Source organism: Trachypithecus francoisi, unplaced genomic scaffold (assembly GCF_009764315.1).
Source record: "Trachypithecus francoisi isolate TF-2019V2 unplaced genomic scaffold, Tfra_2.0 Contig01579, whole genome shotgun sequence".
In the NCBI taxonomy this organism is placed as follows: domain Eukaryota; kingdom Metazoa; phylum Chordata; class Mammalia; order Primates; family Cercopithecidae; genus Trachypithecus; species Trachypithecus francoisi.
In genome coordinates, this window is record NW_022681442.1 from 17,429,679 (window position 1) to 18,006,394 (window position 576,716).

General features: G+C 42.4%; 6 protein-coding genes, 5 long non-coding RNA genes and 1 other non-coding gene across 24 annotated transcripts; 5 read left to right on the plus strand and 7 right to left on the minus strand.

Moving 5' to 3' along the window:
* Positions 1–71,253: 71,253 nt before the first annotated feature.
* LOC117066662 lies at positions 71,254–75,853 on the plus strand. The gene is made up of 4 exons (XR_004430437.1): positions 71,254–71,271; positions 71,876–72,065; positions 72,816–72,960; positions 75,047–75,853. It is a non-coding gene; the product is annotated as an uncharacterized LOC117066662 (long non-coding RNA).
* A 15,504-nt stretch (positions 75,854–91,357) lies between these two features.
* LOC117066663 lies at positions 91,358–111,600 on the minus strand. 2 transcript variants are annotated; one of them, XR_004430440.1, is made up of 3 exons: positions 110,231–111,600; positions 106,730–106,896; positions 91,358–93,057 (listed from the first exon to the last, which is right to left on the minus strand). It is a non-coding gene; the product is annotated as an uncharacterized LOC117066663 (long non-coding RNA). The 2 variants fall into 2 exon arrangements; XR_004430438.1 differs by lacking the exon at positions 91,358–93,057 and adding an exon at positions 101,451–103,724.
* Positions 111,601–111,913: 313 nt separating this feature from the next.
* NHLRC2 (NHL repeat containing 2) lies at positions 111,914–179,243 on the minus strand. Of its 4 annotated transcripts, XM_033182183.1 has the most exons (12): positions 178,855–179,243; positions 175,274–175,426; positions 156,924–157,379; positions 154,165–154,286; positions 148,880–149,009; positions 135,498–135,597; positions 131,791–132,022; positions 131,098–131,220; positions 129,965–130,174; positions 128,679–128,898; positions 124,889–125,132; positions 111,914–112,107 (listed from the first exon to the last, which is right to left on the minus strand). In XM_033182183.1, exons 1-12 carry the CDS (start codon positions 179,030–179,032, stop codon positions 112,101–112,103), a joined length of 2,175 nt encoding a protein of 724 aa, XP_033038074.1. In that variant the 5' UTR covers positions 179,033–179,243; the 3' UTR covers positions 111,914–112,100. The 4 variants fall into 4 exon arrangements, with proteins under 4 accessions (XP_033038074.1, XP_033038064.1, XP_033038093.1 ...); XM_033182173.1 differs by lacking the exon at positions 111,914–112,107 and having other exon boundaries at positions 116,258–125,132; XM_033182202.1 differs by lacking the exons at positions 111,914–112,107; positions 156,924–157,379 and having other exon boundaries at positions 116,258–125,132; positions 178,855–179,066.
* LOC117066690 lies at positions 115,459–116,469 on the minus strand. The gene is made up of 2 exons (XR_004430450.1): positions 116,357–116,469; positions 115,459–115,516 (listed from the first exon to the last, which is right to left on the minus strand). It is a non-coding gene; the product is annotated as an uncharacterized LOC117066690 (long non-coding RNA).
* A 176-nt stretch (positions 179,244–179,419) lies between the features above and the next one.
* On the plus strand, positions 179,420–199,074 carry DCLRE1A (DNA cross-link repair 1A). Of its 3 annotated transcripts, none has more exons than XM_033182140.1 (10): positions 179,420–179,549; positions 180,049–181,180; positions 183,270–184,934; positions 186,713–186,846; positions 188,254–188,372; positions 190,146–190,286; positions 191,857–192,002; positions 192,787–192,941; positions 196,589–196,730; positions 198,505–199,074. In XM_033182140.1, the coding sequence occupies exons 2-10, from the start codon at positions 180,721–180,723 to the stop codon at positions 198,663–198,665; spliced, it is 3,123 nt and encodes a 1,040-aa protein (XP_033038031.1). In that variant the 5' UTR covers positions 179,420–179,549; positions 180,049–180,720; the 3' UTR covers positions 198,666–199,074. The 3 variants fall into 3 exon arrangements, with proteins under 3 accessions (XP_033038031.1, XP_033038048.1, XP_033038041.1); XM_033182150.1 differs by lacking the exon at positions 179,420–179,549 and adding an exon at positions 179,683–179,745; XM_033182157.1 differs by lacking the exons at positions 192,787–192,941; positions 196,589–196,730; positions 198,505–199,074 and having other exon boundaries at positions 191,832–191,970.
* Positions 199,075–205,590: 6,516 nt separating this feature from the next.
* On the plus strand, positions 205,591–335,622 carry LOC117066721. The gene is made up of 3 exons (XR_004430468.1): positions 205,591–205,675; positions 334,452–334,654; positions 335,254–335,622. It is a non-coding gene; the product is annotated as an uncharacterized LOC117066721 (long non-coding RNA).
* LOC117069950 lies at positions 215,097–215,219 on the minus strand. Its single transcript, XR_004431731.1, has one exon. It is a non-coding gene; the product is annotated as a small nucleolar RNA SNORA17 (small nucleolar RNA).
* On the minus strand, positions 261,803–292,614 carry PLEKHS1 (pleckstrin homology domain containing S1). 3 transcript variants are annotated; one of them, XM_033182223.1, is made up of 13 exons: positions 292,536–292,614; positions 290,284–290,429; positions 276,172–276,260; positions 275,953–276,059; positions 275,185–275,319; positions 273,776–273,851; positions 272,758–272,874; positions 270,581–270,700; positions 268,243–268,349; positions 267,586–267,753; positions 266,719–266,820; positions 265,309–265,444; positions 261,803–262,281 (listed from the first exon to the last, which is right to left on the minus strand). In XM_033182223.1, exons 5-13 carry the CDS (start codon positions 275,277–275,279, stop codon positions 262,102–262,104), a joined length of 1,101 nt encoding a protein of 366 aa, XP_033038114.1. In that variant the 5' UTR covers positions 275,280–275,319; positions 275,953–276,059; positions 276,172–276,260; positions 290,284–290,429; positions 292,536–292,614; the 3' UTR covers positions 261,803–262,101. The 3 variants fall into 3 exon arrangements, with proteins under 3 accessions (XP_033038114.1, XP_033038132.1, XP_033038123.1); XM_033182241.1 differs by lacking the exons at positions 275,953–276,059; positions 276,172–276,260; positions 290,284–290,429; positions 292,536–292,614 and having other exon boundaries at positions 267,544–267,753; XM_033182232.1 differs by lacking the exons at positions 261,803–262,281; positions 275,953–276,059; positions 276,172–276,260; positions 290,284–290,429; positions 292,536–292,614 and adding an exon at positions 264,934–265,164.
* On the plus strand, positions 271,218–301,308 carry LOC117066725. The gene is made up of 3 exons (XR_004430469.1): positions 271,218–271,666; positions 271,871–271,976; positions 301,183–301,308. It is a non-coding gene; the product is annotated as an uncharacterized LOC117066725 (long non-coding RNA).
* Positions 314,077–367,271, minus strand: CASP7 (caspase 7). 4 transcript variants are annotated; one of them, XM_033182254.1, is made up of 8 exons: positions 366,490–366,647; positions 354,475–354,581; positions 348,932–349,041; positions 325,158–325,294; positions 324,552–324,680; positions 320,144–320,319; positions 319,337–319,466; positions 314,077–315,693 (listed from the first exon to the last, which is right to left on the minus strand). In XM_033182254.1, exons 2-8 carry the CDS (start codon positions 354,571–354,573, stop codon positions 315,464–315,466), a joined length of 1,011 nt encoding a protein of 336 aa, XP_033038145.1. In that variant the 5' UTR covers positions 354,574–354,581; positions 366,490–366,647; the 3' UTR covers positions 314,077–315,463. The 4 variants fall into 4 exon arrangements, with proteins under 4 accessions (XP_033038145.1, XP_033038168.1, XP_033038154.1 ...); XM_033182277.1 differs by lacking the exons at positions 354,475–354,581; positions 366,490–366,647 and adding an exon at positions 367,249–367,271; XM_033182263.1 differs by lacking the exons at positions 354,475–354,581; positions 366,490–366,647 and adding an exon at positions 367,052–367,073.
* A 9,830-nt stretch (positions 367,272–377,101) lies between these two features.
* NRAP (nebulin related anchoring protein) lies at positions 377,102–453,224 on the plus strand. 2 transcript variants are annotated; one of them, XM_033182304.1, is made up of 42 exons: positions 377,102–377,356; positions 377,718–377,812; positions 378,397–378,484; positions 383,588–383,692; positions 387,013–387,117; positions 388,100–388,204; positions 389,229–389,333; positions 390,603–390,710; positions 391,006–391,110; positions 394,635–394,739; positions 395,720–395,836; positions 398,608–398,712; positions 400,177–400,284; positions 401,378–401,482; positions 407,480–407,578; positions 408,502–408,606; positions 409,963–410,070; positions 410,317–410,418; positions 412,068–412,265; positions 412,842–412,946; positions 415,740–415,838; positions 416,959–417,063; positions 418,259–418,366; positions 419,691–420,002; positions 421,162–421,266; positions 424,322–424,420; positions 426,060–426,164; positions 426,933–427,040; positions 427,583–427,696; positions 429,494–429,691; positions 431,363–431,467; positions 433,518–433,616; positions 435,731–435,835; positions 436,144–436,251; positions 437,097–437,408; positions 443,631–443,735; positions 444,559–444,657; positions 446,334–446,438; positions 449,763–449,870; positions 451,172–451,483; positions 452,245–452,376; positions 452,963–453,224. In XM_033182304.1, exons 1-42 carry the CDS (start codon positions 377,285–377,287, stop codon positions 453,068–453,070), a joined length of 5,196 nt encoding a protein of 1,731 aa, XP_033038195.1. In that variant the 5' UTR covers positions 377,102–377,284; the 3' UTR covers positions 453,071–453,224. The 2 variants fall into 2 exon arrangements, with proteins under 2 accessions (XP_033038195.1, XP_033038201.1); XM_033182310.1 differs by lacking the exon at positions 398,608–398,712 and having other exon boundaries at positions 452,963–453,216.
* Positions 453,225–453,453: 229 nt separating this feature from the next.
* Positions 453,454–489,387, minus strand: HABP2 (hyaluronan binding protein 2). The gene is made up of 13 exons (XM_033182320.1): positions 489,176–489,387; positions 474,501–474,537; positions 467,574–467,690; positions 465,998–466,105; positions 464,720–464,836; positions 463,840–463,959; positions 463,180–463,351; positions 461,289–461,386; positions 459,851–460,106; positions 458,603–458,745; positions 457,686–457,820; positions 456,051–456,196; positions 453,454–453,798 (listed from the first exon to the last, which is right to left on the minus strand). Exons 1-13 carry the CDS (start codon positions 489,242–489,244, stop codon positions 453,634–453,636), a joined length of 1,683 nt encoding a protein of 560 aa, XP_033038211.1. The 5' UTR covers positions 489,245–489,387; the 3' UTR covers positions 453,454–453,633.
* Positions 489,388–576,716: the final 87,329 nt, after the last annotated feature.

Genomic DNA, 576,716 nt, shown 5'->3' on the forward strand with positions numbered 1-576,716 from the left:
GCTGCCTCTTTCTGTGCAATCTTGACTCATCTGTATCTCATGCATGCCATGTTTGTTATAAGACTTCCAGCACAGAGAGCAAACAGAAAGACTTCTTGTCTCTCACACTAAAGATGGCTCCCCAAATAAGTGGTATCCAGGCCCTGGGGGAAACAGTCCACTTTGTTACTGGGTTGCAGTCTGTTACAAAGTCATGAATACCTCAAGCTGATTGTTGGCAGATCAAGTTCCCATATGTTCTGGGTAGATTTTAGCAACAAGGAGGGCAGGGGAAGTGTAAGGCAGATTCCTACTAGGTATGTGCTTAAGACGGTGGTGAATGTACTGTTCTGTTAGAGCTTTCATGACAAATCAGGAAACTCAATTGTGTTTTCTTACAGATGGAATAGAAAAATTCAGGTTTGCCTTAATAATTCGGATTTGAAGAGAAAAACAAGCCAATCCAGTTGGTTGAGTGTGTAGACCACTTTGCAGCAGGTTATTTTGATATCGTGTAGTCACACTCAGCATCTATTTCTACAGCTGCAACATGCCTGTTGCTCTGCCCAAGCTGGAATCAGTGTAAAAGACAGCAGATAACTGGGTAGGAGAGATACAACAAACCTTTATAACCACAGAGCAAAGCTGGCCTTTGAGGCAAAATAAAACCAGGTCCTCATATAGAATCCATTGAAAAACAGGATTTTTCTGACCTTGAAGTAGTGATTTTGATTGGAATAGTGCTTCAGATCCTAAAATACTGGCTATCAGAGGTTTGACTAAGAAATAGCTCTGTTCAGAATACTGATTTTGATGGATTATGGAAGGTGAAGGTTGTGGACATCCAAATTGTATACTAAATTGTATACTAATTATACATTTGCATATTGTCCTAATTGTCCTAAATCATATACTGATTATCCTTTATGATACTGATGACAGAGCTAACAATATTTTATGGACATTCGAATTTTATGTGTCCTAAATTGTATACTAATTACTGTTTTTGATACTGAGAGCAGAGCTAATAATATTTTAACTTGTGCATGGACTGTGGACCAAATGCACCTGTTTTGTGCCAGAAAACAAAACCCAAAGATCTTTACCTGTTTAAGGTTCAAGAACTCACACTGATGCCTTATCTTGCCATTTAATATTAATATGGTTCAAGGCTTCCCTGGGTACCTCTGCTGTAGGAGCTGAATTTGGAATCAGAAGTCCAGGCTTAACACATAGGAAAAATCCAAGAATCACTGTAACATACTATGTCATTCTCTGTGATGCCAACACCTCCTTACAGATATATCTGCTATCTTCGTGTTATATAAACAGCATAGATTTAGATGTGCTGTATGTGAATCTCTATTTTAAAAATGCCATATCTAAGTTTTTTTAATGGCTAGGCTAGTTTAGTTGAACAATCTTATGTAAGATGGCACTTAAAAGCTGAAATCTGTGGGTCTGAGTATTATTTAGTCATCTGTTTGTGCAACTATATTTTTAACTTAATGTATGATGAGCAAATAGTTTTTCTGAACTCCCAAGCTGTGTTTCCATACTTCAGTTTGCTTTATTTTCCTCTCAATTTTCTTTAGAATACATTACAGAGAATTTGCTCTGGAAACTTCATAATGATTTGATGAAGGTAGGTAGCATTCACCAGAAAGCAACAAACCAAATGACCAAAATTAAAAACTTGAATGGACTCATAGGACAATATGTGTTCTTTCCAACCCCATTTAATGGAGACATAGATCAAAGTCACATTCTCTTTTACAACCAATGACTGAGCACCAGACCCTGTGCGAAGGGTGTTGTTCACAATATCTCATGTAATTCTTGTAATAGTCTTGTCAGATATTATTTTTACTTTCTAAAGGAGGAAATTGAGGTTTACAGAAGTTGAGCAATTTATCCAATGTGTCACAACCTAGCAAGTGGCAGAGCAGGACTCCCAGCCTAGGTCTGTGTGATTGCAAAGTCAGAGCTTGTCACTGAAAAGAAGTTCTCATTTTATTTTCTCCTTGCTTGAAACAGCTTACTTATTTGAAACTAAGATCCGAATTCAACTGATATTAAAAGTCTTCAGTGAATCCTGTCCCATGACACCACGTGAATTTTTGTCTATGAGTATCTTTTGCAAAAACTTCATTTATAAGGATGTTTTCCGTGAACACTTAAAGGCTGGCTCTTCAAGAATTACCAGATTCTGTTTCTTTGGCATTTCCTCACTTCTACTGTTGCTATATTGAGGAGTCTGCTTCTCACCTTCCTGCAAAATCACCAATTTTGTCCTTTTAGTAACTTCAAGATTTTTTGTTCCAACTTTTTGTGACCAGGAGTTTTTTTTTCTTTTTCTTTTCTTTTTTTTTTTTGAGACTGGGTCTCCCTCTGGAGCTCAGGCTGGAGTGCAGTGGTGTGACCTTGGCTCATTGCAGCCCCAACCACAATTCTCCCATCTTAGCCTCCTGAGTAGCTGGAACTACAGTCACACACCACCATGCCTAACTAATTTTTGTATTATTATTATTATTATTATTATTATTATTTTGTAGAGACAGGGTGTTGCTATGTCACACAGGCTGGTCTCAAACTCCTGGCCTCAAGTGATACTCCAGCCTCAGCCTCCTGAGTTGCTAGGGTTACAGGAGTGATCCACCGTGCCCAGCTCAGAAGATGATCATTCACTGGACGACACACCTCCAGGAACAGCGTAGTTGGGAGCTGTGCTCATCCACCTTGGGTTCTTTCTCACCACTCTGCTGCCCAGAAAGCAAACCCAGCTTCTTGCCTTTACAGTTTTTAAAGCGTGAGTCAGGTACGATACTCTCTGTCCCCTCAACATCATAAAACACAGGCCAGGCTCACTAAAGGTTCTCTTCAAGCCCCCTGCTGGGTTTGGGGGTGGCTGGGAGGAGCCATGGCATCCCTGCAACTCTACTCTGCAAGAACTCCAGGATCAATACCCAAGCCTCTTTTAAGACTCTAAGGATGAGGCTATAGGGTCCTTGAGCAGGATTTGTTTTGTTTTGGTTTTTTTTGGGTCACCCTCTGTTGTGTCTGCTTGGATGGTCTAGCACCTCTCTTTAGAATGTGTGGGCACCTAACGCTGCTTTTTTCAGCTTTGGGGTCTCAGCTCAGACTGAGACGTCAGAAAGTCTTATTTTAACATCCTGTTCCATATAGGTTTGGTAGTTGAGCACACAGTTGTAATTAGAATTGCGGTGGAGGAAGAGGTGGGAGGGGAAGGATGCTGAAGAGTGTGTAGAGAATGACAGTCAAAGACAGGGGACACCAGCCTTAAAAGGTACAAAGGAGAAGAGCAACCAACACGCCCAAAAGAAAAAAAATCCAAAATGTGGAGATGAGATACTGGGAGGTGAGAGAAGACCTAGGAGAGAGCACTCTTATGGAAACAAAGAGAAGAGTTTCAAGAAGCAGATGCCGGGGGACAGAGAACCAACTCCCTGATATTTAAAGTGTTCCTAGAAATCAAGAATAAATAGATGAACAGCTCAACAGAAAATGGGCAAAGTCCATGAACAGATAGTTCACAGCCAAAGAAAGATAAATGGCCCTTCAACATTTGAAAAGATGCTCAGCCTCACTCTCAATAAAGGAACTGCAAGAGAAAACAGCACTGAGATCCATTTCTCACTTTTGAGATTGGCAAGCATTTTGAGGACACTCTGTATTGGCAAGATTGTTGGGAACTGAGCCTGTTCATGCATTGCTGGTCAGAGTGTAAAACGGTCCCCTCCTGTGTAGATGAGCCTGTCTGTATCTACCTGAACTACACAAAATTCACTCTGACACAGATAGTCACTCTACTCTCCTTGAAACTGTTTCTCACTTGAGTTCTGGGGCAGCAGCTTTCCTGGTTTTCCTCCTATTTGATGAGTTGCTTCTTTTGAACCTTCTTTATTGGCTGGCCTCTAAACATTAGAGTGCACAAAACCTCAATCTGGGATCCTTTTCTTCATCCACCTCATCCAATCCCATTGCTTATTTTTTTAATGCAGTAAATTACAAATAACATAAAACTCACCATTTTAAAGTGAATCAGCACATCCATAGAGATGGAAAGTAGATTAGTCATTACAAGGGGCTGGAGGAAGGAATGAGGAATGAATGCTTAATGGGTGTAGGGTTTCCTTTGGGGGTGATGAGAATGTTCTGGAAAGTGGTGATGGTTGCATGACCCTGTGGGTGTCCTAAACACCACTGATTGTATACTTAATGATGGTTCAAATGGTAAATTTGATGTTTTACCAATAGCAAGTCTGTCTCTGTGGATTTTCTTATTCTGGATGTTTCGTATAAATGGAATGATTCGTTTTGCATAATGTTTTCAAGGTTCATCCAGATTGTAGCATGTATCAGTACACCATTCCTTTTCATGGCTGAATAGTAGTGCATCACACACACAGACACACACACACCACATTTTGTGTATCCATTCATCAGTCGATGGACATTTGAGTTGCTTCCACCATTTGACGATTGTGGAAAGGTTCTTTCTTGGTGTGAGGCCTGGGTCTACCCAAGTGACATAGGCCTGGGACTTCATTCTGGAGCCTCCCAGCTAGCACCTAAGCACTCAGGCATAGGCTGGGGCTTCCCCTGCTGAGCAGGCTGGCTTTCACTGGACAGTCCAGAACAGTTGGGATGGGCCAGTGGCATAAACTCTCCATGAAAAGTACGAAAAGAGCTGTTCAAAGCACCTGCAGGGATCCTGACCTGACTCAGGTGCTGTCTTATCAGTGGCAGGCCATGCTGGGTACCCGAAGGCCAAGGAAAGTGCCTTCCAGCGATGATCACCGCTGAACCACCTACTCCACGTGGCTGTCTCTGGGTTGTAAAGTGGTCTTTTATCCACAAAGCAAGTCAGATCCTTTTTCTGGATCTGGATTTTTAAATTCATGACATCAACATTCTATTGCACACTTTCTAAAGGCACACTTTCTGCAGCTATACCATTGCAATCCTCGGTTTGCCCCCCTCAATTCCCACTTTCTTTGAGGGGCATGGGGTTTTGGAGTGCCCACTTCTCTCATCCGCTAGCTGCATGACCTTGGGCAAGTTACTGTACACCTTAAATTCTCCACCTCTGCATCTAAAGGTTGATCAGAACCCTAGCAACCTCACAGGGTTGTTATGAGCATGAAATGAGCCATGCCCAGAACACTTAGCCATCCATGACTCCCCACTGCCCTCCTAATTAGATCTGGCGTTCAGGCCCCCACCTCATGTTTCTCCGTAGCTCCACAGGGTCCTCCACAGGTTCTGCTGCCCCCAGCAGGCCAGGTCCTGCGTTTTTGCTCAACTTTTCCACTGCTTATGGGAAATCTTTTATTCCTCAGGCTTTTCTTTTTTCCTGCATATATTTTTTAAAAACAAGAAACACGTATTAATTTTAAAATCAGGAGGAAATAAAACCTCATCGTTCATGTTGTTTTGAACACCCACCCTCACTTCAAAAGCCGTGTCTCCATCAACTCTTTCTCGGTCACTTTCTCACCTGGAGTTGCTCACACCTTTGAATGATCACTAGATTTTTAAAACTTCTTCCAGAGCTTACAGCATTGGGCTTTCAGGTACTCAAAAGCAAATGTATTTGGAGATTGACTACGAATACACAACCAATTGTTACAGAAATCAGAACTCTAAGCTCTCCAAGCGCAGAGCCTGATTTTTTACTCATTTGAGCATTTCCACTTTGATGTCTGATAACTGTCAGACTAGACTGCCATACCCTTAGTTTAAATAAATATTTGCTTAATGGAATTGTTATCCAGTGCATGTAAGAACAAGCAGGACCTACATGCCTTGTCTCTTATGAATAGAATAAAAATAACCCATGTAATTCATTAGATTAACTGATAAAAGGTTTTGTTCTTTTGCCTAGAGAGAGGGCTATAAAGGGATCATTTAGCAGGTTTTCTTTGCCAAATCCAGAGGTTTAATACTATTTGAGTGGTTGAATAACAGCAGCAGTTCTGACAATGTATCAGTTCATATCTATCTTTTGCCTTTTCACTCATGAAAAATATTTGGAGTGCTTTTACAAGGGGCAGATCCTGCAAGAGGATGTGGTGCCGCCCCGAATTCCCAGCCTGGAAGAACAGTACAGTAATTGTGAAGGAATGTTCATCCCAGCGTGGACTCTTCTCCATGAAGATTACAACCATTCACGCTGCTGTGGGGGATTTCCCTTTACCCGCCTCTTACCTTACTTTATGGGAACAGTCTAATTACAAGGAAATGAACTCCATCTTTCAAATTTTCAGCTCCTCTGTGAGGTTCATACAGGAGAGCAAAGCATTGTTGTTTTACTGTTATTGACAAGAACGGAAGGCCGAATGAGACACAGTACTCACTATTTACTAGATCATATGCTTACATTTTCTGTTTTTCTAGACGTGAGTCAACAATTCTTGTTGCATGTTTACTGATTGTGATCACCATGGAACTGCTTTCTCTGAGCACCTTCCTGTTGTGCTGAAGTCTGCAAATTAGGTTAGTCTCTGTCCAAAAGGAACTTGTAATTTAAAGCAGTATGAGGGCCAGTGTTTCTCTACTGGGGCCATTTTTGTCTCCCTGGCAGACATTTGGCCATGTGTGGGGACATTTTTGCTTGTTGAAACTGGGGAGGGGGCTGCTACTGGCATCTAGTTAGTAGAGGCCGGGGATACTGCCCCACATCCTATCATGCATAGGACGCCCCACAGAGAATTATCTGGCCCCAAATGTCAATAATGCTGAGGTTGAGAAACCCTGATATAGACATATGGACTTAAATACGCATATATTTTTAAAAAATAGTGATGGATTAAGAAATGTTTATGTGAGGCCAGGCGCAGTGGCTCACACCTGTAATACTAACACTTTGGGAGGCGGAGGCAGGTGGATCATGAGATCGGGAATTTGAGACCACCCTGGCCAATGTGGTGAACCCCGTCTGTACTAAAAAAATACAGAAAGAAATTTAGCTGGGTGTGGTGGCGTGTGCCTGTAATCCCAGCTACTCAGGAGGCTGAGGCAGAATTGCTTGAACCTAGGAGGCAGAGGTTGCCGTGAGCTGAAATCACGTCACTGCGCTACAGCCTGGGTGACAGAGCAAGACTCTGTCTTGAAAAAAAAAAAGGAATGTACATGTGCTACACAGAATGTCTTAGTCAAGAAATCGGAGGAACAGAGGACAGTTGGATGGCCCCAGGTGGCAGAGTTAATTATCTTTTTTCCAGCATTTGAGCAGATTTTGTGAGAGGGATAAAGACAGTGAAGGAGATCACTTGGGATCCAGAAGATCCGCAGAGAACCCCTGGTGAATCAACATCATTCTAATTTTTAACATCAAAGTCTACATTGGATAAAAATGCCAATCATTCAGGAAAAGAACACTATGAGCAAGGACTTTAAATTGGAAGACGTGGACTTTATTCTGTGATTACGAAATTGCTCACAAAGGCCAAAAACAACTTAAAGTTCAGAATCATATTAATTGGAAGACCCAAAAAGAGGAAGCATTCAGCCAGCTCAAAGAAATCATTGCATCATTTCCTTGTGTGCGGTTCAGGTTAAAAATAACCTCTAATCCTTGTCAAGAGTAAACTATCTTGTCAAAGAGAATTAGGAAGTTACCTCAGGGTAGGGGTAAGAGGGTGGGGTAGAGAAGGAGCAATTCATCAGGAAGAAATTACTTGCTGCATTTTGAGATGAAAATTTCTGAATGACTGAAGAAAATGTAGGGTTAAGGAAATAGGGACTCTGATGGGAGACAGGAGGAACATGCATGGGGCATGTGTATGTGTTGGGGGAGGTGAAGAGGGAGGCACTGGAGTATCCCTGCCCTGGAGGTGGTTGCCCTGGGTGGCTTAAACTGCTGGGCCATGGGGTGTTCTCTTCTTCATCTTGGGCTGCCTGCCTTGGCCTTGGGTGCTCGCAGAGATAGAGTGTAAACCACAAGCTCTGTGCCTATTGGGCCATGAAGTGAAATTCGATAAAGGCTGACCTTAGGCTGAGCCCCAAAGCCATCTTAACACCTTGACATCACCACAATACCCCGGAGACAAGAACAGACATGTTCTTTAGAGGATCATGGCTGCACTAGCTGTAAAGAAGTGGAGAGGCAGAATACATGCCAAACGAAGGCGACTTCTTGACCTTCAGATTCCTGCTGCCAGCTTCCTATTTGACACTGGGTTGCAAACTCCATAAAGCAAAAACCAAGCACAGGGGCTACATGGGTGCCCTGCATTCTCATTATAGATGCTCCAGTATTGGGAAACATGACCTTCAAGTGCGGTGATGTCCTGTCCCTCCAGCCTTGTGCAGTATTGTTTTGTGGTTTCCTTGTAATTTGGGACAAAGCACGTTGCTCTGGGGGCAATCAATGAGACTCATGCCAGAGTTCGTGTGAATATGCATATTGTGGAAATCGGCACTCAAAGATTAAGGATTTTTTTTTTTTTTTTGAAAAGCTACATTGTACTGAAGTTAAAGAAAAATCTGCACATTTGGCTCTTTCTTACTTTCTTTTCTTTCTTTCTTTCTTTTTCTCTCTCTTTTTTCTTTCTTTTTTTCTCTCTTCTTTCTTTCTTTCTTTTTCTTTCTTTTCCTTCCTTCCTTCCTTCCTTCTTTCCCTCCCTCCCTCCCTCCTTCCTTCCTTCTTTCCCTTCTCTCTCTTTCTTTCATTTTTTCTTTTTTCTTCTTATTTTTTGTGAGATAGAGTCTCACACTGTTACCTAGGCTGCAGTGCAGTGGCATGCCATCTCCGCTCACTGCAAGCTCTGCCTCCTGGGTTCACACCATTCTCCTGCCTCAGCCTCAAGAGTAGCTGGGACTACAGCTACTCTTTTCTTTCTCTCACTCTTTCTCCTTCCTCCCTCCCTCCCTCCCTCCCTCCCTCCATCCTTCCCTTCCTTCCTTCTCTCTCTCTCTTTTTCAAAACCACAAAAGCTCTGAGCATGGCTTTTAGTTCATGAGCAGTACCACAATGTCCTGTGTAATAAGCAAAATAAATAAGTAAGAGAAATGTGTTTTTCTGAGAACAATCTAACCCATGTAGTGGAATAGAAGGAACAGAGGCTGGATCTGGGTATAAGTCCTAACTCGCCTCTTGCTAGTTGTATGTCTTTATCACACTTCATTTTTCTGATATTTGGTTATTTTATCAGCAGAATGGAAAAGACATTTCTTCCTTTCTAGGCCTATAATGTGGAATGAATGAGCCAATGTATATAGGACTCTTGCATGGTGCCTGGCATTTGGTACTTAATAAATAGTATTTATTGTCATAAAAATTTGTGTTGTAAGTGCTGTATCTCTAAGAGACATCTTTCCATCAGTGATTGCATATCACATTATATAATATGCCATACAACCATACAGCCACCAGTAGTCAGTTCGATAAAAGCCAACATTTATCATCCACATTGTCACCAAAAAATTTATGTGAGGCACTCACCATGTAGAATTACAACTTGCTCACTTGTGTGCGAGTTCTGTAAGCAGTGGTAAATTAAAAGTGTGTGTGTGTACGTCAGTGTAAATCTGTTAGGAAAAAGCACCATAAAGAATGACATCATTTGGTTTGAAGGCTAAGAAGATTTGGTCAGCAGACGCATGCAGTAGCTCAAGGGAGATACTGGGACTCTGGCCAATAACTTCTGACCTACAGACAGAGAAGAAACTCTGGGAACTGAAAGGTCTCTTATCACATTTTAATTCAAAAAATAAAATCTTACACTCCATAGCCAGAATCTATAAATGGAATAAGATATCAGGAAGAGTAGTGTTCAGTGACAAATAATGCATTTGGCAAAGAGCATTCCACATGTGGCATCAGAGACCCAAGGAACTCTTTCCCCAGATATTTCTCCAAGCTTACCATCAAAACAGATGGATGGCAGGAACTTAATGCTGTGCATTGATAGGGCAATCTCAATGCCAGGAAACTTTGACATACAGGAGCTTAAAAATGGAGAGACCTATTGACTGATTGGTTCATCCATCCATCTATCCATCCAGCCACCCATCCATTCATTTCTATTCATCCATTCAACCAACATTAATTGAATGCACGCTCTTTGCCAGGCCTTGGCAAAGAGGCCAAAGCTACAAAGAAGAAAAGGTTCAATTCTATTTCTCAAGGATCTTACAAAGAACTGGATAGGCGGACACAGTCAAAAAAAGATATGCTCAAAATTTGGTGAGTTACACTTGGGCTGGGTATACAGCAGACTTTTAATAAATACTGTGTGAAAACAATAATAAAAAAAACATAGATCTGTGGCAAGAGATGCCATTTCCAGATCTCTCATGATGATTTTACTTGAGGGTAAAGGACTTTTAGTAGCTTGGGGGGGAAAAAAGCTGCACCAAGTAGGTGGCTCTTGTCTCTCTTTCCAGGCCACGTTCATCACCTCCGGAGAAAATGACTCCTGTGGCTTGAAGCCTTTAATGGAGCCAGTTCTCCCCCACAGGCTGTGTTCACTTCAAGGGAGGGAGGGTTATTTACTGCATGCTTCATCACTGATGATCTGCATGAAGAGCACACTGGAGTCACATTCACTTTCAGCCGCTGAGTGGCCTGGACAGGAGCCATCTGTGTGCACTCTTCCTTTATCTCGTATGTGTGTCGGGGGTGGCCAGGAGTGCATTTTAAAAAGAAATACTTGGAAAAGTTAACAAAACAGCATAAAATGTGATTCCCAGTTCAATATCAAGTTGCCATTTGTTGTTCATTTTAGTTTGTATTTTGTGCGTTTTGGCAAGGACTCATGTATGCTTTGCTTTTTTTGAATTAGGATTACAGATCACATGGAAACTCTGGTGACAATTTAAAAAAAATTGAACGCAACACCTGTCTGTTTTAAACATTAGCAACGCTGAAGTTGGTTTTCATATAACTGTATATGAAATAACTATAACTTTCACCTACTTGGAATTGGTTTGTAGTTTTGACATGAACTGATGAGAGCTAGAATATTGTTAAGTCTCTGCCCGCCCTCCAGCCCCAGTTTGGATTTGAGGGATTCTGGAGGTTTGCGATTTGAAAGTAATCATTGTAAAACACATCATCATTAATCAAATTACTGAGACCACAGTGTACAGGGTGTTCCATTCCCAGCTTTTGGGAATCATCCCATCAATTCTAATCTGGCTATTGTCACTAGGGTAGACAAAGAATCAATCAAATCAACAAGTATTTATCCAGAGCTTAGTACGCACTTAGCACAGTTCCAGGGTACTATTCGGAAGGGGGGTTGCAGAGGGTAGAAGATGTGTAAGACACATTCCTTCATTATCTGAGCAAGCAAGGAGGAAAATGGTAATTGTTTCTTCAAAATGCTGCCTGCCTTGATCATCAGCTTTGAATAGCCGTATGATTTCAAGTTGCAAGGTTGGAAATGTAACTGCTTTGTACTTTCAAAGTGAAATGAGTTGTTTGGGTAGAAAAAGCCCTCAAATTTATTGTACTGGTCTGGTGTTTCCTTTTGACAATTGCTGCTGATTTTGGCAGCATAGGAAGGACCCTACATCCTGTCTGCTGAGGAGCACAACAGTATAGAAAGGGCTTCAAAGGGATTATTTCCTCCCTGGCATCCCCGTTGCTGAGTGAGTGGGCAAATGACCAGCAAGGCCCTGCTTGCCAGTTGGTATTGTGCCTCCTCATAAGGAAGCTGACCAGCAGGCAGATAGACAGACATTGATGTTCTGCCCGTGTTCCTGGAAAAGGGGGAAGCGACCAGGTTACATAATGGTCTGACTTTTTAGAGCAGTCCAGTTTTCCAAAAAATAAAGCCACAACTGTGAAGTAGAAGAGAAACTTTCTCCTGTACTGCCAGGAGGCATTTCAAAGCATCTGTAATTATTTTTAACAGCTTAATTGAGGTACAAGCTACATAGCAGAAAATTCATGCACTGTAAGTGCAAAGTTCAGTAAGTTTCAGAAAATATGTCCAGTTGTACAACCATCACTACAATTCAGTTTTAGAAAACTTCCAATACCTCAAAACATTCCCTCCTTTGGTGTATTAGTCCGTTCTCATGCTGCTGATAAAGACACACCCGAGACTGGGTAATTTATAAAGAGAAAGAGATTTAATGGACTCACAGTTTCACACGGCTGGGGAGGCCTCACAATCGTGGTGGGAGGCAAAAGGCACGTCTTACATGGCAGCAGGCAAGAAAGAGAATGAGAATCAAACGAAAGGGAAAACCCCTTACAAAACCATTAGATCTCTTGAGACTTATTCACTACCACAAGAATAGTGTGGGGGAAACCGCTCCCATGATTCAACTCTCTCCCACTGGATCCCTCCTACCACACATGTGAATTATGGAAGCTACAATTCAAGATGAGATTTGAGTGGGGACACAGCCAAACCATATCACTTGGCTTGTTTGCAGTCATTCCCCACTCTCACTCACAGGCCCAAGCAGCCATTGATCCGCCTTTTGTTTACAAAACTCATATGAATGGGATCATACAATATGTTGTCTTTTGTGTTTGGCTTCTTTCACTTAAGATAATGTTTTCAAGGTTCATCCATGTTGTTTCATGTATCAATACTTCATTTATTTTTATCACTGAGTAGTTCCATTGTGTGGATGGACCACTTTGTTAATCCATTTCTCAGTGGATGGATGTTTAGCTTTTTTCCTTTTTTTTATTTTTATTTTTTGCCATCACATCCACTGTCACTGATAATTTTAAGTAAGACATGACCCTAGAGTTCAAATGGAAAATTAACTACTTTCAATCTTGTTATGCATGTCACTACACTAGTTCTGAAAGATTGTTATATTAGATTCATGCAATATAAAGTACATTGGAAAATAGGAAATTATCAAGTGGATATTTTGTCCAATCAAAACTTCAGTTATGCAACATGAACAAGACCTTAGAGCCCTGAAATGAGCAAGCTTTCCCCAAAAGTAAAAGAAATTTTTCCAAAGACAATCTTACTTTATTCTACCTTGCCACGTCTGCTTTCTCACTCTTGAAACACTTCCTTACTCTGGCTACCATGCAGTTTATCCATTCATGCATGCATTAATTCATTCATTCCTGTTTATTCCATAAACATTTAGTGGACATTTTCTCTGTGTTAAGGCAGGGTGCTAGGTGCTATAGTACATATAAAAAGAAATCAAACATGATCATAACTGGTTCTGTACAGATACTCAAGTCTGATCATAGCTGGTTCTGTACAGATACCCAAGTCAGTTTTTTAAAGTACTTTTGACTGAGACTCACAGTAAAAAGTACGTATTACCTGTACATACATACATGAGACAAAAGTTTCATAAAATGATACTTCACATTACTGTGTGTGATGCAATGTTATTTTCTATCTTATTTTAAAAAATACTTGATTGCAACCCACTGAACTGATTTTACCACCCACAAATGGGTTGCATCTTGCAATTCCAAAAAGTTTCAATAAGATATTAGTATTTCAGGATAAGGAAGAGAGGACAATGCTTACTACCTAGGAGGAACAGAGAACAAGAGGATTGTATGGGAGTTGATGGCGGGGCATATAAAGGGTTGGGGGAGGGCCTACTTAGTGATATAGGCCACTCAACTGCTCTGAAGCCCTGGTTAGTCTATTTGCATCAGGACTTGGAGCATTATCATCCCAGTGAAAAATTCTGTGTGTTGGCGGGTGCGGTGGCTGGTGCTGCAATCCCCGCACTTTGGGAGGCCTAGGCAGGCAGATGGCTTGAGCCCAGGAATCTGAGACCAGCCTGGGCAACATGGCAAAACGCTTTCTCTACTATATATATATATATATATAATAGCTGGGTGTGGTGGTGTGTGCCTGTGGTCCCAGCTACTCAGGAAGCTGAGATGGGAGGATCACCTGAGCCTAAGAGGCAGAGGCTGCAGTGTGCCGAGATCACACCACTGCATTCCAACCTGGGTGACAGAGTGAGACCCTGTCTCAAAAAAAGAGAAAAATCCTGTGTCTTGAAGAATCTAGGCCTCTGTTGCTCAGCAGAGGTGGGTGGCTGGAGAGGGGGCAGTCACCTAAATGGTTCTTGAGAAGAATTTTCTCTCCTTGTCTCAGCTAACAGAAAAAGCCCAACTTCATAAAGCAAATGTGCACTCATTTATTCTAAGTTTACTGGCCTTGGTTTTGATTACTAGTGTCTTCAAGTAGCTGGAACTCATAAGAACTGAACAGTCTTATGACGCTCCCCAGAAGACAGAAAACTTCGACTGTGCGTCTCTGTCTTTCTGAATTGATCACTATCTTAGTCTTGCTTTTCTTTCCTCCTCGCTAGTCCTTTCAACATTTCTTCTCTCACCTGTTTTCTCTCAGCTGTCTTTCTTTTTGTTTTTTGAGACGGAGTCTCACTCTGTCGCCTAGGCTGGAGTGCAGTGGCCGGATCTCGGCTCACTGCAACCTCCACCTCCCGGGTTCACGCCATTCTCCTGCCTCAGCCTCCTGAGTAGCTGGGACTACAGGCGCCCGCCATCACGTCCGGCTAATTTTTTGTATTTTTAGTAGAGTTGGGGTTTCACCATGTTAGCCAGAAAGGTCTCGATCTCCTGACCTCATGATCTGCCTGCCTCAGCCTCCCAAAATGCTGGGATTACAGGTGTGAGCCACTGTGCCCGGCCCTCTCAGCTGTCTTTCTTATGAAATAACTAAAACTGGGCAGTGTCACAAACAGCTCCTTTCAATAAAGGCCACTGAAATCTTTTAGATGGATTCTCTCCTTCCCTGAGCCTTAAGGAATAAACTCTGTGGCAGGGTCTTAGAACACAGGTAGCTTTTAGATAGGCAGGGGAGGGATTTAAAAAAAACAAATCAAAACAAAACAGAAAACATTTACTGAGAGTTTGTGATTGACTAAGCATTTTACATGTTTTGCCCCATTTATTTCTCAAAATGATTCAATAATGTAGACACCCTTACCCCATTTTCTGACATAGGCCATGGGACTCAGCGAGGCTAGGTAACTTGCCCAAGATCACAACGCTGTTAAGTACTGGAGTTGAGATTCCAGCTTCTATCCTCTGCCTCTGAAGCATGTGAAGTTGGCGCTACTGATTCAGCAAACATTCACTGAGAATCTATGAGATGGAGGAGTTGAAGACACAAAAATGATGGCGACACATCATCCCTGTCCTGAGGGGAGCTCATGGGGTCATGGAGTATGATCTGGAAACAGAGAGGAAGTCCTGGCAGCTGTGGGAAGCTGGTTTGGTTGAGCAGTGAGGGATAAACTGAGGGAGTAGAAGTCTATTCTGTAGGAAGCGGGGAGGCCCTAGGGGTTTATGAGCAGGAGAGTCACTTGTTGGCAGCTCCATGCTACAGCTGGCAGCAGGGGAGAAGTGCGGAGCATCTGGCTCGGGAAGGCAGCGGTGGGAACGGAGAGAGGCATAAGGAGAACGTGAAAGGGAGCAAGACCAGATTTGGTAGCTGAATCTGTCTGGGCTTCAAAGCATCACATTTATTCTTCCAGTCAGCACTTCCACCGGGTGACTCCTCCCAGAGCCATCCAAGATGACCCTTTCTGAAAAGCCCTCAAGCTGTGGTTGCTCCTGAAATCTGCCTTTGGGAGAATCCCTGTTGCTTCTTGCCCGTGGCTGCTGCTGGATTTGGCTGAAGGTCTATTTCCTTGGGTATCCTGAACTCATTAGCGTGTACAACAAGTTGAAGTGCTCTCTACCACAACACATTATTCCACATTTTCCCCAGTTGCATTTGAGCTATTTTGGAGCCTGTGATTTTCCTCGCTTTGGTCCAAGTTACACGGTGCCGGCAGTTGTGCGGTCCAATCTCTGCAATATGTTCAGCCCATCTGCTACTGTTTCCCACAGTGTTTAGCTTTGAAAATCTTGGGTAAAGCCTTCCACGTTGGTGGATTCCCATTTTCAACATTTTCCTCTGGCTTTACATTTTGTTTTCTCCAGATGGAGTCTTGTCTTTCAAAAATGCAGGACTCAGACTAGAACTGCCCATGACTTTGACCTTGGTGGTTTCTGTCTCTCTATGGGTTTGATTGCTCAGCCCTTCCAGCCAAGGTTGTTTAGTGGCCTCTTAGCTTGCAGGAAAGAGGTGCAATGGTTGACACACTCCGGATTAGGAATGGTTAGGATTTTAAAGTTAAAAAAATTAGAAAAGCGCTCCAGAAATCTGGACCAGTTCTGCCTCTGAAAAACGGCATCGTGTGAAGAAACTTCTATTTTCCAGCCATGACAGACATCTGGAAAAGCCTGGGATTGGTGAATCAGAATGGGGTTCACTGACTGTGGAAGCTGGAGAAGCTGATTCAATTGTCTCCAGACCTCAGGTTCCTTGTTTGTAAAACGGGACAAAAATAGCAGCTGCCTTTTAGAAGGGTGCCGTAGTGGAACAAGCTACCATCAGTGTCTGGTGCAGGCTGGGCATGTCCTCGCATTTTTATGCTTTATTTGCATTTGTGTCTTTGGTTTGTTGGTCCCTTCCCTCCTCTGAGGCAGAAGAGCACAGGGAATAAGAATGTGGCCTCTGGGGTCAGACTCTGAAGGGTTTGATTCCTGGCCCTGCTTACTAGCTGTGTGTGACTTAGGGTAAGTTAATCTCAAATGTCCACGCCTCGGTCTGCCCAGAGGTAAAATGGGGTTGTCATGAGCCCTAAGTGGGTTGATCTTTCCAACTCTCTGAATCCCAGGAATCTTAGAAGCCACCAGTTGGTCAAGGAAGCAGGCCTTTGCTTATCATCTGTTGTTTCTCTCAGATGGAACATCGCTCAAAACTTGGAACTCAGTGACAGTGAGGTCTGTGGTCAGTCTTAGATTCTACATGGGACTTCTGAGAAAGCCAGGGCAATAGCCTCTCTCCAGTTTAGCTTCTCTTGCCGGGATGCATTCCCTACCACAGTTAAACTTTCAGGACAGGCTGGTTCTCCTAGAGGAAAAGAAGTTAAGTAACTTCATTTTTTTGTTATGGTAAAATATACACAACATAAAATTTACCACCTTAGGGATATTCAAGTGCCCATTAAGGACATTCATTAAGTATAAAGTGGCATTAAATACATTCACATTGCTGTGCAACAATTGCCAGCACCATATCCAGAATTTTTTCATCTTCCCAAACTGGAACGCTGTGCCCATTAAATACTAACTTCCCATTTCTCCCCCTTTCCAGCCTTTGGTGGTGTAACACCATTCTACCTCCATCTCTATAAATTTGACTACTCTAAATAACTCGTACAAGTGGAATTGTATAGCATTTGTCCTTTCATGACTGACTTATTCCACTTAGCACAGTGTCCTCAAAGTTCATCTATGTTGTAGCATGTGTCAAGAGTTCCTTCCTTTTTAAGGCAGAGTAATATTCCATTGTACGGATATACCACATCTTGTTTATTCATTCATCCCTTGAAGAACATATGGATTGCTTCCACATCTTGGCTATTGTGAAAGTGTGGCTATGAACATCAATGTGCAAATATTTCTTTAAAGGCTCTGCTTTCATTTCTTTTGGATATATACCCAGAAGTGGGACTGCTGGATCGAACAATAGTTCTATTTTTAATTTTTTGAGGAACCTCCATACTGTTTTCCATAGTGGCTGCACCATTTTAGAATCCCACTAACAGTGCACAAGGGTTCCAATCTCTGCATATCCATGTCAACACTTATTTTCTATTTTTCTGATGATAGTCATCCTAATGGGTGTGAGGTAATAACTTGCTGTGATTTTAACTTGCATTTCTCTGATGACTAGTGATGTTGAACATCTTTTCGTATGCTTGTTGGATACTTCTATATCGTCTTTGGAGAAATGTCTGTTCAAGTTATTTGCTCATTTTCAAATTGGGTTATTTGACTTTTTGTTTTTGAGTTATAGGAGTTCTTTACATATTCTGGATATTAAATACGTGTCAGGGATATGATCTGCAAATATTTTCTACCATTCTAAGGGTTGCCTTTTTGTTTCATTGATTGTGTCCTTTGATGCACAAAAATTTTTAAGTTTGTGATAATCCCATGTGTCTATTTTTGCTAGGTAATTTCATTTTAAAACAAAAAGAAGTATGGTTACTTTTTTCGAATGTACATGTTATGCAGGTTTAGTATCTCTTATTTGAAATGCTTGAGATCAGAAGTGTTTTGAGTTTTCAACTTTGGGATATTTTCATTATACTGAAGCATCCCAGATTCCAAAATCTGAAATCTGAAATGCTTCAATGAACATTTCCTTTGCACATCATGTGGGTGCTCAAAAGTTTTGGGTTTTAAAGCATTTCAAATGGGGGATTTTTGGATTTGGGATGCTCAACTTGGTTCTAAATAAACTTTTAGATTTTAAGACCAATGGACCAAATCTACACTAATCACAGTAAGTCCTTATATCTGCATATCTTTTCATTTGGTTCAAGAGGAAAAATAGTCATGATGTTAATTTTAGAATAACCAGAAATTGGAGAGGAGGAGCAGTACAGAGGTTAAGCACAGCCTCTGTAGTCTGTCTGGGTTCTGGTCCCAGGTCCACCTGTTCCTAGCTATGTAACCTGAACAGTTTACCCAACGATGAGAATTAGGTGGGCTAAGTTTTGTACAGTACTTGAGAGAGTACCTGGCACAAAGTAAGGATGTGCTTGGTAAACTGAGTCCATTACTCTTCTAATCCCATCCTGACCAGTGTTCACTGCTGTTCCAGTTTTAATTAAAAACAGCATGGGGGCAAAACTATAGAGACAGCAAGAAAAAAAAAAAGTGTTTGCCACTGGTTGCATCGGGTGGGTGAGTGGGTGGGTGGGGCATGAACAGGTGAAGCACAGGGTATTTTAAGGGCAGTGAAACTCTTCTGCATGATAATGGTGGATACAGGGCATTATGCAATTGCCAAAACCCACAGGATGTGCAACACAAAGAATGAACCCTAAGCTATGGACTTTGGTCCATAATAATGTATTAATATTGGTTCACCAGGTGTAACAAATGTATCTCACTAATGGAGGGTGTTAGTAATAGGGGAAATTGTGTGATAGAAAAGGGATTATATGAGAATTCTCTGTACAACCTGCCTAATTTTTTATAGACCTAAAACTGCTATAAAAACTAAAGCATATTATTCTTTTTAAAAAAAGGTGTGGTAATGAACTAAATACAAAATGCCATCCCACCCACCTCAGTTCCCCCATCCTACAAATTCTCTGAGTGTACCTGCCAGTAGGTGTTGTCTTCAGTTCTTCTCACTATCTGACTGTCTCCCTTTTTGATTTTATCCTTCACAAGATTTTCCTCTTAAGATGACATAGAATGGAAATGGGATTTTGGTCAGCTCTATCACCATAGGACAAAGACAGAAAAGACTGTTCTCTCCTTTGGGAGTGACAAGCAGGCACTTTTCCACCTCTCCTTTCATGGGAACTAACGTGAACAGCATTTAAATAGATGTCCCATCCAGACATAAGGGGCCGGGATGAACAGTGAGAAAATTTCGTGATTTATCCTTTACATTTCAAGAAATGAATTCATTTCTTGAATTCATTTCATTCAAAGAAATGAATTCATCTCTAGTAGCCTCTTGCCCTAAGTATAAGGTGTCGTCACTTATTGTGTTCACTACAGGTCATCAATAACCTGTAAATAATGATGAAAATTCAGTGTTTCACAAGTGTATTTGGGTTTCACATAGGCTGACTCTAGAGGCCGTGGGCTTACATCACCCTGCTGTTTGACTCCCACAGGTTCTGATTGCCCTAAAAGTAAGATGATTGCCTTCTTCCCTTTGAACCAAATGAAAAGATGAGAAGAGACTAGCTTGCATGTAGGACCAAGGAGACCACCTAGCAGTAGGTTCCCGTGTAAGTGCTCTGAATCAAGCAAGTTTGCCTAGCTTAGCTCGGTATCCAGTCTTTGGAATGGACGTGGAAATTGTCCCCGCATTGGGCTGAATCAAGCAAGTTTGCCTAGCTTAACTCAGTATCCGGTCTTTGGAATGGACATGGAAATTGTTCCTGCATTGGGCTGAATCAAGCAAGTTTGCCTAGCTTAGCTCGGTATCCGGTCTTTGGAATGGAAGTGGAAATTGTCCCCGCATTGGGCACACCACTGTCACATCAGCATCCAAAGTGCCCTCTGAGCACGACAGCCATGTCATCCTGAAAGACAATACGTCAAGCCAAGGGCAAATAATATCCAATGTCAAATGATCTCGGGGGGTTGAGACTTGGAAATAATAAGTAATGGGATATTAGACGGTTGAAAAGCTTTACATTTCTCCTCTGTGTGCTAAGCACAGCCATCATTGGCTACCCATGACATACCTTTATTTGAAGTGCTCCCCACCCACAGCCCTTGCTGAAATCAGGACCCAGCTTGGCAGTATTTGCCTTCAGCGACTGGCCCTATGACCATAGCTGATTGGGTCAGGAAAGGTTTCTGACCGCAGAGGACAAATTCCAAATGAAGGGACAGAGAAGCCTGAGTCTACTGGGGGACCCTGGAGTCCTGGGGTCATGTGAGGATGGGTGAGGCCTGGGCTTGTGTCATGGGAAGCCAGCCGCTAAGGGTGGAGAGCAGGGATGAAGCTCTTGCCTGCCATTGGCGGGTGGGTCGGGGGAGCAGACGTGCAGGGAGAGGTGGAGACAGGACCACACAGCCCCAGAGAGAGGGACAGGGACAGGGTAGCGACCTGACGCCTTTCTGGGTCCCTGGAGGCCCACGGAACTTCCCGTTTCAGGATCCCAGGAGGAGCCCCCTTTGCCTCATGATAACTCCCTTCTGAATTGTGCATTTTTGAGGAATCAGTGTTCTTGCCAACAAGTGCTCTGTATGGAAAGCACCCTGTTGCTGGGTGTCTGTATGTCCCAAGCAAAGCAGTTTCCTCAAGCAACCCAATTAAAAAATAATGGACAGTTCTTCAGAAAAGATAGAGAAATAGTCAATAAGCGCATAGAAAGATGTTCAGCCTCATTAGTCATGAGGGAAACACAAATCAAAACCACAATGAGACACCACTTCACACCCATGAGGATGGCTACTATTAAAAAAAAAAAAAAAAAAGGACCGGGCGCAGTGGCTCAAGCCTGTAATCCCAGCACTTTGAGAGGCTGAGGCAGACAGATCACGAGGTCAGGAGATCGAGACCATCCTGGCTACCTGGCTACCACAGTGAAACCCCATCTCTACTAAAAATACAAAAACAAAATCAGCCAGGCATGGTGGCAGGTGCCTCTAGTCCCAGCTATTCGGGAGGCTGAGGCAGGAGAACGGCATAAACCCAGGAGGCGGAGCTTGCAGTGAGCCGAGATCAAGCCACTGTACTCCAGCTTGGGTGACAGAGTGAGGCTCCATCTCAAAAAAAAAAAAAGGAAAATAGGCAAGAGTTGCCAAAGGATATGGACCCCCTCATGCACTGCTGATAGGAAAGGAGAATGATGCAACTACTGTGGAAAATGGCTTGACAGTTCCTCAAAAAATTAAACTTAGAGATATAATATGATCCAGCAATTCCACTCCTAGGAATATATCCCAAAGAATCAAAAGCAGGTACTTGCACATGAATATTCATTGCAGCATTTTTCACAATAGTCCCAAAGTGGAAGCAATCCAAATATCCATCAATAGGTAAATGGATAAACAAAATGTGATATACATGTAAAATGGGATAATATTCAGTCTTAAAAAGAAATGAAATTCTGATCTGTGCTGCAAACAGTCATCCTTGTGAAATAAGTAAAATAAGCCTGATATGAAGGAACAAATATGATATGATTTCACTCATATGAGGTAGCTAGAATAAGACAACTTTTTTTTTTTTTTTGAGATGGCATTTCCCTCTTGTTTCCCAGGCTAGAGTGCAATGGCTTAATCTCGGCTCACTGTGACCTCCACCTCCTGGTTTCAAGTGATTCTTCTGCCTCAGCCTCCTGAGTAGTTGGAATTACAGGCGCCCACCACCATGCCCAGGTAATTTTTGTATTTTTAGTAGAGACGAGGTTTCATCATGTTGACCAGGCTGGTCTTGAACTCCCGACCTCAGGTGATCCTCCCACTTCAGCCTCCCAAAGTGCTGGGATTACAGGTGTGAGCCACTGTGCCCAGCCAAATGTGAAGAGACAGAAAGTAGAATGATGGTTAGCAGGAGCTGGGGAGAGGGGGAAGTGGGGGAATAGTTGTTCAATGGGTACAGAGTTTCTGTTTGGGATGATGAAAAAGTTCTGGAACAGGATAGTGGTGATGGTTGCACAACAATGTGACTGTACCTGATGGCACAGATTGTACACTTAAAAACGGTTAAAATGGTAACTGTCATGTTATGTATGCTTTACCACTAATTAAACACATGAATAAATCAGACTGGAGCCAACAGGCCCCCTTTCCCTTCTTCACCATTTTGCCGCAGTCACTCATCCTGGGCATCTGGCATGCGCTGTTGTGCTTCATCAGGGATGTTTGTGCTACAGCATCTACGTGAGGCTTGGTTACCCCTTAGAGGAAGCAAGTTGTTGACTGGCGTTATTTCAAGACCAGTTGGAATCTAGTCCTAAAATGTTGAGCAAAGGTTGGCTGATTGTGTGCTTATTCAGTGGCCATGCCATCTCCAGATCACCCAGATCTAAATCCTTGGTGGATGAAGTCTTTTGAAACTCCTTCCTAAGTATATGGTGCCATCCTTTTTCTGACCATGTTAGCAATTTTATCCACACTGAACACAATGACTCCTCTGCCCTGGGTTGTTAAAAATAAGTGAGGAAGAATGTTCCTGACAGAACCGTTCATAATGACGAAAAGTCAAAAACAATCTGAAGGCCTAAGGTAGGGATGTAGTTAAGTATGATACATTCATGGAATAGAATATTATGCAGCCATTAAAAATCATGTTTCTGAGGATATTTATGATGTGGAGAAATGCTCACAATATAATATTAAGTGATTTTTCAGTAAGTGAAAAAGCAGGATACAAAACTGGATATTCATCGTGGTTCCAATTGTGTCATAACCATATCTGTATAGAAACTATAAAGACAAATGCTACACTGTTAATGGTAATTATTTCAGAGCAGAAAAAGTATACGGAATTTTGTTTTTTTACCCTTTTCTGTCTTTTTTTTCTACAATGCGTGTTATTCTTATATTCAGAAAAATTCAATGTTATTAATTATTTTAAAAGAAAGTGAGGTGGGTTAGTTTTTGTGCATAGAGGAAATCTAGCATAGCATTCCTGGGACTTTTGTTTAAGGATTTTAGATTTCCAGAGATCCTTGACCTTTGGCCTTTGACCCTGGACTGGGTCTTCAGTTGTCACAGGTGTTAAGAGCATGGCTGAGTGGCACTCTCCAACTCACTGCTCCTCCCAGGGACCCCAGGTAGATGAATCATTTGTTTTGTTTGTCACTAATTCAAGATTGGAAATGCAGCCACCCGCTTCTTTTGCTGGAATATGTGTCTGAAGTTCAATCATTCATTGTCATATTTACATTTTTCTCACTCTGAAGCTTTCCCTGCTTGTCATATGTACCTGCTGCACTTCCAGAGCCCACCCTTGCTCACTGCTGTGTATCCAAAGTTGGGGCACCCATCTTCCAATCCATCACCCACAGCAGCCCCCATTCTCCAGTGCTTTAGAGTTCCTGACAGCTTACTCAAAAACATCAGTGATTCATGCCTTGGAATTCCACCGCTTGTTTATCATCTACACAAAAATTATTTTGGGGAACTTGGAATTCATCATCTTTTGAGTTTTACGGAAAGGAATAAATTACTCTTCCTCCCCAATAAAATAATTGCTATTGTATGGAATACTTAAACTACAAACAAAACAAAAGCTAGTGACACACTTCCTGGTGTTAACAGACCAAAGGAAAGTTATTACTAAAGTTATTACCAAAGGAAAGTTAAGTCAGTCATTCAGTGCAAGTGGTATTTTATACCACTTAAAATGGCCATTTTTTTGGTGAGCACAGCACTGACGATTCTAGGGGAATTGTTACATTTGTGTTTCCTAAATATAAACCCTGTCATTGGCCAATACATCTTGTCTTTTGAAATATTTGGAACATTTCTTATGATTTATGTGTCTTTTTTACTGCATGGATCGATGTGGGATTGTGCAACAATGATTTAGCTCAAGGTTGGTAAAATTTGTAACCATGAAAGATACGCTTGCAGCGACTCTGGGGAATATAATTTTGTTTGTTTGCTTGTTTTAACAATAATGACAATATGTTCTCTGGAATTCTTCCAAAAAGCCACCCTGTGTAAGTAAAAAGCACCATCTTCTTTGGAGAGTTTGGAAACAAGTCACTTTCCTTTACCAAAATGGATGCAACCCAGGCCATTAAAATGATTGTCAACCTTGAATACAGAGCTCAACCAGGTTAAAATGTAAAATACTCCTATAGAAACACTTAGAGGAGTAAAACTTCAAAATACAAATGAATCCAGAACGCTTGCTACAGACAGCAGCCAATGTCATCAAGCCCAGTTTTACCAGCACAATGTACCCTTGAGAGTCTTGTTTGACATTGTTGACTATTAAGACTGTTTGGACACAATTTTGGTTATTGTTGGTCGCAGCTCTGACATGGCATTAAACCAACAACATGCTTGGGCTGTAATTGTCTGAAGGTCAAGTTCAGATCATACCGGAGAGTTTAGTTACAGCTGAGTGGGTGACAGGAAGACATGGTCAAGACCACTCTGCCATGGTGATTGAACACCTCCATTGTAAGAACACAATTTTTAATCAAAGTGACATTTTATTCATACATGAGGAATAAATATAAATATTTTAAAATACAAAAGAAAAGGCTATCCAGTGGAGAGAGACCATGAAATACCTGACAGGTCGAATGCTCTGTCTTCGGGAGGACACGGCCAGGCAAATCCTCAAAGGCGCAGAAAATGCCTAGCTTTTGTTTTAGACTAAACACATCCTCTTCAAATTCCTGTGTTAAAATACGAACCCCCAGAGTGATGATATTAGGAGAAGGGGCCTTTGTGAGGTAATTGGATCATGAGGGTAGAGCCCTCATGAATGGGACTGGTGCCCTCATGAAAGGAATTCCAGAGAACCTTCCTGCCCTCTTTCCTCCATATGAGGATACAATAAGTCAGCAGTGCAACCTAGAAGAGAGTGCTCGCCAGAACTCAACCATGCTGGCACCCTGATCTCAGACTGCCAGCCACCAGAACTATGAGAAATGTCTGTTGTTTATAAGCCACCCAGTCTACAGTACTTTGTTATAGCAGTCCAAACTGACAAAGACAGCCTGAAAATGGCAAACTTCTTGGCTAATGTTAAGAGTCCACCCTAGAGGCAGGTCAAGGAAGGTAATTACAAATGAGCACATGAATAAAAGCCTCAGCAATGTGACCCACCAGTTTATAAACGTCAACTGTTTAATCAACTCTGTTAATTGATTTCATATCACTAAAAAAATCTAGGATGGGCATGGTGGCTCATGTCTGTAATCCCAGCACTTTGGGAGGCTGAGGTAGGAGGATTGCTTGAGGCCAGGAGTTCAAGTCAAGCTTGGGCAACATAGTTAGACTCTATCTCTACAAAGTAATAATAATAATAAACTAAAAATAAATAAATATTTATGATGGCATTTAACAACACAGTCTTGATTAAATTAACATCCTGAATCCTTCTCTAAAAATGGAAAGAAGGCTGGGCGTGGTGGCTCACACCTGTAATGCCAGCACTTTGGGAGGGCAAGGTAGGAGGATCACTTGAGCCCAGGAGCTTGAGGTTGCAGTGAGCTATGATTGTGCCACTGCACTCCAGCCTGGGTGACAGAGCAAGATCCTGCCTCTAAAATAAATAAATAAATAAATAATAATTTAGGGACAGTAGGCTATAATTATTACTTTTAACAACTTTATTGAGATATAATTCACATATAATACAATTTACTCATTTAAAAGGTACAATTCAGTGGCTTTTAGTATATCACAGGGTTGCACAATCATTGCCACAATTATAGAACATTTTCATCATAGCTGCAAGAAAGCCTGTATCCCTTAACCATTACTCCCTAATCCTCCCTGCCCTCCGTCACCTCCAGCCTTAAGGAACCACCAATCTACTTTATCTCTATAGGTTTGCCTATTCCAGAGATGCCATATAATAGAAATAATATAATTGTGGTCCTTTGTCACTGGCTTCTTTCACTTAGTAGACTAAGTGCTTTCAAGGTTCATCCATGTGGCAGCACGTATCAGAACTTCATTTCTTTGCATTGCCGAATAATTCTCCGTTATATAAATGTACCAGATATGCTTCATCCATTCATCAGTTGATAAACATATGGGCTGTCTCGACTTTTTGGCTATTATGAATAATAATGCTGTGGACATTTGCATACAAATCTTTGTGTGGATGTGTGTTTTTAATTCTGGTATATATCTGGGAGTGGAATTACTAAGTCCTGTGATAACCATGTTTAATCTTTTGAGTAAAAGTAGCTTCTAATTACGATATTAAAACTTTCTTAAATATTTGCTGCAACATATATTTACGCACAATTCAAGAAGGCCATCCTTCGAACCCTTGTTATAACTATAGTTCACCCTATTAAGGGAATAAATTCAGACACTCCTAAGACATACAAATCTCTCATTGTTCAGTGTTAGACGTTTTCTATGTTGGTTTGGATTTACGTACGTGACACTTTCTCCAAAATAAGGTGACATCCTGGGAATGATTTTTCTTGTTGTAATAGCAACCCTGAGGGGAGGAGAGACAAAGGTGAGTAGAGACACTGAGATGTTGAGCTGCTTATACAAAGTCCTAGCAAGTGTGTGGTGGCTTTCTTGGCCAGGCGTGGTGGCTCATGCCTGTAATCCCAGCACTTTGGGAGGCCGAGGCCTAGGTGGATCACCTGAGGTTAGGAGTTTGAGACCAGCCTGGCCAACATGGTGAAATCCCATCTCTACTTAAAAAATACAAAAATTAGCTGGGCATGATGGCTGGCACCTGTAATCCCAGCTACTCAGGAGGCTGAAGCAGGAGAATCGCTTGAACCCGGGAAGTGGAGGTTGCAGTGAGCCAAGATTGCACCATTGCACCCCAGCCAGGTGACAAGAGCAAAAACTCTGTCAAAAAAAGAAAAAAAGAAAAGAAAATAAAGGAAAGGAAAAGCTTTCTTTTTGTGGCCATAGGTCCTTCTCATTTTTCCTTCTTAGGAATATTGACAGTGTTTGTGTGTCTGAAGCAAACAGGCATCCACTCTCTCAGGTAGATCAATGTAAACACTGTTTCAAACCAAGATGTTCTGAAATTTTCAGGAATGGGTATGTGTGCTATTCAAGTACCTTTGGGAAAATTTGAAATGAATACTTTTTATTCGTTTTAGGATCACACTTTTATTTTTATATGTATTTTTCCTGTAAAAGCTTTTAATTATTCTCAAATTTTTATCTGAAAACCTTGCATCAAGGTTTGCTTTCCTATAAATCTTGGCACTTTATCCATTCATCCCATTCACTCATTCACTCAAAGTCATTTGTTTATTGAAAGCCAATGGGGGTTGCAAGGTAGTAAGAGAGAGGTTGAAAGAGAAATTTGACGGGGTTGGAAAGGTTGGCAGAAGTGGAACTTGTAGGGCTTTGCAGTTTGGTAGTAAGAGTTTTGGGTTTCATTCTAGACCCACTGGGAAGCCACAGATGGCCTTCAAGGAAGGAAGTGACATGATATGTCTAAAAGATACCTCTGGAGTATTGGGGATGTTGAGTTTATTACACCAGTCCAGAAAAGAGATGATGGTGGCTTGAATTAGGGAGGAAACAGTGCAGGTGGAGAGAAGAAGATGGATTGGGGATATATCTTAGAGGTAACCACAGAAGATGAGAGTGGAAGAGAAAAAGAGAGAATCAAGCCTGACTTCCAGGTTTCTGGTTCAGATATTGGGTGGATGGTGGTGCCTTTTACTAAAATGAGAAATACTAATGAATAACTGGTGTGCAGGAAAAACTCACAAGTTTATTTTTGGATATATGATATCTAAGATGCTTGTAAGACATTCAAATAGAGATCTGTGCAAGCCAGGAAGAGTTCAAAGTTTCGGCTCAGGCAGGAGAAGCAAATTTGGGCATTTATGGCCTATGGCTGATACTTACAGCTGTGGGAATTCTAAGGTCCCCTAGAGAGAGAATAGAGAGACGGGAGGGAGGGCTCAAGGCTAAGCTTTGGTGGACTCCAGCACTTGGAAATTGAATGGAGGAAGAGGGTCTTGCAAAAGAAACTTGGGAGAAGCAGATACAGAGTGCAAGGAAAGCCAAGAATGTGGATGTCAAAGAAGCCAAGAAAGAAGAGTGTCTTGAGAGGAGGCTAAGAAGCTAGAGGTCTTGGCCAGCACAATTTCAGTGGAATGACAAAGTGAGAAGAGTAAGAGCTGGATTATGGTGGGTTAAGGAGTGGAAAGGAGACAGATACAGTAAGCACGGGAACAATTCCTCTGAGAAGTTTGGATGAAAGGACCAGATAAATAAGGACATAGCAGGAAAGGGACACAAAGAGAGGTTTTCTTTAAGATTAGAGGTATGCCAACATGGTGAAACCCTATCTCTACTAAAAATACAAAAAATTAGCCAGGTGTGGTGATGCGCACCTGTAATCCCAGCTACTTGGGAGGCTCAGGCAGGAGAATCACTTGAATCTGGGAGGCAGAGGTCACAGTGAGCTGAGATCAAGCCACTGCACTCCAGCCTGGTGATGGAGTGAGACTCCATCTCAAAAAAAATTACAGGTATGAATATACTTACACACTAATTTGGAAGAAGGAAGGGAGAGAGATGGTCGTAGTAGCAGAGGAAGGGAGAGAGATGGTCGTAGTAGCAAAGCCCTTGAGGAGGCAGGAGGAATGAGTGATCCAGGACACCTGTTGGCTGTTGGTAGTGTTTGGCCGTTGATAGGCAGGTGGACACTTGCTCAGTGGTAAGAGAAGAGAGGAAGGAGAAGGTTCAAATCAATGCAAACAGGCACACAGATTTAAGTCATTTCTGGCTAATTTTTTTTTTTTTTTTTTTAGATGGAGTCTTACTTTCTTGCCTAGGCTGGAGGGCAGTGATGCAATCTCGGCTCACTGCAACCTCCACCTCCCAGGTTCAAGTGATTCTTCTGCTTCAGCCTCCCAAGTAGCCGGGATTACAGGCACGCACCACCATGCCCAGCCAATTTGTTGTATCTTTAGTAGAGATGGGGTTTCACCATGTCCGCCAGGCTCATCTTAAACTCCTGACCTCAGATGATCCACCCGCTTCAAAGTGCTGGGATTACAGGCATGAGTCATCGTGCCTGGCTATGTTTTTATTTTTTAAAATATATGTGAGGCAAGATTAGCAGTTGACAACTGGGGTGTAGAAATATCAGAGAGAAAAAGATTTGGGAATAGTATCTTGTTCAGTGGGAAAATATACTTACTAGAAAGAGAAAGAAACTATCAGGCTATGTTGAGGACCACTGGAGATAATACATTTAAAGTGAAATCAAATTACCCACCGACTGTGAGATGACTTTTGGTGGCACAAAACACAGGGTTAAATAACAGTGCATCTCAGAGTAAGAACACTATTCTTTTCCAATTCTCTTTCAGTTAATAAGGAGAAAGTCTCCATGTGGTATGAGTATGTCGATAGTATCTCTTAACTTCTGCTACTGTCTCTTTTTATTCAAGACAGAACAGGCTTCAGACTTGGAGCCTTCCATCTGAAATTACATCAAGCAGGAATCTAATAATACTTCTTTGCTTTCATGGTACTTAATTTTTTAGGACTGTTACATTTCTGCGAAGTGATACTGGTTTTTCATTTATGTTGATGATATGCAATTTCTTTTAAAAAATAGAACTGAGTTTACAAAGTGAGAAAATATAAAGAGAAATCCGGAGCTGGGCGTGGTGGCATGTGCCTGTAATCCCAGCTACTGGGGAAGTAGAGTGGGGAGGATCTCTTGCGTCTGGGAGTCACAGACCAGCCTGGGCTATAAAGTGAGACCCCATCTGAAAAAAAAAAAAAAAAAATCTTTGGTTAATAATAGAGTAGGGAGCCAAGCATAGTGGCTCACACCTGTAATCCCAGCACTTTGGGAGGCTGAGGTAGGCGGATCACTTGAGGTCAGGAGTTTGAGACCAGCCTGGCCAGCGTGGTGAAACTCCATCTCCACTAAAGATACAAAAATTAGCTGGGCGTGGTGGCACATACCTGTAATCTCAGCTACCGGGAGGCTGAGGCATGAGAATCACCTGAACCCGGAAGGTGGAGGTTGCAGTGAGCTGAGATCGCACTGCTGCACACCAGCCGGGGTAACAGAGTGAAACCCCATCTCAAAAAAAAAAAAAAAAAAAAGCATAGGGAGTACTGGGGCATGACCAAAATGGTGACAGCAGCATAGAGAAGATGAGATGCTGGGACACACAGCAGTGCCTTGTGTGGCCTGTTCTGATTTTCATCAGGGCAAAATACGGTTGGCTTTTTTCTCTCCTGTACGTCACTCGCATAGAGAAGATGGGGTGTTGGGACACACTGCAGAACCTCATGTGGCCTGTTTTGATTTGTATTAGGGCAATACAGTTAGCTTTTTTCTCTCCTGTAAGTTACTCTCAAAAACATGAGAGTCAGAGGCCTCGAGGTGAGATGAACAGCCCTGTGGGGTAGGTACCACACAGATGAGTTAGGGGCCCAATGTTTCAGGAGTCGTCACATGGGCCAATCCAATGACAAGTGTTTGAACTGGGTGACAGGGAGACCCCAGGCGGAAGAGCAGGTGGTTGTACTGCATGCTCGGTGCCTACCCCTCCCCTCCCTGACAGCTGCTGCCCCTGTAACACAGCCCTCCTGGCTGCCATCTGTACCCACCAGCTCTCTGCAGCGCTGCCATCCTGCCCGGAGCCTGTTCTCATAGTATTCAGGGCGACTTGCCTGCTTTGCTGTGCGAGAGGGAAAGCTGGGAACACATCCTCAGCCGTCCAACGTCATTCTCCTTACGCCTTTGTGAGGGCCTGGACACAACCATTGGATGAATCCAACACTCAAATATTCCCAGTCAGTGGTGCCTTAAGGCTTCCTAATTCTCAATTTTACTTCCTAAATTTAGAGTGTGCCTTTCCTGGTAGAAGAAGGAAAAAGGTCTCTCTTCTTCGTTATCTTCTACGTTTCCAACTACATATGTGGACTTGCCTCTAGCAGGGCAGTATCTTGTACTAACTCCCCAGTTGGCCTGGGACTGTCCACCGTTTAAAACAGAAAATCTCACATTCCAGGAACCCCTTCAATCTCGGGCAAACTGAGATGGTTGGTCACCCCAATCTTAGGTGGGGAGACAAGAGTATTGGTGTTTCTCTTGGACACCAAAGAATGTTTGGATGATTGCATCCAGAGAAACTGTGTTTTGACAGAGTCAAAGAGAATTAAATGATGTCCTCATTCAGATTGAGACCAAGGTGAAAATATGAAAGCCGTGCTGTTTTTGTTAATATAAGTTATGTAATGCACTGAGAACAGGGTTTGTTGCATCAGCGGTGACTGTAATTGGGCTGAGCCAGGCAAATCCGCAAAGATCCATTCTTCCAGGCATGTTTATAAAACCTGCTGTGTTCGTAGTGAAACCCAAAACTCCAATCAACTTCCTACAGGTTTGCCTGTCTGCAAAACAGGTTATGCTTACCCAAAATATTTGGAATTTGAATGGTATGCTACCTTAAAATAATGCCAGCTACTGTGATAAACGACTCCAAAGTGTATAATTGCACAATGCAATAGAAGTTAATTTCTTGCTGACATAAAGTCCAAAACAGGTGTTCTTGATTGACTGGCAATTCTACCCCAAGCAAGGCAGGGACCCAGGCTCCTCCCATTTTTTGGTGCCCCAACATATGGCTTCCAAGGTTGTCATAATCATCTGCATCAAACCAATGGAAGGGTAAAGAATATGCACAGTCCCATGCACAGGAGATTTGGAGGAAGGCGAGTTGGATGTGGCCACATTACCTACTCACATTCCACTGGTGACCTCAGTCACAGGCCACAGCCAGTGGCAAGGTGGTCTGAGATATGCTGTCTGCATGCTGCCTAGGAAGAAGAGGAGACAGGTTTGGTGAAAGCTAACAGTCTCTATCACAGATGGGTGTCTTGTGTCTTTCTCACTATAAAGCACAGACAGATTTAATCCTGAAGGCAAGAATCCTGAGACTGCAGACAGAGTGGGATTAGATTCTGGCTGATTCTCTTCTTCTTTCTAAACATAAGTCATCACACTTTCTAATCCTTGGAACATGTGAACACGTTACTTTACATGGCCAAAAAACACTCTGCAGATGAGATCAAGTTAAGGATCTCGAGATGGAGAGATTATCCTTTATTATCCGAGTGGGTCCAGTGTGATCACAAGGGTCTTTCTAAGAGGGAGGGAGGAGAATCGGAGAGAGCTGGAGATGTGCTGGTTCCTGAAGTCTTCTCAGTGCAAATGCCTGGTGCTTGGGCTGGGAACCTCCAACACTGAGAAACCAGAAGAGCTAGTAACCTTAGGGTATAGCCAAACTGCTAACGTGGTGGTTCTGGTCTCCAAAGTGGGGTTGCCAGATAAAATACACCCAATTAAAATCTAAATTTCAGAGAAATGATAGAAAATGTTTCAGTGTAAGTATGACCCATGCAATGTTTGTGATATACTACAAAATTATTTGTTGTTTTTCTAAAATTTAAATTTAAATTTAAATGAATGTCCTGTATTGTTATTTGCTAAACCTTGCAACCCTGTTCCAGAGGTGCATGTCCTGAAAGAGAACCAGGCAGCAGCTCCATTGCCTTTTCTGGTTCAGTATTAGAAGTTGCACAGCATCCTTCTTCTTGCCTAGGTAGAGGAGGGTCAATATCACATTGTAGGAGAAGCCTATGGGATGAAACACACACATATATATTTATTCATGTGGCCACCTTTGGAAAATACAGTCTTTAGAGTAGTTAGTTCCCTTTTGTAAATTTGAGAAAACTTAGGTACAAATGACTTGGTGAGGTGATATTGCCAATAAATATGGAGTCAGGATTCAAATCTATGGCTACTTGGACCCAAAATCAGTTTCTGAGTTCATGATAACTGAGAACGGGGAAAGTTTTATAGTTAAACATGCATTCTAGACTTAGAGAAGCAGATTTCCCAAAGATCAGAGGAGAGATAGGCCAGATGTTACATTCAGGGACCTTCAGGCAAATGATGTCTCAAGAGAGTTGGGAAGCTTTCTGAAATGTCACTCTAAATCTGCCACTGCAAGTGATTCTGCTGTGGAAGAAAAGGGGAAGGGAGCTAATAAAACCAGGGACTGCATAGGAAATTCTCTGATGCTCTCAGATTTTAAAAGGGCAGGGACAAAAATGGGAAGGAAGAGCACTTAACCAAGGACAAATAGAAATTAGAGGCTGAGAATTGTAGGAATAGTAGCAGGAAATGTTTACGCCCCAGAAGATCTGTGCGTGAATGTCCAGGAAACCAAGCAAGGGTTCAACTTACTGCTTGGGGTCAATGGTGCAACATTTATGGGCCTGAAAAGCAAGGAGCTCTTCCAAGGAAGGGACCCTTGAAACTAAACCAGCTTCTGCAATGCAGGAAAGAATCAATTCATATTGGTTGAATGCATGAATGAACAAACAAATATGTCTAGGAGGGAACTGAAGAGGGAGGCCACAGTAAGAAAACACTGAGTTCTCCCAGTGCAGGTCTATAGTGGAGTGAGATGCTCCGAGCACAGACTCTAAAGGAAAGAAGAGCAAAGTGGCCAAACATCAGCCTAATGTACAGAAGGAATGATTGATGACAATTGAAATGGGTTACTGGGCAAAAATCACCCCCATTCTATTGCAGAATTAGCAAAAGAAGTTTTGACTTGGAAGCTTCTTTGCTTTGAAATCGTTAAAATGTTAAACAGAGACATGTGTTTTAAAGGACTGTTTTGCTTTAGTGTGACTTAAACAATCCTCTAATCCTGTATCTTTAAAATATGTATTTATTTATTATGTGAGACAGGGTCCCACTGTGTCACCCAGAGTGGCTCCCTGGCTCAAGACATCTTCCCACCGCAGCCTCCTGAGTAGCTGAGACTGTGGGTATGCACCACCATGCCTAGTTAACTTCTTATTTTTTGTAGAGATGGAGTCTTCCTATGTTGCCCAGGCTGGTCTCAAACTCCCAGGCTAAAGTGATTCTCCCACTTTGGCCTCTGAAAGTGTTGGGATTCCAGATGTGGGCCACTATGTCTGGCCCTGTATTTTCTTGTTGGAAAAAACTTCAGTTCAATTTCCTGCTAGCCAGGTAATATCGAACATTAGCTTTTACTCAGATGTTTCTGGAGTTGAGTGTAATTTACTAACAGAAGCGATATCTTGTGACTATTTCAGTACTTATTACTAGGAAAAACAGGAAACTTTTTGTATGCAAAATGAACAGTATGATACAATAAAAGGTTTGCTTTTGGTTTGGTTGTGCTTTTAAAATTTGTCAATTGATAAAAAGTAACTTTGACTAGTGTAATCCATAAAAATGGTTTGATTTCCATTTACGGATTTTATGAATAAAATGCTAGAGATTTCCATTATGCTCTTGTGAGATTTGCATTCAAAATGTCTGCAATGGAAACCATTTTAGTTTCTTTAGGTATTCAGAAACCTGTTGACAGCCACCCAAATAAAAGACTTTTTTTTGAGACAAAGTCTTGCTCTGTTGCCCATGCTGGGGTGCAATGGCGTGATCTCGGCTCACTGTAACCTCCACCTCCTGGGTTCAAGTGATTCTCCTGCCTCAGTCTTCTCAGTAGCTGGGATTACAGGCATGTGCCACCACACCCGGCTAAGTTTTGCATTTTTAGTAGAGATGGGGTTTCACCACGTTGGCCAGGCTGATCTCGAACTCCTGACCTCGTGGTCTGCCCACCTCGGCCTCCCAAAGTGCTAGGATTAGAGGCGTGAGCCACCGCACCTGGCCAAAAAAAGACATTGAACACATTTATTTGATCATTATTTTTCGAATTCCTACCATGTGCAGGCTGTGTTCTAAGCACTGGAGAGACAGCAATGAATACGATGGGGCCAATTAAACAAGTAATCAAATACACTAAAAGAAAATATATATCTCATGGGTAATGCTTGCCATAAAGAAAATAAAACAGGTAAGAAGGCATGGGGTGGTTGCAGAGGCTTTTATTTTAGATACTGAGATAAGATTTTTATAAGGGATGACATATGACCATAGATTAAATGATAAGAAGCCATCCATTCTGTATATAGTGAGTATAATAAAACAAATATTATCCCTGTATCAAATCACTATGAAAGTCCATTTATGTAGTGAGTGAATGAGTGAGTTAGTTCACAGGTTAGCCAGATGGTGAGCTGTGGGAGCTGATCAGCTAGTCCATGTGAGGCTGTTGTTTCTGCCTCTGAAGTCAGCAGGGCAGGCACATGGGGAGAGAAGTGAGGGAAGTGAGGACAGGGATGAGCTCCAACCTCACTGATCCCTCAATGCCTTCAAGCCTCCACCCTCGTTGCACTTGGTCTAGGGGCTGAGCGTGCACCTGGCCAGGAGCCACAGGAGCTGAAGGAAGTGATCCTGTGGGAACCAGAGGAGCCGTGGCCCAGCTGCTGACCAACAGCACAAGCCAGTGAGGGAGTCTCAGCGTGCGTGAGCTGCAACAGCACCTGGAGCCCTGCAACGACCTTCCTCACAAAAAGAAGAAGGTTGCTGCTGCGTTTTTGTCTTCTAAATCTTGGGCACAATATCCTTGTGGGCCACGCCAACCTGGAACTGTGCAGGGAGGGGAATAGAAATGGAGCTCCAGCTTCGCTGAGCTTGTTCTAGGAACAGCAAGATGCCCCAGGTGGCCCAGCACCCTCGTCTTTGCTCATGTCTTGTGTCCTTGGTGCTGATCTATTTAATTCGATAGCCTACCCTCCCATAGCCCCAACTCAATGCTTGCAGTCCCTATTAATTTTACTTTATTTTCCACAGCACTCATCACCTTCTTACATGCTATATAATTAATATCATGTCTATTGCTTGTTATTTATTTCTCACCAGTAGAATGGAAGCTCCACAAGGGTATAAACATGTTCCTGTTTTGTTCCATGATATATCCCAAACACCTAGAACAGCCCTGCCACATTGTGGGCCTTGAATACACACTGTGGAGTGAAAGAACCAATGTGGCAAAAGCAAAGAAAATAGAGAAAGTGTCAGGGTGTCAGGGATGAGCCTGGAGAAGTCAGCGGCTGCCGAGTCAGGTAGCATAGACTATACTAAGTGTGTTGAGAAGCCTTTGGGAGGTTTTCAGCAGAGGAGTCAAGTGTTGTGTTTGATATTTTTAAAAGATAACTCTGGTAATGTGTGGGGGGTATATAGGAGACAGGTGAGCCTGGAAGCAGGAAATCCAGGTAGGAAGTGGTTGCAATTGTCCACCTGGGATGAGGGTGGCTTGGTCTATGGTGATTGCAGAGAAGGGGAGGCAGGTAGTGAGATCTAGCATTTACTCTGATGGCCGAGCTATCAGCACTGCCAACGTGTTAGATGTAGAGGATGACGATAGCTCAGGGTTTTTATCCTGAGCTCCTGTGTGAAACGGTGCATCCATTAGCAGAGATGAAGACTGGAAGAGAAGTAGGCTTAAGCACAGAAACTGAGATTTTCATTCACTAATTCAATGCGTATTTACTGAGCTCCTCTTCTGTGCTGGGAACTGTGCTTGGTCTTGCGGATACACAGGTTAACAAGCTGGACTAAAATTCTTGCCCTCAGGAGATTACATTGCAGGGCAGGAGAGAATGACAAATAGGAGCATCAGTAGGAGACAAGAGGAGCAGACAAGGAAAGGGAAGAGGGCGAAGGAGGTTGTAATTTTAAGTTCAGTGGGCAAGGAAGGCCCCTTTAACCTTGGAGGAGGTGAGGGAGGACACTTGGTGAGAGAATTTCCCAGGGAGGTGGCATGCCACGTTTGTCTATGGCAGAGCCTGTCCCTGGTAGACAGCAAGGAGACCAGCCTCAAGGGGAAGGGCCATAGGAGAGGAGGCTTGAGGAGTGACAGGGTAGGGGTGGGTGTAGACGAGACCATCTCATGGATCTGTATTTGGGGTGAGATGGGAAGCCACTGGAGGCAGAGGAGTGACATGAGCTGATGTAATGTTTCTGACACGCCCACTGAACATCCCAGTGAAGACATCAAGGAAGAAGTTGGATGAGTCTGAAGTCCAGGGAAGAAATCATAGCTGCATTTTGGCACCATCAGTGTATCATGAAATTTAATGCCAAGGAACTAGATAAGGTCAACCAGAGAAACACTGTAGATAGATAGCAAATAAAGGCAGCAAAAATCCAAGAAGTGTCAAGCAAATACCCCAGACATCTATCAGATTCTTGGTTCTGCTTCTTTCCCATCAGGGAGCCACTATTGGGAACAATGGTTGATCTAATTCATAGGCAATGCTCTGAGGGTTCATAGTGAAAGAGAGTTACAAATTCAAGTTGCATATTACATACACATGCATGTTGTAGCTCTGTATAAGAAAAGCTGTGACTGTAAGTGGTGTCTGTGGGCAGATTAGCTGAGGAGAGCAAGAAGTGATCTAAGATTCTCAGCACACTTAGCTCCAGGTAAAGTTCAGCTTTTGCTCCTGGAACCATAGGCAGTTGTTGGCAGAGTCGGTTGCTTTGTGTAATAAGGCCATTTAAGGTCACAGTCAGCTGGAAGGTTTTGGTCAAAAAGTTACCCTTCCCTGAGCACAGATGGTTGGATGCTAGCAGTGTTCTGGTAAACCAGCTCTGTGGGTGGGGTGAGGTTGGGGAGGAGCTCTGATTTATAGTCATAGCTGATTTCCATGGTGTAAATACTTCATCGACAGCCAATTTCAAGTTAAGTCAATTTCAATGGTTTGACAACCGGCTCTCAAAATTTTAGCAATTTTCTTGGGCATTTAACAGCTGGCTCCAGCACACCAGCCTATTTCCATAACCCATGGCAAGTCTACACTTTTAAAACTTTGATTACTGTGGCTTCTCAGATTTTCTCCACTCCCTGCGTCCATGACGATAGCTCACCTTGACAATGGCCAAATGCCCAGCACAGTGATATTTGTCTTTGGAATTGGGAGCTCCTCTCTGTTACAGTCTCTTTTAGCTGTGACCCCAAGAAGACATCAGCAATGTTTGCTGAATTGAACTACTGTTCTTGTCATTTCCTACTGCAGGATACTTATCCTCACTCGGGGTGAGCCATATATCTGCTTATACATGAGACTCCACATCATTAAATTATTTTGAAACCTTCTGTAGGGAGGGCCCTGAACTTGATGCCGGGGATACAAAGGGCACAGATTTCTCTTTCAGGGACTTATAAAAGAGTTGAAAAATAGAAAGAACACCTAGAAAGGTTGGTATTATTATTTTTAAGAGTCATCAAATGTTCCATGTGGGTGCAAAATGAGGCACCCAGACGGTGAATGCTACAGGGGTTCATAGTAGGTAGAGTTAGGCAGGTTGGCACGGGGGATGTGAGGCTGGCATCTGTGCTAATGCATAAACACTGTTTGAAGCTTGGGGCTGGGATTCCATTGACGTTTCTCATGGACTTTGGAGAATGGTGCATCTAAGAAAGCACCATTGGGACGAAGACAGACCATATATGTGGTATTTATTGATTTAAATCCATTCATTATTCTCCCAACCCCCAACCCAAATTCTACCCTATTTCTAAAAGTCATATATGGAAAACTCACCATCCTTGGGGACTCATTTCTACGAAGTGGTGGGAAAGAGACTGTTGACTAAGCTGAGTCACTGCTTTCAGAGCCCAGTGGCCTTTCTCCCACATGTATGTTGTGTTTGGAGAAATGGGTCAAGCATAATCAGGCAGTGGGTTTTCTACCAGTCCCTGCAGCCTCTTTCTAGATGTTCATCAGCACAGCTGGTGTGAAGCATCTCGGGTGGGTCATGTGGCTGGGGAAAAAAGTGACACATAGCTGTACCAAAGCGTGGCCACCTCCAGGTCTCTGGGACAGGAGGCACTTTGTGGTCAGTGGAAGACACGAATGTCAGCCACCGGCCTTTCTGTATATGTGATGGTGACTTGGAGAAAATTGCAGAAAATATCCAGACAGGAAGGCAGTTCTCAGTGACATTTGTGCCGCATTCTTCCTTGCCCCTGGTGAGCCTTGCAACATGGAGACTGGTGACTCTGGGAGCCAAGTAGCTGATTGGGAGCCCCAGGAGGCAGCAAATACTAACTAATCTTTAGGCCCACCAGTTTCCCTGAAACACACCACTTGCTAAACTGTGACTTTCAAGCCAAGAGAAGCAATTTTCCATAGCTCAAGTCTGGATTTTACCTCCTGGAAAAGGATATGAAACCACATGGGTCAGAAACCAATGGTGTGGGTTTTTTTGCTCTTTTTCATGGAGATCCAGAGGGACAACTCCAAGATTCCAGATGTACGGCAGCTGGATAAAATGTGTGCACAAATCTGCACAGCAGCTTCAGAAAGGGAACTGCTAGAGGCTTCTAAAAACAGATCATTGACTTCCTTCTCTTTTCTTTCTTTTTCTTTTTTTTTAAGGCTTATCAGAACCTCTGGAAATAGTTTTTTTGGAAAGAAATAAGAGAGAAAAAAAACAAGCCTTGTTGGCACTGGTCGTTTTGTTTTTTCAATTTTCTTGTCAACTGACTCATGCTAAAAAAAAAAAAAAAAAAAAGTCGATTTCAATCAATTTCAATCCCACAGACCAGAAAAATAGAGAATTTATAGGCAACTATTAGAAACAAAGGAACTATCTGGTTTTTTAAGTATAATTTTTCTCTAAAATAGTTTTCTCCAAGTAATAACATTGTTTATTTTTTCCTCACTACATCACTGTGACTATTCCTTTTTTTTTTTTTTCTTCTCCATAGAGCCTCAGAGGTCAACTTAGGTGGGTTTCTTAGGAAAGGGCCCTTCCCCAGAGTGAGTGGGCTTTCACATCAGAAGGCCTAGGGGGTGATCGGCACCTCTGTCCCTTTAAGTAGGGAGGGCTTTGCTGTCACGGGAAGCAGCCCAGGCCACTGGTGGAGGTCATCCAACCCTGGTTATTCCGGTTCATTTGTCATTGAATAGTGACAATTCTCACTTTCGTCCAGGAATCTCCAGAGAGGTTTTACAACATTGTGACTAAGATTCAGTCATGTGCTGGCGGCTTCCACAGGCTAAAGACTGACTCCCCGCAGAGCCAGAGGTGGCTCTGTAAATTGGGCAGAGCCTTATGTAACCCATGTAACAGCAACCAGGTGTCTCGAAATCTTCCAGCCTTCAGGCTCCCTCCTTCCCATCAGTGCGACGCTCACTGGCTCCCAGCCCCATCCCACATCCAGGAGCCAGCTTGCATCCACTCCCAGATTTCTGCAGATTCCTGCTGGAGCCTTGCGTTCTGCTCCCAGTCCCTGCCTCAGCAACTTCCCTGATTCGGTTTCCTCACTTGACAGCTTGCCTTCCTGGACCGTGCTTTCTGCCTGTCTCTCTCTCTCTCACCCACCCAAATGTCGAACGCAGCTTGCTTTCCACAAGACACCCCGCTACGAGACTGTGGCACTTGACGGACTTGACTGGTGGCTTGGGGGCGATGGGGCAGAGTTGCAACAGAACATGACGCTGCGGTGACCTCTGGGTGCTTTTCCTTCCCAGTCCCTTGGTCTCCTGAAGTGGTACTAGTCCCCTTTTGTTCCTGGAAACTGGTCTTCCTGTTTCCAGGTTTTCTCCCATTTTCTCTAGCCTCCCTGGCTATCCCATTCCTTTCTGCTAGACTGCCCCGAAATCTTCACATTCCTCACACTTTATTTTACTTCCAAGCTTTTTTCTTTCTTAAATTTTTTTTTATTTTTTGAGACAGGGTCTCGCTCTATCGCCTAAGCTGGAGTGCAGTAGTGTACTCCATAGCTCACTACGACTAATCTCAAACTCCTGGGCTCAATCCCTTCTCCAGCCTTGGCCTCCCAAAGTGTTGGGATTACAGGCATGAGCCACCACACGAAGCCTGCTTCCAAGCTTTCTGATCTCACCCTTCCCCAGGCAGACTATGCTCACAGGCCTCTCCTCCCTCCTCCACCTGGCTCACAAAACCAATGAGGATACTTTTATCCTCAAGAAGGAAAGAAAGAAGCAACCATCTGCAGCAGAGAGGAATTATGCCATTCTTATAGAAGGCAGCAGGGGCCCCCATCAATAGATTAGCTTTATTTCTCACTAAGCCATATCACACTCTTTTGGTCTAAGATCATGCAGATTCTTTGTTGCATTGTGATTTAGGTTCAGGTACATAGTAAGTGTCTCTTATACGCCAGACATTCTAGTGGGTACTACAGATACAAGAGTGGACAGGACTGACACGTTCCCTGAACTCATACAGCTGAGGCAGACAGCCACATGCAGACTGTGGAAAGCCTCAGAAAGTGCCTAGGCCCCCGCTCCAACAACATCCTATTTTACCTCTCTGGAAATTCAAGGTGCATGGACAGTAGCCATAAAGTCTCGGAGTCATCATCCAGCGTCTACTCTGGCTCTGCCTGTGCCCCTGGCCAGGGACTGGTGGCCAGTGCTGGGGACACACATTCACCATCCAGGTGGTAGCTGGAGAAGAGGCAAGAGACAACCTGGGGCCCAGGGGGATCAAGGCTGGGACCGCAAAACACCCACAGAAGCCGCAGCATTGCATGCCAATTTCTGTTTTGTGACCACATCTATGGACTCAGAACGAGGCATGGGGGCGCCACAGGAGTCATGCATGCCACAATTATGGTTTTCAGCGGTTGTGCTCTCATCGTTGTGATCAAGCAGAGAGGCTGAGAACATGTACAGAAGAGAATGATCCTGAGCCTGCCAAGTACTAAACTGCAAGGAAGCAGTTTAAAGCAGCCTCAGGGAGAAGAACCAGACCCTTCCCTGGCTCCCATGAAACTGGCTGAGACAGAAACCACTGGACTTTATTCTGTGTTTTAAAATTCTATATGCTTTACTTTCATTTCTTCTAGAACTTTCTGCCGTGCTTTCACTGCTCTTTTCCAAAGGCATGAAAATAAAATCACTGGTTGACAACAAAGAAGTCACCTAAAACTTTGGTTCTGACCAACATGTGGTCTAGATAAGAGCTTCTCAAGCTCAGAGGCATGTGAATCCCCTGGGGATCTGGTTCAACTGCAGATTTTAATCCAGTAGCTCCAGGGTGGGACCTGAGATTCTCCATTTCTGACAGGCTCCTGGGTGGTGCGATGCTGCTGGACTGTGGGCCACTTGGGTCTACGAACACCATGTCTATGGTTTGGAGTCATGATGGGACAAGGACAACAGAACACCCAAGACAGAACAAGAGGCATTTGTCAGTGGCCAAGAGAGAAACAGCCTTTCTTTTCCCTCTGCTCTTCCCAAGGTTGCAGTTTGTGCTCCTGTAACTGAGTCTGTTCTGCTGATGTTCCTTGTTCATTCTCCCCCTTGGCAGACACCCTGGTCCACTAGAATATTCCCGTCCTTCAAGGAGGGAGCCATGTTTCCAACACCCTTTCCCTTTATAAGAAAAGCAGCTCTGAGTTCCAATATAGAATGTGAATTTTTTTTTGAACTAAAGTTGTATGGCCTTGGCCTGGGAAGGAATTACTCTCCTCACGTTGCAGAAGAGGAGATATGATTTATAACAGGCCTGTTTCCTTGTTTATTCTTCACAACAAATCTGCAAGGAGTTCTTTCTATCTCCATATATAGATGGGGATACTGAGGCTCCAAAAGCAATCAGGTGACATGTCCAAGGTCATGCAGCTGATCATTTGCAGAGCTGACTCAACAGACTGGGTTCCTTCTACCACATCTCACTGCCTTTTACTTACGCAGTTATTTGAAAAGCTTGGGGCTTGTCTGGATTTCAGACACTCTGAAATCCATTATTTCTGATCCTGCTACCAAACACAGTGACCCTAAATTGCTAAAGAAAAGAGATGAGGCATTAAGTACCAGGCAAGATTTATTAAATAGATCAGTGGATTTACCCTAATGAACTTCTTGAATTTTGAGGGTAAAGAAAAAAAAAGTATTGTAAGCATCCAGGAAAATTATTACAAATGAATAAATACCAGTGTGAATTTAGAATTCTCCTCCATTACATGAAACAAAAGAAGCAACTGAACAACATCTACATAATTTGGGAGAAAATGCTTATGAACTACTAATTCTACATTCAGGCAAGTGATGTTCACACACACACAGATATTCCAGACCTCAGAAAGTCAACCACTTACATGCCCTGCTGAAAAAAGTTACCCAAAGGACCAGAATCAGTCAAATGACAGATGAAGTAAAACAAATAACTTAAGAATGGGAAGGACACACAGAATAAGTGTATAGGTCTTAAACTAGGAAACCAGTTAAATATAAGTAAATCCAAATAATTATTGCTAATATGGTTATAAAAATTAAGTAAATATTAAAATAATTATTGAAAGAGAACATACATCTTATTAGTAACAGTAATTTAATCCAAAAATTCCACATTGATCAAACCAGAGCTGAGAATGGTTGGAAGAAGAAAGTAAGTAATATACTAAATATAATATTTTACATAAGAGAAAGGCCATAGGTATTATTTCATTCTTGTCATTAATAATTAGTGAAGAATGAATTTAAATGAATCTTAACCTGTAACATAGTTAGAGAGGATACATTGCACTTTTTCAAAATGTTAGAAGAAAAAAAAATAAAACATATCAGAAAGAAAAATATATCTCAATATGTCCAGTTGGTGCTCCTAAATAATGGCATGAAGTGTGATTTTATTTTTTTATTTTTTGTATTTTCCAAATTTTATACAATAGACATGCATTATTTTGTAATGTAAAAATAAAACTACAAAACTATTATAAGAAAAATGTGCTCCTTTAAAAATACTACATATACATCTAATAAAGCAGCTGTACACAGCTCATCACACTGAATAGCTGTGCTAACTAGATTTTTTTCCTTTTTAGTCATCTGTAGTCCCAGCATGAAATTTATCTGTTTCAAAGTCTCAGACATGGGAATGAATAATTGATATATCTGGAATCTTCTATGAAAATATCAGATGACCTTTGCTTTTGCAAATAGCATCAGATAGAGGGAAAACTTAATTACCTTACACTGAGAGCTGGGATCACTCAACCACCCAGACAGAACCTTCTCCTTTAAGCACTTCATTTTTAGTTCTTTGAAAGTCATAATTACCATCATCACTACCATCATCATCATCATCGTCATCAACACCATCATCATCATCATCACGTATTTTTGCTGAGCAACTATCCTGTGCCAGGCTAGGTACCTAATATCTTTCATACACGATCTCCTGTTAATTCTCACTACAACTCTATGAGGTGAGAATGCTTGTCCTCTTCTTAGAACTGAGGAGACAGACTCAGAGAAGTTTAAGCTGCCTCCCTGATGATTGATGATTGATGACTGATGATGACTTACAGTGATTTTTTAAAATTATAAACATTTTATTTCAGTAATACAGCAGACACTACTCACTTTTGGAGATTACAGGAAAGAAAGAAAATGTCCAATTCCACTGCCCTCACATAGCTGTACAACACAGCATTTAATTAAATTACTGTGGTTCATTCATGCATTCACTAGAATGTTCAACAAATACATGGTACCCCATTCTGGGGAGGCATAACCCTAGGAACCCTGAGGTCTGCACAGACCAAAAGGGTGAGTTTTCTAGACAAATTTAGGAGAGGATAAGACAAAGATAACTATCGTGCAAGTCAAGAAAATGGCAAATGTGCTAAAAACAAATGCAAAATGCTATGAGGGCTCAAAGAAGCAACTACCCCTTGGGGACGACCCTGGTTGAGGGACAGCTTCACAGAAGATGCTGTGCTATTCCCTGAACTGAGCAGTGACTCAGTATACTCCAGGTGCAGGAAACAAGACAGGTTACAAGACTCACAGAGGCAACTGCAAAAACTCCAATCTTGCTGGAGGCAGGTGCAGCCATGGGCAAAGAGGGAAGGGCGATTGTGCAAGGGGGCCCTAAATGACACATCAGAGGCTTTAAACCTTATACACAAGGTGCTGGGGATAAGTTGTGAAAAAGTAGGCTATGACCACTGCTGTGTTTTAGAGAGAGTAACTTACCAGTGTTAGCGGGGGTGGGGAGATTGGATAAAATGAAGAGTAGGATATGGGATCAAGGGAGGTCGAGTGTCAGCTCTGCAGACTGAATGAATGGAAAAGCACAGGCGAGACCAGCCCTGCATTCTACGCCTGGATAACCAAAACCCTCACAATGGCCTAGATGGCCTGCCACTCTAGAGTCCTGTATTAGTCTGTTCTCATGCTGCCTATAAAGACATTCCTGAGGTTAGGTAATCTATAAAGAAAAAGAGGTTTCATGGACTCAGTTCCACGTGGCTGAGGAGGTCTCATGATCATGGTGGAAGGTGAAAGTCACACCTTACATGGAGGCAGGCAAGGATAGAATGAGAACCAAGTGAAAGGGGTTTCCCCTTATAAAACCATCAGCTCCCATGCAACTTATTCACTACCACGAGAACAGTATGGGAGAAGCCACCCCCATGATTCAATTATCTCCCACAGGTCTCTCCTACAACATGTGGGAATTATGGGAGCCACAATTCAAGATGAGATTGGGGTGGGGACACAGCCAAACCGTATCGGGTCCTCACTACCCTCAGATCTCCTTTCCTTCTTTCCTCCCCTTGGTCCCTTGACTCTAGTAGCATGGTTTCTTCCAACTCCAAACACTGGACATCCCCAGCCATGAGGTCTCTTGTCTTACAAGCCCTTCCCAACGTATTTGCATGGTTTGAGCTCTTGCCCCTTTCAAATTTTTGCTCTAGTGTCCCTTTCTTGCTGAGGTCACCTAACTGCCCCTCCCATCCACCCCTCATTCTCCTTATCTGGCTACATTTTCCCCCATCTCAGACATTAGTTTCTAACACACTATGTATTTGACTTCCTTCCACGTTAGAATGTTAGCTCCCTGGAGACAGGTTTTGTCTGGTTTGTCCACTTCAGCATCTCATGACTGGCACAGGGTAAGTGCTCATTGAATATTTGTTCAGCAGTGATGGTGACATGGATGAAACCTGGGGCATCAAGGAAGAGAGCTGGGTAGTGGGAGAAATGAGGGTTTTTGTCCAGAGCATTTGTTCTTAGGTGTTGGCGGGAGGCAGGCAACTGGGAGTGAGGAGCCAGGTCCCGCCCTGGATGCCTGGGATTGGGAGCTGTTCACACGGAGACAGACATAGAGAGAACTTGTGTCTGGAGAGCAATGAGAAAGCGCTGTGAGTACAACTCCAGAGGGACAGGATAGGAACCAGGAATGTCGGGTTTTGTAAATCAGGAAGAGAACATTTCAAGGCATAGATAATCAAATGTGACTCACATTGCAGAGCCATTAAAGAGAATGCCAAGGAGGCTTGGGAGTAAGAAGAGGTCATTTGGAGGTCACTCGTGTCCTTTCAATCAGGTGGCATAGGCAGAGACCAGGCCACGTTAGAATGTCAGCTCCGTGAAGATGGGTTTTGTCTGGTTTGTCCACTGCAGTATCCCACGGCTGGCACAGGGATGTGAGTATTGAGATGTGGCCTGAGGTGGGATGTGCTCCAAGTGCAGAAAACACATGGGACTGTGAAGACTTAGAAAAATTAGGAAAAGAGAATGCAATATATTTTATTAATATTTTTTCTATGGAGTGCATGTGGAAATGATCATTTCATTTCAAACATTAGTGGTTACATTAATTATCAAATAATTATTAAAAGCTACATTAGGATATATTAGGTTAAGTGAAATATGTTATTAAACATAGTTTTACTTTCTTTTGTTTTTTAATTTTTTAAATGTGATTACTAGAAACTTTACAATTACACCCATATCTCCCATCATATTTCTATTGGACAGAGCTGGCCTTATCTTCCAGGGATTAATAGTTACCAGCATATATTCATGTATACTGCCTCTTCCTTCCTCCCTCTTTTCCTTCCTTCCTTCCTTCCTTCCTTCCTTCCTTCCTTCCTTCCTTCCTTCCTTCCTTCCTTCCTTCCTTCCTTCCTTCCTTCCTCCTTCCTTCCTTCCTTCCTTCCTTCCTTCCTTCCTTCCTTCCTTCCTTCCTTCCTTTCCTTCCTTTCCTTCCTTCCCTTCTTTCCCTTCCTTCCCTTCCTCTCTCTCTGTCTCCCTCTCCTGCCTGTCTCTTTGTTTCTAGAAACAAATGTCTTTGGCCAGATACATTGTTTTCTTTATAGACACCTGAGTAGTTAATCTTCCATTCTCAGTGAAAATAGATGCTTTTCATATCAAATCATCAAGTTGCTTTAGCATTAAGTTGCCTGGAACTATATTAAAGTCAGTGATAAGCAGTCCATTAGCTGTACCAAGTTCTTAGGCTCCCTGGGAGAAAAAGAAACTGCATAAATGAAGTTTCTTCTACACTAAGCAGCGAATAAATGAAGGCCTTGGAAGAAATCACCTACACAAAGTCCTGGAATTGTAATTACCCAACCTTCCAATTTGGCAAACAGAGGTTTTCTTACAATATAACCATCTCCCAAATAATGGGCCCTCCCAGTAGGAGGCAGCGAGATTGTGGGTTGCATGGGGCCAAGACAAAGACATTTACTGCTTTGGACACTTGAACCGCTGCTTAAGAAGGAAATTCCCAATGTTCATCTTGGCTGGGGTCAGGAATCGTTCTTGAGCACTGCAAGGTCAGGCTTTAGCCTTTGTGTGTCTGCTAGTGGTGCAATGAACTTGCTTACTTTTCAGAAAAAGAAAAGGACACTTAATAAGTTTCTTCTACTCCCTTCTGATTTCTACAAAACAAAAAAAATTCAGTATTAAAATACAAAGACCAGAATGACCTTTTCTTCAAGCTAATGAAAGGAAAGAGATTCCTTATTCAAATATTTATGAAGAAATTTGGGGTTACCTCTGATAACTAGTTAACATTTTCTAATCAAGGATCAGTGAAAATAAAAACAAGATTAATTGATGCTATCTTAGGTTTGCAAGGCTCCAATCTTGGCTGAAGTCCAAAGAAAGAATTATAGAAGATTCCCAAGGAATGGTCTCTTTTCTAAAAAGAAGGAACCTATGTCACATCCCGAATCTTAGCTGGGAAGTAAGACTCACTTCAATACTACTGACAATGTCATGTTCAAAGTGAGGCAGAGTAGAGGTCAGAGTTTTCGCTGGCTGAAAACTGTGAGCATTTTCATGCCAAGCCACTGAATGATTCTGGCCATTTCAATATGGCTGGGTTCTTCAGAGAAGACCCTGAGAGGAGGATTCCTGTGCCAGTGATTCAGAAAATCCTCCAGGAACTTGGGGAGCAGGAAAAGGAAGGGGAAGAAGCTAAGGGCAGGTTCAATCTCCAGCCAAGTCCCAACCTTGGCCCAACCCCACAGGGGAGCTCTGGAATGTAAATTAAAACTTAGAGTCAGTTCATATTTGAGGCAGGGGAGCTGGCCTTTCAGCCCCAGGCTGTGGTCAGTCATTGGTCAAGGGTCAACCTGGGCAAGGTGAGCTTCCAGGCGCCCACCCCACCAGCTGTCTGTGAGTATGAGCAAAGTGACTGAGGTTACCCAGGAGAGTTTTCCTCAAGGAACCAGGTGGTGGGCACACGAAGGGGATTGGGGGTATCTGGGTGTGGTACTGTCAATGTCTGCTGCATCTTAAGTTTGGCCTGGGCCAAATCTTGATGTCTGCTGCTATTCCATTTATCTGCCTTCTAGGGCTCCCCACCCTGAAATCTGTGTTGGGATAGGTAGTGGGCATTTCCTGATTTTAGTTGCCCAATTTCAAGTCTCCATTTTAATCACTGTAATTTAATTATTAAAGCAATTTAGCAATATTAAAGTAATAGTAATTTCAGGAAACTCTTCTTCTCTTTCTTAGTCTGTGTCTGTTGGCAGAGGTGATCAACACAGACCCCAGAGATGGGTGTACGTGTCCAAATTCTAGGCAATCAGCACATTCCTCTCTCTCTGGCCCAGTGACTGGTTCAGGGATGGTGCCTTGGCCAGCAGTCAGATACAGGGAATTACTCTGGCAGTTTTTAATCAGAAAGGTGTTCAGTGCAAAGCAACAGGTGCTTATGAAATCATTGGAAGGACTGAAGGAGTAGGCTCTGGCTGGGTTTCTAGAAAGATGCCCATTGCCCACCAGTGAGCAAACAAGAAGGCAGAGAGTGAGGAGGCCCCCACTGGAACCCCTGCATTCAACAGCATATCCAGTTGCTATAGTTCAGGGTTCTGAAGCTTTTCAACATCTGAGAAGCTAGAGACTGGGCACCGGAACAACTGTCCTGGGCCAGGAGCCAGAGCAAGAAAAGAATACCTCTCTCAAAGCTGTCTTTCAAATCTCACCCTAGCGCATCCTGTGGCTCGGACCTAATGTGCTTGCAGAACCCCAGCTTAGAGGGAGGCTGTGGATGTATATTTCAGCTTTCCAGCCTTTGCAGTATATCGAAGCCCCAGAAGGAGGTCAGAGTGGGCCCTGTGGGCCACTTCACCATGTCCCCCACCCTAGATGGGCACATAGCCCAACTCAAGCTACAAGGGTCAGGGCAGGACTTTGGTCTGGCTAATGAGCGGAAGAGAAGCCCTCTTTGTTTCCTGCTGTATGTGAACATGGGAGGAAGTAGTTTTGGAGCTGCTGGAAGCCATCTTGACATCATCTAAGGTCTAAGAATGAGACTAGTACATAGCGGAGAACAGAACCAGTTTGAGAGACCTACAGAGGCAAAGAGAGGGGAGGTGACTTATTTCAGGTCACCTAACGGTGTGGGCGGAGGTGGATCTAGAACACCAATTGCATGACTCTCAGGCTATGACTTTCCCCATCATGTAGCCCCTGCCTCTGCTTAGAACCTGTGATCACTTTGCTCTGGCCAGCAGCATTCCTAGCAGCCATGGAAGGTTTCAAAATCCCTGTTTATTAAATGAAGTAGCTGACTGATCTGACCGCCCCCCCAGCAAGTGGAGCTGCCTGTAGTTGGGGCCTTAGCAGAAAAGCACTCAGAACACATTTTTCAGCAGACCCGGTGGAGCTGGGGTGTGTATGAACAACTCATAGCTGGAGCCTGCCGCGAAGAGCTCAGCTCTAGCTTTGAAAACACCCTAGGGGTTCTCTCCGAGTGGCACAGTGAAATGTGGCCACACCGGTTCAGGCTATTTTAAGCTTCAGAAACCAAGAGAGATGAGGGGAGGGTGAACCAGTGGGCTCTGAGGGCAGATGAGTTCCAGACCAGTTTTCTCTGTGCCTCCAAGGTCATCTTGGGCCCTTCCCCTGTCACTGGGACCTTGCCTTCCTCTTCTCTCCTCCTTCTGAAAGGATGGGAAGGAAGTGCCCTTCTGACTTCAGGGGACTGAGCCAAGAAGGAGCCAGAGTGGGAGGGGCCAGAGCACCTGGTCATGTGGACTCAGTTCAGGCAGTGAAAGGGCAAAAGCATTGCCAGCCAGATCCTAAGCAATATCTTTACCTTTATTTATTACATTTATTTTATTGAATCCCCTTAATAACTCTTTGAGGTAGGTAAAACCATTCTCTCCATCTGTCACAGAAAAAAATAGAGGTGCAGAGAGAGTAAGTAGCCTGCCCAAGGTCACACAGCACAGCTGGGGTTTCAAACCAGGTGGATCCGCGTTCCTAACTACTATGCTGTGTGGCCTCAAAACCCAACAATAATCAGAGCTAACTTCACTACATATACGCTACTTTCTATTCCTCCCAACTGCTCTAGAAGTTCCGTGGCATAAGCCTCATTCTTCAGATGAGGAAACTGAAGCTCAAATAGCTTAGAAAGTCTGCCCAAGGACATACGAATGAAACACAGCAGTTCCACGACTTGAACCCACTTCTCTCACCATGGCCTGGGTTCTTACCGTTGTATTGTGCACAGATTTTTCGTGTTCTGGAACAATTTCACATCTTTTCATAGGACACGGACTTCAATCCCCTCCTCATTTTACACTGCAGGAACTAAGGTTCTAAAAGGTTAGATGGCTTGTCTGAGGCCACACAACTAATGGCTACATGGGCTAGAACCCAGACCCTGGACTTTTCAGTGGTGCGTTAGCAAACTTTTCTTTCCTGTGGATTTACATTAGAATTTCAGGGATGTTTTATCTTCTTTTCTAGCTAATCTTCATTTCACAGTGGCTTCCGCCACTTTGGTTTTGGGTTTCTCTGTATGTTTGCCTTATCCTCTGTCAAATAGTTAATGATCTGTAACGCACAAAGAGGAGATTGAGGTAGGGTGCCTGTAATTACCGTGGATATTTCTATTAGGAATATCCTCCTTTTCAAAACATAGACCTTTCTGTAACACACAGTGTTGACACCATAATCTTTTGCCATTGAACCACACTGGAATACATAGGCCCCACCATTGTGTCACCCATAATCTTTTGCCACTGAACTACACTGTAATATTATATAGGCCACACCATTGTGTTATCCACAATCCTTTGCCACTGAACTACATTGTAATACACTGGCCCCACCATTATGCCACTCATAATCCTTGTCACTGAACCACACTGTAATATGTAGGCCCCACCATTATGTCACCCATAATCCTTTGCCAGTGAAGTCCTGAGCACAGCTACACTAAGACACAACAAATTCTGGTAGGTACCACTTTATACTTTCCTTATAGACACTTGTTTGGGGCTTGGAAAGGGTAAAGCAGTGAGAGACATAAAAAGCCAAAAGGGGGAACCAATAGACACTTGGTGTGACTTGCTTTTTCTTGAGTACTTTAGATGATACCGTTTTAAATATGGTCACAAGGATGGCTGGAAGTCACATTTTCATTCCTTGATTGACCCTCATCCTTTCAGTAAATCAACAAATATTCATTAAAGTTTCTCCTCTGTGCCAGGCACTATCAAAACCAGGCAATAAGGGTACAGCAATGACCAAATTGGGTCCCTGTCCTCTTGGAGTGCACAGTCTACTGAGAGAGACAAAAGTATGGATGCCCAGCTCCACAGCTGTGTGCTATCACAAGCACAGGGTCAGTGCAGAACAAAGTATGTAGCCATTGGCTCCCGCTTGGGTGGGAAGTGTGGGATGCTTGAACTTGATGGAGGCCCAGGAGTTGGCACAGCGGCTCCTCAATGGTGGGTGGGCGGTGGTGGGTGCAGGGGTGTTTCAGGCAAAGGGAATGGTACATGAAGGCCTGTGGCTGGAATAAGCTATGAGGGTGGAGGATGGGTAGGTGGGTGAGGGGACTGCAGGAGGCTGAGTATTTCTGGAGAGAAGGGATCTGGAGGGAAAGTGGGGACAGTGGTTGCAGAGGGAAGGATGGGGTTGAAGAACCTGGCAGGTCGGGGTTTGGAGAGTCCTGGGTATGGAAAGGAATTGATACTATCTTTTGGAGGCAGTGATGAGCACTGAAGAGGGTAAACAGGAATGTGGCGCTACCAGCTTTGTATTTTGAAAAGCTCCCTCTGGCTGCTGGTGGAGGATGGGCAGAACAACGAGTGAGACCAGCAACTGGGAAGCCATTTGGGGAGGATGTCAGTGACCAGAAAGAGGAGTGAAATGGCACCAAGTGCCTCCACTAGAACAGAGGGGTGGAGACAGGGACAATGTGCGGTTTGAATTGAGATATTTAAGGGGAAACCAAGAAAGGCATTCAAAAAAAGTGCCAAACTTTTGAACGAGGTATTTGGGTGGCATGCATGCTAAAAAAGGGAGAGAAGCTTTTTGAAAATACTAAAAAAAATACATTATAAATGATTATACTATACAGGAAGTTAGGAAAATAGAGAAAAAAGTACCCAGCACCAACCCTATCACCACAGGATAACCAGTATGCCTGTTTTGATTTAATTCCTACCAATAGTTCTCCCTAGTTTGTAACCCAAAATTAATTTCTTAGGTGGCTCTTTTTCTTCAATATTGGGTGGTTAATGGGAAACATTGTCTGCTCCTTGAAGCCCAGGAAAGACTCACTTTTTGACTTATTGGTGGAGGCTCCATTCTCATTTGTTATTCTGAGAAAGGCCAGATTTCTTGCCTGTCTAAGAGCCAGTCACTTTGACCCAGGACTTGATGGCAAAGATTTTACAGTTTCTTTTGTTCTATAGCTTGGTGCATCCAATTATTTGTTCCCTTCTACCTCCCGATGGGCCATAAAAATGATCAAGTAGACAGAATACCTTATACCTTTGTGTCCTGGAAAATTCAGCATGGGGTGTCAAGAAATGACAGTATTCAAATCAATCCTTGCAGTGGCCTGTGAGGCCCACTTGCAGAAGTTGGAAAATCGGTTTTTCATTTAGTACTCTGGCACTTTCACTGCCAGGATCATCTCTGAGCACAGTTCAGCTTCCTGCCTTCCTCCGCAAGGAGTGTCCAGCCTGGAAAATAAATGGTAATTGATGAGAGGCCTACAGAAAAAGTTGTCCTGACTCTGGCTGGCTCTAGTGGGTCACAATAATTCGCTATTGGCAAGCTCTGAGCTTTTCATAGGCATGGAGAAAAAGCTGAAGCCTTCTTTGGGGGAGGTATTATGCAGAATGTCAGCAGCCTTGGCTTTTAATAAAAGACCTCAAGGGACACCAGACGGTGCCCTAATTCTGGGTTATCAGGCCTGAAGGGTGATCTTAGGCAAGGTAGACATTTGATGGAGGGAAGCAAGTCGGGAAGAAGAGCCAAAAATCAGTTTGCTAAATGGGAGTGCAGTTTCAATGGGGCTTTAGCAAATATGAGGCCAGTGGATTCATTCCTTGGGTTCTCCCCGTCCTCTGCGGCTACCAGGAGACTTCCTCTCCTGGATCTCATCTGCTGAGAAGCAAAGTGGTGATCAATGGATTCAGGGCAGTAGAGAGATGAAAGTAACAGATGGACAGTGAGGAATTGGGAAAATGCTGATGACCAAAAGCAGGCACTGGAACAGTCTTTATCTCTCACATGCCCTTGTTCAGGACGAGCCGGATGGCGTCCAATGCTATGTTCTCTGGGGTTTTGCCCAGGCTAGTTTTACATGACAATGGCTGCTCTATGCTCTTTCATGGAGCATTGGAATGGCTTTGCATGTCCCATGTGGCCTGGAGGCCAGAGCTGGAAAAGGCTCCCTCTTGGGCTTCCGGCTCAGTCCAGCAACCCGGCGAGGGACACAGACTGAGTTACCTAGGAGGCCAGATGAGCATTTCCCCTGGCCGTCCCCACTGCTCTTACAGCAGGGAGCTTTCACCAGTCACAGGCAGGGCTGTCCAGAGCACAGTGGGTCACTGTCCCTGACCACTGGGCGTTTTCATGCTGGATAGAATGAAGTTGGACTTTTCACTCCACATAGGTCACGAGAGATTTTGCAAGACAGTGTGTCACAGGGTTTGCGTGGCTTCCCATGGGCCTCGCTCTTCACATTTTGTCCACGTGAAGATGCCTGGTGCAGCCCGAGAAAGAAAGTCGCCTGAAAGCCCCTGCCAGGTGGGGCCCAAATAGCAAGGGTAGAAACTTACTGGTCAGCAAAGTTGCAAACTGGGTTTGAAATTTGCTGATCTCTTTAAAGCTGTATCAAGAAAATCAAAAGGCTTTTTTTAAAAAAAAATAATAAAATTGAAAGGAAACCACTGATAAAGGAATTGAGACAAACAAAGAAAAATGTAAGCACTCTGTTCTTTTGAGAGCATTAAAGGCAGCGAACAGGGAAATGCCACAAGCTATGACCCATGGTGAGCACACTTCTCAGGTGTCTCATTTCCATGTGCACACAAAGGGGAGATTCTTGTTTTCAAGTGGCCTTCATAAAAAGATATAACTTAGTGAGGGAAATGAGTTACAATTATCATCATTATTATTTGGTTTGTTCTTTCAATCAAAGTAGCTCTTAAATAGAGTAGTCTAGTGCAACTTAATCTCTTAGGTCAATATGCGGCCAAGATGGCCTGCACAGCCCCACATTCACACCTAGGGTATGAGTCTGGGCTGGACACTCCCCATAAGGAAGTCAATCTCTCATTAACCCCATCAGGACGCTGCACTTACAAGGCTCGTAGGCTTCCCTTGTTTAAGTGTGTGGTTCCTGATATCAGACACAGAACGGGTGGAACCTTCCTAATTCTTTGGGAAGCAAGTGATAGAAGCCAAATTTAAACTACCCCTATAAGCCCAGAGAAAGGATGGGAAAGGGGCTTGAAATTGATTAGGTCATGTAGCTGTGAAGAGGGAACCCCCAAAGGGAAAAAATATTCCCAGAAGAATGGGAAAGAGGAGTGAGATGGGCAGATACAACATGTGTCCCCCTGAACCTCTGCTGTGGCACCCAGAAGTGACAGTAGCATTGGCTTCCTTCTCCTCCTTCACCCTCACAGATGCCTACTGCTTTTTTCTTGTCGCTGGGTCATCTCCCATCAGGGAACTCCTCCTTCATCTCAACCCATCTTTTCCCACTCTGAGCACGTGGCACATATCCTAGGGAAAGTCCTATTTGCATATTTTAGGCAAATCCAGGATCAGAAAATAGCTTTGGACTTGTACTGACCCAAGAGTGCTGAACTGAAAGGATTCTGCAGTGTTAAAACCTTGCATCAAGGTTGAAGTTGGTGTAGCAAGGAGACGTGAAAGTTCTTCTTCTATCTCAGTAAATTGCCTATTGACAAGATTCCAAGGAGTGGGCTTTTGACTATATTCAATTTGCACTGCTTTGAATCATCCAAGAGCCAATATTGATGGCTCATTGTGCTGACTAAGGTAAAGGATAGAAGAGGAGACTAAGTGTTTCGGTTTGTCTCTTGATTGCATTGGAAAAGGGATCTACTTGAGTGATCTCAGTTAATGATTCTTATGCTACAGCTTCACGGAGATTCAGCAATAGGGCTGCATGGGCACTGGGCATCGGGAAGAATGCAGATGGGAAATGGTTATTGATTTATTCTGGGCATGTCAATAGTATGTTTCTTTCTCTTCATACCACTGACTAAAAATGTTTGTGTTTGCAGATTTATTCATTTTGCTCTACATTCTTGTTAGGCTACAAGGAAAGTGTATACCTTGTTCACAGCTGTGTTCCCAGCACCCAGCACAAATGAGGTACTCTTCATATTTTTGTTCACTGAGTTCACGGATCGTTGCCTTATTCTCTGTCATGTAAATGGCCAGGTAACTGTGTGTCTATCAGGTCTACTCTCACTTGGTTTCTCTGATTCCTCTGCTTACCCAGTATTTTTCTACCATTACTCTGGATGGTACCTGACCATCATGGTCTTTTTGACGTCCTACACATCATGAGATTTTTGGTTTAGATTCCACCACTAGCTGACCAATTCTATTGGTTCAAATTTTTTAGTTTCTTTAGAGGGAGTGAGTGAGAGGACAGAGAGAGAGAGAGAGAGAGAGAGAGAAGAGGTGGGGGAGAGAAGAGGGAGAGGAGAGAGAGAAAGAGAAAGAGAGAGAGAATTAGCCAGGCCAGCTATTTGCATCAGGTCATAGGTCATGAGCCAACCAGAAAAGTGACCATCCTCAGGTGTTATGCCCACTTTAGTCATCAGCTGAGGTAGAGAACAGAGGTCAGTATCAACTGGTTCAAAACATAGGTTCCTAGGCAGAGTAGCCTGGGGGCAATTTCTGAAAGAATGAAGTATGTGTGTGGCAGGCAGTGCTTGACCTCTCTTGTGAAATAAGCCATACTCTTTAAAGAGCATACTACAGTTAGGGAGATAAGACCTAAAGGCAGATCAATATGAATCAGTATGGAATTAGGTGACGCATTGAATATATTCTTGTTGCCTATCTAGCAACCCTTCCTCCCATCTTTCCTGGCCACAGTGGAGTATATATGTGACCCAGCCTGGGCTAATCAGTGGATGTCAACTCCCTAGCCATGGTTATTAGGTCAAGGGCGATCATGTGACAAAACCAAGGCAGTAAGACTGAGATTTGTAACAGTAGCTCTGGAAGATAGTGATCCTTTTCTTCTGCCTGATCACAGAACTGCTGTGCTACCAGCAGCCATGTCTTCCATCAGGTAGCAGAAAGAATAAAACATCAATCCATCAGAAGTGGGGATGAGAGGCTGAGAGAAAGCTGACAGCTTTCATTCCCAACAGGTTTAAGGTCAATTCTACCCTCGTTTTTGTTCTTCCCATTATGTGGTTCAGGGGTCTAATAAACAGACACACACACACACGCACGCACACACACACGCACACATACACACACTCTCTCTCTTTCTTACTCTTTCCTCCCTTCCCCCTTCCCCCACTTCCTCTCTACCTAAACTAGTTAAAGTGGACTTTCTATTTCAACCAAGGGAGTTATGAATTAAAACAAATGCAAATTTGGTCATTTTAATTAAATAAAAATTTGTTGGCTGGGCATGGTGGCTCACGCCTGTAATCCTAACACTTTGGGAGGCAAAGGCGAGTGAATCACTTGAGGTCAGGAGTTTGAGACCAGCCTGGCCAACAATGTGAAACCCCATCTTTATTAAAAATACAAAAATTAGCTGGATGTGGTGGTGCATGCCTGCAATCCCAATTGCTCAAGAGGCTGAGGCACAAGAATCACTTGAACCCGGGAGGCAGAGGTGGCAGTGAGCCAAGATGGTGCCACTGCACTCCAGCCTGGGCAACAGAGCGAGACTCTGTCTCAAAAAAGAGAAATTTTTGTTAAGTGAACAATTTATGAACTTTCTCCAAAAGCCTAGAAGTTCTAAGGAGAAAGAGAACAAGAGAGAAAAAGGGGAAGCGAGAGAAAGGAGAACTGGCTTAAGAATACAGGAAAGAAGCCGGGCGCGGTGGCTCAAGCCTGTAATCCCAGCACTTTGGGAGGCCGAGACGGGCGGATCACGAGGTCAGGAGATCGAGACCATCCTGGCTAACATGGTGAAACCCCGTCTCTACTAAAAAATACAAAAAACTAGCTGAGCGAGGTGGCGGGTGTCTGTAGTCCCAGCTACCTGGAAGGCTGAGGCAGGAGAATGGCGTAAACCCGGGAGGTGGAGCTTGCAGTGAGCTGAGATCCAGCCACTGCACTCCAGCCTGGGCGACAGAGCCAGACTCCGTCTCAAAAAAAAAAAAAAAAAAAAGAATACAGGAAAGACATTGTGATGATCAAGCTTAAGCTTGACTTTGAAGAGGGATGGAGTATAAAATGACAAAGAGCAGGGCTGGGGGAGAGCCTTCCACATGAAATAAATAGCATGAAGGGAGTAATGAAGGAGGAAATGAACATGACATAAAAGTTGGGAACACTATTATTTTCACATTGTTTTCTTAAAGTTGACTTCATCTATTGATTTTCAAATAGAAATTCATTCAGTGTGGGCTTTTGCATCTCTCCCATAACCAAATGATCATGATAAGAGTAGTCAGCTGGGCACGGTGGCTCACACCTGTAATCCCAGGACTTTGGGAGGCCGAGGTGGGCGGATCATGAGGTCAGGAGATCGAGACCATCCTGGCTAAGACGGTCAAACCCCGTCCATACTAAAAATACAAAAAATTAGCCAGGCTTGGTGGTGGGCACCTGTAGTCCCAGCTACTCAGGAGACTGAGGCAGGAGAATGGCATGAACCCAGGAGGCGGAGCTTGCAGTGAGCCAAGATCATGCCACTGCACTCCAGCCTGGGCGACAGAGCGATACTCCGTCTCCAAAAAAAAAAAAAAGGTAGTCATAATTTTGATTTTTATAACATCTTATATTCTATGATTTGAAAGCCTTTTTTATAATGCAATAGCCCAACAATTTTTAATAGCTTCCCAAATTACTTTCGCTTGGTGCACGGTAGGTCTGGAGAAGTTATACAACTCTTTTGGCTTACGTACTGTTTTAAAAATCTGATGAAATCTAAGAATTCTCTTTCAAGACAAATAGGCATATTCACATATAAAAGTTTTTTCACAAGATTCCAGGGGATTTTCACCTTCACCTAAGATCCCTAGGGAGCCAGTGACGCCTGGCTAAAAACTCCAGATGTTAGGGGGCATATTTTGGCCTTAGTATTTTAGTTACATTGTAACACCCTTATCCTTAGAATTGTTCACAGGGATCTCTTTCTGCTGGTGTTTACTCATAATGCCTTGTTTTCTTGTGTTCTTCGTTATTTTTTTTATCATGATCTGCTCATTTCCTTGGGAAATTATTTGTAGGACTTTTTTTTAGGTCTAAGGTGGAGATACATTTTTTTCAAAGAGGATTTGTGTTGGCTTCTGCCAAGTACTTAGAGACTCTATTAGTCCAGAATCACTTTGAATTAAATTAATGGCTTAAGATTATTTTGACCATCCAGGTGTTATGAATTTGGGCTTTTTGTGGTGGCCTAAATGGTAGTTCCACCAAAAGATATGTCTACTTCCTAATTTCTGGAACCTATGGATGTTACCTTATTTTGGAAAAAGGGATTTTGCTAGTGTAAATAAAAGAAAGGATCTTGAGATGAGATTATCCTGGCTAACCTAGGCAGATCCTACATCCAATGACAGGCACCCTTATAAGGGACATACAGAGGAAAGATACATGAAGAAGAAGAAACAGAGATTACAGTGATGCTGCCATGAGCCGAGAAATGCTAACAGCCACCAGAACAGAACAAAACCTCTCCCAGAGCTTTTGGAGGGAGCACGTCCTGTTACTACTTGTATTTTAGACCTTCAGCCTCCAGAACTGTCAGGGAATAAATTTCTGTTGTTTTGAGCCACCCAGTTTGTGGTCATTTGTTGTAGCAGCTACAGGAAACAAATATGGGCTCTAAATCCACCACACTAGCTGGCCTGTCATTACAGCTTCTCTGGGAATTCCCCCCCCCGCCCCCCATTTCCCGTCCTGCTCAGCACCAGAACATCATTCCTTCCTGTAATCCGGAAAATGAATGTCAAAAACTATGAAGGGCATTTTACCTACAAGTTTGCCGCAGTTTCGTGGATGCTGGCAGAAGACATGAGACTTCTGGGTCAGAGACAAAGGATGGTTTATTACTCACAGTAATAGCAGTAGCCAGAGTATCAGAATTTATGTTAGCTCTCAAACCCCAATTCCCATACAGTGACATGAGAACAAAATAATATCTGCACAAGCAGTGGGTTTCATTACAGGAAAGAAACCTTGGGTTTAGTGAACTGGATCTTTTATATTGGTCAAAAAACATGCCTGCCTTTTGTACCAAAAAGAGGCATTATCTTTCCTATACTAGATAGTAAGGTTGCATGGCCTTTGCTGTGGAGAAAGACACCATCTCTATCTTCTAATGCCATTTATTATACAAACATCCTTGGGAAGATAATCTGGAATGAAGGTAATCAGTGCTTCTATTCACAAGATGTACAGAAATGTCAGAGATTCATGGAGAGTTGTTTTCCAACTGAGAGGTGGGAAGGAGAGGGTTGGGTTTACTTTAAATGCACCTTGCTCTGAAGGTGTATTACTTACCGATTGCTGCAGAACCCAATCTTCCCTATTACCAGAAATAGACTAGGACAGCTCATGTATACCTGCCTGGTGGCAGCATAAACTAACATAAGTATTAGATGGTTCTTCACATGAAACAGCAACAAGAGAAATGTGCTGGCTTCAAAGTGGGTGATAATCTGTGTTTCACAAGCTACTCAGAGGTTTAGTACAACTTATTGCAGCCAATCGTTCTTCAAGGCTCTTTGAGCAGCCTTTCAAGGGGGTTCCAAAAGAGGAATTCTCAAACTATTTTAACCAGCCATAGTATTGTTTAAAAAAAAAAAACCCAAATATCATAAAACACAACTTCCCAGGGTGATTACTTTGAAGAAAGTCTTACTTATTTGGCTCTAGGGTTCAGTGTGACTGTTAAGCAGCAAGTCCTCCAGATTAGAATTCTTTCTTTTATTTACTGAAAGTCCACTAGCTCTAAATTATGAGGGAGGATTCAGCCAGAAACTCAGACAAGGGATAAAATAAGAGAATGAAAGCTACAACTGAGACATTTCTCCACCCTATGGCACCTTCCCTCCTAAAGGGTCTCCTTTGTCAATGCTTAACTCAAGGCTTATGTGGAAGCAGAAGGCGGTAGAATTTGGGAAAAGCCTACCCCAGCCCATCTTTTTTTTTTCTTTCTTTTTTTTAGACAAGGTCTCACTCTGTCACCCAACCTGGAGTGCAGTGGTGTGAACGCAGCTCACCTGGGCTCAAGGGATCCTCCCACATCAATCACCCAAGTAGCTGGGACTACAGGTATGTGCCACCACACCGGGCTAATTTTTTAAAATATTTTTTCCTTATTTTTTGTAGAGATGGGGTCTCGCCATTTTGCCCAGGATGGTCTCGAGCTCTTGGGCTCAAGAGATCCTCCTGCCTTAGCCTCCCAAATTGCTGGGATTACAGACATGAGCTGCCACGCCCAGTTCCTTCATCTGTGTTTATGTGTTGCTTTCATATTTGAGGTGTTCTCTGGGCTAGGCAGCTTTTCCACTCCTGTTTCTGTTGAGTATTTCACCACCTGCCAACCTAACTTGATAGCCCATTTGGGACTTGAAAGGTTGAAGCCAACTGGGCTGAATTGAGTTAAACCCCAGTTCAACAAAAATGCTCACTTTCTATCCATTACATTAATTCCATTGGTATGAGACCAAACTCAAGAGAGGCAGAAGCAAATAAACTGCAGGTGTAATCAACTGATAGAGCGGGGAGGGGAGTAAGAGAGAAAAAATAGAGACAGGGAAAGAGAGAGAGAAAGAGAGAGAGACAGACAGACAAACATACTGCAATGTCAAGAAAATCCAAATTGCCTTTATTAAGTGAGGTAAAACATTTCTGAATTCAGTACCTAACTCAGAACAAACCCAACCACTGAGATGTGAACCTTCCTTTTCTTCTTTTTTTTCTCCTTTTTATTTTTGAGAGGAAAGCACATGTTTACCCTGCGTCAGCAAGCAGGACAAATGTGAGTTTAAGGCAACCAGAGGACATGAACTTGAACTGAAGTTTGAAAATATAGACTGTCCTAGATAGAATCTCAAGATTAGGAGACATTTTGATGTAGAGCTGAACGTAAGTCTTTTCTCCTCCAAAGAACCAGTTACCCTTTGTTCTGGAAGCAGAAAGGAATAGTCTACATTTCCCAGAAAAAAAAAAAAAAATTAAGTCTCCCATTGAGCAAAAATCGCAGTTTTCCCAAGACTTATTTTGGTTCTTTAACATGGGTCAGGAAGGAGATCAGATCTTGAGTTGGAAGGCACTTTTGTAAAGATGAAGGTGCCTCCAAGGATGGAACTTGTAGCTTTAATAGAGTTTTCTAGAAATGCACAATTACCTTTGGTGCCTATGGGTTAACCTGTGGTCCAGGGCACTGTGAGTGGTCACATGTGAAAGAGTGAAGGAAACAATATAGAAAGAGCCAGGCTATTGCCTCTGCACAGATCTTATAATAAGACAAAAAGCCTTCAGCATTTACTCTGCTGCAGATCAGGGTCTGGAATCTTCCAAATGAGGCATCATAGAGTCTGATAGCCCAGACAGCAGGGCCTAGACCCAACTCAAAAGTCCGTCTGGGCCAGTTTCTATCTCAGCTAACCTAGGAGCAGAATGGAACTTCAGAGGATGTCTGAGTCACCTTTCTTATTTTATACTGGGGAAAGTGAGGCCTGGTGAAGGGAGGTGTTTTCCCCAAGGCTTTGTGATTGTTGTGTTGGTCCGGTCCTCCAACAAACACTCCGAGGTAGGAGTCAATTGACACAAATTTTGTTAGAAAAAAACACCTTGAGTGTGGGAAAATGAGGAGGTAACAGGAGAAGAGCACAATATTATCTTGTCCCTTCAAGCTTAGGAGGAGAGGAGCAAAGGCTCTCAAAGTTATTAGCCTAGGGTGCTTGACTATCCTTTGACAATTTCTCTCAAACCTGACCATACCTTTGCAATAGTTTCTCAATTAAACTTTCTTCCATGACCTCATTTGAGCTTGACGTTTGTTTTTTGCCAGGACTTTGACAAATACAAATACTTTGATCATCAGTCAATACTAGAGGGTTTATTAATTAGCACAGGGAGTTTTAGAAATGCTTTTTATTTATATTGGTGAAATAAGTGGTATTTAAGATATTAGAATTAGTTGGCTAGAAATAGTGTACAGGCGCCTCCGCCCTTGCATAAATGTAAGAACGTAGGAAGTTCGACAGCTTATTCCTTCCGGGTTACCATTTGGGCCTAATATCCACTTAATTGTTTAGCCTAGGAATCTTGATTGTATCTAGACGGTTGAAACTTGCCAGTAGAATATTCTTGCCTTTGCCTCAAGAGAATTTTTTATGCCAGGTACTCATGAAGCTCAAAGGCAGATTGCTGGGACTTTGTCAAGTTTCTAGATAGGATGGTGACTGTTTTATTTCTTTGTTATATTTTGGACCTGCTGGCTTATAAAAGTTAGTCTGTGTGTCAGAATTTGGCTGGGACTTTTGGATTCTGGGGTGAGAGAACTTTAGCGCTCCCCTACCTCAAACTATTTGAAGCTACCAGTACCCAAAAAACCAACTTAAAGATTGTGAACATTTAAGCTGGCTTAGATCAGACCACAACATAGAGAAGCACTCTCTCCTCTCTATCAGGCCTTTCCACTTCCTGCACATCCCCGAAGACTGACATGGAAGAAGGAAGAAAGAGCTTTGCCATGTCTTATTAAACGCTGGAGTGGGCGCCTGGCCTGGTGTCTGATGGCTCTTCTCATAGCAACTCTGTTTTCAGCAACAGGCTCTTATTAACTGTTGGGGCCACAAGTAGTGTCATGCCTTGTTATCTATATTTATAAATGCAAATCCCATTGCGAGAAATCTCCAGAGACAGATCAGATAGCTAATATCCTCCAATCGCAAGAGAGGAAAAAGGCCCAGGGAGGCTGAGCCACTTGTCCAAGGCCACTCCATATTTGGCGGATAGAGGCGTAACTGGAGCCCGAGTTACCCACCATGGCTGGTGTGCTGTGTGCAGCTGAGCTGGCTTCTCAGAGAAGCCTTGTATGGTAAGTGTAAGGGCAGGTCCTTGTGTAGGCACATTCATCAGTTACCGTGCATTCACCACAGAGCTACCATGCACCCAGGATGGGGCTGCGTGGGACAGGTGAAGAAGAGAAAACGGTCCCTTTCCTGGAGAGTATACTATCAGCTCGGGGAGCTACAGCTGACACAACACAGTTAACAGCAACATCCTAGCTCACTGGAGTGGGAGTAGCTCTAAGAACACAGGAACACCAAGGAGGGTAATTCAGATGGTGGTTAAAAGGTCTGCTCAAGGCCGGGCGCAGTGGCTCATGCCTGTAATCCCAGCATTTAGGGAGGCCAAGGCAGGCGGATTACCCTGAGGTCAGAAGCTTGAGACCAGCCTGGCTAACATAGTGAAACCCCATCTCTACTAAAAAATACAAAAATTAGCCAGGTGTGGTGGCACATGTCTGTAATCCCAGCTACTCAGGAGGCTGAGGCAGGAGAATCACTTGAACACAGGAGGCAGGGGTTGCAGTGAACTGAAATCATGCCATTGCACTCCAGCCTGGGATACAAAGCAAAATTCTGTCTCAAAAAAAAAAAAAAAAAATGTTCTGTTCAGACTCAGACTCAGATAGGCCTGGCTCAGATCCTAGCTTTAATGCGGCAACCCACTTAACCTTCTTAAACCTCACTTTGACCATCTCTGAAATGGGAATAACAACAGTACCTCTGTCATAGGATAGTGAGAATGAAGTAAGATCTTGCCTGCCAAAATGCTTAGCAGAGAGCTGGCCAACATGGTAAGTGCCCTGTTATCTAAATTAACATCAATTATTTAATTTGTTTACTAATCAAAGCAGAGAGGAGTGCCATATGCATACACCTCGCTTCTCACTGAATATCACCGTGCATATGGTATTCCAAAGGGGTCCATGCGGGGGTGGAATAACCATGAAGAATGCTAATTAGATGACTGGCATGATCTGCCAAGTAAATATGATCTAGAAATGGGATTAGCCAAGGGTCAACCAATTATGGTGGGATTAATTGGCTACTGATTTGTCAGGGGTGACCGGGCGCATCACACGGTATTTGGGGAGCAGTAATCACTTGCTTTCCCACACACTTGCTCAGCTTCAGCCTTTCAATCCGCCCCCAAATGCAAGCACAGCACTGAAAGTGACTAGGAAATCTGTTTGGAGAATTGTCTTTGCAGAGCAACTACCATGCTGCTATGCAGAAAGGGATTAATTGTTCTTAACATTTCTGTTTGCTAATCTCTTCACTAGCTTCACAAACCCCAAGGTCACGTTTAGTACTAGATCCATCTACAATAATACCTCAGGGCAGAGTGTACTCCTGTCCCTGGGTTCTTCATGATATAATTAAAAAGGTGATCTCCAGGCTCCTGCACAGAAATGGAAACAAAAAGAGAATGTCTTTCTGTCAAGCAGAAGGACAAACATTTCCATCTAAGGAAAACTGAGTCAAAGTTCCAGAAGCCTGAAGAGGTAACTTTGTCTCAAAAGCCAATATGCCTTTCATCTGAAAGATGTTTTCAACTAGAGAACAAAACCTTAATCTGGCATAGACACTGCAAGGTGCCCAGTGGCTTAGAATCAATGAGAAATTCAACATATTAAACATGGTTCTTAATCTGACCATTAACACATAGAATTACAGTTGTCTTAGCACCTGCAATGTTGTCTAACCTGTGGCTTTTTAAACCAACCTATGAAGTGACACCGATTTAACCAAGGAAATAAGAATGAAATTTACCATGAAAAGAAATTCTGTCATCCCTGATTTGCCCTGAAAGCTCCGTGACAGATCATCCACTTCTAAGGACAGTGTAGCCTAATTTAGTCATCAGCATTGCAGTTTCTCCTGGGAACCCTATTTGCTCAGTTACCTAGAAGAAGATTCACACGAACTTTTAAAAAATCGATGTAATAATCACTTCGCACTCACTAGAATGGCAACTATTTAAAAAAAAAACTGAAAAAAACAAGCATTTATAAGAATGTGGAAAAATTGGAATCTTTGTGCACTGTTGATGGGATTATAAAATGAAAAACAGTATGAACATTCCTCAAGAACTAAAAATTAGAACTGCTATATGATCCAGCGATCCCGCTTTCGAGTATATATTCAAAAGAATTGAAAACAGCATCTCAAAGAAGTATTTCGACACCCGTGTTTACCGCAGCATGAGTCACAAGAGCCAAGATATGGAAGCAACTCAAGTGTCTACTGACAGATGAATAAAGAAAATCTGGTATCAGCAGATAATGGACTATTTTTCAGACTTAAAAAAAGGAAAGACATAGCCGGGCGAGATGGCGGGCGCCTGTAGTCCCAGCTACTTGGGAGGCTGAGGCCGGATAATGGCGTAAAGGAGGCGGAGCTTGCAGTGAGCGGAGATCGCGCCACTGCACTCCAGCCTGGGCGACAAAGCGAGACTCCGTCTCAAAAAAAAAAAGGAAAGACATCCTCTCATTTGAGACAACATGGATAGACCTCGAGGATATTATGCTACGTGATATAAACCAGTCATAAAAAGACAAATACTGTATGATTCCACTTACGTGAGGTATCTAAAGTAGTCAAATTGATAGAAACAGCAAGTTGAATGGTGGTTAGCAGGGGCTGTGTGGGGAGGGGAAGGAAAAAAGGAACTTGCTTAATGGATGTAGAGTTTTAGATTTGCAAGAAGAAAAAGTTCTGGTGATCTCTTTCACAACAATGTGAATATATTTAACACTATTGAGCTGTCCATTTGAAAATTGCTAAGATGGTACATTTTATGCTATGTGTTTTTTCAAAAAGCTAAGATAAATTCGCAGATGGAGGAAGAGACAGACGGTCAGATAGGTAATGAAGCACGCATAATGAAATATTAGTGATAGAATCTAGGCAGTAGGTATAGGGGTGTTTATTGAAAAATCCTTTCAACTTCTTTTGTGTTTGAATATTTTCACAATAAAATATTGGCAAAGAATAAAAACTCAATGTAGTAATTAATACTTATACACGTGCACCCCACATATGATAGCTACACTATATATGTAGCTAATATTTGTAATTATAACTCATTTTTATTAAAAAAAGAATTAAACCTCTCTGAAAGAGTAAAATATTGTAAAAATAAAAGGACTCTTCTTGTTCAACATTTTTTCATCAGCTAGCACATATACATTGGCTTTTAGAAAATCATTTGGGTTAATAGGGCTCTTCAGTGAATAGCAACTAACCTCTGCTCAGCCCTCTTCGACCCCAGTTCTGCTCCCTGAGCTAACTGCATTTCATCACTTCTGTTTATTTGTTTCTGGAGGTTATTTCTCTATCTTTCCCCAACATGCTTATACCACTGCTTCTTATTTCACCAACTTTAGGTATTGTCTTTGACTTCCTGTCCTGAGAGATGCGACTTTGGCCCCGAGACACCATCCCCCACCTCCCCACAGCTCATCAGCCACTTCACCCTCCTGCCCATTGCCTTCTCTCCTCTCCTTTCTCCCTGCTAAATGCACTACCCTGAGTTCCTCTGCCAGTTATCTCTGCAACTTCAAATGCATACCCAGACCCCTGTGTTTTGTGCCATCAATTATCCATATCAACTCTTGATTCTCTGTTTGTAAGGTAGGAATTTTGATTTTCCATCCTCCTCCATACTTCCTCTCCCACTTGCCTTCCCCCGACAGACTATTCACTATGCCTTTACTTTTATATTCTTTTATATTGTTACATCCATTTGAATATGCCAAAGCAAAACACCAAAAACCCCACAACTCCATGTGGAAAAATCTTGTTCCAACATGATGAACAAGCACACTGCTAAGAATATAGTAAGCCTCTCATGAACACCTGGACAGTTGGGTATTAGCCACATTTGCCAACACTAAGCTCAAAAAACAGGTGCCTCACTACTTTTATCCTGGGGAGGCAGATAGCCAGGCCATCCGGATCCCTAGTAGGAAAAAAGACAGGAGGCATTTCACAAACTTCTATGTTATTAAAAAAAGAAAAGAAAAAAAAAGGTACCATATCTGCTCTGAATGCTTTTAGGGTCTGAAAGGCCTATGCAATTGCATTAGGGTTTTAAAAATGAGGTTAAAGGAATTAATGTAAGATAGAACCATAATGGATTATTAGAGGGAAGGCAGGCACATTTAGGGGATGTTCTTGGCCTTTCCATTTGGCTGACCTATCCCAAAACTGTTCCTTTGGGTCTCTATCAGAGACAAAGCAGTAACCTGGATGGATCATAGGCATGAGTCCTGTAGCCTATTCCTCCTCAGGCTGTAGCCTTTTTCATCCTGCCGTGTATCTGAGTTATGCACGTGCTTGATGCCTTCACTAAATCATATGTAACTAGAATCCGGGGACACAAGGGTTTCAACCATCTTTGTTTTCTCCTCCCTTACTGTCACTGTGCTAGAGCCCAAGTCTCCTGAAATGCACCCTGGAGACTTGCTCAAAGATGTCAAACCCAACGTACTGATCAGGTAGCTATTTTCTCTGAAGCTGGTAGTTCATGACATGTTCTGACAAGTGCCGAGCTCTCTCAGTGCCCTGCTTCCCTCAGGACATTGCAAATGGCTTTCTCCTAGGACTGTGTGTCATGCTTTTGGAGTGTGACAGCCTCAGATTGCTCTCTGACATAGTTAATGAAATAGAGAACACCTCCTATTTTCTTTTCTTTTTTTGTTTGTTTGCTTGTTTGTTTTGACCAAGGGAGAAAGTACAAATTCAGAGCAATTCCATGCCTTACTCTAGTTGTGTGATAGTTTGCTGCCATTTCTTACTTGAGCTTGCATTGACTTCTGATAATTCCAAGTCTGGAATCCTGTCCTCTACTTGACTATGATCGGCAGAATAATGGCACTGGAATGAGCCCACCTCCTAATGTCTGGAACCCGTGAATATGTTACCTCACATGGCAAAAGGGAATTTGCAAATATGATTAATTTTAAGGACTGTGAGATGGGGAGATTATCCTTGATTATTCAGTGGGCCCAATCTAATCCTATGAATCCTTCAAAAGAGATGAACTTTCCCAGCTGTGGAGAGAGGAAGACATGACTGTGGGTCAGATGGATGCAACATGAGAAGGACTTTACCTGCCACTGATGGCTTTGAAGATGGAGGAAGGGGCCACGAACCAAGGAATGTGAGGGGCTTCCAGAAGCTGAAAAAGACAAGGAAACAATTTCCAATTTCTTCCCTAGAAACTCCATAGGGAAACACAATCCTGCCAACACCTTGATTTTAGCCCAATGGGACCTATTTTAGTCTTCTGATCTATAGAACTGTAAGATAATAAATATATGTTGTTTTAAACCACTAAGCTTGTTGTAATTTGTTACAGAAGCAAGAGACAACTAATGTCCTGCCATAGTATCAACTGGTGTGTCTTCAAAGATATAAAAGCAACCAATTCCCCACAGCTACTAGGCACTTGAGAATTGCTTATGAATTGCATATGGGGAAATCCCTGCTACTTGGAACTCTTGCAAAATATGTCATGGTGATATATGAGTTTTTCCACAGAGATGAGGGCTTGCCTGTTTAGGACCCAAACATTTTTTTATTTTAAACATTTTGTAAGATAAATATATGTATTTGAGACTCAGTCTCACTTTGTCATCCAGGCTGGAGTACAGTGGTGTGATGTAGCTCACTGCAGCCTCAAACTCCTGGGCTCAAGCGGTCCTCTTGCCTCAGTCTTACAGGTGTGTGCCATCTCTCTCAGCTAATTTTTTATTTTTGTGTAGAGATGGAGATCTTGCTATGTTGCCCAGGCTGGTCTAGAACCCTTGGCTTCAAGTGATCTTCCTGCCTCAGCCTCCCAAAGCACTGGGATTACAGGTGTGAACCATCACACCTGGCCAGATGAACATTTTTAACCCATAGGAAGATTAAATTCTGTCTAAATCATATATATGTATTATAACTCCATATATCTCTCTATATTTCTCTCCATATATATTTCTTCATATATACACAGAGAGATTATGTTCTTATTATTCCTTTCTGCTTAAACAGAATACATTAAACTTTAGGATTTTTGCGATTTGTGGGAGAACTTATTCTGGGCACTGATTATTATCCAATACTACATCATTGCCCTTGGCGATGACTGAATATCAAAAAACTACCACATACTGCAGACTCTCTGGAAAGGTCCCAATTTTAGATATTCTGTCCTACTTTCCTTATTCTTATCAGACTACTTTTCCTGATAAAGGGCTCAGGTGCCATGGTCACTTTAGTTGAAAGTCTACTTGTCTTCACAGTAAGTGTCTTCAAACTACCATCTGACAGGGAATCCTAAACCATTATGTTTGCCTCAAATACATTAAAAAGAAATAAGAAGCCGGGCGCGGTGGCTCAAGCCTGTAATCCCAGCACTTTGGGAGGCCGAGACGGGCGGATCACGAGGTCAGGAGATCGAGACCATCCTGGCTAACCCGGTGAAACCCCATCTCTACTAAAAAAAAAAAAAAAATACAAAAAACTAGCCGGGCGAGGTGGCGGGGGCCTGTAGTCCCAGCTACTCGGGAGGCTGAATGGCATAAACCCAGGAGGCAGAGCTTGCAGTAAGCTGAGATCCAGCCACTGCACTCCAGCCTGGGCGACAGAGCAAGACTCAAAAAAAAAAAAAAAAAAGAATAGTTTGTAACTTCCTGTTTGTTACTTTTCAACCCTAATCAATAATTTTCTGCACAAAATTTTTAGTTAGGCAATGACATTATTAGGATACTGACATGGCAAGATTAGGTCATTTGAGGCCTTGAGAAGTCAGTTGACCTTTGTGTCAAGCAGCTGATTTGTAGTAGCAGGGCCACGATGAAAAGTCAGAATCCCTTAGTTTCTGTTCTTTGACCTGGTAGACCTACCAGCCTGCTTTCAACTTAAGTAGCAAACCCTGCATCTCTCCTAAGGAACCCTTTAAGCCAGACTGCAGACATCAATCAAAAAAGCCAATGTGATTACAATCTCCCTTCTCAAAATAATGCTTGCTTTCTAAACCCAGTCTCAGAAGATCAAAACCAAAGTAGGCCTCCAAACTCTAACCACAACCGTCTTCAAAAGTTATGGGGAGTCCCATCTCTTAGCAGTCTAGCTGCAGCTGCTGAAGTCGCCACCTTCTCAAATGACTGAGACAGAAGCCACCTTTCCGGGGGGTGCCATGGCTGGAACCAGTTTTATACAAGAGGACTCCTAGCTTATTGGCCCCCAGCTTCAGGCTTATTTAATTAACTGAGACACTCCTGTGTTGCTAATCACTCTTAGTACAAAGAGGCGTCAACAAGCCTGTGGGTTAAAAGCAGGTCTCTTCTGAGTTTACTTAGCTTGGTCTAGAGAGAGGTGAGTGTGTGTATGTGTGTGTGTGTGTGTGTGTGAGAGAGACTGTGTGAGCATAAGCTGTATGAGATTGTCTATGCGGGACTGTACGTGATTATGGATGATCGTGTGTGTTCACACATGCACTGTGTGTGCATGTGGGCATGCATGTGCGCATGCTTCTGCATGTGGTTGTGTGTAGTTCTCTGAGTGTGAACTTGTGTGGGATTGTGTATGCATGTGCATACCTGCATTGTATGTGCTTGTGTGCAAGTAAGTGTGTTCCTGCACACAGCTAAAGGAGAGACAGAAAGAAGGGCAGGATAGAAGGACAGAAGGAAAAGACAGCCAACAAGAAAAGGCAGAGAATAGACATGTGGAGGCCAGATACAGAGAGGAGTGGGTGCAAGGAGCAGGGAGCGGGGAAACAAATGACAGGGCAAAGGTGGAGAGCAGAGGGCGGGGAAGCGAACGGAAGGCACAGGATGTAAGAAGGGAAGGACTCAGCGGGGTGGGGCCTTAGCCATTTCGGGCCTTAACAAATGCCTCGTTAGGGAAGCAGGTGGACGCCGAAGCTTCCAGGAGAGTGACGTAATCCCCTTGTCATTTTTCTGCATCATCATCGCAGAGTCTGCTGTCTTTGTGTCCCGGTGATTCTCATCACCTAGCCTGGGCCCTGGCCTCAACCCCCATGGCCCTGGGAGATGGTGCCATCCAGTCATATCTGAAACCTCTTTTTCGGGCCTGTGGTTTTATTTTTTCTAATAACGTAGCAACATCAAACAAAGGAAGTCATCCTTATCCTTTGCCTCAACAAGGTAAATAGTCGCTGCCCCAGCCCAGGTGCCTCCGTTGTAGAACACACACAGGTGGGAAAAGGGGCTTGCAGGGGCCTCGGGTTTACGGGGATGAAGAGGCAGGGCCTGAGTCTGAGAACAATAAAAATCAGGCCTGGCACTTGGTGCAGAGCAGTGACCAGGGAGAGTACTTGACCTGGGGAAGGAACAGGGCTCCAATAGGTGCCTTCTGAAGCCTGCAGGCCAGGAGGCCAACTGCATAGGGTGGCGAGAAGGACCCAGGACCCACCCTCCGTGGCTTTCCCTTTTAGGTCTGAGTCTCTCAGTGTGCAGAAGGAGGGTTGCATTGGCTCAGGGCTTTCCAAAGTGCTCAGGGATTCCTGGGCCACCCATGGAGGTCCCCCAGGGCTTGCGGACGGGGGTGGGCGAGTGAGCAGGAGTCAGGTCTCCCCTCTGCACTGACCTGAGCTGCCTCATCTTTACATTTTACTTTTATTTAAAGACTGTAAGCCAAAGCCAGTGTGAAGCCTCCTGAACTAGCTGATCTCCACATCCATGCCAGCACCTTATGACCCACCGTTCTACACTGGTGGAGGGGGAGCTGGTGTTAGCGCTGTTGGGGCCCTGGGACAGAGTTGACAGTGAACTTTGGCAGAGGAGGAGGCACCTTTTTCGTGTGATTAGGGAATCTGGGTTCTTTCGCTGGCCCCAGCACTGGATGTGTACCCCAAAGAGGCTAACTCCTTGGGACTGAAGCCCATGTGCCCACAGGATGCAGGAGTTTGAAGGGGGCACCTCACCCTAACGGGCACAGTCTCATCACCCTGAATTTCTGGATCGGGCAAACCGCTAGGTGACCCAGTATTCAGCCATAAAGAAACACAGAAGCTACTTCCTTGAAATCAGTGCTACTTTGGTGAGTATAAATCTTGCAAGAAACCAAGGAGAAACCCATATGAGATAGCTTGTTGGGTAGAAGGTCAGGTTCAAGTTTCACATAACGACAGTGGCTGTGCTGTGACCCAGCAGGCTCTGTTTTATGTGCCAAAGCCTCCCAGCTGGCCTGGGCCAGTTCTGTCCTTCCACGCCTCACTGGGAGCCACCCACTTTGTCAATAAGCAGCTGGTATCCCTCTGCTTCTTAGTCATATGTCATTTATAGACTCTTGATCTGCCCCCAGTGTCACAGCCGACTGGCCGTTGTGGGTTCTGGAAGGATCAGAAAGGAGGTAACTGACAGAAAAACCATCCACCCTTGGTTGAGTTCTCTTTGAGTTTTTCTCTTGGATTTGGGAGCTGGGGGCGGAGGGTGCCTGCCTGTGTGCTGGGGGTTTGGGGAAAGGCATTCAGCACCAGCCTGTAAAATGACCAACTGCTCAAAAGCCGGTGGAGAAATCTGCCAATTCAGTGAAATCGCATCCTGTTCCATTCGGAGGGGACAGCAAACACAGATGCACACAGCGGAGTAGTAATTACATCTCAGAAGATGCTAAATATTTCAATGCCTGTCTGGTGCCGATTCTTATTGGAGGGAATTTTATGGTGTTGGGTTTTACAGGCAGTAAACTTGTGTACTGAGTTATTTTTCTCTGCCTCTCAAAAAGCGCTGGGTCCATATTTCACCATGTATCAGGTAATATAGAAGTTGGCTTTATGTAAATCATTAGTTACCTTAAACCACAACCTCGGTTCTCACACTGGAAAGCTCTTCCCAGTTGTCTCTTTGCTGGGGAAAACTCTTCATCACTGGACGGTCGTTTATTTCTGTTTCTAGGAGCAACCACTTCAGATTCCTAGCGTGTGGGTGGTTTGCACGTATGAGTCATGCAGATGTTACGTTCCCCTGAAAGAACCAGCCAGATCCTTTTACCAGGCAGGGACTTTGTCCCAAGCTGCTGTGACCTGGGAGGTTAGTCCTGCTACTGCAGCCAGAGGCTGACTGACGAGGAGGCACAAAGGCCAGCCCCCTTCTCTGAAGGACAGTGTGACTGCCCTATGGAAATGCTCCAGTGGCCCTTGGGCCTCAGGTCACAGCTCGGCTTTACCCAAGACCCATCCTTTCTTGGCTCATCCTTCCCTAATGCTCGTGGAGGTTTTTCCTGAAGGGCACTCCCTGGAGAAATCACATGCCCTGGAATCCCTGTCTTAGGTTCTGCTTCTAGAACCTGAACTAAGACAGGAAGTAGGCCCCTACAGCCGTGGCCCTGAAGAGGCTGGCATTCTAAGGTCTTTTACCTGGTGTCATAAATGGTTCCCCCAAGTCAGTCCAGTTTCTCTAGTTTCCCTCAGAACTTTACCTGTGGCAGAGGCAGTTCACAGGGGCTCCACTCCAGCACAGAGCAGGGAGACAGCAGGTCCACACCACGGCCAGCTGAGTGCTCTGCCAGTTGATGGCAACTTCAGTGGGATGAATTCTTCCTAAGATGTACCTATAAGGCAAAGTGTTTTATCCTGAGGGCCACAGGCTTACAGTGACGGGCAGAGAGAAACGCAGTCGCTTTGTGCAGACACCTAAAGGACCGCTGTGAACGCGCTCTCCCTTACCAGGCTACTGCGGTCATCTGAAGTTCCAGTTTTAGAGATTTAGTTCTTGTCGGCACACAGCTATAGATACTCGAGAGACTGAGGCAGGAGGATCCCTTGAGCCCAGGAGTTTGAGACCAGCCTGGGCAACATAGTGAGACCCCCTTCTCTATATTTTTGTTAAAAAGATATTTCGTTCTTTACGTTGAAACACAATCTGACTTATTACTCTGTCAGCCGTTGACAGTTTCTTGTGAATTAATTTGTCCCAAAGTCCGGTGTGACAGCTGGTCCAGGCAGCATTGGATGGGGGCGGGGAGGAAAGTTAGGGCCAGAATAGAAGTTTGGGTGAGGCATTTATGCCAGGGACTGGGGCAATGTGAGAGGCCATAGCCAGGGTCTGCCTTTTGCCCAGCTTTGCTGATGACAGTGGCAGTGAAAAAAAGATCCATTTTTAAAGATCCTCCTTTTCTATTTCAGAATCACACACAGTGATGGACACATGGCAGGACTTTAAAATGCTTGCTCTGCAACACAAAGACAATGACTGAATGATCCCAGTTCCATGAGGTATCTAGAGTAACCAAACTCATAGAAACAGAAGGTAGAAGGGCGGTTGCCAGGGTCCAGGGGAAGGAAAATGGAGAACTGTTGTTTAATGGGAATGGAAATGTTTTGGAGATTGGTTGTATAACAGTGTGAATATACTTAACTGAACTGTACACTTAAAGGTGGTTGATGGCAGCCCTGAAACTGTGTATATCTATTATGCATCATCTAAAATATTGTTTAAAAAATAGTCGATGGCAAATTTTATGTCACGTATGTTTTACCACAATTAAACATTTTTAAACAATGCATGCTGTTCAAAGACAATTTGGGCTTTTCATAGAGCAGATCCTCAGGAACTATTTGTTGACTTACTTGCAGAGCACATTCCTTTGGCAAACTCCCAAACCTAAGAGAAAAGCTCAAAAAGAAATAAGCAAAAAAAGCATAAAGGGCCTGAAGCCCTTCAGAAACCTGTTTCCAAATTCTTCCAGATTCCAACTTCTCCCCTACTGAGGCTGTTCCCAAACCTGTCTCCACACGCCTCCCACTCCAAACCCAACCCTGCCCCGGCCCTGCCACATTTCCAGACTCTCTGTTGCTTCCCTCCTTTCAGATTCTACTTTTATCTTCTCAGATGTTAACTCTTTCCCCATCCAATGCATAAAAAATTAGCCAGGCATGGTGACATGTGCTTGTAGTCCCTGCTACCTGGGAGGCTGAGGTGGGAGGATTGCTTGACCCCGGGAGGTTGAGGCTGCAGTGAGCCGTGATTGTGATCATGTGACTGCACTCTAGCCTGGGTAACAGAGTGAGACACTGGCTCAAAAAAAAAAAAAAAAAGAGAGAGATCAACTTGTCGTTATCAGTCCGTTTTCATGCTGCTGAAAAAGACATACCAAACTCTGGGTAATTTATAAAGAAAAACAGGTTTAATGGATTCACAGTTACAAGTGCCTGGGGTGGCCTCACAATCACGGTAGAAGGCAAAAGGCACATCTTAAAGGGTGGCAGGGAAGAGAGAATGAGAACCAAGCAAAAGGGGCTTCCCCTGATAAAACCATCAGACCTCGTGAGACTTTTTCTCTACTGGGAGAACAGTATGGGAGAAACCTTCCCATGAGTCAGTTGTCTCCCACCGGGTCCCTCCCACAACACATGGGAATTATGGGAGCCACAATTCAAGATGAGATTTGAGTGGGGACACAGCCAGACCATATCACTTGTAGAAACAATAATGCTTCAAAGCCTTCAACATGGAATTGATAAATACATTAACGAACAAAGGAATACAACCAGCTATTAGACAAATGAAAGAGATCTCTGTGGCAGCAGGGAAAGATGCTAAGGAAGACAAGGCAGGACACAGAACAGTGATCCTCCCGCTTTGACTTCTCAAAGTGCTGGGATTGCAGGTGTGAACCAGCATGCCTGGCCCTGTGGCAGACATCGAAAGGACTACTGTGAAGGAACTTTCCCTTACCAGACAACAGCTGTTATTTGAAATCCTACTTTTAGAGACAGTTCTTGATAGCACACACCTGTAGTCCCATCTACGCAGGAGGCTGAGGCAGAGGATGGCTTGAACCCAGGAGTTTGAGACTGCAGTGAGCTGAGATCGTGCAACACGGGGCTGTGCTGCGAGTCCCACCGACTCCTTCCCAGAGTGTAGACCAGGAAGATTTCCAGAGGAGCCTTGAGAGCTTTGACAATATGTTAATGCCATTGGGAGCCCCTGAGGGCTGGCCTCTGTCTCCATGGACTGGGGTTTAAGTGCTGTGAAAAAAATCTGAAGGCCAGAGGTGACTAAGTGTTTTGGAGGTGCTAGGGAGCTGCTGGACTGGGGGCTCCCTGCTCCCCACATCTGCGGGAGCAGGAAGGCAGCTGTGCGGCTACTATGGTTTGAATATTTGTATACCTCCAAATTCATGTTGAAACTTCATCCCCAAAGCAACAGTATTGAGAGAGGTGATGCCTTTAGGAGGCGATTAGGCCATGAGGCTCCACCCCTCCAGGATGTGATTAGTGCTTAGAAAAGCACTGGAGGGAACTAGTGAGGCCCTCCTTTTTGCCCTTCAGCCCTTCTGCCAAGGGCCACAGCATTCGTCCCGCCAAAGGACGCAGAGACAAGGTGCCATTTTGGAAGCAGAGGACAGCCCCCACCATAAACCCACTAGGGCCTTGATCTTGGGCTTCCCATCCTTTAAAATGGTAGGATATGAATTATCATTGCTGATCAATTATCCACTCTGTGGTATTGTGTTAACAGCAGGAATGGACTAAGACAGAGACTGTGATGTGTCTGGTCCAGGAGGCCCCAGCTGTGGGACACTGGAGGGGTAACCTGGAGGTGTCTCAGGTTGACGAAGGGGTTATGGGGGATGGAGATGTATTTGCCCCATCAAAGGAACTCCCCTCACAGGGGAGAGGGGCCAGCAGGGGATTTCTGAAAGGGCCCTGCAAGAGCATCGGCCTTAACAGTCTGCCAGGCACGGGAGCAGGGCCCAACTTGGGATGTCCCATTGCAATAGGAACCGTCTTCTGCCTCCGCTTCTCTTTCTCTGATGCCCTTTGACCCTCCACCTGGCAAGCAGTCAGGAAGAGAGTAAAAACCCATCAGGCTTCCCACCCAAAAATAATTCCACCCTGGGGAGGGAGGGAAGACATTCCTTTTACTGAATGGAGACTATGTTTGGGCCTTCAAGAGACTGCAGGAAGGCCTGAGTGATGCAGGTGCCAGCAAAGATGACCCTTACTAGATAAAACTTGAAGACAACAAGAGAGGAAAAGTCAAATTGTGTTTTGATCACAATCCAAATGTCAAGCAAGTTTATGTGGGTTTTCATATGGATTAATTTCAGAATAATTATCCTAACTCTGCTCCACTGTGCTCTGTGTAAATTGCTTCAGGGAAACATGATCAGCTTGCTTAGTAGGCAGCAAATATCTTGGCAGTGACACAGGTTTTAGAATCAACCCCATCTCCCCAATTCAGGCAATTAAGTCTTATTGGTCTCCATTTAGATGAACAGGACAAGCTTCTGTAATTAAGATATTGTTGTCAACTTGGAATGTCTGCCCAGCTAAAAAACGCAATGTGTAATTTATTGTGACTGCTTTTCATTGAATGAGCTAGAAGAAAAGTAAATTAGCCATAAATTTAGAGAGATGGCACATAGTGATATTTTATGGAAACTGTCACATTAGCAGTAAGAGAAAAGGCCAGCTCCCAAGAGAATGCACAAGAGAAAAATTTTACTCTGTGAAGCTCCACCAAATGCTATGAGTGTAAGAAACTCTGGGGTGAGCATCAGAGACATAAAGACTGGTGTTTCCAGTTCTCATAAGGGAGAAAGAAATTGCTAAGCCAAGGCTCTGGAATCCTCAAGGCTGGCCAAGGCTACACCAGTTCAGGCACTCAGCAGAGAACTGATAGAAATGCATTAGTGCTGTTGTGGCCCACGCACATGACTTGCCAGGTGGCTCAGAGGGAAAACTCCCTGGAGGTTTGCTGCTTTACCTTCAAGTCTGGGCTGATGCAATCCCTGGAGGTCTGAAGCCAGCTCGGGCTGCTATAACAAAATACCATAGACTGTCTAGCTTAAATAACAGTTATTTATTTCTTACAGTTCTGGAGGCTGGGAAGTCCAAAATCAAGGTATGGGCAGATTGTGTTTCTGGTGAGGGCTCTCTTCCTGGCCAGCAGACAGCCTCCTTCTCAACATATCCTCACATGGCAGAAAGAGGAAGCTCTGGTTTATCTTCCTCTTCTTATAAGGGCACTAATCCCTTGGGGCCTTGGGGCTTGCTTTCATGACCTCATCTAAACCTAATTGCCTAATACCACACTGGGGCTTAGGGTTTCCGCATATGAATTCTGGGGGACACAAACACATAGTAAATATCCAGGGTGCAAATAATAGGCCCTCTGTTGGATGCTTTCTGAACTTTACCTTCACCAGCACCCACTTATGAATATAGATGATTAAGACTGGGCTGTTTCCTTTCCCACACTCCAGCCTTTCAGGAGACAAAATGGGGAAAAGAAGAAAAGCCTTAGTGGCGCCATCAACAAGGCCCCTCAAATATTATTTGTTGGGGTACGTGAGTCTTTATTTGTGTCTTGTTCCGAAAAGGAATAAAGGTGGCTTGCAAAGATGAAAACACTAGTCTGGAAGACAGACGAGGTAACAGGACAGCAAGGGTAGGGACAGACGATGGGGCCAAGTCTTAAAATAGAAGGCAAATTAAATCTATTTTGCTTAAGTAGGGAACAGTGCCACTTTTTCTGGGAAGCCAATGGCATTCTGTTACATCTCTCTTTTAAATTAAAAGTTAAGTAGTGTTGGTCTCAATTTAGGGGCCTGCATCTCGATGAGTTTGTTTTGTTTTGGTTTTTTGTTTGGATCCCTGACCTAAAATCTCTATTTCAATAGGAAAAGCAGGCTCCATCACAGCCCGTTGACAGTTTTCTTGTCACTACCTTCCTCTCGGGATCTTTGGTGGGGAACTTGGCAACTCTTAAGGGTAGCAGAGGAAGTCAAAGGTTAGGAAAGAATTGGACAGTCTGTACAATACGAGAACTCCATATTTTAAAGAAGAAAATTCTAGAATGTTCATTTTACCTCTAGCATTTAGATGGCTCAGGATTTAATTATTTTCTGGAAGAGAGTAAGACTAGGTAGGCATCCTCCAGTAAAGCCAGAATCTCCATAAATAAAACAGAATTATGTGGATAACGGACTTGACTTTTTGCTTTGGCTGTGTGAGTACAGTGAAGCAGAGCAGTGTTTGTGTCAATTTTGTGATATTTTTATTTGGCAGAACAAAGGCTATCTTTTATTTCAACCCCAAGACTTGTTTGCCAAGATTATCTTTATTTAAGTGCTCTGTGTTCATAAGCAACACTTCTATAGTCTCATATAGAACGGTCACTTTTAGTCCCTGGGGTTAAAAACAAAACAAAGCAAAACAAAAATCAGGGAAGTTGAGAGGGAAGTTATGCAAGTATTATATAAATAGTGTCTAATGATTCCCCACTATCTATAGAGTCAAGTCTAATTTCTTAGCCAAGGAGGAAAGAATTTCTTGCATTCTGACTCTTCTAACTTGGTATTTCACTCTTCCTCCAAAAACGTCCCTACAGGGACCTTTGGGCTCCAGGTAAAAATCTTTGTGTGCTGTTTCAGCAGGCGTTGCCCATACTTACCTCCTCAGGCATGATGTCTGTGGCCTTTGGCTGGAAATGCCAGGGAATTAATGCCTCTCCTCCTCGGTTCCACGAGCATCTCTCCACCAACACTTGCTGGCAGTTGATGGATAATTGTCTGCCCAGTTTCCCTGCCGCTCAGCCTCTCAGGGGGAATCACTTGGGATGGGTGGTGTTAAGGGCTAAATTGTGTCCCATCAAGTTCACATATTGAAGCCTTAATGCCCAGTACCTCAGAATGTGACTGCATTTGGAGATAGGACCCGTAAGGGGGTGCTAAGTTAAAACGCAGTTGTTAGGGTGGGCTCTAATCCAATCTGACTGGTGTCTTTATAAAAAGAGGAAATTTAGACTCACAGAGAGACACCAGTGACACAGTTGCACAGACCAGGAAAGTCAAGTGAAGAATTTGATTTCAGGAGAAATCAAAGGTACACCTTGAACATGGACTTCCAGCCTCAAGAACTGTGAGAAAATAAATTTCTGTTGCTGAAGTTACCCCGTCTGTGGTATTTTGTTATGGCAGCCTCCGCAGATGAATACAGGTGTCCCCCATAAAGACTTCCGTTTCCACCAGGCTCCTGTGATCACTCTTCCCTCTCCATTCATCACAATTATTTTCTGTAGTGTTCAGGCCAGGCGTGGTAGCTCACGCCTGTAATCTCAGCACTTCAGGAGGCCAAGGCAGGCGGATCACGAGCTCAGGAGTTCAAGACCAGCCTGGCCAAGGTGGTGAAAATCCATCTCTACTAAAAATACAAAAATTAGTCGGGCATGGTGGCATGCACCTGTAGTTTCAGTTACTTGGGAGGCTGAGGCAGGAGAATCGCTTGAACCCAGGAGGCGGAGGTTGCAGTGAGCTGAGATTGCATCATTGTACTTCAGCCTGGACAACAGAATAAGACTCTGTCTTAAAAAAAAAAAATTATTCAGCATTCACTTGAAAATAAAAATTATTTTACTTGACTCTTCATACTTTATTCTTTTCTCTCCAAGTCTTCATTTGATCATGAACCAAAGCTTTATTGAATACCACAATGCACTGGGTCCTGTTTGAAAGCAAGTGGGTTGCTAGATTCTCCACTTCAGCTATGAATCCACTAAAGAACCAAACAAAGCCTTCAATACCACAGGGCTTAGAAAAGCACGATGAGTTTTCTCTCTTTTTTTTTTTTTTAAGACGGAGTCTCGCTCTATCGCCCAGGCTGGAGTGCAGTGGTGCGATCTCGGCTCACTGCAAGCTCCACCTCCCAGGTTCACGCCATTCTCCTGCCTCAGTCTCCCGAGACAGGTGCCCACTGTTAGGCCCACCTAATTTTTTTGTATTTTCAGTAGAGATGGGATTTCACTGTGTTAGCCAGGATGGTCTCAACCTCCTGACCTCGTGATCTGCCCGCCCTGGCCTCCCAAAGTGCTGAGATTACAAGCGTCAGCCACCGCTATTGGCTGATGAGTTTTCTTTTTAAAAGTCACTGTTTTGGCCGGGTGGAGTGGCTCACAGCTGTAATACCAACACTTCGGGAGGCCAAGGAGAGTGGATCTCTCGAGGTCAGGAGTTCGAGACCAGCCTGGCCAACATGATGAAACCCCTTTTCCACCAAAAATATAAAAAATTAGGCTGGGCCCGGTGGCTCATGCCTATAATCCCAGCACTTTGGGAGGCTGAGGCGGGCGGATCACCAGAGGTCAGGAGTTCGAGACCAGCCAGACCAACATGGAGAAACCCTGTCTCTACTAAAAATACAAAAAAATTAGCCGGACGTGGTGGCACAACCCAGCTACTCCGAAGGCTGAGGCATGAGAATCGCTTGAACCCAGGAGGTGGAGGTTGTGGTGAGCCGAGATGGAGCCATTGTACTCCAGCTTGGGCAACAAGAGCGAAACTCTGTCTTGAAAAAAAAAAAAATTACCTTGGTGTGGTGGCACGCACCTTTGATCCCAGCTACTTGGGAGGCTGAGGCAGGAGAATCACTTGAACCCGGGAGGCAGAGCTTGCAGTGAGCCAAGATCGTGCTGCTGCACTCCAGCCTGGGCAAGAGAGAGAGAGACTCCATCTCAAAAAAAAAAAAAAAAGTCACTGTTTTTTGGATTGTTAAAGTAATTGGAATTATTAAAGAATTTGGAAAATATATAGAAAAGCATAAGTATGAAAATAAAAATTACCCATAAAGGCCCCTGCCTAGGGAGAGTTGCTGTTAAGATTTTGAAGAATTGTTTTCCAATCTGATTTTGAAAATATATGTCAGGAGCATTTCCCCTGTTGTAAAGCGGCTTTTAAAAATCATTGGTAATATTGTGATAACATTCTATTGTATGGATTTACTTTATCTGTCCATCTATCTATCTACCTGTTTATCTATCATCTGTCTATCTATGTATCCATTATCTATCTTTCTTTCTATCTAGTCTACCAGTCTCTCTCTATCTATCTATCTGTCATCTATCATTTGTCTACCTGTCTATCCATCTATCATCTGTCTACTTGTCTATCATCTATCTACCTATCTACCTATCATGTCTATCTATCTATCATGTTTACCTGTCTATCATCTGTCTACCTGTCTATCTATTATCTATCTATCTATCTATCTACCTATCATCTATCATCTCTCTATCATCATCTACCTGTCTATCTATCTACCTATCATCTGTCTATCATCTATCTATCTATCTATCTATCTATCGTCTACCTATCATCTGTCTATCATCTGTCTACCTACCTATTATCTACCTGTCTGTCTATCTATCTATCTATCATCACTCTATCTACCTATCACCTGTCTACCTGTCTATCTATCATCTGTCTACCTATCTATCTATGTATTTATCATCTATCATCTACCTATCATCTATCTATCTACCTATCATCTGTCTATCTATCTATCTATCATCTCTCTATCTACCTATCTACTTGTCTATCATCTATGTATCTATGTATCTATCTATCTATAATCTGTCTACCTATCATCTATCTACCTATCATCTATCTTCTATCTATCATCTGTCTACATGTCTGTCTGTCTACCTGTCTATCTATGTATCATCTGTCTACCCATCTATTATCTATTATCTATCTATCTATCTATCTAATCTATCATCTACCTGTCTATCATCTGTCTATCATCTATCGTGTCTACCTATCTATCTACCTATTATCTGTTTATCTATCTATCATCTGTCTACCAGTCTATCTATCTATCTATCATCTGCCTATCTAGCTGTTCACCTGTTACTCGACATCTGTGTTTATTACTATTATTAATAATTTTATTAATAATAACTATTATTAGTAATAAACAATTGTGTTTATTATTATTATTATTATTATTTTGCTTTGTTAAGTAGCCTGGCTCATTAACTCTCTGTATAAAGCTTTGTTCACATTTCTGATAATTTCCTTACGATAGTTTCCAAGAAGGAGACTATAGGATCATGAGAGATGACCTTTGCAGTTTTTGAAAGACATTACTAAATTGCTACCCTGGGGTGATTACACAAACCAGATGTGATTTTTACTATAAGATAATGAGGATATACTAAGGGTTCTTCTGCTGCTTAGATTCGATAACCCCAAACTTAAAAGAAGAAAAATGTTGTAAGATAGTCTGAAAACTTCTGAATAATATTGGAAAGTTGACTACAAAAAGTTCAACTTTTTGTTACTGCATCTTAATTATGATAGAAATTGTTAAGCTTGTCCCAGTCAAGATGCAATATAAAAAACTGAGGTTTTTTTAAGTCTAGAATTTTAAATCTAACATAAAATGTAGAAGAACTCTTAGAAAGCACCTGCCAATTTTATAGATGATGAACGTGCAGCCAAGGGAAGTGAATTTCTCAAGATCACGCAGCTGCTAGTCAAAGAGCTGGTATAGGTATTCCTAACTCCCAAGTACTGGTTATAGTAATTTCTTTTAGGAGATTCAAGTCAGGGCAGCACCTAGCAATAATGATATGACTTATGCCTAAACATTTCCAGCCAGGGATATCCTTGAGTTGGCTGTTCATAAATGGTTTTCCAAACACATTTTATTAATTGGTTAGTTAGAAGAACAGTGAATTACAAAGACGATACTGAAATAATGAGCATGTCTAAATAAGAGGTACTGTTGGAAACAAGGGTCGCCTGCTGCAGGAACTACCATGGCTTTGCCTTTGGAGAAAAATGAGAATTTAATTCCTTTTGGAGCTTTTGAGTGACTGAGGAAAGTCCTATGCTTACCTCCTTTCTCAGGCTTTTGGAATGAATAATGAACGAGAAGTAAAGCTTTGCTCTGCTTATCTTGAAGCCTGGGAAAAATGGGTTGACTGTGCAAGGAAGGCTGGCATGGCAAATGCATTGTCTTCCTTGTTTGAATGTAGAGACTTAAAATCCTAAGAAAACTGAGTTCTATACCAGCACTGTCCAATAGAAGATAATGTGAACCATGTATACAATTTTAAATTTCCTTTTTTGAGACAAAGTCTCTCTCTCTCTGTTGCCCACGCTGGAGTGCAGTGGCATGATCTTGGCTCACTACAACCTCTGCCTCCCAGGTTCAAGCAATTCTCATACCTCAGCCTCCCGAGTAGCTGGGACTACGGGCACGTGCCACCACACCTGGCTAATTTATATATATATAAATATGTATAATTTATATATATTTTATATATATAATTTTTATATATTTACATATTATATATAGGAATATATATAAGAATATATATAGAAATTAGGAAAACTAATTTTAGTAATATATTCTGTTTACTGCAATATGTCCCAAATATTGTCATTCAACATGTAATCAATATAAACATTGTTATTGAGCTATTGTTTTTTGTCATATTAAATCTTTGAAATCCAGTGCCTATTTTTCCTTACAGCCCATCTCAGTTTGGACTGGCCACATTCCGAATGCTCAATAGTCACGTGTGGTAAATGGCCTCTGGGTGGGACAGCACAGATCCACACAGCAGAATTCAATGTCAGGTGAACCCATGCCTAAGGGTTTTGTTACCATAGTGGAAGAAAAAAAATGATGATATGGTCATTTTAATCTCTTTTAAGTGTCTACCAGGCATTGTGTCTTAAGTCATAATTAAGAAGGGAGAGAGAGAGAAAGAGACAGAGAGAATTAAATTAGACTCAGCTGGGTAATTTTGCACACTTGGCTGACAGCTTGAGTTCATGTCCCTGAGCACCAACAGTTCATCTACTGCTGACCTTGTGGCAACCACCTGAAGGCCATTCAGTGTCCCCACTGCCATCAGTCACACCCAGAGAGGCCTTGCCAGGGAGAGGAGTTGCAGGCTTGGTTCTAGAACAGGATGCCACAAATGGCAGAGATTTTTCTTATCAGGGACTCACAGTCATAGAAAGAAAGTCTCCTTGTTCAGGGAGGGTTGCTTTTGTTTGCTTTTTCTTTTCTCTTCTAGCTGAAGGGAGTTCCTGGGAAAGATGAATGCCATTGGAAGCGGAAATTCTTGCCAGTGAGAAAAAAACCTGCCCCATCCACATGCTTGCCCCACCCAAGCAGCTATTCCAGCTTCAAAGGACTAAGCAACTGGCCCAGCCCCTCCTGCTCCAAGCTGCCCCAGGGCCAGTCCAGGGAACGCTGGGCCAGGCCTTGCCGAGAGGCCTGTTCCCTTCATTTCCTCTCCCGCGAGCAGGGGCTGCATTTACAGCAGCTGTGCCCAGAGCTGCCCTTGCTGATTTAGATCAGGGATGACAAGGCAGGCCAGGAAAACCTTGATACTCAGATTCTTCAAGTAGGGAGGCCTTGCAGCAGGAGGGACTGAAGAAGCTGGGGGAGGCCTGGCAACCACCATGCCGGAGAGGGGGGTCGGCAGAAACAGAGGGTCTGGCACAGGTCCTGCAGCTTGATAAAGGGCAGAGCTCGGAACTGAATGCATCTCTGACTGGCAGCAATATCTCAGTCTGCACTGGCCACATGCTGAATGCGGAATAGTCAGATGTGGCACATGGCCTCTAGACTGGACAGCACACATCTATACGGTAGGGTTCAGTCTCAGGTGGACCCACGCCTGAGGGCTTTGTTACCAAAGTGGAAGAATAAAAATGATGAGATAGCCATCCTCGTGTGGCCTGTCTTCCTTCTCATTCATGCAGCGCCTCCGTGTAGAAGTTGAGCCTTTTCTGTGACTTACTGCTGAACTATTATCGTGTCTTTGTGGGTGTTGAGAGTAGGGACTAAGAGGGAAGACTGTGTATGGGAAGCTACAGCCAAGGCCATCACCCAAGCCAGTGTGTGGTGGTGCTCACAGCTGCCAGAACATCACTGAATCCTAGATTTGCTGCTTCATCATTCCATGAATATTTCCTGTGTCCCTACTGTGTGCCAGATACTGTTCCAGCCCTTGGGGGATCCAGCAGTGAACACAATAGGCAGAAACCCCTGCTGTTGACTTCCCCTATAGTGGGGGAAACAGATAATAAAATAAGTAAATGACATAGCAGGTTAGAAGGTGACAAGCAGGAGAGGGGGATGAAACGTATGGGAAAGGGGATGGCTGCTATTTAAAATACGATGCCCAGGGAAGGTCTCATTGAGAAGGTGATATTTGAGCATAATCTTCCTAGATATAAAATGTTGAGGCAAATTCCTTAACCCTCTGACTTCTGTAAAATAACAATAGCATTACTACTACTAATAGGTAGGTCTATTTTTTATTTTTTATATTTTATTTTTTTTGAGATGGAGTTTCACTCTTGTTGCCTAGGCTGGAATGCAATGGCACAATCTTGGTTCACTGCAACCTCTGCCTCCTGGGTTCAAGCGATTCTTCTCTTTCAGCCTCCCAAGTAGCTGGGATTACAGGCATGCACCACCACACCTGGCTAATTTTTTTGGATTTAGTAGAGACGGGGTTTCACCATGTTGGTCAGGCTGGTCACGAACTCCTGTCCTCAGGTAATCCACCCGCCTCGGCCTCCCAAAGTGCTGGAATTACAGGTGTGAGCCACCACACCTGGCCAGTAGATCTATTTAGAGTGCTTACTCTGTACCCTTCTATGTTCATTAATGCATTAACTCATTTAATCCCCTTATCCCATGAGACGGGTGCTTTTTATATTATTAACCCCATTTTACAGACTAGAAAATGGAGGCAGAGAAAAGTGAAGTCGGTTTGTCTGACACCACACAGTTAACCACCCAGGCAGGCAGGTTGACTCCAGAGCCCGCCCCTTTCCCTGGTACCCCTTAGAGAGGCAGTCCTGAACAGAAGGTCTTCTAGATCCCACCCAGTTTCAAAGAGGAAACATGTATCAGAGCATATAGAGGACACATTTCCAAGCTGAGCTGAGCTCGTGACTTGAGGTTGATCTTGGTGCTGCCACGTTTCTCCTGCGTTGAGTGGCTAAATGCTATCCAAACATCCACTGTTTACAAGCATCACACTAGACACTGAAGAAGATACAGAGAATGTGGCTGAGGGTGTCCTAAGAAATGGATCTTTGCTTTGGAGAGAAACCCATTAAAAAGGGAGACAGAATGAAACACTAGCAAGAGGCTGCACAGCCGATTTCCAAGGTCAGAGGGGAGCAGGCCCTGGGTAGTGGGTGTCTTGACAAAACATGCTCAAAGGCTTAAGTGGGGATCTTGCCTGCTGGTAGGATATGACTTCGAAGGGAGTCGAGGAGAGGGCATTGCCAGGTAGGACAGGGATGGCACAGGTACAGGGATGGCACAGGTACAGGGATGGCACAGGTACAGGGATGGTACAGGTACAGGGATGGCACAGGTACAGGGATGGCACAGGTACAGGGATGGTACAGGTACAGGGATGGCACAGGTACAGGGATGGTACAGGTACAGGGATGGCACAGGTACAGGGATGGCACAGGTACAGGGATGGCACTGGTACAGGGGTGGAGTGAGTGGGGACAATGTAAGCCACATTAAAATGGTGAGCTTGTTCATCAAAACCTATTCTGCAGTCTGTTTCTCAGAGGTGTTGAGATTAATAAGTAAGAAGCTGCTACTAGATCCTGATAACCTGTTCTGATAGGGGTAATAGCTGAGTATAATAAAAACCAGCAGCAAATCTGAAAGGAATTTCCAGTTGGCTTTGGAATGCAGCTGAATTGACTTCCTGATTACATTCCTTCCCTGGGCGCGTGTCACCTTGGGCAGGGTGGATAACCACAGTGGACGGTAAGAAAAGTCCATTTACTTGGTTGTGAAGGAACAGCCTGGAAGACTGAGGCGCAGAGAGGGTTCTGAGTGTACGGCCTTGAGCATAGTGGCTCTTTATCTCAGTTTCCCCATTCTGTAAATGGAGGATATACGCCTGTTCCCTGGTGGTTTTTTGGATCAGGTGCGCTAGCTCTGGCAAGCCTCCTAGGAGAGTCTTACTGCGTCTGCGTGTCTGTCTCCCAGGTTCTGAGGGCTTGCTGTCCAAAGGCTCCCACCTGAGACCTTCTCTGGAGGCTGGCCTTTGGGCTACTGGAGCTTATTCTCCCACAAGCAAAGATCCGGAACGTTCTGGGAATTCATGAGCCCATCTTGGCCCCAGTGGCCTGTAGCTAATGACAGTTCCCTTCCCCACCAGGTGATAAACTGTAAGCTGTAATTTATACTCCTGAGTCCCCTTTAGGGTCTGCTGAGGCTGGGATTGCACCTGAACTCATACCTGTGCTGGGCCTCTTCCCACTTCCTCGTCCTGTTTCCCGCATTCCCTTGCTGGTTTCTCATGGGAGTACTTCCATTGTAAGTCACTTGCTCATGAATCTTCTTCCTAGGCTGTTTCTGGGAACCCAACCTAAAAGTGTAGGAAAGCATTTTGAAAACTTGCAAGTAAAACATACACTTCTAAGGAACTACCACATGGAGCAACTGCAGGACTGACTGTACAAATATCACATCTTTGAATTACTAGGTTCAGGATGGAACAAGAGGTCAAAAGGTGCTCCAAAGCCAGTTGTTCCATGACATCCTCTGTGCACTCAGCCTCTGTGACCACCACACCCCAACTTTGTGCGTGCCGCCTGTCCCCACGTCAACTGGGAGCTGTGATTAATCTTCCAGGGCCTCTGGGGCCTCCACGGAGCTCCATCTGTTCAGCCTGCACTGCTTTCCACCCAAGGGTCGCCAGCTTATTCCCATTGCGCTCCCCATGTGACCTTTCTCAGGGCTCTAGGAGACAGGGAGAACCCCGAGTACAGGACACCGGCCCAAGCTGGATTCATCCGAGGGCTGTGTGAGGAAGGCACATGCTTTTGGAAATTGTCAAGGGGACAAATCATGAACCCAGATTTTTGATCAATAAAATTTAAATAGAAACAAAAACTCTTCATTATACCACCAGATTTAGGATTTTTAACAAGAAATACACACCTGCTTCAGCAACAGGCCCTCAAAATTCAGTCTTGTTTTGGTCTCCACTGTGGCTGATGAGTTTCCATATTTCTGTGACACCCATGTGAGCCTGGGGACAGGATGAATCCACCAGCATGTTCAAATTTTCAGAGTGTTCATCTTCCTCATTTAGGGGGTACCTTTCAACTCTTTCAAAACTAGGTCATTTTAAAGACATTATCTTTAAAGATAATCAAACTTACAACATGAAACCCAGCAGCCTTGCTTTTCTTTTCTTTCTTTCTTTCTTTCTTTGTTTTTTTTTTTTTTTTTGAGACTGAGTTTTGCTCTTGTTGCCCAGGCTGGAGTGCAGTGGGGCATGATCTTGGCTCACTGCAACCTCTGTCTCCTCAGTTCAAGTGATTCTCCTACCTCAGCCTCCCAAGTAGCTGGGATTACAGCTACCCGCCACCATGCCCGGCTAATTTTTGCATTTTTAGTAGAGACGGGATTTTGCCATGTTGGCCAGGCAGGCTGGTCTTGAACTCCTGATCTCAACTGATCCACCCGCCTCAGCCTCCCAAAGTGCTGGGATTACAGGTGTGAGCCACCACGTCTGGCCCAGCCTTGTTTTTCTAATGGCCGAATTCTCACATCCTGTTCCATTGATTCTCATGCCTATGTTTGCATGTGTGTGTGTATGCACAGTACTCCTGTGAATCATGTGTGCCCAGCCTGGCCCCTTGATTTCAGTAAGACAGGGTAGCCTTACTCTGAAACTGGGCCCACCCAAGGGCTGTGGGGTGATGGGAGGTGGGGAAGAGGGTTGGTGGGTATGATAGTTAATACCGAGTGTCACCATGATTGGATTGAAAGATACAAAGTATTGATCCTGGGAATTCATGAGGGTATTGCCAAAGGAGATTAACATTTGAGTCAGTGGGCTGGGAAAGGCAGACCCACCTTTAATCTGGGTGGGCTCAAGCTAATCGCCTGCCAGCGCAGCTAGAATATAAGCAGGCAGAAAAATATGAAAAGAGAGACTGGCCTGGCCTCCCAGCCTACATCTTTCTCCCATGCTGGATGCTTCCTGTCCTCGAACATTGGACTCCAAGTTCTTCAGTTTTGGAACTCAGGTTGGCTCTCCATGCTCCTCAGCCTGCAGGCAGCCTATTGTGGGACCTTGTGATCAGGTGAGTTAATACTTAATAAACTCCCCTATATATATTATATATATATACACAGTGGGAGTGGGAGGTAGGAGGCAGACCTATCTGAGACTAGGAGGGAAGCCAGAGAGAGGTTTAATTTGGGGAATCGAATGTACACAGACATGTAGAATCAGAACCACCAGGCACTTCATCCCACCCAAGGCCAGGTGAGCTTTCAGCACTGGAGGGGTGTATTAGTCTGTTCTCATGCTGCTAATAAAGACATACCTGAGACTGGGTAATTTCTGAAGGAAAGAGGTTTGATGGACTCACAGCTCCACATGGCTGGGGAGGCCTCACAATCATGGCTGAAGGCAAAGGAGAAGCAAAGGCATGTCTTACATGGTGGCAGGCAAGATAGAGTGTGCAGGGGAACTCCCCTTTATAAAACCATCAGATCTCATGAGACTTATTCACTACCACCAGAACAGTATGGGGGAAACCACCCCCCATGATTCAATTATCTCCACTTGGCCCTGCCTTTGACATGTGGGGATTATTACAATTCAAGCTGAGATTTGGGTGGGGATACAGCCAAACCATATCAAGGGTCTAGCCCAGCATGGTCATATGTCCCAAGAGGTGGGCAGGGGAGTGACAGAGAGTCCAGGACCAAGCACTGGGGAAGTCCATCATAGAAAGGGTTATGGGGGAGAAAGTGAGTGAATAAGTTTGCAGCGAAAAACAAAACCCAGAACCCGTTGATGATGATGCCATGGCAGGTCACCCCTTAGGTGCAGAATAGAGTGCAGACACCAACCTGGGAAATGAGAGGCCAGTTGGACTTGAAGCTCAGAGCCTAGGACTGAAGCCCCTTAAACCCATGGCTTCTGCAGGCCAGGCCAGGTGTGAGCCTTTCCAAAGAAACCAGGCAGGGATTGCGCAGGTGGGTGCTCAAAGCCAGGTCCCCTGACTTTTGGTTCAACGGCCCCGTCAAGTGAAGCCCCCAGGACCTAACACCAGAAAATCCTTGTCCTAATACTGCTACCCCTGGTCAATCTGCCTCAAGGGACCAAAAAGTTTTTGTCATGTGGATTCTTTCCAGGGGCGAAGAAGCAGGAGAAACGGGCTGGATGTTTATGGAACATTTATGGAGTGTGAATTTGGTAAGGGAGTACAAAACACTCACTGTGGGTGACCTAAATCAACAGGTAGCCTTGTCACATAGAGAAAAGTCAAAAATTGTCTTTTTCCAGTTGAACACATCAAGTCACATGAGTGCAGATTTCAAAATCTCTAGGTTCTGCTGGAATTTTGTTGTAGCAAATATTGACTGAAGTTGGTGGGCCATCGGCAGGGTCTTGTCAATGTTTTGGTTTTCTGGAAAGTCGGACGGGCTGTAGTGGAAAGAATTATGTTCACAGGGAGCTAGGAGACCTGGTTGGGTTCTGGCCCTGTCTCTGTTACCAACAAGCAGCATGTCCTTTGATGACCCTCTTCAACTTGCTGCTTGCTCTCCCCACCTTTCCTCATTTGTAGGATGAAGAGATTGGACTCAAAGATCTCCAAGATCCTTTCCAGCTTGGAAAACGTGATTTTATAACATAAATGGGGATCCCTTGGCTAGTCATCTGATGTTAATTTGAACTTCAAATCATTCTGATAAACATTTTCAGGCTCCGGAGGTGGACTGAGGTGCATTTGTGAGATCTAAAGTGGCCTCTTCCAAACCCCAAGTCTACACAATGTTCGTGGCCTTGGGGAGCTATTTGGAGTCTCCAGTCAGGGCGATGATCTGGATTTTGGTGCCACTTTCAATGAAAGTAGGCTCATATCTGGCTGGATCCTGCAGTAAAGAGCACATGGAGTATTTTCTTTCCCTTTTTAGCTGGACAGAGTTCAGTTCAAACAGAGAGCTGGAAACTCCAAATGAGGACATGGTGATTTTACTGATGATCTGTCAGGAACATTAAAACTTTTTCAAGGGATGCTCCGGACCTTAAACTGCACCAGCATAGGCCTGAGTCCAAGTCGTCAGAACGGACTCTCAGACCCTGATTTGGAGACGTTGAGATTTGAAGTAGGACAACTCCTACGTGGGACCCTCTTGTAGGAAAGCTGGTCTCCAGCAGCCTCTGACCCCATCGCCAACATCTGCTGCTGTTGTTTAAAGAAAACGTCGGGGAGTGGCGGATAAAGTGAGAAAGTCTTTCTTGTAGGAGAATATCGTCAAAGCAGCCATGACAATGGATACCCTTCCTTCTCATGACTGTAGAGGGAATTCTGCTTTAAGAAAACAGTGTTCACAAAGATTTCAATTCACAAAAGAAAGGGTGAGGGGGAAAGGGGATTCTTCACTCCCCGAAAGGATTTACTGTTCAGTTCATTTAAGTAGGGTGGGGCACCCTAACTGGCTGCTCACAGGCCGAAAGGAAGTCCATTTGTCTGGGTGCCGCAATGGGCAGCTGTCTGGATTCTTAATTAATTAAATTTGTTTATTTATGTTAGAAACAGGTTCTCGTTCTGTTGCCCAGGCTGTAGTGCAGTGTTGCTATGATAGCTCACTGCAGTCTCGAACTCCTAGGCTCAAGTGATCCTCCCACCTCAGCCTCCCAAGTAGCTGGAACTACTATTCTGCCCAGTATATCCAATTATTTTTTAAAGGGAGGGGAACAGACTAGTCTTTTCATTCTAAAAATGTGTGAGTCTGTAATGGAACTCTAAGAACAATATAAGGGAATAATATAAGTGCCTGACACAAATTATTTTTGACTCTTTGTGGTTTTGAGATATCAAGGTTACTCACTCTTCATGATCATCATCATGGATGAGAAAGAAGGTGCATTTAATGAGGTGTCTGAGTGTTTCATGAGCCCGTTTTTAGCCTTGGGACCTTCAGTACACTGTATACACCGTTTTTACTGCTGAGAAAAAAAAGTCTTCCCCTTGTCATGAATGTATGTGCACACGGTAGACACAGCAAAGGGGCAGCCGCACATCGGAAGTGTTGGAGAAAGCAGTTTTATCAGGTGAAGGTTGCAGGGTTTTTACTGCACTGAACATAGTCTATGAGCAAAGTGCTGCAGAAATACAAGATACCAAAGGAAGGTGGGGGAGCTAGAATGGTCCCTGCCTTTGTTACCTGAAGTCTCATTTTGGAGAGAGAAAATGTTCCCACCCAGAAATTTCTAGTAACAGGAGGCAGGAAGTGGCCTATGGGGATAAGGACTGCTTCAAGGAAGAAAAAATCCCTATCAGTTGATGCTTGGGAGAGACAATGAATAGCGAGTCTTGGCTGGGTGTGGTGGCTCACATCTGTAATTCCCCCACTTTAGGAGGCCAAGGCAGGAGGATTGCTGGAGGCCAGGAGTTCCAAACAAGCCTGGGCAACATAGAGAGACCCTGTCTCCACTAAAAATAAAATACCTAGCCACATTTGGTGGTACACGCCTACAGTCCTAGCTACTTAGGAGGACGAGGAGGGAGAATCATTTGAGCTCCTTGGCAGACTGAGGAGGGAGGATTGCTTGCTGGGCAACAGAGCAAGACCCTGTCTCTGAAAAAAAAAAAAATAGTGAGTCTGTAAAAGTTCTCAAAGAGATGTGATTTCAGGGTTTGTGAGCTCAGGGATAGAGGTTCTGAAGGTGAGAGGTCTGGAGAGGATGCGAGGATGATGGTTTTCAAAGCCAATCTCAGAATAGCTGGGGATTCCGGGAGGTCACCTGCTAGGGCTTCCTGACTTCAGGAAGATGCTGGGAGTGCAGGGCCAGGTTACCCAGGATGGGATGCATGTCAGTCTCAGTCCATCCAAAGGCACGTTCAGAAGCATAGTGAGAAGGGGGAAATGCCTCTGGGTTGTTCTGATAGATGTTCTGATAGATGCCTATGAAATTGATCTGGAGTATGTTTTTATAAAAAAAAATGTGCAAATGTTCTCAAAACGTCTATAATTCCTTGCCTTACTAAACTCTTTTATTTATCAAAACACCTTAATAAAGTCATCTTTTTTAAAAAAAAAAGTGCAAAGATGGGGTCTTAGGAAATATTGAAAACAAATCTTTTGTCATTATTGAGTGAGACAGATTGTAAATTTTCTCTTGGTGAGTAAGGAAACGAGCTTGGGGACCCTCAAACGTAGAGAGAAGGGTCCTGGTGGAGAGGGCCCCATGGAGAGAAAAAGGCAGGGAGAGATCCCAGGAATGGGAACGGATGCGTCAAGGAAGTGATGCCTGATGCTGCATTATTACCGATTCCTCTGTTGTACTCCAGCCCATTACCAAACGCTCAGTGAAATTACATTGCTGTGTCCATGGTGCTATGAGGGACAGGAGAGGAGGGACTGATGTGGGGCAGACACAGAGAGCAGCAACAGGAGCAGGTCAGCAGCCAGAAGGGGAGTAGGGGAGATGGTGAGTGGGCAAGCCCTTTGGAAGTGCCAGGAAGTTTGAGGATGGTGCTGGGCTTCACGCTGGGAAATGGATACATTTTGTTCAGTCATTTAAGGAAAGGGCATCCAGAAGGTTAAAGGAGACACAGTCCCTGCCTCTAAAGCTGGCGATAACCCAGTTAAGGGGAGGAGGCATGCGTGTGCATAGAAGCACACACGAAATGTACCTGGTAACTCAGGCAGCAAATGTGACATGCCCATTCACTGAGCAGAAAAGATAGGAAGGCTATGAAAGTTTAGATTACTTTGGCTGGGGCCAGTGGCGGTGCTGGTAAATGTTTAACAACTGCCTGGAAAGAAAATAAAAACTCTAATTTGTAGCATTTGCCAATTTTCACAGTGTAAATACCATACTTCCACCATGGTCAGTTTCAAGTTGCCAAATTCACTCATTAAACATGGAGTTGGGGAGAGACACAAGGGTGCCTCATCACAGAGTAGTTCCACTTTAAAAGTGCAATAGATGTAAATGAACTTGAGCATAGATTATAGTAAAATGTATTATAATTCAGAGCTGATGAGTTCTGGACATTTCCTACCTTAGTTTTTAATACAATTCATTTACTTGTGAGTTTATATAACTTAATTTTTAACAATGCCTGTGTTCCATAACCAGCTCACGAAATTCATGAAATATTAACAAATGGTTCTTGTGAGCTGGTGTGAGCCATCTCTAGTACATTGTTGGCTAAAATGTCAGGGCAAGCTTTCTGGAGAAGATGGACTTAAAATTGGGCTTTGAAGGATGAGGAGGAGTTTGATAGGCTTGACAGAAGGCACTCTAAGCAAAATAAACATGTGGCAAATGAGTGGCCAGAAAAGCAGAAGGCATGAATAACAATGATGAAGTTTCCTCCTATTTCTGTAATATTTTAAGGTTAATAAAGTCCTTTTTAAACGAACAAAAAAGCGATGGAGAGACGAAGTATGCATTAAATACAGTTGTTAGGCATTTAAAATACATAAACAAAGTATCAAATATTCATGATATACTAAATATACTAAATATATGAGGCACTCACTATTCATGAGGTGTAAAAATGGTCGGTTTGCTCACACCTCAACTCTAGTCCTCAGAATCCCTGCCATCAGTGGGGAAGGCTGGTGAGGCAGGGAGAGAAACTGGATAGATATACGAATATTGCAAAATCCAGGGCTCAGCTCATGTTGTCCTTCACTCTGCTTACATCTGAACCCATCTCTTTCCCCTTGTTTCTTGCTTTTTAAGCTGATTTAATAAGCTGTATTAGTTATCTATGGCTGTGTAACAATTATCCCCAAACTTAGTGGCTTAAAATAGCAAACATTTATTATGTCAAAATTCCTGACTGTGTCCAGATTCCTGACCCCCAGAAATTATGACAAAATGATACCAGGTCTCTCCTAAGGCTCTAATCAAGGTCTTGGCCAGGGCTGCAGTGATCTCAGGGCTAACTGGGAGTGATCCACTTCTAAGCTCACTTAAGTGGTTACTGACAGGATCCACCAATTTCTCATGTGGTTTGGCCAGGGGCCTCCCTCCTCCATTCCTTGCTATGTGGCCTCTCCATAGAGCAGCTCACAACATGGCAGCTGCTTCCCTCCCACTGAGAGAGAGATCCAGTAGCAGAGGGTGAGCAAGACTGAAGCCAGAGTCTCTGTAGAACCTCATCTCAGAAGTGACACTCTATCACTTTTGCCAGATTCATTAGAAGTAAATTATTAGGCCAGGCACGGTGGCTCACGCCTACAAACCCAACCCTTTGGGAGGCTGTGGCGAGCAGATCACTTGAGGTCAGGAGTTTGAGACCTGGCCAGCATGACAAAGCCCAGTTTCTACTAAAAAAAAACATGGTGGTACATGCCTGTTGTCCCAGCTACTCGGGAGGCTGAGGCAGGAGAATCGCTTGAACTGGGGATATGGGGCTGCAGTGAGCCGAGATCACACTACTGCACTCCAGCCTGGGTGACAGAGCAGTGAGACTCTGTCTCAGAAAGAAAAAAGAAAAAAAAAAAAAAGAAATAATTAGGTCCAGGCAATACTCAAGGGGAGGGGATTACACAGGGTGTGAATACCAAGAGGTGACCGCTGGGAGCTGCCCTAGAAGCTTCCTACCACACAATGCTCTGTGACCTTTGATTGAGCCCGCTCAGTAGTGAACTTGAAAGTGGTCATTGAATCCAGATAATTCCCATACCATAGTCTTTCTCACTCTAAGTCTCACAACAAGCTTGAGATGTAGGTATCATCATTATCATCATTTCCATTTTTTAGCACAAGATACTGAAGCATTGAGAGTTAAAGTGATTTCCCCAACCTAGTAAGTCAAAGACCCAAACCTTGAACCCAGATCTCCTCAATTCCAGGCTGTGGCCTTTGCCTTTTGCCATATTGTCCTGGGCTGAACAGTGTCCTCTCTCCAAATTCATGTGTCCCCGGAACCTCAGATTATGACCTTATTTGGAGCTAGGGTCTTTGCAGATCCAATTAGTTAAATAAAGACAATGTCCTACTGGATTAGGGGTGGGCCCTAAATCCAATGACTGTGTCCTTGTAAGAAGGCTGGTCAGACACTGGCTCACACCTGTAATTCCAACATTTGGGGAGGCTGGGGTGGGCAGATCTCTGAGGTCAGGAGCTTGAGACTAGCCTGCCCAATATGGTGAAAGCCTGTCTCTACTAAAAATACAAAAATTAGCCAGCTATGGTGGTGCACGCTTGTAATCCCAGCTACTCTGGAGGCTGAGGCAGAAGAATCACTTGAACCTGGGAGGCAGAGGCTGCAGTGAGCCAAGATCGCACCACTGCACTCCAGCCTGGGTGACAGAACAAGACTCCATCTCAAAAAAAAAAAACAAAAAAGAAGGCTGTGTGAACATACAGAGACACATTCGCTGGGAGAGCACCATGTGAAGTGGGAAATAGAAACTGGAGGGATGCCACAGCAAGCTGAGGAATGCCATGGTTGGCCTACAACCACTAGGAGACAGAAAGAGTCATGGAAGTATTCTTTCTTAGAGCCTTCCGAGGGGGTGTGGCCCTGCCAATACCTTGATTTCAGACTTCTAGCCTCCAGAACATGAGAGAATAAATCCGTGTTGTTTTAAGTCATCTAATTTGTACTAATTTATCATCCCATCCCTGGCAAATCCATACATGTATTATCTCTAAAAAGAGATTCCAGCTACAGACTGCCCCAATATCTCCAGTGTTGAGGGAGGACACCGTACACCTCAGGACAATATGGCAGAAGGCAAAGGCCAAGCCTAGAGGTTGCGGGCCATCCATGGCAATCCTTGCTTTCGGTGGCATCACTGTAGTTTCTGTTTCCCTTTTCACATGGCGCTCTCCCTGGTACATGTCTCCTTGTGTTCACATGACCTTCTTATAAGGACACAGTCATTGGATTTAGGACCCACCCCTAATCCAGTAGAACTTCTTCTTTACTTAACTACATCTGCAAAGACATAAAAAATTAAGACATAATTTCTAGTGGGTCAAAATGCACAGATAAACCCAGGTTAGGCCCCATCTTCTAGCCCCTGAGGCTCCATCTAGGACTCGGTCTTCTCTTTCCTCTCCCGGTAGCACATATCCTGTCTTCTCTAATTCCAAGCCAGCATCCCCGACCCAGGGCTGGGGGAGGAAACGGGACACAGGGAGGAGATTCATTGCCTGTGATCTCAGACGATAAACATTATAGGACCCAGCATGAGGACGTGATATTTTCTTTCTCCCATGTGACAGGCCAAAGATTAAAATCTCTCTCCCCTTCTCCCACTCATGCTCTTGAACTTAAATGCACTTGAACAGTTTGTTCACAGCAGCTCCATGTCTGTGTGTGAGTGCGAGAGCACGTGTGTGTAGAGTCTTTGGTAGTCTCTGCTGCTCGTAATTATGTTGGCTTATAACAAGAAGCAAAGGTCAGGGTTCTGCTGGAAAAGGAGTGGGTGTGGTGGGACTGCTGTGGGACACGTCCTTCTGTCCATCCAAGTTGGTAGGCTCACACAGAGGAATCAGCAACATTCTACAAAAGACAAGGGAAGCCGGGTGCGGTGGCTCACGCCTATAATCCCAGAACTTTGGGAGGCCGAGGCGGGTGCATCACTTGAGGCCAGGAATTCGAGACCGGCGTGGCCAACATAGTGAAACCCCATCTCTACTAAAAATACAAAAATTAGCAGGGCTTAGTGGAGCATGCCTGTCATCCCAACTACTTGGGATGCTGAAGCAGGCGAATCACTTGAATCCGGGAGGTGGAGGTTGCAGTGAGCTGAGATCACACTATTGCGTTCCAGGCTGGGTGACAGAAAGAGACTCTATTTCAAAACAAAACCAAAAAAGAAAAGAAAGGAAAAAAGAAGAGGGAGGCAGAAAGGATGCTCTTCAGATTCAATGCCATGGCAAGGGTTTGTGCTCAAATTGCAGTTTTTGAAATGCAAGAATTTCCTCTTGTGGGAGCTCAAATAGCTCATCATGTGAAATTATGATTAAGGCTTAAGGATTTTTCTTAAAATGGGACTCAGAAATGCCTACCACTGTTTGGCTGATCTGGTGAAAGAAGCTGTACCACTTAACTTTCACCAGGGCCCAGCGACTAGTAATTCACAATTTGTGGTTCAGTGGGCTTTCAAGCTGGAAGGGATTTAGAGATGATCCAAACCCACTCCCTTGGCAAACAGAGAAGCAAAGGCACAGGGATCCTCTTCAGTCCCTTCTCTGTCCTCTCCCTGTCCCAACTAAGTGGACAAAGAACTCTGCTCTCATTTCTCTCCCTATTTGCTTCTCTGCTATCTTCTCCATAAATCCACTTTTCTACCCGCACAGCTTCTGACCCTTAGGGTCAGAAAGCTTTAGGGTTCTGAAACTTAAAGTTTAAGTTGTGCGCTCCAGTGGGGTGTAACCATCCATCCATTTATCCATCCATCCATCCATCCATCCATCCATCCATCCATCCATCCTTCCATCCAGTCTCCTGTTACAATGTATCTAGGTTTGGAAGAGTGACACCCTAAACCATGTGTTACCTACTTCTTCATCAATTACTTGAAGCCCTGCTTTGGACCAGATCCTACACAGGTGACACAAAGCTGCATAAAGGTGTCAAGGAGTGCTGGGCTGTTGAACTGAACAGGAGGTGGAATAGGATGAATATCACGAAATAGGCACCAACAAAATGCTCAGGGGGTATTCTCGGGGGAATTCGGAGCAAGCTTTGGGGAGGAGTGGGAAGAAGCTTGGAGAGGATCCTGAGGGGCTGGGAGAGAGGATAAGAGACTCTTTTATTTTTGAGACAGAGTTTCAGTCTGTCTCCCAGGCTGGAGTACAGTGGCACAATCTCGACTCACTGAAACCTCCGCCTCCCCAGTTCAAGCGATCCTCGTGCCTCAGCCTCCTGAGTATTATAGATGGGACTACAGGCATGTGCTACTATGCCCAGCTAATTTTTGCATTTTTAGTAGAGATGGGGTTTCACCTTGTTGGCCAGGCTGGTTTCAAACTGCTGACCTCAAGCGATCCACCCGCCTCATTCGGCCTCTCAAAGTGCTGGGATTACAAGTGAGCCACTGTGCCCGGTCCAGAGACTCTTTCTTACCCAGTGTGAGCTCTGCTAGACTGGAACTCAATGGCTGGGGACCTGAGACTCAAACCATTATAGGCAGAAAGAGTCTTTAAAGTCTTTGCATTTTAGCTTTATAGGTAAAGGCACCCTTACCCTCTCTTTCCCCAACAGCTTAAAGAAAAAATAAGTCAACGTTTCTCTTTGGATTCATACAAATCCTTTCTCTCTCTATATGGAACCAAATGGCTCCCTGAGAGGCAAATACCCACTTCATCATGGACAAATTTAACCTGAAATTAAGAAGCATGTCAGGGAATGGCCTAAAGATATCCAGGGCTTCACTTAGCCTTGTAACCCTGACCCATGTCCCTATGTTATCACAGATGTCTTTATTTCCTCAAAGACTTTGCCTTACTGATATCTCAATTCAGATTGTCAAGGTAATTTAAAATATGTTATATAATATACACACTTGAAGTGCATATACAAGTTTAAAATAGTTTTGTTACCAACAGACATTTTCTTTCAATAAAAGTTATTTTGCTCATCCAAACACACTTTGAGCACCAACTTATACCAAACATTAATAGGGCACAAATGCCAAGAGTCACTGGAATGAAGCATGGTGTACCAGTTTTCTGGAAATCAAGTAGACACTGTGCCTCCTCCCTACTGGAGGTGTTTCCTTTTTAGAAACAAGTCTTTGAGACTTGAAACCTACTCCATAAATCAAATAATCAATATAAGCTTTATGGCAAACTCCCTTAAATTCCATGACAAGGAACTCTGAGGCATGGTCCCAATGATTTTCTTGATTGATACTGTATGAAATAAGGTTCAGTAAACCTTCGGCCTTGAAAATGTTTTAACCTGAGGCATGTGGCCTATATTTACCTTTCCTCGGGTGCTTCCAGCACTTGGTGGGCTATGTTCTCTCATTCTTCAAGCTTGCCCATGGATTATATAAATGACTTCAGAGCAAGGCCCAGAGAAGTTTGATGACCCTTTCTAAGCCGGGCAGTGAGTTGGGATGCCTGAGCCTGGACTCCAACTTCACAAATTTATCAGGTGGTCATTCATACCATCTTGGGCTGCGATGGACCTAAGATGGCCTATTTTGTGCCAAGGCTCTTGCTTTTCGGATAAGGAAACTAAGTCCCAGAGTGGTTTTTCTTGATCATCCAAAGCTATGGAATCTCAGATTCTTAGAGTTAGAAGGTACATTAAGCCTTTAGTTATCCAGTTTCACCTCATACCCAAAGGAGAAACACTTTCCACACACTCTCTGCCAGGTGATCACTCGGCCTCTCCTTGCACGCTTCTTGCACTGGGGAGTACATAATTTTTTTCTGACTTTTCTGTTTACGGACATGTCTAATTGTTGTCAAGTTCTTCTCTATAATCAGAGGAAACCCACTTCCCTGTTGCGTTCACTGACAGCTGCATTCCAGAGATTCCAGAACAAAACCTGATGTCTTCTGGGTTCCAGAAGTGCTGCTCTCCCCCCAGCATCCCTTAGCCTGACTGAACCATTATGCTTCCTAGAGAGTTAGGGACAGATTGACTTTCGGTAGCATGGCTTAGCTAGCTCTGTTTATTTATTTTGCTTTCATTTATTAATGATAACCATCACCTTCTATAAGTCCCACCCATTTCCCTTCCTTTTCTGATGTGCAGAAAGCTCTTATTAGAACATCAATGAGTTCACTGCACTCTTTAAAATCAAGGTTCAGAAAAAAGCTGGAGTGTGCTTCTCTTGACAAGGCTGCTTGAGTATAATCATAGCTCTGTCAAAAAATATGCAGGCTTATAAGAGGTTGTCAAATTTTTTCCTGAAGTGGGAGATGTTTGGGAAAATTTTTTTTGAAAGTTAACTGAAAAGGAACAAAGAGCAAAAATCAAGGACCAAATGATTTTATGTAAGTTTTGCATAGCTACAATTTGCAAGCTTTGCTTTGATTAATGAGAATGCAGAGGACTCCTGAAAAAGAGAAAAATGAAGTTCTGAGCTGCACACGTAGTTATGAGTCTTGACCTTTCCATTTGATGAGGTTCCTACTCTCTTAACCTAGTGAGGAAACAGGTGATATGAATGAACTGAAAATATTAATTTTCAGCCATCCAGATTCAAACTTCTTGTTCTGAAAGGAAAGACATCCAAGGTGGTCATTTAATAAACAGGCAGGTTTCTTTAAGCAATGTTCTGCTCAAATGATTCCGGTTATTACATTACATTCCACACCATGACTTTGGAGGGCTTCTGGATTCTTAAGCATCAAAGTTTTTTTAAAAAATTATTTTAAAGCTATTTGGATTTGTATCTCAACATAAAGGAGAAAAATTCAGGTTTTTTTTTGAGTTCTGCAGATGGAATCAGTGAAAGGTGTCCTGGTTTTCTTCATTTCTCAGGCAAGCCTCTTGGATTTCCCGTGGACAGTTGCTTGTACCTCCAAATCCTAAATTGATTCCTCTCTGGCCTAATCATCCAGTTGCTTCAAGGGCCCACACAGACACAGCTCCACATCGCACAGCCTTTGGAGGAGCAATTTTAAGGAGGACACGCTCTACGTAAACCTGGCACTGAGTAGGTTTCTCTATGGCTCTCAGACTGTGACAGGGACAGTCCTGGATTCCCTAGGGCATTACTATGTCCCTGGGGCATGAATGCATCACTCCCTTTCTTTTGAAGTGGACTCTCCTATGCACTCCAGTGATTATTAAGCCTTCTGTGGCCACTCAGCATAAGATTTCAGATCTCTTCCTGGCTTAAAATGCACTTTTCGGTTTTTCGCCAGCCCTCTTCTCTCACCCCTCTTTGCCCTGAATTAGAAGCATATCAGCAGACAGGTTCACAGAACCTTAAACTGCCCACATGGCAAATTTCTATCTTCTAGTTCTCCAGTTAACTTCTTCTTCCCCTTTCTTTTTCGTCAAATACCCAGGCTAAGTGAGATCGCTGTCTGGGAAGAGCATGAAAACCAGCTTACCCTTTCCTCCAAATGCGAATGTAATCCCACCCTTTCAATTTCCCAGCGACTGTAATGAGAATTATGAACAAGCACTGCAGACATCAATTTTCAAATGAAATGTAAGAAGAATCCTTTTAAGTTTCTAATCCTAATTGTAGACTAAGGCAGTATTATTGAAGTTGGTTTTAAAAACCAGATTGATGATGCCTCAAAATTAAGTTATATTGTACCTGCACATGCAAAAGAAAGGGACATCAAAGAGGGAGTCAACGTGGATGTCAAACAGAAATAAATGCCGGGCTGAGACATTGAAGACATCTGGCCTTTTTGGAGCCCAATGTTTGTTTCTTAGGTGGGGACAGCTAGTGACTTTCATGAGAGCTGGCTGTGGCTTTGTTATGTCCTCCTCTCACTACTGTGAGTTTATTTCTATGGGCATCTCATTTCCAGGGCTGAAATGATGTATTGCTTGTTTAATTTGTTACTCTCTGTGACTTTTTTTGTATTTTAATAAACAAAAAGTAGTCTTTTAGGGAAGAAGTCAAGGTTGATCTAAATGCATGCAGTCAGAATTAGACTTTTTTTTTTTTCTTTTTTTAATGTAACTCCATGCACTCTTCACTTGGATGAAATCCCTAAAAATAATATTTGGTGAAAATGAAATGGCAGAACAATAAAGTAACATTTTATGGATTAAAAAATATTTACATCAAGAGGATTTCATTATAGCTTAAATTTAATAGAATTTTTAGCAAATTAAGCAGAATTTAGGAAATGTAGTTTCAGCAGTAGTAAGAATCAAATAGCTTTCCTAGATTATAAAAACTTTGACTATAAGTTTTATCCAAAGATTCATGTTTTCAATTTTAAGCAATAAAAGACATATTGGGGCTGGGTGTGGGGACTCACGCCTGTAATCTCAGCACTTTGTGGGGCTGAGGCGGGCAGATCACGAGGTCAGGAGTTCGAGACCAGCCTGGCCAACATGGTGAAACCCTGTCTCAACTAAAGATACAAAAAATTAGCCGGGCGAGGTGGCACGGGCCTGCAATCCCAGCTACTCGGGAGGCTGAGGCAAGAGAACCCAGGAGGCAGAGGTTGCAGTGAGCCAAGACTATGCCATTGCACTCCAGCCTGAGCAACAGGGCGAGACTCCGTCTCAAAAAAAAAAAAAAAAAAAAAAAAAGGAGAGATCTTGGACATTTTAAAAGTCCAGTTTCTTCATCATGTAAAACTAAAGCTATAATTTTACACTTAGACAGTTCTTCATAACAATTGAGCCACAGAATTACACTATTTTAAAGGAAATGCAGTTTCATTACTTTCAACCTCGAGCAACAGAAAATTGCTTAGAAGAGAGTGTTTTTGGGATTTGCTCAAATGGAAATAGGACATTTTGTAGTTAACATGTCATTTGTTTTACAGACTTTGAAGTGTTTTGAATTTATTCTCATATATCATTTTAACACTGCCTCCTGTGATCTTTTTATACTTTATCTCTATCCAAAATATGTCGGATCCTAAATTGATAACACTTGAATTAAAAGGGTTTTGTTGCCCACGATGAAGCAGTGTCAGTGGCTCTAATGTTGGGCAGATCTGGGTTTGAGTCCTGGCTTGGCAGCACTGGCTGGGTGACTTGGATGTGCCATTTACCCTCTCCTGGGTTCCGTTTCCTCAATGGTAAATCGGAGTAATGACAGTCCTCACTTCCTGGTGATGTTGTGAAGATAAAATGACCTAATGCACATTGCCACTTACAACAGGCCCGGGAACGTAATGTAAAGAACAAGAGCTGTTATCATGAGATTTCTGGGAAAATCTGAGAGTCCCTGATTCATCAGGCAAACACCTGAATCTGGAAAGTCTCTACGAGCTGTAGCACCCTTCCTAGGAGGACACCAGAGGGCAAGGGCACCTCCTGCTGTGCCCAGGTTTAAACTCTGGGTAAATAACAGATTTAATCTCATGAGAAGCAAGCTCATTTTGTTACGGGTATGGAAACATTTTATCAATTTTCAGACGAAGAAAACAGTAGATGAAAGGATGTCATTTTTTCTAATTTTTCTGATGTGTAGGATGAGAAAACTGCAGTGTGAGTTTCTGAGCAGTCTTAGAGGCCCCTATGGTGCAATTAGTAAGACTGTGCTGGTGTTCACCACAAAGGAAGAGCCCTGGACTGGGCTTTCTCTACACCTGGGTTCTAAACCCAGTTTTGCTGCTGTCCTAGTCCGTTCAGGCAGCTGTAATGAAATATCTCAGGCTAAGTAATTTATAAACAACAGAAGCTTATTGCTTACAGTTCTGGAGGCGGGGAAGTCACCAGAAGATTTGGTGTTTGGTGAGAACCTGTTCATCATAGATGATGCCTTCTTGGAGGCTCCTCAGACGGCAGAAGGGACTAGGGAGCTCCCTCAAGCCTCTTTTATAAGGGCATTAATTCCATCCGTGAGGGTGGAGCCCTCATGACTTAATCACTTCTTCAAGCCCCACCTCTCAACACTATTGCATTGGGGATTTAGGTTTCAACATATGAAATTTGATGGACACACATATTCAGACCATAACAGCCACCAACAATACGGCTGTGGATAAATACCAAGCTCTATGGGCCTGACTCCCCAGAGAATATGATGGTTCCACTAGCCAGTCCCCATGGTCCCTTGGGCTTCTGAGTCCACAAAACAGCTCTCACAGGTGTAACTTCCGACTCTGGGGATGAATAAAGGCATTAGATGACAACATGGGTCTGTCTAATGAAACCTGCCTTACAAAAAGGTCTAGGGCAAGAGGTAGTTTTCCTCCCAGATATGTAATCCAAGGGAGAGACCCCACCTGGCTGTGCTCTGGGGTGACACAAGGCAGGCCTGCCATCACCTAGTGCTGCTGCCCAATATCAGGCTGTTGGGCACTGTGGTTAAATTGGGGTGGAGGCAGGAGGTCCTCTACTTGGCAAAGAAAAAACGGTGATTATTCAGATGGATAACAAGACTTACCTAATGCTTGATCAGAGTGATGGACGGTCTTCTGGGAACTTTCCATATTTAGTTCCAACAGGACATCCTTGCCTCCACGTTGCAAGCAGCAGTTCTCTCTCAGTGGAAGCACATGCTGTGGTTTCTTCCTCACATGGGTTTATGTGACACTCTCACACTTGCTCCACCTGAAAGCCAAGTCCACTTAAAATCAAACATTGATCTCTGTTGCTTTTAGATGAGGAAGCTGCCTTTTGCAGCTCAAAAAGGAGGCCGAGCTAGGCGGATCGCCTGAGGTCAGGAGCTTGAGACCAGCCTGGCCAACATGGAGAAACCCCGTCTCTACTAAAAGTACAAAAACTAGCTGGGCATGGTGGTGCACACCTGTAATCCCAGCTACATAATCCCAGCTGAGACAGGAGAATTGTGTGAACCTGGGAGATGGAGGTTGCAGTGAGTCGAGATTGTGCCATTGCACTCCAGCCTGGGTGACACAGCAAGCCTCCATCTAAAAAAAGAAAAAAATTATATTCACCAATAACATGATCTTAAATGCAGAAAATCCCAAGGAATCCACTAACAAACCATAAAAGCTAATAAAAGTTCAGCAAGGTTGTGGGATAAAAGATTAATATACAAACATCAATTGTACTTGTGTATAATTGTAATAAACGATCCAAAAAATAAACTTAAAGAATTCCATTCACAATAATTCCAAAAAAACTTAGGAATAAATTTATCAAAAGAAGTACAAAACTTCTCCCCTGAAAATTACAAAACATCACTGAAAGAAATTAAAGAACCTAAATTAAAGGAGAGATATGCCATAGTCATTATTATGATGGTAATATTTCCCAAATTGATCTACAGATTCAATATAATCCCTATCAAAATCCTTATTGACTTTTTAAATTGACCATAAACATGATATTTATTTTTGGACTCTCAATTCTATTTCATCGATTTATATGTCTGGCTTTATATCAGTACCATACTTCCTTGACTACCCTAACAGTAATAAGTTTTAAAATCAGGAAATGTCAGTCTTCCAACTTTGTTCTGTTTTTAGGATTGTTTTGGGCATTCTGAGTCCCCTGAATTTACATATGAATTTTAAGGTCAGTTTGTCGATTTATGCAAAATAGAAGCCCTTATCTTGTTCCTGATCTTGGGGAAAAGTATTCAGTCTTTCACCATTAAGTACAGTGTTAGCTGTGTTCTTTTTCATAGATGCCCTTATTGGGTTAAATTTCTTTCTATTTCTAGTTTATTGAGTGTATGAAAAGGTGTTAGATTTTGTAAAACGATTTTCTGCATCTACTGATACTACCATGTGTTTTTTTTTTTTTTCTTTTTATTCCACTGATATGGTGTATCGCATTAATTTTTGGATGTCAAACCAACCCCGCATTCCTGGAATTAATATCATTTGGTCATTATTCTGATACCAACTTGTGTGCTACAATTCATCTCTGGCACTAACCAGCCAAGCTTGGTTCACATGCCACAAGTTAAAGGGCATGGTCCACAATAAGATTGCCCTCACTTCAGATCAACGGATACAAATCTGAGGACACATGACCCCATCATGTTAATTCACTAGAATGATTCACAGAACTCAGAAAAGCACTACACTTAATACAACCAAATACAGAGTCATGTAGGGTGATGTTTGGGAGGGTCCTGAACACATAACTTCTGTGCCTTCTCCCCGTGGAATCAGGATATGTCACTCTCCTGGCACATTAATGTGTTCACCAACCCAGGAAGCTCCACGGATTGTGTCCAGGGGTTTTACTGAGATTTTGTTACATAGGCTTGCTTTATTAAACATTGAACTTAATCTCGAGCCTCTCCCTAACCCATCCTTGGAGGTTGGGAAGCCAGGCTAAAATCATATGACTCCAAGCTCCAACCTTCTAATTACATGATTGGTCTTTTCAGCTCCCATCCTGAAGCTGTCTCGGGGCACACAGTGAGTCACTTCATTACTACAAATTAAGGTGTGATCTAAGGGGTTCATAAATAAAAAATACAATTTTATCACTCACGGAATTCCAAGGGTTTTATAATCTCCATACCAGGAACCCAGTATTGGGTCTTTGGCAAAGACCAAAATCTTTATTAGACAACAGTCATAATTTTTTTTCAATGGCAGCTGTTCCTCTTCCCCATACATCTCATCCCCCTGCCCTACTTGTCATCTTTTTTTTTTTTTTTTTGAGACCGAGTCTCACTCTGTTGCCCAGACTGGAGTACAGTGACTCCATCTCGGCTCATTGCAACCTCTACCTCCTGGGTTCAAGCAATTCTCCTGCCTCAGCCTTCCAAGTAGCTGGGACTACAGGCACCCACCACCACACCCAGCTAATTTTTGTAGTTTTTTAGTAGAGATGGGGTTTCACCACGTTGGCTAGGCTGGTCTCCAACTCCTGACCAGAAGTGATCCACCCACTTCGGCCTCCTGAAGTGCTGGGATTACAGGTGTGAGCCACTGTGCCCAGCTAACAGTCCTAATTTTAAAAATACAGTTTGCTAGTATTTTTCATTGGGGATTTCTGCATCTATATTTCAAGCAATATTGGTTTGTAGTTTCCTTTCCTTGTGATGTCTTTATCTTGTTTTGGTATCAGGCCCATAGGATGAGTTGGAAAGTGTTCTCTGTTATTTTTTGGAAGAGTTTTGTGGAGAATTGGTATTACTTATTCTTTAAATGTTTAGTAGAATTACCACGGAAGCCATTTGTTCTTTTGTTTGTGGGATGTTTAAAAATTACTAATTCAATCTGTTTATGGGTCTATTCAGTTGTTCTATTTCTTCCTGAGTCATTTGCAGCCTTTTTGTCTTTAGGGAATTTTAAAATTTTTGTCTAAGTTAAATTGTTCATAGTATTCATGGGTAGTCTTGTGAGGTCAGTTGTCATGCTCCCTTTTATTTCCGATTCTCTACGTCACTGTTCTGGAGATGGGAGTGAAGTCAGTGCCCTGCTGTTTTTGGAGTGACACCTGTGCTTTGTGAGCAGGGCACTAGGTGATGGCGGCAGCCTCTGATCTTCTTTGCTTGCCTCTTGGTGTGAAATCTCTGTCCTGCCAGCCAGCTGAGAGATAAGGGTGTCCAAAGCTCCTGTAATCTCAGCTTGTTATGCCTGGGGGAAGAAGCTCCACTTTATGAGTGGGGGCTTAGTGAAGGGAGAGGACCCCTGGACTCAAGGCTGCCCTCACCTGGAGTTTAGCCTTTTCAACACACAGCTTGGAGAGAGGAAGATGCTGGCAGCCTGCCCCTCCTGAGGAACTCCTGTAGCTGTTTACTGGGAACTGGGGAAGGGGGAGTCCCACCTTCCTGGCCACACCACATTGTTCTGGGGTAGGGGGAGGGAAGGAATGGTCATGACTCTGGTACCAGTCACAGACTCTCACAGTTCTTATCGAGGTTTAGATTTTCTTGAATAAACGTTTCATTAACTACATGCCTTTGGGACAATTTCCAGAGACTTTAAATAGCTATTTTAAAAACAATTTTTACCGGTTATGGTTGTTCACTGGAGTTCCTCGTGTGCCATTCAGGAATATACCTTCATCTCCAGCATTGGCTCTCCTGTCCACAGAATGCTTTGTTTAATTCTTGGCTTTATAACTCCAGGTGGCTGTGAACAGTTCAGGGAAGGCTGACAGAAAACAGAAGACTGGGAAAGAAGATCTAGCAGGCATATGTGTGGGGAATTAATACTGAACTGAAGAAATGTTAAAAATATGAAATGATTCACTTTGAAATGAGAAAGTTAAGGTTATAAAGAGCTAGGAAACATGTTCACTGAACAACAAGCAAGTGGAATGCTTACATCACACAGCAGAGTACAGACATTAGACACAAGGAATCATCTCCTGACAAGGCTGTTAAACAAGAATATACTTCCTGTAAAGTTTGCAGAATAGCATTTTAAAATAGGCTAGATCCTTATCTTCACATGGTTAATCTCACAAGTGGTTAAAATGCAGCTTCTCTCTCACCTCACTCATTGTGGTAAGTTTTGACAGAAGGGCTTTATTAACACAAATTATTAAAATGACTTCAGTACTGTACCTTCTGCCTGTAACACTGAACCACAGCAAAAACACCCAAGAGTATCCTACAACTTGTCACAACAAGGTGCAAGGGAACCAAAGAAGGCTCTTGGCCATGCAGATGATTATCTTGTTCTTCCTCCAGAAAGTTACACAAATACAAGCAGGTGTTTTTTTCTACTTGACTTTCTGCAAGGCTGACTTAAGTTTACTGTAATACTGCCCAAAGACGAGGGAACAGGGTAAACAGCCTCATTAGCTCCCATGCAACGCTAGGATTTTTAGGTCATGTTAGCTTCCTAAACATGGATAAGCTATTGTTCTTCCCCTTCCAGGACGGGCAGATAAACTATACTTCAAATATTTATCCTATCCTCCTTATCTTGCCTACTCTAATAAGGGACTTGGTTGTGATGTCATTTCCAATGAAATGCCAAATATAGAACCATGTCCATTTAAAGAGAAGGATACTACTGAATGAGATGACTCCTTTCAAATGAAAACCCTCAACATCTTAGGAGAAATTCATGCTTCTCATGTGTTGGCAGCATTCCAGAACTCAGCCTTTCTTAGGCGCCTCCCACTCTTCAGTGGCAGTTCAGTGACTTCTTCAATAAGCAGAAGTAACAGCAGACACATTATACAGTGATAATCTGTTAGTTTCTCTTAGCAACTGAAATTAAAATATGCTTAACATATGTAATCCCAATTTTCAAAGTTTGATGAAAGTTACTACTTACTAAAATGATACCCTAAGATTGACTAGAATTGTGACTCTGGCATCACAAAGCGGAAACTAGAAACTGTAACTGGTCAAATTCACAAGATATATATGTGTGTATGTGTATATATATGTAGGTACATGTACATACACACATACAAATATACATATACACATACACATATATACATAAAATGTTGGCATACATAATTTAGTATATACAATTTGTGTATTTTGTATCTCACAAGAGAGATACAAGCATAGTTTAAAAGTTGTGGAGATGTTTTTAAACTAAAAAGCTAAATTATCTGAACTAAAAGAAAGTAAACTTAAAGTGATTTGATGAACAGCAAAATGGCACCAAGCAGTTAATGTGAAAACATTTTCTCATTTTAGTTTTATTAAAACTAAAGATTTTCAAACTGACTTGAAGCAATTCCATTGTTTATTTTGAGGCGTTTATCTCCCTCTTGAAAAGTAACTAGCCAGTGCCAACATGCTACTACATGCTGATGAAGGTTGCCTCACATACTAAAAGGCAGATTTCAAAGGGCAGGAGTGTGGAAATACAGTTGTCAGTTCAGTGATCTTCTTTGACAATTTCTGCTTCTTAGCAGCTGGCAAGATAAGAAATGAGCACAAAATATCATAAAGATCTAGATGTATTCCAGATGTCATAAAAAAAACCTCAAAAAACAGTATATTCCTTGGAAAACTGTTCAGAGTGAGGCCACAGATTTGTAAAATAGCTTGATTACTGTATGTTGAATAGCCCATGATTTTAAAAAAAAACTTTTCATTTTAATAGAGTTTTAAAATAGCTTAAGTAAAGTTTTATGTATATAAAGAGTTTTGCAAATATTTCTCATGAACTACTTATACAGAAAAAAGGGAGGGGAGTGAATATCACTTTTTTCCCCCTCAAAATCCTTTTAAGTCTTAAGTTTCTCACCTAGTTAAGAGTTTATAATAAATATATATAATATAAATTGAATCAGCGAGATTAGAGTTATACAAAATTGTATCCACTAATAAAGCTGCATTTGATTAAAAGCATTTTACATAATTTTCTGAGCCCTAATAAAACTCTGTATCTGTAAAATGCACTATTTTTTGAATTGGTTTGTAGTGTATGTCTCATTCCAGAAAGTATTATAAAACCTGAAGGAATAAATAACAAATTATTGTTTTGAAATAAAGCGAAACAGATTTTTCCATAAATATCTCAAATCACGGTCTCTGAGAATGGCTCAGAACTTCAGGTCATATGGTTCCATTTCTCCCGATGTGATAAATACTCCAATCAGCCACCTCCCAGACTCTATTTGAAGACATTCACTGGCAGAAAACTCACTCTTTTCCATGGCATGAATAATGCAATGATTTGAGCATTTAGTAGTTGTTAGTCACTGTGTTAAGTGCTTTTCTAACATTATCATAAAATAATTCTGGGGTATTAATATCCAGATACAAATAGGAAACTGAACGTCGATGGAGATGAAGCAATTCTGTTAAGTGACAGTGTCGGGTCAGCTAGCACAGAGTTGGTATCTTAGACACTGCAGTAAACTGTGGCACACTTACTCTCATTTTATATTTTTCTCCCTATATTCTAAGATAACCATCATAGGGTTTTTCCCCCCAAATATTTATGTATTCAACATTCTTATATTCTCATTACAATTCTGGTTACCTTTTCCAGAATGTACACAAAGCAAGCCTTGTGACTGTGGGAAACGGAAGCAATCTTTTTCCCACTTATTTTTTGTGGAGACAGGGTCTCCTTATGTTGCCCAGGCTGGTCTTGAACTCCTGGCCTCGTGATCCTCCCGCCTCAGCCTCCTAAAGTACTAGGATTATAGGTGTGCACCACCACACTCAGCCCTTCTACTCAACTTTGTTCTAAAAAAGTATTAATCTATGAAAATTCAAACAATACAAAAATAGTGTAAGATCAATAAATACTAGTTCCTCCCTGGCCCCCTTCCCTAAATTCACCTCTATATTGTTAATTAGGAATTTGCTGTCTCCTACTATATTTTTTTCTATTCCTTTATATATTTCCACAGATATGTGTGTAGATGCACATATATACATATGCATATATATATATATATGTATGTATATATGCAGGCAGTCTTTGAACAATTCTGACAGGCACAATTTCAGTTACATGGCTTAAATAACAGCAGTCCCCAAACAACACAGTTCAAATTTCATTTCCATGGCATATTAGCTGTAATTACTAAGTACAAACTTCACTGTTAGCTCTTCAACCCACAACTCACTAATAACAGGTGTGTCCCATGATCAGTAACCCATAATGTCACTTATCTCAAAATCCGTCGGTGACTGGTCACCGTGCATCTGTTATGCACAGACAGCAACATGTGTAGTTGTGTTGCCTTTTTGTGTCCTGGTGATAGAGGCACGTGACATTTTACAAAACCGGAGAGTTAAAATAGGGAACTGGCCAAAAAAGACAAAGAATACAGCAAAGAAATGAAAAGCAGTAACACTGGAAATAAAATTTGGGCTGACTGTGGGAATGCTGATACTGCGCTCTTTGATAGAGACTCTAGGTAAGAAGCCAGAGACACTCAGTGAAAGTGAACTTAGTATTTATCAACATAAGTGAAGAAATGGGTTGTAATGAAAAGATGATGTCCCAAAGGAAGTGATGCTGGCATAAATAGACCAAAGAACTCTCAGAGATATTTTACAACTGAAAGGAGTGTAACAATTTGCCAAGGCATAGAAAAGGTACTTGCCCTATATTGCAAATTACGAGATGCAAGCAAGCAAGCACTGTTCAAATGCTCTTGGTAAGTTTGACAAAAACTTGAATTCTCAATATTTGCAATGTTTTAAATTATGGTATACTAAATAAATACTAGCTTTACTATGTTTTTCATTTCCCCATTCATTTATAATTGAAAGAGAGCTTTTAATATTTTCGCGGATGTTTTTAAAGGTCATGGAACAATCATCTTTCCCTTCATTGATTGTTAAGATTGCTTTGCAGAGCCTCAGCTTGCAAGGTCGTTTTTATGGTCATGCATTACTGTGCAAAGCAAGGATGGTTTATAGATGTACATATGTGTATGTGTATAGAGCTTTTAAAAATAAGATTTACATTTATTCAGAAACTTGTTTTTCACATAACATGTGAGTACAAATAGATGTCTGATTATTACTTATTATTATTATTTTGAGATGGAGTTTTGCTCTGTTGCCCAGGCTGGAGTGCAGTGGCACGATCTTGGCTCACTGCAAGCTCCGCCTCCCGGGTTCACGCCATTCTCCTGCCTCAGCCTCCCAAGTAGCTGGGACTACAGGCACCCGCCACCACGCCCAGCTAATTTTTTTTACTTTTAGTAGAGACGGGGTTTCACAGTGTTAGCCAGGATGGTCTCAATCTCCTGACCTCGTGATCTGCCCACCTCGGCCTCCCAGAAGATGTCTGATTATTTTTAATGGCTGCATTATATTCCATGGTATGGACAGACCACTGTTTACTTAATATGTTCCCATTGAGACATTTAGGTTATTTTCAGTTTTTTACTATTACAATGTTGACACACTTTTGTGCACGTAAGTATTCTACTAAATCAATTTTTACAGGTGCAACTACTGGATCAGTGAGAAAAATGTTCAGCTTCACCGGTGGTCATGGCAATGCAAATCAACACAATGACATATCATCTTATATCTAATGGGCAAAAATTCAAGTCTGACAATATAACGGAGAAAACGTGGATCCACTGGCTGTCATGTACTCGGCCAGTGTGAGTGTAATTGGTGGATTCCCTTTGGAAAACGGATGCCTACGTGGCGTCTGCACTTCCCACAGGTGGGTGTGCATGACTTGGGCTTCTCTCATCATTCAAATTCATTTGTGAGGCCTGGACTCCCCTATTTACCTTGTTATGGCATTTATCCTTTCTGTTTTATTCATTTTCTTATCTCTCCTTCCAACTACAAGTTCTAGAGCAGAGACCTTGTCTAATTTGTTCATCACTGGGCCTAGAATATGGCATAAAACAGGTGCTTAATAGATAGCTGAATGAATGCATTTGCATTTCGTGATTTGTTGAGACTGAACATGTTTCATTATTTTATTTTGTGAACTGCATGCTCATATTGTTTGCCAATTTCCCAGCGGGGACGTCTTCCTCTGATTAGTTTATAAGAGCTCTTCAGATACTACACATAGTAATCCTATATCCATTTTGTGTCTTGAAAATGTTTTCACAGTTTGCATTTCCTTTTTTCATTTCTGTTCTCTTTCGTTATGTAGATGGTTAAAATTTTATGGAGTCACACATGTCAACTTTTCCAGTCATGCTTTTGGGCTTTAGGTCAGTCTCAGGAATGCCATCCTCACCCTCAACACTATAGGTCATCTCCTTTATCTTCTGGCGTTTCTGTAATTTTATTTTTTATGTCATGTCATTCATTCCTTTCAAATTCAGTATGCAGTGCTAGGTACAGATCTAATTTCTGTTATTGTTCTTTTCAAATGTTCCCAGTATCATTTATTGAATAATTACCCTTTCCCAATATACAGATTAAAAATATCTATAGTAATTATGATTGTATGATTTGATCTTGAGGTATCTGCTTGCAGTTAAAAAAATTTTTTTTTAAACTAAGTATTCTGCTTTCCATTTCCCCAAAAGCTCAAGTAAATCATGGCTTACAGGTTTCTAAGTAGTAGAGCTACCTCATGATATACTTAGAAAGCACATTAAAACAGAAACACGATTTTAGAGAGAAAATATTTAATCTAATTCACGAAAAAAATGTACAAAGCTTTAGAAAAGAGGCATTAGGTTTCCATGTACAGTATAAACACATTCTCACCTTCTATGATCACTTGTATTATACTTCTCTTGACTAGTAAAGAAGCCACTGCACTCTCATTCCAATCTTCTGTTAACACATGCACTTGAAAAAGTCACCGAAAAGTAGTCTTGAAATACATGTAGAAATACAATGTTGTACAAAAATATATTAACCTGTCTACATGAAACACTTAAAAATGCACACCAAGTACATTCTTTTAGAACTAGACTACGTCTAGAAATATCAATATATGAACTTGTAAATTGGATTTTCGCTGTATTTTTAATCACCGGAGGAAAAAATATAATCAAGCCTTTGGAATGAGAAACACAAAGTTAGCACAGCAGACCAACTCTAGTCTCAGAAATGAAACCATAAACTATCCATACAAAAGATGGGAAAGAGTCTGATTTTCTAAAATTGACATATTTATGAAATGTTATAATTTGAAACTGCAATCACACAGCAAACTTTCATTTGTTCATAATCCACATGTAAAGAGATGACAATTACAACATTTCTAATTGTTTCTCAATGCAACTTAACAGTGAGAATTTAAACTTAAAAAAATTAGCCTATGTAAAGTATAATTAAGAAGGTATACCTCAAAGTAGAGAAAATTAATTTGAACTCATATGGGGTATTGTTCCCCTCCTTTGAAAACTGAGCTATTATTAAGAAATGCTAGGGAAAAAAATACTACAACAAACTTGTTCTGCCATATCTGTTATTTATATAACCATAATTTCTCACCAAAACTTCAACAGAAACTACTATTGTTTTTAGTAAGAGGGAGGCGTAAGGTGTGGAGAGGAAGCGATAGTTTATTTTTTACAGGTATATTTTGATGATGACTATCACAGGCATGCATGAACAATACATTCCAACTCTATACAAACAAAAACTTGCTAGCATTTTGAAAAGTGTAATAAATACAACAGGGAGCCCATCCTGCACATGCTCAAAGAATGAATATATTTCCAGTGGCACTAAGAACAGTGACTACAAATTCTAAAAACAGAAGACAGTTGTAGGGCAGAGTCCTTCTAAATGTTCAGACAGGAATGTGTCTATTTTTCCCATTAATTAGCATAATTTCTCAACTAAGGTTTTGCCCTATTTACCTCAACATATATTTTTCATGAGCTTAGCACACATTAGATAAATAAGGATAACAGGCCAGGTATGGTGGCTCCTGTTTGTAATCCCAGCACTTTGGGAGGCCGGTGGCTTGAGGCCAGGAGTTTGAGACTAGTCTGGGCAACAAAGCAAGACCCCATCTCTACAAAAAATTTTTAAGAAATTAGCCAGGTGTGGAGGCACACACCTGTGGTCTTAGCTACTCAGGAGGCCAAAGCAGGAGGATCCTGAGCCCAGGAGTTCCAGGCTGCAGTGAGCTATGATCACGTCACTGCTGCACTCTAGCCTGGGCAACAGAGCAAGACCCTGTCTCTTAAAAAAAAAAAAGGAAGGGAAAAAAAACTATTTAAATTGGGCAGATTTAAATCTGAGCACTGATTTTGTCTACTTCTCAGCATCAGTTTGAGGTCTCCTTTCATTTTATTTCAAATGGAAATACATAACCAAGTATATTAAAAGCAAAAGGTAGTAAACTATGTCGATATTACTCACACTTTCAAGTTTTCAACATTAAAAAATAACTGACCATTTGCGTAATTCTATATTACTTAAAGCCAACAAGCCTGTAGTAAGTTGGAAGGGAAGGAATTCATACCATGCCCTGACAGTTACAAGAATGCTTTCTGGTATAAGGCTATTTAGTGTTTGTTCATGCTTGTTTAGTGCTTTTTAGTATATGGCTGCTTGTATAGGTAGAGAAGTATGTTTGCAAATAGTTGCAATACTTTCCTTTTGGTCCTGGGGCTTTCAACAGAACAAAATGTCCTTTGGTACACTTGAAAGCGACATGCCAGTGAAAAAGAGGGACACACCAAAACAACCAGGCAAACACTCCACAGTGAGTGCCTATGGTTTTCACTTTCCAACTCCAACCCTTGAGAAGAATTAAACCAAACCAACACACTCAGAAACAGGTGGGGTGCAATCAGAAAAGCCAAGTGGGGCTGCCTTCTGTTCCACCTTACCCAGGCTCTGTGACTGGGGCAGCCTTCTGCAAGCCAGAGGCAGCCAGGCGAACCTCTAGCACTCATAGGTGAAGGGGCCAGGGTTTGTTAGTCATGGAATACATACAGGTAGATTAGTAAAGCCTCTGACTTTTAATACTATTCCTTATACTATCCTGTTGCAAAGACATGGGAAAAAAGCAAACTCTTAATTATTCAGGACAAAATAGTGACATGATTATTGCTAATACTTCATTTAAATAAACTGTGCCACAGGGGGAAGAGAAGGTAACCTTGGCGATTAACAGTGGATTCTACTTTTAAAATATGACACTATTATCACTTTCTTATTATCACATTTCCTTATGGATTTCAGGAGAGGGAGTTTATAACAAAATTAACAAATTCCTTACTGTATCATACTACTACTTAATCAGCACACTAAGAATGAAAAGATAAGTCTGCATTCTGTGTTTAGGTGATCATGAATCATAATCATTGGTGTGTAGCATTTTCCTTAATTTCTTTTAATAGTACTTAGTGCACTGGGCAAAGTGGCTCATGCCTGTAATCCCAGCACTTTGGGAGGCCAAAGCAGGCAGATCACCTGAGGTCAGGAGTTTGAGACCAGCCTGGCCAGCATGGCAAAACCCCACCTCCACTAAAAATACAAAAAATTAGCTAAGCGTGGTAGCAGGCGCCTGTAATCCCAGCTACTCAGGAGGCTGAGGCAGGAGAATTGCTTGAATACAGGTAGTGGAGGCTGCAGTTAGCTGAGATCGCGCCATGGCACTCCAGCCTGGGCAACAAGAGCAAAACTCCACCTCAAAGAAAACCAAAACCAAACCAAAACAAAAAAACAGCAAGTGATGCTAGGCTGGCTATGGTGGCTCAGGCATGTAATCCCAGCACTTTGGAAGGCCAAGGCAGGCGCATCACATAAGGTCAAGAGTTCCAGACCAGCCTGGCCAACATGGTGAAACCCTGTTTCTACTAAAAATACAAAAATTAGCCAGGCATTGTAGTGGGTACCAGCAGTGGTGAGCGCCAGCTACTTGGGAGGCTGAGGCAGGAGGATCACTTGAACCCAGGAGGTGGAGCTTGCAGTGAGCTGAGATTGCACGACTGCACTCCAGCTTGGGTGACAGAGTAAGAGTCCATCTCAAAAACAAACAAACAACAACAAAAAGTACCTAATGCTGGAACAGGTTGACCATGGTAAAAACTTTACTATAACAGAATTGCATATATTAATATTTGAGTCATGGGGAGGGGTCTACATACCAGTGTTATTTATGAAACAAGAAAGCAGAAGACTGTATTTCTAGAGCTCACTTGGACTAATATTTAATACAACAAAATTTACTTAAATATGAATAACCTTCTTAGGGTTTGAGATAGTCCTGTGCAAAAGGCTCTTTATGATAAGGTCTTAATTACCTTTTGAGGACCAACCGTTAGAACTTTTGAAACAACTTTTGAAACAGCACTGTTAGAACTAACATGGGAAAGCTATTTTTTTAATACATCTATCTGCCAAGAAAAACTCTGGATAGTATCTGAAATTAAGAAAAATTAGTACATAAAATCTTTTGACAAACAACAATTATAGACTGTTCCAAGGCCTGAATGATAGTATATAATGCATAGTTGTTTAATTAAATAGATTTATTTAAATTGCAGAAACAATCATTGCTAGTACTTTTGGGGTTCTTTGGATTAAGTTACTATAAATATATAAAGTTATGAAAGATTTATGTTTTAAGAAAACCTACTTTGAGAGGCAATATAGCAGAGAGTTGAGCAGACTCCCACCAGGCCCTGCCACTCCCTAAATGTGTGATTTTGGTTATGCTGGTGTATTTGATTATGCTTACCCTCTCTGTGTGTGTCTTCACCAATTAAATAAGGAAAAATGGTATTTCTCACATAAGGTCACTCATCACTAATAGATGAGTGCTGGCAAACAGTAAGAACTCAGTAAGTATCTATTATTCTGTTTATTTGAAGGCTTAAGAAAACGTCTGCGGAAGAACTCTTAAATGAGCAGTTTGTTTTCCCTCTGCATCTTAAGAGTTAGGAATGAGGAGACCTGTGTCTAAATAAAGGCTCCACCACTCACTATTTCCCCTTGTTTGACAAAACTGAACATCTGCTGGCACCAGGCACCACTTTAGGCATCGAGCGCTATTCTGGGAGTTTTCTGTTCTTCAGATATGTCACCACTATTGCTAAGCTGTCTCCTCCTCTTTAAACTAACATCTACCTGACCGATTTATAAGGTTATTTGAAGCTCAAATGAGGCAATATATGTGAAAGCACTTTCAAGATTTTGTGAAGCACCACTGGAGTGAAACTTTTTGGTTAAGATATAAGTACTCTGGTGCAAGCTGTTGGGCATATGTTGTAGGAATGTGGTTTAGGATGAGTATGTCTGGACCCTCTCAAAGCAAGTTCATTACCTATAGCTCCAGAAAGTGTTTAAAAAAATTTTAATGACACTATAGGCATGCTTCTTTATAACTACAATGTTGTTTATAAAATAGTTATATGCTTTATTATAAAACATTTCTCTTCTTGAACCCAAGTCTATGAAGAATATTAACATAACCAATAGTTAGTGGGAGATTTTCCTTTATAAATTGCAGTTGCAAAGAAAATGTAGGGTGATATGTGTTTATGGTCCCAAATCATCATTATAGTAACTAAGCCAATAATTACCAGTTTCATTAATTACTAACTGCTTTACACACAATATTTCATTGAATATGAGACAGGTACATTAGCCCCATTTTAAAGGATCAGAATCCAAGTTACTGCAAAATTCAAGCTCTTAACCACTATGCTACGTTACACAATAAAAATACCAGAACAAAAGAAACCATAACCATTGCTATCTTCACAAAATCACATACTTAAGAGAACCGGTAGATCAAAGGACTCCAGACAACGTTCTGAGCTTTGGTAATAAAAAAGACTGTAAAAAAGTTATTATGTAAGTGCTTACGATTCAGTTAACTTTAACTCTTTGAACTTTATGGGTTTCCCTCCACTGTGATTTTAAAAATAACAGATTGCTCACTGAAAAGAAAAAAAAAAATACAAACAGCAAAGTAGAATTAAAATAAAAACATCCATAATTCCATCATTCACAAGAACCACTGACATTTTCCCACTGTATATATTCTTATGTAACTGTCAACTATAGAATTTAAGTAGATTTTGACGACTGTGGTTAAACATGATGCCAAATGTAACTATTGTATTTGTAATTGGTAGACATAAATTATAGTAAACTTTGTGCAGGCAGAAAATTATTACATTATAGAAATATGTATTTTCAATATCTTTAAATTTTCCAATTACAGAAAAACAAGCAAAGAGTAACTTATCTCAGTTGTATAAGCTTATAAGTATATTGGCCATAAAAGAATCACAAATAATTCTTAATCTTTGTGTATGTACACGCACACCTATATAAATATACACATACTAAATTTTTTTTTTCTGGCTGTGTTAGGATTTATAGCTTTCTGAAGGTTTGATAACACTATAACTAAATATTATTAGAACAGTTAAGAAAAAAATTATTTTTCATAGTCATTGAATTTTGCTAAAGTTACACTTATGGGTGATTGAACTACAAAGTTTTCCCTTGTTAAATATTTGCTTAAGACAGAATGTTCAAGATAAGCTAAACTCTTTACAGGAATCATATCAAGAAATTCTATCATTTGTGAAATAATAAAGAGAAGAGGAAAAAAACAGTGACAAACTAGCAGAATAATTTAGGGCAAAGATTCCAGGTATTATATAAAATGTATGTAATGCCACATTACTGGCATTTCAATTGAGGTGATTTACACTAAAATCTTGTTCTTTTTAAACTATCACTGGACATAATAATTTATGCAACAAGAAAAGCAAAAGATAAAAAATATGCAGAAGTCCTTACAGGATATGGATCGAGTCTCAAAAATAAACTTTCTAGTGCTTCCTCTTATGTGAGAGGTTTATCCTCGTCATAAATTCTAGGAACCTATTTATATTGCTTAAGTGTGATTTATTCAAAATCATATTAATCTATATAAATAATACTTTTAATGTCAAAAACAATGCAGACTGGCAGTGGGTAAGAATAACAATGTTCAATAAAACTGTATTTTGAAAGTCAAGAAAAGTATAAGCTAAGGCTAACCTAAAACTGTCTAGGCAAATGAAGGGGAATAGATTCTAAAAAATGCCTTTGCATTTTTACTGTACATGAACATGTACAACAAACATTGTGTTTGTATATTATATTGAAAAATAAATTGTCAGATATTTCTAAATTAGCAAATTAAAATTGTATATACTTCTTGTGTGAAATTGTTTATGTCCTTAAACAGAAGATGATTGGGCCAAAATATTCTCATCCTGTCCATCTAGAAATGAGAAATATAGTAAGTCAAATGAGATTAAAAAATAACTAAGGCCGGCCGGCAGGGCATGGTGACTCACGCCTGTAATCTCAGCACTCTGGAAGATAGAGGTGGGTGGATTACCTGAGGCCAGGAATTTGGGACCAGCCTGACAAACATGGTGAAACCCTGTCTCTACTAAAAATACAAAAAAATTAGCTGGACATGGTGGCGTGTGCCTGTAATCCAAGCTACTCGGGAGGCTGAGGCAGGAGAATCTCTTGAACCCGGGATGTAGAGGTTGCAGTGAGCCAAGATTGCGCCACTGCACTCCCAGCCTGGGCCACAGAGCGAGGCTACGTCTCAAAAATAAAGTAAAATAAAATAAAATAAAATAAAACAACTAAGGACTATTCTCCATAATAGAAAGTATGTTATACACCCTTTTATTACAGAACATTTCATTTTTTTGATTGCTTGTGGAGAGAAAAGGTTTATAAGGTAATTACATATAATTTTAAACAGGATTCCTTTTAATTTTATATCTATATTTCTCTTTAAAAGTAGTTTCAGCAGATGACTGATTAAATCAATGTCATGATTTATACACATCCTTACGTCAGAGATTCAGCTAACCTTTGAATAAAACAAACTAGTACTACATTTCAAAAAAAAATTAAAAATAGACAATGATGCTTAAAAAAGATTACATTTCAAATTTAGCACTGTTTTTACAGGGAAGGGAAGCATATTATGCCACAATGTCTATAAATATTTATTGAATAAACAAACATGGTTTACCTGATGTGTTTAAAATCTTGTAAGCTGATTAAATCACAAACATGTTCAATAGGTCTTAAGAAAAACAAGATGAGACTTTTAAGTAGTTATAAATTATGACAATAAAAAAAACCTTTTCAATATCTTTTTAAGGGTTAAAAAACAACAATTTAAAAATAGTATCATTAAATCACTGTTTCAGCGTTAATATTTTGAAGAGTAATATATTAGGATATACTGTATCTATTAACAGCATTAAAGCACCTCACACTGAAAATTTCACTTTGAAGGCTTAAAAGTGATTTTTAAAAACATCACAATAAATGACCCTAATTTAAATTCTGAATAGGGGAACAAAAAACCTCAAAACCTAAACCCAACAAATCTGCATTTAATGCTTACAAGTGAAATGTACATTTCCAAAACAAGATACATAACCATCAAATTTAGCTGTCAAAATAAATTACTTATCACAGACAGTAAGTGATGTGTCCTGAAGTCCCTTTTTCCTTGAAAGTCATAATACTTCTGGGACTATCTGGTAATACAGTCACTCAAAAACAGCTAAAGGAGTCGGTGCTTAGAGATTCTATGTCCAACTTTATCTGTACAAAGTTTTAAGGCATTCATAATGGTATGTTAAACAACAAATAATTTATAATAAAAATAGATAAAAACTCTCTTTTAAAAATATCTCAACTGAGAAAATCACAGAAGAGAATAAAGATCGTATTTACCACCGATGTACTCCTTAAGCTTCTACAGCAATGAAAAGACTTTTTTTTTGGCTTACAACAGACTTTATGCCTTGAAAACTTGGTGTTCTTATACACATGCGGACTGGAGCTTAAGTTCTGCCTAAAGTGACTGTGAAATTTACACATTCAAGTGTGCTGATTGTTATTAATAAAGGTAGAAAAAGTTAGTTAAAATATCTGGTATTATTATTATCAGTATTCACTGCAAATTATCTTATAGTATTCTCTACTGTAGTGTGAACTTCAGTCTTATGCCAAATGGCAACACAGATTACAGTATCATAGGTCCAATGATGATCAATGACTCAGCTAGTATCAGCCAGAGCAAAGGAGTTTGTTTATAATAAAAAGAGTAAGTAAGAAGCATAGCTTTATTTTAATATCAGTTATTAGAACTGAGCAATAGGCATCTTGTTATCCAGAGGCAGAACTGAAGTTTTCTTTCCTTAAATTATAGTAATAGTCAGGATGGGGGACAGCAGGTGGTGGCAATGGGTTGCTAGCTAGCTGGCTGGCTAAAATACATACCTGAGCTCTACTGGAGCTATGCAGCCTTGCTGTGTATCCGTTATTTGTAAAGGCTGACTGAACAAAATTGCCTTCATCATGCAAGCACTGCTGTCTGCACTACAGTAATAAAGAAACACGCTGACAGATACAATGGCTTCAAGTGATAAGCAAGCATCAGGAATTTGTAGTGAAATTGTTGGTTGACTGGAAATGTTCTCTATATCTCCAGATGGTATCTGTCCTTGAAGCAGCCATTCATTGCCTAAAAATTAAAAAGGAAATTATTAAGAGTGTATAAGACAAGTAGAAAACTGGGAATATCTTATGAAGACTAGATAAACTCAATCAACAAATATTTATTAAAAATCTCTAACTGCCAGGCACTGTGGTCTGTGGGAAGGACATAAATATAAATAATACATACTGACCACTCATTAGAAGTTCCCAGTCTGATGATCATTATATCTAATTATTATAGTTCTTCCTTTGTTTGGATACGATAAATTACATATTTATTCCTGTTAAAATCAAGCTGAATGTAGAAAATATAGCTATAAAGCCTTAATCTCTAAAGTTAAAAACAAATCCTATTAAATTTTAGAAATAAACATACGACACATGATAAAATGGATCATTTTTACCAAATAGATAAAAGTCTTCAGGGATATAAAAACTACAAAATAAAATTTTATCTAGGGAATACAAATGTATGTGCAACTCTATAGTGACTTTCTGCTTAATGATGAATTATCAAATATCTAAAAATAATTTAAAAACACACACACACTTATTTATTTAGAAACAGGTATCACTGCATATCTATTCTCTGTGGGCTTAAGTAATGTGAAAACCAAGGGATTTTGTATTTCTCATTTTAACACGTAAAACTCTTCCTAGAAATAAAGATTATCTGTTTTCACTAACAAATTTTAAGCCCTCAAGAATTAAAGTCATCTTTAAATGTCTTTATTCATCTCGACCTTCTCTTAGAAGGAATACACGTGTCATAGTGGGGAAGCACAGACACATACAGACATTCAGCCTAAGAGGGTGGCAACGTCAAGAGTCAGCATTTGGGAAATATATGAAATGCTTTCCCACCATGTAAATGGAGAACACTGAACATTTTCTAATCACTTATTAATTACTTGGGGCATCTGTACAAAAACTGGACCATCTACTGAGTGTGATGAAATGCTGTCTACTTTTTAGCTTTTCTGTCTCTTTCTTTTGTTCTCAGGATGAGTCAGCCAACTCAGGGTACCTGCCTTTATCAGTCCTCTTGATGTCTCTTTTAATTTATTGCTTTAGTTTACTGAAAAATCAAATTTGAGAAAAATATGTCAAATAAGAGTAAGAAGGTGAAAGATAAGAATCTAGAGAGAAGTACAACACTTCTATGTTGAAGCTTTTAAAGAATGCTTTTTAAATTCTCTTTAAAATTATTTGGTTTTCTTTGCTTATTCCTGGACTGGAGAGTATCTTTTATCTTATGCATGACTTTGCTAGAGAGACCAGTAGATAACTTCTTATATTTTATTTTTGTTTTATTTATTTATTTATTTATTTTGAGACAGAGTCTTGCTCTGTCACCCAGGCTGGAGTGCAGTGGCACGAGCTTGGCTCACTGCAAGCTCCACCTCCCGGGTTCACACCATTCTCCTGCCTTAGCCTCCTGAGTAGCTGGGACTACAGGCACCCACCACCACGCTCGGCTAATTTTTTGTATTTTTAGTAGAGATGGGTTTCACCGTGTTAGCCAAGATGGTCTCGATCTCCAGATCTCATGATCCGCCCGCCTCTGTCTCCCAAAGTGCTGGGAATACAGGCGTGAGCCATTGTGCCCAGCCAACTTCTTATATTTTAAATCAAACAAAGAAAATAATACTGAGCTATTTTAATGTTCAAATCTAGAAATAAAACAGAAAATGTTTCTTTAGATATTTTTCATATATATCACACACACAATTTGTGAAGTTACAATACACGCAGTGCTTTTATACTGCTTTTTTTGGGCTTAAAACTTGCATATGTTCTAACTTCTTTAAGATTATACAGCCGGGCGCGGTGGCTCAAGCCTGTAATCCCAGCACTTTGGGAGGCCAAGACGGGTGGATCACGAAGTCAGGAGATCGAGACCATCCTGGCTAACACGGTGAAACCCCATCTCTACTAAAAAATACAAAAAACTAGCCGAGCGAGGTGGTGGGCGCCTGTAGTCCCAGATACTCGGGAGGCTGAGGCGTAAACCCAGGAGGCGGAGCTTGCAGTGAGCTGAGATCTAGCCACTGCACTCCAGCCTGGGCGACAGAGTGAGACTCCGTCTCAAAAAAAAAAAAAAAGATTATACAGACCAAAATTTGGCTAAAAATAAGTGTTTCTAAAAAACAAGCCAGAAGAGAAAATGTCCTTTATATAAGTGTACAAATGTACTCTATAATATTTGAAAACTTTATTAGGATTATTGCCTGAAAATTATCTGCTCCTATATAACAAAAATGGGGCCAATATCTTAGACAAATAATAAAGTCTCTATAGACTACTTTATTTGAATACTATCTGTATTTTATATCCCAATGACTCAATATTAATTAGTGTGTCTGACAATGCAGACAAATTTTAATTTGTCAATATCCTATTTTAAAAATTAATATACTGCTCCTACAGTAACATCACTTAATACACTGCTCTTACAGTGACTGCTCTTACAGTTATACTGAGAAAAATTAAATTAATGATCTCCAACTGATGTAATACTTCCAGACTTAAATTGGCAGTCTAGGACTTGCTCCGAACCCACAGATGGCTATGGAGTGGCCAGGGTTTGAGTATTCTTCTGTTTACAAAGCAAGCTCCAAAGGTCCTACTACTACATGGTTAGCCTTCTCCCTTGTGGGGAGTGACAAGGGGTGGTTTCCCTACAGACTCAATCACCCTAGAATCAGCCTCCCAAACACTAACCAGCAGTTCCTCCCAGCTAGTCTACCAAGGTATCGTTATCCTCTTGGGTTTAGACACTAAGTTGATACTATAATTGCAGGCCAGTAGCTGCTGCCCTGAGAAAGCTGAAGGTAAGAAGGCATGAATTACCCAGGATTTGGATAATATGCAAAAGTGTGTGAGAGGGTATGAAGGATGAGGAGTTGGGAAGGAAATGGAAAACTGAGTGAGAAAGTGTGAAAGAGCGTGGAAGACCAGGACAGAGGACCATCATTACAGACAAGTTGTAATTTAGAAGTTCTGAACCACTAAAGTTTCACTTTAAAATTTTTGTCCACCAGGTTACAGATGTTGGAAAGCACTACTGCAAGGCAAGCAGTATACTGATTCCTTACCATAGACTAATGAAATAAGGAGTTAGCTCACACTGTGACTCACAAATAGAAGAAAGGGAGGAATGTGTAACAGTGACTGAAAGGAAGAGTTACAGAAAAAGATGTTAAATAAGGAGGCTCCACTTTATTTTTCTATTTTGGACTTTTTAAGATTCTTTTTGGAACAAGAATAGAATGAAGAACAGGCTCAGAATAAGTGATGAGGTATAGGAAAGCCCATATTCCAAGCAATCATGCTAACAGCTGACTTGTAACTTTTGGTGAGTTACACTATTCTTTAATAAAAGGGAGGAAAGACTCTTGAAGACTAAAGCAAATGGCCAATGTGGGGTTGGATCTGGATTCGTTTGTTCACATCATCTCCTTCAAATCTTGCGCATACAGAGTAAAAATATCTCCTAACAAATAAAAAATAACTAGATTAAACATTAAGAATGTATGATGTATTAGTATTTGCAAGCTTATACTCATACCTTCAGCTCTTAGAAACCAGCAACTGGGTACTCCTTCAGTTAGCTTTGATCCTGATGGGAGGTCTAATCTGAGTTTGAACTGAAGAGTCTGGCCAGCACACACAGTCACAGGGGAAAGCCTAATGCTTGGAGCAGATTTAGGTAGTTTGGGTAATGTCTTCTGTTTTTCTACTAGGAATGGGCCATCTACTACAGCATTTTCAGATCTGAAGATGGGGAGCTAGGAAGTAAGAAAATCTGTTATTAAAACATAAGAACTTTATATTAATTATAGAATGAGAAAGCGTTATTTTTAGACTTTAGTAGAATAATGAAGTTCTATGTCAACGAAACTAATTGCTATTCTAGTTTGAATTAGAATGTGTTAGAGGCCCTCAAGATTTTTGTAGACACAGAAGTAGTTTATCTTAGCAACAACAACAAAACCCAACACTTATGAACGAGGCAGAATAAAAGTAACTGTCCATTATATATAGACGGCAGGAAATTAAAGCAAAAGTTTATAAATTTAAACACAGTAGATATACATTTTCTTATAATTTTCATTATCAACTATAAGATGTTATTCATCTTATATCAGAGATCTATGTGAAGAGAAATGACACTTACATTGCAACAGTAATCTTGTTTTTTATTTTAAAAATATACCATGTAAATTACCAGACTTTCAGAAAAAAACTGCTGCATTTTTTTCAGGTACATGTTATACATCAAGAGTTAGTTTATAACAGACATTTCTCCTCGAAAATTCTATAAGAAACCACGTCCATATCTTTAAAAATTGACTATAACTCATTTAAGTTTCTTCCACAATCTTATTTTCAACGTCTTGAGAAATGTGGCTTCTAAAGCTTTTGTTAGATGATGATTTGGTAACGGATTCATCACAGGGAAACAAAGGTTACACGCTGATCTAAAGACCACTGAAAAAAAAAAAGCTAAATAACCCAACCCACAGAGTAGGTGTATGTAGTGTATGTCAGTATGTCTGTACACTTAAAAACAGATCTGAGTCCTCTCCTTTTTTTTTTTCTCGAAGGTTCATTAGATTCTCTCCAATTTCCAGTATTTTTTTCAAACTCTCAGCACAGATGGAACTTTTATTTTAAGAATAGAAGGATATCCTTAAAGCAGTCCTGCTGGTCTCTTTGTCAAATAACACAACAGAAGCATCCACTTACTACTCTCCTGGAGATAGCCTAACAAAAAATGCCTGTCAGTGCTGTTAGGATCTTAGTATCATTCTTAAAACCATATCCTTTAACTTATATTTTAAAGTTACTTACCACAGATACCATTTTTGTTTCTAAATCCATCATTTTAATTTGATGATTATTGGTATCTGCCACATACAATAACTGTCCGTTCTCTCCAATACACAAGCCTCCTGGTTCATTAAAAGTTGACTCAGTAAAACTGGAACTGGTAACATTATTTGTGCCTCCAGTTCCTGCTAATGTTGTACAGTTTTTTGTTTTTGGATCCACAACTTTAATCTAAAAAACAAAGAACAAAAAAGATCAATCTCATTTTTGCAGTATTGAAAAATATAGTATCAAGCAAGCTAATTTCTGATTGCCATTAATATTCTCAATAAATCTCACAAAAGGAATAGTTATTTCCATATTTTCTTGAAAAGCCAAACATTCAAATTACAGTCTAAGGGGAGATATTCTATTCTAAGAACTAAAAACAACGTAAAATCCCTAGCTCCATCTTGTCTTCTGGAAGCAATCTTTGATGAAATCATTTCTGGAATTAAAAAAAATTTTTTTAAATTGAATTGTGTTTCTTCACAATGGGACACACTTTCACAACTGAACTGACGTTGTCTTCCTGAGCACCCAGCATTGCCTGAGGATCTGCTACCTTTGTTAAACTTAATGATTGCCAGTTATGTCTCAATTATATTAAATTTATGGTCTCACATCATGAAGTACTGTATGAATATTTATTATCCAGTGATTTTTGTAAAAAGTAAAAGTGCAATAAAACTTAAAACAATTTAATAGACAAAAATGGAAATGCTGCTGAAAACAAAATTATTTACTAACAGGCATTGTAACTATGCAACAGCTCAAAAACGTTCATTTGTTAGTTGACATATTAATTTCCCTGCTACTTGCCTTCTCTTGATATACTGAATATGTTACTAAGCAGCTTTGATGGGTTACAATTCACAACTATTGGCTATTGCCATTGGAACTGGTTCAGTGCTTTCCCTAGTTCAGAATACCATGATAACCTCTTGGCAAAGAAAGGACCAGGAAAAGAGCAGAACAGGCTGGGTTATAGTTGTCAAATACTGTTACTCCTTTCTATATTTTAGAGTGGCAGTTGTAGGAGGCTCACAGATCTTTCAGCATTTTAAATGCCACATACAAAAAGCAAGATATTATATAATTCTGTCACGACTCACCTTGTGATTGTAGGAGTCTGCCACATAAAGTAAATTCCTTTTTTTGTCCCATGTTACTCCAAGGGGGTGTTGAAGCTTTGCATTGATTCCTACTCCATCAACATCACCAAAAGCAAATAAATTCTTTAATTTTTTTAAAAAGAAAAGAAACAGCAAGTATTATAACTTGTACAGTGTTTTGCTAGGATATGAAGTGAAAATTCAAATAGCTATAAATGGTATTTAAGTTAAAAGGGAAAATGTTGATTTTCATATAAATAGGGTTGGATACTTGATTCAGATTGGAAAAAAAATGACAGTATTTTGAACCTGTATTAATCTGTGGTGCTTAGTAGTTTTACTCACAATACTGCATCTGGTTAGGAATAGGTCAAATCCACTAGTCTGGTGCTCTTTCCACCCCACTGCCCAACATCTAATTTACATTTTTTTTCTTTTCTCCAATAATCAATGCTTCATCCTTTCTTTCTCCCAGAAACCTTAACATTTATACATAATAGAGTCAATTCACTTTTCTTAGATGGAGTGTTCCTCATGTTGCTTTATAGTCACATTTCCTTTGGTTTGACTTTCATTTTGATTCGCAGATAGGCCAAGGATGATCTCTTTTAAATCTTATTAATTTTCTGTAATTCACAAAATTGACAGCTTGCTCAGTGTCTAAGCGCACTGTGCAAGAGTGACTGTCCTTACCATGGGGTCTCTTTCTCCTCCTACGAGGTGCTTCACTGCTCCATCTTTTAGAGAAACGGTTCTCACTGTACTGCTCTCACTATCTGCTACAAACAAGCAGCTCCAGGGATCTTCAGAGGCCAAGGAAAGGCCTGAAGGTTGAGCAAAACCTGCCTTGTGAGGATAGGCGTTGTTTCGATTCTCTTCATTTCCACTTCCAGCAAACCTAAGGCAGGTTCCTTTTGTTAACTCACTGAAAAAGACAAGTTCATAGGTGGAGTTAACACGTGGTATATTGTGTGCAATTTAGTTCTTAAATAAATGAATGTAAATAATCAAATCAATAGTGATAAGCCTCGTAAAAAACAAACTAGTGATCTTGGCCTACTTAAATTGTTCAAGTCAGCTTTCACTATCATTTTTCCAACCATTAACTTATTTACCCACTGTGTAGGGAACTTCTTACTTTACTTTGACATACACAAAACTGAAATCACTTTCAAATGTTAAACGAGTAATCCCTGATAGAGTTAGAATTATAACATAAAAATAATAATCAGATTATTGATGAGATAGGTTGGTTTTACTACCTTAAATTCTTAACTTCTTAATTTCACGCAATATGAGGTTCTTGAAAGGGAACTAAAAAGATTATCTAGCTCTTGATAGTTTAAAGCTTCAATTTTCATTAAAAATGTTTTGTGATCTTGTATATAAACGGAGACTAGCAAAAGGAATTAAAGAATAGTTTTTGAAAGATAGCCAGGTCAGACATTACTATTATATGAAAAATGATATAATTGTACATAATTATCTTACAATTACATGGGATAATTACGTACAATTATATCAATTGTACAAATCAATTTTTTATATACATTAGGGAAATTTCTATTTAAGAACTATTGCAATGATTCCTTTTGTAATGCAGAGAAAGTTTTAGACCTGGTTTTTAAGTTTATGCCAGAGAGACTGTAAGAAGACATGGTAATGTGTTGTGTTGAGGGAAGAGAAGCAGTTGACTCAGGACACAAAATGAGAGTCTGTGTAAATCACTTCTGAATACGCAAAAGTCTGAATTCACCATCACTTACTGGCTGATATGTTCCCATAAGTTAAGTAAGGAGCAGGGGACAGAGGCAAAGGGATTTAGCATGCACAAAATATGGCCACTTATTCAAGAAACGTATGAACATAGCAAATACAATATATGTAATAACTAATATGCTAAACAAATTAATTGAAAGGAGTCTACAAGGAGTCTTAATACTTTAAAAAAGAGTTTTCTTATTAAATAAAGAAAAGAGTAGGGAGAAACAATAACTCTTAAAATGCTAAGGGTCATTACTACCTGAAGATCGGTAGTAAAGATAATACATCCTTAAAACTAAAATACAGGTCAGTGTAGTCCTAGTGCCAATTTCCTATTATGAAGGAGAATGACAACTCTACTTATGAGGAAATTTAGGCAGCTCTGGAGCATCTATCTCTAAAACAGCCATCACCCAGAATAGCATATTCTGGCAACTTCTGTTACTTCTGTTTGCTGTTTACAATTATGCCTCATGTAAAATCTTATTGGTAATCTCACTGTTCAGGCTACTATCCTCTCTTGCCTCAATAACAGAAATAGGCTCCTCAGTGGTATCTCTTATCTCTGCCTCTAGTCTTGTTCCACTCTGAGTGCTGCCAGTGTTTTTTCAAAAACACATACCTAATCATGTCACTTCCTAGCTTAAACCTTTCTAGAAAGGCTTGTAGAATATCCAAATCCCTTAAAAGTACTCACAAGGCATGGTGTGATCTGGCTTCTACTGACATCACCTAGTGCCAATTCTTGCCTGGAAAACTTCCCACTCTCCCTAACTACTACTATTCTATCAGGTATCTATTTAGTTGCCTCTTCCAAGAAACCCTCCTTGACAACTCAAATCTTACTGATGTTGCGTCCTCCTCTTACTTATATACGGAACAATTTCAATTTTTTTTTTTTTTTAAACAGAGTCTCGCTCTGTCGCCCTGGCTGGAGTACAGTGGCACAATCTCCGCTCACTGCAACCTTCCGCCTCCTGGGTTCAAGCAATTCTCCTGCCACAGCCTCCTGAGTAGCTGGGATTACAGGTGCGTACCACCACGCCCAGCTAACTTTTTGTATTTTTAGTAGAGATGGGGTTTCACCATGTTGGTCAATCTGGTCTCGAACTACTGACCTTGTGATCTGTCCACCTCGGCCTCCCAAAGTGCTGGGATTATAGGCGTGACCCACCGCGCCCGTCTGAACAATTTCAATTTGCAGTGATTCCTTTTGCACACACTAATTTTTAATTGTTTACTGATCTGATTCTTCCTCTGTAAGTTCGCTGATGACAGCAACCACATCTTTTCATTTTATCCTTAACACAGTGAGCATATTATTTCATCCCTATTGCCTAACATATAGTATGTTTCATAAATATTTACTAAATGATTAAATGTCATAACACATTATATAAATGTGTCCAAAGCAACACGCACAAACATAACACATTATTTGGAATATCTGCTATTTTGAATGATCTATATAATGATGCTTTCTATTAATAATGGTAACTTGAGATGATCATCTTCCATGGCTATTTGACAGCCTTTCTGGTTAATGGCTTTTACTCATTTATTCTCAAACCCTTACTGAGCTCCTCTTAGGTACCAAATACTGTGCTAGGTACAAGGAACACAAAAATGAACGGGAGAGGATCCTTTCCTTTAAGACACAGTTTAGTAGGAGGAAATGGCTATAAATAAGAACAGTCAAAAGACAGAAGAGAGAGAAAGAGGAAGGTGCAGTGGGTTGGGGCAGGAAAACTTATACTGCAGTGATGTAACTACATACCAGGTACGGTGAGGTCACAGAGAAGAGTATGGCCCGTTCTGCCTTGGGTGTTGGGGGAAGAGGAAAGGCTCTAAGGAAAAAATATGAGAAACTTGGCAGACACGACCCTTTCATCCTTATATCCTTGTGACAGCAAAGCCACCTATGTTTACTGTACATGTTAGGCACCACGCCAAGCTCTCCGCATGTATTATTAATCCTCAAAGCAAGCCTATGAGGTAATATCAAGAAGGAAACTGAAGCTTCAAAAGTTCAAGTGGCTCTCCTAAACTCACACAGATAATAAATGGCAGAGCCAGGATTCAATCTCAGGCCTGACTACAAAAACTGAGTTATTAAGCACTCTGCTATGTGGTATTCAACTGTTTGAATGAATGATTAGAGATAGTTCAACTATGTCTTAAAAGATAAGGGCCCACTGAATATTCTTAGTTCTCTTCCTAGACATTAAGGAGAATGATTCTTTGCAGGTTCCCTGAAGTGAAGCGTGGCCCTAAGACTTATTCTGGCTGATAAAATGTGAGTAGAAGTGATGTGTGTCACTTCTGAGTAGAAATTTTAAGAGTCAGTGAGTGACTTACCACCTCTTTCTCTCTTCCTGTGCCAGGATGACTGGCAAAGCTCCCCACAGCTCCAGGCTGTTTTATCAGCCTGGGCAACAGAGTAGTGCTCCCAGTGAACCCACGCAAGTGAGCAAGAAACAAGCCTTGCTTTAAGCCACTGAGAATCTGCGTTGTGCGCTATGGCAGTATAACCTAGCACATCCTGACTGCTACAGTGAGGATGGTGATTTTGAAAAAAGAAACTCTATGAACACCAAAGTAGTACAGTCTACTCAAAGAGAGAGGCTGTCACTTACTTTTTCTTTGGCAGTTTGCCAGAGTCCAGTAGGAGTGCCCATATCTGATGAGTCCCTGCCATGGCTATCCACAAAATGTCACCTCTTTGGACCTCTGAACCTTTATAAAAATAAATCATTATTATTATATACATATCTGGTTAATACAAACACTCCAATGGTTTTAAAATGTTAAATTTATGGAGGATAACAATATGTTTATGAATCATCTGATAAATAAAAATATTTGCAATGTTTCAAGTTATCTTTGAAAATTTTGTTTTCTTGTGAAAGGTTTACTTTTTTAGACTTGTAATTTTACCCACAACAATTTCACAGGAATCCAAAGTATTCTTACTAGGAACACGTCCTCTGCATCTCTGCATCTGAACTCTGCCTCAGCAGTTTGTTAATTTTACAGTGAGCATTAACAACATTTTTAAACATTTGATTTCTTATTTTACATGACACAAACTATTAGAAGTGTCACTGGCACACAGATATTCTGAGGACTGTCTCTGCTTAATCACCTTAAAACTACATCAAAAGCTTTCCACAATTAATTTTTAGCATACCACAATGTTTCAGTTATTCTAGAGCCACAACCTGGGACTACTAAAATGAACAGGAAACATAAGCTAATAAAATATTCCATTATTTTAGATATACTGACATTCAAATAAAAGGCTCAAAGCATGTGATGCACTCAGAGTAATGCTTGGAGGCAACATCACTCAAATGTTAGCCATGATCATTTTGTGAATCTGGACCTTAATTTTACAGTATTTGTACTAGGAAAATATAAATACTTTTACAAACTGAACAGCCCTTCAATAGACATCATAGAGGGTAAAAAGTATAATATAGCCTCTTCCGCTTAAGAAGTTCGTTAATTTTACAGTATTAACAATGCACATATTACCAACAGATGATATTTGGTATCTAAGAAAGCATTCAGTTTAGAATTGCTTATTTCTGTTAAACCTCCCATAAATCTAAGATAATAAATTTTTTAGTATTAAACAATGAAAATGAATGAGTTTTATGTTCATGCATAGTCACTGGTATTATCAACTATGGAAATGACCAAGCAAAACAAAAACTTTTAGGAGGTAATAGGAATAAAAACATGGGAAGCCCACGAAAATGAACAATCTTACTTATTCTAACTTAATTTGGAATGTTTTCCACTCACAATATTTCAAAGCCTTTACTGGTTCAAACATTGCTTTTTTCTTTTTTTTTGAGACGGACTCTCACTCTGTCGCCCAGGCTGGAGTGCAGTGGCACGATCTCGGCTCACTGCAAGCTCCGCCTCCCGGGTTTACGCCATTTTCCTGCCTCAGGCTCCAGAGTAGCTGGGACTACAGGCGCCCGACACCACGCCCGGCTAATTTTTTGTATTTTTAGTAGAGATGGGGTTTCACCATGTTAGCCAGATGGTCTCAATCTCCTGACCTCGTGATCTGCCCTCCTCGGCCCCACAAAGTGCTGGGATTACAGGCGTGATCCACCGTGCCTGGCTGGTTCAAATATTTTTAAAATGCTACATGAAAAAATGATTATGTTTTCAAGTCCTCTACCCAGTTCTCTCATTTCTCTGAATGAAATGTAATTACTCTTATGGCAATGTGACAGACCCCTAAAAGAAGAGGGCTCCTGAAAGCATTCCTTCACCAATTCCTTAGCTTTGGAACCAGGTGGGTCTGGATTTGAATTGTAGTAGCTACCTCACTTTCTAATGTGTGTGCCTCAATTTCCTCATCTGTAAATTGAGCACACCATCACTCTCTACAAAAGATTCCTGGAAGGAATAAAACAGTGTAAGCAAAGCACCTAACATGATGCCTGACACCATGTTAGGTGCTAAACAATTTGCTGTCTTTCAACTTCTATGCCTAGTATGCTCCCTCTTTCTCATCCTAGAAAGCTTACATCCAGATATGAACATTCAGATCTCTGCTCAAGCTTCTTCCCTACTCCCCCACCACCCTCCACACCCATCATTCTTAGCTCCTTACCTTGCCTATTTTTCCCTGTAGCGTTTATCACTATCTTACATGTTACGTATTTATTAATTACTGCCTTTCTCTTCTACTGAGCATAAGGTCTAAGAGGCTAGCAGCTTTGTTTTATTCACAGTTTTATTAGCAGCCCATAGAATAGTGCCTGGCACATGCCAAATACTCAGTAGGTGTTTATTTGTTGAATGAGTCAACTTTCCCCTAGAAACCACAAAAAAGAAAAAAAGCCTTAAAACTATCCTAATGATGGCTGGTATTTCCTAATAGTACTACTGGTTCATCTCTAATCTCAGAAGTCTGCTACACGTGTAAACCTGTGCTATTACCCTCTCAAACCATGATGCTGAAAGGGAGTGGCAGCCCACCCTAAAAATGCTGTGGATATTTGATGGGTAATATATTATATGATAATATAGTCACGCCAGATCATTTACATAATGACTATACTATTTTATTATAAACTACCCTTATTTCCTCTCTATATTTTATATATATATAAATACATAGCACAGGTGGATTATATTACCTATGAATTTCACTTTAGGTGTGGTAAAGGAGGCTTTTCTTAAAATGTATTATAGGAAGGGGATTTGGGATCTGATAGGGCCGAGAACTCCAAAGCCACCCATAACAATAAAGCCTTTCAATATCTCTAACAAGCTTCCATTCACGATAAAAACTCTTAGCAAACTAGGATCAGAAGGCAATTTATTTAATCTTATAAAGAACATTTTTAAGAGAGTCACAGCAAACATCCTACTTAAGAATAAAATACTACAAACATCCCCCGAGAATAAAAATGAGACAAAGATACCCACTATCAACACTTCTATTTAACACCTTATGGAGGTCCTAGTTTGTGCAATAAAGAAGGAAAAAGAAGCAAAGTACAAAAAGATTAGATATAAAACTGTAGTTATTAGCAGATTACATAATTATGTACACAGAAAATCTTTACAATTTTATAGAGGAATTTAGCAATGTTGTTGGGTATAGGGTCAATAAGCAAGGATAAATTCTTTTATCGGTTTACAGCAGCAAACAAATATAAAAGAAAATTTGTAACGCCATTTAAAAACATCAAACACCTAAGGGTAAACCTAGCAAGATTTATAAGCCTTCTACACTGAGAATCATTATTGAGGGAAATTTAGACAGACATTTTTATACAACTTATCTTGATTGAAAAGTCAGCTCCAGCCAATGTTAGGACCTTTTGGGTAACAAGACTGCAAGCAAGGTTGACCAAGTAGATGAAAATAAAAGCACTCCATCCTTTCAGCTTCTCAGGTCATAAGCTTTGGAGTCACCTTTAATTCCTCCTTTCTCTCGCATGTCATGCATGATCCATCAGCAAATTATGTAGGTTCCTTATTCAAAATATATCCAAAATCTTACTACTTCTTACTACTTCCACCTTGACCTAAGCCACCGTTAGGGATTACTGCAAGAATTCCTTCTGAACTGGTTTGTCATCCTGTTCCCACCTTGAAAACTGCCTCTTTCTTTCTCTTTCACATCAATGTCCCACTCCAAGAAAATCTCAGAAGGGTGAGTTAGGCAAATTTAGCTCTAAGCTTTAGGAACAAAAACATTTGCTTTTCTTAGCTTGCTTTTAGAGCCTCTGTCTTGGCAAAGGAAAGCTATGTTGGTGCACAGCTGAGTGAAAGATCAAATTTAACTTCATTATCTAGTTCTCCAAACAGGTCGGTATAGCTCAGCTGGGGCTTACTATAATAAGGCAAAAGCTTCCCAGTGACAGAGAAAGTATGGGCATTGGTTTAGTTTTGGTCTCTGTGTATTTCCTTCAGATGCCCGAGGAATGAGAAAAAGTAGAGAAGCAGCAGCAGTGTGTCAGGTCAGGGTTCAGGTGTTTAGAATTCTACATACCAACTTATGAGGATAATGACTGTCATCACCCAGGTCACTATCTGTGTTGATGGCACCCAGCTAATCATTTTACATGGATTATTTCCTTCAATTTAACAATCTTAAGAAGTCTTATTATCATCATCTTCATTTTATAAAAAGCCAGCTTCAAAGAGGCTAAATAATTTGCTGAAATTCACCCAGCTAAACTTGGAAAATGAATTCATTAGTGAATCTGACTCTAGATTATGAGTGTTCTGATGAGAAAGAAGGAACTATGGAAGTGAGCTTGTGCTCTTTGGTTCAGTTCTCTGCTTGCTGCCTTTTCACCCTCCCTTCTGCCTCTGACCCATGGACTTAGCTCTGGTAACAAGTACTCAAGTGCATTTCTGTCTGTGTTCAGAAACAGGGATCTGATTAAATGTACCCACAGCCTTCTACTCCGGGATGCATAGTGAGGTTTACCCCTCTGCCTTTCTCTCCCTGTACCCCTGGGAATGGTCTATGGTTGGATAATGTCTTTAAAGTTTATTTTCTAGTCCCTTGCCTTCCCATTTTTGGTTTGGTTCAGACCATCAGCATCTGTTTGTACCACTTTATGACAAAATTCTTATCTTATAGAAAACAGTGACAACAGCAAACACTTATATTATGCTTTCTATGCACCAGATACTGTTCTAAGTGCTTTACACATATTAATTCTCATCCTCATGATAAGCCTTTCAGGTAGGTATTGTTTGTATCCTCAATTTAGATGAGGAAGTTGAGGTATAAAGAGGCTATGAAACTTGTCCAAAGTCATACAATTACTAAGATGTGGACCTGCAAACCCAGCTGGTCTGGCTCGAGTCCCTGCTCACAGCCACCGTGCTAGAAGTTTGTTTTTGTAAACAAAATGAAAGTTAAAAAAAAAAAGTGGGCTGGCATTTATGTCTATCAACAAGAGTCATATTAACAATTTACAACTGTTCATCCTAGAATGTGGACTCCAAAGCACATAGTTCCATCACTGAGTACGAGTATTAGTTTTGTTCCCTCTAACAAGAATGTGGTAATCATGAACATTTCCATTTTAAATTAAGAGTATACTTAGACCTACACAACAAACCTGCACACATACCCCCAAATCTAAAATAGAAGGTAAAATTACAAAAAAGAGTACACTTAATATTACTGACTTTCAACAGTCACAAATTAAGACATTTTTAAAAGGACAATGACAGAGGCTGAAAAGGTTTTGAGAATATTTTTAAAGGCAAAACTCACTCATAATTATCAGTAGAGATCAGAGAAATATTATTAGAAAACAGAAATAAAATCAACAAAAGAAATATGGGCCGGGCGCGGTGGCTCAAGCCTGTAATCCCAGCACTTTGGGAGGCCGAGACGGGCGGATCACGAGGTCAGGAGATTGAGACCATCCTGGCTAACATGGTGAAACCCCGTCTCTACTAAAAAAAATACAAAAAACTAGCTGGGCGAGGTGGCGGGCACCTGTAGTCCCAGCTACTCGGGAGGCTGAGGCGGGAGAATGGCGTAAACCCGGGAGGCGGAGCTTGCAGTGAGCTGAGATCCGGCCACTGCACTCCAGCCTGGGCGACAGAGCGAGACTCCGTCTCAAAAAAAAAAAAAAAAAAAAAAAAAAAAAAGAAATATGAACATGAAATTGCCTGAAATCCAGCTTTTTAAAAATTCTGTCATTTTAAGCACCTATGACTAGAACCCTCCTAACAGCATCTGTGAAATTCTCCATCAGTGCTTCTATACAGATTTGCTTCTACAAAGTCTCTAAACCTCTTACGAATCAAAGTCTTAAGCCACTAGGGAAAGGCAGCAAAGCCGGTCATTTTGCAGAGAGCACAGGAAAACACCATTTACAGCTGTGGTAAAAGGAGATGAAAAAATGCTCTACTGCCACCAAGCAGAGTTCTCATTCTGCTCGGGGAGAAGCAGGAGGCTCCCCACACCAATCACAGACACAAGACAGCGTTTAGCTGCCAGAGAGAGGAACAGCAACAATGAAAAAGCTCCCCGCATCCTTTCCTCAAGGCCTAGGCACTCAGGGCCTTCCCAAGACTGAGGCTGAACAACAGAGAACACCCCCATCCACAACACAAGCCTGGGGCAGAATAACAACCAGTAGCAGTCTATCCTTGGGACGGCTGCAAGAATGGAAAGAGGGAACCACCATGTAGTTTCATTGTACAGGGATGACTGAAAGCTGAGAAATACTGAGAAAACCCTCCATCTAATCTAGGCCCATGTACTGAAGCAAAATCAGAAGGCAACAGCTGCCCAACTAGAGGAATTTTTAAAATATGGTGCACTGACATAGCAATAATAAAACCAAGGCCCAGCTCAGCTCCTGACCAAATTGACTCAATCTTTCATAAGTACTATTTATCTCAGCCTCTACTGTTTTATACAAGATGACTGACATATAATAAATAATGAGAAGACACACATAAAAGCAAAAAAATTACCCACTTCCAAGTAACAAAGGAATGATCAGAAACAGACTTGAGGATAGTCCCCAAATTTGGAACTATCTAATACAGACTTTGAAATAACTATGCATAGTATGTTAAAGAACCTAGAGAAAAAGGTGGCCAACACACCTAAATAGATAAGGAATTTCAGCAGAGATGAATCTGTAAGAAATGCAAATGCTATATCAAAAAGGCATAATATTAGAGATGAAAAATTCCTTCTACAAATGATATGGTTTGGCCATGTCCCCACCCAAATCTCATCTCCAATTGTAATCTGAATTGTAATCCCCACATGTTGAGGGAGCCACCTGGTGGAAACTGATTGGATCATGGGGTTAGTTTCCCTCATGCTGTTCTCATGATAGTGAATGAGTTCTTATGAGATCTGCTTGCTTGGTAAGTGTCTGGCACTTCCCCCTTGGTACTCTCTCTTGGCTGACTGCTAAGTAAGATGTGCCTTATTTCCTCCTCACCTTCTGCCATGATTTTAAGTTTCCTGAGGCCTCCCCAACCATGCGGAACTGTGAGTTAATTAAATCTCCTTTCTTTATAAACTAGCTAGTCTCAGGTAGTATCTCCATAGCAGTATGAGAATGGACTAATACAACAGGCTCATCAGTTGACTAGACACAGCTGAAGAAAGAATTAGTGACTCTGAAGATAAATTGGTAGAAATTACCAGTACAAAAAGAAAAAAAAGAAGAGTGAATAAAAAGAACACAATATGCAAGAGTTATTGAATATAATATTAAGAGGAAATCTAATATATGAGTAACTGAAGTCCCAGAAAGAGAAAGACAGAAAGGGGCAGAAAAAAATATCTGAAGTGAGAATTTCTTGAAAATAATGAACATCAAACCACAGATTCAAGAACTCCAAGCAGGATAATTCTTAGATATATCAAACTGCTGAAAACCAAAGATAAAATCTTAAAAGCAACCAGAGAAAAAAAATACGCTTTACATATAAAGAAGAGATAATATTAAAACAGATGTCTTGTGGAAAACTATGTAAGTCAAAAGACAATGGAGTGATATCTTTAAAATATTAAAAGAAAAAAATGTTAATCTAGATTCACATATGGAGTAAAAATAACTTTCAAAAATGAAAGCTAGATACTTTTTCAGACCAGAATAAAGGTAAGAGAAGTCACTGCCAGCAGACCTATGTCATAAGAAGTTCTTCAGACAGAAGCAATGACTCCCAATAGACATTTGGGACTTTAAGAAAACAGCCACTGTGGAAAACAGTCTGGCAGTTTCTCGTACACATTCACTTACCATATGACCCAGTAAGCTCATTCCTAGGCATTTGCCCAAGAGAAGTGAATGCACATTACCACAAAACAAAAACTGTGCACATATGTTTATGGAGATTTTTTATAGCCACTGAAAACTAGAAATACCTTCAAATGTCTATCAACTGGTGAATGAATAAACAAACTGTGGTAGAGCCACACAACGAACTACTACTCAGTGAAAAAAGAGAACAAATTACTGATACATGGAACCACAGGGATGAATCTCAAAAGCATTATTCTAAATGGAAGAAGCCAGACATGAAAGATGACAGAGAACAGGAAAGAGATCACTGCTGCCAGTTGTTGGGGTCAGTGTGGTGATGGTGGGGGGAGACTCAACAACAGGCTATTAAATAACTTTCTGGGATGAAAATATTCTGTATCTTGACTGTGGCAAAAGTTACAAGACCACATATTTGTCAAATTTCACAGAATTATATCCCTAATAAGGGTAAATTTTACTTTATATAAATTATACCTAATTAACCTAAAAAATCTTACTACCAAGTCAATGTGATAAGGCAGTAAAAGAATCTTCTCTCAAATTTTAGACATAAAGATATAACTTCTTATTTTAACAAAACAAAAATGTATTAGTCATACTGCATCAAATTTATTCCTTCAAAACTTCCTGTGTCACCTGATTTTTTTAAAGCAAAAATATTTTTTTCTTGGTATTTTATATCATATTAATAATGGGAGTCAGAGAAGCATGTTATTGAAGCACATAAATACCAACACTGTAGATTATCAGACTAGCATACTAAATAGTTGGATTTCAACCATTAAAGGTTGTAGAAGAATGGCTAAATTTCTATCTAGGGAAATTGTTGATTAAAGGGCCAAGAAAGGTTAATGGGATTCTGGCACATTATCCTTTCTATAAATGACTCAAAATCAGGTAAAGTCTTAAGGTACTTAGATACTGATAGGGGTTTTGGCTGGGCACAGTGGCTCACACCTGTAATCCCAGCACTTTGGGAGGCCAAGGTGGGCGGATCACTCGAGGTCAGGAGTTAGAGACCAGCCTGGCCAACATGGTGAAACCCCATCTCTACTAAAAAGACAAACATTAGCCAGGCATGGTGGTGCACACCTGTAATCTCAGCTACTCGGGAGGCTGAGGCAGGAGCATCGCTTGAACCCGGGAGCGAGAGGTTGCAGTGAGCTGAGATCACGCCACTGTACTCTAGCCTAGGTGATAGGGTGAGACTCAGTCTCAAAAAAAAAAAAAAAAAAAAAAAGAGAGATGCTGATAGAGGTTTCAACCTTAGTGTCTTTCAGGTTGTTGTCTGGTATGAATGGAGTCAACAGAGACCTGATACACATTTTAGAAACATTACAATGTACCTGCTGAAAAAATGAACTTACTGTAGTAATTATTTTTGGTGCATGATGTTCTGACCATATTAAGAATGACAATTAAAAAATGAACACAGATAAAACGTAATTTTGTAAAAGTCACTTTATACTAATTATTTTATGACTGTACAGTATATAGTTAGGTTAAATATTCAGATACTATTTAAAATACATAAACATATGCATTTACATATTACATGTAGATTTAAAATAATGAGATATTTCTAGTCTCTTTCCTACATCTCTTTTTTCAAATTTTTAATTGACCAATAATAATTGTGTACATTCGTGGGGTACGTCATGTTTTGATCTATGTGTACATTGTAGAAAGATTCACTCAAGCTAAATAACATATCTATGACCTTACCAACATTTTTTTCTGTGGTGCAAATGTTAAATATTCTTTTAGTAGCTGTGAAATAATAACTATAGGTCAGTCACCATGCAGTGCACAATTATCTCTAAAACTTATTCCTCCAACTGAAACTTTGTACCCTTTGATCAACCTCTTCTCTTTCCCCATACCTTCCCTTATTCCTAGCCTCTAGCAACCAGTTTTCTACGTTCCTTTCCTGAGATTTTCTTATAATATTTTTTTAATTTATTTTTTATTTTAAAATTTCTTTTGTAGAAATAGTGTCTTGCTATGTTGACCAAACTGATCTCAAACTCCTGGCCTTAAGAATTCCTCTCACCTTAGCTTCCCAAAGTGCTAGGATTACAGGCATGAGTCATCATGCCCAGCCTAAGACTGATGTTTTTAGATTCCACAAGTAAGATCATACAGTATCTGTCTGTGTTTGGCTTATTTCACTTAGCATAATGTCCTCTGCTTCCATCCATGTTGCCATGAATGACAGTATTTAAAGCTGTATAGTACTCCAGTGTGTAGATACACATTTTCTTTTTGTTTTTTTAGACACGGAGTCTTGCTCTGTTGTCCCGGCTGGAGTGCAGTGGCATGATCTCGGCTCACTGCAACCTCCGCCTCCCGGGTTCAACTGATTCTCCCACCTCAACCTCCCAAGTAGCTAGGATTACAGGCACCTACTATCATGCCTGGCTAATTTTTGTATTCTTGTAGAGACGGGGCTTCACCATGTTGGCCAGGCTGGTCTTGAACTCCTGACCTCAGGTGATCTGCCCACCTCAGCCTCCCAAAGTGCTGAAATTACAGGCATGAGCCACCAGGCCCAACCTTAGATATACATTTTCTTTATCCATCCATCCACTGATGAACACTTGGGTTGCCTCCATATCTTAGCAATTGTGAATAATGCTGAAATAAATATAGGAGTGCAAATATCTCTATGACATAGCAATTTTAAGGCCTTTGTTAAGTTGGACTGCTGGATCACATAAATATTCTATTTTTAGTTTTTTGAGGCACCTCTATACTATTTTCCAAAATGTTTGTATTAATTTACAATCCCAACTTTGTAAAAAGGTTCTTTTTTTTTCCACATCCTTATCAACATTTATCATTTGTCTTTTTGATAAAGTCATTCTAACAGGTGTGAGGTAATATCACATATTGCTTTCACTCTCATTTCCTTGATGATTACAGATGATGAATATTTTCTCATATATCTGCTTGCCATTCATATATCTTTTGAGAAATGTTTGTTGATACCCTTTCCCTATATTTTAGTCAGGTTTTTTCTTGATATTGAGTTGTTTGAGTTCCTTACATATTTTGGATATTAGCCCCTTATCGGTTACATGGTTTGCAGATATTTTCTCCCAACTCATAGGTTGTCTCTTCATTAATTGTTTTCTTTGCTGTACAGAGCTTTTTAGTTTGATGCAATCCCATTGGTCTATTTTTGCTTTTGTTGCCTGTGTTTTTGGACTCCTATCCAAGAAATCATTCATTGCCCAGATCAATGTTGTAGAGCTTTTCCTGTTTTCTTCTTGTAACCTTACCGTTTCAGGACTTGTAAGTCCTTAATCTATTTTGAGTTGGTTTTTGTATATGATAGGGTCCAATTTCATTCTTCTGCATGTGGATATCCAATTTTCCCAGCACCATTTGTAGGAGGAATTGTCCTTTCCACATTGTGTGTTCTTGGCACTTCTGTTGAAAATCATTTGACTGTAAATACTTGGGTTTATTTCTGGGTTTTCTATCCTGTTATATTGGTTGATATGTGTGTTTTTTAAAACAGTACCATGCTATTTTGATTACAACAGCTTCATAGTTTGAAATCAGGAAGTGTGATGCCTCCAGCTTTTGTTCTTTCTGCTCAATACTGCTTTGGCTATTCAGGATCTCTTCTAGTTCCATACACATTTTAAGATAGTTTTTTTCTATTTCTAAGAAAAACGACAACACAGTTTTGATAGAAATTACACTGAATCTGTAGAATGCTTTGGGGAGTATGAACATTTTAACAATATTAATTCTTCTAATCCATGAACATGGGATATCTCTCCATTTATTTGTCTTCTTCAAATTATTTCATCAATGTTTTATAGTTTTCTGTGTACAGATCTTTCCACCTCCTTGGTTAAATTTACTCTTAACTATTTTACTTTTTTAAATGCTACTGTCAATGAAATTGTTTTCATAATTTCCTTTTTGGATAGTTCACTGTTAATATATAGAAACACTATTCATTTTTGTATGTTGATTTAATTATCTTTAACTTCACAAAATTTATCAGCTCTAATAGTCTTTTGGTGTAGTCATAAGGATTTTCTACATATAAGATCATGTCCATCAGCAAACAGAGACAATTTCACTTTTCTTTTCCCATATGGATGCCTTTTATTTCTTTTTCTTACCTAATTGCTCCTCCTCCCATAAGGAACCACTAGTATAAAAATGTACATTTATCATTTTATCAATAATAATGTACATTATTCTTCTTACTTTTTAACTTTATTATGTCTGAATGGATCTCCCAATGCTTGTATTAAATGCTATTGTACTTGCTATAAAAGAAATCACATTGTAGATTTCTACAAAGAAATTATATTGTACATATTCTGTAACTTTCTTTTATCACTCAAAATATCCCTTATTATATTTGTCCATGCTGCTAAACGTAGCTGTAGTTTGTTTACTTGCACTATAGAACAGCTCATGTAATAAGTAACATCATACTAAAATACAATTTAGTAAAAATAATCATAAGTAGAGCAAATAAGGCAGGGAGGTAAACGTGAATAGTACTGGTGAAGATTTAGCCCTGGAATTATTTAGAATTGCTAGTGCATGGTAATAAAATGGAGACTGAGTTTTAGTTCACTGTATTAATATTTCAAAATTCTCTACATATGAAGTATCCCTTTAGCTGGATGCACTGCTCCTACTATACCATCCCCCTTGGTGAGCTACAAAACAAATTATAAATGTTTACAACACACAATTCCACAAATAGAATTCTCAAAAATAATCTATACAAAATACTTAAGTGTTAAATGCAGGTAGTACTAGAAGTTCACTCATTTATTTTATGAATTATTAAGTGCTTTATAAAAGTTAATAACAAAAAAAGTAGGGTCTTTGAATCGTAATTAAATTGGCATCATAAAAGAAAATTACCTCAAATGTAAAGCCTTTCAACTAAGCAGGTACTTATATACTCTTCAAATATATGAAGACAACACCAACCATTTAGTCCAAAATTCCATTTTCGATGTATTCTAACTTTGTTTACTCATCAATCCAATTTTAGACTGTAAATGACCATCTCAGTATCACTGATAGCCAATAAAAAATAAGAATACTAATAAGAGTACTCCTGGATTTCTTTTAGTCAATTAATATAGATAATAAAGGTAACATTACGTTTCATTCATTATCAATGTCTACACAATTCAGTAGGGTAAAAGTTTAATTGTTCAAAAGAAGCTATCATACTTTAATATAAATTTTTAAAATCTAAAGCAAAAGCAGCTGCCTCTTTTTCTTTTTCAAACTAGAGTATATAACGACACTGTAAGTTCCTTATTTATGAATAATAAATAAATTTATTTTTATTATTGATTACTGTTCATGAATAATCTTTTGAAGTTCTGAAACTATAATCCTTTCAATATAAGAAATTTAGAACTACATTAATTGGAGGGTGCATCTAATATATAATTCTTTAGAGTAACACATAGTCTATCTTACAGATAAAATAAAATAGGTAATATTATATATATACATACTCTAGTATATATAATATATATCTATATTACTGCTAGCTTTGTTTTTACACAATTAACAACTCTGAGGCATAGGTATAAAAGTATAAAATAAAGTAATTAGCAATATAATTAATCCAAATGACCATCTCAAGAATATTTTTAAAACTTATATGAAGCAAAATTTACTTTTACATTTAATATTGAAAGTTCGCATACCTGATGTTCCAAAAACTACATCCCAAGGGGAACTAATAGGTTGTTGTTCTCCTTTTGCTCCACCTTCTTTATCTGTACCTTGAATTCCAATGCCAGCTACAGTGCTCACCTTCTCAGCCTCTAGGTCAATCTATAGAAATTGAAAGGATGGTTTTATGCAAGGAAAGTTACTTTTGCTTTTGTCTTTTGCTGTGTAAAGATTTTCAATAGAACATTTAGAGTGTATGTGCAATATAAAGTTTTATTTTAAAAAAGGCCAATCAATTACAGCATGAACTTCTTATTCAAAAGCACATAATCAGTCCCTTTCATTTCCCCACCTGTCCATTCTTCCACTTTTCCCCTCTTATCCCCGTCTCCCATCATGCCTCCAGATCTGGCATTGACCTCATCTTAACTAAACAAAAATTTTTAAATGAAATTTTAAAACACAATGTAGCAAAATACATGTTTCTAAAAATTAAATGCACATATTTCAATTGTGCTCAGTTAGTGATTGACACATATTAAAGCTTGTATGTGCCAAGCACTGATCCAACAGTGAGGAAGCCAACCAGCCATCCAGCCATGCTCATAACTATATGACGATTTTAATATCTTAGAGAAAACTAAAACACAGATCGTTAAGTAACTTTTTCAACATCCCACAGTTGGTAAGTCAAGAATCTGGGACCTGAACCCAGGTAGTTCCATGACACTATATCAACTTTACTTCATAAACTGAAAAACTAATGTATTCTACTGGGAAAATATGTTCTGCTTTCATCTCCTGAGACCCTCTCCCCAACACTGTATTGGGAAAATTTTCAAACACACAGGAAAGTTAAAAGATTTTTGTAACAAACATGCATATACCTACCACTTAGATTCTATTCAATATTTCACTTAATTGCTTTATTATATATTGTATCCAGCTATCAACAGAAAGAAATTTTCCTTACTTCACAGATATCTTATTCCTCAAAGCTACACCAAATATTACACTTTTAGGTAAAATTTACATGTATTCCCTTGAAGATTATGAACATCACAAGATACCCACCATCAATGCTAATGCTTAAAAGCAAGAGAGGTACTGGTCAGCAATATAATAAAAGGAAACAGAAGTTTAAAATCAGAAGGGAATTTGTTTTTGCAGACAATTTGTTTACATAAGAAACAAAAGATTTTGGCAGAAATGGATAAGCTGGTCTTAAAATTCTTATCAAATTGTAAGGGACCTAGGATAGCCAAAACAATCTTGAAAAAGAAGAAAGTGGGAGGACTTACACTTCCCAATTTCAAATCTTATTAAAAGCTATAGCAGTCAAAACAGTAAGGTACTGGCATAAAGACAGAGAGATCAATGGAATAGACCTGTCCATACATCTATGATCAACTAATTTTTAACAAGACTGCTACGGCTATTCAATGGAGAAAGAATAGTCTCTTGGATAAATCTTTCTGGGATAACTGTATATCTGCATGTAAAAGAATGAAGTTGAACCCCTACTTCACACCACATACAAAAATCAACTCAAAGTGGATCAAAGACCTAATTATAAGAGCCATAACTAAAAGACTTTTAGAATAAAACACAGCGGTAAATAATTGTGACCTTGGATTTAGCAATGGATTCTTACAACAACAAAAACATAAGCAACAAAAGGAAAAAATGGACAAATTAGTCATCATCAAAATTTAAAACTTCTATGCATCAAAGAACATGATTAACTAAGTATAAATGCAAGCAGAAAAATGTGAAAAATCATTTGCAAATAATATATCTGATAAAGAACTTGTACCTAGAATATATAAAGGATTCTTACAGAAAAGACAACCCAATTAAAAATTTGGCTAAGAATCTTAACAGACACTTCTCAAAGATATAGAAATGGCCCATAAGCACAGGAAAAGGTGCTTGACATCATTAGTCATGAGGGAAATGCATATCAAAACCACAATGAGATACCACTTCATATCCCGTAGGATGGCTAAAATTTTTTAAAACTGAAAAATAACAAGTGACAGTGAACACGTAGAAAATTGGAACCCACGTATATTTCGAGTGGGAAGGTAAGATGGTGCAATTGCTATGGAAAATAATTCAGCAGCTCTCAAAAAATTAAATACAAAACATGTAACTCCTCAATACCAGTACTAAGTATCTACCCATGACAAATGAAAATGTATGTCCATGTAAAAGTTATATATCAATGCTCACAGCAAGATTATTCATAACAGCCCAAAATAACAAAATATACAAAATAGCCAAAAAACAATCTAAATATCAATGGTGAATTGGTAGACAAAATGTCATATTCACACAACAGAATATTATCCAGCAATACAAAGGAATGAACTACTGACATGCCACTTCACACATGAACTTTTCATTATGTGAAATGAAAGAAGCCAAATACAAGAAAACATATATAATTCTATTTAAATAAAATGTTTGGAAAAGGCAAATTTACAGAGACAGAAAGTAAATTAACGGTTGCCTAGGGATGGGAGGGATAAGGACTATCTGTAAGTGGACATGTGGGTTCTTACTTGGGGGATGAAATGTTTTAAAAACAACATATGGTTACAGTTGCAAAACCTGTTAAATTTACTAAAAACTAATGAATTGTAGATTTGAAATGGGTGAACTTTATGATACACAAAATATAGCACAATAAAGTAATTAAAAATATAAACAAAACATTTTGTTTACAAGATCACATACAAATAAAAAGTAAGCATTAAAAATATCACAATGGGTATGTTAATGTAAGGGGAGTGACAGTGGGGGGTATGGGCAAGTAGGAGAATTTATAATTTAAATAAATTATTCTGAGAAGGGTCTGCATGAAACTATGTTTGTGAACCGTGAATGTAGAAGTGTAATCAACTCAATCCTCTGCAAATGAGGTCTTAAACAAAAATAAAACACAACAAATATTCTTGTATTTTTAAAAGGAAAAAATTCTACTTTCCATTTCTGCAGACACCATATTAAGTCACATAATATAGAACAATTTCAGGTAACCTAAATTTGTTGTGATTATGCTACTTAAATGCATAAATATTTGAAATGCAGCACATGGTCAATACTCCAAAACTCATTAAGTTGTAAAGCAAGAGAAATGACATACAATTAGAAAAGAAGGACAAGTACTCCCTGAATGTTGCAGGCTGGCTATTTTACTAATTCAATACACCATTAGAGGTCTAGCCCCTCTGATGAATTATAAAAGCATACAACCCCAAAAAGATAATAATAAATATTAATCATTAAAAATTTAGTAATAGGCCGGGCGCAGTGGCTCAAGCCTGTAATCCCAGCACTTTGGGAGGCCGAGGTGGGCGGATCACAAGGTCAGGAGATCGAGACCATCCTGACTAACACGGTGAAACCCCGTCTCTACTAAAAAGTACAAAAAACTAGCCGGGCGAGGTGGCGGGCGCCTGTAGTCCCAGCTACTCGGGAGGCTGAGGCAGGAGAATGGCGTGAACCCGGGAGGCGGAGCTTGCAGTGAGCTGAGATCCGGCCACTGCACTCCAGCTTGGGCGACAGAGCGAGACTCCGTCTCAAAAAAAAAAAATTAGTAATAAAAAAACCCACTTTTCCATAAAATATACACAATGAAAACATTAGTCCTATGAACAGCTCTGCCTATAAAGGGATCTCTGGTCAAATAAGTTTAGAAATGCTCAGGCCGGGCGCGGTGGCTCAAGCCTGTAATCCCAGCACTTTGGGAGGCCGAGACGGGCGGATCACGAGGTCAGAGATCGAGACCACCCTGGCTAATACGGTGAAACCCCGTCTCTACTAAAGAATACAAAAAACTAGCCGGGCGACAAGGCGGGCGCCTGTGGTCCCAGGTACTTGGGAGGCGGAGGCAGGAGAATGGCGTAAACCCGGGAGGCAGAGCTTGCAGTGAGCTGAGATCTGGCCACTGCACTCCAGCCTGGGCGACAGAGCCAGACTTCGTCTCAAAAAAAAAAAAAAAAATAGAAATGCTGCACAAATATCCCCCTATTAACGCACTCAACAACACATTAGCATATTTAAGTCTGGAAGAAAGTCTCCAAGACTTTAAAAAACACTCTGCTTTAATGTATTAACCCACAAAATCTGTTTTTCATGTAGCACTTTTATATTAAGAGGAATACACACTTTCGAAAGTGCTTCATGAAACAGTATTATTTGCTCATAAAATCATCCAACAAATATCTGTTGAATACCTACCATAGGCCAGGTCTTTTCTAGATACCAGTATTTAGTAGTAGAGAAAACATATTTCTAGCCCTCAGGGGGACTTACAGTACAGTCGCTATTATTATATATTATATGTATTTTTTTCTACTATGTGTATATAGGTGATAATATTGTCAAATAAATGAGGATAAATGTCAATACTGAAAGAAACAGTGAGAAAAACAAGGAAGTATCTGAAACAATGTATTTAGACAGGATGAGTATGAGGAACTTGGTTACTTATTTTCCAAACACATAGCAACTTAAAGAGCAATGGTTTAGCTAAAACAGCCATAGGTAGGAAATGTTTGAAATAACTGAGTACATCTACAATGAAATGTGATATAGTCATATCATTCCGGTGACTAATATGCAAAAAAATAGTTAGAAAAACCTACAAAACATTATGTATGCATAGTATCATTACCTTTGTTTTAAAAAATTCTCTACAAATAGGCTTTTTAATATCAATTTATTTTTATAAGAGTAGAAAATTTCCAAAAAGACACACACTTTTAACAGTGGATGGTTACCTCTGGGAAACTGGAATTGATAGTCAGGGGACTTTTTTTTTAGCTTTATGTATTAGCTGACTTTTTAGAAATAAGAACACATATTACTTTTATAACAAGATAAAACAAGTTTTAAGACGAATTGGCTAATCAGTATTTCCAGCCAAAGCATAAGAGTTGAAGAGAAGCAGGGATGATAGGATTTTTTTTTCTAGTTTGAGAAAATGTAACTGAAAAAGGACAAAGGATCATTGTAAACTAGTGGTTAGGAAAATACTTCAAAATGAGGAGCTTTTGAGTGATTAGGGACACAGCTTTGAAACAAAGGGTTAAAAAAAGAATTCAGTGGGGTTTTCTTTTGTGGTAACTACATACTGACACAAATAGCAACGGATACTTGAGAATAAAACTAAAGTAAGTACCTCAAAAAAAGCAGAACAAGGACATTGGCATACATAAGCATCACCCTTTAACTTCAAATATTTAATGCAAATACAATTCACTTTTTCTGATTATAAGTATTAAAACAAATTTAAAATGAAAATTACCTTTCTTATAAGGTGGTTTTCAGTGTCTGCCACATATATGATATTATTCATTATGGCTACACCCTGTGGAGAATTGAAAGTTGATTCTGAAAATATTCCATCTTTTCTTCCAGGGTTGGGTCCTAAAATGAGATAAAATTTCCCACTTAAGAAGTGATCTCAAGGTAAAACAAAACAAAACAAACTTGTATTTAATGCTGGGATTTTAATATTTAATATAAAAACATGGTATGTCCACATAAAAACTAAAATGTTCCTCAAGGAACATTTTTCTTAAGAGTGAGTTTTGCTAATGACAGGGCTCATAGTGTAATTACTAGTGCACTTAAGCATAGTAGCATGTAGCGAAGAAAATAATTTTAAAAGCATTCTAATTATCCATTATCTAGACTACAAAGATTTTAAAATAACTCCAATTATTCAACAGATGAACAATTTTTAACATTTTTGAAAGATATGCTCCTTGGATAATACAAGCCCTTTCCCTAGAAAAATACACATGGCTAAATTGTTGCAAACAATCCTAGATCCTGAGGACCACTGAAGCCTTTCCTTTAGGAGTCCAAGGACCCCAGATGAAGAATCCTTCTTATCTACTATTTCACTTTGTTACAAAGTCCTACGATATATCGATATATCGTACACACTGTAAGAGAGAGTGATTCTAGTACACTTCTCAGTTTTAACAATTCATGTAGAGTTTCAAGGGTGGAGAGTATAACACAATAAAATGTAATTGTTATTTCCGTGGCCAGCAAACAAGCCATTCAAGGCCTCTAAATCAGCAGTTCAAACTGCTTTGTGGAACTCCATTGTCCGAGGCAGCCATAAAAAGGTAGTGTAATGGAGTGGCTAGAAAGCAAACTCAAGGCCTTGCACAGTGGCTCACACCTGTAATCTCAGCATTTTGGGAGGCCGAAGCAGGCAGATCACTTGAGGTCAAGAGTTCGAGACCAGCCTAGCTAAAACAATGAAATCCCATCTCTACTAAAAATACAAAAAATTGGCCAGGCGTAGTGGCAGGCACCTGCAATCCCAACTACTTGGAAGGCTGGGGCAGGAGAATTGCTTGAACCTGGGAGGTGGAGGTTGCAGTGAGCCGAGATCATGCCACTCCACTCCAGCTTGGGCAACAGAGTGAGACTCGGTCTCAAAAAGAAAGAAAACGAACTCAAGAGCCCAACAGACCCTGTCTAAATCCCAGGTCTGTCTCTTTCTAGCTGGTGGTTTGGGCAAGTTCTTTGTGTCTCAGTTTTTCTTCTGTAAAATGGAACTAATTACCTAACTCATAGCATTGTGCAGGCAAAAATGAGTTCATACAAGTAAAATGTTTCGAATAACGCCAGACATACAGTGTCTGCTGTAACTACAATTGTTAATAATACTGTTATTGTTGTTTATATTGATAAGAGTTCCCTGAAAAAAAAGGGAGAGTTCTGTGGTTATGAGAGATTGGAAAAGATTGCGTACTATACCCCCTCATGAGGAAAATTAGCAGAGTAAAAAATTTGAGAAATATTATACCATCACCAATAAAAATCTGTTAGATAACATTAGTGTTCCTGAGTGTATCTGACCAAAGAATTCTTTTTTAAAAATTAAAGAATAACTATATCAAAAGGTAACAGTATTTCTAGAAATATGTTTGGGTAGTGTAGCTTGCTTGGTTTCTCTTTTAACAAAGAAATATGTTTGGGCAGTGTAGCTTGGTTTCTCTTTTAACAAAGAATATTCACCTACACTATTTTGAAAATCACAGAATCTATTAAACACTTTAAAACCACTTAAGTTCAAGCTGCTACAAAAGACACTTTTTGAGTAACAATTCAATTCTCATAACTGCCTGTCATAAATCAAAATACCAAGTGGCCAAAACAAAACAAATACCACAAAACACAACACGTAGCTACTGTATCTTGGCACATTAAGAATAACATCAGGGCATAGGACTACAACTAGCTTTTTTATATTACGAACTGAGACATTCCTACTTTATGTACTAATGCTGCATATATTACTAAAACAGGACTGACTGCAAAGAGATGAATTACTTTTGTCTTTGACTAACATGTTGTCAGATGTCAGTTTAGATAAGCAAGATTAATAAGAATGTACTCTGTAGAGTTTATTAATTATGTACATGTAACCAAGAGGTAGTTTTAGATCTAAGACCAGGGAGATATAGAAAATGATCTATGCTTGCATGACACTTACACTCTGCTACACCTATTTCTATTCTGGAAATAGATCCAGACACATGTTCAAGTTCTTATGGAAGGAAGGAGAGAAAAGTAAAACTATGCACAAATTTTAGCTTATTTATTTTATAAACTACTTCTCAAGTTCATGGGGCACTGACATGATCTTTAAAAAGATATGGCTATATTTTGTTGGAAAGTGAAACATAATACTTCTACTTAAAATGCCTGAAATCCAAAATGTATGTTTTCATAAGAAACAGTAAGTACAGCAGTTAAAAAAAAAAAAAAAGATAGAATATACAAATGTATCTAAAAGCTGAACTATTTCCTCTTTTTCACCTGGAGCTTTTTCAGTGTTTTTGTTTGTTTTACGAGGGAGTGAGAAGAGGTTAATTCAGACATCATGCATTAATTAACAAAAAATTTTTGTTAGGAAGTTAAGTCAATGTATATCATTTTTCTATAATTAGTTTTCATTTAGACATTTCAACTTTTATATTTACCTGAGCTATTTTTTTTACTGTAAAACGTATTATATATCATAATCAGAAGCTTTACCTCCAATGCTATACTGAATTTGTCCATTCTTCCGAACGACCAAAATTCTATGATGTCCAGTGTCTGCTATTACCAATCTATTAGTAACTTGGTCTACTGTTACTTTGCCAGGAAACAGCAATGGTGAAGGTGGCAAAGAATCTTTATAGAGTTTTATTCCAATTTTATCATCTCTGATCTGCCCCCTGTCTTTGTAATACTTTAAAGCAATTGAAGTATATAAAAATAATTTATCTTTGTGTCCCTCTCCAATCAAAGAAAACAACATGTTTCCGCGAGGTCCAAGTATGACTAGAGTTGGCCAGCAGGAAACTTCTAGTTCTTGCCAAAGGCTGGCATCTGCATCATTAACCACAGGGTGGGTGATGTTGTATCGAAGAACAGCACTCTTAATGTTATCCAGGACTTTTTCATTTGGAAACTTAGCTGAGTGAACACCAATAATGAGAAGACCATCTGAAAGGAAAACATTATATGTTAAACATTATTAAATATTTAAGTTTGAATATCATCATCCACACATTAGGTTCTGGGTCACTAATAAATATTAGAAGTCCATAGATCAAAAAAAACAAAAAGTAGAACTACGCTGGGATCTTCAACTGCATTTTAACACAAATATAAAAAACTAACAATTTAAATCTCATAACAATCTTGATTATTACATAAAAATACATATGATCAAATTCATATGGTTATTGAAGGATTAAAACTCCTTTTTTCTTTTATTTAGATAACGCTATAAAAATCATCTTTATTTTCTTATTAAATGTTGAAATTTTTTCCACCTATCATAAGCCCCTTTGAAATTCAGTTGCTTATGCCTGCTTTTGGGAGGTCTTTATTGTTATATATCTTTTGATCTAACTTTACATTACATATTAACAGAATAAATATAAGCAAGATGTTTCCATAATATAAGGCTTTTGATTTATTTAAAATTCCTATTGTACGGTTCTTAGAACAAGCCTTTCTGCAGACATAACTGTTGAAAACAACATACTTCTCTTATCTAATCAATACATTATTTCAAGAAGTTAGTGACAAAAACAAACAAACAAACAAAAAACAGTGTTAGGCTGGATTCAGTGAAAAATTTCAATATTTACTACCAAACTAGTAGAGATAATAACAGCTAGTACATTCAAATCTCCCAACACATCCATCAAAAACTACTCAAACCTACAAGATGAACAAATAAAACCACACAAATCAGGAGGTATAATTTCCCGGAAGCTCATGCTTTTATTACAACTATTAATTCCGAATCAAAACACAAACATGCATGCTTGAAGACACACCTTGCTTGAAGACAGAAAAAAGTAAACAAAACCAGGTAGATTGTACAGGAGGGTCAAAACTCAGAAAAGCAAGTGACAGAAGAGTGAACTGCCAATTTTATTTTCTTTTTCCATCCTTTTCCTAGCTTTGCCCTGAGAGTGGGTTCCAGTTTTGGAGCTGTATGGGGAGCCAAAACTCCAACAGAAACCTGGCTGCAACTCTGGCCCAAGAAACCTGGCTGCAACTCTGGACAGTGTGGGAGAAACCCTGAGGGGAAGAGCTGGGGAAAGCAACTCCTTATTTCTGAGTATGAACACTCACAAGTCTTAGTTTAACCTCTAAACTACAGTACATGGAACAGACTCAAAAAAGTGTAGCAAATGCTTGGGGAGCTGAGAACTGAATAACTGGGTTTACAGAAGGAGAGAGAGCTGATGGAAGATGAGACAGAAGTTACAATTTGAATTAAGAGGGTTGAATGCCTACTAAAATAAAGCTACCAATATTCCCTACAGGACTACAACAGAACCCAGAGTTCACATATCATCACATTCCAATGTCCAGGATACAATCCAAAATTACCTGACATTCAAAGAAAAGAACAAGGATATATGGTCAATTATCAAGGGGGAAAAAAATCAAGAGATATCGATGCTAAAATAAAGCAGATGTTCGACTTACCAAAGACTTTCAAGCAACTAGACAACTATGCTCCATGAGGTAAAGAAAAACACATACGAAGTAAGTAAAAAGACGGAAACATAAACAGAGAAATGGAAATTATAAAAAATAACTAAAAATTTTAGAACTGAAAAATACCACAAATTCACTGGATGATCTCATTGGCAAAAAGGACATGACAAAGAAAAGGTTATGAACCTGAAGACAGCTCAACAGAAATTATCCAATCTAAAAAACACAAAGAGAGAAAGAAGATTGAAACAAAAATAAATGGAACCTAGGGGCCTGTGGAACAGTTTCAAAATATCTAAGTAAGTATAACTGGAATCCCAGAAAAAGTGAATAGATTGGGGCAGAAAAAAATAACTGAATAATGACCAAACTTTCAAAATTTGATTAAATATATAAATTTAGAGAATTCAAGCTCAGCATACACAAATTAAAACCATGTCTAGACACATCATAAACAAACTGCTGAAAACCAAAGGCTGAACACACACACACACACACACACACACCTTGAAAGCAGCTGGGGAAAAAAGATGCAGTGAGGAATGGTTGCCTGGGGAATGTGGGTAAAGGTGGTGGGGCAGTGTGGGAAGGACTGCACACCTGTTACCTTGGGCAAGTTACTTAACTGTTCATCTGTTTTCTCATTTGCAAAATGAGGAAAATAACAGTAAATGCCTTGTAAGTCAGGTGGATTAAAAGAGATATCTGTGTAAGGCATTTAGCATAGTCCCTAGTGTAAAGTAAAATTTCAGCAAATTTTGCTATCATTATTTTTTAAAGTTGTAAGTACAAAGATTAATAAAAGATAAATGTAAACATTTATAAATATCAGAAGAGATTAGGAAAATAAAACAGCAAAGGAAGTGCATCATGTTGATAAACACAACAGATATAACCAAATACACATAATATTTGTACATTACCAGTCATACGAATAAATACCAATGGGCTTAACTCATTATTAAAAGAAAAAGATTTGGACAAGTTCTTTATATAAAAGATACATCTAAGAAAATGTGAATCAGAAAGGCTAAAAATAAAGGGGTAAAAAAAAGATATGAGAGGCAAATGAAAGCAGTAATATCAGGGTTGTAGATCTCCTCCTTCCGCATCTCCAATTTCTGAGCCAGATGAGTGTTTTGCTCCACTTCATTATCTAAACTGAAGTTTACATAGGTTTCAGTTTATCCTTGTGAGTTCTAGCTCATGTTTGCACGTTCTTTCTGGTTTGCCCTTGTTCTCTGCTACTTTATATCCATCTTTCCTTCAACCGCCTGACCTGCCATCAGGAGATATAATTGGCCAACAATTACAACTTTAATTCCAAACCAAAGCACAAGAACATATACACACACACTTCTGCTTGAAGACCGTGAAAAGTTAGCAAACTCAGGTAGGTTGCAGGAGCACACAGAAGCAACAGCCTCACATATACTGGTTAGCCATGTAGCTCCAATAACACACGGTCAACTACCTAAAACGAATCCCCTATTAGTTCTCTCATTATTATCCCCAGTTGTTGTGCTTCTCTGATCAAACTATGACTAATATACCAAAACTCTAATCCCTAGTTTTAGTGTTGGCACTACATGTGTAAAATCTCCATCCATCCATTAGCAGTTTCCCTACTTACCTATGATTCCCTTGATCTCCCTATAGTAGATTCACCAGAAAGGGCACATGTGCACAGTATTCTCTGAGTTTTTGGACATTCAAACTGTTTTTCTTTAACCTTGATTGATTCTTAAAGGACAAATGGTTGGATATAATCTTTTTGGTTTATGATTTACACTCATTACGATTTCTGAAATGTCACTGTACTGTTGCCTTGCTTTGTAAGTTATTTGTGAAAAGCATGGTCAGTCTAACTTAAATGTCTTTGTAAATTACCTTTTTTGTTTTTCAATGTTTAAAAGATAATAATTTTACTAGGATACTACTTGGACTGTTCTGGGTCAATTTTCCCTAGTACCTGGTAGGCCCTTTCAATATGTAGATTCAAGGTTTCTTTTCTTTCCAGAAAGTTTTCTTGATTCTAATTTAGATATTTGCTCCAGTCAGCTGTTCTGATTTTCTTGAGGGTCTCCAAGTAGTCTTATGTTGGACCTCCTCTGCCTGTTTTCCAATTCAATCATTTTTTTCTTTAAACCTTTTAACTTTTTTTTTTTAAGCTCATTTTCATTCTCTGGGGTTCTCCCCCCTGCTTTTAATGCCCCTTAATAAATTTTTATACAAATTTATTGTCCCTTGGATAAACTTAGTTTTCATTTGTAATACAATTTTGAATTTGCATTTTCTTTTCTGGATTCAGTTAACACTCCTTTCCTTTTTTCTTTTTTGTCCATTTCTTAGTTTTCCAATTTGTGATTCAAGCTGTTTTTTTCATTACTCCTAAATGCTGACTGAGGATATTTAATCCAATATGAAGGAAGGTGTTACAGTTTTGTCAATTTTGTGATTGTTAGAGAATCTGTATCAACATTTTAACTCTGAATTGCACCTTCAACATTTTTTGCAGTAGTTTTTATATAGGTGTGATCTGCTTTTTTCTATTCCTCTTCATTTTGTGAACAGGGTTCCTAGTTTGAGAGCGCCCTCTTCTGACAGTTCCCTTTTTCTGGGCAGTTTCATTTATGAATAGCATGGGTGGAAGGAGGGGTTGGTATATCTTCTTTCTCTTTTGTTTCCATTAGAACCTTAGCTTTTCCCTTGTATTTCCTTCTTTCCCTTCAGTGGCCTGTCTCCAAGGGAAACCACATCTTTCCGAGATAGCTGATTATCTCCCAGGAGCAATGCTTCTCTGAGGCTTCCCTAGTCCTGCACTCTTTTAAGAGCTGGTGATATGGTCTAGTATATCCAAACCTGTGTTCAGTATTTTATACTTTGTATTGGAGCTTCTCTTTCTGGAGGTAAGGATACTATTCTATTTGTGCTTTGTCTAAGTACTCTGAATCACTCTACTTATTCTCATGGAGTCTTTTAAGTCTCTCCTATACTTGTTCTTGGCATCCATAGACTTACAGCAATAGAACCTTTATGGGAATTTAGTTTATTTCTGAACTTACATGTAATGTGAAGCCATGATATTCTCTGTCTCCTAGTATCGTGAAATGCAGGGCCAAGTGTAGTTTTACTTGCTCTCCCCTTTTTTATTGTTTGGAACAGAGGGGAGGGACAGTGGGGAGATTCAACATCAGGTGGCCACCATCCTCCTCCAAACCCAGAAGTAGCAGAGATAGATTCTTTTTAATAATTAGGTTTATTGACACATAATTATTTACATTAATCTTTCATACTTTAAATTTAATTGAGTATAAAACCAGAAACTGGTATAAAAATAGGAGTATAGTATAAAATAGAAGTATTTCCAATAGTATAAAAACAGAAGTACTTCCAATACGATAAAGAATAAGGAAAAAATGCCTACTATCTCTACTATTGTTTAACAATAAATTGGGGTGGGTTGTGGGGGATTAGCCAACATAATTAGACAAGTGAAATCAATTAGAGGCATAAGACTGAAAAATTTCTATATGGAGATATAACAGTATATCAAGAAAAGTCCAGAGATTCAATTATAAAACTAAGTCAAATAATAAAAGATTCAGGGCTAGGTGCAGTGGCTCATGTCTGTAATCCCAACACTTTGGGAGGCTGAGGCCGGCAGATCACCTGAGGTCGGGAATTCGAGACCAGCCTGACCAACATGGAGAAACTCCGTCTCTACTAAAAATACAAACTTAGCCAACCGCCATGTAATCCCAGCTACTCGGGAGGCTGAGGCAGAAGAATTGCTTGAACTTGGGAGGCGGACGGTGCAGTGAGCCGAGATCGTGCCAGTGCACTCCAGCCTGGGCAATAAGAGCAAAACTCCGTCTCAAAAAAAAAAAAAAAAAGAAGATTCAGGAAGATAGAATACATAATTAACATGGAAATCAATAGCTTTTATATACTCAAACAATAACTAGTTAGGGGATATAATGGCAGACAAAACTCCATGTACAATAAACAGCCATATAAACATAAGATTAACCCAGCTCAAAAATGCATCTTAAAATTATACCAAGATACCATTTCCTATCTATTAGATTGGTAAAAATTAAAAAGTATGTCAAAACATTTTATTGAAGCAGCAACTAAGAAAGAAGTACATTCACACACTGCTAGTAGAAATACAAACTGGTACAACTTTCCTGATGGAGAATTAGGCAATATCTAACGAAACTACATATTTACTTAACTTTGACCCAACAATGCCACATCTAGGAATTTATCCTTAAGCGATTCCACCAGCAAGACAAAAGCATACCCACAAGATTATTTATTGCTTATAATTGCTAAATATGGAATGATCTAAGAGCCAACACACAGGATAGGAGAGTGGCTGAATGAGGTATGGCACACACACAGTGGAGTACTATGCAGCTATTTTTAAAAGTCAAGAAGTTCTCTATGAACTGTTATGAAGTGACTCCCGGGATAAATTTTTACATGAAAAAAGCGAATGTATAAAAATGTCTACAGTATGTCACGTTTTGTTTTCAAAAAGAAAAAAAGGAAATTTTAAAAAATATAGGACAGAAATGGGAAGGCAGGAACAGTCAGAAGGGATGGGTGGATAGAATAAGTATCTGTTTCTTCCTCACTATGAACACCATATTGTCTTACACACTGAAAAACAAAGTCAACAAAGATAGGGAGGGGGACTTAAAATGAAATACAAATAGAAAAAAATAAATCTAACTATACTTCAAATGAATAACATAATCTAATGGGGGAAGCTGAGAAGTGGGCTGGAATAGCCTAAGTAATTTCTGAATTATTTGAGAGACTAGAAGCAAAAACACCATAGTAGCAATGAGCACATCTAGTTCCCAGACCTTGGTTTCTCAACACCATTCCCTACTAAAAGGAATCAAAGCCCCTTAGAGAAATAGCTGACTCCGGGTTGGACTGGAAAAACATAAGATACATCTGGAAATATTTTAGTGTGATTAGTAAGGAAGGGCTCAAAAAATGACAAAGAAATGCCAAAAGAACACAGAACACAGCCTGAAGGGGATCCTATTAGTCAAATCTTGGACAATTTGAACACGAAAATAAATTATCACAGTAATGATTTATAACCCAGTGAATTTTAAATAAGAACCCATGAGTTAAATCCATACACATTTTATGTACGTTTTATATATATGTAATATTTATCATAAAATGTTATCATGTATCACACATATTTTCCTTCTGATGAATATATCCCAACATTTCCTTGAAGAAGTGATGACTGAAGTGAGATGTGAATGATGAGGTGTTAGGTGCAGAGAACACTGAAGGAGATTCCAGGGAAAGACAACAGCACCTACAAAGAGGAAGCATGAAAGATAGAAGAAACTTAAGAAGGTAAGTGACTAGGCACAGAGAACAAGGAAGAACGTGGGACAAAATGAGAATAAACATACAGATGGGATCAGTCTTGTAAGTCATGGTAAAGATTTGTATCTTTATCCTAAGAAAAACAGGATGTCATATGAAGAATGAAGTGCAACTTTCAAAGATATTTCAAACTAAACTCACAACCTTCCCCTCCAAATATGACCTTTTCAGTGTTTCCTGTCACTGAATGGCACCATCATCCATCCAATTATACAAGCAAAAAACCAATATAGGACATCTCTGTAATAACCAATCAGCCCTCTCTCATCATCCATACTTAATCCACAATCAAGTCCTATTGCTCTTATCAGCTATGACTGGTTTCAAGTTGTTATTCGATCTCACAGAGAGCACAACAGCCTTGTCACAGATTTCCCATATACATTCTTGTCCACCATGGAGTTATCCACCCTGAAGTCACTGATCTTTTAAAAACACAAATCTGATCATGTCACCTTGTTGCAGAAAATCCTTCATTGGCTTTCAATTGTTTCTAGTATAACAAATCTCATCTCTCCAGCATCTTCTCCACACCCTTTTCCTCCTGCAGTATATTCTAGGACTTCCTTTGGTTCCTCAATAATATCATTACTCCTTTTGCTTTACAGGGTTGACATATAGTGTTCCCTCTGACTGGAATGTTCTCATCTGCTTTCACCTACTAAAGGCACATTGTCTTTTAGAACTGAAGTTCAATTTTTACTTTCATAAGAAAGATTTCTTCCAGATTAAACTCTATAATGTCATCATAGGAGCCTATAATTTTTTCTATAGATCACTAATCAGAAATTATAAAAATACGTATGTGATTATTTAATTATATGCCTTCTCGTTAGACTATAATGCCTACTAATTACATAGTGCCCATGCATGTTTTATTATTCTCCAGCACAGTGCCTAGTACATAAGCAGAAAACGAATGATTTCACAGGACATAAATACTGAAGGAATTTATAAATCTGTATAATAAACCATATCATATTGTCCAAATAGGAGATCTATATTGATGTACATAGAAATACAATTGCCAAATATCCACTCCCATTTTTTTCTGTAAGAATCTCAATATTCAGATTTTTCTTAAATTATTTTGCTTTTTCTGTTAATCATGAATAGTAAAAAGCGGATGTAAAAGATTCTTCCATTTAGGAATCCTTTGCCAATATAGGGATCAAAATTACTCCATTTAAGAGAAAATACAGAAGAAAGGAAAGAAGAGAGGGAGACAGGAAAGAGGGAGAGAAGAGGGTAAGGAGGAATGGAATGAGGGAAGGAGAAACTGTATCAAAAATTATAACTTCCTTCTTTTCAGTGAAGTAAAACAACAACAACAAAAACCACACATACACGGTGGCTCAGGCTATCTGTAATATCAGCACTTTGGGAGGCTGAGGCAGGCAGATCACTTGAGCCCAGGAGTTCATGGCTGCTGTGAGCTGTGACCGCACCACTGAACTCCAGCCCAGGCAACAGAGTTAGATCTTGTCTCTGACTAACAAACAAAAAACATGATAAATACATAACTGCTTCTAAAATATTAGTAATAAAACCACTTTTTAAAATACATATTTTTAAAGCTTCAAAGGTCTTATTGAGAGATGTGTACTTCTAAGTGCACTCAATTACAATTGTATATACTATAGTAGAACGTGTAGTTTAATCACAGGCAATGTAAAAACCTAGCTAAATGCAAGGATTGAGACTATTTGAGGCATTCTTGAAAGATGTTTAAAAAAAAAAAAAAAACACATACACCTGTAATGGTGACATTCTGAGATCCAGAAGACAACCATGGCTTCACTAGACAAAAAGGATGAGACGATGATTCCAGGCAGAGGGAACAGTGTCAAGGTGTTAAAGCAAGAGGAATGACGATACTTAGGAACTGAAGGAAAGCCAGGGAGGCTAGAACAGCCTTGAGGAAGGATGAGAAGGGTGTGGAAAAGATGCTGGAGAAGCAAAATTTTCGTTTTTATACTAAGAACAATGGAAACATGAAAATGAAAGGATCAAAATCACTGAACACTAAACTGGGAAAGAAATAAGAAGCAAATTTGAAAGCATATCAAACACTGATGTCAGGCTGTTGTCCACACTAAACATCTGCAAATGTGCCATAAATTGGCAATGTTTTCATAGTACTTTATTTAAGAACACAGAACAATACATAGATGAACTACTGAATAAAGAAAATATAAAGTGTGTGCAGAAAGAGTTAACATAGTAACCCTGACTGCTATCCTTTAAAAGGTGTGCAGACAAGATTGGCTCTTGCCTGGCTTCTGGGAGCTTAGATTTCGGGAGGGTTTTCACCATTCCTAGAACTGATAAGAGTGGCTCACTATGCCTAAAATGTTTGTACAAACAACACAGTTTATGCTGAATACCTGCTTTCCTTCTGAGAGTCTGGACTTTTGAAACATGACAGCAGGCAGAAGCTGCCTACATGACCAGCCCCCAATAAAAGCCTTGGTTATTTCTGAGCTTCTCTGGTTGGCAACATCCCGAATGTGCTGTCACAACACATTGCTGAGGAAATTAAGAGCATCTTGGGTTGACTCCACTGAAAGAAGACTCTAGAATCTTGTACCTGGTCTCCCTTCAACTAGCTCCATGCATCTTTTCCCTTTCCTGATTCTGCTTGGTATCTTTTTGCTATAATATAGCCATGAGTGCAACTATATCTTTTGAGTAGTTGATTCAGTACAACTGAATCTTGTGAGTGAGTACTCCTAATGAAAACTATCAAACCTGGTGGAGGAGCTGGTGGGGTGGCGAGGTTTGAGAACCATGACACAAAGTGAAATTACATACAGACTTATTTAAAGGCTTAGTTTTACTCTAAAATTAAAAGTGCATTCTTCTAATTTTAATAAAGTATAAAACAGAAAAAAGCATAGACTACCTGACAATACTAGCATTTACTCAATAGTAATATGAAATTCAGATTTTTAGAAGTCTGATTTAGTTATACATTAACATAACATACACCTAGCAATCACATTAAAATACACAAGGTTTTCCTAATAGATGCTTTCCTATAAAACAAAAGTGCTTTTCCTTAGATAATAGCCATTATGTTCAATTTCAGTACCATATAATAACATACCATTAATGTACACACCATAAATAAAAAACTTAGAAGCTCTCAAGTAGAAAACGGTTGCAGTTTAACATAAATATGGACTAAGTTATTACTAATTAATAACAATCTTAGGGCATAATTACTTCTTTTAAAATGTTTAAACATCAGAACAATTCATTACTATTAAATACGTTTTGCTTTTTGCTTTCACATTTTTTGGCATTTGCAATTTCTCATTCACTACTGTGAAAGTGGCACTGCCCCCTATTACAAACCCGTGTTTAAAAGCTGATTTAGAGGAAGCAAGTTGATTATGAAATTGGACCTCTTTCAAGGTGTTTTGAATTAAGAAACACTTCCTTATTCAGTGGAGCATTTTTGGTTTTATGGAATTTTAAATATGCTGCTAAATGTCACTTCAAGAACATAAATAGCACTGCTGCAGATACATTCAGAAGTACATCAAATAGTAATGGGAGAAGACATTTAACTACAAAAAAAGCAAATTTAGTTTAGGGACTTAGTGACACCTTATTGAGCTGTCATGTGATCATTTCTGGGTATGTCCGCTTTTATGAATATGAACTGAACTTATCTTGCAATCAATATAAAAATCTTTTATTATCAGGATTTTCATATAGCAGCATATTACAAAAGTAATGTTTCTTTGAAATACAATGTTGAGACTACTTACAAAATATTTTTAATGGTTAAAAATTTATTCCACTATGTAACAAACCTGCATGTTCAGCACATGTACCCCAGAACTTAAAGTAAAAAAAAAAAAAAAGGAGGTTCATGTTATATTTAAAAAAAAGAAAGCCTCTATGAACACGCATCACAATAGCATTCTCAACTATTTCTCATGCTTTTCCTTTTTTCCAATATTCTTCACAAACCTGCGGCAAATTAAAGAAAAAGTTCTATGGTAATCTCAAAAAAATATATATTTCACAAACGATATTCTAACAGCAAAATACAGAAAAACACTAGTCAGTATTCTCTACCACACTAACAAGTGAGTTATTGGGCCAGCAAATCATACCCAGTAATATGCTAATAAACCAGCTCTTTCATACGGTGAGAGGAATAGGGGATGAAAAGCGATTTTTAAAACCTCTGATTTGTAGCATTTGTTGATTTCCATGGTCTAAATACTAGCACTACAGCTGATTTCAAGATTACCACTGGCTCATAAAATTTCTTACATATTTAACAAATGGCTCTCACCAGCCTACAGGAGCCAGCTCCAACACACCACTGACTATTCCCTTCCTAGTGGTGCACAATTCTGACCTTGTAAGGTTCATTTTTAAAATAGTTGTTAAAACTTGTTAAATCTTGGCTCACTGCAACCTCTGCCTCCTGAGTTCAAGCAATTCTCCTGCCTCAGCCTCCCTAACAGTTGGGATAACAGGTGCGCACCACCACGCCCAGCTAATTTTTGTATTTTTAGTAGAGACGGGGTTTCACCATGTTGGCCAGGATGGTCTCCATCTCTTGACCTCATGATCCACCTACCTTGGCCTCCCAAAGTCCTGGGATTATAGGTGTGAGCCACCGCGCCCGGCCGATTTTTGTGTTCTTACACTTTCTTCCATAAAATTGATTATTTTAACCATTTGTAAGTGTACAGTTCAGGGTATTTAGTACATTCCTATTGCTGTGCAACCATCGCCATCCTCCATCTCCAGAACTCATTTCATCTTGCAAAACTAAAAATGTACCCACTACACAATAGCTCTGCATTCTCCCCCTCACTAGTCACTAGCAATTACCATTTTACTTTCTGTCTCTATGATTCAGACTACTCTAAGCACCCTGTATAAGTGAAATTATGCAGTATTTGAATTTTTATGTGTGGCAAAAATTGTGAATTTTTTCACCTAGCATAATGTCCTCAGTTCATCCATGTTGTTAGAATTTCCTTCCAAGGCTGAATAATATTCCATTATACGCATATACCACATTTTCCTTACCTATGATCCATCAATGGACACTTAGGCTGTTTCTAAATCTTGGCTATTGAGAATAATGCTACTAGATGTAGGTCTATTCAGGTTTTCTATTTCTTCATAGTTTAGTCTTAGTAGGTGTTGTTTCCAGAAATTTGTCTATTTCATCTAGGTTATCCAATTTGTTGGTGTACAATTGCTCATAGTACTCTTATAATCCTTTTTGCTTCTGTAGAATCAGTAGTAATGTTCCCATTTTCATTCCTGATTTTAAAAATTTGAGTCTTCTTTTTTCTTAGTCTAGCTAGCTAAAGAAATTTTTCTGGTACTTTCAGAGAATCAACTTTTGGTTGGTTGTACCCAAACTGATCTTTTCTATTATCCATTTTGTTTCTCCCTGCTTGAATCTTTATTTTCCTTCCTTCAGTTAGCTTTGGGTTTAGTTTGTTTTTCTTTTTCTAGATACTTAAGGTGTAAATTTTGATTAAGATATTTGTTTTTTAATATAAGCATTTATAACCATAAATTCTTCCCTAGCCCTGTTTTCACCATGTGCCGTAAGTTTTGTCACATTTTGCTTTCATTTTTCTCTAAGTATTTTCTAATAATTACCTATGTGTTTTCTTCTTTGGTCCACTGGTTATTTAAGAGTGTGCTCTTTAGGCCAGGCGCAGTGGCTCAAGCCTGTAATCCCAGCACTTTGGGAGGCCGAGGCGGGCGGATCACGAGGTCAGGAGATCGAGACCATCCTGGCTAACACAGTGAAACCCCGTCTCTACCAAAAATACAAAAAAAAAAATTAGCCGGGCGTGGTGGCGGGCGCCTGTAGTCCCAGCTACTCGGAGGCTGAGGCAGGAGAATGGCATGAACCCGGGAGGCGGAGCTTGCAGTGAGCCGAGATCGCGCCACTGCACTCCAGCCTGGGCGACACAGGGAGACTCCGTCTCAAAAAAAAAAAAAAAAAAAAAAAAGAGTGTGCTCTTTGATTTCCACAAATTTGTGAATTTTCCAGTTTTCCTTTGGTTATTGTTTTCTAACTTCATTTGCGATCAGAAAAGATACTTTATCTTTAAAAAAATCCACTGAAATTAACTTGTGCCATTAACTTATGGTCTATCCTGGAAAATGTCCCATATGCAATCCTGTTGTTGTTGGGTAGTGTTCTCTTGTTGGGGAGAGTGTCCTGTATATATTAGGTACAATTCTCCAACTACTATTGTAGAATTGTCTATTTCTCCCCTCAATTCTGTCAATTTTTGCTTCATATATTTTGTCTGTTATTAAGTGCCTAAGTGTTTATAATCATTGTATCATCTACATATTTTTTTTTTATTTTTTAATAAATGAAGTATTGCTGTGTTACTTAGGCTGGTCTCCTACTCCTGGCCTCAAGTGATCTTCCTGCCTCAGCCTCCTGAGTAGCTGGGATTACAGGTGCAATCCGTGCTCGGCCTGGGCTTTTTATTAGTATATAATGCCCTTCTTTGTCTCTTGTAACCTTTTTAGATTTAAAGTCCATTTTGTCTGATACTAACATAGCCATCCTAGCTCTCTTTTAGTTACTATTTGCATAGAATATCCTTTTCCATCCTTTCTATTTTAACCTGTTTGTATCTTTGGATCTAAAGTGAGTCTCTTGAAGAGAACATATAGTTGGAATATGTTATTTATTCATTCTGCCAATTTCTACCTTTCAATTAGAGGGCGCAATCCATTTACATTTAAAGTAATTATTGGCCAAGAGGGACTTATCTGTCATTTGGCCATTTGTTTTCTACATGCCTTAGAGCTTTTTTGTCCCTCATTTCCTACAGTACTGTCTTTTTTTGTTTGGTTGTCTTTTATTTTGTAGTGAAACATTTAAATTCTTTTATTTCATTTTGTGTATGCTCTTTAGCTTTTTTTTTTTTTTTGTAAGCAGGGGAATTACATTTAACATCTTAAAGTTATTACACTCTAATTTGAATTTATGCCAGCTTCAATAACATACAAAAACTCTGCTCCTTTAATACCTCCATCCCATCCCTTTCAGTTGTTGATAGCCCCAAATTATATCTTTGTACACTGTATCTCCAAATACATAAACTAATAATTACTTTAATGCATTAGTTTCTTAAATTACATAGAAAACAGGCCAGGCGCAGTGGCTCATGCCTTTAATTCCAGCCAGCAGTTTGAGAAGCCAAGGTGGGCGGATCACCTGAGGTCAGGCATTCCAGACCAGCCTGGCCAACATGGCAAACCCTGTCTCTACTAAAAAAAATACAAAAACTAGCTGGGTATGGTGGCAGGCGCCTGTAATCCCAGCTACTTGGGAGGCTGAGGCAGAAGAATTGCTTGAGCCTGGGAGGCAGAGGTTGCAGTGAGCCGAGATTGTGCCACTGCACTCCAGCCTGGGGAATAGAGCGAGACTGTTTCAAAAAAAACAAACAAACAAAAATTACATAGAAAACAAAATGTGATGTTACAATAACATTAGCTTTTAGAATAATTTTAAAAATATAGTAGTCTCTTAAATCATGTAGAAAACAAAAAGTTGAGTTAAACACCATTGTTACAGTAACACTAGTTTTTATACTTGCCCACGTATTTACTTTTACTGAGATCTTTATTTCTTCACAGGCTTCAAATTATTGTCTAGTGTCCTTTCATTTCAACCTGAAGAGCTCCTTTAGCATTTCTTTCAGGGCAGGTCTATTAATGAACTCCCTTAGCTTTTGTTTATCTGGAAATGTCTTACTTTCTCTCTCACTTTTGAAGGACAGTTTGCCAGTCATAGAATTCTTGGTTGACAGTTTTGTTCCTTTACTACTTTGAATATATCGGCCCACTGCCTTCCGGCCTCCAAAATTTCTGATGAGACATCAGCTGATTATTGAAGATTCCTTGTATGTGCTGAGTTGCTTCTCTCTTGCTGCTTTCAAGATTTTCTCTTTGATTTTAGGCAGTTTGATAATAATGTGTCTTGGCGTGGTTCTCTGAGTTCATCCTACTTAGACTTCACTAAACTTCTTAATGTTTGTGTTCATGTTTTTCATCAAATTTGGGATGTTTTCAACCATTATTTCTTCAAATATTCTCTGCCAAAATGCATATGCTGGTCGGATTGATGGCGTTCCAAGGTCCTTTAGGCTCTGTTTTCTCTTCTTCAATCTCTGTTTGTTCCTCAATCATTTCCATTGCCTTATCTTCAAGTTCACTGATTCTTCTTCCTGCCTACTCAAATCTGTCTTTGAATCTCTCCATGGCCCCTGACCTATGAGGGTTTGACTTATGATTTTTCAACTTTATGATGAGTTTATCTGGACATAATCCCACTGTAAGTCAAAGAGCTCCTTATGATTTAGGAAGTTATGATTTCTACTGAGTATCACCTTTCCACCATCAAGTCAAAATATTTTAAGTTGAATCATCGTAAGTCAGAGACCATCTGCTGTGCTGCCAAGCATTAAACATACTTTCTCAACTTAATATTTTCAACTTAACATGGGTTTATCAAGCTTCACTATAAATCAAGGAGCCTCTGTAGTGAGTTTCTCCTCTCCGTTAGTCCCCACTTTTCAATTTCAGAATTTCTTTCTAGCTTCTATTTAGGTTTTCTCGTTATTTCCATTTTCTTCATACATTTTTTTTTAAAACTTTTTCCACATTTTCCTTTATTTATTTGGTATCTTTAAGACAGTGTTTTAAAGTTTTTGTCTCATAGATAGGCTATCAAGTATTTTTCAGAGACAATTTCTATCGGTTTACTTTTTTTCCTTTGAATGGGCCACACTTCCCTGTTCTTTGTGTATGCTTTGTGATTCTTTGTTGAAACTGAGAGTGAATTCTTGCTCCACTTACAAAGTATTTTACTTTTCAGAAGTGTATTTGTATATAAAGATATTTTTAATTTTTTTGTCACAATATGCTATAAAAACAATGTTTCCAGTAAAGTGGTAGGTGATTATAAGCATCCATTCTAGGAAGTCACTGAATCTGCTTAAGGTATGGTGTTAACCATGCGCTCACCAAATAGTCTTTTAGGGGTTATCTTAGGTATGGAACTGGTAAACTTTGAGATTCTTAACTTCATGTGTAATGCCATTCTAAAACACAAAAGTCATCTGTCTACTAAAAAACAAATCAAAAACAAACTTCAATATCTCTGTATCCTCAACAGAAGGAAAAGTCTAAACTATTAAGAACGCTATACAATGCATTTCACAATGTGGTCCTAACCTAACCTACCTTTGTCTCCTTTTACTTTTACCATGAACCCTTACAATCTTGCCACACTAAATTATTTACCTGTTCTTGGAGCAAGAATCCTACTCCTCTGTGCTTCCATGCTTGTTTACCTGACGCTTCCTCAGCCAGGATTGTCCCTTCTGCCCCATTTTCATTTTCAGCTGCACTCCTGCTCATTTTTCAAGTTCTAGCTCAATTGTTTCCTTCTCTGAGAAATCTTTTCCAACGTTTCTAGGCAAAGTGACTTATTCCTTTCCTCAGGTTCCATAATGCTTTTTATTCAATTTTGTTACATATTTCCTCAGCAGTTAGCAGAGTACCCTGCACATAACAACATGTTCAATAAATGTGATGTCTTGAACAAGAAACACTGGGATCCAAAACCTAGGAGATAAGATATCCACATTTCTTAAATCCATACAGATATATTTTTAATAACAGGATTTAGCTAGTAGAAATATTTGAGTTCTTGATAAATCATTTGACTGGTAATTTTAACATACAATCTATTACAATTCAGAAGCATCTGAAGTTTAAGTTGCACTGAAGATTTCTCTATCACTTCCTCTTTAAAGTTTAGTTTCAGAATATCCTTTACTTTTATACATATATCGTCTATTCTCATCTTTACTATCACATGATTGGTGACCCTATCTCTTTTTTTATCCACTCCAAGATTAGTGCTTCAATTCATTTAAACCTAATTAAATGGTACTTTTAATTAATTTCATTTACTCTCATGCTCTTTTTTTAGAAAGTAAACCAAAAAAAAAATTTGATTAATTTTTCAAACTTCTAAAGCCAGTAAGTATAATCTACATCTTTAGAATCTGTAATACCATAAAAATGGATTTCCTAGTGTGCTTTGAAAAACATTAACTGTAATAAACCATTTTTTAATGAAGCAGGGTCAATGAAAGAGTATCTGTTATATTTGGCATTCCACTGCAGTTAATGTCATTCAATATTAATGAAAGCCTAGTCACATTTCCTAATAAGAACTTTAAACCTTTATATCACAGTGAAAAGAGTATAAAATTAAGGTCATATATTTTAGTTTTTTAATTTTTTTTTTTGAGACGGAGTCTCGCTCTGCCACCCAGGCTGGAGTGCAGTGGCCGGATCTCAGCTCACTGCAAGCTCCACCTCCCGGGTTTATGCCATTCTCCTGCCTCAGCCTCCCGAGCAGCTGGGACTACAGGCGCCCGCCTCGTCGCCCGGCTAGTTTTTTGTATTTTTTAGTAGAGACGGGGTTTCACCGTGTTAGCCAGGATGGCCTCGATCTCCTGACCTCGTGATCCGCCCGCCTTGGCCTCCCAAAGTGCTGGGATTACAGGCTTGAGCCACCGCGCCCGGCATTTTAGTTTTTTAATAGAAAAAATTTAAGTAAACTTCAACATACAAAGACCTTTTAAAATATCTGATCATGAAAAAAGCAAATTATGCCCTTAGCCTCAGAGAAAAAAACCATATACTAAATGCTGGTTCTTTAGATAGGCAGACCACTATCACTAAGCTTAACCCTTTATGAAAAGGTACATGTCATAGATTAGAGATTACTTTTAGAATCACTGAAGTCTTGCCAAATGTTCATTCTCCTATGAGCTAATGAGTCAGCCACTCTTCCAGTGACTATGCCAGAACAGTCTGTTAGAAACTAATTAAAGAGCAGATACCTTTATCAGAGTATGTGTGTTCTAATGCATGGAGATCAGGCAATAGGTGAATACAGTTTATGCAGCAGTAGGCGAAGAAATCAAGGATGACTATTTTTCCACATAGATCCTTGTAGACAGAAATAGGCTCTTCTGTGTTCAGCCATTCTAATCCTGAAATTTACATAAAATAAATTACAGTGATTAAAGGGAAAAGGAATTTACCTGAAGCTTTCCATTAAAATGTGATTTTTTTTTTTTTAAGACTAATGTGAATAGTCAAACACTTTAAGAGAAAGTAGCACCATTTAAAGGCTATGGCAGTTGCATGTTATTTACTGTTGTTTACTATGAACCATCATTTTTCTATCAACAAAAGAAATAAAAGACATATCTGTATGACTGTGACTAAACAGATTATTTGTGATTTGGAAGAAAAGACCAAGAAGGCAAATTAATAGAGATTAAAAGCCCAAAAAGGGAAGAAAGAAAAGGAAGGGATGGGGGTACGGGTCAGGGAGCAGGAAGAATAGAGGATGGGAAAGCTGGCTATTATAATGCCGTCTGCAAATAAAGCAAGAAAAAGCTACTAAATTCTTTCAGAAAGAGTGTAATAGTCTGTGAAAAGGAGTAAGGGCAACACACTTAGGCACAAAAAAAAAAAAATAGGAAGAAATATCAAATAGCAAATCAACCTAATTACATAAACAATTAGATACAAATGGGCTACCAAGAATAAAGGTCAAGCTTAAGAATAGCAAGACATAACTAAACATCAAAAAGGAGTGAAATATGTGTAAGGATAAACATACAAAATGCCTAAGCCAGTTTCCTAAAGGAGAAGAAACTGAAATATTCTGGATTTGAACGAGACCATAAATACAAAATAAAATATGTTAAATGTAAAGTTAAGCAAAATACATTTATTGCTGTTACAGATTTCATTGAGGTAACATTAATATTGATGAAAAACATGTTCCCTTTCCTCCAAAAAAAGTAAACTCTGTACTATGAAGAAAGATTTTGTTAACTAATAATAAAGTACAGCATCTCTATTTAACCAATTTAAGAAAACAAAGTTTACTGCTTATAAATAACGCAATGCAGCTATTACAACTATTAATTATACCTTGAAGCAGGTATTTAGAATAGTAGCAACTGAAAGCCAAAGTTGAGAGGAATAAGTAAACAGTAACAACTAATGACTAACAACAATAACTGTAGCTGCTCAATTGTAACAAAATTCTAGAAAAAAAAAATCTGCAGATCAAACTAGTATTTGGGTCAACTAGTCCAAACTAATGAGGTTTCAGTATACAGTGACCTCAGTTATCCATTTTGCTAAAGTATTAATTATATACCAGATCAAGTGATCATGCAAAACTTCACGCTAATTAATGTATATTTCATAACCTACTTGCAAAATATTTATGAATCTGTCTTCTATGACTTTTCTGTAAATAGTCACGAGTGGCTTAGATCTGGAGGTATAGAAAGAATTATTACATCTCAGTTACTGTGCTAGATACTTACCAGGCTTAATAATAATGTATTTTACAATAATAATAATTACAATGAATACAATAAAAAGGTGCTAACATTTAGTAAGCTTTCCTGTGAATTAAGAATTTTACATATATTACTTTCAATACAAATAATAATCCTGAAAGGTAAATAATAGTTCAATTTTGCAAGTGAGAAATATAAGCCTTGGAGGTCAAGTAACTGGCTCAAAATCACACAACAACAAAATGGAAATAACAAGGATCTAATTCCAGGTCTGTGTGAATCTATCCATTACACTGCACTGTCACCCATAAATACGTAAGTCTTCTAAGAAATAAAGCATACAGCTTTTTAGATAAAGTTATGTTTATGACTTCTTGATTATAGTTTACTGCTAAAGAAACCAAGAAAATAGTCATTTCTAGCATTCTGTCCTCAATAATCGGGTCCAGGAGAAAATCATACTATGTTAAACACAAACCCTGAATATTTTATTGTATTTTTTTTACTTATGAGTCACAGAAGTCAAATCTCATGGGAATAAAATACACTCCCTGTAAAAACAAACAAGACTAGAATATAAAAAACATTCCCCAAATCCCAGCTGATGGCCTGCTTGTTTATAACAGTGTACTTACTATATAACTACCTTCTGTACCAACATTTTTAAAAATCATCTATTTGTATAGATGTAAACAATATTTTAAAGTTTATTTGATTTGATAAGCTTTATGTACCCAATTCTTTTGTAAGAATTCCACAATATTTCAAATCCAATATAAGATTAATAATAGGAAAAATAAGCACTTCTCAAGGTGGGTAGTGCAAAAGGCTTGGAAAGACACCAAATACTCTGTTGTCAGAGGCTGGTTCCGGTATACCTCCCATGAGATAACTGAACTCTGCCACATCCAACCAATTAACTATACATGTGGTTTCGGTGTCACGCCAGGACACATGCCAGCCAGCATCACCAGGCAAAGCAATGCTACTCCCATCCAAAGAAGGTAAAATACGTTTTCATTTATCATGGCAAGATGTGCTTCAACAAACACCCCTGCTGGGAATATCTGTTCCTTCATGCTCCGAAAGCTCACATAGCCAGGATTTAAACCCTGGAAATAGGCTATAATTGATTCTAATTTTTAAAAGTATTAGTTTCACGACTTTGAACGGAGAAGCACAGCACAGCTAAGAAACCAGCAAATCTAGGGTCTGTATAATCCAACTGGGGCAGTTATCAGCTGTGAAGCCCTGGGCATGTTATTTAACCGCTCTGTGCTTCCATTTCCTCAACTGTAAAAGAGAAATGATACGAGAACCTCACTGGGCTATAGAGGTGAATGAATAAGGTAATATCCCCTCAAGTGTTTAGGACTGTGTGGCAAGCAGGGCGCAGTGGCTCAAGTCTGTACTCCCAGCACTTTGGGAAGCGGAGACGGGCGGGTCACTTGAGGTCAGGAGGTCGAGACAGGTCGAGACCAGTCTGGCCAACATGGTGGAACGCCGTCTCTACTAAAAATACACACACACACACACACACACACACACAAACTAGCCAGGCGTGGTGGCGCGGACCTGTAGTCCCAGCTACTCAGGAGGCTGAGGCAGAGGTTGCAGTAAGCCAAGATCACGCCACTGTACTCCAGCCTGGGAGACAGACACCGTATCAAAAAAAAAAAAGTGTGTTATACACGAAAAAGTGATCAATAAGTGTCAAGATGATGCCGAAAGATGACGAGACGACACTGGGGAACCACACTGAATGGACACAATGGTGTGGATGTTGCAATCATTGCCACCGGGGACACTTAACATTCACGGAGTGTCTACTTGACTAACATCAGGCGCGGGCGGGACTCAGGATACACAGGGGAGTATGTGGATCCCCATGCCAGGGAAACCCCCAGTCGGTGGCCGCCTGGGGACCCCTGGGAATTGCAGAGTACGCGAGCAGCGGCCCAAGTTAGGCGAACGGCCACTCCCCAGGGCGCCAGCGACACAAACCCGCCTAGCCCCCCGCTTCAGGGGAGGGCGCCGTCCCCAAGGAAGGGGAGGTGCCGGGAGGGGCCCCCACCCCGACGCCAGCCCCTCACCTTCCGGAAACTCGGGTACTAACAAGTCCTGCTCCCAGCCGTCCACCTTCTGCAGATACTGGTAGACCAGGCTGTCCTTCTCCTGCTGGGTAACAGCGTCCAGCAGGGCGTACTCTAGCGAGGTCTGCGCGGGGAGCAGGCCGGAGAGGCTGCGGCCACGGGATCCGGGCGCCGCCATGTTTCCGCCGGGCTCCCGAGGCTGCCGCCGGGCTCGCGGGAGAGTCTCGCTGGGAGAGACGAAACGTTCACTGTCCTGTGGTTTCCAAACGGCGCATTCACTTCACCCTCCACTAGCCCCACTCCACGCCAATGACACTTTTTTCTTTTTAAAGCATAAGTCCAAGTGCCAAAGTCCAAATCGGCGCACTTCCCGGGCACGCAATTAAACTGCCGTCCCGACCCACCCCGCCCCTTCTCGGTCCCCACGCCGCAGCCGAGCCTGGACATTGAGAGCGCCAGATTCAACATGGAATGAGGCCTCAGGAACAGCGTCCCAGGGGCGCAAAGGGAACCATCCCCCACCGTCCACATTGGGAATTAGCAGGCTTTCGAACAAAAATAAAATAGAATAAATCCGCTGGACTTAAAAGGGCAACCTATTTTTTAAAATTATTTTTAAAGTCTCTCTTTGACCAGCATCCGCCGATTCGACACGGCACTGACAGCGGGAAGTTGTTCCCGCCAAGACACTAAAGGTAAAGGGGGTAGGGATAACCTCCAGAGAGAAGGCTTTGTAATCTGGGAGTCACTGGCGCGAGTGACATTCACTTACAAATACAGCGTTTTGTCGTCTGGGAGTGCTGAAAGTGCGGGTGCGAAAAGATTTTTAGGTGGGGGTGCGGTGGGGAGAGGATGCAGCTGGAGCGGCTCCCTTGGGGCGCCGAGTGGCAGGTGGGCGGCGGCGAGGGTCCTTGAGGGCGGACCTCAGAGTCTTCAAAAGGGGAGGACTCTGAGGGCTTTTTTGGAGCTGGCTGTGCTTTCTGGAGAGGGTTAAGGCCCCGCTTCCTGGCCTTGCAGCCTCTAATGCCAAAAGATAAGGGAGAGGCTGGCATGTGACCCCGTTTTGAAGTGGCCAGAGGGCTGGCCACCTTCGGAACCATGGATGCAATACAGAGCCAGACCTCAATACAAGCCCACTCTTTCACATATTTGAACTTTTTTCACATATCTGAACTTTTCTTGTTCACTGTGCAGGGATTGTTCATTGCTGCTGGAGGAAGATCATGGACTGTCCCGGAAAACTGAAGTGGTTGAGTATCCACTAGTCGTGGATAATGGCAGTGATTTCGCAGTTTTTTTGCGAATTACACATCTCTTTGATTATGTTGTGACTAGTTTTGTTGGTAAACTGAGATAGCCATTTAGTGTTTGGGATACCTGTTGATCCACTTGTCCAGGGAGTGTGGTTGGATTTATGAATTATTTGGACGGTTGTCCACTTGAGAGAACGACAGTAGCTTCATAACAATGTTACAAAGCTCGTTCTAAGATTAAGCTGTTGAACCTATATTTCCCATTAGTGCTTAATTTTCGAAGTATTATTATTATTTTTATGAATCAAGTCCTGGAAAAGAACAAGATATTTGAACGAAATAGCACCCATAATGGAGAACTTCACAGTTGCTGCTCCTGTATTAGGTTTATCTTAGTTTTATTGTGGTATGTATGGAACAGCAGGTGTTGTCAGATACAAGGTTTGTAGCTTGCCAATATGTGCATTACCAACACTCCAGATTCCCATTGAGTTGGTGGGGGTTTTGTTACCTTTGTTTTCTCAGCAAAATAATTCTATAACTTTTTGTGACAACAAATGGACTCTCAATTTACTTAAGATTAATACTTCTTGAATGATAAAATCATTTTGCCATGTTAGAAGACATTTCCGAAGAAGACATTTGGGAATACAAATCTAAAAGAAAACCAAAACGAGTTGATCCAGATAATGGCTCTAAAAATATTCTAAAATCTGTTGGAAAAGGAACAGACGGAAAATACCAGTCAAAACGGAATAGAAACAGAAAAACAGCCACAGAAGCTAAAGAGGTGAAGGACCATGAAATGCCCCTTGAAAATGCAGATTGTCAGACTTCTGTAGCTTCTAGTCAGAATTCAAGTTGTGCAGATGGTATTCAGCACACCCAAGACAAGGAGACTACTCCAGGAAAGCTCTGTAGAACTCACAAAAGCCAACACGTGTCCCCAAAGATACGTCCAGTTTATGATGGATACTGTCCAAATTGCCAGATGCCTTTTTCCTCATTGATAGGGCAGACACCTCGATGGCATGTTTTTGAATGTTTGGATTCTCCACCATGCTCTGAAACAGGTAAGACTGCAGAAAAGGTAGCAGTTTCTAAATAATCTAAAAAGTCTTCGTTAAGTCAGACATACCAATTCAGTGAAACAAGGAAGGCAAACAGTAAACTAAAAGAGAGGTGGGACACTGGGAGACACCATACTTGTCAACGGTATAATAGTAAAGAAAATGGCAGACTAGAAAACAGTTTAACTACATTGTGTTATTTCATAAAAGTTCCTAAGTATCTGGATTATTTTCCATAAATGTTAATTGAATCCTTACTATGCTGGGTACTTTCACACTGTTTACTTACCTGACTTTCACAACCACCATATAAGTTAGGTAGTATTGACATTTTATAGATGAAAATTCTTAAAAGTCAAGTAACTTGCCCAGTTGGTTATTTTTATGGAACTCCTTAGAAAACTATAAATAGGCTGGGCACAGTGGCTCATGCCAGTAATCCCAGTACTTTGGGAGGTCGAGGCAGGCAGATCACTTGAACCTAGGAGTTCAAGACCAGCCTGTGCAACATGGTGAAACCCCGTCTTTACCAAAAAAAAAAATACCAGAAATTAGCCAGGTGTGGTGGGCTACTTGGAAGGCTGAGATGGGAGGATCACCTGAGCCCAGGAGGTGGAGGCTATGGGGCGCTGTGATCATGCCACTGCACTCCAGCCTGGCGGGGGCGACAGAGTGAGACCTTGTCTGAAAAAAAAAAAAAAAAAGTATAGATATAGTATGGTTTCTAAATATGGTTATGTTTTAGTCATCATGCTAATGTATACAGGAAGAGGAACTGTGAGGGAGTCTTAGGTGATTAAGATTCTAACAATAAATGTGTCAAATGATAATAAAAGTATGCTATGTTTTTTATCTTTTAAAATATGTAATAAGTATTTAACGTAGAAAATCCTACTTGGAATATATATGGACAACTGGTTGTTGTGATTATTTTTATATTTTAAAATCATTTATATTCCATATATAGATTGTTTCATCTGAAAAAGTTAAATTCAGTAAAATAAAAAAATACTCAATATGGCTTTCATGTTAGCTATGATTCAGAATAAATTTTATTGTTAACCTGTAGTTATTTTAAAGTACTGCATGAAGACACACACAAAAAAAACCTCTTCTTTAAATTTGGCATTAGCCTTTCCCATAAAAGGATAGCAAGTGAAAACCTCATAAATTTGCTAGTAATTTGCTTTCATGTAACTTGAAAATCAAGAATGGGGCCGGGCGCGGTGGCTCAAGCCTGTAATCCCAGCACTTTGGGAGGCCGAGACGGGCGGATCACGAGGTCAGGAGATCGAGACCATCCTGGCTAATACGGTGAAACCCCGTCTCTACTTAAAAATACAAAAAAACTAGCCGGCGACGAGGCGGGCGCCTGTAGTCCCAGCTACTCGGGAGGCTGAGGCAGGAGAATGGCATAAACCCGGGAGGCGGAGCTTGCAGTGAGCTGAGATCCGGCCACTGCACTCCAGCCTGGGTGGCAGAGCAAGACTCCGTCTCAAAAAAAAAAAAAGAAAATCAAGAATGGAAATTGGAGTCCGTGGTTGAAGACCTTAGGGTGAAGTGTCTCACGGATGAAGCCATCTCAAAAAAATTTTCCTTCAGTTTTTCACTAAATTCCTGTGAACAGACTCTGAGATGGCTCTCTTGAAATAAATTCCATTCTATAACAAATGCTTTTAAGAGACATTTTTAAGTTAAGTTGTAAGCCATGATGTTTTCTACTTTAATATAAGAAATATAACATCTTTTTTGAGGGGAGGGAGGTGTCATTTTTTGATAAACCTGGAAATTAACATATACAGGGATATGCCAAGATGGCTTATAGAAAGTTTCTCAATCATGGTCGTATGACAGGGAATAGTTTCCAAATTAGTAAAGCCTTATAATTAACCAATTTCTCAAATTCTGTTCTTAGAATAGAATCTAAAACTTGTTCAGCATATCAACAATTATAACTACTCTTATTAAAATTGTTACTTTTTATTATATACAATGTGAATGTTAAATAATGGAACCCAATTTATACCACTAATGTTGTCAAAGCTTAGTGTATTCTTTGATCCTGTAATTTTTTTCTTTATTAAAATTTCAGAGTGTCCTGATGGTCTTCTGTGTACCTCAACCATTCCTTTTCATTACAAGAGATACACTCACTTCCTGCTAGCTCAAAGCAGGGCTGGTGATCATCCTTTTAGCAGGCCATCACCTGCATCAGGTGGCAGTTTCAGTGAGACCAAGTCAGGTGTTCTTTGTAGCCTTGAGGAAAGATGGTCTTCGTATCAGAGCCAAACCGATAACTCAGTTTCAAGTGATCCCTTACTGATGACACAGTATTTAAAAAAGTCTCCATCTGCAACCAAAGCCAGTGAAAAGATTTCTGCTAATATCCAAACGTCCCAACAAGCTCTACAATTTACAGAATTTGTTGAGAAGGACAAACTGGTAGGAGTTGCTTTGCGTCTTGCAAACAACTCAGAACACATAAATTTGCCATTGCCAGAAAATGACTTTAGCGACTATGGAATCTCCTATTCTCCACTTCAAAGTGATGAAGACACTCATGATACCGATGAAAAACTGGATGATTCACAACAACAACTATTTTTTACCGAAAGCTCTAAAGATGGCAGCCTCGAAGAAGATGATGACAGCTGTGCTTTTTTTCAGAAACGACATGGTCCCTTACTGAAGGACCAGGATGAGAGCTGCCGCGAAGTGAACAGCTTCTTAACTCAGGATAAGTATGATGAAGGACTGTATAGATTCAATAGTCTACATGATTTGTCTCAGCCTATTTCCCAAAATAATGAGAGCACTTTGCCTTATGATCTGGCATGTGCTGGTGGTGATTTTGTGTTGTTTCCACCTGCACTGGCAGGGCAGCTTGCTGCTTCTGTTCATCAGGTAGCTAAAGCAAAACAAGATGAGCCAGCATTTCACTCAGCTCAATCAAATAAACAGAAACAGGTCATTGAAGAATCAGCTGTTTACAATCAGGTTTCTCTTCCGTTAGTTAAGAGTTCAATGTTGAAACCTTTTGAAAGTCAGGGAGAAGGGTATCTTTCTTCCCAACCAACCCAAAGTAAAATTAGAAAATTATCAAGTGAGAACTTGAATGCTAAGAATAATACTAACTCAGCATGTTTCTGCAGAAAGGCATTAGATGGTGTGCCCGTTGGTAAAGCTACAATTTTAAATACAGAAAACTTTTCTAGTACACCGGCTCCTAAGTATTTGAAAATATTGCCTTCTGGTCTTGAGTGTAATGCAAGCCATCCTTCTACCAAGGTAATGAAGCAAATGGATATAGGTGTGTATTTTGGACTACCTCCCAAAAGAAAAGAAGAAAAATTGCTAGGGGAAAGTGCCTTAGAAGGGATAAACTTCAATCCAGTTCCAAGCCCTAATAATAAGAGGTCCTCGCAGTGCAAGAGGAAGGCAGAAAAATCTTTAAGTGATTTAGAATTTGACGCAAGTAATTTAAATGAGAGTCAGCTTTCTGTGGAACTTTCTAGTGCGAGGTCACAGCGTCAAAAAAAGAGACGTAAAAAGTCAAATTCACTGCAGGAAGGAGTGTATCAGAAGAGATCAGATCACCTTATTAATACTGAATCTGAAGCAGTCAATTTAAGTAAAGTCAAAGTGTTCACAAAATCAGCTCATGGTGGGCTGCAAAGGGGGAACAAGAAAATCCCAGAGTCATCTCATGGAGGAGGATCAAGAAAAAAGACATGTCCATTCTATAAGAAAATACCTGGTAAGTTGAAATATCAGTACTCGATCTATCAACAAAGACAACATTTTTTTTTTTTTTTGAGGCGGAGTCTCGCTCTGTCGCCCAGGCTGGAGTGCAGTGGCCGGATCTCAGCTCACTGCAAGCTCCGCCTCCCGGGTTTACGCCATTCTCCTGCCTCAGCCTCCCAACATTTTTGAACTTTGTGTGTATTGCCTGTTGCGTGTGTGTGTGTGTGTGTGTATGAAACAATTTTTCCTATATGTTTCCTTTGCTTTTGTGAAACTTCATGAGCCTCTAACGTAGATTTGGTTTTTGCCTATTTTATTATTTTTGCTCCATTCAGTTCATCAAGTTTCTATGAAACATATCCTCTATGTAAGTGACTATACTAGTTAGGTAGATATTACAGGCTATGGAAAGATGAGTAAGAGAGGAGTAGGGATTCAGCTTAATACAAAAGGAGGAAAGGCATCTCTGTAAATAACTATAATAAAAGGCAGCCTCTAAATGCTTGTGAGAAATACAAAGTGCTAAATAGTTTCAAAGATGGGAAATGTCACAGGTTTTACCTATCATGGTAAATGCCAAAAATTTAAAAACCGTATTAGAACTTAGTTTCTCTGCCCTTTCATATACTTGGTTGCTGCCAGTATATACTTGGTTGCTGAAAGATTTTTAAAGTGCTTTATTGATGTTCTAGATCTATAATTTGTTCAATATAGCATTTATATATAGAATAGCATTTATATACTTCGTAACACAAGTGGTGTTTTTAATAATTATTTTGATTAATTTTCTGTACTTTATTTTATTTATTTATTTAGAGACGGAGTCTCACTCTGTCACCCAGGCTGGAGTGCAGTGGCGTGATCTCAGCTCACTGCAAGCTCCGCCTTCCGAGTTCACGCCATTCTCCTGCCTCAGCAGGTAACTGGGATTACAGGCACCCACCACCATGCCCAGCTAATTTTTTTTTGTATTTTTAGTAGAGACAGGGTTTCACCATGCTAGCCAGGATGGTCTCGATCTCCTGACTTTGTGATCCGCCTGCCTCCGCCTCCCAAAGTGCTGGGATTACAAGCGTGAGCCACCGAGCCCGGCCAATTTTCTATACTTTAAATGATCCTAAAACCATGTGTTGATAAGCCTCAGTAGAATTGAGAAGTTATGCTTATTTATTTGCACATTGCCAGTCAGTACACTTAATTATTTCTTGCATGAGCACATTTTACAATAGTATTTCTCAACCTCTTCTTCATTACTGCTCCTCTAAGGAACCTTTTTAGACATTTTTTTCTTGTTTCCCACCCCTCTTCTCCAGTTTGACTGTGCAGCGAAATTCAAAGATGATAGATACATTGTTTGTGTCATATGTGAGATTATGTTGGCCCTCAAGCATTTTGGCTTCCTTAGAGCAATACTGCCCCCATTGAAAATTCGTGTTTTAAAAGAAAGTTAGCATTCTCCTTTTGCTGTTTTGCAGAAGTCAAATGCTAAGTATTATGAAAGTATTAGTTAAAACAAAGAAGTAATTGGTTTGTAACCTAGAATTTTAAAAAATTCTTTGGTGCAGTTATTCACAAATAAAGGTCTCTATACTGAGATACTTGGTAGAAACTTTTAAGACATTCTCATCTTTAGTGTTACCTTTTGCTAAATTTATGGGGTATAAGTTTTTAAATATAGTTAAATTGGAAATAAGAGGTAAAGAGTATAGAGGGTTCATTCAGTATTTATCATCAAATTGGGTATCTTTGTTAGCTCTTGCTCAGCCTACTGTGTCGGTATTTTTATTGCAGGAACTGGCTTTACAGTTGATGCCTTTCAGTATGGCATGGTTGAAGGTTGCACAGCCTATTTTCTCACACATTTTCATTCTGATCATTATGCTGGATTGTCTAAACACTTCACATTTCCAGTTTATTGTAGTGAGGTAAGTTTTAGTATTCTAACTTTTGGCTTTGTAGAATGCTGTGAATTTCTAAGCAATTTCGTTAAAAAAGAATAGTTAAAACAGTCAGATCTTTCATTCTACTAGAAAAAAATATGAGAAAACATATTCCACATAAAAGTTCTAAACTTAAAACGAGTTAACATCAAGTTTCAGTTTTTAGAAAACATATGTTTTATTACATGGAAACAAAAGATAAACTATTTCACGAAGTACTAAAAACAAGAAGTTGCATTCAGTAAACATTCACTGAAAACCTAAATGGATTCTAGGCAAAATACAGTCAGCCTGCTGTATCTGTGAGTGCCCTATCCATGGATTCAACCAACTGCAACCGAAATGTTTCAAAAATAAAAAATAATACAACAATGAAAAATAATGCAAATTTAAAAATATAGTATAACAACTATTTACATGGAATTCACATTGTATTAGGTGTTATAATTAATCTGAAGATGATTTAAAGAGGGTATGCGTAGGTTATATGCAAATACTGTGCTATTTTGTGTAAGGGACTTGAGCATCCTGAGATTTTGGTGTCCTCAGGGGGTCCTGGAACCAGTCCCCTGCAGATACTGAGGGACATGACTGTATCGAACTTCAAGGAGCTTATAACCTCCAGAGGAAACATTCATAAATAATGCCACATTGGGATTGGTATTATAATAGAAAAATGAATGGAGTACCTAGGAGTAGGGAGAAGAGAGTGCTTTACCCTGTCCTGGGCTAAGGTTAGACACAGTTTTGTGGTAAAAGATACCTTGAACTAATTATTAAGAAGTGAACACTTTAATGCTCATTACTGAAGGCTTGAACTAGAATTTGATTTAATCCTCACAGCATTCTTGAAGCGTGCTTTAAGAATTCTTTTTATTAATGAAACACCTGAGGTTTGGAGAAGTGAAGTGACGTGCCCCAGGTCACAGAGATACTAATGGCAGAATCTGAACTTGTATGCAAATCTGTCTGATTCCAGGACCAGGCAGAGGAAAGAGCATTCTAGGTAGAGACTAAAGTTTATGTAAAGGCACAGGCACCTGAGAAATATGCCCATTCCAGGCACTTCAGATAATTCAAAATGGCTAGAACGCAAGGTAGGGAATAACAGGAGACAAACTCACAGGAATGGGCTGGAACCAGATCACTCAGGCTTTTGTATGTCATAGTGGGGATGGACTCTTCACAGATGAGGTGAAGTCAGTGACGATGTTCAAGCAGAGTAGTGGCACAGCCATTATAGGAAATTCTTCCTGGCGTTGTGGAGTGTTTACTTAAATATGAGCAGGAAAAGGGATGTTAATTAAGATGCTATGGTTCTAAACTAGATACGAAATAAAATACTTATTTAGTGTTTTACTGCATCAGCAATAAGCACGTCCTGTTTTGCAGATAACTGGCAATTTGTTGAAGAACAAGCTTCATGTGCAAGAACAATATATTCATCCATTGCCACTGGACACTGAATGTGTCGTGAATGGTGTCAAAGTTGTTTTGCTTGATGCCAATCAGTAAGTATTAAAGTCATCTTAATAGCACATTTTTTTAAATGTTCAAAAGGACAACACATTGGCATGATTATTTAATAACTTTTTTCATTATAATTAATATGCTTCATATTTCTTAAAACTTGAGTAAGATGTTTCTCCTTTTGAAAAATAATGTGCCCAATTATAGAATCAGAGATTAAAATTAAAGGGATCCTCTAAATGTTATCTAACCCATTTTTTTATCCAGTTTAAATTACTACACTTGGCCGGGCGTGGTGGCTCAAGCCTGTAATCCCAGCACTTTGGGAGGCCGAGATGGGCGGATCACGAGGTCAGATGATCGAGACCATCCTGGCTAACACGGTGAAACCCCGTCTCTACTAAAAAATGCAAAAAAACTAGCCAGGTGAGGTGGCGGGTGCCTGTAGTCCCAGCTACTCGGGAGGCTGAGGCAGGAGAATGGCGTGAACCCAGGAGGCGGAGCTTGCAGTGAGCCGAGATCCGGCCACTGCACTCCAGCCTGGGCAACAGAGCGAGACTCCGTCTCAAAAAAAAAAAAATTACTACACTTGACATCTGAGATGCCATCTTATTTTTTAAAATACCTTAACATATTGTTGCTGCTGTTCTTTGCAAAATAACATTTTGCCATTTTCTTTAGTATCATATATATAAATTAACAGCTTGTACTCCATTCGGATACTAGAGGGTCAGTTTTATCTCCTCCTACCCCTCTTTAAGAAATCATTCAGGCTTCAGATATTAAAGATTTTGAAGATTTTTTTTCTTGGAAATAGCCTCCATTTTACCCTCTTTTTTTCTTTTAATGTAAAGTACTATCAGCATTCATGTTGTCAAAACACATTCATGTTATCAACTCTGCCGCTTTCTACTTTCCATAGAATGTTAGCCCTCTGTACCATAGAGGTCATAGATGAAGAGAAAGAAGACTAAATATAGGTTTCCTAAAATCCAGGCCAAGCTATTACATTAGGTTGCCTTTAAGTTTTTGTCTGCTAATTTTGCTGTTTTTTTTTTTTTAATTGCCAGTTTGAGTTCTGATTTTTTTTTTTTTTTTTTTTTTTTTTTTTTTTTTTTTTGAGACGGAGTTTTGCTCTTTTTGCCCAGTTTGGAGTACAGTGACACAGTCTCAGCTCGCTGCAACCTCTGCCTCCCAGGTTCAAGTGATTCTCCTGCCTCAGCCTCCCAAGTAGCTGGGATTACAGGTGCACACCACCACACCCAGCTAATTTTTGTATTTTTAGTAGAGACGGGGTTTTGCTGTGTTGGCCAGGCTGGTTTCGAATTCCTAACCTCAGGTGATCCGCCCACTTCGGCCTCCCAAAATGCTGGGATTACAGGCATGAGCCACCATGGGCGGGCAAGTTCTGATTTTTAATTTCAACTTTATGGGGTTTTCACCATAGATCACAAAGTTAGCATCAAGCTAATATCACATAGTTTGATGTCTCAGGCATACAAAACAGTCTTACCAGGCATAATATTCCTAGAGTTCAGAGTTCATTTCCCAGGAGCCAGCCAAGGGCCAATCCTAAAGACATGCTGTTCTTGGGAATGTGTGGAGGTTGAGCAACCTGGGTCTGCCTTTCCTGCACACCAGTTCTTTTTATGATGTAAATTTCCTTGAGTTGAAGTGCGCGTTTCCTCTGTAGTGCAATGCTATGTCATTGTGGTCAGCTAATAAAGTGTGCTAACTTGGTGATAATTGAAATAGATACTGTTCCTTTAGGTGCTTGCCTGTGTTAAGAACACTCTTTTGAAATTTGTGTTCAGCTGTCCAGGTGCTGTCATGATCCTCTTTTATCTTCCCAATGGTACTGTCATATTACACACGGGAGACTTCAGGGCAGATCCCAGCATGGAACATTCTCTTCTTGTGGACCAGAAAGTCCATATGCTGTACTTAGATACCACGTAAGAGAGGCTTTTTTTGTGTGCTTCCTTTTCCCACTGACAGCCTTTGCTCTCTGTATTATGGTTATCAAAATGACGGCTTATTGCCAATTATTATTTTAAGGCTCTTTATCAGAGGGATGCTGTTTGAAAAATATATATATACTTGCTTAAGGGCAAATTTGAGATTGCATGTGTTAACTGACTACAGCTCTTTTTTGTGTGTGATTTATTTTTGAAAACATGTTATATGAGAATCCTGTTAAACAAGGAAGAAAAACTTAGGAGCAAACTTTAGGAAGACACCCTTTTAAGAGTAACTGTGTAGCTATTAATTGTGAAGCGAAGACAGAGGCCAAAATGTGATTCTGTTTTTGGGTATCCAAAGTTACTGTTGTTCTTTTCTTAAAAAGATAATTTATAAGTGACAGTTTTGAATTCCTGAGTACTATAAATATAATGGCATAAGCCATTACATTTTAACTGTGTATGTATTTCTCCCTAACTTTATTAAGTAAATAAAAATTGTATATATTTCTGGTATATGATGTGATTTTATATATTAAAATATCTCATCAACTTGTTAGAAATTATCTTAACCATTTCAACCTGTTTCAAGAAGTACATTTGGATGCGATATTTTTGTAAAAGATGGTCTTTCCGCATCCAGTTTTCTCACATTGTAACTGATTTTTCCACTCTTCTAATATGAGTTTTAAGCACTGGATAAATTAAGAAAATAAGTTTTTTTTTAAAAAAAAAAAACCTTTTTTGTTACCTAGTTCTATTCTGATACAATTCTGAATTTCCTCATGGGTTTTTAATGAGAAAGTTTTTCTTCCTCTTCTCTAATGGTTGACTAGCAAAAACAATTCCAAAAACTGGGAAAAATGTTTGTTTTTTGTGGCTTATTACATTTTTAGTGAAAAAGTGCTTACTTTTCATCTCAAATATAGATAGGTAGATAGTAGCTTAGAGTTAATTTTTCGCTGGGTTATACTGTATGGAGATAGACCCAACTGGATCTGTTGTATTTGTGTGTGTGTGTGTGTGTACACGTATACGTATATATACACATAGTATATATATTCTGTGTCTGTAAAGAATGATATTAATATCAACCATGTCAATATTAACTGATTTAAAACTGTTTCACTAAATTCATGTTTAGTTTCATTACTTTAATCATTTTTTATTAAGTCAATCTTTAGTCCAGATATAATCCTTATCAATATGATTTTTTGATAGTGTTTGGAGTTAAATAAAAGATACTGAGTTTTATAATTTATAACTAAAATAGCTGGCTTGCTAGAAATATTCTTGGGGAAAAAAGTCTTCAAAAAGATAATTTTTTGAGAGTGATAAAAGAAATATAATGAAAAAGATATATTGAAAACTTACAATTTGATCATAAGTTAGTAGTAACTGGTAAATAATTCTAACTACAGGCAATGAGATAACTTGTGGTGTTAATATATTATACTGCTGTTGTATGTAAGTTGCTAACGCTTGTTTTCTAAAGTAGCATCCAGCTTAAGGTGATGGCTTTTTTTATTGTTCTTTTAGTAAGTACCATGTTTCCATATTATAGATATTGTAGCCCAGAATACACCTTTCCATCTCAGCAAGAGGTTATCCAGTTTGCCATCAACACTGCCTTTGAGGCTCTAACTCTAAACCCACATGCTCTTGTTGTCTGTGGCACTTACTCTATTGGAAAAGAGAAAGTCTTCCTAGGTGAGTGATAGGTGTATCTAATTTACATTAATATATTATAAAGATCAGATTCTTTTTGCATAAAACCCTTTAAGTTTCTACTCTTGCGTTTGATAATTATTTCCTGTAATGATTCAATATTACCTTTGAAGTTGAAGGAAAATTTGATAGTTTGAAACATTTAATCTTTGAAAGGTTTGACTTTAGGGAAACATTTGATAAGTGTGTTTAATTTAGGCTTTCTAGATATAAGAAATTTATAGAGCAACTGCCCATGCTACATTATTATTTAGTAAACTTTGAAAGATGATTAATGCATAGTTGTATTGCTGCATTCTTTGAGGATAATAATTATGTTAGCAATGAGTTTTAATTTTTGTTCCTAAATGATTTCTGGATGTATAACTTAGTTTGTCCAGGTAGTATTGTACTCATTTGCAAAATACTTTCTATTTCTTCTTAAGTATGGCCACATTATATCAAACATTAAAGATGATAAAGCCGGGGCTTTTAACTTCTTCAAATTTAGTTCCTTCTCTTCCTCTATCCACTTTCTATACACTTTTGCAGTTTTTAAATAGTAAATAGTAAGCCTTTAAAAATAAATTATTTGGTTTTCTCACAATTTGTTCCACACAGTAAACTAACAAAATGATTCTGTCTTTTTGAGATATCATGGTAAAAGTGTGAATGTTTTTAATTTCCTTTTATTTGGTAAATTCTTACCTTAAAATTTGCTTAAGCTGTACCTATTTTTTTCACAAGCTGTACGTTTACTATTTTTGACCTTTTCTTTTGCCCATAGCCATTGCTGATGTTTTAGGTTCAAAAGTGGGCATGACCCAGGAAAAATATAAAACTCTACAGTGCCTCAATATACCAGAAATTAATTCACTCATCACTACTGACATGTGCAGTTCATTGGTTCACCTTCTCCCAATGATGCAAATTAATTTTAAGGTAAGCATTCAAGAGATATGTCTTTTAGGGTGAACTAAAAAAGGTAATCTTATGATTTTAAACTACATTTAACTTAGAGGAATTCAATTGTAATAGAATATTTTCACATTTGTTATTGTGTTTATGAAATAAAAAGAATGAATGAAAGGTGAGGCAATGGAGACAGGAAGACTAGAGCATGGCGTGAAGAGGGGCTGGATACTTTGATGGCCAAAGGGAGGAGGGTTGCTTGTTTGTTGGCCATCAGAGATGAGGATTTTTATGTTGTGAGGGACAGAGAGAATCTAAGATAAGAGAATAATTGATGAGCAAGAAGATTATTCAGAAGAATAATTCTGAGCAAGACCTGAAAAATAGGTAATGAGGTGCATCCACTTTGAACAGAAAGAGGGCCACCTCTTCCTCTCCGACCGTTCTCTCACAGCCTACCACTCCACAGACTGTGCGTTCTGATGCTTATGGCCTTCTTGTAGAGAGCATATATTTACAAATCCCAACTTAAACAAGATTTAGGTTTTCACTACTACTCAAGCGTATTTTTTGTTTTTTTTTTGAGCAGTCTCACCCTATTGCCCAGGCTGGAGTGCAGTAGTGCAACCTTGGCTCACTGCAACCTCTGCCTCCCAAGTTCAAGCGATTGTCATGCCTCAGCCTCCTAAGTGGCTGGAATTACAGGCATGTGCCACTGTGCCCAGTTAATTTTTGTATTTTTAGTAGAGATGGGGTTTCGCCATGTTGGCCAGGCTGATCTCAAACTCTTGAGCTCAAGTGATCCGCCTGCCTCAGCCTGCCAATGTGCTCGTATTACAGGTATGAGCCACCACGTCTGGCGTAAGCATAACTTTTTATTACAGGAATTCAGGTTGGTTTTAATAACTCAGAAATGTTGATTCTGAATGATTTTTTGAGGATAGTGTCCTTGGAGGAGTGATCTGGAGTCATTAAATCTATATTTTTAATAGTCGTCAAGTCTGTATGTTTCCACATTTAGGATTTTATAATAAAACACAAGTTCTTTGTGAAAAGGTCAATCTGTAAGGCTCCTAGCTGCCGATGGTATAATACATGATGAGAGACAGAAAAAGCTGAGAAAGGGCAGGTGGTTTCCATTAGGAGGTGGGGTTTACTGACCTCCTGCCCACTAGGCTGTAAGCTTGCAGAGAGTGAAATCTGTATCCTCTTTTCCTCCACACTGACCCTAGCAACTATGTAATACCGGAATGGATATTTACTGGTATTGCCTTCAGTCGTCCCTCCCCTTGCTCCATTAAAGTGACTGGGTATTGATTTTTTGAAGACTTCTTTTTTCTTTTAATATTTGTTTATTAAACATTCTAGCAATGATAATGGAAATACATATTGAAAATGTTTTTAAATAGGTGATACATTCACAACGGTAAAAACAAAAATATAAAACGGCATATTGTGAAAAGCTTTTTTTCTTCCCCTGTCTCTCATTTGCCTACATATTTTTGGAAGATTTTTTTTTTTTTTTTTTTTTTTTTTTGGAGACAGAGTCTCGCTCTGTCGCCCAGGCTGGAGTGCAGTGGCTTGGTCTCAGCTCACTGCAACCTCCGCCTCCCAGGTTCACGCCATTCTCCTGCCTCAGCCTCCCGAGTAGCTGGGAATACAGGCGTCCACTACCACGCCCGGCTAATTTTTTGTATTTTTAGTAGAGATGGGGTTTCACCGTGGTAGCCAGGATGGTCTCCATCTCCTGACCTTGTGATCCGCCTGCCTCGGCCTTCCAGAGTGCTGGGATTACAGGCGTGAGCCACCGCGCCTGGCCTCGGAAGATTTCTTACCTCCAAAACACACATGGAGCAGAAGCTGATGTTTGTCATTAGAGCCAATTTTTTTTTTTTTACCAGTCAAAAGTTGTATTTCATGAGAGATAATTACTTTTTGTGAAAAGGTAATCCTAACACAATTTTCAAGGTGCCCAGGGTATGCCTGAAAGCCTTTGAAAGGCTATAAATAATACCACTCATGCTATCTAGTTCGACATCCCAAGTTCACGTATGTGCTACATAGGTGACTACCAACTGATTTAAACCTGACTGATTGATTGTGGTAAATTGTTATAACAGTGATGTTATAGATGATTATTTGCATGCTGAAAAAATACTTCTAGTAACATTGCAAAAAGTATTTTTCTCCCAAACTGGTTACAAATAAACCAAATAAATCAGGGACAAGTCATAAATCAGGGATTTCATATTGACTAAACTATTCTTAATAAATTTCCTCATGAGAATAGTTCTCAAATTGTGGTTAATGGGCTACTTGTAGCTGCTGGTAGTCTTTTTTTCTGTAGATTTGGCTAATATGATAATATCCGAAGTTTTTGTTTATAGTACAGGTTAATGATGTTTTTGTGGTAACTCTAATTTGTCCCACAGAAAGCAAATATTAGTTATCATTTAATTCTTCTGGATGGTTTTGCAGAGACAAATAGGAATGGATAGGTTTGATGATGTGTATTGAAAGTTGGACTCAGTTTATATATTAAATGTATAATTACTCTAAACCTCAGTTTCTTATTTTCTTTCTTTGTGAGGACAAGGGTAGAAGGAATAGTGATTAAACAAATAATATTACATTAGCTAGGTCCTAGACTAAGCAAGGCAAAAACTTGCAAATTTGCAGAGCCAAGAATATTGAAATGGAAATGTAGTTACGTATCAATAACTAACTTTTTTGGTGTGCATAGTAATTGGTAAGAAATATGGTTGTCTTATGGTAGGTATTTTTGTATTCACTTCTAATTAATAAAAGGCTCTTATTTGATACAAAAGAGAGATCAAAGAATTGTTACCAGTTCATCAACAAAATGAATTTTATTATTCATTCTAAGTCTTCGAAACTATGGGTTTTAGTCTTCAGACCAAAAGTATTAGATTTTTTTGTATCCCTCGTGCCATTATTATTTATAACTTGATTTCTCTTATCTTTCAAAGACTGAACTTCGGTCATTGATTTTCTAACAGTTTTATCAAATGTCATCATTTATGATTACTTTAGTTTGGGAAAGTTTTATTTTACTCAAGACTTACAAGGGGAGCATATTACTTCCAACAATAGTGGTATGAAAAGTTTTAAAATAAATCTAGTTCATGTTTAAAGGGTAAAAGGCATAAACACCTGAAAAGAATGCTATTAAGCAGCTGTAAAATGTATCTCTGTGTTGAGTATGATGCCATTCACATAAAATTACTTCTGTCCACCTAGCTATCCCCTTTTGGTGTATATGCATGGAGATATGTTTGCATTGGTGTTTACCATTGTTGGTACCATTGTTGATATTATCTCTGTGGAGTAAGATTTGGAGAGTAGTTTTGTTTTTGTTTTTGGTAGCTATCGGAATTGTAATTTGTTTATACCTATTTGCTTGTGTTTAAAGTTGTCTTGTTACACTTTTGTCTTTTTCCAGACTGTACTTGTTTAACTTCAGATAAGAAAAGGAGAAAATATTTTATATATTTTTTCAGTGATTATTTTTTAGAAGCATGGCACTAGGTTGTTGAAGCTAATGCTTAAAAAGTGAAAACTCCCCACGCCTGCACCAGTATAACATCTTTAATCAGTCTGTTTTATTCCACATAACCCGTCTCCATTGACCTCAGTGTGCTATTTTTATTTAATAGGGCTTACAGAATCATTTGAAGAAGTGCGGTGGGAAATACAATCAGATTTTGGCGTTTCGACCTACAGGATGGACACACTCTAACAAGTTCACTAGAATAGCAGATGTTATTCCCCAAACCAAAGGAAACATTTCAATATATGGTATAGTTATTAAATTTTCTAATTTTTAATGTTTATAATTGCTTTACATTTTTTAAAATGTTGTAAAGTTCAAATCCAACAAAAACAGGCACCAAAGAATTTAATAATTCAAGAGTTTTCAAATCTCTCTACAACGCTAATCCTGTGTCTAGTCCATTGTAAACTGATATAAAGGAGCTTGACTAGTAGATAAAATTAACAAATACAGATCATTTCACTTTGTGATCAGTGATATTGAGAGGAAATTGCAGAATTACTTGAAAGGACTACTGCGGTTACATACTGGAAGTATAGATGACAGTGTGAGATTGGGAGCAGGAAGATGATGGGTTAGATGTGGTGACAGCAGGAGATACAGACTTGCCTGTTTTCATTCTTGGAGGAGGTTTACCACTGCCTTCAGAGTTGGCTTATTGCAGTGACAGCTGATGGAAACATGTTTGGTGTGTCACCAGACCAGTGATTTACCCTCAGCCTCTAAAGACCCTAGTATACTGAAAATAGGACCCTTTTCACCTTTCTTTGTGGTACTTGATCTTCAATAAAGAAGATAAAGTGTGTGTGTGTGGTGTTTTTTTCCTATTTTTTTTGTGTGTGCAAAGCTTGGGGACAAATCCACTTACCTGCTCTGGAAGTGAGTCTCCGGCTTGTTTTTCTTCACATTTGACTCATATTTCTTCCATATTTTCCTGAAGCATGTAGCTAAGTGAAGTGTCTAAAGGAAGAATTGTTTAAAAAGAAGAAAATTCCTAATTAAATAGGACTCTCTAGAAATGCATGTTATTAAATATACACACAAAAAAGTAATAGATTTTTGAAGTTCTAAGTTTCATATCTGTATTAGTCCATTCTCACACTGCTTTAAAGAACTATCTGAAACTGGGTAATTTATGAAGAATAGAGGCTTAATTGACTCACAGTTCCACAGGCTTAACAGGAAACATGACTGGGAGGGCTCAGGAAACTTAAAATCATGACAGAAGGCAAAGGGCAAGCAAGCACGTCTTACCTTAGCGGAGCAGAAAAGAGAGAGAGAGAGAGCGCAAACGGGGAAATGCCACACACTTTCAAACCATCCAATCTCCTGAGAACTCACTCACTATCTTCTTCTTCTTCTTCTTCTTATTATTATTATTATTATTATTATTATTTTGAGACAAGAACCTTGCTGTGTCGCCAGGCTGGAGTACAGTGACATGATCTAGGCTCACTGCAACCTCCATCTACCCGGTTCAAGCAATTCTTCTGCCTCAGTCTCTCGAGTAGCTGGGATTACAGGCATGAGCCACCATGCCTGGCTAATTTTTGTATTTTTAGTGGCGATGGGGTGTCACCATGTTAGCCAGGCTGGCCTCGAACTCCTGACCTCGGGTAATCTGCTGGCCTCGGCCTCCCAAAGTGCTGGGATTACAGGCGTGAGCCACCATGCCTGACCAAGAACTCACTCACTATCAGAAGAACAACAGGGGGCAGATCCACCCCCATGATCCAGTCGCCTCCTACCAGGCCCTTTCCGCAGTACATAGGGATTACAGTTTGAGACGAGATTTGGGTGGGGACACAGAGCCAAACCATATCGGCATCATTTTAATGTCTTAATCTTTATTATTCATAAAGGATATCAACAGATTTTCTTATGAAAACTAAAGCACCAAGGAGTTTTTGACAAAAATACTGTGGATTGCTTTTCTCTTTTGTTTTATTCTGTTTTAGGATTGCGAATTTTTAAATTAATTTGATTTTAGTGTACAACTTTGTTTCTTTGGTGTTACAGGAATTCCTTACAGTGAACACAGCAGCTACCTAGAAATGAAGCGCTTTGTCCAGTGGCTGAAGCCCCAGAGAATCATACCTACCGTAAATGTTGGCACCTGGAAATCGAGGAACACAATGGAGAAATATTTTAGAGAGTGGAAATTGGAAGCCGGATATTGATGATACCTCCAAGTATTCAGTAGTAGTTGTAGCTAGGATGTAGCTTGTTAGTAGTTAAATCTATAGAGATATGGACTGCACTTTGTGTGGAAAAACCAGATAGTTTACTTTCTCATTTATGTTTGAACAACATGTTCATGGTACTGAATGCCTCTCAGTGTCATCAAGGATAACTGAAACTGGGTCTCCCTGGGACCCTTAATTTCTTGTCCCCCTGCCCTCCATGGGCAGTTATATTCTGCATAAAGCCTTGGAAGAGGAAGCAGAGGCAGATTCAGAGACCAGGGATTAATGATGATTAATAAACTAGATGGAAGTATTATATATATAAGTAATTATGTATCTTTAAAATTATGAGATGAAACTTTTATATGACATGCATACCTAAATAAAATTAATATAAGATTTGTTCTAGTGTCTTTTGGTTTTTTTGTTTTGTTTTTAGTAGACTTTATTATTTATTTATTTTTGAGATGGAGCCTCGCACTGTCACCCGGGCTATAGTGCAATGACTCACTGCAACCTCCACCTCCCGGGTTCAAATGGGTCTCCTGCCTCTGCCTCCCGAATAGCTGGTATTATAGGTGCCCGCCACCATGCCTGGCTAATTTTTTTTTTTTTTTTGAGACGGAGTGTCTGTCGCCCAGGCTAGAGTGCAGTGGTGCGATCTCGGCTCACTGCAAACTCCACCTCCCAAGTGCACCCCATTCTCCAGCCTCAGCCTCCCGAGTAGCTGGGACTACAGGCGCCTGCCACCACCCCTGGCTTATTTTTTATATTTTTAGTAGAGACAGGGTTTCACCGTGTTAGCCAGGATGGTCTCAATCTCCTGACTTTGTGATCCGCCTGCCTCGGCCTCCCAAAGTGCTGGGATTACAGGCTTGAGCCACTGTGCCCAGCCCAAGACTTTATTTTTTAGAGCAGTTTTAGGTTCACAGCAAAGTTGAGTAGAAGGTACAGAGATTTCCCTTATACTTACTACCACCCCCATGTGCTTAGCTCCCCCATGATCAACATTGCTCACCTGAATGGTACATTTCTCACAATAGATGAGCCTACGTTGACACATCATAGTCACTCAAAGTCCACAATTTACAGTAGGGTCACTCTTGGTGTTGTACATTCCTTGGTTACTATAATGTATAATGACACACATCCCCCATTGTAATATCCTGCAAAATTTTTGCTATCCCAAAAATCCTTGTTCTCTGCTTATTCATACTTCCATCCCCCAAAACCCCTGGCAAGCAGTTATCTTTTTGCGGTCTCCACAGTTTTGCTTTTTCCAAAATGTCATGTAGTTGGAGTCAGACAGTAGGTATCCTTTTCAGATTGTTTTTTCACTTTGTAATACACATTTAAGGATCTTCCACATCTTTTTGTGGCTTGATAACTCATTCCTTTTTAGCGCTGAGTACTATTCCTTTGTATGGATGTATCTCAGTTTGTTTATCCATCACCTACCGAAGGAAATCTTGATTGCTTCCAAGTTTTGGCAATGAGGAATAAAGCTGCTATAACCATACTGATCCAGGTTTTTCTGTGGGCTATTTTCAACACCTAGGGTGAATATCATACTACTCAGCAACCTCAATCCTTGATAAGAGTATGTTTGGTTTTATAAGAAAGCACCAAACTGTCTTCCAAAGTGGCTATACAATTCTGTATTCCCACCCGCAACTAATGAGCGTTCCTGTTGCTCCACATCTTCACTAGCACTTGGTGTCAGTTTCCTGGATTTTGGTCATCCTCTTAGGTGCATAGCGATATCTCCTTTTTGTTTTCATTTGCATTTCCCTAGTGACATATGATATGGAACATCTTTTCATATGCTTATTTGCCATCTATGTATCTTCTCTGTTGTAGTGTCTGTTCAGATCTTTGGCTCATTTTCTAATCGGGTTGTTCATTTTCTTTTCTTTTTTTTTTTTTTTTTTTGAGGCGGAGTCTCGCTCTGTCGCCCGGACTGGAGTGCAGTGGCCGGATCTCAGCTCACTGCAAGCTCCGCCTCCCGGGTTTCCGCCATTCTCCTGCCTCAGCCTCCCGAGTAGCTGGGACTACAGGCGCCCGCCACCTCGCCCGGCTAGTTTTTGTATTTTTAGTAGAGACGGGGTTTCACCGTATTAGCCAGGATGGTCTCGATCTCCTGACCTCGTGATCCGCCCGTCTCGGCCTCCCAAAGTGCTGGGATTACAGGCTTGAGCCACCGCGCCCGGCCTCATTTTCTTATTGTTGAGGGTTTTTTAATTTTATTTTTTCTTATTTTAAAAAAAATTACAGTACTTTGAGTTGCTGTTTTATGTTTTTTTTTTTTTAAGAGATGGGGTCTTACTAGGTTGCCCATGCAGGAGTACAGTGGCTATTCACAGGTGCAATTATAGCACAGTACAGCCTCAAACTCCTAGCCTCAAGCTGTCCTTTTGCCTCAGCCTCTGGAGTAGCTAGGACTCCAGGGGCATGTCACTGTACCTGGTTATTGTTGAGTTTTGAGAGTTATTTGTATATTTTGGATAACAGTCCTTTATCAGATATATCTTTTGCAAACATTTTCTGCCAATTTGTGTCTTGTCTACTCATTCTCTTGGCAGTGTACAATGTCTTTTTTTTTTTTTTTAAGACTGAGTTTCCCTCTTTGACCCAGGCTGGAGTAAAGTGGCATGATCTCAGCTCACTGCAACCTCTGCCTCCCGGGTTCAAATGATTCTTCTGCCTCAGCCTCCCAAGTAGCTGGAATTATAGGCGCCCACCAACACGCCCAGCTAATTTTTGTATTTTTAGTAGAGATGGGTTTTTGCCATGTTGGCCAGGCTGGTCTCGAACTCCTGACCTCAGGCGATCCTCCTGTCTCGGCCTCCCAAAGTGCTAGGGTTACAGGCATGAGCCACCGTGCCTGGCCTACAGTGTACAATGTCTTTTGCAGAGCAGAAGTTTTTAATTTTAATGAAGTCTGTCTTATCGATTTTTCCTTTCATGGATCATGCCTTTGGTGTTGTATTTAAAAATTCATCTCCATACCCAAGGTCATCTAGATTTTCTTTTATAATGTCTCCTGGGAGTTTTATTGTTTTGTGTTGTACACTTAGATCTGTGATCCATTCTGAGTTATAGTGTAAGGTCTGCTTCTAAATTTATTATTTGGCATGTGGATGTCCAGTTGTTCCAACACCATTTGTTGAAAAGACTGTCTTTTCTCCATTGCATTACTTTTGTTCCTTTGACAAAGATCAGCTAACTATATTTATGTGGGTCTATTTCTGGACTCTTTAGTCTGTTCCATTGATTTATTTGTTATTTCACCAATACCACACTCTCTTGATTACTGTAGCTTTATTGTAAGTCTTAAGTCAGGTAGTGTCAGTTCTCTTTTTTCTCCTTCAGTATTATATTCACTTTTCTTGGTCTTTTGCCTCTCCATATAAACTTTAGAATCAGTTTGTCAATATCCTCAAAATAACTTGATGGGAGTTTGATTAAGATTGTACTGAATCTATAGATCAAGTTGGGAAGAACTGACATCTTAACAATATTGAGTCTTCCCACCTATAAACATGGAATGTTTTCATTTATTTAGTTCTTCTTTGATTTATTTCATCAGAGTTTTGTAGTTTTCCTAATACAGATCTTGTGTACATTTTGCTAGATTTATACCTAAGTATTTCATTTCTTTTCTGCTAATGTAAATTGTATCATGTTTTAAATTTCAAATTGCACTTCTTCATTGCTGGTGCGTAGGAAAGCAACTGGCTTCTCTATATTAACTTGTATTCTTCAACCTTTGTATAATCTTGATTTCCTATATAGACAGTTATGTCATTTGTGAACAAAGATGGTTTTATTTCTTCGTTCTCAATCTGTATACCTTTTACTTCCTTTTCTTGACATTGCATTAACTAAGAGTTCCAGTATAATATTGAAAAAGAGGGATGAGAGGGGACATTTTTGCCTTATTCCTAATATTAGTGGGAAAGCTGCTAGTTTCTCACCATGAAATATGATGTTAGCTTTAGGGCTCCTTTTAGATATTCTTTATTAAGTTGAGGAAGTTACCCTCTATTCCTAGTTTACTGAAAGGTTTTATAATGAATGGGTGCTGGATTTTGTAAAATGCTTTTTTTTGCATCTATGATCTTGTGACTTTTCTTCAGTCTTTTGTTGTGATACATTATGTTATTTGATTTCAAACGAGCTTTGCATACCTAGGATAAATCCCACTTGATTATGATTTATAACTCTTTACACACTGTTGGATTTGCTGTAATATTTTGTTAAGGGTTTTTATATCTATGTTCATAAGAGATATTGGTTTATAGTTTTCTTATAATCACTTTGTCCGATTTTGGTAATAGGGTAATGCTGGTCTTTTGCAATGAATTAGGGAGTATTCCTCTGCTTCTGTCTTCTGAAAGAGATTGTGAAGAATTTGTGTAATTTCTTCCTTAAATGTTTAGTAGAACTCACCAGTGAACTGATCTGAGCCTGGGACTTTATGCTTTGGAAGGTTGTTCATTATTAATTGAATTTCTTTAATTGATATGGGCCTATTCAGGTTGTCTATTTCCTCTTGTGTGAGTTTTGACAGGTTGTGTCTTTTAAAGAATTGGCTCATTTCCTTGAGGTTATCGTTTGTTTTATTTTTGGATTTTAGGATTTATAGCTGTGACATTCATGAAATTTTATAGAATCTCAGTGAAAATAATTCAACTTGTGGCTTTGAACAAGACAATTTAAAAAGCTTAGATAATCGCCCAATAGAGGAGGCAGAAAAGTTTGCATGTTTATCTGAACGATTCAACTTGAAACACCAGATAACTAAAAGTTTAAGTTGCAGTGTTTCATATAAAGTGAGATTATGTAATTTATTTATGTATCCTAATCTCTCCAACATAGATGGAAATAGTTGATCCAAAGTGAAAATTTGGGGCCAATGCATATTAAAGATCTTTTTATATGGTCTAAATAAGACAACAGCTAGTAAAATGAATGTATGCATGTGTGTATTTGTGTATTCTTGCATTAGCTCTAGCAACGAAATTAAGGACTTTAATGTTTTCATAGAAATAGTCATGGAAATTTTTCAATAAAAATCAGAAGGATAGTATTCTCCATGAACTTTATTTCATGGGTTTGGATTTTACTTTGTAGAGGTAAGAGTTATGGGGGATCACATTTAGAAGAACAAAAGCCTTTGGGGGGACACAGTGGTAGTGTTTATGTTCTCAGTTAACTTCAATTACAAATTTAAAATATTTTAGCTTGTTTTGAGGCTTTAAACTTTTTGTAAGCTATTAAGAGTTATCGTTAGAAAAACTTTATATTGTCTGTGATTATAGATATTCTTAACATAGGGGAGATAGTGAAGTCGTCTGGGGTTATTTTTATTTATTAATTGAATGATTTTTCCCACTAGAATTGTCATTTTTCATTGGTAAAAAGATTTTTTATGATTTTAAATGTTTTTGAAAATCCAAGCATGTTATTTTAAGAGCAGCCTCAGCCTTTTTATTATTCTGTGCAAAAACATCTTTCTACATGAACTTCATCATTTGTGGCAGTTTGGAATAATGTCCCACTATTGCTAGAAATGTAAAACCTCATTTAAGGGACATACCAAATAGGATTATAAATAAGTCACAACCACAACTAAACTTTTCTAGGTTCTGTTGACAGCATATATTGAATTTCTTAGTTCTGATACAACATTTTGGTAGGTAAAAATTTTCCATTTTTAAGTGAGATGAAAGAAAAAGAAACCTACCACGAACCCAAAATATCTGGCAACTCTTAACATCCTAAAATATGTGAAGAGAAGGGGAAGTAGAATCAAGCCAATGTAGGGGAAATGTTTTGCTTTATATTTACTTGGAACTTTTCAGAAAGTTTTTTTTTTTTTTTTTTTTAGACGGAGTCTCGGTCTGTTGCCCAGGCTGGAGTACAGTGGCTCAATTTCAGCTCACTGCAACCTCTGCCTCCCAGGTTCAAGCAATTCTCCTGCCTCAGCCTCCCAGGTTCAAGCAATTCTCCTGCCTCAGCCTCCCAGGTTCAAGCAATTCTCCTGCCTCAGCCTACCAGGTTCAAGCAATTCTCCTGCCTCAGCCTCCCAAGTAGCTGGGACTACAGGCGCACACTGCCAGGCCCAGATAGTTTTTTGTATTTTAGTAGAGTCGGAGTTTCACCATGTTGTCCAGGCTGGTCGTGAACTCCTGAGCTCAGGCAATTCGCCAGCCTTGGCTTCCCAAAGTGCTGGGATCACAGGCGTGAGCCACTGCGCCTGGCCTTCAGAAAGCTTCTTTACAAGCTTATTTGACATTGAACATTGTATTACCAGGTGTAGTGACACTTGAAAGGCTGATTACAAATTCATTTAACTTTGATCTAATGGGAAAACCTCTCCCACTTAATGTCAATGCCTTTAACATTTAAATTATCACTTATTCTGTATTTACTAATGTACCTAAATATGAAATTTCTCTTTTGGAAACAAATTTAATTTTAACTTTAATTTTAAATTGCACTTAAATTTAAAAATTAAATGAGTTGTATTCCCATGGATCAAGTGCATCCAGAATTTCCTTATTCAGTCTTGAATAACCATCAATAACTGCACTAAGGAATTAAGAAAATACTCTTCAGGTGCTAATCTCTAATCTGTCTTAAAACAGTGTCGATATTAGTTTGTAACTTACTGTTTTTTTTTTATTCATTTAGTTCATTTGGTATTGATCTTAGAAAAATGATACTGTTGGTTGTGTCCCCACCCAAATCTCATCTGGAATTGTAGTTTCCATAATCCCCATGTGTCCTGGGAGGGACCAGGTGGAGATAATTGAATCCTGGGGCTGGTTTCCCCCATCCTGTTCTCATGATAGTGAGTTAGTTCTCACGAGATCTGATGCCTTTATATGGGGCTTCGCCCCTTCACTGGGCACTCATCTTCTTCCCTGCGGCTCTGTAAAGAAGTGCCTTCAGCCACGATTGTAAGTTTCCTGAGGCCTCCCTAGCCATATGGAACCGTGAGTCAATTACACCTCTTTCCTCTATAAATTACCCACTCTCGGGTATTTCTTCATAGCAGCATGAGAATGGATAATTACAGATGCCAATACAAGTTATTTGAAGTTAGCAAAAGCATAAGTTAATGGTTATGAATAGTAGAACAGTTGAGTCATGAGAATTACTTCCAATCTGAACACTTGAAAGCTTTTAACTTGGCAATCATTTTAATGTGCTAATTCTGTTTCATTTATCTTTTTCCCTTAGTATCTACTCCTTCCTCTCAAAAGTAGACATATTCCCTTTGCATCATTATGCATTCCCTCAATAATTTCACAGCTCCATTTTCTATAAATCAGAAATAATTTATAAAGCATTTGTTATGAAGTATACCAAGTATATGCAACCAGGTATAACACAAAATTACAAATTTCTTAAACATTCATAGCTGGGCCAGAGCTAAGGTAAGGCAGGGGAGGCTGCTAGGGTGATGAATTTAAAGAGGTGCTCCTTTTTAAGGCTGACCCTGTACTTACGGGACCCTGAGAGTGAGTGGCCTCATGAAATTTTGCTCTAGAAAACCTCTCTTTACTCACCCTACTCCCAGCCCTGAGTCATAGCATCTAGTTATGTTCTTTTGTTGTTTGCATGAATAAAAATGGCTTTCTAAATAAAATATTATTATACCTTTGTTTTTAGTACACATTGAAACATAAACATTTAAATCTGAATTTAAAAGAATACTTTTTAAAGAACTTCCAAATTCATCAATATCAAGATAATTAGTATCAGTTTTTCTGAAGCATCAAACCTAGATTCCTTTGAGACCCTTCCCCTAGTATACTGTAAACACTTAAGGTCAGAGCCTGTATCTTATTCATGATTCAGTACCTTTTTCAGTGTCTGCCCAGAGACAGTTCACATAAGTGATAAATACTTGAATGAATCTTGAATAAACAGTGACAAAAATCCATGTACATTCTTTTTTATTTTTGAGACGGAGTCTCGCTCTGTCGCCCAGGCTGGAGTGCAGTGGTGTGATCTCGGCTCACTGCAAGCTCCGTCACCCGGGTTCACGCCATTCTCCTGCATCAGCCTCCCGAGTAGCTGGGACTACAGGCACCCACCACCATGCCCGGCTAATTTTTTTGCATTTTTAGTAGAGACGGGGTTTCACCGTGTTAGCCAGGATGGTCTCAATCTTCTGACCTCATGATCTGCCCGCCTCGGCCTCCCAAAAATCCATGTACATTCTAAGAATTGACTTCCAAAATTATTTTACGTGTATTCCTGGGATGAAAATAGTTTTATTCCACAAGGAACACTGGAAATAAAAATATACTGAAGCTAAACACTCAGCTAATTGTTTTCGTACATTAAAGCATCTGTTACTTAAGCCCAATTTGGTGTAGGAACAATTTAGAGAATAAACTTTTTTTGGTGATGATCTATCACTTCACTGTCACTAGAATCAGTCATTGAGCATCTGAATCTTTGTCCCAGGAATGTATATTCTATCAAGTAACATTATTTATTGATTAACTGCTATGTGCCCCACACCATTCTTGGTGTTTTGGGGAATTCAAGATAAGAATAATTCAATCTAGCAAGCATTTATTTTATTTTACTGTTTTAAAATTTTACTTTAAGTTCTGGGATACATGTGCTGATTGTGCAGGTTAGTTACATTGGTATACATGTGCCATGGTGGTTTGCTACACCTATCAACGTGTCATCTCTAGCAAGCATTTATTGAGTGGTTTTTTTGTAAAGGGTGAAGAGGATACAAACACAGTGCTTTGGTAGGGGATTCACACACAAACAGTTGCAAACATCAGAGAATGAATACTAGGAGAGAAGGCCTGTCCTTAGGCACCAAATAAGTCAAGCTGTGATAAGGGGTAGAGTATTAGACAAAGTACTATGAAGGGATTTAAAAAGGAGAAATTCTGAAAACGAAGGATCTATACAGAAGATGGCTCTTGACATGGACTTAAAAGTTTAGTAGATTTTTCATAGACTGGATAGCAATCCAAGGGACAGCAGAGGCCTGGAGGTGCAACAGCAGAGGGGTGGAAGAGGAACTTTATGTAACTGATGTGTTGGCATCTGATGCTCAGGCTAGAAAGGGTAGATGGGGAAGTTGACAAAGAGCTTTGAAATCCATAGGAAGGTGCTTGGGGGTTCTTCTGAAGAAAATTGGGAGTTCTTAAAGATTTGGGGGCAGTCAATATATTATGTGTTGGCAATGAAGTATAAAAGAAAAATAGATGGTAGAGGGATAAAGATATATAGCTATAAAATTGATACACACACATAAATATATACCTTAATAATATATACAGTATAGCATTGTAGCTTGACTGGAGAACTGGCCTACACCTTAGACCTTGAGAGACACGTCTCAATTGTGGGATCTCTGTGAAGTGTTGAAGCTGAAGACAAGGTCCTTGCCTTTAAGGAATTTAGAGTTTAGTTAGCCTGGACAAAACCTAATATATGTAAAATACTTAAGAAATTAATCTGTGGTTTCATATCTTGAGAATTGTGAGATTTAGGGTAGATTGAAATTGTATGCTCTAGCTGATGAAATAGAACACACAGGAAACTAATTTAGAAACACAAAATAAAAGTGTGTAAAGTCATAAGTATGTGTAAAGTCATAAGTGATCAATTGGACTGATCTTTAAACAACTTGATTTAAATCAAACTTGGTTTTGCATAAGTGCTACTTCTGTGTTTTAGACTGAATTTGGGTGGGGGGTGGTTAAATCTTGGTAGAACTACAGTAGATTATGTAGAGATTTAAAAACACCACTTTGTCCCAAATATGATAGGCTTTTTTTTTTCCAAAGAAAAAGGAAGTTTAGCAAAGTCAAGTTACATTATCTGTATAAGCCCTTCTGTTATTTCAATATGGACAGCAAGTGCTTAAGATCATAAAACAGTATCAAAGCAAGGCTTTAATACACCATTAGATAATGTTACTAAACTTTTTAAAATTTGTTTGAAAGGACTATCATAAATTTCCTGCTGACGCCCTGAGCTCTGATTACATAACACATGGGATAAACAGATAAAACTGTAAAATAGGCCGGGCGCGGTGGCTCAAGCCTGTAATCCCAGCACTTTGGGAGGCCGAGACGGGCGGATCACGAGGTCAGGAGATCGAGACCATCCTGGCTAACATGGTGAAACCCCGTCTCTACTAAAAAATACAAAAAACTAGCCGGGCGACATGGCGGGCGCCTGTAGTCCCAGCTGCTTGGGAGGCTGAGGCAGGAGAATGGCGTAAACCCAGGAGGCGGAGCTTGCAGTGAGCTGAGACCCGGCCACTGCACTCCAGCCTGGGCGGCAGAGCGAGACTCCGTCTCAAAAAAAAAAAAAAAAAAAAAAAAACTGTAAAATAAACTAGAAGCAACAGTATCTGCAAGCAGGGAAGAAAGCCCAAATATCCTTGTTTGCTAAGTCAGCCAGGTTTTTTTTTTTTTTATTAGTGTCTTTTATCTATGGAGAGTGCTGAACTCATTTATTTATTTATTTATTTATTTATTTATTCATTTATGAGATGGATTCTTGCTCTGTCTCCCAGGCTGGAGTGCAGTGGTGTGATCTCGGCTCACTGCAACCTCCATCTCCCTGGTTCAAGAGATTCTCGTGCCTCAGCCTCCTGAGTAGCTGGGACTACTGGTGCACGTCACCATGCCTGGCTAACTTTTGTATTTTAGTAGAAATGGGGTTTCACCATGTTGACCAGGCTGGTCTTGAACTCCCAAAGGTGACCTGCTCACCTCAGCCTCTCAAAATGCTGGGATTACAGGCGTGTGCCCAGCCCCCAAACTCTATTTAAAAAATTTGTTTTAAACAGTTTTATTGAGAAATGATTCACATACCATATGATTCACACATTTAAAGTGTACGACTCATTGGTTGTTCTTATATTTACAGAGTTGTGCAACCATCACCATGGTCAGTTTTAGAACACTTTCATCATCCACAAAGAATCCCTAGACTGGGGGTGGTGGCTCACACCTGTAATCCCAGCACTTGGGGAGGCTTAGGCGGGCGGATCACAAGGTCAGGAGATCAAGAGCATCCTGGCCAACATGGTGAAACCCCATCTCTACTAAAAATACAAAAATTAGCTGGGTGTGGTGTCACGCCCCTGTAGTCCCAGCTACTCAGGAGGCTGAGTCAAGAGAATCGCTTGAACCCAGAAGGTAGAGGTTGCAGTGAGCCAAGACTGTGCCATTGCACTCCAGCCTGGGTGACAGAGCAAGACTCCATCTCAAAAAAAAAAAAAAAAAGAATCCCTGGACCCATTAGCAATCATGCCTCAGTGCCCTACTAACTGCCTTGTCTGGTCCTAGGCAACAACTAATTTTCTGTCTGTATAGATTTAACTGTTCCAGACATTTCTTTATAAACAGAATTATATAATACATGGCCTTTTTCACTTGGCATAATTTTCAAGGTTCGTCCATGTTGTGGCATGTATCAGTATTTCGTTCTTTTTCATGGCCAAATAATATTCCATTGCTTAAAAATGCCACATTTTGTTTACCCATTCATCTGTTAGTGGATATGTGGGTTGGTTCCACTTTTTGGCTATTGTGAGTAATGCTGCTATGAACATTGGTGTATAAGGTTTTATGTGGATATATATTTCATTTCTCTTGGATATATACCTAGGAGTAGGATTGCTGGGTCATATGGTCACTGTAAACTTTTTGTGGGACTGCCAGATTGTTTTTCAAAGTGCTGCATCACTTTACATTCCCACCAGCAATGTATGAGAGTTCCATTTTCTCCACATCCTCACCAACACTTGTTATTGTTTTGCTTGTAGCCATCTTGGTGAGTGTGAAGTGGTATCTCATTGTAGTTTTAATTTTAATTTTCCTAATGACTACTGATGTTGAGCATCTCTTCACTAACTGTTTTGAAAGGGAACAATGTACAATTAAATGGGTGTTCTAAAATGTATTATTTAAACCCAAGCAAAATAGTTTTATAGACTTTGGCCTTGAATTGCTAGACGATTATGAAGTTTAATCATAAGATTACAATTTTGGTCCAATGAGAATTATTTGAATTAATTATAGGGTAAAGTTAAAATGCACAGCAGCATTCCAGGTGTCATGAAGTGGTTACATGCAGTGCAGGTAGGACAGTTACTGCTCCAGATTGCAGAATGGAATGAAAATGAATTCATAGTTATAAGTTGCAATGGAAAACTTGAGATAGGAGAGTTTTAAATATTAAGGTAGATAACATCAGCTGACCTCGAATAAGCAATGTCATTTTTAAAAAGTGTTGATGTGAATATATGAAATGTAAATCTTTAGTTTTTAAACTTTAAAATTGCAGCAGGCTCTTATAGATCTTCTCTGAAAGTTGGATAATGAAATTGATAAACTATTTGAGTTACTTTTAGCTCCAGAGTCTATAATTATATAATTCCTGGTTAAGATCAAGTTTTTTAAAACATACATAGTAAAATCATAGAGTTTTAAACAACCCAGCTATTCACATGTCATGAGAATAGACAAGCAGCCAAGAAACTTATCTTTTAGTTTCCAAGGTCTTGACTTTTATTTAAGAACTCGATTCTTATTCCAGGTTGTATCCTAGTACTTTATTCATATTTATTAGAGTTTTTAACAAGTTTTTGACAAAGAACAGGTAAGATAAGTCAGGAGTCATTAGAAGTTCAGCACAAAGTGTTTTTGGTCAGCATTTGAAATCCCTGGATGAGAGGAAACAGATGGGTTTGGTTACATTATCATTGCTGTGCCAAATAAACAGTTGCGGAAAACATTAAATATCTTTTTGCTACATATCTGCTTCCAGGCTAGGAATGGTGTTTGGTGTTAACAGTGGTAGCCTTTTCATCTAATTTAGTGATAGAAGCTTGAAAATGTTTTTAAATATATAACATAAAAAACAAAGTTTATATGAATCCTCATGAGGTGACCTAGTTTATTAATTCAGGAAACATTTGTTGAATGGTAATTATGTGTAAGACACTATGATGGACAGAGGACTGGAACTTAGATTCATTCATCTGGGAAATCTTCAGGGACAAGGTAGCATTTGAGGCACAATTTCATTTTATTTTATTATTTATTTATTTATTTATTTATTTATTTTTGAGATGGAGTCTGACTCTGTGGCCCAGGCGGGAGTGCAGTGGCACCACTTTGGCTCACTGCAACCTCCACCTCCCGGGCAGTTCAAGCAATTCTCCTGCCTCAGCCTCCCGAGTGGCTGGGACTGCAGATGCACCACCGTACCTAGCTAATTTTGTATTTTTAGTAGAGATGGGATTTCACCATGTTGGCCAGGCTGGTCTCAAACTCCTGACCTCAAGTAATCTGCCTGCCTCAGCCTCCCAAAGTGCTGGTATTACAGGCGTGAGCCACAGTGCTCGGCCCTGAGGTGGAATTTTAAACAGGAGCACAATTGGGATACTCATATGTGAGATAAAAGCTAAGAATGGCAATTATATCTTAAAAAAAAAAAATCAAAGATGGTTGTGAGTAAAACCTTCATCTCAGGGAAGAGTTGGACAGAATCCATACATGCAAGAAATATTTAAGTGTTCACTGAAATAGTTCAGGCAATAAAGTGAGCAGTCGAAAAACAACCAAAAAGGCTGAGCGCGGTGGCTCACACCTGTAATCTCAGCACTTTGGGAGGCTGGGCCGGGCGAATCATGAGGTCAGGAGTTCGAGACCAGCCTGGTCAACATGCTGAAACCCTGTCTCTACTAAAAATACAAAAATTAGCCGGGCGCGGTGGTGCATTCCTGTAATCCCAACTACTCGGGAGGCTGAGGTGGGAGAATCACTTGAACCCAGAAGAGGGAGGTTGCAGGGAGCCAAGATTGCACCACTGAACCCCAGCCGGGGCCACAGAGACTCCATCTCAAAAAGAAAACCAAAAAGTCAGAGATGCTGGCTTTTAAAGGGCTAGTGGACTACCCAAAGAAGTGAGCAGATCATAATTCGTTGCTGGGGAAGGAGAATGGTATATGTAGAGGTGAAGTCAAAGCTGGAATTTGAATATTATGGAGAAAGACAGCCCCATTAAAACGAAGCCACATCATTATCTCCTTCTGTCATTCAGTCATATTCAAAGAAACAACCGTTCCACAAAGACATATGGAAAGCCATTTAAATCTTTTCTGTAGCCTCACAAAAATGTCAAAAGGGAGTCTCATAAGGTATGTTACCAGGTCAACAGTCATTGTTAAATGGGAGAATTCTTAAGCTGAAATATTAATATAATTTCAGTTACATTGGTACATAGATAATGCTTATTTTCTTCCTCTTCATGCTAAGATTCATTAACACAGCAGGGAAGATACTAAAAAGGAATATGTTCACAAGGATAAGATGGTAGAGGAGACATCAATCGATGAGAGATTTCAGCTAGATTTCAGAAGACAGGAAAAAACTACAGAATAAGTGATAGGTGGCATAATGGACAGTCTAGAGTGAGTTGAAGCTGATAGGCACACAAATTCAATTCATTACCGATTCCCCACCATATCACCTATCAAGTCACTTATCCTGTAGTTTTGTCTGTGTGTGAGAAACAAAGGATATTATTAACTTGAGGCAAGCTAAGAGTTGTATAGAAAAAGAAATGTAATCTCAGCATACTATATTTTTCCACAATGAATAATATTTATATACTAATGATGAAGTTGTGAAAAGAAAATATCTTGGGCGCCCAAAATCACTAAGCTAAAGGAAAAACTCAGGCTGGAAGCTGCTTAGGGCGCACACCTGCCTCCCATTCTATTCAGTCATCCCTCTGCTCACTGAGGTAGATGCATATCTGATTGCCTCCTTTGGAAAGGCTCATCAGAAACTCAAAAGAATGCAACCATTTGTCTCTCACCTATCTGTGACCTGGAAGCCCATTCCCCGGTTTGAGTCTTTCTGCCTTTGCTTCAAGTGGTCCTACCTTTGCAGACTGAACCAATGTACTTCTTGTGTATATTGATTAGTGTCTCCTGTCTCCCTATGTGTAAAAACAAGCTGTGCCCTGACCACCTTGGGCACACATTGTCAGGACTTCCTGAGGCTGTGTCATGGGCCCGCGTCCTCAATCGTGGCAAAAAAAAAAAAAAACCCTTTCTGCATTAACTGAGACCCGTCTCGGATGTTCTGGATCCACCATGTAAATAGTGATTAATAATTTAGTCAAAATTAAGGCTGTAATGCTATTAAGAAATGGGAAAGAGGTAGATATGAGAGAGAATGGTCCAATCAGTTCCCAGCTGAAAACCGTCCCATGGAAATTCCTTAGCCTTGAAAGAGATCAAATGAAGAGACTAAGAGGCAGAAATAAAGTCCACAGGCAAACAGCCCGGGCGGCGCCCTGAGCCTAGTTAAAGATCGACCCCGGACCTAACCGATTAGGTTATCTATAGACTCCAGACATTGTAAGGACAAACGTTGTGAAAGTCTCTGTCCTGCTCTGTTCTGTTCTAATTACCGGTGTCTGCCACATATCTTAGTCCTGGGCCCAGTACAAACACATCCCTCTATTTTGTCCCGACTTCCTGAACCCAACACAAACACATCCCCTCCCCACACATCTCAGAAACACCACCTAGAGAGCCCCTGATAAGGTCACAACCGTTTGTAGTTTTACTAAATGCGCGGGAACAAATAGAAAACTGTTAATTGTATAACTTAAAATATTAACCAATTACCAGTTGTAATGCTGCAACCAAAAGAATTCCTTTGTACCTCTGTAACCCTACATGTCCTGTCTATATCAGACTATAAAAAGTGGGCACATGCATCATTCGGGGCCCTCTTGTATGTTGTGGAACGGAGGGACCAAGTTCGAACTTGCATTAAAGATCCTTGCCGCTTGGCTTTGACTCTGGACTCTGGTGGTCTTCTTCGGGGAATAAACGGTCTGGGCATAACAGCCTGGTTTTAAAATCTCCACATTGTTCAGTCCTATCTGCTACCTGATCTAAGATTCTCCCACTCTCTGCTTCTTTAACCTCTGTTCAGTGACCTGGCCTTCTCTTTCTCTTTCTCTCTCTCTCTTTTTTTTTTTCCTTAAATAACAAGAATGCTTGGCACAGAATCAAGAACACAATAAAGTGGCTGCCGTTACTGCTATTAACAGAGACACCAGCAAACCCTTCCCCAGTCCTGTCCTTCGTGATCCTGACACAGTGTGCAGCATGGTCCAGCACACACCAGACCTGATCGATCCTCTCACAGTCTCTTAAAACTCACTAATGAAGGCTGCTCCTGATGAAGCCACCCTCTACCTTCCCACTGTCCCTTCAGACCCCTAGTGGCCAGCCCAGCCCAGCGCGAGGGTCAGAAAGCCCACTCACAAGGCCCGCCCTCTCTCCCAGATACCAGTGAAGGAAAACAGATGCCAAGTCCACAAAATAGGAGTGTCAGACTATTAAACATTCAAACATTCACAGGGCAGAACACTGAGCATCGACATAGCTGCTGCCACCTAATGACACAAATGTGACACAGCAGCCACGTCTGCAACGCCTCTAGGGGCAGTTCTTTAACAAGTCAAGTTCTTTCCTTCCTCCGAGCCTTTGCCTTGAATCTTTCCTCTGTATAAAATGTTCTTTTGGCAGAAAATCAGTTGGTTCCCCATCGTGTTCTCCTCTTCTTCCACAGTAACAGAATTTTCGCTTAGCATGTAGCTGCCCAGAATAGAAATTACATTTCAAGTTTCTCTTGTAGCTAGGTGTGCTTATGTGACTAAGGTCTGGCCAAAAAGATGTGAGCAGAAGACATGGGAAATTACTGAGTTGTGTCCTTATAGAGAACTGCCCTTCTCCTTCTTCCTCCATCTTGCTGTTTGGAACATGGAGGTGGTGGAGCCACATGGCACCTTCCAGATGAAGGACTGAAGGAGCCTGGGTCCCTGGATGGCCTATTCTCAGGCTACTCCATGAGATAAATAATAAATGTACTTGCTTATGCCATTGTTAGAGGGTCTCTGTTACATGTGCTGATGCCTGTCATGGCACTTCCCATACAGCTTCACATGGCAGGCCCTGCTTATCATTTAGGGGCTCGGCTCTGACATCACCTTAGAGAAACATTTCTGACCACCCTACTGAAGGTCAGGCAGTTAAATCTCTATCACTCTCTTTTATTTTCTTGATAGCACATAGCAGTATATGGAATTGTTTTATTTCATTATTTGCTTTTTACTTGTCTTTCTCCTGGAATTTAAGTTTCATGAATGCAGTGACGTTGTTGTTTTGCTCATTGCTGGATTCCTAATGCCTGGAACAGTGCCTGGCACAGAGTGGGCGCGCAATATATATTCGCTGCATGATTGACTACATCAAACAGGGAATTCAGTAGATGGGAGGTCAGTAGATAAATAAATCAGTAAAAAGTGACATAGTCATACTGTTCAGGCATACAGAGTTACATTAGAAAAAGCGACAGCTAAAATATCTTTTTTTTTTTTTTTTTTATTATACTTTAAGTTCTAGGGTACATGTGCATGACGTTTATATCATGTATAACTCCCCAATGCAATCCCTCCCTCCTCCCCCCCCCATGATAGGCCCCAGTGTGTGATGTTCCCCTTCCCGAGTCCAAGTGATCTCATTGTTCAGTTCCCACCTATGAGTGAGAACATGCGGTGTTTGGTTTCTCTTCTTGTGATAGTTTGCTAAGAATGATGGTTTCCAGCTGCATCCATGTCCCTACAAAGGATGCAAACTCATCCTTTTTGATGGCTGCATAGTATTCCATGGTGTATATGTGCCACATTTTCTTTATCCAGTCTGTCACAGATGGACATTTGGGTTGATTCCAAGTCTTTGCTATTGTGAATAGTGCCGCAATAAACAAACGTGTGCATGTGTCTTTGTAGTAGAGTAATTTATAATCCTTTGGGTATATACCCAGTAGTGGGATGGCTGGGTCATATGGTACATCTAGTTCTAGATCCTTGAGGAATCGCCATACTGTTTTCCATAATGGTTGAACTAGTTTACAATCCCACCAACAGTGTAAAAGTGTTCCTATTTCTCCACATCCTCTCCAACACCTGTTGTTTCCTGACTTCTTAATGATTGCCATTCTAACTGGTGTGAGATGGTATCTCATTGTGGTTTTGATTTGCATTTCTCTGATGGCCAGTGATGATGAGCATTTTTTCATGTGTCTGTTGGCTGTATGGATGTCTTCTTTTGAGAAATGTCTGTTCATATCCTTTCCCCACTTTTTGATGGGGTTGTTTGCTTTTTTCTTGTATATTTGTTTGAGTTCTTTGTAGATTCTGGATATTAGCCCTTTGTCAGATGAGTAGGTTGCAAAAATTTTTTCCCATTCTGTAGGTTGCCTGTTCACTCTGATGGTAGTTTCTTTGGCTGTGCAAAAGCTCTTTAGTTTAATTAGATCCCATGTGTCAATTTTTGCTTTTGCTGCCGTTGCTTTTGGTGTTTTAGACATGAAGTCCTTGCCCATGCCTATGTCCTGAATGGTACTACCTAGATTTTCTTCTAGGGTTTTTATGGTATTAGGTCTAACATTTAAGTCTCTAATCCATCTTGAATTAATTTTCGTATAAGGGGTAAGGAAAGGATCCAGTTTCAGCTTTCTACTTATGGCTAGCCAATTTTCCAGCACCATTTATTAAATAGGGAATCCTTTCCCCATTTCTTGTTTCTCTCAGGTTTGTCAAAGATCAGATGGCTGTAGATGTGTGGTATTATTTCTGAGGACTCTGTTCTGTTCCATTGGTCTATATCTCTGTTGTGGTACCAGTACCATGCTGTTTTGGTTACTGTAGCCTTGTAGTATAGTTTGAAGTCAGGTAGCGTGACGCCTCCAGCTTTGTCCTTTTGACTTAGGATTGTCTTGGCAATGCGGGCTCTTTTTTGGTTCCATATGAACTTTAAAGCCGTTTTTTCCAATTCTGTGAAGAAAGTCATTGGTAGCTTGATGGGGATGGCATTGAATCTATAAATCACCTTGGGCAGTATGGCCATTTTCACGATATTGATTCTTCCTATCCATGAGCATGGTATGTTCTTCCATTTGTTTGTGTCCTCTTTGATTTCACTGAGCAGTGGTTTGTAGTTCTCCTTGAAGAGGTCCTTTACATCCCTTGTAAGCTGGATTCCTAGGTATTTGATTCTCTTTGAAGCAATTGTGAATGGAAGTTGATTCCTGATTTGGCTCTCTGCTTGTCTGTTACTGGTGTATAAGAATGCTTGTGATTTTTGCACATTAATTTTGTATCCTGAGACTTTGCTGAAGTTGCTTATCAGCTTAAGCAGATTTTGGGCTGAGACAATGGGGTTTTCTAAATATACAATCATGTCATCTGCAAACAGGGACAATTTGACTTCTTCTTTTCCTAACTGGATACCCTTGATTTCTTTCTCTTGCCTGATTGCCCTAGCCAGAACTTCCAACACTATGTTGAATAGGAGTGGTGAGAGAGGGCATCCCTGTCTTGTGCCAGTTTTCAAAGGGAATTTTTCCAGTTTTTGCCCATTCAGTATGATATTAGCTGTGGGTTTGTCATAAATAGCTCTTATTATTTTGAGGTACGTTCCATCAATACTGAATTTATTGAGCGTTTTTAGCATAAAGGGCTGTTGAATTTTGTCAAAAGCCTTTTCTGCATCTATTGAGATAATCATGTGGTTCTTGTCTTTGGTTCTGTTTATATGCTGGATTACGTTTATTGATTTGCGAATGTTGAACCAGCCTTGCATCCCAGGGATGAAGCCCACTTGATCATGGTGGATAAGCTTTTTGATGTGCTGCTGAATCCGGTTTGCCAGTATTTTATTGAGGATTTTTGCATCGATGTTCATCAGGGATATTGGTCTAAAATTCTCTCTTTTTGTTGTGTCTCTGCCAGGCTTTGGTATCAGGATGATGTTGGCCTCATAAAAAGAGTTAGGGAGGATTCCCTCTTTTTCTATTGATTGAAATAGTTTCAGAAGGAATGGTACCAGCTCCACCTTGTACCTCTGGTAGAATTCAGCTGTGAATCCATCTGGTCCTGGACTTTTTTTGGTGGGTAGGCTATTAATTGTTGCCTCAATTTCAGAGCCTGCTATTGGTCTATTCAGGGATTCAACTTCTTCCTGGTTTAGTCTTGGGAGAGTGTAAGTGTCCAGGAAATTATCCATTTCTTCTAGATTTTCTAGTTGATTTGCGTAGAGGTGTTTATAGTATTCTCTGATGGTAGTTTGTATTTCTGTGGGGTCGGTGGTGATATCCCCTTTATCATTTTTTATTGCGTCTATTTGATTCCTCTCTCTTTTCTTCATTAGTCTTGCTAGCGGTCTGTCAATTTTGTTGATCTTTTCAAAAAACCAACTCCTGATTCATTGATTTTTTGGAGGGTTTTTTGTGTCTCTATCTCCTTCAGTTCTGCTCTGATCTTAGTTATTTCTTGCCTTCTGCTAGCTTTTGAATGTGTTTGCTCTTGCCTCTCTAGTTCTTTTAATTGTGATGTTAGAGTGTCAATTTTAGATCTCTCCTGCTTTCTCTTGTGGGCATTTAGTGCTATAAATTTCCCTCTACACACTGCTTTAAATGTGTCCCAGAGATTCTGGTATGTTGTATCTTTGTTCTCATTGGTTTCAAAGAACATCTTTATTTCTGCTTTCATTTCGTTATGTACCCAGTAGTCATTCAGGAGCAGTTGTTCAGTTTCCATGTAGTTGAGCGGTTTGGATTGAGTTTCTTAGTCCTGAGTTCTAGTTTGATTGCACTGTGGTCTGAGAGACAGTTTGTTATAATTTCTGTTCTTGTACATTTGCTGAGGAGTGCTTTACTTCCAATTATGTGGTCAATTTTGGAATAAGTGCGATGTGGTGCTGAGAAGAATGTATATTCTGTTGATTTGGGGTGAGAGTTCTATAGATGTCTATTAGGTCCGCTTGGTGCAGAGATGAGTTCAATTCCTGGATATCCTTGTTAACTTTCTGTCTCGTTGATCTGTCTAATGTTGACAGTGGAGTGTTGAAGTCTCCCATTATTATTGTATGGGAGTCTAAGTCTCTTTGTAGGTCTCTAAGGACTTGCTTTATGAATCTGGGTGCTCCTGTATTGGGTGCATATATATTTAGGAGAGTTAGCTCTTCCTGTTGAATTGATCCCTTTACCATGATGTAATGGCCTTCTTGTCTCTTTTGATCTTTGATGGTTTAAAGTCTGTTTTATCAGAGACTAGGATTGCAACCCCTGCTTTTTTTTGTTCTCCATTTGCTTGGTAGATCTTCCTCCATCCCTTTATTTTGAGCCTATGTATGTCTCTGCATGTGAGATGGGTCTCCTGAATACAGCAGACTGATGGGTCTTGACTCTTGATCCAGTTTGCCAGTCTGTATCTTTTAATTGGAGCATTTAGTCCATTGACATTTAAGGTTAATATTGTTATGTGTGAACTTGATCCTGTCATTATGATATTAACTGGTTATTTTGCTCGTTAGTTGATGCAGTTTCTTCCTAGCCTCGATGGTCTTTACATTTTGGCATGTTTTTGCAATGGCTGGTACCGCTTGTTCCTTTCCATGTTTAGGGCTTCCTTCAGGGTCTCTTGTAAGGCAGGCCTGGTGGTGACAAAATCTCTAAGCATTTGCTTATCTGTAAAGGATTTTATTTCTCCTTCACTGATGAAGCTTAGTTTGGCTGGATATGAAATTCTGGGTTGAAAATTCATTTCTTTAAGAACGTTGAATATTGGCCCCCACTCTCTTCTGGCTTGTAGAGTTTCTGCCGAGAGGTCTGCTGTTATTCTGATGGGCTTCCCTTTGTGGTAACCCGACCTTTCTCTCTGGCTGCCCTTAAGATTTTTTCCTTCATTTCAACTTTGGTGAATCTGGCAATTATGTGTCTTGGAGTTGCTCTTCTGGAGGAGTATCTTTGTGGCGTTCTCTGTATTTCCTGAATTTGAATGTTGGCCTGCCCTACTAGGTTGGGGAAGTTCTCCTGGATGATATCCTGAAGAGTGTTTTCCAACTTGGTTCCATTTTCCCCCTCACTTTCAGGCACCCCAATCAGACGTAGATTTGGTCTTTTTACATAATCCCATACTTCTTGCAGGCTTTGTTCATTTCTTTTTCTTCTTTTTTCTTTTGGTTTCTCTTCTCGCTTCATTTCATTCATTTGATCCTCAATCGCTGATACTCTTTCTTCCAGTTGATTGAGTCGGTTACTGAAGCTTGTGCATTTGTCACGTATTTCTCGTGTCATGGTTTTCATCTCTGTCATTTCATTTATGATCTTCTCTGCATTAATAATCTAGCTGTCAATTCTTCCACTTTTTTTTCAAGATTTTTAGTTTCTTTGCGCTGGGTACGTAATTCCTCCTTTAGCTCTGAGAGGTTTGATGGAGTGAAGCCTTCTTCTCTCATCTCGTCAAAGTCATTCTCTGACCAGCTTTGATCCGTTGCTGGCGATGGGCTGCGCTCCTTTGCAGGGGGAGATGCGCTCTTATTTTTTGAATTTCCAGCTTTTCTGCCCTGCTTCTTCCCCATCTTTGTGGTTTTATCTGTCTCTGGACTTTGATGATGGTGACGTACGGATGGGGTTTTGGTATAGGTGTCCTTCCTGTTTGATAGTTTTCCGTCTGACAGTCAGAAGGACTGTCTGTTGGTCTGTTGGAGATTGCTTGAGGTCCACTCCAGACCCTGTTTGCCTGGGTATCAGCAGCAGAGGTTGCCGAAGATAGAATATTGCTGAACAGCGAGTGTACCTGTCTGATTCTTTCTTTGGAAGTTTCCTCTCAGGGGTGACTCCACCCTGTGAGGTGTGGGGTGTCAGACTGCCCCTAGTGGGGGATGTCTCCCAGCTAGGCTACTCAGGGGTCAGGGACCCACCTGAGCAGGCAGTCTGTCCGTTCTCGGATCTCAACCTCCGCGTTAGGAGATCCACGGCTCTCCCCAAGCTGTCAGACAGAGTCGTTGGCGTCTGCACCGCCCCCGCTCTTTCCCCTAATGGGCTGCAGCTGTGCGCTGTCCGCAGCGGTAGCGTCTACAGAGACAGGCAGGCTTCCTTGAGCTGCTGTGAGCTCCACCCAGTTCGAGCTTCCCAGCGGCTTTGTTTACCTACTTAAGCCTCAGCAATGGCGGGCGCCCCTCCCCCAGCCTCGCTGCTGCCTTGGGGATAGATCGCCGCAGACGGCTGTGTTAGCAGTGAGGGAGGCTCCGTGGGCGTGGGACCCTCCCGGCCAGGTGTGGGATATATTCTCCTGGTGTGCCTGTTTCCTTAAAGCGCAGTATTGGGGTGGGAGTTACCCGATTTTCCAGGTGTTGTGTGTCTCAGTTCCCCTGGCTAGGAAAAAGGGATTCCTTTCCCCCTTGCGCTTCCAGGTGAGGCGATGCCTCGCCCTGCTTCAGCTCACGCTGGTCAGGCTGCAGCAGCTGACCAGCACCGATTGTCCGGCACTCCCTAGCGAGATGACCCCAGTACCTCAGTTGAAAACGCAGAAATCACCGGTCTTCTGTGTCGCTCGCGCTGGGAATTGGAGACTGGAGCTGCTCCTATTCGGCCATCTTGCTCCGCCCCGCCTAAAATATTCTTAAGTGGTTGCTTCCGGGGATCGGGGCTGAAGTGAGAACAGGTGAGACAGTGCTATTTTTAAAAAAATATTTGATACTATTAGATTTTTAAACTTGTGCATATATTTTTTTGGAAAAGACCAAATTTAAGAAATAATTAAGAGGCTGCGCACAGTGGCTTCATGACTGTAATGCCAGCACTTTGGGAGGCCAAGGCAGGCGCATCACTTGAGGTCAGGAGTTCCAGACCAGCCTGGCCAACATGGCAAAACCCCATCTTTACTAAAAATACAAAACTTAGCCAGGCATGGTGGTGTGTACCTTTAATCCCAGCTACTCGGGAGGCTGAGGCAGGAGAATGGCTTGAACCTGGGTAGCGGAGGGGTTGCAGTGAGCCGAGATTGTGCTGCTGCACTCCAGCCTGGGCAACAGAGTGAGACTCCATCTCAAAATAAATAAATAAATAAATACTTTGTAGTCATTAAAATGATGCGGTAGAAGAATGCTTAATGACATGGGATGACATCTGTGACAATATATCATATGTAGAGCAAGACTCCATTTTTATACGTGTATGAAGCACACAACTTTAAAAAGATGCTGTTAGAGTTCATGCAGTCAATTCCTAACTTTAAAGATAAATGGATATACCATTTTTATTAATAGAACCAGTGTTTCCTGGTTAACAATGTTGAATGAATACCCAAATACTTCAGGTTTGAAGGGACAACACAGTGTCTTCCCTCCCAGAGCTCCTATGGGCCTTTGTCCAACCTTCTTTTTAGCCACGTACTCAGTTTTATCCTTATCCTAAGAGCAGTGAGGAGCCAGTGAAGTATGTTTAGCAGCAGTGGTATGATAAGATTGTTTTTAGGCAGATTTGTGGAAATGGCTATAAAAGGCGAGCTTGGAATCAGAAAAATAATTAGGAAGCTATGAAGTCATTCAAGGCAAGAAATGATGAATACTTGAAACAGGAAAGCAGCAGTCAGGTCAGAGAGAAGAGGACTGTCTGAAGAGCAGCGCAGAGGGTTGGCAGTCTTGGCGGGAGTGAAGAAGGCTCCAAGGCTATAAGCTCCATGAGGGCAAGGACTACTTTGACTTTGTTTATTACTCTGTCCTGGGCCTGCCTAGCACAGTGCAGGCACAATATATCTTAGCACGTAATACTGACACTCAGGAAATATTTGTGATCTTAAGAAGAAAAAATGATGAAGGATGTGGCTCAGAAGTCTAGCCAGGTTGCCTGGTGAACCACAGGTTGTTCACTGAACATGACAGGAGGACCAGTGTGGGTAGAAGGAGATACTCTGGACCTGCCTGGTGTTCATTCCAGGGAAGGTAATCCGTGAAGAGTTGGATGTCCAAGTCTAGAAGATCTTGGCAAGGGATAGGCTTAAGTATCCTCAGCATACAGATGGTACCTTTAGGCAGAGAGTGAATAATACTTTATTAGAAGAGTATATAGGCCACTATAGGCCAGGCATGGAGGCTCACACCTGTAATCCTAGCACTTTGAGAGGTTGAGGAGGGTGGATCACTTGAGGCCAGGAGTTGGAGACCAGCTTGGCCAACATGGCAAAACCCTGTCTCTACTGAAAATACAAAAATTAGCCAGGTGTGGTGGTGGGCACCTGTAATCCCATCCACTTGGGAGGCTGAGGCAGGAGAATTGCTTGAGCCTGGGAAGTGGAGGTTGCAAGTGAGCCAAGATTGTGCCACTGCACTCCAGCCTGGGTGACAGAGGGAGACTCTGTCTCAAAACAACAACAACAACAATAACAACAAAAACAAAAATAGTATATAGCATTGAGAGATGAGAGATGATAGGACAGAACCTCTAAGCAACTCCAAAATTAAAGGACAGGAGGCCTATGGCGGAGAAGACAAAGAAGCAGCAGAGAGGCAGGAGAGACTATCTACTGTCACAGAAGAAGGGATGATCAGCAGTAAGAAATGCTGCTGATACAGCGTGAAGGTGGGCTCTAAACATCATCTATTGTATTTAGAACTAATACGTTGTTAGTGATGGTCACTTGAGGTGCTTTGGAATATATATATATATATATATATATATATATAAATTAGAGACTGGGAACCATTTTGTTGTGTTAACAAGGCTGAATAACTAATCTGCCACTTTTTCCTCCTTTTTAACTTTTTTTTCTCCTTGAATTTTAATGAGTCTCTGAACTTGTACCCACCACTAGATTGTCACCTTCTTATCAAAGTTCCAGTGACTAGTTTGGCAGCAGGGAAGTTTTTCCACTGGGTCATATTTTTAATCAGGTCACTATCAGTAAGCTGACAGAGACTTGTTTTGTGCTGTTCAGAACGTGGGCCCCACAAAACCAGGCCTCCAAATACTTGGCTTTCTTTATGATTGCATTTACAGTTCGTGTGTATCTTTTTCATCTTTCCCAGAACAAAGACACACTCACACCCACCCACCCCCCCCCCCCCCACACACACACACTCCAGAAAAGGACTGACATGAAAAATTATGGCATGAAAAATTATGCTGCCATTATATTCTTGATTATTGATTGACATTTGGATTGTGTATTTTTCCAAATTTTCTTGGCCAAGAATATTCTCAGCGCATAGTTATTTCCTGAATACAGCTTTTATTCCCCTCTTTTTTCTTCCTTCGATATATTATTTCTATTTTTATCACCACCCCAGAACAGGACTTCTTCCTTTACAATTAACCAGCTTGTTTCTTGCTTTCACTTGAACAGCATGAATTCTCTCTGTCATCTTTCCCTCTTGTGTTTCATAATTTTTTCTTTGTAAATAACTTTCTTTGGTGGGGATGGGCAGAGTCTCACTCTGTTGCCCAGGCTGGAGTGCAGTGGCGTGATCTCAGCTCACTGCAACCTCTGTCTCCTAAGTTCAAGCCTCAGCCTCTCAAGTAGCTGGGATTACAGGTGTGCACCACCGTGCCCGGCTAATTTTTGCATTTTTAGTATAGATGGGATTTCATCATATTGACCAACTGGTCTCAGACTTCTGGCCTCAAGTGATCTGCCCGCCCTGGCCTCCCAAAATGCTGAGATTACAGGTGTGAGCCACTGCACCTGGCCTCTTTGTAAATAACTCTTGGAAGCAATAAGTTATTTGGCAAATTACATAAGAATATTAAGAGCCTGATTGTTTTGTGGTATATTCAAACAATGTTTTAAATTGTATACTACCTGTTTTGTCATAAATTTATTCAAAAACACTTTATTGACACCACCCGGGTGGTAAGTACCCTGTACATACTGTAGATATCAATAGCAGATACAGGCCCCAGCTCAGTACTTTGCACCTAGTAGCTGTTCAATTAGTCTGTGATAAATGGGAAGCCTCAGGCAGCCATGAATACCATCAGGAGGTTTTCGGGGAAAGGAAGAGATGAGGTTAGACCCCCACCTTTGGAAAGCCCTGGAGATAAAGCCATGACAGCTTTCCTCAAGGACATGGTGGTCTCTGCCAATAGACACTCAGACAGGGGCAGACAAAGTGGTGGATGGCAGGTCCTGGGGACCTTTCAAAGATGTCCATGAGTGGGTAAAGCACTCCCACTGCCCTCCCTGGCACTTTAGATGACTAAACACTTTTGGTTGAAAAGGTCACCAACCAGAAGAGGAGGAACATTTTGCTGGCTCCAATTGAACAAGGTGAAATTAGCCAAATGAGCTGGGGACACATCTTTGTTTGTGCTGCTATAACAAAATACCTGAGACTAGGTACTTTATAAATAATAGAAATTTATAGAAATAATAGACATTTATAAATAATAGAAATTCCAGTTCTGGAGGCTGGAAAGTCCAGGATTGAGGTGCCAGCAGGTTCAGAGTCTGATGAGGTTCCTGTCTTTTTTTCCATGATGACACCTGGAAGGCTGTGTCCTCAAATGGTGGGAGGGATAGAAAGGCAAAAAAAGCCAAATCTGTGAGACGCCCCTTTCCTAGGGCCTTAATCCCATTGACTAGGAAGGAGCTCCCATGACCGAATCACCTCCTAAAGACCCCACCTTTTAACACAATTGCATTGGAGATTACATTTCAACATGAAGTTTTGAGGAGATGCAAAATTCAAATGATAACAGGATGTTAGCACCATTTCATGATGATCAGAGGATTCGGGGTTAGCTCTGCAAAAAGGCCATCAGTATGATTTATTTTCTAGTTATTATTTTTATTTTTTCTTTATTCTAAAAACCAAAACCAAACCCAAACCAAAACAGCCACAACAACAAAAACGGGATACATGTGCAGAACGTGCATGTTTGTTAATTTGTTACATAGGTATACGTGTGCCATGGTGGTTTGCTGCACCTATTGACCTGTCCTCTAAATTCCCTCCCCTCAACCCCCACTCCCCAAACAGGCCCTGCTGTGTGTTGTTCCCCTCTCTGTGTCCATGTGTTCTCAGTGTTCATCTCCCACTTATGAGTGAGAACATGTGGTGTTTGGTTTTCTCTTCCTGTGTTAGTTTGCTGAGGTTGATGGCTTCCAACTTCATACATGTTCCTGCAAAGGACATGATCTCATTCCTTTTTATGGCTGCATAATATTCCATGGTGTATATATATCACTTTTTCTTTATCCATTCTATCATTGGTGGGCCTTTGGGTTGGTTCCATGTCTTTGCTATTGTAAACAGTGGTGCAATAAACATACGTGTGCATGTGTCTTTATAATGGAATGATTTATATTCCTTTGGGTATATACCCCATAATGGGATTGCTGGATCAAATGGTGTTTCTGATTCTAGATCCTTGAGGAATAGTCATACTGTCTTCCACAATGGTTGAACTAATTTACATTCCCATCAACAGTGTAAAAGCGTTCCTATTTCTCCACAGCCTTGCCAGCATCTATTGTTTCCTGACTTTTTAATAATTGCCATTCTGACTGGTGTGAGATGCTATCTCATTGTGGTTTTGATTTGCATTTCTCTGATGATAAGTGATGTTGGGCTTTTTTTCATGTTTGTTAGCCATATAAATATCTTCTTTTGAGAAGTGTCTGTTCAGATGTTTTGTCCACTTTTTGATGGGCTTGTTTTTTTCTTATAAAGTTCCTTGTAAATTCTGGATATTAGACCTTTATCAGATGGGTAGATTGCAAAAATGTTCTCACATTCTGTAGGTTGCCTGTTCACTCTGATGATAGTCTCTTTTACTGTGCAGAAGTTCTTCAGTTTAATTAGATCCCATTTATCAATTCTGGCTTTTGTTGCAATTGCTTTGGCATTTTTGTCATGAAGTCTTTGCCCACGCCTCTGTCCTGAATGGTATTGCCTAGGTTTTCTTCTAGGGGTTTTGTGGTTTTGGGTTTTTACATTTAAGTCTTTAATCCATCTTGAGTTAGTTTTTGTATGAGGTGTAAGGAAGAGATCCAGTTTCAATTTTCTGCATATGGCTAGCTTGTTTTCCCAGCACCATTTACTGAATATAAGATCCTTTTCCCATTGCTTGTTTTTGTCAGGTTTGTTGAAGATCAGATGGTTGTAGATGTGTGGTGTTATTTCTGAGGTCTCTGTTCTGCTCTATTGGTTTATATGTCTATTTTGGTATCAGTACTATGCTGTTTTGGTTACTGTAGTCTTGTAGTATAGTTTGAAGTCAGGTAGCATGATGCCTCCAGCTTTGTTCTTTTTACTTAGGATTGTCTTGGCTATATGAGGTCTTCTTTGATTCCATATGAAATTTAAAGTAGTTTTTACTAATTCTGTGAAGAATGTCAATAGTAGTTTGATGGGAACAGCACTGAATCTATAAATTACTTTTGGGCAGTATGGCCATTTTCACAATATTGATTTTTCCGATCCGTAAGGATGGAATGTTTTTCCATTTGTTTGTGTCCTCTCTTATTTCTTTGAGCAGTGGTTTGTAGTTCTCCTTGAAGAGGTCCTTCACATCCCTGGTTAGCTGTATTCCTAGGTATTTTATTCTCTTTGTAAAGATTGTGAATGGGAGTTGTGTCTATTATTGGTGTATAGGAATGCTTGTGATGTTTGCACATTGATTCTGTATCCTGAGACTTTGCTGAAGTTGCTTATAAGTTCCAAGAAGTTTTGGGGCTGAGATGTTGGAATTTTCTAAATATAAAATCATGTCATCTGCAAACAGAACATGACTTCCTCTCTTCCTATTCAAATACCTTTATTTCTTTCTCTTGCCTGATTGCCTTGGCCAAAACTTCCAATACTATGTTGAATAGGAGTGGTGAGAGAAGGCATCCTTGTCTTGTACCAGTTTTCAAAGGGAATGTTTCCATCTTTTGCCCATTCAATATGATATTGGTTGTGGGTTTGTCACAAATAGCTCTTATGATTTTGAGATATGTTCCATCAATATCTAGTTCATTGGGAGTTTTTAACATGAACGGATGTTGAATTTTTTCAAAGGCCTTTTCTGCATCTATTGAGATAATCATGTAGTTTTTGTCTTTGGTTCTGTTCATGTGATGGATTACATTTATTGATTTGTGTATGTTGAACCAGATTTGTATCCCAGGGTTGAAGCCAACTTGATTGTGGTGGATAAGTTTTTTGATGTGCTGCTGTCAGTTTGCCAGTGTTTTACTGAGGATTTTTGCTTCGATGTTCATCAGGGATATTGACCTGAAGTTTTCTTGCTTTGTTGTGTCTCTTCCCAGTTTTGGTATCAGGATGATGCTGGCTTCATAACATGAGTTAGGGAGGAGGCTCTCCTTTATCATTGTTTGAAATAGTTCCAGAAGGAGTGGTACCAGCTCCTCTTCATATTTCTGGTAGAATTCAGCTGTGAATCTGTCTGGCCCTGGACTTTTTTGATTGGTAGGCTATTAATTACTGCCTCAATTTCAGAGCTTCTTATCGGTCTATACAGATATTTGACTTCTTCCTGGTTTAGTCTTGGTAGGGTGTGTATGTCCAGGAATTTATCAATTTCTTCTAGATTTTCTAGTTTATTTGCATTATAATATTCTCTGGAGGTAGTTGATATTTCCCTGGGGTCAGTGGTAATATCCCCTTTATCATTTTTTATTGCGTCTATCTGATTCTTCTCTCTCTTCTTTATTAGTCTAGCTGGTGGTCTATCTATTTTGTTAATTTTTTCAAAAGACAGCTCCTAGATTCATTGACTTTTTTTTTTTTTTTTTTTTGGAGGGTTTTCCGTGTCTCTATCTCCTTCAGTTATTCTCTGATCTTAGTTATTTCTTGTCTTCTGCTAGCTTTTGGATTAGTTTGCGCTTGCCTCTCTAGCTCTTTTAATTGTGATGTTAGGGTATCTATCTGAGATATTTCTAACTTTCTAATGTGGGCATTTAGTGCTATAAATTTCCCCCTTAACACTGCTTTAACTGTGTCCCAGAGATTCTGGTACATTGTCTCTTTATTCTCATTGATTTCTGCCTTAATTTCATTATTTACCCAGGATTCATTCAGGAGCAGGTTGTTCCATTTCCATGAAATTGTGTGGTTTTGAGTGAGTTTCTTAATCCTGAGTTCTAATTTGATTGCACTATGGTCTGAAAGACTGTTATGATTTCAGTTCTTTTGCATTTGCTGAGGAGTGTTTTACTTCCAATTATGTGGTTGGTTTTAGAATAAGTGCCATATGGCCCTGAGAAGAATGTATATTCTGTTGATTTGGGGTAGAGAGTTCTGTGGATGTCTATTAGGTCCACTTGATCCAGAGCTGAGTTCAAGTCCTGAATATCTGGTGGTGTGGGTTCACAGGTGGGATCTTCTGATCTGTGGGTTGCACAGTTCCGTGAGAAAAGCAGTTTCCCAAGCTGGGTAGCACGCTTGCTTACTACCTTCCTTGGCTGAGGGGAGGGGGTTCCCCTTCCCTGTGTGGCTCTCAGGTGGGCTGCTGCACCATACTGCTCTTCCTTCCCTCTCTGGGTCACGCCAGCTTCTAGTCAATTTTAATGAGAGAACCTGGATACCTTGGTTGTCAGTGAAGGATTCACATGCTTATTATGTTTTTTCCCAATGGGAGCCTGCAAATGCTGCTGCTTCTAGTCGATGATCTTGGCCCTGCCCCCTGGCCATAGATATGATCACACAACTTCTAATTATTTAGGATTCTTTGAAAAGAGATGTTGCTTAATCAGCCAGTATAGTAATGAAAGCTGTTGACTTAGTGTTCAGAGACTATAATTTAGGTAGGCCTGGTTCTGCCACTAACTTTGTGACATTGGGCAACTTAGTTCACTATCCTGCATCTCAATTTCCTCCACTAGAATGAGAAGTAATCGATCTTAGGTCCTGCCTGGAAGATTATATGAGTCTGTTAGCTTCGTTGCTATTTTTTTTTTTCAAAGTATTGCATGGTTTGCCAGGGCTTGGACATGATCATATTTTTCAAGCTAATTATCACAATAGATGTATGCTATAATATTAAGATATGTCAGGTGAGAAAATGTTTTGAGCCAATGTGTTTATTTTACTTATTATTTAATATGTATTTATCTAATGCTTTTTGATATATAAACAGCAGAACTGGCTGGGCGTGGTGGCTATGAGTTCGAGACTAGCCTGACCAACATGGTGAAACCCCGTCTCTACTAAAAATACAAAAATTAGCTGGGCGTGGTGGTGTACACCTGTAGTCCCAGCTACTCAGGAGGCTGAAGCAGGAAGATCACTTGAATCGGGAGGCGGAGGTTGCAGTGAGCCGAGATCATGCCTTTGCTCTCCAGCCTGCGCAACAGAGCAACAATCTGTCTCAAAAATAAAAAGATAAAAAATAAAACAGCAGAACTTCCTCTAGCTTGGGTTTGGGGCCTTGGAGATACAACAGTGGAAGAATCAATCCGTCATGGTGGTGTAAAGTATAAAATGGTTGTATTAACCATAAAATGAGGCAGTGAGCTGACAGCAACAGAACAGTCCAGTAGTAAGTGAGTGAAACAGAGAGAGAGCACAGCACACCAGCTCTTCAGCACTCCCAGGGTGAGCGCGCAGGCGCTGAGCACATCCGTAAATACAGATTATTCATTTTGATGAACAATGTGTTGACGCAAATACTTGGCAAAACCTATATATCTTACATCAGTTGCCGAACAATGGCTTATAGTTCAGAACTGCAGTTTCGAGATTCAATTTCGTGGTGCAATACACGAACAGGCTTTAGCAGCCTGTGGAATGTCTTTGGTGATTCCCATTGGACAATAAACGCCACAGTGTCTGCTGCTCCCCTGCATGTGGAATAAATTGATGGCCTGAGAGACATGAACAGAAAGAATACATTTGAAGCTTTGACGTGGCTTTAGGGAGAATCGGAAGTTGAAACCTATAGAAGCTGAGTGACCCTGAGGAAGAACTGCTGATTTCCTACTCACAGGAGAGCCCCCTTTCATTCCATTCTCTGCCATGTACTCCAGATACCCTCTTTAGTCATAGGAGAGCCAGGTTCCCAGATGGAAAATGGGTTAATTCCCTATCTGGCAAGTCCATCCAGGAGTCTGACTCCTAGTGAGGGCACAGAGGACAGAGCTATTCCATTTTTTGAAAAAAAAGAGTAGTTGTTAAAAGTTCTCTTTTCTCTCCCAGGACAGCACCTCTGACTACAAGGAGGTGAGTAGAGACACTGGCGGGATTCAAACCCCACCATTCATTGTTTACCCATGTTTTGCAACTCCTTTCTTCCCTTTCCAACAGTTAAATGTTCAAAAGACAATGAGCACTCCTTCTTCCCACCCACTCATTTATCCCTCAAGGGGTCCATGGAGATACTTTGTCACCATTTCCTGGTTGGGTGAAAGAGACGTTGCTAACCGTCTGCTCAGATGACAGTGTCAAGACTAACAGGGCAGCAGATTTGCTTCACTGACAAAAGAATGAAGGACTTTGCTTGTAAATAGTTTCGTCTGTGTTCACAATCTCTCTCTCTTTTTTTTTTTTTTTTTTTGAGATGGAGTTTCCCTCTTGTTGCCCAGGCTGGAGTGCAGTGGCACCATCTCGGCTCACTGCAACCTCCACCTCCTGGGTTCAAATGATTCTTCTGCCTCAGCTTCCTGAGGAGCTGGGATTACAGGTGCCCACCACCACTCCCAGAGTTTTTTTAATTTTTAGTAGAGACAGGGTTTCACCATGTTGGCCAGGCTGGTCTCGAACTCCTGACCTCAAGTGATCCGCCCGCCTCGGCCTCCCAAAGTGCTGGGATTATGGGCATGAGCCACCGTGCCCGGCGCACAGTCTCTTAAATTAGTCTTGCTACCCTCCCATTCCACAATGGCTCCTTCAAAAGCACTGCTCCCTTCCTAGGCTATGAGTTACTCTGGTGCTAATCCTGATAATCAGTTCCTGGAGGATATTAGTAGGGCTGCCTGAGAATCTTATGGCAGCCTCTTCCTTAGCTCCTGTGTGTGATGGCTTTGAACTTGTTTGAATTTAGTGGTACTCCACAGACTACCATCTGTTTGCCTGTTCCTGTTATGGTGTAAGGAGTGGAATGGGGAGAAATACTCCTTTGCTAGGATCCAAGCAATGGTGCATTCCTGAATTTCTCCACTATATTACATCATGCCTATTGGATTCATCTTGAAAAATAAGAAAGGTGATTTATTCCCAGCCAGTTCCAGGACTCTGGAGAGAGTGGTCTCTAGCCTTAAGTTTTGAGTCCTGCCTTTAAGTTCTGCTAGCAGTAGAGACGTACCTACTTCATCTTCTTAGAGTTATGTGGCGGACTTCACTTCAGCCTCTGAAAAAGGAGATTGGATAAGGAGAGGAGAAAATAACATTAGCCCAAATGAACCAAAAGAGGAGAAGGAGGAAGAAAGGAAGAAGAAAGGGAAGAAGAGGAAGAAGGGGGGGATAAAGAAGACGAGGAAGAGAAGGCAAAAGAAAAGGAGGAAGAGGAAGGGGACAAGAAGAACAAGAAGGCAGAGTGTGAAATAAAGCTACTTTTTTGAAACAAAACATTTGCCTTCCTCTCTTCCCAAGGCATCTAAAACCACTTGTTGTAGAATATTCAGTTCACTCACAGAAAGACTTGCATGGGTTTCTTTCTGAGTTTAGACTGAAATTACCCTTGATGGCAGTTGGACTATTAGGTGAAAATACCTCAAACCACTTGTCTTCATTCTAGGGTTTCTCAGAGCATGGTCTGTGAGTCTTTCTCAGAATTACCTAGGGCCCTAGCTTTAAAAAAAATAGACAAATTCCTGAACCGAAATCAGCATCTCTAGGAGTGGGGCCTGGGAATTTGTAATCTGCAGGACTTCTTTGCTTTTGTTTGAAAGAGATAAGGCCTCCAGATGGTCCTTGATGCCAACAAAAATTTGAGAATCTGCTTTAATCCATAGGTCCCAGAACTCTGTTTTTCTCCCTGTAAAAGATAAAATTTAGTTCTGCTTAATTCGGCAAGACTTTAAAAAAAAAAAAAAAGAAAAGAAAAAGAAAAAAACACATAAAATTTAGCAGGTTTTTTTAGCACTTGAATCATCAGGCAAGAAATGTGGGTGTTGCTTAGCTCTAAGCCTCCTGAAATATTAAAGAAATATGTATGTGCAAATACCGAAAGAGGAAAAAGTTTCTGCATTGCTACGCCACAGACAGCATAAAAGATACCAGCATAACGGGTCTCTAAAGAATAAGATTTGGAAGTCTCATCTGCTGGGAGCTTAAGAATATAAGCATGTATAAATAGAAAGATTATGTACCTGAAACAAAGTTTTAATAAGGAAATAGCTTTACTAGGAATATCATAGCACATTGTACGGTAGTGAATTTCTAGCACTAACTGCCTTCTCTCCTCACTGGAAGCACTCTTACAGTCTCATAGAGGGCAAGGAGTTCATTTCCCACAGTTTGGATATTGTGGGGCCAGGAAATGCAGCCAACTTTTAATAGTACTATTTATTTATTTATTTATTTATGAGACAGAGTCTCGCCCTGTTGCCAGGCTGGAGTGCAGTGGTGCGATCTTGGCTCACTGCAACCTCTGCCTCCTGGGTTCAAGTGATTCTCCCACCTCAGCCTCCTGAGTAGCTGGGACTACAGGCGCACTCCACCACACCCAGCTAATTTTTGTATTTTTAGTAGAGAGGGGGTTTCACCATGTTGGCCAGGATGGTCTCAATCTCTTGACCTCATGATCCACCCGCCTTGGCCTCCCAAAGTGTTGGGATTATGGGCGTGAGCCACCGCACCTGACCTATTTATTTATTTTTGAGATGAAGTCTCGCTCTGCTACCCAGATCAGAGTGCAGTGGTATGATCTTGGCTTACTGCAACCTTATCCTCCCAGGTCAAGTGATTCTTGTGCCTCAATCTCCTGAGTAGCTGGGACTACAGGCGCCACCATGCCTGGCTAATTTTTGTGTTTTTAGTAGAGATGGGGTTTCACCATGTTGGCCAGGCTGGTCTCGAACTCCTGACTTTAAGTGATCTGCCCGCCTCTGCCTCCCAAAGTGCTGGGATTACAGGCCTGAGCCACTGTGTCCCGCCACAGCCAACTTTTAAGAGTATTAATAGTATTATGAGGTGGAAAAACATTGAGATTTAGTGCCCGGCCAGGTGGCTGGCTTAGCCTCATCATGGAACCCATGCTGCTGAGTTTTCTCTACTGTGGTTTAATGTGCAGGAGCTCCCAGAAGGTGATCATAAATGACCCACCCAGGGGAGGGAAGGGAAGGAAGCATCAGGGGAGAGGACCATCCAGCTAACAATGTGGTGAAAGATAAAATATCACCAAACACACTTGAAAACTTGGCATCTGAGAATAACCCAAGGCAAAAAAGAAACAAACAAAAATATTCCCTTTTTTTTTTTTTTTTTTGGTATGGGTGGGGGATCTTGCCATGTTGCCCGGGCTGAAGTTCAGTGGTGCGATGATGGCTCACTGCAGCCCCCAATTCATGGGCTCAAGCCATCTTCCTGCTTCAGCCTCTTGAGTAGCTGGAACTACAGGCGTGCACCCCCACGCTCAGCTAATTTTTGTATTTTTTGTAGAGATGGGGGTCTTGTGATGTTGCCCAGGCTTGTCTCAAACTTCTGAGTTCAAGTGATCTTTCTGCTTCAGTTTCCCAAAGTGCTGGGATTACAGGCATGAGCTACAGTGCCCAGCCTATTTTACCCTTTTTAATGACCTGTTAGACTTCATTTTTCATGGGTAGGAGTAGAAGACTCCTATTTATTTAAACTTAAACCAAACTACAGTTTATCAACAATAAGCTGTTTTAAGTAAATAATTGAGATGAATGATTAAAAACGTAAAGAAGACAGTTCTCTGCTTTTTATTGATAAAGGTTTATGCTGCTAAACTGTTTTCCATTATTACTCAGTCCTAGTAAGTTTTGGGAAATAGTGCTCACCTCTTGGCTCCATACATGTATTTTGTTTTGCATTTTGGTTTTTCTAAAGAGGCGGTAAACAAGAAAGATCTAGCTGGCAAAGGCAGAGGAAGAAAAAGCTGGAAAGGAAGAGGGAACAGCATGTACAAACAGCTTGCTGTGGGGAAAAAAAGCTTGAAGCATTTGAGGTACAAATGGAAACCAGTATGGGTGGAGTGTGGGAGCTCTGGAGACAGTGACGATGCTGGAAGCAATGTTATTTTACAGGACCTGGCTGACTATAGCAAGGAAGTTGGGTTTTATGCTAAGAGTGATAGAGTGCTAACAGAGCACTCTAGGAGTAACCTGATCCACATATTCAAGATACAAACTTGTTTCTCAAAATTTGCAATAAAGAAAAATAGAATAAGGCCAGGCGCAGTGGCTCACGCCTGTAATCCCAGCAATTTGGGAGGCCGAGATGGGTGCATCACTTGAGCCCAGGAGTTCAAGACCAGCTTGGCCAACATGGTGAAAACCTGTCTCTATAAAAATACAAAAATTAGCTGGGCGTGGTGGCACGTGCCTATAATCCCAGCTACTTGGGAGGCTGAGGCAGGAGAACTGCTTGAACCTAGGAGGCAGAGGTTGCAGTGAGCTTAGGTTGTGCCACCGCACTCCAGCCTGGGTGACAGAGCAAGACCCCATCTCAAAATAAAATTAAAAGAATAAGAGAAAAATGTAATAGTCCCTATTGTGTTGTTGTCTTGATTTTTAGGGTTGGTTGACTCTTTGTTGCTACTAATTACTTGAGTAGACCTTGTATTATTTTGAAAAAAATGAAGTCTTAAAGCAATGACCACACTTTGGGAATAACTGAAAAGGTAGCCAGCAACTAGCCCAGGACCCCAAGTCATAGGAGACACTTGCTGACTGCTTACGGCTAATGCAGATCATACTTCCTTCTGGGAAGGAGACATTCAGATAATAAATGTCAGTCAGCAATGTCTGTAAAATATTATCAAAAGAAATGCATGAAGAGGAAAATATGACTCCAATGAATGGAAACAACGGAAAATGTTGTCATAAAATAGCTACAGAATTTCAGAGCGGGTAACTACATGTTTTTTTTTATACTCTGCCCAAAATTGTTGATGCTCGGGATCCTAAAGAAAGCTAAGTAAAAATTTTCCAACGAGGCTAGCCTCTAAATCCATGCAGTGTAAAAATGACCTTTGATAGTAACACTGAGGGATGGGATTTCAATGTCAACACTATACATTTCCAAAGGATTAGAGATGTCCCTCTGACATTCCCCGTGTCCTCAAATAAGCCATGTGGACATATCATGGACTCAAAAACTTATTTAAAACTTTCTTAAACTCAGCTATGTTTTCAACCAGCAGCTCCCCATGGGATGAGGAATTTATTTTTTTTTTTTTTTTTTAGGCATTCAGAAATTTGTTTATCCTAAATTCGTTTCTTTCAAATTATACTTTCAAAATATCACTACTGCTCTGCTGTGTCTCCACCCAAACTTAGTGGCTCAGTGTCTTCTCTTTCTGGGGAATGTTGCAAGAAGAAGAGAGAGCCACCCCTTTTGTACCTTTTGAAGAGAAGTTGTTGAGAATGGGTGGAGGGGATGCAGGAGGAGGGCAATTACCCAAGCACAAATCAAAAAGGAGCCACTGATTACTAACAGCTGGTTTGGACTCCCTAGAAGAAAGAAAATCAACATTTTATAAAAACCCTAAAGAAAAGCAGTTTAGTGTCATCAGTGACTTGGGACTCAAACAGCCTTGGTTGGAATTCTTGCCCCTTAGTAGAAGGTTATTTAACTTCTCTACACCTTAGTTCCTTCTATAAAATGAACTACTAGTCCTCACTCCATGGAGTTAATTAGTCCTCACTCCAGGGAGTGACTACATTATAAGTGAGAAGATTCATGTATGCTAGGTGTTTAGCACAGAGCAGGTGCAATCAGCACCCTGGAATGTTTGCTCTGACTTTCCCCAGTCATGCTCCCACTTTACAGAATGTCATGTCAAATGCCCCTCCAAGCTTTCATCCTGAGGAATCTTGATATGGCAGCCCTCACTCCCAATCCCTCCAGACCCTTCAGAGGTATTCTGACTCTTCTCCAATGAGTGTTGGAATGTGGCAATTGAAATTGTCTCAGAGATTCTAGGTACACTGCAATTTGCAGAGAGTTTAGCTTGCATATCCCTTTCTGAGGATGCTTTACATTTTGTTGACGTTTGCTTTTAGTTCCAGTACTTTGAGCTCACAGGAAACACCACAAGGAGAACTCACAGGGATTGCTGAATCACATAATTATTTAAGTGTGATTTCCTTGTTCTCTTGCTTACCTTGAAATTTTCTACTTCTATTCTGGCCGCTCTCAGAACTCAGTGAGCTCTTTTGCCATTTATTCTTAGTAGCTTGGCATTCTGCTTCTAGAAAACATATCGTGATGTACAAACTTGGAGATTTCAATTCTGAATTACTTATATAAATTTAAGACTAATTCTAGCACAAATGTCTGGGAGGTCATTAGTATTTGCAGTTTTTCTATTCAAAGAAAAGTCATCCATCTATCCCCAGTCTTTGGCTAAGTTCTCCGTTCTTCAGGCCTGGATTCATTTTGTTTCAGGCACTAAATCCCTGTGACTGAGCTAACCTGTATTTTAACTTTACATGGTCACTCTATCCATATCTGAGATTTGTCTTTTTGCACGATTAGATTTTGGCTCCTGAGCCCCATGACTGGGGATAAGAACAGCTTTCAGTTTAGACCCTCAGGAACACACTCAGCTTAGCTGCTCCTCCAATCATCTTTTTGCCAGGCATTGTGCCAGCACAGCCATGCTAGATCTTGCACTAGGGAGACGTGAATTACAACCCCAATGTTGTTTTCCTGTCTTTACTACCTCAGAGATTTCTTGTCATGAATCAAGCAACAGAGCTGAAATTGATATTTAACTTTGTAAACTTCCCAGTGCCAGAATGCCCCAAATGACTACACTAAACAAGAGCTACTTGCAAAGCTGTTCTTTTGTTTGTATGTTTTGTCAGCCTTTGAAAGATTAGCCATGCGTGGATGTGAATCCAATAAGAGATATGTACTTCCTATGTACCGTGGAATGAGGAAGTAGCAAGGGAACATCACTGATAGCAAGCTGGGTCTTTCTTCTGATGAAAATAACAGTGTAGGCCACACGTGGTGGCTCATGCCTGTAATCCTAACACTTTGGGAGGCCGAGGTGGAAGGATTGCTTGAACCCAGGAGTTTCAGACCAACTGGACAACATAGTAAAATCCCATTTCTAAAAAACAACAACAACAACAAAAAAAAATTAGCTGGATATGATAGCACGTGCCTGAAGTCCCAGCTCCTGGGGAAGCTAAGGCAGGAGGATCTCTTGAGCTGGGAAGATCAAGGCTGCAGTGAGCTGTGATCACACCACTCCATTCCAGCCTGCATGACAGAGTGAGACTGTGAAAGAAAGAGAAAGAAAGAGAGAAAGAGAGAGAGAGAGAAAGAGAGAGAAAGAAAGAGAAAGAAAAAAAGAAAGAAAAAAAGAAAGAAAGAGAAAGAGAGAGAGAAAAAGAAAACTAGCAGTGAAGCCATTCTGCATTTTAAAAGCCAAGATTGATTGAATTCTGTAGCATTCTTGGTAGTGTTTTGTTCTGACTCCAAATTCCAACAGTACAATGAAAGCCAAGCCTTTTTTGGATTAAAATAAATGACGGACATTTAATCTCCCTCTTGCTCATCTACTGCTTTATTATTTACAAAGCCTTGCCCCAGTCATCTCACTTAGCCAAACCCAGACCAACCTGTGCAGCTGTCCTGATAGCCCTTACTCAGAGCTTTGGTAAACCAGCTTGTTCTTTTCTTTCCAGAACCAGGTTTGGACCAGTTAAGAAAGTTCCTAGAAGCAGGCTGGGGTAGAAGAATTCTCCCACTTTCCCCCCATATCCTTCTCTCTTCCAAAATGCTACTACTCTGCTTTTGTTTGTTCTACTCAGACTTGTAGCCTAGTGTCCTTCCATCACAGGGGGTCTGCAGAAAACCAGGAGGGGAAGAAGGACTCCACACCCTTTACTCCTTTTCAACAGCAGCCTTTGAAACCACCAGATCATCTTCAAGCTTCTCAGTGCTCCCTACTGATTCATACAACAGATTTCGAAGTTAGAAGTCCTCAGTTCAAGTTCTCATTTTGCTACTAACTGAGTCAACTTGGGCAAGTCTTTCAACTTCCTGTGGTCCTTAAACCTCATTCTGTAGATGAGAACGTTAGATTGGATGGCCTCCCATACTCTGTCCAATCCCAGTGTGCCATGTATTATAGAGAGGCTTTGAGTGCCTGCTATGAATGAGACAGAGTCATGGTACCTGCTCCTCAGTAACTAGAGCGCAGTTGGGGAGTGAAGGCGCCACATGCAAGAGTCCAGTGTTATCAGTATAAGGCTATGTGTTGTGGAATGCCCAGGCCACTGACTGCTGAGACTCACAATTTTGACTGGAGCACTTGAAAATAATGCTGAATGCAGTTCGTAAACAAGTCTGTGAGCTCTTGGGAGGCCAAATATCATTAAGTCTTTTGCAATTTGTTAACATAGGGCCAGATGTTTGCAAATTGTAGATACTTGCATAGATGAAATACAATACTTTAAGGGGATTTTATTGGAATGAAATGTCCAGTCACCATATTGTAAATTTAATTCCAACCAGAATCGTTATTAAGCCTTTGGGGCAGGCGGACATGGGGATATAAACATTTTAAAACTCGTCTGCTCTCCGGAAGCCAGCACTTAAAGATGCAGCAGTCTTCTTTCCAGTTGCTGAAAAGTTAATATCCTATTTTAGTCACATTTAAGTAACTTTAATTGAACCATTAGCTCCTATTAGTTAGTTCTTGAAACACCAAGAAAAAGTCAAGGCATGCGCAGGTATTTGGAACAATAGCTACGTTTTCAGTGAGTGTTCTTAATCACACTTGATAATGCACCGGGGTTCCCATTAAATGACAGCCCTTAGTTTAGGCCTCTCTACATGGAAGATCCTCAAAAAAATTATCTTTAGGGGATTTCACTTGAAATTCCAGTATACCTGAAAGCCAACTTGAATTAAAGAAAATAGACCAGGCACGGTGGCTCACGCCTGTAATCCCAGCACTTTGAGAGACTGAGGTGGGTGGATCATGAGGTCAAGAGTTCAAGACCAGCCTGGCCAAGAGAGTGAAATGCTGTCTCTACTAAAAATACGAAAATTAGCCAGGCGTGGTGGCAGGTGCCTGTAATCCCAGCTACTTGGGAGGCTGAGGCAGAGAATTGCTCGAACTCAGGAGGCAGAGGTTGCAGTAAGCCAAGATCATGCCACTGCATTCCAGCCTGGGCAACAGAGCGAGACTCCAAAAAAAAAAAAAAAGAAAATAATTAACACTGGTGCACTTGAACATGATAAAAGTCATTTGCATTTCCATTATTTTCTCATCTAAACCCCATTTTACAAAGGAAAAAACTGAGATTTATGGAGATTAGCCTGCTCAAGATCACATTTTCATGGCATCAAGAGTCCTCTACCTTTAACTTCCGTGATTCTTTCTGAAGTGCTGATGATTTCAAACACAGTTAAATGCGGACATAAACATAGATAGAGATGTTGATTAAGGGGTACAAAGCCTCAGTTAGGAGGAATAAGTTCTGGAAATCCATTATAATGCATGGTGACTATAATTCATAATAATATAGCGATAGTATGCTTGGAAACTGCTACGAGAATAGACTTTAAATGTTCCCATCACAAAAATGCTAGGTATGTGAGGTGATGGATACATCAATTAGTTTGATGTAATAATTCTATAATGGATATGTATATCAAAATTACCATATAGATCTACATAAACATCACCATATATAATATCACCATATCTATATTTATCTACATAAATATCTATATCTTATGCATATTATAAGAAGAATAGATAAATAGATAGATGGATGTATTTCTTCTAAAAACTTTGCATTCTTTGGAGGTAAAGAAGTCCTCGAGAGGGCTGGGTGCAGTGGCTCACACCTGTAATCCCAGCACTTTGGGAGACTGAGGTGGGTGGATCACCTGAGGTCAGGAGTTCGAGATCAGCCTGGCCAACATGGTCTCTACTAAAAATACAAAAATTAGCCGTGTGTGGTGGCAGGTGCCTGTAATCCCAGCTGCTTGGGAGGCTGAGACAGGAGAGTCGCTTGAACCCAGGAGGCAGAGGTTACAGTGAGCTGAGATCATGCCACTGCACTCCAGCCTGGGTGACAAGAGCAAAATTCTCTCTCAAAAAAAAAAACAAAAAAACAAAACAAAAAAAACTCCTCGAGAGAGAAGAAATCCTTTATTCAGTGACATTTTTCCTCCCTATACTTTTCCAGGCTTTCACATACCTTGCCTTGGTTGCATGCATTGAACTTCCCAAATATCAGACCCAAGTATGAATTACAGGAAAAGCTAGAAAACGCCACACCTATCCTTGAGAATAATTTTAAGACATTCTTCAATCCTTAAAGATTCCTTTTGGTGTCCGGTGTGCTTCTTAATCAGGGCTGGCGTCTGGCCTGTGTTTTTAATTTCCCTCTACTGCCATCTGCTGGTAGTACATCTGCAATGGCATCTTCTAGAACATAAGCCACAAGATTGTCCGCGATCCTGGGGTCAGACTCTGTATAAGACTTAAGCAATTCTCAATTCCAGCTGCATATTAGAATCATATGGGACATTTTGAAAAGTATTAATGCCCAAGTCCGCCCCTAGAGATTCAATTCATTTAATTTGGAAACGATCACCAATATTTTCTGAAAAGCTCAACAGGGAGTTAATAGGTAGTATGTAGCCAGTGTTGAGACCCACCGGCCTAAACAATCAAATCTAACTAGTACAGATAATGGGAAGGTTAATGTAACCAACGAAAATCTGCATTCAATTTTGTCATATCTAGAGCAGTTCTCCAATTCATTTTATACTGTTAACACAACTCATTTCAACTCTATGTGCTTTTCATGGATTAAAAAATTGAAATCAATTATTTTATCTGCAGTCTTTCAGGATTTTCCTCATGATTAAATAGGAATACAGCCTAAAGTAAATCAGCTTTATTATTTTTTCCATATTTCATATTATAAGCTATGATATAAACAAATACTAAAAATAAAATGAGTTCTGAAAAAGGTATAATTCAGAAAGAAGTAGCCTTGTATTTTTTTTTTTTTTTTTTTTTTTTTGAGACGGAGTCTCGCTCTTTCTCCCAGGCTGGAGTGCCGTGGCGCGATCTTAGCTCGCTGCAAGCTCCGCCTCCCGGGTTTCCGCCATTCTCCTGCCTCAGCCTCCCCAGTAGCTGGGACTACAGGCGCCCGCCACCTCGCCCGGCTAATTTTTTGTATTTTTAGTGGAGACGGGGTTTCACTATGTTAGCCAGGATGGTCTCGAACTCCTGACCTCGTGATCCACCCGCCTCGGCCTCCCAAAGTGCTGGGATTACAGACGTGAGCCACTGCGCCCGGCCAGCCTTGTATTTTATATTAATATTCCTATAAATGTTGCATCCCTTTTCCACAAGAGTTTGATGTTAGACTAAGAAATCAGAAGCTTGATTACTTTGTAAGCAGGTAGATTGAAAAGGCAATTTATTTGAGATTGAATTTCTGTCTAATCATGAGGAAAACTGAAAATTTGCAGAAAATAATGTAAGCTTTATACACACACACAATACATTATGTACAGATCCTATGTATTTTTACATATTTCAAATGAGTGGAAATAAGAGTTTGATTTTCTTGGGAGTGAATTTAACAAATGATCCAAAGAATATCTAATAAAATAAGCAAGCATCAATCCTCTTTTCCCAGGAGATATTCTGTAGGTCTGAGGGTCAGGAAGCATCCCCAGACCCAAGCTAACCCCAATCTCAAGCAGCCCAAATAGAAATGTGGTGTGCTTATTCTAATAGATTCTCATAATTGTTGGAATGCGTTCCATATTGTCAGCAGAGAATGTCAGTTTTTGTTAATCATCGCCTGTACCTCTGACTTGCTGAGCCACCTGGAATTAGGAACACTGAAGCTGTGGCATTTTCTCCTTAACTACGTGAGCTTTCTGGAAAAATAGATCCAAAATCAAAACCGACTAACCAACCAAACAACAACAACAAAAACCCCACTTTGTACTTTTGGCTTTTAGACTTTGAGCTTTAAAACTTTTAGGAACACCACACAAAATTCACCATCTTGTTAAGGAGTGACTTTTCAGTCTGATGAGAGAGACTTGTCATTCTTAGCCCCACTGGCAACTTTTTGGGGAAATAATATAATGGAACATAAGCAATTCTTGAACAAGATGGATCTGAAATTTTCACTGAACTTAAAAGATTTCCAATAAATACTAACCTTACAAAAATTAAGGCAAGGTGAAAGAAAGGCAGAGTAAATTCAGTTGTTTTTAGTCTTATTGCCTGATTTCAATTTGGTTTAAGTTCTAAAAATATTGTATAATTATTTCCATGGCTGAAGAAATGAGTTACAAAACTAGAGAGATGTGATCTTGAAATAATTTGAAAACAACCCACTAGACTTTATTTTATCTAGAAGATTAAATGATTGTCCCAGTGAATTTCTCAATATTAAAACGAGAGATTTAGAACAATGGCTATGTCTTTGGTGAGAATTCTTAGCCATACTTGATTAGATTAAGATTCTTATTCTGATTATTCACAACAGATCTAGGGGACAATGTGATTTTTAAAATTTCTGTTAAAATTATTTTGTACATGGAAGGAAACCATTTCAGCACCCTTTGATACTGAAATGTAAACAGCTAGTTTTAAATTCCTGAGATTAGTGTCGATCTCAACCAAAATGTTATCACTAAAATGAATTGTCATACCTGTTTAAACTATTTAAAACTAAACAGGATTACTCACGGAAATCCAATTTACTGGATTTAAACATCACCAAATTGCTTGGAAGGAAAGTTTCATTATTCGGAGGGCAGACACGTTTAAAATCAAGGTGAGACACAGAGAACTTACAACATATTCAAGGTTGTACAGTGAGTAACTGGGGAGGGCGGGACTAAATTCAGATGTTTTGGTGGTCACCAACATCCCATTGCCTCAGGAACCCCACTGTTGAACTCATGGGTGACAATACTCTCATTTTAGTTCTCTTGATAAATGCAAACCTCTGCAGATTTTAAACCAATTTCTTGACTTTTTCAAACTGTGCACTCTATCATTTGAATGTTAAATTCCAGAGCTCTTTATTCCAAACGATGTCACTAGGAAATGTCTGATCCGTTCCAACTGCCTTGCAGAAATGCAGCAAAATTATGAAGCAAAAAAATATTTGGAGCCTTTACAAGGGTACTCATGTGGGACTGCTATTTCTCAGGACAAAGACAAGTTCTTCAAAAGATTACATTTGTCAGACAAAAAAGGAGAAAGGCAAGATTATGCTGGCAGCAGAAACCCAATCTATCAAGACCCAAGATTTTAGGAATAATAACACATTCACAAAAGGATTTTGATGTTATCAGTATGATAAATCTATTGAAAATTTTTAGATGATTACTTTAAAGTATGTGTATTTAGTCCATAGCATAATTATACCTAATTTTAGCATAAGTACCTTCCTACCTTCCCTTCCTTCCTTCCTTCCTCCCTCCCTCTCTTCCTTTCCTTCCTTTTCTTCTTTTTCTTCCTTTCTTCTTTTTTGAGACAAGGTTTCCCTCCCATTGCTCAGGCTGGAGTGCAATGGCACAATCTTGGCCTATTGCAACCTCCACCTCCCGAGCTCAAGCAAGTCTCCTGCCTCAGCCTCCAGAGTAGCTAGGACTATAGGGGCATACCACTGCTTCTGGTTAATTTTTGTATTTTTTGTAGAGATTATGTTTTGCCATGTTGGTCAGGTTGGTCTTGAATTCCTGAGCTCAAGTGATCCACCTGCCTCGGCCTCCCAAAGTGCTGGGATTATAGGCGTGAGCCACTGCACGCAGCTTCGCTATTAATTTTCAATTCAGATGTCAATCATTAAAAAGGCCCTAAAAATTGGCAGGAAATATATAGCCTCTAACAACTTTGTGTGGAAAACAGATCTATTATTATAATTTTTATTCTGGAATTGATGATTTTACCAAAATGTAAGCTCCATGAGTCCATGAGATCAGCAATTTTTTTACTTCTTTGGTCTGTTTTGTTATTGTTGTTGTTTGTTTGTTTGTTTGTTTTTTAGATGAAGGCTTGCTGTGTCGCCAGGCCGGAGTGCAGTGGCATGACCTCAGCTCACTGCAGCCTCTGCCTCCTGGGTTCAAGCGATTTTCCTGCCTCAGCCTCCTGAGTAGCTGGGACTACAGGCGCCTGCCACCATGCCCTGCTAATTTTTGTATTTTTAGTAGAGATGGGGTATTGGCCAGGATGGTCGCGATCTCTTGCAGTTCTGGTGCCTTGATTCGTATTTGGAATGTAATTGGTCCTACAGATATTTGTTGAGTAAACGACTTTTCTTAAAGAGATACAAATTGGCTAGCAAGTAGACAAAACTAAAAATGTGGACAACTTACAAAAGTAAAGAGCACTTAGTACTTAGAGCTTATTCGTATTTTCAGGTGTCATCAATTTGAGATTAAGGAAGGGAATTTGATTTTGACATTGATTTTGTTTTTGCCAAATCTTCAACCCATGTATTTGCAGCCACGTGCTCACCTTGACAGTTTGCAATGCCAGAGATGGCAATAGAAAGAGGAGTTATATTTAATGTGTCTGTATGTCTTCAGGGTGTCTTGTGCATAGTGGGTATTCACTGCATAGTTATAGAGTTGTGTTGGAATAGGCAACTTAAGTTTTAAGCATAGCTTTCTATTTTTCTTGGCAAATTTTATTCTGGGAAAGGAGCGACATAAGGCCTGAACACATAGACATATTGTTCTTCAGTCCTGCCACAATGATTAAGTTTGGTTTTATTTCCAGACCTGAAATGAAAATCAGTTAACATATGGGAAATACTGCACAATTCCTCTCCACCTGCCTGTCATTTTCTAAGGAAGTGCTAGCTGCATACTTTCCCATGTGGTTTTACGTGGATTTATGTTGTATTAAGATACTGTGGTTACTAAGCATTTCGACATGAGGTCCCTTTGACAGTTAGGTAAGTTGACACTGGCTAAGTTTGCCCTGTGCTGCCCCCACATAAGCAGGGATCATGTGACACAGCTGGGGAGACCTCACGGCTGAATTTTCATAGGATGGCACCAGGGGCCGCTGGGCACTCAAGAAGTGGGTGCGGTGAATGCACTTTCCACCTCCTCGCCACACCTTCCCCTGTCCTATCGGTCCACGTTCTTTAGTCACTGCAGTGTTTTGGAATGCTAACTTTCAATACACTTTGCTTCCGTTCCAAGTGGCAGACTTCATGTCTAGAACGATGGTATCCAGAATTTTCCCATCTGAAAAGGCATCTGTTTTTCCTAAATATTCATTTAGTCTTTAATAATTGGAATCCCAAGAAAATCAACAGAGTGTTTAACACGAGCAGCTTCACCTGATGCCTGAGTCTTTAAGTGATTCTCTCCTACCATGCGCTTGAGACACAAACTCCCACTAACTGCTGGGGACCCTAACTTTGAAGGCACAACATTTATACTGAGAAGCTGGGTGACAAGTAGACTGACTGCCATTATAGATGAACAGAAGCAGACGTGGATGCTTCAAGCCGTGGTGGTGATCAAAAAAGTAGTTCTTTCTCAACCTAAAAGACAATAACCAATGTTGGCTTACTTTGAAGCCAGATCACTTCCAGAACCCTGAAGTCACATAGTCACAGAATTTGATTGCTTTATTTTGTGAAGGACAATGAAGGAAGTGACTTTTTCAGATCATGTCATTTCTATATTAGAGGTCTAGCTTTAAATTCTTGAACTGCTTGGAGCACAAGGACTGACAATATGATAGAACCCAAGTTTCTAGCCTAGACATTCTCTAATACAATATCATGCAGAAAGAGTTGTATTTGTTTAAGGGTTCAAAGAAATGAACAAAGGATTAAAAATCCCTAGAGAAAGACAGAAAGAGACAAATATCAATAGGCACACAAGAGAATGAGTCTAAGATTATAACAATAATCAAATTTGGAACTCTTTTTTAAGCATAATGGGATTAAAAGAAATTTTGACTGTAAAACAAAGACCTCAAAGAACTATCTTCCTCTGAAGAATTTTGGAAATGTGTCTCTGGAAAGTACGTCATGTGGCTGCCATCTGTCAGATGAAATTAAGGAAATTAATCTGCTTATTGGTTGACCAGCCAGCCTGTCATTGTTATTCTCTCAACATGAAATAATAGACAAGTTATTAAGTTAAAAGGTTTTTTGATATTAACTTTAAAAAGGAGAAGAAAGGTAATTTTCAAAAGGGAAGCAAAGTAGTTCCTGGAAACCACCTTGATTTTGTGTTGACATCAAGATACAACAAACAAAACATGACGTCTATTGACATTGGCAAAATTAAAATGCTTCAGTGATGCCCAGAAAAGGTCAAGACAAATGAGTGAGAATTGTTGTTCCATCAGAGGGTTGGACAAGTTTTAGGAATCTGGGTGAGATGTTGCATCAGTTAACATTTTGTGGGGAAAATTAGTTCACATCAATTGATAGTCCCAGTGACTATAGAAACCATCTGGATTTCCATATTCCTCTCCACAACCTCTCTCCAGCATGTACTGTCTTTCCTAGTTAGACAAGAATGTGGAGTTAGATCTTAGTTCTACAACTTAATAACTGTATGATCTCTCTGATCTTTAGTTTCCCCATCAGTAAAATGGGAATAATCCAACACCTAACCTTATAAAAATTACTGGGAGGATGGAGTGAAACAATGCTTACAGAGGGCTTGGCTCACTTCCTGCTGTAATCACTCAACAGATGGTAGTTTTCATTATCGTTATGTACAGTGTCTCTTCACTATTATGTTCCTTTGAAGTCATTTTTTACCCTATGCTCAATCTACTTGTCTTTCCAAATGTCATTCATCCTTTAAGTCCCAATTTAAGCCCCACCTGTTCCAAGGAGCCTTCTCTGAGTACAATAGCTTGTATGCATCTTCTCTTTCTCTGAATTCTTGCATCACTTATGGTTTATATGGTGGGTTCAGGCACTTAAATATATTCTCTCTTGTGTTTCACAATACTTAGTTCATGCTAATTATTCATATTTCCTTGACTGGATTCAGAATGATAGGCCTTAGGGTTTCATGGGTTTCTTAAAAGATTACATTATCATAATTTGTCAAAAAAAACTTCCCATTTTACCAATGCAGTAATTGTGACCCAGAAAGGTGAAGTGAATTTTCCAGGCTAAAGGTCAAACTCAGTGGCACATCAGTAGGACTCTAAAGACTGTGCCTTAGACAGTGGTGCGTGGGTCTTGGAGGGAGGCCAACCTGAGTGAGAATCCATCACCTCAACACAGTTATTTAACCTCTCTGACCTGAAAAATGACGTTGACAGTACTTACCTTGCAGAGTTGTTGAGGAGATTAAATGGAATAATGTCCATAAAGTCCCAGTACGGTACTTCACATTGTTGAGTAGATGTTCAAAAAATCAGATCCCTTTCATTTATTTTGTTTTCAGACAGAGTCTTGCTCTGTCACCCAGGCTGGAGTACAGTGGCATAATCTCGGCTCACTGCAACCTTCAAGTGATCCTCCTGCCTCAGCCTCCTGAGTAGCTGGAACTATAGGCGTGTACCACCAGCCTGGCTAATTTCTGTATTTTTAGTAGAGACAGGGTTTCACCATGTTGGCCAGGTTGGTCTCAAACTCTTGACCTCAAGTGACCCACCCATCCCGAAGTGCTGGGATTACAGATGTGAGCCACCGCGACTGGCCCATTTCTTTCTGCATCTTTAAGAATAAAGAAGATACCTTTTGTAGCATCTATATTCCAAACCTATATTAAGCAGCACTGAATAAATTCTTGGTTTAATGACTCAAGGGCAAAGTGGAGGGCTTTTGCTAGTGATAAATGTTAGAACTCTATTATCCCTAGAGTCTCTGAACTATACAGCTCTAAGAACTCATCTGTGTAACCAAAAGCAACAAGAGACTTGGGGTACCTGTGGGCATTGCAGCTGCACTTTGTGGAAGGCTTTGCATTGTGAGATGGTTATCTCATATTTAACTTCAATTTGATATGCAATTGTTATTATTTCAAGCACTCTTAAAGACTCTTTTGTGGTTTTTAAATTTTTTTATTTTTAGACTCTTAAATATAAACATGACCAAGGTATGGTTTTGTCCTCAAAGAATCCACGGATTTGTGTGGAATAACAGATATATTTATAAATAACCTCAATAGATTTACATGCTGCAGAGGTAATGGATACAAAGTGATGTGGAAATATGGATAGGACAATCAATTAGGCCAAGGAAGGAGAAGCAAAGAGAGCTGTTGAGAAGCATGACATTTGAGCTAGACGCTGTGGGTTGAATGTTTACCAAATAAATACATACTTTTAAAATCGTTCAGGGCACTGCAATATGCTTCAAGCTTCTTTTCTCTTCAATTCCTAGATCACAGAGAGTTAATAAGGTAATCCTGATATTGTTTTAATGATCTGGGTAATCTACACTCTCAAAATCTAGCGAATTGGGAAGGAGGGATAGCAGGGGAAAGGAGGGTTGCAGAGATGAAAATGCTTTGATGATCATGAATAGTGTGCTAATGCCTAACAGCCACCATGAGACTTTGTGAAGGGAAGCATCCTTCCTAAATTGATGGCAACACTAGTATCAAGTCTATTTATATAGCTCAATAAATAAAGACTGCATTAAACATGTTCACAGCACTGCCTAATAAATCCACAAGCCAGCTCAAGTTTGGCTGATGTAAGCTGGGAGGAATCTTGGCAGAGCCCTTTGCAGTTTCACTCACTTCAAAAGTGTGAGATATTAATTAAGGAAAAGGTGGATTACAGCATCTAGGCTGATTTGTGCTGGCAGCATCTTGCTAGCAATCTGTAATCGCTCAACACTAATTTCTTCCTAAACATCCTTCTTCTTGAGTTTAAGCCCACGCCTCCTCCGCTTAGCTCTCAGTTAGAGCTTCTCATCTCCTAGCGAGGCCTTATGATTTGGTCATTATTTAGACTTTTGAAGACCTTTTCTCCTACAGTGTTAAATTTTATGTGATTTTGCCTGGCAAGATAATGGGATTGCAAGACCGCCTATGAGAAATCAGGGTTGGATTAGCGTATAAGGCAAACACACATACACACACACACACACACCAAGAAACCCCAAAACAAAACATTTGATCAAGGGATTACCTTTCTTTGGAGCACAGCAAAGTCCTCCTGCCAGTCCCAAATATGTAAAAATAGCAATTATGTTTTCTTAGCAACTTCCAAAAGAAGGCTTTGGGGAGAAAGTGTAATTTCTAGCTACTTTAGCCACTGTCAATAGCTACTTAGCTATTGATAAGCTGAGAAATATGCCATTTGTCGTGGGCGCTTTATTGGTGTCTTTCCACTTTCCCTGAAGTCTAGCTCTGCACATCCTGCCCTTCTAGGCACTAAGTGCTCTCTTGTCCTTTCTTGCCATCTTTTTGTTCTGTTAAGATGCATATAGTCATTTACACTTTAGTATAAGTGTATCTTCAAGTGGAACCCCTGATTGTTGGGGTAATTTGATTTTAATATTTGATGATTATAGTAATTATTACCTATAAAGGAGTTAAAGACTGTCTTTAAGCAGGTAGTCAATTGTTTCTTCTGCGGGGAAACTCTTAGGAGATTCACATGAAGTAATGTTTTAGAAAAGCCTGCTTAATCAGTCCACGGGAAAGTGACTCCTGCCTTTTTTTTGTATGAACTATAAATGAAGCCCATTTCCAACGCTGAAGGATGCCTTAATATAAAACTTCCCTACCCCGGTTTGGAGTCTAAAAGGCAAATTTTCTTCTGTATTTTTTATATATACCATGTACATTTACATACCATAACATTCACCTTCTTAAAGAGTATAATTCAGTGATTTTTAGTATATTCACATAGTTGTAAAATCAACCTCACTATCCAATTTCAGAATTTTTTTTTTTTTTTTTGTTGAGACGGAGTCTAGCTCTGTCGCCAGGGCTGGAGTGCAGTGGCCGGATCTCAGCTCACTGCAAGCTCCGCCTCCCGGGTTCACGCCATTCTCCTGCCTCAGCCTCCCGAGTAGCTGGGACTACAGGCGCCCGCCACCTCGCCCGGCTAGTTTTTTGTATTTTTTAGTAGAGACGGGGTTTCACCATGTTAGCCAGGATGATCTCGATCTCCTGACCTCGTGATCCGCCCGTCTTGGCCTCCCAAAGTGCTGGGATTACAAGCTTGAGCCACCGTGCCCGGCCTTTTTTTTTTTTTTTTTGAGATAGGGTCTAGCTCTGTAGCCCAGACTGGAGTGTAGTCGTGCAATCTCAGCTCGCTGCAACCTCCGCCTCCCAGGTTCAAGTGATTCTCCTGCCTCAACCTCCCAAGTAGCTGGGATTACAGGTGCCCACCACCGCACCCAGCTAATTTTTGCATTTTTAGTAGAGATGGGGTTTCACTGTGTTGGCCAGGCTGGTCTCAAACTCCTGACCTCATGATCCCCCCCAAAGTTCTGGGATAATAAGCGTGAGCCACCGCACCTGGCCCAATTTCAGAATATTTTAATCACCCCAAAAAGAAACCCATTAACAATCACTTCATTCTCCCTTCCCCTACCCTCTAGCAACCACTAATCTACTTTTTGTCTCTGTGGATTTGTCTATGCTAGACATTATATATAAACAGAATAATGCAATATGTGCCTTTTATGTCTGGCTTCTTTCAGTTAGCATGATGTCTTCAAGATTCATCAATGTCGTAGCATGTATCAGTACTTCATTCTTGGTTTTTTTTGGTTGTTTGGTTTTTTGTTTGTTTGTTTTTGAGACAGTCTCACTCTGTCACCCAGGTTGGAATGCAGTGGCACTATCTCGGCTCACTGTAACTTCCGCCTCCAAGACTCAAGTGATCCTTCCACCTCAGCCTCCTAAGTAGCTGGAACCACAGCTGCATGCCACCATGTCCAGCTAATTTTTTATATTTTTGATAGAGATGGGATTTTGCCATATTACCCAGGTTTTTCTCAAACTCCTGAGATCAGGAGATTCATCTGCCTTGGCCTCCCAAAATGCTGGGATTACAGGCATGAGCCACCATGCCTGGCCTCTTTTTTATGACCAAATAATATTCCATATTATTTATTCCATGAATACATCACATTTTGTTTATTCCTCAATTAATGGACATTTTCACTTTTTGGCTATTATGAATAACAGTACTATGAGCATTCATACACATGTTTATGTGTGGACATATATTTTCATTCTACAAGGGAACTTTTTACCCCTAAACAATTTTCACACCTTTATCCTTAATTAGGCTATCACCTCCCTGAGGGAACATATTTTATTCCTGTTAATATCACCAGTGCCTGACAGTCCCCTGAACCCAGAAGATGCTGGAAAAGTGCTGACAGTGACAGCCGACAGAGATTAAGGAGTTCTACAGGACCCTCAAGAACTTCTGTGGCCCTCCAGTTATATTCTGGTGGCTGTGCACTGGGGATTTGGCCTGTTCTAGAATATTAAGTGAATCCTATTCATTCTTCAAGACCTGAAATCCCTCCCACTACATCTCTCCACCCCAAATAAATCTCTCCCCTGAAGCTTTTTCCAAACCAACTAGATAGGATTAGTCTTTAAGACTTTTGTGTTTGTAACATTGAGTTGTGTCTTTAACAAAGGATTTAGGATACTCATATTTGCCTTGTAGGTATCTATGTATATGTCTTTACTCCACCTCACTTGATGACAAGGTCTACAAAGCCAAAGATTCTTATTACTCACCTCCTGTCCAGAGGACTAGCCTAATGCCTTTGTCACTAGAAGTATGCATTAGTTTCGTATTAACTTGAGTATAATACAGAGCCAGATGGCCAGCTCAAAGGAGGGGTATGAAACACGTTTACTAGTCACAAAAGAAGCTGCTGCAGAATTCCCCTGGCTCCTGGAACCACAAAAGGACCTGGAACCACAAAAGGAACCACTTTTGTGGTTCTTCTGGGCAACAGGCCCGGAAGATGAATGCGTGTTACTGAAATGAGAGCTGTATAAAAACGCTGAGTCATTCTGTGAGTCATTCCAACATGTTCCTTGTTTTTACTTTTGGAAAGTGAGCTCCATGTCTGATCATGTCTGCACCGCCATCCCTTGTTGGATTATTCTCTTCCAGAGCTCAGTTTCAACTCCTCTTTCAGGACGGCTGTGGTCTCCAAAGCCAGTCTTTCTGGTCTGAATTCTGGCTCTGTCTGGTATTAGCCATAGCCTTGAACAAGCGATGTATCTTCTCTGTCCTTTGTCTCCCCATCTGAAACCCAGGGACACTGAGAGTCCTGGTCTTGCAGGGCTGTTTTTTGTTTTATGTTGTTTTTGTTTTTGTTTTTTTCAAGACAGGGTCTCGCTCTGTTGCCCAGGCTAGAGCGTAATGGCGCTATCTAGGCTCACCGCAACCTCTGCCTCCTGAGTTCAAGTTCAAGCAATTCTCCTTCCTCAGCCTCCTGAGCAGCTGGCATTACAGACGCCCACCATGACGCCCAGCTAATTTTTGTGTTTTTGTAGAGACGAGGTTTCTCCATATTGGCCAGGCTGGTCTTGAACTCCTGACCTCAAGTGATCCACCCGCCTTGGCTTCCCATAGTGCTGGGATTACAGGCATGACCCACTGCACCCAGCACACAGGGCTGTTTTAGAGTCAGTAGAGTGTTTGAATATTGCCTGGCAGATAGAAGGCACTCACCGCACGTTAGTCATGGTTGACTTTGTTCCATCACGATCTCCTTCCTTTCCAAACTCTGCTGTCACCATGCAGTTTGATAGTTCATTGTCCTCTGATTTTTCTTGGAGAGTAATTTTACTCTGCCTCTAATTATTTTTCTGGTGGTCTCATCTATCCAGAACATACTTGAGAGCCAAGAGGCAAGCAAATGGCAATACCTCCACCACCACCACCGCCACTAGCACCAAGGCAACTGAGAACTCCAAATCAGTGTCACAGAACCCCTGGATTAAGAACCAACATCTTTACTCATAAACCCTCTTGGACCCATACTCAAAGCCTATCGACTCCTGGTATGTATGGTTAGAACAAGCTGCATTCTCTGCTTTTGCAGCCCACAGCATAAACAAAGCAGTCTAGGATCAATTGGCATAGGGGAAAATAGTCCCCCGCAGCTCAGTACTCCGGAGGAAATATTTAGAGTGTGGTAGATACTTAGAATGCCCATAACCATGTCCCTGAGTGGGAGGAGTTTAAGAATGCAGGAAAGTGTTAAGAAATTTTAGAAAGATTATGATTCATATAAGCTAAAAATTAAACTTACAGAATAGTGCCATCTCAAATGATATCAGGTAAACAAAAGATCATGGTATGCTCAATTTCTCTCTTCCTTACCATTGTAGTAAGCTCTTTTTAAGAGAGTTTTAGATCTTCTATTTCTTTTGTGTCCCCATAACAGCACCAAGCCTATTAACTACTGCATAGGAACCTTAGAAATCTCTTAATTGTTGAAAAAGAGCCTGCATTAAAAAGTCCCGGCGTGGTGGTTCATGCCTGTAATCCCAACACTTTGGGAGGCTGAGGCAGGCGAATCACTTGAGCCCAGGAGGTCGACACCAGCCTGCCATGTAGTGAGACCTCATCTCTACAAAAACACCCACATAAAATTGGCCAGGTGCAGTGGTGTGTGCCTATAGTTCCTGCTACTCAGGAGGTTGAGGTGGGAGGATCGCTCAAGCCTGGGAAGTCAAGGCTGCAGTGAGACAAGATCCTGCCACTGTACTCCAGCCTGGGTGAGAGGAACAAGACGCTGTCTCAAAAAAAAAAAAAAAAAAAAAAAAAGGCCCATAACTTGGTTTTCAATTAATTGCATCTGACCCCAGACCAAAATAAATAAATAAATAAAAATAAAGTTATTAGCCTCACATTGGAAAGACTCTGATAACATTTTTTGTGGGGAGCGGGGGCAGGGAGTGCTGGGGTCAGATGCAGTTAATAAATACCGATTTATGAACAAGGTTTGTGAATTAGTATTTAACACAACATTCCTTCTTTTAACATATACTTATTGAGTACTTGTTATGCACCACGCCCTGTATTTATATGCTAGGAATATGGTGGTGAATAAGAAAGATGTGAATTATTCTCCTCTTGGGGGCTTAATACTCTGGATCAGTGCTGGCCTCTGGAAGTTTCTGTGATGATGAAAATATTTCACATCTGTGCCATCTAACACAGTACCAGATTGCCACATAGGGTTATTGAATGCTTCAAATGTGGTTAGTGCAATTGAGAAACTGAATTTTAAATTTTATGTAATTTGCATTAGTTACAGTTAAATGGCCACATGAAGTTAGTGGCTGTCATATGAGGCAGCACAGCTCCAGAACCCAGTGCTGTGACTGCAAGGGTGCCCCTTAAACCTCCCTTCGTTTTCTAGAACTATCTAACCAGAGTTGATATGGAGAATGGCCCCTAAGTCCTACCAGATTCTTGATCGTTAGACAAAGATTTCATTAACGCAGGCATTTTAAGGAGCTTTTTCTGTAAAACACATATTTTGCATACCCACCAAGTTCAACTTCACTGAAGAACTGAGTTAATCCAGCTGAATCTGAACACCCTCTCCCTTTGGGCCTGTTTATGATACTTTAAATTCCTCTTATCTCAAGGGAAAGTCACTTGGCACAAGCTCTGGAGAGAAATGGGATGGAGGTGGGGGGATCATGGTGCACCATCATCTTAGCATATCAAAGAATTATTGTGATTCTCCACCTGTCCTCTCCACTCCCTGTTGATATATACACACACATACACTTAGGTACATATATTGAATGTACAGTGGCTCATTCTCTAGGTAGAGAAGAATACCTTCCTGGAATCTACACTCACATGTTGACAGCTTCAAGTAAGGATGCATGTATTTGGCCCTGTGCATTCATTCCATATCTTACCAGCAGCTTTTAAGATTTCACTCTGAAGGGTTTGCATCCTCAGCTAAGAGAACAAAGTGGACACATATAGACTCCCTCTGTGGCCGGTTCTGGATGCATAAGGCAACCATTTGGAAGGGAGAGCAGGCCAGAGAGGTGGTACCTCCAGATGCCCTGCTGAGAAGTGTGAGTGCAGGGAAGGTGTTGGCCTGCGAGGTGGAGGCATGGCATGGAGCCAGAGAAGCCCAGGCCAGTATCTCCACACGTCTGGGCTCTGCTTTCTTCTCCAGCAAGACTGAAGGGCTGTACCAGATTTGAGCCGAGTATGTGATGGTCAAGAATTGCTCCAGTCCATTCTCATGACCTCCTTTCCTCCAGAAATCTGCCAGACAAGGCCATCCTGGCAGGAAAGCTGGGCCAATCACTTTGCAGTCCCCGGCCCCACATTCACCCACCTAGAACCAGGTTGCGACAAATATCAAGGGCAGCTCTGGAAGGGGAAAGATCACAGGTGGCAGAAGGTACTGAGGGTGGGTGTGGGCATGGCTGTGGTGGGCAGTGTGTCAGGAGGGTCTATCCCACCCTCCTAGCTCTGGCAGAATTATACACATACAAGGCACAAGTGTTTTTCTAGCCCCGGCCTGGGAACTGTCTGCGTCTCCCAGCAGCCTGTCCTGTACCTTTCTTTTCTTAGCTGTGCAGCAGAAAGGACCCTGAAAGCTGAGGTCTGAGACAATGGCTTGATGACTGGGCTTTGGGGCCAGTTTGGTCATGAGCTTCCCTTGGAGCCACTCCCGTTAACAGGAGAAAGAGCCTCAGTGGACCCCTGGGGAAACGTAGGGCCCAGCCCTGGGAAAGGGGAGGCATAGAGGAGTGAACCCAGGCCCTGAGGAGCGGCAGGCAGAAGTGGCTTTGCTGAAGCCAAAGCTGTAGGCTCCCTTCTCCACCTCAACTGCACAACAGCATGGGGCGGTGCCCAGCTCCTCCAGGCACTGGCTGTACCCTTCCCTAAGTAGCAGATAGCAAGGAGTGAAAGTCAGGCTTCTCCCTTCAGGAATCAAGCCTTTTTGCAGGTGGGGAGAGGGTGACAGTCATTAACCTCTTTCAGAACTATTGGAAACTGTGGGCCTTCTTCCCTCAATAATGTGCATCCTTCACATTCTGCAGCCTCTCGGGAGGACTCACGTGCCTCTCCATGGGACCCCAGGGACAGTGCTCCCCAGTGTATGTTCCCTGTTCCACCTGCAGTGAGATCCCCTTCAGGGAAGGTGGCTGCTAGAATGCAGTTATTAGGGTCCCATACTGGATCTGCGGAATCAGAATCTTTCAGTTGGGGGAACCTTGGAATCTGCCCTGAGATTTTCCTTGAGAATAAACTCCTCATGTGAGAGAAGCCCCCAGAGCAGGATCCTTATAACAAGGACCCTAGCTGGCTCTGATGTCGGAGGAAAGTTTTGGAATTAAGAGAGGGCCAAGGGCAGGCTGGCTGATCTCCCTATCCTGGGCTGGAAGAGCATGGGATTGGGAGCCAGGAGTTCTGTGTTCTGGGCCCAGCACTTCCTTGAGCCATGTCAGTGATTCAACTCCTGAGGCCTCCCGCTATTCTTTGCCTCATTGAGGGGATGGAAAGACTGGTGGGTAAGGTTTGTCCAGTGGCCTCCGTTTCGCATTTATTGGTGTGGTGGTGTGGCTTCAGAGCAGGCCCAGGGAAGGATCTTTGGGCTTCAAAGCAGTGTATCCACTCACACCGTTGGTTGCCAGGTGGTTTTACCTGGAGGTTTTTAAAATTTCTTTCATTGTGGTGGCTCGGCTTCTCATTTCTGAAGGTTTAAAAAATACGTACATGTGGCTAGGCACGGTGGCTCATGCCTGTAATCCCAGTACTTTGGGGGGCTGAGGCGGGTGGATTACCTGAGGTCAGGAGTTCAAGACCAGCCTGGGCAACATGGCAAAACCCCATCTCTACTAAAAGTACAAAAAAAAGTTGTACTTTACTAAAAGTACAAAAAAATTAGCTGAGTGTGGTGGCTGGTGCCTGTAATCCCAGCTACTTAGGAGGCTGAAGCAGGAGAATCGCTTGAACCTGGGAGGCAGAGGTTGCAGTGAGCTGAGATCACGCCACTGCACTCCAACTTGGATGGCAGAGCGAGACTCAGTCTCAAAAAAACAAAGTATATATATATATATATACATATATATATATATTTTCCCACAGTTGTATTTTTGTATTATAAAAGTGACATATGTTCATTGCAAAAAAAGTATTCAAACATTATAGAAATGCCTCTCTTCCCATGGCCAGCCCTGATCATATTTCTCAGAGATAATTCTTACTAAAAATTTGATTCTAAGTTTTAATTAAAAAAGAAAGCATGTAGAGCAACAGTGGCACAAGGAACACCTGTGGAGTGTTTACTCCTGATCAGGCAATGTACTTACAAGGAAACCTCACAATAGCCCTGGGAGGTACGGACCTCTCACTCTAGCGAGGGTTGAAGAAATTTGATATATACATATACATACACACAAACACCAAACATCTATTTGTACAAAAGTGGGATGATGTTATCCTATTATACAACTTGATTCTTTCATTCTTAATACATCAAGAACAATTTTACGGAACTGTGCATGCTGAACATTTTAACATCTCTAGTGTTCAATGATATGAAATCAGAATTAAGCAATACTCAATGATTTTTTTTTTTTTTTTTTTTTTTTTTTTTTTTTTGAGACGGGGTTTTGCTCTTGTTGCCTAGGCTGGAGTGCAATGGCATGATCTCGGCTCACCGCAACCTCCACCTCCCGGTTCAAGTGATTCTCCTGCCTCAGCCTCTCAAGTAGCTGGGATTGCAGACATGCGCCACAATGCCCAGCTAGTTTTGTATTTTTAGTAGAGATGGGATTTCTGCATGTTGGTCAGCTTGTTCTTGAGCTCTCTGCCTCAGGTGATCCACCTGTCCTGGCCTCCTGAAGTGTTGGGATTATAGGTGTGAGCTACTGCGCCCGGCCTGATTTTTATTATTACAAACAATGCTGCAGTAAACTATTTTTTTTTACATGTATCTTTGTGTATATGTGTATTTCTGTAGGATAAATTTATAGAAACAGTAGATCCAAAAGGGCATACATATTAGTTCATTCTCACATTAAATAAAGAAATCCCCAAGACCGAGTAATTTATAAAAAAGAGGTTTAATTGGCCCAGAGTTCTACAGGTTGTACAGGAAACATGGCAGCATCTGCTTCTGGGGAGGCCTCAGGAAGCTTTCACTTGTGGCAGATGGAGCAGGCATCTTACATGGCAGGAGCAGAAGGAAAAGAGTGAGCGGGGAGGTGCTGCACACTTTTAAACAACCAGATCTCATGAGAACTTACTATCATGAGAATAGCACCAAGAGGATGATGCTAAATCATTCATGAGAAATCCACTCCCATGATATCATGATCTAGTTGCCTCCCACCAGCTTCCACCTCCAACACTGGGGAGTACAACTCAACATGGGATTTGTTAGGGACACAGATCCAAACCATATCAGCATGTAAATGAAAAATTTTTAATACTTTCTGAACAATCTGGATAACAGGAAATGAAATGTATTTGGATGTCTCTTCTAAGTGCTGAAGGTATTTTCAAATCCAAGTCCAAATATGAGGCTGGCAATAGGACATTTGTTTCCCAGAGCTGGTTTTAGATTCTTGGTTCTGCAACTGAACGGTTATGAAACTTGGAGAAACAAAGAGGGTATGCCTTTCATCGCTCTGGGCCTTGATTTCTACCATGTGAAACAACAGCATGGTAAAATCCTCTCTCTGAAGCCTGTTTTTGTTCTAACAATCCCCAATTTGATTAGTGCTTTAGCTGTCTGCCTTTGTTTTCCTATTTATAAAAAAGAATTTTATTCCTTTGGCCTTCCAGGATCAATTAGTCAATGGATCCATTAGTGAAGAACTTTCAACCTTGAAGTGCTAAGTAGAGATATTATTGCTTGTAGAGCAAGCTGATCTTAGCTGCATATGACCTAAAACTGCTGCGACTTGTAAAATAGTGGCTGGGTCTTTAAGAGAACAAGATACTTATTGAATCCAAAAGGCCCCTCTGTCTCAGCACTCTGGCCTGTGGGGTTGAGGAGAGGCAGGTGTTTGGGAAGGAGGTGTTTATTTGGGAAGGAGGTGTTTGTTTGGAAAGGAGGCGTTTGCTTGGAAAGGAGGTGTCTGGGAAGGAGGTGTTGGGAAGGAGGTGTTGGGAAGGAGGTGTTTGGGAAGGTGTTGGGAAGGAGGTTTTGGGAAGGAGGTGTCTGGGAAGGAGGTGTTGGGAAGGAGGTGTTTGGGAAGGTGTTTGGGAAGGTGTTGGGAAGGAGGTGTCTGGGAAGGAGCTGTTGGGAAGGACGTGTCTGGGAAGGAGGTGTTTGGGAAGGTGTTGGGAAGGAGGTGTCTGGGAAGGAGGTGTTTGGGAAGGTGTTGGGAAGGAGGTGTCTGGGAAGGAGGTGTTTGGGAAGGGGGTGTTTGGGAAGGTGTTGGGAAGAAGGTGTCTGGGAAGGAGGTGTTGGGAAGGAGATGTCTGGGAAGGAGGTGTTGGGAAGGAGGTGTCTGGGAAGGAGGTTTTGGGAAGGAGGTGTTGGGAAGGAGGTGTTGGGAAGGAGGTGTCTGGGAAGGAGTGTCTGGGAAGGAGTGTTGGGAAGGAGGTGTCTGGGAAGGAGCTGTTGGGAAGGACGTGTCTGGGAAGGAGGTGTTGGGAAGGTGTTGGAAGGAGGTGTTTGGGAAGGAGGTGTTTGGGAAGGTGTTGGGAAGGAGGTGTCTGGGAAGGAGTGTCTGGGAAGGAGGTGTTTGGGAAGGTGTTGGGAAGAAGGTGTCTGGGAAGGAGGTGTTGGGAGGAGGTGTCTGGGAAGGAGGTGTTGGGAAGGAGGTGTCTGGGAAGGAGGTGTGGGAAGGAGGTGTTTGGGAAGATGTTGGGAAGAAGATGTCTGGGAAGGAGGTGTTGGGAAGGAGGTGTCTGGGAAGGAGGTGTCTGGGAAGGAGGTGTCTGGGAAGGAGGTGTCTGGGAAGGAGGTGTCTGGGAAGGAGGTGTCTGAGAAGGAGGTATTGGGAAGGAGGTGTCTGGGAAGGAGGTGTTGGGAAGGAGGTGTTTGGGAAGCCTGATCGGGTATCACATCTCCCTTGGGAATCTTGCCTTCTTGCAGTGAGTATTTGCAACTGTATGTCCTTTAACAAGGAAGGAATTGTGTGGACCACATCCTCACAGAACACAGCATGTATTACGTGAGGGATGGACCCAATCTGTGTCTGTGGTGTTTGGGACAACAGCTGAGATAATAAGGCCTTCCATTTCCCCTAGGTCCTCCAATCATGTCATGTGACCCTCTTAACATCTCTGATGCAATAACCAGAGAGGGAATAGTCATCCCCATTGTTAAGATGCAGATGCAGAAATTCAGAGGGGCGTGCCAACTGTCTCCTATCACATGGCAGCAGCAGGTGGCAGAGCTGGACAGTCCCGGCTCCATCCTGGTTCTGCTGCCATGGGTCTGGGGTGCGTTACTGCCTGGCTCCTTTCTGCTGGCTCTTTTTAATGGCCGGACTCCTCTTGAGAGCCCTGTGCAGTCCAGGCTTACCCAGCTGAGAAGGTATAGCACTTTGGCATTTTGAGGGACACGTACAGCATGCAGCATGGAATGTCTTTGAATTTGGGATCCTGCCGATGGTAAGCTTTAACTTCTGAAACACAAGAAAGAAGAAAGTTAAATGACTGAAGATTATCTTTCAGATTGTCGCTTCCCAATCTGTCCTCATTAATACCCTTGGGAGCTGGTTTTGAAGAAAGTCCTGCAGTGAACTGTAATATCTGGGCCAGAAGAAGACAGGGATGACTTACTTGGCTACTTGGGTGGAAGGTGGATTTTTATTTTCTGGCATCCATGGGCCTGAGCTTTTAAGGAAGGATCCAGGTAGCATTGATAGTGCTCTCAGGGGTCCAATTGCACCAATAATTAAAAGACCTCTTGAAACAAGTGAATCAAAATGAAACCACCAGACAGGACTCATCCAGACAAGATTGGGAGGAAACTGAAACTTGATCAGTTTCTCCTGCAACCTATCATTGTCCTTCCCCTGCACACACCTCCCCTTCCTTTGAAAATCTCAGTTCTCTCCCCTCTCAATCCCTGCCCCATTCCCACCCCAACCTCCAATTCCCTCATCCGTAGAGTAACAGGAAGGAGAGTAAATGGGATTGACTCAAGCACTTTAAAACAGCAAGGGCCAATGGCTGTTCTTCCTTTGCTTTCACATCTCCCTTTTCCAATATTCGTTTTCCTTCCAGGGACCACGTGTTCGAATGTTAAAAGAGCAGTGGATATCCGTCAATACCAAGAAAGAAGTCAGGAATGGTGGCGGTGGGAAAGTAAAGGAATTTTCTGATCTTCCAGATAATCATGAAGATGGATACTGCATATTTCTCAGTAGCATGTAGGAGTTGTTACCGATTAGAAAGGGAAGGCAGAACAAGCACAAGAGAAATGCAGTTGCCCCCTTCCTATGCAATGACTACACAGTCTGGAAAGGCAGTCAGGATAAACTGCAGTCAGGATAAAGTGCAGTCAGCAACACCTAGGTACAGTTCCTGGATCTGCTCACAGGCAAAGACCCTTTTCCTGGCTTCTGAATTAATGCCTGGATCTTTGGGTCAGAGTAGTGTTTGGTAACTTTCAGAAGAGTTCAGAAGCTTATATTGGCCCCAGTGTATGTGGATCCTTTTTTTTCTTTTTTTGAAACAGTCTCGTACTGTCCGGGCTGGAGTGCAATGGTGCAATCTCGGCTCACTGCAACCTCCACCTCCTGGGTTCAAGCGATTCTCCTGCTTCAGCCTCCCAAGTAGCTGGGATAACAGGCACCCACCACCATGCTTGGCTGATTTTTTTGTATTTTTAGTACAGATGGGGGTTTCACTACATTGGCCAGGCTTGTCTTGAATTCCTGACCTCATGATCCGCCCACCTCAGCCTCCCAAAGTGCTGGGGTTACAGGTGTGAGCCACCATGCCCAGCCCAGTGTGGATCTTTGGCAGAGAAAATGTGCTATAGGTACCAGATTGTTGGACTGGGGCCCTGAAATCTACTTCTTTTCTGCCATGCACTCTCCTATCCAGTCTTCAAAACCTAAGCCAAACACCACTTTCTTTGAGACACCATCCTGGCCTCCTTCATATAGATTTACTCCATTCTACCTCTGTGATCCTGTGGCCCTGTGTTCATATCTCAGGGCACACATTGTATTGCAAGTAGCACAAAACATGTCTGCTTCATCCACTGATCTGTGAGCTTCTTAAGCTCAGGCTGAGGCCATTTTTGTAGCCCAGTATCTAGCACCCAGTAGAAGCTCAATAAATAGAAAGTGAATGACTGTGTACTTGCTCTGCCAATAACTAGTTATGTATCTTAGACAACTCACTTATCCTCCTGGGATTACTCATTTAGGGTAATGAGTAATAGGGATAGCACAATTTGTATGACCAACAGGACTATTACGTATTGCAGAAGAGATAAGACATGTTCTTAATATAGATATGCTACACAATCACAAAATTCCCAGAGCTGGAAGAAATTTGGAAATCATCTAATACAATGGTTTTCAGAAATTTGAAGCCAAAGAACTGTTTCTTAAGGAAAGCTAACAGGAAAGTCCAACATTTTGGACTTATCTTTTTTCATAAAAGATAAAAGATAAATGTGAGCTTCTCTGGTTGAAGACTCAGCATACTCTCTCTTTCCTCTCCTTTCCTTTCAGCTCCATCCTAGGGATGTAAGAAGTACAGTCTGAAAACCAACTTCTCACTTTAGTGAGAATAAGCTGAAGTCCAGAGAAGGCAGTGAATTTCCTAAGGTCACAGGGCTAGTTAGAAAGAAAAGTAGACCAGGGAAGGAATTAACACATGAAGACTGCAGTGACATGCAGGACAATAGCTAGTCCAGGAAAAAACGACATACCCATATATTAGGGTTGGTTTGTTGTTGTTTTTCGTTTGAGACAGGGTCTCGCTTTGTCTTTCAGGCTGGAGTGCAGTGGTGCAATCATAGCACACTGTAACCTTGAACTCCTGGGCTCAATTGATCCTCCTGCCTTGGCCTTCCCAAGTGCTGGGATTACAGGTGTGAGCCACCATGCCCAGCACCACATATTACGTTTAATTTTTGCAATACTCTATGAGGAAGTTAGGGCTGTGATGATTTCTGAGATGAGGAAACTGAGGCTTAAAAAATGGGCTTGAGTAGCATTCCATGGTCAATTGTAGTAGAAGTAAAAGTAACTGGTAACTTTACTGATTACCTAATATGTGCCAGTCACCTTTGTAAGCACATTACACATATTACCTCATTTAATTATCCAACAACCAGCACCATCATTAGCCATAATTTTATAGAAAAGAAAACTGAGGCACAAATTGGTTGAAGGAGCTGGTTTGGAATCCCTGCACCAGTCTGATTGCATGTAAGCTCTTTTTGCTACATCACTCCGATCTGAGGTCCTGAACCCAGGTGCTGTGTCTCTTAGCCCAGTGCCTTCTCCAAATGCTACTTGATATGAAAGAATCCTGAAAGAGTCCTGAAAGAACATTCTGTTATTTGCACTTGGTGGTGGAAGAATGAGGAGCCTTATTTATACTCAGGGTACCTCTCAGACTCCATCTAAGACCTTTTTCCTTCTGGTACTGATTTGCCCTGTTCAGGGCTGGTCAGTACAACTCACCTCCTTCTGGATGGACCGGGTGAGAAACAAGGAGACCTCGTCCAGGCTCTGGGGCTTCAGGCCATTCACTGCCAAAAGATGATCTCCATGGCAAAATATGCATCCCAGACGTGGGGGGCCTTCCCACTGAGACACACTGCAGGGGGAATACAACATCCAACACCAGTGTGAGGCTCCGCTGGCCAGGAGGGCAGGGCACGCGTGGAGTCTACAGGGAGTCCTGATTCTAGGTCACGTGGCACCGCCTCTGAAGTAGACTATCTCCATCTGTTTAGAATATTGTTTCCTCTGTCAGTACTACAGGAGCCTAACCCTTCCTCCAAAGCCCAGCTCAAATTATACCACCCTTACAAAGGCCCATAAAATCCTACATCCCATTCCTCTGCTATAATTCATTTCCCCTACCCCTGGACTTGTATTACATTGTGTGAGTACCTGATTTGTTACATTTTTAAATAAAATGCATTTTACATTGACTTGTTTGTGTGGCTGTCTTTTTTTTTTAACCAGGGTACATGACCCCAGAAGTATGATGTCACCTTTTTGTTTGTTTTGTTTTTTAATTTTTAAAACCCCATGGTTCCAAGTAAAGAAAGAGGGCTCAGCGTTTGTTGGAAGTGAGGGTGTAATGATTACACAATGAATATCTAATGAACAAATAAATGAATTAAGGAATGAAGCAGCTCAGTTACAGAGGACTCTACAGTTTCGGTCAAGTGTGTATTGAGCCTTAGATTGTGGACTATTTAAAAAAAATGGAAGGTGTGGTTCCTCCCTTCTTAGAACTTGTAAGACAACTATTGTGTAGTGTTTACATTAAAGAGCTTTCTTCTCTTACGAAGATGTAATCTTCCATCAAAATAAATGACAAAGTCTTTTTAAAAATGCCATATCAAATAGACAGTGATTGCTTTAAGAAAATTCTCTGCCACACAGTCTTTTGTGTCTGTGTCTGTGACTAGCAGTTTTTGTTGTTGTTGTTGTTGTTGTTTTTAACCTTGTGTCTGGAAGTCTTAGAAGCTGATATGCTTTCTTCTTTTAGGCCTCTGATTCCTGTTAACTTCACTAATTTCTCTCATTCATCAAATACTCATTGCACAGTGATTGGAAATGATGTCCTTGGGTCATCTGTATCCCTGCCCATTCTTCCTCCTTCAAGGAGTCAGAAATGGCTGCTTCCTGAACTTTTGGGTCCTATTATTCCCCCCTCTCACCTCCCAGCTGACTTTCCTGCACAACAAGACCCTGATTTCTACCTCAAAGACTTTTGTAACAACAGCAAGACAACAGTCCAAGCTTCCTGACCACCCAACCCTAGTCAGTGTTGCCAAATACACTGTTTCAAGATGTAATTGTTCTCTTCAAAGCTTCCAGCCCCATTTATAATCTACAGTCAAATCTCCAACCTACCATATCCGTCCTGCGGCTTCTGTGAGAGCAAGATAGTTGATGACATCAGGAGGAGAAAGGAAAATGTTCAGTTTCTCCACTTGGCTTTCATCAGGGATATTACTATGAACAAGACATTTGTAAAAGTCACATCAGACAACTGGCCCTGGCTCTCAACTGTACTTTCTGAGTAGACTTTTGGCCTCTATTTCTGAGATGATATTGTACAGGTAAAGGTCCAAAACATTTGGAGAATAATATAAATTGAAGTTACTGAAAAATCCTCTTGGGATGTGGTAGTGGATGGTAGACTATGGGAACGGAGGGAAAATGGACTAAGTTGGTTATATAACTGTCCACATCAGGCCAGTCTGCATATTTCTCTGTTGGAAATGATTCCATAGAAGAAGGTACGGAAAACAGTTAAAATTACGTCAATCGTACCAAATGCTCTTAGTATCACTTAAAGCCGAAATAACCCCCTCCTGGTCTATAACTAAGCCTCATGCAACTTGCATGCCCATAATTACACTCATGGGAAAACTGACTGACATGCTATTCAGATCGGTGTGGATCTGAAGTCTTGGGAGACTAGCGAAGGGGGGATTTTAAAAAATAGCTGGAAATGCCACCCCCAGCCCCAGGGACTGCTTTACTTCAGCTCTATCATCCCCTCTCCTTGGCCACAACATCAATGACGGGAGAAGATGGTCAAGTTTTTGGCTGACTTGGAGATTTTTAGGAATGGCTTTAAAATTTAATTCTAAGTTAAAAAAAAAAAAAAAAAGTGGGAGGGAGCCTGCCTTGCTCTTAGGGCCCATAAAGTTTTAGAAATTAGAACTTTACTTGATTAATATAGACAATTGCACAACAGTTAGTGAGGACGACCCCTTTTGGTCATTTGTGGTCTGTGCTTCCGTATCGGCAGGGGAAAGACACCAATCAATTCCTGAGCCTTGCTCTTGCAGGTGGAGGCCCCCATCCTGGGTCTCTGGAAGGGTCTGGGGTTCCTCTTTGCTGCTATCCACAGACTCGTGGGATGTCTCTTTGAAAAAACTAGAGTATAAGAAGTTAAAACAAGCCCTATTTTAGCACATGTTTTTACAGTGTTCCCCTGTGTGTCAGATTTCAGTAGCTAACAGCCATGTGAAGACTAGCAAGGTCTTGAAGTATGTCCAACTATCAGAATCACAGCCACAGAGAGATTCAAATCCAACAAACTTTCCTTCTAAAAATGGATATGGAATCGAAATTACCCTTTACAGTGTTTGGAGGACAGAAGCGAGAGTGTGAGAGACATAAATGCAAAGTAGAAGATAACTTCCTCGGGAGACAGAAAGGGTCCTGAGGATGTCATCGGTGGTTTTCTGTGGGTAGAGACATGACTCCCTCATTTTTGTGTGTTGAGATGACGGAATAATATGTGGAACCTGGTCTGTGGTAATGTTTGGCATCAGTATATCAACTATTGAAATGAACTGACAGTCATTGTTCCATAACAGCAGATGAGCAAAAATCAAATTTTTAAATGGCACTTTGACTTACTAGGATTCCATTGGCTCATAATGACACTCGATTCTTCCAGAGACCTGGTCTGGACCATCAGTTTCAATGGATTCACCAGAATCACTGGAAGCAATGACATTATCCAACTGTAGATAAAAGGAATAGATGTAAGAATCCCAGTTTACTGATAAGTCAGGTACCTTCTTATTTCTAGTGTTAACAGCTCTGGGCTCTGACATAGAGGTACAGTTTCCAGTGGATGAACGTGGTTCTCATTTGGGAAATATCAACCAACGTTACCTCCGTGAGACTGAACCAGCAAAGCTTCTGGAGGACTCAAAGTCAATTTTCTTCTCCTGGATCCCTCGTGCGGCTGACACAAGTGTTATTTCTATTGAAACTAAATTGCTATTTATCTTTCTGTTTCACCATTAGGCATTTAATGACATGAAAGCATTTCCCCAATCAGTTCTACTATAGAATCATGGCATTTGGCTGGGTCAAAGACTTTGACACAATGTGAAGCTGGTCTCAGGCTACTGTGCTCACAGGCAGCCCAAGTGGCTTCAGGGACGCTACAATGGTCTAGGAAAATACTGCCCTTAGGAAGCTCTCAATAGCCCCCTTAGAACAAGGAGAGTCACTTGTGGCGATGATTGCTCAGAAACCCTAAGGCCTACCTAAGTTCACCGTTAACCCATGATGGAAACCTTCCTTCCAGTCAAGCCAGTCTTCCCATTGGCCCCCTGCAAATGGTGCTCTTCTGTCACCATATTCATGCAGTCTTCTTCACCTAGAGTGCCATCTTTCCTTCCTGCCTACTGAAATCGTGTTCAGGCCTGGCTGAAGTCCCACAGCCCCCTCTGATCACCTCAGTTACTGCAGAGCTCTCCTTTCTCTCAATTTCCATTGCATAGTTTTGTACTTATTTATTTATTTTTTGTTTTTTTAGCTTAGTTTTGTCTGCTTTACTAGACTTTGCCTATCATAAAGTACCTAGCAAAGGCCAGGCCTCTAACTGATGCTCAATACACATCTGATTGGTTGGCTGGACTATCATAAAAGACTGCATCCCAGGAAACAAAAATGTGAAAATCTTTTGGTGAAAGAAGAACTATGTGCTCAAAGGAGCTTGGGAAACACCATGTGTTGTATCTGACTTGACTATTTACAGTGCACCACAGCATACTAAATGCTCTGAGAATTCTGCTAAGAAGTTTGTTTAACTTATTTTAACTGGGTGTTTCCAGAATTTATTTGACCCTAGAATGTTTCTTTTATATAAACATATGTTACCCTCTCATGGAAAACCCTCAGTCTGGGAAATGATGCAGCATTGCCACCCTCCATTCTGTCTTCCTATCTCTCACTTCCATTCTTTTCTCTCTATAGTCCACAGCGGATATAGCTGCTGGGTTAATACTAATGGAGGATAATTCAGGTTTTGATACTTCCCAACTCAGAAGCCATCACTTCCCCTATGCTGTGTACAGAATGAAGTCAACTTGGCATTCAAAACCCTTCATGGGCTGGCTCTTTTCTTCTGTTTATCTCCCACTGTGCCTTTCACACTCTAGGATGCAGCCTCACTGAACTATTCCCCATACATGTATCAAATGGCACTTCATCCTGGAAGCCTTCCTTGACTCTAGTAGAGACAGAAAATCTGTTCTTTTTCTATTGCTTCCGGAGCATACTGACCAGGTCTTTTGTGCAGCATGATCCTGTGGTAACTGACAAGACTATGCACTCTGAAAGCAGGGTGATGTCAGGCTCATTACTTTAGCCACCATGCCCAGTACAGTACAGTGACTACTGCTCAGAAGGCATTCAGTAAGGGCCTCCAACTGATCAGTAGACTGATTGATACACAGCACACAACTGATCACCCAAGCACCTTGGCTCACATTATTCTTTCTGCTAAGAATGCAGAAAGACTCCTCAAGACAATCCCCCACATCCAAATTTTACTCATCATGTATGGTCAAATGTCATCTCATCCCTGAAACCTTCCTGATTTTTTGTTTGAAAGTCATCTCCTCCTGCACTCCAGCCTGGGCGACAGAGCGAGACTCCGTCTCAAAAAAAAAAAAAAAAAAAAAAAAAAAAAAAAAAAAAAAAAAAGAAAGTCATCTCCTCCTCCCATTGCTCATGCACCCCTAGAATTTTATAAGCATCTCTCTTCAGCATAGAACCCTTCTGTCTTGTATTACAGCTGGCTCCTAGTCAAGTGTCAGCGCCATGAGCACGTCATCTGTATTTGATTTACCTCTGTGTTCCCACTGACCCTAGCCTAGTATTGCACGAAAAGTGCATTGCAGGGTTTCAGTAAATATTTGTGAAAGAAACAAATGATGAATGAACAAGAAGGGGTTACCTCTAAAAGAATACTTCGAGGAGTAAGATAATAATTCTCTTCCTTCACATCTTGAGTGGTTTCTGATAAATCTTGTAGATGAGCTTGCCTAAATCCTGGAGAACTTTTTTCCATTAAATGCTGAAGAAAAGAGATAAAAATGCTTTGCTTTTTCTTTGCAAGAGATAGAATTAAATCACATGCATTCTGGAAAACCCATAATAAATTAGTGGGGTTAAAAAAGACCAGAGGGTCTTCCAAGGTTACATCTGGAAGCTCACACAACTTCAACTTGCCTTTTGAGTCTGGGTCACCACTGAGGATGAAAAAATGTAAGCATAGCACTCAGGCTTTTTTTCTCTACCATTTGGAACAGTCACTCAGAACAAGTGGTTTTCTCCTGTGGGTGGTATTCTTTTTTTTTTTTTTTTGAGACAGAGTCTTACTCTGTCACCCAGGCTGGAATGCAGTGGCACAATCTTGGCTCACTGCAACCTCCACCTCCTGGTTCAAGTGATTCTCGTGCCTCAGCCACCTGAGTAGCTGGGAATACAGGCACGCACCACCATGCATTGCTAATTGTTGTGTATTTTTTAGTAGAGATGGGGTTTCACCATATTGGTCAGGCTGGTGTCAAACTCCTGACCTTGTAATACACCTGTCTTGGCCTTCCAAAGTGCTGAGATTACAGGCGTGAGCCACCATGACCGGCCCTGTGGGTGGTATTCTAAGTCACTAAGCTCTGGAGTTGCCACCCTCATCTTTTTCCTATTATCATCCAATACCATCTGAGAATGTAATTAACCCAGAATCAAGGTGCTGCACCTTTCCTGTTCCTGCTCCATATTTTTCTTTTGTGTTCTGTTCACACACTTCTATTGTTTCCATAGCAACAGAATTTGGTTGTGTTGATCATGTGATAGTATGAATTATAGGTTTCCATCTAGATTCAACCACTATTGCCTCCCCTCCCCATAGATACAGAATATTCTACTAAAGTAGCTTCTTTGCATGGCAGAAAAATTACCAAGAACAATGCCTCAGAGCAGGGGGTTTGGAAAAGACCCTGAATGTTCTCTAGGAAAAAAGTCAAGTTTTAAAATATAGGTATGTTTAAGTTCTGTCCATGTTTTAGGCTCCAAGCTCATGGAGCCAGATCACGCTGAGTTGGGGGTAAAGGAAGTCCACTTAATTTAACCAACAATACCACCACCACCCAGCAAGGCAAATAGTACTATTAACTCGAGCTAGTTTAAAAATCACTGGATCTATAGTGTGAAAAGGCAAGATGACAAATAATGTTATCTCTAGGGGAAAGGAGATATCATGAGTGAAAAGCAAGAGGTGCTTACACAAAAGGGTGAAGCTTCCTAACTGCTGCATACCACCGTTTCTACTCACTAAATGAAGAACTGAGGTGAGGTTTTTGGCATGGTGAATTTGATATGCTACAAAAAGCTTTTGAAATAGTTGGAGAGCTACCAACTAGATAAAATAAGGGGCTAGGACTCATTAGATGTACTTGGTATACGTGGACAGGGCAAAGTCAATGGATAAGTCTTTAAGAGACAAAATAGTATCTGTGCCAGAGGACAAAACCACTCAGCATGTTTATGACTAATATCCCAAGTTGGGAACATTGCAAATCCAAGAAAGCTGAAGGTCCAATTACAAGTCACTTTCAAGAGGCAGGTTACATTATATTTTATGTCTTCAAATGGATTTCATTAGAAATGAGGATGAAGTGATAGCTATAGTGAATGAGAAGCAAGATTGATCAAAGTAAAGGGAGGAAATTAACAAGAAACTTGGCCTTTGCCTGAGGAGTACAGACAGAATGGGCAGAAAACAGGTGGTGTCTGGGAAATCTTTTGGCAGAGGGATCTGTGCCCTCTGTGTGAAAGAAAGGAAGAAGTTGCCAGCCAGGTTTTGGTTTAGCAAAGGGTCTTACACTAGAATACCCAAAGCATATCAAGAGCATCCAAAATCAATGAATACGCTGAGACGTATTCAGGGCAAGCCCTGAGTGAGGCTCATCTGTGGTATGGGATAAACATCAGGGCTAAGAATCATTCTTATAGTGCATGGGGCTTTGAGGAAGGTGGGCATGATTAAATTCAATTGCTAATTGGTAAGATTTTTTAAGCATTAGCTGACTCCCAGGTGTGGTGTTCTGAGAAAGAAGTGAGCCCCATTACCATGTCCTGGAGACCATTTCTTGGTGAGCTGGAACCAACAGCCTCCGATGTGCTGGGAGGGCCAAAGAGAGGGCTGGGGTAGAAGAGGGTTCTTTTATTACCCAATGAGAGTTCCTCCTGCTCACAAAATAGGAATCAGTCAGGGCACGGTTTATCTCCATCTGGAATGAAACAGCAGCCTCTCTACAGTGCTCCTTGCCTCCCGTCTTTCCCCACAGTGATCTAATATCCATGCCACTGGCCTGCCAGCATTATCTCACCAAGAAAAGAGCTGAACTTGTCTCTCTCCTGTTTCTAAACCCTTGAGGACATTTAGCCTGACCCTCAGAGATGGCCAGTGTTTCCCTCCACCTGTCTTCTCAATTGTGTCTCTTTCTGACGCCCTCTGCCCCAGTTCCCTTTGCTCTAATCATTTCAGTCTACTTGAAGACATGCCTTGATTTCTCCTTCTCTTTGGCTTTTGCTGTAAGCATGGAACAACCTAGAAAACATGTCAAAAAATATACCTAGGGGCCAAAGTTCCATCTATAAACATCTGCCCTGAGAAAGGACTTGGGAACATTAGCAGAGGCCCTTTTAAAATAAATTTAAAATGTAAAACTACTAAGCACGTACATGAAAGATACGTTATATTAAAAATGCAAGATATATGAAAAACATTTTTATAGAAACTGCCCTAGACTTAATCATTCAAAAGGGAGCTTGTCATGCACCTTGAATAACAACGATGGAAAATACTATGTTCTAGCTACTACTTAAAAATGCCACAGTTAACTTTTCCTCCCTCTATCACAATAATAAAAGTCTGAAGTGTCTGTATTTTAGCTCTCTCACAAAATACAGAAGAATTTTTTTCTATTCTTAATCATAAAAAGTAATAAGGATGTACATTTTCTCACTTATTTATTCCTTGTATTAACGCCAGTTGCTAAGGAGGCAAAGGAAAGCTACCATTGTTTTCTGTTGAAAGAGGGTTGTGTTCAGGTGCCCTGTTATTTTATTAGTGATATGGAGTCACCTCTGTGTTCTGATGTGTTGCTTTTATATCCCGGAGAAATGATGACATGAAGGAGACCCAGTCTTTAATCTTCTCCCTGTTGGTAGGAATAAACTTTCAGCTGGCATGTGGCAACAATAGTGCTTGTACTTCTTTTGAACTAGAGAAGGATTCTTTTATGAAGGTTAGAACGGCGGTGAGAGCAGGTACCAGTGAAATAAGAATTTTTCCTAAGTAGTTTAAATGGCCTCGCCACCTCCACATTTGCACACTAGAATTAACGCTCAGCCACCTCTGCAAAGAAAGCTCAGAGAAAGGGAAGAAAAGTAGAAAATAATAGTAGTAATCACAGGGTTTGGGGCTTTGGGCTTTGACACTGATTTCCTTTATGTTCTCAAGCCAGCCCCCTAACCTGTCAGTGCCATTTTTGTGTAACTATGCAGGTGGGCCTTCCCTTAGGGAGTGCACGTGTTGATGAAGAATGTGCTTGAATGAATTTGTATAATCACATCTTTTCTATGGACTCACAGGACAACTTAGAAGAAAGCTTTAGTCAATCTGAAACAGATCAGGGTTTTTTATATGTTGACTTTGGCACTGTCCACCTCCTCTGCACAGTCTCCCCCACACCAGCTTTGCCTCTCCCTCAGGCAGATAATCATCCATGAAGAGTCCACTAGGCACCTTAGCTAGGAGCAGAAGCCCCTCTTAAAAACTTCAGACTCCTTTGGGGGCAAGCCTAGTTCCTCCCTAATATATGTAGCTTGGTAGATGTTTTTGTATTGGGTTCTTTTACATGGAATGCTTCTGGGGTGATGGTGACTGTTATTGGTTGAAATGCACTCTCCCCACCCAATTTGTGTGTTTCAGTTCCATATCCCAATACCTCAGAATGTGACCTTATTTGGAAAGAGGGTTGTTGCAGATGTAATTGGTCAAGATGAGGTCATACTGGAATAGAGTGGGTTCCTAATCCAATATTACTGATGTTCTTATAAAAAGGGGAAATTTGGACACAGAGCTATGCACACAGGGAGAACACCATGTGAAGACTGGAGTTATGTTGCCACAAGCCAAGGGAACTACCAAGAGTTAGGAGAGGCCCCTGGAATAGATCCTTCCCTGGAGTCTTCAGAGAGAGAGCATGGCTCTACCAATACCTTGATTTCAGACTCCTAGCCCCTGGAACAGTGAGACAATAAATTTCTGTTGTTCAAAGTTACCCAGGATGAGGTACTTTGTTACAGCAGCCCTAGGAAACCAGCTCAGTAACTTTTCAAGATATTTTAACAAATAGCAAAGATTGCCAAGATGGCATCTGATGTTGTAGCATGGGTTCAGAAAATGCTTATTGGTATAAAATATTTTGTTTTTTGGTTTGTTTTTGTTTTGCATGCAGTAGACATTCTGTGTTATCTTACTTCTCTCACCTGTCATGGCCGATGAGGAAGTATTCCCTGTTAGTGGTTCTGATGGACATGACCTCACCAGGGTGGCATTTAAACATCTTCTGCACAGATTGCATCTTTTCCTGGTTACTTATGCCAACTTCTACACTGGAATTTCTGTTAGATATTGACACAAAGTATTAAACCAAGGTAAATACAGAAATAGAAAACTGACTAATATTTTATATTGGGATTCAAATGGAATAAAACTTTAGATGTGCTGGATCCATGTTTTGAAGATTGTCCAATAATTTTAGAAGATAAGTTTGGATTTTTGATCTGGTTAATTAATAATTGAAATTATTTTGTTTAGCCTAAGATTCAAAAATTTCTATTTTAATTGGATTCTTGATTCCACAAATTATCTTTTTCAATTTTTGGGTGCACAATTTATTAAAGAGAAGACCAAAAAAAGCTGATCTAAATATTTTTAAAACTCTATCTTAACTTTATAAAATGAAAATTTCATCCACTCCCTCTCATCCACAAATTACGTGACTCAAACTCCCTAACTGAATGCCTGTTAATTAAAGACTTATCAAGTATGACATACAATATGAAACAAATATTCAACTATCTTTTACTTAAAGTGCTCACTATTTTAGCTCCTATTCAGTCACAAATATTATAATAAGCTTGAAGCCTTTGGTTCCTTTGGTCAATTATGTAAATTTCAATTTGCATGCAACTTGGCACTGTTTGACTTTATAGTATTTGTTGTTATAAAAGTTTTCTTGCTTAGATACACACTGATCAATTTCAATGGAACCTCGGTGATGATGGTCTTTATAATAAGAAAGACTAAAGCTCTTTTTCCCAGTCCTTGACAGGATGAAAAACCGCTTTTTCCAAGAGGTCTGAAAAATAGAAAGATTTTATGTCTTAGTTAAATCTCAGTGGAAAAGAAAGGATTTTTAAAAATGCTCATGAGGCTGGTGAGAGGCTTGTTAAATCATAGCGAATACTTACCACAGAGAAGAACAGCTGAGAAGGTGGTGATTTAATAAAGTAATCTTGTTTGCAGACTTCATTTTCATAAAAAAATGTAAATTGTTTGCCTAATGAAAGTGAACAGAACTCAGTTTGTTCCTCATACATTTCTGAAAAGAACTGCCTTAATTGGAAAACACTATTTATCTCTGGAAAGACCTTCAGATCATTCAGTAGTTATGGAAAAGAACACCTATAATAACCCAAGAAAACAAAGGACCAAATGTGTGATTCTTATTCCTCCACAGCCAAGACCTTCATTCAAACAACATTTGAAAGCATGTTAATTCAGCTCACACTTGTCTGGCTTTCTGTTTATAGAGTACGTCGTTGGCTCTCTACGTGTGAGCAAAGATTTGGCTCTTAGTTCCATTGCAGAAGCATGATAATTTTGCATTGCCCTTTGGCTTACCAAATAAAATCAAAAGCACCTGCTATTAAAAATGATGTGGCAAAAACTATTTGGGGAAGGGGGACAGGTAGAGCTGCTGCAGAAGTTGGGAAAGGAGGGAAGGTAAACACAGCTGCCTCCCCAGAATTACTGGATGCTATCCTCATAGCCCCAGCAGCTGTATTACCAAATCTTGAGTCTGTTTCCACTTAATAAAGAAGCTCTAATTTTTTAGTAAAGACTGCCCTTTCCAAAACTGAGGACAAACTAAACCTATAGCCTGGATGTGAAAGCAAACCCAAGCTAAAACAAAAACAAACCCAAAATGAAAAAAACAAAAATAACAACATCATGTTTAACAACATTAATTGTGTTTTCCTAAATAGTGAATGTAATACATATTTATTGTGGACATTTTAGAAAATATAGAAAATATTAAAACTGCCTATAATTTCATCACTCACAGAGAAGTAGTGAACATTGTAGAAACTTCTTTATTTAATCACTTCTGCCACCCCATTTTCTTTTTTTTTTTTTTTGAGATGGAGTCTCACTCTGTCGCCGGGGCTGGAGTGCAGTGGCCGGATCTCAGCTCACTGCAAGCTCCGCCTCCCGGGTTCACGCCATTCTCCTGCCTCAGCCTCCCGAGTAGCTGGGACTACAGGCGCCCGCCACCTCGCCCGGCTAGTTTTTTGTATTTTTTAGTAGAGACGGGGTTTCACAGTGTTCGCCAGGATGGTCTCGATCTCCTGACCTCGTGATCCGCCCGTCTCGGCCTCCCAAAGTGCTGGGATTACAGGCTTGAGCCACTGCGCCCGGCCCCCATTTTCAATAGTGAGTTGTTTTGCTTTTGTCTGCTAAGCCAAAGGGCAATATATACTGTCTCTCTCAAGTATTCAAGAGTGTTGATTAACACATGTGTGTGCTGAAACTACCTGAGGCCAGAGAAAGAACCGTTAAAAAAATCAGAGGCTCAGAAAAAGTGCCTGTTACCTCCAGCCAGACTGGAAAAACTTATAATTTACTGGGCATTGGATAGAGTACTCAGGAATGTCTTGCCTCAGTGTGAGGAATAATTAGCTGTATACTAATTACTAGCTCTGCACTGAGCACTGCTCCAAACCCACCTAACAAAATCATAAAAGACTTAGAAGAAAGTTGTTTCCAAAAAATTTAACTGCATCCCAGAGCAAAGCTCAAGATTCATAGGAATACAAAGATATTCAGGACCCAACAAGGTAAAATTTGCCATGTTTGGCAGTCCATCAAAGTTTAGCAGGCATACAAAGAGGAAGGAAAACATGATCAATAATGAGGGAAAAGTCAATCAATAAAAACAGGCCTAGAACTGACACAGATGTTAGAATTGGCAGAGAAAGTAATTAAAGCAGTTATTATCAGTGTTTTCAAGAAGTTAGGGAGAGATATAAAAGATATAAAGAAGACCCAAAGTGAACTTTTAAAGAGACGGGCGGATCACGAGGTCAGGAGATAGAGACCATCCTGGCTAACATGGTGAAACCCCGTCTCTACTAAAAAATACAAAAAACTAGCCGGGCGAGGTGGCGGGCGCCTGTAGTCCCAGCTACTCTGGAGGCTGAGGCAGGAGAATGGCATAAACCCGGGAGGCGGAGCTTGCAGTGAGCTGAGATCCAGCCACTGCACTCGAGCCCGGGCGACAGAGCAAGACTCTGTCTCAAAAAAAAAAAAAAAAAAAAAAAGATGAAAGCTACAATGTCTCAAAAAAACAGCAACAACACTGGATGGGAGTAAGAGCAGACTAAATATTGTACAAGAAAAGATTAGTGCACTTAAAGGCATGGCAATTGTAACTAACAACATAAGCAAAGAGTTAGAACATAATGTAAAAACTCGAAAAGAGCACCAGTACACTGCGGACAATTTCAAGTAGCCTAGTATACAAGTAATAGGCGTCCCCGAAGTGACAGAGGAAGAAATAAAAAATCTGAAGCAATAATGCTAACAATTTTATAAACCTAAAACTATAATCCCAGAAATCCAAGCAGTTCAATGAAGCTCAGCACAAGATACACACAAAAAAAGTACATCAAGGCATGTCATAACTGAATTGTTCAAAACCAGCAATAAAGAAAAAAAATCTTAAAAGCAGCCAGAGGAAGAAAAGACCTATTATATACAGAACAAAGACAAGAAATAGAGATACTGATTTCTCATCCGAAAAAAAAAAAATGCAAACAAGAAAAAGTAAAACAATTTACTTAAGGGTTGCGTGTGGTGGCTCACGACTGTAATCCCAGTACGTAGAGAGGCTGAGGCGGTGGATTTCCTGAGATTAGGAGTTTGAGACCAGCTTGGCCAACATGGCAAAACCGTGTCTCTACAAAAATACAAAAATTAGCCGGGCATGGTGGTGCAAGCCTGTAGTCCCAGCTACCTGGGAGGCTGAGGCAGGAGAATGGCTTGAACCTGGCAGGCAGAGGTTGCAGTGAGCCGAGATAGTGCCACTGTGCTCCAGCCTGGGCGATAGAGTGAGACTCCATCTCAAAACAAACAAACTATATTTAAAGTACTGAAAAAATGCTCTTTCAAAATTCTATATTCAGCAAAACTATCTTTTAAAAATGAAGGCAATTTAAAGACTTTTTAGATATATAAAAGCTGAAATAATTCCTCATTAGGAGGCTTGCAATATAAAAATATCAAGGGAAGTCCTTCAGGAAGAAGGGAAATGATAACATAAAAATCTGAATTTAAACAAAGCAATAAAGAGCACTGAAATGGTAACTACTGAGGTAAATGTATGAAATTATTTTCTTATTGAAAACATTGAAACATCAACTGACTGTTTAAACAAAAATAATGACAATGTATTGTGCAGATTATAGCATATGTACAAGTAAAATGCATTTCAACAGTACCATAAAGTCCAATAGGGAAAAATGGAAATACACTTTTGTAAAGTTCTTTTATTATATGTGAATTGATATACTATCACTTGAAGTTAGACTGTGATGTGTATAAACTCGCAAGCAATCAGTAAAATAACAAAATAGAAAGTAATGACTAATAAGCCAACAAAGGAGATAAAATGGATTCATAAAAAATTTGATTATTCCGAAAGAAAGCAGAAAAGGGGAAAGGGAGAATAAATAACCAATAGGACAAATAGAAAATAAATAATAATATGATACACTTACACTAGACTATATCAATAATCATGTTAAATGGTCTAAACACCTCAATTAAAAAACAGAGATGACCAGTTTGGATAAAAAAGCAAGACTCAACTCTATGCTGCCTGTAAGAAACACACTTTAAAGATGAAAATACAAGTAGGTTACAAGGAAATAACTGGAAAAAAAGATATGCTATGCCAATGCTAGTCAAAGAAAGCTGGAGTGCCTGTATTAACATCAACGTAGATTTTAAAGAAAATAATATTACCAAGGACAAAGAATATCATTTCATAATAATAAAGGGATGAATTAATCCTGAGGACATAAAAATTTAAACATATATGCCCCTATAACAGAGCTTTAAAATACCTGAAGCAAAAACTGATAGAACTGCGTGAACAAATGGACACATCCACAATTATAGTCAGAAATTTCAATATCCCTCTCTCAAGAATTGATAGAACAAATAGTTCTAAAATTGATATTTTAAATTTTGGATGCATTTTTAATGTTTTAAATAATAAGTTTACTAAGAGATTTCAATCAAGAAGAGTGATGCTGGCCTCATAGAATGAGTTGAGAAATATTCCCTTCTCTTCTATTTTGTAGAAAATCAGCAACAACACAGTAGGTTTGAACAACACTACCAACCAACATTACCTGATTGATATTTATAGAACACTCCACTCAATGACAACAGATTATACATTCTTCTCAAGGGCACATGCAACATTTATTAATATAAATTATATTCTGGACCATAAAACAAGTCTCAATAAATTAAAAAGCACTCAAATCATATAAATCATGATTTCAGAGCACCAGGAAATCAAATTATAAATCAATAACAGAAAGACCTCTTAAAAGATCCTGAAATAATCTCTAGATTTAAAAAATCCCAAAAATAAATTAGCAAGTTTTTTATACTGGATGAAAATTAAAACAAGATATCAGAATTTGTGGATGCCACTAAAGCAGTACTTAGGGAAAAAAATTTTTAATGCCTATGTTAGAAATGGCCATGTTTGATGGCACAAGTGTACATATGTAACAAACCTGCATGTTATGCACATGTACCCTAGAACTTAAAGTACAATAATAAAAAAAGAAAAAAAATAGAAATGGCCATGTTTGAAAAGAACAAAAGTCTCAAACTAATTACCTCAGCTTCCACCTGAAACTGAACATGAAACTGAAAAAAAAAAAAAGAAACCTGAAGTAAATAGAGGAAGCGAGATAATAAAGATAAAAGTGGAATTCAATGAAAGAGAACATAGAAAAACAACAGAGACAATCAATGAAACCAAAGTTAATCCATTAAAAGGATTAACTTGACAAACCTCTACCTAGGCAGATAGACCAGAAAAACTGGAGAGAAAACACAATTTGCCAATATTAGGAGGAGAGAGGGGACATATCTACAAAGTCTACTGATATTAAAAGGATAATAAAGAAATGTTATGGACAACTTTATTCCAATAAATTGGGCAACTTAGATAAACTGAAAAATTCCTTGAAATACACCAACAAAGGTCACTGAAGAAGAAATAGATGACCTGAATAGCCTCCTATAGCTATTAAAGAAATTGGAATTGTAGTTAAAAATTCTTCACATAAGGAAAACTTTAGGCCCAAGTGGCTGTACTGTTCACTTTGATCAAACATATAAGGAAGAAATAATCAATTCTACACAAAGGCTCCCAAAAAAATTGAAGAGAAGGGAATATTTCTCAACTCATTCTATGAGGCTAGCATGACTCTTCTTGATTGAAAACTCTTAGCAAACTTATTGTTTAAAACATTAAAAAATGCATCCAAAATAAGTAAAAATAAACAAAACATCCAAATGGAAAAGAATGAAGTAACATCATTTCTATTTGCAAGTGACATAATCTCATATGTTAAAAATCCCAAAGAATCCATGAAAACTACTGGAGCTAATAAACAAATTCAGCAGTATTGAAGAACAACAGACAAAAGTTAGCTATATTTCTATAAACCAGCAATAAATAATACAAAAATAAAATTATGAAAACAGTTCCATTTACGATAGCATCCAAAAGAATAAAGTACCTAGGGATAAATTTAGGCAGATAAAAAGACTGGTACACTGCAAACTAGAAAAATTGCTGAAATAAATTAAAGACATAAATTTATGGGTAAACGTTCCATATTTATGAATTGGAAGACTTAATTCTGTTAAGATATAAATACTACTTAAAGCAATCTATAAATTCAATGCAATCTCTATTAAAATCCCAATGGCATTTTTTTTTCTTGTAAAACTGGAAAAGCTAATCCTCAAAATCATCTAAAATACCAAGGGGCCCTGAATATCCAAAATAATCTTGAAAAAGAACAAAGAGTACACACACTTCCCAATTTCAAAACTTACTACAAAGCTACAATAATCAAGAGTGTGGTTTTGGTATAAGGACAGATAAGATACACAGGCCAGTGGAATAGAATTGAGAGTCCAGAAACAAACCTTTACATTAGTGGTCACGGCCATTCAATGGGGAGAGAACAGTCTTTTCAATAAATGGTGCTGGGCCAACTAAGTATTGACATGCAAAAGAATGAAGTTGGACCCCTATGTCATCCCAAATAATAAAGTTAACTCAAAATACATAAATGACCTTCACATGAGAGCTAAAACCATAAAACTTTAGTAGAAAACATAGGTGTAAGTTTTTATGATCTTGGATTTGACAATGTATTCTTAGATATGATACCAAAAGCACAAGCAACAAACAAAAAATAGATAAACTAGACTACATCAAAATTAAAAACTTTTGTGCATCAAAGGATATTATTAAGAAAGTGAAAAGACTACCTACAGAATAAGAGAAAATATTCAAAAGTCATATGTCTGACCAGGGCCTACTATCCAGAATATATACAGAACTCTTACAATGCAATACAAAAGACAAACAACTCAACTAAAAAGTGAACAAAGAACTTGAACAGACATTCTTCTAAAGAAAATAAGCAAATGGCCAATAAGCACAAGGAAAGCTGTGCAACACATTTAGTCATTAAGGAAATGTAGATCAAAATTACAATAAGAAACCACTTCATGCTCACTAGGATGGAAATAACTTTTTTCTTTTCTTTTCTTCTTTTTTTTTTTTTTTGAGATGGAGTCTCACTCTGTGGCCCAGGCTGCAGTGACTCAACCTTGGCTCACTGCAACATCCGCCTCCCAGGTTCAAGCGATTCTCCTGTCTCAGCCTCCCGAGTAGCTGGGATTACAGGTGCCTGCCACCACGCCTGGCTAATTTTTGTATTTTTAGTATAAATGGGGTTTTGTCATATTGGCCAGGCTGGTCTCGGACTTCTGACCTCAGGTGATCCACCACCTCAGCCTCCCAAAGTGCTGAGATTACAGGTGTGAGTCACTGTGCCCAGTCCAATTTTTTTAAAAAGGAAAATAACAAGGAAAATAAAATGGTAAGAATGTGGAAAAACTGGAACCCTCATACACTGGTGGTGGAATGTAAAATGGTTCAGCCACTGCAGAAAACAGTTTGGTGATTTATACAAAAGTTAAACAGGGGCTTACTATATGATCCCTCAGTTCTACTCTTGGGCATATACCCAAAAGAATTGAAACAGGTACTCAAACACGTACGTGTTCACACATGTTCAAGTAGCACTTTTCACAATAGCTAAACATGGAAACAGTGCAAATGTCCATCAATTAATAAATGGATCAACACATTGTGGCATACATGGACAATGGGATGTTTGTCAGCTGTAAAAAGGAATGAAGTAATGATAAATTCTATGATGTGGGTGAACCTCAAAAATGTCATGCTGAGTGCAAGAAGCCAGCCACAAGAGGTCAAATATTGTATGATTTCATTGATGTGAAATATCCAGGATAGATAAATCCCTACAGATGGAATGCTGATTAGCAGTTAACGGGGGCTGGGGGGAAAGGGAGAACAGGGAGAAACTGCTTTATGGGTAAGCCTTTTTTCTGGAGTGGTGGTAATATTTTGAACTGGATAGAAGTGATGGTTGCACAACATTGTGAATGTGCTAAATGCCACCAAACTGTTCACTTTAAAATTGTTATTTTTCTTTAAATTCTTTTAAAAGTTAAAGAACCATTGTACTCTTTTTGTTTGTTTATTTGAGACAGGATCTTGCTCTGTCACCCAGGTGGGATGATCATGGCTCACTGCAGCTTTGACTTCACCGTGTAGCCCAGGTTGGTCCGGAACTCCTGGGCTCAAGCGATACTACTGCCTTGGCCTCCCAAAGTGCTGGGATTATAGGCGTGAGCCATCACACCTGGCCTATTCTACTCTTAAGTAAAGGAATATACAAATACAAAAACTGGTCATGAATGTTGATAGCAGCTTTATTTGTAACAGCCAAAGACTGGAAGCAACCCCGATGTTATCAACAGGTGAAAGGATTAACATATTGTGATACATCTATACAATGGAATACCATATGGGAATAAAAAGGAACAAACTATTGACAGATACAATGACTCAGGAAATTTATTGTACAACATAGTGACCATAGTTAATATATACTTGAAAATTGCTGAGAGAGTAGATTTTAACTTACTCCATAAAAATATGTGGAGTAATGCATATGTTAATTAGCTTGATTTAGTCATTTCACAATGTTTATATACATCAAACCATCATATTGTACACCATAAATAAATTGATTTTTATGTTAAATTAAAAATTAAAAAAGATCAGCCTGAAATAAAATAAAAGTACTCTGACATTCTAAAATTAAAGACTGTTTGTATTTTGAGAGATACAAACCGGCAAACCAAAAATAAAGAAATCCAAATACTAGGAAAACAAGGGAAAATATGCTCAACCTTCCTTAGTTCTGTTTTCCTGCTTTCTTCCCTTCCTTATCCTCTCCCTATCGCCTACCCTTCCTCCTCCTCTCTTTCCTTTCTCCTTCCCTTCTTTCAGTCTTGGAGCTAATACTTAAAAATGCTAACAATTGTTAATACATATTAATAGCAATATGTATCTTGTTCTTGTACTTTATATTTACGTGTTCTTAGAAAGGGAGAAATAAAAAGGAAAATGTTATAAAAAAAAAGACATAGGTAAATCTCAAGAGAATTATGCTGAGTAAAAGAAGTCAGACAGAAAGTGTTCATACTGCATGAGTATATCTATGTAAAGTTCCAGAATACACAAACTAATTTATAGGGTTAGAAAGCAGCTCAAAGGTTGTCTGGGAAAGTGTGACTGCATGGAAGAGTGGGAGGCAGGGGACCAAGAAAGTTCGTGGGGTTGATGAATATGCTCATATCTTGATTTAGGTGATAATTTTATGGGTATGTACATTTGCCAAGACTTACTAAATTGTAGACTTTAAACATGTCAGCCTACCGTGTGTCAATTACACCTCAATAAAGCTTTAAAAAAAAAATCTAACAAATTTGAATGAAAAGTAAGCATACTCCAACCATATGACCCAGCCATTTTGCTTCTAGCTAAAATAAAGAAATATATGATTTTACAAAAATTAATGCACAAAAAAGAATGCACAAATATTCATATTAGCTTTATAATAGGTAAAGACTGGAAGCAACCTGGATATTCAACAGGTGAACGAATCAACAAATTGTAGTACATCCATATAATGGAATACTACTCATCAAAACACATGAACTATTTTTGCACTATTGGTGCACTCGATACCATGGATATATTTTTTAAAAATTATGCTGAGTGAAAAAAGACAAAACGGTGTATGCTATATGATTCCATTTATGTTAAACTCTAATAAATACAAACAAACTTAGAGAGAAAGCAGAACAATGGGGACTGGGATTGGGTGTGCAGAAAAGGATTACAAACAGGCACAAGAAAACATCAAGAGTGATGAGTACGTTTACTATTTATTTATTTATTTATTTATTTTGAGACGGAATCGCCTTCTATTACCCAGACTGGAGTGCAGTGGTACAATCTTGGCTCACTGCAACCTCTGCCTCCCAGTTCAAGTGATTCTCTTGCCTCAGCCTCCGGAGTAGCTGGGATTACAGGTGCCCACCACCACACCTGGCTAATTGTATTTTTAGTAGAGACGAGGTTTCACCATGTTGGCCAGGCTGGTCTCGAACTCCTGACCTCAGGTAATCTGCCCACCTCAGCCTTCCAAAGTGCTGGGATTACAGGTGTGAGCCACCACACCCGGCCACATTTACCATCTTGATGGTTTCCCAGGTGTCACACGTATCAAATACAGGCAGACCTCATTTTGTTGCACTTCACTTTATTGTGCTTTGCATATATTGCATTTTTCTTTGTTTGCAAATTGAAGGTTTGTGGCAACCCTGCACTGAGCAAGTCTGCTGGGACCATTTTTTCAAGAGCATGTGCTCACTTAGTGTCTCTGTGTCACATTTTGGTAATTCTTGCAATATTTCAAACATTTTCATCATTATTGCATCTATTAGGGTGACCAGCAATGAGTGATCTTTGAGTAATTGTTTTGGGACAGTATGAACGGTGCCCATATGAGATGGTGAACTTAAAAAATGTGTGTGTTCTGATTGCTCCACTTACTGGCTATTCTCCCATCTCTCTCCCTCTCCTTGGACCTCCCTATTCAATGAGACTCAATAATATTGAAATTAGGCCAATGAATAACTTTACAATGTCCTCCTAGTGAAGGCCAGTGTCAAGTGAAAGGGGAGTTGCATGTCTCTCACTTTCAATTAAAAGCTAGAAAATCCTAAGGCCCTTAATTATATTAAATCTACTCTACTCATGCTCTATCAATACAACAACAAAGCCTGGGTAACAGCATATCTGTTTACAACATGGTTTAATGAATATTTCTTTTGTTTTTGTTTTTGTTTTTGTTTTGAGGCAGAGTCTTGCTCTGTCGCCCAGGCTGGAGTGCAGTGGCTGGAACTCAGCTCATTGCAAGCTCCGCCTCCCGGGTTTACGCCATTCTCCTGCCTCAGCCTCCCGAGTAGCTGGGACTACAGGTGTCCGCCACCTCGCCCGGCTAGTTTTTTGTATTTTTTAGTAGAGACGGGGTTTCACCGTGTTAGCCAGGATGGTCTCGATCTCCTGACCTCGTGATCCGCACGTCTCGGCCTCCCAAAGTACTGGGATTACAGGCTTGAGCCACCGCGCCCGGCCGGTTTAATGAATATTTCTAAGCCCACTGCAGAGACCTGTTACTTAGAAAAAAAAGAGATTGCTTTCAATATATTAATGCTCATTGACAATGCACCTGGTCACCCAGGAGCTCTGATGGAGATGTACAAGGAGATTAACGCCGTTTACACGCCTGCTAACACAACATCTAGTCTGTAGCCCCTGGATCAAGGACTAATTTCAACTTTTAAGTCTTATTATTTAAGAAATACATTTCATAAGACTATAGCTGTTATAGACAGTGATTCCTCTGATGGATCTTGGCAAAGTTAGTTGAATACCTTCTGGAAAGGATGCACCATTCTAGATGTCATTATAAATATTTGTGATTCCTAGAAGGAGGTCAAAATATCAACATGAACAGGAGTCTGGAAGAAGTGGATTCCAATACTCCCCGATGACTTTGAGGGGTTCAAAACTTCCTTCAGTGGAGGAAGTCACTGCAGATGTGGTGAAAATAACAAGAGAACTAGAATTAGAAGTGAACCCTGAAGATGTGACTGAATAGCTGCAATCTCATGATCAAACTTCAACAGATGAGGAGCTGCTTCTTATGGGATATGAAAAGAGTTTTCTTGAGATGGAATCTACAGCTGGTGAACATGCTGTGTTTATTTTTGAAATCACAATAAAGGATTTAAAATATTACATAAACTTAGTTGATAAATCAGAGTCAGGGTTTGAGAGGATTGATTCCAATTTGGAAAGAAGTTCCACTGTAGGTAAAATGTTATCAAACAGCACCACGTGCTATAGAGAAATTTTTCATGAAAGTACAATCGATCAATGTGGTCAACTTCACCGTTGTCTTATTATAAGAAATTGTCACAGCCACCCCCACCTTCAGCAACAACCTGCCTGATTACTCAGCAGCCATCAACACTGAGGCAAGACCCTCCGCCAGCAAAAATAGTATGAGTCACTGAAGGCTCAGATAATTGTTAGCAAACTTTAGCAATAAAATATCTTTAATTAAGGTATGCAAATTGTTTCCTTAGACATAATGCTATTATACACTCAACTACAGTATAGTGTACACATAACTTTTATGGAATCCAATACCTTCATGTGACTAGCTTTATTGTGATATTTGCTTGGTTGCGGTGGTATGGAAATAAGCTTGAAATATCTTGGCCGGGCGCGGTGGCTCAAGCCTGTAATCCCAGCACTTTGGGAGGCCGAGACGGGCGGATCACGAGGTCAGGAGATCGAGACCATCCTGGCGAACACGGTGAAACCCCGTCTCTACTAAAAAAATACAAAAAACTAGCCGGGCGAGGTGGCGGGCGCCTGTAGTCCCAGCTACTTGGGAGGCTGAGGCAGGAGAATGGCGTAAACCCGGGAGACCGAGCTTGCAGTGAGCTGAGATCCGGCCACTGCACTCCAGCCTGGGCGACAGAGCGAGACTCCGCCTCAAAAAAAAAAAAAAAAAAATCTCTGAGGTATGCCTGTTTATGTTTCATATCAAAACTTGTATCAAATTGTATATTTTAGATATATATATATAGTTTATTGTCTGCCAATTACAATAAACTACAATAAAGCTATTAAAAATATGGCGAATCAGCTGGGTGTGGTGCTCATGCCTATAATCCCAGCATTTTGGGAGGCCAAGGCAAGTGGATCCCGAGGTCAGGCATTCAAGACCAGCCTGGCCAAGATGGTGAAACCCTGCCTCTACTAAAAATACAAAAAAAAAAAAAAAATTAGCCAGGCATGGTGGCGGTCACCTATAATCCCAGCTACTCGGGAGGCTGAGGCAGAGAATTGCTTGAACCCAGGAGGCAGAGGTTGCAGTGAGTTGAGATCGCGCCACTACACTCCAGCCTGGGCGACAGAGTGAGACTCCGTCTCAAAAAAAAAATCTAAAATGCAGATCTGACCATGCCACTTCCATACTTAAAATGCTCAAAATGCTTCAACGTTACCTGTCATATGTGGTCAAGGTCTGGCACAATATGGCAACAACTTTCTGCAGCCTCATCCTCCATTTTCCCTTCTCCTACCTTGTAAGTATATTCAGCTCTGACACATTCTGCTTCTATACCATTTCATTGCTTTGGTCATGCCGTTCCTTCTTCTGGGATGTGCTCCTTTTTCTGATTTCTTTAAAATCCCTACTCCTCCTATAGAGTCTAGCTCAAACGCCTTTCCTATAAAACCTCTCTGGATTCTCATTGCTACTTAAATGCTTTTTCTTCTTCAGCCCCCATTGTATTTGTGCTTATTTCATGATTTCCATCACAGGCTAATCTTAATTTCCCAGCACAGTGATTTGCATGTGTTTAAGTTCCCGACAAGATTTTATTTTATATTTTTGAGAAAGAGTCTTGCTTTATTACCCAGGCTGGAGTGCAATGATGCGATCTTGGTTCTCTGCAACCTCCACCTCCCAGGTTCAAGCGATTCTCCTGCCTCAGCCTCTTCATTAGCTGGGATTACAGGCGCACACCACCACACCCGGCGAATTTTTGTATTTTTAGTAGAGACAAAGTTTCATCATGTTGGCCAAGCTGGTCTCAAACTCCTGATCTTAAGTGATCTACCTGCCTCAGCCTCCCACTAACAACATTTTAAAACTCTGAGGGCAATGACTCCTCTTTATTAATCTGTATATCCCCTGCAACCCAAAGCACAAAGACTTACTAGTAATAGGTGCTTTGTAAATATTTTTGAGTTGAATTGGATAATTTAACTTCTAAGTGACTTCATCCTAAATTTAGCTTTTCTATCCACTCACCTACAAAGAAGTGTATGAATATGAGCAAGGATATTTGAATACCATACATTGAGCTACCCTCATAATAAGCGGTAGTGATAATGCAGGCAGCTTCTCTAAGTGAGAGTTTCATGTAAAATTAAGAAAATATTCTCTAATCTTTGCTGGCCTACAGTTTGCTAAAACATCATCTTTGGGCAATGAATGGAAAATTTGGCTCATAAAAATCAGAAAATGCTAAACTTCTAGACAGGTAAACTCTTACACAATAATGAATTGAATCCAATAGTTCCTGCTACATTCCCCAAACCAAAAACATTGTCATAGAATGCTACCCATTATCCCCACCAAAACTAAGTTCTGGGGCTGGACATGGTGGCTCATGCCTGTAATCTCAGTACTTTGGGAGGCTGAGGTGGGCGGATCACCTTAGGCCAGGAGTTTGAGGCCAGCCTGGCCAACATGGAGAAACCCTACCTCTACTAAAAACATGAAAATTAGGCAGGCATGCTGGCATATGCCTGTAGTGCCAGCTACTCAGGAGGCTGAAGTTAGAGGATCACTTGAGCCCGGGAGGTTGCAGTGAGCTGAGATCGCGTCACTGTACTCCTGCCTAGGCAACAGAGCAAACAAAACAAACAAAACAAAACATACACAAAAACCACCAAGTTCTATATCCGGTTAGCTTGAAGGGAACTGTGGAGCATTTTTAATAAGAATATTTCTGTTTCTGAGATTATACCCCTCGGGTACCTGGACTCTTCTGAGGTTTGGGTTCCATGATGGCTGTGTGTCCTCCCCTGTCAAAAGGAAGGGTTAGTGTTAGTCCCCAAACAACAGCATGTGTGTTTCATTGACCAGCCACCGCTTCAGTGAGTATCGGGATCGTGCTCACGAATGTTGCTGAGATGGGTTATGAGTTTCCCATTCCCATTCTTTCTTTAGTATTTCCCTCCCTGGGCCTGAGGCTGACAGTAGCTGCGGTAACGGGGACGCATCCAAGCAGCTTGTCCTCACTCAGTGGGTGGTTCTGCGGAGGTGTTGTTGAGATGACTGAAGGAGCTGTCTTCCTTGGACTTTCTCTGTTCTTGCTGCATAAGAAGCTTTGATAAGAGAGCTAGGGGATGGCAACACCAAGAAGAGATAAGAACAGGGCAAAGGGCAGGATGCCATGGAGCCAATGCAGTCGAGAAAGCCTCACTGGCTTAGAGGAAGCGCAAGATAAGCCCTTCTCCATGCCAGAGACTCGCTTTCTCCAGGGGAAATTTAAGAATAAGGACTGCCAGGCATGGTGGCTCACACCTGTAATCCCAGCACTTTGGGAGGCTGAGGCAGGCAGATCATGAGGTCAGGAGTTCGAGACCAGCCTGACCAACATGGTGAAACCCCCGTCTCTACTAAAAATACAAAAATTAGCCAGGCGTCGTGGTCTGCACATATAATCCTACCACTTGCCTATAATCCCTCAGGAGGCTGAGACAGGAGAGTCGCTTGAACCCGGGAGGTGGAGGTTGCAGTGACCCTAGATCATGCCACTGTTTTTGAGCTGCTCTTTGTCAAAAAGCCAAAAAAATCATTTTTAAAAATAAAATATTTCTAAAGCCTTTAAAGTTTATGAAATGCATTTGTATACTCTTTTTGCGTGTTTCAGAATGGTCTCATTCTGAGACAGCTCATTTTACAAATGAAAAGCTGCATTTGAGAGAAGACTGGGTGACTTGGACCTAGGTCCCCTGGCAGAACTCCGCAGAGCACCACATTTATACTCATGGACACTCCCAAATAACATTTGCCCACCCTGTACCCTGTGGATGTCAAGTGTGCTTTGGAGGATATCTCTGTCCTTCCAGTGTCTGTGAAGTGCTCCGGAGTCATGTGTTGTGACCATTACTTGTTCATCTCCCCACCCACTGTAAAAATGAGAGGACAGATAAGGCAGTAGGGTATGGTGGTTTAGAGTGCTAGCTCTGGCATCTGGGTTTAAATTTCATCTCCATGAATTATGAGGAATGTGATCTTTGATACTTTATAATACTTTTCTACATCTCCATTTCTAATACTTCTCTACACCTCCATTTGTTCATCTGTAACATGAAGGTTATTACCACCCTCATCAGATTGCTGGGAGCATCACTGGAGACACTCTGTTGATGAGCACTCCTCAGTACATAATAGAAACTCAATAAATGCTAGTTGTTAGGTCCTTTCCAGCTCAGATATTCTATGATTCTATGGTTGTTTAATCATGGGTAGCATTTTTTGAGTACTTAATACATTCCAGACACTTCTAAGCAATATGTATATGAAAGATTTTATGTATATGTATACTTGTAATTTCACATATACATATACAATCTCATCCTATCCTCATAACCATACTCTAAAGCTTGCACTGTTTTTACAATGATACAATGCCCATTTACAGACAAGGAAACGGTTACTGGAGAGATTAAACAACTTGCCTTTGATCATGTAATGAAAAAGAAGCAGAACCAGAATTCTAACTTGAGAGCTGGCCCTAACTACTTTGTTCTTCCTCCTACCTAAGAAAGTAGAATTAAGTCTTGTCGTAGTTCTGCTTGCATTTCTTGTCGTTGCCCCAAACAAAAAAGAAAACCTTTCTGATTCAGCTGTTTGATCTCATTCAGGAGAATCTCCCCACAATCACTGCCTAACCTGTTTATTATAACATTATTTTGGATTTGGTGAATACAACATACCAAGAGGTCCATCCTGTTTCCCTCTGACTATAGTATAACCTAGGAAGCTTATGAAGAAAGAGCCCATGGAAATACTGCATATCTGCAAAATTTTCCATTTCCAAATCTGCAATTGCTCAATGCAAAGAAGCTTCTAGATCATCCCAGCCTTGGGAGTCCAAACCAGATACACCAAGCAGTACTTACTGGAAGCCAAGAGGTCGCTGGTCCAATGCTCAGGAAAGTGCTTGTCCCGAAGATTCCTAAACTCACTCCTGCTGACTCTGAGCCTTGGTGCCTGGGTAAGGATTAAGCACAAGCTGTGCTTGAAATCTGAACCACCAGGAAGTTCCCAAACTACTATTCTTGAACAGATTTTATTCTTGCCCCAAATTGAAATGGAAGCTGTGCCCTCGGGGGAAGTTCTGGGCCTTCATACCTGTGGCTTGCCGCAGAACTGCCTTGGTGTCCCAGCCCTCTAGCACGGGAAAATGATAAGCAAACATTTCATTTCAAAAATGAAAGCAAACAAATTAATAATAAAAAAAAAAATTCCTGCCAGACTTTGGACCATGGTTACAATAACCCTTATTGAGAACAATGCCAATTTACTCTCAACTGTCTACGGCGACTACCCCTGAAAAAAATTCCCTTTGCCTCCTTCAGCCATATTTTAACCAATGTCTTCCTGGGAAGGATAGAAAGGGTTCCTTTGTACCAGATGAGGAAACAAAAACCTGGTTTCTCTAACACACTTGTACATGCCAATGGTTTCCAGGAAGAGTTGCTCATTTAGCCGTAACAGAGTGTTATCATCAACAGGGTGGCACTAGGCATGTTCCCCTGCACAGCCACCAGCAGCAATTGAGTAAACCATCATGCTTAAACCTGCTGAGTAGTATCCAGCCACCAAAGGGTCTTAGGTATATTTTTGTGTATATTACAAATTTCTAGGGGAGAGGAAGAAGTGACCATGAATTTTATCCTGTCCTACTACCTTTAAAAGTAAAAGTACATCATTTTAATCCTCATCCTCATGAGGGTAGCAGGGATGGAATCAGCTCAGCCATGGATCCATTGTGTGGTCTTGGCAAGTTAACTGGAGTTCTCTGAGTCTGTTTCCTCATCTGCAAAATGGGACAGATAATACTGACTTCACAGGTTTTTTTTTTTTTTTTTAAGTTAAGTACAATTTCACATATAAAAAGCATCTAGCACAGTGCTTTATCCACAGTTAGCATTCAACAGAGGTTATTTCTTTGTTTTTCTCTTTTGCATCCTATGGAGGGTAGATGTTATTGGCTCCTTCATTTAGCAAACCTAGCTGGACTTCAGGCATACAGAAATTATTAATATATTATTTGCTTCCTGCACAGGATCAGTTTTGCTTGATTTAGGAAAAACAACTTCTTAAATTTGATATAGTTCGGATGTCCCCTCCAAATCTCATGCTGAGATGTAATCCCCAGTGATGGAGGCGGAGTCTAGCTGGAGGTATTGGGTCCTAGGGATGGATCCCTCATGGCTTGGTTCTGTGTCTGAGACAGTGAGTGAGTTGTAGCAAGGTCTTTGTTTTAAAAGTGTGTAGCATCTCCCGCAACTCTACTGCTCCCACTCTTACCAGGTGACATGCCTACTCCCTCCTCACCTTCTACCATGAGTAAAAGAAAGCGCCTTGAGGCCTTCCCAGAAGCTGAGAGATGCCAGCACTATGCTCCCTGTACAGCTTGCAGAGCCATGGGCCAGTTAAACCTCTTTTCTTTATAAATTACCAAATCTCAGGTATTTCTTTATAACAAGACAGAGAATGACCTAACAGTATTTCCTGGATGCTCTTTTAGGCCAACTTTTGACGATTCTGGAGATAGTATCTTTACATTAGATCTTTAATCAGATACTAGTTGTAGCTCTAAGTAGTTCATAAAAAGCTTGTACTGATTTCCGCTTACTTGAGAACTATAAAGTCCAGACAGACCATTGTTATAATATAGAGACCTAATCAAAAAGGGGAAGAGGGAAAGTTACTGTCAGACTTGTGTTCCTTTGGAAACTATGAGTCAGTTAGATGGGCTTTCCATCAGCAACCTGTTCATCTGTCTGTCCATCCACCTACCCACCCTTCAAACCCACCCTATTCTAGGCTTTTTTGTATTATTTTCCCATAGTATTACAAAACTCTTTGGGGGAAGAAGCCTAATAAAGCTATTTGTACTGTAGATGAACCCATAAAATAAAAACTGAAAAGCAAACAAAAACTGGCACAGACATCAAATACTAAACTTGTGAAACAAACATCCCTATGAAACACAAGCATAGGTTTTTTAAGTTGTCTCCAATGACCTGTAAACAAGGTATGGATTACCTGTCACAATAAGCAATTGCCTGTTCATCTGAAAGATCAGTTGAGTTATTCGACGACTTTGTTAATTGAGCTTCTCTGTCATGAAGATGCTCTTTAGTTCTGCTGCCTCTTAACCAAAACACAACGGAACAGTTTATATAGCATGGCAATACCTACTGCTTATTGGGGATTTTTGTTTTACATAGAATATCTCATTTAATTCTACCTTGTTGCAGGATAAATTTCATTTTTCCTAATTTTAAAGGAGGAAATCTAAATTTAGAGAGATTAAATAACTAGCTAAGGATCATGCAGCTAGTAAGTGACCCACAGAAATCAGACTGGTCTGTCTTGACTCTAAAGCCTGTGTGTGTTCTTTCATACGCTACACTATGTGAGTCCTGGGCTGAGATCAGTTGGCCTTGCTCCCGGCCTACTCTGACTGTGTGACATTGCGTAGGTTGCCAGATATTTGGGCCTTATAATCCCATTACTGTCCTTTCCCAAAGCTCTCTAAGTACCCATTCATCTCTGATTATGATTATGCCTTTGAGTCAAAGTCAAGGGCTTATTAGTGTGCAGGCCTTTTCACTCCATGCCGCATGCTCATTGTCCATGTGGATAGTAAATGTGTCCTTGTCAGTGACACTGGTAAAGGAGTGACATCAGTCACATCACTTCAAAGCATCCTTACTATACCTCTTCTCTGGAACAAGAATTCAAGGAAAGCAAGGAGAAAGCTGTACACAGAACAAAGTAATAACAAGGGTATCTTTTAGATTATGTTAAAAATGGTATCAAGGCCGGGCGCGGTGGCTCAAGCCTGTAATCCCAGCACTTTGGGAGGCCGAGACGGGCGGATCACGAGGTCAGGAGATCGAGACCATCCTGGCTAATACGGTGAAACCCCGTCTCTACTAAAAATACAAAAAAACTAGCCGGGCGAGGTGGCGGGCGCCTGTAGTCCCAGCTACTTGGGAGGCTGAGGCAGGAGAATGGCGGAAACCCAGGAGGCGGAGCTTGCAGTGAGCTGAGATCCGGCCACTGCACTCCAGTCCGGGCGACAGAGCGAGACTCCGCCTCAAAAAAAAAATAAAAATAAAAATGGTATCAAACCAAGACCTATTTTCTATCATCTGTTTGGTTGTGGTCTGAATCATCTGATGTTTGTAAAGAGAAAGGAACTGATGATATAAAGCATTTTGTGTAATTTTATGTGATTCTCTTCCGTGACTGATTTTGGAAATTGCTCTATGGTTAGGACTGTTTTAGCTGTTAAAAAAGAAAAAAAAACCCAACACTCAACAATAGTGGCTTATAATTTATTTATCATACATCATGCAAGATGTCTGGAGTGGAGCATTTCCAGACTTATTTTGATGACTCAGTGATGTCAGAACTAAGGTTATGTCTCTGATTTTCTTGGCCTTTTCCATACGGCCAGAAATTGGCTGTCATAAGTATCATGTTTCCACAACACACCATCTCAAGCAGCAGGGAAGTGTTGGGGGAAAATGAGCATTCTCCTTATGTGCTTTTCACTTCATGGAGAAAAATTTCTCCTACAAGTCCTGGATAAGACTTTCTCTTATATCTGATTGGATTGATCAGCTGTTACCTCAAGAAGACCAGTCACTGGCAAAGAGGAAATGAGATTTCATTGGCTTGCACCAATCGTGATAATTTCCCTTGCTATCTGAACAAAATTGGGGTTCTGCGAGCCAAGAAGATGGAGCATAACTGTTGCAGATATTATCATCCCTCTCTCTCTCCATCATCCCCTGCCTCCCTCTCAAGATCGTTTCCAAGAACTCTTACTCCTGGTCTCTGCACGCTGAGCACCTTGACCTTTGTACGTGCTGCTCCTCTCTCCAGCCCATTCTTCTCCTGTTTCTTCTGCTGGCTAACTACTACACATCCTTCAGTTCTCACTCAGACATCACTTCTCAGTGACTCCTTCTTTCCCCAGACAAGGCCAGATTCTTTATGACACATTATCATGGTGCAGTGTTAACTTCAGTACCCATTTTGCCATTTGTAATTTTAGATGCATTTGTCTGATTATTTGGTTAATGTCTGTCTCTTTCTCCACAAGACTGTATAATCCATTAGCACTGTGTCTGTTTCTTCTGACCAGTGTATCTCCAGTAGCTAGCTTAAATGCCCATCCATTCTTTATTTATTTACAGTGTGCCTACTATGTGCCAGGTGTTATAGATAATAGAGAAATGGAAAGATTAGTGTTTTTTGAGAGCTCATAATTTGGCCAGGGAGATCCAGAGAAAACTAACTTTAATACTCCATTAGTAATCCCTCCTACTTTACTTTTGTACCTCACTCTTATGATTACACTCTGGACCTTGGAACTACCCATTCTTGCATGACCTTTGATAACTTTGACTCTGGTGCTCCACTTTCCAACTGCAATCTCCCTTCCTTCTATGCTTTACATTTCTTAACTTCATCCTTTCCAAGACCTCAAGATTCTAGACCCTTCCTCATTCTTTCAATATGTCTGCTGAGATCAATGTCCATTACCAGCTGAAACTGCCACTCTCTCAATCCCCTGCAAAAGGACATGAAATGGGCTGAACTTTGCACAAGAGTAACCACTGATGGGATCAGGGTGAGCACCTTACCCTATGACTGCTTTTCTATTGGCTGGCTGTTGACCCAGGGAGTGGCCTGACACAAAGAACTTTGTTCAGAAGAGGCAATGGCAATGAGCCAACCCTTGCTGAAATTTTCTCTTCTCTTTGCTTCCAAGTTACTCTCTCACTTGGTTCTCATCTATACTGATCTATTTCTTTGTTTTGTTTGCTGGATTCTTTACCAGCATGCAATCCTTACTTTTTGGGGTCCCCAGAGTTCCTTCCTTATATACTGTGTTTCCTTACTTTGTAAGTATTTCTCAATGCTGCGAATACTGTGGGTCCATTGAGGTTGGTGACCGTAAATTTGGCAAGGTTCCTGATGTGTGATTTTCTCCAGTAGCCTTCAGCTGTTCAGGAGCAGGCATGGGGGAGCCAGGGCCTGGGGTTCATTTCAGCTTAGCATTTTTGCTAGGAAGATGCCACAGAAGGACAAAGGAGCAAGGGAGTTTAGGACACTTGCTAAAGAATGCTTGAAATGTTGACTTATGGAATCAGAGGGTCATAAGGATGAAATAACTAAGGACATAAAAAGGTAAAGGAGATACAAGGAGATTCTTGGGGAGAAGAATCCTGGGTGGCGATTCCTAGTGAGATGTGCCATCGAAGACAGATGGTACAAGCTGACTGAAGGATAGGAAGTAGTGCTTGGAAGGAACATGTTTGATCGATCTCAAAATAGAGAAATTGCAAGGCACAGGTAGCTATGTAGCATAGAAGGTCATTGGTGATGAGGAGGTCAAGGAACTGAGGGGCTAATGTGTTTGGCCATCCACATGGGTGTCCAGTTAATGGAGCAAAGTCCTTTTAAAGCTCTCTAAACATTTTAAAAACATGAGAAACAGAATAAAGGTAATTAACTCTACCTGCTTCCCCCAATACACATACATACCTGTGTCCATTTTTGTATCTGGATTCATCTGTTAGAGCAAAAGCAGATGTAGATGCCAAAAGAGGAGTTGGAGATCCACAGAAGATTGAAGTCAGAATCTTCCTTATTTAAAGAGAACACCTGGGTCCAGTTTCTGGGGATTAGGGAATGTACACAGGTGACAGAGGATGGTCCAAAGATTTCGGACTGGGAGTCAGCCAGTGAGACCACCACTGGGGCAGAGGAAGGGGTGATGAGTTCTCCTTCTTTTTTCTTTCATTTCTTTGCCATTGTGGCCCTGAATCTTAGTAGTTCTAACTTGGTTGGCACTGTGCCAAAAGAGTCAGTGTTGGTAAGGAAGGGGTGGCAGTGCAATTGAAGAAAAAGTGGAGTAGGAAGGAAACCCCAAATTAAGGTCCTGTGCAGTGGCCTCTTTCCCACCAGCCCATCACATCTGTACGGTGTGGTGTAACCTTGGAACCCTGTGATTCCTAGAACTCCTGTTGGTCAGTGGTGGAGCTTCCCTGCTGCTCTGGATCTCAGAGCAGCCCAATTTTTTTTTTTTTCCCCACTTCAACTGCTATCATAACAGGAGCAACCCTATTTCATTTCTGGGACCTGGAGAAGGAAGAGCATATTCCATACGGATTCTGTATGAATCATGAATTTGAGGAATCAGGTAAAGCCCAGGAAATCAGACTACACATCCCACTTAGCATCGTATTTTATTCTTCTAAAGTTTTTTATTCTTCTGAACTCAACTTCTAAATGTTTATTGTTCCAGGAGATGTATATCTTTTTAAAACGTTTTCATTCCTTTCATCTTCTATTTAAGTTGAAGGCAGTTAATAAGAAAGAAAATTTCCTTTCAGCATTTATTGGTACCACTTGCGTAACAGGCACAGTTGGGAATTGTGAAAAAAGAATTAAACATAGACTTTGCTCTTAGGGACCTTATGAACTAATATGGCAGATAAATCTGGACAGAAATAACGTGTTAGGCAGGATCCCAGCAGGAAACAGCATGCTCAAAGGATTTATGGAAGAGAATTATTGCAGGGACTGTCTACAGAGGGGCAGGGTTAAGGGAGCAGCAAGGAATGGTGGTGGGATGGTGGTACAGCAACAGTGGGAAGCTTCACCTCCTCTAGGCTTGCAGGGATGAAAGGAGGGAGAAGTGTTACCCAATTTTGATGAAAGCTGCAGTCATGAGATGAACCTACACTATAGGGGTAGTGGCCGTAGTCAAGGTATATGGTCAGTTGTCCAGCCCATGGCCCAGCATGGAGGGAGCAGGGGGGCTGGGGTAGGGTGGGATAGGGAGAAGCCAGCAAAGGAGATTAACAAGAAGCATTCAGAGGAGCATGCGGAAAACCAGGAGTGTGTGGCGTCTAGCAGTAGAGACAAGGTTTGGGTGGATGGGGGGCAGCCACCTCACATGCTGCCAAGAGGAAGGGTGAGATGGATTTGGTAGGGTAATGGCAATTGTGGCTTTGGCAAGAACCATTTGGTGAGTGGTGTGGAGCCAAAGTCTGATTGGAACAGAACAGGTTAACTAGAGAAACGGCCCATCTGTTGAGGACCCTCAGGGCAATAAAGAGTGGAGGAGAGTGGAGAGGGGCTGTGGAAGGGCAAGTGGAGAAAATCCAGAAGGAGTATAATATGAGGATATTAAGTGGTCAGTGCTGTCAGGGCAAGGCAGAGCAAGAGCATGGGGATTCAGAGAGAGCCACTCTCCCAAAGCGGGAAGAGAAAGAGACAGAGGGAGGTCTCATGGAGAAGACAGTGTCTCGGCTGGGTCCTACAGGCTGGTGTGGCCAACAGTTTCCATTTAATGCCCCCCACCCCTCCATGTCTCAATTGCCCTGGGTATCCATGGAACTTGTGGACAGCAGACACACTCTTGACCCCAGCAATGGCCCAGTCATGGTTCAGAGGCAGAGGGAGCCTCAGAGGGAAACCGGGTCAAAGGATGCATCTCTTCCTCTGGGCAGGGCCCATGGGGATGGGAGACTGTTTTGCTTCCACGAGGGAAGCCAGCCTTGCAATGAAGATGACACAGGATAAGGGCAAAACTGAAAGTCACAGAGATACAGAGCAGCAGTCAGGATGACTTGGCAAACTCTGGACCAAACTGTGCTTGAATTCCATCCTTCCTCTGCACTTTCTCATTATGGGAAACTAAAAACGTCCTAACGGTTTAAGTCAGTTTTCATTAAATTGTTTTGTGAAATGTCAAACATCTTGGATGAGAGCTATTATGATTTGGACATTACCTAATTGGCCCAAGGATGAAGATGAGGGGAGGGAGTTTGGAGGCAGAGAAAATATAAGAAAAAGGAAGGTGACTCAACATAGCATAGTATTTACTAGCATGGAGTCAGACTTCCTGGGTCCATTGCTATGTTCCATAATTTGGAGAAGCTACTCAACCTCTCTATGCCTCAGTTTCCTTGTCTGTAAAACAAGAATGATGATAGTATACTTGATAGAGATGTTATGAGGATTTAATGAACTGATATTTGTAAAGAACTTAGAACAGTGTTTGGCATACAGAAAACACATTATAAGTGCTTGTCCAATAAATGAAGGGCCTCATGTCTACTTTACAACTGAACTTGTACATGAGTCCCACCTGTAAAGAGAGGAGCTGGGCTTCCCTTAGAGTTTGAAGACTCTCCAAGTACTTTATGTAGTGGCAATGTGGGTGTCAGGTAATTCTTTCCATGTTACATATGAGTAAAGAGAGGTTTCAGGAAGGTCAAAATCATTTAAGAGAGAATCTGATAACAAACATCATGATGGAGTTAAAGCCCAGCAGACCAAGAATTAGGACACTGAGTTATATGCTTCTGCTCTGCTTCAACTCACTGAAGACCTCAGGTCTGTCCCCTTTCTTCTTCTTATGGGTATGGGGGTTGACCAGATGATCTTCAGGTACCTAACAGACTTAATAGTTTCATGATAACACCACCATAATTGATTTTCCAGTTTAGCATTTACAAAGCATTTGGACAGCGTCTTCTGCTCATGCAAAAACCTTGTGAGACAGGCATCATGGACATTATTTTCCCTGTTTTACAACCAGGTAGGGAAGCCAGCTGATGAAAGCTTTCATGTCAGGTAAGTTATCCCTGAGGGTAACAGGAGCTGAATCGCACTGGGAAACACTCGGAACGGGTGGAAAACACCTGCCTCAGAGTTATTCCATCCAGTGGGGAGGGAGCTGGGGTATTTATATATCAACCCTGTCAATTGTCAGGGGACATTAATTTATTGGCATTTCTTGCCTGTCATACATGTAGCAAAGTGGGCTCAAGGGACCAGAGGAATCCTTGGGGCAAAAACAAATGGATTCTGGTAGTTGAGAAAAGGCCAGTGCACTGACATGATTAGCATGAGGAGATATGGGCAGCCACCACCAGCATCTACTACAGTCTTCTTGGGAAGGTGCTGTTGTCATCTTTACTTGCAAATAGGCATGTAAAATGTGATTTTAGTTGAGTACATTGCTATTCTGAACTCAGTTGCCTTACATGGGAAAAGGGACTTTGCAAATGTAGTTAAGAATCTGGGGATGGGAAGATGAAACTGATTCAGGTAGAATGGGGATGCCTGTAACCTCAAGGCAGGCCCAGCATAGTCACAAGGGTCCTTACAAGAGGGAGGGGTAAGGCCAGAGCAGGGGAAAAATGCTACTCTGATGGCTCTGAAGGTAGAGGAAGGAGCTAGGAGCCAAGGAATGTGGGCAGGTTCTAGCAACTGGAAAACGAAAGGAAAATGTATTCTTCTCTAGAGCCTACAGAAGGAACCAGCCCTGTGGACATCTTGATTTTTTTTTTTTTTTTTTTGAGACAAGTCTCGCTCTGTCACCCAGGCTGGAGTGCAGTGGTATGATCTCAGCTCACTGCAACCTCTGCCTCCCAGGTTCAAGCAATTCTCATGCCTCAGCCTCCTGAGTAGCTGGGATTACAGGCACCAGCCACCACGCCCAGCTAATTTTTGTACTTTTAGTAGTGACAGGTTTCATCGTGTTGGCCAGGCTGGTCTTGAACTTCTGAGCTCAGGCGATCCACCCACTTTGGCCTCCCAAAGTGCTGGGATTACAGGCATGAGTCACCGTGCCCGGCCGTTTTTTTTTTTTTTTTTTTTTTTTTTTTTTTTTTGAGACGGGGTCTCACTCTATTGCCCAGGCTGGAGTGCTGTGGTATGATCTTGGCTCACTGCAGCCTGAACCTCTGGGGCTCAAGCCATCTTCCCACCTGAGCCTTCTGAGTAACTGGGACTACAGGTTCATGCCACCATGCCTGGCTACTTTTTGTATTTTTTTTTTAGAAATACAAAAGGTTTCACTATGTTGCCCAGGCTGGTCTTGAACTCCTGAGTTCAAGCTATCCTCCTGCTTTGGCTTTCCAAAATACTGGGATTACAGGTGTGAGCCACTGTACCCAGCCATGCTGACATCTTGGTTTTAAACTTCTGACCTCCATAACTCAAAGAGAATCAATTTGTATTGTTTTAAGTCCCTAAATTTGTGATAGTCTGTTACAGTAGCATTTGGAAACTAATACAGAGACAGTGGATGGATATTGGGTGGGTTAATGGAAGAGTCTACCACAGATATCTAGCAGGTATCTTAAACAGCTTGCATAAAACAGAAATTTTGATTTTCATCATCCTTACCTCTTGCATCAAAGTTGTTCCCAATCTCAGGAAACAGCCCCGTGTCATCCACCTGCTTAAGCCAAAAACCTTGAGGTCATCCTGGATTTCCAGCCTGTTTTTGTTTAGTTTTGAGATGGAGTCTCGCTCTGTCACCCAGGCTGGAGTGCAGTGGCGTGATCTTGGCTCACTGCAACCTCCGTCTCCTGGGTTCAAGTGATTCTCATGCCTCAGCCTTCCGAGGAGCTGGGACTACAGGCTTGTGCCACCAGCCCGGCTAATGATTTCTAGCCTTTCCTCACATTCCCACCTCAAATTTATCAGCAAATCCTACTGGCTCTTGCTCAGTAAGTGTATACTTATCCCCAGACTCACTGAGTTATATATATTAAATATGCAACAGCTTTTTGCGTGTCAATCATACCTCAATAAAGTGGTTTTTTTAAAAAAGGCCACACCCAAATCGGACGCCTTCTCATGACCCATTCCACCTGCCATCATTTCCACCTAGGTCATGACAGCAGCAGTCTCCATCTGGCTCCCTGCTCCACTCATTCTCCTGCTAATCCATTCTCCAGAGTGTCTTTCACAATCGTGCATCAGATCCTGTCACTCCCCTGCTCCAATCCCTGCAATGGTTTCCTGTTTCATTAGAAGGAATCTAATGTGCTTGCCACGGCTGAAAGCCTGACTGATCTGGCCCTGCCTGCCTTTTGCCCCTGCTTTCACACCCTGCTCTGCAATACTGGCTTTTTTTTTAAGTTATTATTTTATTTTTCTATAAGTTATTGGGGTACAGGTGGTATTTGGTTACATAAGTTCCTTAGTGGTGATTTGTGAGATCCTTGTGCATCCATCAGCTGAGCGGTGCACACTGCGCCATGTATGTTGCCTTTTAGCCCTCATCCCCCTCCCACTCTTCTTCCCAAGTCCCCAAAGTCCATTGTATCATTCTTATGCCTTTGCGTCCTCATAGCTTAGCTCCCACATATCGGTAAGAACATATGATGTTTGATTTTCCACTCCTGAGTTACTTCACTTAGAATAAGAGTCTCCAATCTCATCCAGGTCACTGCAAATGCTGTTAATTCATTCCTTTTTATGGCTGAGTAGTATTCCATCATATATACATATATATATCTCTCACAGTTTCTTTATCCACTCATTGATTGATGGGGATTTGGGTTGGTTCCCATGATTTTGCAAGTGTGAATTGTGCTGCTATAAATATATGTGTGCAAGTATCTTTTTCGAATAATAACTTCTCTTCCTCTGGGTAGATAACCAGTAGTGGGATTGCTGGATCAAATGATAGTTCTACTTTTAGTTCTTTAAGGAATGTCCACACTGTTTTTGTAGCAGCTGTACGAGTTTACATTCCCACCAGCAAACCCTGGCTTTCTTGATGCTTCTCAAAGAGGCCCAGGTGGTAGCTGCCCCAGGGCCTTTGCATTTGCTGCTTGCTCCACCAAGAACCCTGCTCTTTCACACAGCCATGTGGTCCACTCCCTCACTCCACTCTGGTGTCTGCCCAGCTATATTCTCCTCAAAGAGGCCTTTCCCAGCCACTCTGTCTGACATGGACTCCTCTCTCCCATGTCACTGTTTCTGAGCTCCTTCTCCTACTTCATCTTTCTTTATAACCCTCCTCTCTCTGTCACTCTCTCTAGAACTGTCTGTCTTCCCTACTAAAAGGTAAATCCTATGAGGACTAAGATTGTTTTGTTCAGTGCCAACAACAGTGCTTGGCACACAGTTCAATAAATATTTGTTAGTTGAAACACACACACACACAGGCACACACATATGGTTATTTATATGATGACTTCCTTTTGGATGTCATGGACAGTTAAGGGTAAGTGGTGACTTCCCACGTAGCTGTGGTTTACCTAGAACACGGATTTGTGCATTTTTACAGAGCCACCCACATCTCTCATATCTTTATGCCTGAAAGAGAAATTGGTCTTCAGCTCCCACAAGTCCTGTCAAGCTGGAAGAGAAATTGTGAACCAACTGTGTAATTTCATTGAAAATACAAATCCTGCAACACAGCCCCTTTCAATCACAAAAGGATCTTTTTGTGCTCTCAAATGAGAGGGACCATTGTCCCTGTTGGGTACGTGGGACACTGTTAGGTGCTGGCTGATTATAGCAAACTCTTACCTGGCATTCTTAATCAACTATTTCTAGCACATGCCCAAATTTCCTGTTTTTTAAAGTGATCATGCTCTTTTGCCCTTGGTACTTATTTTAGTGTTTTAAAACATACATTTTTGAATAAGCTGATAGAATATATCTATTTTTTTTTTTTTTCAAATTCTCTCCTGCTTTTTGTTTTGTTTTCTCTTTCCTCTTCCCCCTCTTATAACCAGTCTCATAAAAGGTGTAGCTATCCCTTAGGACTCTCCTTATGCTCTGAAGTTTCTGAACTGTTCAGCTCACCCCTTTGGGACTATTCTACCACTGGTGAGAAGCTTGGCTGCAAATGGGAATCTCCTGGAAAGGTTTAACAACACTGATTGCTGGGTGCCAGCCTGAGAGATCCTGATTTAGTTGGTCTGGGGTGCTACCTGGGCATTGAGATTAGAAACCTCTCCAGGTGACTCTAAGGTGTTGCTGGTGGTGACAGTCATCACATGTAGTCCCTCTCATTAGAGTCTTTAGAACTCCTCTTAAAAATCAACTCCACTTGTTGGGTGTGGTGGCTCATGCCTGTAATCTCAGCACTTTGGGAGGCTGAGGCAGGTGGATCGCCTGTGGTCAGGAGTTCGAGACCAGCCTGGCCAACATGGCAAAATCTTGTCTCTACTAAAACTACAAAAATTAGCTGGGCATGGTGGCCCATGCCTGTAATCCCAGCTACTCAGGAGGCTGAGGCAGGAGAGTCGCTTGAATCCGGGAGGCGGAGGTTGCAGTGAACCGAAATCACTCCATTGCACTCCAGCCTGGGCTACAGAGCGAGATTTTATTAAAAAAAAAAAAAAAATCAACTCCATAGACTCCTTGAAATTTTCCATACTTCTTAAATTCACAAAGACTTGCCTTTTGCTTGATGACTCAGTTTTCATAAGAACACCCACCAAAGGAAATGTCTCCTTACTTGATTTTAGATTTTTTGGGAGTTTGCAAAGCCATTTTTGTGTGTTATTTTCCCGGCTCCTCCCAAAATCACTGTGAGGTGGGCATTCAGGGCTAAGATGAGGCAATGGAGCTACAGCAATGGTCTACAGAGTTAGGCTAGGGCTGCCAAATTTAGGAGAATAAACAAAGAAACACAACAAAAAAGAACCCTAGCCAGGCTTGGTGGTACACGCCTGTGATCTCAGCTACTCGGACAGGCTGAGGCAGGAGAATCGCTTGAACCCAGGAGGTGGAGGTTGCAGTGAGCCAAGATCGTGCCACAGCACTTCAGCCTGGGCAACAGAGCTAGACTTCGTCTCAAAACAAAAAAACAAACAAACAAAAAAACCACACAGGGCACCCATTTAAACTGAAATTTTAGATAACAATTAAGTTTTTAGTATATTTTGTGCAATAGTTGGGATATATATATTAAAAAATGGTTTTTCTAACTGAAATTCCAATTTAACTGGGCATCTTCTGTTTCATATGGCAACTCTACACTCAGAGCTCACTCCTCTTCTAAAGCTCAGGCCAGTATCTTATGCCCTTCTCTTTCCTGCCTATGATCTCCAGCAGCTTGACTACATCGCTTTTGGAAGACATTCTTCCTCTCCACTGCATGGGTAGCCGTTATCCTAAAAAAGAACCTCTTCTGTATGTCAGCATCATTTGCATGTCCTTTTGTTCCCCCCATCCTAATCTCCTTTCTGTAGCCTCAATTATTGATAAGATCAAGCTGGTTTAAAAAACACAACCCAACATTTACTTGCCTTTTGCTTGATGACTCAGTTTTCATAACAACACCCAACAAAGGAAATGTCTCCTTATTTGATTTTAGATTTTTGGGGAGTTTGCAAAGCCATTTCTGTGTGTTATTTCCTTAGCTCTGCCCAACATCCCTGTGAGGTGGGCACAAGATCTGTGGAGACAGGCATTATTTCCTAGGTACTCACATAGGACTAATTCTATTTGAGGATGAAAGAAGAATGGTTTGGAGAGATTAAGAGACTCCTGAGGTCATACAGCTTGGAAGTGCCAAAGTTGGGATTTGAACCCGGGACTGTCTGACACCAGGGCCTTTTTTTTCTTCATTAGCATGACAGGAAAACAAGAAGATGGTACTGAGGGCCTTGTGGCTTAGCTATTCAAGTTTTCCAGACTTGCTCAGTTTGGCTTTCTGCAACTCCTGGGGTGTGGAACAATCATTGGATAAACCTTTTTCCATTCCATGTGGGTGACTTGAGAGATTAAAAGTGTTGACAATATAGCAACCCATAAGATGCATACATATTCTTGGAAACCTTATTTTTAACCCTGAAAAAAAAAAGTTGTCACCACAAGGTTCTGGAAGAAAGATTTCAGCAGTCATTGCCAGCAAAGTCAACACTAAATCAACCCGGGGACATGTTCTTTAAACACATTTGCTGAGGCTAAGGGGCAAATAGTTTATGCTGATTCTGGGTAACTGGCCACAAATATGTGTCAAAGAGGCTTTTTTCCAAGTGTTCGGTATCTTGTTTGGTATAAGCTTCTCCTGTGCTTTAGCCCTCTGTAAATATTTGTGCAATTAATGTATGCTGGCAAATGTCTCAAGAGGAAAGCAGGCTACATTATGCCAAGCAAAATTGTAATTAGCAACACAAAAGAAAAAGAATTTGTCTCTTTCATCTCAGTGCTTAAAAATTGTCAGCACTTAAGGCAGCTGGAAGCTTTAGAAAAGATAATTTGCAAAAGCTGATTTTCCTAAGCGTTTGAGAATGTGTCCTATACCCTAATATATTAAAAACAAAACAAAACAAAAAAAAACACACACATTCACTTGAGAATTCTGTGTTCCCTTCACTACTTAACATTAATCTAGATAATTACAAAAGGTGCTGTAGAGAAAAGTTCCTTTAAAAATGTCAACCTCAAAATGTTGTTAAGGGGAGCATTTTTGCATTGTGGCACCTGTGAGGCACTGGAGGAGAGGGAATACATGAGTGGCCCATCTTGTCTAGAAATGATTGCCTAAGTGATGCAATCGAGAGGAAGAGAAAGGTGCGCCAGCTGACACCAGCTGGAGAAGCCGGTGCACCTGGACCCATGCACTGAAAGCTGTCTGCTGATCCACCCCTCCCTCACACTTCGCAGCCTTCCTCAAACTAGCCTGTCAACATGGGTTTGGTGTTTCTGTGCAGCCTCTGGAAGTTTCTGGACAAGAATGCTCCAGTACTGAACTCATTTATGCCCTGAATCCTTTGCTATTCAATCTGGGGATAGGATGGCTAGCTGGGTCTGTGAACAGCCAATGCACTGCTGGCCTCTGGGTGATCTTTTTCAGCTGTTTAATTTGGGCTTTGCTGCCACTCCTGCGGATCTTTTGGTTTCAGAGTAAAGCCTGTTGTCTGAGGACCACCTGCCTCAGAATATCTAGGAAGGTTGGTTAAACATGCAGATCCCTGGTCTCCACCCCAGACCTGTTGATTTGCAATGAGGATGCAGTGGGGCATAGTGATTTCCTTCCTAAACAGATCTTCCAGGAATTCTCAGGCCGTCTTCTGCCTGCTAACCTTAATTTCCTCTCCACCACCTTCCCTGCAGCCTTTTTGGGAGGCTGGAATGGAAGATGATGAAAATATTTCCTTTGGAACCCGTCTCGGACTCCCCAGGCAGGATGCACCCCCTCTGTATTCCTGGGTAATGTACACATGACTCTGTTACAGCCACTAAGCCCTGGAGGGATTTGTTCACCTCCTTTGATATAAGCATCCTTTCTTGGTCATCTTTTTAGCCTCATCCTAATATAACATCTGACATCTAGTAGAACTCTTTGAATGTTTGCTGAATAAAGCAATCACTGATCTAATCCCTTCACTTCTGGGAGACCTCAGGTTGAAAGCATAGACTGAAGAGCATGACCAAGGAAGAGACCTGGAGGTAGAAAGAGCAAGTGGAGGCATCCAGGAGGGCATCTTCCATTCTTGCCCCTCCATGAGCCTCATGTCATCGTTATCATCATCATTCATCACCATCATCTTTGATATCCACTACTCATCGATTACTTTGTAACTGAGCGGCTTAGCTTCAAATACTGTTTTTTTTTTTTTTTTTTTTTTTTTGAGACGGAGTCTCGCTCTGTCGCCCGGACTGGAGTGCAGTGGCCAGATCTCAGCTCACTGCAAGCTCTGCCTCCTGGGTTTACGCCATTCTCCTGCCTCAGCCTCCCGAGTAGCTGGGACTACAGGCGCCAGCCACCTCGCCCGGCTAGTTTTTGTATTTTTAGTAGAGACGGGGTTTCAGCGTATTAGCCAGGATGGTCTCGGTCTCCTGACCTCGTGATCCGCCCGTCTCGGCCTCCCAAAGTGCTGGGATTACAGGCTTGAGCCACCGCGCCCGGCCCAAATACTGTTTTAAGAACGTTTTTTTTTCTTTCCTTTCCCACCTTATGCTCCCATGCCTATGCACATTTATTTACCTAGATTCTTGTTAAGCTCACACCATGCTCACTTATCTTGTCATGTATTTCCTTAGAAGCTTCAGGGGCCGAATCCTGATATGGATGAGGCATCTCTGGAATTCTCTCCCTAGTAGAAGACAACTTCAAGGATGGAGTTCACTTCCAGCGAGACATTAACTGCACGATTGACTGCAATTAATTTGTAACCTGGTTGGGCCCAAGATGGCACTGGCCCCTTTGCCAATTGGAATAATAATTCAAGATAAGCCACCGGAGTGAAACATGCCACCTGGCACCTCCTAGCCCCTCCTACCTCTCTGTATTCCAAGCCTCTATTCTTAAACCATTGCCCTCTCTCCAGAAATTGAAAAGGTAGCAATTTTCCAAAAGGATTCTGACCTTTTCCCCTTGCTGGCAATGGATAATAAAATTCACGCTCTTTTGATCACACCTCGTTCTTGTTATTTTGGCTTCTTTCTGTAAGTGGTGAGCAGCCAGGCCCTCTTTTGGTTACAACTTTGTGCCAGGCATTACACTAAGCACTTCATATACATTATCTCATTAATCTTCACATTACCATCCTCATATGGAGATGAGGAAACTGAAGGACGGCCTAAGGTTATGTGAGTATTAAATGGTTAAATGACAGAGTTAGGATTAGAACTTGGATCAGACTCAGAGCCTAATTTTTAAACATGAATGGTTAAAAGCACCTCTGCTAAAAAGTTTGATGCTGTACTACTTGAGATCTGCTTTAAATAACTGAAGCTAGAACTAGCAACGGAGACCAAACCTATCTTACCATTTACACTTTCCTCTTTCCCAACTCTTTTCTAAATCTTATACTATTTACTTGGGCCAGACCCTTAAAGCTTGAGAAATGCGCAGCCTCGTTTATTTGCAGCCATAACCCCATGTGCCTTCCAAATTTAAATTCTTTGACATAGTTTGGCTTTAAATGATTACAACAAATTTGTTAGAAAACTGCAGTGCCATAAATATTCATAGTGCCATAAAAACCAAAACTTACACCGAAGCAAACTCATCGTATTTGACTTTTGTGTTTTCTGATGTTTGTTGCGTACTTTTAGAGAGCTGTTCCTGCATGAACCTACAAGCTAACGGAGTTTCCGCGTCCACATCAGTACTGTGGTAGTGGCTGGGCTTTCCACATATGCCCTTGGTGTGTTTGTGTTAATGATGTATGAATCAAAAAGAATTATTTGCCACCTGATCCAAAACAAAGCCCTGAGGTCTATCAAAAAGGTGACCTATGGCCTGAGGGCACACTGGCTCCAGTGTCCACTGGGCTCTAGGGACAGGACGGGTGGAAAAGACAAGCTCTGAAGCCTCAATGCTCAGCAGTCCTGCCGCCACCAAAAACATGCAAGAAATGGCTCCTTTAATTCCATTATGTTTATGAAAACATTTTAAAGGCTGCAATTCACATTCACAGACACTTTGAGATCATATAATCCTTTTATGCAGCAAAGGCTTATTTAACAGGGAGATGGGTAAAGAAAGTAAAAAGTGTACTATATACTTTAAGGGTAACGTGGAGTTTTTTTTGTTTTGTTTTGTTTTTTTTGTTTTTGAGACGGAGTCTCGCTTTGTCGCCCGGGCTGGAGTGCAGTGGCTGGATCTCAGCTCACTGCAAGCTCCGCCTCCTGGGTTCACGCCATTCTCCTGCCTCAGCCTCCCGAGTGGCTGGGACTACAGGCGCCCGCCACCTCGCCCGGCTAGTTTTTTGTATTTTTTAGTAGAGACGGAGTTTCACCGTGTTAGCCAGGATGGTCTCGATCTCCTGACCTCGTGATCCACCCGTCTCGGCCTCCCAAAGTGCTGGGATTACAGGCTTGAGCCACCGCGCCCGGCCAGTGGAGTTTTAAGAGATTATGAGAGCTTGAAAACCTGTCTTCCATGAAAGCTCCAAAATATTGTTTTATTAATTTTTTGTAGGCATGTACTATCACCTCCATGTTCAGTGCAGAGGGGAGACAAAAAAAAAAAATATATATATATATATATATGTATATATATATATACACACACAGGTGGTCCTTGCCCTCAAAATAGAGCTTCCTAAACTGTAATGTACACATGGACCACTTGGGAATCTGGTTAAAACGCAGATTCACGTTGAGTAGGTCTGGGGCGGGGTTGAGAGTCTGCATTTCTGACAAGCTCCCAGGGGATGCTGATGTGGCCAGTCCAGGCACTCACTCAGTGTTGCAAGACACTAAAACATTTACAAGGCAAACAGTGTAAAGTAGCTTTCTGATCTGCATGTCTTTGAAGAACTACCCGGGCTGCTGCTATTCGTCCAGTGGCTAATTAACACAGAAGAATTGTTGCCATAAACTGATGACCAACACAGCCTCTTACCTGACCAGATGTTTTCTGGAAAAGGGCCTGCAAGATGAAAAGCTGGCAAAAATAGCGTGCTTCCAGGAAGTCAAAGGCAATCAATCCTTGGTCACCAGAGTAGCTGGTAATAAAAGATTTCAGGTGACTTCAGATTTGCACGACGGGGCAAAATAAGGGATTTGTCAGCCAGTGTCTAGGGCATTTTGGTGGATGTTGTTTTCTTTCTCACAGAGAGGCCTTGGTTTCCTCGAGGTTTTAAATCATGTAAATTCAGTCACCACAGGACTTTCAGACCAATTTGTAGCAATTCATAAACACATTGGGCTGATGACAGCTTGTGGAAATTTGCTCAGACAAAAAGGCCAGGGCAGAGCCCAAAGCTGTCTGTGAATGTATTAATAGTTAAAACATTTAAAGAATATGTATTTTTTTCCTTTTTTTTTTTGAGATGGAGTCTTGCTCTGTTGCTGGAGTACAGTGACACGATCTCAGCTCACTGCAAACTCCACCTCCCAGGTTCAAGCTATTCTTCTGCCTCAGCCTCTGGAGTAACTGGGACTACAGGTGTCCACCACTGTGCCTGGCTAATTTTTGTATTTTTAGTAGAGATGGGGTTTGACCATGTTGGCCAGGCTGGTCTCAAACTCCTGACCTCAAGTGATCTGCCCGCCTCAGCCTCCCAAAGAGCTAGGATTACAGGCATGAGCCACCGTGCCTGACCCGATAACTAAAAACTTAAATAACCTAATGGCACCTTGATGAAAATGAAAATCCAAACAGAAATCCAGCTTTGAGCTCATAAAGCCAGTGGTAATGCTGTAGTCTGCAATGTCTTCCCACAGGACAAGGGCAGCGCCCTGATACTCCTGCGAGGAGGAACTGGGGTTCTGAACAACGATGAGAATTGGGATTGTATATTCATCAGGACTGAGCTCTCCTTTAGGGTAACTCGTCATCAGAATTTTGGAATATAAAAAGTCTGGAAAGTTTAGAATGAAGGTGGTATAACTGAACACATTTCCAAGTTGAACTCAGATTTCTGATCTCAATAAATAAGTGTCTGCCCATGGAAGTATTCAAGGACTAAGACTTTATTAAAAGTCTAAGGGATGAAAGGTCATATTCATTATCTGTAAGCTATAACTTCCCAGAAAATTCAGGAAAAATTAATCCTGACACTTGGGAGCATTTCTTTCCCTTTAATGAAGGTTACAAGGCAAATAACTAGATTGTATGGTGTTACTTCAAATTGCAATGCGCTTAGGCCCTTTGATTTCTGTGATAGAGATCTTTATTAGATATAGCTTATTTTCCAAAGAACAGCCTGAGAATTCTGGGAATAGCAGTGTGGATGCTTGTTATGATCTCCAATTTTGAACATTTGGAATATTTTAGATGGCAGGAAACCAGGGACAAGTCTAATAAATGCACTCAAAATTAGTTTTCTTATTTGAAAGCAGATACTTTTATTTTATCTGATTTTATTGCCAAAATTAATAAATGGCAGCCCATCACAAACATCTTTCTAAGTTGATTAACCCTTCATGTGAAGAGTCCTGGCTTCCCAAGTAATTACCTACTTATTAGTGTACTAACTTCAAAAAAATTATATATTATGTGTTGAGGTCAAGTCAACAGGGTCAATTCTTCTCCTTCTTTCTTCTTCTTCTTCTTCTCCTTCTCCTCCTCCTCCTCCTCCTTCTTTTTTTCTTTTCTTCTTCTTCTTTCTTCTTTTCTTCCTCCTCCTCCTTCTCCTCCTCCTCCTTCTTCTTCTTCTTTCTTCTTTCTTCTTCTTCTTTTCTCTTTTCTTCCTCCTCCTCCTCCTTCTTTTTCTTCCCCTTCTCCTCTTCTTCTTCCTCCTCCTCCTCCTCCTCCTTCTTCTTCTTCTTCTCCTTCTTCTTCTTTCTTCTTTCTTCTTCTTTTTTTTTTTTTTTGACACAGAGTCTCACTCTGTCGCCTAGGCTGGAGTACAGTGGCTTGACCGTGGCTCACTGCAACCTCCACTTCCTGGGTTCAAGCAATTATCCTGCATCAGCCTCCTGAGTAGCTGGGACTACAGGTGCCCACCACCATACCCGGCTACTTTTTTTGCATTTTTAGTAGAAGTGGGGTTTCATCATGTGGGCCAGGCTGGTCTCGAACTCCTGACCCCAAATGATCCACCTACCTCGGGCTCCTAAAGTGCTGGGATTACAGGCATGAGCCACTGCGCCCAGCCAATAGGGTCAATTCTTATCCTGTTTTCTCATTTCTCCATCGTCATAAATAACTTCAAAAGGAAAGCAAACCGGACAGGTTAGGAATTAAGCAACCACATTTTTAATCAATACATACGAACATTTGTTTGTTAACCAGTTACTATTAGGCAGAAAAAAACAGTCATTTATCAAGAATTCAAAAGGTACCACCACCTTGAAAACAAAGTGCCAAAAATCTTTGCCATAAATTCTTCCTCACTTATAGAACTAAAAGCAACAAATATTTACTCAAAATAAGGCTTGGAATTATCTAAAAAGTTCCAGATATATTTTAAAGCTTAACAGATTTTGCACATGAAGCCAAAACAGATTGTTTTACACATACATAGACTATCTGACAACCCAATGAATAAAATGATTGAATGGATGAATTGTTGAGCATTAGTGATTACTTATGTTTGCATTATGGGCCAGGCTTACATCCATTTCTTGTTATTCTCCTGCCTCACTGTCCCCTGCTCTTCCAAGGCCCTTGGTAAAGTGGCTTCCAGGTAGGCCTGGGCGGTAAGGTGCTGGTGGAAGATGTGAGGGCAGGAGAGGTGAGACCAAGGTATTCTCTGTATCTGACTCAGCTCAATCCATCTCAGGCAGTGGCTTTGTCCTTGTCATGGCTCTACTTTCCACAATCCATTAGTGGTCCTACCTCCCACTAGGCAGCCCCCACCATGGTTCCAGCTCCTCTGGATGATCCGACTACTAGACTCAGTAAACCAAACCTCTTCTCATTATCATCATAGCCCTGGGTGTGTTAATAGCTTCTTGCTGTTTGGCTTCTCTTTTATCATCTATGTAAGTCAATTTCCTGTATTAAATTCCCTCTGTTGAAACACCTAGAATGGTTTCTGTTTTCCAGACTGGATCCTGATGGATACATATCAGAATCATTCAGCTTTTTATCCTCTTATCTGGGAATTTTTGCATGAAAATCTGCCCTAAGCCAGTGAAAAATCATTCAAATCACACTCAATACCCACATTCTGCAATAAAGGTCAGTAAATATCCCCTTGGCTGTGTTTTGTCAAACATTGGGATTCTCTTTGCCAAATGCAAACATGACTGCCTACCACTGTTACCACCAATTACAGTGGACACAGCCACAAGCTTTCTCCAGAGGTCACTTTTGTTGCATGTATTAAGTCTAATAACAAGGTAAAAGACATACAAAGAGAAAATTAATCTTAAGAGAAAGTTACACAGTTACCAAATGAATAACATTATTTAAAAAGTCTCTGAAAATTCAGAGAACAAAAGACAGCACCAGAAAGTTTCTTCTTCCCTGTTGAATCAATACATTTCCCGAAATCAAAATCCTGGAGAATTTCTGAATATTTCAAGAGCATCAAAAAAAAAAAAAAAAAAAAAAAAAACTGATTCATTAACAAGTGATCCATTGCTTCTCAGCTAGAATGCACCCCTGATATGGCTAATGACTGAAGTAGAGTTCCTTGGTGAGCATAGAGACCACACAGGGGATCTGCTTCTTCTCATGGAAGCGTGGGTCATCAGACTGAGACTCAAAGTGCCTGGCGACTCTGTCATTCACCCTGGTGAGGATCTGCATGATCTCCAGGTCTTTCCCGTGCTCCTCCAGGATGGAGCAGAGGGCTTGCACAAACCAGGAGCCTCTTCCTGGGTTCCTCCACGAGTAATAGCCTTCAACAGGAAAGAAAGGAGATAATCAAATCAGCTAATTCTGACAGCTGCTCCACTCACCAATGAGACTGACTATATGGGGCTTTTACACCTGCTTTTCAGAAATGATTTCACTCTACTCTGCACACAAGTCATTAATGAGAATTATGCTGGTGTGCTCAGAGAGCAAACACCTGAGATTTAGAGGGTTGGCATGAAGATGCTAGAAAATGCTTTGGGTATGTCAGTATGGAAATCCTATGACAGACAACATCACTATCACTAAGGGCCAGCCTTGGTGGATGGTGCCAGGGTACTCTCCTGTGTCAGTTCTCATGGAGGTACCCACCTGATAAATATCAGATACGTGGGTGTGAAACAGATCTGCACATGCAGACTTCCAAAGGAAATGCTGGAGTCTATTCCATAACTCTGGAACTCGTCACTACCCTTTGGGGGTCAGTGCTACTTTCTAACCCAAATCTACTAGAGAAGGAATTTGCAGGGAACCCTGAAGAATTCTGAGATGTGTTCCTGCTGCTGGGGTACACGGGAGTAGAGGTGGACCTTGCTGAAGAAATCTAGAGGAACGAGGAAGCTCAATGCCCAACTGTCCGAGGGGCAGGGCCAGGAGAGCCTGATGCCCTGGGAGAGCAAATCTCATCCTATAACTCACTAACCTAAAACAGTTTGCTTGCACCACTTTATCTGGGTAACGTTCAGGCTGCTTGACACAGCACACAGGGCCCACCATGACAGGGCCACTTGCCTACCTGTCTTGGTTTGATCCTGGCCATGCCCTGTCACATCCAATGCTATGGACTGAACTATGTCTTCCCAAAATTCATTTATTGAAGCCGCACACCATAATGTGACTGTGTTTAGAGGCAGGGTCTTTATGGAGGTAATTAAGGTCCAGTGATGTCACTAGGGTAGGGCTCTCATCCAAGGGAACTGGTGTCCTTATAAGAAGAGACACGAGAGACCTCACTCATTCTTGCTCTGAATCTCTGCCATATGAGGCTATAGCAAGAAGGTGACCATGTATGAGCTAGAAAGGGAGCCCTCACCAGAAAGTGACTTAGCCGACACCTTGATCTAGGACTTCCCAGCCTCCCTAACTTAAGAGAAATAAATGTCTGTTGTTTAAGCCACCTTGTCTAAGGTATTTTGCTATAGCAGCCCAGGAAGACTGATACACCCCGCGATCCAGCCCCGAGTTTTACCAAATGCATTGGGCTATCCGGCCCCTCAGTACTCTGTCGACAAGCCCTTCTCTTACCCATGTCGTTTGAAATTTTAGGCTCAGTTATAGCAGCTTCCTTTTTTTTTTTTTTTTTTTTTTGAGACGGAGTCTCGCTCTGTCGCCCAGGCTGGAGTGCAGTGGCGCGATCTCGGCTCACTGCAAGCTCCGCCTCCCGGGTTCACGCCATTCTCCTGCCTCAGCCTCCCGAGTAGCTGGGATTACAGGTGCCTGCCACCATGCCCCACTATTTTTTTTTTTTTTTTGTATTTTTAGTAGAGATGGGGTTTCACCATGTTAGCCAGGATGGTCTCAATCTCCTGACCTTGTGATCCACCCGCCTCGGCCTCCCAAAGTGCTGGGATTACAGGCGTGAGCCACAGTGCCCAGCCCAGCAGCTCATTTTTAACATAGCTTTTCTCATCTGCCTCCTTGCTCAGAGCACCTACAACTCTACCACTGGGTTTGTTTACACAGACATATGCCCCCATTACACCTCCTCCCTCTCAGGAGCAGAAAGACCAAATTATTTTCTATCTTATGCCATCCTTAAAAACTTGTGAAGTTATCACTCTCACAAAATCCCATCTGTAGATTCTGCCAGAGCTGGTTTTCCAAACACATCAACCTATTTACTGTAACCAGTACCCTTGTGCTAAATACTTGACACAACTACTATTACAGCTGGGAAAATTCTAACTTAGTGCTGGTTTGTACCCAAAACAAAGGAAGGACTTTCATTGAACAGACTCAGTCAAATGTGGTACTCAGTAAATAGTGAGGAGGCGTACCCATTGCTGGCATTTTCTGGTACCTGTGTAGAGGCTGCAGTGTAAAGGAACCTTGGCTGGGCCACAGCTCTACTGTGCACTGAAATCTCTACCTGACTTTAGGCGTATCACTTAGGTTCATCCAAACTAAAAATTATTTTATTTTATCTGTAAAATCAGGACAGGAATAACACTTTTCCTAAATACTGACGGTATTATTGTATATGAGAGAAAATACATGCAAGACACTCTATATTGTAAAGTACTATAGAAATGTGTGTCCTTCATGAAAAAATGCTCATCATCACTCGCCATCAGAGAAATGCAAATCAAAACCACAATGAGATACCATCTCACACCAGTTAGAATGGCAATCATTAAGAAGTCAGGAAACAACAGGTTTGGAGAGGATGTGGAGAAATAGGAACACTTTTACACTGTTGGTGGGATTGTAAACTAGTTCAACCATTATGGAAAACAGTATGGCAATTCCTCAAGGATCTAGAACTAGATATACCATATGACCCAGCCATCCCACTACTGGGTATATACCCAAAGGATTATAAATTACTCTACTACAAAGACACATGCACACGTATGTTTATTGCGGCACTATTCACAATAGCAAAGACTTGGAATCAACCCAAATGTCCATATGTGACAGACTGGATTAAGAAAATGTGGCACATATACACCATGGAATACTATGCAGCCATAAAAAGGATGAGTTTGCGTCCTTGTAGGGACATGGATGCAGCTGGAAACCATCATTCTTAGCAAACTATCACAAGAAGAGAAAACCAAACACCGCATGTTCTCACTCATAGGTGGGAACTGAACAATGAGATCACTTGGACTCGGGAAGGGGAACAACACACTGGGGCCTATCATGGGGAGGGGGAAGGAGGGAGGGATTGCATTGGGGAGTTATACATGATATAAACGTTATGCACATGTACCCTAGAACTTAAAGTATAATTAAAAAAAAAAAAAGAAATGTGTGTCCTTATCATTTCCAAAATGCTACTAATAATAAATGAATAAATCATTTATGAATCATTCATTTATTTATTTATAAATAAATAAGTCAGCTTTCCTGGAGAGAAAAGTAAATGCATTTCTGTGGTAGGCAGAATAATGGTGCCCAAAGATGTCCATGCCCTAACCCTGGAACCTATGAACATGAAACCTTATGTGGAAAAAAGGACTTTGCAGATGTGGTTAAGGGTATCAGACTGACATGGGGAGATGAGCCTGGAGTATCCAGGTGGGTCCCATCTAATCACAGGCATCCTTTCTCAGCTGTGGTCAGAAAGAGAGCACTGTAACGACAGAACGGTCAGAGAGATGAAAAGTTGCTGGCTTTGAAGATGAACGAAGGGGCTACAGCCAAGGAATGCAGGCGGTTCTAACACGCCACATAAAGGCTGGGTAATTGATTTTCCCTTGAGCCTCCAGCAGGAATGTAGCCCTGACAACCTGTTTTGGAGTTCTGACCTCCAGAATGGCAAGATAATACATTTGTGTATTTTAAGCCACTGTGTTTGTAGTAATGCATTACTGCAGCAAGAGGAAACCAATACTGCCCCCAAGGCTGTGTTTTGATGACAGAATGGGCTAAAGTATGCTTGGCAGACAATGGACGTGATACCTGGAACCGTGGAATAGGCGAAGAGGAAGTCAGCTTCCACTGGCATCTTATATCGAGGATTAGCATCCGTGTCATTGATGGGCCCCGAGTCAGCCTGGATGCCATCATCGAGCTCTGTCCCTCGGCAAGCCTAAGTATCAAAGTAGACATCATTCCATGCAGTTGGGAGCAGAAATGTATGTCCTGTTCACATTAGGTGTCCCAATACCTAGAACTGTGTCTGACATACTTAGGAGCTCAATGATAATGTGATGAACAGATAAATGAACGAATGTGTGCCAAATTACTAAGCAAATCAAATAAAAGTATTGCAATGTCTTAAAGAAACCTTCATAATTTGTGGCTGGGTATGGAGGCTCACACCTGTAATCCCAGCACTTTGGGAGCCTGAGGTGGGTGGATGACTTGAGGCCAGGAGTTTGAGACCAGCCTGGTCAACATGGAGAAATCTCTTCTGAAAATACAAAAATTAGCCAGGCATGGTGGTGCATGCCTGAAATCTCAGCTACTCAGGAGGCTGAGGCAGGAGAATCGCCTAAACCTGGGAGGTGGAGGTTGCAGTGAGTCGAGATTACGCCACTGCACTGCAGCCTGGGTGACAGAGCGAGATTCCATCTCAAAGAAAAAAAAAGAAACCTTCGTAATTTGTGATTCAGTGGAAACACATATGCTAACCATTCAGAGAGAGAAAAATTAAACCCTAATTTGAATATGGAAACAGCATTTGGATTTGTAAAAATGATGCCACCCCTGTCACTCTATAATCTTTTCCCATTTTCAAGTGTAGTGGCATTGAAAAGAGGTTACCTGAATGAAGAAGAGTTTGGGTTTCTCTAACAGGGTTTTGCATCTATCCCCCCTAAAATGGGCTGTCAAATCCTTTATTGGTGTGACACCATCTTTCCCATAAATAAAATTTTCTTCTCCGTGGCTTAAGAGGATGCAGGCGAAGCAGGCAGCATTTGTATGGTCCTCTTTAGAAGCTGTAAGCAAACAACATGAACATTGAAGAGTTAAGGTGTAATGGGGGGCCTCAGATGCAGCACTTTCAGAGGCAGCCTGGCAGCTGCCTCTGACTATTAGAGGGGTACAAGGGAGGGGAGAGGAGGAGCTGGGGACTGGGCTCCTCTCAGAGGATCAGACTTATCTAAGAAGTTAAGAGAGAGGGATAGGTACAATGTAATGGGGCCTGATGGGTGTGGCCCTGCTGTTGGCTAGTTTTGTGACATCAGGAGTGTTACTGAATCATTTTGTGCCTTGGTTTCCTTATCTGTACATTGAAGATCAATATTAACTCATTAAATGAGTTAATATTTGTAAAACAGGCCACATAATAAGCATCATGCAAGTATTTGTTAAAGAGAATAAAATATTATACTAAGTGCAATAAGCCAGTCACTAAAGGGTAAGCACTGCATAATTCCACTTTCAGGAGGTACCTTGAGTAGTCAAGATCACAGAGAGAATATAGAACGGTGGTTACCAGGGGCTGCAGAAAAGGGGAAATAGCCAGTTACTGTTTAACAGAGATAAAGTTTCAGTTATGGAAGATGAAAGAAAGCCTGGAGATGGATGGTGGTAATGGTGACACAACCATGTGAATGTCGTTTTGATCTATACATTTAAAAGTGGTTACAATGGTAAATTTTATGTTATATTGTGTATTTTACCACAACTAAAGAAAATTAAAGAAAAATAAATGAAAATGCTAGATTGGCTGTCCATTTAGGATACTGAGGAGAGGAATCATAAACCATGTAGCCAGCTGGCCCAGCTAGAACTCACCAAAGGCTCTATGATACTAACTGACCAGCTACAGGGTAACTAACCACTACTTTTAATGCCAAAAACCACAATTACTTTTGCACCAGCCCGTAACTAGCTAATATACATATCCTTTCTTCTTACCTATGATTAATGAGGGGGAGGAATAATATTTAGAATTTCTTGAGCAAATACTACGTGCAGACACTGATCTAGGAACTTTACATGAGTTATTTTGAATTCCTACAAGACTGGAACTAGGCCTCATTTATCTTTATTTCCCAGATTTAAAAAAATGGAATCTCGGAGAGGTTTCCTAACTTTCCCCAAAGGTGGTACAACACGTTGGAGACTTGGGACCGTTTTTCAAGCCCAGGACACTGTAAAATCCAGCTACCTCACCAGTTCCAGGCAGAGCAAGAGTGGCCTCTCCCATTCGAATTACCAAGACACTTTGCATCATCTGCACAGTGATTCTTGTATTAGTTTTGATAGTACAGGTATAAGGCAATGGTGATGAAAGTTGGAGTTCTTAGCTTATTTTAAGATTACACAAATTAGGACAGTTACAAAATGGAAGTTTTGTCTTCACTGGAACTGACTGCATGTAAAGTCAGAAAAAATAAATGCTTTACTAGTTTGATAGGACAACAAACAACAATTCTCTAATTGTGACATGCCCGGGCTTGGGCAGAATGAATCACCTTTCAAAAGAACAGAAATGGCTGGGCGCAGTGGCTCATGCCTGTAATCCCAGCACTTTGGGAGGCCAAGGCAGGCGGATCATGAGGTCAGGAGTTCGAGACCAGCTTGGCCAGCATGGTGAAACCCTGTCTCTACTAAAAAAAAAAAAAAAAAAAAAAAAAAAAAATTAGCCAGGCATGGTGGCATGCACCTGTAATCCCAGCTACTTGGGAGGCTGAGGCTGGAGAACTGCTCGAATCCAGGAGGTAGAGGTTTCAGTGAGCCGAGATTGCACCACTGCACTCCAGCCTGGGCGACAGAGTAAGACTCCGTCTCAAAACAAAACAGAAAACAAACAGAAACTACAACTGGGACAAGTTCATATGCCTATCTGGGCCATTATACTTCTCGAAGCATGCTCACAAAATTCCTCTTGGCTCATAAGCTTCCTCATTCCATCCCCAAGAAACAGCAGGAGTTGGTATCATAATCTGCCTTTTAGGAAGCAAAAAAAAAAAAAAAAATCAGGATGATCTGGTTGCCTTGCCTGGGTTGCCTGTTAGAACTTGGGCCAGACCCAGATCTCAGACTCCTGACTTCTAGTCTGGTCTAAGACATGACCTACTAGGGTACAAAAGGTAAGCTTGTAAGAGCCAAGTTGGAGGAAATTAGGAAAAACGCCTAGTTAAAAAAAAAAAAGATGGTGGGGACTTTTTTTGTTTTAGCTGCGACGTTAACAAAAACAGCAGTGATTTAGATTGTGTTCCTATATACTTCCTGTGGGTCTGTGTCTAACGAATTGATAGGATGTTACTTTCAAACACTTGCCCTAAATGCCAGAATACGCTAGGTGGCATCCATTAGAGAGGGTGGTATAATAGGAAACGCGTTTGTCCTGGAGTCAGAAGACCAGAGCGTGGGTTTCAGTTCTGCTCCTACTAACTGCACCCTTCAGTGTATCTTTCATCCTCTTGAAGCTCCACCCCTTCTTTTAATTTTTTATTTTATTATTATTTTTTGAGACAGAGTCTTGCTCCATCACCCAGGCTGCAGTGCAGTGGTGCCATCTTGGCTCACTGCAACCTCTGCCTCCCGGGTTCCTGGGTTCAAGTGATTCTCATGCCTCAGCCTCCCAAGTAGCTGTGATTACAAGTATATACAATGCCTTCCAAGGCCACACTCGGCTAGTTATTGTATTTTTTTTTTTTTTTTTTTTTTTGAGACGGAGTCTTGCTCTGTCGCCCGGGCTGGAGTGCAGTGGCCAGATCTCAGCTCACTGCAAGCTCCGCCTCCCGGGTTTACGCCATTCTCCTGCCTCAGCCTCCCGAGTAGCTGGGACTACAGGCACCTGCCACCTCGCCCGGCTAGTTTTTGCATTTATAGTAGAGATGGGGTTTCACCGTGGTAGCCAGGATGGTCTCGATCTCCTGACCTCGTGATCCGCCCGTCTCGGCCTCCCAAAGTGCTGGGATTACAGGCTTGAGCCACCGCGCCCGGCCAGTTATTGTATTTTTAAGTAGAGATGGGGTTTCACCATGTTGGCCAGGCTGGTCTCGAACTCCTAACCTCAGGTGATCCACCCATCTCAGTCTCCCAAACTGCTGGGATTACAGGTGAGACACCGCATGTGGCCCGCCCCTACATTTATAAAATGAGCATAATATTCTGTTGCCCAACATTGCAGGGCTTCTGTTAAAGATCTAATGAAATAACTTAGTGAACATGCTATATAAAAAATAACATAGTTCTAAAGTATATGGGAATTATTATTCTCTATCTGCCACAAGGGAAAAGTTTACACTTACACTTCATTCTGGAAAGGATGACATGGATTTGTTACTTCCCAGGAATGAGTCTTTTGAAATTGTGACCATTCTGTAGGCCGGGCGCGGTGGCTCAAGCCTGTAATCCCAGCACTTGGGAGGCCGAGACGGGCGGATCACGAGGTCAGGAGATCGAGACCATCCTGGCTAACACAGTGAAACCCCGTCTCTACAAAAAATTACAAAAAATACCGGGCGAGGTGGTGGGCGCCTGTAGTCCCAGCTCTCTTGAGGCTGAGGCGGAGAATGGCGTAAACCCGGGAGGCGGAGCTTGCAGTGAGCTGAGATCCGGCCACTGCACTCCAGCTGGGCGACAGAGCGAGACTCCGTCTCAAAAAAAAAAAAAAAAAAAAAAAAAAAAAAAGAATTGGACCATTCTGTACATAAAGAATCTATTTCTCTTGCTGGACTTTCAGCTGATTTCATCATTTTACAAAGAGACTGAAGGCTCCTGACAGAAACCTGCCTACCCCAGGACAGGTATGGACTGGTCAAGAGGGAGGGAGGTTTCTCACACTCAAATTCCTCCGCCCTGCACAGGCATCCTCCTGAGATGGGCCTGGCCATGGTGGGAGGATCGCCTCCCTTAGGTGCAGGAAGAAGACAGATGGAGGGGCGGTAAGGGCTCAACTTTTCCTTTCTTGAGACAGGGTCTCACTCTGTCACCTAGGCTGGAGAGCAATGGTGTGATCATGGCTCACTGCACCCTTGACCTCCTAGGCCCAAGCAATCCTTCCATCTCAGCCTCCCAAGTAGCTGGGACTACAGGTGCATGCCATCATGCCTGGCTAATTAAAAAACAAACAAAAAAACCATTTTTGAGTTAGGGTATTGCCATTTTGCCCAGGCTAGTCTTGAACTCCTGGGTTCAAGGGATCCTCCCACCTTGGCTTCCCAAAGTTCTGGGATTGCAGATGTGAGTCACCACTCCTGGCAGCGCTTACCTTTTTTAAGCAGATCTTGCATCTTTGCACAAGAGCAGTCATTATGGACTGTCACGTCAAAACCCAGACTTCGGAAGCACTTGGAGAGTGCCTCGGCATCTTTGTCTGTTCCGTTTCGAATGCCCATACCTGTGGGAATCAAGTAACGAGTCCACAGGTGAGCATCCCCTGGCTGAATACCACACGTGGTACCAGTGGGCCGGGCGCTAAATGTACTGGCGCCAGCTGCAGCAGAAACACTCCAAGTATATACAATGCCTTCTAAGGCCACAATTTAAATGAATTGAAGCAAATTCAATGGGGAGGCTAACAGTGCAGGCTGCCACAACAGGTGAGCCTCCTGGTAACACTCAGCTCCCATCAAAGCCAAGGCTCTCCTGGATTCTCAGCCCTTTGGTCAAAGCCCCGCATCAGCTAATACATGTGGTGGGACCTTAGACTGAACGTTCTCCATTTCCACATAACCCTTTCCCCTGGATACAGCAACCCCGTCTTCAGAGGGGCTGTCTGCCACAGTAGGGGGATGCAGCATTTATCCCATAAATGTCTCATACAAATAGGACATGAAAGGGAACCAGAAAGATTAACCCATGCCCACACACCTACCTGTCACTTTATCAAAGTTCTTGTTGTTTATTATGATGCATTTGCCCATCTTCTCAAAATTCATGTTGTACTGATATGTAGGCACTCGGTCCCGGGTGGTCTTGATGGGTCGCTCTGAGACATTTTTCTTCTTCTTACTGGGGAAATAAAAAGTTCCATAGTCAGGGGCTGTGGAAGTGAGTATAGTAACGCCTCTTCATTTTACTACTAGTGTGAAAGAGGGGATGCCTAAGAAAACTGCAATATCCTTGAAGAAAAGACCTAGCGTGGACAGACTGCTCTGTTTAATTGTCATGTTTAAGTGGAACAGGGTCCCCTGGCAAATTTTATTAGATGCCAGAGAAATGCAAATTAAAATCACAATGTGATACCAGTACAAGCTCACCAGAAAGGCTACAGTGTAAAAGACGCAAAATGTTCAGCCCCCTGGATTAACAAACATCGCTGGTGGGAACCTACTTTGTACACCCATTGTGGAAACCCGGCAGAATTTACTGAAATAGAATGTATACATAATCTATGCCAGAGCAACTCCCCTGGGAAAAGCAAACGCGTTCACCAAGACAGGTCCACACATATCACAGCAATACCATTCAGCGATGGCCTCCCACAGAAAATAATCCGTACATCCATTTTCAGTCAAATGTACACATTGTTGAATGTTCATCTAATGAAATACTACACGAGAAGGAACAAACCACCGCAATGTGAAGCAACGTGAATAAACCTCACAAATATAACAGAGTGAAAGAACTGACATACAAAAGGGTATATACAAAGTTAAAAAGAACAAAACTAACAGCTAGGATCAGAAATCTGGAGACGGTTTTCCCTACGGTGGAGATCAGAGACCAGAGGGACATGGCGTCTTTCTTGAGGGTGACTCATATTTTGTTTCTTGGTATGGGTGCTGGTTACATGTGTGTTTCTGTTGGTGAAAATTTATCAGTATGTGCACGTTCTACGTGGATGTTATGTGTTAATAACATTTACATTAAAAGGGGGAAAAAGGAACAGAAGGATCACAACAAAAAAGTAGGCTCTTTCCAATCTCCAGACAACTGGTGGTCCAGTTTGCCAAAAGTCTAGCAGGTAGGCACTGTGGTGGGGCACGAGGCACCACGGAGCCGGCAGAGGGACACATTTCCAATGAGGGTGGGAAGCCATCTTGCCAGCCCTCCATGCCAATGTGAGCTCCAGGAGGGAGACATTTCTCTGTTCTGAAAATCACTGAATCCCCAGTAGGGAGAACAATGCCCAGCATATAAGTTGCTCAATAAATATTTGTTATATAAATGAATGAATAGAATCATATCCACTTCATTTTACAGATATGGAAACTGAGGTCCACAGGGAGACAGGATTGTCCCAGGTCACCCAGCTAGCGATGGGCGGGTCCAAGTCCGCTACCCTGTCCCCCAGAGTATTTGCTAGAATGATCTGCCTGCCCTTCTCCCATGGAGCCTAGCCAGAGTTAGAAGCAGCAAAATAAAAGTCAAAACCCAGCTTGTTACCTGACAAACATGGGGTCAAGGGTACCGCACTTGAGTTGTCATGGACTTCTATGGTTGGAGTTTCTCAAAATCTCTGAAAGGACACGGCCTTCCCCCTCTCTGCCCCGACTCCTATCTTACTCCAAATTACAGATGAGCTCTGTATGTCTAAGCTGCAGATGCTGTATTGTTGTTTTTCCCCGTGAACATGACTTTATCCTCCACTTTCGGAAAGTCAAATTTCTTCCATGCGGCCATTTTACTTTTAAAAGAGAAATAGTCCTGAATCTGTTTTGCCTTCTCTGGGTTCTTCCGCTGTTTTGTGTTCCATCTGGTTTACAGGGTGATGCTGGGTTTTCTTCACATTTCCTTCCACAAAGAAGCAGCACAAAAGAGCGCTGGACTTGGGGCTAGTCGGAACTCTGCGTCCACCTGCCCGTGTGACCTGATCTAATGAGTTGTTACCCTTTGCAGAGCACCAACTTCCTCTCATGTAACGCAGTCAGTTGCACACAGTAGGTGAAGCATTTTGTGATTGTCAGAAAATTAGATGGGAGGTGCAATGGCAGCAGGTACTTCCTGTGATGTCTCCCCACCTCCTGTCCCTTGGAGATGTATCAGCAAAGGGAGTTTCTGCACTGTTCAACGACACACCATTCAGGCAGCAATAGGATTTCCTTACTGCCACCCTGTTAATGACTGCTATTGACAGCGTCCTCTGTACTTTTTAAAATATGTGTGCACAGCTTTTCAAACACACAAAATCTCTGGTCTTTGATAGGCGCCTCAGAGGTAGGTAGAGGGGGAATAATCATGTCCATTTTACAAGTAACAATAATAATTAACATTTGTCAGTTCTTACTAGGGGCCTGGATATTGTTAAAACTCTCATCTGCATGTCCTCACTGAATTCTGATAGCAACTCAAAGAGGGAGGCAGATATCATCGTAACCCCCTTTAAGGATGAGCTGCGGAGGCTTGGGGTAGGGAAGTAACTAGCTCAGGGTTGTGAGGGGGCACAGCAAGTCCAAATCCAGGCAGTTGGCCATGGATTCAAAGAATTAAAATTGTTATAAAATCTCCATACTGCTTAAAGCAATCTACAGATTCCATGCAATCCCTATCAAAATACCAATGACATTCTTCAACAGAGATAGAAGAAAAAAAATCTAAAATTTATATGAAACCACAAAAGACCTAGAATAGCCAAAGCCATCCTGAGCAAAAGGAACAAAACTGGAGAAATGACATTACCTGACTTCAGATTATACTACAAAGCTATAGTAACCAAAACAGCATGGGACTTGCATAAAAACAGACGCACAGATTAATGGAAAAAAAAAAAAAAAAAGAGAAAATCCAGAAATGAATCTATGCATTTACAGTAAACTCATTTTCAACAAAGGGGCTAAGAACATACATTGGGGTAAGGACAATGTCTTCAATAAATGGTGCTGGGAAAACTAGATAACCATATGCAAAAGAATGGAACTGGACCCCTAACTATTGCCATATACAAAAATTAAATCAAAATGGATGAAAGATTTAAAGCTAAGACCTGAAACTATGAAACTACTAGAAGAAAATGTTGGAGAAACTCTCCAGGACATTGGTCTGGGCCAAGATTTCTTGAGTAAGACCTCAAAAGCAGAGGCAACCAATGCAAAAATAGTACATAAGTCCAAAAGAAGTATATTTACGTAGCTATTTCTTATTAGTATACCTGCCACCTATGGCCCAGGAGCTTTATAAAATCACTGCATGTTCTCACAGCCATGCTGCCTTTGTGTAGATAAGAAAATTCAAGTTCAGAGTTGGTATGTGATTCCTGGTGATCTGACCCCAAAGGGTGTGCTTTCTCTACTAGACTAGTTTTTCTTTGAACAAATACTGTTTTTGATACTAAAATTCAGGACAGGACTTACTCATCTTCCAGGTTACTTTTGTGGAGGGTGGAATATAATCTGTGACCTTTCTGAAATTAGGTCTCCTGGCCCAGTTAACCCCTCTACCAAGGTAGTTTCAGGGTGGGCTTCAACTAGTGCTCTTCACAACCCTTCAGAAAATACCAGAATGGGATAAAAGAAAAGAATACTGAATAGGTAGAGTTTTTATTTATTTATTTATTTTTGAGATGGAGTCTCTCTCTGTCACTCAGGCTGGAGTGCAGTGGCACGATCTCAGCTCACTGCGACCTCCTCCTCCCAGGTTCAAGCAATTCTCATGCTCGGCCTCCTGAGTAGCTGTGATTACAGGCGTGCACTACCACGCCCAGCTAATTTTTGTATTTTTAGTAGACATGGTTTCACCATGTTGCCCAGGCTGGTCTTGAACTCCTGAACTCAGGTGATCCACCCGCCTTGCCCTCCCAAAGTATTGGGATTACAGGTGTGAGCCACCGTGTCTGGCCTAAAGTAGGTTCTTAACATGTCAACTGAATTTCAGAGCAAACTTCCTGGGTTCTGCGGCTAATTTAAGGCTATTCAAAGATCCTAAGAGTAGCATGAAGTCTAGCAGGCTGGAAGTCACAGTTTATGCACTAAAATCCTTTCAGAGATAAAGTCCTACTTCTTTCTTCTGTGGTATGGATCTCAATGATGATATCAAAGTAAAAAACAAGCTGACATTTTTTTAAAGCTGTCATTAGCTCATCCTCAGTGATGAGCAAAACAAAACTAGCAAGCACCCTTTATGAGAAAAACAGAATTAGATATGTTATGTGAAAAATAAAAGGACTCTGATTCTATCAGAATAAAATTTGGAAAATTAACTGGTTACATAAAAAGAACACAACAGAGGAAGAAAGATAAACACTTTACGAAAACACTGTCCATGGTTATGAAAAGTACCTTAAAATTGAATATGAAATATGGTCCTCACTCCTGGTAAATATCTCAAAAGGGTGATACCTAGTCTGCCCCTAAATTGAACTCCTATTTTTCAAAATGAACTTAATATCTGCTTCCTCCTTCTGGATTTGAGTCTGCCAATATTAATTTCTCCTTCTAAGCAAAAGAACTTAGCTAGTCTGCCCCTAAAATGAACTCTTATTTTTCAAAATGAACTTGGTATCTGCTTCCTCCTTCTGGATTTGAGTCAGTCAATATTAATTTTTCCTTCTAACCAAAATAGCTTTTTGTTAAACTCACATCTTCCCAGACCACAGATGTGTGTTTGTGAGTGACTATCAATTCAACCCCATTGAATTCATCTTCCTAAGAAGAGCTGGCTTTGGGAAAACTCCGTCCACAGCTTAACTTTGAAGAAGCAAACCCTGATAATTAGATTAAGCATGTAACTGGAGACAGACAAAGAAAAGGTGCAAATGATTGTCTAGAAGGCATCAGGAGGAAAGCATCAGAAAAAAAGGGGGAGAGGGATGAAAAGTCTACTGCTTATAGATATATTCGGCAAGAATGGGCGTCTAAGAGATTAGGCTTCCACCTAAGAACTGTGTTGTTTTGGGGTACCTTCTTTCCCTCGGGGATTATATCCCTTTCACCCCCATTCTCCCTTTGAGGCTACAATGAGAGCCACCATATTGGTAGAAAGTGATTTGTCATCCGGCCCACTTGACCCTGCAGCCACCACTGATTGGTCCAGGGGGCACCTGATCCCCAGGCTGGGCCAATCAGCCCTGTTCCCTGGGAATTTGAGAACTGAAATTGAGAAAATGGGTCAGTCTCTGTCAAGGTGATTAAAATGAGAGTTGGTGGCTGCCATGTTTTACCATGTGGCCTGAGCAGCCAAGAGGACAGACTGGCAAAGATTGGGCAGAACAAAGCCAATGGATAAGAGAAATGTGGGAATGGAGGAGGAGAGGGGGTAATGTTCACCCAAGATTCCTGTGAGCCTGAGTGTTCCTTTAAAAAGAAATCAAGCTGGGCATGGTGGCTCATGTCTGTATTCCCAGCACTTTGGGAGGCTGAGACGGGCAGATCACCTGAGGTCAGGAGTTCAAGACCAGCCTGGCCAACGTGGTGAAACCCTGTCTCTACAAAATACAAAAATTAGCTGGGCGTGGTGGCGTGTGCCTGTAATCCCAAGCTACTAGGGAGGCTGAGGCAGAAGAATCACTTGAACCCAGGAGGTGGAGGTTGCAGTGAGCTGAGATCATGCCTTTGCACTCCAGCCTGGGTGACAGAGCAAGACTCTGTCTAGAAAAAAAAAAAAAGAAGAAGAAAAAAGAGAAATCAGATCCCACCATCACCACTTAAAGCCCTCCCAGGGCTCCCTGTGAAACTCTGTTCCAGGGTTTCAGAAGCCTTCAGGATGTCCCTGCTGGCCTGTTGGCCACAGTTCCGGTGCAGCTCTCCCCTGCACAGCTCAGATCTGCTTGCAGAGGATCACAGGGCATGGCAGGACCCAGGGCACCCACGATGATTCCTACCCAGTGGAGCTGGCCACTGTCCCTTGGTCTCTTGTTTCTGCACGCAGCAACCCTAGTCCATTGGGCATCATGCTGCTTGCTCCCTCAGGCCAGGACCCTGGAAGGCTCAAGCTACATCATCTTTTGACCTGATGTCCACCATTGCCTCCTAACGGGCTTCTCTCCAAAATGAGCTTTTAAAAACGGTAAGGCCAGGTGTGGTGGCTCATACCTGTAATCCCAGCACTTTCCAAGGCCAGCGTGGGCAGATCACGAGGCCAGAAGTTCGAACAACCTGGGTGACATGGAGAAACTTGGTCTCCACAAAAAATACAAATAAATAAATAAAGCCAGGCATGGTGGTGCACGCCTATAGTCCCAGCTGCTTGGGAGGCTGAGGTGAGAGGATCACTTGAGCCTGGGAGGCAGAGGCTGCAGTGAGCCGAGATCGCACCACTGCATTCCAGCCTCGGCAACAGAGACCCTGTACTTAAAAAAAAAAAAGATAAATCCAGTCAGATTAGTTCCTTGCCCAGAGCCATCCAGTGGTTTTCTCATATGTTGGGAAGGACTCCAGAGTCCTGACCACAGCCCACAGGGCCTACATGAGTTACTACCCTTATTATATCCACTTTTTCCTTCCCACTCTTGCCTCAGCCTCCAGAGTAGCTGGGATTACAGGTGCACACCACCATGCCCGGGTAATTTTTTTTTGTATTTTTAGTAGAGATGGGGTTTCACCATGTTGGGTAGGTTGGTCTCAAACTCCTAACCTCAGGTAATCTGCCCGCCTTGGCCTCCCAGAGTGCTGGGATTACAGGCGTGAACCACCGCACCGGCCCCTGCTTTAACTTTTAAATTCATCACCTGATCTCAAATTAGAGCTATATTGTCTCCTGCTAGAGTATAAACTCTATGAGGGCAGGACCTGGACGACTTCACTGCAGTTCCCCAGCTTCTACAACAGTGCCCGACACATAGCAGGTGCCCAACAGTGTTTTGTGAATGAGTGAAGAGCGTTTCGTGCTGAAGAAATACCACAGTCAGAGGCCCTGGGCCACCTCCAGTTTAGATGGAGATCAGGTAAATGGAGTTGCCATCCTGCCTGGTGACCAGCAGGACATGTCAGGGGCAGGTGAGGGAGGGGCACACTGGTACCTGCACTTCCACTTTACCAGTTCTTGTTGCAAGGCTGCTGCGGAGACACTCATTAGGTACAGTCTCATTAGGCTCAAAGTTCACATATAGGAAGAGAACAGATTTCTGAGAGGGAGTTGATTCAGGGCAGCCCTTCCTGCTGATTCTGCAGGAATGCAGGATAACTCTTTTGCTTCAGTATTTCTTTCAGGTGGGAGACCTAATACTACTTGGAAACATTTTTGGAGTAATAAGTTTTCTTCCCTCATTTCCCCCGATTCTCCCATTCCAATGTTGAATCTTCACAGCACACCTCAATTACAAGAGCTGTCTGGCAGACATAAGCTTATTCAATTAGTCACATGTTCCCACAATAACCAGGTTGGATCATAAAGGAAGGGTTCTTTAATCAAAATCACACAGTACTGTAAACAAGAATGAGGAAGCTCTTTATGTTCTGATGTGGGACAATCTCCAATAACTCGTGTTAAGTGCAGAACAAAACCAAAGTGCAGAACAATGGCAGCAGTGTGCTACCTTTTGAAAAAAACTGAGAAGAAAAGATGTTTAGATTTGCTCATATCTGCATAAAGAGACACTGGACGGATGGTGCAGTAGATAAATCCATGGATTCAGGGGCTGGACTGCGTAGATTTGAATCCCTATTCTACCACATAGCTGTGTGACTGTGGGCAAGTTACTTAACCTCTCTGTGCCTGTGCTTCCTCATTTGTTCAAAGGACAAAATAAGAGCATCTAGCTCAGAGCTTGTAAACAAGTTAATATTCACAAAGCATTTAGAACAGTGTGTGTCCTGTAAATAAACATCATGATTATTACTGTTATTGATACAGGAGATAGAAATTATTTAGGCAGATAGTAAGAGTATAAGAGTCCTCCACAGAATTTCCCTTTTAACAAAAAGCAGCCCCCAAATCATTTCTTTTTATTTTTTTGTAACAAAGAGCAGCCTCAAAAATCGAGCTGCAGACACAGATAAGCTAGAAGCTTGCACAGGTGAACGCCGGCAGCGGTGCCAATAGGAAAAGGCTACTTAAGGGCCAGGTATGTGTAACAGGGAGGCTCCATCTTCCCTTTTCTTTGTCACCATGTGTACAGTAAGGAAACAGGTAACATGGCACTGGCCAGGTGGAGAACCAGCTGCATAATACAAGATGAGGGTGGGGTGGTCAGCTTTTTCATGCCTATGCAAATGGCACACCTGGTCCAACCAATCTTTTGCACCCTATGTAAATCAGCTATCACCTCCTCAAGCTCATCTATGAAACTCCTTGCATTCCACTGGGGGAACCAGCAACCCATTTCTCTTGGACCCCTTTCTCTCTGCAGCAGAGAGAGCTCTTCTCTTTCTTTTGCTTATTAAACTTCCACTCTGAACCTCAGTATTTGTGTGTCTGTGTCCTAGTTTTCCGTGGCCGTGAGACAACGAATCTCGGGTATTTACTCCCGACAATGATGCTGGTTCATTATTATGTCTGTCTTTCTGTGTGGTCATCTGTGTTACAGGGAGCTGGGAGCAGACAGCAAGCAAGAGTGGAAAGAACTCTGTGTAACTTTTTTATTATATACAAATAAGTTATTCAAAACGCTAAACTAATAATTACCATTTAATAGTTAAAAGTCATTTGCTTGCTACAAATGGATTTCAAGATCTGGCTTATTCTGAAGATCACTGGATTCATAATTTTTTGTGCTAATTGAGAGGGCTCCCTAGATGCCCCATTTTTCTATTTTTCACTGTGACTTTATCCCTCTGCCTAGTCTTCTAAACTTCTTACTCCTCTGTGTCAGCAATAACAAGAATAAATACATAATGTCACTTTTTCATCATTTACCACTTTACATATATTATCTCATTTAATCTTCTATGAGGTATTAACTCCATTTCACAGAGAGATGAAATCAGCTTGTCCAAAATTACAAAGCTAGAGAGGAATAGAGCCTAGATTCATTCCGAGGTGTAACACCAAGTCTCCTATTCCAGAGTTTCTCATCTTTGTTAAAATTCGGATTCCTGTGCTTTGCTCTAGACCTACAGAATGAGTCTCAGGTCAGGAGTGGGCGTTTTCCTGGGACAATCTCCAGTAAGTAGCGTTAAGCACAGAACAAAAGCAACGTGCAGAACGACGGCAGCAGCAGAGGGTCTGAGCATCTCGGACCCTCTGAAGCTTGAGGGTCAAGACAAAAGCCTGTCTGTCCACTGCATGGGCCCTCTTGGCTCCGACCTTTCATTGCTGTCTCTGATCTTGTTTCAATTCCCTCGCCTACTTCCAGAGCCCGAGGAAGCGGAGAAGCTGATGGAAGATGTTGGCCCCACATTCCTGCATGGTGCCGATGCGCACTCCTGTGTGGGGCGGAGAACACCAGCTCGCTCCACTGTATCGAACACCTCTCCAGCTGTGCACAGCCTTTTGGCTCCTTGGCTCTTGGACAGAAGACGGAACCTGACACACCTCAGGAAGCACAGCCTCTGGAAGGTGCCCCTCTGCAGCAGTGAGGGTGTATTTAGGGCCACGGGGGCAATTTACAACTCTCCATGAAACCTGCAAGGTCTCCTAGCAGTGACCGCTGAGCAGAACATTAAACTGAAATTCCTTTAATGCCACCACCAAAATCCTTCCAGGAAATGCCCCAGCGGGCAGTGTCATCCTTAGAGTCTCCTTCCTTTGTAACAAACTGTGTAGAGTCCTCGGGGCAGCCTGGGTGTGAGCAGTAATTCACTCTCAGCACAGTCAGAGGAGGCATGCTTTGTAATCCCAGTCCTAGCAGCAAATAGAGTTACTGTCTGTTTGGAAATCAGCTGCTGGAACCGAGCAGATCATCAGATAAACAACTGCTACTGGATAGCAGAAAGGGCCTCAAGGGCTCCCAGGAGACTGTGCTAATTAATTAGCCAATGGCACAAAGAAGACAACAGTCCATAGCTCAGCCCAGCAGGTTCTCCCAGGGGTGAGAGCTGGGGAGGGAATAAGAAAGAAAATAAAATGCTTTCAAAGGTTCAGATTAGAAACTTCTTCAGCTGGCGATCATCCCCAAAGACATGATTTTCTAAAAGTGGCTGTTCTTGTTTCTCCAGGTTCCTAGGACCTCACAGCAGAAGATGTTGAAGCATGTGAGAACAGCTGTACCCTGCCAAAAGGGGAGGCAGGAGGAAAAGGCCGCTGAGATTCTTTCAAGTCCAGATCAACGGGAATAAGTTTTTCTTCGGAAGCTGATGAACAATACAAACGGTGGAGGAACCACTTCAGATATTTTTAAAGTCACCATGAAGAAGTATGAGTATTTTTATAGACTTATGCTTTACAAATTGAATTAACAATCATTATCCCACTGATTCTGCAAAGTGCAGACGAGAGGCAAAGAAAGACAAGGCAAATAAAACTGGCCAGGGTATTTTTTCCTCCAGAGTTTATCACTTCCCATTCTATCCATCCTCCTCTTTTTCCTCTCTTTGCTAACTGCTGATGCAACTACCTTTACTTTGGCCCTTTTTACATTCTAAAGACTTTTACTAAGATACTTTGCGAAGAAACATCTGATTCTTGTTTTAGAATCTGCCATTAAGTGCAAAGTCCAAGATAAACCGGAGCAGTGAATTCAAAGTTCTAAATCCGCTTAAAAGCTTCTGTGTTCCACAATTCCCTGCAGATTTAAAAAAAGAAATCTGGCTACTAAATCACTATGCTTAGGACTAGACAAGCAAGATCACAACACACTACAATATCACGGTAGAATGACTTACTCAGTGTACTTAAGTGTGCACTAAAATGCAAAGGAAAGTTAATGAACAGAGCAGGTTGAATCCAGTGCTTCCTAACCATCCCAACTCTTTCTTCATGTTGAGTTTTCTTGCCAATATGGGCAAGTACCATTATCTTTGTTTCCAGATGTGTTCAGATAAGCATAAATCTCTGCTAGGAACACAAATAGTGCCAGCATCAACTATCAGGAAGGAACCAGACTGTCCTAGCTTCTTAGGTAGACAGCCATTTCTTGCAACTTCTAATTTCACAGTGTGAGCTCAACTCAGTCGTTTTCACTACAACACAGTCAAGAGTCAAAAAATTATAACCAAGCTCTCATGATTATTTAGATAAAAAGGCCTCCTTGAAGAGCCTACAGCAACTTGTATCAGAAAACATTATAGGATAAAAATATTCTGCCTACTTTACAAAGAAGTGAAAAACCTTAGAAAGAGTACAATGGATTTTTACAATCCACTCTGGGTGCAAGTATAATTTTCCCCATCACTGGAGTGGATAAATACAGGTTTTATCCTCTTATGGATCCCCCAGGCTACTCAAAATGTGAATTATGCCTTTCTATATTTGGAAAGGAATATAAGCATGCAAGAAGCCCACTGCGATTAATTTTCTAAAGTATCACCATGAATAGGATTCCCAGTAGCTCTATCTGCTTGCAGACATTCATCAGCATGAAAGTAAACACACCACCAGGCTCACATTTCCCCAGAGCTGTTTCATTCGGAACTAGAGCTCTGGTTTTCGTAGCCACTTTGTCTAAATATTTTTGGGATGATTCATTCATGGTCTCAACATCTCAACAGAGGGCATCCCCATGGTCCTAACATACCAAGGCACAGAGCAAGACAGAGAAGAAAAGAAAGAGTGAAGGTAGTACCTAGTGTCTCCATCCGAAAACAGTTCCCTTTGCATCAGAACTAGGCTGTGCCCTGAGACGACAGGAAGTGAGTTTCCTTCTTCTCTGTAATAATAAAAACTCAACATGCTCGGAGCTCAGCAGGGGATAAGACTGGCACAGGCCGCCTGGCCCTGAAGGCCTGTGACTGAATCAGCAGTGAACTGCACGCTGGAGTTTTCCATAGGACCATTCAAACTCGGGCTGGGAAGGTCACACTGGCCTCTCCCTTCTCTGCTGACCGGCAGAAATGCCCCGGCTCCCCATTGTAGCACCCCCCCAACCCTGGGATGGCTCCCTAGGGAAAAAAGCAACTGTCTGTGAACATGGGGTCCAAAGGAAAAAAACAAACAAATTTCCATAAACATGCAGCCAGGAGCACAATGTTTAAGAGTGAAAAATCAGAAACAACAGGGGAATAGCTGAGCAAGAGACGGAGTATCAACAGAACAAACCATCATAGAGTTAAAGTTGATGAGCGTCACTCACGGTCAACCCACTGAAGTGCCAAATATACGACAGGCTGCAAAACAGCACTCACGTGACGGCAAAACATGTCAAACTATAGGTAAGTTCATCAACAAAAGCCGGAAGTGTGTGGTGAAGTAAAGAGTTCAGGTTCATTAGGTCATGTTTTTCCTTTAAAGGTACTCAAGTGAATAATAAAAATAATAGGAGACCATGGAAGCATACCAAAGCTCTTCATTTTCAAACGAGGCATACAAACATTTTTCAATGATCTTGCATAAAGTAAACGATCCAGGAGTTGCTGTATTTCCCCATCTCAACCCTCCAAACGCAACAAGGAAAATGCGAACACATAAAAACAAAACACTTATAAAGTGAACTGCTCAGCAATGCTTTTCTCAATTTCTTGGTTCAGGACCACAGTCTAGAAAGGGTGTGAAGCTGACAGAATGAGCTTATGACACCTGCTACCCTGCACAAGCCTCTCGATCATCTGCCATCCTCAGGTCTGTGAACAAGAGAGAAAATTCGCTCTATACATTTTTTCTCTGAAATTCAGTTGCAAAAATACAGACATGGGGAAGCAAACTCAGTTTAAAAGAGGCTAAGGAGAAGAATACATCCCCCTCACCAAAACATATTAACCTCCACATATCCCTCTTTCCCCTAAAAAAAAAAAAAAAAAAAAGTAGGGTCCCTGACAATAAAAATTGACACATGACTTTAAAACAAATCATCCAGGGTAGGGGAAGGAATAAAAGGCTAAATTGTCTTAAATAGCCTAATAGACTGAGTGGAAGATACAATGATCTGTATTACAGCTGCAGGGTCCAGTATTAGAAGAGCTAACATACTTCAGTCCTTACTTAATCACTCCACCCATCTTTTCCCCTTAAAACTGACCACTGGCATGCAGGGTGGCTTATGCCTGTAATCCCAGCACTTTGGGAGGCCAAGGCAGGCAGATCACCTGAGGTCAGGAGTTTGAGACAAGCTTGGCCAACATGGTGAAACCCTGTCTCTGCTAAAAACACAAAAAAAATTAGCCAGGAGTGGTGGCATGTGCCTGTAATCCCAGGTACTCGGGAGGCTGAGGCACAAGAATTGCTTGAACCTGGGAGGTGGAGGTTGCAGGGAGGCGAGATCACACCACTGCACTCCAGCCTGGGCAACAGAGTGAGACTCCATCTCAAAACAAAACAAACAAAATTCTCACCATCACAGATCCTTGAGAGAAAGAAAGCCAGCAGCTCAGGGGTTAAACATGCAATGCCATGCTCACATTTCCTATCTGTGATCACATGTTCATGTGAGAAGCAACTGGTTATGTTTTCATAGTACTTTTCTATTACTAGGTTTAATTTTTCTGTGCTAATAGTGTTCTAGGTTTCTATTACTGTGAAAAGCTGATGATTTACCTTACCTTTTCACTTTGAGTTAATTTTTCCCCTCTAGAAGAGCAATAACTGAAAAGAACTGGAGGTATCCCACAGATGCAGAAGCTACAGCTTTGCCGTTCCTAGACCTCCACCTACGTTTTGGTGTCCTGTGCTTGCTGCTCCTGAAATGTGCACTTGGCCCTCTTCACTGGAAAGCCCATTGCTCGCCCTGCTGGGACAGCTATCCCTATGCCATTCCTCTGCCACTGGAAAGCCTATTGCTCGCCCTGCTGGGACAGCTATCCCTATGCCATTCCTCTGCCACTGGAAAGCCCATTGCTTGCCCTGCTGGGACAGCTATCCCTATACCATCCCTCCGCCAAAGTGAAGCAGAGAGGAGGCTGTGTACATGAAGAAAATTTGCTGACCCACTTGGGTGGAAGGAAAAAACCACTCTGTGGGTGGATTAATGTAGATGAACAGCCTGGTGCCACCACAGTCGTGGGTGCTGCCTGATGCTGGGGGGAAGCCCTGGACCACAAGTTAGGCCTGTGTCTTGGCCCTGGTCTTGCTGGGTGGCTACGCTTCACCTCTCTGGTCTTCCTTTCCTTGATCATAATGAAGGGAATTAGGTAAGTTACATTAGGGGTTCTCCCAGTGTTAAAATCATGATTCTATGATTTCTTCCTCAGTAGGCACATTCAGGAAATTCAGGAAGCTGACAGTTACTCTGATTCTTATAACAATCCTGTGGGCAGAAATTAAAATCTCTATTTTGCAGATAAGGAAGCTGAGGCACAGGAAGGTCACGTGACTTGCTACAGTCTCTCAAACAGTAAGTGGGAGGAAGGGCCAGGATCTGAACCCCGGCTGACTCACTCAACTTTGCTACTTTTATTATTTTACATAGTGTCATCACTGCTTCAAATACAGCATTAAATCTTTATCATTCTCTATGTACAAATTTGGGAGACAGGTCTCTAATTTTCTGGCAGCTGAATTTGAATCCTTCCTTTATTGAAAAGTAAATGCCCTGCATAAATTTCAATGTTCATATATTTTTTAGTGGGCCCAGATCTGGCCCCTTTCAATCAATGGGCATCACGGCACAATTTTTGCTTAACTTGAAACATATTCTTTGGAATGAATTAAGGTCTGCCTTCTTTGTTCTTGTCTCTGATTCCAAAGCATTGTGTCTTCTAAAACAGTTTTTTAACCCCTCTCCAGATGAAAAAGCCTGCCACGTGGATCTTCCTTATAATTATACAAATAACATATTTTTTTATAGGGATGTGTTTACATATAACACTCACTGGTGAAGAGAAGCCCAAGATGCCTCCAGGAGAGAGAATTATAAACAAATGGCATTTATTAGCCACCCTCCAGCAGGCAAAGGCTGGAAAACACAGATGACACCAAGGGTAAAACCCATGTGATCCGAGCCAGTGCCTGGAAAATAGGAAGTTTAGCAAATGTTGACAATAGATCTTTTCTTCTGCGCTCTTCCACTGGGAAACCAGAAGGGTAAACAAACTCCTCGGCAGAGACACACGAGACTCCACGGAGGCCCAGGGGAAATCTGAGACTGCGTGAAACCTGTCTTCCCCATTTTTTCCTTTTCTTAAATTCTGACCTTGAGCAGAGTTCAGAAGGGAGCCTCCGATTTCTCAGGTTCCTAGGAGAGAACATCTTCTAGGCTGCTGGCCAGGGCTTGGTCTTGGACCTACAATGGCTCCTTGTGGCCTATGCTATTAAGACCAAACTCACCCTGTCCAGCAGATTCTGCCCACTTTCCTAGGCAGAAGCCATGTCGGTGGCCTTGCCTGAATCATCTCCACCCTGGCCCTGAGGTTCCACCGGTCCCCTGATAACCCCCTGCTTTTCCTGACAACTCAAGTTTCAGCTCCTCCTCCAGTCCTTCCTTATCCTTCCGTCCCCAACCTGCCACAGCTCCAAGGCTATGTCCTACAATTCAGCAATTAGTTATTATTTTCTGTAGCTACACCTAGGCATTTGGTTAAAACTTTGACTTTATATCCAGGGCAAGGACTATAGGGTTATATTTACATCAAGAGAGAACCCTCTTCAAGTGCAAGGAGGACCCTAGACCCTGTTCTATAAACTATGGTTCACAAATGAATATGGACTGGCCCCATAATGATTTCCTCTGAATAACTAAAAACCGGAATGCTTTACTAATTTTAAAATATTTTGAATTTCTTGTGCTTTTCCGTGTTTTCCACATATTCTTCAATAATCAGAAAATTACAAAATCATTAAATTTTTTTTTTAAAGAACAGGCTGGATTTTTAGTGCCTACGGACTGGAGATAAAACAATGCTGTCCTGCCATCTAGTGGCTGCGAGGCAAAAAAAGGCCAAGACAAGTCTAGGGGCTTGAAACTATTAATATTTGAGACCTGTGAGTCCCACCCCCGCTTTTTGGGGAAGGGGATATTTCTTTCTGCAACCCAGGATCCTTCATGTCTCCAGGGGTGGGCGGGTGGGTAATCTGGTCCTTGATTAGAGACAGGTCAGAGATGCTACTGCCTCCTGCACTGCCTAACAGTGATTCTGAGCTCCTTAGAGAAGGGAGCTGGAATGGGGTGGGATGGGATGGAATAGGATGGGATGGGAGGGAAGGTTGTGGGGGTGCGGGGGGCACCATCAGCTGCAAGGAACATCCAGAGGAGCCAGTGGCACTCCCATGCATCGCACCCCACATCTGTCAGTGGGTCACATGGCGCTCCTGAAACTGCAGGGAGGACCAAACTGCAGGGAGGACCTCGGGATACTTACTGTTTATTTTAATGACGTCAATATCAGTCATGCTATGAAAAAGGCAGAGTGGACCATAATGTCGACCCTACAGGCTTATTTATCTTTCCAAAGGACTTAAAGCTGAGGGGTGGGGGGGACATACCACAGACCACATCTATTTTTGCAAAATAAAAGGTCTTTCAGGCAGAAGTCTTCCAGCAAGGTACTCAAAAACTTTCCCAGAGGTGCACAGGCTTGAGGGAAGAATAAATGGTCAGGTCCTCAACTGCCACTTATACTGTTTTTCTAAAACTGGTCTGTCAGAGATACCACCTTTCCCTTGCCCATTCTCCCATCTCCCACCGTGTAAAAGAAGGGCAGACTTTCTCACCCACCCTGAACCTCACGGAGTGATGAAACCTCTGGGTCATCCACAAAGAGACAAATAAGATGTATCTGTGAGTCTCCTTGAATCAGGCACTGTGGTGGGGCTTCATAGTTATACGTGGGTCTGGTAAAGGTGAAGTATGTCATTAGTAACGGTGGTATGTGGGACCACATTGGGCTGTTCCAAATTCAAATATAGGCACAACTCAGATATACTGCCAGCTCAGTTTCAGACCACCACAGGAAAGCAAATATTGCAATACATGGAGTCGCCTGACTTTTTTGGTTTCCCAGGGGGTAGAAAAGTTATGTTCACACTATACACCAGTCTGAGTGTATGCAACAGCATTATGTCAAAAAATACATATCTTAATTAAAACATACTTTATTGCTAAAAAATGCTAACAATCATTTGAGCCTTCGGTGGGTTGTAATCGCTGGGCTGGTGGGGAGGGTCTTGCCTCAGCACTGATGCCTGATGACTTATCTGGTGGTGGTTGCTGAAAATTAGGGTGGCTGTGACAATTTCTTAAAATAAGACAGCGATGAAGTTCACTGCATCAAATGATTCTTCCTTTTATGAACAATTTCTCTGTAGCATGCCATTCTGTTTGATAGCACGTTATTCACAGCACAACTTCATTCAAAATTCAAGTCAACAGAAAGGTGATTGTCCTCTCGCCCATCACGCAATGCACATTTGCGGGGAACCTGGCACTAAACCATTCAAAGATGACCTGCTTCCCGGTTGCGGTTTCGTACGCAGCAGAGCAGCTCCCTTACTGCAATCTGTTGAAAGTCAGCCCTCAACGAAAGTGTTAAAAAGAAATTAAAATAAAACAAAAAGGAGTTTAAAAACACACAAAATTCAAGTCAATCCTCTCAAACTCTGTGGCTGCTTTACCAACTAAGTTTATGTAATATTCTAAGTATACATTTCAAAAATATATCAGCACATTCACCAGCAGTAGATTCCATCTCAAGAAACCACTTACTTTGCTTATTCACAAGAAGAAACTCCTTATCTGTTCAAGTTTTATCATGAGATTGCAGCAATTCAGCCACATCTTCAGGTCTACTTCTAATTCTAGTTCTCTTGCTATTTCCACCACAGCAGGCACATCTGCAGTTACCTCCTCCACTGAAGGAAGTCTTGAACCCATCAAAGTCATCCATGAGGAGTGGAATCAACTTCTTCCAAACTCCTATTAATGTTCTGACATCCTCCCATAAATCACAAATGTTCTTACTGGCATCTAGAATGGTGCATCCTTTCCAGAAGGTTTTCAATTATCCATCAAAGGTAACACTATAACTATAATGTTATTCCCAACATTATTTATGGCAACTATAGCCTTATAAAATGTATTTCTGAAATAATATTTCTCAAATAGTAAGACATTATTTCTTAAGTAATAAGACTTGGAAGTTGAAATTACTCCTTGATCTATGAGTTGCAGAACGGATGTTTTAGCAGGCATAAAAACACTAATCTCCTTCTGCATCTTCACCAGAGCTCTTGGGTGACCAGGTGCAATGTCAATGAAAGGAATCTTATTTTAATTTGAGCAGCAGGTCTCAACAGTGTGCTTAAAATATCCAGTAAACCATGCTATAAACAGGTGTCATCCAGGTTTTGTTCGTCCATTTAGCGGGCACAGAAACAGTAGATTTAGCATAATTCTTAAGGGCTCTAAGATTTCCAGACAGGTCGATGAGCATCGGCTTCAACTTAAAAGTCACCAGTCTGCCTAACAGGAGAGTCAAGCGTCCTTATAAAGCACTGAAGCCAGGCATTGACTTCTCTTCTCTAGCTAGGACAATCTTAGATGGTATCTTCTTCCTATAGAAGGCTGTTTTGTCTACATTGAGAATCTGTTGTTTAGCATAGCCACTCTCACCAATGATCTTAGCTCGATCTTCTGGATAACTTGCTATAGCGTCTACATCAGCACTTGCTGCTTCATGTTGAACTTTTATTTTATGGAGAAGGCTTCTTTCCTTAAACCTCATGGATCAACATTGCTAGCTTTAAACTTTTCTTCTGCAGCCTTCTCACCTCTCTCAGCCTTCAAAGAATTGCAGAGTTAGGGCCTTGTTCTGGCTTGGGCTTTCGTTTAAGAAAAAGTTGGGGCTGGTTTGATCTTCTCTCCAGACCACTCAAACTTTCTCCAAGTCAGCAATAATAAGCATAATGTTATGATCCATGTGTTCACTGCAGCAGCACTTTTAATTTCCTTCAAGAACTTTTCCTTTGCATTCACAATTTGGCTGTTTGGCACAGGAGGCCTAGCTTTCGGCCTGTCTTGGCTTCGACATGCCTTCACTAAGTTGAATCACTTCTAGCTTTTGATTTAAAGTGACAGACATATTGCTCTTCCTTTCACTTGACACTTAGAGGCCATTGTGGGGTTATTAGTTGGCCCAATTTCAATAATGTCTCAGGGAATACGGAAGCCCAAGGAGAAGGAGAGAGACAGGAATGGCCAGTGGGTGGAGCAGTAAGAACACACTTAATATTTATCATTTAAGTCCGCTGTCTTATACAGGTGTGGTTTGTGACACCCCAAAGCAATTACAATAGTAACATCAAAGATCACTGATCACATTTACAGAGATTATCCTGGGTTTGAACAACAACAACAAAAAAGATTACTCATCACAGATCATAGTAACAGATATAACACTAATTAAAAAACTGAAAATGTTGTGAGAATTACCAAAATGTAACACAGAAACACAAAGTGAGCATATGCTGTTGGAAAAATGGAGGCAACAGGTTTGCAGGGTTGCCACAAACCTTCCATTTATTAAAAATGCAATATCTGGGCCAGGTGTGGTGGCTCATGCCTGTAATCTCAGGACTTTGGGAGGCCAAGGGGGGGGTGGATCACTTAAGGTCAGGAGTTCAAGACCAGCCTGGGAAAATGGCAAAATCCTGTCCTTACTAAAATACATATAAAAATTAGCCAGGCGTGGTGGTATACACCTATAGTCTGGCTACTTGGGAGGCTGAGGCAGGACAATCACTTGTACCTGGGAGGCGGAGGCTGCAGTGAGCCAAATCGCACCACTGCACTCCAGCCTGGCCAACAGAGTGAGACTCTGTCTCAAAAAAACAAAAAACAAAAAACAAACAAAAAAAACAGTATCTGCAAAGCACAATAAAACAAAGTATGCTTGTATACACTGAAAAATGTCTTAAAAAATATATAATAGAATGAAATGGAAGTGATGATGGTTCTTGTTTAACGTCTTTGCCTTTTTCATCCCCTTAGTATTTCCAAAGATTTTTTATTGTTGAGCTAGACTCCTGTGTATTAGTCTGTTCTCAAACTGCTATGAAGATACTACCCAAGACTAGGTAACTTATAAAGAAAAGAGGTTTAATTGACTCACAATTCCACATGGCTGGGGAATCATGGTAGAAGGGGAAGCATGCTGGCAGGGGAAGCAGACATGTCTTACATGGCAGCAGGAGAGACAGAGTGTGTGTAGGAGGAACTGTCAAACACTTAAAAACCATCAGATCTCGTGAGAACTCACTATCACCAGAACAGCACGGGGGAAACCACCCCCATAATCCAGTCACCTCCTACCAGGTCTCTCCCTCAACACACAGGGATTACGGTGATTACAATTTGAGATGAGATTTAGGTGGGGACACAGAGCCAAACCATATCAGTCCTGTGACAACAAAACAAACACTGATTCCAGGAGGTCAACACGGGTCTGGGCTTAGTACCTTTTCATTCTTTCTTGCATCCTTCTTCCCTTCCCTCCATCCATCCATTCACCGATCCAAGAATAAGAATTCAGAATTCAGGACCGGGCGCAGTGGCTCATGCCTGTAATCCTAGCACTTTGGGAGGCCGAGGTGGGTGGATCATGAGGTCAGAGAGGGTGAAACCCCGTCTCTACTAAAAATACAAAAAATTAGCCAGGCGTGGTGGCGGGCGCCTGTAGTCCCAGCTACTCGGGAGGCTGAGGCAGGAGAATGGCGTGAACCTGGGAGGCAGAGCTCGCAGTGAGCTGAGATCAGCCACTGCATTCCAGCCTGGGTGACAGAGCAAGACTCCGTCTCAAAAAAAAAAGAATTTATAATTCAGAAACGAGATGACTGTCACAAGGATGCCTACTAACGTATTTATTGAACTGAAAAATGGTTTCAGACATTTACTGACAGCAAACAAGTGTGGTGCGGCTAACTGGTTTGACAGGGACTGGCTTTGTCAACTAGATTATAGAGCAGACAATTTTCATACATGAATGAGCTACATTAGCAGCTCCAACGTCTTGACAAAAATATATTTTAAAAAGCATATGGTTTAAAAGCATTTTATCAAAAAAAGGATACTGACAAATGTTTATTAAGGCTTAATTATCTTTTCTGGAACATTTTGAGTTAAACAGACTGCCTCTAAATAAAAGAGGAGCAAATTTAATTTACAACTGTTTGAAAAGTTTAGGTACAAGTTTTTTGGTGTACTTCCCAGAAACTAAAAAAATTAAATATCTTTAAAGCTGAATAACAATTCCTTTTGTAAGTTAGGTAATTGCCAATTCTTTACTTCCAACATAATTAAGGACAGACCTAATCAAGTTGTCATTTTTTGGTCCAGAACTCAGAAGGAATTCAAAGAATTAAGTGACATGACTATAACAAACCTCCTACCATCTCATGTATTTATTCATGATTTCTCAGTGCTTCTTATCACTAAAAACGAAAAATAGGAAAAAGGTAATATCAAATTCTTTCTTATTCCAGCAATAAGTATTATTTGTCCATTTCTTTAGAAACTAACTTATTAAAAGCCCCTTCATTCCATTATAAGTTGAAACTTCAATGTAATTTCTATTTAATAATTATTTTGATGAATGACAATATATTAATGATATGTTAACATTTATTTTTTAGATCAACTGTGAATTCATTAAAGCTGAAACAGTAAATTAGTCTAGGAGAACTTTCTTTTAATACTCATGATATCTGGAAAACTGTCTTAAAATGTATATGGATATACATATGCATACGTGTATATGTTACATAGGTATATGATGTGCTGTGATCAACAAGACTTTCAAGCAATTAAATCTATTACATCAGAAGAAAATGTGGAGGAAAAGAGAATGAAAAACACAAGTCTGAGGGGAAAAAAGAAATATAAAAGTTCTAGCTGTTACAGGAGAGCTGTTCATGTATTTTTTTAATGGATAAAGGTGGTTATAAAATCACTATGGACGTAGATTCCACTGGATACATTTAAAGAAATGACTTTGAAATGTCAGTATTTACAACGCACCATTTATTTTAATATTTTCTGGGAAGTACATCAAAAGGCTTACTAAGACTTACAAAATGATTATTAAATGATTCCTGTTTCTCTTCCACTTGTAGACAACCTGCTGAAGTCAAATACTCAAAAAGGGTGGGGAAGAGTGAAATATTATTACATCTTTTGCAGCTATCTTGACAAACATGTGTATGTTACCTTAAAATACACAAGGGAACACACAGCTTTCCATTATTTTGAGCACATATAAGCAAAGCCCCATGGCTCTAAGAGGCTTTCCCTGGGGAGTAACTTGGCCTATACCAATTTCTCAAGGTTTTGGAAAGTTCCAGGAGTCAGAACTGTATTTTCTGGTCATTTCATTGGATATTCTTGACTCTAGTTGGCAAACAACAGAATCTGGGTCCACAGTGTTGGGGTTCTCCCACTTTTCCACGTCCTAGGTTGGATGATATGACCCAAGGTCTGCTCTGAGGTGTTGGGAGCCTGGCTGCCTACCCCTCACCAGCTCTTCCCCTCCTGGGCACTGCCTGAGAGCACTCGCTCACCTCGGCCTTTATCCCCCTTGATATCTTTCCCAGTAAGATGTGGCTTAGGGAATCCAAAGAAGTGTGATGCGTCTGACTCATGCTGCCTTCTGTCTCTCAGGAAGATCCACTCACTGTCCATCCATGATCAAGGTTAAGGGAGGGTCTGGGGTTCCTCCATGTCCTTGCAGCCCTACTTTTATTTTTTATTTAAAAAAAAAAACAACTTGTTTTTTGAGACAGAGTCTCACTCTGTTGCCCAGGCTGGAGTACAGTGGTGCAGTCATGGTCCCGAGCAGCCTTGACCTCCTGGGCTCAAGTGATCCTCCTGCCTCAGCTTCCCGAATAGCCAGACTACCAGCATGTGCCACCACACCCAGCTAATTTTCTCATCTCTTTTTGTAGAGACGGGGCTCTCACTATGTTGTCCAGTCTGGTCTCAAACTCCTGGGCTCAAGTGATCCTCTCTCCCTGGCCTTCCAGTGCTGAGAATACAGGTGTAAGCTACTGTGCCAAGCTAGCCCTACTTTTAAAAGGGAAGCACACAGCAGAACCTTTAAGTGAGTGGTGCTGGCATTGTTTAGTTTCTCAGCTTTATCTTTTACTGTTAGCAAAAAGGCAAGCTATTAAACCTCACAGCACCACAGGTTTCCCTACCTGATAAATGGTGATAACAATAAAACTAAATGTGCAATTATGTAGACTAAAAGCAATAATACAAAGCAGGCATACAAGAGTTTAATCAATGAAGCTATTATGTTATTAAACGCAAAATTTAGAATTTTAAAAGTGAACTCAAGAAAGGGGAAGGCGGGAACTAATGAACAGGATGCGATCCCCCTTCCATGAGTGGAATGCAGCAGGAGGCACAGGGTAGGCGTGAGTCACCCTAAAACCTCCTGTCCCTCAGCCCCTGGATTCTGTGTTTTTTGTCAAATTTGGTCCCACTGGCAGCAGCAGCCCAGGCTCTGTTCTGAAGGTGCCTGCAAATCGCCTCTACTGAGAACAGCCCCTGATTCCTGGGAACTGCTACCAGACACTCGGCCGCTGAGCCGGAGACTGCCAGTGCTTGGTTTTGTCCACTCCTGGGCTTGGCCCCCAGACAAGAGGGTGCACATGAGGACCCTAGTGTTGCTGCATACAGCTAGCAAGAACCTGTGCAAACCTCCCATGCTCAGCATGAACCTCCTTCCCTGAGTGTCCCCCTCCCCATAGGTGGGTGGAGATGGCAGAGGCATGGCAGGCTGACGTGGTCCAGGGTCCATGATGAAGCAAACCTACCTCAAGAGGAATGGTACAAATGAGGACCGGTCTGGCTTAGCATCCACTGAATCTTCATTTGCTGAAGTCCCAATTTCCTGCTCTTCAACACAGCCCTGATCGTCTGCCATCTGGAAAGAAAAAAAAAAACAAGCCATGAGGTCAGTGGCATCACTGATACTGTGATATTTTTAAATGACACTCATTAGGTGACATGCTTTTCCATTATGCCTAGGGGTGAGCAGTTTTGCATATTTAAGATTCAGGTTTAGTGCCCCATTAATGCATTCAAATATGTGAGTATGCTTATATCCCAGAGACCACATATGGCAGCAAAGAAAACAAAGTCCTTGCCCTCAGGGAGCTTCTAATCCAGCATCCACAATTTTGTTTTATGTTCACTGCATACAAGAAACAGTGGAAGGTCTGTCAACGTTTACAACAATGACAATTTCCCCCTAAATTCCTAGCAGGTCACGAAGTGCTCATACGCAGTTCAAAAGCAGCGACAACCTGGGGCATTAGGCTCTCTTTCCGTCAGATGCTTTTACATGGTTCTACACAAAATAGATTTCCATCAAATTACATTCCAGCTTGAGAATCTTCAAGAGATCCCCATTAACTACAAGTTCAAATCTAAAGCCATCTCCTCGGATTTTAAGGCCCTTTCTGATCTAGTCTGGGAGTCAGCACACTATGGTCCAACACTTGTTTCAGTAAATAGAGTTGTACTGGAAAACAGCCATGCCCATTCATTTATGTACTGCCGACGGCTGTTTCCTCTCTACAACAGAGCTGAGTGATGGCCACAAAGCCAAAAATATTTACTACCTGGCCCTTTCCCACCCCCACCCTCTGCCTTCATTTACTACATAGCCTTTGTATGTGGCTTGCTTATTCGCACTCTGCTGTTTGGCTCCCATAAGAAGATACAAGTTCATCATGGCAGAGGTGGCTGGAACACAGAAGGTGCTTACTAAAATATTTAACTGAACGGAAGGCTGGATGAAACACACACCCCAAGGGAAAATAATTAGCTAAAAGTGATGTGGCTGGCCCAAGGCAGAGCCAGTATTAGAATCATTTTTTTTTGGTCTTTGAGATGGAGTTTCACTCTTGTTGCCCAGGCTGGAGAGCAATGGCGTGATCTCTGCTCACTACAGCCTCTGCCTCCCCCGTTCAAGTGATTATCCTGCCTCAGCCTCCTGAGTGGCTGGGATTATAGGCGCCCACCATCACGTCTGGCTAATTTTTTTTGTATTTGTAGTAGAGAGAGGGCCAGGCTGTTGGCCAGGCTGGTCTCAAACTCTGGCCTCCCAAAGTGCTGGGATTACAGGTGTGAGCCACCGCGCCTGGCCAGTATTAGAATCATTTCTTCTAAATCAAGTCCCGTTACCTTCCACACGAAGGGATCACAGATCAACTTTCAGCAATAAAGGGAAACTTCTCCAGACTCCAATTTCTACCTGGTCCCAACTGTTACTGGAAAAGGGTCCTGATCCAGACCCCAAGAGAGGGTCTGGACCTCGTGCAAGAAAGAATTAAGGGCAAGTCGATAAAGTGAAAGCAAGCTTATTAATTAATCGAAGTAAAAGAATAAAAGAATGGCTACTCCATACGCAAAGCAGCAGCTTGGGCTGCTGGACTAGGGATACTCATAGTTATTTCTTGATTATATGCCAAACAATGGGTGGACTATTCACAAGTTTTCCGAGGAAGGGGTGCGAAATTCCAGGAACTGAGGAAGTTCCCCTTTTTAGACCATATAGGGTAACTTCCAGATGTTGCTGTGGCATTTGTAAACTGTCATGGTGCTAGGGGGAGTGTCTTTTAGCATGCTAATGCATTATAATTAGTGTATAATGAGCAGTGAGGGTTGACCAGGGGTCACTCTTGTCACCATCTTAGTTTTGCTGGGTTTTGGCTGGCTTCTTTACTGCAAAGTCTATTTTATCAACAAGGTCTTTATGACCTCTATCTTTTGCTATCCTCCTACCTCATCCTGTGACTAAGAATGCCTTAACCTCCTGGGAATGCAGCCCAGTAGATCTCAGTCTTATTTTACCCAGCCCCTATTCAATATGGAGTTGCTCTGGTTCAAATGCCTCTGATACAATCTCTAAGCAACTTCACTGAGCAGGCCACGGTTGTCAGGTGCAGTTCTGTATTCCAGTTAGGGCTCACCGAGGGATGCTATCATTAAGTTGGAAAACAAGAAGGCATCTATTTTACAGAACATTTTGTGCCACTGAGCACAACAAGTAATGACTTTTGGAGGTGGAGAGAAGGAATGCAGTTCAGAAGGAGGTGTCCAAGGAGGCAAAGCAATGACCTAGTGGCCTTGCACTCTGAATGGCATTACGGTTTCACCTTCCAGCTTATCTGAGGGTGAACTGGGAAGAAAGAAGGGAGGGAGCTAAGAAGAAGGGAAAGTCCTACTGCCAGGTCTCGACAATGACCAGGAGAAGTCAGATGGTCACCTTGTTTCTCAACACATCATGAGCCTCCCTTCATCACCACCAATGTGTATCTGGTTGGGAGGCAGATTCTCCAGATTAGAACCCAAAGTTTCTCAAAATGGAGATAACCCACAGAAGAGATAATCGTAAGGCCACACATGCAGAAAACACCTGATAGCTTCTTTTGTCTCCTTTATGTAGACTTACTTTTCAACATAGATTGTTATTAACACAATACATACTCACATATTTTCAAAACTAGTAAGTCAAAGTTTAAAAAAAAAATCCACCAGACAAAGACACTAACTTTGACATGTGGTGTTAACCAAGTTGGCCCTTTTCCAAAAGTTAATCTTAAAGGCTGAGTTTAGGGTATATGATGACAAAACAATATAACCACTATTTTTAAAAGAAAGAAGAAATGTCAGTGTGATAGCAGAATAGGAGGTTCCAGTTTTCATTCTTCTATAGAAATACTGATTTTGGCAACTACACCTATGGACAAGAATACTTTTGTGAGGCCACAGGAGTCCACTGAGAGGTTTCAGCACACTGGTGAAGCAAAAAATCTAAGATTGGATGCATCAAAGAGTACAATAAGAGCAGTTCACTTTACCCACATCACCCCTCACTTAAGGTGGCACAGCTCAGTGCCAAGAGAGGTCCCTCCAGCTCACAATTCTCCCATGGGGGAAGTGAGAGTGAAGTGCGCACCCACCTTTCCCAGCCTAACAGGATGTTGTCTAGGAGACCCACTTCTGTCTCATCCCACCCAGAACACTGAGGGGAATAGCATGGCTGAATCATCTGGGGCAGCTAGGAGTAAGGAGAAGAAGCAGGAGTGCAAAGAGTGTATGGTTATCAACAGTCGGCTGTAGATTCTGCTACCCAGCTCATGGATTCTACCCTAAGACCCTCCCATAAACCCTGCTGGACGACTGAGACCCTCCCATAAACCCTGCTGGACGACTGGCCTATGGAACCCTTCGGCCAGCTGATGTGTATCTCAGTGCACAACAGTCTGTACACAACCACAGATGATGCTTGGATCTCAACAGCAGGTATGGATACTAGCAGCCAACTCAACTTTGATGGATTAAGAGAAGACATGCAACTTTGAACATTTCAGGGTACTACCCTAAGGAATAAACAGGAGGCTTTTAGCATGAGGTCTGGCTTTGCAGGATTGAGAAAATGCATATAATCCCAAAGAGGGATCAAGAGGTGTGGAGCAGGTATATCCACAGAAAAGGTGTGAGAGATCCCCCGAATCTCTAGCTGAGCTCACCAGCAAAGGTCTTTTTCTCCTAAAGTCAGTCGATAAAGATGGGAAGAGGTGACTGCTTCTTCAAGTGTGAACACACAATGCAAGGCTTCAAAGAACACAAATAATCAAGGAAATATGACACCACCAAAGGAACAAAATAAAGCTCCAGTAGCTGACCCCCCAAAAATGAATTACCTGACAAAGAATCCAAAATAATCATCTTAAAAAGCCCAGTGAGGAACAAGAGAGCAGAGAGACAATTAAATGAAATCAGAAAAAAAAAATAGATAAACAAAATGAGAAGTTCAACAAAGAGATAAAAACCATATAGACGAATGAAACAGAAATTATAGAGCTGAAGAATACAATGTCTGAAATAAAAAATTCAATTGAGAGCTTCAACAGCAGACTTGATCAAGCAGAAGACAGAGTCAGGTAAACTTGAAAACAAATCATTTGAAATTAACCAGTCAGAGGAACAAAAAGAAAAGGAATGAAAAAGAGTGAAGAAAGCCTATGGAACTTATGGGACCATCAAATGAACGAATATATGCAGTATGGGTGTCTCAGAAGTGGCAAGGAGAGAAGGGTAGAAAGTTTATTTAAAGAAATTGTGACAAAATCTGGAGAGGCAAATGAACATCTAGATTCATGAAGCCCAAAGAACCCCAAACAGATTGAGCATAAACATGTCTTCACTGAGACACATTACAATCACTAGTAAGAGTCAAAAAAGATAAGGAGAACATTTTCAAAGCAGCAAAAGAAAAGCAACTGATTTTTTTTTCCAAGATGGCAGATTGGAGGCATTTTAGCATGCCTCTCTCACTTGGGAAGACAAAATAGTGTGTAGAGATTCATGCTGTGTACTTTTTTCCAAGAAGCAACACAGGAACTTAATAGGAAAGCTGAAAGAAACCACAGAGCCTTTGAAAGAAGTGGTGGGCTGCAGCCTATACCAGGTAGAAAATTCTAAGTCCCTGGAGTGTGAGGGGGATGAATTGTCTCTGGGACATGGAACACTCCCACTGGAGAACTTGGCAATCCAGGCCACAGGGAAAGGTCTTAACCCTACCCAGCACTGAAGCTGATTTAGTGAGCACTGGGGAATACATGAGAAGGAATAGCAATGGGATGTGCGTTGCGTGTGCTCTCGGTCCCCAGCAGGGATAGAGGGAAGTCATTCCAGGTCCTACCTCACAGGTGACCTTGTGGATGTCTTCCAGCTAACTCAGTAGTCTGTCATAGGTTGAGAGAGGTTCCTAATTGACATTTCTGATATAATCTCATGTGATGATGAACCCCCTTGGCCAGAACCGAGGGGTGAGTGGGCAGTGGGTTATACTCATGAGCACAAGAGAAGACCTTTGCTTCTCAGGCAGACCAGAAGGGGTGTGGCCTGAAAACCATGGTATGTCTCAACTGGGAAGGCTTCTGGCCTGGGGCAGTTTTGAGTTCCAAGAGCGGAATGCCTGGAACCTAGCTAGCTGCTACTAGTGGAACACTACGGGTGTGAGACCTACCTTGCCAAGTGCATGGGAACTGGGCAGGGCTTACTGTCACCTGCTATTCCGCACTCCCTGTGTGGACTTTCTGTGCGGCACAGGCAGCTGCGCTCCTCCCTGGAACATTACCCCTGCAGCAGGAGGACTGCCCTCTTATCCCCACTGGGGCCTCTGCTTGAGCCCCTACGTGGAGAGCCACAGCATGCACTTGCGTGACCCAGCCCCCACCTGGCTTTGCCTCTTTACCCCCTACTCTATAGCTTAACACAAAGAACAGAAACTTTGGGAAGCTCTATGGCCTCGCCCATTTTCTGAGACACCAGAGTACCTCACCTGGGTAACATAAGAAGCACAAATCCCATGGCTACCACCGCAGCTGGTGTTCTTTTCCAAGTGCCACCTCCTGCCTGGAGGCCAACAAACACAGTCCATTATAGCATCTGCTGGCAGAATAGTATAGCACCCAGGAAGGAGAAAACTTGTGCATGACCCCATCTGTCACCACTGCCTGCAATACCCCCAGCTAATCAGGAGGTCCTGAGTCTGTCCATATGATCAGTTCATTCCTACTATAGCTAGTGTTAGAGAAAGCCAACACACTAAGGCTATGTATAAGGAATCTCATATAGTCTACGTCACTCCCCTGCCATCCCCATCAGAACAGGTGCTGGTACCCACTGCTGGAAATCAGAGGGCAGGTCGCATCACTGGACCCCTTGCAGACATTCCCCAGCACTTTCCTGGAGTGTGGCCGCCCCACTGGGTGGCTAGACCCAGAGGAGCAGCAGCATTCACAACAGTCTGGCCCTCAGGGCTCCTACTCCTAGGGGAAGGGGTAGTGTACCAAATCAAGGGAGTAACCCATGGGACGACAGAATCCAGATGGCAAAGCTCGAGTCCCATAGCTTTCTGCTTGTGGGAAGTTTCTTTCAGCAGAGGCACAGGTGCAATGCTGAACTCAGCAGGGAAAGTCTGTGGCTCTACTACAACAGTCAAGCAGCCCTGGTGCTTGTGACAGGTCTTGGAGAAGGAGACTTCTCCTCCTCACCCACCACTGCAGCTACAGCTTGGGCTTCTCCCACAGGAGCGTGGCATGGGTGCATCTGTAGACAGCCTTTATGGAACACTTCAGGGTGACTGCATGCCCATAGGACAAGTGCCCTCAGGGTTCAGGCCTGCATGAGGGGTAGTCATAATCCCTCTCTACATGGAATATCAGCATTTCTGCAGATGGAAAGTGGTGTCTGTCTGGTTTGAACAGATGGAACACTGGGTCAGGAGTGTGAATGGGAAGCAGATTTTTCTCCTGCTGGCCTGGCAGGGGAGCTGAGGTAGCCCCTTCCTTCCCTCTGAAAAGACCTCAGTGCTTTTCACTCCAGCTTCTCCAGCTGCCTATGTCAAGGCTGAGACCTCTCCCCACATTAGGTGTTGTATTTATCTACCTGTTTTAGCTACACCCAGTTTTTACCCATGGACAACTCCCATACTGACCTGAAGTCTGAACTGTTCAACCCAGTAAATAAAATACTGGAGGAATGAATGAATGAATGAATGAATAAATAAGTGTACACCACTGGGGATGAGCTAACCTTCAAGAGACTTTTGCCATTCTAACCCCATGAGAGACAGTAAACCTGCTCACACACCAAGCACATTGCTACTACATCTGAGAAAACCATCACACAAACACTCTCTATAACCAAGGAACTCATACACAGTCTTCACCCCCCAAAAGCATCCAGAGCCAAATTAGGTTACAATAAGCTATAATCATTGAAGTCACATCCATAAGGTGGAAAAAAGGAAATTAAAAAGCAACAGTTGAATCAAAAGTAAATTAAAAAATAATTAGAAGAAATGGTCTACCCAAATAAGAAGGAACCAGAAAAATAATTCCGGCAATATGACAAAAGAGGGTTCTATAACACCCCCGAAAGATCACATTAGCTCTCCAGCAAAGGATCCAAACTAAAATGAAATCTTGGAAATACCAAATAAAGAATACAAATGGTTGATTATTAAGTTACCCAAGGAGATACAAGAAAAAGGTGAAAACCAACATAAAGTTTTTAAAAAATTCGGGATACGAATGAAAATTTTTCTAAAGAGATAGATGCTTTAGAGAAAAAAAAAAAAAAAAAACCAACAAAAAACAATCAGAACTTCTAGAAAGAAAGAAACATTTAGGGACTTACAAAACACAGTGGAAAGTTTTAACAATAGACTAGACCAAGTAGAAGTAAGAATTTTAGAGCTCAGAGACAAGGCTTTTGAATAAACCCAGTCAGGCAAAAATAAAGAAAAAATAACTAAAAGAAATGAACAAAGTCTCTAAGAAATATGAGATTATGTAAAATGGCCAAAGATAATAATCATTGGTGTTCCTGAGGGAGAAGAAAAAGTAAAAATTGTGGAAAATTTATTTGAGGAAATAATTGAGGAAGACTTCCCTGGCCTTGCCAGATATTTAGACATCCAAATATAAGAAGGTCAAAGCCCTTCTGGGAGATTCATGGCAAAATGGACCTCTCCAAGGCATACAGTCATCAGGCTACTACTAAAGTCAACATGAAGGAAAGAATTCTAAGAGCAGTAAGACAAAAGCATCAGATAACCTACAAAGGAAAAGCTATCAGACTAACAGTAGACTTCTCAGCAGAAACCTTATAAGCCAGAAAGGACTGGGGCCCCATTTTTAGCCTCCTTAAACAGAATAACTCTGAGCCAAAAATGTTGCATACAGCAAAACTAAGTTTCATAAATGAAGGAGATATAGTTTTTCTCAGACAATCACATGCTGAAGGAATTCCCCACTACCAGATCAGAAAGAATGCCGACAAGAATACCCGACAAGAAATGCTAAAAGGAATTCTAAACCCTGAAACAAAAGGTCAATATGCAACAGAATAGAACCTTTCAAAAACATAAAACTCACAGGGCTTATAAACCAATAACATAATGAAGAAAACAAAGTATCCAGGCAACAACATGAGGAGTCGGTCACATCTCAATATTACTGTTGACTGTACATGGCCTGATGCTCCACTGAAAAGATAAAGATTGGCAGAATGAATTAAAAAAAAAATCACAAACCAAATGTCTGCCCTCTTCAAGAAGCTGAGCTAATACAAATTATTCTTATAGAATCAAGGTAAAGGGGTGGGAAAAGATACTCCACACAAATGGAAACCGAAGGCAAGCAGAAGTTGCTATTCTTATATCAGATAAAACAAACTTTAAAGCAAAACAGTTAAAAAAAAAAAGACAAAGAAAGTATTATAAAAGGATTGATCCAACAGGAAGATATTACAACCCTAAATATATATGCACATAACTCTGAAGCTCCTAGATTCATAAAACAATTACCACTAGACGTAAGAAAAGAGATAGACAGCAACATAATGATATTGGAGAACTTCAATACTCCACTGACAGCGCTAGACAGATCACTGAGGCAGGAAGTCAACACAGAAACTCTGCATTTAAACTACACTCCAGAACAAATGGACCTAACAGATATTCACAGAACATTCTACCCAAGAACTGCAGAATACACATTCTTCCCATCAGCACATGGAACATTCTCTAAGATAGACCATGTGATAGGCCACAAAATAAGTCTCAATTAATTTTTAAAAAGGAAAATCATATCAAGTATCTTCTCAGACCACACCAGAATCAAACTAGAAATCAACTCCAAAAGAAACCCTTAAAACTATATAAAAACAAGGAAATTAAACAGTCTGCTCCTGAATGATTTTGGGGTTAACAATAAAATCAAGATGGAAATTGGAAAATTCTTCAAAACGAATAATAGTGACACAAGTTATCAAAAACCTTTGTGATACAACAGAAGCAGTGCTAAGAGGAAAGGTTGTGGTGCTAAATATCTACATCAAAAAGTCTGAAAGATCACAAATTCACAACTTAAAGTCACACCTCCTGGAACTCCAGAAGCAAGAACAAACCAAGCGCAAAGCTAGCAGAAGAAAATAACAAAGATCAAGGCAGAATAAATGAAATTGAAACAAAAAAAATACAAAAGATCAATGAAACAAAAAGTTGCTTCTTTGAAAAGATAAACAAACTCAGGGGACCATTAGCTAGATTTACCAATAGAAGAGAGAAGATTCAAATAAGCTAAATCAGAACTGAAGATGTAGGGTCAGGCACAGTGGCTCACACCCATAATCCTAGCACTTTGGGAGGCCAAGGCGGGTGGATCATAGGTCAAGACTGAGACCATCCTGGACAATATGGTGAAACCCCGTCTCTACTAAAAATACAAAAATTAGCTAGGTGTGGTAGCATACGGCTGTAGTCCCAGCTACTCGGGAAGCTGAGGCAGGAGAATTGCTTGAACCCAGGAGGTGGAGGTTGTAGTGAGCTGTGATTGTGCCACTGCACTCCAGCCTGGGTGACAGAGCGAGAGTCTGTCGAAAGAAAGAAGGAAAGGAGGGAAGGAGGGAAGGAGGGAAGGAGGGAAGGAGGGAAGGAAGGAAGGAAGGAAGGAAGGAAGGAAGGTGGAGACATTACAATAATGTCTTTGTAGTAACTTGGATGGAGCTGGAGGCCATTATTCTAAGTGAAGTAAGTCAGGAATGGAAAACCAAATATCTATATTTTCACTTATAAGTGGAAGCTAAGCTGTGAGCATGCAAAGGCATTCGGATTGGTATAATGGATACTGGAGACTCAGAAGAGGGGAGAGTGGGAGGAGGATGTGGGATTTTAAAAAACTACATATTGGGTGCAATGTACACTACTTGGGTTACAGGTCCACTAAAATCTCAGACTTCACCACTAAACAATTAATCCACGTAACCAAAATCTACTTGTACTCCAAAAGCTATTGATATGTACATATATATGTGTATACACACACACGCGCGCGTGCACACACACACACGGAAAAGCAACTCATTACATACAAACAAATGTCCATAAGACCATCTGTGGATTTCTCACCAGAAATCCTGCAGGCCTGGAAAGAGTGGGATAATATAATCAAAGTGCTAAAAGAAAGAAACTGCCAACCACCAATATTATATCCAGCAAAGCTGTCCTTCAGAAGAAAAGATAAATACTTTTCTGAGACACATGAAAATGAGGGTGTTCATCACTACTAGACCTGCCTTACAAGAAATGCTAAAAGGAATACTTCAGGTTGAAATGAAAGGACACTCTTTAAACTCACTGGTAAAGGTAAGTGTATAGTCAAATTCAGAATATGCAAATAATTTACAGGTGGTCTTTGACTTACAATGGTTTTACTTAAGATCTTTTGTCTTTCCAATGCTGCAAAAGCAAACCACATCATGTAGAAACCATACTTCAAGTAACCATACACCCATTCTGTTTCTACTTTTAGTACAGTATTGATAAATTATATGAGATATTCAACACTTTATTATGAAATAAGCTTTGTATTAGATTCTCATGCCGAGCTGTAGGCTAATGTGATACGAGCATGTTTAAGACAGGCTAGGCTAAGCTCTGAAATTCAATAGATGAGTTGCATTAAATGCATTTTTGGCTTATGATATTTTCAACTTACATTGGGTTTATAGGGATGTAAATCCATGATAGGTTGAGTATTAATTGTGCATAAATCACTTTGAACTCTACTAAAGTTAAAAGACTAAAGTATTGAAAACAACTCTAGCTTCAATAACTATAACTATATAGTTGTTAATGGATATACAAGATAAAGAAATGTAAACTGTGACATCAATAACATAAAACGTGGAAGGAGAGAATAAAACTGTAGAGTTTTTTAATGTGCATGAAGTTAAGTTATTGCTATGGTCTGAATGTTTACGTACCCCTCCAAAATTTATGCACTGAAATCTATTCACCAATGTCATAGTATTAGGAGGGGGGCATTTGGGGTATGATTAGGTCAAAAGGGTAAAGCTCCATAAATGGGATTAGTACCTTTGTAAAAAGAGCTGTACCTTGCCCTATCTACCATGTGATAAGATATAATAAATGAACAAGGAAATGAAACTTTGCTATACACGAATGCTGTTAGCACTTTGATCTTGAACATTTCAGTCTCTAGAACTACAAGAAATATATTTCTGTTGTTTATAAGCAACCCAGTTTAGGGTATATTGTAATAGAATCCCAAATGGACTAAGTTGTTATCAACTTAGAATAGACTGTTATAAGATGTTTTGTGTAAGCCTCATGGTAATAACAAAGCAAAAATCTGTAGTAGATATACAAAATATATACAGAAAAGAAACAAAGCATATCACTACAAAAAATGATCAAATCACAAAGGAGGGAAGCAAGAGAGGAAGAGAGAAACAGATAAGCTATAAAACAGTCAGAAAACAATCACAAAATGGCAACAGTGAGTCCTTATCAACACTTTCTTTAAATATAAATGGATTAAATTATCCAATCAAAATACATACAGTGACTAAACAGAGTAAAAAAATAAGATCCAACTACATGGTATTTACAAAAGACTCACTTTAGATTTAAGGACACACATAGGCTAAATGTGAGGGATAGAAAAAGATATTCCATAAGAATGGTAACCAACAGAGCAGGCGAGGCTATACTTACATCAAACAAAATAGACGATAAGTAAAAAACTGTTGAGATAAAGAAGGTCATTATATTATAATTATAGATATCAATTTATCAAAGATATAAAAACTGTAAATATATATGAACCAACATTAGCACACCTAAATATATGAAACAAGTATTAATGGAACTACAGAAAGAAATAACAATAAATAATAGTAAGGGACTTCAAAAGCTCACTTGCAACATCCAGACAGAAAATCAATCAGGAAACAGTGGACCTGAACAACACTACTCCAAACGGTCCTAACAGACATATATACAGCATATCATCCAACAGCAGCAAAATACACATTCTTCTCAAGTGTACACAACATTCTCCAAGATGGATCATACGCTAGGCTACAAAACAAGTCTTAATTATTTTAGGAGGATTAAAGTCATATCATATCTCTTTTCTGACCACAATGGTATGAAAGCAGAAATCAGTAACAGGAGAGAAATTAGAGAATTCACAAATATGTGCAAATTAAGCAACACACGGGTCTCCTTTGAGCCAGAACAACAAAACTAGAAAACACTGATGAAAGAAATTAGACATAAATAAATGGAAAGATATTGCATGTTCATGGATTGGAAGAATTAATACATTAAAATGTCCATGCTGCTCAAATTGATCACTGAACAGATTCAGTGCAATCCCTATCTAAATTCCAATGGCATTTTCACAGACACATAAAAAAATTCTAAATTCATATGTAGCTACAAAAGACCCCAAATAGCCAAAGCAAACCTGAGCAAAAAGAAAGCTAGAGGCATCACATTTCCTCACTTCAAATTACATTACAAAGCTATGGTAATCAAAACTGTATGACACTGGCATAAAGCAGATACATGGACCAATGGAACAGAATAGAGAGTCTGGAAATAAACCCACACATTACAGTCAACTAATTTTTTGACAAGGGTGCCAAAAATATTCAATATGGAAAGGATAGTCTCTTCAATAAATGGTGTTGGGAAAACAGGATATCTGCATGCAAAAGAATAAAACTAGACTCTTATCTTACACTATACAAAAAAATCAACTCAAAATGGATTAAAGACTTAAACATAAGACCTGAGACCTTAAAACTCCTAGAAGAAAACATAGGGAGAAAGCTCTTTGACATTGATCTTGACAATGAGTTTTTGCATATGATGCTAATGCACAGGCAACAAAGGCAAAGATAAACAAGTGGGATTACACCAAACTAAAAAGCTCTGTACAGCAAGGAAATAATAAAAAAAAAAAAAAAAAGAAGAAAAAGCAAACTATGGAATGGGAGAAAATATTTACAAACCATATATCTGAAAAGGGGTTAATATCCAAAATACACAAGGAACTCACATAACACAGTAGTAAAAATAAAAATAAAAAAGACAACAGCCCAATTTAAAAAATGGGCAAAGAACCTGAATAGACATTTCTCTAAAGACATACAAATAGGCAACAGGTATATGAAAAGGTGCTCAGTGTTCCTAATCATCAGGGAAATGCAAAGCAAAACCACAATAAGATATCATCTCACAACTGTTAGGATAGCTGTTTTAAATATGTATATATATATATTTAAATATATATGGTATACACATACACATATGCATATATAATGTGTATGTGTATGTATATATGTATATATGTGTGCATGTATAAAGGTAAGTGTTAGCAAGGATGTGAAAAAAGGGAACTCTTCTATACTGTTGCTGGGAATATAAATTGGTACAGCCATTATGGAAAACAGTCTAGAGATTTCTCAAAAAATTAAAACTAGAAATTGCATATGATCCAGTAATCTCACATCTGGCTATATATCCAGAGAAACTGAAATCAGTATCTCAAAAAGATACCTGCACTCCCACATTCACTGTAGCATTATGGAAACAATCTAAATGTCCATCAATGAATGAACAGATAAAGAATATGTGGTATACACACATAATGGAATATTATTCTGCCACAAAAAGGAAGGAAATCCTCCATCTGTGACAAGATGGATGGACCTGAAGAGCATTATGCTAAGTGAGATAAGCCAGACACAGAAAGACAACTACTGTATGATCTCACATCTATGTGGAATCTAACAGAGTCAAACTCATTCAAATGGAGAACAGAATGGAGGTTGCCAGAAGTCGGGGGTAGGGGCAGCGAGGAGGAAATGGGGAAGTGATAGTTAAAGGGTACAAAGTTTCAGTTGTGCAAGATGAATAAATTCTAGAGATCTACTATACAGCATAGTGCCTATAGCTAACAATACTATATGGTATACTTACAACTTGCTAAAAGGGTAGATCTTATGGTGATTGTTCCTACCACACAAAAAATACTAGTATTGGCCAGGCGCAGTGGCTCACGCCTGTAATCCCAGCACTTTGGGAGGCCAAGGCAGGCGGATCACGAGGTCAAGAGATCGAGACCATCCTTGCCAAGATGGTGAAACCCCGTCTCTATTAAAAATACAAAAATTAGCTGGGCATGGTGGCGCACATCTGTAGTCCCAGCTATTTGGGAGGCTGAGGCAGGGGAATCGCTTGAGCCCAGGAGGCAGAGGTTGCAGTTAGCCAAGATTGCACTACTACACTCCAGCCTGGTGACAGAGCGAGACTCCATCTCGAAAAATAATAATAATAATAATAAAATAATAGTATTAAAGGGTGTGGGAGGAAACTTTAGGAGGTGGTGGCTTTGTTGAGGTGGTGATGATTTCATGGGTGTATCTGTGCTTATCCCCAAATTTGTTATGTATGCATGCATTAAATATGCCTAGCTTTTAATATTTCAACTATACCTTAATAAAGTGGTTTTGAGAAAGGGGAAGGCCCTAAGCAAAATGGCTCCTAAGAAAGCCAAGCCTTTGTATTGATAGCCCTAAGCAACCTATGGAATGGGAGAAAATATTTACAAACCACATATCTGAAAAGGGGTTAATGTCCAATATACACAAGGAACTCACAACAGAACAGCAAAAAAGCAAATAACCCAATTTTAAAAATGGGCAAAGAACCTGAATTTTTGGAGACTTTTGGAGACTCTTCTTCATTCATTCAATGGATATTTACTACAAGTGAGGAATTGGGGACATACTTGTGAGCACATTGAGCTTGTCCTGCCATGTTGATAAACACACATGAAAAAAAGGACGGCGTCTAGGTCGAAAGGCAACTGTGGTGTGTGCCTTGAGGGTGAACAATCTGTAACCGCACCAGGGAAACTCAAGAGCCTCACAGAAATTAGGGAAAGTTCTCAGGGGAGGAAATGTCTGACCTGAGAACTGAAAAGGTTCGGGAAGCAGGGAGGGTAGGTGGGAGTGATGCAGGCAGAGAAAACTGTGCACTCATTAAACATTTGAAATGTTCCATCAAAGGATGGGTATAAACTCCTCATCCTTCTCAGACACTAAGAGAGGGCTTTGGACTTAGCTACTGAGATGTAAAATTCAGGCTGATTTCTGTGGCTCAATGATGGGACACTTTCTAGAACTTTCCCTCCTAACAGTAGGCCATTAGGTCTTCTGTCTGAAACCTACAGCATCCTTCTAGGTTGATGCTGAACACTGTCTACAGTGACAGAAAGGGTCTCTTCTAACGACTCAGGTCAGCAGTGCTGGGACTTGGCTCTTTCAAATCTGTAAAGCTAAACAGTTACTTTCTTATTCCTATGAGACTGGGCTTGATTTTTGGAACCTCCAAAGGGCAATCATAGCCCAGGGTGGTAACCAGGTGGGGGTGCCTGATCTCAGACACGTCATTTCAGTCAAAACCTGGTTTTGACCCCTTATTTCCTCCTTTCATCATCACAGTGCACCACGAAAATCCAGACCTCTCTCAGTTCTGCCAAGCTGCCCGGAGAGGGTACGCCTGGCATGATTTTCTCATATCTGTCCCCTTTTTAGGGTCCAGACTGCAAAGAGCAGCCATTTGAGGGAGATTGCTTATCCCACTGTTAAATATGTCTAATTTCTCCTTAAATGAAATATGTCTAACTTCTCTTTAAATGAATTCATACATAAGACACTCAAAGCACTAACAATGCTAGGCACATAGTAAATCTCGGTTAGTCACTGTAACTCTTATTCTTACTATTCGTCACCAAGATTGTCGCTGTTTGCAGACTAAGACCTCATCTTAATCTTTTTTTTTTTTTTTTTGGATCACAGAAAAGTGTCAGGTACATGACAGGCACCAAATCCATTTTTCTTTATAAACCTAACTTAAATGTATTTTCAAATCCTTCAGCCCCTTGAATAAACTACTGTCCAAACAACAGAACCAAGGAGACCTCCCAAGAGGGTGGTTGAGAACCCTGAGATGTGGGGTTGAATCAGTTCTTCCACATATTAGCCATGGGACCTCAGGAAAAGTGCTCAACCTCTCTAAGTCTCAGTTTCCTCATCTGCAAAATGGGAAAACAATGGTACTTATGTCACAAGTGGTTGGGAGGATGAATGAAACAATGCATGTAAAATGCTGGGCACTGGGTGGCACATTCTAAATAGTCAAGAAATATTCCCATTATCACCACTCTCCACGAGACTAAGACGATTTACAACTGTCGACCTTCGCCTTTATTTCAAAACCACGTCCATATTTTAAAAAGATTTTCTAGAGACTGAAAAAATATTCCTGCAGTGATTATCTCCAAATATGTTGACCAGGGGCCCACGTGTTGGTACACAGCTGGGCAGGAAGTCACTGCCCAGCTATTGTCTGAACTTTTTACTTTCATGAAGGGGGAAATGGACTGCAGCTGCTTCCCCTGAAAAGTGACATCATACAATTTGTGCCTCACTTCCTGCCCAAATAAAAAGAATCTTCCTAAAGGGCACACAGAGAAGACCTGAAAACTTCCCCCTCCCTCTTGCCTCTAGCAGCTGGGAGGGGGACAGGGAGGCTCTACTGGGCACTCAAGCGCTCCGCGGTGTCACCCGAAACTCACGGCACTGCTAGACCAGGGCCTTTACTTTGGTACTGCACAAACTTCAGCTTCTTCAGAGATGTTAAGTAACCTACCCAAAGCCACACAGTTTCCAGGTGGCGGAAGGTGGACTGTGAATCTAGGCAATGGCCGTACCAAGGGTGAAGGTCAGGCTGACGAGACCCAAAAGGAGGAAATAGCCTGTAAATAGAGACAACAGGGAGGGCCACGTCCACTAGCCCAAGAGTCCAGAAGTTCAAGAGTTAAAGATCTGGAAATGATACACCCACAATCACCCACAAGTAATTTTACTGCTCCATAAACCGCAAAGCTGTCTCCTGGAGCCTAACACTCCACACGTCTAAATGTCTCCTGCCTTGTTTCCACCTCCTCAAGGTCCCTCTAAGGGCCCTGCAGCAAGGACGCTCAGCTCCAGCGTACTCAGCCTTGACAGAGCCACTGCCGCGAACCGCGTACCATAACCAACTCTGTCCATCCCCGCAACAGTCAGCGGGAATCACCGCGGTTCCCATTTAACAGAGAGAGGGTTAAGGGGCGGGGACCGGAACCCAGGCAAAGGAGCTCTGGCGGTTAGCCGCTGTGCCAGATCACGAACCCGCCTCTCCTAAATCTCGAGAGGGAAGAGAGGACAGGCTGAACAAGGCAAGCGATGGAGAGGGTAGAAAGGGCTCTCTTTCCAAAGTTTCAGCGCAGGCCGTCGGGGCCACTCGCACTCAACCAGGCTCCCCTAGAACACGCTAGGGGCAGAGCGGGGACAGGAAGGAGGGAGGCAAGACGCCCATGGCCGGCGGGCTGGGAAGGCGCCGGCCGAGGCGGGGGGCTCCAGTTACCGTTCCCACGGCGGTAGGGGGGCTGGGGCTGGCACAGTCTCTCTCTGTCGCTCCGCAGCGAGGGTCTGGGGCCCCATTAGCGAGAGCGAAACTAAAAGCCCGGGCGCGGCGGAGGGAGGGGCCGCCCGGGTAGGGCCGGGCGGGGCTTGCGCCGCCCCTGGCTCGGGACAGAGCGCTCGGCAGGGGTGGAAGAGGCGAAAGCGACAAGCGCCGCCGCACGCATAATCCCTAGAGGGCGCCCTCTGCAAAGCTGGCGCGCGCTCTGCGAAGTTGGCCCCTCGCTCTACAACGTTGAGCCCGCGCACGGGAGAGCGCGCACAGCAAAGTTTGCCGTTTTCCTGAACAGCCCAGCCGCCGCGGGCTGTTCCGGGAAAAAAACAAATCTGCCAAACTGGCCGCGCTCCAAGCGACCCAAAGAGCGCAGACTTCGCGGCGGCGCTCAATGATGGGGCGCTCATGTGGTCACCTCCACTTCCCTGCCCCCAGTGTAGACCTCGACCTGGGCCTTCGCATGAACTCGGAGACCCCTTTCCCATAGCCAGAGGCTCTTCCCTAGCGAAACCTGGATCCCAGCTGGAACTGCTCGCGTCCGTCCCCCCGGGGGACTCCGCGCCTGCTTCTGCATGCGTACTCCCCAAGGCTGATCCGCTTCGGGCTAGCTGTGGCATCCGCTGTGGTCTCCTAGACGTTGCTTTGCGGGGGCGCCCTCCTGGGCGCGTGGGCGTAGGACGCTCTCCCAGCTTTGAAGGAAGTACCCACCTGGCAGCCCAGCTAGCTGGTGGAGATGCTGCTCCCGAATCTTTCGGAAGTGTTTGTTGTGCGCCCCCATGTGTCAGGGACTGGGTATGCGGCCGGGAGTCAGTCAAACACGGGAGAGACCCAGCACTTCCACGGATTCTAGTTCACCACCAGATTCTAGTTCACCTCAACCCCACAGCGCACACACACGCACGGATTCCAGTTCACCCTGACCCCACAAAACACACACACACACACACATACACACACGGATTCCAGTTCACCCTGATCCCACAAAACACATACACACACACATACGCATTCCAGTTCACCCTGACCCCACCACACACACATACACACGCGCACACACACGTCTTCACCCTGGCTCAGGGAAGCAACTAAACTCAATCACACTGAGGTGTAAAATATCTGAGAAGAAATTGTAGTTTTATTCGTATCAGAGACACAGTATTTACTTTTAGGAACCACCAAATCCTTGCATGAATGGAGTACATGCTTAGTGGTCTGAAATCAGGCAAGAACGCCATCTTCTCTTTTTGTTTGTTTGCTTTCCTGTGGGCCTGAGACTTCAGTATTTGTCTCTCAAATCTCTCCAGGTGAGGACGCTTTCTTGGTTTGAAAAAAAAGACTGACCCCTGGCAAGTGTAAGGGAATAATTATAATTGATTAACTTATGGGAAAATCCTGAATCCCTGAATATTTTTAACCAGCAGTGACACAATTTCTAATGTGGCTGCCCTAGTCTTTTTTAAATACCTACGTTCCTGAAATGTTGGAGGTAAACTAAGCCATTCAGACACTAAGATAATTTTGTAAAGAAATTCAAGGCTGGGCACGGTGGCTCACGCGTGTAATCCCAGCACTTTGGGAGACTGAGACGGGTGGATCACGAGGTCAGGAGATTGAGACCATCCTGGCTAACATGGTGAAATCCCATCTCTACTAAAAATACAAAAAATTAGCCAGGCGTGGTGGTGGGCGCCTGTAGTCCCAGCTACTTGGGAGGCTGAGGCAAGAGAATGGTGCGAACCCAGGAGGCGGAGCTTGCAGTGAGCCAAGATTGTGCCACTGCACTCCAGCCTGGGCGACAGAGTGAGACTCCATCTCAAAAAAAAAAAAAAAAAAGAAAGTCAATTGTGAGTCATTCGAGAAACAAAGAATACTATTAGTAAAACAATTAAGTTACTGTTTATTTAATTTGTAAATCTAGGATCTTGCAGGTTATTCCTGAAATATAGTGAATCAGTGTTAGAGCTAAAAGAGGCTTTTACAACTAATATCTGTTCATTTTATAAAGAATTTGAGGCTTAGCAAAGTTGCCCCCATCACAGATTTGCTAGTGGTAGAAGTATAATCAAATTGCCTTTAAAAAATGAATTTTCCATCCACAAGAACACTCTATCAAAAATTATATCACGCAAATGTCACGATGTGTTGGCATGCAAGAATTCACAACTGACTCAAATGGACAGGTGGTTCGAAAGGAAACTTTTTTCAGTTCCTTATTGTTGCAGGAATTCAGGGATCCCGAATGGAGGGACCAGCTGGAGCCACGGCAGAGGAACATAACTTGTGAAGATTTCATGGACATTTATCACTTCCCTAATACTACTTTCATAATTTCTTATGCCTTTTTAAATTTAATCTCTTGCTGAGGATGTAAGTCACTTCAGGACCACTGTGATGATTGTGTTACCTGTACAAATTGATTGTAAAACATGTGTGTTTGAATATGAAATCAGTGCACCTTGAAAATGAACAGAATAACAGCGATTTTAGGGAACAAGGGAGGACAACCATAAGATCTGACTGCCTGCGAGGTCAGACAAAAAGAGCCATATTTTTCTTCTTGCAGAGAGCCTATAAACGGATGTGCAACTAGGAGAGATATTGCTAAATTCTTTTCCTAGCAAGGAATATTAATATTAAGACCCTAGGAAAAGAATTGCATTCCTCAGGGGGAGGTCTATAAATGGCTGCTCTGGGAGTGTCTGTCCTATGTGGTTGAGATAAGGACTGAAATACGCCCTGGTCTCCTGCAGTACCCTCAGGCTTACTAGGATTGGGAAACCCCAGCCGTGGTAAATTTGAGGTCAGACTGGTTTTCTGCTCTTGAACCCTGTTTTCGGTTAAGACGTTTATCAAGACAATACATACACTGCTGAACATAGACACTTACCAGGAGTTCTGATTTTGTCCTTGCCCTGTTTCCCCGGAAGCATGTGATCTTCACTCTGCTTTTAGCCCTTTAAAGCATGTGACCTACTCCCTGTTGGTGCACCCCCTCCCCTTTTGAAATTCTTAATAAAACCTTGCTGGTTTTGCAGCTCAGGTGGGCATCACAGTCCCACCAATACGTGATGTCACCCCCAGCGGCCCAGCTGTAAAATTCCTCTCTTTGTACTATTTCTCTTAATTTCTCAGACTGGCCGACACAGGGAAAATACAAAGAACCTACGATGAAATATTGGGGGTGGGTTCCCCTGATACTTATTGTAGGCTGGCACGAGAAATTCCAAAGTTACTGCTCTAAAGCTGGATTATCACAGTATCAAGAAGAAGGAAATACAGAACGAAGAAACCATTGTGAACTTTTCCCTCTGTAATAACTGTACTGACACTTTGGATCCAAATGATGTTTTCTTCTAAACGTACCTCCTTTGTCTCTCCAGCCTTGGGTCATGCCATTGTTTTATGCTTCCTTTCTATATTCACATGATGGTAGCATGTGCCTTTCCCCTTATTCCAGAAAAGTCCCCCAGCCTCCCCTATTGGGATGGTTTCCAAAGGGGCTCATAGGTGCTCTTGGGCCAGCCCCTCTGAATCTTCCCTCCAGCCCTCCCCTCTGGGTGCTGGTGAATTCCCCATCCATACCCTGCTGGGCAGAGCACCCCTGAGGGGTGCCACCAGTGATTGCTTCTCCAGTTCTCCACTGGACAGGTGAGGCCAGGCTATGACTTTATACAGGACTCCGTGAAGGACATTGCAAGATTAACAGAAATGCCATTCTCACCACCCAAAGCCCAAACCCAAACCCTGGGCCGTGCTGAGGTCCCAGCAGGCTTCTGCCAGGTGGAGAGAGTAGGAAGCTCAGGGCCCAAGAGGAATTCCTTTCTTCCCTGGAAGAAGGAATTCATGTTGCACCTGTTACTGAATGATTGCCTCGCAACTTCAAATTCACCCTTTTGTCTGCTCTGTGAAAACTGAACTGGGCCCTTTCAGTAGTTTTCCCTTGCCTATGACCTCACAGGCAAGGGAAAGCTTGCCTGTGCTGCAGGGTAAATGGTGCTGCAGGTTCATTATAGGATGGAACGAGTTTTATTTCCTGATTCTCATGTGTCTGGTGTGCTCCTTCAGGGGGCATGACTTCTCAGCACCTGGTTCTTGCAGTGTAGCTGGTGGCCAGAACAGCCAGCAGCCATCAGCTTCCCCTGGTACCTGCTTCAGGTGGTTTTGTAGAGAGTGCCTCTGTTACCACTGGAGGGTCTTGACTAGGAGTTGTCCAGGGTCTTGGTGTTTTGAACAAAGAATTGCACAAAATGCATAAACAAAGGAATGAAAGAATGAATCAACGAAAGCACAGATTTATTGAAATGAAAGTATACTCCACAGAGTGGGAACCGGCTGCAGCAAGTGGCTCAAGAGCACTGATTACAAAATCTTCCGGGGTTTCAAGTACCCTCTAGAGGTTTCCCATTGGTTACTCAGGTACATGCTATGCACGTGAAGACTTAGCCCCTGACCAGTCTGACTGGTTGCAGTCAGGACACAGATACAGAGGGAAGACCATGGGAGGATACAGGGAGAAGGTGGCCATCTACAAGCAGAGAGAGGTCTCTGAAGAAATCAACCCTGCTGATACCATGATCTTGGATTTCTAGCCCCTGGAACTGTGAGAAAATAAATTTCTGTTGTTTAAGCCACCAAGCCTGTGGCACTTTGTTATGGCACACATATGTTATTGCAAGGATATCTGCTGTTGCCACAGTTTTCAGAGTTCTTTTTACTTTTTACTAGACAACCTCTTGATATTCCAACTCGCTGTTACAGTTTGTAATTTGTTATACAGTTGATCCTCCATATCCCCAGGTTCTGCATCTGAGCATTCAACCAACGGCAGATCAAATATACTTAAAAAAACAAACAAGCAAAAAATAACAATACAATAATACAAATGATATAAATGAAAAATACAAGGTAACAGCTACTTAACATAGTGTTTACATTGTATTAGGTACTTTAAATAATGTAGAGATGATTTAATGCATATGGGAGATTACATGTAGGTTATATACAAATACTATGCCATTTTATATAAGGAACTTGAGCATGCATGGATTTTGGTATCCTCAGGGGCCCTGAAACCAATACCCCCATGGATACTGAGGGATGCCTGTTTTCATTCAGCTTACTGTGTGGTTTCTCTCTCCTGAGTGGACCCAGATGGACACCAACCAAGCGCTGCCTCATTTCTGATGCTGTGGCCTTCGGCAGTGTGACTGTCCGTGTCTTGATGCAGAGGGGAACTTCCACCCCACCCACAGGGTGTGTCGTTGTTTCCTGGCCCAGGAAAAGGTAACCCCAGCAGTTGAACATTATTATTCACACCTGAATAAGATTCTACTGCAATCAAAGCCCAGGCCATATAGGGCTGAACTGATTCCTAATCCTTTCCTCTGCCTTCCTCTCCGCTCCCTCTCCCCAAGAGGACATCAGACATGGTTGCTCCTGATGTCCTGTGAGCAGCCCCTCAGACCAGGGGTTGCAAACTACCACCTGCAGGCCACCTGTGGTCTGTTTTTGTACAGCACACAAGCTAAGAATGGTGTTTACATTTTTAAAGGGTCGTAAGAAAAGAAAAGAAGAATAAGAAAAAGACGATGCAACAGAGATTGGCTATATATGGCCTGCAAAGCCTAAAATACTTATAGTCTGACTTTTTACAGAAAAAGTTTGTGGGCCCCTATCTTACACCAAATGACACAATCCCCTCTTCAAAGCAAACAATGACTGTGATGGTTAACATTAGGTGTCAACTTGATTGAATTGATGGATGCCTAGATGGCTGATGAAGCATTGTTCCTGGATGTGTCTGTGACAGTGCTGCCAGAGGAGACTCAGAGGAGTCTCAGGGAGAGTGCTGCCAGAGGAGTTGATGGTCTGAGAGAGGAAGGCCCACCCTCAATGTGGGTGGGCACCATCCAGTGGGCTGCCAGCTTGGCTAGAACAAAGCAGGTAGAAGAAAGGGGATAAGCTTGTCTGCTAAGTCTTCTCCCTCTTTCTCTTTTTCCATGCTTTTTAGGACACTAGGCTCCTTCTCCTGCCCTTGGACATCAGAATTCAGGTTCTTCAGCCCTTGGACTCTGGGACTTGCACCAGCAACCTCCCAGGGGCTCAGACTGAGGGCTGCACTATCAGCTTCCCTGGTTTTGGGGCTTTCAAACTTGAAATGACCCAAACTACTGGCTTTTCCCTTTTCCCAGCTTGCAGCCAATCATGGGACTTTGCTTTGTCATCGTATGAACCAATTCTCCCTAATAATCTCATATATATGTATATATACACACAGATGTATATATCCCCTATTGGCTCTGTCCCTCTGAATAACCCTGACTAATATATAACTTTAAACCAAAGAGTGGTTTCAAGCCAGATTTAGGTTTGAGGAGATGTAGAAGTTCTCTAATTTTCCTGGATACAGTATAGTTTCTATAAACCAACAGATCACTTGCTCAACCTCTCAGAGTGAAGTTTGGGCATTAGGTAACCTCACCAATGTTTAGGTTTCCCTAGGGTGGTAAGAGCTCTTTGCCTAATTAAGGTCAACACCATCTAGTGCTCAGGCCTTAATGACTGCACAGAAGAACTTCAGTCTGAGGTCACTGACCCCCCATCAGCCAGGACCCGTGGGACTTTACCCCAGGAGAATACCCCCAATAACTTCTCCCAGGACACTTGGAAGACCCCAAGGATAGGGGTGAGGGTGGTGGGCAAGGGCAGGTCTGACCTGGGAAAGCATGAGAGCTCGAGACAAGGCCCTGCTTTCTGAATTCTCCACCCCAAGTGTGTCGACGCAGCATTGTACAGTGCAGAGGAGTGGACGGATGGAAGAGAGTTGACACCATCAGCCTGAAAGAGCAGGCCAGTAAGAGTTCATGGTGCATCTCATATAAGCACTTTCCCTTACCCTGTCCACTGCCAGTTTCCTTGAGTGACCCACTCTGGGGGTACCTGGTATCACATCCCCTCTGCTCACTGGTGTTATCTCCATGCATGTCACCAGTCCCTCCTTACACCCCCGCAGCAGTGACCCTCCACTTCCCTGCCTCTAGGCTTTCTTCAAGCTGCCTAAGTCCATTAAGCTTGGGCAGAGAGGTCTCCCCTAAAGGTATAGGGGAGTTAATGACCCTGACAGTTGCCCCCAACCAATGGGGGATGAGAGTTGAGTGGATGTGTCCCAGCCCACCATCCTTCAGTGAGATCATTCTGAGGCACATTCTATACAAATCTTCAGAGTGTCCCCAGCAAGACTGTGCTAACAGTGGTATAATATCTAGTTTAGAATATGCTCTTTATTGACTCTTCTCTTTTCCCGGGCTCATTTGCCTTACACCCCCACTCCTGCCTCACGGGACCACCTCCCAAATAACTTCCCTGTACCCAAGTCCTTGCTGAGAGGGGAAACAAAATTAAAACAGGAACAGACCCCCAGCATGGGAGGAACACCTTCTGTCTAATCTGAGCGACAGTGACAGAGTGAAGGGTCAGCAGCTGTCCCTTGATTTCACATCTTTTATCATCTCTCTGTAGTTTCAAAACCAGTTCATATGCACAGCCCTGGAGGGCCCTGGAAATGGTGCAGAGTTAGAAAGGATTACCTCATATCCTGGATGACTCAATCCAAGTCCAAAAAGACCTCAACTGGCTAAAGCAAGGCGACCACCATCAACAGGATGAAATTGAAAAGAGGTAAATAAGGAGGACTACATTTAACTTTCAATAGGAAACCACTTGCCCACATACTGAACATAAAAGTCATTAATGTGAAACAAAAAGCTCCCTATGAGTCAAGACTTAAAAAAAAGGAGAGCAATGTGGGGTGATGTGGGCCAAAGCTCCCAGATCAAGGCTCCACAGGGCTCTGCAAGATCTGGCTCCAACTCACCGGCACCAAGCCCAAGTCCAGGGCTAGGCTGAGAGCATAGTGCATCAGACACCCGGAAGGGCTGCTTTAGATTCACTCAGACTCACCTTCCGAAGGGCCTTTCCCTACTTGAGCCGGCTCAGCGTCGGTAGTGGCCACTATCTCTGTGAGGGCTCTGGCCATCTTCACGTGGGCACAACCAACAGTGTCTTTGGCCTTCTGCCTCCCTTGGTGTTTTCCTGTTGATATTGAGGTGTGAGATTCCATGGGACTCCCTGTGTACATACACAGCATGGATATTAACAGCCAATGGCACAAACCTTTCACCAATGGGAGACAGGGCCCTTCCTTCCTCTGGTAGATGTTCCTGAGAAGTGGTTGTTTATATGGCCCCTTGGAAGATGGTCAAGCCATTCAATGCACTTTATGCCAGCTGGTGGCCCCCTCGAGAACAACCCTGATACTGACTGTTCCCTGCCCTGCATTTCCTGCCTTCTAACTCCTGCTCCCTGGATTATACTTCTGAATAAAGTCCTTGCATATAAGTCTTTGACACAGTTTCTGTTTTCTGAACAACCCAGGCTAACACTGATGTTCTCTGAACCAACTCCTAAGGCCAAAGGAACGTGGTGTGCTCACTGGCTTGGCTTGGATGGCCTGTTGTAATCCCTGAGTCGAGTGGGAGGGGCTTAGGCCAAGGAGTGGGAGGGGCTATACATGAGAAGGGTGGTGTAAGCCGACCAAGGCCCGACTACGCAGTGAAGGCTGTGTTTGACTTGCCCCAGAAACGAGCGTTTACTTCTAGTTCCTTAAACTGTCCCATTTCTAGTTCTATGGGTTTGTTTCTCCTAGCAATTTCTGATGTCTAATAAATCAAGTGATGGTACAAATCCACTTTAACATCTTGCATTTTGTCATTGTTGTGTTCACAAATGCGACCAACCCGTTGTAACGGCTACAGATTGCAATCACAAGGTTAGGCAGAGAAGGAATGTTGCAAGCTTCTTTTTAAAATTAAATCCCCCGATTCTTCAGTCCTCTGGACTGGAGTACAGTTCATTCTCAGTGATTATCGGAGCTTCCACCCGACCCCAGAAGCCTGGTGCAGAGCATAACAACCAGGGAACCCTGCAGGTCTTTGTGCTGTGCCAGTTGCTGTTCTCATTTGCTCAGGCTGGTGGCAGCCCTCCTGCCTGATCACGTTTCAGTGTGGGAGTCTTTGCTGAGCCTGGAGTCCCTGCTTTGAGTCCCCTTCCCATGCTGAGAGAGCCTCTAGCCCCATGTGGGAAAACCTGAGACTCGGCCTTCCCCTTATACTCATGTGGACTTGAACCCTACTCTTCTTCATTGGCTTTAGAGCTTCTTCCTACCCCCTGGCTCTCTCAACACACCCCCAAAATACTACTGATCTCACTCCACCCTACCTGGGGACACCAGCCTAACCTCAGAGCATTTAGGGCCAAGGTCACAAATTGATAACCTGCTGGCCAGATTCTGCCCATGACTCTGTTATATTGTTTTATATACAAAAAGGGAAATTTCATGTGTAAATGCAGACTTCCGATGTGCTCAGAATATTTGGAAAATATTCTGGAAAAATCAGATTATTTGGCAATGTGGGATGTTGATTCTTTCATGATGACAGTTGGCTGGGACTGAGGAACAGTTGCCTGCTTCAGATGGGATGAGTGCTCATCTGTTTGGAAAAGTTCCTACCATTACCTACGACTTCATACCTGGCCTCTATAGGCATTTTGGTGTGAGTATTAAATTTATTTCATTAATCCAATAAATCCTTATGGAGCACCTTTTATTGCCAGGCCTTGTTCTAGGCATAGGGGATATAGAAGTGGCAAAAAGGAGCAAGTTTCCTGTTTAGCTAGAACTCATATTTTGATGGGAGAGACATGATTTTTAAAAATAGAAACATTAACATGTAATATGTCCAGTTGTGATACCGACGTGAAGACCATCAAGCAGGCTAAGAGTAATGGAAGATAATGAGATAGGAGTGGGGACCAGTGAGGTGCCATTTTGTATCAGATATTTCTATAAGGTGATAAGGTGACATTTCAGCAGAGACTGAAGGCAATGAGAGGCTTCCCAAAGCCAGGAAGAGAGAGTCTGTCTTCATGTTACCCCTTTTAAGGCCTGTGAGGCAAGGGAACAAGCACAAAGGCCTTCTTGGAACATTCTAGAATAAAATACAGAGGTCAAAACACCAAGAGCTCTCATTTGTTTTTAGTTTTGAATTCCAGTAGAAGCTAAACACAAATTAATACCTTATTAAGTGTTTAGTTTCACTTGTAAACACTTTGGGTAGGTAAAGTTAAAACTCAAGTATGATACTTATCCATTTAAAGGAGTGAATCAATCCTATTTTATTTTCTATATTTTTGGGAGCTGGCCTTTCCGCTTTAGTCATAGGATGCATAGAGCAAGCTTTTCTAATTTGATTGTTGGATGACGGTGTGGCATCTTCCTTTAGGTTCTTTTCTTGGGTCATGATCACAGCTAGTGCTAAACCACTCCATGCTGCCTGATCATACACCAGGATTTGGTTATCCACATAAACATGATGCTGTTGTGAGTTCATTTTTCTATTTAGAGAAGCATGTCAGCTAGAAATACTTCCACCTTATTTCTCAGACGCATGCGTGCTGAGTGAGTGGCCAAAATAGCCCCTTGAGTAAGTGGCAGCTTTAAAAACCATCCAACTGCTGACTTCAAACTAGAAGGTCAGCAAAGGAAAGTGGAAGTTGGACTCTGAACGATCGAGGCGCCCACAGGAATTTCAGAGACGTCGGATTTTGAAGGCTTGAACTAGACTGGGGATTCTCCTTGCATTTCTTGCCTGTTGCCTATCTTTGTCTTCTCCCTTCTGGCTTCGAGATGAATGTGCAGGCTTGCTCTAGGTGTGGGTATGGGGTTTATCCTGCTGAGAAGATCAGCTGCATAGATCAGGTCAGTAGATGTTTCTTCGCTTTTGTGAATAATAACAAACACAGGAAATTGACTTTCTCACATATGGACATAGGTAAATATGGAAATTTAATTTTCAGTTAAATTTTTCTGAACCACAAGAAAAAGTTGTATTTCCCACCTTTATTTAGTTCTACCCATTTCTATTTCTTCTATGTTGTCTCGAAAAGAAAAAGTTATCCCTTTATTTACCTGTGAGTGTTGTTATAGCTGTGTGTGTGGTTTTTAATTTTTTTAATCACCATTTTATCCTCGAAGTTCATTTTTGTACCCTAAAATATATAAGAACCTTGAGTCTGGAGGAGAAAAGGTAATTGCTAAATCTTCTCTATATGATTTCTAGATATGGCATAAAGCCTGTTTTCACTGTGAAGTTTGCAAGATGATGCTGTCTGTTAATAACTTTGTGAGTCACCAGAAAAAGCCGTACTGTCACGCGTAAGTGTTTGATGCCCCCACCACCACCTCTTGAGTTTTATTTTTCAACAAGGAGCCAACTAAACGTTCAAATCATATACCCCCGGGGTTAAATCCAAGAAATATCTTCCCCAAAGTGTTCACTTGTATCCTGTCATTAAAGAGACTTAAGGTGGGATTTTATGCAATGGACACAAAATTTCAAATTTATTCCAAGTAAAAGATCAAATATATCCACTATAACCTCATGTCAAATGATTAAATATTGCGCAGAAAAATATAATGGCCATAAATATGCATATAGAGCTTTGAAGTGTTTTCTTTTAAATAATTTCAGATTCCTTTTTTACTTTCTTCAGGAAGTTTTCAAGTGATCATTTCCAGTTAAATTTAGGCTTTCAGTTGTATATGTTGATTTTATGTGATTTGCTTTTCATTTTTCTGTAAGATGCATTGCCTGGAAAATCATGAACTTAATTTTTAAGTTTTATATTTATTGATGTTTTAAAAATAACTGTTATTATTTAAAAATAATCTTAAGAATAGTCCCTCAATCATTTGGATAAAGTACATTTCTAATTTTGATGTATACCTATTTGTTGTAGCCATAACCCTAAGAACAACACTTTTACCAGTGTCTACCACACTCCATTAAATCTAAATGTGAGGACATTTCCAGAGGCCAGCAGTGGGGTAAGTTATTGAATTTTCAGTGGGACGGAGGGTATGGAGAATGGTTGGTTACTGGGTAGAAACGTACAATTAGATAGAAGGAATATGTTCTAGCCAGGCACGGTGGCTCACACCTGTAATCCCAAGACTTTGGGAGGCCAAAGCGGGCAGATGGTTTGAGCTTAGGAGTTAGAGATTGGCCTGGGCAACATTAGTGAGACCCTCTCTTTATTTCTTAGAAAATTAAATAAATAAAAGAAAGAATATGTTGTAACGTCCTATAGCAGAGTAAGGTGACCACAATTAACAACAATGTATCATATATTTCAAAATAGCTGGAATAGAAATAATACTTGAGGCGAAACACCCTAAATACCCTGACTTGATCATTACACATTCTAATACATAACGAAATATTACATGTACTCCACAAATATGTGCAAATATTATATATCCATTAACAATGCTTAGGCACATGTAAAGTTTTTAAGTGTCTGTCTGCATGTGAAGCTGCCCATTTCCTCCACATACACATGTAAAGTGCATTTGAGTAACAAATGTGACTGTTTGTTCTCCCACAATATTAGGGGCCAATATACAGGATGATGTAGATAGAATAATTGAGGTCCTTGATGTCAGTATAATCTTTGTGTCTTGACCAGCTCAAGACTGTTTCATAAAATGATGACAGTTTATAGAGTAGGCTCTGCACACACTAAATGCTTACTACATAAAACAATGCTTACATAGTTGGAACATATTATGAGGATCTTGACTTTTCCCTGTAACATTCTGGTACATAAAATCAAAACCTTTAGTTTCACACTCAAGTCTCTGTGAATTCAGTCCTTACTTAGGATTATTGACAGCCTGTTTTCCCCTTGGGGTGCGAATAGGTCAAAGATGTTTTCCTTTGGAAAGGAAGTTTAGTTTAGGAGGTGTGGAGTTGAGATGGGGAGGTAAACATGGAGGCCACATTGCCAAATCCAACCTCTTGAAAATCTAATAGTGGAGTTTTGTCAAATAACCAGCTATCGATGTAACTCTTGCACCTATTAAAATGATGAATCATTGAGCTTCTATAACCCATGCCCACACGAAGTTGCTCTGTGGGATGAAGTTTTAGTGGCTTTCTAAAATTAGAAAATTACCCATGAGGTGAAAGGTTCTCTAGTAATCCCTCTTTACCCAAGATTCCCTTCCTAATGTTGCTCCACCTCATACTGACTCCCTTCCTTGCCCAACTGTCCTCCTCCCAAGAAACTGTATATGAGATAGAGGTAGTGGTCTTGCTGTGTGGCTCTCTATACATGCTGCCAAGAGACCTTATTTTCACTAAATGCTTAGAACTAATTGTGAGTTTATTATTTCTTTTATTTAACAAGCTTATACAGCATTTAGTGTAGAAGCACTTAATTCATTTAACATACATCGCAACCCAATGAAGTTGATACTGCTGTTATCCCATTTTACGATGAGGAAACGGAGGCTCAAATTGTTGTTCACATATCATTGCTTCCTAGGGATTCACAAGTCTTAAGAATTCACAAGCAATCCTAGGTTACTGAGAAGCCTAATTCTTTCAGGACTTTGTTTTCATCTCTTGGTGTCTGAGGGCAGCTACATGAAATTATAGTAAATATTGAATATAGCTCTTACTTAAACAGAGTGCTAAACACTCTGATAAGTTATTTATGTTATCTCATGTGTTCTTGACAAGAGCCTTCTGTAATATTATCATGTTATAGTTGAGGAAACTGAGGCTCAGAGAGGTTAAATAACCTGCCTAGTTTACCCAGCTGGTTGGGCACAAATCCAGATCTGTTTAACTTTAGAATATTTATTAGTGGCTCACTTTCATATATACCCAGAGGGTGGCAAACTCTCCAGAAGACAAAAAGCAGTTGTTCATGTTTTCAAATATCCAGATGTTTCTGCAGTTGTGTAGCGAGGATTTGACAGATAAAATATGAGGAGATGTACTTTACATCAGAATACCGTTTGCATTTATGACACTGTCTACAGAAAGATGCCCACAGTGTCTGTATTTTCCCTCCAACTGAGCCACAACAGGCATGTCTCCACCTTATAATCACACAACAGGTTGCACACTATTTTCCTTTTTTTGAAGTGGGAGTGGACTCACTTTATTTTAACTGTGTATGACAGGCCCAACCTGGAGCAAGGCTAGGATTGTTGCTAGTTCTATTTCCAGCCACAGACAGTGATGTGAGCTTCCCAGGAAGCCTGCGTGTGTGTATTTGTTTGTGTCTATGTGACAGTGTATATGTGTGTGTATATATGTGTGTGTGCATCTGGGGAGTGTGTATATGTGTGTATGTAGGTGTGAATGTGTGTGCACACACACCTATATGTATGTATGTGATGTGTGTGCATGTGTATGTGTGTGCACGTGTTCATGTGTATTGTATGCATGTATTTGGTGTGTATGTATACATGTGTATGTATGTATATGTATATGCATGTGGGATATGTATACGTGTATGTGGTATGTATATATGTGTATATAGTGAGTGTATATATGTGTATGGTGTTTATGTATGTATGTATATATGTGTATATGGTGTGTGTGTGTGTCTGTGTGTGTGTGTGTGTATGTGTGTGTGTTGTCTACTGAGATCACTTTCTCCTTCTTGCCCACCAGGGACAAAGTAAAATGGACAACCATGTCCCTTACAGGGCCCCGCTCTTACAACTGCCCTAGGGTAGTTAAAATATGAGGAGATAAAATATGAATTACCTTTCACCTCCTTGTGATCTCTGAGAGACTTTGACAATTGAATAAAAAATAAATTCATTGTGCACGTGCTAAAATCAAAAAAGGAAAGAGAGTTTTCAGTGATGGTGATGAAGGAGAAAAGCAAAGATTTTAAGTTGGCATTCAAAGCCGATTTGCAGTGTTTTGTTCCTAAATGTCACCCTTTGAAAAATAAATAAATATTTGCAAAGATAGAATTTCCTGTTTGGTAGGTGTGAATGGAATTTTTAGAAAAATAAAACATCTAGGCTTTTTTTCTATTCAGAGAATGAAATTTAGCCCTTCATGCTTCCTTACCCCACTGGTAAGATTTATGGCATTTTTTCCTCTTTCTATTTCCTCAATGTAATCATGAATCTCAAGAAAGGTCCCTGGAGGAGGCAAACCCTCCCCAGTGGTAGATTTGCACTGGGGAAGAAGGACAGCAAATATAACTTTCTAGAAGTGGACAGAATATCTATTTTGGTCATGTGTTTCTGATTACTAAAGTACATTGTTCTCAAGGAGGGCAGTTTTCCCCAACCCCTACCCAGGGGACATTTGTTACTATCTGGGGACACATTGAATGTCGCAACTGCTGTTGGTGGGATATTATTGCATCTGGTGGGTAGAGACCTGGGATGCTGTTAAATATCTTGCCATGCTCGAGGCAGTCCTCCACAACAAATAATTAACTGGCCCAAAATATTGGTAGTGTTATTTGTAGGTAAACAAACAAACAAACAAACAAACAAAGCCTACTTTAAGTTTATGTAACGTTCATTTGTTTCTTAAAAATACAAGGAAAAAGCGTGTAAAGATCTCTTAATGTGTATATTTAAAATATGCACATCAAGTAGCATTAAGCAGTAGGAAACGTGGAGAATCAATGTCAGAAGATGCCCTTGATAGGGAACAAGAATTCTTTGGGTTTAAACTTTTCTCTGAGCTTGTTTTCTCATTATGTTTAAAATTAAGAATTTAAACTTCAGCTTGTAAAAACTGCAGATTTCTTTCTTTCTTTCTCCTTCCTTCCTTCCTTCCTTCTTTCTTTCCTTCTTTCTTTCTTTCTTTCTTTTTTTTTTTTTTCAGGATCTCATTTTTTTGCCCAGACTGGAGTGCAGTGGCATGATGTCAGCTCACTGCAACCTCCGCCTCCCGGCTTCAAGTGATTCTCATATCTCAGCTTCCTGAGTAGTTGGGACTACAGGCGTGCGGCACCATGCTCAGCTAATTTTTTCTATTTTTAGGAGAGATGGGGTTTCACTGTGTTGGCTAAGTGGGTCTCGAACTCCTGGCCTCAAGTGATCTGCCTGCCTCGGCCTCGCAAAGTGCTGGGATTACAGGCGTGAGGTACTGCGCCTGGCCAAATTTGCAGATTTCTGGGCCCCACTTCCTACCTAATAAATTTTGATATCTTAGTTTGGACCTAAGACCTTCTGATTTTTTTTCTTTTATAGTTAGTCCTTTTTACATTTAAGAAATCTTTGTCTATCTCAAGGTTATGAAGATGTTACTGAGAGGTCAGTTTCCCCCAATTAATCTATACATTCAAGGCAGTCCCATTCAAAATCCTGGTGTTTTTCTGTGGAAATGGACAGACTGATTCTGAAACGAATATAAAAACACAAAGCTCCTAAAATAGCCAAGAAACCGAAGAACAAAATTGAAGGACTCACCAGATTTCAAGACTTACTCTATAAAAGCAGACTTACTCTATTAACTCAGCATAGAATTGGCACAAGAAGAGAGAAATAGACCAGTGGACTCCAATACAAGGTCCAGAAATAGGGCTGCATGTATATGGTCACTTGAATTACGAGAAAGGCATCACTGCAATTTACCATAGCAAGAATGATTTTTCAATAAACAGTACTGTAGTAATTGGGTATTTATATAGAAAAAAATGAACCTTGACCCTTATCTATACATAAAAATTAACTCAAGGTTTATTAAAAATCAGGGTGTTAAAGGTAAAATTGTGAGACACAAAATTGGGAAGCCAACATTTTAACAAGCTCTCTGGGTGATGATTACACGACTAAAATTAAGAACCACTACTCTAATGCCCAATGTTTTCTCAGGTTACTCTAATTTGTATTGTGTGGTAGGTTTATAAAGACTTTATCTTGGTCACGTTAATTGCACTGCTCCAAAGAGCTTTGCACACAGCAGGTGCTCTATACGTGCCACCTGGTTGGTGGTGCAGATGAAACCACAGGGAGACTGACAGCGCAGTGTGCCTTGTAGCTCAGTGCTTTGCAGTTGAGACTGAGCAAAATCCCCCAATTTTAGCTAGGAATTGTTTGTCTATTTTTTTTCTCTTTTCTGATGGAAACATCACTGACAACATCTTCCTTGTGCAGATCCTTGAGCAAGAAGATGGTGAACAGTTTAAATCAGTTTTTCATTGGGACATGAAATCCAAGGATAAGGAAGGTGCACCTAACAGGCAGCCACTGGCAAATGAGGTAAGAGAAAAGTGGTAAGTGGGTTTGGAAAAAGAAAGAATGACATACTATGTCAACTGAATGTATTATTATTATTACTTCTAGAGAAAATCAAGTAGGTTTCCTTTCATCCAGTTTGTAATTCCAGCTGTCTATGGAAGACCTCAATCAGCGTGTCCTAACATCACCTGAACTCTATCTGCCCCAGACCAGGTTCACTGTCTTCCCCTTCCAGCCACTATATTTCTATCACCCAGGTTTGAAACGAAGACTACTCTTTCTTTCTCTGACACTTCACTCAGCTCCACCCCTTCCTCTCCACTCTCCCAGTTCTGATCCACATCATTTCCTGCCTGGACCTTTACGAGGTTACCAAGATGGCTCCTTTCCCTCGTCTGGACTGTCCTCTCTCCAGCCTCTCTCCACACTTCCCGGGTATCCCTGACTTATACTCTTCCCACCTCCCCTGTCTGTTGACAGACTCATCATTTCAGAATTCCTTAGCCATTTATTTTATTTACACACATAATATGTGCATAAGAATTTACATTATTCTTACTGTAAAAAAAAAAAAATCCAAACAGTACAAAGGTAACCCTTTATCCCCCACCTCCAATTCCAGTTTTCTCTGTAGAAGTACCCGTTTTCATCAATCTTGTCGGTAGCATCCTTCCAGACTTTTCTCTCTTGATTTGCAAATAAAACTATTTATATCTGTCTTTCTAGAGTTTACATTTGGACATGTTTACTACCATTTATTGAAGGATCTTGAATGAGTTATTTAACCATTCTTTACTTCAACTTTCTCATCTGTAAGGTGAACTTCAAACACTTCCTAACATAATGATATTGTGATGATCAAAAGATCTTAGAGCAGTGGTAGGCACAATAAATATCAGCTAGTATTATTTGTTATTGAAAATTATATATGTATATATGTTATATAAACCAAAAGTATCTGAGACAGGTCTCAATCCATTTAGAAAGTTTATTTTGCCAAGGTTAAGGATATGCCCACGACACAGCCTCAGGAAGTCCTGACAACCTGTGCCAGAGGTGGTCAGAGTACAGCTTGCTTTTATACATTTTAGGGAGACATGAGACATCAATCAGTACATGTGAGGTGTACATTGGTTCCATCTGGAAAGGCAGGACAACTTGAAGTAGGGGCTTTCAGGTTGTAGGTAGATTTGAAGTTTTCTGATTGGCAGTTGGTTGAAAGAGTTATTAACTAAAGACCTGAAATCAATGGAAAGAAATGTCTGGATTACAATAAGGGATTGTGGAGACCAAAGTTTTATCATGCAGATGAAGCCTCCAAGTAGCAGGTTTCAGAGAGAATAGATTGTAAATATTTCTTATCAGACTTAAAGTCTGTGTTGGTGTTAATACTGGTTGGTAGGCTTTTCCTGAATTCCAAAAGGGAGGCGGGTATAATGAGACATGTTCAACCTTCCCCTTCCCATCATGGTCTAAACCAGTTTTGCAGGTTAACTTTGGAATGTCCTTGGCTGAGAGGAGGGGTCTGTTCTGATGGGTAGGGGGCTTAGAATTTTATTTTTCGTTTACAGTATATTAAATGTATACTTTTTTCATGAAACAATATGCATTGTTGTGAAGTAGTTTTCACTCAACAAATATCTTGGAAATATTTCTATATCAGCATCCTTTTAAGCCATCGTGAATGGGTGGATCATAGGTGCACCATTAAAAATGGATGTACAAGGCAGGGTGCCATGGCTCACGCCTGTAATCCCAGTACTTTGGGAGGCCAAAGTGGGTGGATCACCTGAGGTCAGGAGTTCAAGACCAGCCTGGCCAACATGGCAAAACCTCGTCTCTACTAAAAATACAAAAATTAGCCAGACATGGTGGTATGTGCCTGTAATCCCAGCTACTCAGGAGGCTGAGGCAGGAGAATTGCTTGAACCTGGGAGGCAGAGGTTGCAGTAAGCTGAGATAGTGCCACTACACTCCATCCTGGGTGACAGAGCAAGCCTCTGTCTCAACAACAACAAAAAAGAATGGATGTACAATACCGTACTATCCTATTGATAGACAGGATTACAGGATTATTCAAAAAATTTTTTTCTATTGCAAAGTTGCAATGAACACTCTTGTTCAAGACCTCTTTTGTACACAAATGAGTTTTTTTCTAGACTAGCTAATGAAAAAACAAAGTTGCTAGATCAAAGGGTATGTCCCTTTTAAATTTTAATGGAGGCTCAAATTGCATTCTAAAATAGCTGTACATTTTATACTCCCAAAGGCAGTGTGTGAGAATGCTTGTTTCCCTACATTCTAACCAGCACTTGGTATTGTCAGATAAGTGTTTGGACAATCTGCATCTTGTTTCAATTTAGATGTCCCTAATTGCTAGTCAGGTTGAGTGTAATTTCACATATGAATAATCTGTCTTTCCAGATCTCCAAAGGCTGGCTCTACCCAACCTGTCCAACTTGCCCCCCTCCAGCCCACCTGGCTCCCCATCTCTTTCCCTCGGGTCCAGTCAAACCTACCTCCTCATGTTCCTAAGTACTGAGCCCATCACTGCCTTCATGCTTTTATTCATGGCAGCCCACATTCCTGGAATTTATTCAACAAATAATTATTGAGTCTATGAGTTGCTACATACTGTTCCAAGCTTTTGGGATGCATTAGTGAACCAAAAACAAAAATCCCTGCCCTCATGGAACTGACCTTCTAGAGTGGATGCCATTTTTTCTCCCTTGGCCTCTGCTAATTGCCCTCAGCCCTGGAGGTACAGCTCAAATTCTATCTTCCTGCCCCAAATGGGACCCATCTCTTACAGACTGCTTTTTAAAGATTCTTATTGTACTTATCACTCAGACAATACACTTAAACCATAACTGTTTTGTAATTGCTATTTTTTTCATGTTAGTTTTATCTCCCAAGGTGGTAGGTCATGAGTATCTTAAAAGAGAAACTTTGCTTTTCCTTTTTTTTTTCTTTTCTTTCCATTGTCAGTTGTCAAGTAACAGGTAGTAGGTTTTTGACATTTGTCTGAATAATGTTGATTAATCTCAGATTACCTGACCACAGTGATTTTCCCTTCTCCTCACCTAATCCTGATGCAGTGGTGTGCAAGAAAATGCTGTTATATTCCAAATTTTCCTGTGACATAGTGGCTTTCAGAAAGTTCAATTATTTAGAAACTTAGGTCATTTTCTAGCCTGAAATAAATGAACATTTCAGTTAGCTGAGACCCAGGATTTACCAATAGGAGTTTATAATGTTTAAGAATATCTTCTTTTGACAATGTATGTGTTACTGGGAGTCTGGGACATGTGTTTCTATCCCTTCGTGTGCTTCCTTTGTAGAGAGCCTATTGGACTGGATATAGGGAAGGGAATGCTTGGTGCCCAGGAGCTCTGCCGGACCCCGAAATTGTAAGGATGGTTGAGGCTCGAAAGTCTCTTGGTGAGGTAAGCACCCTAGAAATTGCTTTAGGAATTGGTTTAGCAATTACTTAGCAATTAGTTTGACTGTTCTTTGACTTTTACAATTGTGGTAGACAGAATGATGCTATCATCCCCAAAGATACCCATGTCCTAATCCCCAGAACCAGGAGGGTCAGAGTCAGAGGAAAGGTGATGCGGTGACAGAAGCAAAGGCCAAAGCCATGTAGGGCAGGACCTAGAAACGTGGGGGCCTCTAGAAGCTGGAAAAGGCAGAGAAACAGATAATCCTCTAGAACCTCCAGAAGGAACCATCCCTGATGGCCCATTTTAAAGTACTGACCTCCAGAATCGTAAGACACCTTAGCAGCCTTTCACATAGGGAAGACAATTTTAGCCTGAATTGTGGAAATCCTCAACCATTTGCACAGGTTACACTCTAGGTAACTAGGTCCCTCCTGGTTACCTCTAGGTACACTTACCCTTTGAAGAATCTACTTTGGAAAACACTGTTAGTCCTCATGACTTTTCCTTTAGAAAATGGAAAGAAAACGCTGGAAACACAAATGCTAAGGTGATAAGTCTCATTAGGAAAACTAATCATCAGAGATATTCAGAAAGTCAGAAGGAAGGAATAAGAGACATTTTACTTCCAATACTGTAGGACTCTTGCTAGCAGACGAGTTACAGGAAAGTCACCCACGTATTAATTAATGGCTCTGTTACCTACAGGCCCTAGAGTCAAAGGGCAGCCCTTGAGTTGTGCTAGGTCCCCATATTTTGATATGAACATTGAAGAGGAGCCCCTTTGACATGGGAAATATGAGTTCTTCAGTGCTGATGGTTTTATTCAAATTGCCAATTATAAACCATATTTACATTTATTACAGGTGATTGAAATATTTCCGAAGTACTTTATAAATCTAGTTTCATTGGTTTTATTGCAGTTTTCTTAGTTGTCATTCAATATCATCTCAGTTCTCGTGCTGACATTGGTTCTGACCAACAGGAATATACAGAAGACTATGAGCAACCCAGGGGCAAGGGGAGCTTTCCAGCCATGATCACACCTGCTTATCAAAGGGCCAAGAAAGCCAACCAGCTGGCCAGTCAAGTGAGTGTCTGGGTGCTTTTTCACCATAGATTATGCTAATTTTTGTCATTAACGAACCCCCATGATTTAGGGAAAAAACAATAAAAGAGTGCTTTGGGGAGGTAGGTACCACAGGTGTCATATTACAGAGAAAACTGTGTTTTTACCTTTTCCCTGTCAAGTATTCTCTGTGTGGTGATTGGACCATATCTATAAAATACAGAGAAGACTGTGTAGTTCACCCAAAGTCTGGACCACATGATTTCTTGAGTTTGCTTTAGCATTGAAGACATTATTTATTTTCTTTTTTTTATTTTTATTTTTTGTGAGAAGGAGTCTTGCTCTGTCGCCAGCTGGAGTGCAGTGGCGCAATCTCGGCTCACTGCAACCTCCGCCTCCCGGGTTCAAGTGATTCTTCTGCCTCAGCCTCCCGAGTAGCTGGACTACAGGTGCCTGCCACCACACCCAGCTAATTTTTGTATTTTTAGTAGCGATGGGGTTTCACCATTTTGGCCAGGGCAACAATGGTGACCTTGTGATCTACTTGCCTCAGCCTCCCAAAGTGCTGGGATTTCAGATGTGAGCCACTGCGCCCAGCCGAAGACACTAATTTTTAACTGGGTGTCAGGTCCACCGGAAGAGTAGCAAAGTTTATTTGTTAAAAGCTCAGATTTTGGAGCCAGAATGCTGAAATTTGAATCCTATCCCTTAGTGCTAAGTGACCGTAGACAAATTACTTAATTTCTCTCTTCCTTGGCTTCTCATTTGTAAAGTGAGGAAAACATTGGTCATGCCAAATGTGATTGTTATGGAGATTAAGCAAGTCAATATTTGTTGGAGTGTGGCAATCCCTGGCACACTCCTGGACTTAGCACATTGGTATAGATACTTTTTGAGGAGGAGCCCATGAAACAATCCACAGAAGACTTGCCACATGTTTGCGCTGAGTGTAGCCTGATGGTGCAGCTTTAGGAGAGCCACAGGGAGAGGTCATTGCAGAGGCTGTGAGGTGGGTGCACCCTTGACTCTACTGTCTTCTCATCAGGTGGAGTATAAGAGAGGGCATGATGAACGCATCTCCAGGTTCTCCACGGTGGCGGATACTCCTGAGCTGCTACGGAGCAAGGCTGTGGCACAGCTTCAAAGTGATGTAAGAAAGGAGGGAGGCCAGTCCATCACTGATGGGCATTTGGGTTGATTCCTCGTCTTTGCTCTTGTGAATAGTGCTGCAATGAACATACACGTGCATGTATCTTTATAATAGAATGATAAAAAGGAACAAGATCATGTCCTTTGCAGGGACATGGATGGAACTGGAGGCCATGATCCTCAGCAGACCAATACAGTAACAGAAATCCAAACACCCCATGTTCTCACTTGAAAGTGGGAGCTGAGCAATGAGAACACATGGACACAGGGAGGGGAACAACACACACTAGGGCCCAGGGTGGGGAGCTGGCGGGAGGGAGAGCGTCAGGATAAATAGCTAATGCATGCCGGGCTTAATACCTAGGTGATGAGCTGATAGGTACAGCAAACCACCATGGCACACATTTACCTATGTAACAAACCTGCACATCCTGCACATATATTCTGGAACTTAAAATTAAATTAAATTAAAAAAAAAAGAGAGAGAAATGAGGGAGACCAAGATGCAGTGGTTTGCCCTTGAGATTCCTCTTTCTTTCCTTGCTTGGAGGTAGAGGGAGGGAGAATGTAGGAGACATTCTTATCCTGCATGGGTACCAAAAAGAAATTCCTGAGGTCAAGGATGGTTGGGTTTGATAAGTCAGTTAGCAGAGACCTTGCAAAAACACTTCTTTAAAGAGAAAACTTTAGATTGGATTAACACCAAATTGGATGTATCTGAGTAATCTGAGAGAAATCTCTCTTGCCACTACAAATCAGAGAACATAATTTCTAAACAACTTTTAACACTGGCATTTACATAACCCAGATGTTCCATAGCATAATAAAATCAAGAACTTAGTGTTGTTCTGAATGGGACATTAAAGCAGAAATCCAGCTTCTGCTTAATACATGGTTTCCTCTTGCCTTAGCCTCGATCTGGGGTTGAGAAGACTCTTGTGTCTCCCAAACATGGCAGACAACTCCTTGAGGGCTGAAGACTTATTCCTCTGCCCAGGCCCAGTGCCTGGCCTGCACCAGGTGCTTAGCAAGCACGTGCTGAATTCCACATTGGGTGTCTCCATGTGCCAGGCACTGTGCTGGGTACTGGGAATAAGAAGGTGAATAAGATGCACATGGCCCATCAAACAGTAAGCCAGTTATATGCCGTATGAGCTATGACAGGAGATGGGCAGGATGTCATGGAACCCTTAGCAGAGCATCTCACTAAGATCATCTGATAAACAGTAGGATTGGGGCATGTGATTCTCATTTTTTTTTTTCATTTCAGGTGAGATACACAGAGGACTATGAAGAACAAAGAGGGAAAGGCAGTTTCCCGGCGATGATCACACCCGCCTATCAGATAGCCAAAAGAGCCAATGAGCTGGCAAGTGACGTAAGTGTCCTTGACAATGTGGTCATGTTAGGGAGAAAGAGGAATGTGAACCTGGGCCTGGGGAGTCCAACTTCCTGTCGACTTTTGCATTTACCCTGAAGCCAGGGAGTAGTTTTCTTTCACAGTTTTAAGTCAATTTTGTCATGACAATGACCCGGCACTTTTATGTCTGAGACATACCTACTCCCTAGAGCCAAGCAGAAAAAGAATATTCCATTAAGACATTCACTTTTACTCTTTTGGCTCCTGTGTATGGGAGTCTAATTCACCGAGTTTGTCCTTTGCCTTCAAACAGGTGAGGTACCATCAACAATATCAAAAAGAAATGAGGGGAATGGCTGGTCCAGCCATTGGAGCTGAGGGCATGTTGACAAGGGAATGTGCAGACCAGTATGGCCAGGTATGTGATAAAATGATCTCCTGCCCTGCTCTTTTCCATGTTTGGCCCCTTCTAGGCTGTGATACAGCTGTGACCATTTAATCAGGGGTGGGGCTGTCGTTTATCTTTACCTTATTTATGAAAGGTAGATTTTCCAAGATAGAAAGTAGTGGACAAACAATTGCACAGGGCGCAACTTGACCCACTTAGGAAAACAGATTGAGGCACTTTCTTTTTTGAAATAAATAAATGACTTACACCAATATGGTGGCTTGGCCAAGAAGAAAGCATTCTTTTTTTTTTTTTTTTTTTTTTTTTGAGACAGAGTCTTGCTCTGTCGCCCAGGCTGGAGTGCTGTGGCCAGATCTCAGCTCACTGCAAGCTCCGCCTCCCGGGTTCACGCCATTCTCCTGCCTCAGCCTCCCGAGTAGCTGGGACTACAGGCACCCGCCACCTCACCCAGCTAATTTTTTCTATTTTTTAGTAGAGACGGGGTTTCACCGTGTTAGCCAGGATGGTCTCGATCTCCTGACCTCATGATCCGCCCGTCTCGGCCTCCCAAAGTGCTGGGATTATAGGCTTGAGCCACCGCGCCCGGCCAGAAGAAAGCATTCTTATCTGTCCATTGAAGAACAGTCCCAAGGACTAAGATCAGCTAAGCTTAGCTGGGCTCTATCATAAGCAACATAGAGATCAAAATGCATCTTGAAAAATATTGAGCATTTCACTGAGTAGTGGGGCTCATTTTCTTAGAAAGTGAATTTGTTATCTAGGTTAGTAGATAAATCAGTATGCTAGAGAATGCAAACCCGTTTTCCAATTTCACTTCTCAGATGAACTATGTCTTGACAGGGAGTAAAAAAAAAAGATTAAGATGACAATACAGCTAATGATTATTTGCACATCCCTCTGTCTTTTCTGGTACTAGCCAGGTGTTGTAGGGTAGAAAGGAAGCATTATTGTTCACAGTTGCAAGTAAAGAACATTGGAAGAACATGAGTGTGTATTGGAAGAATACATTCTATGGGTTCAAGTGATTTTTTTTCATAATTGAACAGTTGTTTGAATTATTTGGCAGTAAGTACAATCTCTACAACATATATGACTTAGAAAACCACAATGAATTTGTTTCTGTTCTTTAGAAAAACACATTGCCGTAGTTACGCATATGCTCGTATGAGTCTTAGGATGTGTTTGAAGGTCGGCTGGGACTCCTTTGAAAATGTCTGCCAGAGCAGAAATGCTTGGTTTTGAATTTAAAAGGCCATTTAATCAAATTCTCTAAGTTAATTAAGTGGTCTTTTAGTGCTTTAAACCAGTGAAAAATGTTTTTACTTGTTTTGTATTTTAAATATATTGTTTGGAAAGCTCAGGACAACTTTTAAAAATCAGCTTTTAAAAAAAATCTGGCTTCTATATTTGGCAAAAAATATTTTGTCCTGTATTTGGCCAATCCTATCTACCAGTAGTCATAAGACACATGTCATTTCATATGTGTACCTAGACATGACTGTAGGTACAGATGAAATGTAACTTTTTAGTATCATAGCTGGTTCTTGATTAGTAGGATGCTTTGATTGAAGTTTTCAGTCCTGAAAATAACAAATGCAAGAATCAAAATGGGTGTTGTTTGATAGCACTGTCAGCAGCTGTTGAGAGGACTCAGTCTAGTATGGCATTTCACTGTTGTGATTTAGCATGACTCGCCAGGGCATGAGGAAGAGGGAGCAAGAGAGAAGCCAGCAGGCAGATAACTATAAATATCTGTAGTGCCTTAAATGCCAACCAATTCATTCTTCTTTTTAACAAGTAACTAGATTTGTTAAAAGGATTATACCATGTAATCAACAGGATTAGGTGTCTTGAAAAAAGATTAACACTTACAACATACATATATACATACATATATATATACATACATACATATATATATATATACACAGAGAGAGAGAGAGAGAGAGAAACTGGAGTAAAGTTACAAACACAGAACTGTAGAGCAGAATGGGCAAAGCCATAGAGCAGATTACCAAAGAATTTGAGAACCTTTTAAAAAAACGTATTACTTATTATATTTGGCCAGAATATTCTGGCAGCCAGGCAAAAAGGAGAACTCGGGCTAAATGGTTTTCATTGTTGGATAACGGGGAGCCTGGATTTTCTAATCTGACCCAACTATTTTATTTTAGAAAATGTGTGTGCCACAGTCCAAGCCCTGGTGCTGGAGCTGGACAGGCCCCTGGCTTGAAGGAGGCCACAGAGAGATGGAGTCATGAGCCTAAGGGGGGCACCATATGGGCTGTTCCAGATTTGTGCGAAAAGTACAGTGAAAACACAGAGGACTCTGCCTGGGGCAGGTCCAGGGGTGAGGGAGGACTGAAGGACTTCTACGAGGAGAAGGTTGTCTCTAAGCTGGGTCTTAAAGTACATCTGGCTGCCAGGGAGGGGTTATCCGTCATGTGATGACAGCATCATGAAAGAGAAGGTTTTCCTTTCTGGGAGCAGATGGTTGGTGTGGGGAAGAAAAAAAGAAAGGATTAAGACAAAGATTGTAATCCTTAGTCTGAAATATACAGTTAGTCCCATTTCAGATAATCTTATGGTAATTCGAAGTTTTTCCTCCCAAATTACAAAAATTATATAATACTCCTTTTCTGGTTACATGACACATACTACTGGGGAAGGCAGTACCACTGGAGGAGACAGTACCACCAGTGGAGACAGTACCACCGGGGGAGACAGTACCACTGGGGGAGACAGTACTACCGGGGATGAAGTACCACTGGGGGAGACAGCACCACTGGGGGAGACAGTACTACTGGGGAATGAAGTACCACTGGGGGAGACAGCACCACTGGGGGAGACAGTACTACCGGGGAATGAAGTACCACTGGGGGAGACAGTACTACCGGGGAATGCAGTACCACCAGGGGAGACAGGACTACCGGGGGATGCAGTACCACCAGGGGAGACAGTACCACCAGGGGAGACAGTACCACTGGGGGAGACAGTACCACTGGGGGAGATAGTACCACTGGGGGAGACAGTACTACCGGAGGATGAAGTACCACTGGGGGAGACAGTACTACCGGGGGATGCAGTACCACCGGGGGAGACAGTACCACTGGGGGAGACAGTACCACCGGGGGAGGTCCCTACATAGATTTGCCACTGGGCACGAGTAAGGTAGTGTTTGAGACCTGCTGGAAGACAAAGGACTTCCCTGGTTGTCAGTTAAAAAATGAATATTCCATAACACATAGGCCTGGGGGAGTGGTAGAGTGTCTGATTTATCCAGTGGAAATAATGATGATGATCATTATATCAGTTGCCATTATTTAGTGCTGACTGTGTGCTGGGTACAAGTAAGTGGGCCTGACTCCAGGGTCTGCCATCTTAAAAGGAATGTTTAAACCACCACATGGACATCACTGGAACCCAAGGTGGATGAACCTCTGTGATAATAGGCTCTGTGAGTGGCCATTGCTGAACCCCGCACATCTGGGGAGGAAAGCATTACTCACTGAAGTTTTTGACCCACGCAGCAGGGTTACCTGGAGGAGTATGAGGAGCACAGGGGAAAGGGCAGCTTCCCAGCTATGATCACTCCAGCATATCAGAACGCCAAGAAAGCCCACGAACTCGCTAGTGACGTAAGTACCATGTAGGTGTGACGGCAGAGCCACAGAAGCAGAGAAGTGAGACTTTGAAGGCTGTGCTTACTGAAACCTACACACAGATACATTTATTACAGCTGAGCCAAAGTAGAATGTTAGCCCTCAACTCCCATCCAAATTTATGAAGACTGCTTTGGCCCCATTTGTCTGCTTCCAAGGAGATGCACATGGACAACCAGTATAGCTTGCTTGAGACCATTTGAAGCAAGTACAGAGGCTGGCCAGCCAGAGTCGGGTATTAGGAGAGTTTTGCCAAATGGCCCAATTAGAAATTGAGTAATTTAGGGGAAGAACTGATTAAAATAAGTCATATGATTATCAAACTGGGTGTAACCCGGTGATGAAATGATTTTTATTGGCAGAATGTTAGCCTGCTGGCAGTCCTTGAAAGGCAGGCTATAATTAAACTTGGAAAAGTGACATGCTCACTGCAGATCTTAACATGCCAACTGTAACTTGGTCTCATCAGAACCTAGCATTTATTTCACACCCCTTGCCATTTTGTTTCTCTTTCCTTTTCCTTCACTCTCTTTCCTTTCCTTTACCAAAGAACTATTCACCTATTACCCATAACAGCACCCTCTTTCCCTGAGGAAGGAAGTTAAAAGACATTACTCTGCCCCTCATTAGCAGGGAAATGATGTTTAAACCAAGGGCAGAATTGGACTGACAACTTTTCTTATGATTATTTTAAGACTTTTTTTTTTTTCCATGCAGAATTAGAGTATAAAGTGTAAAAAGTGTGAAAAGGGCCAGGAACATTTTAATAACAAAAAAAGGACAAAGTAGTTTATAGATTTCATGAAGAGAAAAGGCCACATGAATATTTTTTTTTTTCCTTCAGAAAACTGTATGAAGTAATTGTTGACATTAAGTCCAGGATAACTTTGGAGTAATTCCTCTCCCGGAGCATGGAAACATCAACTCCAGCCCCGTTTTGTGTGTTTTTATTTCAGATAAAATACAGGCAGGACTTCAATAGGATGAAAGGTGCTGCACATTATCACTCGCTTCCAGCTCAAGACAACTTGGTCCTCAAACGGGCTCAGAGCATAAACAAACTCGTGAGTGAGGTGAGTGTGGGGAAGAGCCACATGCATGAACATCACCTTTTTTATCTCCTCTAGTCAGTGAATGAGGTGACCCTATAATAAAAAGCTCTGGCTAAAAGTGTGACACCGGCCAGGTGTGGTGACTAATGCCTGTAATCCCAGCACTTTGGGAGGCGGAGGCAGGCGGATCACCTGAGGTCGGGAGTTCGAGATCAGCCTGACCAACATGGAGAAACCCCGTCTCTACTAAAAAGACAAAATTAGCTCAAATTAGCTGGGCATGGTGGTGCAGGACTGTAATCCCAGCTACTAAGGAGGCTGAGGCAAGAGAATTGCTTGAACTTGGGAGGCGGAGGTCGCAGTGAGTCGAGATAGTGCCATTACACTCCAGCCTGGGCAACAAAAGTGAAACTCCATTTCAAAAAAAAATGGTGACACCACCTATTCTGCCCATTGGTTACCGGTTTCCAAGAACAGATAAGTGGTAAAATGCAATTTACAAGAGAGCCTAGAATCAAACCAGTTACATCTTTCTCTGATGGTTCAGAAGTTACTGCCTAGATCCTCCCAGGGCTGTCAATACTCAAAAGTGCCAGGCAACGGGCTTCTAGTTGCCAGAAAGAATACTGGAGGATCCATCTTTTAAAACAAATCAAACATCTGAAAGAGTGTTTCAAACGTCAAACCCCTCTCATTCTCTTATTATTGAAGTCTGAGTTCCGAGAAGCTGTGTGTTCCGTGTGAATTTCCCTTTCCTGACATGCTACACTGGCTGCCAGAGGGGTGTGTTTGGTTTGGCTTGCCCACAGTTTAAGACGTTTTTATTGTGAGGACTGTTTGGCAAGGAAATATCCCCTCTAGATCCTCATATCCTTCTCACACCCTAGTGTGTCCTTCATGGCATTTTCCCTCATTTGCATTTCTTATCTGGACTCTTGAAGGCATTTGACTTGGCAGCCTCTGGTGACGGGAACAATTATGGCGATTCAAAGCACTCACGTAACAAGTTATCTGCAACTCACAAACAGATATGCAAATATCCAAAAATATTTTCCATCTCTAACCTCTAAAAGCCGTCCTTTTCCCTAACCTGTTAGCTAACCCGTGGTCCTCTAACTTGGGGCTGCTCTGAGTCACCAGGAGTGATATTTTCCTAAGCCTTATCAGAAGCCTCAGATACTTTGAAGTGATAGACGGTTGCTGAGGCTTTGGAATCTGCATTTTAAACAAATGTTCCAGATGATTCTGGTACTCCAGACCAGAGGTCATCACACTACAGCCTCAGTGACAAATCCAGCCCACAGCCTGCTTTTTAAAATAAAGTTTTATTGGAATACAGTCACATGACATTTGTTTCTGATTATCTGTGACTGCTTTGGAGCTACAAGGACAGAGTTGAGTATAACAATTGACAAAGAATATGTGGCCTGCCAAACCTAAAATATTTACTGTCTGGTCATTTATAGAAAAAGTTTGCTGGCCTTTTGCTGTCACTCACAGAACACTAGATCTAGATAGGACCTCTTCCACCATTAGGCTCTCACTTTGTCATATGCCTGGAAAAGTAAAGTGTCTAGTTCTGGGTGGTAGAGACTTTTAGGGACAGAACTGGATCCATACCACTGGGAGTGCAGTTCTACCACCCAGGAATAACACCGTTAACATTTTGGCCTTTTTTTTTTTGAGGGGGAGTTTCGCTCTTGTTGCCCAGGCTGGAGTGCAATGGCGCGATCTCGGCTCACCGCAACCTCCACCTCCCACGTCAAGTGATTCTTCTTCCTCAGTCTCTAGAGTAGCTGGAATTACAGGTGCCCACCACCACGCCCAGCTAATTTATTGTATTTTTAGTAGAGACGGGGTTTCACCGTGCTGGCCAGGCTGGTCTTGAACTCCCATTTTGGTATTTTTCTATATGAATATACTGTAATTGAACAGATGAATATAAAAATATATTTATAGTATTAGAATTAGACATACCCCACCATATAGTTTTGTAAGATATGATAACAAACTGAAGGGTATTTCCTTTGGTAAAGAAGTTGCAAGGGAATCTTCCATTTCTTTACGTCCTTATGTTTAGTCAGTAAGACAAACCAGCCATCTATTGCAGGTAGTTGGCCTTAACTGCCTCATGCTAATTACCTGAGGTGACTTGGAGTCTATTTTATTAATGTAGCCTCACATCCTATATCCAGGCACCCAGGAGAGCTCAAATAGCCAACTGATTTTAAATTGGAAGACGCTCTGCATCTGAGTGGTCTCATTTATTATACTCCTTGTAAAGTAACTTTCCTGATTGAATTGCACTGAAGTATACCTATAAAGATGTACATACATCATAAATGTATAGTGGGAAAGATTTCCTTAAGTGGGACACATCTGTGTGACTAGCAATCAGATCAAGAAACAGAACATGACCAGACATCCTCCTAAGACATTTCCATTATAGGAAATATAATTTATCCCCCTAATACACTTCCCCTCAAGAGTAACTACCTACCTGCGTTGTAAAAGCAGTTTTGCCATTTTCTGAGTTATGAAATCTTACAGTATTTGTTCTTGAAAGCGACTATATACTTTTAATTTTCTGAATGAAACCAATTATTTACTATTTATTATGATTTGTTTTTATCAAGGAAACTATGTCCTGCTAACTTAGCATATTCTAATGCTTGATATGTTAAAATCTTGGGTTGAAAGTTTTCTAAAAATATCCTAGTCAAGTCCTGGGACATTTTCAAGAGTGACTTTGGATTTGGTTCTATTGTGTGTCTGGTGTTTTGATTTCCAAGGTGGAGTATAAGAAGGATCTGGAAAGTAGTAGAGGTCACAGTATCAACTACTGTGAAACACCTCAATTCAGGAACGTGAGCAAGATCTCAAAATTTACCAGTGATGTGAGTTGTTAACGCTAAGCTTTTGTTTGGGCACTTTTGGTGAGCTTAGTTTTTAGGTCTCCTAAGAGGGACAGTCTATGGGAATGGATCTACGTGTCTTGGAGAAGCATGGCCTTTTAGGCATAAATGCCTGGGTTTTGGTTAAGATTGCCTGCTGGGATTGATCTTCATAGTGTTCAATTCTGTCACATCCCTGATCTTGACCCTGAGTCTTCTGGGCGGGACCTGTCCTCTCTATCTCCTTGCTTCCGTGTGTGCAGCACAGTGCCCGGCTCCTAGTGATGAATGCTGGTGAGGGGGCCTGGCTGAGCATGTGACATCCCCTCTCAGTGTGACTTTGTGCCTCTGAGTTAATATCACCTCATTTCACCCTCAGAGTCACCTGGAGAGCCAGACATTTTTTCCCTGTCTTACAGATGAGCAGATATGTACTAGAGGGGCATTTGCAAATTTGGAGATTCTCAGAGCAGGTCTGAAGATGTATCCTCATGGACATCAAAGACCTATACTAGATAGTATGTTTTACTTTTGCTTAGTTGCACATAATAGTAGAATTTAAAATGGCAAGGGACTGTGTAAGGCGCAGTGAGGAATTTATTTTGCATAAATATAGTGGTTTAAGAGCCAACATACCTGATTTCACAGTTATTAATAGCAAAGTGGCCAATTTTGGGCAGTTGTTTAAGCTCCCTGAGCCACTCTGCCCAACTCTAAAGTGGGGATGATAATAGTTCCTTCCCCCTCATAGAGTACTTGTGAAGATTAACTCAGATAAGTAGAATCGCGTCTGATATATAGTTGTAAGTAGTGTTCTGTTTAAATACTCGCAGTACCTAGAAATGCAATGGCCTCCCAGGTTAGGTGATTTTAATACCCCAAATTCCCTATTTATGACCTCTCGTCATCCTGTTTTGGTCTTCTTTTTATTTGATAAGTGGCATTTGGCACATGGCACATAACATTATTATTTCACATGGTCACACTAGTGACCAATTTTTACATCACAGAATTTGGCAAAGCTCAGGTTTTGTCCTTCATATATTTAGAAATGGAGGTAATGGCATGCAGTGATTTGTACCAGCCTCAGCATGGGGCTTTGCATGTGATGCCCGCATAGTCAGCGCCTGCCACCGTCTCATGGTAAATTTTCACATTGGAAAAATCTGGTAAATGTAAAACTAAAAATGTAAAAATGAACACAGAAAGTCTAGTCTGTTTTGTGCTGTCTATGTTCATCAGATCCCATGTTTCCTTGTCTTCCTGTCTTACTCCAACTTCTTGTGGGTTGAAATTTATGTTATTAAAAAAAAGTTTGCCTTATTTTTTATTCTGTGATACACTGGCTATTTAAATGGCTTATATTTAATCATTTATGCTTTGGATTTAACACATTAAGATGAGTAGTTTATCTTCAACTACTTGCGAAGGGAATGCTTTGGTTGAAAATTTTGTGTTTCTATGTAGAATAAATATAAAGAAAACTACCAGAACCACATGAGAGGCCGCTATGAAGGAGTTGGTATGGATAGACGCACTCTGCATGCTATGAAAGTTGGCAGCCTGGCAAGCAACGTGAGTCCTTTTATGCAAAGGTCTGTAGGGATGGAGTGGGGCGGTACATGAAGAATTCAGCCAATTCTTTTACAATTTCCCTTAAAAAAAATCTGTCTTCTATTTTAAAGACTGTATAAAGACTGACCCAAAACAGTTTCTAAATGTTAGCAGATACAACCAAGGCTAGGTAAAATCCCTGAAGATTTTCAAAGGCTACAAAGTATTTATCTTAGATTTCTCTAATTTGAAGAGTACTTCGGTCTATTATAATGAATCCAATGTGGTTAACACTTTTAATTTCTGAGAGAGAAAGAGAAATGAATAATTATGATTCTTATTCCAAATTCCCCAGGGTTCCAAAGCTTTTGTGATTTATTTGGAGTTGGTTGGTTGGTAAGCTGGTTTGTTCCTTCATTCATTTTTTTGATCATTGTATTCATTGAAAACCTACTGTGGCCTGGCACTGGTCAAGGTAGTGGGATAACAGAGTAGATCAGGTCCTTGTTTTCCCCTGTAGCATATAATCTATTACTCTCTTTGGCTTTGTCAATCCAGTTTATAGGTTTACAAATGCCAGGTTGTAAATCTTGGAGGTAAAGGACACTTAAAGGAAACTGATTTCACTATTGAAACATACAAATGTTGGATTTTCTCTGCTTAAGAATGTCAATTTGATCTTTAGAAAAAAAAAGTTAAATACTCTAAAGACTCTTGACCTTTCCATTTATTTTGTCGGGATTAGCCAAGGAGCTCTTCCATTGTCTATCCATGTGCACATGCCTCTTTTCATATAAGTACCGCACGCTAACCGATTGTACCACTGAAGCACCGCAAATGCTTCTTTTCAACAAAAATGACAAACAGCTTCATAATTAATAAGAAATATAAAATAAATGTACTACAGATGGAAGTTAACTAATTTTGAATTAATTAAGAGGAGTTCAGATTAATTAAAGACAAAAGTATGAACTAACTTAATTTTCCTTGAAGATGATGAAACTGAATTCATTTGTTTCTGGGTATTTAAAAAATATTTCTTATGGCATTCAAACAAAGCCAAAAGAAAGTAGAAGCTGATTTCTACATTCTTGTTCTTTTCTTCGTGTTTTAGGTTGCCTATAAAGCTGATTATAAACATGATCTTGTCGACTACAACTACCCAGCCACTCTCACGCCTTCCTATCAAACAACGATGAAACTGGTGCCCTTGAAAGAGGTAAGTTCTTTTCCAACAGCTCTTTCTGCTTCCTCACTTGTCACTTCCTTCCTGAGGAGTGATTTGTAGGCAGCAAGATGGAAAGAAACATGATACAACAGTTCATAGGAGGGTGGAGGGATTGAAGGAAGGGAAATCCTTTTCCATTTTCCACTAGGAAGTTCATTTATGCATGCTTGCATACTCTTCGATTTTCAGTGTGAACTAGGGACAACTCTAGTTTTGTCTTGAAAATAACCTGAGGTTCAGTTTTTCCTCTTAGAATTCAGTGAGCTTTGTCTGCTGGGCACATTTCAAATGCCTGTTCCTTAGCAAGGATGACTTTTTTCTTTCTCTGAAAAAAGGTTTGACACGTAGTATGTTAAGGACTGAAGGAAGTAAAATAAAATGTATATATACAAGTTGAGAGGAAGTGGTAATGTTGACTCCATTTTTCCTCAGGAGCACATGGGAAAGTATATGTATCCCTTAATTATTACAGCAGTGATTTTATTTATGGTTTGGCTTGTTCCAAGCAAAATGTGTACAATCAATTAAATTTCTTGTTTTCTGATTATAAGAATTTTACTATATGTTTATTATAGAAAATTTAGAAAATACAGAAAAGTACAAAGAAAAAGATAAAAGTCACCTACTAGCTTAAAAAGTACTTCAGGGGGCTTAGAAGTAAGGTTGTATTGTGGTTGCCAGTGAAGGTTATCTCCAATCAATCAATCAGTAATTGAACAAATAATTCAACGTATATTTATGAATGTCAAGTGCTACTTTCCTTTACTTTCCTTTGGGATCAGTACAAGTTTAGAAGTTGATTGAGGTTTTGCTACCGGTAGATAAGTCTTTGAATCTCTCTCTCTCTCTTGCTCAGAGTTGGGGCAGTAGGATTCAGTTGAGTATCTCCAGTGTCCAACCCAGTGCCCAGACATCAAAGGGCAATCATTGGCAAATTATATTTATTGAATGAAGGGGGCTTTTCTAATGTGTAATAAAACAGGAGGTAGGAAGAAGAGGAATTGATCAGGGACCTAAACTTTGCTTCTCTTTTTCTCAGGAAGTTTGGTTGGATTGACTTGACTTACTCATTTTACAAAGTTAAACTTGACCGCTACCAAAGCTGCATTTATTTATCTATTTATTTATTTTTTGGCCGTATACATTACCTGGGAAACTTGCAGATCAAGGGCACCTTATTAAAATTTGAAGATGTGCTTTTGCAGTAGGATTCTAGATACCATGTCTAATAAGTAGCACAAAGAATGCAAGATGTACTCCCATTATGACATGACTTGCTACTACATTTATCTAGATAAGACTCAGAGTCAAACCAGGCACCTGGAAGCCCACCCAGGAAAGTTTGATGCAAACTTAAACCAGACTGAATTAGAAATATTAATTGAGTTTAGAGGTGGGTTCTAAACTGGCAGCCCATAAGCCACATTCATGCTACAGAAGTGCTTTGTTTGGCTACACAGTGGATTTGTTCTTGTTGTTGTTGTTGTTTTAATTGAACCAACATGTGGAATTTCTGAGTTCAGACAAAAACTAACATGCTCACCTTTTCTTGAAAACTCTGAGACATTCTGCCCCAGATCCTGCAAGGCAGCAATTGGCTGGGACTGGGTGGTGGCTGCTCGCTGTTGCTGTACCTCCTTTAGCTTACCTTCCTGGTTCTGATGTGAATTTGAGTTTATCACCCATAATGTAGGGATTTTAGTAATCAGGAAGTTTGGGGAATCCATTTACAAGAACAATTGTGGTCTCTCTGTCTGGTCATCTTAAAGGTGGTGAAATAGCCAGAAAATTAAAAAAATAAGCAAGCATGGGTTCTTAATTTGAGAGCATTCCCTTTAGATAGATTTTATAAACATTGATAGAATTAAAATGAGACTCTATCTTTAGCAAAGGAAAAAGAAACCCTTCAAAATGTAGATTGAAGCAATGACCAAGCATTTGTGATGTTGCAAAGATGTGATTAATCATGGAGACTTTTAATTATGTTCCCACAGAGTAAAGTAATTGTACTCAGTAACATACTTAATGCAGAACTATCAGGAAAGAATATGCCATTTAAAAATATAGTTTTTGTGACATTTTATCATGCATAATTCTGAATTCTAATAGACTATTATGAGATGATAATTTTGCCTTCTGAATTAATGCATTAGGAAGTCACTGTACTCTAATCTAATTAATAGTTGACATTGAAATGACTTTATATTTCCTAATTTTCTCTATACACCCCATGTCCAAAACTCAACATGCAAAAACTTTTCTCCTTGAATCATTAACTAAAAAGCACAAAATTATTATTATCATTATTTTTGAGATGGAGTTTCACTCTTGTTGCCCAAGCTGGAGTGCAATGGTGCGATCTCAGCTCACGACAACCTCTGCCTCCCAGGTTCAAGCAATTCTCCTGCCTCAGCCTCCTGAATAGCTGAAATTATAGGCATGCACCACCACGCTCGGTTAATTTTGTATTTTTAGTAGAGACGGGGTTTCTTCATGTTGGTCAGGCTGGTCTCAAACTCCTGACCTCAGGTGATCTGCCCGCCTTGGCTTCCCAAAGTGCTGGGATTACAGGCGTGAGCCACCGCACCAAGTCTAGTGATGTTTTTTAATCTTCAAATCCAACAAAACTCTCCATGGCCCATTGTCAGGAGCACTTCGTTATTTCTAGGTCCTGTTCTAGAAGTTCACTTGTAAGTCATTTGTCTGTTTCTGGAATGCATTTCCCTGTCTAAACGATGCTAACTCTGGCTAATGGGAACCCCTTGCCCATCTGTAAAATAAAAGTAATAGCTTTAAGCACACTAGCTTTGGCAAACCAGGTTTCTAGCGTATAGGTATAGCGCCACCTTGCGAGGCAGACTCCAGGGATTTGAATCATAGCTCTGATACTTTGCCTGGATGACCTGGAGCAAGCCACTTTCGGTCTCTGTGCCTCAGTTTCCACACTCTAAGGTAGGGATAATAATAATGCCTAACCATAGGTGGTGGGAAGGATTAAATGAGTTAACATGTGTGATGTACTTGGAATGGTGCTGGGTGCATAGTAAGTATCATGTGTTAGTTATAATTATGATGAGCTGGTTGAAATGAGTACAAGACCCAGGGAAGACATGGAATATACAAGTTAGTAGCCAGTGGGCCCAAAGTGGCTATTAGACCTATTTCTCTTGGGTCACTGGAATTTTTTTTTTTTTTTTTGAGATGAAGTCTTGTGCCCAGGCTAGAGTGCAGTGGTGTGATCTCAGCTCATGCGACTTCTGCCTCCCAGGTTCAAGCGATTCTCCTGCCTCAGCCTCCCGAGTAGCTGGGGTTACAGGCACAAGCCACCACGCCCGGCTAATTTTTGTATTTTTAGTAGAGACAGGGTTTCACCATGTTGGTGAGGCTGGTCTTGAACTCCCTATCTCATGATCCTCCCGCCTCGGCCTCCCAAAGTGCTGGGATTATAGGCATGAGCCACTGCCCCTGGCCCGGGTCACTGGACTTAAAAAATATTGAACTATTTGTTAGCTTTCAAAAATTGCAAGATTTTACATCATAATATGGATTTCTGGTTTCTTTGGAATAACTGGAAAATCTAGCTTCTGTATGCCCTGTTGGTTGCATGACAACCATCTCCTAGAGCTGGGCAGCAGCTGCCTCCCTTAGCCATAGTCCTCTCAACTCCTTACTTCCCCAACAGTAAGGCCAAGCATTGGGCTTGTACCCAGCTAGTGGTCTATCTGGCTCCTAGAGACATTTGTGACTTTTGGGCTGCAAAGACTCCCTGAGGTGGGCTGTCATCTCAGGGAAGTGGCCATAGGAAGTAGCAACAGACAGGAGGAAAACAGAAAAGCAAAGACAGAAAAGCAAAGGCCTGTAGTCTAGACAGACAGGAGATGATAGAACAGTACAAGAGTGGCCAAGGTGTGGGCCCCTGGGGAGGGCAGAGCCAGCTGCCAGAGGAGGCTGGCCAAGGCCATAGGTGAGGTACAGGCCGAGATATCAGTAGATAGTGGTGATGCAGAAAAGGGGTGTTGTTCTCAGGCGAAACCCAGGTCTGAAGAATTTGCCACACTGTGTGGGATTCTGGGAGGGGCCTTTGGCCTTGGGCAAGAAAAGATAGACATGAAGGCTGCGAATGAGGTGTTCAATGGTGATCCTGTCACTTTGAGCCAAGCCAGGGGAGCTCAGCTGGCAAGCAGGCCCAATCTGGAGCCCGTGGGCACAGAGATTCAGATGTCCAGAGGCACTGGGTAAGTTTGTGATCCTGGGAGTGAGGACCCATCTGAGATATCTGTGTGGGCAGGGACTGTCTGATTTTGCTCACTCTGCAGAGTAGGAACCCCACAACAGTTTGTTGAAAAAATAAATGGATGGGCAAGTGGATGAATGAAAGGAACCATGTGAGCATAAGGGAAGGAGAGCAGGGTTAGGGATGAGCTTACTTATTCTTTTACCTGGATTTCAGATAACTTTGATTAAATTCTAAAAGAAGGCCAGGTGTGGTGGCTCATGCCTATAATCCCAGCACTTTGGGAGGCTGAGGCGGGAGGATCCCTTGAGGCCAAGAGTTCTAGACCAGCCTGGCCAACATGGGGAAACCCTGTCTCTAATAAAAATACAAAAATTAGCCAGGCATAGTAGCGTACACCTGTAGTCCCAGCTACCAGGGAGGCTGAGGCACGAGAATCTCCTGAACCCAGGAGGAGGAGGTTGCAGTGAGCCGAGATTGTGCCACTGCACTCCCACCTAGGTGACATAGTGAGACTCTGTCTCAAAATAATAAATAAAAAAAAATAAATTGTGAAAGAGGTTATCTGCTACCCACAACCTCTCCCTCTTTTCTGTATCCTAGCTCTACTTCTACCTGCATAGGTTTCTGGGGCTCTCACTCAGCTCACCTTAGCCCCTCACTCCTTATCGCCTACTATCTGGCCTCAAACCTATTCCTTTACTTCCCTACCCAAGTTCCCATTCCCTCTGCAGTGGATCTTGGTCAGGTGTGTTTGGAGAAAAATAAGATGATTGGATACATATATTCTTGTGGGCAAATGGCTAATAATTCTTAATACTTGAAAGGGCAATTTGTATTTTCAAAGGGGAAAATTCACTAGTCCTTGATGTCTTGAGGTGGGAACCAGGCAGTCAATGCATCGAACTGCACTGGGGATTCTGCCTCCTCCTCTTTTGAACCTACATCTTCTTTGAAAGTGCTAAGCTCACGGCAATTTCCTTGGGGACTCTGGCAAGGTGGAGGTGAGGGCCAGGCAGGGGCTGGTGTACAGGGTGGGGACATGTTAGGGCCACTTACAAGGAATCACTGAGACTCCATCGCCTCCCACTTAAAGATGCATGTATAACTTGGTTGGACTTTTTGTTCCTCTTTCATTTTACTTTTTTTTTTTTTTGACACTTCTTTCTTGGTGAAGTATAAGATGTATACAGAAAAGTATACTATGTGTAGATGTTTGGCTTGAATTATTTATAAAATGACTTCAGGCATATATTTTCATTGAGAATGAGCCCTAGGCACAGAATTGTTGGGACATAGGATGTGTGTGTGCCCAAATGCCATACTGTTTTCCAAAGTGGTTGTACCAATCTGCACTTCTGCTAGCACTGTTGTGAGAGTTTTCATAAGTCCTCATCCTTAGCCAGCACTTTGTATTATCAGCAGTTTTAATTTGGCTCTTCAGGTGGTGTGGAGGGGTATCTTGTGGTTTTGGTATGCCTTTCTCTCATTAATAGTGTGGCTGAGCATCTTTCTCTATGTTCACCGGCCACTTAGTTCACCTCTTTTATGAGTTGCCTGTTAGGTGTCTCACTCTCCAAGGTACTGTTTTTCTATCTGTGGGCTTGGAGTGTCTATCAGTATCCAGTTGGAATATCTGACTCTTTTTCTACATAGTCATTTGAGAATTGCACTTTACTGGGCTTGGGAGAGGGAGCTAAACAAATCTTTGAGAAAAGAGCAAATGACATCTTTTTGTGCTGGTTTTTACCTAGGCCAATTATAGGCAGAGCATTGACAAGTTGAAGTACAGCTCAGTGACTGACACTCCACAGATTGTTCAAGCCAAAATCAATGCCCAGCAGCTGAGTCATGTAAGTAACCGTCCCCTGCCCAGCTGGGTGTGGGGGTCTTGGAATTGCTGCTTTGAGGCCTCTGGACATCTGACCTCCAAGGATTTGACTTTCATGCATGGTGGCACATGTCTTATTACAGCCAGAAAATGACCCCCACTTCTTTTAAACTTTTTATTATGGAAAATTTTGAATGCATGCAAAAGTAGAGAGCATAGCATAATGAATCCCCATGTACCTGTCACCCATCTTCAACAGCAGTCAACTCATGGCCATCCTGCTTCATCTATATACCTGTCCAATTCTCCTCTTCCATATTATTTTGAAGCCAATTTCAAGTATTGTATAATGTAATCTGTAAATATTTCAGTATGAATCTCTAAAAGGTAAAAAAGAAAAAACATTTATATAATTTTAACATATCACATCAAAAATCTAACAATAATTCTTAGTATCACCAATCATCTAAAGTTTAAGTTTAATTTCCAGTCAAGACTGCTTCTCGGATGATGCCGTATTCATCCAACAGGAGTCACATGTCTGGTTGGCTCTCTTTTGAGTGTGTGATTTAAGATGGCCTTTTGTCACTGTGGGCAGGCATTTGATAATTACCCGGCATATAACAAGATATTCAGCACTGCAGCAAATGTTTTTTTAAAAAGTTCAATATTCTCAAGTGCGTGTAAGGGGAGTTGGTGAAGCAGTCATAGGGAACTCTTTTGCAAACTCACAACTTCGAGTGCGTCTTTGAGTTTCTTTACTTTTCATTTGACACTTTCAGTTCATTAATTTAAAACATTCACAAAAAGTACAGGCTGCCTGGTAAAATGGCTTTTCTGGAAACTCCTTCTCAGCTATGGGTCTAAGGGGGAAAGAGCTATGGGTCCCTAAAGTTCTCTTTCTGCCCATATAAAAGCCCTACAGATTTATTTTAAATCCAACAGGTGAATTACCGTGCTGACTATGAGAAAAATAAGTTGAATTATACATTGCCCCAGGATGTTCCTCAGCTGGTGAAGGCCAAAACCAATGCCAAACTCTTCAGTGAGGTAAGAGAGCAATGTGGGGAGAAGGTGGAGGGGGTTATGGAGTGATGTGAAAACGAAGATACCGGGATGGTCCAGCAAGTGGGAAGTGTCTATTCCTGAGAAAGGCTCTTCAGAGGTATCCATCAAGTTGTAACTTTGAATTTTGCTATGTCATGGCACATGGTAGTGTACTAGTGATAAATTGGTCATAACCATTTAGTCCCATTATATGAGCATGTGTACAATCTATGTGTGAACACACACACACCCCTACATCCTCATCCTTATCACCCTGGTGAATTGGTGATTTGCTGTGTGGAGGAATTTTAAGGTTTTTTTTGTTTTGTTTTGTTTTGTTTGAGATGGAGTCTCGCTCTGTCGCCCAGGCTGGAGTGCAGTGGCGCGATCTCGGCTCACTGCAAGCTCCGCCTCCCAGGTTCATGCCATTCTCTTGTCTCAGCTTCCCAAGTAGCTAGGACTACAGGCGCCCGCCACCATGCTCGGCTAATTTTTTGTATTTTTAGTAGAGACAGGGTTTCACTGTGTTAGCCAAGATGGAATTTTAAGTTTTAAGAATATCAAGCTGCATCATCAGATTCTCCCTGGAGTCACAAGTAGGCTATGATTTGGCTTCTCATTCTAGATGGAATTTTGGGGGCAGGAGAAGAAAATAAAAGGAACTAACATTGTTTAAATGCTTGTTCTGTCCTGGGGCAGGCACTGTATATGTGGAATTATCGTAAGTCCCAACAGGTATTGTAGGGGCACAGTTAGTGGCATGGGCTTTGGTGTCAGAGAGACCTAGGTTCAGATGTTGGCACTGCCATTTTTTAAATTTATGTAACCATAGGTGAGCTCTTTAATTTCTCTGAGCCTTACAGGCCTAATGTGAAGATTTGTGGTTAATGAGTAGAAATCATTTAGGAAAAGGCCAATAAACAGTAGTTGTTATTGCCAGGGCAGTGTCAACACCCCACATTTATGTTACACTTCACCAGTTTAAGATCTCTTTATGTACACTCTATCCAATTTATTCTCACAGCAATCCTGAGAAAGAGAATGTGATACTCTCTTTGCAAATAGGAGACTGAGGCCCCAAGAGGTCATTGGCCAAGGTCACATGATCAGAACACAACAGAGCAAGGAGCAATACATGGGTCTTTTCTTTGTCCTGTTCCATTACCACTGGCCTGCACAGCTCTACAACGAAGGAATCAATTAACTGTGTTAATAATTACTGTTATCATTTTGATAACAACAGCCAAGACTCTGGTCTGTAAATAGAGGAAAAAACCAACTTTGCTGTAAAATAATATCTTTGACGTTTGGCAGGAATATGGGTAGCAACTCCTATTCACTTGTGGTTTTGTTTGTCAGGTGAAGTATAAAGAAGGCTGGGAGAAGACAAAGGGGAAAGGATTTGAGATGAAGCTGGATGCCATGTCTCTGCTGGCCGCCAAAGCCTCTGGGGAGCTTGCTAGCAATGTAGGTTTCCTCTCATTAACTCAGGAATGCATAAGAAATGGTTCCAATAAAATGTCAGTGGTCCTGCCGAAAAAAATAATGACTCTTAACATTGTAAACATCGCAATACTTTAATCTTTCTCTGGATTTGTGAAAGATTGGGAGGTGTTTTTTCAGAATTGTTCCCCTTGCACTTGTTAAAACCAGAGCCCCCTAGACGGCAAAGTTTCTCTCTCACTCACAGTAGACCTTCTTCTTTCTCTCAAGGTTAAATATAAAGAAGAATATGAAAAGACAAAAGGCAAAGCCACGGGTACAGCCGACTCTAGGCTTCTGCACTCCCTGCAGATTGCTAAGATGAGCAGTGAGGTAAACTCTTTTTCTAACCCCCAACCCCTCACTTACAGTTGTGTTATTTTAAAATTTTTCCTGGGCCTACTTCACCTGGGACTGTTACCTTTTTATTGACTTTTACCTGCAACTCTTTTCTTTCCTGGCTTGCATAAGAAGTTTGTTTGGTTTATTTATTTTGCCAAAGCATACTATTTTCTTTAAATGGTTGAGGAGTGTGGCCCTAAGGGTGACAGCATTTGCTGATCAAGGTACAAAGGTGTTCAGTTGCATGTATTCGTGTCACAAATGTTTGCCAAGTGACTACTATGGGCAAGACACTGGGGCTATAAGAATGAACAGCACATAGTAAGTTTCTCCCTAGTGGAGCAAAGCATCCTGCTTGTTGTGGCACTGTCCTGGTCTTGTGGTTACAACATATATGGTATTCAAATATTTAGCAAGCCAGGGCCTCCCAGGCTGCAGCCAATCAGAATGACGATGCTTGTAAACAACTGTAATGGCTGGAAAGGAACCTTGGTAAATGTCACTTACCAAAAGGCTTTGGGAAAGGAGAATTCTGCTAGAAGAGACAGACCCGGTTTCTAATCAAGTCTTCCCTGCTGATGCTGAATAGGGAAAAAGACACAAAAGATTGCCTGCTCCGAGCTGTGAGGCCAACTTACACTGCTGTGATGGTACAGTTGGATGTCATTATCCAATGAGTCATTAAAGCACCACAGCTTGAATAGAAGAGAGTTGGCATCTGGGTTGCCATTTTGGATGTGTCTACAGAACAAGCCAAATGAAGTGCATAGTCATGAAGCATAAAGAGGCATTGACAATTTGGCTTCAGTTTAGACAGAATACATTGATGTTTCATATGTGCAGTTGGAGAAACTGGGGGTCAAAAAGATTGTGTCTTTCCCAAAGCCATGTGGTAGTCAGCAGTAGTGGTAGAGGGGTAGCGAATTAGACCCTAGAACTCTTATTACCTGGCACCACACTCCTTCTACTATAGCACACTGTCTTTCCCCATCATCACCACCATCATCACTACTATCACTGTCACCTTCACCATCACCATTGTCATCGTCACCATGATCAATCACCATCATTGCTGCTATCATCACCATCATCACTACCATCACCACCACCACTATCACCACCATCATCGTCACCACCAAACCACCATTGTTATTGGCATGCTAACATTATCAAGTGTTTGCTATGTGACAGTCCCTGTACTAAGCATGTTTCAGCTATTATTCCTTTACTTATCACAACAGTCTCCCAGAGGGAAACGAGTTCTTAGAGAGGTGACATAACTTTCCAGAGGTCACCTTCTGTTAGAGAGCAGATCAGGTTGGAACTCAGGCTTGTCTGGCTGTGCAGCCCAAGCTTCTTTATTCTATCTCTTAAAGCATCTATGAGAATTGGGAATAGAGTTTTCTCCTGGAGCAGCCGGGTAAAAAGGTTTAGCATTGGCAAGAGACAGTCCTCCCAAAAACAAAGTAGTGTGAAACCTCAGCTCCCTCATGATGCTGCCTTTCAGAGCCAAGACTTGGGTCACGCCTTTCTGATAGAAGGGTGGCAGTGCTCAGAGTGCCGATTCTCCTGCTCCCAAAAGCCTGGAAATCTTTCCTGCATTTTCACATCGCTCCTGCCCTTGTTTTGGTACATTCAAGGTTGAGTATAAGAAAGGCTTTGAAGAGAGTAAGACCCAGTTTCACCTGCCCATGGATATGGTAAACATCAGACATGCTAAAAAGGCCCAAGCTCTTGCCAGTGACCTGGACTACAGGAAGAAACTGCATGAATACACTGTGCTGCCCGAAGATATGAAGACTCAGTGGGCCAAGAAGGCCTATGGGCTCCAGAGCGAGGTGAGCCTGCACATTGCCAGTTCTCTTCATGCATCTCTTGCAGTTGGACATGCTTTCAGAGTGATTCCAAACCTGTGCATGAGTCTCTTACATAATTTGGGAGACTAGGAAGAACTGCAGGAAATGTACTGGGGCCAGAAAGGACAGATGGGGAAGTAGAGATATTGTTGACACAATGGAGACTGGAGGATGGAGGATCAGGGCTCACAGCTAATGCTTAAGTCAAGATGTATTGGTGATGGGGACGAGTCAAGGAGAAGAAAATGTTGAAAATGATCAATAAATCCTGGAAATTTAGCAGGCTGGCAAAGAAAGGCCCTTGATCAACAAATATGAGAAACACTCTTTTTGCTAAGGTTGCGGTGTCTCAGCACTAAGGTACAGCATGCTACTCTCGTTACAAAGTGGGCCCAGTGGCTGTATCTCCCAAGTGGAGATCTGCCTGATCATAAAGGAGCAGGGAGCAGTTCTTCCAGGAAGGCAACTGCAGGATCAAGATCTTCCTAACTCTCCCATCAACTCTGTCCTGTCTCTATCCATGTGCTCAATGAGAGCTTTGTGGTTTTTCTCTTGTAGCTGCAGTACAAGGCCGACCTGGCATGGATGAAGGGAGTTGGGTGGCTGACAGAGGGGAGTCTCAACTTGGAACAAGCCAAGAAGGCTGGACAGCTGGTCAGCGAGGTAACCTGCACTTGGGCCTCTGGCCTCTAGTAGTCCTCAGCCCCTGACTCACGCAGGGTGATCTTTGCCTCTAATTCCCTTTCTCTACCCCCAGATTTATTTTGGGTGTGATTCAAAGTGGGAGTGCTTCATTTCACATCTGTAGCGCATTCTCAGCTAACTTTCTACAGCCTTAAACTTCCTGAGATGGTGTCATTAAAGAAGCCTACCTATTTACTTTGAGTAAAGTTGCATTCAAAGAATAATTTGGTTTAGAAAGGTGTAATATACAGCACCTGGGAAAACAGCATTTCTTAAGTGAGCAGCGTGTGATTCCTTTTGAATCAGAGAGTCCAGTATTTGGAGGATACCATTCTCATTATGCCTGTGTCTTAAATTCACTGCAGATTTCAGGCAAGTCACTTAACCTTCTTCCTGATCCTCTTTCCCTCATATAAAAATGAAGAGGTTGGCCTGTAATCCCAGCAATGCAGGAGGCCGAGGTGGGCAGATCACGAGGTGAGGAGATGGAGACCATCCTGGCTAACACAGTGAAACCTCGTCTCTACTAAAGACACGAAAAAAAAATCAGCCAGGTGTGGTGGCACGTGCCTGTAATCCCAGTTATTCAGGAGGCTGAGGCAGGAGAATTGCTTGAACCTGGGAGGCAGAGGTTGCAGTGAACCGAGATTGTACCACTGCACTCCAGCCTGGGTGACAGATCGAGACTCCGTCTCAAAAAGTAAAACAAAATAAAATAAAATAAAAATGAAGAGGTTGGATCAGATACTCTCCCAGGTCCCCGCAGCTCTAAGCCCTTGCCTCTCTTTACGCCATAGAAAGCTGGCTCTGGCATCAGGCAGAGGAGGACTTTTGAAGGACATTTCATTTGGAAGTGTCACTATTTCAGGAACTTTGTTTGGAATCTTCAAAGGGGATTCTTGTTTCAGGGCCAAGAAGGCTGAGTCGGCATATCTCTTGCAAATGATAATAATGGTGATAATAATACCTGCCATTTATGGACTGATAATCATTATTGAATCACCACTTTGGGTATATTATATACATACTGTTAATGTATAGGTCACCACAGTCCTATGTGATTAGATGGTATGATTATCCTATTAATATTCCCATTTTACAGATGAAGAAAGCGGAATTGAAGTTACATTTTTAGTAAGCAGAAGAGCTGGGATCTGTACCCAGCGTGTTTGATCTGGTGCCCTGGCTCTTGACCATGAGACAGTATTGCATCTCAAAAGCATATCTTGTAATGTACTCTTATATTCCCACTGTACTCACCCTCCTCTGAGACAGAGACATATTTAGGGTTAGAATGTAGAATGAGGTAGAGAGAAAAGCATAGCCCTTTAGTGCTTTCATTACCTGGCTTGTTGGAGACCAACTAAAGTTCAGGTGGAGCAACCAGAGCCCCATCTATCTTGGACAGGGGTGCAGCAGAGGGGAGAGAATGTAGCCAGTTGGTCCTTGAGATTCAGGAATGTCAGTTTCTATCTCACTTCCTGTATTACCTGCTAATTTTTAAGCTCCTCCAAGGCCAGGAGGATATCATCTCCTTCACCCTTTTCCTGTTCCTCTGTGCTCTGTACGGACTAGATTCTTGGCTGCTCAGCAAGTGCTTGTGATTTGACCGATGCATAGTCTGGGATGACTAGGAATTTCCAACAGTGGCAGGGCAATGTGACTCCCTTCAGTTATGTGGTGAAGGATTTTTCCCATTCAACACAGTGGAACTAGGGAGGAAAATTAGAAGTCTCTTTGGAATGTTTTCTCAAGAACTTTTTTCCCCTAAAGGCAAAAAAGTTGGAGTTCCCAGTGTTCTAGTCACTATGTTTGGTTCCGTTGGTTGCTGTAACCCTTCTGCTGATGGCATGGGGGAATTTTGCCAGAACCAGGCTGTGAGCTCATCTGTGATCTCCCTGCCATGTGAAGCTTTTGCTTCCACACGCTGTCCTCAGCGGGGCCACCTTTCCCAGCAACTTTGGCAGTTTCAATGGAAAAGCCAGAGGAGCTAATCTTCAGGAAAGACAAGAAGTCCCTGACGGGGGACAGAATTAGCACATTAAAAATTTACCAATTAATTTGTGGCTGTGAGATGGGGACACTACGAGGACAAGACCTCAATGATCTGGAAAGTCAGAAACTGTGAAGGCGAATTCCACCTGACTGCAGGCTTCTGTCTGTGGCTCTGTGTCTCCTTCCTTAAAGCTGCTGCTTCCTGGACAATCGTGATAACACCATGGCAATGGCTATGTCCTGACACTGTCCCAGGGACCTGACTCACACATAAAACATGGTGTTGAAGCCTCTGCTCCACACTAGACTGAAGTAGCTTCTACTGTTGTCCCCATTGTACACTCCAAGCAAGGGTGGCTTAGGTTGGATTGAGTGATGTGCCCGAGGTGATGAAGCTGGAAGGATGAACAGGCAAGATTTGAACCTCAGTCTTCATCATTGTAAAGTCCAAGTTTCCTCCACCTCACCCTCCTATGTCAGGTCTATATTTATAAAATGTATACCTCCCCGGAGCACACGGTGAAATGCAGGGTTACTGAAGAGGAAAATTACATTTCCCATTCAGTAATAGCAACTAAAACAAGTTCACTGGATCAGGTGATCTCAGGGCTGTGTGGTTCTGTTCAAGCTGCAGGATCAACTAGAACACTCCTCCCAAGGGAATGCTTGGACCACAGAAAGTGTGTGTGTGTGTGTGTGTGTGTGTGTGTACACATGTGTAGGGCAGTAGGGGCAACCCAATCCTAATGCTGTGGGGTCCCTTTCCTTTGGAAACAGAAAAACTACCGGCAGAGGGTCGATGAGCTGAAGTTCACCAGCGTGACCGACAGCTCCCAGATGGAGCACGCCAAGAAGAGCCAGGAGCTACAGAGCGGGGTGAGTCCTGGGCTGCCCTTTCTCCACCAAGCTGCTGTGTCATGGACCTGGGATCTTCCAGGGACAACAGCAGGTGCTGCCCAGGCATGATCCAGAAACCAAAGAGCCTTCCCTTTAAATAGGCTGGACCTAGCTTTCCCCAGGCTTCCAGGCCGTTTCTGGAACTGGACACCAGGGCCCTTGCTTCATCCACCACCATCTCCCCCAATTTTATTAGGGATAGATGCAGGGCTGACTTTATTCCTTTTCAGCTTCCAGTGTTCTCTAGTTCCCTTTTTCTTCTGTCTCCTATCTCTCATCAAAGACTCTCTAATTCTGGAGCCAGGAGAGAATTATCTTAGAGGAGGACAACATTTGTGTTTGGGGTGTGTGCAGGTCACACCCACGTAAGCTTATTTATGGGGCCAGAACAAAGAAGCACCACACACATTATTTACAGATTAGTTCTCTACACCAAGCAGGACCATAGTTGCCACAGTCTGTCCGGGACCTTCCTAGCTTTCCTTCCTAAAGGTCCAGGTAAGATATACCTGCCAGAAAGGATACTATCAGCATAACTCAGAGTCAGCAGAAAGCCACTGTTTGGAAACTCAAGTTGGGGGTGGAGGGGAAGCAAGGAGAGAAAAAGAAGAGTGATGAGTTTGCCATGGAGGAGATGTCCATGCATGCTTACTTTCCTGGTGTCAGTACCTGTGAATGGATTAAGGTTGATTATGGAGGGGCAGGAGGCAGAGTATGCTGCTTATTTTTCCCATCTGGGGAGTCCGTACTAATCTGAACCCCCTGGTGGGGTATTTTTATGGCCACAGACAGTGTAAATAGCAACGCTTGCGGAGGTTGATTCCATCCCAAAGGAAAGGTGTGAAAAGAGAAACCTTGGAGGGGTTTTCACGTTGGCTCCCTGCCACATTTTTCTCCCAGCTCCTCCCCACTGCTTCTCCTTCTCTCATCACCTCTCCTTGACTGTATTCTGTCACTCAAAGTCTGATCTGGTGGGTTTTGTAATGGACTTTCTATGCAAGTCAGAAAAGTGCCGACCAGACAGAGACACCATGCGGGATGCCACCCTGCCCACCTTGCCCCTGCCACCTGCTCCTGATTCAGTGCTCTCTCTCAACAGGTGGCCTACAAGGCAGGAAATGAGCAGTCTGTCCATCAGTATACCATCAGCAAAGACGAGCCTCTCTTCCTGCGGGCCCGAGCCAATGCTGCAAATCTCAGTGAGGTACAGAGAGAGGGTGTGGGCAGCATGAACTCTGCTCTCCTTTGTGTATAGCCACCTGGTAAACCAAGCCCACCAGTCATGGCATAGTGTCTGCATCAACTGAGGTTACATACATCTGGTTGTTGTAAAAACAGCTCACCCAGCAGATCTGGCTCCTGATCAGTGTTTTAGGGGGAGAGGAGGACAGCTTTCACAGGAATGAGCTAGTGGAGGACTTGAGCCACTGAATGTATCCTGGGGTTGGATGTAGGGGTTATTCTAGGTGCCAGAGTTGAAACAGCATAATCGTGGTAGAGGGGAGTAAGAGCTCAGACATTCGCACCAAATGGTCTGGGTTTGATCCTTGGTTGCCACTTACTAGGTGTGTGACCTTGGGCAAATTCTTTGTTCTCAGGTGTCCCATTGGTAAAATGATGCCAACATTAGTCCCATCGGGTTGTCATGAGGTTTTAGTGAGTCTCTACACATCAAGCACTCAGAGGCAAGTGCACAGTGGTAGCTGTTAGTCATGAAAGCATCCATAGTTCCAACTTCCCTCCTGTCTGTATCTTCTGGGGAAGGTGTTTTCTTTGCTCTCTCTGCTTAGCTCTCAGGTCTTTGGGTTCCTCATCTGAGAAATAGATGGGGAGGAGAATTGGGAGGAGAAGCAGAGGTTAAATTGATTCATATGCAGAAAGGGAAAGGAGCCTTCCAGAAGAAAGATCTTGAAATTTGGAGATAAGAGCAGGAGAGACAACGGGAGGCGCAAGGAAAATACCCAGGTGGACTACAGGCTGGGGGAAGGTGGGAGGAAAGAGAAAGAGGTGCAGCTGGAGCCGCTGCTGGCCGGGTGGGGTGCGTGGATGGAGATGGAGAATAGACTTTTCAGAAACGTCATTGTGTTGTGCTATGCTATCCTACCTTTGGCATGTTTTTGAGACTTCCATGAAAACTCCTAGTATTTGTTAAGGCTTCTGGAGTTTAAATCTGCTTTTTTTTTTTTTTTTTTTTTTATTGAAGCCCTATGTGTTAAGAGGCCTTAAGGCAGGAAGAAGGCCTGGCTGTATTCAGACGACATGATTTCTGTGACTCTCAGAGAAGGATGTAATAATCAATATTGCTTTCCTAGAATAGTCATTAGAGTCTAGAGAAATGCTCTCACATGAGAACCCTTTCATATGAAAACCCCCTCAACTTCTCTCCTAAATCCCCTTAGAAACTGTACAAGAGCAGCTGGGAAAACCAGAAGGCAAAAGGGTTTGAGCTACGTCTTGACTCCTTGACTTTCCTGGCAGCGAAAGCCAAGAGGGACCTGGCTAGTGAGGTGAGTCTGTCCCCAACTTGTAAAAGAGACTGCAGAATCCTGTGTTTTTATACCTGGGAGATTTTCTGAGTGTCTGGGCAGGTTCTTAATCTCTTTGAACCTCAGGATTCTTATCTGTAAAATGGAGATAATAGCCATCACCTTGCAATGAGATAATCACATCCGTGCCTGTCTATTTAATAACTGCTTGCCACACATTGATTTTCAGTAAGTGATGACTTACTATTTGTCGTAGTAGCAAGAGTAAGAATCCAGATTTCTCACTTTACAGATAAATTGATGCCCAGAGACATTCCATGACTTTCTAAAGATGTTGTGGTCTGTTAATGGTTAATACAGGCTCTGGTGTCAGATAGCCCTTGTTAAAATCTCACCTCTGTCATCCGTTAGCATTGTTACTTCAGGAAGGTTGTTTAAGCTTTAAAAATCTCAGTTAACTTGCTGGTAAATTGGTAATTGCAAAATAATGACAAGGAAATGGAATGAACTGATGTACGTGAAGTGTTGTATAGACTAATGCAATCTGTTAGGAGTTGGATGTGAGAAAAAGAGCTTGAGGCAGGATTTAAGTCAAACTCTGCTTCCTTCATCGAGAAAGTCTTGCTTCAAAAAAAGCTCAGCTAAACCAAAAACAACTGGCTTGGTAATGTGGTTGGTTTACATTCTGACATAAGCCCTTTATCTTATTCTTAGTTGGTAACATTTTACAAATCAGCACTGGTCTGTGGATGCACTTCAGTGACACAGGCTTGGCCCGTGCTTGGTTATACCATGGGTTTGATAAGTGGTGGCAGATATTGATACTGTTGTTGTTGCCAGAGCTGAGAGTGGAACATGAATCTACCACTGACCGAAGCAATGATAATGTTGAAAATCATGCCCCACACTGGTGCCTTCTGACAGTTTTCACAAGTTTTTCATATCTATTCTTGCTTTAGGTCCTTGTTACTCTCGACCTAGTGTTATTTTTCAAACAATGTGCTACTTTTTGCCCCTCATACTTCCCCAAATATATATGTACTGCAGTTATCTTTTAATTTGAGTTCCTTTCATAAGTAGCAATTGTAGTTTGGCTATTCTGTATGGTTTTCATTTCATGGCTACTTTTATTTATAACTCTGAGCTTTCTGGCAGCTGAGGTGAAAAGGGAAATAATGGGTAATAATATTTTCTTTCACTGATGAAAGAAAATATATCAGATGTTCAAAAAAGGCAAACTTTCATTTGACTCTAGGTCTAATAGGATTCTGTCCAATGGCTGGAGTCTGAAGCCTAGCAATTCCTTTAGGAGAGTCTAATGTATCCCTGCTCTGTTCCTATTTAGGTGAAGTACAAGGAGGATTATGAGAGATCCAGAGGGAAGCTCATTGGGGCAAAAGGTGTACAGGGAGATTCGCAAATGAGCCACTCACTGCAAATGTCCAAGCTGCAGAGTGAACTGGAGTACAAGAAGGGATTCGAGGACACCAAATCCCAATGCCATGTCTCCCTGGACATGGTCCACCTCGTGCATGCCCGCAAAGCTCAGCATTTAGCCACAGACATAGGCTACAAGACAGCGGCACATCACTTCACAGCTTTGCCTACAGACATGAAGGTGGAATGGGCCAAGAAGGCTTATGGCTTACAGAGTGATGTAAGCTCTGTGTGAGTGTGTGCACGTGTGTGTGTATGTGTGTGTTGTGTGTGTGCTAGTGCAAGTGTTTCCCTAAGCCGTTCAACGCAACAGTTTATGCTATGGGACACCTGTTTCTGGATCCCTAAGTGGCAACACTTTACTTTGTTAGTGGTTTAACTTTTATTCAAACTAGGCTGATTTTAGATTCTGTACTAACAAACAGAAGAAATCATAGAGTTACTTTTTCCTTCTTGGAATTCTGGCCTACATATGTTTTCCAGGTTTCTTTTTATTGCCGGGGGGAAGTATCTTTGTGTCACGCCTAGCGGTGGCCTGCTAGGGGAGAGCGTTGCTGATAACTCACCCCGACTTTGGTAGTTTCCATTTTTGGAATGGATGGGTCGCTAATCTTCAATAACCCTTTCCCCGTCCTCCTGATCCTCGCCTCCCAATTCTGTTTTCTGTCTTCAGGTGACTCTTGCACAAGAATGGGGGTGAACTGAAAAGGCAGGTCAGCTGCAGTCAGACTATTACACAGGAAGTGTGTGTGTATGTGTGTGTGTGTGTGTAGACACGCCCTTCCTGATAGAGCTGTTTCATGATAGAGGATGATATACTAGTTTTAGAGAAGTGTCCATTTAAATGACTTTCTATTAAAACTACTCATTCAATGGAAACTAAAGAAATGAGAAGAAATACGCCCTGCCCCCCCACCGAGGTGGCTAGGAAGGAATTGGCACTGTGGGAAGCCTCCGCTGTCTTGTGAGATTCCCTCAAATAGCGCCCACCTGGGTTCTGTTGTGAATTCTCATTTTCTTGTCCCCCGTGTGTCATTTTAAACAAGAAAACTGGTAATGCAGACAATGAGGACGTGCTTCTTTCCGAGTAGACTTGTCCGTAATGAGGGGCAAGGTTGGTTTGGCCCCTCCTGCGCCACCCCCAGTAATGTTGGGTGGGGCCTAAAGCCACTGTCCCAAGGGATGGCTCCAATTAAAGGGGAAATTAATTGACTTTTGGGAGCCCTACCTGTGACTGTGCAGAAATGCGTAAGACAAAAGTGGCATCTAATTTGACTCAGCTGGCACCAAGGCTGCGTCGGGAGCCGCTAATAGCCCTTTAAATGTCTGTGCACCAACAATGGCCTGCTTTTTTTTTTTTTTTCTTTCTCCTTTGTCAGAACCAATACAGGGCAGATGTGAAGTGGATGAAAGGCACGGGCTGGGTCGCCACCGGGTCATTAAATGTGGAGCAGGCGAAGAAGGCAGGAGAACTCATTAGCGAGGTGAGATTTCCTGACAGCCTGTAACAGGCCTGGCTGCATTAGGCGTCTCTGTATAAAATTAAAATAATTTCCACTCAAAAGGCAAAGAAAAAGGCAAAGCCACATGAAAGACCTCAAAACCCAGACTAGGGCTGGTAATTAGAGGGAAAGCACATACGAGACACACACCAGTAGGGGCCCTGGCAAAAACAAAATGGGTGACAAATGATATTATGAATAATAATGACAATCAAACAGAGCTCAATTGCTACCCACCAACTTACCTTTTTAATGAAGCAACACAGGAGAGATGATGAAAAGATACATTTATTGCACCCAAAAAGCCCTTTGGTGACTTTAGGCACATTTTCTTCCTCTCCCTTTCTGCCACAGAGTCAACAGTTTTTGAATATTCACGTGGTGGTCACCATGTGACATGGTTCTTTTTTGAGGGAGGGTCTCACTTCAGTTTACTTAGTTCTGCCTACTTCTAGCCACCTTGACTGGAACCTACAGCATCACTGCTTGCAAAAAGAGTTGTTTCTTCATATTTCATGATGATGTCATTGAGCAGCTCTTTTTGAGTTTTTCAACCTTGGCGCTATTGACATTTTGATTTTTCTTTGTTGTGGGGTTATCCTGTGCCCTGCAAGATATTTAGCAGGACGTCCTACAAGGATGCCAGTAGTGCCCTCTGTGACAACCAAAAATGGATCAAGATATTGCTGAATGCGCCCCAGGGAGCAGAATTGTCCCTGTTGGAGCGGCACAGAACAAAGCTCCCAGGAGGCTGGACACCATCAGACTATTCACACCCGTGCTGTTTATGTTTGCTTGTGGGGTGACTTGATGAGAAGACAAGTGAGCATTTGCCTAGTTGTCTTCAGAGTAACCTGGTCTTTCTAGACTTTTCTGGGGGGGAAGGGGACCATAATGGCCATAGTCCCACAGGATGTTAGCTTTGGCAATGAGCCTCCTGGAATTTTTTTTTTTTTTGAGGAGAAGGCTTTCTTTCTGAACCTATAGTTAAAATAGAAAGACACTTTGTTGGTTTTTTCAAACACACCTGCCCAGCATTAGTATTTTCCTGTGGAGCATCATTCTCACTACCTGGCACACTATAGAGCTGACTTCAAAAAGTGGCCTTATGCTGATTGGCCTGATTTTTAGGGACCTTGGTCAACACTCAAGGCTCAGAAGACCCTGGGAACTCCATGGGGATAGCACTGCTCTAATTTGTTCATTCTAGTTCAGGAGAGGCCCTCTGGGAGGATGAATGTGAAGAACTTATAGGAATAAACATTTAGGTTTGAAGATTCATGATCCCAAACTCTCGATATTGGGCTCATTCACAAAAGGAAATGAAGACTAAAGACCATATTTGCATAATTTAGACTTCAAGATGATTTCCTTCATGTGTCTAAATCTGGCAGCCAAGGGATCTTCAGGGGACCATGTATCCCACAACTGTTAGTTAGTTGCCTCATTGTACATACTTTCTCAACAAATTTGCTTATCCTCTTTGATGGGCTTGTCGCATACTAGTCCTCAAACTCTAATAAGTAAGGCAAGATATCTTTCAGCAACTTTCCTCCCCCATCTCATGTCAGGCTGTCACATTTACAAGTTAGTGTTGAATTGGGCCACCTTCTTCTTCTTCTTCTTCTTCTTCTTTTTCTTTTTGAGACGAGTCTTGTTCTGTTAACCAAGCTGGAGTGCAGTGGAGCGATCTCAGCTCACTGCAACCTCCGCCTCCCAGGTTCAAGCGATTCTCCTGCCTTAGCCTCTTGAGTAGCTGAGATTACAGGTGCCCACCACCACACCCAGCTAATTCTTATATTTTTAGTAAAGACGGGATTTCACCATGTTGCCCAGGCTGGTCTCGAGCTCCTGATTTCAGGTGATTCACTCTCTTCAGCCTCCCAAAGTGCTGGGATTACAGGCATGAGCCACTGCGTCTGGCCTGGGCCACCTTTTTAACTTCCAGAGAGAATGCCTGGCACTGCTGAAAGAGCCACAAATTCTCACGCACACCTACACGCCAAAGCAGAGGTCAGAAAGCCTTTTCTGTGAAGGACCAGATAGTAAACAGTTTTGGCTTTGTAGGTCATATGGCCTCTGTCACAACTAGCTGGAAAATGGCCATAGGCAACATGTAAGTGAATGAGCGTGGCCATGTTCCAATAAAACTTTATTTACAGAAACAGGTGGTGAGCTTGATTTAGCTGGCTATTGATCTGTGTCGTTTTAAGACAACCCAATATGCAAAAATCCAACCAGATAAAGGAGAGTGTGTTTAAGACAATTATTCTGTTTTGGAAAGCATAAACTCTGTGATCTCATTAAAGTCATAATGGTTTCAGTCTCCTAGAAAGGTACTTTGATTTTTAAAAAAGAAATGAATTTAAACAGACTTTCAGAATACTTCAAAATTGGGTATCTAGGTCTTTGCCGGCATTTTTGTGATTTTTTTTTTTTTTTTGCTTCAGTGTCTTTCAAACTGTGTGACAACTCCTTTCAATAATAGCACCCTTTTTCTTGTTACTGTAATATTTTAAAGAATTATTTCCTATGTTAACTGAACTAGGCTCTAACGTGACTGGACGGCATACACTCGCGGGCTGCTAAATGTGAGGGTTTTGACTGCGATAATGTCTGCCGGTGTTTTTTTGTGGAAGGAAAATAGAAAGCTAAATGGATAAATGTAGCTCTGAATGCTCTTTCTTGCTTAGAAGACCCAAACTAAGATATGTAAACAACTGCGACAAAGTATTTGAAGCCTATAAAAAGATTCCTTTTCTAAGTGTGTATCCTACAGTCTTTTACTAGTATAACCTAATTTGGAGATGTTTTCTTTGCACCAGGTAGAAATACTTTAATGTTAATTGACATGAGGTTATTCTTAAATTGAAACAAATATTAACCTGAAGGCACCTAGGATATAAAGATGGAGGAAGCAGAATAATAATTATGTTCACAAATTCACTCTAATCTCAAGCAACCTATGATTTTCTCTTTCAAATGGCATGAAAGAGCAGCACAAAATTCACAGCTTTGATCTTTTTCTGCTCAACAGAAGAAGTACCGTCAGCATCCAGATGCTTTGAAGTTTACCAGTATTAAAGACACTCCGGAGATGGTCCAGGCCAGAATTAGTTATACCCAAGCAGTGGATGTAAGTGATAATGTATATACATTATGACTCTAAGAGTGGGCTCTTCTTTCAACACTGCGATTGAAGCGGAGGGGTTCTTGGGTTTTCTCCTTCTGTTGTCCTAAGGATGAAGGCGCTCCCTGTCCTTTGCAGAGGCTTCCTTAGCGGGGGTGCTTCCTCATTAGGATGCAAATGGGGGTGTTACTGCACTTAGAATGCCAAGTGGGGCTCCACCACCCCACTGCCCCAAGATGCTCGCCCTCCTTCCCATTTGCATGTCTCACCAATTGATTCGTGGTGAGGCCATTTTCCCTTCTCCTTTGGTCTGAAAGTGTTGTTTTCAGAACTGAGTGAAATTCTTGGTAATTGGAATCCTGACGCTGTGCTTAGAGCTCTTTAGGACCCAAGGCCAGCAATTGTTGCTCTATGAATTTCCCGGAGACTTTGAATACGATTTGGGTCTGATTTATATACATTAGACTAACTTTCAAGCCATTTCCCCATACTCCTTTAGGATGTGAAACCAAGATTTCACCCTTTTCCCTCTGTGGGAAAGGTTGGCTGGGGTGCAGCGTTGCAGGGTCGGCTGGAGACTAACGTGAGCGATGAGGTCCTGAAAAAAATCACTTTATGATGTAGATTAACCCTGTTTGGCTGATTCTACTAAGAGAAACCCATGGATCTTTGTGCAGGGCAAATCTGGCTTTTAAATACCTTTAAACCATTCAACTTTCCATGAGGAAAATTTACAAACCTTGAGGGTATAGGTTTCAAAATTCTCTTCCTTGTTTCCCAATTGAGCAAAAGATTCTGGCTCCGCTTTATTTGACAGGCATTCTGAAACAGCCTGAGTGCCTGTCAGAATCTGGGATGGGATGATTTACAAGCTTATGGATTTAGGAATTTATAACTTCTTCATAATCAGCCCATCAGAATCAAACTGATTTCTGAGAAACACAGATGGTCAAACAAGAACTTCTGTATGAAGAAAAACAATACCTGTTTCTTCCTTACCCTAGCCAACTCTAGGGGGCACTGCTGTGATACGTAGAAACTTGGACACATCTGATAAGATTTGGGATGGAAAAGCCCTGTTTGGAAACTTTCTCTGGTGGCCGATGCCAACTGCATGTGTCATTATTAACTACCAGGATATCCGAAGCTTGGGTCAGAGTTCTGGGAGAAAGGAGTCCCAGACCCCACCCAGGAGTCACGTCTTAGGGGAAGAATATTTGAGATGGAGGAGCGGAGGAGGTTTGAGATAGGGAGGAGAAAACCTCACCTGTACAAGAGCCATCTTCTTTCTCACCTTCTGTATCTTGATGCCCTCTCATAGCTGATAGTTAACCACCAAATTATTACTAGATGTTAAGTAAACCTCGTTTTCTCATCTGACACCCATCTTAGCAGTTTACTATGAGTGGGGCATTCACTGAGGGGAATGCTTCAGCTTGTCATGTTCTGAGCTAGGAAGCAGAGCTTGGAAATGACATGCATGCCACCATGCTAACTGTAAAATCTGGGTGGAGGCAGGGTGCCCGAGATCATGTCTTTATGAGGAGGTGGCAGCTACTGCAGCTTGGTCTCTTGGAGCGTCACCTGGCTTGTGGCTGCGTGGAATGGGCTCTAGGTTTCATGCAAAACCTCCCTCCATCCACAGAGATTATACAGGGAACAAGGAGAAAACATAAAGCATCATTACACGCCAACTGCTGACCTCCCTGAAGTCCTGCTGGCCAAGCTGAATGCCATGAATATCAGTGAGGTGAGTCTGACCCAAGAGGCACGGGTTTTAATGACGGGAGAGCAAGGCTAGTCATGGGCAGGCGCACAATGCCCTGTGCTCAGAAGCCTCCGAGCTAGTTTCATGTTCTGCCATCACCACCTTGAAATATGTGATATTTTTGAACAAGGGACTCCATAGTTTCATCTGCATTGGGCCCTGCACACTACATAGCTGGTCCTGCAGAAGAGTCCTGCTCATTTGAAAGAATGATCTGGGAAAATTCTCTGCCTAGTTCAAAGAGCATTGGTTTGGAGGAGCTGGAAAGTGGGAACATCAGAATATAGCTGAGTATATCCAGTGGCTATACCAAGGGAAGACTTGGGGCTTAACTCCTCCTCTCCAAAATCTGTCAGCTCCCCTGCCCACCATTTCTGTTCTTTGATAGAGACGTCTGACTTTTCTTTATCTGACATAAAGCACTACGCATATGCAATCTCGTGCCTCCTTCTTCCAATCAAATTGCTGCTTAGAAAAATCTGTGTCTGTTTGACTCTAAAGCCTTTTGCTTCCCCTCCCCTCTATGCCTCAACCTGTCCCCCCTCAACCGCATCCCCTGTCCACCTCCAATGGTGGGCATGAGGCAGGATTCAACTCATGTGGGTTTAGCTAAGCCACCATGATCTCTAATTCCAACTGGCCAGGGAGGGAGGGGACCCACCACGAACCAGATTCCCAGTTTGGTAAGCCAGAGTTTAGGAAACCACCAGGTCGCTTAAAGGTCTTTCCTTGTGCACATCTTCCCGACAGACACGTTATAAGGAATCCTGGAGCAAACTTCGAGACGGTGGCTATAAACTGAGGTTGGATGCCCTTCCATTCCAAGCAGCAAAGGCTTCTGGTGAAATCATAAGTGATGTAAGAGCATTCACCCCATTCCTGTGACAATGTTCAACACCAACCGGTTTTCACTCCTTTTGCCCCTAACCCCTGCCTTCTTTTGCCTGTGGATAATTCCCTGTCCTCTCTGAACTGACTGTGTCAGGGCAATCAGGGAATGACCAACGAGAAAGAACATATCTTGCAACAAAAACTTCCCCAGCCTGGGATACAAAGCCAAATGCTGGACTGTAAACATAGACCCTGGGCAGATGAAATGCACCCTTCACCAAGGTGTTCATAAAGAGAGTCCACGTGAAGAGATGGCTAACAATGCACCCACCTTCCTCCAGCGCAGGGCCGCCCACGTGCTAATGCGTCCTGCCATTTCACAGCCGAGCCCTTTAGTCATTGGGAGTCTTGCATATGAAAGAATAGCTCTTTTGACGACTCCCGCGCATTTTCTTTTAACTCACCCAGTTACTGTCAAAAGAACAAAACATTTCACCCAATGCCCACCTCTTCCATTCTGTGTCCCTTATCCCTGAGCTGTTCCTCTCTCCCGCTCTCTTTCCCTTTAGTACAAATACAAAGAGGCATTTGAGAAAATGAAAGGACAGATGCTTGGTTCCCGGAGCTTGGAAGATGATATCAGCCTTGCACATTCAGTGTATGCGACCTCACTGCAGAGTGATGTAAGTGGGGGGAGAGGCATCAGCGGCTGTGGGCCCCCCACCTGACAATGCTCACTGCACAGCAACCTAACCTCGTTTCCCCCACCTGACAATGCTCACTGCACAGCAACCTAACCTCATTTGTCCTTCTGGACGTGGGTATTGGTTCTGTTACTAACTTGCTATGTGACATTGTTAAATCACTTGTCCCTCCAGGCTACAGCTTCCTCCTCTGTAAAAATGAGGTGCCGGACTGGTTGACCCCTTAGTTCCCTTCTGGGCTGGGCATTCTATGATTTTGACTAGTGGTCACTGGCCACTTGTCTGGATTTGACCCTGGGCTGGGTTTGGCCTCCAGGGGTGTTTCGTTTGGTCTGCAGAGTGGATTAATTGCAAATTTTTAAAAATGGAAAATTTTATATAAAAGTGTTAGGCCTCTGGCCAGAAGCTGGACCTGGATTCCTTAAGGCTACAGTTGGTTGAAGTGGCTTCCTGACCAACAGCTCCATTTAGAAGGAATCCGTGCAGTAGGCCAGGCAGCCACCCTCCTCTTCACTTCCTGCTTTACTCCTTTATGCTACCTGCCTGTCCCCTGTAGGTGTCTGAGTTTGCAATGACCCTGTCATTGTTGGTTATGACCCTCTGGAGACTGGCAAATGTGTGGTAGGCGCTGTCTCCTTGCACATATGTGAGCTGGCTAACATTGGTGATGAAATCTGTATCCAGCATGTTACAGAGGGCTAAGTGCTTTTATATCCAGTGTCTCAGTTAACTGTCAGACTGTCTCTAGGAACTCCATCTTGTTATTCTTCCTTATTTTCTCATAGGGAAGTAGAAACTCTGAGTGATTCAGTCTCTTGTCCAAGGTCAGCTAGATAGGGGCAGAGCCAAGCCGTGGAGCCAGCTCTGCCTCTCATGGTCTTTCCGCAACTTCACATGGTCTCTGCCATTTTGTATTCTGCCTCAGTTTCCCCATTCATAACTCTTTTTTTCCTTTCCATCCTGAGTTGCTGACCTAAGAATATGAGGTTGGATATGAATTGTCCTTGGCATTATGCTAGGAGTAAGGACAGAATGAATGGAAGTGGGAGTAGGAGGTCAGGGAGGGGTGGCCAGAGCAATGAAAGACAATGGAAGGACAAAGGAGGATGAGGAAGAGATGGTGATTCTGCATCTGATGATTTCCAGAGTGAGTTTCCCAGACCTTTAAACACAGCTCCTCCAAGGACTATAGTGGAACCTATGGTTTGGAATGGGTCTTCCCCTCCCTCTCCCAGAATGTGTGTTGGGTTTTTGGGAACGCCTATCCCTGAGGACTGACTCTCCAAGCATCTCCCCACTGTTCCTGGCTCCCATGTTGATGAGGAAAATCACTGAATGCTTTGAAGAAGCTCTTCCTTAGCTAGTGTGAGAGGAGAATCCCTCATGTCTGAACTTGAGTGGGTGATGGGAAAAAATATGGGGGGCAGGGAGTGATGCATCTTCTTGCCTCTGAAAAATAGAAAGATCTAAAATTTGAGCAAGGGAATCACTGACATTATTTACTGTTACTTGAACTTTTGTATGTTCCCCAAATGAGGGAATCATGGGCCGTCTTCATCCAGATCAATGACCTCCAGGAGCTGGGGGTAGTAAGTGTCAGGGCCTAGAGACAAGTCCTGCTTATTAGGCCAGTCTCTGCAAGAAAGGAGCATTGCCCCTGCCAAGAACTTCCCCTGGGCTTACCTCTGGACAATTGCATTGCAGTTGCCCTCCCTGATGGTCCCGTTGCAAATAGTGGCTTTGAAATAGCCGCTGTTGCTCTGTCTACCCCTCTAGGTGAATTACAAGAAAGGCTTTGAACACTCAAAGGCGCAGTTCCATCTGCCGTTGGACATGGCTGCCCTGGTGCATGCCAAGAAGGCTCAGACCCTGGCCAGCGACCAGGACTACAAACATCCACTGCCCCAGTACACTTCCTTGGCAGAAGACCTGAGGCTGAGTTGTGCCAAGAAAGCTCACAAATTGCAGAGCGAGGTAAGGAGACCTGGCCTCTTTCTCGGGGGCCCTTCTTCTCTCAGGCCCTCAAGGCAGTGACCTCCAAGCTCCTGTTGGCTCAGTGAAATCTCTAGAAATGAGAAATCCTAAACTCAAGTCTTATTTTGAAACCCAGTCTGAGAGTTCCTGCACAGCCCTTAAGCACAGTTACGCAAATCTAATCATAACCACCATTTATTATTTTTTGCTGCACTCTAAGCATTGTTTTATGGATTATCTCACAGTCAGCCCATACCATTAATTTATCCTTATTTTACAGAGAAATTACAGTGAAATGCAGAGAAGTTAAATATCTTGCCCAAGATCACACAGCTATAGTGAGAAAGGGAGTGCTGGGATTTGAACTTGAGGTTCGAATGACAAAGATGCCCTCAAGGTTCATGGTTGTGCATGTTTAAGATTTGCCAATGATATTGCCTCTGGCCTCAAGTCGCAGGAAGGATTCCTCTTGGTGGTTCATGCATTCCTATGCCACCCGCCTTCTGAGGAGGGCTAAGATCTGTTGGGAGAGGCTGCTCAGAACCTGTCAGGACTGATGCACTTCAGGGAGAGGAGAGGGAAATCAGGGCCCTGGAGACCCTGGCTGGGTTCCTTTGAGGAGTCTTTGTACTCCTCTGATGTGTATTTCTCACTCCTGATGCCCGATTTCTGAAGCAGACAGGCCCAGGAGGGTCAGGAGGCATCGGAGACTTCCTCACTCCCAAGGAGAGGCAGAGTGTTCTTCCCAGCCGGCATCCACATCCTGTTCTCTAGTTACCTTATTTCCCAGTTTGCTAGGTTTCCATGCTATGAAATTTGCAGGTAATGGGCCTGCTTAGGAAAGGAAAACTCCGCACAAAATCTCTTTCCTGGTTTGGCAGTGCCTGCGATCTGAGCGGCACTCAGATCTGGGTGTCTGTCGTCTGTTTGGATTTTACGCCTGTGTACAGCATTTACTGAATGACATAAACTGTCAGGAAACTGAGAGCAGCTGTAGGAACGAGGGAGCTGCCACGCTTATCTCGGGGGCCCGTTTGTCACTTGAGCGGAGCCCTCGCTTGCCCAGCCTCTGGTTGTGATAGCGATTGGAAGGCAGCACGCCCGGGGGACACTTCACTGGCTGAAGGGGAGTGAATTTGGGGACTCTTTAAACTGTCAGCCCAAATCACTCAGGTACACACACTGGCCCCCACCCACAGGAACTCAGGCAGGCCTTTGCCAGATTCTTTTGAATTTATTTATTAGTTCTTTCTTAACCCATAATTAATTAATGCCACCCGCTGCTGCTGGATTTTGTTTTAGAAGACCTGTTAGACCATTTCCACATTTGCCCCAAGACAACTGACTTTCTAACCACAATCCACTTCAGTGTTTATTTTTTGATAGCCCACATTAAAATAAAAATCTGTCTTGCTTCCCTGGAACAGCTACACTGAGACAAGTGACAGCAGAATTATTTTCTTCTGACCTACATTGCTTCCCCCCTAGTGAGCATTTACCAAGAAGCATTTGTGTGTTGGCTGAGTTTAATGTATCCGGAGGGATGGGTTCAACCTTGAGTTCTAATTATGACACTGTCAGATGCTGTGTCCTGAGACCTCTGGTTTTGCTTTGCTTCCTTGTTCTGAGAGCTTGGTTTTTCTGATTCTTTGTATTTATTACTCCTTCTAGAATTTGTACCGGTCGGACCTGAACTTTATGCGAGGCGTTGCCTGTGTCATTCCAGGCACGTTAGAGATTGAAGGGAGGAAGAAAGCATCGGAACTCATCAGTGAGGTAACTGTGAATGCTGGTGTTGAGTGTCCAGGGCATATTTCCACAGCAGAGGACAATCAGTCTTCCTTCCTTCCTTTCTTTCCTTCTTTCCTTCTTTCCTTCTTTCCTTCTTTCCTTCTTTCTTTCTTTCTTTCTTTCTTTCTCTCTTTCTCTCTCTCTCTCTCTTCTCTCTCTCTTTCTTTCTTTCCTTCTCTTTCTTTGAGATGGAGTCTCGCTCTGTCACCCAGGCTGGAGTACAGTGGCATGATCTCAGCTCACTGCAACCTCCGTCTCCTGGGTTCAAGCGATTCTCCTGCCTCAGCCTCCTTGGTAGCTGAGATTACAGGTGAGTGCCACCATGCCTGGCTAATTTTTATATTTTTAGTAGAGACGGGGTTTCACCATGTTAGCCAGGCTGGTCTCGAACTCCAGACCTCAAGTGATCCGCCCAATGTGGCCTCCCAAAGTTTTGGGATTACAGGCGTAAGTCACTGCGCCCAGCCAATCAGTTTGTTTCTTACCACTAAAGCCAGTTGGATGTTAAACTTTTAGTAGCAGTGACTCACTGCCTAACCCCTGGGCTGGCCTTTTTTTTTTTTTTTTTCTTACTGGATTCTCCCTTCAGACTGCATGCCATTTAAGACAGCTTTGAGGATATGGAGTCGGTTCCTCTATTAACATATAAGGATTATTCACTGGCCCACGAGATATTCTTTCCCTGTGTCCCTTTGAAGAGTGGCCCTGTGGTACAGTGCAAACAAAGTAGGCTTTGAAGACCAACAGAGGGAGATTGACATTCCAGGCCAGCACTGATTTGCTGTGTGACCTCAAGCCAGTGACCTACTCCTCTCTGAGCCTCCACTTCTTAATTAGTCTAATGGGTATACTCAGACCCCTCTCTTTTAATTTTTGTGAGGATTAGCACTAATCTAAGCAGTATGCTTTTCTGGCAGCTGTATATGAAATGGCTACTATAAGCTTGAAATGGTGATAATTTCTTGTTAAAAATACAGAAGTCTTAGAATTCTAAGCTTTCTGATTTCCTGGGGAATCTTGCTCACCCCTGGGAGGGTGACGGGACTTTTATTCATGGTAGATGCAGGGACAAGAGGGGATAATGGACGGTACTGGAAGTAAAAGGTGTTTGGCAGTCAGCCTGAGTGCTCAGATAAGCTTATGTTTTGCCTACTAGGGAAGTTTAGATTTAACCTCATGCTTTGCTTTTCCAGTGAAATCTCTAAAGCAAGTGGTCTCTGTACCTCATGGTGCATCAGAACCTTAAAAACCTTAAGAAATGAGGAGACCTGGGCCCCACTGACTAATTTACTGAATCCCAGTCTCTCAGGGTGGGGTGTAGGCTCATCTATTTTTAGATTTTATTTATTTTTATTTATTTTTTAGTTAATTAATTAATTAATTACTTTAAAGACAGTCTCACTCTTATCACCCAGGCTGGAGTACAATGGTGCGATCTCAGCCCACTGAAACCTCCGCCTCCCAGGTTCAAGTAATTCTCATGCCTCAGCCTCCCAAGTAACTGGAATTACAGATGTGCACCACCATGCCCAGCTAACTTTTGTATTTTTTAGTAGAGACAGGGTTTCGCCATGTTGGCCAAGATGGTCTCGAACTCCTGACCTTAGGGGATCCTACCGCCTTGGCCTCCTAAAGTGCTGGGATTATAGGCATGAGCCGCTACACCCGGCATGTCTGTTTTTTTTAAGCTGCAGTTTGTGGTATGCCATCAAGGTGGAGGAGCACTGGGTCTCTGTCCAGCAAAGATCTGGAACAAACCACAAATTTAAATAGTCAGGTTCACATTCATGGCAAAGGACTAAATCTCCCTTTCCCATTTAGAAGGGTCTGATTCAGTCCATCCTGTCCTCCTCTCTGCTTCCTCATCCCAGTGAGTTTTGTGGTCACAAAGGCAGGTGACAACCTGGATTCTGGAGTGATAGACTTGCAACCTTTGCAAAATGAGGCTTTATGGCTAATACTTAAAGAACTGGTTCTGCTTCTGGTTTTTATCCCTTACGGAGTCTTCTTCTTCCCTTCTTGTGTGTGAATTCAGAGTAAATATCGGCAGCATCCCCACTCATTCAAGTACACAGCTGTGACAGACACTCCCAACCTCCTTCATGCGAAGTTCAGCAACCAGATAACGAATGAGGTAAAATCTCCCGATGGCTTTGGAATGGTCTTTTAAAAAACTGCTAGATTGTTAAAAACACATGTGAATGTGTATGGGGTGAGAAAGAGCATGGGTGTTTATGTGGAGGTTTGGAAAGAAAAGAATGTCATGATATGGAGCCTAAACATTTTCCAGAAGAAATGAAAGCCCAGTTGGGAATCTGGGATCGTCTGTAGTCTCGCTTTCCAAGCGCAATCCCAGACCAGCTACATTAGCATTGCCTGGGAGCATATTGGCAAGGCACAACCTCAGATCTACTGACTCCACATGGTCATTTGACAGGATCATAAGATGATTCTTTGGCACATGAAGGTCTGAGAAGTACTGGTCTATAATTCATTTGTTCTGTCTAGGCAAATATTGGTTAACCAATTTTACATTGTCAATCTGATGTGGGAGGATTTGTGGTTATCCAAGGACAGTTATATTGTAAGATTTTTGTCAGGCTTCTCAATTCTCTACCTTCTCCTCTTCTCACTCACCATTTACCCAATTTATACTTTCATGTATCCAGTAGAGGGTAGGTGCAAAGGAAGGAATCTCATTCTGTAAAATTATCATTCCAGCCTCATTGATTCTACTTATTCATAGTGGCTCTCTTACAGCTTCGAAATAGGTGAGCTTGGCAGAGAATTACATTTTGAACCACCTTTAGGTTTTAGGATTCTCCTTCTGACTCTATCTTTAGTTTTTAAGATTCTCCTTCTGACTCTAACTTCTAGAAGTCAGCTGAGATTTGGTTATTTACACTATTAGTTCCTACTTACTCCAGCTGAAAAGTAAGACATGGCAGCTTGGGATAAGGGATGGAATTCATGATCTTTTAGAGTGGTAGTATCACTTTTAAATTCCTATTTAATCTTTTCTGCCTACTTTATGAGCTTTGTGCTGTGGGATAACAATGCCTTCTCTCCTGGCCTCTGGCCTTAGCGAACTCGGCAATCATAGACTGATTTCTTTTTCTCTTTTTTTTTTTTTTTTTTTGAGACGGAGTTTCGCTCTTTCACCCAGGATGGAGTGCAGTGGTGGTATCTCGGCTTGCTGCAACCTCTGCCTTCCAGGTTCAAGCGATTTTCCTGCCTCAGCCTCCTGAGTAGCTGGGATTACAGGCTCCTGCCACCATGCCTGGCTAATTTTTGTTTGTTTGTTTGTTTGAGACAGAGTCTCGCTCTGTCGCCCAGGTTGGAGTGCAGTGGCGCGATCTCGGCTCACTGGAACCTCTGCCTCTTGGGTTCAAGCAATTTTCCTGCCTCAGACTCCCAAGTAGCTGGAATTACAGATGTCTGCCACCACGCCAGGCTAATTTTGTATTTTAGTACAGATGGGGTTTCTCCATCTTGGTCAGGCTGGTCTCAAACTCCCGAACTCAGGTGATCCGTCCACCTCGGTCTCCCAAAGTGCTGGGATTACAGGCATGAGCCACTGCGCCCAGCCGTAAGTTTTGTATTTTTAGTAGAGACAAGGTTTCACCATGTTGGCCAGGCTGGTCTTGAACTCCTGACCTCATGATCCACCGGCCTCAGCCACCCAAAGTACTGAGATTATAGGCATCAGACACCATGCCTGGCTCATAGACCCATTTCTAATCACAAGAATGGATGTTTTTGTACAAGATGAGGCCATCCAGAGCAGCATTGGTGTGATTCACCAGTGGAAAGGATCCTGGGGCTTTAGTAAAGGGTATATGCAAGGGTTTGGAGATGTCCCTTCCACCTCCCTTCTCCTAAATTTCCCAGGTCTTTGTATGACCTTTATGTTATGTCCTCAAGGACAAAGTCTACAATATAAAGAACCTCGGGAGTATTCTTAAATTTATTTTTCTTTCATTGGCCTATTATTCAGCAAAGCACATTGCCATTCCTTACATATTCCTTTTACATCACTCGACTTGACTCATGAAAGATTGTCTTTATTGAAATAAACATCTTCCCCAAGACTGGAGATGTATCCATGACACAATGAATGTTTTTTTGCTATCGTGTTTCCTCAACTGCCATGAAGGATTTCCAGCACTGCAGAAATGCACAGCACTTATCTCTTGCATTATTATTGTTGTTGTTGTTGTTATTATTATTATTATTATTATTGCCCAGCGCCTGTATAAAGCAGCTGGAGAGGATGCAAGACACCAGTATACAATGACCCTGGGTCTGCCCGAGTTCATCCGAGCAAAAACGAATGCAGCCAACCTGAGTGACGTAAGCCGTTTTGTTGCTTAAGTTCAAGCATGCTCCAAAGTCATGTATGTCTACATCTGTAAAGTGACCCAACACTGACCTCTCTGGCCTTCACAGAAGCTTTTTAAAATGTGTAGCTTAGATGCCCATGTTAAATATACCTTCTCACAAATGTGAGTCCGTGAGTGTACCCAGGGTGTGTACTAATGAGATTTGCTGCACAAAACGGAAATAGATTCTGGAACACCGTGCTATAAATGAAAGGGGTGACCTTTGCTCGTTGACTCATGTAATTTTTTTAAAAAGATTTACATGTGTTCCCACTTTAGGCAAAATACAAAGAGTCTTGGCATAACCTTCGTGCTCAAGGCTACAAGCTGACAATAGAGGCGCTCCCCTTCCAGGCTGCCCGGGCCTCTGGAGATATAGCCAGTGATGTGAGTTGAATGATATGACCTTCCATCTTGCCTAATTTCTGTTAACTTCATGTAAAACGATGTCTACGGCTGATTTTCCTGAATTAAAGCAAATCTATAACCATGCGAGACAGGATGTCACCTGCAGAATATATTAGTTATGAATGAGATTCTTTGACTGAGGGGGAAAAGAAAGGCTCTGTTAATCAGAAGCTTAATTCAGGCAAAGGTCTCTAGCAGGAAGGATATGATGATTTATTTCTAATTGCAACGTCTAGGCTATGATCCCCTTGTAATGCACGAACTGCCTATCTTCTAACTCCACCCAGATTTAGAACGAGAACTCTCGATAGAAATTGCAATACAGCCGGAACACATCTCCCTCTTGGCTCTCTGTAGTTTCACGCATTGGTGTTAGGATTTGATGGCTGTGTTTCAGCCACTCTGTTGATAACATCCATAGCTTTGGGACATGAAGGTGACTTTCTCTTTCCCACAAACAAATCATAGAAAAATGTGGACTTCAAATAAATGGATCCTGTCTTTTGGGTTTAATGTTTTGCCAAGTGCAAATGGATAAAGCACAAGTTTCTCTTTCACCCTTTTTGATAAATTCCTTTTGGCCATAGGACATGTAAGGGGAGTGAAGCCCTTCCTTTGGTTCTGAGGATCTGATTTTAATTAGATAGGAAGAATGGAGCGATGTTTTAATTGTCCATCCCCCAGGGAGGAAGGCACGCTCTCAGGCCAACCCCACTGTGGTTTTTCTTATAATCATCACCTCCTAGTGTAAGAACAAGTGATTTTTCTAGAGTCTGCAATGAAAATGCACAGATAGAATTTGACCAGCCGGCCCTTTCTTGCAGTTTCTCTACAGACATGACTTTGTGAAGGAGCGAGGGAAACTCATAGGGCCCCAGAGTGTAAGTGACGACCCCCGAATCCAGCACTGCCGGCGCATGGGCCAGCTGCAGAGCGAGCTTCAGTACAGGAGGGGGGCGACCAGCAGCCAAGCCCAGTTCCATCTGCCCATGGACATGGTGCACCTGGTCCACGCCAGGAAGGCCCAGGCTCTGGCCAGCAACCACGACTACAGGACCCGGTGTCACGAGTTCACAGCACTGCCCGAGGACCTGAAGATGGCCTGGGCCAAGAAAGCCCACGCCCTGCAGAGTGAGGTAGGGGTGGCCTTGTGAAATGCAAACCAGCCCCTGGCCTTTCTCCTTTCACCAAACCTGGGTGTCAATCTCTGCTTCTTCCTTAGTCTTTTGGGTTCTCCTGCCCCTGTCTGCCTTCCCCAAACAATGATTTGCTGGGTCTATGTCATTTAGGTTGGAATCATTTGTTGACTCATTCAACAACTCTTTATTGAGGGCCAGGCACGGTGGCTCATGCCTGTAATCCCAACACTTTGGGAGGCCAAGCCAGGTGGATCATGAGGTCAGGAGTTCGAGACTAGCCTGACCAACATGGTGAAACCCCATCTCTATTAAAAATGCAAAAATTAGCCAGGCGTGGTGGCATGAGCCTGTAGTCCCAGCTACTTGGGAGGCTGAGGCAGGAGAATCACTTGAACCTGGGAGGCGGAGGTTGCTGTGAGCCGAGATCGTGCCACTGCACTCCAGCCTGGGTGACAGAGCAAGAGTTCATCTCAGAAAAAAAAAAATCTTTATTGAGCACATTCTGTATACCAGCCACCATTCTAAGCCCTGAGAGTGCAGCAGTTAGCAAAAGAGTCAAAACATTCCTGTGCTCATGAAACTCCTGTCATGCTAGAGTGAGATAGGCCATGGTAAATGCATGAAATATGTAATATGTCAATGGTTATACATGATATGGAGACATACAGAGCAGGGAAGTGGGGCAGGAGGCGTGTGTGTGTTTGTGTGTGGACACGCGTACGCGTGTGCCATTTAAAATAGGGCATTAGGGTAGCTCTCATTGAAAAGCTGATATTTGAGCAAAAGCCTTAAGGAAAAGATAGAAGGGGATAGGGAACTCCAGGCAAACTGAATAGCAAGTTCAAAGGCCAAGGACTTGAGTAGGAGCAGCCTTGGCCTGTTTGAGGCTGAAGTGAAGGAGCAGCCTTGGCGTGTTTGAAGCCAAGTGAGTGGGGACGGAGTCACAGGGTCTGAGCAGGGCCTGGGCTCTGCGGAGCAAGGATGATATGGTAAGACTGTAACCACTGCCGACTCTCACTGACTACTTGCCTTTGCTTTTAAACTTGCAAGAGCAGTCTGACGTGGGGAGAGCTGTTACTCCTGTTTTAGGGATGAGGTCACGTGGGAAGTGCTGAGGGAGAGTGGGCTCCAGAACCCATTCTTAACCATCGTGCTCTCTTGCGGGGAGTTCAGAGCAGGGAGTCATGCCCTCACAGCACGGGCATAGACCCTGAGGTTACCCCAGGGAGGTCCTTCCCTGAGCAGGGGCACCAGGTAGGCTGGTAGAGAGCACTGGCCCCTCCCACATCATGGTGCAAGATTCTGGAGTCAGACTTCTGAGATTCCAACCATAGCTCCCCCACTACTGGCTGGGTGACCTTGGACAAGTTCATGCCTTCTACAAGCCGCAGACATGGTAATGATGGCATGGGACATGACAATAATGACAATGGGACTCCGTTGCAGTGTGGCAGGCACTGCGCCTCACATCCTCTCTCCAGGCCCACAGCATCCCTAGGAAGAAGGTGCTCTCATTTTAGAACATAACCAGCCATCTGTGTCGGGGTTTCTCAACGTCTGCACCTTTGACATTTTTGCAGGTTAATTGTTTGTTTTAGGGGCCTGTCCTGTGCGTTTCAGGATATTCAGTAACATCTGTGGTCTTTATCCTCTAGGCGCTCATATCACCCTACCCCCCAGTGTGACAACAATTGCCTCTAAATCTTGCCAAACAAATGTCCCCGAGAGAAGAAGTTATCCCCCATTGAGAATCTGGTTCTCAGTGGAGAACTGGTCTATGTGAAACAGTTAGCATGACACCTGATCCATAGAAGCACTAGAATAAGTATTAGCTGTTTGAATACGTTCCTTACGCTAAGCCCATCAATTCTGGTTGCCTTCAGGGCAATGACTACTGCTAGATTAATTGTAGATTGCAATAAGTGGGGTATTCTAAACACATAATCAATTATTATTAATTGCAGTAATGATTTCATGAATTTAATTATCATTGCATTATTAATTACAGTTTGCTGGAACTGAAATATCATGTCATTCACTATCAAGCAGAGTGTAAAGTAGGGTGCATTCATCTGGGTCCCACATGGGGGATTTAGTTACTAAAGTGCCAGCCCAAGTTCCACTTACAAAGTTCTTCCATTTGCTAAGCAATCCTGAGGGCCCCCAAAACAGCTCATAGCATGACTCTGTGGTGCCCAACAAGGGACCCTCTTGTCAATGGCCTATTTCTTGAGAGAACAGAAGCCTTCTGGGACAGAACAGGCCCCCAAGGAAGGTAAGGAGGCCACCTGGGAGAGGTATGAGAGGTGGAGCTGGAAGTCAGAGGATGTGTGTGGGAAGTCCAGCTGTCACTGTGTGTCCATGAGCAGTCACTTCCCTTTCCAGGCCTCCATCTCTCCATCAGAAAAGCAAAGAGGGGCTGGGTGTGGTGGCTCACACTTGTAATTCCAGCACTTTGGGAGGCCAGGGCAAGTGAATTACTTGAGTTCAGAAGTTCGAGACCAGCCTAGGCAACGTGATGAAACCCTGTCTCTACAAAAAATTAGCTGGGTGTGGTGGTGCACACCTGTTGTCCCAGCTACTTGGGAGGTGGAAGTGGGAAGATGGCTTGAGCCCAGGAGGCAGAGATTGCAATGAGCCATGATTGTGCTACTGCACTTCAGCCTGAGTGACAGAAGACCAGAGACCCTGTCTCAAAAAAATAAAAAGAAAGAAAAAAAGAAAGTAAAAAAAAAGCAAAGAGGTTCGATTTGATCCATGATCTTAGACTTTGGGATTCATGGGAAAAATGGCTTTTAAACGGTGGGATCCACATAATGTCAAATTTTATTTTACTAACTGAGGAAGAAGAAAAAAGACAAATGCTACCTTAAGCTACCATTTATTATCACTGTTATTTCTGAAAAGAAAGGACATTTTCACACTAAAAAAAGAAAGCAGAGAGAACATAATCTAAAAAGGAGAATCCCTCCCATGAAATTGTAGTTGGCCATCTTAAATGCTGACATTTTAAAGGCAGGGTATGTATTACATTTTTAAATGCTAAGATGTTACTGCTTACATTTTAAATGACCATATTATGCTGTACGCATTGTTTTTAAGCTGCAAACTGGTTAATGAGGGAGTCTGGGTTCGAAGAAGCTGTGAACAGGAGTCCCGGAAATGTTCAGCTGGTTCTGAGGCTTCAGGTTGATTGCAGCCATTATCAAAACTCCAGTTTCACGTGGTTCTATTACTCAGAAAAGGGAACAAGTGCTAAATAGGTGTTATCTCAAGGGAGCAGCCCCAGCCTTCAACTGCTTCTCCTGACCTTGCCCTCCCCAGGTCAGAAAGAAAGCTTTGGGTAGGGTCAGAGGGGACCCAGAGATGCTGAGCTCCTCATGGCTGTGGTTCATTCCCGTGTCTTGCCCAGTTTGGACCAGCCCGGCCCAGTCTTGCTTGACTCAGAGATTCACCTGAGATGCATGCCTGGTCCAGGCAAGGTGCATCATAGGCAGGTGCTGATTCCATCACCTCTTCCGTGCTTCTCAAGTCTGCTGTTGCCTGCTCCCTTCATGGTCTCAGACCAGGCTGCTGCGAGTCCGGAAAGGCACATGCACGAAATGTCACGGAGACAGTCCCAACCTCTCTGCTTACAGCTGTGTGACCTAAGGTAGACTCCTTAAGCTCTTGGGACTCAGTTTCTCCCTCAGAAATAACAACAACAGCAATAACTAAAATGTATGGAACGCTTACCCTGGGCTAGACATTGGCGTAAGCATTTTGTGTAAACTATCTCATTTAATATCTAGGTGGGTACCAGTATGACTCCTCTTTACAGGATGTGGCAATAAGGCACTAATAATCTAAGTAGCTTACCCAAGGCCACAGCTGGTAGGAAAATGACTTCCTCAAGACTGTACAGCTAGGACAAGGCACAGTGAGGCTTCCAGCTCTTGCCTCTTAACTCCTGGTTCAATCTCTTTGGCTTCCCCAGATGGCTGGATTCTGAACCCAGGTGCTCTGTGTCTGTCCTCTTAACCACTACTGGTGTGGCTTACCCACAGTACAGCAGCTGGTGGCTCTACTGAGCGTCTGAACAACCATTTGACAACCAAAATGTTTCAGTGAATGGGAATAACTGTTCCTTAGGCTGGGCATGGTGGCGCACACCTGTAATCCCACATTTGGGAAGCTGAGACAGGAAGATTGCTTGAGTCCAGGAGTTGTAGAGCAGCTTGGGCAACATAAGGAGACTCCATCTCTAAAAAATAGAAAATAAAAAAAATTAGCCAGGTGTGGTGGTTTACATCATTCCTTCTGCATTAGAACTCGGGGACTAAAAGCTACAGCTTGAGCATTTGCAACACAGTGCTCCAAAATGGGGGTGCTGGGTAACCCCATGTGTGAATCAGAAGAAGGCTTCTAGACCTTAATATGTAAGAGGGGAAAAAAAGTGAGGCTGCCATTTGGGGAAGCCAGATTCAGCTGTGCAGCTTTGAAAGGTCCCTCATTATCTTATAATCCTTCTTCGAAACCATCTTTGGTAGCAGATTCTTCTTGACTCCTCTCCCCTTGCCCCCTCTTTTATCATGAAGTCTGGTGCAGGTGTGTTGTTTTTAGGATCTGCGTGAATAGTCAAAGCTGGGCTGGGAGCTGAGATATCAATAGACAATCCATTTATAAGAGAGTTGGAGGCACAGTCAGATCTTTGGGGAACCTGCATCTTGCTTTCTGACTTACCTGGGATCGTACTGTTCAGCTCAACAAAAGGCAAGTTGAAAGAGCGCTCCCCACTTCATCTCGTTTATGAAAGGAGCAAGGCCCGGCTGTGAAGAGGCCCTGTAGGATTATTCTCTCCAACTTAGAAATTTATCCAATTTTCTCTGTTCTTTATCAGAGTGCAAGGCAAAAGCTTTGCCGGTGTAGACTGAAAGATCGTGGTATAAAAAGCAATCTTACTGACATGGGGTTTCGAAACCTGCTCCTGAGCCTGAGTGATGTCTCCCTTCACCAGTTGGAAGGCACAGTCGAATTTGCACAGGGGCATTAACCAGCAGACAGTAGATCAGAAACGGACCCTCTTTGAGGCCAGCTGTGAGGAACGCTGTGAATCCTGAAATGAAAGAGAACTAAAAAGGCCGAGAGGCTGATTTCTGGAGTGATATTTTGCGTTAGAGCAGAGCTTATGTCTAAATTAGAGAAATGCCATCAACATCGTTTAGATCCAAATTTTAGATTTTCTTAGAGAGGCTTTTTCCACCTTTAAAAAATGCCTAATTTCCATAAAGAGAAGAGAAGAAGAGAAGCATTCAGGCGACTGTCTCATTGTAGGCAATGGTGGGCAGATCAAGGAATAGTAATGAGATTCAACATTTGGGAAGGTTACCAATCAGACCTACTGTCTTAAAGCACCATTTATTATTTCCTCCCAGGACCAATGCCGTAGCCTAACCTTCTGAGCTCTTAAAATGAGGAAAGAAAATAAGGCTTAGCCCATTTTTGGAATGTAAACAAATCATAATGAGTAACAGTAGGAGGAGGTGGTAAACTGAGGCATGAAGAAGTTAAAATGATTTACTCACTATTAGCTGGTGGCATGTAAGATTGTTTCCATTTTTAAAGTCCTGCTATAATTGACTTCTTTCCCCCTCCACTACCATTATCACAAGAACAAAAATCTAACTTAAAGAGTGGCTCTTAGCCCTGAGTACTAGCAGGTGTTTTTATGAGAACAGAGGGGTTGTTATGAACTTTGAGTATCACAGAGAGAAACTGAGTCACATTTTGGTTAAAGTGATTTGCTCCCAGTCATAGGAGGTTGAACCCAGAGTTCAAAGCCTGAACAGTGTGCAGAATGTTTCTATTTAGGCAGGCGGGTAATGGCCTCACTGGCAGAATGAAACAAAATAATCCCAGCTGGTGCTTAGATATGAGCATATATCTCAGCTCTTTCTTTATGCGATCGTCCACATAGGTGGTTACTCTCTGCTTTAAATCCTGCCAGTTCACTGGTGGGACCTTCTTGTATCTCGTATGTGATGCATTCATTAATTCCTGGTAGAATGTACAAATTCAAACAGTTTGACTTGATGACATGCAGAATGTACTCCCAGTGAAGATGTTAAAATGTTGTGATGAAGCATTATTACAAACGCTATTACAAATCAAGGATCTTCTTGAAATGCTGTGGTCATCTTAGGCACTCTCCTGATAAAGCCCACGATTTTCTCCCTGCAGTTGCGCTACAAGTCAGACCTGGTCGGCATGAAGGGCATAGGGTGGCTGGCGCTGAGATCTCCACAGATAGAGAGTGCAAAGAAGGCTGGAGAACTCATCAGCGAGGTACCATCAACCTGTCCGCGCCACAAGCGACAAGGGCAAGCTAGCATTTCCTTTTGAAGAAGGAATCTGTTCATGGAGTGGAGATCCCAAAGGGCCTCATGGTCACTAGACTCCCAGTATTTTTGGAGGGCCAGGTGCAACCAAATCCCAAGACAGAGTGAGATTTCCCTCCAAATGAATTCACTGCTGAGGAACTGAAGGCATGATGTATTAGAAAGTTCTCAATAAATACATTACGTACAATTGTCATCTAAACTGGCCCATTCTTTGTATTGAGAGGAGGAGGAATTTGCCACCCATCTACCGAGTTGACTCTGTTTTCAGAGGTTTTCTGATTTCTGATAGTGTTAAAATTTGCCCAGGAATAGTTACATTAACTGAACTCCTTACCATACTAACAGCCTGGGGATCCCTGCCCTGGAATTCCCTCGAAGGTGACACTGCCTTCTTCATTTTCTTAATAACAGAATGTATTTGGACAGGGTCCAAGCAGGGCCACATTGATGCTGAATACTGCCCTTTACTGAATTCCTTTATTGTAGGGAGCCATAGTATTTTGCTGCCTCTCTCTTCAAGAGAGTAAATACCTAGTATTCAGCTGCCTCTCTCTTCGAGAGAGTAAATACCTGTAAAATGTTCCTTATCACAGAGGCAGCTGAATCTTTTTATACTCTTGATTGTTAGGTACCTACCAAGAAGAGAGGCTTGTTTTCCAACAGTATGATTGGCATGTTAGGTACTGAGAAGGTGGAGTGAAGCTGCATTCTGAAAAATGCATGATGTTTGACTGTGTTTCATGAGAATCTTTGTCTTTCTCTTATAGACCAAGTACCGTAAAAAACCAGACAGTATCAAGTTCACCACAGTAGTTGACTCCCCAGACCTGGTTCATGCCAAGAACAGCTATATACACTGCAATGAGGTAGGTCCTTTCTTGTCATTCATCCTGGGCATGCAGTGTAGCACTGCTGCTCAGTGGTCCGGGTCTAAGAACACAGGCTCTGGACAGATGGCGGTGCAAACTTCCTTTCTACTACCTGGATGATCTGAACAGATGGGCGTGCAAACCTTTCTATTGCCTGGATGTTCTTGGGCCAGTTACTGAATCCCTTCTAACCTTGTTTCCTTTATTTAAAGGAGGTTGGGGTTGCGGGGAGGATAATAATAGCAACCATTTTCTAAGATTAAATGAATTAAATGAGGATTAAATAAAGGCACAGAAAGCTTTTAGCAAGTACATGGAACACACTAAGTTCTCAATAAGTGCTCCTTGTCATGGTTTGATTTGTAATCACAATGATAATAATGCTTGGTATTATTGATGATCCCTTGCCAAACACTCGATCAGATGATACATGTTGCTTGTTGATAGATGGCAGTGGAATTAAAAGATTAATATAACCCAGTTAGGGAAAAAAAAAAAAAAAAAAGAACAGCTGTATTTAAAGCTTCTTTCTGCTTTTACTCTCTGTATAATTTAGCCCTATTTCCTCATTCCTGTCTTTATGTCAAGGAATAGGAGGTTAATGTTTTTCCCCTGAAATTGTTAAGGGATTCAGTTCTACATGCAAAGTGACAGCTGCTCCATTTCACAGATAGCCCGACTGCTGTACTGACCGGTTCATATTTGTAAAGCCTGAGTTAAATTTGGGAATTGATCAGAATATTACAGTTTCACCTTTAAAAATACATAAGACTCAAACACTTCCTGAAATTGTTTGTAATTCTTAAATCACTGCTTTAAAAATAAAAACCAGATAAATCTTGGAGTTTTAAAATTGTGCCTTCCTGTGATCCAGGTGGGCTATGAAAATACTAATTTCTTTAACATATATTAAGATGTTTTATAACAAAGAGAAATTACTGACTATGCATATTATAATTATTACCATTAATGTTAAACAACAAAGGCATTTGAGACTGTACCTTTTTTTTTTTTTTGAGACAGTCTTGCCCTGTCACCCAGGCTGAGGTGCAGTGACACGATCGTGGCTCACTGCAACCTCCACCTCCCGGGTTCAAGCGATTCTTCTGCCTCAGCCTCCCGCATAGCCGGAACCACAGGCACCTGCCACCATGCTCAGCTAATTTTTGTAGTTTTTAGTAGAGACGGGGTTTCACCATGTTGGCCATGCTGATCTTGAACTCCTGACCTCATGATCCACCCGCCTCAGCCTCTCAAAGTGCTGGGATTATAGGCGTGAGCCACAGCGCCTGCCCGAGGCTGTATCTTGTTACTAGTAAAAAGCATGTCCAATGCTCAATTGCAAAGATTCCCTGAAATATCTGCATATCTTCTATTGTGTAAAACACCCAGGTATGGCCAATCGTGGTGTTGGTTTGTGGCCCATTTGGAGCAGATCTTGATGAATATTTTTAACAGTCTATTTAAAACCAGCTGCCCAATCTGACCCTGGCTATAAAGGCATCCTCCATCAAATTGTGGGTTCTGGAGGGACACTGTCCATGGGCAGGACTGGGTTCTGTTCTATGCGGTGGGCACTCAGGTGGAGGGGCAGGAAAGGGAGTCAGTTGCTTTTCCCCTGTGGTTTCAGCCCACACAGTTCTCCATTTACCATGAGCCCATCTTATCCACAGCGCATGTATAGATCCGGAGATGCAGAATCCCTGCACAGATACACCCTGATCCCCGACCACCCCGATTTCACCCGAGCCCGCCTCAATGCGCTGCATCTGAGTGATGTAAGTGAACTGGTGGTTCATGGAGTGTGTGCCTACTTTTGTAAAATTATCTGTACCCAATGTGGATCTTGTTTTGTTTTTGTTTTTTAAAGTTCTAGGAGGGAGGACTTGGAACAGAAAGGACACTGAACTGAGAAACTGTTTGCGTGACTTTCAGTCACTTTCCTCAGTGGTCTTCATTTTTTTTTTTTATCTGCAAAATGGTAATGGGGCTGAGCTAAACTGAGGTTCTTTCCAGCTCTAAAATTCTGACTTGGGCATGGCTCCAAAGACCACGGTGATGTTCTGGGTAACCATGAGGGGAGTGGTCCCCTGGTCCTAGCGGGTGTAGACACCTGCTCTTCCTGTTTCCTGGACCCCTCTCTGTAGCCATTCAGAGTAGTGTCACTGGAGATGGAGTGGCTCTGTCTTACTCCGCAGTTTGGAAAGATGCTGCAATGGTAGCCCATCCCATCCGAATGCAGCTTGGTCCTTTGTGCATGGGACTGTGGCCTCCAACGCTTTCGTTTCCCTTGGACATGTGCCCTTTGCGTGCATAACCAAGCTACTGTTTCCTAAACCCAGGCTTGTTGTTAGCAGGGGTTGGAAGCCCCTGGTTGTAATAGAATAGGCGGCCGCTTGGCCAGCAAAGCTATGATCCTTGGATAACAGGTAGAGAGACGGCGGAATCAAAAGACACTGTCAGATCAGAATAACACAGGCTGAGTGTGTTGGCCTGGGGCAGCGTGGGGCCTCCCAGAGTCCGGCCATTCTTCCCTCCCTGGCCTGGCCATTGTGTCCTGGGGCTCCGTGCAGATCAACAGCTGCTACCGTTCACCCCAGAGGTGGCTGCCTCGCAGGGGTTGGCAAGAGGCGCCTTCTAGTTAGCGTGTGTATTAGTTTGTTGCGTTTGTAAAGCCCTGTGGGATCCCATGCAGTGAATGCGATGGTGCTTTGTAAATATGAGTTATTATGACCATTTGATGCTTTTGAAGGATGTGCAAGGGATAATTTTAGAACAGCAGCTCTGGTGGGCTGACCTCCATCTGGGGAAGCAGGACCTCCCCCTCAGCAGAGCCTGCACAAAACATCCATCTCATTAATGCTTCAAGGATGGGGGAAGGCAAGGCCTCCATTTGAGGAACTATTGGAGACCCATCGCTGTAGAAAGTGGGATAAAGCTGCCAGTGCATTTGGGGCCCGGCTTCAGGAGGAGAGTCACCCCAGGCTGGTGACAGAAGCATCTTCCCTCTCACAAGGGACACCGGTCTGCAGAGTCCTGGAGCTGAAATTAGCCACCAGGGTATGCGGATATGGATAACTCATGAACCTCTTTTGAAAGAGCACTTCTTCGGGGGCGTGTAGAATACGCACAATTGGATCAAGTGCTCTGTAAGGAAGATGTGGAGGGAAAGTGACCTTCCTGGGCAAAGAAAGCCATTGAGATGTGTAAGGCAGCCGAAATAACTAAAAATCAAATGACTCTAATGTGTGAGGATGAGGACAAAACTGTGCCCACTGTGATAAAGAAGAGGAACGCCCAGGGTTCCAAATCAAAGCGCCTACGGAATCTAAAGACTCCCAGTGGCAAGGCAAAAACCTCAACAGAATAAAAAACTCAGGGAGGAAGTGATCACAACCAAGCAAATAGTACACAGGGAGAAGTCACCCAGAGAAAGGGGGCCCACACACTCGGGAGACCCCCGATCTGGGCCATGCTTTCTAGTTGACCCTGAGTTACAGAGACTCAGAAGCTGGGGTGCATTGGACACCAAAGTGGGGTGACATTGGAGTTTGATGTTGCATCAAGTTTGCTATCAATAACCAGCCCAGATCTGGTGTGGGAGTTCTCATTAGGAAGGCATGGTGTGCCCCTTGGAGAGAGTGATCAGAGTTTTGACTCTATTTGCTACTCTAACCTTTGTGGGGCCACCCAAACAGAAAGCAGAATGCTACAGAGGATCATCAGTCTGTCATAATCTGAACATTCCTACATGTCTTTCAGTCCTAACTGCTAAACTCAATGGTGACCCAATAAATCTAATCATTTTGGCTCTGTGATTCATCAGTTAGGTGATTATCCCAGGAATGAATGGTTCTGCATTTCCAGGGCCTAGAACACAGTAGACATTTGGCTCAGAGTTTACGGCATCGAGTGTTGAAGTCAGAGGCGAGGATGGAGGTGAAGGTGGTATGATCTACAGTACAGAGAAATGATGAGATCCGCCATGCTTGGCCCAAGCACTTTGTGGTCCTCTCTAGTTCCAGGCCCAGTTGTGGGATGGGGTGGGCCACTTTGCTTTTCATCTGCCACTCCTCCTTTGCTTAATCCCCCCAATCTCCCGTAGAACAGAGCACCAGCCTTGACCTCCATTTCCAGGAGACAAAAGGACGGTTCTTAAGGGCCCCCTGACCTGCTGTAGCTCGTGGAACGAGTGAGCAACCGACACGGTCTGGGGCTGTCACTTTGTCATCTGTTGGTGATGCGCCTCTCCTGCTGTCTCCCTTCTCTGTGGCTGAATAAAGAACAGCCCTCCACTGGGATCTCCAGATGCCTCCTTTTATAGAGCCATTCCCTTATCTTGAAAAAAAAATATTAGCTACATGAAGGCACAGAAGATTTTGATGCCTCTATCGGTGATGTGGGTCTACCTGAGGACTAAGAGGATATGATTACAGACTCCCAGAGGGCGTGTGAGAACAACTTGAAAAGGGAAAAAAATGAAAGAGGAAGATATGAAACACATGGGTCAGGTGCTCGGTCAGGTTCTTGACAATAAATTTAATTCAGGTGAAGGCTCTTCCCTTCGTGCAGGCACCAGGGGTGTATATGAGATGCAGCATGCCTCATAGTGATGGTGCAGGGCATGGCATCAAAGCCAGGCTGAGGCCCCTCCGGATGTCAGTGGAGCTAACGAACACATGAGTGCCAAGGCCCAAGGAACAGCACTTTCAGCATGTGGGAAGAAACTGGATTCTGGAAGCTTGAATTCAGCTTCCAGAATTCAAGAAGCTGCAAACCTGAAGCACTGAAAGTGAATGCAAAGACCAGAAGGAGTGGGTTGGGGGTTTCTAATACCAAGGGGATGTTGCAAATGAGCCATACTTGAAGATCACAAGCCCCACAAGAGCAGGGCCTAATGGGCGGGTTGGGGGCTTAGAGCTGAAGCCTTTTACGACCAACCTCACCAATCCCAGCGCTAGGGAGTCCCCAAGGTGGACATGGGCCTATAGGCTCTGCCGTCCTGGGAGCCAACAAAGGTTAGGAACCATTCCTGCTGAGTACCAGCAACATGGAAGACAGTGCAGTGCCTGCTTACTCATGCTTTTGTTTTTCCAATCTAGAAAGTCTACAGAAACTCCTGGGAGCAGACCCGGGCTGGCAGTTACGACTTCAGGCTGGATGCCATCCCCTTCCAGACTGCCCGGGCATCCAGGGAGATCGCCAGTGATGTAAGACCCCATGTTCTCTCCCATAGTCACTGATGGGTTTTTCTCTGGTTTTCCCAGTTCTGTTGAAAGGCAAACCACCAGGACCTGTCAAGATTATCTCTCTGCACCAAAACTGAACACGCACTGTATTTTAAATGAAAGAAAAAAAAAGGGCTTTACTTTCTAGCATCTTAGGCAGAAATTGTGGTCAAGGAGGGCTGTATTCCCATTCTCTCTCTTTTTAGAGAGGCACTCTTAAAAGATGATGGATGAGTACCAAGAGGTCCATGAATATGTGCTTGGATTGTTGATTTGCAATAAAAGGACTTCTTTTAGCTGAAGCTCAGTGGCAGAATAGAAAGAGATAGGGCTTTTGCCCTAGATGGACATGTTCAAATCCTGGTTCAGTCACTTAGGAATTGGCTGTTTGTCTTGGGCAAGTTGCTCAAATTCTCTGAACTTAATTTTCTACATCTATGAAATAAGGATCTTATCTCCTGGATTAATGTAGGGATGAAAACAAAATCATATATGGTGTCAGGAACATAGCAGGTATTCTGAAAGAGAGGGCACCATTGACTAGACAAGTGTCCACAGTGCTAGATGGAGGCTCACCTGGGAACAGTTTCCTGCCGATCCACAATTTGATAAGTACAGAAATTAAGAGCATGTGATTTTTGAAATTTTTTTTTTTAGCAATTAGGACATTGTAGCATCCAAGCATGTGATCACTGGACTCATCTCATTGAACAGGGTGAAGGCCAGGTTGATTGTTACCAAATACAAGTGGTATTACTACATACTAGCCGCATGCAATAGGACCATACATGGGTCTTTAATGCATTGGAAATGTAAAAAGCAAATCAAATTGGGACTGAGTCTTCACTGTAGATGGTTTGAGGAGCACTGGACTAGGTCCCTGAAAGCTGGAAAGAATCAAAGGCAGACTGGCCTATGTGAGAATGGGCACATTTCTCTTCCTGTTGAGTATCAATGATAATAGTGACAATACCAGTAGCCACCACTCAGTGGGCCAGAGCTCATGCCAGACATGAAGCTCAGTCCCTGTCTGATTGAATCCTCTCAGCGTCCTATGGGGTGGAGATCATTCTCCAATTTTATCAGATGGGGAAACTGAGGCTCACGGAGAAACTCAGTAACTGGCCCATGGCCACACAGATAGGTCTACCTGGATCCAAAGCCTGTGCCTTTAACCTACTCTTGAGCCGCCTGCTGAGAATGCCCTGGGATGGCCCCATATGTGAGGCTGGCCCTGGGGGAGGTAGGCACCCATGACCTGCCTCTGCTCCTCTGACTTGCAGTTCCGGTACAAAGAGGCTTTCCTGCGGGACCGAGGCCTGCAGATCGGGTACCGCAGCGTCGACGATGACCCAAGGATGAAGCATTTCCTCAATGTTGGCAGGCTCCAGAGTGACAATGAGTACAGGAAGGACTTTGCCAAGAGTCGGTCCCAGTTTCACAGCCGCACAGACCAGCCCGGCCTCCTTCAGGCCAAGAGGAGCCAGCAGCTGGCCAGCGACGTGCACTACAGGCAGCCCCTGCCCCAGCCCACCTGTGACCCGGAGCAGCTGGGCCTCAGGCACGCTCAGAAGGCCCACCAGCTGCAGAGTGATGTGAGCCACCTCCACCCACTCCCCTGAGGCCCTTCCTCTGGTGCCTCTTCCTAAGAGATGGCCATAATGCCACGTTCCATGTTAGCTTCTGGGGGAGCTGGGCTGAGAGAGAATCCAAGACACTTAACGCTTTAGTGCCAGAAAGAATAACAACAGTAACTACCACTTCTTGAGTGTCTTCTGTGGGCCAGGCTCTGTGTCAAATGCTTTCCAAGCCTCGTGCCATTGGCACTCATGCCAACCCCAGGACTGCCTCGTTTTACAGATGAGGAACCTGAGGCTCAGAGAGGTTCAGTGACTTACTCAAGATCCCATAACAAATAAGTGGCAGACCTGGGATATCAACCTCTTTTTGTGTGCTGTGAGGGCCCAAGCTCTTGATGGCTATGCTGAACTGTTTCCAAGGGATCTTAGTAGCTATTAACTCAGCATTTGCACTTTCCCTGGGAAGAAACTGAAGCCCAGAGAAGGGAAGTGGCCTCCCTAAGGCCACAGAGTGTGTGGAGCAGGTGTCACTGCCCCACCCACTCCCAGTTGCAACTTTTGTCACTTGAATGGGAAGATGCAAGAGACAGCAACATGCCGGCTGGACTCACAGCGCATTGGGGCCCCTTATGATAAATTTGTTCCCCTTGTTCTGGCTTTACTGATGACAGACAACATAGTCTCATTGTGGCTGCCTTTTTAATCTTCTTTACTTAGTGGTCAAACCACTCCAAACCCTGCTGACATATTCCTCTTGCTTCCCTCTTACCCTCAAGGTCAAGTATAAATCAGACTTGAACCTGACCAGAGGTGTTGGCTGGACCCCTCCTGGCTCCTACAAAGTGGAAATGGCTCGGCGGGCTGCGGAACTGGCCAACGCAAGGGGCCTGGGTCTCCAGGGAGCTTACGTGAGTAGCAAGCTGCAAAGCCACCCTGGCTTGCAAGGCCATGGGGAAAGACACACTCATTGTTTCTTTTCAAAGTTTATTTTTGGCCAAAGGTCAGCTAGCTCTAAAGAAGTGTGAAATGCAGCTCAAACAAGGCGCCTAATTTCATGGGTCTGAGATGACCAGGCAGATGACACAAAGGTTAAACTTCCTGCAGGGCTTTCTCTGAAGTCACAGCCATTAGTTCTGCAGAGGCAAACCTACCCGGGCTACATCAATCCCGGGCCAGGGCAGCCCAGGCTGTGCTGACTGCTTGCTCGTTACATTCGCAGAAAGGGTCAGGGACTCGCTGGATACGACCGTCTGCAGTTTGAACCCTACTTTGTTCAGAAGAAAGACGCCAGGTCTAAATGAGAGATTGGCTTTGCTTCTTTCTCATTCTTGCCTTGAGGGCCCTTTTTCTCTGGGAGGGTAGAAGAGGGGAAAAGGAAGGGGAGGGTGAGCCTGTGAAATGCTCCCGGGGCTTCTTAGCATGCCCTGTGGGAACCGCGGCCAGGAGTGGGGGTGGGGGAGCTTCAGTTTTAACTTGGGATATGTTTGATTTCAGCATCGGAGGGCAGAAGCAGTGGAGGCTGGAGATCATCAGAGTGGGGAGGTGAACCCAGATGCCACTGAGATTCTGCACGTCAAAAGAAAGAAGGCCCTGCTTTTGTGAGCTGTGTCCACCCCGATTCTTGAGAGGCCAGAGAGGAAGCTTGCTCACCAGAGACATGCTTCAGATGGCTTTGATTTCGGCGAGCTGGAAAAATGGCCCACCAGCCCATCCCAGATCTGCCTTTATTAAAATAATAACTCTGAAAGCGAATGGAGAATGTCGTATTTGTGGTCCTCTCTGATACCTAGACGTGGATGGCTGATTCTGTTGAGTACCTCAAGTGTCTGGGCTGAGGAATAAAGATGTGACGGTGGTTCCGGTTGATGCTGGGCATTCTGGAGACTGCATTTGCAGATGCCTGTGGTAGAGGCAGTCTCTGTGAGCACTGATTTTCTAGAACGTACAGTTGGTTGAGGAAAGCGAACATACTATGTTGTGTTGATTCCATCAGAAGCCTGGTGATATTGTGCAAATGCTGGTCTGGGAAGGCCCAGGCTGGGTGGCAGTTGTCTCTGCTTAGAGTAGGGACAGTCCACTGCGTGGGGGTGTCCAGTGTTGGCCATGAGGCCTGCTGGTGTCAGGGTGCCAAGGAGAGTGGGCTCTGAGGTCCAGAAGACAGTACCTTAGAAGCCACTTTCACTTTTGATGGTGGCTTTGATCCAATTCAGGAATTTGGTAACTTGTGTGTAGACCCCTGGCCTCGTCCCACACTCCAGGCCCCAGCTCACTATCCCATAGACGTAGTAGGTGCCATCCTTCTCACAGGTCAGGGGTCCTCCAGAGTCACCCTAAGGGAAACAGAGGCATAAGCTCATCGTCATGAACCAGAGACATTTGGAGACGCCCCCACCTCTCTCCAGGGGATGTCAGGAAGAGATGGGGTGGAGTCCCTTGCCAGCCTCCGTGGGCTTCTCAGGAAAGCGGTGACAAGGCTCTCGCCACATCTCACATGATACAAGACTCTAAGGGAGAGAAGATAACAGTGTCCTCCATCCCTGAGTCCACGTGGGCTTGACAGAGGAGCTGCAGGGCTGTACTTCCCGACTCTTAGTGATGCAGATGTTATGACTGAGTTCTTGGGGGCCCTCAGCACACACAGGGGAGGAGGATGGGTACTCCAAGGCAGTATGGCCTAGGTGCTCAGCATGGTCTATGGGGTTAGATCTCCTGGGTTTCAAGCCAGGCCCTACCACCTGCCAGGCATGTGACCTTGGGCCTCAGTTTCTCACACTGTAAACCATAGATAGCAATAGATCCCCATCCCCCAGGGTTCTTGTGAAGATTAATTATTTGGAAAGTATATAGAACAGTGCCTGGTTCATATTAAACCCTCATGGAAGGTGGCGAGGATGATGATGGTGAGGAGAAGACATTGAAGATGATAGCTCTTGAAAACTTAATACTGCTTAAGCACTACAACTGACAGGTTTTTTTAAAAAATGAATTCTCTCTTTTAAACTTAGCCATGACCTTGTGATCTTATGGCTAGATTTGCTCCATTTTATAGCTTAGGCATCTGAGATTGAAGAATTGCTTTCATCACTGATAAAAGTCATACAGTAAGAGACAGAAACAGGTTTCAAATCCACAACTATTTGTTTCCAAAGCCTGTAAGTGAAATCCTTCAATTATCTAGGGAATTGAACGAGGGTTTTTTTTTTTGTTTGTTTTTGTTTTTTTGAGACAGGGTCTCATTTTGTCGCCCAGGCTGGAGTGCAGTGGCACCCTCTTGGCTCACTGCAACCTCCGTTTCCTGGGTCCAAGTGATTCTGTCTCAGCCCCAGTAACTGGGACTACAGGCATGTGCCACCACATTCACCTAATTTTTGTATTTTCTTTCAGTAGAGACGGGGTTCACCATGTTGGCTAGGCTGATCTTGAACTCCTGGCCTCAGGTGATCTGCCCGCCTCAGCCTCCCAAAGTGCTGGGATTACAGGCTTGAGCCACCACGCCCAGCCTAAGTGAGCTCTTTTCTTAACTATCTTCTGGGAAGGAGTTTAGGGCAAATTGCACCCATCTGCCCCTCTCTGAGTATGTGAACATCCTTGGCTCATTGGGAAGAGACAGACAGTCACAGGAGAGCCACAAACTCTGGAGAGAGGAACCTAGATGTCCCATCCCAAAGTGAGTTCAAGGCCAGCAAATCATTGTGGGTTCCTTTGTACAGGGAGGCTCCCTCAAGGAGTTGGGATTTGAATGTTGGCATGCTGTTTTTCAGGACACTTAGAAGGCTTATGGGGACAACAGTCAGAAAATTCTAAATGGAGCTGTTCCTGGGATTCTAGAAAGGACCCTGTGTGATGTGATCCCTACAGAGAAAGGGACTATGGGGAGTGGGCTTTGACTTGGGGCAGGGCCCGAAGTCACTTTAGCACTGGTTGATGGAGCCAGCACCTTCTGCCTCTGCAACAGTGTCTTTTGAGTCACAAGCCTCAGCAACTTGGGGTTCCAAAAGGCCCTAGGCTACAGATATACTTCATTTGCTAGGGCTAAAACACACACACACACACACATGCACACACACATGAGTCCTAATGATGAGTTAATATTACTGTAAAATCTCTAGCTTTAGGCTTTCTTCTTTCTCCTTCTAGCCACTGGTCTTCTGGACAGTTCCCTGTTTACTGGGATTCTCAGAAATGCTGCCCAACACTGAGGCCACAAGCCTGTTTGATATCCTGCAGACTGTATTGTTCAAATCCCAGCCCTGCCACTGGCCACCCAATTGCTATAGGCCAAGATAACTTCTCTAAGCATCTGTAAAATGGTGATCATGATATCACCTTCACCAGTGTGTTGTGAGAGTTAAATTAGACAATGCAGGCAACGTGACCTCTGTGGTCATTATGCTGAGTCATCCTGAGCTGATGTGGATGCGGATGTACCAAGGGGACCAGGGGGCAGACACAGCTCACCTGTGTCTTAGCTTTACCACCGGTGGACCTCTGAACCCAGCTCCCAGCCCAGGGCTCTAAGGGGCCTCCGCCTAGTGAAACATCCTGCCAATCTCTCCTGCAAGCACCACTTGGAGTCTCTGACCTGGCAGGTGTCTCGCCCAGGTTTCTGAAGGTTTCCCGCACAGATCATACTGTCATCAATCATGTGATCATAGAGTTGCTGGGAGTTGCACAAAGCGTTGGAGATCAGCTTGACTTTGGCATCCAGGAGCTGGCGGGACCCTTTTCCTGGGGGGAAGGAGCAGAGAAAAGAGTACTACTGTGGGGACCAGGGTGGCACCAACCACACCAGAAAGCAGACTGTCGTGTAGAAGCCCACCAACTCTCAGCTCAGAAAGGAAGAATTTTTCCAGGAGATGAGCAGAAAAGCCTCATCTTTAGCCTTCAACATGCCAGTGCAGACCTGCAATCCTGTGCTGGTCATGACAGATGGACCAGATAGTATATTCCCTCCTCTCTTTCCCCAACTAGGCCATGAGGTTCAGGAGGAAATAGGTGCTGTCCTAACCATTTTAAAATCCCCCAAGGCCTAACCAAAGGACTGGCACAGTTCTTAGTGGATGGATGGATGGATGGATGGATGGATGAAGTGCCCTGTGCAGTAGGCTACCTGCTTCCTAGAGCAGGCATTTTCCCCTGTAAAGAAAATGAAATCAATCAAAACATTTCATTGGCTTTGAACATAAAGTCTTAGAGGCCTGTTCATGAAAAGCAAAATAATTCTAACCTGAGGCTCCAAAAGATTCCCATCTGAGACATCACCATGCTGACCAGACCATATTGAGCAGAATAGAGGTTGACAAGTGCGGATGGACTACAATGAAAATGGCTGTAAAATGAGTTTACTGGTTGACCCTAAATCCAATTAGCCAGACATCTTTCTCAAAAGACTCAAAGTTGTATATTACATTTCACTTTGTTCAGATGTGTGGAATTTCTGCAGACTTATTTAAAGTAATTCTCACTATTCATTATTAAGGACAAGATTTGGGAAGGAAGAGTAATATATATTTGAGTATTTGGGAAAGACATGAAATACTCTTCTGATTTTTTTTTAGTAGAGGGTATAATCTTGCCAGGACTATGAGGAAAGTAATCCTTGGTTACTTTTTAAAATGAGACCAGATCCTAAAGACAAATCAACAGCTGGATTTAACACAATTTTATAGAATGTCTACTGTGTGGAGAACCCCAACCAAAATACTGTGAGACAGACAGAGATGAATGAGGCCTGACCCCCATCTTCCAGGGGCTGACTTAATGAATGTCTCTGCAGAATTCTGTCATCTCCTGTGATCATGCTTGCAAACCTAGGATGTAAGTATGATTATTAAGAAACTAAAACTCAGTTGTTCAAATGACAAAGTCAAGAACTGAATACTAGTCTGTCTGACTCAAAAATCCATGATCTTTCCTCTTTCCAATCTACCTAGGGAGGGAGAAAGGTCTCCATAGATGCAGGGTCAATGTTTGGTAAAATCCAAGTATTTAGGGGTAGGGGCCAGGGACAGATACGGAGATCAGAGAAAAATCAGGGAAGGCTCCCTGCGGATGGAGGAATTTAACCAGATCTTGATCAATGAGGCAGATGCTTTTGTTGGTTGATGCATCTTGAATATGACACTCATTTCAACTTCAAAAGGGCAGTCGAGTTGGGCCTTTCTTCTGTGGTTGATGTAGTTCACCTAAGTCATGGGAGAGTGCATGGCCAACTCACCTGTTTCTGTAACACCCCAGCCAGAGATGTGGCACTCACTCCCAGAGGGAAAGGACCCAGCAGGCAAGCACACGGTCTTCACATATTTGGATTCCAGAGCACAGTGACCATCCACCGGCTTTAACTTGAGCAATGCTAGGTGGAGAGAGAGGTAGAAAATGGGTGTGATGTCACCTCTTTGTCAAAGAAGCACCAGCTTCAAAGTGGCCACAGCAAAGCCCCACCCGCCCCTGCCGTGCCTGAAAAGCTTCTTCCACGGTCATTTCATATTTTGAGCTTCCACCTGGGAAGGAGTAGCACTTCAGGGCGAGAGTCATGTCAAGAAATAATAATTGACTTTGAAATCACTTTTAATCTACTTTTTAAGAAACAGGCCATTAGAGGGAAAAAAGGGCTACTGAGGAAGGAGAGAGAGGTTGGGGGGGGGATCCTTACATTAAGGGAAACGGGGTACAGAACTGAGCAGCCAGTAGCTAGGAATGTCATTGCATTTGCACTGGAGCACCCGCCAGGGGCTAGGGACCAGGCATGCCTGCATGCACACTGTGTCACCTGACACATGAGAAGCTAAGAGTTGTGCATCCGTGTTTCCATGTCATAGAAGAGAAAAGAGGGCTCAGGGAGGTGAGCTGGCTCCTGGTGAGAAAGTTGGGAAGCTGGGATTCCAGGCCAAGCCCATTCCATAGCACGATGTTCCTAGCACAGCTTGCCCTCAGTTTAAGAGCATATGTGCATTTATCCACATTTACACAGACCCTCAAAAACTAAAAAGCTCTGGAACACATTCCCGACCTCACAGGGTCCACAGGGACCAAAAACAATCAAGAGCACCTTCCAGAACCAAACTTCAGCTTTCCGTTCATAGAGAAATCCACCCAGGACAAGACCCTCAGGAGAGCCATGAAAGAGGAACTTGCCAATATCATTGTGGGGAATCTCGTCTCTTTCATTGTAGTGGCTGTACTTGAATATCTTCTCCACCCTAAAGCTCTGCTCATGAAATTCTTCTTTCTTCAGGTCCTGGTCCCCTAGCACTACCTTTAGATGTCTGGTTTTTATGCTGCAAGGGAAAATGAGATGGTCAGGAAGGCTCTGCTTCTGCTCAGCTGTGTGGCCTTTGGCAAATCTGACCTTCTGCAGACTCAGCCTCCTCATCTGTAACCCTTGTCTCACTCACAAGACTCTGCTACCCTTGTCTCACTCACAAGACTCTGCTGTGGTGGGGTCCAAATAAGATTATGTAAGGGAAGTGCTTTATTAACAGAAGCAAGCTCCAAATGTAAGCTATAACTTTCACTCACTTCTCATGGGAGACCTCCCATTGTCCCTAGGCCTTCCAAAGAAACAGCCATTGCCATCTTGAACCAGTCTTCTAAAATCCATTGGCAGGTGCTAATGTTTGCCTGCTTGACCGCTCTTGAAGAGCAGCTCCTAGAATCTCAGAGAAATCATTTACTACAAGGTGAACTGGAAGACCTTCGTGGCCACCTCCAAAACCCAGGCTTTGTTGGACTAGCCTTGACCATGAGCATAGGGAGCTCAGAAGGGGGTGACTTTTCAGCTCCCCAGAAGTTACTTGCTTCTCTAAGGCACACAAGAGGCATGGATGAAGACACCTGACTCAGAAAGGTCACTGGTGATGGCATCAGACAGAGGAGCATGCTTTCCTCTGTTCAGGGCAGGACAAAAGAAGTCAAAGAAGCAGATAGAATGGGGTTTCCATCTTGCTTGTCCACTTAACTTTCCATACGACTTTAGGCAAGGGAAAGGCAGAATCCCAAGGTTCAAGATCCTCACTTACAAAAAGGGAATAACAATATTTTCCTCCACAAATATTTCCTCAGCACTTGCTATGTACGAAGGCACACTCAAGACACTGGAGATCCCACAATTAATAAAACAGATAAAAATCCCTGACCTTCCTCAGCTTGTCCTCCAGCAGACAGCTTTGAGGATTAAATGTCACTTAATAAGTGCTGTGCCCATGGTAAACATTCCAGACATGGTAGCTGTTTTCCCTCTGGCTTTCAGGAGCCATTCTTTTGCCCTTGAACAGATCAGAACCCCTAATGCTGCCAGAGCTACCAAGACGCTGCTCAGAGGGGAAGGGAAGAGCACCCCCAGGCACTCAAGCCACCCTGGTCCCTGTCCCAGCCAGCACCTACTCGGTGCAGTGGGCAGCAGTGAGCACCCAGCAGGGGTGGATCAGCGCCCCTCCACAGAAGTGGCCCTGGGGCATGGAGACGGTCAGAGGCAGAGAGGACTGGAGGGATGCCTGCCATGGGTGCTTGCCCGCTGTGCTCTTAAAGCCTCCATAGATTCTCTTGATCTTCCTCTCTGCTATCTCAGTCTTTCCGCAGGAGTCAAACCCCAGAAGCTTGGTTGATGGCTCAGTGGGGATTTCCTCCGGGTAGGCAATGTCTGTGGGACACAAGAAAGACAAATTGTGCCATTCAGCCTCCCTCCAGTTCCTCAGCAGGGCTCAGGCAGAGGTATGACTCTGAGCCCAGCAGCTGAGCAGGGGTCCAGAGCTGAGAGACTGTACCGGTGCACACAGGGTGGGCATGCAGTAGGTGCACAGTTGATATTTGTAGAATACATTGCGTAACATAAAGCAAGTCTATAGAATTAACAATGCAGATTTTTTTCTTCCATTTCAAAGTATATGACTCCTAAGATTGACATGTACACACATACATTATGTTTATGTAAATATACAAATCCATCACTGGGTATTTACTCTACATTGACAAAGGCCCCACAATTATAAGTGTGCATGATCACTGTGCCTTTCATTATTAGTGCACAATTACAATTGTGGAGGCTTTTTCAGGGTAGAGGGGAGGGTATTCAGATGAACTAGAATAGGTGAGATAAAACATTTGCACAGATGACTGTGATACAAAAGGAGAGGGCAGTAAATGTTGTATAGGTGGTGCCTTGTTCGGTTCCTTGGGATTTGTAAGGAGGCAGAGATAACATTTTACTTGAGAAATCAAGGAGGACTTCCTGGAGGAGGGGATATTTGAGTTGGTTCTCAAAGAATAGTTGTATATGCACAAGAACAGATATGGGATAGAGTGTTATAGACAAAAGCGACCATAAGATCAAAGGCACATATGTGAAACTGCTCAGGGAGGGAATCCCACTGGTCAGGGTGAAAGGGCACATTGTTCCAGATGTGGGCACAGAGCGGGGCCAGAGCAGATGGCCAGGAAGACTGTGAGGCTGGAATTTGGATGCTTTGCATCCTGAGAGGCTATGGGGGCCCAGCCAGTTTGATCACCATTGTACACCCAGGGCCCAGCATAGTGGCTGGCAAACAGCAAGAGATGCGTAAATATCTGTTGAGGGCACTGATTTGGAGTCAGAAACCATGAGTTTAGAGTTGGACTACCTGACCTGAACCCACAAAGGTATCCAGACCTGCTTGGCATCCTGGTGGGTGCAGACGGTTGGGCAGTTGGGCTGGCAATGGGCTATGAATTGGTAAAGCAAGTGTGGAGGAAGAATGGGGTGAGGGAGGGACCAGGTGCCAGGGACATCTCCCTACAAATCTCCATCCCCTCACCCCCTGGGCGTCTGAACAGCCACGGCCTTTACCTTGGGTTGCGCAGGCTGAGACATCACAGTATTCCCATTTCACCTTGTCATTGCTAACTTTAATAAAGCACCAGGGCTTTTCGTCCGCGTCTGGGTTTCTAAAATACGAAACAAAACAACTCAGAGTCAAGGCTTGGTGAACCCACTGGATCTTACTAAAGAACCTTTGCATAAGAAGGTGCCAGGCTTTTGTGCTCCCCCTGGGACCACATTTTTTTGAATCCTCCAACAGGATATAAAACCTTAGCACAGAAGGGTGTTTATAGTTTTTCGGCAAAACCTTGACTTCCAGAGGAAAATCTCAAGGATGAGGAAGCAGTCCCAAGTCTCATGCCAGATCCACAGGATGTATCAAATTATTTGTAGGAAAAGAAATGAGATCCCTGTTGAAGACCTTTCCACGTCAGGAGAGTAAAATCATCACATAAACATGGTGAGAGTTGGGTTCCTCTGCCTGAGCCTTTGAATTCTATGCATGGGAATCCTCTGAGAAAGGCTGCCAGGAGGTCCCCCTCCCCAGTGCCTCCCAAGACAGCTACACAAAGGGAACAGCTCAAGGTGAGAGAAAGTGGAAGGTACTAGTGTTTTGTGAAAAAAAAAAAAAAAAAAAAAAAATCTTCATGGCCAAGTGCGCTGGCTCATGCTTGTAATCCTAGCACTTTGGGAGGCCAAGGCAGGTGGATCATGAGGTCAGGAGTTCAAGACCAGGCTGGCTAAGATGGTAAAACCCATCTCTACTAAAAATACAAAAATTAGCCAGGTCTGGTGTTGTGTGCCTGTAATCCCAGCTGCTTGGGAGGCTGAGGCTGGAGAATCGCTTGGACCTGGGAGGCAGAGGTTGCAGTGAGCTGAGATGGTGCCACTGTACTCTAGCCTGGGTGACTGAGTGAGACTCTGTCTCAAAAAAAAAAAAAAAAAAGTATAGAAAAAAGAAAAAAAAATCCTTATTTATGAAGCCAGTTCAAAACCACACAAAGACCTCCTCCCCTTAATCTGTAACTCATCTGACTCATTGGCCTTGGCTAGACAAAGGGTAGTGGCAGGAAGCCAGTGGAGTGGCCTGGAGGCAGCAGAAAAGGAAGAAGGAAACTAGATCACCACCAGGGAGGGTGGTGGCATTACCCTTACATGGGAAAGCCTGAACATCTTTGGGTTAGAGACCGTCACCTTCGACAGACATTCCACTTGCTCTTCTCCGTCTCTGCCTGGAAGTTATGTGGGCTCATGTGATTATTTCTGACCAACAAAGTATGTGTGGGAAGAGGATATGTCCCTTCTAGGCTGAAGTAGTGAAAAACTCATGCTTCATTCCCCAGTCTCTTCTTGCCAATCCTGAGTATTTGAGGAACCCTGTGGAGCTGAATCCTCTACCATCACCACCACCAACCTACATGATACTTGGAACATTAGTAAGAAATAGACTTTTTTTCTTTTCTTTTTTTTGAGACAGGGTCTTACTTTGCCACCCAGGCTGGAGTGCTGTGGTCCACTGCAGCCTTGACCTCCTGGGTTCAGATGATCCTCCCATCTCAGCCTCCTGATTAGCTGGGGCTGCAGGTGCTGACCACCACATTCAGCTATTTTTTTTTTTTTTGGTAGAGACGGGGCTTTGCCATTTTGTCCAGGCTGGTCTCGAACTCTTGGGCTCAAGCAATCTGCCTACCTCAGCCTCCAAAAGTGCTATGATTACAGGCATAAACCACAGTGACCAACCTGGAAATAGACTTTGATCTATTTGAGCCACTGAGATTTGGCAGTTGTTTACTACAGCAGCATAACATCGCCTCTCCTGAGTAAGAACATCTTCCTAGAAAAGAGGCTGATGAGTTTCAATGATCTGTTTTAAAATAAGTGACCAAAATCAACTGAGCATGAATAAGGTAACTGTTACCTGCAGAAATTATGCTCCCCAATCCCATGGGTTTCAGCATCCTCCATAAACATGTTGTAATTCTCCTGCAAGAGGAGGTGGGAGTTCCAGTAAAGGCATGCATGCTGGTTGACTGTCCTATTCATTTTTCCTCGGTAAGAGTAGCCATCGCCAACATAGCAGTCATCAGAACCTCCGAGAGAGCAGGTAGCAATGTGAGAACCAACAGCCACTGGCGTGCTGCTCCTAAAAAGGGCTTGGTGGGTATATCAAGTGGTGAGAGAACTGGACCTGCATATTTATCACCCTGGGGTTTCACCACAAATTTCAGGAAAAAAAAAGTGTTGAATGTCCCACATTTAATCCTGCTTAAAATATGAAATATAGTGGTTGTAGGGTGTGAGAGCTTAGTTCTTTAATTCTGGCTTACACAAGAACTGATGGAAGGTGGGCTAAGGCCTAGGGATGCCCAGGAGGTTTGACTTGCCTGCACTACACCCCAGTTTATTAGTTTCTTTACACGAAGCCAGACACACCCTATCCCCTTAGGCGAGAAGGCTGAGGCAATAGTAGAGTTTGGGAAACTTGATTTGAACCACATTCTGGCAACAACATCGGGAGAGAAAAGGGTTCCAGAGGCCTCACTTGTGGCCCTGATGAGGTGGTGGCAGAGACCCATACCTATTTCACAGAATTTCCCCTTGAACTGATCAGGACAGGCACAGGTGAACTTGGATCTCCGCTTATGCCGGGAACAGGTACCACTATTCTGGCAGGGGTTTGGCCTGCACACAGGAACCACTGTGAACAAAGGAATGGGGCCAGGAAGGCTCTTCAGAAGGAGTTGCAGCCCACATCTGAGATGATAAGGAGACATTGGTGGCATTCTACTGGTGTCCATCCTTTCACAAAAGGTGGGTCACCAGAGGGGAAAGACAGATCCACTGACTCTCTAGTAAGTGTACACAGAAGCCTTAAGAACGTGAGCTAACGTGGTTGAAGCAATATGGCTGGAGGCCAAGACTAAGTGCACTTAAGTAGATGGGCTACTCAGTAAGAAAATGAAGAAGCATGGTTGGAGCAGGAGTGCTGGGTCCCGTCTGAGCTAGGTAGATCTCTGCCTGCTGATACCCATGTGGCCATGAGCAAATGAGTTCACCTGTCTACATTTCAGGCTTTTCATCTGTAAGACTCTTCCTTGAGGTGTTTTTGGAGAATGCAAAAGAGAACGTATGTTTCCTGAGACAATGCCTGCCTCACAGCAGGGACTCAATATGTATTCATTCTCCTACTTGGTCCCCTCAGGAATAGAACAGGGTCTACTTCCTGGAAGAATTGAGTTTCAAGATGATTCTTTTTGGATGGGAAGGGACACAGACCAGTCAACTCCCACTAAATTGAGTCAATCCAGGGATAATTAATCTTTAGAAATCCTAGGGAAAGGGACCATCTTGGATGCCTGCCACAAAAACATCAGGTGCATCTGGCCTTCCATGCAGAAGGGTGCAGGTAAAAAATAGGGCACAGAGAGCCTAGCGTTGAAGGGGCCTCCACCACTTACCTTGGGAGCAGCTGGGGCCTGTGTAAGGGTGTTTGCAGACACAGCGGTAGTAGGGAGGACTCTGGGTAATGAGACATTGGCCCCGGCCACATGGGTTGTCCTTGCACGTGTTTTGCACTGTAGGAGATCCATAGAGAAGTGGGGGCAAAACATAAGACACTCTTTGGGGCACATTTTCCTTAGAGGGATACATGTACAATACAATGTTTGGGGATGGGATGACTGACAGGGTTTGTAGCCTTGTCCGTGGTCCTGAAACACTAGGCTACGCCAGGACAAGACTTCTGTCTAATTTTGGGGTCATAGCGGATTGTCTCCCACGTTGTTTCCCATGCCCATAGTCTTAATTTTTCTATCTTAATAAAAACATTGATAATTGTTACACCTTCAACAAACAGAGCTGCAATTTTAGTCCCTCCATTTTCTAGCTAACTTCAGAATGCTTTTGCAGTTTTGTTACTTTTCTGAGAAGTTGAGTAAGCCCAGACACTGTGTTTATACTCGATATTCTCAACCACCCTGAAAAATTTATTGAAGAAATTGCAGGATTGAAAATGAAAAGAACAAGTGAAGAGGACACCAAGGGAAGAAGTCAACCACAAAGCCATACATACACCTAAGACCCCCCTTGCCTTCCACCAAGTAAGATAGTTGCTAGAGCAGCCTGAATCCAGATTTTCTCTAGGGGTACAATTAGCCCCTAGGAGTCCTATTCTTGAAGCTTTATTCCACGGCCTCATGTTATGCCCACAAGAGTTCACTAACAGCAGACACAGTGAGGATGGCAGAATGAAAGAGCATGGGCCAGAAGTCAGGCACGAGGGCTCTAATTTCTGCTCTACACCTAGCCAGCTGTGTGACCTTGGTCAAATGCCCTCACTCTCTGGGTTACCTTTCTCTGACTGGGTTGGGTCTCATGTGCCCTGAGATCCTCCCTGCTCTCCCATTTGAGGACAACATTGCTCTGTTGCAGCTAGACAAAACACTCTAAGTATAAAGTCCTGAGTTTGCAATACATCTTGGTTAAAGTCCAGCTCTTATCCCCTCTCACCCTCAATCTTCCCATCTGGAGAATGGATGTACTAGTTCCATCTCACAGTGCAGGGGTGAGGATCCAGTGAGAGGCTGCCTGGGACCCTGCAGAGGAATCCACTATGCATGATACAGTATTTGCAGTTACAATCCTTTCCATGGCATCATGCAGTGCTTTCTGACACAGAAAGGACCACTTCTTGTTTAACTCAGAGGAAAGAGTGGATCTAGTGATGATGCACCCACCTTTCTGACACTTATTCCCAGAGAAAGGGGCCAGGCAGCTGCATGTGAAGGTCCTCCCGCGAACGAGGCAGTCCCCACCGTGTTCACAGGGGTTGGGCTGGCACGGATCTAAGACACATGACAAGAAGGCAATGTCAGTAAGGAATGGCAGGTGAGAAGTCCCCCACTTTTTCATCTAATTTCAGTCTCCTGCCCCAAATGAGAGAGTACTACCAAGCCAGAAACTGGGGAAAGCAGGAAAACATACATTGTCCTTAAACAGCAAGGAAAATTGCAGTCACCTGACCAGAGAAAGGGATTCAGGTTAGTGAGAGGAGAGGCAAGAAGGAACCACGACTGTCTCCCCTCGGCCTGGCTTTGGATGGGGCCTTTCTCATTGAGAAACTCCCCTTTTCCCTCATCAGTGTTTTTCTCCTCCCAGTCTTGCTGGGAGTGCCACAGGGTCTGTCTCTGATGCTGAAGGTATTTCACAAGCCTGAAGACCTCCCCTACTTCCAGTGCCCAGGGGTGGAGGTCAGGAGTGGGGAAAGAAAACCCACCCCTAATGAAACGCAAGCTTTCTGAACATCAGGAGAGAAGACCAAAGGCAAGAGGGTGACAGAAGAATTGGCGGCGAGGAGGAAATGACCCAGTGGCCTTCATCTTTCTTCAACTACTTGTTCAGTTAGATTTTGTCATATTTCATCTGTGCCTGTGGCTTTCATGGTTGTCTGAATGGATCTTCCCTTGGGGAATTCTTTATCCTTCTGTTCACACACATTGTCCTTTGGTTCAGGAACTAGGATCCCTGGGCCCTGCTCTTGTTTTGATGGTCCCTTCTGATGTTCCCCCATGCCCTGTATCTTGGCCCTGCCTTCCAGGCCACTTTGCACAGTTACACAGCTTTTATTCCAGCTGCTAAGTGCTTTCCATTCCTTCTCCTGGTTTAGTCACATGGCATTGCTTGGACCCAGCTTCTTATTTTCTTTTCTGTCCCATTGCTGGGGTTAAGAAGCCACGAAAATAAAAACAAGTGTGGTAGGAGCACATGTGTGTGAATACACACACACACACGATCTAACAACTGTGGAAAGCTTCTAAAGAGTGAAGGGAGAAAGAAAAAGTTGAAAGGGAAGGAAAAGTCCTGGAAAAGGCAGGAGGGAAGGAAAGTCCCAAAGCTGAATGTGCACATGCTACAGTCTGGTGCTCAAGGCTGACATGGACTTCCTGCATCCTTAGGGTCTGACCTGTAATCTAAGATATGGGAATGGTTTTGAACACAGCTGCTATTCACAGCATCAGGAAACCTGGACAATGTTGCATTAACTTGCTGCATGACCTTGGCCAAGTCAGCTCCTCTCTTAGCCTCACTTACCTCATCTGTCATTTGAGGGTAGGGGAGATGGTCTCTAAGAACCTCCCCAGTCCTCACAGCATATGAATCTAACAGAAGAAAAGCCAGTCCACATAATTTCTTCCATAGCTATTTTACAATGCTGGTCAGAGAGGAGGAGAGAGAGGCCCTTGCATGTGGTCCCATGTACACTCCCCTCTGTCCTTCTCCCAGGAGAGTCCCTGAAAGAGATTTGGTACCTACCAGCTTGGTCCTCAGTGTAGTACCAGTCAGGATTCTCAGGGTGGATAAGTGTGCTACTGGTATTCTCTTCCTGATTATAATCCTCGTAGCTGTAGTCATACTGGTCAGGGGTCCAGTCTGCATGGTGGTAACAGGACAGAAGAAATACTAATCATTCTACTTAAATAGGTCAGCATTTTATTTAGTTGGACACCTTTTCCCCAAAGAATTCAAAGTCCTGCAGGAGGAATCATGTGTCTCTCCAGTTCTGCACAGTGAGGGGAGTGGAAAAGAGGGCTCAGGCTTTGCATCTTTTCACTTGGGGGATGTTATGACCAGGCAAGGTGGTGTTGACATTTAGCAGGGTCATGAGCACCTGATTGGAAGTGAAGAGAAGAAGCCAAGTCCCAGCTTTCTACTCCCTTGACCTTGGGTAAGCCAACTGTATTATCGAGTCTTGGTTTTCTCATCTTTGAACAGCAAGAAGAGGACTGGGACCTAGCACATCTACAGGGTCCTACATGGGGTCTGCCCGGGGTCAGATTACGCTATACTTGAGTGCCTGGTTGGCTTATCCTGTGAATAATATTTCTTGATGGGACTTCATTTGTCACCAAGTTGAATGAAATCAAAGAAAACTCATCATTTTCCTTTTGATCATGGCATCAAACTACTCCCAAGCAGTATCTACAGAGTCATTTTAACAGATAACATTTATTGAGCCTTTACTATGTACCATGCCCTGTGCTAAGCACTTCACATGCATCGCCTAACTTCATTTTCATAAAAATCTAGGAGGTGTATTGTTCACTCTAAGTTGAGAAACCTGAGGCTGACAGAGATCTAGTAACTCGGCCAAGGTCACATAGCTACTAAAGTGCAGGATATGAACTATGGCAGTTTGTCTCCATATAACCCCTAAATCTCACTGGTTCAGCTACAGCACTTAACTGTTTCAACTGGTGCCTTACATTGCCTCGGATATTCCCACACTTGCCCTTGGGAAAACGTGTCCCACCATCCCCATTGAGTATCCAGCCTGCCCATTAGGAATTTCCCAAGGATAACCTTGTAAAAGTTTATGGATCTTGCCTACGGTTGTAAACCTTACACTAGACTGGTCATTGGGGAAAAAACAGGTACGTGTAAGGTTAGCTGGACTCAAGCTCTTTGTTCTCTGGGGCCTTGTGGGGTCATCCTGGTAGCTCTGTGGCTGGTAGGTCTGTGGAAGTTTGGGATTTGAAGAAAGTCAGGTTGACTTTGCTCTCTCCAGCCGGCGGGAGTATGGCAAGTCGGCAAGTTGAAGCTGCAAGGAAGCTGTCCAGAGATGCATATGATAATGAGGCGGGAGCAAATGCAGATAGCTGACTTGAAAAGGCACTCCTATGGAGCCAGCTGATGGCTTGGAGGATGGCACTTTACCTAAGCCTGATTATCAACCACATTATCTTACTCGTCTCTCAGTCATTCTGTTAGAGTCTTTATCTCTCTGGCTTTTGAAAAATCGACTTTTGCACAATGGCTGTTTTATATTTCCCATTAAAATGGAACTAGCTTTTTATTTCTTTTTTGAATACGCCAACTCTGGTTTCTTGCCAAAGTTTCACCTCACTTATCACAGTGTCAAGTCAAGACTCCCTTGGCTTGCTCATTATTTCTCCCGAACTGCTTTTCCCCACTATGAAAATGCTCCCGGGGGAGGCCACCTTTTTAGGGCTGAGGATCCAGGTTGAAGATAAGGCCATTGTCTTCCTGGAGCAAATAAAGTTTTCCTCCATCTAGCGTGATAAAGCAGAGAAAGAGAGGGAGAAAGTGAGAAAAAAAATGTTTTTCTGAGTTTGACATGAAAGATTTCAAACTGACATTTAGGAGAGACAATGGGGTTTGGCAATGAGATGATTGCATTGCTTAGTTATTTCTTTTTCTTTGGAGAGTTTATTTTTGTTTTCTAACAGGCGGTTATAGATAAGTGCCCTTTAGGTTGTTTCTGTAATTTCTCCCATCTCTCCCACAGGTTGGCAGTCAGATCGGCTAATCTTGGCATGGCCATTAAGAATTACTTCTTTTGCAGATATTTAGAAATGGGGAAGATTCTAATGTAGATGGTATGGTGTGACTTTTCCAGGTGACGAGGGATGAATGACATGTCTGTTAGAGGATTTTGACTTGAATCCAGACCTATTAACAAGGTCTGCTCACCTCTCAGTGAAGCCAAAGAAGAAATAAAATACATAGGCTTTGAATCATATTCCTGCTAAGAAAGGCTTCCTATTCTCTAGGGCCTGTGGGCCTCAGTGGAGATGGATAGAGCCAGCAGAGCTCAGTGGCCCCAGATAGCCAGGGTGGAAGAAGCCAACTAGCTGGTGGATATGCAAGGAAAGTCACCAAGATCCTTTCCATTTGGGATGGGCTGCCATGTGATTCGAAGGTGCTTTATCGGAGCATCATCTGAGAGGGTTTCTCCACTTCCAGGCTTAAACCTTATTTTGTCTTTCCCATTATGTTGGCACTTAATCCTATTGTCTGTGTAAGTAACTTGTCTTGTGAACCTACAATGGACCAAGTGTTATGCCAGGTGCAGGATGGCATTGGGAATGGTGGAGAGTTATACAAATAAGAGTAGGATGTGGCCTTGCCCTCAAGGAAGCCTCCAGCCAAGGTTGGGTAAGGGATGAAAGCCAGCTAAGGAAGGAGATTAAAGAGCAGTGAAGAGGTGAGGGAACTAGAAGCGACCAAGTCTAGGCCTAGTGCCCTCAAGTTCCACAGTGAAACTCTGCCTTGGTATGAGCCAATCTGATGACAAAAATAGCCCTTGATTCTCCACCCCCACTGTACCCATACCCTTTGCAATGTGACTTTTCAGCTTCTCCCACCAAGAGATTGAGTCAGTTTCCCTGCCCTTGGTTCTGGGTTGACCTTATGACATGCTTTGGTCAATAGCATGTGTGATGGAAGGATGGTATGCCAGCTCAGAGCCTGGGTTTGGGCCCCAAGAAGTCTTGCTCTCTCTTGACTCTCTCTCTCTCTGGATCCTGGACCCATGTGACTGCCATGTGAACAGTTTGGCCTATTCTGCAAGAGCGTATGAGAACACGTGGACAACAGCTGGCCTAGTGGTCCTAGCTGAGGCCTCAGACACATAAGAAAGCCCAGTCAATATTCAGCAAGATAAGACACCAGCCAATCTGCCAGCTTCTGCAGACACATGAGCAAGCCCAGTCAGGATCAACTGAGCCTGACGCAGCCCAGAAGAACTGCCCAGCTGAACCCAGCCAAGATTGTCAATCCAAAGAATTGTGACCTAAATATATGGTCAGTGGTTTAAGCTACTAAGTTTGGGGTAGTGTATTATGCAATAATAACAAACCGACACACAGGACTTGATTGATATTAGATTGCTAATGGGCTAAGAATTTTAGATACAAGAACATTCCTCTGTGGCCCAGTTGGCTGGAGAGTTTTAAGTATCATAGCTGGATCTCAGATGGCACCTCTATCTTGGGTATTTGGTCTATCTTATTTGTTTCCTCCAACTAGATAGTTTATTAAGAGGAAGGGCCATTTCCATTCCTCTTTTAACCCCAGAGTGCCCAGCACAAAGTCCTACCTGTAGTTAATGTATGTGATTGACAGATTTATTTTTCCCTTAGTGGTCAAGCCTTCCTGCCTTCTGATTGGCCTGCATGCAGCTTTGCTGGCCAAAAAGATGGTGCCTGCTTAAAGCAGAGCAAATAGGGAATTTCAGTAAGAAACTGTGTGAGAAATGGGTCAAATGTACTTGGCAAAGAAAATACCTGATGAACTCTGTAGAAATCTAGAAACTCATCCACATATTTTCCTGGGGAGAGAGGCACAGCAGCCTGACATATATTTTGGTGCCACTGGTAGATTGTAGAAAAACAGTTCAGGTTTAAACATAGATTATTTGTAAGTTTCTCGAGGCTACAGAAAAGGGAAGAGCTTTGGGAAAGAAAGGGGCAGGTGTTCGAGCATTTTCTATCAGGAATGAAAAGAAATTCTTGTGGGTTTGTCTAGTTTTCAGAGTCTGTTTCTAGAAATTATCAGGAAGGATCACGAGAGTATCCTGAGTTAAGCCAAATTATCCTAATAATAGGTTATAATGTACTGAGTATTTTCTAAATATCAGACACTAAACTAAATAAATGTGCTTACCCACAATCCTACTTCACCCTAAAGCAACCCTATGGCACAGGTCCTATTTTGCAGATAAGGAAAAATGAAGGCCAAAGGAGATGACATCATAACCCAGGTCTACCTAACTCCAAGTCTTATGTGCCTTTTTACGATCCTGGAACCTCTTATAGGTTTGGGTTTCATGACACTCCATGGGTTTTAGCTTTCAGGAAGTAACATACATTGGGAAACCTTCTTAAGCTCATGTTCTGGGTCCCTTGACCAGGATTAACTTGGTCCATGTTCGGGGTCTCTCAGAAAATGCTCAGAGTTCCTGCGATGGGGGCTTTGCAGCTGCTCTGGTTAAGGAGCTTGCCAGATGTGTGGAACGGAATCAAAATCCCTGGAATGTCGTCCCTGTTGGCGTCATCCATCACTGTGGCACAGACGGCTCCTCCGAGGGCCTCCTCCAAACCCCAGACCTGTCGGCCTGCATTTGACGCTTCCAATCTGGCTGGCGGGGCAAGCCCAGCAGAGACTCTCGCTGGCAGGCAGTAGGACAGCTGATGGATGGGCTCAGCCTGCATTGCTGGGCAGAGCCAAGCCAGCTTTGAAGAGGCATTTCCACAGGCCTGCTGGCTGTCGTGGCACCTGCTTTGGGGAGATGGGCAGAGTCTGTGCTGTTTGCTGGCTACCTCCTCCACCACCCACTGGGGACTGTGGACTGGGCACCTTCTACTCCAGCAAGGCCCTCACCATGCGCTGTCTCCAGCAAGACCAACCAAAGAAGCAGCTTGCCCGTGGGCACGAGCGTGGGGTCTCCTTCGCCACACGGTTGTCTAGAGCCAGCAGGGAGCTGACAAATACCATCAAAGCACAACTCCTTTGAAAGGTTAAGTCAGATACTGAGCAGGGATGTTTTTAAACTGAATCTACTCTTTGCAAAAAGGCCCAACCTCGACATCTCAGCCCATTCCTCGGAGGCTATGACATCTCAAGATGGACTCTGGATCCCAGGAGCAGTCTGCTTCGGGGTCTGCTCATGCACACACCAAACTGCCTGAAGCTGTTGGCAGAGTTCTTGTAGGGCCCAGTTTCTTGAGAGTTAAATTCAATACTCTTCACTCCCTATAAGTGGTTTTTCAGCCTGTGCTTAAAAAGCCTCCAGTGATGGGAAACTCATTACCTCCTGAGAAACCAATGGCCCATTCAGATTTCTGGACAACTCTGATGGTGAGAAAGTTCTTCCTGTTGGCAGATCAAATCTGACCCTGTAGCTCCCAGTCTGTTTGATTAAAGCTATAAATCTATGGACACATAGGCTAACTCCACTCCCTTTCCATGATCTCTGTTCGGTAGGGCCACTGCTTACAGTTGTTCGAGTTGTTCACTGCACAATTCCGGGGTGTCATGAACTCACTGAAGATGTCTCTTACAACTTTCTGGCAGCTGGCAGTAAAGTCAAGGGCCTTTGGGTCTTCTGCACTGCTTTTTCTTCCACTGTGTCACCCCGTAGCTTCTACAGCCCAGTATCCCTGAAAATCAGACCCAAGGATCCCCTTCAGTGGTGCCTGAGCAGTTTGTGCTCAAGGCTGGGGAAAAGGCCACCCTTCCAGTCCCTTGGTCTCAGCTCCTCCCTGGACTCCTTGTGTGAGTGGTGGTGTGACCGTCAGCTAGGGAATAACTCTCTGAAATACATGCCTTTGGAGGAACTGAACTAGATGTCATTGAAAAGCCTTTGTGTTGGAAAAAGACACAGATTTTCTCAAAACCCCACACGCCATGCCCATATACACTTCTCCTCAACTCCACAAATACCCGTGGAGCACCTGGGACAGAACAAAGACCTGGCCTTATCTTTCTGCCCATCCAGGGGTTTGCTGCTGGAGAATATTGACTGTCAAACTGAATTTGGCCCAGTTACTGCTATCTTCGTGCCAAATAAATCCCTGATTCAAGGTTCAGATGTGGCCACAGTCTCTGTGTGTTGTCTGCCTGGCTATGGCGCTCCATGGGTGACCAGCCTGTATCTCTACCAGTGGGGATGTTGGCCTCTGGCCAGATGGAGTGGTGAGCAGAATTTTCTCACCCGGGGCTCAGAGCTGCAAAGGGAGACTCGAACCCAGAGCCAAAGGACCAGGAGTGGATGATGTGGAAGGAGTGGCCCTGCCTAGCCTGTGCATGCTGTGGGCACAAGGCCGAGGACACGAGAAAGGGAGACGATAGGAGAGTGAGTCTGTGAGACAGAGAGCCTGTGTGAAGTTACAGGACCCGCCGGGTGGTAGACGCGTTCAGCCTGAGGAAGCAAACCTGAGGGGACAATGGCAGAGGTGCTGGTGAGAGGGTATCACCAGGCCAGGTCAGCCTGGAGGCCGCCCTTCCACAGAAAGAGGTGGAGCGGATGAGTGTGGCACAGGGCCGGCCTCCCCGGAGCCAGGCATGATCCCATCTCACCCTTGCTTTGCCTTGGCCTTTCACCTCATTTTAGCCTCCAATTCGCTGTGTGGCCAGGAGTAAATTGCTTCCCCTCTCTGGGCTTCAGTTTCTTTATAAAATCAAGGATTTTAACTACGTAGGCAGTATTTCCCTTGGGACCCTGAGCCAGGGCTCAGTGGTGTCCACAGGAAACTCAAAATTACATGAAGCATTATGGGTGCACACATTTTGAGGGCAAGTTCTCAAAGGTGCCTGTGACACCGTGGAGCCAGTTGAACCCTGGGGTCCCTCCAACACTTCCATACTTAGGCCTCCTTTTCTCCAGCCCAGAACCAGCCTGGGATTGGTGGGAAGCCCCTAGGAGATCAGCTCACTCACCTGGGTCCAGGCTTTCCAATAAAGACATCAGGGAGGACTGAAAAACAAAACAACATAGCAGATCAGTGTTGAGACGGGGCTCGGGCGGGCGCGTTCCTCAGGTGTCAGCCAGGGGAGACCGTATGGGGTGCAGGTGCACTGTGTGCTTTCTGATGGTTGTGGCTGGGATGGAGGTTGAAGGGAGGGGGATGGGGTCTGTTTGAAGATACACACCCCCCCCCACCACCACCTATGCACACTGAGCACTGAAGCATTGTCCTTCTCCACAGCAGGGGGTCGTGTCGCTTGTCTGCCCCGTCCTTGCTTTGGAACACAGCTGCCCAGGTACTGGCGTGCTCGTCAGTTGCAGTGAGTTTCATCTACTCCCTGCCTGATCACGCACTGCTGCATTTCATCCTTATAACAGCCCTATGAAGAGGCTTGCATCAGCCTTGTTTACAGATGAGAAAATTTGGACTCGGAGGTCACGTAGCTGTGGTAGGATTTGGAATTCGTGCTGAAATCTAGGTGATTTCTTCAGGTGACAGTTCCTGGGGATTTGGGGATGAACAGACACTTAAAACTCCCCAGTGGCTTCCCATTGTTCTTAGAGTAGAATGCAAACACCTGCCATGATCTACAAACCTCCTCCCACACTCCTCCCTCCCACTGCCCCTTACTAAGCTTCAGCCACACCTGGCTTCAAATGGCACACGCTAAATTCCTCCCACCTCAGGGCCTTGGCAATTGTTGCTGCCTGGAAGCCCTCCTCCATGACCTTCGCTAGGTCTCAGTTTAAACGTCATCTTCCCCGAAATATCCCATCAATGTAACATTTCCCTGTCCTCATTGTTTTGTCACTGCACTTGTTTATTCCCTCCATGATCCTTACTGCAGTGCATAGCTTTACATTTATTTATTTTCGTGTCACCTGTCTCTCACATCAGACTCTGTCCTCCAGAAAGGCAGGGATGTTATCTGTTTTGTCATTGATGTATTGCCCCATACCCAGCATAGAGCTTGGCACATGGCATTCCTCAAAAAGGTTTGCTGAATAAATAAATAATGATATGAAGAGTTCCTTTAATATGCAGTACTCAACCCAAAAAAGAAAGTTTTACTCATGTAATACCTGGAGTACGCTCTTCCACTTTAATCAGGGGTCAGCAAATAAGGGCCCTTGGGCCAAGTCTAGCAGTTGTGTTTTTGTAAACAAAGTTTTACTGGAAAACAACCATGCCTGTTTGTTTATGGCTGCTTTTGTAGAGAGAATGTATGACCCCAAATATTTATTATCTGACACTTCACAAACAAAGTTTGCTGAACCTTGATTTAAAGAAATAAGAGTTCTACCACCAGACAGCTTTCCTTTTGGGTCTTGGCTGCCAGAAAGCTGAGATCAACGAGATACATCAAGCTAGGCAGTTTGGTATATTCGCTGCTTCTACCCTCTGCAGAATTTCTAATTTTCTGTTTTCCTGTAGTCTTTGTTACATGATTTTGGGAAGTAGGTAGGTGATACATTAGGAAAGAAAAATAAAAGGAATAATGCATCCGAATACGATGTACTGAGGATGTACGATATCAACAGATAGTATTGGCAAAAATGCTTACCCTGAATTTACTCATGAGGAACATGACAGATCCAAATTGTGAGGTTCAAATTGCAGGACATTCTACAAAACACCTAGCCTAGCCTCCAGCAAAATGTCAACACCACAAAAGACAAAAAAAGACGGGAAGACTGTATTTTTAGTAAAGGACATGGCAAGGAAATGCAGTGTGTGACTCTTAGTTGGATCCCGGATTTAAAAACAATGGCATAAAGGACATTGAGTGCTGTGGTTTGTGCTGACTTGGATATTTGTCCTCTCCAAACCTCATGCTGAAATTTGATCCCCAGTGTTGGAGGTGGGGCCTCAATGTTGGTTCGTAGGGGTGGATCCATTACGAATGGATTAGTGTTCTCCCTCAGGGTAAGCAAGATTTCACTCTATTAGTTCCTAGGCGAGCTGGTTGTTAAAAAGAGCCTGGCACCTCCACCTCTCCCTCTTGCTTCCCCTCTTGCCATGTGATCTCTGCACACTGGCTTCCCTTTCCCTTCTGCCATGAGTGGAGGCAGCTTGAGGCCCTTTCCAAAAGCAGCTGCCCAGTCCTGGACTTTCCAGCCCTCAGAAATCCAAGTCAAATAAACCTCTTTTTAAAAAAATACATCACCCAGCCTCAGGTATTCCTTCGTAGCAACACAAAATGGACTAAGACACTGAAACAAATGGGAAATTTTAATATAGACATATTAGACAATATTATTGTGTCAATGTTGACTTTCTTGAGAGTAAACAATGGCATTGCAGTTCTGTAGGAAAATGTACTTATTCTTAAGAGATGGTGGCCAGGTGTGGTGGCTCATGCCTGTAATCCCAGCACATTGGGAGGCTGAGGTGGGCAGATCACGAGGTCAGGAGATCAAGACTACCCTGGCTAACAGTGAAACCCCCGTCTCCACTAAAAATACAAAAAATTAGCCAGGCGTGGTGGTAGGTGCCTGTAGTCCCAGCTACACGGGAGGCTGAGGCAGGAGAATGGCGTGAACCTGAGAGGCGGAGCTTGCAGTGAGCTAAGATTGTGCCACTGCACTCCAGCCTGGGTGACAGAGAAAGACTCTGTCTGAAAAAAAAAAAAAGAGAGACGCTTGGTGAAGTATTTAGAGTGATGTCTGCAATTTACTTGCAAATGATTCAGCAAACAAACAGACAAAGAAAACAACTATACACACACACAGGAGAATGAGAGACACAGCAACTATAATGACATTTTAACAATTGTGGCATCTATCTGATGAAGAATATTCATTGCATTATTCTTCCCACTTTTCTGTAGGTTTGAAAAATTACAAAATAACATGTTAGTGGGGGGAAAGGAATGCAAAAAAAGAAAGAGAGGCCATTTGTTATCTGGGACTGTGCCTCTGTCTAATGACTTCCTTGCTAACCACCTCCCCCACACCCTGTTTCTGCAGGCAGTGAGATGGGACAGGTGTTCTGTTTGGGGGCTGAGGGTAGGGGTTGGTATTGGGGACGCCTGGCAGACGAAGGGCAGCTCAGGCCTTAGGGGTGCTCCTGGGCCTAGGGTGCTTGAACAAGGATTGGCAAAAATGGGTACCTCTGGGGGGTGAGTGCCAGAGAGGTGCCATGAGGGGACCCTAATATGGTCTGGCTGTGTCTCCACCCAAATCTTATCTTGAACTGTAGCTCCCATAATCCCCGTGTGTCATGGGAGGGACCATGTGGGAGGTCATTGAATCATGGGGGCATGTTTTTCCTGTGCTGTTCTCGTGATAGTAATTAAGTCTTATGAGATCTGATGGTTTTATACAGGGCAGCTCCCCTGTACACACTGTCTTGCCTGCCACCATGTAAGACGTGTCTTTTACCTTCTGCCATGATTGTGAGGCCTCCCCAGCCATGTGGAACTGTGAGTCTATTAAACCTCTTTTTCTTTATAAATTACGCAGTCTCGGGTATGTCTTTATTAGCAGCATGAGAATGGACTAATACACTAAGACCTCAAGGACAAAGGTTACCCCACCTTCAATCTCACCCTCATCACCTCCAGTCATCTGGGCCTTAGTACTGGTCCTTTCTCCCTGCCGTGCCTTTCTCAGGGCAGGGCCCGTCTGTCTAGACCTGTCTCCACCCAGTCCTGAGGAGATTCCCTACGAATTCTTCTCTTTGAACTGCATAGGATGGGCCATGCCCTAAGAAGTGGGCAGAAGACTTTGAGGGACATCCTTCCTCAGGATCCAGCACGGAAGGGCCCTCCAGGACCTGCACCTGGGCCAGCGTTGCACATCCTGGCTCCAGCTGGAGCCTGAGGGACAGCCGGGTGCCATGCTGCCTACAGCCAGCAGGTGGCAGACGTGTCCTTCCTAGGAGCTGGCGCTCGGAGGGAAACCAAACAAAAAGAAAGCTGAGACTTCCTGGGCTGGGCTCTCAGGGAGCCTGAAGTTGATGTGCGGCTTGGGCTGCCTGTCAGGCGGTCGCCGGAATCTGAAGCAAGTCACTCATTTTGTGACCCACAGTGTCCACCCACAGAGAGCGGCCGTGGTGCAATGTGGAAACTGGTAGCCCAGCACCGGGCTGGATATTTGGGGACCATATGGGAAAGTCCCGGCTGAGAATGGATTACTTATGCCTGTATCCAGATCCCTGAAACTAACCTGGATGATGGCAGGTGGGAAGGGTGGACACAGTATTTGCCTCCTTTCATTCCATCATTCCATTAACTCTTACCCCAGAGACAAGGAAAGAACGCTTACTCCTGCGACTTGCACATCCAAAGAGAAAGATCAATGCAAGAGTAGGAGCAAGAGATAACTAAGAAGCAGAAAACTGATGTCAGTTCACATTCCTTTAGAGCTGACAATGTGCCATCAGCTGTGCTAAATATTTTGCGTGCATTTTGTCTTGTTTGTTGCACACAATACTTCACAATTTAGGTATTATGATTAGGTCCATTTTAGAGGTGAGAAAACTGATGTTTTCAGATAAAAAGTTGTCTAAAATAACTTAACTAGAAAATGCTGGAGCCAGGACAGGAGAGCGTCGGTCTCACATCAGAGTCCTTGCTCTTAGTCACCATTGCTGTGAGGGACCAGGAAGCTGCCACGTGTACACAGTAATAAAGCGAGGATGGAGGAGAAAGAAACAGAAAAGCTCCTTAACCTTAAGAGAAGCAGTTGTGAGCTAGGTTCAAAATCAGGGGCACTGTTCTTGGAACACTTTATAAAAAGGCCTATCTGTGGGCCGGGCGCGGTGGCTCACGCCTGTAATCCCAACATTTTAGGAGGCCGAGGTGGGCAGATCACTTGAGGCCAGGAGTTGGAGACCAGCTTGGCCAACATGGCAAAACCCCATCTCTACTAAAAATACAAAAATTAGCCAGGCATGGTGGCAGGCGCCTGTAATCCCAGTTACTCGCGTGGCTGAGGCACAAGAATCGCTTGAACCTGGGAAGTGGAGGTTGCAGTGAGCTGAGATCGTGCCACTGCACTTCAGCCTGGGTGACAGAGTGAGAGTGTCTTAAAAAAAAAAAAAAGCTTGTCTAATCTGGCCTAGGCCTGGCTAGGCCTGGCAAGCCACAGAGAGGGCCTACTTAGCCCCAGTAACAGCTGGAGAAAGTACAAAAGTCAGATTGAGCCTCAACCAGCCTCCTACTGCGGTAAATACATCTTAACAAACATCTCCACCCACATCAAAAGGCATGTAAGCCACTGCTCACTTCTCCCACCACATCCATTCCTAGTTTCAACAGGGCTAAAATAGCACGTGGTCCCAGCTGAGCCATCTTCTCTTAGAGGGTGGACGCTGCTGCTTCTGCACATGGTGAAGTAGCTGCTTTGTAGTATATTTAGAAAGACCATTCTAGATCCAACTACCGTTTCTTCTACTCCACACTTGGGATTTCTCAATGGATCCGTGGCTTAGGACACTGACCTCAAAGTTAAGAGCAGGCCCTTAGCAATGTTAAACTGCCTAAACCACCAGAGTCTCAAAGTCTGGTGTCCTCCCAGGTTAAGGCTGGTTAGTGAGGAAGGCAGGGAGAGAAGGATCCCATGTCTCTGAGTCTTACTGATTTACAGTGTAATCTCCTTGGTTGTGGGGTGCACATACATATAATCTATTTTGTCCTATCTTTAATCCAGTGATTATTTCAACTAAGATTCTTCCTCTGCCTTCCAGAATTCCAAAACTTCTGGAAGACAAAACAGAAAGTCTAAAAGTCTAAGTTGATGTGTTCCAGGAATTCACTGGTAGAAAATGTTCTCAGAGGGATTAGGAGGCAGTGACGGGGGAGATGGGGCCAGATTTGTCTTTTGGGGAAAGAGGCTCAGCTCAGAATGAACTAAGAGCAGAGAAATCTTCTGCTTGCTGGGTAAAAGGCTGGGACTCTAATCACACCATCCCTTCCTCCTTGCATGTTCTACCCTATGCCTGGTGGTAGTCCACATGTTGCCAACCACCAGGGAGGGACTGCATTACTCCCCAGGGCAGCTGGGGAGGAGAGATCTCTACACTATGGCTATGGTTAAGGCTTGCAACCGCTGGACTGGAAGGTGGACAGGGACAAGTGTGCACAGTTCAGCAGGGCCGGTCCCCCTGCTGGGCAAAGAGCTCAAGGCCAGAGCGAGTAGTGGAGGTGGCAGAGGGCAGAGGCTGCCGGTGCCCAGGCCAAGTCCTGCCTCATGTTGTTCTTCTCTGGCTCCTGCCACAAAGATAAGCGACGTCATTTCAGCCTGAGTTGAAATCATCACTGGATTAAAGATAGGACAAAATAGACTAGATGTATACACTCCCCACCTCCAAGAAGATTACACTACAAATCAGTAGGATTCAGAGACACGGGCTCCTTCTCTCTCTGCCCCTCCCTGACTTTCTGTCTAACCAACTTTATCCTAGAAGACACCAAGATGAGCAGTTGTGCCAAGCCACTCAGTCCTTTTATTTGAAAATTGCGGTAACTTACACAGAACATCACGTTTATCCTTTTGACCATTTGTAAGTGTACCATTCAGTGATACTAATTACATTCACAATGCTGTGTACCCATCACCACGCTCTAATCCCCAAACTTTTTCATCATCCCCAACATAGACTGTACTCGTTGAACAGAAATGCCTCCTTCTTCTCCCTCAGCCCTGCTAATCTCTAGCCTATTTTCTGTCTCTGTGTATTTGGCAATTCTAAGTATCTCATGGAAGCGGGATCCTACAATATTTGTCCTTCTGGGACTGCCTTTATTTCACTGTGCGTCATGTTTCCAAGGTCTTCTAGGTAGCATGTATCAAACTTTCCCTCCTTTTTACAGCTAAACAGTATTCCATTGTCACCATCTATCTAAACACATGTTGTTTATGCATTCATCTCTTGATGGACATGGGTCATTTACACCTTTTGGCTATTGTGAATAATGCTGCTATGAACATTGGTGTACAGCTTTCTGTTCGTCTCTGCTTTCAGTTCTTTTAGATATGTGCTTAGATGTAGAATTGCTGGGTCCTAGGGTAGTTCTACGTTTAACTTTGTCAGGGACCGCCATACTGTTTTCCACAGTGGCCGCACCATTTTACATACCTACCAGTGAGAGTTCCAATTTCTCCACATTCTCACCCACACTTGTTATTCCCCATTCTTGAAAATGATAGCCATCCTAACAGGTATGAAGTGAGCCATCCTAATAGGTGTGAAGTGGTGCCACGCCGTCCCTTCGTAGGCACAGGAATCTTGCCCTTCTTGCTTTTGCACACGTTGCTCAATGCCATCTCAAGACTGGCAGGTTCACGGCAGCTTTGCTTTCACCTGAAGCTTAGGGCAAGGGGGCAAAGACTCTCATGGGGAAATGTGGAAGCCAAAGGAGAAGGCGCTGGCCAGCAGTGCCTGTGGATGTTTTCCTTCCTGGATACCTGGGTGAAGCTGTTCACCAGACCACAGTGATGAGCCAGGAGCCACTGTAGAGAGGAACTGGCTTAGACCCTTCATCTGCAGAGGAGGAAGCTGAGGCCCAGCATGGTGAAGTGGCTTCACCATGGACAAGGTCAAGGATGCATTGGGGCAGGGGAGGGACTCAAGCTCGGGTCTCTTGGCTCTGACACTGGTCACCTGTGCTTGGCTCAGAGGGACTCTGTGCAGCTTCCCTGCTCTAAAGCCCAGGGCTGGCCACTCTGACCATGCCCAGCTAAGGGCTAAGCTGCAGCTTCCTGTGACAGTGGCAGGCAGAGATGGGATGGGGTAAGAGGCAGAAAGAGAAGAGTCCCATTTGTACATCCGGGGAATTTCCATTTTAAAGACATCGGTTCTTAAACCTCAATGTGCATAAGAATTGTCTGGGCAGCTTGATAAAAATACAGATCCCTGGGGCCCACCTGCAGAGGTTGTGTGTCCATGGGTCTGAGGTGGGCCGGGAACACAACACCCATGTTCCACCAGTGCCCAGGCGACTCTGCCGTTGGCCACACTTTGGTATACCAAGCTCTCTTGGATGGGAAGCTTCTGGCTGAGCGGACTCAGGGTCTATCTTTGCTCCTGTGCAAGTTGTTGAGTTTCTCTGTGCCTCAGTTTCCCCAGTTATAAAAGTAAGACTTCCCTCTCCCAATTCTAGTGTTTTATTCAAGGAGCTTTGGCTGCTCAGGAGGAGAACGGCATTTGCAATGATTACTCTGCAGGTGAGACTTGGTGAGAAATACCTGTACAAATGGCTCATCCCAGGGACTTGAGGCAAACAGATGGTGGTGGAGGGGAGCTTTGAAGGTTAGGGAGTGAGGCTATCCAAGACAAGGAGCCTGGGTAAAAATTCTGCATCTGATAATGCTCTTGGAGGACTTTTTAAAAGGCAAGCAAAGGCCAGGTGCGGTGGCTCACGCCTGTAATCCCAACACTTTGGGAGGCCAGGGCAGGTGGATCAGTTGAGGTCAGGAGTTTGAAACCAGCCTGGCCAGGATGGTGAAACCCTGTGTCTACCACGAATACAAGAATTAGCTGGGCGTAGTGGCGGGTGCCTGTAATCCCAGCTACTTGGGAGGCTGAGTCAGGAGAATCGCTTTCACCTGGGAGGCAGAGGTTGCATTGAGCCAAGATCATATCATTGCACTCCAGCCTGAGCAACAGAGTGAGATTTTATCTTAAAAAAAAAAAAATTAAGACAAGCAAGTGGACAAAACCAAAGCGCAGCTGAGAGTGGGGCCTGCCTTATAAGCACAAGCCCCTCCTTTGCCCTTTTTGGTCAATCAGCCCCAGCAAATAGCCCAGGGCTTCAGGAAGGTAACTCCCCCGCTGGGCATCAGCACCACCTCTGCTGAAGCTGTGCTCACTCCTGCGCTTTCCAAGGCATCAGATGTGAGCCACTGGGGGTACCTGAGTTGATTGAGGTGGTGCCTAGCCAGGATGTGAAATAAGAGCATTAGAATAAAACAGAAAGAGCGTGAGAAAGTCTTTCTTTTCTCAGGTTGACTGTCCTTCCAATCCCACCAGGGGAAAGGACTGGGGGGTGCTGGTGTCTCTATCCTCTGCCTCCTGCTGATCTTTCCTCTAAGGAGGAGAAAGCTGCTTCAGGCTCAGAGCTTTAGCATGTCACCAGCAGCCAGCTAGAATTCAACGACATCACTTTGCTTTCTTTGTAGTAATGACAATTTCCTTTAGAACTAAATCAATTTAGAGAAACGGTGAGTCTTTAACAAAAGTATTAAGAAACTAATTTGGGCGTTGGCAGAATTTCTGAAGATGGCTTCATTCATGACTGAAGTTTTGAAAACACTGAATGAACTGGTTTGCTAGCTGGCAAGACTCGATCCTTGTGATGTTGGAAAGCAAAGCTTCGGGGCTGCTGAGGGAGCGTCCAGGTGGGAGTGACTTTGTCTCCTGCTGGAAGCTGGAGTCTCAGGCTGCTGCCCATTTTGACACCTTTGACACCACACGGAACGGTCTTGTTTGTCTTTGGGCGGTGCCAGGCATGATGATCTCAACCACAGTGCTTATGAGCAAAGAACTTGGCGTTGGACAGACCTTGAATCCCAGAACTGTAACCTCCCAGAGGTGCCATCTTGGGTAGACGATTTAACTGCTCTATGCTTCGTTTCTTGTCTATGAAATGAGAATGACATTGGTCCCTGCCTCATAGGGTTTGGGGGAAGCTTAAATGAGATAATAAACATAAAGCATGCCTCATCTGGTATAGGTAAAGACTTTACAAATGGTTGCTGCTACTATTAATTATTATGATTATTCTCACTGCGATTATTATTGGCCACTGTTGTCAGTGAGTTCGTTTTGTTTCCTCAGGGTGCACCCCTGCCGGAAGGGCCGACTAAGGAGAACTTACTCAGCGTCAACTTTTCCTGGAACTTGTTTGCGGGTCACAGGCATGGCGCACCAACCCCCTCCCCCCACCATTTTCCTGGGATCATTGCCAAGTCTTAAGCCAGGAAAGCTTGTTATATTAATTATGAAGAAAAAGCATGTTTTATTTAAAATCCTGGCTGCCGAATATTCTGCCATGCTGTTTCTCTGTGACAGCAGAATTGCTCTTGCATTTAGGAAACTCTAATGAATTTAAAATATAAATATACCTGTGCCTATATACGCGTGTGATTTCCCACGACCTGATTTCCCTAAATACTAGTGTACACCGCTAAAGGTAATGAGTTGGACTTGTGCTTTGGATCAGTTAAAAAAAAAATCTATGAGAATTTGCAGTGAAATTCAGTCCCTCCCCTTTCTCTAAGACTGTGTAGATGGCAGTAAGAGGGAGGAATGTCTCTTCAGTCTCTCCTAGGCCCAAAAGAGACCGGCATTCTGGAGGCTTTGAAAAGAGTGGCTCCCATCTTCCTGTCCAAGGCCTTGTTTGGTCCTGGAGCCCATGCAGGTGTGGATGCTTGAATTAATCGGATGCTGAGCCTGGTCACTTGCCCATCTCACACTGGGTCCGATAAGTCAATATCCACAGCGTTTCTGAGCAATAGCCAGAGAAGTGCACTAAAGCAGAACCAGGCAGACAATGAACACTGGTCAAGAGGACGGCTTCTAGATAGTATAGGGGCCAGGCATGATGTCTCACACCTGTCATCTCAGCACTTTGGGAGGCCAAGGCAAGAGGATCATTTAAGGTCAGGAGTTCGATACCAGCCTGTGGAACACAGCAAAAACCAGTCTCTACAAAAAAAAAAAAAAAAAAAAAAAAAAAAAAAAAACAAACAGTGAAAGAGAGAGAGAGGACTAGCAGGATCTGGGAAACTCAGCTTTCTTTCTTTCTCTTTCTTTCTTTCTTTCTTTCTTTCTTCTTTCTTTCTTTCTCTTTCTGAGAGAGAATGCAATGGCACCTTCTCTCCTCATTGCAGTCTCCACCTCCTGGGCTCAAGTGATGCTTCTGCCTCAGCCTCCCAAGTAGCTGAGACTACAGACATGTACCACCACACCTGCTTAATTAAAAAAATTTTTTTTTCGTAGAGACAGGGTCTTGCTATGTTGCTAGTCTCAAACTCCTGGCCTCAAACAATCCTCCCACCTTGGCCTCCCAAAGTGCTGGGATTCAGGCATGAACTAGCACGCCTGGCCTCAAACTTCTAATAACAGCAGCAGTGGCTAGCCCGCTCCATGTTGCCAGCCAAGAATGTGAACCCAGTGCTACTCAGATGTCTGATTTTCAAGAAAAGCTGGGAATCTGTAACTTTATGGGAAATGTTCTGTGTTCCAATTTTCAAATGCAGCCAAGCAATTAAAATAAAACTAAAATACTCTTCGAACCAATCTTCTACCCACCAAATTAAACTTGAACTGCGAGCAAAGTGTATTTCAAGCTGCCAATTTGCAACTTCTGACCTAGGCAAACTTTTCTGTGGCTCTATACCTGGGAAGATTCTAGAGTTCTAGGGTTTCAAAAGCCCAGAAACGTAAGCATTGTTTTAATTGAAAGCACCTCCTTTGCAGAGGAGAGAAGGCTTTGTCTTTCCTCCTTTCTAGGGATGGGCTGAGTAAGCAGGCAAGCTTGACAAGCATTGTCCTCTGGTTTCTGGGCTTGGAGAGGTCAAATTCCATTATGGCTGAGCCCAGCTGGGCCCCAAATCACTCTAAGAATCCTAGCAAGAAGAGATTTCTAAGACAGTCCATGCCTTATTTACAGTTTAGCAGGCCTCCTGTGATGAACGTGGAGTCAGACAGTTCTGGCCCCAATCCTGGCCGGAAAGTTAGTTTAACATCTCTGGGTTTGTATCTTATCCATAAAACAGGGATAATGATAAGAGGCTGTGCTGGACAGGTGCTCAAAAATGATAGGTTAGAAAAATCAAATCTCAACTAAAACAGGAAGGCACAATGAATGATGCCTTGGAGTTCACAGCAATGATTTTTGACCCATATCTCTTGGGCTAGTGGATATCAGAATAAAAATCTCCATGACAGATGATTCCAAAGAACAGTCCTCATTTGCTACATGATCTGAATTCACGGGAGAGTACCTGGGCATCTTTCCAATGAATAGTGACCACAGATCTTGCAGCTGCCTTTCTTTGGAGTTTCAGAGACACGTAGAGTCCATTACGCTTCACCCAGCAAACGTGTGCCTGGTCGAAGAGCCTCCTTTCCCTACAGGAAAAGCCATGGCCCTGAAGCTGTACGAGCCAAAGAAGTCTCATCCTCACCCAGGGCCTCAGACAGGAGACTGGCTACACGGAAACCAGTCTGTAATCTAGAGCTCAGCTCGGCTACTCATCAGCTATATGACTTGGGACTGGCCCGGTTTTCCAGCTTTGTGTCTGTAAAATGGGAGCATAGTAGGAATTACTTCTTGGGGTCCTTCCAGAGATGAACTAATTCATAGAAAGTTCAGGGGTTAGCACTTAGGACTCCTCATTAAATGGTAGCAGTTAGTTATGACTTTTAGCTGTGTGGGGCTGGAGAGGCCACCCAACCCAGCTGTCTATGTGGCTTCTTTACCCCCCATGATGCCCCAAACTCTCCAAAGCATCTGAACGACTTGGCCCCTTTCCCCTGATGTCTGTGTGCCGGCCTGTGGAACACAAGCCGCCTTCCCGACCACCTGTCTGGCACACATCTGGGGTAAGAAAGCATTCCAAAGCCCCGAATCCTCTCTTTGGAATTGACTAAGCTCATTGCCTGAAGGCTAACTCTCATATTTTCTCTTTTATCCATGATTGACTTATAATTTCATCGCTAACCCTAAAAATTCACTAGGGTTTGCAAAAAAGGGATTTTTCGGGACCATTATCCTTGTGTGAACTTCAAACAGACTGTGTCAACGTTTCTCCTTGCCTGCAAAGTTTAGGATCGAACTCTTTCCGACTGGTATGTTCTCTGGGTCCCGTGTGGGCCGCTGATGATTTCTCCTGCCTTTCTCTAGACCTGTGGTATTTCTGCTGTGTCTCGGCCTCAGACACCCAACAAGCCATCAAATGATGTACGGGCTTGACAACAATTTGTAATTGCAGCCACCACACACACACAAGTCATGATTTGAAAAGAAAACCCTTTCAGAAGTGAGTCACTTGGCAACTTAATACAGAGCTAAGGTAGGTGTCTGAGCACAGTTGACGGAAAAGAAAGGAGAAGCTATTGTTTTAAAAACATGCTAATCAGAAAACCTGTAACTTAATCTGCTTCTTTCAGGAAATGCTCTATGGAGTGAAATGGGGAACAAAATGCAAAGGTACTTAACAAGACAGAGAGGTTATGACTGTTATTTCAGTTCTCATCCTCTGCCCACTTTCTTTTTTTTTTTTTTTTTTTGTTGTTGAGACGGAGTCTCGCTCTGTCGCCCAGGCTGGAGTGCAGTGGCCAGATCTCAGCTCACTGCAAGCTCCGCCTCCCGGGTTCACGCCATTCTCCTGCCTCAGCCTCCCGAGTAGCTGGGACTACAGGCGCCCGCCACCTCGCCTGGCTAGTTTTTTTTTTGTATTTTTAGTAGAGACGGGGTTTCACCGTGTTAGCCAGGATGGTCTCGATCTCCTGACCTCGTGATCCGCCCGTCTCGGCCTCCCAAAGTGCTGGGATTACAGGCTTGAGCCACCGCGCCCGGCCCCTCTGCCCGCTTTCTAGCACCCCTCCCCAACAAGGCGGAGTACTCCCTGATTTTTATAGAGAAGTTGTGTTCATTCTTGACATTTTAAGGGAGTAGAGCTCACATTTATTTGCAAGCCACATACATGACCTCGTTTAATTGCAGCCCTCCCCAAATCTATGAGAGGTTAGCACTTGATCTGCAGAGGACAACACTGAGGCTCAGACAGATTATGTTCCTTGCCCAACATTCCACAGCTAGAATGTGGCAAAGCTGAGATTCAAACCCTGGCTCCAAAGCCCACATTCATGCCTCAGACTACAACCAGCACGGAATTCCCAGGAGACTCTATTTCTGTGCAAGGCCCTGTTTCGCATGCCCGCAGAGATCCATCTGACACTCTTGGACCACGGCACGCAGAAGGAACTAATGTCTTGACAAGTCATCTGCTCCGTAAGGTCCTGAGTCCTCCATTCAAGACTCTCTGACGGGACTTCCCTTCCCTGCTCACTGCAACCTCCCTTGGGCCCCTGCTCACCTTCTCTACCTCATCCGCTGCTGTCATGGGAAAAAGGAGACAAAGTACTAAACACAAAACTTCTCCCCAAATCCAAACGATTTATGCAGACCCATTTCCAGGATCGTTTGCAGTCAGCAGGCTTCCCCTCTAAGGCCATAGTGCATTGGTTCTTACACTAGTGTCAGCCCCAAATCGCTGGAAAGCTGTGTGTGTCAACACCAATAGATAGGTATATTTTCCTGGGGAGATAGTTTATAGCTTTCCATGGCTTCTCAAAGGGGTCTATGAGATCCACGACAGGTCACAACACATGCCCTGGGGCACATTTTCTTGCCCCAGTCTCCTTTGCTGGAATGCATTCATCCAGTGCATTCCAGCACCTTGAGCCACCTTGGAATGCTCTAAGGTGGCTCAAGTCAGACACATGTTCCCATGGGAGTGGCTGTTCAAAAGAAACCAAGCCACAGGCCTGCACTGGTTCTTGTAGTTAGAACATCTCCAACTTGGCAACTCCAGCCTTTCACTCTAAAGTTTCTCATCACTCCCAGCCTAGCTTGGTCCTCCCTAGTAAACTTCAGTCTCTCAACTACAGTTATTAGAAAAGAACACTCACCCCACAGGCTGTCTTTCCCACCAGAGCCATTAACAGCAGAACATGGAGATCAGACATCCTGGCAAACATCTTTGTAGTTTAAGGACTTGTGTTTTGCTCTCAATAAAATTTCTTTTGTTGTCTATGCCTTTAGGGGGGAAAATGTCAGTCTCCAAGGATTCAGGAACAAATGAAGAGGATGCAAATTATTAACTAGGCATCAAATACTGTTTAATGTTTAATGTTTTGCAAACCAACTATCTTGATTAAACAAATGGCAACTTTGGGGCTGGGCTGAGTCATGAGGTGGTTTCTCTTCTGGGGAGAAACTCTCCAAAGAAAGTAGCTGACATAAAGAGCCCCCGGCTCCACGGTGCACATGGCAGCTGCTGGATGTTCCGTACAGAAAGCCTGACAGTGTAACTAGCATCCCAGCCTCAGGATAAAAGATCAGGTGAAGCCTGTGCCACAGGCCTCTGCCAGTGCCGATTTGTACAGAATGTTAATAGACTTCTGGTTCATCAAATCGCAAACAGAATTAAGGCATGGATGGGTTCCTAATAACATCACACTTTATATTCGTGAGAGATAAATTAAAGGATGCAAAACTGCTATTGACAAACATTGATTCTGGGCCCTTTGAAGTGTTGCCCACAGTTGCTTGTTGCCTTCAAAAGTTTTCTTTTAAACCTCATTACGTAAGGCTTTTACTTTTTAATTATTTTCCCCCTTTCATTGGAGTCTTTCTTTGATCAAGGGGAGGAAAAAAAAACATAGTGTTCATATTTCGGGACAATTGTTTCCTATGTTCCTTATTTAGTTATGCTGGTTGCAGGTAGAGTTCTATTAAGCAGCAATTACCCATTAAGTGTGGGTTCTTGTGGACACAACTGATCTCTTTAATAGGCATGATCTTGATCTCCTGTAAACAACTGACTGCCCACAGTAATCTATGCCTGGTTTTCAGGAATCCTCCGGACCTGAGTCATAAATCCAAGTTTTGAAATGCCGCTGCCAGCGAAGGCACATGCTCACCCGTGCCCCCTGCCCAGCCCTTCCCCCACTTGCTATCCCTGTTTGGCACGTGGACTGCGTCTGTGGTTGCATCTACTTCTGAAAGCCAATTTGCCAGCCTGGGAGGGCCTCACAGGTCCGAGCCTGGAAGAATGCCCCAGTCACCAGACGAGCCTTGAAGGACTGGCCAAGTCCTGGTCCTGCCATTTTACCTCCTAAATAACTTATTTTCTTTTATCCATCCTATTTTAGGCAGCCATCAACTCCCCCCACCCCGTCCCCCGCACCATCCACATCCACCTGATCACCATAATACATGCTCATGTTAGTAGTCCCTTTTTCTTTGTATTATTATTATTGTTATTACTATTATTATTATTTTGAGACAGAGTCTCGCTCTGTCATCCAGGCTGGACTGCAGTGGCACGATCTTGGCTCACTGCAACCTCTGCCTCCCGGGTTCAAGTGATTCTCCTGCCTCAGCCTCCTGAGTAGCTGGGACTACAGGTGCATGCCATCACGCCTGGCTAATTTTTGTATTTTTAGTAGAGATGCGATTTCGCCATCTTGGCTAGGCTGGTCTCAAACTCCTGACCTCAGGTGATCCACCCGCCTCCGGCTCCCAAAGTGCTAGGATTACAGGCGTGAGCCACCACGCCTGGCTGTAGTCCCTTTTCCTAGAAAGTTCTTCTCTAGCCTTACTCTGTCCTTCCCCTAATTCTTATGACAATCATAAATCTGTTAACTGGAACGCTGCTCACTCTTGAGCAAGTTAATTTCATTAACTCTCCTAGTTAATGCATCTTTCATCTTTTAGCCCGAACATTACTTCCTCAGAAGCCCTGCATACATTTCTTCTTTACAGCATTTATCGAGGTCGTAATGTCACAGCCGTATTGCTGTTTCATTCATATTTGTTCCCCAGTGTCCCTATTGTTTCCTATGTTCCTTATTTAGCTATTAGACTGAAAACTCAGGACAGCAGGCCCTCAGGAAGAGCAGGCCCTCTGTTTCGATCACCACTGAATCCTTGGCATAAGTGCCCAGCACTCAATAGGCACTCAATAAATTTATGTTGGCTGGAATGAACAAATGAATAACCACTTTATTCACGTGACAGTTGGACATGTTATCACCAGGATGCCTTAGACAGCATAGCCAACTCAATGTGAAAGGAAAAACTGGATGTGAAAAACTAAAAGCATTTGTGAAATTTTAAGCACACGTCAACTTATTCATGAACACTCCATTAATATTCATCAAATACTTACAGAGGCTCTGCTGTGAGCCAGGCATTGGTGATGTGGAGAGAAGGAGGCAGGTGTGTGAACTGGTTGAGGAGGAGATGGGCAGAGAGTGAAAAAGTAAACAGTCAATTTTCGTTAGTGATTTCTACGAAAAAGAGTGAAACAAGGTGATGGAATAGAAATCCTCATGGGCGGGAGGATGGAAGGTGGCTATGATGACATGGTGGCCACGGTGACATGGTGGTTAAACAGGATATCTGTGCAGTGCTGAGGATTTTGTTGGTGGTTACCTGATCCCGGAGCAAGGCCAAGGAGGCAGCACACATGAGGACTTTGCCGGAGTCTTCACAGTGTTTGTACAGACGGTAAAAAACAAAAACGGAAATGTTCAGGCAAGCCAAACCACGAAATCACTCATGAGACTCAGGCGTCTCTTTTCCTCTCCACTGCCTCGTGTGAATTACTGACCTTCTGACTTTGTGGAGAGATTCCCAGAAAACAAGCCAGAAGCTTTTCTTCCTGTGTCAACAGGAAGTGACCTGGTGAGTTTGCTGTTCATCTTTGTAATCAGATTAATTTCCCTGACATGTAATCTTCTCCTTATTTTCAAACAAAAGGGAACAATTTTGCTCTTTTTGTAATAACTGCAGGCCTTCCACGTATTGTCTCTTATTTCCCTAAAGTTTTGTTATCATGACAAAGTGAAATTAAATAAATTTCTACACTTAGTCCTAAAGGAGAGAATTCTCTAAAATATACTTAATCTTTTTTAATTTGAAGGACAAAAGAGGCTGGCTAATCACGTAATACGTCTTTATCTGGGGAGCTGGAACTAATCTACCTGGGATCTCTGGTTTTTAAATCCAAACACAAAGGCTTTAGTGCTCATCCAGGTGGGGGTTTCAAATGTTATCAAGTTAATCTGGTCTCGCTGTTTCCTGGGTGACACTTTCTCACGTGTTAGGTTACACACCACTGGAGAGAGTCCCTGCCCTGCATGGGAGGCCTTGGGAGTCTGGTTCGCTAGTTGGCTGATTCTTTACCAAAACGAAAGGCTTCTTCACAAGGCTCTTGCCAGAGAGCCACCCCTTGATGTTCTAGGCAAGGGATTGGTTTTTGTTTTTGTTTTTGTCTTAAGACACAGGGTCTTACTCTGTTGCCCAGGCTGGAGTGCAGTGGTAAAATTGTGACTCACTGCAACCTCAACCTCCCAGGCTCAAGTGATCCTCCTGCCTCAGCCTCCTAAGTAGCTGAGACTACAGACACTTGCCACTATGCCCAATTAATTTTTAAATTTTTTGTAGAGATGGAGGTCTCACTATATTGCCCAGGCAAGTCTTGAACTCCTGAGGTCAAGCGATCCTCCTGCCTTAGCCACCCAAAGCCCAGGGATCACAGGTGTGAGCCACCATGCCCAACTGAGGGATTGTTTTTATGCAGCAATCACCTGTTGGGCCTGAACAATCGTGTTTCCTGTTTGTTTGCCTCAAATACCTTGAGGCTTCTTCCTGCTAAGCCTTCAGGAAGGGGAGGCAGCCTAGAGAAGCACCTAAAAGCAGCACTCGGACTCAGAACAGACCTGGGGTTGAGCCCCAGCTCTGCCACCTCCACACCTGTGTGACCTCAGGCCAGTCATTTATCCTTTCTGGACCTCAGTTTCCTCATCTATAAAATAGGGATAATGTAGCTCTTTCTTCGTGGCGTTACTCAGAGGTGTAGATGGGAGGGTAAAGGTAAGGTGCTTAGTGTCATGGCGGGCATAGAGCAGACCTTTGCAAAACACGCTGGCTTTGGAATCAGTGGTCTTTCCATGGGATGGGACTTGCTGAGCCCCCTCAGAGATGAAAGGGCCTGGTGCTCAGTAAGTCTAGTCTCCAACCCAGGGAAGGCATGACCACCTTCTGGGGATGAACCTTGTCTAATCTGATCTCTTTAGGATGAGATCAATAGACACTTTCTGAAAGGGCCAGAGAGTCATTTTCTGTTGCAACTACTCAATCCTGCAGTGGTAGCACAAAAGCAGCCACAAGTGACACTTATGATAATGGACATGATTATGTTCCTATAAAGCTGTATTTACAAAAAGAGGGCCGTGGTTTGCAGACACTGCTTTGGGAGAAAGTGATGCAGCCAAAGCATTGCACAGTTACAGGGGACACTGGAAAACAATGGAGGCACACTGAGACATGGAAGGGGCATCTGGGCTGTTGCCACAATGCTGCCCTCAGAGCATTTACCCAGAAAGCATGCACACACACCACATCTGGAAATCATCAGACTTTTTTGTCGGGTGGGGAACTAAAGATCATTCAGTCATTCAATCCACAAGTGTTTACTGAGCACCTACTATGTGCCCAGTAGCGCTCTAGGGAGTAAACAAGACAGATCGGGTTCCAGCCTTATGGAGTTACATTTTCACAATGAAATTGCTTAGTCATGTGGCTGGTCTTCAGATACATTCCTAAAATCTTCGTTGATCAGAGAAGACATCCTGCAGGGAAGTCCCTGCTCTTTCTTGTGGTCTCTCAGCCACCCTGACTGGTCCATTAACTTCCACTTTTAGGAAGAAGGAGCAACGGAAATGCCTTGTTAACTGGGCATAAGCCCTTCCCAGCTCTGCTCCGAGGCCCCAAGCACAGTTCAGTATGTTCATATCTACTGGAAATTCATCGGTACTGCACACCCCATTCTCTAACCTGGAAGGCACTAGGATGCCCCATTTGTGAAAGGAATGTATTTTTGAGCATATGTATTGAGCAGCTTCTGTGTTTCAAGTGCTTTTACAATCCTGAGCTCCTACAAGTCTTTGTAACTACCATGTAAGGTAATCCGACCCATTTTGCAGTTAAAGAAAGTGAGGCGCAGAGAGGTTAGATGTAATAAATTGCCCGAGGGCACATAGCTTAAAACAGGGCCAGGATTTGAAGTCTTCTGACTTCAAGCCAACTGTTTTTCCCACTCTACTGCATGGACTCCAGGGCCTGGAATAGGGCTACCTGAGCACTTATTGAAGAAAACAATATATTGAAAAGCTAAGACTTCCCATTGCCTGGCCAGTTTTCATTTTCTCTTCTTCCTTACTATTACTCTTTAGGTGTGGCAATGGGCCCAGTGTTTATTAAAGAAATGATGCCTTTCCAGTGCCCTTCCAGCAACAGCAGCCACTACCATCTTAGGATGGGTTGGGAAATAGAGCCACTGAGATTGTATGCAGAAAGTTTGACGGGGGAATAGTCTTGGGATCCATACGCATGGGGGAGGGAAGAAAGCAGAACTGGGCAGAAGAAGAAGAGGTTGCAATGCAATGCAGTTGCAACAGAGGCCCATCCACAGAAAGTTCTGGAGCTAGGATGGCCTCAGTGTTGTCCTGTGATGACCCAAGAGGACTGGACCTTTGTACTGGGATGGTCCTACCATTGGATATGAGCTGCCCTCCTGGAAGAGGTGTGACTTTGGGCAATTCTCTTTGGTTAAGAACAGTCCTCAAAAAATAACTGGATGAAATTATTCTGTATACTATACAACCAAATTATATTATAATAATAATTTGGTTAAAGGTAATCCTTAGCTGAGAGCCCTTTGCAGCTTATACCTGGCAGCTGAAAGAAAGGGTTCCTCGTCTGTGAAGAGGGGACCTATGGGCACACACAGCACCCACTCCAACTATTAGCTGGCAATTCATTCCACATCGCTTAGCCCAAGTAACCAATTCAGGAACCCTGAATGGCTCAGTCAGATGTTGGATGAACATCACGATCTATATTTGGTCTACTCAGAGATGGCTGGGGCCACAAACATGGCTAGGCTGATCCACGGGGCAGACAGTGATGGATGTGTAGTTGGATTAATCAATATCAAGGAGAAAACCAGAATGCCATTGTGGAAACCATCAGCTCTACACAGTCATTAATCTGAGCTACAAATTTATAGCTAACCTTCTTGTTGGCCAAAGGAAAAAGAAAAATTAGATCATTTGGCATGATTTACATCATCATGTAAGTGAATTTTATAGGAAAAAATAACATTTAATCCCCCTATGGTCAATTCCAGGTCTGATTTCATTTTTACAAAAACCTTATGAGATGGTGAGCACAGGTTGGAGTTGGAATCCCCTAGGACATAGTGACAATTGTGAATTCCATGTGACTCCTCAGCTTGGTCAGACGAAGTGTGCCTGTCTGAGGCTGAGCATGAGTCTGGATAAACCTGCGATACTGATTCTCTTTTTTTTTTCCAGAAGCAAGTGTTGAGTGTCCAGCACACAGTCGGTGCTCAAGCAGTGCCAGCGGGAAGCAGGAGGAATGAACAGCCACTTCCTGTGCTCTCTTAGACAAGGGCTCTATTACACACACAGCTTTCCAAGTCAGAAACCTGGAAATCGTCATTGGGCTCTTCTTTCCCTCCCCCTTCCCAAATCCAAATTATTGGCATGTTTCTACCTCCAGAATGCATCTCAAATCCTTCCAGCACCTTCCACTTCTTCTGCCTCCAGCCTAGTCCAAGACTGTGCCATCTCCTGCTGCACCTGCTGACGTAGCCTCCTCCCGGCTCTGTCTGTTCCCGCTTCTGCCTCTTGTTAAATCCATCCACCCATCTAGTTGCATTTATCTTATAAAAACCTCATCAGAGGCCGGGTGCGGTGACTCATGCCTGCAATCCTAGAACTTTGGGAGGCCAAGGCTGGCGGATCACCTGAGGTCAGGAGTTTGAGACCAGCCTGCCCAACATGGAGAAACTCCTTCTCTACTAAAAATACAAAATTAGCCGGCCGTGGTGGCACATGCCTATAATCCCAGTTACTCGGGAGGCTGAGGCAGGAGAATCACTTGAACCCAGGAGGCGGAGGTTGTGGTGAGCCGAGATCACACCATTGCACTCCAGCCTGGACGACAAGAGCAAAACTCTGTCTCAAAAAATAAATAAATAAATAAAAGAAAACAACTTCATCAGATTATATCACACCCCTGCTTACAACTCTTCAAGACCTTTTCTTTACACTTCAGTTTTTTTGTTTGTTTTGAGATGGAGTTTTGCTCTTGTTGCCCAGGCTGGAGTACAATGGCGTGATCTCGGCTGACTGCAACCTCTGCCTCCCAGATTCAAGTGATTCTTGTGCCTCAGCCTCTCGAGTAGCTAGGACTACAGGTGTGTGCCACCACCCCTGGCTAATTTTTGTATTTTTAGTAGAGATAGTGTTTCACCATGTTGGCCAGGCTGGTCTCGAACTCTTGACCTCAGGTGATCCACCCACCTCAGCCTCCCAAAGTGCTGGGATTACAGGCGTGAGCCACCATGACCAGCCTCCTTTGCACTTTGAATAAAATCTCCATTTCTTATGGAGACGCTGCTTGATCTGACCTCTGCTTACGTTTCCAGCCTCATTTTGTGCCCTCATCACTCATGTGCTGTTCTTCATAAGGCAGGGTACCGTATCAGTCATGTCCAGTGCCCTGTTTTTATGTCCTCACTCAGGACCTGGTGCAGAGTAAGCATTAGTAGCTGGGATTACAGGCATGCGCCACCATGCCTGGCTAATTTTGTAGTTTTAGTAGAGATGGGTTTTTTCCATGTTTGTCAGGCTGGTCTCAAACTCCCGACCTCAGGTGATCTGCCCACCTTGGCCTCCCAAAGTGCGGAGATTACAGGCATGAGTCACCGCACCCAGCCTCTGATGAGGTTTTTATAAGATAAATGCAACTAGATGGGAGGATGGATTTAACAGGAGGCAGGAGTGGAAACAGATAGATCCAGGAGGGGCTACCTCAGCAGGTGAGGCAGGAGATGGCATGGGCTTGGGCTAGGTTGGAGGCAGCAGCAGGAGGGGACAGTGGGCAGCTACGTTTGATCAAAAGATAGTAGGCCCAGCCCTTTGAAAGCTGAGGCAGGAGGATAGTTTGAGGCCAGGAATTTGAGACTAGCCTGGGCAACATAGCAAGACCCCATCTCCATGTCAAAAAATTAAAAATTAGCTAGGTGTGGTGGTGCACATCTGCAGTCCTAGCTGCTCAAACTCCTAGCTGTCCCAAGCAGGACAAGGTGAGGCAAGAGGATTGCTTGAGCCCAGGAGTTGAAGGTTACAGTAAGCTATGATCATGTTACTACATTCCAGCCTGGGTGACAGAGTCAGACTCCGTCTCTTAGGAAAAATAAATGAATAAAGACAGACAGAAATCCCTCTCTTGGCTACAGCTCACGGCCAAGCCATGGACTTCAAATTCGGAGGTGCCTCCTGCTTTCCATAAGGACTCCTAGCTTTAAGTCATTGGTGGTTCGGACTCCTGTGATCTATGATGTTTGGAAAGATAAGAGCCATTGATGCAGTACGACTTGCAGCCTCCAAATGTGGCACAGCCCAGTGTGAATGAAACACCTCAAAATCATTGACCTGCCCATTTGCACTTCTTTCTTTAATCTTTTAGTGGGGCTTCAATCTTCCCTCTCACATTTTAAATTTCCTCTGTTCAGTGGTTGTCTATGAAGGAGCGTTTTTCACCCCCGCCCATCTCTGCCATCCCATAATCAGCTCTATGGAAACACAAGTCGGCCTCCTTGCGTCTCCAGCCTCACAAACAGCCAGCACCTGGGCCTTGTGATGATTCTTGTTCTAAGGGCACCATTGACTTATTAAACATTTTTGCATAAAATTCTGCATATGTTTTGCATGTTGGAAAGCTACCTCCTTCCCTTTTGTGTAATAGAAAACCTGAAAGAGAGCAGGGATCTTGAGATTTGGGTGTCCCTTTCTATCTAGATTTGTTGGCTTTCTGAATAGAATATGCTGTGATAGTTTCAAAAGCCTTTTTACTTTTGAGGAAGGCAGACCTCTGAGCACTTCTCTAAAATGTACTTCTAGACACTTCCAGGCATTGCCATCTTCCCTAAGCACATTTGCATGCTAGCTCTGTAGTGTGCTAGCAAGAGTCTGGGTTGGCATCAGACAGAGCCAGCAGAAAAGCCATTTACTTGCTGTGTGATCTTAGGTAAGTCACTTAACCTCTCTGAGCCTGTCTTGAATAACTTTTGTGTGATGATATATTTCTGATGATCTATTTTTGAGATGATACATGTGAAAGTGCCTGGAACACAGTAGGTTCTGGATTCATGTTCATTTATCTTCCTCTCTTTTCCTATCTCATTGCTTGATTTATTTCGAATTTATTATGAAAACCATACATCTTCTTCCAAATTGACGTGATAATCGAAGGAGAAAATTTTCATAAAGGGAGTTAAACAAAAGTGGAAACAGCACCACACACAGAGCTCTGTGGTTCCTCTCCCTGAGCCGTGCATTTATTCACTCATTTTAGAAGAACTGATTGAGTGCTGGTACTATAGAATCCTAAGATGCATAATATACTTCTGTCTCTGTTAACGAAAGCCCAAATAGGCAACTCTGCAGACATTTAGGCAACCAGGTCCTGGCCAAGGCCAACTCCTACCCTTGAAGGACGCAAGAGAATTGGAGGAAGGCATGTGGGAAACATGGTAAGTGTGAAATGGGTACCATCAGTCATGACAGGCTAGCTCTCAGCTGCTACCCATCCTCTACCACACAGTCCAAGCTCAGGCCATTCAGTGGAACCAACCGCCATTTTGGTGATTATTATCTATTACCAACATGTATTTATTTATTGTGTTCCCAGTGTCAGGTTTGGATCTGTGGATAGAGGGGAGAACAGAACTCAGCCATGGTCATCTTCTCCATGCCTCAGTTTCCTCACCTGTGACATGAAGATAAGAATAGTTCATACCTTATGGGCTTGTTGTGACAATGACATAGATTAGGATGTGTAAAGTTCAAAGTGCTTGGAACCATGCCATCACCTAGGGAGTGCTCTGAGAGCATTTGTTAAATGATCCACCTTCTGGAGTATCTACGGCAGGGACTTCAAATATTACTATCTAAATGTGCGTCCATGGTGGTGCAGTTCACTAGCATAAAGAATGTTAAATATAAATGATGAATTGAGGGGTGCTGACGAGTTGATGGGTGCAGCACACCAACATGGCACAAGTATTCATATTTAACAAACCTGCACGTTATGCACATGTACCCTAGAACTTAAAGTATAATAAAAAAAAAAAAAGAAAAAAGAAAGAAAGAAAAAAAAAGAATGTTAAAAAATGCATTTCATTGATGAAGTGAGCAAACTCAAGATAGATGGTTAGGGCCAGGTGTGGTGGTTCATGCCTGTAATCCCAGTACTTTGGGAGGCCGAAGTGGGCAGATCACTTGAGGTCAGGAGTTCCAGACCAGCCTAGCCAACATGGCAAAACTCCGTCTCTACTAAAAATACGAAAATTGGCCAGGTGTGGTGGCGGGTGCCTGTAATCCCAGCTACTTGGGAGGCTGAAACAAGAGAATCGCTGGAATCTGGGAGGCGGAGCTTGCAGTGAGCCAAGATTGTGCCATTGTACTCCAGCCTGGGTGACAGAGCAGGACTCCATCTCAAAAAAAAAAAAAGAAAAGAAAAGAAAAAAAAAGATAGATGGTTCGCTAAAATGACTGAACAGGCACCTTTGCCCTGGAATGTACAAGATAAAAGAATCTGGCAAAGTTGTCTCCACCTTCAGAGGCGATTTCTAGGTCTAGACCTCCATTTGGTCTTGCTTCTGACTTCTGGTCCAACCAGAAGGCCAACTGACCCTGCTGTTGAACTGTGACTGCAAAATGATTCTTTCCTGCGAAACGTGTGTCAGAGTGCTGCAGAGGCAGAGTGGGACTTACCGGGACCCACATGTGGGTGATTTTCTGCCTCTTTGTACATGTGGCAGAACGACTTTCATTGTAAAACCACCAGGTAGCAAGGTTGAGAGGGGGAGATGTATAGCTCCCACCTTCCTCTAATTATCAGAAACCCCTATTATTTCCAAAAAAGCCTGACAGCTGTTGAATGGACAAATTGGCTTAGGTCAGTTCACAACAGCTGAAGTGTTTAGAACAGTTCCTGCCATGTAGCATAGATCTCCCATGTTCAGCCATTACTACCCAGTAGCATAATTAGAGAATGGTCAAGTGTTAGACCACATGGAACAGATGACATTTGAGAAGCCTCAGAATTTATGAAGAGCAAGGTCAGGAGAGTGTAGCCAGAGCTAAACTTGGCCTCCAGGGACTGGGATTTCGTGCTAGTTCCCTCTCGTACCAGCTTTGCATTCCTGGGCAAATCAGAAACGCCCCTAAGCCTCAGTTTTCTCAACTGTAAAATGTAGTTCATTTGATCCATTTTGCCAGTGCAGTAATTAGGGAGCTGGAATGCTTCCTAAACACATTGCCTGCCCCAAATGTAAGCGTTTCTTATTTCCTTGCCCCTACTGATCTCCCTCTGTCCTCAAAGTTGATTATTGATCCGTGTGCTGTCACGGTGCTTCGTGTTGAGCAGCCATCCCTGCGATTGTTTGCACAGTGAGTTTGTGCAGTGCTTATCAGTTGGCCTGGAGACAGGTGATTTTGCCCTGTATAGTCCCCTTTCTCCAGAGTTCATTTTCTCCTCCAACCTGCCCAGTCTGCAGAATGTCGATCTTCCAGCTCGCAGGCCTGGCTCACCCCCAGGCAGGGATCTCTGCAGAGAACATCTGCGGGACACCTGTTTGGGCACCCACAACATATCCCTTGCATCTGTCCTCTCAGCACTCTCCTCACTGCCCTGCCTGTGGTTCAGGGTCTCAACATCTCTGCCTGGACCTTTGCAGTAGCCTCAGCCCTGCCCTGAAACCCAGTCTTCACGGTGCCAGAGGAGTCATCTTCTAAAATACCAATCTGGTTGTGTCACTTATCTGCCTAAAACTCATCCTCCATGCCTCATTGCCTATAGGACTAAGTCCACACTGATTAGGGTGACACAGAATGCCTTGCTAACTGGCTCCTGGCAACTTTTGCTGCTGCTTCTCTCCACCCGGCTTTATTCCTCACCATCCCCACTCCCCTGATACATATCCTAAACTCTCACCTTGTCTAATATCTTCATTTATTTATACTCCGGAAGAGTCTTCTTCCACCTCCGGTCCTTGGAGAGCTCTACCCTTTTCTCTTTAAAAACACAGTTTGAGGCATGGCATGGTGGCTCACACTTGTAATCCCAGCACTTCGGAAGGCCGAGGCAGGTAGATCACTTGAGGTCAGGAGTTTGAGACCAGCCTGGCCAACACGGTGAAACCCTGTCTCTACTAAAAATATAAAAATTAGCCAGGTGTGGTGGTGCAGGCCTGTAGTCCCAGCTATTCAGGAGGCTGAGGCAGGAGAATCACTTGAATCCAGGAGGCGGAAGTTGTAGTGAGCCGAGATGACACCACTGCACTCCAGCCTGGGCAACAGAGTGAAAACATGTCTCACAAAAGACAAAACAAAACACAGCTTGAGGGCCCCTGCGTGAAGCTTTTTCCCCTAGGATCAGAGTCAGCTCTCTAATCTGAGGACTCCTCTGGCATCTTGGGAATTTATGGTCTTGAGACCCTGGTGTATCTCTTCTGAGGACACTTTGAGGCCTTGACTGTGGTTCTTTCATCTTTGAATGTCCAGCACATGTGGCATACAGTAGGTGCTCAATCATTGCTGAATGAGACGGATGTGTTGATGTCACCTTAGGGGTGTGTGGGATAACAGGGATCTCAGAGGGGCATTTGGAAGAATAAAAATGGAAGGAGAAAGAAGGGCATGCGGAGGCAGCCTTAGAAGCCAGCAGTGGCACCCTCTGGAGATGACGGGCCCACAGATCCAGTTTCTCTTTCACCTCTTTAGCCTTGGGGCTAGGTCAATAGGAAAGGCAATGACAGCACATAAGTAAGGGACACATTTGTCAATAGGCTCCTGGGAATTCATTCTTGCAGAAACAGATGCCTCCCTGGGCTGTCAATACTCTGGTTCCTGTGGGTTCTGGCTCCAGTCTGACTCATCCCCTGGCTCCCATGCAGATCTTTGCTGCGAGCTCACCTCGAGGGCTGGTGATCATAGGCAGGAATGACAGAGCTGGGGAGTTTGGGCTTTGGATTTTTGTACCTCCATGTTCTAGCCCAGTGATCCAGGACTGGTTATTTAACCAGTGAGGACTAATAAAACCCATCAAATTAGATAATACGTGGGAAGATCTTTGCACATAACCCTTGCAAGTGTAGTAAGCACTCAATAAATGTAGCTATTCTTTTCATGGGCAGCCTGAAAGCAAGAAATTCAACAACCACACAGAAATGCAGCTATTGCAGGAGAAAATTAGTCATGTATTTTATATGACATCTTAATGGCTCTTTTGTGAAGCTGACAGTCTTCATTTGATTCCTCCTCCTGTGTACCTGGAGAAATCACAGTAAAAACCATTATACACTGGAATTATTTCTTGGAGAGAAAGCATCTATTTTTTTTTTTGAAGCTAAGCTCGTTTAGTGGTTAGATCTGGGACTTTGTGATCACATAGAAGCCAACAGATCCTAGGGGTCTCTGGGTCACTTTTTAGGCAGTTTCTTCCACTTCTTCTTCGTGAAACCAGTTCTCTGATATATTCTTTACAGATATGGCTTTGAAATATTTGCACTGGAGGTAGCAACAGCCCGAGAGAAGGATACACTTACAAGAAGAGCTATTGGAAGTTTCCCAGTTTTTAAGAAATCATTAGTTCAGCAGTGATTCTCAGATCGGCTAGCCAATTCCTCATTTTTCACACAAGCAGTGGGGTGTAGGACCTGGCTTAGACTAACTGGCAACCTCTCTTCCCAACTCTACATTCAGTAACATCGCGCCATTGCTGGAAATCAGCCACATGGGAATATTTCCGTCACAGAAATGGGCAAGCTCTACAGGTCAGAGCATCTCCTGCAGCCTGGAGAGCCATCTGCTTCATGCTCATCAGCCCACCACTGTATCCAGTGGAGATTAGGAACAGAGAAGGAGTGGCTCTTTCAATGGCACACAGTACAGTAGTTTAGAAGAGAAATGGTTATGCAGAACGTTTTAGAAGATGTGAGACTTGAATTGGGCTTCTAAGTGAACGTGATCGAATAGATGATAGATAGGCAGATAGATAACAGAATGCCTCCTGCCCCCCGCAAAGACGCTCATGTTCTAATCCCCCAGAACCTGTGGGTATGGAACTTATTTATTTATTTATTTATTTATTTATTATTTATTTATTATTATTTTTTTATTATTATACTTTAAGTTCTGGGGTACATGTGCATAACGTGCAGGTTTGTTACATATGTATATGGAACCTTTCATGGCAAAAGGGACTCTGCAGATGCGACTAAGGATATAGACCTTGAAATTGAAATAGCATTTTAGATTTCTGGGTGGGTCTAATTTTTTAAAGACCTGAGTCCTTAAAAGAAAGCAAAGAATGCTTTCTAGCTGAGTCAGAGAGAAGAGAAGAGAAAAGAAGAGAAGAGAAGAGAAAAGAAGGAGAGATTCCAAGTGTGAGAAAGACTGGACTTTGAAGGTGGAGAAAGGAGTTCATGAAAGGAGAAGGTGGAGAAAGGACATGGGTGGGCCCTTGAAGCCGACAGCCAGCAAGAAAATAGGAATCAGCAACACAGACCTGGTGACAGGTGTGTCTGATCCACAGAACTGTAAAAGAACAAATACGTGTTGCTTAAACCACTAAGTATGGTCATTTGTTATGGTAACAATAAAAAACAACTAATAGTGAGGCTAAAATTAGTTCCTAAAGTAGAACTAGGGAAAACAGGCAAGGGTAACGACATGAGCAAAGGCTTGAAGGTAGGAGGGAAGTGCATGTTTAAAGAATGGAGAGGAAACTCCTCCCCCGCATGGAGGTCTCGCGAGGAAACAGAGTGGGAGGGAACTTGGGGAGGACAGGTCTGGGGCTCTGTGTGGTGCCAGGGGAGCTGGTGGCAAGTGGCAAGGACAGAAACAAGACAGTAGGTGAATGAGACTGGGACCTGCAAATGCAGACGCCTACAGGGCAGGTCATCTGAAATGAGTAGAATGAGGGAGGCAGAGGAACACAGCCTGAGGACTGGGACAAATGGCAATTAACTGCAGGGTTAGGGGATCACTAGGGAGTGGTGGAGACTGCGGCTAGCTGGGGATCTCAGGCCTGAGGTAAGGGGGCAGCCCCATCCAGTGTCAGCATCCTTGCCTGCAGGAATGTGAGCCTCATGTGGTCAGACAGCTCATTTTTCTTTCTCTTTTTCTTTTCCTTCCTTTCCTTCCCTTCCCTCCCTTCCTCCCTTCCCTCCCTTCCTTCCCTTCCCTTCTTTCTCTCTCTCTCTCTCTTTCTTTCTTTTTTTTAAGACAGAGCCTCGCACTCTTGCCCAGGCTGGAGTGCAAAGGTATGATCTTGGCTCACTGCAACCTCTGCTTCCTGGGTTGAAGCAATTCTCTTGCCTCAGCCTTCCTGAGTAGCTGGGATTACAGGCACCTGCCACCATGCCCAGCTAATTTTTTGTATTTTTAGTAGAGATGGGATTTCACTACGTTGGCCAGGCTAGTCTCAAACTCCTAACCTCAAGTGATCCACCCTCTTTGACCCCCCAAAGTGCTGGGATTACAGGCATGAGCCACCGTGCCCGGCCTGACAGTTCGCTTTTTAAAAGAAGCCAGAAATTCAAAATGCTCCTGATAACCAAAAGTGGATGACGATTCATTGATGTTTAACCTGTGTGGGGTGACATGGTGTCTGTCACCTGAAGCACATCTGCAGGCCAGCTTCTGACCTGTGTTTTCCACTCCCAGCTTTCTCTCTTCCTGGTTTCTGGATTCCAGGCTGATTCTCCCTTTGGACTGAGTAAGCCCCAGGGTGATTACACAGTTCAGGAGTGGGAGGCTTCAGGGGTGCGGAGTCTGGGCTTCCCACTAGCAAGGGCCCCAGTGATTCATTCTAAAAATAAGAGATGACATCATCCTTCCTCTTCCCAACCCCTCTCCCCATGCATCCACCAAAGAAAAGGAAAAGAAAAAAGAAAAACGCTTGCTGGCATGCTTCCTCTTAACTTTTGGGGCCGAATGGTGTCAGTCAGGAGTGCAGATGCCAGGTATAAAAGTGAGTGGGCTGCCATTCTCGAAACATGCTTGGGGTTTGCATGGCCTCCGATACGGTAGTCCCTCTGAGCCTTAGTTTCCTTACCATATAGGGTTTTGGTGAGCATCACATGGGGTAGACCATGCAATGTGCTTTGCTGTTGTTTCTTGATGTGTTGTATTTATGAATATGCAACCTAGACTGCATGCCCCCAAAGTGAAACATGCACACGCATGCATTACTTATTAAAAGTAACACAAAAACCGCAATTACTTTTGCACTGAACTAATAACTAATAACTAATAAGCCCTTCCCCTTAGACCCTAGCCTTTGGTGCTGAGGAAGAACAGGCTCAGGTCAGGGCTTGCTGCCTGGGTTGAGGGAGGGCAGGGACAGAACAGTCCGTGCAGCCCTCCCTCCTGGCCCCACCCAGACTAACCTGGAGCCTTTGGGAAGGGTGACAGAAAGGGAGGGCAGCTGTTTGAATTTCATGTTAGCAATTAATTTATGCTGCATTTTAACCTGAACTGAATTCAATATTATTCTTCCTCAAAGCTACTATCTATCCAATTCTCTACTTACTCTCTATCTATTGTAATTAATTCTTTTTACCTTTTGCTTTTGGATTTTTTTTTTTTTTTTTTTTTTTGAGATGGAGTCTCACTCTGCCGCTCATGCTGGAGTGCAGTGGTGCAATCTCAGCTCACTGCAACCTCCGCCTCCTGGGTTCAAGTGATTCCCCTGCCTCAGCCTCTCGAGTAGCTGGGTTTTCAGGTGCTGCCATCACACCCAGCTAATTTTTGTCATTTTAGTAGAGACAGAGTTTCACCTTCTTGGCCAGGCTGGTCTTGAACTCCTGACCTCAAGTGATCTGCCCACCTCGGCCTCCCAAAGTACTGGGATTATCAGTGTGAGCCACCACTCCTGGACTTCTTTTTACCTTTTCTATGTTACTAGGCTGAGTGTTACTGGAGAAGCAAGTCTAAGTGCCAAATCCTATATATGTGAAAAATTCAAGCGGGAGCGGTTGCCCTGGGTATTTGTCTCGGAGTTTGCCCTCCTGAAGGAGCAGATCTGTATTACCGACTGAGAGAGTTCAGCCACTTCACCATGTGACAACACCACAGTGTCATTTTTCTTTTTCAACTTTTATTTTAGATTCAGGGGGTACATGTGCAGTTTGTTACATGGGTATATTGTGTGATGCTGAGATTTGGGGTACAAATGATCTCGTCACCCAGGTACCGAGCGTAGTACCCAACATGCAACCTAGATTGCGTCCCCCCATTTTCAACCCTTGCTCCTCTTATTCCCTCCCGCTTCTAGCAGTTTCCAGTGTCTACCGTTCCTGTCTTTATGTCCAGGAGTACCCACTGTTTACCTCTGAGACTGCAGTTTGACCAAAAGTCTCACTTGAGCTAACTTTCAGGGCTGAATAGTGTCAGTCAGGAACACAGGTGCCAGGTAAAACTGGCTGGACTGCCACTCTGGAAACAGGCTTAAGTCTTGTGTGGCCTTGGATAAAGCATAAAGCAGTCCCTCTGAGCCTTAGTTTCCCTACCTTATAGGGTTTTGGTGAAGATCATATACGGTAGAACCCCCTTTCTTTTCTTTTTGAGACAGAGTTTCGCTCTGTTGCCCAGACTGGAGTGCAGTGCCACTATCTCTGCTCACCGCAACCTCTGCCTCCTGGGCTCCAGCAATTCTCCTGCCTCAGCCTCTCGAGTAGCTGGGTTTACAGGTGTGCACCACCATGCCTAGCTAATTTTTGTATTTTTAGAAGAGACAGGGTTTCCCTGTGTTGGCCAGGCTGGTTTCGAACTCCTGACCTCAAATGATCCGCCCACTTCAGCTTCCCAAAGTGCTGGGATTACATGCGTGAGCCACCATGACTGGTCTTGATGTGTTATATCTATGAACGTGCAACCTAGATTGCATGCCCACAAAGTGAAACAGGCACACTGTTAAAGCAAACTAAATATGGCCTGATAAGGACTCCGTACTTCTATATTTGAATCTTTGCGGATGAACTGTAACCTAGTTTAAGAGTCAGACAAAATTGAAAACCTAACTTAATAGTATGCACCCGTAACAATAGCTGAGTGTTGGCCAATCCCAGTGGCCATCCTTCGACCACTCATAGGCTGCTGAGCGTTCAAACTGCGTTCAAATAAGGCCAATGCTGAGCTGTAACCAATCTCGCTGTTTTGTAGCTCACTTCTGGTTCCTGTACGTCATTTACCTTTTTTGTCTATAAATTTGTTCTGACCACGAGGCATCCTTGGAGTCTCTGTGAATGCTGTGATTCTGGGGTCTGCTGATTTGTTATTCAGTCATTGCTCAATTAAACTCCTTTAAATTTAATTAGACTGAGGTGTTTCTTTTATCAACACGCACGCACACTGTACGTGATATCTGCTTGTTCCTGGATCCACTCCCCACTCCTACGTGTTCCTCTGCTGCTTTACTTTGCACTGGAAGGAGCTATTAGGTTGGTGCAAGAGTAATGGTGGTTTTTGTCACTGAAAGTAATGGCAAAAGATCAGGCTCTATACCCAAAGGAATATAAATCATTCTACTATAAAGACACATGCACATGTGTCTTTTGGAGCACTGTTTACAACAGCAAAGACTTGGAACCAATCTAAATGCCCATCAATGATAGACTGGATAAAGAAAATGTGGCACATATACACCATGGAATACTATGCAGCCATAAAAAAGAATGAGTTCAGGTTCTTTGCAGGACATGGATGAAGCTGGAAGCCATCATTCTCAGCAAACTAACACAGGAACAGAAAGCCAAACACAGCATGTTCTCACTCATAAGTGGGAGCTGAACAATAAGAACACGTGGACACAGGGAGGGGAACATCACACACCAGGGCCCGTTGGTGGGTGAGGGACAAGTGGAGGGAGAGCATTATGACAAATACAATGCATGTGGGGCTTAAAACCTAGATGACAGGTTGGTAGATGCAGCAAACCACCATGGCACATGTAGCAGACCTTCATGTTCTGCACCTGTATCCCAGAACTTAAAAAAAAAAAAAAAGATCAGGCTGTCTTGTCTGCCTTCCAGGTGGGTTTGGCCACTTAGGGGCACTAATGAAAGATGGGCGGACAGAAGGAGGTGCAAAGTTAGGGTATCCTTTCCCTTCCCTTTGCTTCCTGTGGCATCTCTGGAAACTTCTGTGTCTCCATGATCTCAACTCCCCTAGAATCTGGTGGAATTTTACTGGTTGCTATGACAGGGAACTTCCTTGAATATATCCACGTGCTAAGTGCTTCACATGCCTCTTAATATACTTTAATCCCCTCAATAGCTCTATGAGGAGGATGCTACAATCCATAGCTCCATTTTACAGATGGGGACACTGAGTCTCAGAGAGGTTAGCTTGCCCGCTGCTGTCCCACTGCCAGGCAACAGTGTAGCCAGATGGTGAACCGAAGCAGTGTGACTCTGGAGCCCGTGCTCATTTTACTCACCGAGGGTGTCTGTGTTACAGGTAGTCTGTGCAGCCAGCTCAGGCCTCGCTGGAATCAGCAAACCACATCCCTAACCACTAGGCCGAGCCACCCCCACAGGCTGTGGCAGTTAAAGTTTTAACAGACACAAATAGCTGGGCCAGAGAAAGACTCTGCAGCTTTGATGGGAGACAGGATCCCATCCAGGCAGTTCCAGGAGATGGCTTTGCTTTGAACAGATAATTCAATATAAAGGAGAAGAGAAAATGGAAGGGTGGAGAGAAGGGAGAGGCAGGGAGGGGGTGTGGAGAGAAAGTCCCCTGTTTCACAGAGCCCAGCCCCGAGGAGACACTCTCTGATGACCAAGGGGAAGGCTTTGAAAAGTGGAGGGGCAGCACCTCAAGCCCCGTTCCCTGAAAGTGGGGGTGGATCCCGGCAGAAATCACATGAGGACCCCTGCTGTGGAGCCGGGAGACCGGAAAAGAGTTCAGGTGATAAAAAAAAAAAAAAAAAAAAAAAAAAAAAGATGTTAATAGAGGACTGAAATGCATCTGTCCATAATTCCAGTCTTCTAGTTCCAGTTTGAAATCCTGGAGAAAGAGCATTGGCAAGCTGCTGCATCCTCCAGCCCAGCCAGGCTCTGCTCACCCCGAGATGCTGCTCGAAGCTGGGCACATCTTTTGTTGGTTTATGATGGGAGAGTCCCCATGTTAAATGTGGCCAAGCAGGCATCTGGGTTTCAGTGACTCTCTCCGTCCCTCTCCCAGGTCCCTGAACCCTTTGCTGGCCACAGATGATAACATCTGGAGAGGACCCCTCTTCCCACAAAAATGGGTTCACAAAAAAGGAACCCTAGTCGGGTGTGGTGGCTCATGCCTGTAATCCCAGCACTTTGGGAGGCCAAGGTGAGCAGATCACTTGAGGCCAGGAGTTCGAGACCAGCCTGGCCAACATGGCAAAACCCTGTCTCTACTAAAAATTAGTGGTGGCACACACTTGTCATCCCAACTGCCTGGGAGGTTGAGGCATGAGAATCACTTGAATCCAGGAGGCACCAATTACAGCGAGCCAAGATTGTGCCACTGCACTCTAGCCAGGGCGACAGTGAGACTCAAATGAAAAAAAAAAAAGAACCCCAAGGATGCTTCCAGTCCATTCTCCAGAAAGAACATTTCAAGCACAAAAATTGGTCCTGTCTTTTCCCTGCTATAATTTTTGGTGCCTTCTTATTCTGCTTAAAAAAAAAAAAAAAAAAATCAGACTCCTTACTCAGCCAACTAGGCCCTGTGTGATCTTGCCCTTGCCTTCTGGCAACCTCACCTTGGACCACTCTCCGCTTCATCTACCAAGCTTCCACCGATCAGCCCCCTCTCCATTCCTTAAACACACCCCACTCTCCATCTCTACCACAGGGCCTTTGCACACCCAGCTTCCTCTTCTTGCGCCTCCCTTCCAGCTGCTCCCTGGAAGCCTGGCTCCTTTGAATGCTCCAGCCTCAGCTGACACGCCTGGTGGCATTTCTCTTCAGAGAGGAGGTCTATTCTTTTCTATCTCAACATCCTTTTTAGTAATCCCCCATTATGTGGTTAATTTATGGATTGCCTGTCCATTTCCCTGGCCTTGCAGATTCAGGGAACGTCAGGCTTGTCTGACGTGCACAAGCCCCTGCCCTCAGTGCTCAGTGTCTAAGCACAAGTTGGGTGTTCAGTGGATGTTTGATGATTCCATGAGTGGCTGAAGGAGGACAGCGAGCAGGAAGCAGAGCTGGAAGCTGCTGCAAGAAGAGTGGGACCTGCCAGAGGTGACCATGCCTGGAGGGGCAGGGACGCAGAGTCAGTAGCCAGGGGCTGGCTGGCAGACAGGGAGCCAGAGGCAAGAGGCAGCCTCTGCAAATCTGCTTCCAGGGTTCCCAGCCTTTCTGTTGGCATCTTACACTCCACTGGTAAACCCTGTGTGTGGTTAGAGTGGGTGGATGCGGGCTTTGATGCCTTCGTTTTATTTGGGTTGGTTGGGCCGGGGACACCAGCTTCTTACGCATTTCGCTCATTTCTTCTTTCTGCACATCTATGCAACAGCAGTAAAGCTGTGAGTGGTTATTCCCCACCCCACCACATTTTTTTGACTATTCTGAGATCATGATGGGAAAGCACGATAAGAGACATGATAAGGCCGAGCGTGGTGGCTCATGCCTATAATCCCAGCACTTTGGGAGGCCGAGGCAGGTGGAACGTCTGAGCTCAGGAGTTTGAAACCAGCCTGGGCAACACAGTGAAATCCAGTCTCTACTAAAATACAAAACTTAGCCGGGCATGGTGGCATATGCCTGTAATCCCTGCTACTTGGGAGGCTGAGACAGGAGAATCATTTGAACCTGGGAAGCAGAGGTTACAGCGAGCCGAGATCACACCACTGCACTCCAGCCTGGGTGACAGAGCAAGACTCCATCTCAAAAAAAAAAAAAAAAGATATGATGAAACAGAAAAGAAAGACACTACAGCATGCACATAGAGACACATAAATGTGTGCAAATCATACATGTTCAAAATAATACACATTATTATTTAATATGTATGCTTAATTTACACAAAAGTGACCAGTAGAAGAATTAAGAACCGATTTAGCTATCTTGGGAAGAAGGACGGAGGAAAGGTGGGTGCGTTTTTGAGTTAGCTGAGTGTTCATTGATCTCGGTAGAAGGTCAGTAAAGTGCATAGTTGATAAAGCAAGAAGTGGTGGTAGAAGCACATTATTTGGAGATATGGAGGTGATCACCAGAACTAAAAACAGAAACAATTTTAACATTTAAAAAGAAGTTGCCTCTGGGTTTGAGAGGGGAGGATTATTTTTCATTATGAGCCAGTTAGTGCTACTTATTTTTAAAATTATGTGTACCTATAACTTTGGTACAAAATTCACATTTAAAAAGTTTTCATTTAGATTTACATTTAAAAAGTATGCAATTCTGTGGTTTTGATAAATTTTAAAAATATTTTATATTTTCTAAAATATTAATACATTTATTTTGTTTTCTTCAAAAGATAAGGACAAGTGAAACTGCAGCAGGAAGAAAGGGACAGGTTAGAAGGAATAAATGCCACTTAAAAATCTGGAAAACAGGCCGGATACAGTGGCTTACACCTGTAATCCCAGCATTTTGGGAGGCCGAGGCGGGCAGATCACGAGGTCAGGAGATTGAGACCAGCCCGGACAACACGGTGAAACCCCATGTCTACTAAAAATACAAAAATTAGCTGGGCGTGGTGGCACACGTCTGTAGTCCCAGCTACTTGGGAGGCTGAGGCAGGAGAATCGCTTGAACCCAAGAGGCAGAGGTTGCAGTGAGCTGAGATCGCACCACTGCACTCCAGCCTGGTGACAGAGCAGGACTCTGTCTAAAAAAAAAAAAAAAATCTGGAAAACAGGCCGGATACAGTGACTTACACCTAAAATTCCAGCACTTTGGGAGACCAAGGTGGGCGGATCACTTGAGCCCAAGAGTTTGAGACCAACCTGGGCAACACAGTGAGCCCTCATCTCTCTCTCTATATAAACAAATCTGGAAAACAAGTTGAGGCTGTGTAGCTGTGCATGCTATGCCTCTCCCAGGCTTTTCGGGCTAGTTGCATGGACTGTTGCTTTTTCTGGCATGTTCTCTCCAGTTCTGCTCCATTCTGTGATTCTAGGAATAACTTAGCTCCTGGACAGTCATGAAACCCCAACATCTTTCTTCACCATACAATTGTGGGTAGAGAAAATTAATTACAAAGAAACCCACATGGCCCTGAGCAGCATCAGTAAACAGTACGTGAAAATCAAAAGGTCCCTGAGATGTCCAGATCCCTTCAGTGCAGTGTACTTCCTCACAGAGCCGAGGGCAACGCAGATGGGGAGCTCAGGGTCTTCCTGGGTCACCTTCCCCATGTAGCCCCACGTGGTCACCTTCCTGCAGTCTCTCTGAGTCCTGCAGACATCACTGCCATTTCCCTGGCTCCTGGACTGTCTGAATTCTACTTGGCATTCCTCGAAGCTTTAGACAGAAGGGAGAATGAGCGACTCCAGTTTCTCTTTAGCTGGGAGCCATCTCCCCCTCCCTTACTGCTCTTTCCCTCTTCTCCCACGGGTCACTCACACTGCCCTGGGAGCTCCACTTCTCCGTCAGCCCCTCCCTGCAGGGCCCTTCCTGGGCACTGCGTTCTGCCACATCCCTGCTCTTGACTGCTGGGCCTTGCAAGGCCATGTCTGCAAACGCTGTAGTTTGGTCTTTACAGGTGTGACTATAAAATCATGTGACTATTAATTTTATTTTTTGAAATAGGGTCTTACTTTGTCACCCCACTGGAATGCAGTCAGTGGCACAATCTCTGCTCACTGTAGTCTCAATGTCCTGGGGTCAAGTGATATGCCTGCCTCAGCCCTCTGAGTACCTGGGACTACAGGCATGCACCACCATGCCTGGCTAAGTTTTGTATTTTTTGTAGATACGGGGTCTTACCATGTTACCCAGGCTGGTCTTGAACTTCTGAGCTCAAGAGATCCACCTCCCAAAGTGCTAGGATTACAGGTGTGAGCCACCACACCGGGCCTGTGACTGTTATTTTAAGTCATCAACACCTCCAAATGTGTGCTGTCCCCTTGGACGCTCTCAGGCCCTTTGAAAACTCAGTAATTCTAGTCATGCTGCCATGAATCCTGTGGGGATCCACTTTCAGATTCCACGTCCCAGTAGCTACTTGGTGCCAATCTTCAGCCTTCAAGCACAAACATGAGTCCTTTGGGGGCTACAGCCTGCTTCTCTCAAACAGGCCACAGGCTGGAAACCAGGCATGCTCAGGAAAGGGGGTTAGCTTGCTTATGTGGGTGTGACGGTCCTCTGTGAGTGTCCTCGCCTGAGACTGGAAGCAAAGCCGGCCTTACCAGAGCTCGGTCTCTGCATTAACCCAATGCATGTGTTTTCTACGGTGTGAGCCCAGGCAGGTCCGTGGTCCCAAGGCTTGGTGGGGAAGATGCCATGGTGCTTTGACAAAACATGGAGTCATCACCCATGTGGCCCCTGCTCCTTTCCTTTTCCTCTCCTCTTTCCCTGACTGTCCTTAAGGAAACTCTCACCCTCTATTTGTCCTCTGCGGTCTTGTCTTTCTGTCCTTTGGCAGCAGGGAAAGGACGCAGTCGGCATTTCTACAAACAGCTCAATACCCGGGCTTTGCCAAGGGGCTTTCTCTTATCTCTCGGCTCTCCATTCACAGAACGATGTTCAGGGCCGGTTTCAATTCGGGGATTAATCTAACCAAAGTACAGAATTTACTTCTCTGCATGGAGAATGCACTCCAGTCTTGTTTATCTGTCCTCCTTTCTACCCCTCCCTGTTGCACCCTAATCTTTGGAGCTTAAAAAGGCTTAAAATGCTTCTTAGGCATGGGATAGTTCTTATACAGCAACTATTGATGAGCTAAACAGAAATGACTTCGAAACTTAGTGTGTGAACTTTCCTCCTTGACCGCGTTGCTGCATGTCAAGCAAAAGGGGAAGGAAAGAGTCATCCTGTTGTCTCATTTTGTCAGATATTTTCTTCCTGGGAAGAGGGTGATCATCAGGATGTTCGAATCTGGAACCTTGACTCTGCCTTTGAGGCAGCGATGCAGAGCCGGTCCCCTCCCTTCAGTCACTCAGCTGATAAGATGGTGACAATCAGCACGGTGGCCTCACCCCAGCACAGCCTAAGCCCAGGGACTCTGAGCTTACCCTTATAGGAGGAGCCATTTCCTTCCACATCATCCCACTATTTCCACTGATTCACAGCAAAATGTCATAATATAATGTAAATGTCAGGAATTATTATTATTGGAGCAGAATCTATTTTTTTTTTTTTTTGAGACAGGGTCTCACTCTGTTGCCCAGGCCAGAGTTCAGAGGGGTGATGACAGCTCACTGCAATCTCGACCTCCCAAGCTCAAGTGATCCTCCTGCCTCAGCCTCTTGAGTAGCTGGGACTACAGGCACACACCACCATACCCAATTAACCTTTCTGATGGTTAGTAGAGATGGGGTCTCACTCTGTTGCCCAGGCTAGTCTTGAACTCCTGAGCTCAAGCAATCCTTCTGCCTCAGCCCCCCTAAGCGTTGGGATTACCAACGTGAGCCACCGCATTTGGCCCCAAGTTGCCCCCTGCAGTTTGAAAACTGCTTTCACCTGCATTATTTCATTCGCTGCTCAGTACAGCCCAGTCAGGTAGGTACAAAGATTCCCATTTGCCGGATGAGGAGGCTGAGGCTCACAGAGGGGAAATGACTTGCCCAAGGGATCTAGTTACCAAGCTGTTGTGTTAGGATTTGACCCCAAGGTTCTGAATCCTCAGCCCTCCTGTGACCCATTCCAGGTCCAGCTGCTTCTGGTAGTGATGGCAAAGTTACAAGGTAGAGGTGAGTGGTGACGGTGGGCAACTGTGGGTGCAAGCACTTCGCAGTATCAAGAAAAGTAACCTCCATGATTCATTCTCAAATCAAATCAGTTGCAGGCTCCATTCAATAGGATGGGAAGGGAAAGGACCCAGAAGGTATCTGAGTTGAAATGCACACGCGAAGAGCATTTACCTTGTGAGTTGGGGAATTACAATCCAGTGACATTCAAACCATGTTGGGTATGTTAAGCTTACCATGCACGTGGGAATGGGGCTGGAGAACGAAGGACAAGGCCAGATCCTTCTTGGGGAAACAGAGGTTGTGCGTCTCTTGATAATGCCATGCCTTTCCCCTCACTCTGCATGTTTAGACAGGCTGAGCTGGACAAAGAAGGAGAATCTCTGAAATGCTATCTTGTCCTAGCAGCCTTCATCAAAGTTGATTTCAGAGAGAAGCTGCAGAAACACAAGTTTTGAGGTTGGAAACCTTTTAGGCTGACATTAGCTTCTGAAACTATTGCTTGCATTGTTGAGGAAACAGTAAATACCCTATGCTTTCTTTTGAAATGTTTGTATATTGTACTTATGTGGAAAGACAAAATTGGCATGAGGTGAAAAGAAAGGAATTTAGTAATCAGAAGAGAGGCCAGGACATATTTATGGAAATCTGTGGATACTTTTTCCTGAGTTTTGGAGGAACGAAGCCCCAGGCTGTCTCCTCTAAATCACCCGAGGAACATGTGATATCTACTCAGGGACCCCTGGAATACCCAGTGGTGTCCTAATGAAATAATGGGCACATTCCCCCCTCCTCAGCATTTCTACAGGGAAGACTTACCGTTCCCCGAGACAGGGATTAGACCTAATAAATTACACTTCAGGACGCAGGATACACACACTTTGTCAGGGCTGCGTACACACATGGATGGTCCTGAGCACAGAAAATCCATCATCCTCAGCTTAGACACACAGCAGGCGCCAAGCAGCAGGAAGTGGCCTGGAATACGTCCCAGTGAAGTCGTTCGTGGAGTAGAGAAGGAAATGCCAGCAGTAATGCAGAGGATATTTACCTCGGGGGGATTCCGTGGCCAGAGAGACTTGGGCACTGCATCTGTGAACCGCTGCCATCTTCCTAAGAGCCTTTTGCCCATCCTTGGGTCTACACAAGGACTTCTCAACCTTGGCACTGTTGACACTCCAGGCCAAACAATTCTTCCACCAGGGCCCAACTCTGTGTGGGACTAAGAGCTTGGCTTGGGGTCTAACTGATCTGTATTCAAATTCCTCCTGTGGATCCTGGTGAAAAAGTCACACACACACTGGCTGTTAGATCTTTGGTAAGCTGCTTACTTCTCTAAGTCTCAGTTTTCGCATGGAGGAAATGGGGATAACAGTGGTCCTTTCCTGGCAGAGTTGCTGGGAGAAAAACATGAGATGATGCCTACAAAATGCTTAGCACGTCCCATGTGCAATGAATAGTGACCGTTGGTTATATAACAAGGTGTGAGACACAGGGCTGATCCACAGGGAACTTCGAGTCTCATTTCATTAGAGACTAGGAGAAGTCAAAGATAGAACCATTTGGAAATCTTCAATGCCAAAGAGGCACTAGAAGGCCTCTGAGGAAAGGAGGAAGCACTGGGTGGCAGGTGGTGCTCACCACAGAGGTGGGACGGCAGAAGCTGCGGTAACAATTGGCTCATAATCATCTCTATTTACACTGCACTTGATCTACAAAACTCTTCCTCATCTGTTGCCTCATTTGATCCTTACAACACAGTAGGGCAGACCCCAAGAGACCCCTTTCTTTTCCCTATGACCAGGAAAAAGAGGCTCCCAGATTATAAGCCAGATTTTCTAACTTCAAATTCACTCCAGTTTTCAAAGAATTAGAGTATGGTTTAAAAAAAAAAAAAGTACTTACTACTATTCTGATAATAGCTACCATTTGTTGTAGGCTGCAATGTACCAGGCGCTATGCTAAAAGCCTTGAAGACATCACTGCATTTCATTGTCTGCAGAGCCCTGCTAGGGAGGCCCTCTTAGCATCTGCTCTTTGCGATCAGGGAAGTGGAAGCTCAGAAAGATTAAGACACTTGCTCAAGGCGGCAAAGCTGGGATTTGAATCAAGATGGATCTGGCTTCAAATCTGAATGCCTGAGCTCTGACATTCTGCCTGCCCCTCCAGACAGAAGCACCACAGAGCTCCCTGTCCCCTTGCTCCCCATGGCCCAGTGTTGTTTGTACAGGTTGGGTAATGGTGGGAACAGAAGTTAGAGGAATGATTGTCTTTATACCTTCAACTTGGACAAGCCCGGCTAACCCCAAGGCACCCCGAGGATGAACCAAAAAGGGGGTGCTAGCTGAGTGTGGGGTCCAGGGTGAGTGAGCACCCCATTCAGTGGGGAACCCCAAGGGGTGCCTGCTGCCACCTACCTCCTCCCAGCCGTAAATGAGGTCACTTTGCTAATGTGTCTCCCAGAAGTGAAGGCTCCCATGGGTCTCTGAGATTCCAAACAGCAACTTGGGGCTGTGTGGTCCCCCGGCTGTGTGCCTGGGTCTCTCTCCCTAAGAGCAAGCTCCTTGGGGACCATGTCCATTTGCACTTTGCACCCTCAGCTTGCAGCAGTGTTCTAGGCCCAGAGAAAGCTCTCAGTGAATGTTCCTGGAATAAATGAGGGAATCCCTGAATGAGTGAAAGGTGGTCTTTTATTTCATAGCATTCCTGGCCTCACTCGTGCTCAGGATCCAGGGATAGAACAGCATCAGAGGTCCCTGTGCACCACCCTCCAAAGGCCTGTGTGACCTGAGATACCTCTTCATAGTACTCTTTATACTACTGCTACCTGAGATTTGTCCTGAGACACTAAGACGCATCACCGTACCTTCATGCCAATGGCTTCAAGAGACCATTCTGCAAAGCTCATGTGCCCTCTCCTGGCATGAAACCTTCAAGCTCCTACTCCTGGAGCAGGGAATCCTGAGAGCAGAAGTCCCTCTCTGCCACTCCAGCCTTGCCCTGGCTCTCTCAGGGGCTTCCTTAGAGTGGGTGGGGAGGTAGGGACAAGTGGGCACATCCCTCGGTTACACTTTCAACAAGGAGAGCCACTCAATTCCACTGGGGCCGTCTCCAGCTCCTCATCAGTTAGGAGGAGAATGACGTCACAGGGATGTTTTTACCTTTTCTATTAAGACATGTTTGGGGATGAGAAGAATAGCTGAGTAAATACAGGAATCACAGAAATTCTATCTGTATTCTATTTATTCCCAGGAAGGGAACAAGGAGATGAAAGGACAGGAGCCCTGAGAAGAGTCAGTGGCTTCCTGAGGGTGACTCATCTTTGGGAACATCTAAGGGAACAGCTTTTTATCTGGGCTCAGGCCCTGGGAACACAGGACTTATGGGCAACTCCTTTACCAGCAGAGCCTCTCCTTAGAAGCTCAGGATTCGCGTGACAGCTGTTCCCCTTCAAGTCTGAAGTCCAGCCCTGGGATGGGGCTACAGCACAGTAGTTAAGAGTGTAGGTTCTGCAGTCAGACTCCCTGGGTTCAAATCTTGCATCTGCCCCTTAGTAACAGCAAAAGCTGAGGCAAGCTATTTAACGTCTCTGAGCATCAGTTACCCATCTGTACAATGGGGATGGTTATTCCCTGATAGGTCTTAGTGAAGATGGAGTAAAGTTGGAACATACCTAGAACAGTTCCTGACACATAGTAATTGCTCAGTAAATGTTAGGTATTATTATATAGCACACTTAACTCTTCCACAGCAAATTGTCTTTCTATCTACACTGAAACCTTCCAGAACCTTCCAGATTTTTAGTCTTCTTCTGGCCATCCGTGGTAAAAATTCTCCAAAGATCTCCTCAATAATAAGCCTGGAGTGAGAAGGCCTTCTCTGTTTACTGGCCATGGCTCAGAGATGTCTCCTTTGGTTTGGTAGAGCATCTGCCCCTACGGGTCAAGGGGCCCATAGCACAGGTCCACATGACCCCTCAGGAATGCCTGCATCATGTAAACTGGTGGAAATGGCAAAGACACAGGAGAGCAGACACTGGAACCCTCCAGCCCCTCCCCGAAGAACACACTGATGGACCATGGCCAGTTGCTGTTAATCTGTGGATTCCTGAAGCCTCTCCTACTTTGTGTCTTACTAGAGGACTTAAACAAAAGAAATACACTCTGTTGGTTCATATCAGGGTAAATTTTCTGTGTCCCTCAAAGGACTTCCCAGAAATCACGTCAGTGATGAAAACATGCACTGTCTGTCTAAAATCTTTAAAATGTTAGGTATTGGATAAAAGACAATTCTCATGCACTCAATGCTTGTTATGTGTCCAGTACTAGACTAGACTTTTATATGCATTATTTCATTTGGTTACCACCATAGCCCTGTGAATGAGGTACTCTATTATCTCCACTTTATGGATGAAGGAACCAAGGTTCAGAGAGGTTAAGTATCTTGCCCAAGGTCACACAGCAAGGAAGTGGTGGAGCTGAGGTTCAAATCTAGGTCTATTTGACCTTAGAGTCCAAGTGACTTTATTACCCATTAGGAAATGGAGTCTTTTAATAAAGGAATTGTCCCTCTGACCTCCCTTCTGATTGTTCGGGTATTTCAGTGAAATATGTACTCTCTTTCTTAGCAACAGGGACATTAGGAGTCCTGTGCATGAGACTTACTGTTCCCTATTACCAAAAAAATTTTTTCCTACTCATTTTAGGTGGTATTGTGAAAAGGATACTTGACCCAGATATGCAGTGTCTTTTGGAATAACCATATCGCAGTGAATGCCTCTTAATTAAGCCATGACCTTCACCCAGTTCGTCTTTTTCCTGAATGTGCTCTTTCTTTTCCTACCCAAACTGCTTTGAGTAAAAGCGAGGCTGGGCCCAGAAAGCATGAACTTTTTTTCTGTCTTTTCTCTCTAATATCTGCAGCTCTAGCTCTGGCTCCAGTCTCCCATTTACAGCTGCCCACAGGAAATTGCATAGATGTCCCAAAGGCTCTCCAACGCCACATGCCTGAAACAAAGCACATTCTCTCCGCCGTGCCCAACCCCCTTTCCTGGTGGAGATGCTGTTATTCTCCCAGCCTGTGGAGCTCAAGGACAGAGAAACCATTTGGATGGCACCACTTTCCTCATTCTTAATGTGCCAGAAGTCAGTGCATCCACCAAGCTTTCCTTTCCAGCGTCCCTCAGCACCTTGTCCTGAGTTCTAGCCCTCCTACTCAGCCCCTCTGCAATCCACCTGGCACTGCCTGCCAGAGATCTTGCCCCCAAAGGACTGTTACCACAATTACTTGCCCAGCAGCCTATCGCGATTCTCTGTTGCCTATTGCTTTAAGTCAGCCTGAAGTCAAGGGGCTCCATGACCCAGCCTGTCTCTAATTTCCTTCCTTTTCCTATCAGATCTATCTCTCACTCATAATTCAACTTCCTTTACTGCCTCCAGCTAAAATGCTCTCCTCCTTCCTCTATACATCTTTAATCTACCCATGTACCAAGAGCTAGAAAGGTAAATTAGATTGTATGCCATTTTCCCATTCTGCTTAACTGTTATAACGACCTGGAGCTATATTATGAGAATAATTCTGAAATTATATTTATGATCTATGTGAAAGAGATCTGTAATTGATTAGTGATGTCTGCCATGTGTAAGGCGGGAAAGAGTGAAGCAAACAGACTCTGGCTAGAGCCAAGGATAGCAGCCTGCCTCCTCCATGCAGCCCTATGGATCACCTTGCCTATGACCAATTTTTCATATTAATAATAAACACGTGATTGCAGTGGGCTCTGAGAAGAAAAATACCTGAGATATTGCCTTTTAAAAAGTCATGGTGGTACTAGGCTCGGCAGCTCATGCCTGTAATTCTAACACTTTGAGAGGTTGAGGTAGGTGGATCACTTGCGGCCAGGAGTTCAAAACGAGCCTGGCCAACGTGGCAAAACCTTGTCTCTACTAAAAATACAAAAATTAGCCAGGCATGATGGCGCATGCCTGTAGTCCCAGCTACTAGGGAGGCTGAGGCAAGAGAATCGCTTGAACCCAGGAGGTGGAGGCTGCAGTGAGCCGAGATCCTACCACTGCACTCCAGCCCGAGTGACAGAGCAAGACGCTACCTCCAAAAAAAAAAAAAAAAAAAAAAGGCAAGCAAGCCATGGTGAAGAGTCTATTTACCCAGGTTTTTAAAATCGCATCTCACCCTGTTCTCTCTCTGCACCAGACAATTAAACACTTTACGTGTAACAATAATGGCTAGCTTCTATGAGAACTTACTCTGTGCTGACATCATGCTAAGGCTTGAGACATATCATCTCAGTTAATCATTATAATTTCGCGAAGGAGGAAGGAGGTACACCTAATAGGCTATTTTGCAGATGAGGAAACCACATTCAGAACAATGAAGTGACTCCTTCGAGGTCACCTAGGCAGTCAATGGTGGGGCCAGGATACATCAAGGGCCGTTTGATTCCAAACCTTGGCTACTAGATGAATGGGTATTTTTGTGTCTTTATTAGTGTATGGTGTTGTTCACTTTTGATGAAGATGTTAGAAATAGACAGCAAAGTCTCTGAGGGCATAAATTTGTCACATGCTTTGTTATATTTTTCCCTTCCACACCCAAGTACCTAACACAGTCCTAAGTCAGAGTTGATGGAGTCTCTAATGCTCTTTGTGAGGCTGCTCAGGCCCTATTAATTGCAGATTCTTATTTATTTGAACATATTTTCAAGGCCCGAGAAGAAGGATCACCTTACATACAGTCTATGGGGAACTGGGCTCAAAATGACTCAGGGATCCCAAAAAGGTTGTGCTCCAGCAGGTAAAAATATCCCCCTCTGTGGCGGCAATGAAATTGCCAGCTTTTCCAGATGCAGCAGCAACTTTTGGCCACAAGAGGACAGTAAAGACAAGGCTACCAGGACCAAGTCCGACCAGCCTCTCCATCCAGGCTTCATCAGCAAGCGGAGACCATGGCAGCAATTACTGTTTCTTTTATCATGGCCACTGTCCTACAATCTTCAGATGAAACGCACCTCAACAGGCTGATGCAAAGATCTAGTGACTTCCCTGCAACTTCCAGCATAAACGAAGCTAAAATGACCATTTATTCATGCATGCATTTTTTCCATCTGCATTCATTGAGCACCTACTGTATTATCTAGTGGAGATGATGGGCAAGTACAGCAAGAGCCCTAGTACAGGTTTCCAAGAGGCGTCGGAAGCACCAGAGGAGGCGCTGTGCTCTAAGAGTCCGGAGGGCATCTCTGAGGAGGTGACGTCTGCGCAGGGTCTTGGAGAAGGTCCAGGAGCTCACTAAATAGAGATGGAAGGGGGCGTGGAGGCTGGGGCAGGAATCCCAGACAAAGGGAAGGGGGAATGGCAGCCACAGACACACTGGAGCGGATGTGAATCTTTGCACTGCTTGCTGTGGGCTGGAATTTGAAATTTGATGGCTAGTTTTGGAATGAGATTTCCGAGACTCTCCTCTGTCTTCTTTGGTCAGGTTTACAACCATCCATGGGAGTGGAGCTCTAGGCTCTGGCTAAAAAGGAGCAGTGGGGACCTCTTTTTCTAGAAAGTTCTTGTGATGATAGCCTTTCTGAGCAGATTTGTGGAGTTTCCAGTCAGGCCACTCAGGATCTTTCTCTGGGGAAAACCCAAAGGGGCTTGCTCAGGGCTGGGCAAGAACACAAGGGGCCCTCCCAGCTCCCTCCTACACTGGGCTGGAGGTGGGCTGAAGGCCCAGCTCTGTCCTCAGAAAAGCAGCCACAGTTCCTGAGCAGATGGGTTTCCAGTCCTGCTCTTTCTCCCTGAGCTCTTTTCCCCAAATGGTCCTTTCCTCTTTCCTGCTGCTTAAGCCTTGCCCAGATTCTGTGGCAAATGACAACCATCCTGCCAGTTGATCTGAGTCACTGGGTATAGGAAGGGGCCAGAGCTCGCATGGCCATTCAGATCTAGACTCTGCCTACATCTTGGCTATGTGAACTTGGACTTGACACTTAACCTCTCTGGGCCTCTGTTGGCTTGTGGTGAGGTTGACAGAATACAGAGGTAACTGCCTGTGTACTTGGGTCCCAAGTGAGGGCCTAAGCTGGGGACTCCAACTTTCCTGAGTGCCTTGGGGGCACACTAAGTATGTCGGGGTGCCAGGAGCACCTGGGCAAAGGGCCACAGCTTAACCTCCCAAGGACCCAGTGGGGGAAGTTGAGTGCCCTCCATCCCTCAGTGGGAAATCCTAGTGGATGAACAACACCCAGAGACTATTGGGCAAGGCTGTCACTGCTGTTTCCTCTGGTGCTGCCCCTTAACCCACAAAAGCTGGGAGTTGAGAGGCCTGAAATGAACAGAGGAAGGGCCATGTGGGATCCGGGCCCTGGGGGTGTTGGAGGGACCGTCATGGCTCCTCTCAGCCACTTTTTCACAGAAGGGGCCGTTCTCAAAGGGAGCCAGAGACTGGGCATGCTGGGCTGATAGAGGGTTTGCCTGGATCGCAGTCAGGGCTGCACATCTAGCCAGGAAGGAGAGAGGGAGGACATCCATGCAGCAGCTGGGGAGCAAAGTGGACAGGGGTGGCTGAGCCCCAGGAGGAGAGAGTGTCAGAGATGTGTGGCAACTGAGAGAAGGCCCTGCTGGGTCCATTCATCATCATCATCATCTTCGTCATCATCATCATCATCATCAGGATAAGACATAAGAACAATAATAAAATAGTAACTTTGATTAACAAGCACCTACCATGCCCCAGACATTTTCCACACACAAAATCTTCACAGCAGTACTTCCAGGTAGGTGGCATCATTGTTTCCATCTTACGGATGAAGACACCGAGGCTCAGAGAGTCTAGGCAACTTGCCAGCTTGCTTTTAGCAGCAAGAATCAGGATTCAAATCCAGACGTATCAAACTTCATTCTTTGGCCTCTTTCCAGTTCCACACTGCCTCCCTGAAAGAATTAGTTGCTCTTAATCCAAAAGATTCCCATTATTTTTTTCTTTGACAATGTGGTTACTCTGAGTTAAAGTGACTCTAACTCAGAGGCAGATTCTGAAAACTAACTGATGCTTAAGAGCTGAGTAGTGACAAAAACAGAATCCTGTGTGCAGGAAATGGAGACCAGCCCTGTGCTGTCAGCGTCCCACCACCGCAGCTCCCATTCAGTAGCCCAGCAGGCTGGGCCAGATTTGCAAGACCCCCTGTCCCTCCTCATGCTTGCCTGGAGAGCAGACATTCCCTTCCTTGCAAGGATGGGACCTCCAGCTCCAGTCCCACTGAAAGCCAGTGACTGAGAGCCAGACACACCTTGTTTCAGGTCCAAATAGTGGCTGTGTGGCCTTGGGCAAGTCTCCTAACCTCTCCAGGTCTCATCTGTAAGATAGGGTACTGCTCGACTTGCAGAAATCTAAGGTGCCACAGGTGATAAAATGCACTATTATTTTAAATACCACTGGAAAAGTAAAAAAAATAAAATGCTGTGAATTAAACTAGGATTTAATGCTGACATGCCACGCCTTGTAAGAGACATCCAAATGTTGGTGATATCAAAATATGAAGTGGAGGCTTGTTTTAGAATTGATAACAAAGCATAATGTTCTCCACACTCAGCCTCGGTGCAGGGCCTGTCTCAGAGCCATTGGGGGCCAGGGTGGGGTTTTGTTATCTGCATCATCCCTTGTTTATAGGGTCCCCATCAGAATTCCCTCTGCCCCTGGGGGCATCTTCCCGAGCACACGCTCTCTCTGCACTCCCTGAGCGCTCAGGAGCAATTTTTCCCTGGGCAAGAACTTGGACCCAAGTCCCTTCAGAAATGGAGAGAAGAAAGTAACTTTAAAAGTTCTCAGGGAAGATTTGATTTTTCTGTCTCTTTTCTCCGTGAGCATGTCAGACTCCTACCTGGCTCTTTGAAAGTTAGAACATTAGCTGGGTCAGCGGGGGAGCTGAGTAAACTACAGAACTTCTGCAGTTCAGCAAAAGTTTTCTTTCCGCCGAGGCGTGATTGAGCTCGCTCGCTCTTCTATCCCTAGCTCTCTTGGCCTCTCGCTTTCTGAATAGTGAAGCTTTTTTACCTTCTTGAAAGGCAGTCACGAGCTGTCTGAAGAGGCAGAAGTCAAATTTGGTGGTTCCCCAACTCTCTGCAGCCCCACAGAGCCACCAGCAAGGGCCCACAAATCCCTGTCAGCCGGTAATTGGCAATTCATTGAGGAGCCAGCAGTCATCCATCACTGTGCAGACTAGCATCGCAGCCAGAGCAGGGAGGGCCACCACGCCCAGCCCCACACACCCACCTAATTCCTCCATAGCTTTGACCTCCTGGTTCTGGACCGCTCACTTCCCCTTGGCTAGAAATTAGGAAAGAGAGGGCTTCGACAATCACAGATGCTTCTGGTTTTGAGCAGGAGCTGATGTGGACTCTGCCAGTCCCCTACTCTCAGCCACCCACACTCCCTCCCATGGGTGAAGGGACCCAACTCACCATCTTACCACCTGCTGCCTGCATGCAGGGTTCACCTGGGCTTCACCTGCAAATACTTCTTCCCTGTGTGTACCCATGTGCAACTCACAGTCACGGCAAGGCCCACCCACCTCTATTACGACCATTTGACTTCTTTATTCTCTGAACCACCTGCAAGCAAGTGTTTCTTACGTATGTGTGCATTTGGACAGAGCGCCTTCCCTGCTCCTTCAAAACATTTATTGTCTGACAGATGCAGAATGTTCTGGAGACACCAGTAACAGCTCCCAACCCATGGTGGGAGTCCCAGGCAGGGGAGTCCATGAGTGTTTCATTTTAGTAAAAGTGAACCATATTTTTGCCTTTTGTTTGCTCAATGATAGTCCTTCTTGAGGAGACAAGGAGAACCAGTTTTAGTTCAAGGGAGAGAGGAAGGCAAGTCCCCTTGTCGATGGGTGGGGAACCCAGCTGGGCACTCGAGACTCAACCACAGCAGCTGACTGGTGAGTCCAGGGAGAAGGACTGGCAGGGGCTGGGCAAAAGCCTGGAGTGGCTCAACTAAGATTCAAAAAAGACTTGAGTATTGGCCCAAAAGAGATGGAGTAAATCTTGAAACAGTTGCTGAAAGTTAGAAGACAGCAAGCTATAACAAATGGACACATTCAACCTCAGTTTCCTTATCTGTTGACTGGGCATTAATGATAATACAGGTTCAAAATTCCTTCCTGTCATTCTGAAATGCAAAAAGTTCTGAAAACAGAAAAGGCTTTCTTCCTTTTTTTTTTTTTTTTCAAAAGTTTGGCACTGAGACTGATTTAGTGGTGAAGTCTGACCTGAACTGATATACGGCAAATTTGAATTCTTTGTCCCACCAAATGTAAATATTCACAGTTTTCACGCAAAATACGAATGTGTTTGATCCAAGGGTGCTACTGCAGACCCTATGGGTGGCTGGTGGTGTTACATAATGTATGATCCATGCCCCGTATTGTTCCTTTTCTAAAATCTGAAGGGGAAAAAGGTCCATTTTTTTAACATTTATTTTTATTTTAATAATTTTTGGGGTACACGTGGCTTTTGGTTACATGGATACGTTCTTTAGTGGTAATTTCTGAGATTTCAGTATCCCCATTACCTGAGTAGTGTACACTGCACCCAATATGCAGTCTTTTATCCCTCACCCTTCCCAACACCCCCACCTGAGTCCCCAAAATCCATTATATCATTCTTATGCCAAAAGATCAATTTTATTATTTTATTTATAGAGATGGGATTGTGTCAGTTGCCCAGGCTGGTCTCAAACTCCTGAGCTCAAGTGATCTGCCGGCCTTGGCCTCCCAAAGTACTGGGATTGCAGGTGTGAGCTACCACACCCAGCCTAAAAGGTCAATTTTAAAACACATGAGGCCTCAAGCATTTTTGGATAAAGGCCTAGGACTGGCAATACCTTCCTCAAAAGATCATTCTGAAAATCAAACGACATAACACATGTAAAGCATAGCACAGGACTTGGCACCTAGTAATCCTGTGTCCAGATTCTACCTCCAAATTGCATTCCTGCCAGTTTTGGCCCCAGACAAAAAAGACAGCTGGGCACTAATTTGAAGAGGGACCTCTTCTCTCACGGACCAAAAGTGACTTCTCCTAACACTAGGAGAAACTCCAACATGTCCCCACCTTACACCCCCAAACCATATTTCTCCCAGTGAATCAAGATACACACCCTTGATGACTCCCTGTTTGCCTATTAAAATAAAAGTCAGTTTCTAGAAAGAACGTTGTATTATACACAGCTTTCTTCCCCAGCTGCTTTAGGTTGCAATACTCCCTGTCGGTTATGAAGTTGAAAATACATTCACATCTGTCCTTGATCTGGTAAGTCAAGAACATAAAAACTCCGCAGCACAAAGGCATTCTTCCGTACCCCTTCCAGAAGGGCAGTTCCCATCAATTGCGTGGGTTAGTAACAGCTTCTTTACATATGTTTTTGATGCCGAAACTGTAACATTTGACTTTTTTTCTGCTGCTCCAAAGTGTTATCCAAATAAATAAGAATTAGATGATGTTTGTTTAAACTTAGATACATGACCTAAGATTTTTGTTTTTCTTCTGACTTCAGCATAAGGCTTAGCTACTTAATCCCTACACTTTAAAGCGTGTGATTTATTTATTTATTTATTTATTATCAAATTCATTTATGCTGTGAATCGCCTCTTCTTTGGCAAATATACTAGTGAGAATGTTGTTATGTATTCTCAGCAAGGTGGAATGAAATCTATATTGAAGTCTTATGGCTAAGTGTGGACCACTTTACTTCCTTATCTGGAGCAGTGTAGATTCTTTTTGTAACTCCTAACCCTGGCCACCTGACTTCCAGCCATTGGCCACAAGAGGAGTAGGTGTTGAGAGATTAAGAAATTTGAGTAGCCGGAGCCCAAAGGGCTTCCAGGCGTGGAACTTCCACTTTTAAAACTGGGAAATTCCTGGGCAGACTGGAACAAAGTAGTTGTCCTAGCATGGGTGTGAGCATGCGGCGTATCAAAGCAGCCCATCCGAATGACTGGATCGGAATGCAGGGGCCACTGTCTGATGGTTCAACCTTAACTGCAAAGAGTTTGGCTTATCACATGATCATGCAACCAGAGGCAGGGAATGAAGGGAGAGAAAGGAGTTTAGAGAGTGTAAGGACTGGCAGGAACCTGGGGGCCCAGCTTCACCTCAGCAGGTACCAGCCACCAGGGACCAGGGTTGGGATACATCTCTGGAGAGGCTGGTGAGAGCAAGGGGTGACATAAGGAGGAGAAGCCCATTGGACTGTGCCTGTCCCGTCATGCCAGGGTGAAACAGAGCCCTGCCACAACAAACAAACAAACAAACAAACACCACAACAATGACTAGCTAGGCTGTTGCAGGGAGAAGGGCGAAGATGGACTGAGAATAACCCAGAATTAACTGAGATCACATTCTGAAAAGAGCTAATATTTGCCCCAAAGAATTAATCTTAAAGATATTCTTTTAAATTGAATTTAAGAATGCCAAGTATGAGGTTTCTTTTTTGTTGTTTTTCTTTGTTTGTTTGTTTTTGTTTTTTCCCCTGCAGTGGAAGTACAAGGTAAGTTGACATTAGTTATAGGACAAAAGTTACATTCTGAGACACACCTGAATCTCAGAGTATAAGTGTGAACAGCCTTCTCCCACTGGGGATTACGATTATTACGGCTTCCATTGCCTTTAGGGTAAAGTCCAAATCTGTACTTCAAGACCCCAGATGGAGGCTGGGTGTGGTGGCTCAGGTCTGTAATCCCAGCACTTTGGGAGGCCGAGGTGGGCAGATCACCTGAGGTCAGGAGTTCGAGACCAGCCTGGCCAACATGGCAAAACCCCATCTCTACTAAAAATACAAAAATTAGCTGAGTGTGATGGCACATGCCTGTACTCCCAGCTACTCGGGAGGCTGCGGCAGGAGAATTGCTTGAACCCGGGAAGTGGAGGTTGCAGTGAGCCAAGATCATGCCAATGCACTCTAGCCTGAGAACCAAAGCAAGACTCCATCTCAAAACAAAACAAAACAAACAAACAAAAAAACCCTGGATGGCACGGGCCTGTGCTGTTCCTTTTTAACTCCCACCTTGTACCATTGCCTCCCTTTCCTTTCAGCGCCCAGCGCACTGGCCTGCTTTCCATGGCCCACTCTTACGTTTACTCCTGCCCCACGGCCTTTGCATATCTCCCGGTCCTTCCTCCTGAACACTCCCCTTACTTCTTCTCTTGGATCAGTCTTATTTCCCTTTCTTAATCCACATTAAATGTTGTGTTTGTTTGTTTGTTTGTTTTGAGACAGTCTTTTTCTGTCACCCAGGCTGGAGTGCAGTGCTGTGATCTTGGCTCACTGCAACCTCTGCCTCCTGGGTTCAAGTGATTCTCCTGCCTCAGCCTCCCGAGTAGCTGGGATTACAGGCGCCCACCACCACACCTGGCTAATTTTTGTATTTTTAATAGAGACGGGGTTTCACCATGTTGACCAGAGTGGTCTCGAACTCCTGACCTTGGGTCATCCACCCACCTCAGCCTCCCAAAGTGCTGGGATTACAGTCGTGAGCCACCATGACTGGCCAAGTGTATTTCTTTTTTTTCTTTAAGGATACAATTCATGACCTCTGAGTTTAGATCATAAGCCTCTGTTATTACCTAGATTCAATGGTAATTCATCATTTTGAACATCTTTTGAATTTCTAACTCAACCACCAGATTGTAAGTCTCTTAAGAGTAAAAACCAAGTCTGTTTTGGTTAGTGCTTTATTTTTATTGTGTCGGCAGTGCCTAGCACATCTTACATTTGTGGAAGGAGAAAAGGAAGTGGGGGAGAGAGGATGGAGGAAGGAAGAGAGAGGAGGGCAGAAAGTAAGAAAGGTGAGAAGGAAGGGTGTAATATTTTACTGTTATGTAGAAGCACAATATTTTGTTAAGAATTTCCATTCATCCTAAGCATTGTGACTTCCTTAGGGCAAAGGACCTTCTCTTATACTTCTACATTTTGTCACTGCTATCAGTTGGGGCAAACAATAGACTAACCAAAACCAAGCTGGGCAGTAAAACGCTTTGGTAAATAAGGGGTTTGGAAAAGTTCTGACACTTTCCTGAGAATCTAGAAAACCATATTCTTGCCCAAGGCTAGTCATATGCTCAGGAAAGACCTGAGGAGGTCCTAAGCTCCCACCTCTGGCAGACCTTCACATGGGGAATAAGTAGCGAGTAAAGGCTGAGGTACAATTGTCAGCTGCCTGGCTGAGTGCTGAGGGTATCCTCCAACACACACACAAAGCTCATTCTCAAAGACCAGAAGATTTATTTTGTTTATTTGTTTGTTTGTTTCAGACATTTCTCTCTCTCTCTCTCTTTTGAGATAAGGCTCACTCTTTTGCTCAAGCTTTAGTGTAGTGGAGCAAGCGTAGCTCACTGCAGCCTTAACTTCCAGGCTCAAGTGATTCTCTCACCTCAGCCTCCTGCATAGCTGGGAGTACAGGCATGTGCCCCCATTCCTGGCTTTTTTGGGTTTTGCTTGTTTGTTTGTTTGTTTCGTAGAGACAGGGTCTCACTATGTTGCCCGGGCTGGTCTTGAACTCCTGAACTCAAGCAATCTTCCCACCATGGCCTCCAAAGTGTTGAGATTACAGGCATAAACCACTCCATCTGGCCTGTTCCAGACATTTAAGAAAATCTCTGCTCAATCACTAGCTGACTACTAAGCTAATAGAACAGAGACTTCAGTAGTCACAAAGGACAGAAAATGCAGACTTTACAAAATTAGTTCGGAGACATCATTAAACAAACAACAAGTAGTATACCAAGCAGCAATTTAAAAAAACAAAACAAAAAACACCTCCAGAAGGGAGGGGAATCTGATTTCCAGAGTTGCCACATTGTAATGTCCAAAATGTCCAGTTTTCAACAACAAAAGCAAACACCACGAGGCTTGCAAAGAAACAAGAAAGTATGGCCCATACACAGGACGAAGAGCAATCAGTAGTTCCTGAGGATGCCCAAATGTTGGACTTACTGGACCAAGACTTTAAATCAACTATTGTAAACATGCTGAAAGAGCTAAAGGAAATCATGTACAGAAAACACACACACACACAACATCAGAATGACATATTACCAAAGAGAGAGTGTCCGTAAGGGACAGAAATTTTAGAAAGGAGCCAGATAGAAAATCTGGAGTTTAAAAGTACAATAATCAAGATGAAAAATTCACTAGATGCACTCAAAAGCATATGTGAGCAGACAAAAGAAAGAATCAACAAATTTAAAAATAGGGTAATTAAGACAATCCAGCCTGAGGTACAGAAAGGAAAAAAGAAGAAGAAGAAAAGTGAACCACTTAAGAAAACTGTGGAACACCATCAAGCAAACTAACATATGCATAATGGGAATCCCAGGAGAGAAGAGAGAGAGGGATAGAAGGAATATTTAAAGAAATAATGACTGAGAATTTCCCAATTTTGATGATAATGTTAATCTACACACCCAAGAAATTCACCAAACTCCAGGTAGGATAAAGTCAAAGAGATCCACTCTAAGACAAACTATAATCAAATTGTATAATTAAAGACAAGAAGAATATATTGAAAGCAACAAGAGAGAAACAACTCACCATGTGCAATTGTTAATAAGATTAACAGCTGATTTTCTGTCAGAAACAATGGAGGCCAGAAGGCAGTGGGAAGATACATGTAAAATACTGAAAGAGAAAAAAAAAAACTACCCCAAGAATTCTATATCTGGCAAACTATGCTCCAAAAATGAAGGAGAAATTAAGATATTCTCATATAAACAAGAATGAAAAGAATTAGTCACTAGTAGATCTTCCCTAGAAGAAATAATAAATAGAGCCTGTTGAGCTGAAATGTCTTTCAGATCATAACTCAAATCTATTCAATGAAATAAAGAAAACTGTTAGAGGTAACTTCATAGGTAAATATAAAACATACCAATAGTATCAATCTATTTTTGGTTTGTAACTCCTCTTTTTCCTATATAATTTAAAAAACAAACTATTGCACAAAATACTAACTACAAACCTGTGTTGATAGGCACACAATGTACAAAGATGTAATTTGTGACAATAACAGCATAAAAAAGAAGCAGACCAATATAGAATCAAAGACTTTGAATACTGTTGAAGCTAAGTTGGTTTTAATCTGAACTAGAATGTTATAAATTAAGATGCTAATTATAAAATCCATAGCAACTACTAAGAAAAAATGTATAGCAAAAAAAAAAAAAAAACAAAAAAAAAAAACAAGGGGATGAAAGCAGTATCCTGGAAAATATCTACTTAACACAAAAGAAGGCAGTGATGATAGAACTGAGGAACAAAAAAGATATAAGACATAGAGAACAAATAGCAAAATGAAAGCCTTTCCTTAACAATAACTTTGAAAGAAAATTGGTGCAACTCTCCATTTAGAAGACAAGGTTTGGTAGAACTATATGCTGTTTATGAGATATTTGCTTTACATTAAAAGAAGGAAATAGGTTGAAAGTGGGAAGACAGAAAAAGATATTCTAGAAAACAGCAACCAAAAGAGAACTGGAATAGCTACGCTAACATCAGATAAAATAGACTTTAAGGCAAAAATTGTAAGAGACAAAGAAGAAGATTAAATAATGATAAAAGAATCATCTTATGAGAAGATTGTAACAGTTATAAATAATATATATCTAACAGACCCCGAAAATATAGAAAGCAAAAACTGACAGAATAAAGGGGAGAAATGTACAGTTCAATGACAGAAACACAAGGGAACTTCTTCAACCTTAAGAAAATGTATAGACATCCTTAGTTAACATTATAGTCAGTGGTGAAAGACTAAAACCTTCCCCGCAAATCAGAAACTAGATAAGAATGCCTGCTCCTAGTACTTCCATCTAACATGTTACTGGAAGTTCTAGCCAGGGCAATTAGGCAAGAAAAAGAAATAAAAGCCATGCAGATTGTAAAAGAAGACATAAAACTTCCTTTATTTGAAAATGACATGATCTTAATATATAGAAAACCCAAAGAAGTCATGCACAAAATACATATATATATATATGTTGGTGCAAAAGTAATTGTGGTTTTGGACTGTGAACTTTGAATTATTATAACTAGGCTCAAACACATCTTCATTAATCAAAATAGGAATGATTACACATTTTTGCCAATGAGAAATGTTTGTTTATTCCTGCAGCATAAAAATTAGTGCTTTGGGATTAAATGAACTCTTGGAAAGCATTTTCTGCATCCTGCTGGTTGCGCAAGTGTTTTCCCGCAAAAAGTTGTTGAGATGCTTGAAGAAGTAGTAGTTGATTGGTGAGAGGTCAGGTGAATATGGCAGATGAGGCAAAACTTCGTAGCCCAGTTCATTCAACTTTTGAACATTGGTTGTGCAATGTGTGGTCAGGCATTGTCATGGAGAATAATTGGGCCCTTTCTGTGGACCAGTGCTGGCTTGCAGGTGTTGCAGTTTTCAATGCATCTCATTGATTTGCTGAGCATACTTCTCAGATGTAATGGTTTTGCCAGGATTCAGAAAACTGTAGTAGATCAGACCAGCAGCAGACCACTAAACAGTGACCATGACCTTTTTCTGGTGCAATTTGGCTTTGGGAAGTGCTTTGGAGCTTCTTCTCAGTTCAACTACTGAGCTGATCATTGCCAGTTGTCATATAAAATCCGCTTTTCTTTTACTTTTTTTTTTTTCTTTTTTGAGATGGAGGCTTGCTCTGTCTCCCAGGCTGGAGTGCAGGGGCGCAATTTCAACTCACTGCAGCCTCTGCTTCCTGAATTCAAGTGAATCTCCTGCCTCAGCCTCCTGAGTAGCTGGGATTACAAGTGTGCACCACCACGCCTGGCTCATTTTTGTATTTTTAGTAGAGATGGGGTTTCACCATGTTGGCCAGGCTGGTCTCAAACTCCAACCTCAGGTGATCTGTCCGCCTCAGCCTCCCAAAGTGCTGGGATTATAGGCATGAGCCACCACACCGGGCCTAAAATCCACTTGTCATTGCACATCACAATCCGATCAAGAAATGGTTCTTTGTTGTTGCATAGAATAAGAGAAGATGACACTTCAAAATGACAATTTTAAAAATTTTCACTCAGCTCATGAGGCACCCACTTACCAAGTTTTTTCTCCTTTCCAATTTGCTTCGAATGCTCAGCAGCCATAGAATGTTTGATGTTGAGTTCTTCAGCAATCTCTCCTGTAGTTGTAAGAGGATCAGCTTCGACGATTGCCCTCAATTGGTCGTTGTCAACTTCCGATGGCTGGCCACTGCACTTCTCATCTTCAAGGCTCTCTTCTCCTTTGAAAAACTTCTTGAACCACCACCACACAGTACGTTTGTTAGCAGTTCCTGGGCCGAATGCATCATCGATGTCCCTGCTGCTTTACGACCCATTTTGAACTCAAATAAGATCTCTCAAATTTGTTTCTTGTCTAACATCATTTCCATAATCTAAAATAAAAACCAACTAAATAGCAAGTAATAAGTCATTAGCAAAAAAATAAAGTGAGAAATGTGCATTAAAATGATGTATAACATAACCACATTTATTTAAGAATAGTATTCCAATATCAAAGGGCAAATTTCAACAATGCAAAAACCGCAATTACTTTTGCACCAATATACAAAATCAGTAGTATTTCTATACTCTAGCAATGAACAATCTGGAAATAAAATTAAGAAAATAATTCAATTTACAATAATGTCAAAAAGAATGAGATACTTAGGAATAAATTTAATTAAGGAGACCTAAGACTTGTACACTAAAACTATAAAGCATTGTTGAAAGAAATTAAAAATACCTAAATAAATGGAAAGACATCCTGTGTTTACAGATTGGAAGACAGTATTGTTAACATGGAAATACTACCCAAACCAATCTACAGATTTAATGCAATGCCTATTTTCTTAATTCATCTGAGCTCCTGTAACAAAATGCCATAATCTGGGTCACTAATAAACAACAGGAATTTATTTCTTACAGTTCTGGAGACTGGGAAATCCAAAATCAAGGCACGTTCAATTTCTGGTGAGGGCTCGCTTTCTGACTTATAGATGGTGCCTTCTTGTGGTGTCCTCAGTGGAAAGGAAGAGCTAGCTCTGGGAGGTATCTTTTTTAACAGCACTAATACCAGTCATGAAGACCGAGGCTTCATGGCCTAATCAGCTCCCAAAGGCCCCATCTCTGAATACCATCATTTGGAGTTTACAATTTCAATAAATGAACTGCAGGGGAGGTGGGGTGGAGGGTGGATGAAGGGGAGGACAGAAACATTCAGATCATAGCACCTATCAAAATTCCAGGGAGATTTTTTCTTTGCAGAAATGAACAAGCTGATCTTAAAATTTACGTGGAATGTTAAGGGACACAAAATAGCTAAAACGGTATTGGGGAGGAAAACCTCATATTTTCTGATTTCAAAACTTACTACAGAGCTGTAGTCATGAAAACAGTGAGATACGGGTGTAATGCTAGCTTCATGGATAAATGGGATGGGATTGACAGTCCAGAATTATACCCATACATCTCTGGCCAATTGATTTTTGACAAAGATGCCAAGACCATTCAATGGGGAAGAATAGTCTTTTCAACAAATGGGCTTGGGTACAGTGGCTCACACCTCTAATCTCAGCACTTTGGGAGGCCAAGGTGGGAGGACTGCTTGAGCCCAGGAGGTTGAGGCTGCGGTGTCACACACTTTCCCAGCCTAGGCAATAGAGCAAGACCTTGTTTCAAAGAAAACAAAACAAAACAAATCAAAGACAAACAGTACTGAGGCAACTGAATATCCACATGAAAAAGAATTAATTTGTCTCTCAACCTTATATCGTATACAAAAAGTAACTCAAAATGGATCAAATACCTACATATAAAAGTTAAAATTATAAAACTCTTAGAAGAAAACATAGGTATAAAACCTCATGATCTTGGATTTCTTAAATGTGACATCAAAAGCACAAGTCACAAAAAGAAAAAAATAGAAAATTGGATGAACTTCGTCAAAATTAAAAACCTCTATGCACCAAAATAAAATATTAAGAAAGTGAAAAGACATAAAACAGAATGAGACAAAACACTGGCAAATCATCTATTGGATTTAGTATCCAGAATATAAAAGGAACCCCTAAAGCTCCATTAGAAAAAAGATAACTCAATTTAAAATTCAGCAAATGACTAGAATTGACATCTCTCCAAAGAAAATATGCAAATGTCCATATTGCACTTGAGAACAACGTTCAACATCATTAGACATAGGGAGATGCCAACCAAAACTACAATGAGATACCACTTCGCACCCACTAGGATGACTAAAATTTAAAAAGAGAAATAACAAGTGTTGGTGAGGATGTGAAGCAGTTGGAACCTTCATACATTGTTGTTAGGATTGTAAGATAATGCAAATGCTGTAGAAAATAGCTTGGCTCTTCCTCAAAAAAAATTGAACATAGCATTGCTATACAACCCAGCAATTACTTTCCTAGATTCCCAAGATCATTGAAAACACGTGTTCAAACAAAAACGTGTACACAATGGCTCAGAGCAGCCTCCGTTTTAATAGCCCCAAAGTGGAAACAATCCATATGCTCATCAACTGATAAATGACTCAGCCTGATCTGATATGTCCATGCAATAGGTGATTCAGCCCTAAAAAGGACAAACACAGATGCTTCTCGACTTATGGTAGAGCTACCTCCTGATAAACTCATCGTAAATAGAAAGTATCTTAAGTCCAAAAGGCATTTAATATACCTAACCTACAGAATATTATAGCTTAGCCTATCTTACCTTGAAGTACAGTTTCTACTGAATGCATATCACTTTCCCACCATTGTAAAGTGAAAAATCATACCCCAAATCATTGTAAGTTGCGTAGATGCGACATCATGGATAAACTTTGGAAACATTATGCTAATTGTAAAAAGCCAGACACAAAAGGTCACATATCACATGATTCCGTTTATAAGCAATGTCCAGAATAGGCAAGTCTATAAACACAGGGAAATTAGTGGCTGCCAAGGGCTGGGTTGGGTGTGGGGAAATAGGATGTGACTGCTTAATGGATTGGGGTTTCTTTATGGAATGATAAAAATGTTCTGCAATTACATAGTGGTAATGGATGTATAGCATTGTGAATGTACTAAAAACCACAGAATTTACCACGTTTTAAAATGGGTAAAATGATGAATCTACTGTTATGTGAATTTTATCTGAAAAAAATATTTACCTATTTATTGATCAAATCTGTACAATGTTCCCACTGTCCTGGTAACAGTTAATATATTAAGAGCTTAATAGGACAAGTATCCCTAAAAGAACCTTTATCAGTTAGGAATGCTTATGGCTGCATGTAAGAGAAATCTAACCAGTAATGTCATAGCAATAAGGACATTTACTACCGGTTGGGTATCCCTAATCCAAAAGTCCAAAATCCAAAATTCTAAAAAAAAGGTGAAATTTTTTGAGCTCTGACCTGATACTCAAAGAAAATGCTTATTGGAGCATTTTGCACTTTAGATTTTAGGATTAGGGATACTCAATCAGTAAGTATAATGCAAATACTTCAATATCTGAAAATACTCTGAATCAAAAAGAACATTTCTGGTCCCAGGGATTTGGGGTAAGGGATACTCAATCTCTATTTACTTTACAAGTGATCTGAAGGTAAGTGATCTTAGAACTGGTCTGAAAGCATGATACTGTCATGAAATAGCAGCTTAGTTTTTTGTCTTCATGGTTATTACCTTAGAGTTAAAAGATTAAGAGGGTCATACACACAAAGAGGGAAAGTTGATCACTTTGCTTTCTTCATGGTAAAGTCTCATGGAAGGCTCTTCTCTACTTTTGAGGCCCAAGGTTTTGTAATAATGGAAGACCTGGCCTTCTTCTGGTGTGGAAGATAGGATTAATTCTTCCATTACTTTCTGTGTGACTTTGACCTGGTTATTTCCCTTCTCTAGATGTCAATTATCAACCTTCTCCCAAAGAAAAGATGGTGTTGTACTACAGGGTCTCCAAGGCCACTTTGAGCTATACAGTTCTTACTTCTTTAACTTTTGTTCCAAAGGCACTAAGAATAAACCTCATTAAAGGCTTCTGGCTCATTCTCTATGGAAGTACCCCTGGTTATTCCTTCGGAGACAGACTTCCCTTGTGTGGCAGAAACCTCTGCAAGTTCTTCCTGCTTTCCACTTCTACTGAGCTTTTCAGCTTCTGGGAACTCTGCAGTGGGCTAACCAGTGACCCAGAATGGAGCCCCTAATCATTTCTTCTATTCATCTTCACACTTATCAATGTTTGTAAATGCTTTTTAAAAAATACCTCATTGCCTATATTCTTCCACTAGATTGTAAGCTTCTTAAGGGCTGGGGGCCATTCCCACCGGAGGCTGCATCCTTAGCCCTGACACACGGTAGGCACTTACCAAATAGTCACCAATGGATAAGCGAGTGAACAGTGCTCAATGCAGCTGTTGGCAGCCAAGTTGCACAAGGCCAGATGGCTCAAAGTTCAGGACCACATGCAATGTGTGTGAGGTCAGCCAGGCACTGATGTTGGAGAGCTCCACTGGCCCTCAGTGAGATGATAGCTCTGAAATGGGGAACACTCATTTGCATCAGGAGCTCAGAATGGGAAGGATGGTATTAGAACCTTACACATTGCTCCCTGAGATTCAAAGCCCTGGCCAAAGTTCTCCAGCAAGAAAGAAAGCAAGGGGCTCCCTAAAAGAACTTCTTGGTGGTAGAGATCAGAAAAGGGAATGTCATCCTGAGCTGATGACCCAGGCTCATCCCAAGGTCCCGGGAGTTTTACTGGGGTAGGGAGACTGGCCCAGCATGGCTTGTGCTAATGGCTGGTACCCTGGCTTTTGTCATGCTTTGAGAATGAATTGGCAATTCATGATAGTGAATTAAAATAACAAATCTGAGGTCCTCGGTGGAACACTCTGAGATCCTGGCAGGGATCTTGAACACAGCAGTTTTCTGTGAAGGACCAGCAGGGACACCCCATGGCAGTGGCCATAGCAACAACTCAGCATACCACTCAGCCACCGCAATTATCTGTTTATTTAGCAATTAGAGCAAGGATTAAAAATGTTCACTTCTTCATTTAAATGCTCAGGATTCAGGAATGAGGACGCCGTCAAGATGGACATTCTGCTAGTAGTAAGTGGATGGTGTTCAAATAATGAATTGAAAAAATAGAAGAGATGATACCATATCCATGCCTATGCCCTAAGCTGGCAGACCATACAATTACACAAATCATACATGCATTCCTACATAATATAGCAAGAACAATTAAAAATAGGTGAAAAAAGGAAGGCAATGAAAACCAAAGCTAGAAGACTTCTCTGGTGACTGGAGATGGAGGTTAACTCACAAATTTGGGGCTGTGGCACTCTTGCCATGTGCGAGAGGTGGGAAAGACATTTGTCTCTAAGTTCCTGAGAGTTGATGTGAAGTGGCAAAGACTACAGGTGTCCATAAGGTGCATCCATACCTATTGGTTGGATATTATACCTGAAAGCACCTTCTCCCATAAATCCTCATGCAGTAGTCACTGGGTTACATCAAGGACAAAGCCCCAGTGACATCTTTACTGTACCAAGTGACAAAATGATACAGCTACTTTATCCTCAGCTACAGCATCCTCAGTGAAAGTTGATGGCCCACCTGCCCCAAGTGCAGTTCAGTAAAACAACCAGGAAAAACCAAGGTCTGTGCTTTTCCGATGATCCAAGGCATTTCCTTAACCCAAGCACAGATTTGTGTGTGTGTGTGTGTTAATGAATGAATGAATGAAGGGACCACGCATCCTTTGGAGCTCAGCTGGCCTTTTGGTAGCTGGTGAGGAGCCAGGAGCTGTAGATAATACATTTTGTCAGGAACTCAGAGGGAAGCTTCTGGTACCCAGTGGTTCAGAGCACCAACTCAGGAGCAGACTGCCTGAGTCTGAATCTGGCTCCCTGACTCACCAGCTGTGTGCTCTTGCGGGGGTTAACATTTCTGTATCTGCTCTCTCATGAGTAAAATGAAGTCAATAATGGTACCTCTTATACAGGGCTATTGCAAATGATGTACTGCACATAACATGCTCATCATGCACCCAGCACTTAGTAGACACTCAACCGATGTTAGTATTATTGCTGGATGGAGTCAGAAAATGGAAGGGTCATGTGTGTCCCAATGTTCAGCCATGGAGAGGGTCGGCATTGTCCTCTGGCAGAAGCTGATGAGACTCTGGGGTCTTATTCTAGAAGTGAGCACCACTCTGCATCTGTGTAAAAGTGCCCAATAAAATCTTCTAAAATCTGAAAGGAAGTCATGATCCTAACTTATCTTCCAGCAAATCTGTCCCACTCCCTCCCTCCCTTACAGAGTTCCTACTACTCGGTGGCAAGGACAATCCGAAGCCTCATTGTTCAAACAAGATGAGGATTAAATAAGAAAACAGTCACATGATGAAAGCTTTTATTCTGATGAAGCCTTTTTTTCTTTATCCAGGAAAACTTTAGATCATTAATTAGAGAGTGTTTGAGTTCACCAAAGTAGTCAATAATTTAGAGACTTGCTTTTGAAATATAGGACAAAAGGCAAGCAAAACCAATCTATCTTAGTAATGACAGCTCAAAAGTCAAAATGTATCAGTCATTATCTCACCCATCTCCTGCATAATCTAAGCTTTACCTTTCTTTGTTTGCCTTGTACTTTCCAGTTACTCCAGTTACTCTTAGGTAATGCCTTTTTCTTTATCTAACGTTGGTAACTGTGCCAAAAGTACATTTGACAGAGATGCCTTTGGTACCTGTCCCTTTCAAGGCTGGTCATTTGGAAGAAAGGGGTAGAGAGAGGTATAGTGAAATCTTGGACAGTCGTCACCACTAGAAAGCTCTTAATGAGTGTATTAGTCAGCTATTACTGCAGTAATGCTGAGTAACAAACAGTACAAAATCTCAACAACAAATGTGATTTTTTTCATTCACGGTTTCGTGGGTTGACTGGGGCAGTGCTGCTTCAAGCTGTGGACTAGATTCAGGTCTCCTCCTTGGGGCTTTCATTCTTGATTTGATGACTCTTTAGGCTCTTCTCATGTTGGGTGTTAGAACCTCAAGAAGGGAAGATAGAAACAAAAAATTGCCTCTTCTGAAGGCCTAGGGTCAGAGCTGGCACACTGTCACTTCTGTCCCTATTATATGGCCAAAGCAAGTCCCACAGCCAAGTATAACATCAATGGTATGGGAACTCACAGTGAACAATGAAAGAGCAGGAAAAGAGAAAGTATTGTGAGTAACACAATCTATGCCAGTGAGCCTGAGTTGGAAGCCCAGAGTGTGGTTGGGAGGTACTGCTATTATTCACTGCAAAGGGAAAGACAGGAACTGAGGCTGCCTATTTTAGTCTACCTCTGTTGAACAACATAACAATAACCCTTTTCCTTCTCTACTTAGACTAGTAGAATCTAGTGAAATGATCGATATTCTGGCAAAAAGTCTAGATACCACTTTCTGCTAAAATAGATCAAAAGTGAGAAGGACCCACACAAGGCAACTTTGAAGGCTCTACTCAGCCAGCTGCTAGAGGGCAAGGTCTTTGTCATCCACATCTACTTTTAGTTTATAATCACATCCTTTCAGTATGATACATGGGCCATATGCGTGTTTCAGTTATAGCAAAGAAAGAGTTGGTCCCCTTAAATATCCCCCAAGAGCACATGTCTTCAGAAGCTGCCTCAGAATATGGTCTGAGAAGAGTTCTAGCAAAACTGGTATATGTGGGAATTTTCATTCACATTCAGTTACAAACTTTTTTTTTTTTTTTTTTTTTTGAGACAGAGTTTCACTCTTGTTGCCCAGGCGGGAGTGCAGTGGAACGGTCTTGGCTCACTGCAACCTCCACCTCATGGGTTCAAGCAATTCTGCCTCAGCCTCCCAAGTACCTGGGATTATAGGTGCCTGCCACCACGCCTGGCTAATTTTTGTATTTTCAGTAGAGACGGGGTTTCACCATGTTGGCCAGGCTGGTCTTGAACTCCTGACCTCAGGTGATCTGCCCGCCTCAGCATCCCAAAGTTCTGGGATTACAGAAGTGAGTCACCGCGCCTGGCCAAAACTTTTTTTTTTTTTTTTTGACACCAGCTACAGACCAAGCACTGTGCTAAGTTCTGGTATTGTTGCCCGAACAAAACAAAGTCTTCTGTCTCATGAAGCTTCATTTAGTGGAGAAGGTAGACAATAAACCCATAAACAAGTGAACAGAATGGGAACAGAATGTTTACATAGCGATAAACACTTTGCAGAAAAATCTCTAGGGGTTGGGGAGGAGGGAGTGAGGCCTTGGGGAGAGGAAGCTCTTGCATTTTGTACAGGATTCTCAGGAACAGCTTGACAACGAACATGCCTTTGAGCAGAGACCTGAAGGAAGCGAGTGGGGGAGCTGTGAAGCTCTCTAGGGGATGAGTGTTCCAGGTAGTGAGAAGAGCAAGTGGGAAGGTCTTGGGGCAGGAGCAAGGCTTGTGTGCAGAACAGCAAGAAGGCCAGTGGCTGGATCTGAGTGAACAGAGGGTAGAACCATATGAATCAAGGCCAGCGAAGTGGCAGGGTTGGACCACATGAGGTCTGTGGACAAGTCTAAGAACAATGAACTTGGGCTCCTGGACTCACTGGTTCAGTGATTGAACCAAATGAACTTGTCTGCGACAAAACTGTTTTCTTCCTGGATGTAAAACACCTACGTGCGCAGAGAGTCTATTGGAGATTAGGCCTGGTGGGTGGGGGGTCCTGGTCCATGTGGCCAGATGCTCCAACAAGCAGTGCAGTATTAAGCTACCACAGCCCTGCCTAATTGGGTCATTCCAAAATCATGAAGAAGCAAGCCAGCTGCTGAAAGGAAATCAGTGGAAAGTGCACATAGGTGTGCTGAACACTGACATCAGCTCTATTCTAGAAATAGCAAGCCTCAATTCTCCCTTAACTGTATGGCTTCCTCCTGCTCCCTATCACCTATGCTCAGAACCCCTCCTTCCAGAAAGTTCCTCCTGGAACTCGTGTGGCCTTCGTTTCCTCTCTGTGCACAAGCTCCCTCTTGTGCATGCTCTCCTACAGTCATCCTGGCCTTGCTGAACACTCCTGGTTGATAAATTCTGGGGGGAAATTGGCTAAAGATCAGCCTCACAGTCTGGGGCATAGCTGCTCATGAGTCATTTGGAAGGAAAAAAAGCCTTACGAAGGGCCTTTGTATCTGGGCGTAGGTTGGGGCTATTTCTTGGCTTCAATGTACATATTTAGGGTCTAGAAAGAAGGGCCACGTTTGGCTTTCACACCACGTTTGGCTTTCACACTTGAGAATTCCCTTTATTGGGAGTCACTGTGTCATCAGAACATTCTTGGTATTCATCCAGGATGAGATGATGACTGCTCTCAACCGAGTCCACTGCAGTCCACACAGGGTTAATCCAAATCTGCCTCTTCTCTCCTCATTGGTAAAAAGCTGGAAGCATTTCTGTTTCATTTCTCTTTCCTCTGTTTAACTGTTTTCTTAAGTTGCTCATTTTTTAAGAAATAATTCTTTTGTCCTTTTGGAAAGATAAAGTCGTTTTCATCTCATTGTGTTTACCAAAATCCTTATCACCAAGGGCTTGTAAGTGAGGCCTGCTATACCTTAGCTTCCAGGTATAAATAGTGCCCATTATAATCGTCCAACTGACCAATCACGGGATGCTCCCAAAGGGACCAGGACTGGGAGAGAGACTGTTAACAAAATTATACTTCATAGACTCTTATCTTGCCAGGGGTAAAAAAAAAAACTGTGTCTGGCATTGCACAATCCAACACCATACAGGTACTCCAGCCCTCCTTGAGGTGCAACTCTCACCAAAGGGTGCAGCAAACAAGCTTCAAAAGGAAAAAAAACCACACACAGGAAATGCCTGCACTGCAATGTTTATGGACATTGCCAAAGAGGAGATACCATGTGCTGTAAGTGGACAAGTGCACCTCCCAGCCCAGAAAACAGAAAAGGATGAAAAGAGGAAGAAGGACCGGCTCTTTTGCATCTCTGTGCCATTGCAGCTGTGAACAGAGGTGGCTGTTTTTCCCTCTCCTAAAGGTTTTCCTTAAAACTGCCGCAAAAAAAGCATTGCCAGGAAGTTAATGAGTCCCATCCCATCCATTTCTCCTATCCCCTCCCAAAGAGGCATAACAGACCTGTTTACATAGGTTGGCATCTGAAGGTAATTAAAACTGTAATCTTATATTTGCAGCAGGCCCTCTCTCATCTGTTGGAAATTCCCACCACCCAGTAATGCTCCTACTCTACATCTGTGGTGCCCTTTAAGCTTCTTTTTTCCCTCCCCTCACTTATGCATTGGGTTTAGATCCTCATAGCAATCTGCCCCAACTGGGTGTGGAGAAAAGAAATCAGTTTCCCCATTGAACAGATGAGGAAAGTGAGGTGCAGAGAGATTCCATGCCACACCCAAGTTCAACAGCTCTCTTTGTTCCAGTGAAGCCATGTTTTTGTTGTTGTCGTTGTTGCTTCGTTTTGTTTTGTTTTTTGGTTTCTGTGAAGATTTATTTCTACTGTATCATGAAGATGATAAGAAATGGTTTATTCCGGTGCATCAATGACTTTGGTCAACTCAGTTTCCATACATGCCATCCTAGGTGGCAAAATGTTCAAAAAATAAATTGAATGGAAAATACCACTGAATAGCATTTTATATATAATTTTATGCAGAATTTTGGACTTAGAAGTTGACTTGAAGGATATGTAGATTGTCAAAGAGAATCAGAACTGGACAGTAGTTCAAGTGGTAAAAATGAATTTTATTCAGAACCCTGTTGCAGGAGGGGTGAAGAGACCTCAGCATGGATCTGGAGCCATACCGAATACAACAAGAGCAACAGAGCAAGTGGAGATTGACAGTCAGGAAGCAGGTTTGTGGGGTGGAGGTGTGGAGTCAGTGGATGGAAGATTGCTAAGGAGATTGATCAAACGTTGGGAGAGATTCCTGCTAAATGGACTAAGAGGATTCTTGTTGAAGGCAACCTCTGATGAACAGATTTCAAGGGTGGGAGATTTTCTCTAAACCAACTCAGCAGGGTTTTCTCTAAAACTAGGATGTGCAGGCCCAGCAAGGACCGAGGCTGAGGTGGATGTGCATTTGAGCAAAGGGCGAGAAGCCTGGCTGCAGTGTGGTCAAGGACTTTGTCACCACCACTCCTCACCTCCTGAACAGAAGCCCAGAAGGGGCAGCTTCCACCAAGACCATCACACCAGAGAAGTGGTAGTACAGAGCTAGGAGCAAGGGCCCCCGACTCCCAGAAGATGGGTTCAGTTGTCTTCTTATGAATTCAGAAGTTACTTCCAAATCCTAATCCTGTAATAGCCTTGCCTACTCATTGTCAGGGACCAGCATTGCACATGTGATTGAGTGAGAGTGGGTTCTAAATTAAGTTAGTATGTTAAAACCAAACAAATGCATGCTGGAATATTACACCAGCAGCCAGCAGAATGTGGGAGACAGTGCACTCTACAAGGACAGTGCCTCTTTTCTGATCTAAGCTCCGTTAACGGTCTCCAGCTCCACCTCAGGGAAGGGGTTGGAGGCCCCGGGTGTGGTCCCCTATCTGCTGCTAGCTGGATGTCTGATTCCAATTTCTCTGACTTTTAGTTTTCTCATCTATGAAAAGGGGGGACAGATTAATTCTCAAGGGCCCTTTGGCTTGAGAAACCTTTGGTTCTAGAGTATACACGTAGCACTCTCTCTCCCCACCCCAGCAACTGGGAGATCATCTTGTAATTGGCAAATAATTTAGGAGTGCAAGTCAAATATTCACTGAAATTCCAAAGGAGCTTCGATTTCACTTACATTGTACTTGAGTTCAGGAAGTACCAGTGGGGGCGGGGAGGGAGGGGAAGTTAGGAATCTTTAGTTCCATGGCTGTTTTTGTTCCAATTTAATGGTACTTGTTCTCTAGGATTGGATCTGTCTGTATGCACATTTAAGTTCCCTTAACAAAACATCTCCTCTTCCTTCAGACCAGGGGGCTCTTCCTTCCAGCAAATCTAGGAGCAACCCCCTCCTTATGGTGGAAGTGACAGCCAGGTGACAATGCGGTGTCTGGGAGAGTTTCCAGTCCAACTCCTCACTGTTCAGACGAGGGGGTCAATGGCAGCTTTAAGATCTCAGCTTGCCACGACCTCCTCAGCTAGTGACCCAGAAAACAGAAAAGAGAGAAGCACGTGGAAAGGAGTGGTCAGCAGTTTTCTGACTGCTCTTCCTTCTCCTAAACCCATTAGAGAAGTTCAATCGCAGGTGTGTAGGGAAGACACCTCCATTGCGGATGCCCTGCCAGCTCAGGGGCCTGGCGGAGGTACGGCAGGAGAGCGTCTTCTCCCACCTCCAAAAGCAAGAGGAACCCAAAGCTGGCCTCCCCCATGCCGCCTTGTTCAGGCTGCATTTGCACATCGCCTCCCCCTGCCCCCGCCCCAACACACAATATTGAATAAATATGCCTGGCCCCGGCCCATGTGGGAATGCTGGAGAGCTACGATTGTTATTTCCAGGAATGCACAGACACCAGCAAAAATTCATTTCCCAAACGCATGGCTATTTTGAGAACCAAATCTCCTGCTCTGTAGCAATCAAATAGGGGGCTTTTCAAGTGTTGCTTTGCAATAGAAACCTGTTCTGCCTTCAGCTGCCTTTTACCTACAAGAATTCAATAAGAGAGAGAGAGGCCATTAGAGTTTCCTCTCCTCATCTCTGCTTTGGCGCGACGTACATCCCTCGCCAACTTTCCTGACTCTACATCTTAGTAAATCCTTCCTGACAATAGTTAGTGACAAGCGTGTCAGAAACAACAAACTCTGTCATCTATATGGCTTATCAATAATTTAGTCTTTTCCCCCTCGTGAGAGCCTGTGTGTTTTGCAATAATGAAATATATGATTTTAAAAATAAATAATAGGCTGTTGTCAGCTCGATTGTAGCTGCAAGTTATGAACGTGATTGATTGATTGAACATTTGACTTCATCCGCTCGAGCAGGATCAAAGGGAGACTCTTCCACCCGCCTAAGGCCACTAGCAATTTATTTAGAGACTGTGTTCGTATCCCAGCAGGTAGCAATATTGGACTGAGGTACACAGAAAATCAGCTCTTTGAGGTTTTTTCCAAGTCCAAGGGAAGCAACAAATGAGATTTTTTTTTTAGTTCATTAAATCATTAACCACTTAATCACTAAAAACAAGACGTTATAAGTGGTCCGCTTAGCTGGGATACCTAGGAAAGAGAAGAACGCTGCTCTGCCGAGATCCGGTATTGGGAGGTGGGTCCTTTTTAAACAATGTGACAGTCTCTAATTTTTTATTTATGTGGCACTGCATTTTTTTCTTCATCTTAACTAATCAGTGTGGCAGCAGCAGCACTGACATCCGAAAGTGACAGGTGTCTGAATTGCAATGAGGTATCTATACAACAGCCAACGTGGGAGAAGGAAAAAACAAAGGTGTGGAGGAAATGTTTGGAAAACAAATATTGCAACTGCCAAGCTGGTTGAATGGAAAAAGCAAAAGAGAGAGAAAAGAAAATGGGCTTTAGAAAAGAGCTGGTTGGTGCAGAATGCAACCCCCCAAATTCAGCCACAGCAAAGCTCCTCCTTTGTTTTGGTGTCCAGCTGGCACAGGAGAAACTGCCCCTTCTTTCTCAAGAAGGGTCTCATGGTCAAGTGAAAATGTCTGTCGCTCACACAACAGTTTCCCTGAGCTTCTAAAAACCCAGCAAACCAGAGCTCTCCCCAAGAGCGAGGGAGCTGTCTGGCATTCCAATGAGCAGGCTGGTGAGGAGCCAGAGCCTGGTCCTAACCAGGGTGCTGGGAATAAAGGAGACAGGATGTGAGGCCTGAGGACATCCACCCACAGAGGGACAGCGCTTCTTAACAAGAACAGGTTACGGTCTTAGTTGTTCTAGCAGGGGAATGGAAGAAAGGGAACGAGTCTTCCCTTTCTAGCTCCCCTAGTCCTGCGCTGTCTGACCTCAGGCAAGGCAATTTAATAATCATCCCAAAGCTTTTGACTTCATAGGGCCTTTCATCCACGGATCTCAAAGCACTTCACAAATACCAATTCATTAACCTTCACAACCCACCCTGCGGGACAAGAGGTGGGCATGTTTCCCTTGTGGTGGAAACACTCCGCTGGAGGCACGGGAAATGCAGTTCTCCCTCCAAGGTCACTTGAAAGTTGACCAGGAAACTCAAGAATGAGATCCAGAGGAGCTGGTATCAAAACCGGGTGCTGCTGACTACTGGCACCTCAGTTTACCTTCCTTTTTGTCGTCGGGCTAGGCCTGCACCTCCAATTCTGCTCACATAAAGCAGAGGAGCCACAAGTTCAGAAAGGGCAGAAAAAACATTGCTTACTGCTGGGTTATGCAAACTGCATTCACATACCACATCCCATTTACTCTCCACCAGAATCCTGAGAAGGTCAATAAACCCCATTTTACAAGGCAGGAAATTGAGGCTAAGGGATGGTGAAGAATTTACCCAAGATTGCCTAACTCACAAGTAGTGGAGTTGACAATCTATTTGTGATCCAAAAAAGAGTAATGATAATAACGTGTAAATATTTATAGCCACTCCCTCAACACACCCCTAAGAAGAATCTGTTTTCAGTTTTGGACCTTTCTGGGTCTATGATCAACTCACGAATTGAGCCTGTGAGTTGTAACAGGAAATGTTAAGCCCAGGCAGGCCAGAAAGCCCGGCTTGATTTGCAGAGGAGAAGGTGGAGAGTTATCTACTGGGACAAAAGAGTAGTTGGGAAAAGGCAAGAAGAGGTGGAGAAGTTTAGAATAACAGCTTGAGATGAGTTTAGGGAGAGGATTTTTGGGGGTGGCTTTGGCACAGGGGGGAAGAGAGGCTTGGGAAGCAGCTGGGGGTGTGCACTATATCTCAGAAGAAGGGGAAAAATAAATGTAAATTTTGCTTTGCATTATGATGTGGTATCTTAAGGGACTGCAATACAGATTCCAACTGCTTCTGGGTTGCTAATGGATGCGAGGCTGATGCTTCCTTAAGTGCAAAGATAGTCCAAAAGTTAGTATGGAGTTCTATGGGTTGCACATCTGATTGGAGTCACTACCCTCCTCATGCCGTGTGGCCTTTCATCCCTGTGGTCACAGCTGAACTGAACACTTCCACTCCTGTACACCCATGGTATTGAGAACATGCTTTGATGGCATGCTGTTCACATTTCCTTCTTACTGTTTTGTGACTGAAGGATCCTTCATGCAAATAACTTTGGTGAGCTTGGTGGGACAAACAGCAGAATTGATTCTGCCATGTAGGTGAACTCATGCACACACCAAGAGGCAACCGATACTTGCAATATGTATGAGTCAGAGTAGATTCACTGCAATAACAAATAACTCCAAAAGTCAGTGGCTTCACATGGTGAAAGATTATTTCTCAGTCATGTGAGGTCTCATGTTGATGTCTCTGGCCAGGAGTTCTCTTACACGGGTCACTCCTGTGCCATAACTTAAGGACCAGGCTTTTGCGATGGTTTTCCCTCATCCCATGTGGCCTGGGAACGCTGCACAGCCAGTTGTAAGAGTGGTGGAAAGACAGAGTGTGAAGGGGTGGAGAAGACAGAGCCAGGGCTGGAAATGACATAGAACTCCCCTCTGCCAATCACATGGTTCACAGAACAGTGATGGAGGCTGAGATGCGTTGTCTAGCTGTGCATCCCAGAAGGAACAAGAAGTCAAGTTTGGTAAACATGAAGCAGTCTCTGCCACATAGGCTCCTCCACCACAACACGGGGTGCTCCCACATCAGCCCAACCTAGAACTCTGCTGGAGTTGTTCCTGCATGCAGCCAAGCATCCAGTTTGTGGGCGAGGTGTGATTCCCTTCCCCCCAAAATGGATGTATGAGTAAGCTAGAATTTTCACGAGTGAGGAAGAGCTTGGGGAAGTTTTGGAAATAATGCATTGACCCAGGACAATTGGGAGGCATTTGACATTTTCCATTTTCTGGTTGGAGGAAGGGCACGTCTAAGTTAACAACTGACTTTAAGCTGACCTTGACCAAGGCATCCTTCTCTTCATTCTGTAAATAACAAAAACAAAAGAAAAAATCTGCATCACATGTAATATGCAAAAACTGGATAGATAAGGATTCTGCTTCTGGACACAAAAGGCGAGTGCTCAGCCATCTATTTTCCACGTCCATCCAGCAAAGATTGACCAGGCTTTCTTGGAATGTCCAGGCAACCTTAGGAAAAAGGGTAATTTGTCTCTCATTTCTGGGAAAACAGGCTCAGTCCTTTTTCTGTGTGCATCCATGGCTTTAGTGGTAAAGCTGTTAGGAAACTTCATTCCTACATTTCCCTGGAGAAACCGTGATTTCTAGGTCACTATGACAATCCCCAAACATGCAGCTTTATTTTGGAACACAACAGTGCATACTCTTCATATATTGCAAGTGTTTAATGATGACAAAAACCTGTTTATAGCACAGTCTATTTCTTTCATTTTCCTTGAAAATACCAAACTGATTGTTACAGAGACCCAAGGCTGAAATATTCCAAAGCAACGTTTCACTCATCCTTCCTCCAAGATTCTTTTCTCTGCTGCAGTCAATTCCCCCTCTCTTTCCATTTGTAGAGACAAAAGGGAACATTCTATAACCATTGGCCTCTGTCCAGGAACACAGGAGAAAATGAAGCATGGCAAACAATAGAGAAAAGTGAACAGCAAAGGAACAAGCTCAAACGATACTGCTTAACGATCCTCCAGTGCAGACCTGGCAGGTGAGCGCTTTGACTTCTTTTCCTCCTCTTCCTGAGGGTCTAGTTCAGGGTCCAGATTCTTTGAGTATAATTAGAGATTAGTAAAAGAGCTCTGAAAACCCCCATATGGAAATTACTTGCCAATCTATATGTGTCCCGAATCTTTAAGGAATCCATCTGGCTTAACTTAGTAATTCTGCTTCTGAGACTCTATCCAATGTTAATAATTGAGTTGGGGGTCCCCTAAAGTAGAGCCTGAGACAAAGGTTTGGTGCAAGCCGTTTCTTTGGGAGGTGATCCCAGGAAGCATGGTGAGGGAATGGAGAATGTGGGAAACAAGGATGAGAGGAAAGCCAATATACAAACATGCTAATGAATTGGACACTATGAGTGGTCGGGCGTTCCATCTTTCTAGAACCACTTGACAGACCATGTAGACAACCTTACAGCTGTCACCCTGAGAAGCAAGGAAGCCGGGATGTTTACCTAGTAACTCCCACTCCCATTGGCCGAGGGTTGCTCAGGGACATTAACATCTGCACATTCAGGCTATTCCATGTGTCCATAGACCAAGTATGCTTCCACCGCCAGAGAACAAACGCAGACAGGTGGCACAGGAAGCCAGCAGACTGCCCGTGGACTGTCTGCAGGTGCCCCTCAGAAAGATTGAGGGAAAACAGCTAGATGCTGACAGTATCTGCTCTAGATAATAATCTCAACATAGAAAAAGAAAATAAACATAACAAAATTTAAGCATTGCCTAACACAGCAAACAACTGGAGGCACTTTCATGTCTGCATTGGAAGCCAGGCTACATAAATTCTGGCATATGCACTTCATTACCTACTCTTCATTGTTATTTTGTTCAACAACATTTACTGTGTGCCAAGCTCTGTACTTGGTCCTGGTGTCACTATGATGAGCAAGAGCCAGCTCTGTCCTTGCCTTCAAGAGTATATGGTGTCATTTGTTAATGTGGGGTTTGAAAAGAAACACAGGCATATGCCTAGGTTGTACCACAATACCCTGGAATCAGGATTGTACATACCGTGTGACTGTAATTCTGTTTTTTAAAATTCATAGAAAAAAGACTGGAGGGAAATACATCAAATTGTTAATAGTGATTCTCTTTGGATCATGGGAGTTTCTTTGCTTCTTGCATTTCTATTTTTGCCAAATTTTCTATAATAAGAATGTATTCTTCTCATAGAGGAGGAAATAATAAACTTTGTTTGAAAATAAGAGAAAAAGAAGACACCTGCCAAGTAGAAGGGAACTCAAAGCTGGCCCTTCTCACCTTCTCCCTATTCCCAACTTTTATGTGCATCTAACATTTCTGGTTCCCTGCTGAACTTGGAACCAGCATCTAATGCAAAGTAATTTGGGGCGCTTCTCAGGCATGAGTGGGGCCTGGAGGTAGCAGGCATCTCATGATTAAATGTGAAGCTCTTAGAGCATCACAAAGAGAACAATAAATAACTATTCCTTTTATTTTTCTTAAATTAATTCACAGAAATATAAAGCCCACAGTCATGTTGTCCAGACTGGCTCTTCTGTCTGCTGATTAGCTTTGATACCATCTTCAATAGTTAGCCGGTGACTTCGGTGTCAGCAAATTTCCTTCTTCTGTTAGAGACTTACCATTCCACCAGAGGAAGGACCTCCACATTGGGGAATTTACTTGCCAATCATCTCTCAAATAGATCCTGGAGAGTTGGGGATGAAAGATGTTACCTAAATACAAAGTGCTCTCATCAAATGCTTGTAATATGTAAAATTAGCTAGGCTCAAAGGAGCAGGAATATGACTATATTTAATGTAATTGTATTCACTGGCTTAGTTATAACTGGCAAAGTTCATCCTGAAATATTTTCCATGAAGTTAAAAGAGTTAAATATCTTGATTGCATTGGGAGTTATACCTGATGTAAATGACGAGTGGATGGGTGCTGACGAGTTGATGGATGCAGCACACCAACATGGCACAAGTATACATATGTAACAAACCTGCACGTTATGCACATGTACCCTAGAACTTAAAGTATAATAATTAATAATAATAATAATAATAAAAGAGTTAAATATCTTGGAAACCCTCTCCATAGACTCCCCCACACCCCTGGATTCTAAATTATTTCTGATAGATGGAAACATTTTAGTTCCTTTGCCTTTCATTAATCCAATATTTGATGATAGGTCCACACCTCAGGGTTGTCCAACTCCAGCAGACCTTGTTCACAGGGCTGTCCCTTGGAATTGTGCAACACAGGGTTCTGGATGGATCCAAAAGTGACTTTTTAAAACAATTCTGTATGATGTTTCTCAATTTCTGATATGGCTCTTGGAATTTAATTCTTATGAAACATGCTCAAGCTAGGGTCAGCTACAGTTGAGGATCATAGTGAGCAATACTTTAAAGTGTGCTAGACATTACTAGTTCCTCGGGATGCCAACAGGCATTTTGTAAAAGAAAAGATCCATGACATCAGCCTTGGCAAACAATTTATGGTTAAGTCCTCAAAAGCAATTGCAACAAAACCAAAAATTGACAAGTGGGACCTAATTAAACTAAAGAGCTTCTGCACAGCAAAAGCAAAAGAAATTATCAGGCAGGGGGCAGTGGCTCACGCCTGTAATCCCAGCTCTTTGGGAGGCTGAGATGGGCGGATCACGAGGTCAGGAGATCGAGACCATCCTGGCTAACATACTGAAACCCCGTCTCTACTAAAAATACAAAAAAATTAGCCGGGCATGGTAGTGGGCGCCTGTAGTCCCAGCTACTTGGGAGGCTGAGGCAGGAGAATGGTGTGAACCCAGGAGGTGGAGCTTGCAGTGAGCTGAGATCCGGCCACTGCCCTCCAGCCTGGGTGACAGTGCAAGACTCCCTCTCAAAAAAAAAAAAAGAAAATAAAAGAAAAAGAAACTATCAACAGAGTAAACAGACAGCCCACAGAATGGGAGGAAACGTTCTCAAACTATGCATCCAACAAAGATCTAACATCCAGAATCTATAAATAACTTAAACAATTCAACAAGCAAAAAATAATCCCATTAAAAAGTGGGCAAAGGATATAAATGGACACTCCTCAAAAGAAGACACACAAGTGGGCAACAAGCATATGAAAAAATGCTCAGCATCACTGATCATCAGTGAAAGGCAAATCAAAACCAGAATGGCATATACCGTCTCATACCCATCAGAATGGCTATTATTTAAAAGTCAAAAAATAACAGATACTGGCAAGGCTTCGAAGAAAAGGGAACACTTACACATGGTGGGTGGGAATGTAAATTAGTTCAGCCACTGTGGAAAGCAGTTTGGAGATTTCTCAAAGAACTCAGAACTACCACTTAACCCAGCAATCCTATTACTGGGTTTGGATCCAAAGGATAATAAATTGTTCTATCAAAAAGACACATGAATTTGAATGTTCATCGCAGTACTATTCACAATAGCAAAGACATGTAATTGACCTAGGTACTGATCAATGGTGGACTAGATAAAGAAAATCTGGTACATACACACCATGAAATACTACACAGCCATAAAAAAGAATGAAATCATGTCCTTTGAAGCAAAATAGATGCAGCTGGAGAAATTAATGCAGAAACAGAAAATCAAATACCACATGTTCTTACAAGTGGCAGCTAAAGATTGGGTACACATGGACGTAAAGATGGGAACATAGATATTGGGGGTTACTAGAGGGTGAGGGTTGAAAAACTACATATTGGGTACTATGCCCAGTACCTGGGTGATGGGATCATTTGTACCTCAAACCTCAGCACCATGCTGCATACCTGTGTAACAAACCTGCGCATGTATCCCCTGAAAAGTTGAAATTATAAAAAAGTAGAAAAATTCCATGATTAAAATTAAAACTGAATTTAGGAGATAGTGGTTGAGTAAAGTTAAGCAGCTCTTCCTAATGCAAGACACTTTCTGGTCTTGAGTATGCCAATATCTAAGAATTTCCAAGGGGGAAGCAGAATATGCAATGTTCGCACATTTTTGAACACAGAAATGCCAGCCTCACTGTCTTTGCTGTCCTTTGTCAGGATATCTTATAGAGCCAGCAGTCTGTGGTAAGTGCACACTACTGTGCTGTTATTGAAGCACCTGAGGCATTCCATTTAGGCCAATGGTTCTCAAACTTCAGCACGCATCAGTGCCACCTGGAGAACTTATTAAAACACAATTCCTGAGTCTATCCTGAGAGATTCTGATTCAGTAGGTCCAGGGTGGAGCCCCAAAATTTACATTTCTAATAAGTTCATAGGTGCTGCTGCTGCTGCTAGTACAGAGACCATACTTTGAGAAGCAGTGGCTTAGCAAGATTTAGTGATTCCCCAGAAAGAATAATGACCTGGAGGGAAAGGAGTGGTTTTCTAGTCACAAGGCCTGTTCTTTTGGAATAGTAAATGTACTATTTCCTCACCAAAGCATCACGGTGAAAGGATACCTGATTTTTAAAGGCCAGGGTTGAGGGCTTAAAGGAGAAGATGAGATCTGACCTGGGAGCACAATTAACTTGGTAGTGACAGAAGCTATGGTAGAAGCTAGGTAGTTACAGAAGCTATGGGAGTCTGTTTAGCACAGGAGTTGGGAGTACTAGCTTTGTTGTCAGGCAAATCATCTCTCAAGCTTCAATTTCCCCATCTGTCATATGGGTATCATACCTGCTGTATTAGTCTATTCTTGCACTGCTATAAATAAATACATGAAACTGGGTAATTTATAAAGAAAAGAGGTTTAATTGACTCATGGTTCCACAGGCTGTACAGAGGCTGGGGAGGCCTCAGGAAACTTACAATCATGGCAGAAGGCAAAGGGAAAGCTGGCAAGCCCTACATCGCTGGAGCAGGAGGAAGAGAGCAAACCAGGCAGTGCTACACACTTTTAAGCAACCAGATCTCTTGAGAACTCACTCATGAACATGAGAACAGCCCCAAGGGAGAAATCCACCCCAATAATCCAATCCCCTCCCACTAGTCCCCTTCTCTAACACTAGGGATTACAGTTCAACATGATATTTGGGTGGGGACACAAATCCAAACCATATCACCTGCTATGGTTGTGGGAAGATCAATCAAATCAGCCAGCAGGTGGGAAGCACTTAGCACAATGTTATGTGGCAGCCACTTAATAAATGCTCGCTGGGACTAAGGCAAGAATTAGGTACAGGAAGTGAGACATCAAGGCCAGGCAACAAACCTGATTTGCTGAGCATTTGGTCCAAGTTCTCTTAAAATGCTTTTGTCTGAGATTCGTTTCTTTGTGCAGGACTGGGATTAGAACTCAGAGGCCCCTCCATGGGGAACTGCAGGCTCCAGGAGCCAGGCTGCCATCTCAGAAACCACCAGGTCTTTTGACTCTCCCAAAGCTATCTATAGCCCACAATGACACACAGTAGGTGCTCATTAAGTATCTGTTGAAGCATCAATGCACTTAACAGAGGGATGTGAACAACCTGACCCCCAGGAGCTACTGAACAGTAAAACACTGAGGTTTGCTTTAGTCAGACAAGCTTTGTCTTCTTGGAACAAACAAAAAAACAACAAAAATAAATCAAACAAGGCTTTGGTTCTGAAAGACACTGAACAAATACACTTGAGTTATTATCTCAAGAAAATCAATGACTCCCATCCACCAGTGTATGTGCCTTCGGCATTGACTTGGAAACACTGAAACCCTCCTGCCCCAGTGCGCTCTTGAGCCCACAGGCTGAGAACACCAGTTCCAGCATTCCCAGCTGGCTGAGCCAATGAGAACTCATTTCCTTCTTGGAGTGCAGAGCCATCACTGCAGGTACTAACATGCCTTCGTGCTCTCTGCCTTCTGGCTAAAAAGCAAGCAGACAAAGAAAAGAGGAGGCAATGCAGGCAACTGTGAGGCTAGGAGTTTTGAAGAGTGGGGTTCGGGAACTATTACGGGAAAGTTAAGTGGAGGTGACAGCCTGGCCTAGAACCAAGAAGATACTTGACTGGGCCACAGAATCACCTGGGGACTATTAATCTATTTAATAGGGTTTCACTCTGTTGCCCAGGCTAGAGTGCAGTGATCATAGCTCACCACAGCCTGGAACTCCCGGGTTCAAGTGATCCACTTCAGCTTCCCAAGTAGCTAGGACTATGCAGTCCTGGGGGCCTTTTAAATAATGAGCTTCCTAGGTCCTACCCAAGACCAGATTCTCCATCTTAAAATGCTCTTTAGGAGATTCTATGATGAAAAAAAATTGCAGAAATCAAGTTCTGCATAGACACCATTACTCTGAGTGACCTCCAACCTTTTGCAGTTCACCAAGGGGATCTCAGACTGGAGAGAACTTCTCCCCAAGTGTTCCCCTGGGAGGACTTAGCTGACAATATTGAAGAGGAGAGATGTTTTTTTAAGAACATACAGAGGTGTCTAAAATAGTCGAACTCATGGAAGCAAAGAATAGAATTGTGGTTGCCAGGCACTAGGGGGAGAGAGGAAAAGAGTTGGAATTTAACAAGAATAAAATTTCAGTTATGCAAGATGAATAAGTTCTAAAGATATGCCCTACAACAGTGTGCCTACAGATAACAATACTATATTGTACGCTTAAATATCTGTTAAGAATGTAGATCTCATGTAAAGCATTCTTACCACAATAAAATGTTTTAAAAATGAATGGAAGAATAAAAAAGAACATAGAGCATGGAAAAGAAGAGCTGGAAAATTCTCAAAGGTGTGTCTCATGGTTGCAGCCATGTGTCTGTAAATACATCTTGGAAGGAATTCACCCTCAGAAATAATTACACAGAATGACTAATATAGAAGAGAAGTGTTTCATTATATCGGTTTAATAGAGCATCAGAATTCCTCCTTTTGGTACTTTGGCTCTCAGGAAGAAAAAGTGGATGAGGAAGACCCTTTGGACATCATCAAAAGAGGCATCATTAGCAAATGAGGGGGTGCCAGTCCTGAGAGCCTGCGAGGCTGTGAACAACCCTCCCACCTGCTCTTCTCTGTCTGTCCCACTCCTCATGACAATGACTCTCCTCCTGGAGGGCCTGCAGTAGCGTTCCACATACTTATCTCATTTAATTCTAACAAGAGTCCTATGAAACAGGCTAGGATTTGGCAAACAATTGTCTGCTACCTGTTTTTGTAAATACAGTTTTATTGGAACATAACCACCACAATTTATTTACATATTGTCTATAGCTGCTTTTACTCTACAATGACAGAGTTGAGTAGTTGTGACAAAAACTCTAGGCCCTGAAAAGTGCAAAAATTTATTTTCTATGTGGCCTTTTACCGGAAAAGTGTGTTGACCCCTTAAATAAATGGGACATTGCTCCCACTTTACAGATGAAGCACAGAAAAGATAAGCGCACTGACTGAGATCATTTGGGTTATAAATTATAATGTCAGAGACGTCTCGGACCCAGAGACAACTGTTCCCTATGCTTTTCTCCACCCTACCTTATAGTGCCTCCTACTCTGTCATATTCATTTGTTCCTACTAAATGTGTCAGCCAAAAAGAACACATTCATTTGCACTGAACAAGATGTCTCAGGTTGACCATCACACAGAAGTCAACAGGAGGTTTCTGGAGAAAGTGATCATCCAGCCTATCCTCTCCTCTCCTAGCCACTAAGGACTGATTCCTCATCTGCCCAGAGTTTATAAGAGAGACAGTCATCCAACATGAATAGAGATGGCCTGAACAGGCATGGGCTCCTTGAAATCCGGAGAGATCAGCTCAAGAATACACTGGAAAGAACCAGGTTGCCCCAGGCAAAAGGCAACAACTGCCCTTGGTTGAGCAAGATTCCTTGGGAAGCTTATCAGAGGCTCCACCTCTAAGGATAGGCCCACATTTGCCTTGTCTGCCATTCTCCCCTTACGGATGTATTCTGACCCTCTCTTGGCTTGATTTGTCTTTGGTGTTGCTCATGACCATGCTGCCTTCTTCCTGGGAGTTCCCATCTGGTCCTGGTTTCTGCTTCTCTTGCCTTAGCTCATACTCAAACCCTGCGGGTAACAACCCACGTGTCAACCGTGGTCTGCAGCTCCTGAGGGGTGTTGAAAAGATTGCTTCATTCAATGCCATAAAAATACCCAAGAATACAGCAATGGTTGTAGAAATGACGGTGAATCTGCACAATGAAATACTATGCAGCCATTAAAATGGACATCAATTCAGATTTCGTTTTTTTTTTTTTTTTTTTGAGACGGAGTCTCGCTCTGCCACTGGCCCAGGCTGGATCGCAGTGGCCGGATCTCAGCTCACTGCAAGCTCCGCCTCCCGGGTTTACGCCATTCTTCTGCCTCAGCCTCCAGAGTAGCTGGGAGTACAGGCGCCCGCCACCTCGCCCGGCTAGTTTTTTGTAATTTTTTTAGTAGAGACGGGGTTTCACCGTGTTAGCCAGGATGGTCTCGATCTCCTGACCTCGTGATCCGCCCGTCTCGGCCTCCCAAAGTGCTGGGATTACAGGCTTCAGCCACCGCGCCCGGCCCAATTCAGATTTCTAAATGACATAATGTAGCAGAGACAGGGTTCATGAATGTGGGTCCTACACAGTCATACAGGGCCTCACACTCACAAGGGCCGTACACTTGGTTTAATGCTCCATGACTGCCACCTTAAAATTCTTAATAGTTTTTTTAACAAGAGTCCTCCATATTTACATTTCACATTGAGCCTACAAATTGTTAGCTAGTCCTGAGCAGAGATGACCCTGAGTGCCCATTTTCTCCTGTCTTTTAGTAATAGAACCTCTTCCTTTTGCTTAATACATACACCCTGACTGGTGTTTCCATGCTGGAATTCCTTTCCAGTATTTCTTGAGAATTTTTTGTTTCTCCAAATCTCGAAAGAAAAATCAGTCAAGAAATTGGGAAAAAGTATTGCAATTATCCTGCAGGAATCAAAGCTTAATGATCAACATAAAGACATCACTGGTTTGAATCCATCAATGTCAAATGAAAAGCAAGAGCAGAAAAGCCTGGCAGATGGAGGAGCATATAGCACATAGGAGAGCACATAGGTCAAGAGCTGATCAGTCAATCTTGCTTGTAGCTATTGTCCTGTTCTAAGTGCATGTTCTTGGCCCTGACTGATGCTAATGGCAAGTCATTCTTGGAAATAAAATAAACAGTATTAGATTTATATGTATGTGTACTTTATTCAAATCCTGCTAGTGATGTTCTAGGAAATAACAAGTTTGGGAAGCAAAATACGCCCTTAATTGGCAATTTCAACGTGTGATTCTGTGTAGTGCTTTAACTTTGCTAGGAGATCTGAATGTCACATTCTTTGAATGTTATCCAAAAATGTTCACTGGTATTTTCCAATGTTTGATTTTTTAAAAAATCTCAGGCTATAGTTGTTTATAAATTCACTAAGCTTAACATTTCTTATTTATTAAACCAATTTCTTTTAGATATCCATAGTAATGACTAAAGAGTATAAAGATTGCTGGAAGTCTTTTATTTTCTTTTTGTTATTTAGTTTTTATTTTGTAATTATAAACTTAACTCTGCGATCCAGCTAGACATGGAAAGAGATAAGGAAAATATGGAACCTAAAGGACTGTGCAAAGATTATAGGATGCTGTGAGCAAATGGGGTGGAGGCATGCTCTCCTGAGCTACAGAAGGAAGGTCTGGTGGTTCAGATAAAACAGTCAAATTTATTAGAGTTGTCCACAGTCAGCAGCTGTGATCTTCTTGCTGGTCTTACCATTCCTGGCCCTGGAGCATTCCAGGGCTTCCACAATACTCATGCCATCTTTCACCTTGCCAAAGATCACATGCTGTCATCCATCCTCTCAGTCTTGGCAGTGCAGATGAAAAACTGGGAACCATTTGTGTTGGGTCCAGCATTTGCCATGGACAAGATGCCAGGAGCTGTATGCCTCAGGATGAAGTTCTCATCATCAAATTCCTCACCGTAGAGGGACTTGCCACCAGTGCCATTATGGTGTGTGAAGCCACCACCCTGGCACACACCCTGGAATAATTCTGTAAAAGCAGGAACCTTTATCACCAAATCCTCTCTCTCCAGTGTTCAGAGCACAAACATTTTCTTCCATGTTTAGAACTTTGTCTGCAAATAGCTTGAAGGAGATGCAGCCCAAGGATTCACTATCAACAGCAATGTTGAAGAACACAGTGGGGTTGACCATGGCTGGTGGCAGGGAGCTCTGGGCAGAAGCGATGTCTGTAAATGGAAGTCTTTTCAGAATAACACGAGTTTACCTGTATAGCAAACCTATACATGTATCCCTGAACCTAAAATGAAAGTTTTTTTTTAAAGGATAACTTTTTCTTTCAGGGATTTCTAAGAATTCCTAGGAATTCCAACTTCTCATTTATATATCCTGATTAGTATCCATTGGGTATTTGGAAATGCCAGTTTCTGACATATGATTGCTTAGCTAGAGACTACTTTTCCAGCCTCCTTTGCAGGTAACTTTAGCCACGTTCTAACTTTGGGCCAATGAGATGTGAGCAGAAGTGAAATGTGTGCCTTCTGGATTTTATTTTTATGAGAAAGTTGCTTGTCTTCTATTCTTTTCCCCTCTTCTCTCTGGCTTGGAAATGATGAAAAGTACTGGACTCACTGAGACCAAGATTCAGAAATTACATGTTAAGGAAGACAAGGCTGCTCCTCTAGCCTGTTCTCCTTATGACCTTGTGGAATGGAATTGTCTGCCTGCCCTGGACTATCCTAAGGTTGTCATATGGAGAGAAATACATTCTATTTTATTTAAACCTCCATGTTTTGTGGTTTTTTGTTACAGCAGCTTAGCCTATACTAACACAGATGGGAACATACTATCCTAAAATGCTACTTGGTAAAGCATACACAATTTCACATCCAATAGAGCATCAATCACTAAAAAAAAAAAAAAAAAAAAAACCACACACACACACACACACGCAAATAAAATGCCTATGCCTAGGAGAAAATATGTCAAAGTACAACAAAAGGTAAGAGAGAAGCCAAGTTGGATGCTGTTCCAGAAAGAAACCAAATGGTATTACCTACATAATCATGAAGCAAACTGAGCACTGCTTATGTTCTGGGCAAAGGGCTGGAACAGGGAGCAACAATGACATTTTTGTGTTGGTATGGAGTTTACAGTGAAACTGGAAAGGGAGATGTTTGTAAAAATTACTAGTATGAATGACATAAATAATTTATTCTCTTTTCAGTAGGTCTTTCTCCAGGGACTGGAATATTGGTGAAGTTTGGGGTTTAGGATAATCTCACCTCCTTCAAGGACTGATAATTTCCAGCACGCCTAGTAGAAGCTGGTGGTTTTAGCAGGAGGGGATCCACCCCTTCAGCAAGTTCTTTAAGAGGAACAACAGGCAGAAGCAGCCCATGGGCTCCCGTTTTGCCGTCCTGCCTCTCCTCTTCAGAAACCTCAATCCAGCTTCCCTAGCCTTGGGAAAAGAAAACTGGAAAATATCCCAACCCCATTAAGCTCTTTGTGTCAAGGGAGCCCTTCTTATCTGAGAACACCTGGCTAGCTGTTGGGTTGCCATCTTGGGAAACTGATAGTGTCTATTTCGTTTTGGTTTGGGGGAAAAGCAAAGAAAGCTGAACAAACATATGAGTGGGAATTTGGCACTCGTTTTACACAGTAGCTTTAATTTTTGTAGACTTTTTAAAAAGTGAGAAACTCTAGTGTTTTGTTTAGCAGAAGTCATTAAATATTCTGGAAGATCTGGTTTGAGTCAGCAAGAGGTGGTAAATTTGCTGTTGAGTAATGCTCCATGTTTACCAAAGACTTTATCCATCTATTTGTCCATCTACCTGCCTGGCTAACACAGCCAGCTCTGCCCGCCCCTGGAGGGCATTTCTGTCCACATACCTGTCAGACTCCATTTTTCACCAGAGGCTTCATTACACAAAATAGAGGATGAGTGTTCTTAGAGGCACTTTAAACAGCTGAAAATAATGAAGGAGAAGTCAATGCAATTAACCAAGCCCTTGGCAGGAGGATTTGAATAGTGAAGGAACTAATTAAGTGCTCCAGGCACTGATGCCTTATATTTGCCACATTATCAGGTCACAATAAAGAATGTCCCAAAACTGTGCATCTCAGAGGACAGGAGTGAAACAAGCATTGCCTTGCTGAATTCCTTTCCTTCTCCTTCTCCATAAAGAAGACCCAATCTTGCGAAGCAGAGGCTGCCGTTTTTTACCCACGATTTATTCTTCCCTTCTTCCTTACTAATACAAGCAAGATTTTACTCAGATTGAGAATGTGCCCAGACAAGAGAAGGTATTTCCTAATATCCCTCAAAATTAGAAGTGGCCAATGAAATGTTGGTGGAGGTCAATGGAACCTTCTAGAAAGGCTGTCCTTCTCCCCATTCTCCTTCCTACCTAAAACATGGATGTAATCAATGGAGTACCAGTAGTTATCTTGTTACCATCAGGAACTCTCGGGGTTGGAATTCATGAGTTTAAGACCAAAGAGCAGAAAGATAAAAGAAGGCTGGGTCCCTGATGGCCGTGAAGATGCCATACTGCCATGGATTCTTAACCTCCAGATGTTATGTTATATGGTAGAAAAATAAACCTCTAATTATTTATTGCAACTGTTAATTCAGGTGTTTATTACTAGCACCAAGTTTAATTTTAACAGATACAACATACACTCAATTTCCTCCTCTCCCACAAGTTGTTCCAAAAGCCCCTAAAAATTCAGTCATTGACTGAAGCAGTCATTGATCCACAAACATTTACTTAATTCCCACTAAAGGCCCAGCTCTGTGATTCACATGGGGTATGGAAAAGATGAATACACATGATCCCTGACCCTGGGTATACACCTCCCAGTTAGAATGACTTGCTGTCACTCACTGAAGTTTGGTTTCTTCTAGAGCTGGCTGCCCAAAGAGAAATTGTGTAAGCGGCTAGAGAGAGAGAATCTGCCTGTCCATCTTGGTCTCTCCCATGGTCCCTGGCACAATGGCTCCCCCTTCGGTGCTCAGTGTCCATAGGCAGCGGTATATAAAAGCTGAGCCTTCAGCCCAGCTCAGCTTGTTTAAGCAACTGCACACATCTGACAGCCACCACATAGTCACCTAGCCCCAACTCTGTGGTCACTGATGGTCGCCAGTCATACATTTCAGAGCTCAGCTTCCCCGCCGTTCCACCCTCCCAACCCTCTCCAGATAAGACACAGAGGAAGACGTGGCTTCTCTCAGTTCTAACCGTCTGTCCATCCGGGCCTTGCTTTAGGCATGGCCATGTCAGCCTAGTCATGCCCCAGCACCCTCAGGCAGTGAGCACATTCAGTGTCCCATGGCTTGGCCACAGGTATTTAGGCTGAAAAAATCACCCCGAGGCCAGACTCAGTGGCTCATGTCTGTGATCCCAGCACTTTGGGAGGCTGAGGAGGGCAGATCGCTTCAGCCCAGGAGTTCGAGACCAGCCTGGGCAACATGGTGAAACTCTGTCTTTACACAAAATACAAAAATTAGCCAAGCTTGGTAGCAGGCACCTGCAGTCCCAGCTACTCGGGAGGCTGAGGCGGGGGGATTGTTTGAGCCTGGGAAGTTGAGGCTGCAGTGAGCTGAGATCATGCCACTACACTCCAGCCTGGGTGACGGAGTGAGACTCTCTTAAAAAAAAAAAAAAAAAAAATTCACCTGAATTGCCCAGGCCATGGCCCATTCTATCAAATAGCCTAGAGTGGCCTAATCTCCAAAGGTCCAAGTTTTCATCAGAGAGAAGGAGCCACTGGGTCTCTCATGGCACATCCCTGAGGGCCATTTTTAGCAGTGGAATTGTGGGCCAAATATGACATTTGTCTCCCTTGGGCTCTCCACTGTGCCAGTCCCCAAGCCAGTCATGACCAAGATGGGCTGTCTGCCAGATTCTTACTCCGGCCAGCTGGCAAGGAGGGTACCCATTCTGCTGTCCCAGCCCAGGGTATGCTGGAGGGCAGCATGGGTTTAAATGCCAGCTCTATCCCTTTCCAACTCTCAGGCTTTGGTCAAATTACTTAATCATGTTAAGTGTCAGTTTTCCTGCCTGTAAAATGGGTATATGAGATATCACTTTCAGGGAGTTGTTATAAGGATTAAAGGAGTCAATATGTAAAAGTCCTTAGCCCGGTTCCTAGAACACAGTGAGCACTCTATAAATGGTAACTGTCATCATCGGTGTAATTAAAGCCCGGCATCAGCTGTTGTTATAACTGTCTCAGAAACTGGTGAATATTAAACCTATTAAAAGCTCTGATTTTGATAATCCCAGCTGGATTGGGGGGAGGGGTAATTTTGATAGTGACTTTTTTCACGTATTTTCCCAAACTCTCTATTTTACGTCCCATTTTTCTGTCTAGTGATATTATTTGTCTGTTAGATCACAAGGAAGCAACCAAATTCCAATTCGAACTCTCATTCTAACATCTTTTCTTGGAAGCATCTTTATCTCTTACCATCCAACTGGGTCAACTTGCTGATGTTTCTTCTCTTCTGAAGTTTACAGTAGAAGCTCAAGTTACCTGCCCCTTTTCTCTCCAGGACGTTCCCATCCACGCACATGTGTGAGGTGTGAGAAGACAGGCAGAAACACAAAGACACATGTGGGAATAAATGTGTAAATGTATTTAGACTTTATTTGGGGAAACTGGGCTTTCAGCGCTATCCAAGTTCAACAGAAATGGCTGTGCAGACCAAACAGTGGTTAGTCATTGACACCAAAAACCGCTTGCAGCCCAAATTAGACACAACAAATCTGGGAAAGAATTTTTAAAAATCCAAATCTTGCAACCTACCCCGCACCCCAGAATACTTTAGGTATCAGAGGAAAGGAAATATGTATTCCAGGAGGAGGTAGGCGGGGGCGGAGAGAACCCCTCGGGCTCTAGCAGGTGAAAAAATGCATTTGCTTTATTTGGGACAGAAAAGCTTGGAGGCCTTGTGAGTCAAGGCCTCAGTCTTGCCTCCTCTCTATCCCCACTATGAAAAGCTGTCACAGTTTGGTTTGGTCACCCTTATACTAACGCTATGGATAACAAAGTGGAAAAACTCAGGGATTGTCTATGAGCCCAGCCGAGGTTGAGCGTGCAGAGACCTGCAAGAGCAGGATAGGAACATCCGGAAGTGGAGTGGGCAGTCTAAGACCAAAGGCCTTTGGGACTGTGGTGGACCAGAGACTGCAGGCCCAGCAGGAGAAGAGACGGCCTCCCCGCACCCCCTACCACGTAGGGGGAGCTATCTGTGCAACTCAGGCTGGTGGTTCCTACGAGAAATGTCGGCCTGGATGACCAGATTTTCAGATGTTTTAAGAAACACTATAAAAGCCCCTGATTCAAAAATATTGGAAACTGATTCAACACACTGTACAACAGTGTGTACAGGCTGAAGCAAACAAATCTGTTGGCTGGATCCAGCTTGCAGGGCAGCCTGCTTCTAAATTCTGGGTAGGGGCAGACTTTTATCTTACCTCTGAAGCTGGGAGTTTCAGGGGGTAGGTCGAGAGCTGACATGTATACACATTAACTCTTCTGCCCAGATTTTCCTACTGCTATATTAATCTAGCCTAAGAACTCCTTTACAGCATTGAGAAAAGCGCAGCTCCAAATCAAAGTACAAATCCAGAGAAAAACCTTCCAGGTAGCAACCTCAAAGATTGAGCTTTACTTTTATTTTTTATGTATTTTGTAATGCCCCAGAACGGTTGGTCTTGTTAAAATCAAGTTGTATAATAGTCACCAACCCCTCTGTAGCTCCTGACCCCACAGGACAGGCTTGGAAAGGGCAGGAGAGATGAGGGTGGTATGTGATACACCCAGAAGGCTGAGGGGGCCCAGTCAGGAGACATATTTACTTCTCTCCTCCCCCAGCTCTTAGTTTGAGTCCTGTATCCTCAAGCCACCTCGAGAATTTGGACCATCCAGACAATGGCTCGGCTGGACTCTTTGAAGAGCAAGGTTTGGAGGGAAAGGCAATGTGTGTGGGCGGGAAGAGTGAGGTCAGAGGCTGCCCCAGTGGCAAGGTTGAGGGGAACCCCTGCCCCCAGCAGCAGGACACGATGGCACCTCTAAGTCCTTCACACTGACCAAGCATGGACTGTTCATGGGAACAGATGTAAAGGCCAAAGTGCTTTGAGGTGAGGACTAGTGCCAGAAGACACACACTGCACACAAATCTGCAATTCCAGGCAAGTGATACAGCAGCACAGCCAAGACTTCTAAAGACTGGCGTCCTTCTCCTCTTCCCTGCACAGTCTACCTTCACCGTCGCAGCATTCCGGGGAAAGGGAAGAAGAGGAAGGCAAAAAAGCAACAGACGATAAAACAAAGGCCAGGTACAGCTCTCAAGCCTGTGATTAAGCCCTCAAGGGCTGGCTGCTAATCACCATGGTGGGAGAACTTCTCTCACCCACACCCGCCTTGCTTTTCTGTGCAGACACAAACGTCCCTCTCTCCCCAGAAGCACGCTCCAACCTTTCGCTTTGTTCCCTGGAGCTCAGACACTGGGGCTGCTCCGAAAGATCTAGGAGCTTGCAAAGCACTGTGGGTACTGGCATGCAAATGAGGAGCACAACCAAGCGTGTCCCACATTGCTTCAGAGGACCTGAATTTTTTATGGCTTGTATGTGCTTTTTGATGTTTTCATTGTCTCCCAGCATAACTGATAAGCATTCCGATTCTGACAACTAGAAGTTGTGTGTGTGTGTGTGTGTGTGTGTGTTTTCTTTTCCTGGAGCTGGTCTTCTCTGCCTTTTTTTTTTTTTTTTAAGTTCCAAGGAAAAAACCCAAAAAACAAAAACAAAAAAATCTACCATAACAAACCGAGGTTACTTTAAGAAGTGAAATATTTTAAGCAATTCAACCACAGATGCAACCAGGAAAGGAAAACATGTTGATTCTCTTAAATTCCTTGGAGTAAAACAACTTCAGCATGCCTACCTCACTTGAAGGGACAACTTCCAAAAGAAGAAGTAAGGGGGAGATGGGGATTTTTTTATTATTATTAATTCAATGGTGGTTTGTGGTGAAGAGCCTATTTCTATTAGGAAATACGCCCTTCCCATCTGTTTGCACTTGCTCTTAATTAGCTTGGGGACGCTCCTTTGGAAAATGTGAGAGCCTTGTTGGACCCGTCCTCTGTACACATGCTCCAAGGACTAAGTCAGTGAACTTTTAAGGGAACCATTTTTATTTTACAGCTATTTTCCCTTCAAGGATTTAAAATGCATCACCCATGCCAAATACCTCAGGTTCAGTGGTATTTCTGGTTTGGCTACAGGGAGGAATTGCTGGACAAATCACAGGGAAGTCATTCCTGAGAGAATCCCGCCAATGTCCGCCCTCCCAGCCCGCTCCCTCTGGTGGCTAAGATCATTCGGATAACAGGCTGAAGCAGAGAGGGCCTGTCTGGACCTGGACTCAGGACCTTCCAAGCATTCCCGTTTCATTCCAGCCTTAACTGCACAAAAACAGCGCAAATCATGTAAACGTGAACGCAACCACAATATCTATAAAAATCCTAACAAACCTGGTATTTTTCTCACCATTCTTCTCATCCCAGGTCTTGCAACACATCATTCCAGCCTCCGTGTCCCTACTTGATCCAAGCCTAGCATCATTCCTTCCCTTCAGCACCATTCCTGTGCCTCCACTGGCCTCAGACCACTCACCAAATAAAGGACAGACACCCAGCTCCTCAGTGTCCCCACTCTCCACCCTGCACGGCCTGGACAATGGAAACCCAGTTGCTCTTTCACACCTTTCCTTGAAACTTCCTCCTCCCGCCTCCTTCCACCATTGCTGAAATTTTCCTATAGCCTGGTGGTGACTCCAGGTTCTGAGGCCAGAGCTGCTGAGTGGTGTCGTCAAGGTCAGAACTGTTCTTCTGATAATTTCTCTCTCCATCCCCAGCTCCTAGCAGCTTGCCTGGCATGCAGTCAATGTTGCAAGGCATTTCTGAATGAAAGAATGCGGCACTTCACTGTTTGCTAAACAGTTGCAGACGGTTTGCATCTGCACCAGAGGCCTAAGAGGTATTATCATTTCCACTCCCCAGATGGTAAAATTGAGGCTCTGAGAGTGTAAAAAACTTGTCCAAAGTCCCCAGTTGTTAAGTAACATCCTCAGCCCAGTGATCTCCCAGTGACATGCTGCTTCTCCAGCAGAGATAACTCTTAGCCCTTTTCCATTTTCAAACCACTTCCACAAACAATGGTTCTATGACCTCCACAAAGACCCCATAAGATAGATATTAATAGTAACCCTGTTTTACAAATGCAGGATCAAGTAGCAGAAATCTCTGCATTCCATTGCAGTTCTGCTCTCTTTTTCCAGAACGTTCCTTGGGAGACCACAGCTGCAGTGACTAAAAAGGAGTCTGACTCTTCCACAGCATAAACTACTGGGGATGGGAGAGGGGTCAGTTAGGAACTTGAAGGAGCCACATTACCCTTTACAATGACAAAAGTCTTAAGCTGGGCAAGGTGGCTCACGTTTGTAATCCCAGCACTTTGGGAGACCAAGGCGGGTAGATCACTTGAGCTCAGGAGTTCGAGGCCTGCCTGGCAAACACAGTGAAACCCTGTGTCTACCAAAAATACACACATACACAAATTAGCTGGGTGTGGTGGTGTGCACCTGTAGTAGCAGCTACTTGTAGGGCTGAGCTGGGAGGACCGCTTGAGCCCTGAAGGTCAAGGCTGCAGTGAGCTATGTTACTGTCACTCCAGCCTGGAAAACAGAGTAAAGCTCTGTTTCAAAAAAAAAAAAAAAAGTATCTAGTCTCTAGGGGTTTAATTCACCAAACCACCCTCAAGACCACAAGAATTTATAAACTTTCTAAATATACCCAAATGAGTCTCCGGAAGTATAGCAGGTAGTCAGAATCCAGCTCCCTAAAGCACATAAATACAGTTAAAATAGCAGTAAAATATTTCCACCCTTCTTGTTTTTAACTATTGAATGTTGAGAAATGTTGGCAGCCACCTTCTTAATAATGCTATTTATACTTAACACATTGGGGTATAAATGGAAGCACAGTAGGCTCACGTACCAGATCTTGGTTTATTTGCTTTAAACCTCAGAGCCAGACAGTCCTGATTTTATACTGACAACAAAAATAAAGAGGTCCCAAGTGTTCTCACCTCCCCTTTGGTTCCCAGATCTGGTGCCCTTTGACATATTCAGTTTTCTCCCAAATGGAGGCATCCAAGAGGTCTCCTGTTGGAGAAGGAGAGGGACATCAAATAAGCTCAGCTTTCCAAATCATATCAAAGAAGAGCATTTCTTGAAGAAGGCTTTGGTGGTGGCTGCAGTAGGGCTCTAGAAAACTCAACTGGCACAAATTAGGGTGGACACAAGAAGAAACAATACTCCTAACTTCACATAAAAGCCATCCAAACTTCCCCCTCTGAACCCCTCCCCAGCCCCTCACATTGTTTAGATTTCAGGCTCTTGAAGAACATGTATTTCTTTTGACATCTAATAATGTCTGTTGACATGCAACATCCCTGCTGGGGCTTTTTTTTTTTTTTATTAAATGATGTAAGTTCTGTAACTGATACCAGTTGTCATCAAACATCATAAAAGCCAATCATGCCTCAAGTCATCAATATTTATTGTCCCTGGTGGGGGAGAGGCTGTTTTCAGTTTGGGGCAGATGGGTTTAATTTTTAAGTGGAATAGTTAAAGCAGATGCACCTAATATAAAATATCAGACCAGTGAGGATCGGCCAACGTGGTACAATTGAGATGTTCAGGCAGCTGAAAGGAAGATGTACAAAGAGAAGGAGAGAAGAGGTTCACAGAGAAAAGAAGTATAGGACGTGAAAAAAAGAAGGAACAAGGTGAGAAAAGGAGTGCATGCTTATCAAATGCATAGCATCCACATAGAATAAAATGTTTCCCTGTTGAAAACTATCAAAATGGCTTGAGTAGATGGAGAAACACCATTTTTCTAGCAGACTGAGCATGGTTTTAAAAAAAAGTGAGATAGAGGAGGTAGAAGAGAATGAAAGCGGCATGAAAGAAAATGTGAAAGAGGCCAGGCGCAGTGGCTCATGTCTGTAATCCCAGCACTTTGGGAGACTGAGGTGGGTGGATCACTTGAGCTCAGGAGTTCAAGTCAGCCTGGCCAACATGGTGAAACCCGCTCTCTACTAAAAATACAAAAACTAGCCCGGTGTGGTAGCGTGCACCTCTAATCCCAGGTATTCGGGAGTCTGAGGTAGGAAATCGCTCCAACCCCAAAGGTGGAAGTTGCAGTGAGCCAAGATCATGCCACTCCACTCCAGTCTGGGCAACAGAGTGAGAAGAAAAGAAAAGAAAAGAAAGAAGGAGAAAGAAAGAAGGAAGGAAGGAAGGGAGGGAGGGAGGAGGGAGGGAGGGAAGGAAGGAAGGAAGGAAAGAAAGAAAGAAAGGAAGGAAGGAAGGAGGGAAGAAAGAAGGAAAGAAAGAGGAAGGAAGGGAGGAAGGAGAAAAGAGAAAGAGAGAGAGGAAGGAAGGAAGGAAAAGAAGGAGGGAGGAGGGAGGAAGGCAGAAAGGAAGGAAGGAAGGAAGGAAGGAAGGAAGGAAATGAGGAAGAGGAAGATAAAGTGTGAGAGACAATGAAGGAGAAAAACAAAAGGTGAGAAAAAGAAAATGCAAGAGTAAAATCAAAAGTTAAAGAGATGGCTGGTCCCAGGGGCTCTCGCCTGTAATCCCAGCATTTTGGCAGGCCTAGGCGGGTGGATCATTTGAAGTCAGGAGTTCAAGACCAGCCTGGCCAACAGGGTGAAACCCTGTCTCTACTAAAAATACAAAAACTAGCTGAGCATGGTGGCATGTGCCTGTAATCCCCGCTACTTGGGAGGCTGAGGCAGGAGAATCGCCTGAGCCTGGGAGGTGGAGGTTGCGGTGAGCTGAGATAGCACCACTGCACTCCAGTTTGGGCAACTGAGTGAGACCCTGTTTCAAAAAAAAGTTAAGGAGGCAATGAAAAGGAGGAGAGATTTATGGAGAGAGATACTGAAAGAGTGAGAGAGTGGAAAGGAAAGATCAAGAGAGTCAAGTGAGTCTGACATCCCAGCGCCAGCAGAGGCCACAAAGCCTGGCAGGGGACAGGCCAGCATCCTGGGGGCTTGGTAGGCTTTGGTCAGGCCAGTCCCAAGTAGGGCCAGTCCCTGGAATGGGTGAGATTTGTCTGTGGCACCCCCAACTGCCCTATCTGTGTCCCCTTCCCCCTTAGATGTCCCCATCTTACTTGGCAGGTGATATAGTTGGGATGTTTGTCCCCTCCAAATCTCATGTTGAAATGTGATCCCTAGTGGTGGAGGTAGAACCTGGTGGGAGGTATTTCAGTCTTGGAGGCAGGTCCCTCATGAATGACTTGGTACCGTCCTGTAAACCCTAATGAGTTCATGTAAGATTTGGTTGTTTAAAAGAGTGCGGCACCTCCACTCTCTCTCTCTCTCTCTTGCTCCCTCTCTTGCCATGTGACACGCCTGTCCCCTCTTTGCCTTCAACCATGAGCTTCCTGAGGCCTCTGCAAAAGCTGAGCAGATGCTAGCACCATGCTTGTAGAGACTGCAGAACTGTGAGCCAAATAAACCTCTTTTCTTAATAAATTACTCAGCCCCAGCCTCAGGTATCCCTTTATAGCAACACAAAATGGACTAACACAGGAGGGTTCTGGAGGGCTCTAGAATCTTCTCACACTCTCCTCTCAAGAAAGCTCTAGGCATTGCATTCACACCGAGGTGTAAATGTAAACTTCCCCGTCCGATAAGGCTTAATGAGATACTACTGACAGGGCTAAAGTTTTTCCTCTTTGGCTTTAGTACTAATGACACATTCTGAGATATCTATCAGCCAGGTGGGGAAATTTTTAGGGGATGTGAAGATGGTAGCCAGAGTCTCCAATGGACAAATCCATTCTGCCTCTCGAATGTTCTGTTGGGGCACACTTTACAGAGCTGAAGTTCTTTTTGGAGAAATAGATTGGAGAAGTGTGACTAAGCCTTGGGCCTAGATGGCTTAGGGCCAACATGGGGCTCTGAGGCCTCTGCTTGGTACCCGAGACCTGGGCTGCTGGGTAGAGGAGACTAGAAAGTGAGAGATCTAGGGGATGAAGAATGAGAAACCTTGTCCTTCGTCCTTGGGGTTCAATGGGACTCTTGCAGAGACCAGGGCCTGGGAGGGGCCAGGAACAGACTCACTGCTCTGCAGTGTCCCTGAACGCACAAATTCTGCCCACGCTGGCTTTTGTGTTGACGTCAAAGTCAGAGGGAAGAAAGGAAGAGGGAAGGAAAAACCTTAACAAAGAATGTTTCCAAAAAAGCTCCTGGTGAAAAATAAATAGGTCAAACCTCAAAGCAGCCCAGCAAACTCCTCCTAATGATCCAACCCACTACTTGGATTTTGAAATTACAGGCCTTCATATTTATGTAACCTGGTCTCTGAGGTGGATAGGGGCCAGAGCCACTCCCACAGCATGGATGAGGATTCTGAGGCAGGAATGGCCCCTCCAGAGGGTCCCAAGGCATGTTGGAAGTACCAGAAGAACCAGAACTGAGGATCTCATATCTGCCTGCTTCTTTCCCTCCTTGGAAGACTGAGAAGCAGGGCATGGGTGTTCCTCTTCCCAATGTCCCATGACTATTCTGTATTTTCCCCATCATGTCCATTCCCAAGTTGAAAGCTAGTGCATGCTGCACCCTCCTCTTGAATGTCCCCTTCTCCTTCAGATGAGCCCCAGGATGTGAATGCCACCATGGTCTCTCTTGTTGGGTCTACATCCAGGCAGCCCTGGAGATTACCTGGTAGTTCGTGTACAGCCCCACCTTGCTTTACTTGAAACAGTTCTGTGCCATTCCTGCCCAAGCGGACAGCTAGCAATCCTGAGCTCACTGATAGTAGCATGGCTGTTGACCCTTGTCTGTCTCCAAAGGACATTGGGTCGTTGTACTTTTGGAGAATTGTGCACAGTGCTGGCTACCGGGAAGGCTCCTGCTTCCCCACATCCTCCCTGACACCTGATCTTTTTTTCCTAACTCTTCTAATGTTTACCATTGTCATCTCATTGCTATTTTAATTACTGATGAAGTTAATCAGTTCTTCGTAAACTCGTTAGCCATCTAGTTTCCTCTTCCAGGAAATGCTCATTTCCCTCCATTAGATTTCCTGTCTTTGTCCTGTTAATTTGCAGCATCTTATATTCTAGAGCCTATTCCTTTGTTGGGTTAGACAGCGTTCATTACCTCCTCCCAGTCTGCAGCAACACGTTCGTTAACCACGGCTCTAGTGGCCACATTTGAACAGCTATATTTAATTTTGATGTAGTCAAGTTCACCAATTTTTGTCATGTGATTTATGCTTTTGGTGTCTTATTAAAGAAGTCCTTACCACCCTTAGGTCAGAAAGGTAGTCTCTTTTACATTCTTCTATTGAATTCATAACATTTTCTTTCACATTTCGGTCTTTCCGGGGTCATTTTTGAATGTGGTTTGAATTAGAGCTACAACTTTATTCAGCTTCATCCAGTGAGCCGGTTACCCCAACAGCACTACTAAATAATTCATTTTTTTTTCCTCCGCTGAATACTGGTGCCTCCTTACCATAGACTATGAATCTCTTTCAGAGTTATTTTCTTTCTCCCAGTTGTCTATTTGCCTGTTCCTGCACTAGTATCCCACTATCTTTATTACCACATCTTTGTAATGTCTTGATATGGAACAGGGCAAAGTTTTCTTTCTTTACTCTTTTACTTTTCAAAATTATCTTAGCTGTTTATGTAGCTTTATTTTTCTAAAGATCCAGAAAGATGAAATTTTATTAGAATTGAGTACAATTTGAAGAATTAATGCAGGGGGAATTGACATCTCAGCACATACATAAACATATACTGGGGTTTGGCCAGGCACGGTGGCTCACGCCTGTAATCCCAGCACTTTGGAAAACCGAGGTGGGCGGATCACGTGAGGTCAGGAGTTCGAAACCAGCCTGTTTCTACTAAATACAAAAAATTAGCCGGGCGTGGTAGCTCATACCTATAATCCCAGCTACTTGAGAGGTTCAGGCAGGAGAATCGCTTGAACTCAGGAGGCAGAGGTTGCAGTGAGCTGAGATCGTGCCACTGCACTCCAGCCTGGGCAATAAGAGCAAAACTCCATCTCAGAAAAAATAAAATAAAATAAAATAAAACCATGTACTGGAGTTCTACTTATTTAGGTCTTATTTTATCTGAATTTTTCTCTGTAAAGATCTTGCATATTTTTAGGTTAATTTCTAGATACTCCTAAGGTGGGGATGGGGTGGGCTATTAGGAATTATAACTTGAGTTCTATTATATTTTTCTAGTAGGTTATTGCTAATACAGTGGAAACCCCCCCCTTTTTTTTTTACTTTTTTGAACATCATCTTTATCAGAACAAAAATTTATAAATAGTAAGATATACTCATTTTAATTGTAGGATTTAATGAGTTTTGATAAACATATACACCCACATGATCATCACTACAATAAAAATACAGAACATTTCTATCACCCCAAAATATACCCTCATGCCCCTTTGCAGTCAATTTCTATTCCTTCCACACACCCAAGGAATCCCCTGATTTACTTTCCATCACTACAGATTAGAATTGCCTTTTCTAGAATTTTATTTTCTACTTTTTCTTTGGTAGTATATGGAAATACAATTCATCATTGTATACTGACCTTGTGTTATGAAATATTGTTAAATTGGTACATTAGTTTCAGTTCCTTTTTTAGAGACTTCTCAGGATTTTTTATATAATTATGTAATTTCCAAACAGAGTCTCACTTCTTCCTTTCCAATCTGTATGCCTCTTATTTTAAACATTTCTTGTCTTATTGCACTGCCTAGGACCACCATTACAGTACTGAACAGACATGGTGAGAGATGTTATCTTTGTTTGTTTTCAATCTTAAGGAAGAAGTTTTAATCTCTCACTATTAATATGATGTTAGCTGTAGGTTTTTTTGTTTAGAAGACCTTTTTTTTTTGTTTGTTTAGAAGACTTTTAAAAAGTTCCTTTCTATTTCTAGTCTATTGAGATTCATTATCATGAATGGGTATTAAATTTTATCGAATGCCTTTTCTATATCTACTGAGATAATCATATGAGATTTCTACTTTATGCTCTGTCTCCCAGGCTGGAGTGCAGCGGCATGATCTTGACTCACTGCAACCTCTGCCTCCTGGGTTCAAGCCATTATCCTGCCTCAGCCTCCCAAGAAGCTGGGATTACAGGCACCCCTCACAACACCCAGCTAATTTTGTATTTTTAGTAGAAATGAGGTTTTGCCATGATGTTTTATTCATCTTTTAATGTTAAACCATCTTGAATTCCTGGGATAAACCACACTTGCAAACAATATATTTTTCCATTTTATACATTAATAAAATAGAATTACTAACATTTTGTTAAGCATTTTTGCATCTGTGTTTGGGGAGGATATTGGCCCATGATTTTCTTTTCTTTTCTTTTCTTTTCTTTTCTTTTCTTTGAGACAGAATTTTGCTCTTGTTGCCTAGGCTGGAGTGCAATGGTGCGATCTTGGCTCACTGCAACCTCCGCCTCTTGGTTTCAAGCGATTCTCCTGGCTTACCCTCCCAAGTAGCTGGGATTACAGGCATGTGCCACCATACCCAGTTAATTCTGCATTTTTAGTAGAGAC

Excerpts from the sequence above, each read along its gene's own strand:
- NRAP (XM_033182304.1), top strand. The coding sequence starts at position 377,285 with ATGAATGTGCAGGCTTGCTCTAGGTGTGGGTATGGGGTTTATCCTGCT. Across the intron at positions 415,839-416,958 it reads GCCAGGAGCTACAGAGCGGG|GTGGCCTACAAGGCAGGAAA; the intron begins GTGAGTCCTGGG and ends CTCTCTCAACAG. Across the intron at positions 426,165-426,932 it reads ATGCCATGAATATCAGTGAG|ACACGTTATAAGGAATCCTG; the intron begins GTGAGTCTGACC and ends TCTTCCCGACAG.
- NHLRC2 (XM_033182173.1), bottom strand. The coding sequence starts at position 179,032 with ATGGCGGCGCCCGGATCCCGTGGCCGCAGCCTCTCCGGCCTGCTCCCC. Across the intron at positions 157,380-175,273 it reads ACACACATACTCTGATAAAG|ATGGTCTTCTCATTATTGGT; the intron begins GTATCTGCTCTT and ends TTTTCCTTTCAG. Across the intron at positions 154,287-156,923 it reads AATTCAGTATAGCATTGGAG|GACCCAACCCTGGAAGAAAA; the intron begins GTAAAGCTTCTG and ends ATCTCATTTTAG.
- PLEKHS1 (XM_033182232.1), bottom strand. The coding sequence starts at position 275,279 with ATGCAATCTGTGCAGAAGATGTTTAAATGCCACCCTGGTGAGGTCATG. Across the intron at positions 267,754-268,242 it reads TATGAGCCAATGGAATCCTA|TTTTTTCAAAGAGACATCCC; the intron begins GTAAGTCAAAGT and ends CTTATACTCTAG. Across the intron at positions 266,821-267,585 it reads ACCACAAATGACCAAAAGGG|TAATATCCCTGATGAAAGCC; the intron begins GTCGTCCTCACT and ends TCTTGTTCATAG.
- HABP2 (XM_033182320.1), bottom strand. The coding sequence starts at position 489,244 with ATGTTTGCCAGGATGTCTGATCTCCATGTTCTGCTGTTAATGGCTCTG. Across the intron at positions 474,538-489,175 it reads TGGGAAAGACAGCCTGTGGG|TCCTCCCTGATGTCTTTATT; the intron begins GTGAGTGTTCTT and ends TTTGTTTTTCAG. Across the intron at positions 461,387-463,179 it reads GGGGAGCATAATTTCTGCAG|AAACCCAGACGCGGACGAAA; the intron begins GTAACAGTTACC and ends TTCGTATTTTAG.
- DCLRE1A (XM_033182140.1), top strand. The coding sequence starts at position 180,721 with ATGTTAGAAGACATTTCCGAAGAAGACATTTGGGAATACAAATCTAAA. Across the intron at positions 188,373-190,145 it reads GTTTTGCTTGATGCCAATCA|CTGTCCAGGTGCTGTCATGA; the intron begins GTAAGTATTAAA and ends ATTTGTGTTCAG. Across the intron at positions 192,942-196,588 it reads TGATGCAAATTAATTTTAAG|GGCTTACAGAATCATTTGAA; the intron begins GTAAGCATTCAA and ends TTTATTTAATAG.
- CASP7 (XM_033182254.1), bottom strand. The coding sequence starts at position 354,573 with ATGGACTGTGTTTGTTGGCCTCCAGGCAGGAGGTGGCACTTGGAAAAG. Across the intron at positions 349,042-354,474 it reads GTGCTTCTTATGTTACCCAG|ATGGCAGACGATCAGGGCTG; the intron begins GTGAGGTACTCT and ends TTTTCTTTCCAG. Across the intron at positions 320,320-324,551 it reads GCAAGATCTGCTTAAAAAAG|CTTCTAAAGAGGACCATACA; the intron begins GTAAGCGCTGCC and ends GTTTGCTTACAG.